This window comes from Haemaphysalis longicornis, unplaced genomic scaffold (genome assembly GCF_048455015.1).
Source record: "Haemaphysalis longicornis isolate Haplotype H1 unplaced genomic scaffold, Haemaphysalis longicornis Haplotype H1 scaffold_1, whole genome shotgun sequence".
In the NCBI taxonomy this organism is placed as follows: Eukaryota; Metazoa; Arthropoda; class Arachnida; order Ixodida; family Ixodidae; genus Haemaphysalis; species Haemaphysalis longicornis.
The window spans coordinates 8,944,333-9,521,048 of NW_027526203.1; the positions used below are offsets into that span (position 1 = coordinate 8,944,333).

General features: G+C 48.5%; 1 protein-coding gene, 1 long non-coding RNA gene and 3 pseudogenes across 4 annotated transcripts; 2 read left to right on the forward strand and 3 right to left on the reverse strand.

Annotated features, from left to right (window-relative positions):
• Nucleotides 1–22,085: 22,085 nt before the first annotated feature.
• Nucleotides 22,086–22,961, reverse strand: LOC144163181 (cyclin-dependent kinase 1 pseudogene; annotated as a pseudogene).
• Nucleotides 22,962–55,401: 32,440 nt separating this feature from the next.
• On the reverse strand, nt 55,402–351,519 carry LOC144175064 (DNA mismatch repair protein Msh6-like). Of its 2 annotated transcripts, XM_077704110.1 has the most exons (30): nt 351,408–351,518; nt 351,200–351,271; nt 349,441–349,615; nt 306,529–306,692; nt 294,500–294,543; nt 278,460–278,618; nt 272,560–272,673; nt 257,120–257,220; nt 251,936–252,023; nt 235,523–235,582; nt 229,728–229,802; nt 226,392–226,527; nt 224,352–224,491; nt 205,916–205,978; nt 196,985–197,056; nt 186,021–186,234; nt 180,012–180,081; nt 173,126–173,243; nt 164,421–164,526; nt 156,501–156,663; nt 138,874–138,979; nt 137,701–137,937; nt 134,063–134,232; nt 124,913–125,029; nt 118,168–118,303; nt 110,088–110,189; nt 102,554–102,628; nt 98,851–98,938; nt 85,960–86,041; nt 55,402–55,516 (listed from the first exon to the last, which is right to left on the reverse strand). In XM_077704110.1, exons 2-30 carry the CDS (start codon nt 351,207–351,209, stop codon nt 55,513–55,515), a joined length of 3,189 nt encoding a protein of 1,062 aa, XP_077560236.1. In that variant the 5' UTR covers nt 351,210–351,271; nt 351,408–351,518; the 3' UTR covers nt 55,402–55,512. The 2 variants fall into 2 exon arrangements, with proteins under 2 accessions (XP_077560236.1, XP_077560245.1); XM_077704119.1 differs by lacking the exon at nt 124,913–125,029 and having other exon boundaries at nt 351,408–351,519.
• On the forward strand, nt 269,044–271,120 carry LOC144175077 (uncharacterized; annotated as a pseudogene).
• On the forward strand, nt 326,163–331,941 carry LOC144173904 (uncharacterized; annotated as a pseudogene).
• Nucleotides 351,520–482,583: 131,064 nt separating the features above from the next.
• LOC144175085 (uncharacterized) lies at nt 482,584–489,158 on the reverse strand. 2 transcript variants are annotated; one of them, XR_013323608.1, is made up of 4 exons: nt 488,933–489,158; nt 486,876–487,256; nt 486,310–486,376; nt 482,584–484,682 (listed from the first exon to the last, which is right to left on the reverse strand). It is a non-coding gene; the product is annotated as an uncharacterized LOC144175085 (long non-coding RNA). The 2 variants fall into 2 exon arrangements; XR_013323607.1 differs by having other exon boundaries at nt 486,310–487,256.
• Nucleotides 489,159–576,716: the final 87,558 nt, after the last annotated feature.

A 576,716-nucleotide genomic window follows, 5' to 3' on the forward strand; every position in this document is an offset into this window, starting at 1 on the left:
CATGAATACACATTTAGCTACACAATACTTGATTACGAAAGAACTTCGAAAGTTGTAGTCCTTACACAGATTTGTTTTGTTTTTTTCGCGCACACCTCGGCGGGAGAAGACAAGAACTTGAAAGTTCCACTCAATGTATACTTATTTCTTGGGCTCACCCTCGAGACAGGAATGTTCTTTAGACATTAAAAAAATTCGTTTCAGTTCAGAGACACAATAATTGGGAACCTATATGTTAAATGAAAGCACGCACACTTATGCTTCAAGCCCTGCCTTTCGGGCGAGTTAACGCAAACTCTGAAAGAAAGCGTTGACCCGCCCATTAACCTGCATACACTTCCGAGAAATCATGTTCACACCAACAAAATGCAGCCATAAAAAACTGTTGCGACACAATGACCGCACTGTAGACACTCATTGCTGGATTATATCTACGTACAAAAACAATGCGCAACCATGTGCACGTCGTAGAACACAGAACAGAAATCGAACGCACCCGTCTTTTCTTCTAATGACGCGTGAATTAAGAGACTGCTTACCGGGAATGGGAGGGAAGGCGGGGGGGAGAAGACACCCAGAAAAAAATCTTTCCTGTGTTGTAAGCCGCAGATATCGGCCAGGATGTTACAAGCTACCATCTAGCTCGTGTCTGGGCAGCGCCTCTTATCTCATCCTGTCCGATACAGCATGACCATTCTAACTTCAGAACTATGGAACACCAAACCCACTCGCGATAAGATGACAAGACGCGGGCGCGCAGTTTAGATTGAACAGCAAAGCCGGCAATGCTACTTGGTTTTATTTATTATTATTTTTTTTAATGAGCGAAACGCATGCAATGGCGGCTGCAGACAACGCATGTATTTCGGTATGGCCTTCCACTGCTTCATGTGAAAATCGACTTGCATTGAACACCGCGGTGTCACGTCAGATTTTTCGGAGCACTGAAGCAACGCTTGGCAGCAGTTTCGCCGCAAATATACGTTTTGGAACAAGACGGCGGAGGAAAAAATGCTTAGGGCGCAGCACCTCTACGCCTCCAATCGCTGTGGTAGTAGATACGCCGTGAAAGGCAAGAAGTGCGTAAAGTTGAGCTTGCCTTCTTTGTGAGCAGGTACGTCGTGACGACATTGAATGGATTGAGGAAAGTCACCGGAGGAAGCGTCCAATGAAGTCGCAAACCGTCCTCGACTTGGGGCCCAAACCTAGACTCATACCTGCTGCACGAAACAACAAAAAACACCTTGATAAGTATACTGAATCGACGTTCCAGCAGTTACTAAGGCAATCAAAAAACGGCAATGCCACCACAAATTCATCTTGCGCACAAGAGTGTGCGTGCCAAAGACGCGTTTACTTCTACTAAAACTTTGCGCACCTGCACAGCTGGGATATATTTGCACATTACTTTCCACTCCAAGACGAGTGACATGTCTTATTAACGTCACGTTACATGCGCGAAATATTTTGAAAACAGAAGAGTGCAATCGGTCGGCTTTTAAGGAATTCACTATAACTTGTACAAATCTAATTTACTTACCTGTCGTCTTTGGAGAAGGCGAGAAACTTGGCCGAACTGTACCGGCATGTGTTGCTGCACCACAGAGCTGCGCAGGAGTGGTAACGCTCCTTCCTACGCTGCCCCATATTTAGAATACATTCGAACGTATTTTATAATGCAGCGAAACTTTCAGCCCGTGGAGGCGTTGAGGCAACTAGCGCAACCCGTCGCACGCCGGCTCGCTCACGTACAGTGGTGATCTCGCTAAGGGTTAACACGGGAGCGCGTGGCCGCCGGTACTATCAGAGCAGCCTAGCGTGCCCAGCGCGAACCATCACGCATGCGCTGTGCGGGCCGAGCGATATTTTGCTTTCAGCGCGCGCATCGCGTCATCGGACCGTCTGCTCGTCGTCTGCTATGTTGCGTCTCTTCTGCTAATGGTACCTTGCTTTGATCCGCGATTACTGGATCCTTGCATGAAAACGCCCAAATACACTGTGTTGCGACGATAACTGGAACACTTTAAAAATTTTTCCTGAGCGATCGGCCGCTCTGTTCGCGCTCAAACTTCACACAAAGGTCGCATTTTGTGGTCTATTTTGTTTGACACCGGGAACAACAACGGTAGTTACCTGTTTATTCTGAAAATAAATAAAAACGATTTTCGCCTATGGGAAAATGGCGGCGATTTGGACGTGCGAGCCCGAAAACCGGGTTTTCTGATCGTCTGCTCATTTCTAGGTGCATTTTCTGATCGTCTGCTGCACCATTTGGCTCCGTACGTGAATCCCAAACATGCGTTTCACTCTGCAGGTCGTTCCGTCGTTCCAACATCAACTTGCGCTGGCTCGCACGTCCAAATCAGCGGCCATTTTCCCATAGGCGAAAATAGTTTTTATTTATTTTCAGAATAAACAGGTAAGTACCGTTGTTGTTCCCGGTGTCAAACAAAATAGACCACAAAATGCGACCTTTGTGTGAAGTTTGAGCGCGAACAGAGCGGCGGATCGCTCAGGAAAAATTTTTAAAGTGTTCCAGTTATCGCCGCAACACCCTGTATAAAAAGGTAAAGGATGAATGTTTTCTCCCGTATATTGAATGAAGGTCGTAGCACCTGCGCCCCCTTTGAGTGACCACCTTTGAAGCCTTGAATTGCGTGCTTCCATGTGCATTTAAAAGACTTTTTGTAAGCACTTACAAAAATAAAGTGCTGCTAAAACCTGCATGATCTTTGATTGAGTCTGTTTGAAACAAGTGGGTGAATTACGCTGCTGTGCCGAAACCATTGTATTGGAGCTAAAGAACAAATTACCGCTCACACGGAAACATTTTTCATGTGGATTCTAGTTTCCACTCATTCATACAGTGGCTGATAGCTCCACCGATACACGCGCTACAAACATAGCAGACGACGCGCAGACGCTCCGATGACGCAGTGCGCGCGCTGAAAGCATAGTCTCGCTCGGTACGCATAGCGCATGCGTGATGTTTCGCGCTAGGCACGGTTACAGTGTACTAGAAGGGGCAGTGCAGCGGCCGCCGCTCCCCGCGCGACTCCCGCGACGTCGCCAGTAGCGGCGGCGCTGCTGTCAACCAATCTTCCAAGCGGGCGGGCGAAGCGTGCGCGTTTCAAGGCGGAGCGCGCGCGCGATGCTATCGCGCGCTCCAAAATTACCGTTTGCAACAGTTTTATTTATATACTCAGGAAACTACGAAAAAAATTATATATCCCTGAGGGAGAGCCACAGCGCCCACTGAACATGCACGGCGCCGAGCGCGCTAAACTGCATCCGCCGTAATAAACGCAGTAAATTGGCAGCAACTAATAGCTCTGCAATTCTAATTCTTTCATCAAATAGAACACTCACAACGCATGCTACCCACAGTTTGTTGCATCTTTTTAAGACCAGTCTGGAGAATCCAAACACGGCGTAAATAAAACTACGGAAGAGTTGGTGGTAAGACAGGAGGTCGTCAATTACGCACATTAGGAAGTGGGGCATCTATTCACAAAATAAAAAAGTCAGCCTTGCATAAACCCACAAAATCATTTTATTCTAGGAGCTTCCTATGGAACAAAGTAACCAACACAAACACTGAAGCAGGCAAATTGAAACAAATGACAAAGTGACTACCCTATTCAAAAAGCATGTTTTATACATGATGTTCGCTATTTTACATCAGCAAAGAATGACGAAAATTCAGCTTCTGCATAGTACTGAAATGTTAACTCACAGTAAAAAAATGCCCACATGCGCATACATATCACGCACAAAAAAAGATAAGAAGCAAGTTCACTGCCATTACTTTACAGCTTCAGTAGCTGCACCTGTACAGGCGCTTCATTCAATACAGCTTCTACATCCCGCATCGTAACCGCTACCGCTTCTCCTTCATGTTTTTCTAGTACAAACGTTCTCGAGTGGGAAACACCGTCTCTTTTTACAGTAAAAAAATTCCCCGCATTTCCCCGAGGGGAAGAATGTGAAAGTGCGAATGCACGAGTTGAATTTGCGCGGTTCGGTAATGTTCGCGAAAGAGAGATCACACACACACACACACACACAACTACAAAGAAAGAAAGATGCATTTATTCACAGACACCTATTTGTGTTGTCGTTGTACTTGATTGCTAGAGCGGATCTCAGCTTTGAAATTTCGTGTCAGTACTCCTTTAAGCGGGTGCATTAGCCCTTCTCACGCCCGATTCCTGGCCAATCCCCCACGTGGGTATGTGCCATGTCAGCAGGAGCAACAACAAGAATGAGCCATGGGGACGCGGCCAGGCAGCGCGCGCCCATCTCCCCCCGTTGCTAGGGAAGACGAGGAGCGCGCGCACCCGCAGCTGTTGCTATGCGGACTACGGCGGCGGACGATTCAGGCTCGCTTAAGAAGTGCATTCGCACTTAAAATTCTGCTATTTCTACGGTCACATCCCCTGTGCCGGCGTCCAGTAAGGAAGACGTAAAACATCCTCACTGGGCATCTCGCACCTCATGAAATGTCCAGTACTTGGGCAATACCGCTCCTCTTGCACCTGTCACAGCGGCTCCGTCCCTTAAGTCGCCGGCTTGTCAACATCAGGCTCGTCTGCAGTGATCAGTCGTGTCTTTTTTTCATCAGAAGGTCTTCTTGAGATTTCCTCTTCCTTTCGTTTCTTTTAGGAGGCAAGCGTTGCTTAAATATTGAGCAAGTTGAGCAACGTTCGGCAGAAACGTTGAAACAGCGCCCGGTGCGAGCGTCGGGGTCCCGCACCCAATGCGCCCCTCCGTGCCGTTAATATGATGAACATAGTCCTTAACAATGAAACCTTTTTCAAAGTGTAACTTTCAAACAGCGCAATACGGCGTTAGTCTCCCGTCGCGTCTACGACGGTAGCGCTCCATCCGCTTTTTCTCTCCGGGTCGGCGGGCGCTTTAAACAACGACATTTTCTGCGCTTGCTTGGTTCGGGAGTACTCTGTGTTGCACCCAGGTGCGAAGCAATGACTTAGGCGTTGCTTCTGCGCCATTTGTGAGCTTTAGTAGTTACCATTCACATGCAAGACTGCGAAACGCCGCTTCACGAGCGCAATGGACGTTCATTGTACGGAAGATTGGGCGACTGCAGCGCCGCCGCTCTGTTCGCCACCAGCGGGGCCAGGCGCATGTATGCGCCGCCGCCTCCGCTCGCTGCACTGCCCCTTCTAGTACACTGTAGCACGGTAGGCTGCTCTGATAGTACTGGATGCCACGCGCTCCCGTGTTCACCCTTAGCGAACTGGCTTGCCGCGCGTGCCGAGAGAAAGAAAAAAAAAAATATTGGCGCCAGTGAGCTGTTGCGCATGCGTGAGGAGGCGCAGAAGCGTTGACGGTGTGGAAAGGAAGAAACGCTGAGGGAAAGGGAAGGGCCACGCCGCAGCGCCGTGCCGCTAGGATCGCCACAATTTCGGAAACCGAAACTAGCCAAAGTCGCCGACTAGTGCTTTGGAGGCGCGGTGAAAGAGGAAATGCGCCAGGCCTTGTTGCGGGCCATTTTTAATGAACGATAACTCGGCTAACACTTAACGCTTTTAAACCATTTTTGCGGCAAGGCGTTCTTTGGACAGTACTCCAACGATTGCGCATGTAAAATCGCAACCTTTGGGGCCCTAACGGGCCCCTTTAAGTAAAATTCTGCCAGAAAGGCACATTCGTTTCTTTGCCACCATTACGAAGGTCCTTCACTTGCGCATGCTGCTACGATGTTTTAAAATTGGGTGTAGTGGATGAACACGACGGTAGGAAACGCGGTAACACAAGTCCCGATAAAGGCCGATCCACACGGCGGACCAAAACGATTATTTGGACCGCGGTCCGCGCATCACGTGACAGGACGTCACCAGTACGCGCGGACCGCCGTTGGAGCGCGCAGGACCGCGGTCTTCGGGTCAACTATTCGCCGAGGGTTTTCGGTCCGCGGTCTCGACGGCGGACCGCGACATCAATCAGCGTGGTCTCGCAGCTCCCGCGCCGCGTGGGCGGAGCCGGGTCCAGTTGCGCCAATAGAGAATGGCGCAGGCAGCGCGGCTGTTTCGAAGCGCTCGAAGGAGCCTGTCAATCACCCCCGCTGGGATAGGCGGCGGGCTATCGCGACGCATACTTCATCCGCGCTTTTACTAGCGAGTCCTACGACTCTTACTAGTGCAATGCTAGCCATCATTATCACTTTGTTTCGCGCATGTGGACCTCAATTTACGGGAAGCGTTCGGTTCCAGCGAGCGGTGACGAGCCGTATGCAGCCCGCATCACCCCGCCGTCGCCGCTCGTAGTGTCGCCTTCGTGCGAACGACGCCGGCGGCTGCGTGAGCGGGCCCACCCGGCTGGCACGCGGGTGGCTGTTACTGTGGGGATGAAACGTTTCGTGCAGTCCTGTGCGTTACAACATGTTGTCGCGGCCAAACGGCGCCTGTGTTCAACCTTCCAGCTTGCGTGTTCAGACGGTCGGCCATTCCCGGTCCGCTCAGCCGGCCCGCCGTGTGGATGCGCTCTGCTCTGGATTCCGCACGCCACAACTTGGTTCCGCAGTCCCAGCTCTTTTCGACACATCCACTTTTTAACCCAGCACGACCTTTTCGGCGCAGGGTAGTCTTCTTCATCAACGTACAAAGCTAACGCCATAGCGGCCAAACGGCGCTTGCGCTCTGTTTCCATTTCGACTGCTCCAAAATGCGCGCGGAACCGCGAAACCAAGCGCAAAATACACATAAAACATGTGCGGCGCGGGCGCGAGCCGTTCGTATGGGTTCGCGAGTTCGTCTGGTTGGAAGCACTGTGGTGGAGAGTGTTGTTGGTTGGACCGCTCTGTCGTCTGCTGTCGACCGCTCTGGCGGTGTGCTGCCACCTAGCGTGCCTAGCGGAAGTTGAAGCCGTAGGGTTTGCCGGCGTTTCCTCCGGCTGCGTTATCGTTGTATGCACGGCAATCCCACATTACGGCGAGGAGCAGCCGAAGTTTTAAGTGTGAATACACTTTATAAGCGACCCCAAACCATCCACCGCCGGCGTCGGCGGCGTCGGCGGCGTCCGCAGTGCTCCTCTATAAAGAAAAACAGCATCCGGCGCCAGGTTTCGATCCGCGGACTTTGCGGCCGCAGCGCGACGCTCTACCGATCAAGCCACGGACGCGACGGTGATATCAGTGTTGACGCGCCTTATATCTTTAACGCATTCAAACTACGTCGTCAGCGGCGTTCGTTGGCGACTCAGCGGCGTTATAGCGGCTTGATAACTGCGTGGTGTACACGTGATACTACAAACCCGATGGAAGAGATGGAAGAGAAGGCGGCGAGGCGGTGGGCTGCGGGGGCCGAGCGCAAGCGCCGCAAGCGGGCCGACAACCGTGTATTCGCACTTTCACATTCTCCCCCTCGGGGAAATGCGGGGGAATTTTTTCTTCTGTATTGGTGTTATAACGCCTTAAGATGACAGCCCCTGGTCATCACATAATACCAGGCGGCTTCTTATCACTGAATCAGGGCTGCCAGAGAAATCTCGGACAGATCCGTGTGCCGTCCGAGCAGCAGAGCGAGCAGTACTTGGAGTCGTCTGGCATGAAGTGCGATCGCCAGCTCAACAAAGGCCGGCAGTTCGCAAAATGCCTTTAGGCGCTGGACACATGTACGATTGGTACATGCGATTCGCATGCGACTGATCGTTACGACTGTCGCCACGACTAGTCGTACGCGTGAATTTGAGACGGCCCGATGCGCGCATGAGATGCGTTGTCGGCGTCGCTCCGCCCACTGTTTTTGCTCCATGGTCAACTACGATGATCGCTGAGCTGAATTTGTAGATTCTGCGCGTTTGTTCGCAAGAAATGGATAAAGCAAGCAATCGTGAAGCGTTTTCTACCCTCGGAAACAGTCCGCGCACACGCCAGCCGCGCCTGCCAGCTCGGCACACTCAGCGGCTCGAACCGACGCAGACCACGGTAGCAACCGCGCTTGTCGCTGCTCTTCTGAATCAATCTGATCGCTAAAAAGTTCCACATGCGAGAAAGTAGGTGTTAGTGTGGTGAAAAATTGTGCTAGGGATTGTTGTCGGGGCTTATTTTAAAAGCGGCGATCAGATATATCTGCCGCGATGCAAGCCGCCTACGCTGACCGGTCGCCGCGGCGCGCGGTGCGCCGAGCGGTCGAGAGATGGCGATACCTGCGCGGAAGCATCGAAACAGGCTACGCAGATGTCTTGGTCACCGATCGCTCAAACGGCAGTTATAACTTAATAGAGTTCCACATGCGAGAAAGGGGATGATAGTGTAGTGAAAAGTTGTGTTGCGGATTGTCATTCGCAGTTGCACAGATAGCAGCCATCAAATATCCGCCAGGATGCTAAGCCTATAGTTCCCATCACCCGAGCCGACGCGAGCGACGCAAACCGCCGTAGCCGATCGCGTGCGGCCGACGGGAAGCGATAGAAGCCGACACCGCTCCCTTTTCGGCACTCCGAGTTACAGCGGAACGCAGCACAAGTTGTGGGCATTGTTCCGCGCACAACGAGCATACACAAAAAATCGAACGATGTAAATAAAACCACGACCCCTTCCCGCTTGTGCGGGAGCTGTGGGGAATGTCGTCTGCTGCCCCTACTGGACTGCTTAGGGACTTGGCCGCTAGGGGATTGCGCATGCGCAGTGGGGTTGTGAAAGAGGCGGATTAGAGTTCACTCTAGCCGTGTGGATGCTCTCGGCGCTGCATCGGACCGCGGCGGGCCGTGACGCGGCATCACGTGACCGGTCGGACCGCGGACTCGGTCCGTCGTGTGGATCGGCCTTTAACCGGCACACCATGCGACAGCGGCTATACCTCACGTGGAGTTAATTGCGTCCAGTAAAAGCAAGCTATTAAAACTGCAGCCAGAAAAAAATATATCTTTCTCCAACTTCGTGCATAATAAAATATTTAGGCGTTTACACGAGTTGAATGTCACCAATCCGCTCCCCCGTGGGCGCTTTCAACGACGAATTCAAGCACAAATACTGCATTCGAAATAAAACGAGATACACATCTTTTAGCTCACAGACACAAGGTACTGTGATATCGTGTAAATATTGGGTAATATTATTTAAATATCAAAGAATTCAACTGATCTACATTGCACAACTTAACGCACTATGGAACCTCCATCGCCAAAATATATCAGTGATCATGCAAGGATTAATCAGTGGAAGAAAATGACTTACAATTCGAGGCCTCCTTTTGAGTGTTGGCACTTGGAACATGAGCTTCTCAAAGCCAGGGGCGCTTCTATACTTGCGGCATATTGCTGTTGTGTTTCAAGCCCCTGAATATGCACTGCTCTGGGCAGCCGCCGTCCAGAAAAAAAGCGGCCGTGGACGCAACGGAGGTGATTTAGTTGTGATCGGGGGGTTTTGTTACTGTCGCGACGCCGTCTGCCTGTGGCAGGGCTGGTGACCGTCGTGCCTTCACGCTTAGGATAAAGTCTGGGACTAGGGTTGCAACCTGCCCGGTTTTGGACCGGCCCGACCGTTTTTTTTAATCAGAGGGTCGGTTGCCGGTCCATACTTTAAACCGACCGTCATTGGCCGGTTTCGGCCCTCGTGCCGTGATTATGTCTGTTTTGGCGTTTTATAAGCTTCAATTCAACAACTAAGACGACAAACCTGTGTCGACAAGCTGCGCAAAGACACGCGAGCAGAGAAAATACGCGGGCGCACGCGCTGCCTGAGATGGAGTGGGACCTAAGGGAGGAACAAAACAACGAAATGCTGCCTCTGCGGGCAGCAATTGCGATTACTTTGCAGTGAAGCACATACAGAACAATAACCAAGCTCTCAATCACTTTCAGTACAAATGTTGTGTTGATTTCTCTCTAAGAAAACGCTACAATATGTCAAAAACATGACGTCTTTTTTTCAACACAAATTAAACATTCGATGTATCACGCCTCTCTCTCCCCCCCCCCTTCCCCCAAAGGGCCGGGTTTTTTTTTTTTTTTTTTTTTTTTTTTTTCAGGGAAAGGTGGCAACCCTATCTGGGACTCGCTCGGCGAGCCGCCGCGCCTTTTACCGCCGAACAAATTTGCCTAATCGCGGGGGTGAAAATGACTGTCGCAATATCGCCTTCGGAAGGGGACATTCAGTGCGCGCAATCTGAGCCCATACAATGTCCCACTCTAACAAAACCCTCTCGGGCTCGACAGAAACGTGAAAAAGGACGAATGAAGGGGTGACGCGAGGAAAGGACATACTTTGCTGTGCGCCTCATTCAGAAATGCCCTCTGCCCGTGCACAACATTCATCCAGCTAAACTGCACGTTTCACCCATTACGTAGCCCCATCGCATTCTTCAGTTACCTTGCAGGAGTCTTGAATGTGTGCCCACGGCCGATTAATCTCCCCCTTTTTAGGAGATGGAGCAGCCGTGGTCAGCCACCACCGCTTGCACGCCGCTTGCTGCTTAAAGCGCTAGACACATGTACGATTGGTACACGCGATTCGCATGCGACTGATCGTTACGACTGTCACCACGACTAGTCGTACGCGTGAATTTGAGACACATGACCCGATGCGTGCATGCGATGCGTCGTCGGCGTCGCTCCGCCCACCGTTTTTGCTCCATGGTCAACTACGACTATCGCTGAGCTGAATTTGTAGATTCCGCGCGTTCAATCGCAAAAAAATGGATAAAGCAGGCAATCGTGAAGCGTTTCCTGCCTTCGGAAACAGTTCGCGCACACGCCGGCCGCGCCTGCCAGCTCGGACACTCAGCGGCTCGAACCGGCGCAGACCACGATAGCAACCGCTTGTCGCTGCTCTTCTGAATCAATCTGATCGTTAAAATGAAGTTCCACGTGCGAGAAAGTAGGTGTTAGTGTGGTGAAAAATTGTGCTAGGGATTGTTATCAGAGCTTATTTTAAAAGCGGCGATCAGATGTCTGCCGCGATGCAAGCCTACGCTGACCGGCCACCGCGGCGCGCGGCGGGCGGTGCGCCGACCGGTCGAGAGATGGCAATACCTGCGCGGAAGCATCGAAACAGGCTACGCAGATGTTCAACTACGACGATCGCTGAGCTGAATTTGTAGATTCCGCGCGTTTGTTCGCAAGAAATTGATAAAGCAGGCAATCGCGAAGCGTTTTCTGCCTTCGGAAACAGTCCGCGCACACGTCGGTCGCGCCTGCCAGCTCGGCACACTCAGCGGCTCGAACCGGCGCAGACCACGGTAGCAACCGCGCTTGTCGCTGCCCTTCTGAATCAATCTGATCGCTAAAAAAAAGTAGCTTATGCGAGAAAAGGGATGATAGTGTGGTGAAAAGTTGTGTTACGGATTGTCATTCGCAGTTACACAGATAGCGGCGATCAAATATCCGCCAGGATGCTAAGCCTAAAGTTTCCAACACCCGAGCCGACCAGAGCAACGCACGCCGGTTTCGGGGGGTTGGGGCTCAGCGGGCTCTCATTGGCTGTGGCCTCACGACGATTGCAAAGATGGCACGACTGCATCTGGCTTGCCAGACGCACGTCGTGAGCCTCCTTCGACCAGCGATCGACGCCAAAACGGGTCCTAACGATCAATCGTAACGAGCAGTCGCATGCGAATCGCGTGAACTAGTCGTACATGTGTCCAGCGCTTAACACACAAAGATCGTCTGTTCCCTTTCGGGCCTGCATCCTACCAGTCTTCACCTCTTTTTTCCGCCGCGAGTTAGTGCAGGCCACTCCTTGCTTCCCCAGCCATACCGTGACGAGTCAATCTTCTCAGTTGAGAACGACTCAGCCGGCCAATTATTCTCTGTGTTACCACGTGTCTCGCACAAAGGGACACAACGCACGCCTTTGGCGTCCCGTGCGCTGAGGTTACCCGAAGGCGCCGTCGCTTTTGGGGCTGCACCCCTCCGCAATCATCCCTCGGTTCGCATTCCTCAGGCGCTTCGTTTTGTGTAAGCATCGACGCGTAGGGCGGACATTGAGTCGTGAATGTTTCTAATAGCAGCCCTTTCGAAGGATATGCAGCTTTGTTCACAGGCGACGTACCAGGCATAACAGCCAGCACGGCGCCAGCCGGAAAAATTTCGGGGGAAGGGCTGAAGCCCGGTGAGCCCCCCCCCCCCCCCCCCCCCACCCTCGTCTACGCTACTGTTGATTACCGAATATGTCGACAACTCAATCCCTGTTGCTTCGTAGTCCGTATTACTAATCCCTAAATTTCTCGAAGGCATGCTAGGCAAGTCATTCGACGCTAAGAAATTCAGAACTGGTGAAGTACTGGTGGAAGTCAGCAACGAGCCAGAGGCTTCCTCACCCAATCCCGCATGGCCAGGGGCGTGGCCAGGGGGGTGGGGGGTGTGCCCCACCGGGCACACCGGGCCCGTGCCACCCCCCACCCTCCTGTGGGGGGGGGGGCGTGGCCAAGGGGGGGGGGGGGGTGCCCCACCGGGCACACCGGGCCCGTGCCACCCCCCACCCTCCTCCCGAAGTTTTTCAGGCCAGGTTAGCGTGCCGTTGAAGACGTCTACAGGCGCGCAACCTACAGTTCAAAGGAGATGCTCGTTAACGCAAAACTGAAAACAAAGACTAAGCCAACGTCTATAATGCTCCAGATGCTGCATTTCCTGCAGCATTTCCTTCCTGCTGCATTTCGCGCCGAGCGAGGAGCTGCGCCCGAAACCCGCCGCGAGGCGGTCGTGCTGTTTCGCTGACGGAAAAGCACGGCCGCGAAACGGTGAAACAGCACGAAAAGCCTCATATGGACATACATGGGATTTGGACTTAAGCCTTATATTTTGTCATTCTGATGGAGGCGCAAAGCGAGAACGACACCAGACGACACGACGCGCGCCGCCGCGGGGTTGCTCTCAGTGACCTCCATGCCCAGAATCAACGGTGCCGTTCAGTAAAAAGACCCAGTGAAGGAGCTTCCCACTTTAATTGTACGTCATTTAACGATTCTGCGGGGTTGGGGGCGTTTCGTCTACCGAAATATTCGTTATCATATCTCAAAAACGCTAGAGGCAGAAAAAAAAAAAAAAAAAAAACTCATGGCGCCGGAGAGATTCGATCCGTTGCTCCGCCGAAAGCAGATCGCGGATGCCGTGAGCCGGTATTTTAACCTCCACTCCTACCCTCCGCGAGAGATGGCGCATATGTGCAAAATACAGCCTCTTAAACTCAATGCATTCAATGCATTCAAAGCTCAATGCACTCAAAGCCTCAATGCATTCGGCTGGCTGTTATTTGTTCTTTGTCGTATTTGAGAGGCCCTCTAGGGAAATTTCCCTAGATCTAGGGGATTTGGGTAGTCCTTAGGGAGGAAGGAAAAATTTTCAATATCTAGGGAATTTTTTTGCATCTACGTGCTCTTATGCCTTCGGTCGTATAATGCTGTCATTTATTAAATTTAGCATTCATTTTTATATACCTATGCATTTCACTTCCTCGCTGAAGCGGAGATATCTATTTCACATAAATGTGCATTCAGCAAAGCTGTCGCTCCTGCAGTTGGCAACATTGATGTACATTTGAAAACATGCCTGATTAATTTTTATAAACTTGCTCGCTCGAATATATCATGCACCACACATCGTCTGTGCTCATTCTATTATTGTTCTTTTTTATATACTTCCGTGCTATTACGAGTGCACTGTTTCGTAGTGCAAAACTTTTGTGTCAAATGTTGTGTAGTGCAAGATTTCCCGTTTTGGTGACAAATGCCCACGTGAAAACACCTTGCGGCCGTGTGTACTTTAATAATATTATTGAGCACTGTGCAGCAATCCTGCGATAGCGTTTCGCCGTCGCTTGCGCGATCGCTCTCATGTGGCTGCCTCAGCGAGCGATTGGGACGAGCGATTGCGGATCCCCGTCGCGTCGTTCGTCGCATCGCTCGCAAAAATTGCTCCATGTGGTTTCCGCTAAACGCATTCTCTAAGAGAAAACGTTTAATAACCGCATACAGCAAAAATCTAGGGAAATCTAGGAAATGTCTTCATCCGAACTAGGGGAAAAGTGGCTTCGCAGGTTGGCAGCACTGCGCCTATTCCTCACTCGCCGATCTTGCAGACGAGCCCCATATTGTATACAAGTAATGTGACCGGATAGCCTTTATTTAATTTAATAAATGCTATCGTGCATGGCCATCTCGGCGACACAAGCCACAACAGTCGGGTCGGGACCGTGTTTTCCGCTCGTCGTTTTTTCCTCTCCCACCTGCTCTCCGGGGGCGTGCCGCATTCCAATGGCAGGTGCAGTGGCCCTCCTCCCGCGTGCTCCCAAGTGTTCTGCCCCCTATTCCTCACTGCACGACGCCACTGCTCCTATTCTCTCAATTAAACATCGGCAAGCGACTGGTGCCAGGCGCACACGTTAATGCATTCAAACTCCTCCGCGCAATTGGGTCGCAGCGGTACGTTGTGCAGCATATATGTGACTGTTTAACAAAATAATTTTACAAATAATCAAACCTATTAAAGCACAAATCATGAACTAATCAATCAACATTTTAAAATACGAGATGTTTTTTATGCCCGATGTTTCATTTGTTTCTGAATCATCCTGCCACAGGCGGTTGCCGAGTTGAACGTCCTACAGGTAAAATAGGTACAAGCGACTCCCCGGCCTGGCGCTTGGCCCTTGTGTGGGACTAAAACGCTTGGGAACTTAACCCGCTTGTGCGGGAAATCGCTCCTGTGGAGTGGGACGGCTGCAAAAATGCAGGAACAAAAAAAAAAAAAAACCTTCAAGAAGCATCCTGCTGCCTTGACAGGGGTGAGACAGCCCAAACAGATTTGGGAGCAGTTTTCGGAGCAGCAAAATTTTGATTTTGGAGCAGACGAGTCTTGATTTGGAGCAGTTAGGGGCATTTAATACATCGTCTTGTGAGCTTAAAAAAATCATTATTTCAGCAATTTGCAGGGTCAAGTGAGCATTTCAATCAGTGTTGAATACACAGAACACTGTGAAACAGCCTTACCTGAAAGTTTTTAAGAGTATCACAAAGTACTAACTGCACTACCTTTTTCCTAACTGGTGATATTGTGTTGCGGCTTGTGGGCTAACGTACGGGATAGCAGAGGACCCCGGCTAGCTTTGCTAGAGAACGCTACGCGCCGTACCCTAGCCCTGCGGAATCCGAAGACTCACGCACGGGTTCGGGTACTCACATGCGGTAGACAGGCTCCGGCAATCCAAAGTGAGGCTTTATTGCCTGGCAGATACAGTGCATACACCAGACAACACGACTATCGCTCGCGGGGAGACAGTGGCTCCTGTCGCTCGCTCAAGCCGCTGGGCTCAGACCTCGATATCCGTCATCACGGCCGCGGGAGCAGGGGAGGCATCCCGAGGCGACCGATCAGGGCAGAATCTCTCGGCAGAGTCCGTGGAGCCAACTGGGTTCACCGTCATCGGGGCATTCGGCGTAGGCACAGCCGAGCCAACCGACTCCGACCAAATCGCCCAGTCCACTCTCCGCCGGAGCGCTCGTTCGTCCCGCAGGTCAGCTCGGCGGGGAGAGGAGATCTTCCCCAGGTCGGGGAGAGGGTGGCGCTAAGGAAGGTGACAAACTGGTCCTCCTTCCCTCGCGCCCTCGCGCACACGTTCGCGGCAAGCCGGTTCGGCGCGTCGCGCGGGGTCATGAAGAGGACACGACCTACGTGACGCGCCGGCTACCCAAAATGGCGGCTCCCAGCTCGCGGAAACATGTGCAGGCGAGGCGTAGGGGAACACGGGCCCCCACAATCCCCCCTCCTCAAGACCGAGCCCGCACCGCTTGGACAACCGCTGCCGAGCAAAAGTACAACACACCCCGAAATTAACAGCACTCGCCCCCGGTCAACAAAGGTCCGCAAAGTTCCTAACAGTTCTCCCATCTCGAAGCAGCACCACACCACAGTCCACGACACACCTTCATTCAGTCCAGCGCGTCTTTGTAGTCACCGGAGGTAAGGCAGCTCAGGAATAGCAGGCCGAGGCAGCAGATGTAAACAGCAGACGAGGGCGGCAGGTGTAAACCGCAGGCCGAGGCAGCAGGCGGGCCGACGTCTCCTCAGACAGGGGGGGGCCTCTTAAGCCAGTCGTTCGTCCGGCAAGGCCACCAGCGTCCGCCGCAGAGACGGCCGCCAAGGTCGTGAGGGCACAAGAAGAGCCAGTCGACACGGGGTCGTGGCCTCGACAGTGTGCAGGCCGGGCCCGCCAGGGACCAGCCCAGAAGAGCAGCTTTTGGAGTGCTCGTGTGCTGCCAGTGAAGCGCCCGTGGCCGGTGCCTTGGAGAGGCGCCAGGTGTGCCTGCTCAGGAGGCCGCATCTCGATCGTCGCTGGACCGCGTCAAGCGGGCTGCGGCCTGGGGACGGGGCCTGGGCTGCCGGGGATGGTAGGCACTAGCGGCTGCTGGAACCGGCCGCGTGTGGTGTGGCTGCGGGCGACATGACCAGACCGGGGGCAAACGCCAGGGGGGATGGGCTGCAGAAACAAGTCGGGAGTAACAGCAAAACAACGCCCAACTTCCCTGCTGCTGCTTTCCGAGTGGGAAAGCGAAACAGTGTACTCGGGCCAGGCTAGGGCCAAAAAAAAAGGAACCCTAACACTAGTGCAGCGGTTGGATAACCCGGAATTTCGTGTGCTCAGGGCAGAAGGCCGCCCCGGTATCACACACTACATTCGAGGTCATCAAGCGAAGTCACGGTGTGGCAGAACTTAAAATGTAAGCCTTTGGCCCCACTCGTGACCGGCCGCCCGCGAGTCGCATAAAGAGCTCAAAAACCGCTCTTCGCCGACTGCGCGGGATAACCACCTTGAAGGGGTCAGAGGCCTCCTTTGATGGGATGTATATCAGCAGAAGTTCCCCTTAGGTTGAGCAGAAACGTAACCTACCAGAAAAAGAACAACCAGAAAACAAACAAAGCAAAACAATCAAACAAATAAACGCGCCTGCAGCAATACGAACTGCTTTGCGCTCGGCGCCGACAGCAATACCAGCTGTTAGCGGACGCCACGGCGGCCGCGCCGCCCCCCTCCTCAGACTTTCGGCTCTTCCTGGCCTGTCAATGATTCGGGTTCACAAATATTTACAACTTGGTGCCGACAGCAATACCAGCTGTTACCGGACACCCGGTGGCCGCGCCACCTCGCTCCATCTCAGAGCACGGCTCTTCCCTGAGCCCAACAAAAACAACAACGAAAAATAATATATCCCTATTATATAGTACAGGCTATTTACAAAACGGATAGTTCTGCTCACCCTTAAGGAACTCTTCGCTGCTGAACGCCGTACCGGAATTGTAGGAGGCAGGGGCTACTGCCGGCATGGGCGGTGAGGGGGGGTTGCCCGGGATTCGGCGCGGGGTGGCAGCCGTCCCTTCGGGGCTCCCTTTGTTACGCTGCGCGATGGGAGGGTGCGTGGGGCGCCGCGAGATGCGGTGAGCGCCCGCGCGAGCTCTCGGAAGCGCAAGGCGCGCTCGTCGAGCTACCGTCGCGGCGGCGGCTGCGCGGGTGGGAGACATGGCTGCCCTGCCCGCTCGCGCGGCCTCCGGAGTGCAAAGCGTCTCCGGCAGCGTTGCGTTTTTGCCGCGCGCGCGCGAGATATTCGGAGCGGAGCGCGCTTCCGATACCTCGGCCAGCTTTGCAAACGGGAGCAGGGCTGCATGAACGCCGTGCCTATACCCGCCGTTGGCAATGTCAATCACAATGCCTGTACGAGCCAGAAAATCACGGCCGAGAATTACAGGCACTGTGAGGCCCGGGAGATGTACGAATCTGTGGCGTCGCACTCGTTTCTCCCATCGGACCACCAACCTCGCCGAGCCGCCTGAGTTGGCTTTCCCGCTCGCTAGGTGGAAAGTGATGTCGCAAGCTCGCAATCGAATAGCTCTCCGATGCAAATGAGCGAGGACATCATCGCCGAACAGCGTCGCAGACGCTCCGCTGTCCAGCAACGCCGCAAACTTTCGACCAGCGATCGTAAGGGCGATGAAAGGCGCTCGTGCGTTGGGGCATTTCACCCTGCACGCCATCGGGATTAGGGGCTCAGGCTCACCACCTAATGTAGCCATAGCCGTCGGCGACGAAGTGCTCACCGACGGCGGCTGGCGTTTCCCGAATTGCGCTGCCTTTCCGGCGCCGGGCAGGGAGCGGTGCACGCGCGGGCATAGTGGCCCGTTGCGCGGCACTTGTAGCAGACGATGCCGCGATGCGACTGCGCAGCCGGAGGCCGCTGTCCGCGCAACGCTGGCTGGTTCCCTTGGCTTGCCACACGGGCGTAGCGGTTGGGTTCCGAGTGCGCTACTGCTCCCTGACCGTCGCGCTGCGCGTTCGGTCCCCTCGAGCTTTCCACACGGGCGTAGCTGTTGGGTTCCTCATGCGCGTTTTGTCCCCGGCCGTAGCCGTGCCGCGGCATGCCTTGCTGGGCGTCAGAACGCGCCCGCATGGCGTACGAGTACGGGTCGAGCGCGCGCTCCGACACATCGCGCGGCTCTATTTCCGTGCTCTCCGCGTACGCTGCTGTTGCCGCGGCGCGCGGCATGGGCGGTGGGGACGCACCCTGCCATGCGCACCTTGGCTCCAGCGTGGCGTGGGCTGGGGGAGGCGGCCGATAGCTGCGAGCAGCTAGAATATCGGCTTGGATGCGTTTTGCTTCGCTGGCCAGTTCATTGAGGTTGGCAAACTGACTGCCTCGAAGGTACGCTGCAAAAGTTGGGTGGGCTTGTCTCGTCACCCTCTCAACCTTTTCCGCCTCAGACGCCATGGGCTTTGCAAGCAAAAACAACTCCTGCATTGCCCTGACGTATTCGAGCAGAGACTCATCTCGGTGTTGAGTTCGCATCTCTAGCTCGTTCAACATGCGGCGCTCGTAATCTGGGGGCAGGAATTCGCTACGAAAGAGCGCTTCAAATTCTCCCATCGTACGAGCGTCGCGCCCCACCAGCCGGTACCACCGTGCAGCCGGGGCGGTCAGCGATATAGGCAGAACACGTCCTATAATCACGCTGTCGTCCATACCCGACGCCTCCTGATAGCGGTGCAGCGCCTCGAGGTACTCCGTAGCACTCATGCGGTCAGAGTAACCGCCGTACTCGGGTATTTTGAGGCTACCGAGCGAGCTGTTAGGCCTGACGCTCGGTTGTGCGCGCACCGCGTTGATCAGGGCTTGTGCGAGATCGACTGCTGCCGAAGGCAGGGGTGGTTCCTCGCGAGACAACGCTGGCGTAAGGCAGGCGACGTGCGCCCTAGCCGTAACCGCTTGCGAGGTCTGCGTGGTGGGGTACGTTCGTGGCGCAAACGCGCCGGCGAACGAGGCGACCGCCGCACCGCTAGAGCCGGGAGGCTCGTACACGGCGGGGTCGGGTGCGCTAGCGCTGCGGCGCAGCTCCTCCTTTGCAAACATATCCGCTGGGTTGCTACGACCAAGGCCCGGAGGGCGTGATCTCGTTGCAGCCCGTGGTGACGGCAGGTGGTCGCAAGAAGCGTTCCGCCCGCCGACACCGTGCGGCACGCCGGCAGGAGTGGGATGATAGCTCCCGTGACTCTCCCGCGCGGCGCTTGGTTGCCTGCTAGGATAGCGCTGCCTGGGCCCCAGAGGGGCCTGGGCGTAGTGGTGGCGGCCGACAGGCGCGGGACTGGGTAATCATCCCTCGCGCTGTCGGAGTGCCTCACGCCGGCAGAAGTGGGATGGCTCCCGTAACTCTCCTGCGCGGCGCGTCGGTTATCGGGAAGATCGGCGCCGCCTCGACAAAGCTCTGGCGTAAGCACGGTGGCGGACAGCAGCGGGTCGACAGTGGCGTCCCGCAAGCCGTTGCCACAAGCAATCTCGTCCGACAACCAGCCCTCAACTTCGGAATCAAGCAACGAGAAGCGGGGGTGCCGCCCTGTCATCGCAAAAAACCTTGGTTGGGCGCCAATGTGGGCTAACGTACGGGATAGCAGAGGACCCCGGCTAGCTTTGCTAGAGAACGCTACGCGCCGTACCCTAGCCCTGCGGAATCCGAAGACTCACGCACGGGTTCGGGTACTCACATGCGGTAGACAGGCTCCGGCAATCCAAAGTGAGGCTTTATTGCCTGGCAGATACAGTGCATACACCAGACAACACGACTATCGCTCGCGGGGAGACAGTGGCTCCTGTCGCTCGCTCAAGCCGCTGGGCTCAGACCTCGATATCCGTCATCACGGCCGCGGGAGCAGGGGAGGCATCCCGAGGCGACCGATCAGGGCAGAATCTCTCGGCAGAGTCCGTGGAGCCAACTGGGTTCACCGTCATCGGGGCATTCGGCGTAGGCACAGCCGAGCCAACCGACTCCGACCAAATCGCCCAGTCCACTCTCCGCCGGAGCGCTCGTTCGTCCCGCAGGTCAGCTCGGCGGGGAGAGGAGATCTTCCCCAGGTCGGGGAGAGGGTGGCGCTAAGGAAGGTGACAAACTGGTCCTCCTTCCCTCGCGCCCTCGCGCACACGTTCGCGGCAAGCCGGTTCGGCGCGTCGCGCGGGGTCATGAAGAGGACACGACCTACGTGACGCGCCGGCTACCCAAAATGGCGGCTCCCAGCTCGCGGAAACATGTGCAGGCGAGGCGTAGGGGAACACGGGCCCCCACAGGCTGCACGCAACCCTGACAACAAAACTGCCATTAACATTAGAGAATTTTAGCATGGTTACTTTTGACCGGGACCGGTCAGTGCCTGCGCGCGTGGAAGGGCGAGGAGGCGCGGACAAGGCGAAGGCAGGCACGCGGAACTAATCCCCCTACTGCTACGAATGCCCAAGTGCCCAGACGACTCCCGGTCAGCACGGTAACTACGTACACGATGGAACAGACTGACTGCTAAAACTTATCAAATTTAAGGGCTCCGCAGTTGTGGGGGTTTTTTGCCGTTTTCATGCTAAAATTATGATTTTTGTAATCCCAGGCTGCGTTGTACGAACGACTGTAGTCACGGCAACAGTTGAGCAACTTCGAGCTAACGGTCGCATAGCCCAACCTGCCTACCCGTTTCAGTCCCCGGGGCGCAGGTTCACCCTATGGTCATTTGAGTAGCGTTACTGTTTAGCCACCTAGATTTTGGCATCCAATTTCACTTTGCATACATCAAGTGTTATAGTCGCGTTCTATGGCAACCGTATAGTCGCGGCGGGAACAGCTCGCGGCGCCGCAGCACAGCCCGCAACTTTCGTGTCGACCGTTCCATCCCCGAGGCTCGCGATCGCGCTTCGAAGCACAGCAACACCTCAGCATTTTATAATACCACAACGAGTCAAAAAATTCACTTCACGAACCCGATTATAGACGCGCGCACCGCGTTTCGCACTCAAGGACAAACCACGCCGAAGGTCGTAGGCCCCACATTTCAATTAACTTTTTTCGAGCCGCGCAACTTCCCGTAATCTGGCACCAATCTCAAACCATATCCCCACGTTAACGTCACTGTTCAGAGCCACAACAGATAGACTGGAACCCCGCTGATAGCACAAAATAAACCAGGGGAAATATCGGCGATGCGCACTGAGCGCGTTGGTAGCAGCCAGATCAGGCGGCGGCCATGTTTGTTGCCACAGCGATGCCTAATCCAGAAGGCCGTTTCAGCGAACCCGGAAGGAAAGCGAATCTAGTTTTAGAAGCTATCGCTTGCTTCGTTTCAGTCTTTCTATTTGTGCCATTTCTGTGTTTGCGATTGACCGACAATAAAAGCGGTGACCGGGATGAGGGAGGCTTTCGTCCCCGCCGAAACTGACATGAGCATCAAAATCCGTGCCGTTAAGGCTCTTCTGGAGCAGTTTGGCGCAATTTTCGCCATTTTCGTAGTTTTGGAGCAGCTTGGCGCAGGAAAGTGAAATCGTATCAAAAAGGCGCAATATGCGCAGCTGTCTCACCCCTGCCTTGATCGAATTCAACAGCGTGCATCGGTGAAGAGGCTGGTTTATTTGTAGAACTGTTGAAGCAAGCGCGTTCAGCCGTCACACACATGGACACACACACAACACGAAAGAGAAGAGGGGAAAAAGAGAAGGAGAAAGACAAACAACAGCGTCAAAACACAGCGCAGTTCGCTGCCCCTGCAAGCTCCATAGGGCCAGTATAAAGGCATCCTTGCCGAGCGCCCCGCACGATGTTCTGGGAGCCAATCACTCGAAGTAAGCGTGACGCAGGGCTTCCTTGGCAGACAGCCGCTGGCTGGGGTCGTAGGCCAACATGTTGTTTAAAAGGTCCAGGGCCTTGTCACCCATCGACGGCACCAGCTTCGAAAGGTTGTTTTCCTTCCATACGGGGAAGCAGGCAGCGTGCTTCTGGTAATCGGGCAGCTCCGCCACTTCAGGCCAGACTTCGGTAGATGGGGTTCCCAGGGTGAAGAAAATGCGGCGAATTTGGTCGATCTCGGAGTCTCCGTCGAACAAGGGCTTGCGGGTTACCATTTCCGCGAAGATGCAGGCAATGCTCCAGATGTCAACGGGAGTGGAGTAGCGACGAGCACCTAGCAGGAGCTCAGGAGCGCGGTACCACAGCGTCACCACCTCGTGCGTGTACACGCGCACCGGTATTCCGATGGCCCGGGCCAGGCCAAAGTCGGCCACCTTGATGTTGCCCTTGTTGTCAACCAGCAGGTTCTGGGGCTTCAGGTCGCGGTGAAGCACCCGACGCATGTGGCAGAACATAATGGCGTCCAGAATCTGGTGCAGGTAACGCTTGACCACCTCCTCGTCGAGTTGCGTGCTCTCAAGGTGCTTTTTCAGGTCCATGGGGAGAAACTCAAACACGAGGTAGATGTGGTCATTACCCTCCTTCACAACATCTATGAGGTTAACAATGTTTTTGTGCGTAAGCTCCTTGAGCAGGGAGATTTCGCGAACTGCCGTCGAGGGCACGCCTTCTTCATCGCAACTTTCAAGCCGTATCTTCTTCAGCGCTACCGTCCGGCCGTTTCGCAAGTCCTTGCCTTCGTACACGACGCCGAACGTTCCTTCGCCTATCTTCTCCACCTTGATGTAGTTTTCCATCGTCTGTGTGATGGCTGCGACGGCTGCGGATGCGGCTGCGACGAGGATCGAATGAGCCTTCGCCAATATGAAATCCCGATTCCGCAAGGCGGCCAATAAAAATCGAGCATGCGCTGGGGTGGCAGGGGCGTGCAGGGCGTGCAGTCGGACGAGCGGCGCGAAGCAGCCTTTACCCTTGCGAAAGGGGGCGCTGACCCTTGTCCACCTGGCGGAGCCCCCGACCTTCATGCCGCGTCGCCGCATTGCCGGGAGTTAAACATTCTGGCGGCATGTTCTTCCACAGGCGGTTACCCAGTTGAGCGTCCACCATGGCCATGGAAGTCCCCATGTGCCGTTGTGTGCCCTAGTGGTATCCCTTGTGTTGAACTACAACGCATGGGAAGTTGACCCGGCTTATACGGGAAATCGCCCCTATCGGCTGCAAAAATGCATCACATTTTTTTAAATTCTATTCAGATAGTTACTTCCGCGTAGAAAGAGCGTTTCGGCACGGACGTAGTGAAGTTCATTTAAGTGTGTCATTTAAGTAATAACTAGTGTGTTATTTGAGCTGATGATTAATGTCGTACGTTTCCTATCAAACATCTTCGCCCTTCTGTGTTTCCTGAGCAGAGTTTTTGATTCTTCTGTTTTGAGATCCCTGTGCGGCACGGGGAAGCATGAGTGCTCCTAGGAGTGGGATGAGCAGACGTTCCTTATATTTACTGGCGAATGTGGTAGTCATGGCCGCCAGATAAATGGTATGTAAGTTTGCGTACATCTTCTTCGGCTGCGTCGTTCCCTTGTGTTAAAGGGGAGTGCACTTTATTAATGTGAATTGGAGAATTTTCTCCAAGATTTTAGGTAATCGCCTGCAGCCAACAGTCCAATGGCCTTTCGAGGGCGTGCTTGATGGCGTTCTGCTTAAAGGCGTTCTTCGCTTTCTCTTGAGGGCGTTCTGCTGGGCGTATATCGAAGCGGCGGGTACCCGCGAAGCGGCTCCAATTCCCGATTTGTCTGTTCCTATGTATTGTAGGCTCATGAAGTCACAACGATTTCCACGGTAATCCGGCCACTACGACATTTGTTGCATTCGTACCTTCCAATAATATCCCGTCGTCGGTGTATACTGTGTCTCAATTGTTGTGGAACTTTCCTCAGTGAATTCGGCCGTCTCTTTTCACCTGTCGGTGTATGTTTGGATTTAGGTTTTCCGGCAGCGGGTGAGCTTTTATGAAGAGTCGCTAGATCATTGATATCTTCAATAAGGCTTCTGGTAATTTTCTCCCAAGATGTGTCTATATTTCAGAGAACAGCTCGTCGAAATTTTGTTTTTTCCATGCGCTCACTTATTTCTTTACTCTAAGAAATCGTCGCTTGTGCGAATCCCCACAACGCCCGAGAACGACCAATCAGCGCGCGATTGGCGAAAGGCGAGGCCCAGCATGTGATTAGTGTAAGAAATGGAATCTGCGGTGGACAACAGCGCAAGGCGTGCATCTGCGCTGCAATTTCTTCGAGAGTAGGTGACTACCTTTTTGCAAGGACCTTTTCTGCGACAGTAAAGATTGGGAGGTTGAGGGCTGCGGAAGAACGACACATGGCATGCAGACCGGGGCCCTGGCTGCCCGAGGCGGGCTGAACGATTTGTCAGCACGGGCATCTAAACGATGATGATGATGACCGTCGAATATCCAATGGGAGATTCAACACCCTCCTGCACCCGCAACGCTCGTTTCTGGCTTGAGGTACAGGCACTAAACCACGAGCCCAACTTGCTGGTCGTTCGAGAGTTCCTCTAGCTGGCGCTGCGTCTTGATTCCGTTCCTGCATAGTCTTCTAGCGTTTCCCTTTGGGACGATGCTCGCTCATAGAGCCCCGAAAGTCGTCCGATAGCTTGAGCTGCAGCTTGGTCTCCTCGTATCGTTGCGAGCTGCTGCGCCGTTCCTGGTGCGTCTCGAACTTTCCTACGCTGAGCTGCGGCTCCGCTGTGTACGCGCGGTTCGTTTACACGTCGTCCGTAACCACGTGGGTCACTTTTCTTCTTGAGCGCCTCGCGGCGGCGCTGCTTTTTTTGACGATCCGGTGCCTGCCCTGCGGGCAGAGCGACAAGATGGCAAGGCAAAATGTAACCTGCTGAATTTTCGTCAGTCTTTAGACACAGTCACCGTAATTTCCCTTTTCATCGTCGTCCCGGTCAGCTGTTACCTCACAGCGATCGTGTCTTGCTCACAGTGGACGAATGTCGCCTGCCAACAACTGCCAGTTCGCAGTCGAGAAACCTCTCTTCGCGGGCTTCGCGATGATCGACTTCCGGTACATTCCGCTGCTAGTCCTGATGGTTGGCGTACGACGGCGTACGACGGACGTTCTCATGCGCGGTGTATCGATTAGGTACAGGCAACAAATTCTTGTTTCGGATGCGCAGGCAGGCCGAGCTGATACAATGATGATGGTGCCTAAAGGTCGCCGAATTCTTCGTCGGCTCAACACGGCTGATCACATCCTTTACGCTCGAGAAAATCGCTGCGATGATGAACAATAAGTCCTAAAAGTTTGATTTTCGGTTCATAAGGTCATTATGGGAGAGCGGTCGTCTTTTGTCTCCAGCGGTGCGTGTACCGTCGTGCAGCTTTCTGTGCAGCCTGGCGTCGCCAAGGAGAATTTAAGCGGGCGACAACCGACCTGTACGTCCAGGTTCCAGAAACGTTTAATATCCTTTAGGTTTGAAGCAGCTGTTCTGAAGGTGGTGTCGGGCAACTCTCAATTTTAAATGAAGAACATTTGTATAACTCACGATGTCACCCGTGCGTCGGCGTCCGCAGCAGCCAGCCTCCCCCTACACTATAAAAAGAAATAACCGTTACCGGCGCCTGGTTTCGATCCCACGACCCTGCGGGCGGAACGCAAGGTACATGGTGCTCTACCCACTGCGCCACAAAGCCGACACAGAATGAAAGGCTACGAACGCGCCTTACATACTTGACTCATTCAAACTACGTCAAGAAGCTGCTGATACAACGCATTCACTACCTGTGGGCGGAACGAGAGGTACATGGTGCTCTTCCCACTGCGCCACAAAACCGACACAGAATCAAGGGCTACGAACGCGCCTTATATCCTTGACTCATTCAAACTACGTCGTCAGCGGCGTGCGTTGGCGACTCAGCGGCGTGCTAGCGGCGTGATAGCTCGTGGTGTACACGTGATAGCACCAACCCCCCAAACACTAAACGTTAACGCAATGCATCCACCCCCTATGCGACGCACTTACTCGAGTCCCCCTCGCGGGGAGACGGGCCCATTTTTTCTGTGTTGGCGCTGCTTGGTGCAGCGAGTTCATTAGTGTTCCTAAATCAGTCCTTTCCCCGCCTCGGGTTTTCCTTTAGGTCGTTTCTGATACCGAGGACTTCATTTCCGTGATGGGGGTCAGCTCAAAGTGTGGTTCCGCTGCTTGTCAATCGAGCCTCAATGTTCCCTCATAAGCACCCACAGTGGTGAGCGAGAGGTTTTCCGCCTTTCCAACTTCAGGGAGATGGAACAACTTTGATTCGTGCTTGGGCGTACGCTGCCGGTTAGATCTGGCCGGGCGCTTCTTCAAAAGCACATAGCGCGAAGCGTTGGGGAAGGAATGGTCGCCGTGCACGAGCCTGCGCTGTTTCATGTGGCCTAGAAACAAACAAACAAATAAACATACTACATTAAATAAAGCCAGAACCTCTTTTGATTTTAAATTAACGGGGGCGTTGTCAAAAACAACAAGAACGGCGGCGATTGCTTTGCCGAAAGCTGCCCTACCATATGTAAACATGCAGTCGCGGAATTCAAAATGCCGGATAGAGTCGTCCTGCTAGCGGGCCTTCCTCTCTTCCTAATTATCAATAAATACATACATACACAGAGTCGACACCATGGAGGAAACAAAAGGTCGGCGGCGCCGGCATGAAGGAAAGATCATATCGGCGCAATCGCAAATTAGTGCAGAGGTTTAAATTTACGTCCCCTGTAAGGTGCGCTCTTCGAAAGCGCGGTTTGGGTGAAACTTCCTGGATGGGCAGATGGCGTAGCAGCAGTGCGTAAGTGTGCGCCGACATCTTTCGCTTTCGCAAAACCGGTCACATTAGGAAAATCCACTCGACTGTTCGAAAAACGGAATAGTAGATATTCGATGCGCGAAGCGAAATATTCGCGGGTGTGTCCTCTCACTCGTTTTCTGGAGCGCTGCGTGCCCTAATTGCACGACTTTCGTGTATAAGGCCTTCGTCCCAGTACATGCGGTCATGCTTTCTGTAGGGCCGACTGGTCCTAACGTGTCCAGCGACTTCCAGCCGCTTCGCAAGTTTCAACGCATCGGCTGCGGCTTTCCATTTATTTGATTTTGCATGGTGCAAATTCTTGAGAATGTCATTCTTTTTCTCGACGCCTTCGCTTGAGAACCAACCCAAACACATAAAGTCTTGATGTTTTTTCGAAGCGTGATGCACAAGAATGTGCAAGTAGGGAGTAACCCGGTCAGCCCCGTAACCCTTGTGCCCAAAGATCCCCAGCTGAAGGAAAGTTTCGAAGAATTTGGACGTTTCTTGTTGAATGCTCTGGCCGTCCACATTGTGCTCAAAGTGATCTAGGATTTTGCTCAAGAGCTCCCACAGCTGAATAGTTTTTCCTTCTGTTTCTGGCTGAATTACCCCTCTAAGTTTTCCTGGCAACATCTTAAGTACGCGCTCACAAGCATCGCCTGGTAAAGAGGTGAAATTTCTTCCTTTTTTTTTCGTCCTTCCACACAGCGAATCGGACTCCGCAGCTGTTTATTGCGCACACAGGGGTGTCTAGGTGAGCACCCTTACTCCCGATATTGAGGACTTTATCCCGGTTGTCTCGGTCCTCGACGTCAGCAACCAACCCGTCGATCAGGCGATTTACTATCCTAATTCTCATGTGCAGAACGTCAGGGATGACAAAGCCCGGGTCTATATCAAACAAAGGAACGGTTTTCATGCCGCATTCCTCAACGGCGCAGTCTTCCCTCATATTTGCGAGAGAACGGAGGAGAGCAGGCTCATTAAAATCATCGACGCTGACTCCAGCACTGCATCTCTGCTTTGGGGTAGCTCGACGAAAAGGGCAGGGATATTTGGATGATGCAGATTGCATGCCTTGAACTAGCAGCAAAAATTTGAGATCTGATCCCAAGCATATGGAAACTGGAACCTCATATTCCTGCACCGAGACGGAACCCTGTTTGGCGACGCCGTTCACTTCATCAATCAAATCCCTCAGAGACTCCCGTATGAGAAAATAATGTTCCGATATTTCTACGACCGCTAAAGGTCGATGTAGTCTGTGGCTCTGAAGGTTCTGCTTGTCGTCGATAACAACAAACGATAATGTGGTCCAGTTTGTTTGTTTGCTTACGACGCAGTCATCTCCTTCTATTTTAACTAAGATGGGTTGGCATGTCAGCTCCCCAATGGCTACATCTTTCTCAGCAGCGAACTGTTCAACGGCTTGCTGAAGTTCTTCTACAAAAGAGACTTGGGCACCAGGATGCTCCCCTGGTGTCTTGAACACAGTAGACTTTGAGTCCAGTTTACCTCTGTAGGAGTTAATAACACGCAGAGAGGGCAGGTCGGGTACGGCGGCCGAAAGCTTTCCCCAAAATGTGTTGCTGACAAAATGGTTGTCTAACAACGCGGTTACGTCACGGACACTTCGTTTGTCCGGTGAAGAAAGCGCGTCATAAGTAACTTTTCCTCTGCCGTGATATTGCCCCTTCACATTCCGCGTAACAGAAATGTTCCCGGTTTCAGGTACCGTTATCTTGTGAAGAAGCCCCTGAATATCACTAACAACAAGTTGGCATAACTGCACACCATAACTCTCTGAAATTTCTTCTAGCGCTTGCACGATTGCGCTGCCTGCGGCGAACAGTTTCCTTTGGTCGTTACTTCTAGAACCTTCTCCAACCATTTTGCCGCTGTTTCGCAGTGTCCGGCACGTTTCCACTTCGGATGACAAATTTTTGTTCTCCTGTTCCAAACGCAAACATTTGGTTTCGAAAGCGCGAATGGATTCCTGCAATTCGCTGACAGATTTCTGAGTTGCACCTTCCATTCTCGCAACTTCCTCCTCCAAAGTGCGAATGATGATGTCCTTGATAGACATGTCTTCGGTAACTTTCAAGGAGCAGCCGTCTTTAGACAGAATTTCGCACTGCGCTCCTTTTTGATGAACTGCTCCTTCACGCGACCTCTAGCCTTCCTGTATTGCGAGTCCGCGGACGTGCACAAACTCCTGAATCTTGACTCTACAAGAGAACGCAGGCTGGTTGGCAAGTTTATGTTTAATGGAAGGTGAGATTCAACCACTTCGCTAAAACTCTTGCCTAGGAGCTTCGTCTCACGCAAAAGATTTAGGACTTCCTCATGCGTCAGCCTAAATGTAATGCCGCTATCACATACGTCAACGTAGAGTGCTGCAGAACTCATCTTTGCAAACCAGTGCAGCAAAAACTCAAACACTAATATGAATTATGAAAGTCCATGCAACTGGCCAAAATATACAGAAAAAACACAGCTCGAACACATTGCACTAGACAGTACCATCAGTGAGCCATTAGTTTCATTAGTTAGGTTTCGCATGTGGTCACTTTAGTTACAAAGAACACATACATTCTCTCAACAGGGTAGCCACCGGGGAACTGCTTGGAAACTTTCTGCCGTGTGACTACGCTCTTCACGCGCACTGGAAACTCGACAGAAACAACACTTCCGACCTTTGTTTCGCGACTGTACCATTTAAAGGGGCCCTAAACAGGGTTCCAAAGGTTGAGATTTTACGTGCGCAATCATTGGAGTACTATCCAAAGAACATCCTGTCGCAAAAATGATTTAAAAGCGTCCAGTATTAGCCGAGCTATCGTTCATTAAAAAGGGCCCGCAACAAGTTCTGGCGCATCCCCTCTTTAACCGCTCCTGCAAAGCACTGTGGAAGCGGAGACGCCACCGACCAGGCGCAAGACCTGATCGGTGACACCTAGAGAAACAGGGTTTCGTCGAGAAGCGCGCAGCCATTGGCTACGCTCGGCGGTACGTCACGCTTGTAGCAGACGACGGCCAAGCTCCGCCTACTACCGCTCAGCGGGGTCGGTCGGTGGCGGGCCCGCATCGAACGTCTCCTCGCGGCGGCCGTGCTCGCGTCGGCGGAAACGAGCGCAAACGAGCGTTTGAAGGCAAGATAGGGGGGCTTCCTAACTGAACATGCTCGCTAACGACAATAATTGAAGATTGCCACCGACGACTATAGCGGCTCGCTTGCGGCTCGCTAGCCGCAAGCGAGTTAGCGTTTCGCGGTGGACTCGTCCCACCGAGGTCGGTGAAAAGGCTTAGCCTCGCCGCCGTCATCCAGACACTGCTTTGCGAGGCCGCGACGACGACGACCCCCCGCGCAATCTTTCACTGCACTATCACCCCCTTTCGCGTATTTGCAAACTGATTTTCAGCAATAGTCCCGTACTGGCGGGGGGTGACAAGTTTTAGCTGCTGCGGTGTATGCGTTATCGTGCGTACACCGCACAGTGGGCTGCTTGCCGACCGAGCAGGCAGATGCTTGCCGCGGTTGCGCGTGTAGCGGCCGTTTGTGCCCGCAGAGATTTTCCGTGTTTTTCAGCGTTATTAATACCTTGTAAACGACTACAAACTCAGCTACGCTCGTGTAACGGATGGCGACGATAAACATTCGTCCATGCCACCCGTGCAGGACGAATACGCCGTGCCGCCGGTGCAGGAGCGCTGCGCGCAACCGCGTTTCTCCCAGAGCCGGGAACGCTGACTGGCTACAGCACTTAACGGGGCCCACCAATAGCGCAGCCGTACTGTTGAGAGCTTCGTGCGTCACACGGGTGCGTCACAACCGCTCTGTTGCACGTCAGAGCGCGCAAGTGTGGCGGCAAGGAAGCGGTAGGTGAGCAAGGAAGAACGAAAGCATCTTTGTTGCGTGTTTGCGCGGCCCCTGCTTTACGCAGAGGTGTAATATTTGGTATACATTGTCGTGAAGGGGTACTCTAGCGATTGCGCGATTGAAATGGCGACCTTCAGAAACCTATTTAGGGCCCCTTTAACTGGCAGATTTAGCCTTGAAAAGTCCAGTTCCTCACACAAAAGCAATCCTTTTTGCAACTCAGATTTGTTGCCTTTGAAAACCCAACGAAAGACGTCTGCATCCACATTCACCTTAACAAGTCTGCTGGATCGACGGCTGTTGCCGAGCTTCGTCTGGATCGCGTAAAGTATTTCTTCCGATGCAGTCTCTATGGGCAGACTAGATGGCTTGCTTGGATTCCCGAGCTCCCGCAGACAGGCCTCATTAAGATTCTTCCTCGGCTCCACGGTGCAGTGCCACTTCGAGTATTCCATTTTATGAGGTATCCCTTGCTCTGCAAGAAAAAAAGAAAAAAAAAAGGAGTATCTGGTGCTTGCGAGCGTACAATCATTGAACAAAATATGGATCCCCAAAAAGTTAGCAAAAGCAACTGACGCTATGGTGTATTTAACAAGCCCCTTGTCAAAGGGTCGCAGCTAAGAGGCGTATACCGATGAGGTTCCACCTGTCATAGCGGGAGGATGTCCTTTCAAAGCCCCAATGCCTATTTCCGCTTTTCTGCAGTCACGGCGAATTAAACGCGCTCATTGGGCGGAATATTTGAGAGTCATCTAGCATTCGCGGTGATGCATGACCCTTTAAAAATAAAATACAATTTTGTTTTGAAGGGGCGAAAGCTGTACGATGAATCGAAAACGAAGTTCCACAAAAAAGAACCCGACAGGATAGGCAGTAGTTATGTTTCTGAGTTACAAAACAAATGCGCCATAAAAAAATTTTCTTTTCAAGCAGTAAGAATGGGATGCGACCTAAAACGTGATGTATTTTTTTAGCTAGCGCCTTAAAGTTTTTTATGAAGTACGCAAACCTCGCTTCACAATTTCCACTGCCACTGCAATTATTTCCTTTCAACTTTCTGTACTGAAAACTAAACAGTTTTACAGCGGGTACACTTCATAAGAATAATTCTAACTTACTCGAAGAATAGAATAAAATATATGGAAGAGGGTACGGAGAAAATTTAAAGAGATTATTTAAAAATTGGCGTCTAATCTCACGGCAGCCATGAGAATTACCCCCAGAAAATTCTCACCGAAGTTTCCACAAAAGCTGGCTGGCCTAAAACTTGCTCAATGATATTACGTATCAACGTAACCTAACGTAACAAAACCTCACCGAACCTAACGTAACCTAACCGAATGCGCCATAACCTACCCAAATCCAGCCAAACTGCAACAAACCAATTTAACCCAGGCGAACGACACAGAACACAACCTATATTAAACGTAATTCAACCCGTTCTACAAGTCCTGCGCATCGATCTCTTGATATAGTAAGAAACAGAGAAAGAAAACCATGAACAAAATCACGATGACCAAAAAATTCCGAAAGCTAAAAAAAAAATGTTGCAATGTCGGACTCGAAGCTGAGCCTTCTCGTTTAAAACCAAGTACTATACCACAGCGCTACAGGGGCATCTGAAAACACGGTTTTTTGGGGAATATTTATCCCATAGAATCTCCTGGTAGCGTTCTGAGGCGACTGCCGTGAGAAATTTCTGACGGTAATTCTCCCGGTAGCCGTGATAACACACACTACCTCAAAATTCGTATGGGAAACAAAATTAGTCAACTTGCTAAGCACTTCACATGTCATGGCATGCAATCACAGTGTGTATGCAGCAAGGAATGAAATCGGGAATCATGCAAAATGTACGAGGCTCATGACACCGTTTTGGTGATGACTCGTTCAACTAAATGAAGCATCTGACCTAATCAGAAACTTTGGAGGCGCCGCAGTTGAAAATATCTCGCTGAGCAGACTTGCAGTGGATGAGATGATGGTTCCAAGCTGTCAGTTAGTGCTGTATTTACACAATCTCACGATCCAGAAGGGGTGAGAGGATGTAAAATAAAGTGAGGGGCATGTAGGGCTCTTTTTTTGGAAAGGGTCAAAATGAAAACCGATTACCATCACGCACTGAAGGGCAGGAAGTGTGCAAGGTGTTTCCATGGGCAAAGCGAAACCATTCCTACACAATTGACTGGTCGTCGAATGCACCGGAAGCTGCCAGTGCCCACTTAACCAAAGCTATTGTGAATCGAACCGCCTCCCCGGCGACGCCACTTGAGTGTCCGGGGGAAGACATACAACTAACTTTTTCGCCACAAAGGAGGGGCAACATTCTTCTTGCCACTGCTCGAAGGGAAAAAGAAGAAAGAACGTTCAGATGTTGAACAGGCATACCACCCTTGAATTCCATCACCGAATTGGCCATTGTCACTCCCAAAGCTTCGACAATCCACGCAAAAAAAAAATTACAAGCTGTGTGAGCATTGTTGTTATATGCTGACTGCGTTTCCAGTAAAAGCGTCCTTTGAAAAAAAGTACCTGAGGATCATTTATACTTCATCTCAGAAGCTAGCTGCAGCACTGTGGAGGCTACATTGTTGTCCCCCGCAGGGCGCCTAACTCACCGCGAAGGAAGCGACAAAAGGCGCCGGGGCCGTGCGGTGCCACTTGCCGGGAGGGGAGAAGGGAGTGTCCTTTCAGGACCCCCTTCACGGCGGATTAGGCGCCTTCAGTGGGCGCACTATTGATAACAATGTAGCCTCCACAGTGCTGCAGCTAGCTAGTGAGATGAACTATAGTTTTTAGGGCGCTAAGAAGAGAAACGTAAACTAAACTTCGAACGAAATGCACACAAAATGTCAGAAAATTAATTCATGCAACAAAGAGAAACGATATTTGTTAAGCACCGCACAGTCGTCGTAAGGGAAGTGGGGCAAGAGGGAAACGTAAACGAAACTTTCAACGAAATGCACACAAAATTGCACAAAATTAATTCATGGCGCCTGCTTGCGGAGGAGCTGGCCTAAAATGCTGGCCATTCGTGTCGCTAATTACGCATTGCTGCTTGGGCTAGCCAAGGCAACCCATTCGGAGTGCCAAGGCACAGTTTCTTTTTTGCAGAGCGCGGCGAAGCGAACGCGATCAGGTAAGCTATGACGGGGTGAGAGACGAGACGCGAGGGAGTAGACAAAACATCTTTTCCAGGGAGAGGCCGAATAATTGAGTATTCCTGTAATTTTGTGTACAGTGCGCTGCCCCATCTGCTTCGCCGAAGAGAAATGCTTTAGTAGTCAGTGCAAATGCTTTCCCCCCTTTTACTATTTTGTACGAATGTAAATTAGGAGTACATATTTTTTTTTGCATACTTCAAACTTCTGTTTTTATGGCCCTCATCTGGAGCCCTCCACTACGGCGCGCCTCGTCACGTGAGCAGCGTCGGCGCGTAAAACCTCATAATCAATCAACACCTGCTTTTGGGCTTATTGCTTTCTCGCCACTTTTATCACACTTCTTGGTCTAGAATTTTCCTCTTCCTTACTTCGCCGAATGGAGTTTGCTGCTTACGACTCGCACGGACACTGTGTTCAAACTGCGCTGTTAAAAAGCAGCTCACGAAAGAAGGGAGCAAGACGAGAGACGACGCTCTAGTTTACTCGCGTCTGGTTCTCATTTTTTCTGCGCTGCTACTTTTCTCGATTTGAAAGGAAACGTAGTTTTTTTGGCCTCGTGATAATTTTTGGTTTCGTGATTTTGTTAATTTCTTGGTTTTAGCTATCTTAGCTCTGAATCATAATCTCGGAAAAAAATCATTCCGGAAAAAATGGTCCCGAAACCTAGGCAGGAAAAGGTAGTCTTGTTTGTCACGGGCGTAGGAACAAATGGTCTCGGAACAAATGGTCCCGGAACAAAATGACCCAGGCACCTCTTCGGGCACAGTTAATCTATAAAACTCCACGTGCGTTCCCTGATTAAATTTGTTGCATCTTGCTAGAGTGCAGTATCACCTGCTCTCACGAAAAGCTGTCAGTAAATCGGCAAGCGCAATGCCCCAGTACAGCTCTATGTTGACTGACAGTCAGCAGTACCGACCCACTCACATTTTTTATATTTTACATAACTTATATAATACCGTCATTGTAAATGGGCTCAACGCACAAGCTCACGTGGGACTTGCTTCTCAAGCGTTGACAAAATTTTGTATCCTTGCGAGTATTGCAAATTAGCCAGCTTAATTTAAACAACAGTTGTGTTGCGCCGCTTCATTAAGAAAACTGCATTCACGAAGAAAATTATGGCAGCTTGTTATTGTATTCGCTTTAAACAGCGCCTGTGGGCTGCTCAGTACACGCAGATTTTGATTTAAACGTCTGCCTCTGGTTTGCCTTGTATTCGGAATAACAAAACAAGGTGAGCAAAGGAAACACGCGAGGACGTACACGTGCGACAAAACTTTTGTATACCGCATTTAACTCAAGTAAATTCAGCCGTAGAAAATATATTATATATGAACAGATGAAAAATACACTGTCCACAAATACAAACATATAAACATATATACATTGAACCCCTTCCTCCCATCATACAGGCGCTCGTGCATAGGTACAGTAGGGGTGGGACCATTTTTTCCTAGTTTGAAGTTGGGACCATTTGTTCCAAGACCATTAGTTCCGGGACCATTAGTTCCGGGACCATTAGTTCTGGGACCATTTTGTCCGGGAAAATTTGTTGCGCACCATTTGTTCCGGACCATTTATTCCGCGACCGTTGGTCACATATGATCATTCGGGTGGTGCACAAAAGCCCTGTCGCATTTGCCCCGTTTTCGAAAGCCCCGTGCTCATAAGTCCCCTATACATTTTCCCCGTCTCTTTTGCCCCGTCCCATTTGCCCCGTGCCGACGTAAAGACGGGAAAAGAAAACTAAAAACACGAAAACGTTGACCGAAGTATCTGGCTCGTCTGGTTGTGAATGCTTTCGTCCTCCGAGTCAATGTGTTGCAAATATCAATTTAAATTATTCATTAATTAACAATTAAACCCGCTGTGGCCCCGCCGAGGTGCCACTCTCAGAGACCACGGCGATGATTTGTTTGTTCGGGTAGGCACTGCACGGTCACCACTTAATTAAGCATCGGGGTGAAGCGAATCGGGAGGGAGGAGAGGTAGTGGTCACCGCTACCGTACTATGAACACGCATCTAAATGAGCGCAGCCAAAGGAAGGAGGCATAGCGTCCCAGTGCTGCTTCAGTAAAGCGGCAGAAGCAATCATTTTTTATTAGAAGATCGTAAAACATTACTTTACTCTAATTTTTAGAAAAAATTAGGCACTGAAAAGAAAATCACGCACCTTAATATCGCCCCGGGAGAATGGTTCGAGGAAACTGGCATCGGGGCTTTTGGCACGCGGGGATTATGACGCGGGGCTACTGCTCGCGGGGCATTTGAGACACGGGGCGAACGTCGCGTGGCTTCTGCGACGGGACTTGTGCACGCGGGGCAATCGTGATACACCCGATCATTCGCCATAGGACATTTGGGTGGACCACGAAACAACCCGAACCCGTTTTGCCCGTCTCTAAATCCCACTCTCAAAATAAACCGGCTATTTCCCCTCGTGTTCAATATCCCTCCTCTCATATGATCATGTTAGCAGTTGCCCCCTCTCGTGTCCCCTCGACGTACTCCCTCTCCACAGCGAAAACGAAGGTTGGCTCGGCTTTTTTGCCGCCAAGACGAACAAAGGGGCAGTGGCTGCCGTAAGGCGCAGCGCGTACATTGCGTGCATGGGGACGTACAATGAGTGCTCCCCTGCAATAACTGGTGGGGCCTGAATAATCAGCCGGTATTTAGGCCGCGTCGTCAACGTGTAAGTTCCATGCTATTATAGATTGATTTAATAGGGTTTCACGCGCCGACGCAACGGAGGCGATGAGGCGCGCCGTAGTGGAGGGCTCCGGATTAATTTTGACCACCTGGGGATCTTTAACATGTGCCGAAATCTCGTAGACACGGGCGTTTTGATTTTCGCCTCCATCAGAAAAGCGGTCACCGCGGCCTCCATGCTATTATAGAAAACCTAACTATCCCTTGTCTTTACCGGGCCTAACACTGACGACCCGGCCGGACCGAAGCCTTTAAATTTCGCCACAAAGGACAGACACTGTATTCTTCTGCTGCAGATTTTTTTTTATTTATTTGCAGCGGGGAGGCACGGCCGTCTTTTCCTTCCAGGCGCATCGAGCTCGCGCAATGCCAGGCGACACTCCCCCTGCTCGTTCCCACTAAAATCTCCAGTTCGAGGCAGGGGAAAGTTCGTCACAGGAACGGTCAAGCAAATTTTGCGGTGTGTTTTTAGACATAGGTGGTTGTTAGGCATCACTCATATCGTTTGCACATGTTCATAATGGTTGCTGAGTAATAAAGTGTAATTATAACTAATTTTCACTCGTCCTCACAAACTACGTGGCTCTCGCAATCCTTTTTCGACAATGTGGAGTCAATAAGTTTTGTACTATCTTTCCCTGCTCGTGCGACACATTTCTTTTGCAAGGAGAAGTGATAAGAAAAAGACATCGTGTAAAACCCAAACATTACTGCGACCACCACCAAAGCCAAGGTATACGGAAAAATGGTGCCGGAAAAGGTGGTCCCGGTAAGATTGGTCACGAAACCAAGGCGGGAAATAGTAGTGCATGTTGTTCGAGTAAAGATGGTTAATCCAACCATTAGCGTTTGTTTCACCAAAATTCTGGTTGTGGTGCTTTGATTGCCTCTCCCACATTTATTCACTAATTTGCCATTACCCTAGATTAATTGACAGATGTTTCCCATTGGTGACCTCTCAATCACAAATGGCATGCATAAACCTCAGCGCATCTCTATGTTTCAAACAAGTAGTGTGTATTAGAGCACTGCACGGGCAAGGGCTTACCCGAAAACCGGGCCGGGCCACCCGAACTCGATTATCGGCGAGCCCAGGCCGGGTCCAGGCTGAATGCCGCGGGCCCGGGCCCGGTGGCGCTTTATTTCATGGGCCCGGCCGTCAATAGTTCCGTCGTGAAATGTAGAAAAGAGCCCTAAAGGAATGTTCTGAGTTTATTTTTGCGCTCTTCTTGATGTTAGTTCTATGCATTGTTTTAAGCACGGTGTTTTGCTAGATCTGATACTTTATCCTGTAATTATAATGGCGTTTTAAGTACAGCACCAAGATTTGATATTTTGGGGTATAACATACCAAAGATACGATTACAAGGAATGCCGTAGCGGAGAACGGAATAATTCATACAACCTGAGCCCTGCACTTATATCTACGTACACGTATGTTTTAGATGTCGCACCCATCGAAATGCGGCTGCCGTGGCCGGGAATCAAAGTAGCATGCTAGGGAAGCACCACCGCTGAGCAACCACTGCATGTAAAATATTTCAATACACGTACATGGTTCCCAGACAGTTTATCGAATGCCGTTTTATCGAAAAACTGCCCGTTTTATCGAACGCCGTTTTGTCGAAGCTCGTGGTGAGTTCGTAAGTGCACACAACACTTTCAAAAGAAAGGGGCGACGTCTTTTGAGACTAACCACGCTGCGATCACTCGGCTATCAGCCAGGGAGTAAGGAAAATATAAAAAAATTAGGAAAAAATTGGGCCCATCTCCCCGCGAGGGGGACTCGAGTAAATGCGTCGCATAGGGGGTGGGTGTATTGCGTTAACGTTTAGTGTTTGGGGAGTTGGTGGTAGTGAATGCGTTGTATCAGCAGCTTCTTGACGTAGTTTGAATGAGTCAAGGATATAAGGCGCGTTCGTAGCCTCCCATTCTGTGTCGGCTTTGTGGCGCAGTGGGTAGAGCACCATGTACATTGCGTTCCGCCCGCAGGGTCGAGGGATCGAAACCAGGCGTCGGATAGTATTTTTTTATATAGTGTAGGGGGAGGGGTGCGGACTACGACTATGGACGTCAACGCGGGTGACATCGTGAGTTACTGAAATGCTCTGCATTTAAAAGGGGCGCGGCGACCACTGCAGATTAGTCTCGGGAAAGTGCGCCTGCTACCGTGACGTTCATATGAAAGGTACAGGTGACGGCGGTCGCGGGATGGGGATATTTTGTGCACAGGTTCTCCGAAGCCTGACTTTGGGTAGGGGAGGGGGGGGGCTATTGTTATTTTTAGTTCGCCGTGGTAGCCGCTAGGAGGACCGGTGCTGGAACGATCCATTTAACCTTATAACGCAGGAGTCGTTGTCGCGACCCAATGCAGGAGTTGCTTGCTTGCAAAGCTCGTGGCGTCCGAGGCGGAAAAGGTTGAGAGGGTGACGAGACAAGCCCACCAACATTTGCAGCGTACCTTCGAGGCAGTCAGTTTGCCAACCTCAAGGAACTGGCCAGCGAAACAAAACACATCCAAGCCGATATTCTAGCTGCTCGCAGCTATCGCCCGCCTCCCCCAGCCCACGCCACGCTGGAGCCAAGGTGCGCATGGCAGGGTGCGTTCCCACCGCCCATGCCGCGCGCCGCGGCAAGAGCAGCTAGCTAGCGTACGCGGAGCACGGAAATAGAGTCGCGCGATGTGTCGGAGCGCGCGCTCGACCCGTACTCGTACGCGCGTTCTGACGCCGAGCAAGTCATGCCGCGGCACGGCTACGGCCGGGGACAAAACGCGCATGAGGAACCCAACAGCTACGCCCGTGTGGAAAGCTCGAGGGGACCGAACGCGCAGCGCGACATTCAGGGAGCAGTAGCGCACTCGGAACCCAACCGCTACGCCCGTGTGGCAAGCCAAGGGAACCCGCCAGCGTTGCGCGGACAGCGGCCTCAGGCTGCATAAGTCGCATCGCGGCATCATCTGCTACAAGTGCCGCGCAACGGGCCACTATGCCCGCGCGTGCACCGCTCCCTGCCTGGCGGCGTTCAGCAGCGAAGAGTTCCTTCAGGGTGAGCAGAACTATCCGCTTTGTAAATAGCCTGTACATTATATGGATATATTGTTTTTTGTTGTTGTCTTTGTTGGCCTCAGGGAAGAGCCGTGCTCTGCATCAGATGGCGCGAGGTGGCGCGGCCACAGAGCGCGGCCACCGGGTGTCCGGTAACAGCTGGTATTCGCTGTCGGCGCCAAGTTGTAAATATTTGTGAACCCGAATCATTGGCAGGCCAGGAAGAACCGAAAGTCTGTGGAGGGGGGCCGCGCGGCCGCCGAGGCGTCCGCAACAGCTGGTATTGCTGTCGGCGCCGAGCGCAAAGCAGTTCGTATTGCTGCAGGCGCGTTTATTTGTTTCGCTTTGTTAATTTTTTTGGTAGTTCCTTTTTTAGTAGGACACGTTTCTGCTCAACCTAAGGGGAACTTCTGCTTCATCCCATCGGAGGCCTCTGACCCCTTCAAGGTGGTTATCCCGCGCGGTCTGCGAAAAGCGGTTTTTGAGCTCTTTATACGCCTCGAGCTTCGCGATCGCTGCGCCGCCTGCCGCCGCTTCTCCGCGGCGTTGACGGGATTTTCGCTGCGGGCTGATAGGGGTTCGTGCAGTGTTTTGGTTCGGTTTTTCGTCTTTTCGCCTTTCCGCGCCCTAAAAAAAACTTGTTATGGTGACGTCGATAAGCAAAGAGTACGTTTAGGTCACTTAAAAAGCAGCTGCGTCTTCGTAGAGTACGCGATCGCCTGCAAGAACTACCGGGGGGACGCGGTTCTGCGCGCTTCGTCGCCGCTCTTCCGGGCGTCGGCGACGGCAGCAGCATATCACCACTGTCACCTCCAAATACGTCAAGCTGTGACAAATGAAATCTACTGTCGCCCCGTTTTTACCTGATACTGGCACAGTGAGAGGTTGGCTTCATTTTGCAGCGTGAACAACGAATGCGGCTTCGTTTCGAATATATACGTCGCAGAAAAATATGTTTCGGGGATGTGATTACCCAATTCCGGACAAAAAATTATGCCCTTTATGAGAATATAAACCATGCGAAAATGTTAAGTATATTCCAAGCCTGTGGGTCGTTAAATATTTTCCCACACACGCCTTATAGCAAGAACCAAGGCAAGTTAATGAAACCACGGAAAAATAAATGCTGTGCAAGTGCGGAAGTACTATTACAGCTTTAACGGAAATGAAAAAAAAAAAAAAAAAAAAACAGTGCAGCTTCTGAGATGCTAAAGACGTTCGTTGAAACTTCAGCCAGGTAGGGTTCACCAGACCAACTATACGCGAAATGCACTGCTATTTCGCGAGAGGTCAGTATGGGGGGGGGGGGGGGGGGGGGGGCGGGGACGCTGTGTACAAATGTGGAGCAGCGGAATCAAGCAATGAACGTTTTAATAATCACACACACAAATCTCGCGTTCACTTTCCTTTTGTTTTTCGACTTCAACGAAGAGTTGATCGTACGGCGGACACATATTTGGACAGTTCAACAAGCGATGAAATGTGTCGTTGGAAGAGTGTGGCATGCGATAAGGCTCTCTGATTTCAATTTCTGCTTTATTCTGCAGGCTCCTTGTGCCATATGACGATATTTCAAAGAAGCATTTAGTCGCAGACGTGGATTACATTCCAAGCCTGTCTCCGCGCTGCTCGCAGAGGATATATGTAGCAGATGAATGTTTGTGGGCTCTCACCTCACGACAAGACGACTCTGTCGTGTGCTGACCCCTGAGTATAATTATGCATTGTCCATCGTACTTTTTGTTGAATATTCCCGAAATTAACCCAGACTGGCTTGTAAATGGTGGTGATCAATTTCTGAGGTATAATATTGTCACGAAGACAAGGACGAAGCAGTTGTCTTGAATGAGAAATACGTTTATTGGAGCGAACTTGTGCTCCCCTAACAACTCAAAAGAATACAGAGGCGGCGAAGCAGCGGTCAACAAAGTGACTTGCACAGGCGAGTGTCGTCGAATCGAATGCCCCGGCGTCCGCACTGCAGGCTTTTTATCTTTCGGCGCGCGTGGTTCTCGAAACGTCGATTCGCATCGAGAACATAGTAGATCCGAGAAGATTATTCTGGGCTGTTCACGTTAGATCGGAATGCTCTCCCTATCACAACAGATAACACATGCGGCACAGAAAGAAAGAATGAAACACGCGCTTCCCTTGGCGCAGAGATAACGCAGACCGGCGCAGCCGGGCGGTAAAAGCAAAACACAAATAAACAAACCCAATGTATGGTTCGCGGCATTACCCCCCCTCTAAGAGTGCATCGACCCGATGCTAACATAAGCGACAGTCCGAACAAATGAAAATAAAAGTTCGTCATCGTCCGTAGAAAGGTTTTAGGCGAACCACGTGGACGACTTCAGGGCGCCTGCGTTGTCGTGATGTGCCGGAGTCACCATCGGGGATCACTTCGTAGGTAAGTTGGCCAACACGTCGTAGAATCTGGTAGGGTCCGAAATACCGTCGCAGGAGCTTCTCACTGAGTCCGCGTCGTCGGATGGGAGTCCAAACCCACACACGATCCCCTGGTTGGTACTCGGCGTCTCGGCGTCGGAGGTTGTAGCGGCCCGCATCCACCAGCTGCTGGTCCGTTATACGAACTCGAGCGAGCTGGCGGGCCTCCTCCGCACGTTGAAGATATCCGTGGACGTCGGCGTTGAGGTCGTCGTCTTCTACGTGCGGAAGCATGGCGTCGAGCATCGTAGTCGGCCTTCTACCGTAGACATGCTCGAACGGCGTCAGCTGCGTCGTCTCCTGGATAGCCGTGTTGTACGCAAACGTGACATGCCGGGAGCACTTCGTCCCAAGTCGTATGTTCAACGTCAACGTACATTGACAGCATATCTGCGATTGTCTTGTTCAGACGTTCTGTTAGTCCGTTCGTTTGGGGGTGGTACACCGTCGTTCTTCGGTGATCCGTGTTGCTGTAGCGTAATACTCCTTGCATCAGCTCCGCAGTAAATGCCGTTCCGCGGTCTGTGATTAAGACTTCCGGGGCTCCATGTCGCAGCACAACTTGGCTTATAAAGAACTTTGCCACTTCTTGTGCAGTCCCCTCGGAAGAGCGGCGGTCTCTGCGTAGCGCGTCATGTAGTCTGTCGCTACGACAATCCACTTGTTCTGTGATCGTGACGTAGGGAACGGGCCTAAAAGGTCCATTCCAATCTGTTGAAATGGTCTCGATGGGACGACGATCGGTTGTAGAAGTCCGGCGGGTCTTGTCGGCGGCGTTTTTCGTCGCTGGCAGTCACGGCAGCTACGGACGTAGTGGGTGACGTCAGAGGTAAGGCCGGGCCAGTAGTACCTCGCCTTGATTTTTCCAATAGTGCGGGCTGTGCCGAGATGTCCGGAAGACGGGTCGTCGTGGCACGCTTCCAAAATTTCGTCACGAAGGTCCGCGGGGATGACGAGAAGGTAATTCGCTCTTGTTCCGGGGCTGAAATTCTTCTTCACGAGGACGGAGTTTCTCAGGCTGAATGCTGGTAAGCTGCGTTTGAAGGTCCTAGGAACGGCAACGTTGCATCCCTCGAGGTACTCGATTATGACGCGTAAGTCGGGGTCGGCACGCTGCTGGGCGGCTAGGTCGCTCTCCGTCACGATCCCGAAGAACGCGCTGTCTTCATCAGAGTCTTGTGGTGGTGGGTCGACGGGGGCGCGGGACAGGCAGTCGGCGTCGGAGTGTTTCCTGCCGGATTTATAAACGACTGTAACGTCGAACTCCTGCAGGCGCAAGCTCCACCGCCCAAGACGGCCAGAGGGGTCCTTCAAATTGGCGAGCCAACACAGCGCATGGTGGTCTGTTACAACCTTGAATGGCCTTCCATACACGTATGGGCGAAATTTTGAAATCGCCCACATAATAGCCAGGCACTCTTTCTCAGAGGCAGAATAGTTTTTCTCCTCGTTCGACAGACCACGGCTGGCATAGGCGATTACCCTTTCGCAGCCGCTTTGCTTTTGGACAAGGACGGCACCCAAGCATATATCACTGGCGTCCGTGTGCATTTCCGTTTCGGCATTTTCGTCGAAATGAGCGAGCACGGGCGGGCTTTGCAGGCGTTTTTGCAGCTCGCAGAATGCTTTTTCTGTGTCGTTTTCCCAGCTGAAACGGGTGCTGTCTTTCGTCAAGCGCGTGAGTGGCTCTGCAATGCGTGCGAAGTTTGCGACGAAGCGCCGGTAGTATGCGCACAGCCCGAGAAATCTTCGCACGCCCTCCTTGTCTTTCGGCCTAGGGAAGTTCGCGATAGCTGAAGTTTTTGCCGGGTCAGGTAGGACTCCCGCGGCGTTGACGACGTGGCCCAAGAACTTGAGTTCCTCGTATGCGAAACGGCACTTTTCAGGCTTCAGCGTCAACCCCGACGTACGAATGGCCTCGAGTACAGACTCCAACCTTGCAAGGTGTTCGTCGAAAGTCCGGGCGAATACCACTACGTCGTCGAGGTATACGAGGCAGGTGTGCCACTTAAGGCCGGCTAGCACAGTGTCCATGACTCTTTGAAACGTCGCTGGTGATGTGCACAGCCCAAACGGCATCACCTTGAACTCGTATAGGCCGTCTGGGGTTATAACTGCAGTCTTCTCTCGGTCTCTCTCGTCCACTTGAATTTGCCAGTAGCCGGTCTTCAGGTCCATAGATGAGAAGTACTTCGCGTGGCAGAGGTGGTCGAGGGCGTCGTCGATTCGGGGGAGGGGGTACAGGTCCTTTTTCGTGATTTTGTTCAGTCGCCGGTAGTCAACACAAAACCTTAATGTGCCGTCTTTTTTCTTTACGAGTACGACGGGCGCAGCCCAGGGGCTTTTCGATGGCTGTATAATGTCGTCGCTGAGCATGTCGTCGACTTGAGTCCGGATGGCTTCCCGTTCGTGTGAACAGACGCGGTACGGTGACTGTCGGGTAGGTCGGGCTCCATCTTCGGTTATTATTCGGTGCTTCGCTAGAGGGGTCTGACGTAGTTTTGCGCTCGACGAAAAACATTCGCTATAGCGACGCAGCAAAGCCAATAATTTGTTCCGTTGTTCTTGCGGTAGCGCCGGATTCACGTCGAAGGGCTGCGGGAGCTTGAAGGTTTCTACGGGGGTGCGTTCAAAGTCGGCGACCGCGATCACGTCACTTGCTTCTTGCGTTTCTTCGAGGAATGCAATTGCCGCGCCCTTGTTTAAATGCTGGTACTCCTCGGTGAAATTAGTAACCAAAATGTGGGATTGGTGTTCCTTGAAGCGCGCAATGCCTCTTGCGACAGACACACCGCGGTCGAGAAGCAACCTTTGGTCACTCTCCACGATAGCGTCAACGTCAGGAGCAGCACCTTCACAGTAGACGGTGATCATCAAACTTGCGCGGGGTGGCAGGGTGACATGATCATCGGCTATCCTTACAGCTGCACGGTGTTCGGGGTTCGGTTCCGGCGTCGTGGAGTGATCGGAGGAAAAAGTTATCGACTTGGTCTGCAGATCAATTATTGCGCCGTTGTCCGTCAAAAAGTCCATTCCGAGAATTACGTCGCGGGAGCAGTTAGGCAAGATGACGAACGCGGCAGGGTACGTCATGCCGTCTATGGTGACGCGTGATGTGCACGTTCCACTTGGCGTCACGAGGTGGCCTCCTGCTGTGCGTATATGCGGACCGTCCCATCTGGTCATAACTTTCTTCAGTTTAGACGCAAATGGTCCGCTCATTACCGAATAGTCAGCTCCCGTGTCTACGAGGGCGACTACGTCAAAGCCGTCGATGGACACCTTGACGTCAGATGCAGTCTTCCTCGAGTTCCGGGTTCGTCGGGGCGTCGTATCTCTGCTTGTACGTGTTGACGGTCGGGCACTGTGCATCGTCGTTGTCGTCGTCTTCTCAACGGACGTCTCGGTCAGGTCGGGTACGCGTCGCGCCGTGTAGCTGTCGTCGTGTTCAGGAGTCTCGTCAGGGCTGGGTCGGGTCGTCGGGATGAGGGCATGTCGTGAATCACTGTCTTCGGTGCGTCCTTGCGTCGTTGGAGGGTTTCCAGTATTTCGCCGTAGAGCAACTTCACCTCCAGAAGTTGCTGCTTTTAGTTTCCCCCGCGTGGGCTGGGGGACCTTCCACGTGCGAAATCAGCATTGCTACGGCGGTTAGGCGACTGGTATGGGTAGGGCGATGGCGATCGGTGTGAGCGGGCTGGTCCTCGGTTGGTGTTGGACAGGTATTCGTCGATCTCAGTAGGGCGCTGGCCGGGTCGGGGGCGAGGGGCGTCGACGGAGAAACCACGCAGTCCGAGTCTCCTGTACGGGCAGCGACGATAGATGTGATCGGCCTCCCCGAAATGGTAGCACAGCGGACGATGATCTGGCGTTCGCCAAACGTCAGTCTTCCTCGGCGTATGGGTTTGGGCTGTGTACGGCGGTACGGTCGACGGCGGCGAGAGTGGGGACGGCGGCGAGAGTGGACGGCGGTACGGTGGAGCTTCTTGTAGACGGGTTGGAGCAGGGCGGGGTCGACGAACAGCCGCAGAATAGGTCATCGCCTGTGGCTCGCGGGGTGCCTCGGATGGCATAGAAGTGCCCAAAGCGTGTTGAACCTCTTCGCGGATGACGTCAGTCAGGGAAGCCACTTGAGGTTGCGGCGTCGTCGGAAAAAGCTTCCGAAGCTCCTCCCTGACCACTGCTCGGATGGTCTCACGCAGTATGTCGGAGCTTGTAGCCCCGGCACCGATCGTCTCGGAAACCATCACGTTGACCGGGCGATCGTACTGCCTCGTTCGAGCTTCCAGCGTCTTCTCCATCGCGGCCGCCTCAGACGCGAATTCGGCCACCGTTTTGGGAGGATTGCGGACAAGGCAAGCAAAAAGCTCCTGCTTTACCCCTCGCATGAGAAACCTTAGTTTCTTTTCTTCTGTCATCTCCGGATCCGCACGTCGAAACAACCTCTTCATCTCCTCAACAAAGATCACTACCCCTTCGTTGGGGTGCTGCGTTCGAGTTTCGAGTAAAAGCGCTGCGCGTTCTTTTCTGACCACGGTAGTGAAGGTCTTAGTGAACTCGCTTTTGAACTGAGCCCAGTTTGTCAAGGAGCTCTCGTGGTTCTCGAACCAAGTGCGAGCCGAATCTTCCAAGTAAAAGAAAACGTGCCGGAATGTTTCTGCGTCGTCCCACCTGTTGAATTTCCGGACGCGCTCCAGTTTTTCCAACCATTCTTCTGGGTCTTCTGCGGGGGCTCCTCGGAATGATGGCGGTTCCCGTGGCTGCTGCAGAACGACAGGAGGATTGGCTTGGTTGAGCATGGTGCTGGTTGCGAAGTCTTTCTTCTTCGTCTTCTCCGGTAGTAGACCGAACTCGGGTGGTAAATCTTGCACGCGGAGGCTGGCTCTTGTTGGACTGGCTTGGCGGCTTCCAGAGGTTGTAGTGGGCATGAAGGGTGCGTACCCCGCACCTCCACCAGATGTCACGAAGACAAGGATGAAGCAGTTGTCTTGAATGAGAAATACGTTTATTGGAGCGAACTTGTGCTCCCCTAACAACTCAAAAGAATACAGAGGCGGCGAAGCAGCGGTCAACAAAGTGACTTGCACAGGCGAGTGTCATCGAATCGAATGCCCCGGCGTCCGCACTGCAGGCTTTTTATCTTTCGGCGCGCGTGGTTCTCGAAACGTCGATTCGCATCGAGAACATAGTAAACCCAAGAAGATTATTCTGGGCTGTTCACGTTAGATCGGAATGCTCTCCCTATCACAACAGATAACACGTGCGGCACAGAAAGAAAGAATGGAACACGCGCTTCCCTTGGCGCAGAGATAACGCAGACCGGCGCAGCCGGGCGGTAAAAGCAAAACACAAATAAACAAACCCAATGTATGGTTCGCGGCAATATTGGCAAACGTAACTGGCGTGCTGTCAGGTATGAGTGCTCCGCTGATTATGTAAGCGCACAAAACTGATTTACATCGTAGTGTATAACCGTAGCATGAGCATCTGAGGAACCGGTGGTCACGGAGACACTGTTTGTAAATTTCAGGGCCGTATAACTACAATCAGCTCCATCATACGCCGGTTCCGCGACGCTAGCCTGTGACACACACCTGGTGCTTATACAGACCGAATATACCACACTAAGACCGCGTAAGAAACATTTATGCTCTCGTAAACACATCCCATTTGCGAACAGAGTGACTGCTCCACAAAAACATGGATTCCAAACGTCCGCAAACGGTAAATCTCGGTCGTGAACGTGCCTCAAAAGCAGTGGCGGCACTGGGGAGCGGGACGCGGACTCCCACCGCTGCTTTCGAAACGGGCCGCTAGGGGGATTTCAGTGGCGCCCCTACAGGCCGCGCTCGAGGCGTATAGGGACCGGGCGGCCGTTGTATGGCACCACCGTCGTTTCAGCGAACAGCGCCGCCCGTGGCGAACCGCTCGTCAGTGGAATTCCGGTGGTGGTCAGCGCAGCGTAGTTGTGCATGGCTTTCTGTCGTTTTTCTGCGGTGCAGCTTGCAAAGCGTACGTAACCCCAAGCGCATTTTTTAGATCGGTAAATCTTGAGCGCGGATGTGACGTTTACGAGGCATGCCATATATGTGTTATTTACGCTCATACTCAGTATTTACAAATAGCAGACGACGCTCAATGCGCAAAGCTGGAAGTCAAGCTGGAAGTGAAAGTTCGTTGCTTCGTGCAATTTTTTCATGCCTGCATGCAGTTTCGCGAATAGAGGAGTATATTGCCGCTAAATGCTCCCACAAAGCCGGTGTGTGTAACTGATCTAGGAATGCTGCGGCGCTGGCCTTTGGCAGTTGATGACGAAACGGCGCCGACGTCGTGCACAAGCGAAAGTCAAAGTTGGGCTGTGTCTTCAAAGATTTACCTCAAAACAGAAATTGCGACGGACGACGCTTCCGTAACTTCATTACCAACGGCTGAAACGTGTTTAATTTCACAGAAATGCTCTTACTACAGTCATCGGGAATCGTTGATAGAATAAATACCGCATGATAGTAGAACGTTATTGCTTGTCGTGGAGAAGCATTGCTTTACAAGAATTGCAATGGTTGCTGGCTAGTTGGTAAATGGTTTTTCAAAAACCAATTCTTGCGTGGCTGAAGGACGCAAGACAGGAGGGTGCCCGAAACCTGTACTGTTTCACAACTGAATGCTGCGGTCTGTTTACAAGCTGCCACCTACGCTTGAAAAATCATGCACACTTCCGTCTAACGACGATGATGGTTTATCGGAAAGCTCTATCGTATGGGGTTCCTTGGTTGCCTTCTGGATTTAAACTTTGACGTTAAGCGTCGAATTTGACCAGCACGCAGTTTGGTCTTTTGATCGCAGTGTCTGACTTTGACCATTTCCCATTCGATTTCGCACGAAGAAAGCTTTGTGTTCAACCATCATAATCATTAGACGGAGGGCTAGATGATTTTGCTGTTTAATTTTGACCTTCCATGCCCCCTCGAATACTTAAGCATTAAAAAACACCTGCTGACGTTAACACTGCCACATTTTTTAACTGAGCCTTTATTCTACGCAGGTGGTAAAACGGGAAGGGGAGGAGGGATGGTTTGTAGCTTGGGCTGTTGAGTTGGTGAATAACTTTGGCTCTTGATAAAATCACCACCACAAACGTGGGATTTCCACTTCGGCTTGCTCCCATGCTGTCACAGTGTCGCTCACCAAAACCGAAGGTACAAAGCTCACGGTTACAGAAAGTGTAAACTACCGCAACATTTCCACGGCTACGCGGTAATCCATCTCGTATGCAGGTGCCTTTCTATTTAAGCACACGTATCGAGGTATCCCAGCGCTAAGGCTGGCGAGGAAACCGTAGTCATTGAAACCAGTGACGATAATTTAAAGTGGTAGAAATGAATTCCAATATTGCTAATAGTTTTATTCCTACTCAGATCGCGCGAAGCCAGGCGCAGAGCGCTGCAAAAAGCGCTCGTGTCAATGTAGCCCTTCCCCAACCTTACAAGCACACAATATTGATTGATTGTGGGGTTTAACGCGCCGACGCAACGCAGGCGATGAGGCGCGCCGTAGTGGAGGGCTACGGATTGATTTGGACCACCTGGGGATCTTTATCGTGCGCTGAAATCTCGTACACACGGGCGTTTTTGCTTTTCGCCTCCAGCAGAAAAGCGGCCACCGCGGCCGGGAATCGAACCCGCGACCTCGTGCTCAGCAGCACACAATAAGTTTGCGGAGCCGTTAGTGCATTTAAGAAGGAAATAATACTAATAATAGTAGTTTTATTCGTACTCCGAACGGGTGGAGCCAAGCGCAGATCGCTGCAAAAAGCGCTCATGCCAATGCAGCCGATACCCAACTTTAGAAGCGTCCGACGAGTTTACGCAGCCGTTATTGCATCTAAGAACCCAACACATCTGTCTAGACTTTGTTTCACCGCACATATACGCTCACAACACCACCAAAACATTCAAAGCACCGAAGCAAACACGACAAAAACAACGGGAGGCTGTGTAGTCCAATGCACCGGCTCATTCCACTGACGAGGGGAGCGCCGAGTGGTGGCGCCACCCGTCCAGCTGCCCGGTCCCTATACGACTCACGGGCGGCCGATCACGCGTGGGGCCTAAGGCTTACATTTTAAGTTCTGCCACACCGTGATTTGGCTTGATAACCTCGAATGTAGTGTGTGGTACCGAGGCGGCCTTCTGCCCTGAGCACACGAAATTCCGGGTTATCCAACCACTGCACCAGTTTTATGGTTCCTTTTTTTGGCCCTAGCATGGCCCGAGCACACTGCTTCGCTTTCCCACTCGGAAAGCAGCAGCAGGGAAGTTGGGCATTGTTTTGCTGTTACTCCCGACTTGTTTCTGCAGCACGTCCCCCCTGGCGTTTGCCCCCGGTCTGGTCATGTCGCCCGCAGCCACTCCACACGCCGCCGGTTCCGGAAGCCGCTGGTGCCTACCATCCCCGGTAGCCCAGGCCCCGTCCTCAGGCCGCAGCCCCCTTGACGCTGTTCAGCGGCGCTCCAGATGCGGCCTCCTGAGCAGGCACACCTGGCGCCTCTCCGAGCCACCTCCCACGGGCGCTTCACTGGCAGCACACGAGCACTCCAAAAGCTGCTCTTCCGGGCTGGTCCCTGGCGGCCCGGCCTGCACAGTCGGGGCCACGACCCCGTGTTGACTGGCTCTTCTTGTGCCCTCACGACCATGGCGGCCGTCTTGCTTCGGACGCTGCTGGCCTCGCCAGACGAACGACTGGCTTAAGAGGCCCCTCCTGTCTGAGGAGACGTCGGCCCGCCTGCTGCTTCGCCCTGCGGTTTACACCTGCCGCGCTCATCCGCTGTTTACATCTGCTGCCTTGACCTACTGTTCCTGGGCTGCCCCACCTCCGGTGACTACAAAGACACGCTGGACTGAAGGTGTGTCGTGGACTGTGCGTGTGGTGTGGTGCTGCTTCGAGATAGGAGAACTGTTACGAACTTTGCGGACCTTTGTTGACCGGGGGCAAGTGTTGTTAATTTTGGGGTGTGTTGTACTTTTGCTCGGCAGCGGTTGTCCAAGCGGTGCAGGCTCGGTCTTGAGGAGGGGGGGATTGTGGGGGCCCTTGTTTCTCTACGCCTCGCCTGCACATGTTTTCGCGGGCTGGGAGCCGCCATTTTGGGCAGCCGGCGCGTCACGTCAGTCACGTGCGTCAGTCGTGACCTCTTCATGACCCCGCGCGACGCGCCGAACCGGCTCGCCGCGAACGTGTGCGCGAGGGAAGGAGGACCAGTTTGACACCTTCCTTTGCGCCACCCTCTCCCCGACCTGGGGAAGACCTCCTCTCCCCTCCGAGATGACCTGCGGGACCACGACCGGCTTTATAAATAGCGACCTGCGCACGCGCCCTTCTCCTACGGGGCTACGCGGTCTGAAAAATGCCGCGATGTTGATGACGCGCCTCGCGAGGTGGCGCTGGGTTTAATCCCCAACCTCGCGTCGGCTGCTACAGCCGCTACAACAGCGGATCGCGCGACATCGTGTAAACCCCGTTCCTTTCCAAACATCAGATGTTTTCTTTTGCTCTACCTTATATGCCATGAAGTAGGACAGTTCAAACCCGGCACCGAAATAACGAAGGAATGTAGAAACGTCAGCGCTCACAACGGCAGCTCGTTGTAGGCCCGAAACAATGGCTATAGTGGCTATAGCTTTGCTGGCAGCCTAGAAAACATTCTCAAAGAACATTACTTGCTGTGGCATGATAATTCCATCTAATGAGATATATTTAGCACATTTTTAGCATGTCTGCGAGGTGCACGCCGACGTGTGTTTGTTTTGTTTGAGGCGCAGTCAGATCACACGTATTGACGCGAAGATGCGCACAAACTTTTAAACATGATCAGGAAGTTTTATTTGCGCTAGGCCATCTCAGCTTTATCGCGTTTTGTGGCAGTGACGGGGGCACCAAAGAATAATCCATGCAGTTTTGTTTTTATTTGGGGTTTTTACGTGCTGTACCTGCGCCTGGGATGCGAGGCACATCGAGGACTACGTATTAGTTCAAGGAGCCTTCAACGTGTACCGGGGTGTGCACGGACGTTTACCTCTAAATGTAATCCATTAGTTCAAGCTTAAATCACGGCCAAAACAGACTTAGAAAACACATATTACGAGTTGGCAAATGTTTTAATGTATTAATCAGGGGTCGGCCGGATTTTGAGGCTAGGGCCGACACGGCCGCATGAAGCCGACACGGCGGATATGGGCCAGTGTTTGACAAGGATGGCCTCATAGGTTTAGTGATATTATTCAGCTTTGTTTTATGCCGCGCACTCTTGTCCTTGAGTGGTTCCACAAATCGGTGACACGGAACTGGTAGAATACGTGGCGCACCTCGTGTGGGTGGGGGGTCGACAGAGGTCTGTCGGCCCAACCCTCTGCCCCCTTTTTCAACGAAACGACAACTGAAGTCGACTGAGCGAAGTTTGTGCTCTCGGAAGCTTCTATTTTTGTATATTCTTAGCTAAATCTCGCGGATATATTAAAAACTGTAAGAAGAAAACTGGGGCACGAGAATTAAGATAAGACTGCGTCGACCAACTTGCGTACAACTTGAAGTAGTGTAAGAAAAAAAAAAAAAAACGAAAAAAAATTTGTGACAGAAAAATTGCCAGTCGGCAATAATTAAGAAATTTCTGAGTTTGTAATTTCTCTGAGGGGTTTAAATTCATTATTCCGTAGCCCCCGCCTCCGGTACGGCACGCCTCACAGGCCACGTTAAACCGAAATGATAATTTTGTAGGGCCACATCACTTTCTGAACTTTTGTGCGCAACTGGAGTCGCGATATTTGAATCAATCGTGGGGAAAAAAGAGAGGGGGCGATAATTTTTCCCGTAGTCGCGACTCAGTATGGTCGAGCTTGCATGCCGTCTGGCCTCAATTCAAATTTAATATTTAACAAGATCAGACTTTTTAATGCGAAGCACTGTACGAGCTGAAATAACCCTCTCTCTCCCGTTAAATAACAAATTTTGTTTTCAATACCGCGTGACGGTTTATAACATTCTCGAGGAAGGCGGCAACGTTCCGTGCGAAGTTAAGAAAACCAACCAGTGAACACGGATTAGAAATTAAATCCGTTTTTACTAGCGCACTAACAGACCTGACTGAAAAGCAAGAAATTCTGCCCTCCACTCTGCAATCTCGCATTCCACTGAGCCCTGTCGCGGGTCTGTTCCGTGTTGAACAGGATTCCAGAAGTGTGAGTTAATTTGACTACCCAGCGCAACTTGCAGCCGTAGAACGAATTTGAGTAAACTTTTGCATTTAGACGTATATTTCGAGCTTGGGCTCTATCTTATTTTTTTCCTCAAAACTGCCCTCGACGTGAAAACCGTATTTTGAAGTTGGTTTGTAGGTGAACAAGTGAACAGCATGTTTTGCATAAACATTGTTGTCAAAATTTCACCCCCCCCCTTCCCCCCCCCCACTCCGAACAAAAATCCTGGGTGCGCCAATGCGTGTAACGATATGCGCCCGCTCGACCTGCAGAACAGTACGCAGCAGTACACAACTGCGCACGTTGCAGTGTGTAACTATTCCACCCAACCTCTTCCAGCCATAGCTAGAAGTTGAAGTGATGCCAAGGAACAAACATGTGCGCGAAAAAGCACTAACACAAGCAAACCCAACAAGCCGCAACGCTGACCACCCGTGCGCGGCAGTGAAGACCGTCGCGAGGAAAGGAGACGAGAGGATTAAAAGCAGCGCCGCAGCTTGCAGTGGCGCTCGCGGGAACTATAAAGAACACAACAAGCAAAAAAGAAACAGGAAAGAATATATATATATATATATATATATATATATATATATATATATATATATATATATATATATAAACAAAAAAACATCCCCCTCGCGAGGGGCACGATCAAATGCACAGCATTTCCGAGGGGGTGCGCCGGCAAGTCGTATGGATTACGTATTGGTTGTTGGTTTTCTTGTTACACGCTGCACGTCATCAAATTTGCGGTGGGCTACAGCGGGGCGTCCCGGCAGCACGAGACGCGACCAGCGCTGCTGGTCTCTCGATCATAGTCTCGATCGCGGGACCTGTGTCGCCATCTTGCGGAGGCGCGTGACAACTTATGGCGGGTCTCTCGATCATAGTCTCGATCGCGGAACCTGTGTCGCCATCTTGCGGAGGCGCGTGACAACTTATGGCGCTTTCGAAACAAACCATAAATGAGTGAAGGATATAAGGCGCTATCGGTGCATCGAAGTCCGTGTTGGTTGCGTGGCTCAATCGGTAGTGCGCCCGGCACTTGCCGTTCCGCCCGCGGCGTCATGGGTTCGAATCCGGGCGCCGGAAACTGTTGTTTCTTTTATAGTGTAGTGGCCTGGCTGCGGACTAGGCCGAACGCCGCGTGACATTGTGAGTTACTAAAATGCTATGCATTTAAAAAAAAATCGCGGACACGGCGCCGGCGGCCGATGCGCAGGTCGCTACGGCTACTTATAAAGCCGGTCGTGTGCGGGACGAACGAGCACTCCGCCGGGAGTCGACTGGGCGATTTGGTCGGAGTCGGTTGGCTCGGCAGTGCCTACGCCGAATGCCCCGATGACGGTGAACACAGTTGGCTCCACGGACTCTGCTGAGAGATTCTGTCCTGATCGGTCGCACGGGACGCCTCCCCTGCTCCCGCGGCCGTGATGACGGATATCGAGGTCTGAGTCCCGTGGCTTGAGCGAGCGACAGGAGCCACTGTCTCCCCGCGAGCGATAGTCGTGTTGTCTGGTATATGCCCTGTATCTGCCAGGCAATAAAGCCTCACTTTGGATTGCCGGAGCCTGTCTACCGAAGTGAGTACCCGAACCCGTGCGTGAGTCTTCGGATTCCGCAGGGTCTAGCGAAGCTAGCCGGGGTCCTCTGCTATCCCGAACGTTAGCCCACATCCCCTGTACATTTGTCCGGAAATGTCCAATTTTGAACATCTGCCGGATGTCTGAAAGTGCGGCTCGGACGTTCGTAGGATGAGCAATTCCTTTGCATCGGACCAGCCACGGATGTGCCGGCTTTCTGCGGATGCCCGACACCGGATGTCCGATGGATGTTCAATGGATATCCGTGGTCCAATGGGCTGTACTCGGCTGAACAAATGAACATACAAAAATTGCTTTGTGGTTTTTGAGTATTTTTTTTTCTGACAATAAAACATATGAACAAACACTAAAATGCAGGATCCTCGCTCAGGTGGTTCCCGCATGTCACCAGGAAGCCTGGAAATCACCTGGAAAAAAAGAAAAACTGGCCATTAGAGTTACACGGGGCATATAGAAGTCATTAAACAATTGCCTGCCAGCATGACTAATGGCATTCCCAACTCCCCTAGAGAGTACAATATAGCAGGAGGAAGACTAAAACTACAACACTGTGATGTGCTTTACTAGGTGCGGCCAATTTGTGCAAATTTAGCCATGCCAACTGCCATGAAGAATTAAAAGCCTCGACAAGAATTTTTCAGCGGGAGCTCGCAGCCTCACATCACAGAGACGGCGGCTTCCTCCTCACATGTGCACCCTTGTAACTTGGGAAAGAACCTCTGCTTAGGAACTGTTTCGTGCATTTTTACTCTCGACTCCCATATAAAAAAAGCTGTGGTGTCATGTAGAATGTTTGTAGGTTGAACTTGCACGTATGAATTCTCAATACGCTGCGAGCAATGCACCAGTGCATTTTTAACAGTCAGACAGCTCATGTTGTCCCACCCACCCCAGTGTACTGTAAGTTGTTATGCTCTTCATCTTGCCATGGATTGCACAGTTTTCAGTTTCACCTCTGGCTACTTCTTGTCCAAATGGAGCCAACTATCACCAGTAAACTGCTTGCCAGAAACGGCAGCCTGATGCAGGAAGACATCGTGGGCATGTTCGAAACACTGGTTTGGCTGTGGTGGGATCTATTTTATGCAATTCCCGGCAGAGATAAACTTCATGGCTTGTCGGTGGGTACAGGGAGCTCTCTCTACAAAGTTTTGCTGGGTTTTGTGGAATAACTTGTAGAGTGCATGTCTAATGCATGGGTTAATCGTGCAAGACTAGCACGTGACTTGTGTACTAGAGATAGCCATGAATTTGAAAGCGCTGTAAACATCTCCAGTGGTTGGGGCTTGCAAAAGAGGTGCATTTGGATGTTTCCAACAGGCTAAGAAAGCCAGTTGATAGAGGCTATATTTGCTGTTGAGGGTTACAATAAATTTTTGGAATGCATTGATCATATCGATTAAAAGGAAAACTGCAAAATCTTGGGTGAGGTGGGAACTAATGGATCTTTACGAGATGTAAGTTCATTTGCAGCCCTTCACTACAGTGCACCTCACAGCCCAGGTGTGGCATCAGCACATTAAACCAGAACTAGAACTTTTTGTGCAAATGTGAGATGAACTTTGTTTTGCTTTCCAGATTTTTTTTAGAAATTACGCGACAGGCAGCGAGGAGGAACTCAAGCGACGGCATCAGGGCCTGTGCAAAACCATTGCCGGCAAAATATCAAAGCTCCAGAAAAAACTTTTTTAAGAATGCCATTTAGAAAGCACTTTTTTTTTTGCAACCCCATGAAGCCACCATAACTGCATTTTGTAGTAGAAGTGGAGTTGTGGCAGTTTTTTTCTTTTTTATCTACAGAATTTTTATAAATAGAAGTTGCATCATTTGACATTCTGGTTTTTTATTTTTCTGGTCTATACACATGAGGCCGTTACCTGCTCATGTGCTTATACATCTATAGGGAGCTGCGACACCTAAAGAGGTCACGCTGCTCACCGTAACAGTGCCGCAGGCCACACCGCCGTCTCATGGGAGGCAAGGTGCGGTACAGCTGCCTACAACACAGTTGTTTGCAAAGGCCAACATTATAACCCTGAATTCTGCCAAGCTGACAGCGCTACATTTTTTTATTGGTTCAAAATGAGCAAAAGGGCATGAAATTTCCAAACAGCAAGCTTGTGTTTGATGCATCTCGGTAATGCAGTGCTGCAAAGAACTGCAATGTCAAAGGTCGCTTCCTACGTCAAGCAAACGTAAACCCCGTAAACAGGAAGTTTTGCGTTATCGCAATCCAAGTTCTCAGAAATTCTTAATTAAACATTAGCATTGCCTACTCATAAATGATAGTGCAACTGCTTCAAGCAAGCCTGTCAAGTCTGTCATTAAAAACCGGGGGAAAAAAAGGGGGAAGCATTAACGTATGTTGGTTCGTTCTTGCGGCCCTCTCATTTACAAACAGAGTCATGCTTGCTTCAGGAAAAAATAACGCCCTTTTGTTTTTATAAAACTGGCTTAAAAATTGATAGTTCAGTTCAACGAGATTCAGTGAGAAAGGCATCTACAATGCGAAGGTGGCTACTCTACTGTATCCCATGTGTGCACAATGCACTCAGATGAAATGAGCGCTTCTTTACTGCCGTTTCTGTATTTGTTCAGGTGTGTGCACAAAAGTTGTGTTTGCTGCTCTACTTACCGAACTGCCCATAGACAAAACAAAATGCATCAACAGATGCCAGTACAGGTGAAAAGGGCTGCGATAGAACATTCTTTTCGTCTTTTACACCAATCACCTTCAACGGCGACTTCCTTGGAGTGAGGTGTCGATACTGCTGATCAACAAGTGGTTCTCAAATAAATAAGTTTGATAGCCGCAGCGAGTGATGAAAAAATACAACAGGCCCAAAAACTCTCCTCGCTGCTGATAAGAGAAGTTAAAATTCGAGCACAAAAAAAGAAAGAAAATGGGCGAGGTATGATCTCGCAACTGTCTATAAAAGACGCACTCATCGACACGAAAGTACCCTCATTTCTAAGTGTTAGCTGCAGGCAGTGACAGAAAGCCCCGATAGCCAGAAAAAATCCCCACGGTGCACGGAAATGTGGGCCACAGTAAATATAAATAACCAGATCCTTCACACGATGCACAAAACAAATCCATCGTGTTTGCTGGTCATACAGAGGTTTGGCCGGGCTGAAAATAGAAGGAACTTTGTTTTCAGAAGTAAATTAAAGTAAGTATTTGCACAGTTTGCAACGTAGCACTTTGTAAGCACATCACAAAGATACCATCTCTTACGGCCATTTGTATGGCCACAGTTTTGTATGACCAAAAAATTAGCTATGCATGAATTTCGGCAGTCCCCTTTCAAGCTTGCTCGTGCTTTCATCTCCAGTTTGGCCAAAAGAAAAGTGGGGAAAAAAAAAAAATCAGGAAGCAACCTGAAACTCGTGCCAAGAAGCCGAAATGCATCAAGTGCCACTAAGGTGTCATCGGTCGTTCTCTTCAGATGCTGTGAACGATCTTATGCAGGGAGCAAAAAACTGCGACCTGGTTAATAAGTACCATCTGTCGAAGTTGACAATCTCTACAATTTTGAAAGACAGAGTGAGGTTACTGAGCTTCAAGATCAAGGCCAACCCGTCGACCAAGAAATGCAACGGCCCCAATGACAATTTATACGGCATTATTGCACATATTATGAGCTATTCTTCCGTTTTTTTCGGCCGTGAGTTCCATTCCGGTAAGCGAGCAGCAAACTTAGCTTCATGGCTGAAGCCAGCGCCGTTATCACCACGCGCCGTTCAGGCAATGTCTGTGGCAGTGTCAATGCAGGCGCCGTATGCGTGGCGCATTTTCACGAGCAGAAAACGCTTACGCATACAGTTGAACCTCGATATAACGAACCTCGATTTAACGAAATTCGCGATATAACGAATTTTTTCAAGTTTTCTAACAAAATTTTGCTAAATGCATGTATTTTTGTCTCGATTTTACGAAGTAATTTTGTGCGGCGCTTTCGATTTAACGAAGTCACGGCAAGAAAGGAAGAACGAAATTCCGGTCGAGGCACGTTTTATTTTGCCTCTCAGGCCCTACATTGAAAAAATTCAGTACTCAAATTGACTCTTGAAGGCTAAAATGAAAGAAAAGCGGTGAAATCTACGGTTAACAACAATTAAAAACGAAGAACGAAGCTGCACAAACCGCTAGCGGTCATAGACGGTTTAATAGTGCATCCACTATTTTGACGTCTCCATCGTTGCCTACGCCAGCGCCCTCTATGCTTAGACTACCGAAGCCTACTTCAAGCTTTTTTTTTTCTACGCGTCATTGCTCACGGTGCTGCTGCGCTAGGTTGTGCTCGCTGATAACCAAATTAATATTTTGTTCGTGCATCGTTCGGTGAGTCTTGTAAGCAGCATGAGCACTCCAAGAGAAAGAAAAGTGTTCCGAACAAGAGCCTGAGGAAGCTCGGTGAAACTGACAGCCACCGAAGTGTGATGGATGCCATCGATGTTCTGCGGAGGCACGCAGGTGCACACGAATGTTTAAGACCTTGTTAGCGCTGTCAGCATACGAGCGTCACGTAAAGCCCGCCCAGGCCTCTCAAGCTTGGACGTTCCCTGTCTTCCCTATAGGCGGCGTAAAAATCGACGCCAAACGTGACCAACCTAAAGCGCTGTTTTCGACCATCAAGCCCACCAGACGGCGCAGGCAAAATGTTACTTTTGGTATAGAATACAAAACATTCATTCCGTGACTCAAAGAGCCCATACAGTTCGCTTACAATGTGTTATTTAAAAATACTATTAACAAGTTCCGCATCAAACATCCGTTGAGCAAAAATGTACGCAACTTTTTACGAGCAGCCGACTGGTGCACCACCTCGTTTCTGAATTCGCAACCACAAAGCCGCCAATTCAAATTGAAACCGCTGCAACGGCCGACCGTTTCAATGTGCGCGGAGCACCGGTTTCGTGACTGTTATTGCTGTTATGTGCTTTTGCGTCCATCAGTTGTTGAGAGGACTGGCAAAACACGGGAATTGAGTGCTTGTGGAATGACAAATGTGGGAAATTCCGCATCGGAAGGCAGCTGTCGAGGCCAGAATATTCGATTCTTCCAACAGAAGGTGAGTGTTATGCACTCCGCTAGAAAGACGGTGCAAAGGAAACCGTTGTCGCCGTCAATACTTCATTTGTGCCCTTCGTTCGAAATCTTAGCGCAAGTGAACGAGTTGTTATGGCAAAAAAAAAAAAAAATGTTGTCACGAAAGCGACGTACAATTGCAGCGATCGAAATGAAATGATGTCCTGGCCTCTGTAAACTTGCGGATGTCAATAAACGATTTGTTCTCACTTGCTGCTCACTGTGGTCTGTGCCAGTCGAGGCCATCTGGTCACCTGGCGTAACATCACCAACATCACTTCACTAGCGCGGCGCAAGTAAACACGCGACCAGCGTGCCAGCCAGGAGCCAGCAGGAGCAGCCACGGCCGGACTCGACGCCCCTTTCGCGCGCGGGAGGAGGAGAGTCGAGTCCGGCCGTGGAGCAGCGAGCCGGCGGCCGCCGTGCGAGGGCAGCCATGTTATTAAGGAGCTCAAGCGGCCTGTGCAAAAAGCATCCGCCATGTTTACAAAGCCGTGTTTACAGCGCCATCAAGCGGGCGTACTGGGTAGTTCACGACGCCGCCACTACGCTTTTTCTGGCACTACAGGCAAAGCTAGACCTTTGCTTCTCTAAAATCCTCCCTGTTCTGTGGCCCGCCCTGGTCAAGAAACGCCAAGCACTGCTTACGGACTTCTTCACTACGGCTTGAACATCGAGTGCTGGTGGCAATAAATTGCTCTCTTTGAACGTGGTCATCTTCGTTTCACCAGCGTTCATTAGACAGCTGCGGTGCGGAGAAATCAGTTTCGTAAGGGCTCAGTGGGCATAAAAGTAATTGCTTAATCGAATTTGGCCGGAAGATTTTTCATGTAAGCTTTCCGCTTTCCGGATCACGTAAGCGCTGCTCCACACAGTGAAGCGGTCCGCGTGTACTCCGCTCAACTCGCAATCATGGTTTTATCTCGAGTGTTGTGGTTGAATCACGCGCCCATACTGCGGAGCCCTTGTACATGAAAAAAGTCTTTCGAAAGTTTCATAGCAGCTTTCCGCTATTGGCCCGCCGCGCCTAAGCCTACCACGTATGGACGAAAAGAGGCGTAACTTCGAACGAGCACCTCGGCGGGGTGACGGGGTGAAGTTCACGGGACATGGACGCGGGTTCAATTGACTAACAGCGGCATTTAGTAGTGACCGAAATGAAAAAAGAAAAAGTGGAAACCTAGTCTGCTATCATATTTAATGAGGCGTTGCGGAAAAAGCACCGGTTTTACGATGACACATGAACTACCGTCGGCTATCCGAATTCCATTGCCCAAGTGTTGAAACTCTTAATTCACACAATTTTCGCGGCCAGTTTTAGTACAAATTTCGCTTTAATTGGAGAGGTAACTACATAGCAGTTGTTGCCTGGCAAAGGCCAAAGTGTTAAAACCCCAATAACTGGTTAAATGAACTGTAAAATCGAAACCTCGATTTTACGAAATTCTCGATTTAACGAAATTTGCGGCCCCAAGTACGACTTCGTTATATCGAGGTTTAACTGTATAACGAACTTTGGATATAACGAACAAATTCAGTGTGACGGTTGAGTTTGTTATAAAGTGGGCTTGACTGTACACCTGTAGATGTCAATAAACTGATAGGCTGTTGATAGGCTATTGATCCCCCCCCAAAAAAACGGGATTTCTCTGCCATGTGAATCCTGCTTTAGGCGGAGTGATACTGTACTTGACAGGGTTCGTACAGGATTCAAATACAAGAATTCAAGGGTATTCAAGGACTTCACGGCCCTGTCAAGGCATTTTCAAGGGTGCAGGGGAGAACGTGTACCAAACTGTTCTACTACTGCTCTGCTCACACACAAAACATTTGCTTCTTTATGTTTTGAAAAATGACTGAGAAAAACCTCTGTTGAACAACTCCACCTTTTGGAAATGGTGAAGTTTAGTGCCACCCAGTGCCACCCGCAATAATAATGAGAGCTTTACAGGATACATGCCATTTTTTTACTTTTTTCGAGCTCTGCAAATGTTCTTACTAAATAGTCTCGGATAGCCAGGAACATAAATTAATACCTCCTGCCTTTGTACTCCCCTAATGTCTGTTGATTAAACAAGCGGGGTCTACTGACTCTGCCCACAATCACACCTGTCAAAATAAAATATTCCAACAAAGCTTAGGAGCTAGATGTACCGTGTTCTCACATTCACATTCCAAATAATTGCTTACCTGTGCACATTTTTATGTCATTCCGGGGTGTCAGCACCGTTCGATTTCGAAACAGTGAGGTATAGCGATGGTGGGGCACAAAAGATGCGCAAAATGAATAGTGGGACGAGGCAATTAATGCAGAAAGCAGCATCTAACATGGGAGGGGGACCTAAGTTAATTTCCCCGAGACTGATGCGAGGTTTTCATTCCGTACGAGACCTTGCATAAAGCAGCCCACCTGTACTCCCAAGGTGGCTTGAAATTGAAAAGGCATGTTTTTGATCGGGAGTGTGCAGGAGTACTGACACCAAATTTTGACGCCTAAAAAATGATATAATTGGCTTCAGTAGTTTGTACAGATGCCTCACAGAAATTTCTGCAGCGATCCGAGGCCGGAATCAAATCTAAAATCGATTTTGATTGTCCCAGCCGCAAGCTTCCACAAATCGGCAGCACTAGTGAAATCGCTTTCGGTGTGATGAAACATCGGCCGGCGTGTCTGGCCGGTTCAGGGTGACGTCATATAGTCGTTTTCGGAACCGGAAACGATATCCTGCGCTGCTGTTGTCGGTGGTATTCGTTTGGGCAGGAGACGTGGGCGTAGCTGTGTCAGCAATGCTTTTAAACTTTGCGTGTTCGACGTCTTTGCTCTTCAGTTCGTGGCCGGCGCATGGTGTTCCTTTGCACTAGTGCCGAAAACTGCGCGGTGCCGGCACCGCACGATGTCGACGCGCACCACAGCGACGTGGCGGTGCGCGTCGCCAAGCTCGCCCAAGTGGTGCTATGGCAAGCTTGCGGAATGCGAAGTACTGCTCGTGGAAGCCTACCCAAGCAAATCGATGACGACGCCAAGATGCTTGATTGATTGATTCTGGGGTTTAACGCGCCGACGCAACGCAGGCAATGAGGTGCGCCGTAGTGGAGGGCTCCGGATTAATTTTGACCACCTGGGGATCTTTATCGTGCGCCGAAATCTCGCACACACGGGCGTTTTTGCTTTTCACCTCCATCAGAAAAGCGGCCGCCGCGGCCGGAAATCGAACCCGCGACCTCGTGCTCAGCAGCGCAACGCCTTAGCCACTGAGCCACCACGGCGGGTGACGACGCCAAGATGCATTATTTTCCACGTGACGACATGCAGTGCTAAACGTGGACTGAGTTCGTGCGCGGCGGTGGCCGCAAGAACTATTTCCCAAGCCAGCGGGCTCGGCGTTGCTCGGGTCAGCTTGGGTGTTGGGAACTTTAGGCTTAGTATCGTGGTGACTATTTGATCGCTGGTATCTGTGCAACTGCAAATGACCATCCCTTACACAACTTTTCACCGCACTATCATCCCCTTTTTCGCATATTGAGCTTTATTTTGGCAATAATTTCCGTTTCAGCGATCGGTGACCAAGACATCTGCTGTGGCCTGTTTTGATTCTAGCGTGCAGGTGGCGCCATCTCTCGGCCGCTCGCCGCACCGCGGTGCCGGCAGTGCTGGGTCAAAGCGCCGAACCTCCGCTGCCGGTCAGCGTAGGCTTACCATCGCGGCAAATATCTGAACGCCGCTTTTAAATTCAGCGCTGATAACAACCCCTAGCACAATTTTTTCAACACACTAACATCTACTTTCTCGCATGTGGAACTTCTTTTTCGCGATCAGATTGATTATAAGAGTGGAGACAAGCAGTTGCTATCACGGTCTGCGCTGGTTCGAGCGGCAGTGAAATTAAAAAACGGACGACGGCGAAGAAATTGCCGGCCTAATCGCCTGGCCAAATAAAGTTGTTCTGTCTGTCGGGTGGCAGCGACTCATCCGAGTCTGACGATTCAGACGACATGTCGACTGCGCGGGCGAGTGCGGACCATGTGAAATCGTAGCAGACGATGCGGCGAACGTCCCTGACGTCACGGGTGAGACCATGACGTAAGACTGGCCCGCTTGCGGGCTGGCCTTCGAACGGCCATTTTCCTGCGCGCCGACCGAATTTGAAACTGGTTGCAATAAACGTGCTATAATTAATTCTATGTTGGCGGCTGATGGCTTTCGGTTCGATTTTCGTAATTACTGGGCCAATAGATATTCTTTACAGCATAAAAACTGAAAGCGAGAAATTTAGTGTCAGTACTCCTTTAAGCCATAAAAAGCAGGTCACATATCCGATTCCGGGCCCCTTCTTTATTGCCAAAAAAATTCAAGGGTTTTCAAGGAGAAGAAAAGAAATTCAAGGCTTTCAAGGCCCTTGAAACTGAATTCTCAATTTCAAGGGTTTTCAAGGTTTTCAAGCACCTGTACGAACCCTGCTTGAGTTATTGCCGTTCTTAAATTAGGTGTACCCCAAGGGAGCATCCTGGGACAGTATCTTTGTATTTTTTACATCAATTAAATTGTACATATACACGAGTCTGCTAAGCACATCATTTATGCGGATGATGCTAGTCTGTTTTTCTCCGGAGCCTCGGTAGCATTCTAATCAATCGTGCAAATTCAACTTTAGCTTGTATTACTAAATGAGCCAAAAACAATACTTTAAAGGTTAATGTTGCCAAAACAAAAGCAATCTTAATTTCACCCATGCCATAAGGTGTTTGACGCACCATCTTGCACCATCTAATTTACTTGACAGCACAAAAATAGACATTCTTCCATCACATAAAACACTTGGTGTTTAATTTTCCCAACACATGACTTGGGAAGACCATGTTAGTTACCTTGCCTCCAAACTGTCACGCATAATTAAACTTATGCATCGTCACTGCACCGTTTTACCTAAATTTGTCAATCTTACCCGCCGTGATGGCTCAATGGCTAAGGCGTTGTGTCGCTGAACATGAGGATGCGAGTTCAATTTCCGGCGGCCGCTTTTCTGATGGAGGCGAAAAGCAAAAACACCCATATGTACGAGATTTCGGCTCACGTTAAAGATCTCCAGGTGGCCAAAATTAATCTGAAGCCCTCTACTACAGAGTGCCCCATCGCGTAAGTTGCGTCGGCACGTTAAACTCTACAACCGATTTTTCTGTCAACCTCCTAATCTACAACTCATTATTCTCTCCCTTAATGAATTATAGTGCCTTTGTTTAGACCACAAACCACACTGGAAAATATCCGAAAATATTTGTTACTGCAAAAAAGAGTGTAACACATAGCATGCTATGTTCCGTATCTTGCTCACACCAGAGAACAATCTATGAACAACAATGTCATAAGGATTGATAATTTATATCGGTATAAGCTTTCCCTTAAACAGAAAGGACAAGCCCATAAAAAAGCTAGCGAATTTAACCGAGACCACCGCCACCTTGAATTATGGAAGGTCTCCAGTGTCGTACAAACTATGGAAAACAGATTCCTAAATACTGTCTCCCTACTATGCTAAATGCTTTGTGTAATGCTAACATTGACCTAATCAACATTTAATTCAGAAATTTGTGCCAAATTTTTGTTGAGATGGAAATGCCCCCATTTTGTTGTATCTATTGTATTGTTTCACATTTTCCATTTCTGGTGTTTACTGTCAACATGCCTACTGCCCTGTTTGCCGAACCTGTCCAAAGGTTATAAGGGCCCGTCAAGCTGCTCCCAGCATTTTTCCTGATTACCTTGTGTAATGTTTATTAGGCAAAAATAAACTGAAACTGTAACTTGTTCCTGAGTATAGCTGTAAATAAAGAGGAGCATGGTGCAGCGGGAGTGTCTTTAAATTTTATTGCTAAAGGAGATGGGGCTATTTCACCTCGTGCATTTTTTTTTATTACCTTACAACAAAGGCAGTGTCTAGCGTTCCATCGATACGGAACAAGAAGGAATATAAAGTTCCGTCCAGACGGAACCGACGTGAAAAGTGCAAGTTCCGTCAAAACTACATGAAAACCAGCTCATCAGACGCCATTAGCTGTCACGGGCTTTGGTGTGGGCATACAGCAAGGCTGTAAAATAAAATAATGTTGATGATAGATGTTGATAGACGCTGTCAGAAAGAATTTTTCAATGTTTTCATGAATGTGCTCTCAACCATTCGGCGAATCGACATCGCTGATTTTTACCGCCTTTGACCGATCTGTGGGTCCCATCCATTGATTGATCCCGCCAATTTGGCTGCAAGAGGGAGAGAGAGAAAGCAGGAAAGGAGAGAGAGAGAGAGAGAGAGAGAGAGAGAGAGAGAGAGAGAGAGAGAGAGAGAGAGAGAGAGAGAGAGAGAGAGAGAGAGAGAGAGAGAAAGGCTGTTGTGGCTGCCGGTTTATGCCGGGCAGAGACATTGGCGGCTCTGGTGACCAGGGAGATTTGGATCTCCTCGTTTGACCTTGCCAGTGCTTCCTCCCACTGCTCATTGGAGGAAATGGGGGGAAAGGATCTTTGATGCATCCCCATATGATGTGGGGAAGGGTCGCGAGGGCTCCGCATGCTTTGCAGTTTGGTGAGGGGTAAAGGGAAGGGTGGATGAGGTTGAGTTTGGCTGGGTTTGGAAAGGTGTTTGTTTGGAGGAGTTGCCATGTGTGCTCATGAGCCGGTGTGAGCTGCACGTCAGCTGAGGGGAGTGTTCTGCGGGAGAGGTGGTAGTGCATGGTTATTTCTTGATAAGAGACCATTCTGTCTGGCAGATCTGCTGCTCGGATAGTGCTCGATTTGCATTTGTGCGTTTGTTCTTCACACACAAAATGAAGCAGCCTAAAATACTGAATTTAGTTCCCGAATCAAATAGAAACACAAAATAGATTTGACTCGAATTTGAAATCAAATAACTGTGCACCCTTCATTTGATGTACGACTTAGAAACAGGCCAGAAAATGTTTCGAAGCATTAGGGAAGACAGGGATGGGGGAGATTTGAACTAGGACACTTTGGTGTGGTACACCACTATGAATGCGAATTCTCAATATAAAGAAAAATGTAAATTTGTGGACATCCTAGCGACATTGCCTAATCATGTCGCTAGGATAACACATCTGCAGTGATATCGCATGAACGTCCACAAGCAGATGTGTATGGACATCACATGGTTCAGAATGACGTGCTCAAGGAGTTTTCTGAGGCACGACGTCAGAGATATCGGTCTCAAATTGTCTTGGGTCGGAGGTTTATTTCGCTTCAGGATGAGTACTATGTGGGTGTGTTTCCAATATTCAAGATTTATTGTAAAATTTGGTTTCCAGTCATCTAGATTTCTTAGGAATTTGTTCGTAACGTGACCTCTAACTGGAGCTGTGTTGTGGGTGAGAAAGGCAAGTGCTTGTTTGACTTCAGCCACCGTTATACACCATTTTCCTTGCTAGAGGTGGGCGCCGCCATTTGCTTTTTCTGGCCGGACGCTAGCGCCGTCTATGAAGCGACCGCCGAAACCTCCGCGCGCTGGGCTGTTAAGCGCCCCGTTCTTTCCGTGCGTCTGCTCGGTACCCGTGCATTGCCGAGTGAACCGTAGTGGTTTGGCGTTAAGTTAGCGGTTGCAGTGCTTGTGTGTGTGTGTTCTGTTTTGTTTTCATCATCTGCGGACGGATTTTAGGTCCTAATTTGCTGCCAGAGCGGAAAATGCCGACCCCGGCTGTTGCGAGCAGTAGCACTGGTGGTGTGGTGTCGGTGGTGCTCCGCAGTTCCGCGATGCAAACGTACCGGTATGGCACCGACTGACATAGAAATCGATATCGGGGAGTAAATACGTGTTTTCAATGCCACCCTGCTTGTTATGTTCACCGATTACAGTCGAACCCCGCTACAACGAACGCCGCTTCAACGAAATTTCCGCTTCAACGAAATATTTCCAATTCCCCGTCAGCTAGCTATAGAAGTCAATGCAACAAAGTCCTCGCCACAACGAACCATTTGTCAGGCTTGCTTTCGCTTCAACAAAATTTTCGATGATTTGGGCTGGGTTTTAACAATATATTTTACAATAAAATAAGCATAGCGCCAGCTATCTGTAACTTTTTATACATTCAGGACGCTTAGTTTCACCGAAAACATGCGTGTTGCGACCACACCGCCACCCAAAACAAAACAAAAAACATGGAGGAAGAAAAAGTAGGAGACGGCGCCGCCGGAGAAACGTGAAGCCTATACATAAAAAGTAAAATCGAAGTCGGCCCAGGCGTCACTGCACCACGTGACCCCACCGCACCGCCTCAGTATGGGCCGCCGCGCTCTTCAATTTCGTCTGCTCGAAACTGCTCTGCGGCCCGTTGTCGCGAAGCCTGCTATATGTTGGTTTTTTTTTCCCACGGCTTTTGTCTTCCGCACGTACGCGGCACTCCTGCCCGCACACGGGCATGAGATCGCCGAGCAGACAAATGCAGGAACTTAAGGACGGGGAACAGCTACCGCCAACGAAACACGAGAGATGCCCCGGAGTCGGAGACCGCCGCCGCCGCCGGCCCACCCGACCTTGGAGGGCCGACTGCGGCGGCTTGAGAAAGGGAAACGGCGGAGGGAGCGGCTTCAACGGACCTGGGCTTGCGAAGGCTAGCTGCCTGACGTCATGCCGTCTCCTAACTTTTTTTTCCTCCATGACAAAAAATAACTCAGGCGCACGCCATTGCTTGATGGTGATAACGATGTGGCTGGCCGTCTTTACACGAGGCGCAGGCCCGCTTCGCCAAGGCGGAGCCCCAGAGCTACAGCCAATCCGTATCCGGTTGAAATTGCATGAATGTGCTCCGCTGCTGGCGCGGTGCCGTCATGTATGCGTTGTGAGCAGCTGTCCTTGCCGTTTTCCTTCAACCATTCTTCATAGCCAAGAGCAAAAGTCATGTTTGCGTGTTTGGTCTTGAAGCCTAGTCATCCTATCTTAGTCGCGAGCGCGCGGTCATGTTAAATGCAAGCGCGCGCGTCATGCCTGCCAAGGTCAGTAGCTGCCGTGCCCTGTCGGAGGATAAGATAACGGCACTGCTCCTGCCACAAGCGAGAGGGGGGGCTTCCGACGCCTAGCAGCTATCTGCAAGTAATCAGCTCGGTGGACACGCCTTGTTGTACAGCGATATGTTTTGCGCCTGCATATCTTCACCCCCCTCTGTAACGCGTTCTTTGGGTGCAGTGAAAAAAACCGATAACCATTGGTATGTTTGTTATCCGAATAAACATGAGTTATGGCGCGTCACTCCTTTTTCTAAACACTGTATTATGCTGCCAATGTTGCGGAAACGTACGGGCTATTTTTCTGGCCTTTCCGTGGTGTATTGGGGCAGATTTCGCCTCAACGAATTTTCGCTTCAACGAAATTTTTCGCACGTCCCGTCAATTCCGTTGTAGCGGGATTCGACTGTAGTAATGTTTACGGAAGCGCGGACGTTGAATGCGGAGTGCACAGCATATGTGGGTCACGGTGATCCGTGCTCGCGATGGACTTTCGACGAGGCGATTGCTACGCTGTTGACATTGCAATGCAATATAATCCTTCTTAACTAGACTTATGACGGTTACTGATGAAACGAAGTTACCTGGGCGGAAAAATAACACGACCGCACAACCAGTCAAATTACAATTCGAAGGTTGAGCAGAAGGGTCGACGTTCGGGCGAGTTAATATTGGTTGATCATGATCGTGATCATGATTTACCTAACTGACCCGCCGCGGTGGCTCAGTGGCTAAGGCGTTGCGCTGCTGAGCACGAGGTCGCGGGTTCGATTCCCGGCTGCGGCGGCCGCTTCTCTGATGGAGGTGAAAAGCAAAAACGCCCGTGTGTACGAGATTTCGGCGCACGTTAAAGATAACCAGGTGGTCAAAATTAATCCGAGATTTCGGCGCACGTTAAAGATCCCCAGGTGGTCAAAATTAATCCAGAGCCCTCCACTACGGCGCGCCTCATCGCCTGCGTTGCGTCGGCGTGTTAAACCCTACAATCAATCAATCAATCATGATTTACCTAACTGTGCGCAGCGCATGCGGCCTGTCGCTCGTAGCCCACCTTTGAGAAACCGCTGCTTGCACCACAAATGCTTTACGCCCCCAGCAGTAACTGTTTTGTGACTATAATACTTCAGATTCCGTGACAACGCAAAAGTATTAGAAGCTTTTCCTTTGACCGCGTTGTGAACAGGTTGAGCTATTTTCCAAATGCAGCGTTCACGCGTATCTTGAGCTGCGTTTCCACATTGGCTGCCTGCTTATCCTGCTATCGGCCAGCAGTGTGCGATGGAAAAAAGTTATCCTTTCATATCGTTTGGCAGTGTAATGCGCTGGCCTGAAAAAAAGTAAACAAAACGCTGTGATTTTAAAGGTTAGATTAGATGAAAAGGGGATTGTTTAATGCCAATCGGCTGTAATGACCAAACAATATATGGTATTTTAATTGACTACAAGGAACCAGAAGTTATTGTAATGTTGTATTGTATCGGCGCTCGTAAAAGATCCCCAGGTGGCCAAATTAACCCGGAGCCCTCCACTACGGCGCGCCTCATCACCCATGAAGCGTCGGGGCGTTAAACACCATAATTAATCAATTAATCAATCAACCAATCAATCAATGCTGTATTGTAAAGGATAAAGTTGCTTCTAACATTTCAGGGGGTTCCGTTCCCTGTCGCAGCTTTGCGTGTGATAAATGGATTTTGCTCCGTCTGCTTGCCGTCCAAGCAGACCAACTCCAGGGTTTGTTGGGTGCACCCAACAAACCCTGGAGTTGGTCGGTGGTACAAAGTCGTTGCGATTTATCAACGGCATCCACCGATATCTCAACTCGGTGTGCGTTAGGAAGCGATGCAGCAAAAACACGCCGCAATCGCACTCCATTCTCTCCAGGCAGTGTCGTGCACATGCGTGCTGTCAGCGACTGTTTCTCGCTTTCTCTGGAACCCACCACCGCGCAGTGCTGACCAAGCGACGTTGGCGCCTTGAACAGCATCGCAGCAATGGGTAAAACAGTTGAAAGTTCCGCAAAAAACTAAGCACACGGTGCGAATTACTCCTGAACTAGGCAGCAGAGCACACCGCGCAGAGCGATGTTAGCAGCCCAGCGCGCACAGGCAACGCTGGTCGGCCGCCGAGAGAACTGGTTTGAGAGTATTTTCTTCCTTTCCTGGCTGCTTATGGAAAATGGTGTATAGGGCGGTCTAGTAATTTGTTCGGTTCCCCTGTGTGTTCAGGGTGTGTAACATTTTGTATGTTGAAACTTATGTATCTCGTAGTATGTGCACCTAGGATTTCGCCGTCAATACCTGCGTGTTGATGCATGATGTGCTGAATGGTTTGCTGGTGCGCTGAATTGCTCCTGGTCAGATCCAACAGGTGGCAAAGCAATGACCATATTTTTGTGGTGCTCAATGTGCCTTGCAGGCCACTGCACAGCTGCTGCCAATTTAGGCGCGTCAACTCTGCGGCATAATTTGCACCGTCCTGAGTGATTTGAGCTATCTTCAGTTTAAGCTTCCTGTTGTGCTTCTGCCACTTCCATCATTTGCTCAGACATCATTTTGCCTCCCACAGATGTAGAAAGTGAGAGTCTGCCACAGGCGCATCATTTGTGAAAGCAACTTCTGTTGTGCAGGTTTTAATGTCCGTGTATATCTGGGCAACCCATTCTTGAATGGATTCTATTTCAGATGTGGTTCCCTTTCTAGCGTACAGAGGGAGTGCCAATCTATAATTTTGGTAGCTCCTATTTTCTTCTTGATATAAGAGACGGTAAAATGGGTAGCGACAATATAATGATCACTTCCCATTGTTTCTTTGGTATTTTTCCACTCGGCGTAATCTGTGTTCTTAATTACAGTTAAATCAGGACATGTGCCCCTAGACATGCTATTTCCTTCCCTTGTGGGATGTGCATATTAGGAAGATCGCAAACAGTTTCCTGAAACGGTGTTTGCTGTCCAACCGAAACTGTCAACACAAGACATTGTCATCCAGCAGGCCTCTCCACACGATGTCAAGGCAATCCTGGCATTAGATCTGAAAGGAGCCTTTGACAATGTAGCCCATCATATTACAGTCTACGCTCGTTACAGCGGATCAAGCAACAACAGACTTCCGGCAACAACAGACCATTTCTATCGATTTGTTTGCTCCCGATGAATTTTAAAAGGAGTCCACTCCGCGAATAACGGACCCGGCTATAGAGTAGACTATCGGCTACAACAGACTAAATTTTACGTGAAAATTGTAGACTAAATGTTTATAGCGGACTTCTGCGGGGCCGGCACCCAATATGCTTTTTCATTGTTTAGTTTCGCAAGAAAACTGTTATGTCTGGCAACATTGTTGGCAGCCAGGTCGTCGGCACAGCCAAGCCAAGCCAGTGCGAGTGGCCTTGTTTTGCTTTTTTTTTTTTTTTGTGCGACCAGCACCACGAGCGGCGGGGTAGCCGATTTCACTATCAGGTAAATTAAAGGCCAACTGCAACGAAAATTTCGACGCCTTAAATACACTATTTCCCGATACTAGTACCCTAAAAGTTGCTACCTGCAAAATTTGGAGGCCCAAATATGCGTCGCTGCATCGTAAACGAAGATCAAAAACGCTCTTTTCAAACCAAAACTGGAAAAAAAGGGCAGCCATTATGGACGGCCCGAAGTGACGTTACATTCGGGAATCAAGCGGGCACAGCCGGCGGATTCTCCCAGGGCTGCCTGTAAGAAGACGGCGTGCATTCGATGTGTTTCGGGTCGTCCATTTCTTCAAATATTTAAAACATGCGTGAAAAGGGGTTGGGAAGTTCGTGCAACCATTATTGCTTCGCTGTGAGCTGCTGAGACGAGCCTATATATAGCCGTCCGGTAAAACGAAAACACAGGTATCGCGAGGCGTCGTGGAAAAGCTGGGAGCTGGGAAATGGGTACACAAAAAGCAGTATTGAGTGCTAGGTGGGCGCCGGCACAGCCAATATGCCTTGTGCCGATCGAACCGTCCTGTGTTTGTGAGAGAAAAGAAAAAAAAAAAAGCTACCGCTGGAGGAAAGCGTCGAAACATGCGGGCTAGCGTCTAAGAATTCGGTTCCAGCGCATCGTATCACAGTTCAAATCCAGAATTTTATTATTTTTGTTTACAGGGGAATTTTTTTTCCCTGTTAGCAGGGTGTCCGCGCCATATCTTTGGATAATTAGATCTTTACAGGAGCCATGAAGAGAAAATGCAAGTTGGTTTTATTCGAAAGATTTCGTGTTTTATAGTGCCCCCAGCGCTTGTCCGGATACAAACGGTGCTTTATTCACTGAGAAATTAAACAATTTAGGTTAAAATTTTGATTTTCCCGCTCAATCGTGCGTTTTCGTGGTCCCAAGTGACATCACGGGAACCGACCGCTCTGCAGCCTAGAGTACCTTCATTCACGCATCTGCCGTACAGGGTAGAGACACGTAACGCTGGCGCCGCCATGTTCGGTTGCTCGCTCGCCGCCGAAGCAAGTCATTGTGTCAAAACCGCGCTAAAATTATCGCCGCAACGCGGTTTACTGAAGAAGTTTGAATCATATTGTCTGTTTCGCGTTGCTAGGTCTCGTGGGAAACGAAAAGAATAACGCGTTGAGCCCATTGGCCCAATTGCGGCGGCACGGGACCGTTCAAAGGTTGTCTCCACCCTGTAGCGGTGTTGGTTTGTTCCCGCGTTTCTTTACGTTCCGTAACCTAGATGGCGCCACCATACCGTGGCAAGCGTTTGGTTTGTTTTTGCCTGCATTTAAACCTGGCTTGTTTTTGTTCTGGGAGAAAATATTCGTTCCCTGAAACAGTGCTCGCTCGACAAATGGGGTCACGTAAGACACCGTTGCTTGCGTCAATCGGCCAGTGTCGTCTGAGACAACCCCAAGCCCCATAGTGCTGTGCAGCTAAACCAAAGCATGCTGTGCGCAGTACGAACAGCAGAACGCATCAGTACTTCTATGTTTACATGTGCTTTCGTAACTTCCACTGTTTGTCCCATCATTCCTATTGCTTTGTAAAGAATGTGCCCTAAATTTAAGCGCAAATCGCTCGTTCGTCTAGTTTGTAAGCTCTACCTAATTTGCGTCTGCTTCTGCCAGCCTCCGCCAATCGCAGAGCTTAGCCCATGTGACATCACAGGTTCTGTTGCGGGAAATGAGCTGGTGGGTCGCATGACCATTCCCGTTTTTCCTAATTATGTAGCTTATTTGAGCGAAGTTTACGTTAAAAGTGGTGTCAGTATGATTCTAACGAGACAATCTTTTGAATGAACCAAACTTGTGTTTTCTCTTCATGGCTCCTTTAAATAACGCAGCGACGAAAGCACTGCAGTGTCTTCGCTGGCGTCGTGAAACAGTGACCTTTCCCCAGGCTCAATGCTGCCAAATGTGCCCCCCCCCCCCCCCCACTCTCGTTTTTGTTTTTTTTTTCCTAATTGGTGAGAGAAATGTTGCCAGCAGTGGCTAGTATTTATTTGCTTTTTGACGAAGTTGTTTGAACCGAATCGATTCCAAGCAGTGCGTGCCGCGTTCTGTACTTGTTCGCTCCCCGACCGGCGCGATAACAGTGACAACAGCACATCGCCTCGCGTCGGCTGTACTCGCGCTCCCGAAGAGTCGACTGGCCGCGATTGTGTATGCAGTGGGCCGCATAGCTATTTGCCGTACTCGTTCAGGCTCCGACCGGCCGCTAAAACAGCGTCATCGACTTGTTTCGTCGCCCTACCGCGAGCTTGCAGTGCGCCACACAGCTTCCGCACCCGTTTGTGCCCCGACCAGCCGCGACGACAACGTATCGCCTCGCGTCGGACGTTCGTGGAGCCGCTCGGCTGCGATCTTGCAGTGCGCCGCACAACCACCGTACTCCTTCGCCCGCCAACGCACCGACAAGCCGCGCAAACAGTGTGTCGCCTCGAGTAGGCCATACAAGCGTCTCGCGTGCTTGAAAAGTCGACCTGGACCCTGCTTCTAATGTTGTGACCATGAAATCGACTGTTGTGCAACTGCCGCACTTGCTTGCCGCCAGTGATTGCCTCACGCAGACCGGCCCCGGCACTCTTCGAATTTGTTCTCTACGTCTCGGCAACCCAGAACTTCTTCAGCTTCTCGCATTACGGAAGCGCGTTAAAGCAATTATTCATGCAAGAGGCACGAAATACACTGTTCACTCGCATGAGGCCGCACGTAAAAGGGCTACTTGGGGCTACTGAGGAAAGGCGACGGCAGCACGGAAGTCCTGACTGGCACGTCACATCTGGAAGTTCGTCGCAGTGGCGACAAGTTGTGGCGACACTCCGCTAGGTGCTGCGTCGGCTGAAGGGACGTGTTTTCGAACAGTTTTAATTAAAAAACTGCGCGTTTGTGGAGTTTAAAATTAGGTCACAAGTGACTTTAGTGGTGCATACCACACGTTGAAGCAGAATTCGGGGCAGGTAAATTTTTGTTGCAGTTGGCCTTTAAGCATAATTGACGCTGTCGAACATGGGGAAAAACAGGCCGACATTGCCAGAAGTACAGGCCTGTCTAAGCAGATGTTCCGCTCTACCGTCAAGAACAAGGCCGACTCCAGTGCGATTGAACAACAGCGCCATCAAATACGCAAAGTGGTGCACCAAGAGTCGAGTCTGCCCTCGTCACAGTTTTTTTTATGTTATAAAGAATTCGTGTTCAGTGAAGTTTGGTCTATATCATTGGTCGCTTGGCTTGCTTATATCGCCAGTGTTATTACTCCCACGCATACATCATTCCCGTTCCATTCGGTGAAAAAGGTAAGAAATGCCTCAAGTAGGGGTTTCTTCCCATACATTGTGTGCAATCTGCCGGTGGCCGTGCACAGTCCAACTGTCCATCAGATTATTTCGCATCAGCTGTTTCCATGACCAGACTAAAATCATAAAAAAATGTGGCAGCTGCCTCGTGGGAATGCCAGGCAGTGATCAGATTTGTTTGACGAAGTGTTTTGGGGAATTCTACCTCGTCACGAAGGGATTTACGATGATGATGATGATTTCTGGTTTACTGGCGCAAGGCCGAAAAAGGCAAAGAGCGCCATGACAATGGTGAAAGAGATGAGAAGGATTTGTAAAGAAGGCACTAGTTTAAAAAACTTTACTCAGGGGGTTGGTGTATAGGGCCACAATTAAAGCACAGTGAGTATACTAAGAGAAATGGTGTATAGGGTCATGTTAAAACAGTGAGTGCAAGCACCTAAGGTGCAAAGCCTCAGGTTCCCCCACCATTTTAAAACACATAATGAACACAGGTAAGGTTATGGGCTATATGATATGTGTTTTAAAAAGTCTACATCTGCAAGGCAACTAAAAACTTTTTTGTAAGAGAACACTGGATGGTCTGATAAAAAAAATGCAGGGTGCAAGGGGAATGTTATACATGTAAGCTTCATTAAAATGATGTTTCCTTTCAATGTTGCACATGTCACACTCAATAAGCACATGAAGGACAGAAAGCTGACCCCCACATCGATGGCACTGTGGCTTGTTTGATCAGTTAACAATACGAGTGTGTGATGTGCATGTGGCCAATTCTAAGCCTGCATAAGGCCACCTCTATGGATGTGGTGTTTTTTGGTAGGAGGCTTTTCTATTTTGGGTTTAATAACATGTAATTTATTATCAATTGCTTTATCCCACTATTGTTGCCAGTGGTTTCGGAGCTTCCTCCTCACAAATGGTTTTAGGTCTTGATATGGAACAATGTTTGTCTATGGTGTCACGAAGGGCAGCTTCTGCAGCACTTTGGTCGGTGGCTTCATTTCCCACAATACCACAGTTGCCAGGAGCCCAGCACACTGTGACAACAAGCTTGAGCCTATAAACCGAGTACAGGGCTTTTAAAACATCATTAAAAGTTGGGTTTCTACTAGACTTCAAAGATGAAAGCTTTGAAATCCACTCAGAGAGTCTGTGTATATGACTGAGCTCGTAATTTTGTGTTGGAGAATGTGCTTCAAAGCTAGCAGGACACCATATGCCTCTGCAGTAAATATACTAGTGTTCCTGTTCATTGTTTTGGACAAAGTGAATATGGGGCCAATTGCAGCACAAGACACCGCTGCAGAAGTCTTTGAGGCATCTGTGTAGAATTCAGCTGCCTTGTATTTGTCCCCGAGTGAGCAATAAGAAAGTTTGGTACATTTTTCTTTTAGTATTTCTCTGAAGGACATGTCCCACTGAATTGGGCAAGTGTCCCACGGAGCAACCAACTCATGAATAGAGGTGCAGTAAACATCAGTAAGAGGAAATTGGAAGTTCTTTACGAGGCGTGACACTGCTAAAGGAAAGGGAGGTGCTATGGATGGCTGTTTTTCAAAAAGTTGAATACTCGTGTTATTCTTCATGATGGTTTTCAAAGGGTGTTCCTTCTTAGAAGTAATCTTTGCAGCATACATCAGAGCTGTGTAAGTGCGCTGGTACTCCAAGGACCACTGATTAGATTCAACGTGAAGGGACGCAGCGATGGTGTAGAGGTAGAACACCCGCCTCGCGTGCAGAAGGACCGTGGTTCGAATCTCGGTGCCGGACAATTCCCACCAAATTAAAAACACCTTGTATTGATGGAATTGCACAAAGGGGCTTGGGGTGCGGCCTGACCCCGGCGACCATTGCCGGCAATGCACTCCCTCACCAGAGCAGGATTGGCCACCTTGGTGTAGTAATGGCCACAACCTCCCATGAATACGCCAATTAACTCTCGGCCCTCAGTACCCAGCGGCTGTGAAGCAACTGACCACGGCGGCGGTCAGACCTGTGACGCAGCAGAGGGTGCTAAGAATCCCTGGATCCGGACAGGCCGCCAATGGAATCTCAACCTGGCAACGTTTAACGTGCGAACCTTATCTAGCGAAGCAAGTCTCGAGGTGTTGCTCGAGGAATTAGAGGGCATTAAATGGGATGTAATAGGGCTTAGCGAGGTTAGGAGGGCAGGCAAAGCCCTTACGGTGCTGAAAAATGGACACGTCCTATGTTACCGTGGTCTAGAGGACAGAAGAGAACTGGGAGTGGGATTTCTAGTCAATAAAAGCATAGCTGGCAACATAGACGAATACTATAGCATTAATGAAAGGGCAGCAGGTCTTGTAATTAGGCTAAATAAGAGGTACAAGCTCAAGGTGGTGCAGGGCTACGCGCCCACATCCAGCCACGACGACCAAGTAGTGGAACGCCTCTATGAAGATGTGGAATCGGCAATGGCTAAAGTAAAAACACAGTATACCGTAGTTATGGGGGACTTCAATGCTAAAGTAGGCAAGAATCAGGCTGGAGACAAGGCAGTTGGGAACTATGGTCTGGGCTGTAGAAATAGCAGGGGGGACCTACTAGTTGAGTTTGCAGAACGGAATAACCTACGCATAATGAATACCTTCTTCTGTAAACAGGAGAGTCGGAACTGGACCTGGAGGAGCCCGAATGGGGAGCACAAAAATGAAATAGACTTCATATTATGCGATAACCCTGGCGTCGTGCAGGATGTGGAAGTGCTCGGAAGGGTAAGGTGTAGTGACCACCGTATGGTAAGATCTCGAATTAGGCTAGATCTGAGGAGGGACCGCAAAAAGCTAGTACGAAAAAAACCGATAAATGAGCTAACAGTAAGACGTAAAGTAGAAGAATCCAGGATCGCGCTGCAGAACCGATATTCCACCCTTAACGAGGAAGCCGAGCTTACAACACAGGAAGCCAGCGACAACCTTACACGCATTCTCACGGAGTGTGCAGTAGAAGTCGGGGGCACTATGACTAGACAGGATACTGGTAAACCTTCTCAGGAGACGAAAGATCTAATCAGGAAACGGCAAACCATGAGAATCTCTACCGCAGCTGACAGAATAGAACTAGCCGAGCTCTCGAAGTAATCAATAAGCGTAAGACAGCTGACATACAGAAGTATAATATGGAGAGGATCGAATACGCTGTAAAGAACGGAGGTAGCCTGAAAGCAGTGAAGAGACGTCTTGGTGTGGGGAAAAATCAGATGTATGCACTTAAGGATAAGCAAGGCAATGTCATCACAAATAGGGATAAAATAGTCACAGTGGCCGAGGAGTTCTATAGGGATCTGCACAGTAGCCGGGACATACAGGATAATGCCGAACGAGACAGTAGTTCAGAGTTAGACATCCCACCAGTAACGACCGAAGAAGTAAGGAATGCTTTGAAAGAAATGAAAGGGGGCAAAGCACCTGGTGAGGATCAGATAACAGCAGACCTCTTGAAGGATGGCGGAGAAATTGTACTTGAAAAACTGGCAAACCTGTATACGCAATGCCTAATGACCGCAATGGTACCGGAATCTTGGAAGAACGCGAACATCATCCTAATCCATAAGAAAGGCGACATGAAGGACTTTAAAAATTACAGGCCGATCAGCTTACTGTCAGTCGTCTACAAGGTATTTACCAAGGTAATCGCTAACCGAATCTCTGCAACCTTAGATTTCAGTCAACCTAAAGAACAAGCAGGGTTCCGTAAAGGTTATTCAACAATGGACCATATTCACACGATCAATCAGGTGATAGAGAAGTGCGCTGAGTATACTGAACCCCCATATATAGCGCTCATAGATTATGAGAAAGCATTTGACTCGGTAGAAACCCTAGCAGTCATTCAGGCATTACGGAACCAGGGGGTAGATGAGCATTATGTAAGAATACTAGAGGACATCTACAATGGGTCTACAGCTACCATCATCCTCCATAGGGAGAGCAGCAAAATACCTATAAGGAAGGGTGTCAGACAAGGAGACACAATCTCTCCAATGTTATTCACAGCATGCTTACAAGAAGTATTCAGAACGTTGGATTGGGAACAGGTGGGAGTAAGGGTTAATGGAGAATACCTCAGTAACCTCAGATTTGCTGATGACGTTGCCTTGCTAAGTAACTCGGGGGACGAATTGCAAAGCATGCTTTCCGCACTGGGCGAACAGAGTAGAACCGTGGGCCTGAAAATTAATATGCAGAAAACTAAAGTAATGATCAATAACCTCGGGACAGCACAGCAGTTTGAGATAGATGGCGAGGCAGTGGAAGTGGTAAGCGAATATATATACTTAGGCCAAGTTGTGACCCCAGATACCAACCATCAGGCAGAGATAAATTAGAAGGATCAGAATGGGGTGGGGTGCATGGCAGACATTCTCAGATAATGAATAGCAGCCTACCATTGTCGCTGAAGAAGAAAGAGTATGACAGCTGCATCTTACCGGTACTCACCTACGGGGCAGAAACCTGGAGGCTCACTAAGAGGGTTCAACTTAAATTGAGAACGACTCAGCGGGCAATGGAGCGGAAAATGATAGGTGTAACATTAAGGGACAAGAAGAGAGCGGAGTGGGTCAGGGAGCAAACTGGTGTTAAAGACATATTAGTAGAAATTAAGAAGAAGAAATGGACGTGGGCAGGGCATGTAATGCGAAGGCAAGATAACCGCTGGTCATTAAGGGTAAGAGTGGATCCCTAGAGAAGGCAAGCGTTGCAGGGGGCGGCAGAAAGTTAGATGGGCAGATGAGATCAAGAAGCTTGCGGGGATAAATTGGTCACAGTTGGCACAGGACCGAGGTAATTGGAGAATAATGGGAGAGGCCTTTGCCCTGCAGTGGGCGTAGATAGGCTGGTGATGATGATGATGATGAAGGGATGGAATGGGGCTTGTTCGATATGCACCTGTTGCCAAGCGAAGCCCCAAGTTGTATACTGGGTCCAACATTTTCAGTGCTGTTGTGGTTGCAGACTGGTATACAATACATCCATAGTCAATCCTTGACCTTACTAGGCTATTTAGAAGTGAAAGCAGACACTTTGTGCCAGTTCCCCATGACTGATGCGATAGTACCTTTCAAATGTTCATCGTTTTCAGGCATTTCGTTTTTAGTAATTTAATATGCGGTATAAATGTGAGTTTGTGGTCAAGTAAAATACCCAGAAACTTGTGTTCATTTTTTACTGGCATGGGCTGACCTTGTAATGTAATACAAGGAGGGGGATGGATACCACGCCGCCTGGAAAATGCCACAACAGCACTTTTATCAGCATTCAACATAAACCCGTTCCTGTCAGCCCATGTAACCACTCTATTGACACTTAATTGGATTTGGCGTTCACATATCGATAAATTACAGGACTTAAAACTAACTTGAATGTCATCAACATAAGTGGAGTATGAGACAGTTCGTGGGAGAACATTTTTTAGTGAACTCATTTTAACAAGAAAAAGTGCGCAGCTCAGCACTCCCCCCTGGGGTACACCATTTTCTTGAACAAAGGTTCTAGACAGCAGGTTACCCACACGAACACGAAATGTGCGATCAGAAAGATAGTCCTTAATAACGTTGAGCATATTACCAGTAAGGCCAAATGACTGCAAATCTAGCAATATACCATATCGCCATGTTCTATCATACGCCTTCTCCATGTCAAAGAACACAGAGAAGCAGTGTTGCTTATGGATGAAGGCATCTTTCCCATATGATTCAAATGCAACCAGGCTATCTGTAGTTGACCTTCCAGACCTGAAGCCTGTTTGATTTTTGTCTAACAGACCATTAAACTCGTGAAAGTACAATAGTCGCCGATTTATCATTTTTTCGAGCAGCTTACATAAACATCTCGTCAAGGCGATGGGACTGTAACTCGCAGCAAGACAGGATTCCTTTCCTTCTTTATGAAGCGGTACAACGATAGCCTCTTTCCATGTTCTTGGAAAGCAACCTGATTGCCATATTTTGTTAACGAGAGAGAGTATTGCATGCAGGGTTTCACTGTGTAGGTGTCTGATCATGTCATAGCTGATTCGGTCAGCTCCAGGGGCTGACTTACCACATGTCGAGAGTGCACTCATCAATTCAAGCATGGTAAATGGAGCATTATATCCCTCATTCGAGCGTAGGTTCACACGAAGGGGCTGACGCTCTGCTGCCTTCTTATGCTGTAAAAATGTTTGTGTATAATGTGAAGGACTGAATACATGTTCAAAGTGTTTCCCAAGAGCATCTGCTTCATCTTTTACAGAGTTACCCACACTACTTACTAGGGGAATAGGATGACTCCTGTATCCTTTTAGCTTCTTTATTCTAGTCTAGACTTTCCTAGAATCTGTATAAGAATTTATAGATGATATAAACCTGTCCAACTTTTGTTTTTTGCAATACGTCACGTACGCTTCCCTTTAGCTTTTGCCTGCTTAAACTTGAGAAGGTTGTCGGCCGTGGGATAGCGGCGTAAAAGTGCCCACGCCTTGTTCTGTTCAGACCGTGCACGCGCGCAGTCCTCATTCCACCATGGTCTGGGTTTTGGGAGAGTTTTAAAAGTAGTCTCTGGAATGCTTTTCTGAGCAGAGTCAAGAATGTGGGCTGTAATCAGTGAACTTGCTGCTTCAACATCTGAATGGCATACTGTTGTAGGGGGTAGCCTGGAAAGTTCTTTGTATGTTTTCCAGTCAGCTGCTTGTAATTAAATGTTCGAAGTGGTTCTGTGCCTTGAGAGTCATTGTTTACAGCCGTTAGTTTTGCAGGAAAATGATCACTGCCATACGGGTTGTTAAATACACTCCATTCAAGCATAGGCAGTAAGATTGCAGAGCCAATTGCAAGGTCTATTGCTGAGTATGTGTGGTGTGTGGAGTTGTAATATGTGGGGCGTTTCTTATTAAGGATCTTATTAAAATGGGGAGAGCACAGTTTAACACACTTCTACACAGTACACAGTTCAACGAATCACACAATCATCAGCGCAAATAATGAGAATGATTGGCCGAATTACCAACAGAAATCATGGGCGAGGCGACGTGACGAGGCTTATTAGATGTGACGAGGCTTATTCAAGCCTTATTAATTATCAGTTGGGTCGTCTACCGTCTCTGCATCTCCAGCTCAAGAATTACGAGAGGGAAAAGCTTGAGACCATCCTCCACAGGGCTTACAAACAATCTCTTGGCCTACCACCCACCACAGCAACTGAAAAGCTCCTCTCCTTAGGCGTCCACAACACGGTGGAGGAGCATATCGAAGCACACTTTATAAGCCAGCGGGAACGTTTCACACTCAGTCCTACCGGCAGACGTACTCTGACGTCTGGGATGTCCCACCATACGCTGGAGGGCACACCGCAAGGATGGAGACTTTACGCCTTGAGCTCAAAGAGAAACTCAACGTGGCACCAATAGTTCGGAACATTCACCCCGAGCACCATACAGGGATCGACGAGAGCCAAATATATTCAGTCAAAATTCGGCAGTCAGCCAGATTCGAGGTTTACAGACGAAAAGCCAAGTATCTTTATTGGCCAGCAATGGCAATTTCCGTCATCGACCCAGACCTGCAGGAGATAGTTTCGGCTTCCGTCAACACAAGCAGCCCAACAGAGGCAGAACAGGCAGCCATAGCCCTTGCCACTGCGTCAGAACAAGAACAAGTACGCGTGATCACCGATTCCCAGGCCGCCTGCCGGAGCTATGCAAGGGGCAGGGTCTCTTCTGTAGAGCACCACATTCTTGACAGCAAGGTGCCAGAACACCTCCCAAATGTTAAAATAGTATGGACTCCCGGACACGACTCTTTTCGTGGCAATCATTAGCGAGCTAACACTGTCGCTTGAGCCCATGCCTCCCGGGCACCACTGGAGGATTTTTACCCGGCCCATAATGCTGCAATACAACTTACTTCTACAGCACCAGCGACGCACCCGACAAGCCTTTCTTCCTTCACACAGATGTTTCACTAGAGAAGAAGCGACATTCTGGTGTCAACTACAAACAAGCACCTTCACTCACCTAGGAAGGCCCTACTCCATGTACACTACACAATTCACCTTCAAACAAATGCCCTTCCTGCACAACTGAGCATACCTCCCTTTACCACATTATGTGGGTCTGCCCCGACATTCCAAAGATTCCCCAAATACCTAACCCAACTCTTGAGCAGTGGAAAGATGCGTTGCTCAGCTCGGACCCGGAAGATCAACGACAGCTGGTACGACGGGCCACGAGTGCAGCCAGAGCTACAGGAGCCTGGAATAAGGGCACCTCAAACGGCACCTTTTCCTAATAAGTGCAAAATGTAAAATGTAAGTTACGTTGGCAGATAGGCAAGGTGGCTGCCCGCAGCAACAACGTGTCCCCACTGCAGGCGAGTGTCATGATGCAGAAATGATTTGTGTGGACAGCGTCACTGAGGCATTTGCTAATTCCCTTGCAGCAGAACAGTGGTGCCACAGGTAGCACAAGCGATGGATCATTAAATGGGATGCTTCACGTCAAAACCACAACAAACGCAGCCATTTTCAATGCCACGGATCGGACTGGATTGGCTAAATGACGTTCCCTGGCGCTGTTACAAAAAATTGTTGCAAAGAGTGAAAGAAATACACTGTGAAACCTGTAGTACAAAAAAAAATTAGTTTTTTTTTTTAATGAGTTTGAGAGGTAAAATTAAGAGTCACGTGATGAATCATCCAAATGAAACTGAGCATGGAAAGTGCCGTGTGAGCACAGACAGCACCGTTCAGTTCCCATGGCCATTACGGCATTAAACTGTTGTTTGCGTTAACGGCCGTTGCACTGCCTCTGTAACAGGGGTGCAATTTAGGTGCATTTTAATTGGGTGCATTTTAGAGGCCTGTCCCAAAGATCAGCCATCACTAGACCTAGTGCTTTCAGCCACATCTGAACAATCTCACACAGCTCCACTCGTTGAAGACCTCTGCCTGGGTGCTGTGTCTCACGGAAAAGAAAATTTCCCTATGCCCTTCCGCAATGGCTCAATCTCAACCCTGTTTGGTGCTGCAGTCATTAAAGGAGCCATGAAGACAAAATACAAGTTGGGTTTATTAGAAAGACTGCTTAGTCCCGATAACAATGATACCAATATCATCGCAATCTTCGAAAAAATAACGGAGATATTAAAGAAAACGTGTGAAGCAGTCGCGACCCCCTAGCCAATTTCCCGCAACTTTTCTATGACGTCACGGAACCTTGTTTGTGCGATTGGCGGCCGCCTAACTGACCTGTCGCGACGACACATGACTGGACGTCTGTAATGGGGCCTCTAGTTCCATTTGACCGCATCACTTGAATGCTAGCGTGCAGTTAACGCACTGAAAATTATGTTTTATTGTTGGCCCGTATGACGTCATTCTTGCTCATAACACGTCACTGTGGCGCAAAATTTGAAAGTTTTTAAATACTTCTTGCTTTTTTTCGTTAAAAAAACAACTTCTGTGGCTGTAATGGAGCTGAGTGAAATACTGAATCGTAGTTCTTTCAAACTAAACGAAGTTGTGTTTTCTCTTCATGGCTCCTTTAATCAAGGAGCCCTGTAGCGTTGAAGAAGCATGCCAGATGGTTAGGGTGCACCCTGTTGACATCCAAGGCCCCATCCGCGCCCATCCTTACAAGCCCCCTTACACCCGCCCCCATCCTTACAAGCAGTGTCACAAGCAAAAGTGCCAGAAACAGCGAGGAAACCGGCTTCAGCGTGCGGCTGCCTACCCACAGGAACCATGTTCACACGCCCTTGACCAGCTTAACACAGTGGCTGTGCAAGTGCAACATCTCCGTTTTCGCCCATGTTTTCCTTAGTATCTGGAGAAGCATCATACTTGTTGGGCCTAAAAAAAACTACAAAACTGCACCCTAAAAAAAAAAAAGCCACTTTCTCACAAGAGAGAAAAGAGATCATCGTAGCTCATACCTAGGACATGAAAGGGGGCTCTGTGGCCCGTGCATCTGCACCAGCCCCTCGTTCTACTCACTCGTCCAGCAGAACCAGGGAGTGCCGAGTGGCAGCATTCTTCCCGACAGCCTCCTTCACCTTGACGGAGGACGAGCCCTCACCTGGAAGAGAAGGGAAAAGGGCTGTCATTCAGTGCACAACAGATCGAGACCTTCCCCTCAAAGACCACCCCAGTGTTGGGTGCACAAAATAAGCTTGCTGGCTGGTTGGGATGAGCTGTGCTTCTTGGATGGCCCCACATCACCATTTCCACAGCAGTTCCACAAGCCTAGTGGACGGGATCCCACAGCAGGGAATTTTTTTTTTGCTCGTCTAGGCACTGGACTTTTTGCTATTTCAGAAACTTAGGCCAGTCCGGTATTTTCTTTTTGAATACCACACCCATTAAAAAAATCTGTTTCTGTCGAAGTAAATCCAGCAGCAAAATACTGACCCTCAGGCCCCTGCTTGATGCCACAGCTGTTTCCATACAAATGAGGTATTCACTCTCATTTAAAGGGACACTGAAGTGATTTGTAAACAATGCGGGATTACGAGTGCAAATTGTAGTCCGGAGTCACTAGGCCCTGTTTCGACCACTCTGAGCACATTTACGCGGATTTATTTAGTAGAAAAATCAATTCGAAAATGCTGTCCTCCTCTCTGAACTCTCGCCCATTTTCTGTGGCGTTTTCGTGTGACATCAGCAGGAGAGGAGCTGGCAATTGGCTGCGCTACTGCACGGCTCGCAGACCTTCCGCGACCGAGTCAGTCGACCCAACATTTAGTCCGCCGGCCGCCAACGGGTCGTCGCAATTGGCTCGATCAGTTGAAACGAAGCCAGGACACGTTTGTGCATGGAAGAATGGGCCTTTCTTGACTTGGTTAGTCTGTTTGCTGTATCTAGCTCCAAGTCAAGGTCGCTTCACACAAGTGCTGCACAAGCGCACATGCGACGCTTCGCTGACTTTACGCTAGTAGGAAAATATAAGGCCTCTTGAAGGGGGAGAAGAGTCAGCAAAGTTAATATAGGTGCTAAGGAAATAAAATCAACAGATATATTTACCGTACAGCGTAAACCTAGGGTGCGGGAAGCACTTTTTTGCGCTGGGCGAACAAGCACAGCGGTCAGCAGCACGACTACACATCTGCGAACGCTTTTCCGTCTACGAAATGCAATTCCTAGACGTGAGCTATTGTGGAAGCTCGGGGGACGCTTACTGTATGAGTGCAATACAACGAATAGTCACCTAAGCTACTTGAAATACTAAAACTATATAAAAGTGTAAACTGGTTCTACATTATATACCTTATATTTCGACCATCTGCTAGCCCCCGTCCGTGGCCTAGTTGTCTAGATGCTAGGTATGACACCGCAAGTGTTTTGCCAGTCGCAAGTTCGAATCCTCCCTGGTACATGCTTTTTTTTTTTATAAGTTCACTTTTTTGTTTTTCGCCGATGTTTTCTATACTGACTTCATCTTTTTTTTTGGGCCGCAACGTTCATTGCTCCATGAACTAGTCCACAGAACTCGCGCACGCTGGCACTGGCGTGCTAGCGAGTTCTCGTTGGCGTGCTGTTGTCATAAGCACCGACTGCTTGCAGGCAGCGGGCACAGGCCAGAATCAACAGACCCTTGTCCTGGTGCGAACACGCTTTTTACGATACAGGCATGAGTGATGAAAGCTCCAAATATGGGGGAAAAGCGCATGTATTTGAACGTCTGCGGGTACGCGGAGGGCGTTCATGCACTGCGTAGGCCTCAGCTAGTGAATGCTACGATTCCAAGCTGCCCTGGGAGGCTTATCTTATGCATTTTACAGCCGACAACATGGCAGAAGCGCGGTACTACGATTACTGGGATATTGAGAATGCCCATGCAACGACGCCATCGGATGTCAAACATGTTGTTTTAGAGAACCGAAACCGAAACTTGTTTGATTGCTGACCTTGCGCATCGTCCAATCACGGTGCCCCCTCCTCCCAACGTCACAGCTTAGTTGGTGCGGCCGCCGCAAACCGCGCATGGTAGTTTTTCTTCTTTCACGCTTTGTAAAATAATTACCGATTTGTCAACCGGATAAACGATGAAAAGTGTGCTAATTTGAGCCAGTCTACGCAGTGCAAGCAAAAACGGGAGCTTGACAAATTCAATTCAGTGTCCCTTTAAACCATGTTGGCTGGCAATACTGAAAGAAGAGATTTTTCACAGCCAACAAGTTTTCAACCAGACTGACAAACAGGTTAAATTTTCAAACAAAACATACACACCACTGCCACAAAAAGTCAGTACCACAGTACCTGCAACACCCACTGTTTTGAGCATAAGAATTTGCAAAGATTTCAGGATCATTGTAAAAAAAAACTTTGCAAAGATTTCAGGGTCATTGTAAAAAAAACTGTTCGCTTATTTTATTCAATGTTCAACTTCCTTTTCTTCAATTTAGTAAGCAGTGGAACCTTGTTGATATGTGCTTAGGGGACTGCGTGAAAACAACAGCCCAGGAAAAAGTAATATCCAATAATTGCTCGAGGCAGAACTAATCATGAGGGAAAAGGGAACTATTTAAAGTTGTTTATTAGGAAATTCAAAATCCACTAACGAAAGCTCGAGATCACTGCCTGGCACTGAGCTTGCATGCTCAAGAGGTCTTGTTTTCTTGCCATAGCCCCCAAAAATACAAGAAGCTTGCAATTTCCACCTTGCACTTAGATCAAATGTTCAGCCAAGCTGCCTCTTTTTGCGCAGTTGCATCCCACCAGCCCTCAGTGACCACCCAGCTTTGCGAGTTGAACTGCTTGTGCCAACCCGCAAATCCAGCTGCATGACCGCTCCTTTGTTCATCCATCTCCTCCTTGCTTTCTACGTCATGAGCTATGCTGATAGCATGGGCAAGGAGGTTTGACACGGCCAGCAATTCTATGGTCACAATGTTATCACTATGCAACATGTACCCATGATAAACAGATGGGTGTGAATATCAAATTTTTGATTGTGAATTAAATACTAGATGTAAAAACTGACTGCAAATCAAACAGTATGTACCTTTAAATACGAATCAAGTGCAACACGCTTTCCCGCAATGCAGCAATGACGTGAGGCTAAAGATTAAAGGAGCCATGAAAACAAAATACAAGTTTGGTTCATTACAAAGGCTGCTTTGTCCTGGTAAAAATAATACCGATTTCATCGCAAACTTAGAAAAAATAACAGAGATATTAAAGAAAACATGTGGAGCTGTGGCGACTCGCTAGCCACTTTCCGGCAACTTTTCTATGACGTCACAGAAGCTTGTTTAGGCGATTGACGGCGGCCGAACTAATCAATCGCCAAGACACATGACTGGACAATTGTAGTGGGGCCGCTAGTTCCGTTTGATCGCATCACTCGAATCCTAACGTGCACCTAACCCACTGAAAATTATGTTTTAGTGCTGGCCCATATGACGTCACTCGCGCCGATAACACGTCACTGTGGCGCAAAATTTGAAAGTTCTTAAGTGTTTCTTGCGTTTTTATCGGTTTAAAAACGTCTTTCGTGGCCGGAATAGGGCTGAGTTAGGTACTGAAGCGTAATTCTTTAAAGTTAACCAAAGTTGTATTTTCTCTTCATGGACCCTTTAAGCAGGTGCTCATGCAGTGAAACCTTAGGTTTGACAAAACTCGTCCGGTCGGGTAAGAGATTCATAGCTAAAAATGGCAGCATCTTCCACTCTGTGGATGATGGCGAGGGTGCGGAGTAGGGGGACTTGAAACGACATCCAAGTTGCGCCTCGAGTGACATCCAATTTGCGCCCCGACTGTCATTTGATTTGAGCCGTGAGTTGCACCTTGATTATTCCCTAAATCTCTTGATGGTGGTGTGCGCATGGATGGACGTGGACGGACATTGGGAGTTAATGTACTCCGCACCGTTACAGGCAAGGCAGTAAGCCGTTTGACTCTCGGGTACTAATTCACGGTCGTGGCCCAGTGGGTGAGATGACCGACACTAACTCTGCCTGGTCTACCAGACACAGGCTCGAATCTTGCTGGTGCCTGTGTGATTTTTTGCGATTGTAAATGCTATGCGCTTGGACGCGGACGGATATTGTGAGGTCCTGAGGTACTCTGCACCTAAAAGTTGTGACTGCTGATCAAAGGTTTATTGAAAGGGTAAAAAAATAAAACGTCTTGGCTCCTATATGGCAGCCTCGCCTCGTTCCCTGAGCAAAAAAGTCTCAAACTAGAAGCTTTTAAGGGGGGACACTGCTCTGAAAACAGCTTCTTTTAATTTTCAATTGAACTCTGTGAAACTTGCCTGTCTTGCTGCTTTCCCCCAACTAATTTTAAACATGCCATCATTTTTTGAGTCACTCAATAAGTTCCCAAGATAATTACAGATAATTAGCCATTTTTGGAGGAACAATAGACAGAACAGTGTTAGTCATAAAGCTGTACTTGTTATATCTTCCAATACTATGAACCCTGGTGAGTGCAACTAGAGAATTGGTTTTTTGATGCACCACTTGGAACTAATTTTACAGCTCATTAAACTTTGGTGGTGCCAGTGGCAAGGGACCATTTTGAATGCCTATTAAAAACACCAAAGTTTCATGAGCAGTAAAGTTAGTTCCACCAGTACTTGACTTCCATCAGTACTTGACCAGTTCTGAGTTTTTTCGTGTCGAATGACTTGCCTAAGATGCCTTCGAGAAATTTAGGGATTAGGAATACGGACTGCGAAAAAACAGGACTTGAGTTGACAGATTCGATAATCAAGAAGCAGGGATAGTTGTCAGGTTTCCGAAGTGTGATTGCTAAAAGGGGTGGAAATAATACTTTGGTGCGGACCCTTTTCAGGGTTCAATTATGTTTACAAGGGGGTTTTTGATTTAGCATTTGGCATAGAAAAAAGCAGGGGACGGGGTTTATTTCTTCACTCGGTTTACCTTTATGCCGAGAGAGATCCCGGAGCTCCCTGCCTGGTAAACAGACAGGAGAGCCCATCGCCCAGAGCTTGACCAAGGCTCTGACGGCCACCGTTCGTAGTTTCTTACTCTCTACCTATAAGCATCTCGCCAGGGTTGGCCACAGCTTATGTTTGAGGGCTCGGGGTTCGTGGTGTCGCCAAAACCATCACCTTGAATACATAAGGTGCCCCGTGTGGGATAAAGTGGCAAATAGGACTCCGATTTGCTTGCCCTCGACACTTTGCGACTCCTCTTTAAAGGAGTACTGACACCAAATTTAGAGGCCTAAATAACGATATAATTGGCTTCAGTAGTTTGTACAGATTACCCACAGAAATTTTTGGAGCGATCCGAGGCTGGAAACGCATCAAAAATCGATTTTAATTGCCCTGGCCGCGAACTATTACAAATCGGCAGCACTAGCGAAATCGCTTAGGGTGTGACGTCAGGCTATCCGCGATTTTGCGGCCGATTCAGCATGACGTCATACAGTTGTTTCCGGAACCGGAAGCGATAGCCTGCGCTGTTGTTGTGGGCGGTCTCGCTTCGATAGGAGGTTTGGCTTGGCTGCGGTACCGCTGTGAGCAAGGCTTGCGAAGTGCGCACTTCACGTTTCTGCGCAGGTATTGCCATCTCTCGACCGGTCGGCGCACCGCCCGCCGCGCGCCGCGGGGGGCCGGTCAGCGTATACGCTTGCATCGCGGCAGATATCTGATCGCCGCTTTTAAAATAAGCCCTGATAACAATCCCAAGCACAATTTTTCACCACACTAACACCTACTTTCTCGCATGTGGAACTTCATTTTAACGATCAGATTGATTCAGAAGAGCAGCGACAAGCGGTTGCTACCGTCTTGCTACCGTGGTCTGCGCCGGATCGAGCCGCTGAGTGTCCGAGCTGGCAGGCACGGCCGGCGTGTGCGCGAACTGTTTCCGAAGGCAGGAAACGCTTCACGATTGCCTGCTTTATCCATTTTTTGCGATTAAACGCGCGGGATCTACAAATTCAGCTCAGCGATAGTCGTAGTTGACCATGGAGCAAAAACGGTGGGCGGAGCGACGCCGACGACGCATCGCATGCACGCATCGGGTCATGTGTCTCAAATTCACGCGTACGACTAGTCGTGGTGACAGTCGTAACGATCAGTCGCATGCGAATCGAGTGTACAAATCGTACATGTGTCCAGCGCTTTAGTGTGAACCGCGTGCAATCCGTAGCAGACGATGCAGCGAACGTCCCTGACGTCACGGAGACCATGACGTCACGGTCCGACGTCACGGAGACCGTGACGTCAGGCAGTCCGCTTGCAGGCTCTCCTTCGAACGGCCATTTTCCCGCGCGGCGACCGAATTTGAAAGTGGTTGCAATAAACGTGCTATAATTAATTATATGTTGGTGGCTGACGCCTTTCGGTTCGATTTTCGTAATTACTGGGACCATAGGTATTCTTTACAGCATAAAAACTGAAAGCGAGAAATTTCGTGTCAGTACTCCTTTAACATGGGAAAAAAAATTGGAGGGAAGCAGGAGAGAAAAATGTCTGCTTCCATCTCTTATTTCTCAGCAAGCGAGACTTTGTAGGTCATCTAAGTAAACTCAAGAAAGGTATAAAACAAGTGATATTTCAGTTGAAATGAAGAGTTATTCAGTGTTTAGTGTTTTTAAAACTTGCCAGCGTCACAAAGAACTAAGTTATACACTATTCTTTGCAATACACAGTGGCTCTGCCTCCAGGCGGCGAAAAGAGGTGCCTGCTGTGTCCGGTGTTACCAGTTACCCCCATTGTAAACATGGCCAACATGCAGCAACTCTTGGCTCCTTACTCATGTCCCCGTACTGGCCACAGTCTTCGTTTTGCCTAATAAACTTGTGCAAATGGTGCTCCACTTTAGCAAACATACATCAGGCAGCTGACACTGGTTTTGCACAAAGTTCATGCATGAAGGGCTTCTTTTTTAACTGTTGCAGCACCATAAAAAAAAAAAAAAAAAAAAAAAAAAGCCAACCCTAAAGAGCAAGCCTTGTGGCGAAGCTTAAAAATCCAGATTCTCTGCAGCAAAACCAGGAGTTAATTCTCTACTCGCAAATTACAAACATGCGGAAAAAAACAAAAAAAAAAAACCCTGGATACTTGCAGCAGTAAAACTGCACAAATCAAACAGCAAACACTGTTCGGCAATGATTTGTTTAAGCTCCAAATACCCACACACAACCTCTAAGCATAAGCGATCCCTCTTATCACTAATGCCAAGGGCCCCCTCGAGGGGGCTTTGGCATTAGCCTTGGCTGAAGCCCTGCTGCTGCTGCTGCTGCTGCTGCTGCAGAGCTTCAGCAGTCCCCGCGACATTGCTCATCCCTCTCCGCATCCTCCGAATTAGAGCACTGCACGGGCCGGAATTTCTAGGCCCGGCCCGACCTGGCCCGGTAGAGACACGGCCCGGGCCCGGCCCGGGCCCGACAAGTTTTTAAAACGGGAGCCCGAGCCCGGCCCGAGCCCGACAAATTTATAAAATGTGAGCCCGAGCCCGGCCCGAGTTCGACAAAAATTTAAAATATCAGCCCGAGTCCGGTAGAATTTAAATGAAATAAGTCCGTGCCCGCCAGACTTCCTAAGTATCAGCCCGAGTCCAAAAGGCTATAAACATGAGCCCGAAAACGTTTGCTGTTTCTAACCTAAAAGCGTAAGCATAAAGCGACGGCATAAAGCAATGAATGGGAAATACTGTGATCACAATAATATAATTAGGATTTGGTTAGTGTTGATTCAACAGACTAAGTTTACGTACATTTACTGCTGGAATATTTGACAGCATTTTGCTTTTACTATCTGCTGCTAAAGGAACTCGGAGATTGCGCCACGGGTTCAATTCGGGTCCATACACGAACGCGCCTGAAATTTGAGCAGATGACGTGTCCGCTTTCATGACTTCATTTCTGTCTTTCCCTTCAGTGATGAAGGCAGCATTATTTTGTCTGCGTTTGTTTTCTTTTCTGCCTTGAATCATGGTTTTAAAACTTTTTATCCGAAACATTGGCTCTGCTTCGAAAATTGGCCCCCGAAACTATGCACGGTTGTGACTACCGCCCATACGAAAACATGTGGGCGACCGGCGTTCCTACTTTCGGCAAAAGAATGGGGATGTGTGGACCTTGAAGGCAGCAGCTGATGGCAACAAATCTTGTCTGCCTTGCCTCGGCATTTTTGGGTGAAAGCTTACTTTCCGAAGTGGAGGAACCGCTTCAGTAGGGTTTGGTTTCGCCCTCCACGGACCCGTAGCATCCCGACGACGCTGCGGCCGCGCATGTGCGCTGTGACTGACCCATTTATTTTGTTCGACGACGACTTCGAGCCAGCCCGCCACCACGGGGCAGGGGGGGGTGGGGGGGGGGGGGGTTCCGGCAACCGTTCGAGACAAAGCGACGACGCGGGCCGCACGACCCTTCGTGGAACTTGTGTGAGGCGGACCCCGGCAACGGAATCTTTACGGCTCCCAGCCTCAGGGGATGTGTTTGTGTTGTTTTGTGAATGACTGCTTCTCCCCGCGTCTCCTCTCTCGTGCCTATTCCACCAACCCCCATCCTGTACACAGCAGTGTATTCGACGTGTGCACTCAAAATAAAGAGCTGTACTCCCATTCTTCAGTCTCCCGCTTCTTGTGGAAGCCCAGGCGCTTGGAATGCAGGGCCACGCGTCGTGACCGAGGAGCTGCTTGTTACCACGGAGGGGGCAACAGTAGACAGTGCGAAGTCTATGTCGCCTTTGTTCTGCTTGTTTTATTTCAAAAAGCAGAAATAAAAGACAGTCATGTTGTATTGTGTATGTCTAGAGTGCCCTCGTCTGGCCTGCTCTCTCCCACTATGCTGCCCATACTGTCTGTTTTATAATTGATGTGAAGGCTTTCTGAGCGGAATCGTCTATTTATCATGTTTTTTAACGGCGCCATAGTGACATTGCACTTCGCTTTTTTTTCTTTTCACTTAACCTCAAATATCAATGGGAAAACTTCTTGCTATCAACAATTTAGAATTAGCGTCACACCACTGCCGTGCCTCAGGCACTGCTCGGGCCGGCAAGGCCCGAAACATTTTTCGTTCAAGCCCGAGCCCGGCCCGGGCCCGAGAAAATGTGTGCTACCCGGCCCGAGCCCGGCCCGCGGGCCGGGCCGGGCTCGGGCTTTCGGGCCGGCCCGGGCCCGTGCAGTGCACTACTCCGAATTGCCATTGCATCCTGTCAGTGCTCGCTCTTTCTCAGAATGTTGAAATACGCACTGGTAGAACCAAACTAGCACAGGTACTGCAGAAACACTGTAGTTTCTGTGGGCTACGACCATAGGTTTCAGACTCTATGACTGGGACAGCAGACGCCGCAAGCAGGAAGCTAATGCACGCACAGGTCGCTTTAGAAGGGAGCAACTTGCACTCCACAATGGGACCAATGTTGTGGGGCACGAGATGGGAGAAAAAATATCAACGAGGTTCGGCTGTGTTTGTTTCCACAACTATAGTAGCATTTGGTATTCACACATCAGAACAGTTATTTTTTGTTGCTGCAGCTGTGCCGATTAAAGGGTCCTGCTGAAGAACAGCTCAGTTGTTAGCATTGCATTTGTTCTCTCTTCCCATGGCTTTCTCAAAATGCAAAACCAACTTGCCCTTTTCTGCCCCTTTGGACTGCACTTCCCCAGAACGGATCCTAGCGCGTACCAGTGCATCCCCCACAGTGGCAGTGCGTGAGTGTGTGCATGTTGGTGTGTGTCGAATTTGCATCACCCAGCCTGGGTGGCAGGCTAGCAGATGCACCAGGGTATGGGCCTTTCTGCCTATCCTTGCGTCCCATCAAGGGCCAACTTTTCCGCAAACAAACATTATTACAGTCATGCCTCGATGTAACAAACTTCAATGTAATGAAACCCCCCATGTAGCGAACCACAGAACTTTTTTAAATGCAGAGCATTTCTTAGCCTCGCCTCTTCCTGCGTCGGACGGCGTCCACAGCTCCGCGTCCGCAGCAGGTGCGCCTCTCCTCCTTCCCTCTTCTCTCTCAACAGCAGCTGGCGCGCGCATGCGTCATAGTCAGCCCGTTCGCTCCATCGCGGTCTCGGCGTAACAGGTGCGTGATAGCAGGGCGGTGGGGCGTGGAAGGGCGCGCGCTGCTTGCGCATGCGCGCTCTCCCCCCCGTACTGCTCTCGCTCTACTGCGCGCGCTGCAAATATAAAGCGGCTAGCGGTCGCTCGTGCTTCAGTCACTGCGTTGCTCCTTCCTTCCTTGGTTGACGCTCGCTCTCACGTTTACCGTTTACTCGTGTCTGCTACTCCAGCATCACGGAAGAAGCGATGGAAGCAACACTGCCTTCAACCAGTACTGAGGCCCCAATGCTCTGCATTTACTCGTGTTCCCCTCACGGGAAGGCGCGGGAATTTTTTTTTTTTTTTAACTTCAAGTGTATGCACACCATGTATCTTCACCCTCTGTGTAACAAAGTCCAGTTTGCTGAAATTTCAATGTAACAAAGTTTCATAGACAACTAGGCATGAAACTTCGGTTATAGAAGTAGATTTTGGTACAGGCAAGCGCTGAAACGGAGTCTCGATAAAACGTGAACGGCAACACGGGACGTTCAATGCCACGGACGCAGCAAGCCACAGTCCGTGAGCGAGCTCCTTGCCTACAAACTGCGTATGGCACTGCCGCCACCACATGCCACCATTTTACCCTCCATTCAAGTTGGCTCGTGCTTGTTGGGTTCCATCGTTCCAGCAAGGGTGCGGCAAAGCATTTGTGGGTCTTTAGGAGCTTTGTGCGTGTTTTTTTCATGCACGCGTCCGCAATTGACGCTGGCGGCGGCTTCTGCCTTCACAAAGCGACACGCACCGTGTGCGGCAGTGGGAGGAACCTGACGACTTGCACCAATGGGGAGGCGCGCACCCCATGGTGGGAGCTTTGACGCGCTTGCGGATGCCGGCTGGCCCCGGGCGAGAATGTTCCTCCCCGTTTGCAAACTCCTGAGCCGCTCTATCTGGCCGACCCGCTGGGCTTCCATGATCTCCTCCAGCGTATTATGTATTCCCAGCTGGAAGAGCTGCTTTGTGCATGCACTGTCGAGCACGCCTATGGCTGCCTTGTACGCTTTCCTCATGGCCGCGTTCAGGTAGTTGCGCTCCTGAAGCAACCAGTTGTGGAAGGACGCCGCGTAGGCGACGTGACTTATCGCGAAGGACTGGATAAGTCTGAGCAGGCTGCGGCGGCCGGCCCTCAGAGCCTCGGCAAGCAGGAAGAGCGCGAAGTCCCGGCGGCAGTCCGAAACGTTGTCCGAGTGTACCCGTTACCCGAGAACATAGATCCGACCCACGACGCGAACAGGAGAGCGACCAGAGCAAAGGCTGTGTTGGAACATCACCTGAACGTTCCGGGCACCAGATTCGTCGATGTCGCGGAGTACGGCGATCGCCGGTGCTTCGTGGCGGCAGTGATAGCTGGGAAGACGGGAGTCACGGTGAATGCCGCGAGCATCGTCACGAGACGCGCAGCGAGCGGAAGAGCTGGCCATCGCCCTGGCCATCGCGGACCCAGGGACGACGACGGTGCTTAGTGACTCAAAGAGTGCGGTGCGCAATTTCGCCAAGAGTTGGCTGTGCTGTGAAGCGGTGCGGGTGCTCGAGCGGGTGAACATCGATGGACGCAAGGTGACAATCAAGTGGTTTCCCGCCCACGCGGGGAACGAGGTATCGGAACTCGCCACCAGCCACAACGAGACGGCGAACGCAGTCGCGCGAGGATTAGCTGGCCGTGCGGCAGCAGTGGAATCGTCTGCAGAGTGGTGGACCGAGACGAAGGACAGGTACGATACCTTTCAGGGTATCACCAAATATTATAGAAATAGTAGGAGGGTGCTGGCACCGCCTCACCCCAAGCTAACCAGGGAGGAAGCATCCACGTTCAGACAGCTGCAGACGAATTCACTGATGACCCCGGTCGTCATGAAGCACATACAGCCAGAACTCTATACGGACGACACGTGCGTGTTGTGTAACAATGCTAGGGCCTCGACTGCCCACGTACTCTGGGACTGTGAAGTGTGACCTAACGAGGCGGCAACCAGGACAGACCTACCGCCGTGGATCCAAGAAGCAGTGCGCAGTTGTGACAAGGACACCCAACTATCAGCCGTCCAGCAGGTCCTCGCAGCCCTCGAAAAGCAGCACCGGAGTGAAAGCTGCAGGGCGACGCCCTCCCTTACGGGGCAGCGGCGTCCAACCCCGTAGCGAGTAGCGAAGGGGTGGTCCGAGTAGGGGTGACGTCGGGATCGACGAGTGGCTACGTCCGGGCGCAGTGCACACACTGTGTCTGTTGCAGGAATTCTACAAAGTCTTTCTTCCTTCCGGCTGGCCCCGCCAGAGACGATTAGGCTTACCACCGCGGAGGATATTTGATGGGCGCTTAAATTCCTAAGCGACATGTATGAAGTTTTACAGTGCAAATTTTGCCCACATTATCAGCTTTTTCCCCGCATGAACGTCATTTGCTCCTCGAGTTGCGCTTCAGCGAGTGGTTATAAGCGGTTGCTGCAGCTACCCACACCTTGCGGGTGGGATCCGCGGCTGCGTCAGCGTGCCTGTGGCTTACGAGGCACGTTTTTGTGTGCAGAAAACGCTCCATGCGGTTCACGCTGATGCTTGCATAGACAATTAAGCTCCGACAGAAACAGAGCGCCAGCTGTGTATGCATGCCCCATTTTCGTTTTTGCAGGAACTGCTTCACGCGGTTAACGTTTCATTTTAACTGCAAATTTCAATATAACGAAGTAAATTATGAATGTTACCGACTTCGTTACATCAAGGTTTGACTATTATTATTACCTACAATGGCTTTGAGCCATTGTAGGTAATAGGTACAATGGCTTTGAGCCATGGAGCAACTTTGTTTGAGCTGAGTGGCTAAGAGTGGGGTTAGCTCTGAACAATGGCGACGATCCTTACCAGAGGCAAGCTTGCTGCTGGGCCCAAGGCGAGTGATGATGCGGTCCACTGGGGTCAGCTCACAGACCTCAGCTGGCACCCGGGCACCCTGTCAACAAGGGTGTCAACATTAGAGTGCAAAAATCCAGTGAACAGACCTTTTCCCAGTAGCAATCTGTGCATGCGTGGACTGCCGGTATGCCATTCTTGGCAGGTGCCTCCGGCAAAGTAAACAAAAGGGCACCCCTCAGCCTGCTTCTTGGTGAGCGGCTATGCTTTCTAGCGCTGCACGTCTTTATTTTTTCTCTGTTGACAGCTCATGGTGAGTTCGTACGTGCACACAAAAAAGGCTTTCTAAGGAAAGGGACAATAAGGTATGAGGCTGACCACGCTGTGAGCACATGGCTGCCAGTCAAGTAGTTACGAAAAAAAAAAAAAAAAAAGTAAAGAAAATGGGGCACTTTGACCACTACAGATTAGTCACGGGAACGTGCGCCTGCTACCATGACACCCAGGCGAAAAAAAACAATTGGAAGCCCAATTGGACCTGCCGAATACACAAATGGTCCAAATGGAACCATTTGCATTTTCAAATGGTTCCATTTAAACCAATTGTGCTTTCGACAGGCCCAAATGGTCCTCCAATTGGTTTTCCTCGCCTGGGCATCCATGTGAAAGGTACGGGTGACGGGTCAGCGGGAGGGACTGCAGGATCAGGACATTTCTTGCACGGGTTCCCCAAAAGCCAAAAATTTTTGGGGGCGTGCCTTACTGCCATTTTTAGTTCACCGTGGCGGCCACTAGGAGGACCGGTACTGGAAAAAGGTTCATTCTGGACAAAATGGCATGAACAAAGTATCTGCAACTAAATATTCCCACACAGTGAATGATGACGCAAGGTTCTCATAGAAATTAAAGTTTACTGGAGCAAACTTGTGCTCCGCAACAACTACCATACGAAAAGCACAAACGTTGAGGAAACAGTCAAACAAAATGATGTGCAGAGTAGAGCGTCGCCAAAGTGAATACTGTGGCCTTTTGTCTGCATGCACACATCTTGAAGCACAGTCGCCTCCATAAACATCCAACCAGATCCTGATCATTGTCATCATTGTCAATCAGACACAGTCTCAATGAGTGACAAATGCGTTAAACTCTTTCCCTATCAAGCAAGATAGCTGGGTGCAGTCTAACACTGGAAAAACAAACAGACATTCTGCATAAGACAACCCTGTGTGGCCAGCCACATGCAAAAAAGTTAAACAAAATGATCTGCCAAGCATATGGGTCATGACAATATAAAATTGTTTTTCTTCACTACCATCTTAGGTCAGATCATCCTTCAAATTTAAAAAAATTCTTTCACAGCCAGCCACAGTAGTTCTCAATGGTGCACTGGACCTAGAAGAGCTAGAACTTGTATTCTGTAGATAAAACATGCTGTTAGACAAATAGGCTCATGATATGAAAAACATAGGAGCCCCATTTATGTGAGAAACAGATAGGACAGGTGCTCACTTTGGCTTTTTATTTTTTATCCCCTGGTTTGTACCAACATGCATTTATATGTCACAAACCAAAAATAGTGACACGAACAAAATAAAAGGCCTCCTTTACTCCTGATTTTGAAATGCTCAGAACTGCTCCAGAGCAGCTCCGTATGTCGGCCACAGAATTTCTACTTCAAGCACCACTTGGACAGCTCATGGACTGCCAAAAGTTTTCTGTAGAGGCAAATAAAAGACACAAGCAAGCAAAAAAACCCCCAGAGGGGTAGTACCAGCATGAACACAATGAACAACAAATAAAATAGAAAATTACATGCCATTTGTACGAAAGAAGAAGACCAGCTTACAAAGACATTCCTCCGTTCATGCACCCCTGCATCCACTGACCAAGTGAAGGCGCTTGCGTCATACCAGCCCGCAAGTGGAGAGCCCCCATGGGCACATAATGGGAAACAGCGCAAAAACAAAACTTGGACAAGAAAGACAACGGGACGAAGCGCTACCAGCAACTGAAACGTTTAATCGTCAAAACACACAAATATATACACATAATCTAAGCCACCGCCAACACAAAAGTACAGTACAATCTACAATCTTGCACAGTCACGGGGAACAACCACCAAAAACACTGCATACAACCAAACCGCACGTGTTCTGACTCCGAAAGATGCACGGTACACTTTATCAGCCCTTATCCAAGAAAGCAAACTCGGCATCTGATAGCAAAACAGAAAGTTGGCTGACAGATGTTTTTTCCTCTTTTTTGATGTAAAATGCTTCCATTATCTCTCTTGTAGCCCCGCTTACGGTGTTTGTCAAGAACGATGGTGTGCAGTAGCTCCGGATAGCACGCGCATTCCTCGTGGTTTTGGTTTCCATCAGTGAGCGTGAGTGGCAACTCCGGACGGCTCGTACACTTCTTGCAATGCATGGCCAAATGGGAATACGGTGCCCCTTTTAATGAGCTGTTATGCTCACGAAGGCGAACGTTCAGGCAGCGCCCAGTCTGACCGATGTACTTCTTTCCACACTTGAAAGGGATACTATACACAACGTCCTTACCGCACTCAACAAATTTAATGCCATGTCTTATCCCACAACCATCCATCCTTTTTTCTTTCTTGTCTGCTAACCTTTGCACCGCAGGGCAAATCTTAGCCACTTTGTTTTGGGCTGAAAAGACGACGCGCACGCCATATCTGGAAGCAACTTTCTTCAGCCGATGTGATACACCGTGTAGGTAAGGAATGACGGCTATCTTGTCAGGAACTGAACCCACTTCATTTTCCTCCCCGTGGGCCACGCTTCCAGCCTTCTTAATCTCCCAGCGATTCCTTTCACAAGCCAAACGAACACAGTCATCCGTTCGTTTAAAAGGGGCACCGTATTAAGGGGCACCGCACATTAAAAGGGGCACCGTATTCCCATTTGGCCATGCATTGCAAGAAGTGCACGGGCCGTCCGGAGTTGCCACTCACGCTCACTGATGAAAACCAAAACCACGAGGAATGCGCGTGCCATCCGGAGCTACCGCACACCATCGTTCTTGACAAACACCGTAAGCGGGCTACAAGAGAGATAATGCAAGCATTTTACACCAAAAAAGAGGAAAAAACATGTGTCAGCCAACCTTCTGTTTTGCTATCAGATGCCGAGTTTGCTTTCTTGGATAAGGGCTGATAAAGTGTACCGTGCATCTTTCGGAGTCAGAACACGTGCGGTTTGGTTGTATGCAGTGTTTTTGGTGGTTGTTCCCCGTGACTGTGCAAGATTGTAGATTGTACTGTACTTTTGTGTTGGCGGTGGCTTAGATTATGTGTATATATTTGTGTGTTTTGACGATTAAACGTTTCAGTTGCTAGTAGCGCTTCGTCCTGTTGTCTTTCTTGTCCAAGTTTTGTTTTTGCGCTGTTTCCCATTATGAACCTATACCAACAAGCCCAACTCGCAGTTCTTCTAAACCCCATGGGCAAGCACTTGTACTACTGTCTCTCGCCCTGACGCTGCTCCGCGTGTGCTCTCAAAGGATGCGATCATCAAGCAGCAGGGGTCAAATGCTTGGCTGGGTAAGCATGGGAGAATTGAGAACTGCCGCTTATTTCTCCACCAAAAGACTGCAATGACTGTTCCCCTCCCATGTGACACTTTCCCGCTGTGCAACACCAACTCAGCATGCACGGGAACCGGCCTTCTCCTCCTGACGCCAAGGGCCTTACCAGGTGGGCGGTGATGACTAGAAGGGCTGCCTGGCGCAAGAGCGTTGACTGGCCACCCAACAGGAGCGGGCCCCCCTGCGTGCAAGGTGTGGGTCTCTGCATTTGCCACCCCGACACTACTTCCGCTTGCTGGCGGCCCATTCAGGCACTGAAAGCACCCCACCAAACTCACTCTGTATGCTCCCCCATGCAAGCGCAGGGGCAGAGATATTCAGAAGCATAAAAAACGGCACTCAGTATGCAAGCCCGCCTATGTGGTTGCATGTTGATGGTGTTTTCCCACACAGCACAGATGTGTGACATAAGCAGTTATGACTACTCGTGACAGTGTTCTCCTATAATGTAAGCTTGATAATTCCAAATGCACTGGTCCTGTTTGAGCCTCATTCTTATGAACATACGCACATGGCAGTTAAACGAGCTGCAGAGCAGTGAAGTGGCACAGGATAAGTTACGCTGTGGGCTAGTGTACAGGACCTCAGGGGGAACCAGGGCACGGACTACGAAGCTGTGCTTGCCCTGTAGTGGTGTCCAAACCCCTGTGCACAGGTTGAAGTGATCACGCGCGGCAGACAGGCTCCACCGCTTCAGTAACAAAGACGTGGCTTGATTGCTGGAGAGATATTCATAAGAGGGGCAGAGATATTCAGATATTCAGAAGAGGGGCAGAGATATTCAGATATTCAGAGAGGGGCAGAGAGGGGCAGAGAATTTACTGACTACATGTGCAAACAATGCATGGGGGTTGCAAAAGTCCCAGTGTGCCCCCTATCAAACACCCATACAGAATGCTCTCTCATCTCTCAAAGAAATACACAAAACTTTTCATTCACAATGAACCATGTCTCCGATAGGCACTAGTATATTTGTGATGCTGTCGAAAGGAAACTTCTAGCAGCCCACAAAGGATCTCAACATTTGCAGCCCAAAGAGACACGCAGAGCTTTTTTATTGCAAGCATAGTGCAATAACTAAAAAAAGGGCTTTAGTTGCAGCACATGTGTGCATACACAGTATTTTTGCACACATATTCTGGGCCAATAAATGACAAATCCTAAACCAAAAAGCAGGTGTGCAAATATGTGAATTCAGGGTGTTTGAACAAAATGATTTGCGTTCCGGTTTTTGTTTCGTTCCATAAATAAACGTTCCGTTCCGATTCAGCTCTGTAAAAAAAAAAAAAAAAAAAAAAAAAAAAAAAAAAAAAACGAGAACACCTAAGCACTCCTAGTTGTACGTTTTGATGGCGCGGTGTACGTTTTGATGGCGCGGAAGCAAATGAAGCTCCAAGTTTCCACACCTTGGTCGCCAGAAATTACATGTCGGCAGTCCTCAACCTGGCCCCCTGGTTTGATTGAGACGCTGTCGTAGATAAAAAGTCCTCTAGCGTTATTTGTTTGAGGGTACCCCATTGGGGTGAAGTGTACGATTGTTAGGTGCACACACTCCAAACTTCCAGAAAACGAGCATGCTGCGCACATACGCTCCATTTTTGAGTGTGCTGCCTTGGGCTGGGGCCCGAACACTATATTTATGTTCTGAATAAATTTGAGGCAATTCAAAATCTGGCTGTGCGCTTTGTTATTAACTCTCTCTCATGGAACAATCTAAAACACCTGGGTTTAATCTTAGAACAGATTGTACAAGAGGAGGTCGCAAAGGATCAACATCAGCACCTTCAGAACCCCCCCCCTTGTATACATCTAGACGAAGGGATAACCACCGTTAGGGATAACAGCAAGAAAATTGGTGAATATTCATGGCGTGCCTCCACATGCCAACACTGTTCTTCCCCTCTTATGAAAAAATTTACACCATCTTCCCGCGAGGGGAACCATGGGTAGATGCGATGCATCGTGGGGTTTCCGTTGCGTTTCCGTTATGTTGTTTCCATTATATTACGTACGGTTGCGCCGACCATCGCGATAGCAGGCCTGTTAGTCTCCATTCAAATCATCGGTGGTCATCGGATGTCATCGGAGTGGCGGAACGACTGAGCGGAGTGGCGCAGTTACCGCGTTTATATGTACCGCGCGTTAACGATGAGGGGAATGAGAGAGAGCAGCGCATGCGCATGTGTTAGATGTTTAACCGAGCGCTGACGCACAGCTGGCACGGCGACGGGAGCGAGCGCTAACACGCAGATGACGCTGCGGTGAGGCGTTAGCGCGCAGCTGGCACAGCGAGGAGAATGGGGGAGGGATGCGGACTACGGACGCCGGAAGACGCCGGAGGGACAAGGCGAATTAAAGAGATGCGTTGCATCTAATATTTTCTGCTGTGCTCCGGCAGCCCTTGCACACTAGTGCAATGTGTCTTGTAGCTATTTCCATTGAGTGCGCCACTGCAATCTGCTGTTTTCACTGCTAACCGTGTAGGCTGCTGTTCACACCAAACATCGTATCTTTTCTTCGTAACATGGCCCTGTTCAATCTGCTAATTGCAGCTAGAACAGGACCATATTACCTATGAGGATGCAAACAGAGAAGCACAAGGGGGGAGTTGGTCCCCTCTCTGTAGGCCCCTACCCCTTGACCTTCAAAAGCCTGTCTATCGCCTCCTCCCTGCTGCACAAACAGGCCCCAGTGAACCCAGTTTAGTAAAAAGTCGCTCCTGCACCAACTCGGCCTCTCTCTCGTTTTCCCTGTTTTTGCAGCCTGTTTTTGCAGCATAGAAACCAAGCAACCAGGCTTTAGCCACACACCACCGATTTGTACCTGGAAAGCCTGTCGGTGCAAGCGGAGTCAGCTGCTGGTGTTTGTGGTATTTGTGGATCAGTCTGTGGAATGGAGGCGCTCAAAGTGCACTACACCTAGAGCTCAACTGGTTCAAACTCACAAAAAATACATTTTTCACATGTTTTTAGTTGAGAATTTCTTTTCATAACCAAGGCATAATTTCATGTATCCAGGTTTACTGAAACACGTGTCCACGGCATTTTCGAATTTTGTACTTAGAAAAAATTTTCAGGTTTATTTTCAGGTTTATAATTCGGTTGTTTGTTTTTGGGTAAAACCTTATTTTACCTGGTTTTTACACCCCGAACATGTTCCAGCAGAATCGGGTTAAACTCGATTTCTCCCTGAACGGGCCTTTTCAAAGTAGCAATTAGCACAATCGTGCACTGACGGTCTGCCGTTCCTAACCAGTAATAGCTGGAAGCAAGCCCCACAAACACAGCTTTCAAACTCATTAGCACTGGCATGACTTTTTTAATTTTATTGGCATGACTTTTTTTAACTTATTTTGTTCTCCAGCAATGAGCTCTTTACACACAGTTGGAAATAGAAAGTTTGATACCCCTTTTTTTTTCTTGAAGATTGAACTGCCCTACGCAGCCTATAGAGGGATATATTTTTTGCGTTCCCAGGGCGCAACGTGAGGGTGTCGGATATTTTCAGGGGGATGGGTTACATAAACAAAAATACAGTATGTGCCTGTTTCAATACAGGGTACTGAAAGCCTCCTCCAGAATGCTAGAGCAGGAGCAGGCACCTTTAAGATCTCTCCCCCTCAATGCCTGTCCCTTTGGAGGAGTATCTTCACCTGGCCTGTCGAGCGAACCCCAAATGCATGCTCACATCTCCCACTGTGGGCTGGGTAAAGGTCTCCCAGGGTAACCCTACTGCAAAATAGACAGTTAAAGGGGCACTGACACAAAAATTTTGCATCTTGTTTTTTTTGTTGCGATAAGTAGCTAGTGACCTACTTATAACCTGTAGAAACCTCATTTGCTTCAGCGTGCGACGGTTGTTTAATTAGAGGCATTTTCAATGCGGCCAGTCGCAGTTTTGGTTTCAGCGAGTGCCGCGAAACGATGGATTTTGTGGATTTTGGGTGAACAAAGCTGACCACGTGACCGTCGGAGGGATATCACAGAGCACAGCCGCCGTAGCACTGTCGAATCCGCATCGACGGCAGTTTCTGCGAATGCCCCCACGTACTGATCTCGTGAGGCGCTTAATTAAAAAGCGACCGTGGATGTGACGCAGGCGCTGTGAGTGCAAATGCTACCGTGGCTAAAGAACGACGCGCGACGCTCGAGACGGTGGGTGGCAAGCATGGTGGCAAGACGCGCGCTGGGAGCAGCCGGCCGGTCTGCCTACAGGTCCGCCTACAGATGTGTTCGGCTTAGCACTGGGGCGGATATTCGAGTGCCGCTCTCGTAAGCGGTGCAGATGACAATTTTTAATGCAACCCGCCATGGCATCATTAACTCCTTTCTCATGTAAGCCACCATGGTCGGGACTTGGGGACAATTTCGTGCAGCGGTAACAAGCTATCAGTCGAGCTACCTGCGCCGGCCTGGGCCACTTCGCGGCTGTGGCCACCGCCTGCACAGCGACCGTGCGGCTAGCTCAGTGGGCTTTTCGTGCCTCCGGCACGTTTTCGCATCCAATGGTAATAAAAAGTAATAGAAACAGAGTGCCTGGAATCGCTGTAGAACTTTGGTCGCGGCCAGCTGCCCGATGAGCTGACGAAATCACGGCGCCTCCGCCGCCAACGATTGGGTCGTTCATTCTCGAGAGCAGAAGCTCCGCCCTCCGGCCCTCCGATTGGAGCGGCGAGCCGGGCGAGCCGGCGAAAAATGCCGGCAGTGCGGAAGCGGCAAACACCAACTCGTGACGTGTTTGGATGTTGTTTATTTAAACAATATCCTCGGGATGTCGATGGCGCGTGGTCCTCTGCTGGCTGCTCGGTTGCGTTTCGCACACTTTAAAATTGATTTTAAATATGCTCTAGGCTGTATTCGCCGCTGATAGTTTGCAGATGATGTATATGTGTTCCCACGAATCTATCTCTGAAGTTATCTTGCCTTCAAAATTTTGTGTCAGTGCCCCTTTAAGGGTGCAGATTCAGTGCTAGCTGCAACAGGGATGTCATGACGCGCATCTGAACAGCAGCCCGTCTCACATCGTGTTTTATAAAAAGAAGTCTAGTGCTTGAGAGAAGGCTACAGTCTCCCGTTTGAGGGCTGGCTCACATTTTGGCAGGCAGGGTTCAGGTGACCAGAATGTGGCCCACCAGTTTTAAGCAAATGGTACGCACTCGGGCCCCTGCACCAGCTTGCTAGTGCCCCCTGGACGTCTCTATTGGCCTCCCTATTATGTAACAGCATGAGCACGTGTGCTGGCCTGTAAATCATGACCTCCCCATCGTGAATGTATCGGTGTACAGTCTAATCCCGCTATAACGAAGTCCGCTTCAACGAAATTTCCGCTTCAACGTAATATTTCCAATTCCCCGTCAGCTAGCCATAGAAGTCAATGCAACAAAGTCCTCGCCACAACGAACGATTTGTTTGGCTTGCTTTCGCTTCAACAAAATTTTCAGTGATTTGGGCTGGGTTTGAACAATTATTTTACAATAAAATAAGCATAGCGCCAGATATCTGTAACTTTTTATACATTCAGGAGGCCTAGTTCCACCGAGAACATGCGCGGTGTGCCCACACTGCCATCCAAAACAAAACCAAACTCATAGGTGGACGCCATTGTTTGGTGGTGATAACGATGCGGTGGGCCATCTTTACATGAGGCGCAAGCCAGGTTCGCTAAGCCAGAGCTATAGCCAATCTGTATCCAGTTGAAATCGCGCGAATGTGCTCTGCTGCTGGCGCAGCGCCGTGATGTATGTGTTGCGAGGAGCTGTCCTTGCAGTTTTCCTTCTGCAATTCTTCAAAGTCAAAAGCATAGATAATGTTTTTGTGTTTAGTCTTGAACCCAGGTCATTCTATCTTAGTCGGGAGCGTGGGGTCGCTTTAAATGCAAGGGCGCGCGGCTTGCCTGCCAAGGTCAGTTGCTTCCCTCCCTAGTCAGATAAGATAACGGCGCTGTTCTGGCCACAAGGGAGAGGGGGGCTTCCAACCGCCTAGCAGCTATCTGCAAGTAATCAACTCAGTGGAAACGCCTTGTTGTACAGCTTTGTGCCTGCATTTCTTCATTTCTTCACCTCTACCCTCCTCCCCAGTATCGCGCTCTTTGCGTGCTGGTAAAAAAACAAATAACCATTGGTATGTTTGTTATCTGAATAAAGAAGACGTTACTGCGCGTCACTCCTTTTACTAAACATTGTATTATGCAACTTAGAGCCCCTTACTTTTTGCGGTGGAACATTTCAAATTCTGCGATTCTAGATAGGGGAATCTGCCAAATTCCGCGACAACATTGAAATGGCATAAGGTATATGTAACAGTTCATTTATTAGACATTTCAGACTCCTAACATGCTAGATTTTATTTACAACTGAAGGAAGCTGTTGTGGCTGAGCATCTGGTGATGCTTTGTGCTTTCTTCACCAAGAGAATGGCGCTTGTGAGGTACGATGTCACCATAGCAACTGAATGACCGACAGGTATTTAAGGGCAATGGAAGAAAGTGTTGGAGTCAGGTGTTCCATCCCAGCCCAGAAAACCAGGACATCAAAATCTTCACCTGGCTTTTCTTGTTTAGAAAGAAATTGTGCCAAGTCCTTGTCACTAGACTTGAGGTCTTGGGCAGACTTCAGGTACACTTGCCATTCAGCAGCTAGGGCTATAAATCCAGGAACGGCCCCAAACTCTGATCTCTTCTCTGAGAGACACCCAACTTGCTGGGGCCCCTCACACTCTTGAAGAACTTCCAAGTGTCAGAGTTCTCCAAGTATACTAGCGCCTTGCTAGCCGCTTTACTCATTGCACCCTTCATTTGTTTGCAATCGGACCGGCCTTGTCGTGTGCAATGTTTTCTTTCTGTGGCTATGGCTAAGCCCCTTGATTCGGGTGAAGGCTGTGCCACCTAGCCACTTTTATTATTTGATACAGTAGGAATATTTATTTATTTATTTATCACATACTGCAGACCAAGTATGGTCCATGCAGGACCATACTTGGTCCGCAGATGCAAATACGCAGATGCAAATTTAAATTTTCAACAGTAAAAACGTTGCAGACAATAGAAACCATTTTGCTATTACATTTCCGCCATATTTCACCGAATATATTGTTTTGACAACGTAGTGCCACACTTTTAACGGTTTTTTGGGAATTCCGCGAAAACACTTTAAATTTTGCGATTTTTTGCAGAATTGTGGAATCGCGGAAAGCCAGGGTCTTTAATTATGCTGCCAATGATGCGGAAATATCCGGGGCTATTTTTCTTGCCCTTCCGTGGTGTGTTGGGGCAGATTTCGCCTCAACAAATTTTCGCTGTAACGAAATTTTTTGCACGTCCCGTCAATTTTGTTGTAGCGGGATTTGACTGCAGTGCTCTACTTACATGAAGATGCAAACGTCTCTTAACGCATTGAATAGCGTAGAGAATGTGCAGGAATAATTTTTTGTTTTTCTCTGGGCACACAAAATGGGGGTGTGGGTAGTTGGCAAAAGGACAGGTTGTAGCAGCAAAAATACAGTACATGCAGGCTACAACCTTGCAGATGGCTGTGTAGACAGTCACAAGCACCCCAAAAAAATGTACAGCTTACTTTTACAGCTACTAAATGCCTTCATGCTGCGACAGTTATGCATCAAAGGAAACCTGCAGGTAGAGCAAACCTGTGCAGTGCGGGCCTTGGCACTCCGCAGGCACAGGTCACTGGACACGTCTGTCTGGTCGAGGAGGCATGGGTGACGACCTGCCTTGATCCGCAGGCATGGCTGCACAAACAGTGAACGTGTGCAGGCAGACAAACGTAATCAAACAAGCAAAATGGGCACCAATTCAAGTTTGTTCACTTCGTAGCAGCCTGCATACACAGTCAAACCAGGTTCTATCGAATGCGCGAAAAAACCCCTATCAGTTCGATATAGCAGATAATTCAATATAAGCATGCTAAGGAATTGGACATCATAAAAGCGCATACCATTTATAAAAACCCTTTATTGATGAAACTGCCTTACTTTCACACGAAATACACCTGTATCTTATGCTTAAACAACCTCGCTACCGAGACAGTACGCACTTCTCCACATTGTGTGAAGAGTCGGAGCAGTGAGGCTGCAACTTTTAAATTTGCAACGAAGTGCCGGACTAGTGCGAGTGCACCAATCACTTTAGAAGTTGTGGGCAAAGGATCGCCGTTGCTTTCCTCCTTGCACCCACTTTCACTTGCGCTCGGTACATGTCAGCAATGTAGCCTTCCAAACTCTCCTGTGGCTGTGACACCATCATCCCCACTCATAAACTCGCCGACCATTGATCCAGCAATGGCGCCCGGAAATGCCAACAGCTTGCTCCACACTTTGGCAACACCGGTGGTGACTTCGTCAAACTCCTCAGGATTTTCTAAGACATCACCAGCGCGCACAAGCCCGCAGCGGTTACTTTAGTGACATCTGCCCAAACCTACATTGAGAAGGTGTTGTTGGGAATCTCGTGCATCGCGGGGACGTCCAACTTCTCACCAAGTTCGACTCAATTCACGATGGCCAGCTTCACGGCGAAAGGCGAATTTTGCCAGTTTGCGCTAGCTAAAGCCACTAAATAAGCCCTTATTTAGTGACACTAGTGCTAGCCACAATAGCTACCCTTCGGAAAAAAGCCCACAAAGCGTGAACGCTGCAACCGCAACACAATGAAACAAATCCCGGGCCATCTCCACTAACGTGAAACCTGGGGAGGGGCGAAGCGTGCAGTGCATAAGTGTATACAAAGATAGTAAGTCTTTCTCTTGTCACACGGTGCACGCCGATTGGGCACTGGAGAAAAGCCGATCAGCGATTGCTGATCGGTGGCACCCTATTTGATTGCTGAGGCGGTGGCACCCTATCTCACATTGAATTGGATTTATGCAATTAAATAAGACACACACTGGCCGTAATTTTGCCCACGGAGATGAAACTATTGGGGGGTACTGGTATACAGCTTTGCTGAAAAAGTCCCGCACCTTTGAAGCACGAAGTGTTCTAGCACGAGGCGTTGGAAAATGAGTGTCCCGGTGTTTTAGTACCATGACTACAGGAGATGACAGCAGGAGATGCCCACAGCCCGAGCCGTTAAGGTGCTTCGCCCCTCAAAAAAAGCATGGCGGGCGGGTCAGGATCATTTTTCGCAAGGGCCGTGTTAACGGCTCGCCCTAAATGGCGTGGTAGTGCAGTCACACTCACCCGCCTGCTGCTCTTGAGTGGCCGGCTAAACCACTCTTACGGGTGTGCCGGCACAATTTCTCCTCCGCTCCGAGGGAAAGCAAACTCCGAGGGAAAGCAAGTCTTATATGGTGAACTTGAGGTGCGATCGATCTAAGGAACCTCCATTACTCACGCCCGAGTGACAGTAAGCACATCTCGGCGCATAACAGAAACGCGCGAGCTGCGCAATAAATCTCGCCAGCAGCTTGTAGCCAGCAAGACTCCCAAAACGGGCCACGTGGTTAAACTATTGCACTTGAATCTCGGCCTTATATTACCCCCATGCGCATTTCTCCTGTTTGGAAATAGGTGCCGCTAGTGTACGCATTCGCGTAAAGTCAACAGGAAAAAAAAAAACGATACCCTTGCTTGCTTTTGAATTTATTGCACGTTAATGTAGCATGAACGGAATGAAAACTAGCGGGAGTGGGGGGGGGGGAAGGGGGGGGGGGGTTCCTTGGCACTTAACGAAACTTAGCAGGGTTCCCTGGGACCAACATGCTTGAGAACCCCTGACCTAGAGTATTAGTTTAAACTAGAAATTTCACTTAAAATTTCACTTCGTACGACCATGGATCGGTGAACCTGCGAGTAGCAGACGCCGTCACGGTCCCGGCACTTTCGCCGGCGCTGTAAACGTGTTTAGCGCTGCAAAGCTTTTTCCCCTAATGCCAAGTTGGTCGCTGAAATAGATCGGACGCGTCAAGGATGAGCTGGTGACCACGTCACAAAATAATCGGGAGCGTCGAGCTCATTTTGCTTCCGTCAACACGGGATCCTGTGAGACCCGCACAGCTTTGTACTACCCGGAAGCCGCTTGCGCAGCGCCCCCTGGGCAGCGCAGGAGGCCTATATCACGCTACAGTACCTGCAGAAATGCCAAAAACGCATTCCATCAAACAGAAATCTCAAGAGTAGCCGGGGACATGAGCACGAATTCCGTGGCTCACAATTCAAAAACTGCACGCTGGCAGAATGCCACCTGCTGGACGCAAAACAAACCTTCTTGCACCATAAAAAGTTGCGGCGTGTGAACAAAGCACAAAATATACCCCGCATCCTTTCCCTGCTCTTTGCTGCATAAAGTTTGCTTTGCTATTCCGTATTAACTTTCCGGCTGGTTCTGGCGGCGTGCGAACAAAGCACTAAATGTACTCTGCACTCCTCTGCTCTTGCTGATCTGCGACAACTTTCCGGCTGGTTCTGGCGGCGTGCGAACAAAGCACTAAATGTACTCTGCACTCCTCTGCTCTTGCTGATCTGCGACTTCGCCATTACACTCCGTGGTTTTGTTGTTCAGCTGTTTTCCGACCTTTTTTTTTTGTGCTCCTGGTGCACACCGTACGATGGGCTAGTGCATGAGCTACACAGCCTTTTTAAACTGAGGGTGGTGGACATTGTGCTAATGCACATGAAAACAACGTGGCTGGGCGGCACTTCAGTGTTGACCCAGTGCGTGTACGCTACGGGTGAAAACGAGAGGTTTTTGTGCTGTGAACAGGGATCACTGTGTGTTTCGTGGGCCCAAAGAAGGGAAGCTTCCTGGTGTGGGAAAAGAAATTTTGGAGTGCCTTGACGGGACGGAAGACGGTGCACTGTGAGCCGACAACAAATGTGAGGCCTCAAGCGGCTTCAGTGAGAAGGACAGCTTTATGGCGAGTAAAGGGCCACTTGCATGTTGGGAATAAAAAAGTGATTTGATTACATAATTACCCACGTGACAGGCTCTGACAGTGCTTCTTTTAGCAACTTTACTGTTTATTGTAAGAAATTTCAATTTCTAAAAACCTGTTGCAATTTCTTCCCGCATAATGAACCCTCCCTCAAAATTCATGCTGAATTTTTGGGAAAAAAAGTGATTAATTTACGCGAGTAAACACAATATCTCATGTCTTGTGACTGCATTTCTTAGACGGAAAAGTGTTCACAGATATGTGGCCGTGCTGCTGCCCACTGTGCTTGTTCTCCCAGCGCGAAAAAGTGCTTCCTGCACCCTTGTTTTATGCTGTACAGTAAAAGTTTTGGCTGAATTTATTTCCTTAGTACCTATATTAACTTCAGTGACTTTTCTACAGCCTTCAATTGGCCTTAGGTTTTTCTACTAGCGCACCAGTCAGCAAAGTGTGGCATGTGCACTTGTGTGGCACTACTTGGACTTAGAGCTGGATACAGTCTATAAACTAACAAACTAAAAGCACATTCCTCCAAGCGGAAATCGTGTCGTGGCTTAGACAAGACAAGACCTGTGAAAAGAAGCATGCGAAGCAATTTGTGGAGTGCAAATTGTTTTCAGCATCCCACGGAATTGAAAAAAAAAAAAAGTTACATAGACCAGACGGGACGTTGCATCAATGCCCGTTTGCACAAACATGCCAATGTACTATATGGGTCTGTAGCAGTCACCTTGCCAAGCATTGCAAAAGCTGTGGCTGCATGCCGCTGTTCTGAGAAATGCAGCATCTTGGTTCAATATCAGGAGCAGAAGGTATGCGAGATTTTCGAGGCGTTTTGCGTTGTACACCATGGTGAAGATTGTGTTAGTGCTAAGAATGTCTCGCTCATCAAGAAAGGATTCGTCATCTGACAACTTGACACGTGTTTCGTCACCATTGCTGTGCGTTTTTAGGAATTAATTGTTGCGGTTTTCCTTTGTACCTCTCCTCCAACACCGCTCCTTTTTTTTTGTGTTTTGGTTTTGACCAGCATGTATAAAGCTGGCGCCCCAATGCAATAAAATCATTGTTGTGGGTCGGCACATGTGTTTGTCTCTTCTCCAATCTGTCTGATTTGTTGTGCTGCCCCTTACCTACAAAGATATGTACCAACCAGCTCAAGTTTCAGCTCTTGTGAGGTTTTAAATTCTTGTTTAGCAGGGGTACAAAATGCCGGCCTAGTAAGCAATGTCACGCGATAGGGGGGGCTAAGAACTTATTTAAACTCTATATTTAGTGTATTCTCGCGTAATTTGCGAACCTTTAGCTAAAATACCATGTTTCTAAAAAAATAAGGAACTCCTATTTTGTACCCCCTCCCCTCCACAGCAACTGCGTGTCTGCCAGCCATGAGGCGCACACCATGCCATCTGGTGCTTGCCTATCAGCCCTGCGCTTCACACGCGCAAAGTAGCTGGGAAGCATGTTTCCAAATGCTTGGCTGCACAGCTCCCCATGTAACGTGTGATGTCGTTTGGGCTCCTGTGGCCTTGAGGTTGAGTTCTCGGTACTGGCACTTTCAGCCTTGGTATGAGCGCCAGCTGGCCGGTGTACGAGCCCCAGCCCCCCCCCCCCCCCCCCCCCCCCCCCCCCCTCCCTTGCTGTAAGAGCCCCCTATTTCCACTGCTAATTTCAAATTTCCGCATCGTTTCGGTAAAGTGCCCCCCCCCTTCACTCCGCACGCAGAGATACCGTATTTACTCGCATAATCCTCGCACTTTTTTTTTCGGAAAAGTCAATGCGAAGTTAGGGGTGCGAGAATTATGCAGGAAAAAAAAATCCTGTGCACAGTGTTGCCAATTTGCCTTCTGCCAATCCCGCTAAATGTAGCGGTAGTTTTTTGTATATGTAAGCTCAGTGTTGCCAACAGCAGCTGTTTCTTTTTATTTGATTATTTCCAACGTAAACAGTCTCCCGTCGATCAGCGATCATGAAATTGCCGCCTTTGCTTTCTGGCGCGCACCCTATCTCGTCGTCGTCATATCTCGTCGCCTCCAGTAACGCACGTTGAAGTCGGTGACGCCGAAGTGCCTGCCTGCGGCGCGGTTGCCGTGTGCGATCGCGCGCTTTCAATTTGAAAGCGGCAGTGTAGCTAGCGTTCTTATCCATGGCGAAGCGGCACCAAGCACAAAACAACGAGATCAAAAAGTTCTCAAAATGGCAGCGAGCTATCCACCACTGACGCGAGTGACTCACTGACTGCTGCTGCTCAACGACAAGACCATGATGGCGACACGACGACACGCCAGCGGGCTACGCGAACGTCTAGTTGCGCGCACGCGAAACCGGCTCAAGGACAGTGGGAGTAGCGTGTTAGGGCGCCTGTTAGCACTGTTAGGGTGTAGCCATGCAGGTTGTTAGGGCGCCTGGATGGCCTTGGATACACAGCGCTCTCCGGCGAACGGAGAGGCGGCGGGGGAGGGCGCGCGTTGAGAGCGCGTGCACCATGCGGGTTTCACGAGCAGGCAACTTTCGCCGCTGCAAAGTTGGGGGTGCGAGGATTATGCGAGGAACCAAAAAATCCAAGTTTTGGTGGCTCACATTAGGGGTGCGAGGATTACGCGAGTGCGAGGATTACACAAGTAAATACTACACTGCACGCAGATCTCAGATCTCAGCGTGCCCCGGCCAGTCTATATTCCAATCCAATCCAATCCAATCCTGATTAGCAGCCCGAGCCCGACAGCCCCATCCTGATTTTTACGCGCCATTTCTTTTGGTGGTGTCAGTTTCTTATGGCAGCAGCATGCGCTCGATTTTGTTGCCAGGGTGTGGGCCGCTGTACTGGACGGTACTCTGGCACGGTCCTTCAGGGACCGTCGCTGCCACATCACAGTAAGTAGGCCTTGCGCATGCGGCTACCCTCGCCGGCGTTGTCTGGCCCTTTTCACCTTCTCTCCTGATGGCGCTGCCAATGGCGTCGATCTCCGTGGAACAGGCATTTATTTGTTCGATGGTCAAGCGGCCACCGCTCGGCATCGTTCGCCGCTTCTACGGCTTTTCCACTCGGTTTTCACTGTATGGAGGTCGATCTTTATGATGAAATGACCGGCCACTTCAGCATAAGACTGTGAATAAGACTGCTCACAGCAGGCTTAATCACAGCCTTATTGCGTTCTTATTTCAGGTCTTATTCGCTGTCTGATAAGTTTACGGAAAGCGTCTTATAGCCAGGGAACATAAGACCCCGAATAAGACTGCCCATAAGATTGGACTGCGAATAAGACTGTCTTATTCAGCTTCGACCAAGTGGGCCCTGGATCACTCGGAGGAAGGCGACCTGCATTGTGGAGTGGCAGATGTTAGTCAGGGCAAAAAGGGACTGGGACGGACTTCTAGCAAAATGCTGTGAAATTTTCGATGGGACTGATTCAGAGGAGTCTTTTGATGGTTTTGAGGAGTGATGACTAATATTCTTTGGCAAAATGTTAGGCGTATGTGCATTTTACTTTTTTTTTCCCGATGGGAGAGGGGGCGGGGGGATCTTCGTCGCTGCCATCTTGAATTTCGGTGTCCTTCCAAGATAGTGCCCCCTCCCCACTTTGCTGGTAATATCAAATCGCTTACTGGGGGGCTGCTCAGAATTTTATGGTATATCACTCAAAAAAGATAAGGCATTTCAGCTAGCTGTAAAACAGACAAGCTATCTACATGCCGCTGAATTTTTTCCCTAGAACAACTCACAAATGGACTCTGCTTCCATCTGATGTTATTGATTGCAACACACTGAATTCCTTCACCAAAGCATTGTCAGATTAACTGTAGTTTTCTTTGTTTTCTTCGCCAAACCGCGCTTGTAGTAGTTTAAACGTACCAACTGACATGTCATTGTAAAACAATAAAGTTTCTCTGCTTTGCTGGTTTTATTTATTTATTTATTTTTAATGTCGTACACTCCAGCTGTGTTTCATTTTTGCGGTGTACCTTGGTTCTGTTACTATTTCAATGCCCCTCATTGTACAAATTTCCCTGTTCCTGCTCTTGCCATTGATGTTATTAAACATGCTGTATTAACCATATAGTATTACTAACCATGCCATCAGTGTAGGAATGGCCTAGGATCACATGGTTTGCTTTATTTGGTTCTGCTGATTGTTTTTCAGATACCCGTTAACTTTGATAATGGCGTTCCCTTATTTTGCCCGCCCATTGCTCTGATTGCTTTGCAGATGTTGATCCTATTTGTGCATGTACGATGTGCATTTTCATGCATTCTTTTCTTTGTTCTGCCTGCTCCTGCCTAAGGCATTTTTTTCAAAAGGCTGGTAGTACCCCTGAAATAAATGTGAGCTTGACATGCAGCAATTGCAAGGCTCCCATCTGTCACACTGACAGCTGCCAACGCAGGGGCTTTTGTTTTCACAAGCATGCCCACACGTGCATGTGCACACGAACGTTCCCACTCGCCAGCATGCCCACTCAGCAGTGTGCCGAAGCGTGTTCCGCTCGTCTAAGGTTTGCCATGCAGGGAACACAGGCTGGAAAGATATCAAAATGGAACACCGTAGCGCAATGCAACCGTAACCTCAGAAATTCGCCGTGCAAGTTAGAACCCATTTGCAAGGCCCCTCCCACAGAGGTCAAACTCAACAGCCACCACACATGTCAAAGCAATGGGCAGTGCCACTGTTCTCCTCATAGTATGGGAAACATTGGAACAGGTTGCCAAGGGCACGACGCTCTTGCATCCCCACAGTGCACGTTGCAGCATTTCTGCAGAGACTTTTCTCCCTTGTCACCTACAGCCACCCCCGAGTGCCTTGGTGATGACGGGAGTGCCAAGAGAAGACCCTCACCTCTGTTGACTTCGGTGGCAGGAAGCATGGGGTGCAGACGGGGTGGTCTCCTTCCAGCTTCCTGTCGTAGGTGGCCACCGACAGGAGGCAGTCAAGCTGGGACAGGCACTGCACTGCCCGCTCCCACAGGGCACGCCTGCAAGGGGACAGACACCACCCCATCATGGGTGCACAATTGGCAAAGATTTCGTCTGTCATGTTCAGGTGCACGATTGAAACCACATATGAAATTGTATGTACAAATCTTGCAAGTAAAACAGATTTAAATTTTCCATATCCACATTGAACTCTTGCTGCGCAATTGAAGCCTCCTTTTGTTAGAGAAGTGTCCAAATATTGCCCACAAGCTTCCAAAAATTCATCTCCGGAATGAGCCACGAGGCTTCCCCAGAGAAAATGGTAGTGGGTCCCAGCTGGTTCATGGTAAATTTCCAGCTGGGACCAGCTAGTTCCAGCTGGGAATATAACCACAAGCCAGCTGGGACCCGCTACCACTTTCTCTTGGGTGAAATAAAGCTGAAATGAGGGAAAAACACCGTATTTGCATGCAAATAATGCGACCTCGAATATAACGCGAGGCCTTTGGTCCTTTTGGTCCTTTCGAAAGTTTAAATATATACATTACGATTACAACGCAGAGTAATGCAAAGTTGTCACAATGCGCAGTGGCCTCACGTGCAAGCTCTCTGGCTTTGTTGCAAAGGCTCAGCGCTTACAGGAAAAAAACTGGCCGTGATGTTCGTGGATGAATTCCACCAGGTCATTCTTGAGTTTACGGTAGCGGCCATTCTTGGGTCCACGGGACGCTTTACAAATCGGTGCAGCTTGAAAGATGCGATCACAACACCTCCTCCAACCTCAAATGGTTGACTCGCTTAGTCCGAGATGCCACGACACACCTCAATTTCCTTGCTTTTCAAACAGCAGGATCGCCCCTTTTTAATTCAACGATAAAGTTTGTAAAAATCCTTTGAAAAAACTACCTGAAAACATCTGTAAGGCTAGGCACATATGCAAAAAAAGAGAAGCTGAGAAAATCGCAGTTGAAATTTTACTACAAGTGACATTTTATCTATTGAGCACGTGAAAAAAAGAAAGGTTTTAGAATATAGCTCACTTTTCGCTCAACTCGAGCATACCAAGCTTGCTGAAATCAGTTGATGGGAAAATTATGAAATCCTGTGTCTAGAGATGGCATTTGGCAGAAAAACTGAACAAAAGCAAAGCCAGAACGTTGCTTCAATTTTTATGCTGTTAGCAGTGCGCCGTCACTATTTGGCGACCAGGGCTGAGGTGCCGATTGTGCACCACGGTTGTAAACGTTTATTTTGCTATGCTACTGCTTCATTTGTTGCAATAAAATCGGCTCCAGGGCGATTTGCATCGCGTGACATGAGTTGCAATGAAGGGGCCGGTAGAGGAATGCACTCCACTGTTCTGTGACGTGCAAGCGCTTGGCTAGGTGGGATAACCACGTTTTCGATTCAATCTACTTGTATATCATGTCACCTGTGCTCACTGTGCACAGTGCCAGCCTTTATCATTTTCAAATCTATATGGTAACCTGCCGACGAGGAAGCGCACGCTGGGAAGTGGGCCGACCGCCGCGGCATCGTTGATAACAGAATGAACACACTTCTCTTGTGCCATCTGCAAGCGGCATTCTCTACTTTAGTATTTCTTTTGTTTCTGTTTGCTGTTGATTGAAATGTATGTGCATATTAGCGCACCCTCAGGCGTAATCATATCACTAACGCTATCGTATCGGCAGCCCACGGGTGCGCTAAGCCTACCCCCGTCTCAGTGCCGTTCTCGCGGTAAGTTGCTGCCAGACATGCAGAAAAGCGTATTCCAAGCGCTTTCTAATACAGTACATTTGTTACAACAGACCATGATAGTGATCATGATTTCAGTCTGCTATAAAAGAAGTATGAACAATCCAAATGCTGTTACTACAGACTTTTACGGAATCATGGATGAAGTCTGTTATAACAAAAGTTTGGACTTTTCAACTGTTAAAAACAAATCACACAAAAAAAGTATGCCGATCGTTTCTCGAGATTCAGTTACAAATTAAACAGGTTGGTATTTTAGGCCAACAAACCTTCAGAATGAATTGGGTCTTTCAGCAGTTTCATCCTCTTGTGACACTATGAAGCACGTCAAAAAATGACGTGCATGACTCTTACATTTGCTGGGCTCCTGTTGTATGGCACCCCATCAAACTTTTGATTCACTCATACTATTATTTCTCTCTTTCACGTCTTCAACCTACACTTGCATTTCCATTGTCTTCACATGAATATAAATGAAATGCAAGTAAAGATCTCATTGCTAAGCTTGGAGATTTAGCCATCTATAATGTATGAGGGCATACATTTTTTTTGTTTTAATGAAGGTAACTTTCATATAATGATCTTATCTGTTGCACTATAGCACTGAAATTTCCAGGACATCACCCCTATGCATACTGCAAGTAGAAGCAAGAAGTTTCACTTCTACTAATTCACAATTATTTTTAATTGTTTCAAATTGCTTTCATTTGATCACAACTGTGAGGTAGCAACACAAAAACTGAAAACATACGTAACAAATGAATGGTTGCCTGTACTTGAAAAGTCTGCTGTAGAGATGCAAAGGTGGACCTTTCAAACTGGTCTGTTATATCTGAATGCATGTTGTAACAGAATCTGCAGTAAAGGAAGTTTAATCAATGGCACAGATAGGAAGACCAACCAAGCATTGCAAATCAGTATGTTGTATCCAAATATCTGTTGTAAGCAGATCTGTTGTAACGAGTTTCCACTGTACTGTTAGTTCATCCTTTCCATTACCGATAGACATCTTTACTTCATTTTTATGCCGTGTGGGGCTTTTGCTGGCCGTCGCACAGACCAGTACATGAGCCGTTGCACTGGGATGAGTGTGCCGAGCAGACGACCCACCGTGCCCAGCCAATCAGATTGCGCCCTGCGGTCACGTGCAGTCAGTAGCCAATTGGACGACGCGTTCTGTCTTTTTTCTACCCCGGTTATGCTCGCAACCAATAGACGAAACGAAGCAATTCTGGCAGGGATTTGAAAACGAAAAGATGCAATTCCGAATGAAACCAAGATGGACACCATGGCGCATGTAGAACCCGAGTGGCGAGCTGTCAAAAAAAATGCTATTTTCGCATCGAATGATGGCCAATTTTAGCAGTCGTCAATGCTATAAAGTGACATTATGGCTCAAATACGTACTCCTTGGTCTGGATATTTGGCTGACAGGAAGAAAAATAGCTCTACTTTTCAAAAATGGCAGTTTTGAAAAATTGATTTTTCGGTCAAATTTTGGGATACCAAGACCTGCGTCTCCCCTTACAGCCGTAAGAATGGTGGGACAAACAGTGGAAGTTACGAAAGCACACGTGAACATACCGTATTTACTCGCGTAATTTGCGCACTTTTTTTCACGAATTTAGGGCCTCAAAAAGGGGGTGCGCAAATTACACGGGTATATTGCGAAAAGTCCAAAATAATGTGTAAATGGTCCTAACACGGACAATACAAATAAGAGAAAATCGAGTATGATAGCAAAAGCGAACGATACTCGTTTATTTAAACACATACACAGTCAAAAGTACACAGAAAAGTAGTTGAAAGTACACAGTCAAAAGTACCTACAAAAGTCCAGTCTGGTTGTGGTCTAGTCGGAATCGCTCGTCGAGAAATCCGACTCCGAGTCGTCGTCACGGCCGCCATCACTGCCCTCCCAAAGTGCATCGTCCTCAGTTCCGTCGAGTTCATTCGACAGCCCCGTCTTTTTGAAGCTGTGCTCCACGATGCTGGGTGAGACCATGTCCCACGCTGCCACGATCCACTCGCAGACCGTCTCCAGTGGCGGTCGCTTTATCCTCCCAGTGGGAGTGAGCCCGTGCTCTCCGCTGGCCATCCACCCGACGTACATCTTGCGCACGTAGTCCTTGAAGGGTTTGTTGACCGACACATCCAAGGCTGCAGGACAGATGTTAGGCCACCCGGAATAACGGCCAGGTGGGTCCGCATGTCGCACAACTTCTCCTTCCCACTCTCCACAAGATGCCCTTTGAAGCTGCCGAGCACCAACAGCGATGGCAGTCGCAGCAAAGCCCCCGGTCTCTTGCCCCAGACAGTGTCGATCCAGTCCTGCATCAGCTCCTCGTTCATCCACCCGTTTTCTTGAGCACGGATGTGAATGCGGACTCCCAGCTTCATTTTGGGCACTGTCTTCCTCTTGAAGATGACGAAGGGCGGGAGTTTGCGGCCATCCGCTGTCACGGCAAGCATCACCGTGCAGCGTTGTTTTTCGCAGCCAGTGGTCTTGATGTGCACAGACGAGACGCCTTTCTCGCTCACTGTGGTGTTGGGCGGCCTGTCGAACGTCAGTGGCATTTCGTAAGCGTTCCCAATCTGGGACATGATGAAGTTCCCCGTTCGGCGTAATCCAATCACGAAGCGGTGAAACAACACAATTTTCTCCTCATAGTCCTGCGGTAACCGCTGGCAAAGGGTCGTTCTCCGTCTCAGAGACAATTGGTGGCGTCTCATGAAGCGCGTCACCCAGCCTCTGCTCGCCTTGAATGCCGCAGCAGGGATCCTTTTCTCGTGCGCAATCTTCCGCGCTTCAAACTGTAGCATCTTGCACGACACGGCAAGACAGGACGACCTCATCTGTCGAACATACTTCAACAGCTCTTCTTCCACGGCAGGAAACTTTCCTTGCTTTGGTCCCCGAAACGCCCTCCTTCCAGGTTTGGTATTTTGGAGGGAACTCTTCTGCTTCTTCCAATACCGCACGTGGCTCTCGTTCACGTTGAAGTGCTTTGCGGCGGCACGGTTCCCTTTTTTCTCAGCAAACTCAATGACACTGAGTTTGAACTTCGCCGTATAGTTATTGTAGCCCATCGCTACTGTAGCAAAAGGTGTCTGACTGACGGCGACGGCAAAACGTGAACACAAAGGGAGGATTCTGTCGCAGCGCGTACGCAGGAAAGAGACAGAGGATTCTCTCGCAGCACGAACGCAGGAAAGAGGCGGCAAGGCGACACCGCGGCGGGGCTGATACGTCCTCTCACACCTCCGATGCAGAAATTAGTGCTTCTGACTCCGCGTCTGCCTTTGTGTGTGTTGTGTGCAAGTTCTCACGGCGCAAAAGAAAGGAAAGGAGGGGGAAGGCACACACTCGAGCAGTTTCGACTCCCAGCGGAAAGGATGAGAGGAAGGGTGTGCATGTGTTGGGAAGGGCAGAGCAGGGGAATGTAGCCGGGTAGGGCGCCTGGATGTTCCTCCTCGCCTGTGCTCCGTCACGGAGGGGCAGAGTGGAGGCGCACCCAGACACGGAGAAGGGAAGAAGTGAGAAAAGAATGAAGGGACTATTGGCGCGCAGCATCGTGTATCACTGCTCTCCCATGCACCATGCCGCCGTCCAACGCGTGCTTGTTTGTGCGCACGTGGTTCTCTTGGGCAAGACAGGGAGCGCAAAATATGCGAGTAAAATTTTTTTTCTCTAAACTTGGAAAAAAACTTAAGGGGCGCAAATTATGCGAGGGCGCAAATTACGCGAGTAAATACGGTAGAAGTACTGATGCGTACTGCTGGTGGTACTGCACGCACTATGCAGGGTTTGGCTGCACAAGACTGCGGGGCTTTGGGGTTGTCTCAAACGACACTGGCCGATAGATGCAAGCACGGCGTCTTACGTGACCATATTTGTCGAGCGAGCACCATGTTTCACGAACAGATTATTTTCTTCCTGAACAAAAACAAGCCAGGTTTAAATGTGGTCAAAAACAAACCAAAGGTAGAAAATGGCTTGCCACGGTATGGTGGCGCCATCTAGGTTAACTAACAGTAAACAACAAAGGGCGCGCCAGCCGCTCCTCCAGTCCGGCAGTGTCCCAATCGGCTGCAGAGCGGTTTGTTCCTGTGATGTTATTGAAGGCCACGAAAACGCACGATTTAGTGGGAAAATCAAAATTTTAACTTCAAATAATTATTTTCTCAGTGAATAAAGCATAGTTTGCATTCAGACAAGTGCTGGGGGCACTATAAAACGTGAAATCTTTCGAATAACACAAACTTGTATTTTGTTTTCATGGCTCCTTTAAATGTGGCGTTGTACTAATTTCGCCTGTTCACTGCAGCTGCTCAGAAGGCAAAAGCAAGAACGATCAAAACAAAGCACAATGAGAAGTGAATGCTGCACGGCGCTCGCGTTAGCTCTCACCAACGTAGCCAATGGCGCTATCGGGAGAAGCCGGCTCCCGAAGTTGATGCCGAGAGCAGCGAGCTCTTGGCAGCAAAAATCCGAGGGTAGAGAAGCAGGTTTGCGGCTCCCATTCCAGGCATAATAGTACGAAGCGCGTGCCAAGAACGAAGGTATTTGAAGAAAGAAAGGCGAGAAAAAAAGCTGTGTCGGGACCATGTGAAAGTTTGCAAATGATCAAGAAAACCACTGCCCGTCCTACCATTTATAGGGACACCAGTGGTAATAATTGGGTGAAGAACCTGACAGAGTCTGCATGCAGTGCCTCCAACATGCTGCTGCCAATCAACTTGAACGCAGTGGCCTCAGTCGGTCAGAGTGCATTAACAGAATACATATCTGCGTGTACTGTACAAAAAAATTACACAAGAATGGAAATTTGGCCCCGCTTTCTGGTGCTCACCACAGATGTCATCGCCATCCCCACAAGAGTCTCCCAAATCCTGCGCTTTCTCCTCACCTGCTATCGAACTTCCTAAACAGATCATGCAGGGAAGCCTTCACCGCTGCCTCCTTGGCCACCTTGGCAAGGGTCATGTTGGCAGTCAGCTGCTTCAGTTCCTTGGTGCTATAGTACCTGCATAGACAATTGGCTCTCACTCTGGTTAAACATCCACTTTTCCCAAGCAGCTCGTAAAGTTGAACCAGGAGAGTTCACACAATCGCCATTGAGAAGTAACACCCACAATGTAGCAACCGTCCAGTGTTGGCCAGCAGTGGAATAATAGGTACGATAGCTTTTCCTAAATTTTGACAAGTTAAATTCATGCCCCGCACTACATGAAGATTCAAATAATTTTAACTAAAATCAGCCACATTTGAATACAGGTTTTCAGGGGTAAAGTTTCAGCATAACAAATCATATAAATAATTGTCAAAAAGTTTCCTGATGAAGAGTTTGAGCTGTCCAGTGGCGGTGTGAGTTTGCAACATTCCACAATGTCGGAGCCTTGGTCAGAACACTCAGCTGCTTTCAAAACAAAAGCTACATTAGCTGCTAAAAGCATTGGCAGTTGCACTGCCTGGTGAAAGCTTGGAGTAAATGAAGGCAGCATACACGGTTGGCGAAGATCAATCCAACTGTTTTTGTGTGCAAAGACAGAATAACTTTCTGGGGTCTGAAGAATGCAACGTTTCTTTGTCCACAACAAAAAACATGCCACCAACCTCATCGCAAATACTGAGTTGATAAAAGGAAAGCTGAGGGAAATAGCAAACCACAAAGGGACTTCACATAGGCCAACTTCACAGGAAGCAAGCAAGCGAGCACTGGATTTTGCCCTTAAATGCACCATGCTGATTTTTTTTTTTTCACAGTGCATGTCTGTTCGCTAGACACCTTCCAAAGGGTTAAAGAGATGCTTAAGTCATTTCAGCACCTCGATTTCCTCGAGAGACAAAATTCCCCTTGAGGAAGACGGCTGAAGCCAACCAGTGTTTGCAACTTGCCTGCTAATAAAACACTGAGGAAATGACAATTTCAAAATAATTCCCCCTTAAATATGAAGTTTTGATTTGATTGTGGGGTTTAACACATCGACGCTACTCAGGCGCACCATAGTGGAGGGTTCCGGATTAATTTTGACCATCTGGGTACTTTTAACGTGCTCCGAAATCTTAAACACACGGGCATTTTTGCTTTTCACCTCCATCATAAAAGCGGCCACCGCAGCCGGGAATCAAACCCACGTCCTCGTGAAATATGAAGTTTTGATGGAAAACTTCATAGCAAAGGAAAACCAACACTGAGGTAAGGTGACAGGAACGCATGCAAATGCCCTCAGGTGAGAAGTGTGCAATGGGGCGGGAACAGAGCCAAATTCAGAAACTGAAACTAAATTATATAAAAAAGCTGTGACAAGAAAACCTTGGCAACTTCTCCATAGAAAACAGGTTGCAACGAAATAAGGGAGATTATGCTTGGCGAACGTGTATGCAGAGCCCATTTCGTATCAAAAATAAGCCAGATCCTGCTGTGGCAAGGACCAAAATGAGCCAAATCCTTTTTCCCAAAGGGAGTGTGCTTTTAGTTTGGCGTCATACAGTGTAGACCACTTTCTTTTGTCTTTTTTTTTTTCCGCATCCAAAACTGTCGCATGGACTTACAAACCGCAAGCATGGCTTTAACCTATACTTATGCTTTGAAGGATCTGAGTTCTTTTTAGCGTCTAGAAGAACTGATGCAACAGAGAGGGGAGAAGCCCGGCTTATGCTGGCGAGACAATGTGATAAGAACGCAAGTCTGATTTTTTTTTTTTTAATGCCGCCTTGCATTTGGGATGCCAAAGGTGGTCGCTTAGGCACAATGTAGAGGTAGTGGTAACCTCTGGCAATGTGGCTCAGCTAGCTATCTCCAGATGTTCGAAAAGGAAAAGGGTGGTTGCTTATCTGCACAACGTTCCAATCGCAACAACTTAAAGGTGGGTGGGGGGGGGGGGGCTCGCTATCTTCAGAGGTTTACCGCTGCTCCCCTCAAAACACTAGTGCACCCTTGAGCTTTGAAAGAAGCTTTCACAGTGATGTCATTGACGACGCCTTCATGCTCTCATTGGCTACGGCAGCACAGCAGTTGCAACGATTGTACCATTGCATCTGTCTCACCAGTCGCACGTCGTGAGGCTCATAACTAGCTCATGATGCGAAGACCGATCCTGTGCGACCGTCATTGCAATCAGTTCTTATGCTTAAACGGTATTGTGCTTTGGGCAACCACCACTATAAGCGCTACGCTTATGCATTGAGTTCTATGGGAGGTTTACTGGTGGCCAGGAAAACTCGCATTATATCTGATCGATCCCACAGTATAGATGGTTACGTTATAAATGGTCTACACTGTATAACCAACATGGCAGCCTCCTTGTGAGTACCTACCAGGTGGGATGAATGAATTATTTAGGATATTACAGGGGTGGAAGCAGGGTCTAGCTTTTTGGAGCAGGCACGGGAGCAGCAAAAGTCTTATTTTGGAGCAGCTTTGGAGCAGCAAAAATCCGATTTTGGAGCAGGTTTGGAGCAATTTAGGGGCTACTTAGGAGCACTTTTGGAGCACACTGACGGCCTTAAATAATGCGGCTGAGCGCACTTTTAAGAGCAACTGATGATGATGAATCCAAAAACTGCATGAAAAATAGAAATGGCCAGAATTATTTAGAAGGAGCGCAATAAATTAAATAGGAGCTGGCACCTTGATATTACCCTTTACTCGGGACTGAAACCTGCTTTTTGCCAATTCCTTTAAATGTAGCGACTTTTTGGCCTTTATTTGTATAATAATCAACGCTATGTTACTAACAGTGGCTGCTTTTTTAAATTTTTTGGCAAAGTAGTTTCGAGCTAAAACAATCGCGTGCAGTGCGCCGCCCCGCTGCCGCCGTCACCGCAACCGTGAAATCAGGCGTCGTGAACGTGCCCTACCCGAGCGGCGCTCGCCGAGCGCACATCATCTCGCATCGATATTCCCCAACACGAAGACGGGCGCCGTACAATATGATGCCGTATTCACAGCAAGCTGCCGCCGCCGCGTCGATTGAGAAGGCAGGCATCATAGGCAGGCAAAGGTAGGCAGCGAACGAAGATGGCGATTTTACGACGCCTCATTCCGTAATAGACGCGAAGGCGAAAGCGGGCACGGCATCCCATCAAGATGCCCGCTCTCGCGGTCGAGTCGGGCCTCGTCGGTGCGCGAACGAGTACGGCGGCTGTGTGGTGCGCTGCACGCAACTGTTTTAAATGAAAGTGATAGCGGCCTCCGCAACACTCTCAGTATCGCAGAAGAGCCCTTCGCGCGGAAGCTCGCGTCGTCGCGGTTCTCGGTTCGTGCAGGTCCCGAAGAGACTTCAATCACCACAGTAACTGCGTACTCGCGCGAAAATAATAATAAAAAAATACTGATGCGAAGGGGTCGTTCGTCTTACTTCGAGCAGCTGCAAATTCCAGAGGCCATGCCTCAAGTTATGTCACTACATAACTGTTCAAAGTACTTTTACTCATGCTGGTGGCAGCCTTCCGGAAAAGCCGCGGCGATAACAACGTTGCGATAAACTCCACGAGGAAAACACGAGTGCACCGAACATAGCCGGTCGTGCACCGAACTGCCGTGGCTATGGATGCGGCGTGGATGCGGCTGCGTCTATTGTGTAGCCAGCGCTCAGTGTTGCCCGGACGACGACAAGACTCGGGCTAAATTTGGCGTTTTATGCTCTCAATGGTCAATAATCGCGCAAATTGCCGTTTCTGCGCAGCTTGGCGCAGCAGGGCAAATTGGCGCACAATGGCGCAATTGGCGCAGCAGTTCCACCCCTGATATTACGAAATCAATATTAAAATTAATAACTAATAAATATTTAAAGGGGTCGTGAAGAGAAAATGCATTTGCATCTGCTTAATTTGATCTGCTTGAACAACCTTTGAAGAGCATAAATATGGAATATTTCCCCAATTTATTGCTTCTGGAATTTAGGAGACATCTTGAAATGCTCGTTTTAAGGCGCACCGCAAACGATCACGCACGCATCGTCAGTCAACAGTGCAACAAGCAGTGACGTCATATTAAGAAGAATCGAGAGTTAAACACCCTTTGTGTATATTATTTTGTAAAGCTGTAAACACAATATTTAAAAAATAATGCATTCTTGATTGGTTTCCATAAGTAGTTTTCTATCCACGTGACCGGAGCGCGACCGCTTCAGTTGTCAAGCAACCACTATAGCTGAACTCGGACCTACGGGCTGCTTGCACTCAGCTTCCCTGCTGAATTTCCGGTTGTTTTGCCGAATTATTTTCGGGATTTTCCCTTTGTTGTATCAAATGGCGCAAAGCCACTCAAGCAAGAAAAAAAAAAAAAAAAGTTGCTTAGCACGTGATTTGAAGTTGCGGCAGCCGAGCCAGCATGCATTGAAGTCGGACACACACACTGCAATCCCTAGACCACAAAAGTAAACAGCGCATGTCGGTGAAGACTGCTCCATAGATGTCGCTGTGTACAGTCTACGCTCGTTACAGCGGATCCGGCAACAACAGACTTTCGGTTACACCAGACCATTTCTGTTGGTTTGCCTGGTCCCCATGCATTTTAAATGGAGTCTACTCCGCTCATAACCCGGCTAGAGCAGACTATCGGCTACAACAGACTAAATTTTACGTGAAAATTGTTTCGACCGAATGTTTATAGCAGACTTCCGCGGGCCGGCACCCGATATGCTTTTTTTTTTGTTTAGTTTGGCAAGAAAACTTACGTCTGGCAACATTTATGGCGGACGGGTCGATGCAGCAAGCCAAGCCAGTGCCAGTGGCTTTTTTTTATGTGACCAGTGGCATGAGCGGTAGGGTAGCTGATTTAACTGTTGGATAAATTAAGCGTAATTAACGCTGTCGAACATGGGGAAAAACAGGTCGACATCGCCAGAAGTACAGGCCTGTCTAGGCAGACGGTCCGCTCTACCGTCAAGAACAAGGCCGCCGCCGATAAACATGACTCAGCTAATTCTGATGGCCACAACTGATGTTTTATAGCTGGTTAATAACTGTGCCTAGTTATATTCTTGCTTTATTTGCTCAGCTTATCATGCGTCTTTACACGCTTGACTGCATGTGCCAAGTCTTTTCCAAGCTTTGGAAAGGGTGTTTACGCGATTCTTTGCCCTTGTGCAAACCCTGTGCAGAGGTACTGCAGGCGTGTAAAAAAAGCCAAGTGTATGTGCTATGTATATGCAATATCGGTCAAAGTAGTCCAAGTACCCACTATAGGGCTACTACCCTCCCTCCTTCCCTCCCTCTCTCCCACCCCCCTCCCCCCGTCGGATACTGCATTCCTTCGGCTACAGCGGACGTTTTTTTTCCGGATTAAGAGGGCCCGTTGTAACGGGCATAGACTGTATTTGCGGCCCAGCATTCCGATTTGTTTTCGCAAATTCTAATCTACCCAGAGCATTAACCACCAACTTACTGCTGAACACTTCTGCAGTAAGCGGTAGAGGAGCCCATACAATTGACGTAACAACGTTAGCCACATTGTTTACTACAGATCGAAATGCGTGATGATGGGACTCTGCGATGCACTGTATCACTGCTTCTCCCTTGTTATTTTTGTGCTTGAAGAATAAAATATGGGTTGGTTTTACTTTCAAACTACTCAAAGTTCATTCGATAAATGTTTTCAGGTAGTAAATTCCCATTGTAAGCTTGTGATCATTTATCTCGTCAGGTCAGGAAGTTCACATTCGTGTAACTCACATTCGAGGCTATGTGAGACAGACGTCGGCAAGCTTGAGCAAGAATACCGGCCATCAGAAGTACAGTTTAGACTAGTGTGAAATAGCTTAAGCAGCTAGTTTACAATATACGCAGGTTACTTTCAACATGGTTACTTCTGCCTACGCCACTCGCCCGCGTTGTTGACTGGGGGTTTGGCCATGTTGATCAGTCGTATCAGAGATCAGACATCTCCTGCTCAGTTACGGGTGAATTTATTCATGGCACCGATGTCGTAGCTGCATCTGACCCTTTGCACGCCCACTCTACACCGACATGTTGTGCAGACAAGGGGGAGCTACAATTGGCTTCTTAAGGGGGGACGCGGCTTTCAACTTCGGAAAAATGACCAAAACATCGTTTTTTTGAAACCCACATATTCGGCTTCTATGTTTCCTATTCTGTGCGTCTGCAAAGTTTTTACGCTGAAAAGCGTCGCAAAGTGGCATAAAAAAATACTTTTGTCAGGCGCGGTGACAAATTATCAGCGCAAAAGGGCGAAAAAACGGCAATTTTCGGAGCGCTCTATCTCCGCAACGGTGCCACCGGGCGCGGCCATTTTGATATGGTTAGATCGGCCGAGCGATCGTCTTTCCGGTTCCGCTCGTCTTTCGTATCTTCGTTCATTCACAAACGCACAAACGGCAGAAAAGAAACGACGCACAAACGAAGCTAGAAATTGATGCTGAAGCGCGATTGGTCCTCCGGTCGGGGCGCAGAACGACGACCCTCCTGATTGGATGTCGCGGGCGCAACGCAAGATGGCGGCCGCCTGAGCTGCGTAGCGAGCGGATTGAGTTCATTTTCGCCGCTTCGCTCGGCCGAGTTTCTGTTCAATCTGTGGTGTTCAACGCGCACGTTATCGCGATGGGAATGCCAGAGATAACGAGCCAGATTACGGGAAGTTGTGTGGCTCGAAAGGCGGAGGTCATCGAACGCTTCGTGGTGCGCGTGACTCTACCGTCGCCAGACCTTGGAGGGTGACGCGGTGTGCGCGCTTGCGATAGCGGTTCGTGAAGTGAACTTTTAGTCGGATTTGCGATGTTTACACGCTTAGTTATTGCTGTGTTTTGACTGTGGGCTCGCTAGCCTTGAGAAAGAAACGGTCGACGCGTCAAACGCTGCGGCGCGCACGGCATAGCCGACGCGCAATGGAGCATCACATGACTGGGCAACCGGTTACGATTGAACGCCAGTAGTTGTAATTAATGCCTGCGACGTTAGATTTAATCTTAAAAGCGACCTGACCAGCCATATCAGGTATAATCAAAGTTCGATATGTCGCGGTAAGCGTGCGCTGCGATGCGGGCGAGCCATATCGCCTTTCTTGCGCTACGTTTCCCGTGCACTTGTAATTTTCATGCAAACAGGTTTGTGTTAGTAATATAGGAATAAAAATATGCTCTCTGCGTTAAAAATGTACGTTACTGTGGCAGCATTTAACAGTGATTTTTTAAGGGAAATTATTGATACCATTGCTTAGGGCATACTGGCTGTGCTGCGAGAAATATTGGATGCCTTGAATGTCAAAAGTAGTAAAAAAAAAATATGCTCTCGCATTGAAGTTGGGAGTTATGCAGAATACTTTACCAAGCTTCAAAGTAGCTCATTTTCATATTTGTGATATGCAAACTTTTGGCAATGAACACCTGCACGTATGAGTACTAAGTTGCTGTGCCAGGCAAACTAAAACATAAAAAAAGCCAAAAATGTTCAAATTTAAGTAAAAAAAATGCTTAACTTGTTGCCATGGTGACAACACTGCAAAAGGAGGTTGTCCAGTGCGATACAGCCAACCAGCTAACCTACTTTGCATTGAAAGCCCATTGAAACCCATCTTCCCCTCCGTTTGGTTTGCAAAGGGGGTATGTACTCTTCACGGAGGAGCTGAAAATGATGTTTTCTGGAAAGAGAAAGGCTGTAAAAGGCACTCCAATTTCAAGGCAAGGCCTTCCAGAAGCCCCATGTTCAAAAGGACATGAAAGGCTGCAACCGTGGCGACTTTTGATAAGTGAAACCTATGTTGCAACTTCGGAAGCCGTTTTCTCAAAACAGTTTTTTTTGCCACCTATGTCGCTTGTACCAGGGATTTCTTCGTGACCACTGGGTCTATTTTGATTCCGTTTCTTGCATTCGATTCCTTGATGAACAGTTCAGGTCGTGACAGTTTTGGTTTTCCAGATTTGTTTTTTGTGACTTTTTTATTCAAATAGTCGTTCACAGTCGACATGCCTGTTGCACATTAACCTCTAAAAAAATGAAAACTAAAAAATATTGTTTTGTAAAAAAAAAAATTCTAAAACTGTCACGACCTCGCCCATTCATTTGGGAATGCAAAGCACTTCGAACAAGTTTTCTATCGTGTTTTATAAGTCGCTCAAGCTCGGTACAAGCGGAACAGAAAGAAAATTTAATAAATAAAAAATTTATCAAAATATTAGTTTGAAATTTTTATGGTGTTATCACGGAAGCATTTCCAGTTGCTGTGCCAATTTTCATCAAAATCCACAAAGAAATAAAAAAGTTGATTTTGAAAGCCACGTCCCCCCTTAACATGACGTCATTGCATGGCTTGAGGAGGAAAGCTTTGGTGAAACTACATTTTTTTTACCTATTTGCCGATATCATGCAATGAAATGGAACGAAACGGCTATGCATAGTTTGATCAAGGTTTCACAGTTATAAATACCGACAAAGCACAATTTTTTCCAAAATGTCTTGACCCCTTAACTACATAATTTCGAATTATTTGTGGCCAGGAACTTCCCCTTGCTGACATGTAAAAAGCATCACAAAATAGCTCTGACAGCATTGCATTTAGGTCCCGTAACAAAGAGAAAAAAAAAAAAAAAAAAAGCCTCAATTGCAAAATGTGAAAAGGGCAGGTAATTGATGGCTGCAGCTTCACATGCCAAACCCAAGCCCACTGTGGGGATGGACAACACACGGTGGCATATTGTTGGGAAAAGCACATGGCAGAGGGCAGGTGCAGTGCGGGAGTGTGTAGTGGGGAAACACGGAAAGTGTGCAGCTTAGTAGACTGATGAGCACTGTGCGAGTGGCTTGGATTTGTGAAGGCCACAGAATTTAGTGTAACACACTGACAAAGTGAATGGTGACTAAAAATACAGTGATGATGTTGCTTCACTAACAAAACAACTGTGCGACAAAGAAAGCTAGCTAGCTGACGTGCTGCAATATTGTTAAAGTAGAAAGCAATCCCCTCTCTCTTCTGCCTCCAAGACGGAAAGTGCCAAGGGGCCCGATAGGAAGGAGTGGTACAGTGGCAAAGGGTGCCGTGTATCAGCCATTGCAGCCTCAGCAGGCCTGCTCATCTTGCAGCCTGTATCTGGCCACCCACCTGGAGCCGTCACATTCCCCTTGCAGCTGGTGGGTGGAGTCGGCCAGATGGGCCACACCCTCTGGCACCACCATCTGGTTGCAGTGCTCGCCCGAGCTGACTAAGGCCACCTTGCAGCCGAAGTGGTGGCTCTGCTCCCTCAGGTAGTCCCTCAGGGCCCCATCAGCATCCTGTTGGGCCCCCCAGGCAGAAAAACAACACACGCTGGCAATTAAACTCGGTGGAGGCTGTGAGGAGCACCAGCTGGGAACCAACCACCACACTGTTGCAAATGTGCTGCGGCAAGAAAGTTCTCCATTAACCGATTCAAGTAAGACCACCTGCCTTTTAATGAAGCAAGTATGACGTCCAGCAACTAGTAGGAGCTGAATTCACTTTGAAAACCGGCATCTTTAAACCTTAGCAGCTGATTAGAAAAACTAGAACCAATCATCTCAAAACAGAAGTTTAAAGAATGCCGACCGAAACAAAAAAAGGCAGTGCCGTTCTTAATCATTTTTTCTTTAGAGTGTCCTGAATTAAAGTTAAGGAGCGGCTCCTGAGAACAAGGGCTGCACATCCAACACACGTGACCGGGTTTTCTTCTAACTTAATGTCAAGGAACTGTAGCTGATGGTCTTGGGGTAACTCGTGTGAACTCTAATCCTAGACCACAACCTGTGAACAACTGAACAATATCCCCAACAGTATTATCCATATCATGGGGTTGAACGATTACAAGAAAATGATCTACATATCTGAACACGTTTGTGACTAGACTACTGACGTTACTTTGGATGCATTTGTCTACTCTTCCTAGGAAAATGTTACTCAGTACAGGTGCAACTTTTGCCCTAATACACGCATCAGGGTGTTGAAGTAACAACCTTCCTTTCCAGTCCACAAACGTAGAGTTCAGGTAAAAAGACAAAATTTCAAGCAAATTACTCACAGACATACCAGCACTATTACAAAAATTGAGCTCATCATTGTCTACTGGGATCAAAAGTTCAACACTTTTCATCAATTCATCATGCGGATTGGAAATAACTGTCACATTTTGAAATAACACGACGGACTGTGATGTACCGTCACCAGCAAAAGTTTGCGGGCTGTGCAGCGCGTCGCCGAGCGGAGCGAACCTGCATTGCTGCGCCATCTGCAGCCAGCGAGCACCGGGTCGAGGCTCAAGGAACTGGCATGCTAAGTGTGCTTCGCGCATGTCTGTCCTTTATTTGTTTCCGTGCCTGTCCTTTATTTGTTTCCGGGCATCTCTGAAAATGTGATTCGGCATAATGCTAACGTCGTCCTCGCGGCCAATTTCAGTATGATATTTTTACACGATACCTACATTAGACTGAGCGCTAGATCATTTACTGGAAAGTTTGCTTTGCCGCAAGATTCAATCTGGAGACGTGAATGTTTTTTATGCACCCCATCGACAAATGCAGTTTCCGACAGGTAGCCTAAATAGCTCCTACAAATTAAATTTATTCGTCGACCATTAGAACACTTGGAAGATAACATAGATTCAATGTTGCCCCCTGTGCAAACGGCGGCCGCGGGCTACATATTTTGTAGCACCAGTGATAGCAGAACGACGGCGATGGTCACACGGCGCCAAAGTGGCTGCCGTGATTATTGAAAGTATATCACGGGCAAGCGAGCGATCAGAGATGCCCGGAAACAAATAAAGGACAGGCCTGCGCAAAGCGCGCTTAGCACGCCAGTTCCTTGAGCCTCAACCCGGCGTTCACTGGCTGCAGATGGTGCAGCAATGCAGTTTTGCGCCACTCGGCCACGCACTGCACATCCCGCAAACTGTACATATGATGTGTGGTCACATGGGTTTGTAGGTTGAAGTATTTAAATGTGTGTATGTTCTAATAAAATATCAGTTGCGAGTGAGTGCTGTGGTCAATTGCAGTCTCCTTTCTTAGTGTTCGTGTGTAAATGCGCTACCATATAGATGTTCCGAATTCAAAATTCTGCTCCAAATGTGTACCAAATTTCAATTTTGTTTTTAAAAGCCCCAAGCCTCATTTGAGTTGGTAGAGTGATTACAGAGATTTTTTTTTTTTCACTATTTCACATGAGGCACTGGAGCTCGAAAGATCCCTTTGTACTAGAGGGAGTCCAAAAGGATGCTCAAGTGAATTTTTAAGGGGTTACTTGTGGCTGCACTGAGCTGTTTAACGAATGAAACTCATTTCTGGACTATTTGGAAGCATTCCAGAGACTTAGTCAACCTGCAATGAGTAACTAGAGTGAAAACACCACCCGCTGTTCGCTGCCAGTCTGCAAACTTTCGTACTGACATCCCACTGGTTTGCAATGCGAGTTCATGCTTTCTCAGCCTTCAAAAATTTTGTATTTACTTATTGCAGTGTTACTGTCAACTTTTGTTTGTTCATGCACAGGTTGTACAGGTGAAACATGCTGGCCATGTGCAAAATCAGAAACCGCACTTTCAAGAGCCTTTGGTTGTTAGAACTGCCCATACATTAGACAAAAAACTCAGAACATGGCCTACACATGGAGACTTTAATCTAGCAAGATAAGCAGCCAGTGTTTGCAGTTCACTTCAGTGACCCCTTAAGGGGTACCAATTTTGGGGGTTAATATTAACATACAGTTCGATTCCTTAACTCAACGGAATACCCTGGCTGAAGTATAAATGATCTGCGACACGTGGAACACATTTTGATGTGACCTTACTCACTGCGCAGACAGAACAGGTCAAGGGGTGACGCACAGCATATGGACATCGGCGCGACATCACCCTGTGGTACCGAAAACTGGGCATCACCTTACACACCTAGCTCGGCGAGCAACCTGCACGGTGCTGGCGGCACTCACGAACTGATGCGTGCGGCCACTGCTACAGGTGTCACCAGTCGCCCGAGTGACACTCTTGGTGAAAAAAATGTTCCCCATGCAAGAAAAAAGCTAATGATATAGTTGAGGATTGCAATAAGTTACCATACGCGCCTCTCTTGGAAGCAATTACTAAATATCCGCCGCGATGGTAGGCCTAACACCTTCAGGCAGTGCAGCTTCAGTGGCAGGGTGGTGAAACCAATTGTTCAGCCAGCCTCAGCAGTGTTATGATGTCCGTGTAAAACAATGAGGTCATGGTGTTTCTGCCAGACGCACCTATGAAATGAGAGAAATGAAAACCGAAATGGATGATTTTCAGGCCATTGTATGTCATTAATTATGATGCACTTAAGTGTTTAAAGTTCTGTTTCAGCATTGTTTGGCCTTCAAGCATCAGTAAAGAGAATAAAAAATAAAACAAAAATTTGGTGGAAAAAGTGTGTGCTTTACTAGCATGACCCAACCACTGACAGTGAAAATTGCAGGGAAAATTGCAGTTCCTGTGCTGCGCAGCCACCCTGTTTGGGCCACAGTGAGTCAACTATGAGACTCCTCAAAATTCCTGTACAGTAATCTGAAAAGCCACCTGCTTCAGTCCCATCACTCATTCAGCCATGAAAAAGATAGTTGGAATGTGCCCCAATGTTTGAGAGCAAGTAAACCAAACACTTGTTTCTTAAGTACTTTCTAAAACAGCCCAGTTCAGAAGTGCCCGCCACTGCAGGAGCGGGCACTTCCATTGAGGGCGCTAGGCAGGGTGAACCTAGGAGCACACTCACCCTGATGCCCTGCATGGCCGCATCGTAATCCGGGTGGACACCATGAGAGAGTGTCGGGATGTGATTTTTGCGGTGGCTGAAGGATCGCCTGATATCGTCCAGGGCCTCCAACAGTTCCGGCAAGCCCTCTTCCCCTCCGAGAGAAACACAGGTCTTCAGGAGGCTCGAGGTGAGTTTATCCCAGACGGCCTTCCACAGAAACACCACCTGCACCGCTCTCTCGAATCCCTCGAGTGCCTGCAAGAAGGGGCCACCTCAGGGCTTGCTCCACTCTGCTCACGGGGCCCCAGTCACCATACAGCTCCTTTGGGTACCACCCTCTGGCACGCCACAGGAAGCAAAACAACAAAGGAGCCAAACCTTTCGGCAACCACAAAACCACTTAGAATGCAAGTGCCTGCATTAAATGGCACACTGAATATGGCAACCATTTACTCCTGGCTGTTAAGTATCACTGTGCAGTATTTTACCACTGCCCCTGCCTTCGCATTTTGCACTTTGATTACGTTATAGAGCGAGTGACAGCAACACACACTTCACAGAAACCATGGGCACACATCGGATAAAGAGAGAGCTGACTCATGGCATTCCGAGTACAAGACGCAGGTACTTCTGGTGAAGCGGCCAATTCCTTAAAGGTATTACTCTCGATCTCCCACACAGGAAAACAGCTATGTGCTCCCAAGAGAAACTGCTTGAACTGGCTGGTCTCTGCTGGTCCTGACTGGATTTCAGGTGGTCCCTGGTCAGCGCAGTCGGTCAGCAGTTGGTCCCAAGTTGGCTTCTGTTGTTCCCAACTAGGGTTCAATTGGGACCAGCTGATCCAGCTTATCCCAGCTGGAACTGACTAAGGCTCAGCTGGAACACTGCACATTACTTATGTGTGTGGCCAGGAGGGGTATGCAAAGATTACATAAAGGAAAAACGGACACAGAACAGGAGCAGAGCTGCACACATCCAGGTGGAAAAAGGCAGCAACTTTCAAAGGTACGTGGTTGATGTTCACTGAAAAAGCGAATTGGACTATGCACTATGTACATCCAGGCAGCCAAAGTTATAACTGGCATGGCTTCACATCGCTGTCTCACAACCGTGCCAACTCGGTGCTCTGAGGGACTCTCGGGCATTGCTCGGCCACTGCTGACGGAATAGTAGAAAAGGGGGGGGGCATGCCTGCAGCAGGGTGGCCATCCTGCGCTGGTTGTAGGCCGCCTCCTCGCACAGCACAGCCCGCTGGTCTGGGTGGCCGGCCTTGCTGGCGAGGCCCTGGCTGTGAATCCTGCGGGGCACAACGACAAGGGACGCAGCGTGAGAGAGAAAAGCGCTGCTGTTCTTTCTCCTGGGCCTTGCACTTGTCATGGTTGGCACAAGGCAGCAAAGTTTGTCGCATTTCGACTGGGCAGACTGCTTCATACATGGTGATAATTCAAATATTTAGTTATTAAAGTAAAAAGTCAAATGGCAAGTCAAATCATTTTTTTTCTCCCTATTTTGTTGTTGTATAGGTGCAGGAGTGTTTCAAGTGTCTCTGAGTGTAAGTGTTGTATCACTGTGTATGTAATGTCTGAGCCTGGAGCTGAATGCTTGCATGTGCTCAGAGCAGCCCTCAGCTCGCGTAGTGAGAACTAAGGAGTTGTAAACTGTTTGATTTGTTGTTGTTACGTAGGGACATCTTTTCACAAGCCATTTTATGTTTCATGAAAGTGTTTATGCAGTGTGCAGAACTGGACACAAGTTGGAAGTGTTGCGCAAGCACGTTAGCCTGGTCCTCAGCCGGGTCCCCTGCTGTGCTAACCAGGGGCAGAATGTGTGTTTATTGTCCATGTTTTTGTATTCATGCCCAGACTGTGTGTGTGTGTCTGAGTTCATGGATGTCAGAAAAGCTCGCAAACTTTTTGTTTTTGCCTCGTGCCGCACACCGCCTTTGTCCTTTTGAAGGAAATGAGGCTATTGGCGGTGAGCGCGACCACGGGCGGCGCTGCGAAAGGCGTCTTCGTGACGTCGGCTTAGGGATTCTCGCATTTGTCGTCTGCTTCACTCGGGCTCGCTCTACCTGCTGTTTCTTTGCGCTCAGTTTACTTTTCATGTTTGTCCGCACCAGATTTTGCGTATTCGCAACTTTTTATCGTAATAAAAGACTTAAAATCGCACACTCTAGCTGAAGGCGTGATTTACAGTATATTTTTCGACACCGCTTCGGAAGAAACATTGCCGGCGTGGCCCCATTCCTGCAAAGCCGGTCCTGTGCGGAGATTCGGAGCTAAGCGTCAGCTTCTGTATTCAGAACTCTTTCGAACAAAGGGAACATCCAGAGTCTAAAAACCGACAACAGCGAAAATGCAAGACAAAAACAAATTCCAGGCCATCGGGGCTCTCGGCTTTGGCAGAAGGCACTACGATTCCTGGTAATCGTATGTATGGTAAAACAGTTTTTGCAACCTTGCCGAACGCTCGAAAGTATCACATCACTTTACGTTGTCATGGAATGAAAGTATGCCGACATGCATCATGAGGCGTCAAAAAATGCAGGTTGAGTTCCAAATAACGTACGGTGTGTATAGGCGCATGCTGGTGCAGGCTTCTAATCAGTATGGATGCTCATTGAGCAAAACGGGTAACGTGTACGGTAAAATACAGTAAAATACAGTAATATGTTTCTTCAGACCTTGAGGGACATTTCGGTACATTTCCGACAGCCATGCCTTCCCAATATTCAGATGTGCGTTATACTAACACTGCACTCAAGAGTACAAGGAGGAGAGGGAGGAGGAGAAAACTTTAGCAGTAAAATCGAGATGGTTAGTGGGCGGGTTCCTCATTCCAGGACAGAGAGTAAGAGTAATTTTCTTCAGTTCGTGGAACATCATCCCGAGTAGGCAAGGATCTGTTTTTTACGCCTGAAGGGGTTGGAAAACAATAAATAGCTGCTTGGAGATATTCATCGGTCATGATTCTTCGTAATTCTGAAAACCGACACGTGCACTATTTCTTGCGTTTCTTAGTGAGTATATCAAGCCTTCAACACCGTAATCATGACATAACTCTTTGGGTTGAGATTCAGTTCGTTAGTTACGATACAAATTCGGGGCGGAAAAGTCGCCTTCGAGTACTCTGGACAACGTCGTCTGCGCCGTTTCGTGGTGGCGTAGCACAAACCTTCTCATTGCATTTGCACGTGAATAAACGTACGCTGCGAATATGCACCTTCTTGTACGCAGCCATACCGATAGCCAATTTCTGAAGAAGGTAGTGTATGCCTTACAGCCTGAAGAAAATATCCGCACGAACTATGTGCGCCACTCAAACATCCCCAAACCTCCTAATAAGACGTGTGTGGCGGTCAGAAAAATTATTGCGTTGGGCATAGAAAAAACATTCACCTGATACAAGTCGACAACGCAACAACGAATGAAATAGAAGACAACCGCTTTGTTTCCTGATTTGCATGCGCGTGTAAGGACGCGCTGCTTGGTGCGTAGCATTCACTGTTGAGTCTTCATAAGAGCATCTCGAAAATACTTTAGGGGGGCCTACGCATTTTACGTACTTATCGAGGAGGTCTGAGCCATGAACCTCGCAAATAAGCTAGAAGGGACGAGTTACACATGATTATCTGACCAATGCTCTGAAGTTGGTCTCTCTCTTCTCGTTCGTTGCAAACTTATTTGTGCGGGATACAGCTTGAAGTTATTAAGACTAGTCAGAAGCTGAAAAAATAACTGAATCACCGGAAGAAAAACTCTTTTTAATACCCTAACAGATCAAAGCGGGTGATTTTTTCGCTTACGCCTTGCTGGCCCTCACAAGCGGACCACTGCGGCGCGAGTGTAGCAGTGGCGCAAGTGTAGCAGACGACAGCGGCGAGAGTCCCTAAGCTGACGTCAGAGCCAGGGGGCGCCACTCAAACATCTCACCGCCAATTAATGTGGGGTACTGACGAAGGATGCCCCAAACCTTGTTCAGGGCTTCTTCTGCCCGCCAACAGACATTGTTCCACTGGGGCCCTTCTTGGGTTGTGAAGGGCATAGGAGACCTTAGGGATGGACTTTTCGGCGACGTGGAGGACGTGTGTCAATATAAGTTGGGTAGTTCAACGTATAGGCGTTTTATGGATGTGTGGTGAAGTTTGGATGTCTCTGCAAATATACTCCAGTTTGCTCTCGGTTGATTGACCCTTTTAGGGGAAGGTGAACTGTTTGTGCCTTTGTTTATGTATGTTAATGCAGTAGGGAAGTGGTCACTGGGTATGTGCCCACGTCCCACTCAAGAGATGGAAAGAGTACTGCAGAGTTAATAGCTAAGTCAAGGTGTGAACAAGCGTTGTGCTGTATATTATGGTATGTAGGATTTCTTTTGTTAAAAAGGCATGCTCCCGATGATGTTATGAACTTTTCGATAAGGCGACCCTAGCATCCGTGAGGGAAGAGAATTATGAGTGAAGTAAAGTGAAGAGGGAAGTGAATTCTGTTCATTGAAGTCGCCTATAAGTACGAAAGGTTCGGGCAGCTGATGCATCAGAACCCCAAAATCAGAGCTCAATACATAGCTGGAAATCAAGGGGGGCGTAAAGTATGCTGTTAATAACCTTTAAATATTATTGCACGAATTGCTACACCCGAAAGGGCAGTGTTAAAATGATGCTCTGACAAGCTAAGGATTTTCGCGTGACTATGACCACACTGCCCGTAGAGTGTGTGCAGTCATTTCTGTCTTTTCTAAATACAGAGTAGATCACTTATAACGCGTGTCACGGGGGCGAAAAAATCCGCACTATGAGCGGCACCCCACCATAAACCATCCATGCGCGAATTCGACCACATCGCAACCTACCTCTCAAGTCATTCTTTGTTTATCATCACTCAAATGCACGGCACTTAAACAGAAGCAAGATATTTCTTTTTCTTTTAGATGCTCAAAACAGTTGCTTATCAGCATGGCGTACAAGTAGTAAAAATGTCCAGCGTCGCCGCTCGCTATCTCCACATGTTCGAAAAGGGGAAAGGCGGTTGCTTATCTGCACAACGTTCTCATAGAAACAACTTACCGCGTGCAGGGTGCAGGTGAGGGCTCGATATTTTCTAAGGTGCATCGAGCAAGGACAGTTGTGGTTACCATGTGAGTGCAAACAGAGCACGCGAACTAATGGGGGCCTAGTTTTTCCTTTTGGGCGACGAAGTTACAGGAGGGCAAGGAGCGTGCGCTGCGTCAGATGACTGATTTCATCTTTTTTCTTCTTTCTCGTGATCCTAAAACGATGCCACAGCTGCGCTGGCCGATCAGCAGACCCGCCACAAAACCGCACTATACACGGTATTGTGCTTCGCCAACCCCGTTTAAGCAATATGCTTATGCATTAACTTCTATGGGAGGCAAGCCTGTGGTCACAAAAACCCGCGTTAGCCCTTCGCGACCCGCATTATGATGTAATCGCCAGAAAAATTTGGAACTGCCTGTGTATGCTTTGATAACCAAAATTTCACTTAAAAACCACAAACAACTTTATCTCATAAGTAGTTAATAAATTAGGTTGCGTCCTAATCGTAAACGCGCTATCATAAACATGACCACTGTTTCCTAACCATTGCTAAAAAAGAAAACGTATACACATTATTGTGATCTGTAGCCCTTATATATTAAGGTAAGGGCTTCAGTTTTGCTTTAATAAAAGCTTCAATTAGACAGATAGAAAGAAAAGGTAACACAAAGGACACATACTTGACGCACCGTAGAATGCCGAGGCATTCATCTTTAAAGCATTGGTTGATGGCAAAGGCGCGGCATCCACAATATGGCACCACCGTTCTGTAGAGCAGGAAGTGCAAATGCTGGTTGAGCGGTTCAAGTGGGGACGACGACGATTTTAACTCACAAAAACGCTCTTAAAGTTGCGTGTACAATTGTACATGACGTGTAGCAAAGGGTTATATCCGGTCCCGCACAATAAGCGGCTGCCTTATAAATGGTCTACACTGTACCATATAACAACTAATAAAGTTTGCATGTTTACTAATAAGATGAGTTTTGTGGACACATGACACCTGGCTGATTAGCACTCACTATTTCGTACACATCATCAAGATTTTTAAAGAGGCCTCTACAGTCCCACGGAATGATGTTTTCTATTCCCATTATTTACATTTAGGGACGACTGGTGTGTGTATGTTTCTACCCTCCACCTTTCAACATCTTGCCACGACTCATCACAGCTTATGTATGACAGCTCGAGGTCCACGGTGTCACCTTAAATATACAATTAGGTGCCCTGTATGAGGTCTGTTGAAACGTGCATATTAGGCTTGTGCGAATAGTAATATTTTAGTTCCAAGCGAATTCGAAGCGAATAGTCCTTGGGGTGGAATACTTTCGAGGCAAATTCGAATAGCTGTCAGGTGTCACTGAGCTTCCGGGCCTGGCGGGACCTTCATAAAAAAGTTCTATACAGTGGAATCTTGATGATACGTTTCTGGGTGATGCGAATTTCGGGATAATACGAATTTCTTATAAGTCCCGGCGAAATTGGATTCTTTGCTAGGGCAAAATTTCGGCTCTTGCAAATGGACCTGCGCGGCCCGGCGGATGATACGACCGAGCCAGCGACGCGCCCGACCGCCGAGCGAGCAAGCGACGGCTATGTTCGGGCTCTCTCTCCCCTCTTTGTCGCTCTTTTTCCAGGAACGGCCGGGCTGTTGTTTTCTGCTCTCAAAAACACGCTGCGCATGTCACAGGCACGCTGACGCTGCCACGAAACCACCTGCAAGCTGCGCGCGGCGCGGCCAGCGGCGGCAACATGGCGGCAAGGTCGGCCACGAAGTGGTGTCGGGAGCTCAAGCGACCGCTTCTAAGCGCTCCCTAAAATGCTGCAAAAGGCACGCACGAGGTTTCTTGTGCGGTGAAGGAGCTTATAATGTAGGCGAAAACGGTACTATAAAACCTCATCCACGCCGCTAGTAAAGCGCCCGTGTAATATCTGCCGGAATGGTAAGCCTAAACATCTCTGGCGGAGCCAGCCGGCTGTCTCGAGCGCTTCGAAACTGCCGCCATGAGACACGCACCTCCCCATTGGCGCAAGTCGTCAAGCTACTCCCACTGCCGCACGCGCGGAATCGTCGACGCAGGCATAAAAAAAATCACACGCGCAACGCCGATGCGCCCGAATAGCGAGGAAAAACGCACCATGCAGGTCCCGCTTAAGAAAGCTATGACCTGAATGTGGCTTAGCTTGTCTTGGCTCCACATGTAGTCGAGATGTAGGCCTGATGTCAATGGCACTGCAGCTTGCATAACAAAACCAAAACTTGAACACAGTTTTGATATTCGTTCACCCCGTATACTTCGAAATATCGGAAATTTTAAATTTGAGTCGAAGCAAATTTGAATACTGTAATATTCATTCGAATATTCGAAGCCCCCGAATATTCGCACAAGCCTAGGGCATACTGGTGACCCAAATGAGAGGTCTCAATGCCCCGTGACTTCTTGCTAAGAAAAGTCTACAAACTTGCTGCCAGTCGCACTGGGGGATTTCAAGGCTTGCAACTAGAGCTGTGTGAATATCTGCAGTGTACTGCGCTTGGAAACGTAGTACTGGCTATCTTGCGGCAGTAAAATTTCATTTATTGGCAAACATTAGGTGCTCAAAAGTACCCGATTTCTAGTACTTGCCTCCCCTGTGTGTTTCTTGAGTCTTTTTCCAGTTGGACGAATAAATGTATGCCTATGCCACTTGTATACCTGCCATTTCACGTCACTTTATGTTAACAGCAATGCTAGCATCAGAATGCATATTCGCCAGAAAAAAAAATAAAGACTTGTTTATGTCTTTAAACTTCATTAGGGGTGTGCAAATATTCGAAATATCGAATACGAATAAAAAGTTTTTTTTTATTCGTATTCGTATTTTATTCGCATTTTATTTATTTTATTTTTTAAGCGTATTTGATTTGAGAAATTTATTTTCGAAAATTCCAGAATATTCGCCAACGATCAAATATTCCAGAAATGCAGCAAATGTTCGCGCAAGTAACGAACTATACGCTTTCTAAAGGTCCAACTACATGGCCCCATAATTACTGACATACTGACATACTCGTGAATCGGCGTAAGCGCGCACTGAAGTACAGTAGAATCTCGATGATACGATTCTGGGTGATACGAATTTCGGGATGATACGAATTTCTGAAAAGTCCCGGCAAAATTGCATTGTTTGCAATGGGAAAAATTTCGGCTGTTACGAACGGACCTGCGCGGCCCGGCGGATGATACGAACGAGCCGGCGAGGCGCCCGAGTGCCCAACAAGCAAGTGACGGCTCTCTCTCCCCATTTGTCACTCTTATTTCTCCAGAAACGGCCGGGCTGTTGTTTTCTGCTCGCGAAAACGCGCCCCGCACGCCCCATGCGCGCCGCGAAACCTCTCGCACGCTGCGCGCGCCGCGGCCGGCGGCGGCGGCTTCGGCCGCGGAGTGGCACGGCCGCTTGAGCGACTGCTTCTAGCCGCTCTTTAAAATGCCGCTCAAAGCAGACACGAAGTTTCTTGTGCAGTAAACGAGCTGATAAAGTTGGCGAAAACGGTACTATAAAACACCATCCGCGCCGCTAGTGAAAGCGCCCATAAAATATCTGCCGCAGTGCTAAGCCTAAACATCTCGGGCGGAGCCAGCGGGCTGTCTCGATCGTTTCGCAAGTCGTCAGCGTCTTTTTCTGACCGACGTAGGAGATACCGCGGGCGCGAAACTGTCAATGCGGCCGTGAAAATACAGCGCGCGCAAAGCCGAGGCGTGCGAATCGCGTGCAAAAACGCACCATGCGGTTCACGCTTGACTGTTACGGCGTGTAGCGAGCTTGGACACCGGGAGTGAGGAGACAAGCGCGAAGCTAGGCGAAGCGTTACGCGCTCCAGAAAGGACTGCTTTGTGACGTGGGGGTTTAAAAAAAGCAGAAAAAAATCACGGATTTGTTCACGCGAAAGTAAGAAAAGAAATAAACGAAAACTTTTTTCAGCGCTCAATTTTTTGGTCTGTGTTGGTTCATACGAATTTCGGATGATACGAATATTTTTCGCGGTCCCGCGAGATTCGTATCATCGAGATTCTACTGTATAATGCTGCCGTGCAATACGCCAACAAGGGCAACTGACCTCACGGCAAGGGCTGTGATTGCGTCGGCTGCTGTATAGACCTTATGCAAAAAGTGGCGCCCTCTTGCGGGATCTGCGTGCGCTTCTGCCATGTTGGGGGATTCCCGGATCTCCGGATACCACTGTGCACATGACAGCCCGGGGTTAGCGACGCGCACGTCGGCATTTATCGTTGTCCAAGATGCCCAAATACTGCCGTGTAACTTGCTGTGCACAAAGATGATACGAGGACGACCACGGAAATAGCGTACACATCTCTTTTTTTATTTCTCGACGGCAACATGACTTGAGCGCTGCGTGAAGTCGCTTGCGGGTGTCAACTTCCCTTCGCGCAGTAATATTATAGCTAGATCGCATGCATAGTCACGAAATGAATAATACGTGCAGGACTAAAAAGGTCCCAAAGTGAGCTATTTTCTAGCCCTGTATTTGCCATGGAGCACTCCTCCCTGCTGGTAGTTAAGGTGCACTGCATCGGTCAGCTCGTACTTTATCGTGCGGGTAGAGTTTTGAGCCTGCCGTTCGCGCTTTGCGCGCCCGCATTTTCTTTTTATTTTGGACGTTCGGTAGGCTTTTATAGAAGTACTATGCATTCTTTCGTTTGCCAAACGTTCCAGGAAATAAGGGATCTGCAAGAGTTGCAAGTTTCACGTAGCGGTTCGAGTAGTGCAAGTAACGTACGTAGTAATTCTGTGTATCGGTCATTTACCGCTCGTAGCCTGCTGATCGACCGTAACCTATTTTCCCAAGATCAAATTTTTTGAGCGGAATTTTTTAAGCGGTAGTGTGTGCCCAGTTTTGTTGTCCACGGCGCGAGCAAAGGACGCTCAGCGGTCGCCGCAAGGCACGCGTTCACGAGCGCTCGGCATTTTCTCGCTCTTTAAGGTTCTCGCAGTTTTTTTTTTTGCTAAATCCTTTGCGTGTGCTGGGGACGCTCGGCGGTCGCCGCGAGGCACACGCTCACCAGCGCTCGGCAATTTATTAATAATTTAATTATTCATTGGCAATTTATTGATAATTTATTGGCAATGTTTAATGTTTACACCCCACACACGTTATGCGTTACACATTACGGCCAGTTACAACAGCTCCGCTGTTAAAAAATGCCAGGTATGTTTCCTCTGTGTCCTAGAGGATCCTGAGCGTACAGCTATATCGCGAGTGCGATATAGCTATATCTCACACCCCCCACCCCCCCCTCCCTCATTTCAACCTCAGGACAGCCCGCAAGTTTCGAAGCGTTTCAGGAATTATATAATACCTCCTGAGAAACCCCGAAGGATGCGAACCAACACGGGTGTACTTTCAATGTTTGCAATCTCAAAGCAAAAAAAAAAAAAAAAAAAAAAAAAAAAAAAAACACCGACAGCTTTTAACAGCTTTCCCGCCGGTGCCTCCCCGACTTCTTTTTCGATGCATAATGCGTATTTACGAAGTTGCCCACAAATGTGGGCAACAGAGAAAGGTCCACAGATCACTCGTCGCTCATTTTGCTGTGCTTAAATCTGAATATAAAAGGACCGCTAAGTCGAGAAAGCCCCTCACAAACTCTGTACCAAGCAATCCTGCGACCGCTGGCCCCCAACATGGCGTCGCGTGCTCGTTTCGTTTTTCTTCCGGTAGATGGCGGCACTTTTGCATAAGGTCTATAGCTTAGGCCTAACACCCCTCAACCCACTTCAATGGAAGCTTGCCTTTCAACCCATTTTGAAAGTGGGTGAAATGCACGGAGAATACACCATGCTCTGCTCTCCCTGCCCCAATGAGCCGACTAGCCGGCCGCTTGCTTGGACAGACAGAAACTGGCTTCACTGTGCACTGAGGGCAGCGGCAGTACCTATAGTTTGTACAGATGAGATCTATTATAGTTCGTATAGACTTTGGCACAAAATACGTACTTTTCAATGCACTTGTTGTACATCAAAGTACCCACTTCCATGTGCACTTACGCTACTACTACTACTATGTATATTTTATTGGCACAAGGGCGTCCGAGGCCAAAGAGCGCCAAGACAATGTTTGTTTTGTCACAGTTGTTGTTAAAATGCCATGCCAATGATTGTGCCAATGATTGTGATGTACTTGATAAAAATAGTGTATATATGTGTGTAAAGGGCCCTAACTTTAAAAAGCGAAGATGAATAAGATGAGAGGTAACAATGATGATGTTTAGGTGTGTGCTGGGAGCACCATAACATAACAGGGATGGCAGTGACGTCCCTGGCACGTAAGAAAATGCTCAAAACCACCCTCACTATTTGCATTGGGTGGCCCTGATGTCACACATGGCATCAGATGAGTGCTAAAAATCCAATGTCAGCGAGATAGGCTAAAAGGCGGTCACTTCTGATTGGGGGTTAATCAGATAAAAACAATGATGGGTGTAAGGGTATCATGTGGGTGTATAGTACGGGAAGTGTTGTTTCCTTGCGTCATGGTATGCCAAGCATTCAATCAATACGTGGAGAACTGTAAGTCTTCACCTGCATTTCTCACAAGATGGTGGTGGGGTTCCGTTTAAAAGATATGAGTGAGTAGCGTGTGTGTGACCTATTCTTAATCTGCATATTGATATTTCTGTGAACCTGTTCCGTTTCTCTGTGTTGTATTTCCCTATTTGTGGTTTTATAATGTGCAGTTTGTTTTCGATTTGTGTCACACTGTACCTGCCAGCGTCTTCGAAGCATACTCCGAACTAACGGCTTCATGTCTAGGTGGGGAACATGTGGGATATCTACAACACTGCGGAGAGCCGCCACAGCGGCATTCTGGTCAGCAATTTCATTGCCCGAAATTCCGCTGTGCCCAGGTACCCAGCACACTACTACAGTCAATTTTAGAGCGTAAGCAGACATTATGGATTTGGTAAGACGGTTTAAAATGAAGTTTCTCGTTGGTTTTCCTGAATGGAGAGCTAGTACTACACTCAGGGAGTCTGTAAAAATAATGGAACTGTGTATTCTGGTTTCTGTAATGTGTTCCACAGTGGTTAAAATGTCGTGTGCCTCAGCTGTAAAAATACTGGTATTTTTGTGCATTGTCTTTGTGATAGCAAAGTTTGGGCCATGCGCAGCGCATGACACAGAATGGGCGGACTTGGAGGCATCTGTGTAAAATGTTGTGTAGGGATATTTGTGTCGTAGGTGTAGGAAGTGCTGCAAGATGAGTTCTCTTGGTGCAGTGCTTTTGTTAATGGCTCTAAAAGATAAATCACAAGAAATTGGGGACATTTCCCAAGGAGCAACCAGGTCTGTGATCGAAGTTTTCTAATTCTCGCTAAAAGAAATCCCAAGCTCCTCAGCTTGCACTTTCACTCTCAACGAAAAAGGCATAGATATAGATGGCCGACTGAGAAACGAGTGCATGGAAGAGGTGTCATTGACAATGAACGAAGGGTAATTTTTTACTGATGTTGTCGTCACGGCATACAATAGGTCTGTGTATAAGCGCTGCTCTTCCAGGCACCACTGGTCACATTCCACATATAGGTTTTGTGCAGGACTCGTTCGGAAGGCTCCTGACGAAAGGCGAAGCCCAAGGTGTAGAGCAGGGCCAAGCATTTTTAAAGCGGTTTTCGAAGCTGACCCGTATACTACGCTCCCATAGTCCAACCGCGACTTCACTAAACTGTTGTAGAGACGCAGCAGGCACATCTTATCTGCGCCGTAGGAGTGGTGGGATAGGAATTTTAGGATATTCATTGCATTTATACATTTTATTTTGAGTAGCTTTATATGTGGAATAAATGACAGCTTTTCATCTAGCACAATCCCTAAAAACTTGTGTTCCTTCTTCACAGGCACAGCCACTCCACTGAGCTGGACGATGGGCTCAGGGTGAATACCACGCCTCTTTGAAAATAAGACACATGTGCTCTTTTGAGGGTTTAGCTTAAAGATATTTTCATTGGCCCATTTTACAAGCCTATTTGTGGCAAGTTGTAACTGCCGGTCGCAGATAGACAGGTTACAGGACCGGAAACTGATATGAACATCATCCACATAAATGGATTAAAAAATGGTACGGGGCAGAGCTTTTCCAAGTGTGTTGATCTTAGCTATAAAAAGTGTGCAACTAAATATTCCACCCTGAGGAACACCGTTTTCTTGCATATACAGTGCGGATACTGCAGCCCCGACCCTCACTTTGAATGTTCGTTCATACAAATAGCTTTCAAGGGTGTTAAGCATATTCCCACAAATACCAAAAGATTTTAGGTCCCGCAGGATGCCGTAGCGCCAGGCAGTGTCATATGCTTTTTCTAGATAAAAAAATATGGACATACAAAACTGTTTGTTAACAAAGGCATTTTTCACATAGGATTCAAAAGCGACTAGTTGGTCTGTTGTTGATCTGCCCGACCAAAAACCTGCCTGGCAGCTGTCAAGAATACCATTGTATTCCAGGAAGTACAGTAGCCTTCTGTTGATCATTTTTTCGAACAGCTTGCACAAGCAGCTGGTCAGGGCAATTGGACAATAACTTGAAACACAGGAGGCATCCTTCCCTGTTTCAGCAGTGGCACAACGATAGCCTGTTTCCATGCCTTTGGAAAGTGCCCAGCATGCCATATTCTGTTAAATAAAAACAGGAGAGTATTGATTGTATCTGTATGAAGGTGTTTGATCATGCCGTACGCAATGTTATCTGCACCTGGCGCCGAAGACTTGCAACCAGCCAACGCAGTCATGAGCTCGTGAAGGGAGAATGGAGAGTTATAGGAGTCGTTTGATTGCTTGTGGTCACAAATGGACTTCCGCTCAGCTGCCTTTTTGTAGTGTATAAATGTGCTTGTGTAATGTGAAGAGCTTGAAACGTGTTCGAAGTGTTGTGCCAACGCATTTGCCTGGCCCTCTAGGGTGCCACCAGTGGTGTCAACAAGGGGTAAGCCATGTGTGCTTTGTCCATTTAGTTTTTTTATCCTGTTCCAAACCTTTCTTGTATCGGTGAAAGAATTTATTGAAGTTAAGAAGGACCTCCAGCTATTGTTTTTGGCCTGACGGCGAATGTGCCTTCCCATGGCTTTGGTGCGCTTGAACGCTACAGGTTGTCCGCAGTGGGGTACCCGCGAAGAATGCCCCACGCCTTGTTCTGTGCCTGGCGTTCTTGTCGACACTCTTCATTCCACCAGGGCCGCCTTAGGTTACTTGTGTCAAGGATATGTGCCGTGATAAAGCTACAAGCTTCATCAATACCCAAGTGTTCTATGGAACTGTGTGTGAGTTGAGATTTCTGCTTAAATTTCTCCCAGTCTGCAGCGGTTTCTTTAAACCGTTTAGTTGAGATGGGAGTGTAAGGGTCGAAATTGTCACTTCCAGGCGGGTTTTTCTCCACCTGCCACTCAACGAGTGGAAAAAGAACAGCAGAACCGATTGCTAAGTGTATGTGTGAGTACGTGTTGTGTGTGATGTTATAATATGTAGGCTGTTTTTTGTTGAACAAACACGCACCAGATGATACTAGGAAATGTTCAATCAAGCGGCCACAAGCGTCAGTTCTCCCAGAACCCCAGAGTTTGTTGTGTGCATTTAGATCTCCAACTAAGATAAATGGTTCAGGAAGTTCATCCACCAACGACTCAAATTCTGAAGTAGACAATTGATGATCCGGGGGAATGTATAAGGAACATACTGTAATCAGCCGACCAAAAATGATCCCGCGGACAGCAACTGCCTCAAGGCTGGTGAGTAGTCTAATAGACTGGGAAGGAACGAATTTTCCCGTCACAATGGCAACCCCGCCAGATGAATGAGCAAAGGCATCTCTATCTTTCCTGAAGACAGTGTATTGTTTATGAAAGTTACTTTGCTTGGGATTCAGGTGTGTCTCTTGGAGGCAAACAACACTGGATTGATGTTTATAAAGGAGTTCATATACATCATCTAAGTTTTTTATGAGACCCCTACAGTTCCATTGAACTATGTTTTCAACAGCAATTATGGATTAAAGATAATAAAGATGTAGTTGTGAAGTTGCCTATTTTGGTTCATGTCAGTGAGTCTTCTTTAGGGCCTGTGATACCAGGAAATGGTTTTTTTCCACGACCAATAGTTTGATTGATTGATTGTGGGGGTTTAACGCGCCGACGCAACGCAGGCGATGAGGCGCGCCGTAGTGGAGGGCTCCGGATTAATTTTGACCACCTGGGGATCTTTAACATGCGCCGAAATCTCGCACACACGGGCGTTTTTGCTTTTCACCTCCATCAGAAAAGCGGCCGCCACGGCCGGGAATCGAACCCGCGACCTCGCCACGGCCAATAGTGCTGCGGCGCTCATTTTGCTGGGCAGGTCGAGATGCCAAGGTGTCCATGTCAGCAACTGACAATTCAGGCGGCACCGAAATGGTGTCCTTCCGACATCCACCTCTTGGATTGGTTCCTGAGGTGGCCGCAGGCTTCTTGGTTGGAACCTGCGGTGCGGGCAGGGAAGGAGTACGTCTGGGGCGCCCTGAGTTTATGCTCTCAGTGCCCTCAGGTGTCGTGTGGGCCAATGGAGCTGGACTGGAAGAGGCCGGACCAGTACCAACAGAGAATGTCACCACGTCCTCCACGGGCTCCGCAGTAGTGGTGGGGTGCTCGACTGTGGATGGCAGCCCAGCAGGAGGAGGAAAGAGGCAGGAGCTGGTGGTTGCTCGGAGGGGGTTAACGACAGCGACACATCAGCTAAGCTGCATTGTGTCGCAGTACTAACCAAACGTCGCCCCAACCCCCGGCGGGCGGCGTCTGCATAGGATGCAGCCGAAAACATCTTGTGCTTTTGGCGTGCTTCAGGGAAACTGATATTTTCGGTTACTTTGATCTCAATGATCTCTTTTTCTTTCTTGAAAGATGGGCAGGATCGTGAGTATGCAGCGTGTGAGCCACTGCAGTTCAAACATTTCATGATTGTGTTTTTGCAGTCATCAGAAGAGTGATCATTTTCGCTGCATTTCACACAGGTGAGCTTGCCACGGCAAGCTAGAGTTCCATGACCGTAGTGCTGACATTTAAAGCATCGCCTTGGGCTTGGAATGTAGACACGTACACGACAGCTAAGGAAAGCTGCTTTCACTGTTTCAGGCAGGGTAGAGCTAGCAAATGTTAGGATGATGTGTCTGGTCTTGATCTCTGCTCCATCTCTTCTCATAATAATTTTACGCACGGCAACAACACCTCGGTCATGCAGTCCCTCAAGGAGGTCACCATCTGTCTCATGGAGGAGTTTTTTGTCAGAAATAACACCTTGGACAGTGTTTAGCGTGCGGTGTGGCGAAACTGTGACAGTCTAGTTGGCAATTTTTTCTTGCTTTAGGAGGTTCTCGCTTTGGTTTTATCGCATAACTTCAACAAGGAGGTCTCCAGAGGGCATCTTTTTGGCATTGTAGTCTTTTCCAACAATGTTTTCAATACACTTGGCAATGAAGAAGACTGACAGGTCGGTGATAGGTTTTTCGTCGGTAGAGTGTACAACTAGGTATTTGCTGAAAGCTGCCAGAGGTGGTTGGGTGCGGAGTGCTTCGGTGAGACCCCTTTTAGGAGGTCGATCAGGGTGTTTTGCGGGAGTTGAGAAGATAGCCATACGACATGGAATCAATTCGGTGGCAAGGCCAGTCGCCCACCACCGAGCCCAACAAGGGAACGTGGTTTTGAAGCACACGTTAACTGTACTTGCCACTATAACCCTATGCTCGGGATCTAGGTTGAAGCCTTCGCACAGGGTTAACCCTCGCCGCCTGGAGAAAAAACGGAGAAATAAGGAAGAGAGAAGATGAGAGGAGAGAATTAGGAAAGACGATAGGAAAGCAAAAGAATGAAGAAGAGGACAGGAAAGGCGACTGGCTGATTCCCCCCAAGTCGGGTCAGACTGGGGGCACCGTCTACGGGAAGCGGGGGCCGAAGTGGTGTGTTGCCTCTGCCAGGGGGCCATGAAGGTCCGAAACAACCCTGGCTTTGGCTCAACCACCAGGATGCCCTTTTCCCCGGACACGGCAAAGCCACGCACAGCCGAGGGCGTGGGTGGGTCCAACCCACATGGGCTCGGGGTCCGCAGTGTCGCCACTACCGTCACCTTGAAACGCAAGGTGCCCCTGCGGGCCACTTACGCTAAGCTACGTCGATGCGCAAGTACGTTGACGAATGCGCATAATTGATTGATTGATTGTAGGGTTTAACATGCCGACGCAACGCAGGCGATGAGGCGCATCGTAGTGGAGGACTCTGGATTAATTTTGACCACCTGGAGATCTTTAACGTGCACCGAAATCTCAAACACATAGGCGTTTTTGCTTTTTGCTTCCGTCAGAAAAGCGGCCGCGGCGGCTGGGAATCGAACTCGCGACCTCATGCTTAGCAGCGCAACGCCTTAGCCACTGAGCCACCGCGGTAGGTGAATGCACATAATTACCCGACTCTAACACGCACATTTTGGGGGGAAAATACACCCCAGAATCTCATGCATTAGAATCGAGTATCAGCCAAAACACTGATATCATTATGGATGCTTATCATAACGGGGCAAACATGATAACACGCTTGCACGAATGAAGTGTCCAAATTGCATGGCCCTGTTCCCCAACAGAATTAAAAAAAATGCAATCGAGGTTTATCTTTTCATGCAAATGAAGGTACCTGGCATGCACGCAGGAACCAACAAAAAAGATGCACTTTCAGTGGGTGCAGCTGTGCTATCTCCAAGGCGCAAAGGTTGTATGCAGCCGTTGTGGGGGGGCTCCACAGGGCATTGTGAATGCTTTGCCCAGACGACAGAGGTAAGAGCAGCTAACGTTGTACCGTGCAGTGTGCCCCTTTATAAAAGTACAAGGACTGTCGCTCCCTAACATTTTTCTTGAGTTTCAGCCACTGGAGTTTGGAAGCACCACGGCCCCGATGCGTGCTTTGTCTTACAATATACTGCGACTTGACGGTGGCAAGGGCTGTCCTAATGTGATAATAAATGAAGATGTAAATAGATTGTCCTGTGAAAAAAACGCGCTTTTCTTTTCATTTGTTGTTACCTTTACGCAAGTAATATCAGGGGAAATAGGAAGTGCATACTTTCTGAACCCGTTGAGAAATTAACTTTAATCCTGCATAATAATTTGTTATTACTCTGCATATCTATCTATTGATGCAACAATTTATTTTATAAGGGTAATAAAAACTATTATTACTTTGTGTTTTGCATATTTTAATTACTACACATATATTCGATTTGATATTCAAAAAGTTTTTTTTGCCTTACTCATATTTTATTCGTATTTGAAAATTTCCATATTTGCACACCCCCCTAAAATTCATCAATAAAACCAAGACTATTGGCTTAAAATAAAAATAAAAACGTACGCCAATGAAATTCAAATGAAAACACCCCATTCTAGATACAAATGCGCTGAACTTTAACCACCTCACTGGATTATTTTTTACTTTTGTCAGATTTTAATGACTGGTGCACAAAAACATTGGCGAGAAAAAGTGCCTCGTCGATCAAAGTTATTTTGCTGGAAAAGAGCTTAAATCATGTATACAGAAGGTCTGTGCCCCTTAGACTGAATATTTCTCTTCAAAAATGCTCCCTTGGAGTCCCATAGAAGAATCTGACGTGCACAGCCCTCTTGGGCACAGCCCTCTTGGGCACGCACACAGCGCTCAACAGCCATAACAAGCTAGCCTGTGGGTTTGACACTGACCTCACCAAGAGGCGCTCCAAGTCAGGCAGGGAGCGCAACACTTCGCGCGACTTGTTGGCCTCCTCGGGAAAAGCGAGCAGGTTGTCCACGGCCAGCCTGGAGTCTTGAATCTGTGTCACTTCGTAAGGGGGAGCACACAGCTGCAGCCGGAACCGACGCTTGCCTGGGAGGATTGTAATGGTGCGCAGTGATTAGCACCACGCTGCTTTTCTTTTCAAAAGGGAAGCTCCCAATTTTCAGCATTCAGCATAAAAAGTCATTTGTAAAAAGGAGCCTAATACACAAATGCCCCCAAAAATTGTGTTAGTGTGGCCTTGCTGCAACATACTTGAAGTTCAAATAGCTTCACAGTCTTCTTCGTCTTTATTAAAAATGTGTTTATCATCTTTATTAAAAATGGGTGATGTTTTATAGAACTGTTTTCGCCCACATTATAAGCTCCTTTACCGCACAAGCAACTTCGTGCGAGCCTTGAGCGGCATTTTAGAGAGCGCTTAGAAGCGGCCGCTGGAGCTCCCAACACCACTCCGCGGCGGCCGCCGCTGCCATGTTGCTGTCGCCGCCGGCCGCGCCGCGCGCAGCGTGCGGGTCATTCTGTGGCAGCGTTAGCGCGCTTTTGACGTGCGCGGCGCGTTTTCGCGAGCAGAAAACAACAGCCCGGCCATTCCTCGAGAAAGAGCGACAAAGAGGGGAGAGAGAGCCGGTGTGTCGCCGTCGCTTGCTCGCTTGGCGGTCGGGCGCCTCGCCGGCTCGGTCGTATCATTTGCCGGGCCGCGCAGGTCCGTTTGCAAGAGCCGAAATTTCTCCCATTGCAAACAATCTAATTTCACCATGACTTATCAGAAATTCGTTTTATCCTGAAATTCGTATCACCCAAAAACGTATCATCAAGATTCCACTGTATAGAACTTTTTTATGAAGGTCCCGCCAGGCCCAGAAGCTCAGTGTCTCAGTGACAGGACACCTCAGCTGACACCTGACAGCTATTCGAATTCGCTTCGAAAGTATTTGACCCCAAGGACTATTCGCTTCGAATTCGCTTTGAACTAAAATATCACTATTCGCACAAGCCTAAAAGCCACTATTCGGTATGGGCACACACCTACTTTTGTAAAATGTAAACCTATTTTTCGTACCCAATTATTCATATTAACAGTGCTACCGACACAGACAAAAAGAAGAGGGCACAAACACGGCGCTGACTAACAACTGAGTTTTATAGCTTAGGCCAGTGGTTTTTATACGCCTCGAGCGTGGCCTGTAGGGGCGCCACTGAAATCCCCCTACCGGCCCGTTTCGAAAGCAGCCGCGGGAGTCCGCGCCCCGCTCCCCAGTGCCGCCGCTGCTTTTGCGGCACGTTCACGACTGAGATTTACCGTTTGCGGGCGTTTGAAATCTATGTTTATGTGGAGCAGTCACTCTGTTCGCAAATGGGGTGTGTTTACGAGAGTGAAAATGTTTCTGACGCGATCTTAGTGTGGTATATTCGGTCTGTATAAGCGCCAGGTGTGTGCCATAGAGTTTCATACTAATGAAACTCTATGGTGTGTGCCACAGGCCAGCGTCGCCGAACCGGCGTATGATGGAGCCGATTGTAGTTACGCTGACCTGAATTTACTAGCCGTGTCTCCGTAACCACCGGTTCCTCAGATGTTCATGCTACGGCTATACACTACGATTTAAATCGGCTTTGTGCGCTTACATAATCAGCGGCGCACTCATACATGACAGCGCGCCAGTTACGTTTGCCAATATACCTCAGATATTGATCACCGCCATTTACAAGCCGGTCTGTGTTAATTTTGGGAATATTCAACAAAAGTACGATGGACAATGCATAATTATACTCGGGGATCAGCACACGACGGAGTCGTCTTGCCGTGAGGTGAGCGCCCGCAAACATTCATCTGCTACATATATCCTCTGCGAGCAGCGCGGAGACGGGCTTAGAATATAATCCGCGTCCGCAACTAAATATGCTTCTTCGAAATATCACCATATCGCACAGGGAGCCTGCAGAATAAAGCAGAAACTGAAATCAGAGGGCCTTATCACATACCACACTCTTCCAACGACACTTTTCACCGCTTAATTGTTGAACAGCCTACCTGTATACTTCCAAAATGCGTCCGCCGTACGATCAGCTCTTCGTTGAAGTAGAAAAACAAAAGGAAAGTGAACGCGAGGTTTGTGTGTGCAATTACTAAACCGTTCATTGCTTGACTGCGCTCCGCATTTGTACACAGCGTCCTCCTCCCCCCCCCCCCTCACCGATGTCTCGCGAAAAAGCAGTGCATTTCTTCGCCTATAGTTGGTCTAGTGAACCCTACCTGGCTTAAGTTTCGACGAACGTCTTTAGCATGTCAAAAGCAGCACTGTCATTTTTTTCCTATTTGTGTTAGAGCTATTATGTTTCTTAATTCCGCACTTGCAGAGCATTTTTTCCCCGTGGTTTCATTAACTTGCCTTGGTTCTTGCTACCTATATGGTGTGTGTGGGCACATATTTAACGACGCACAGTCTTGCAATTTACTGAACATTTTCGCATGGTTTATATTCTTATAACAGGCATTAGTTATTGTCCGGGATTGAGTAATCACATCCCCGAAACACATTTTTCTGCGACGTATATATTCGAAACGAAGCCACGTTCGTTGTCCGCGCTGCAAAATGAAGCCAACCTCTCAATGCGCCAGTATCAGGTCTAAACGAGGCGACAGTAGAATTCATTTGTGCCTGATGTTTTGGAGGTGACATGGGTGATATGCTGCTGCCGTCGCCGACGACCGGAAGAGCGGGGACGAAGCGCGCAGAACCGCGTCCCCGGGTAGCTCTTGCAGGCGATCGCGTACTCTACGAAGACGCAGCTGCTTTTTAAGTAACCTAAACGTACTCTTTGCCTATAGACATCACCATAACAAGTTTTTTTTTAGGGCGCGGAAAGGCGAAAAGAAGCGAAACAGAACCAAAACCCTGCACGAGCCCCGATCAGCCACGCAGCGCGAATCCCGTCAACGCCGTGGAGAAGCGGCGGCAGGCGGCGCAGCGATCGCGAAGCTCGAGGCGTATACACACATGGGCAAAAACAACAAAAAGGAAAAAAGAGAAGGAAACACTAAATTAACACGTGAACATATGAGGGAGCGCGAGCGTGGCATCATACTGACTTTACGTTTACAGTTGAACCTCGATATAACGAACCTCGATTTAACGAAATTCGCGATATAACGAATTTTTTCCAGTTTTCTACCAAAATTTTGCTAAATCCATGTATTTTTATCTCGATTTTACGAAGTAATTTTGTGCGGCGCTTTCGATTTAACGAAGTCACGGCGAGAAAGGAAGAACGAAATTCCGGTCGAGGCACGTTTTATTTTGCCTCTCAGAGCCTACATTGAAAACATTAAGTACTCACATTTACTGATAAAAGGCTAAAATGAAAGAAAAGCGGTGAATTATGCGGTTGACAACAATTAAAAGCGATAAAAGCTGCTGCTCAAAAACCGCTAGCGGTCATAGACGGTTTAATAGTGCCGCCACCATTTTGACGTCTCCATCGTTGCCTACGCCAGCGCCCTCTATGCTTAGGCTGCCGAAGCCTACTTCAAGTGTTTTTTTTTTTTTTTTTCTCTACGCGTCTTTGCTCACGGTGCTGCTGCTCTAGGTTGTGCTCGCTGATAACCACATTAATATTTTGTTCGTCCATCATTAGATGAGTCTTATAAGCAGCATGAGCACTCCAAGGGAAAGAAAAGTGTTCCGAACAAGAGCCTGTAGAAGTGTCAGTGAAACCGACGGTAGACCGACGGCCACCGAAGTGATGGATGCCATCGACGTTCTGCGGAGGCACGCAGGCGCACGCGAATGTTTAAGAGCAAGCCTTGTTAGCGCTGTCAGCATACGAGCGTCACGTTAAGCCCACCCTGGTCAAGAAACGCCAAGCACTGCTTACGGACTTCTTCACTACGGCTTGAACATCGAGTGCTGGTGGCAATAAATTGCTCTCCGAACGTGGTCAAAACGTGCTCATTAGACAGCTGCGATGCGGAGAAATCGGTTTCTTTAGGGCTCAGCGGGCATACAAGTAATTGCTTAATCAAATTTGGCCAGAAGATATTTAATGTAAGCTTTCCACTTTAGCGGGAGCACGTAAGCGCTGCTCCACAAAGTGAAGCGGTCCGTGTGTACTCCGCTCAATTCTCAATCATGGCTTTATTTCGAGTGTCGTGGTTGCATCACGCGCCCATACTGCAGAGCCTTTGTGCATGAAAAAAGTCTTTAGAAAGCTTTATAGCACCCTTCTGCTGTTGGCCCGCCGCACCCCTCAACGCCGCGGCTAAGCCTACTACTGAACGGACGAAAAGAGGCGTAACTTTGAACCAGCACCTCGCCGGGGTGAAGTTCACGGGGCACGGAGGCGGGTTCAATGGACTAACAGCGGCGTTTAGTAGTGAACGAAATGAAAAAAAGAAAAAGTGAAAACCTAGTCTGCTATCATATTTAATGAGGCGTTGCGGAAAAAGCGCCGGTTTTACGACGACACGAACTACGGTCGGCTATCCGAATTCCATTGCCTAAGTGTTGAGGCTCTTAATTCACACAATTTTCGCGGCCAGTTTTAGTACAAATTTCGCTTTAAGTGGAGAGGTAACTACATAGCAGTTGTTTCTGAGCGATGGGCAAGGTTTTGAAACCTCAATAACTGGTTAAATTAACTGTAAAATCGAAACCTCGATTTTACGAAATTCTCGATTTAACGAAATTTTCGCCCGCAAGTACGACTTCGTTATATCGAGGTTTAACTGTATTCACATGTTAATCTACTTACGGGGCAAGAAGTACAAACAACACAAAACACAAGCCCATTTTGTAATCAGTTTGGAAACAAGACAAAGATTACCAGGGTGGGCTTACTGCGCTAGGAATCTACACTCTTTTTCTGTGAGGGCGATAGATGGGGTGGTTATGCATTTATCACCTAACTTGTTAATTTCTGTGGCCTCTAAGATTCATCTTCCGTGGAGGATATTTGATGGGTACTTTTGTTAAGCAGCGCATATGACGTTTTACAGTGAAAATTTTGCTCACGTTATCCACTTTTTTTCTCGCATGCCCCTCTCGTTTGCCCCTCAAGTTGCATTTCAGCGAGCGGTTAGAGGCGGCGGCTGGAGCTACCCCCATCACTCGGGTGGTCTCCGCGGCTGCGTCAGTGCACCTGTGGCCTGCGGGGCACGTTTTTGTTGGGAGAAAACGCTCCATGCGGCTCACGCTGATGCCCGCGTAGACAATTAGGCTCCGATAAAAAATAAACAGTGCGCCAGCCGCATATGCGTGCTACGTTTCCTTTTGCAAGAAATGCTTCAAGGGATGAACACTTCATTAAAACCTCGAAATTTCAATGTACCGAAGTAAATTACGAATTTTACCGACTTCGTTACATCGAGGTTTAACTGTATTGCAAATACCAAATGCCTACAGGTGTAGGCACCCCTGCGGAGCTTGGGACCGTGCTGGCGCTACTCACCATACACCTTGATTAGTCAAGTGCCCCTCTGGGGGCGGTATTCAAGCACTTTCTAGTAAGTCGAGAAATGTTATGCTGATAGAGGAATCATTTTGTGTGCATTATGTGGGCTTCAAAGATCTCTCTAGCGCACTGTCCAGTACAGTAAAGGGCAAGATTACCGCCTATTCTATTTTTCAGTGCGCATGTGCATTCTCGTAGCTGGTCATTGAAACAACGGTCTGTTAGGCCATGACTAACCGCAAGACAGTGGAATGTCCTACACTGCACCCGACTGGCATTCAATGACTCACCCTCCGCATTTATTCTACTGAGATCTCGCAACAGTTCCTTTTCCGTTCACTCCGCTGCACTAACCACTCATGGTAGTTTGTTGGGTGCTCTAAAAACAACGGGGCCTCCAGCTTGGGCTTCAAGCTTTTTCAGTCAGTCAATGCACAGGATGACTGCCCACTTCTATCATTCTGTCACTTCATGCTTTCTCACTCGCTTGTAACTGCACACTTCCTTTAGCAGTGTTTCACACAAACTGAATAGCATGGGTGTGGGGAACCCTGCACTCTTTAGCCTGACCACATAAGTTGTGCCCATTTGATGCAAGCAGGACCTATTGAAAGCATTTATAAGCACTGAGAGGGTTTTGACGGTTTTTGAATAGGCTGCATGACCAGTGTTAAATTCTTATTAGAGCAGGGAGAATATCTACAACACATTTGCTCAGGACGCCCGGTAAACTCTAGGTTCAGGAACTCAAGGCGGTTGTCACACAGCTTCTCGGCCGTTAGCGTGAAGCCCACATGGGCAGATGTGAACTATACCTCAGGATGCGCTGCAGTCGTCCGTGGTGCATATTTCTAAAGTTCAAAATACTCTGAAATTATATTCCAAATTTTCGAGCAGTGCTACTTGACTTCAAGTCAAACGAATACACTGTAGACCATTTATAACATAACCACTTATAGTGCGGGACCGGATATAACGCGGGTTTTTGTGACCACCGGTTTGGCTCCCATAGAACTCAATGCATAAGCATACCGCTTAAGATGCGGTTGGCCGAAGCACAATACCATTTATAGTGCGGTTTTCCAGCAGGTCTGCTGATCGACCAGTGCAGCCGGGGCATCGTTTTGGGGTAGCAAAGGAAAAAAGAAAGGATGAAATCAGCCATCTGACGCAACGCGCACCCCTTGCTCTGAAAATAGGCACCCTTTAATCCGCGCATACGGGATAAACACAACTGTCCTTGGCTGACGGACCTCGCAAGATAGCGACCCCCTCCCCATCCGCGCGCGGCAAGTTTACATTAAGCGTGAACCGCATGGCCTGTTTTCGCATACGATTCACGCATGTCGGCGTTGCGCGTGCGTTTTTCTCATGCTCGTGTCGACAATCCTGCGCTCGCGGTGGCTTCTTTGCGTGGCAGTGGGAGGAGCCTGACGACTTGCACCAATGGGGAGACGCGCACATGGCGGGAGATTCGAAGCCCTCCGAGCAGCCGGCTGGCCACGCCATAGGTGTTTAGGCTTACCACCGCGGTATTTTTTGATGGGCGCTTTCACAAGCAACGTGGATGGAAGTTTATATTCCACTTTTCGCCCAGATTGTCAGCTGTTTTCTAGCATGAGCATCTTCGCTCACGCCTCGTGCAACATTTCAGCGAGCGGTTAGAAGCGGTTGCTGGAGCTGCCTGCACCCCTTCACGGCCAGTGCTGACGCCATGTTTCCGCCTCTTACTGTGCCGCAAACACCATGCCAGTTGTATCCGCGCCGGCGTCACCGCACTTGCGGCATGCACTGCACGTTTTTGCGAGAAGAAATCGCCCCTGCGGTTCATGCTTTAGAATTTTGTGCAGATAAGCCACTGCTCTTTCCCTTTCTGAACAAGCGAGCCACGCGAAGCCAAAGAGTTCCACCACCAGTACGCTGCGCTGATAAGCAGCTGCCTTCGGCATCGTGAACACAACGTGGGTTAAAAAAAAAAATCTCGCTGGCGTTCTTAACACGTACGTTCCGCAGCGTCTCTTCAGACACCAAAACCTCAGCCACGATCCTCCAAAACAGAACAGAAGTTAAAACCGTGCACGCTGTTTGTAAGACCGTGCTTGCAATGTGTAAGACCCTGCAGCAGCGGCTGATGTAAAGAGAGAGAGAAAAAAAAAAAGACACAATATAAAGACCAGGCCTAAATTTGCTTTTGAGCGCCGTGCGTTTGAGTGATGATAAATAAAGGATGACTTGAGAGGTAGGCTGCGATGTGGTTGGATTCGCGCATGTTTTGGTTATAGTGCGGCATCGCTTACAGTGCGGATTTTTGCGGCTACAACGGTCTACACTGTATTGCATTACTTTCTGCTTTGCTGTTCACACATCCCTAGTTTTCCCCCATCCCTGCTCACCAAAACGTGTGCAGCAGAAGTCCATGGCTGCCAGCAAGGTGCCCTCTGTCCCACCCGAAGAATTCTCCAGCACCTCCAGGCTCTGCAGGCACGCCGCATCCAGGACCTGCACACAACAGCAAGACGCAGAGCCAGCTGCCACTTCTGTTTGCAGCCTCACTGAGTGCGTGCCCTGCCTGCCCCGGCAATACCGTATTTACTCAAATCTAACGCACACCTTGTTTCAGAAAAATAAGTGCAAAAATCACATGCGCGTTACAATCGAGTACAACTCAAAACTGCGGCACTGTATCGCCACCGACATTTCAAGATGGCTGCTGGACTACTGAACACGCAGCCAGCGCTTCGTAGTCTGTGCATGTTTGCCTTTTTTGTCTGCGTAGTCTTTTTTTGCATTCCTCTGTTCTTTCCACCATGGAATTTCCCACTGCAAAGATACAGCGGGTTCACCACGGTGCTGCATTCAAGAAAGTAATCACGGTGCTGCATTCAAGAAAGTAAAGCGATGGAAATCGGGCCGTGTCACGTGCGTACAGTGTTCCGGAGACTTGCGTGCGGGACTGGCGCCAACAGAAAGAGAAAATTTTCACAAGTAAGGCGGCACGGAAAGGGTTCAGCAGACCAAAGAGGGGTGATATCCCCAAATAGAAGACCCGCTGGCGGAGTACGTGCAGCAGCAGCGAGCAGCTCAGAGACCCGTAATGACAGAGCTGCATCACGGTGACTGTCTCGCTGGCAATAACTGGCACATTTCATTTCGTACCACCTTCGGAATAAACCTTGCTTGTTCCAAGTGAGAAACAGTTGAATTTTTGAGTTAAATACTGAAAGTCCAGTGCGTGTTACAATCGAAGAGTGTTTTTTTTTCTTCTTCGGACCGCGAAAAATGGGTGTGCGCTACAATCGAGGGCGCAGTAGACTAGAGTAAATACGGTAATCCTCCTCCCACATCTCTCTATAGCTGCCGGCATTTGAAGGGCCCCTGAGATAGGTTTTTTTTGGGGGGGTCGATGGTATGACACTGCAATGGCTATTTATTGAATTAATCTGTGACGTACTAGTCTGACCTTGATTTAAGCAATTTTTTACGAGCGTAAAAAACAGCAGAAAGCTACAAAAACATCTTCCATGTGTGACTACGTATATGCAGTGGCAAGTGTTTGTGTTATACCGGAGTGTAAAGAAATTACAAGCCCGGTTTGACGTTAAACCTGTTTTTGGTCGAAGGATACAGTTAGCGCTGGAGAAACAACTTGCGCAGCACATGCTCCGTATTTGGCACAAGAGTTTCAGCAGTTTAATTTCTCGGGTGGACCAGGGTACATGGGTTCGGGAGCAGTCCTGGGAGCAGGCAAAATTTCCTTTTTTAGCATGCTTGGAGCAGCCAGAAAGGCCTTTTGGAGCAGGTTTGGAGCAGCCAAAAAGGCCGTGTGGCAGGGGCTGGCACCTGTGCAAGCCCCCTGCCAATTAGGTTAATCTATTTATTTTTTTATTTAGACAATACTGCAGGCCAGAATTAGGCCCAAGCAGGAGTGGAAAGATAAATACACAGCATATCAGGCAAATGTAATTGTACAACCTCTATATTATCTAGTATATCAGGCATTCTACCGTGAACTACAACCTACTCCGAATTAGGAAGGCCGTTGTTTTACTATATCTGGAAATTTACAGTATGTGGAGTTATACCTCCGGCCCCAGCGGGTGCGCCCCGTTGTCACCGTTCCAAGGGTGGTACAGTACAACCTCGTTACAAGAGACACTGTTACAAGAGACACTTGGTTATAAGAGACATTTGAATGAGAACAGTTTGGTTGGTTATCCCGTGTTCGCCATTTTTGCAGCATTGTATGCAAGAGATCCTGGTTACAAGTGAAATGTTTCCCGGGTCCCTTGAGTGTCTTGTAACGAGGTTTCACTGTACTAACAGGAAGAGTCGAAGGGGATCAGGTAGCAGGCCTCGCTTCACGTCCGGTAGACAGCAGAGTTAACAAACGCACGTAGGGTGCCTCGATGCCAGCGTTGCCGAACAGGGTGGAGACACAGATAAGATGATTCAAACTTTGCGAGTAAAGCACGTTGCAGTGAGAAATATAGCATTGTCTTGCTACAGTGACTTGCTGTGGCTGCAAGCGAATAACCCAAAATGGCGGCGTCAATGCATATGTGCCTCCACCATGTACAGTGGCTGAGTGTGAATGGAGGCACCCTAAACTCATGGAGCACTCCATAAAACATGCCATTTGCTTGATTTTTCTATCAAACAGTGGTTTTAAGTGCGCGCGAAGCAAAACATAGCTTTGTCTTCGCCCGTCATGGTGTTGCGAGAGTCGATGAATGTACTCCACAGACTACGTAACGAGAAAGTGCTAGGATACAGTTAATGTAGGAACACCCTCCACATAAGCAAAGCTAACCCCAAAGTTTACAGGCAAATGAGCAATTACCTCACAACAAAAGCAAACCGAATTAACAAGTGATGGGAAAATGTCCAAGACCCTGTTTGCTCAATACACATGCAGCTGCACTCGTCAAAAATGGTCGACTAAATTGAAGTTTACTTCCAATAAACTACAACCTTTCATGCGAATATTATTCTGTTTTCTATCTGCGATGTGACACAAAATCATTTCAGTCACTTTTGACCATTCTAAATTGATTGTGGCACAGCTGCTGGCACAGACAAAAAAAAAGTGCAAATGCGACACGAATAAATCCAAAGTGAAAGCGGCGAAGGCACGTAGTGCCTGCGGCCTTGCAGCTAAGCAAAAGCCAACTTCCATAGCCGCTCATATATCCTTGATGAAACTGAAACCATAACCACATTAAAACTGAAAAAACGATGTTTCAGCCGCGTTTTCTGGCACGGGGCGTTATGGGGGTCGTATCTCGGGGCTCAATTCGGGCTCTGCCGTGCAGGACGGTGCTGATAAACGATTTTGGCGCAACAAGGGTCGTTTGGAACAGGATGGTGCAGGTAAACAAGCTTGGCACTCAATGGTGCAAATGGTGCAGCTGTTCCACCCCTGATTTCTGTTTTCTTGGCTCCTGTACCTGAAACAATTCTTTGCACCCTTTTCTGTGATTCACTGTTTCGAGCGTAGCATTAATGTTGTTTCTGTTATGAGGTAAAGAGCAAGTGCAGCCTGTGGTTGTGGCAACAACAACTCCTGCCAAGGAGTTTCATTTCATTGCTTCCCATCAAGTCACGACGTAGGAAAATGTGGTTGAATGTGCTCAGCTTTCCGAGCGACCTGTGTTGCCTAGCGTCCTCCGCACACTTTATCGCTTACCATGCTACTGGAAACACGAGTTTCCGTTTGCCGCTGAAAACAAGAGGACATGGAACTCTGTTTGCAGCTTCCGTATTCCGGGTTACCGGCTGCCGTAAGGCTAGTAGCAACATATGGCAAATTGGTCTCAAAGCAAATGACAGAAAATTTTGTTGCCCAGAGCTGTTTACTTATGCGCGAAATGGCTTGGATTGTGGATGTTTTAGATAAGACTCTCACAATACAACAACATTCTTTCAAGATAACTACTTGCTCCCCCATGATGACATCGTAGAATGCGTCGAAGAGAGCACTGGCCTTTCAAAACAGAGTAGGTGCGACTGTTAGGGGTTTCCTGGAGCTGCTGCTGTTTTACCTAAAGTTGACCTACGCAGAATGGGATGGCGACATCTTCCTTCAAAAGCAAGGTGTCGTGCATCACCCCTATTATTAAGTGACTTACTTTTAGCAGCCAGGAACTGCAATGTCGCCATGTTATTAGAAGGGATCAATGTAATACGTGTGTTTCACCATGTGGATGATTTCCTTGCTCTCTTCGGCAATAATGGTGATGTCGACACAACAATGTCAAAAATGCTACAAGTGGTTTCGGCATGTTTAAAGCCGCTCGTCTTCACACACGAGACTCCTGAATGCAACAGTTTAACTCTTTCGGGACCACCGGAAAAAGTGATGAAAAAGGGAGGTCTCGGTACAAATTTTTTATTACATAAAGCAAAGGCACCATCCTGCCTTAGCATATACCAAAATGCAGCTAACTATATGTTCTCTGACATACAATACCAAGTTTTACTTCAACACTGACGATAGAACCATGAAAAAATCAGAAAGTAAGAACTTCGTAAAAAAACTACAGAAAAAGATAGAAAAAAAGCGTAAATATAAAAATATTAAAAAAGAATAAAATTGTTTTAGGATATACAAAATATAACACAATGCTTTGTTTCTTCATCGCGAAAGTTTGATGCAGCTAGGTGTAACTGGTTTTTTGTTTTGTGTGTGATCTCTTTGGCACTAGGGCCATGGCTACGTCGTCGCCCAGGTACACGCCCGGCTCTCGTCTCGGCGAAAACTTGATCCGTTTCTGCGCTGGTGGCAGGAGATCACCCCCATAGGTAGTTAACACCCTAGCGAATAAATATAAACCAGCCAGAACATATTTTGAGCGCACATACCTACTCCAGAGCCAATTGAAACCGAAACCAACACCCACCTTTGAGCGCGATTTGATGTTCCAGGCTGATCTACACCCATATCCTCACTCAAGCTGAAATCCGATCTCCAAAGCCGCATTCCGACTCTTCACTGCCACTCTCATCGTTAAAATCCACAATAGAAGGCGAAGATATGCGAGACGAGACGAGGCGGATTTATCACGCTCGCGCGAGTATGACGCCATGTTTGTTTACATTCGAAACCACTGCCAGTCAGAATAAAATATCTGATGCGTCGCCGCCTGGCGATAAAAAAAAGAAACTTCACAAAAGAGAAAACTCCAGTTTTCAAACTATCTCCTAGATGTCGCTAGGTGTTCCATCGAGCAAAAATTTGTATTCTGCAGGTTGGCGAAACCATCGATCATATGTGATCGATGGCCTATGGAGTGGTCCCGAAAGAGTTAAGATTCCTAGATCTCAGCCTTAGTTTTTCCCCCCCACATGTCTGCTGGCAATATGAGCCTCGAGCAATGAAGCCCCTGCTGTCCAACTCCTCATGTCACTCAAAACTTGTAAAACGTGGAGTTGCCAACCTGTGCCTGAAAAACACTCTAAGTAAGCCCTGCTTTCACAAGTGTGAGCATAGTGTTAGGGCGCAAGTAGACCACTTGGACAAGGCTGGTTATCCACCGCAACTTGTTTCTTCTGTTTCGAACAAGCGCCTGGGTGATGTGAAGCGTACGTTGAGACTTGAACAGTCTGTTATTAACATGAAGGAGCAAGTCACACGGAAAACCACTGTTGTTCGATGCGCACACCACTTATCTCACAGACTTTAGAAGATTAGCGTGCGCAGCAATGTCAAAGTGGTTTTTCAAGTGCATAAGTGTTTAAAGAGAGTGCAGCGTGTATGTGTGTGTTGCAGATGAGTGGTTCAATCTATGTCAGTGAGCCTACATTAGGGCCAGTTTTACGCAGAGCTGGTTTTTTCCCGCGGCCGACGTTGCCTCACTGCTTGTTTGGCTGAAGAGCTGACTGAGCTGGCGTGAGTGTTATGCCCATCTCTTCACGGTGTTGTGTGGGTGGATGTGGATGCAGGGCTCCGAACTTCGCTCCTTACAGTGCCCACGGGTGAAAGTGCAACAAGAGCGGAAGGCAAGCCGTCTTTACCCACGGTGTTCGTTGCCACCTTAGCTGCAGCGGAATCCACAGGCTGTGGTACCACATTTTGGCCAGCCAAAGCCAACCAAGTAAGTAGCGGGGGCAGGATCGGGTCAGTGTCGCTGCACTTGGTTGCCACCGAAACCTGATGCCCTCCCCTGATGAGCAGCGTCGGTATAACTTCCTCAGGGAAGCATTGAATGTCTTTTCTCAGCTTCTGGGTAAGACAGGCTATGGGTCCCTTTGATGTTAATAATTTATTTGTCACTTTTGAATATTTTGCAAGAGTGGAAATACGCGAGGTGGGATCCTTCGCAGTTACAACAGTGAAATTGCGTGGTGTTACCCTCGTCTGTCTAGTGGTCATGCTTTGAGCATTTTGAACATGTGTTTTGCCTTCGACAGTTGTTGCTACAGTGCCCGTACCTTTGACATTTGAAGCAACGTCGCGGGACTGAGATGTATGCCCTTATCTGACCAGGGTGTCTAGCAAATTGCCTAATTCAATTTCCCTGACTTTTCCATGTTTTCCATGACCATTTTAAACGAAATTCCCTGACCTATATAACAGGCGCCATTCTGTGGAAATGGTCCATGAAGCATATACAAAGCATATACAAAACACATTTGTTGCAAGTGCCCTAATTCTCAAAACGCACTTTGATTAACTTCAGTTTGTTTGTTCAGTTTGAGGTTTGCTTGCTTTCTGTTACGGCTTCAGAGTGTTTATTTCTTCTTGCGGGATAGAAGCTTCAAGTTGCGCTTCAGCGAGCACCTTTTGCTTTTTTTTTTTATTGTCCTGGCTCGACATGCAACGCGAACCGCATGTTGCATTTTTGCACGCGATTCGGGCGCGTAGGCGTTGCGCGTGCGATTTTTTGACGCCTGCGTCGTGGCAGCTTCTGCCTTGCTCAGAAAATGACGCGCATCGCGCGAGGCAGTGGGAGAAGCCTGCCGACTTGCGCCAATGGAGAGCCGCACGCCTCGTGACGGCAGTTTCGAAGCTCTCGAGACAGCCGGACGGCCCCGCCACAGATGTTTAGGCTTACCACCCCGGCAGCTATTGCATGGGCGCTTTCCCTAGCGGCGCGGATGATGTTTTATAGTACCGTTTTCGCCCACATTATAAGCTCCTTTACCTCACAAACAACTTCGTGCGTGCCTTGTGTGGCATTTTAGAGAGCGCTTAGAAGCGATCACTCGAGCTCCCGTCACCACTTCGCTCTCGAAGCCGCTGCCAGCTTCCGCTGCCGGCAGCACTGCACGCAGCGTGCAGGTGGTTCCGCGGCAGCGTCAGAGCGTCTGTGACGTGCGCGGCGCATTTTCGCAAGCAGAAAACGCCCCACGCGGCTCACGTTAAACCATGTCCTGTTCCTTTTTGATTAGGTAATTCTGGCTCCTGATGTCATAAAAAAGTTCTTTCAAGATTAGCTCCCAAAAAGCGCTGACTTTTAAAATTCGCTAAAAAAAAGCACGTTGTGCGTGCGATTTTGGCACCACCTATATCGCCCATCTGCGCAAGTGCAACCAGCAACCTAAGCCAGCTGCGAGCTGCTTGAACCACACAGCGAGTTTCTGCACGCGATTCGTGCGCTGTAGTTTCACGGCCGCGTCGACGATTTCGTGCCTGCGGTGGCTCCTTTCGTGCACAAGCAAGTGCGTTTGTGCCTTGTGTAGCATTTTAAAGAGCGGTTAGAGGCGGTCGTTGGAGCTACCGCACTACTCCGCGGCCGGTGCAACCGCCCTGTTGCCCTAGTAACGTTGCTGTTGCCGGCGCCTGCTGCTCGGCACGCACCGTGCGGGTGGTTTTCGCGGCGGCGTCAGCGCGCCTCAGGCATGCGCGGCGCGTTTTCACTTGCAGAAAAACCAGAAAACGTTTCATGCGGTTCACGCTTTCGTCGCGCGTGAACGTGTTGCGTTCGGTAACTTCTCGGGGGCCCCCAACACTGGTTTCTCCTATTCTGAAACTGTGGGCAGGTCCCGAAGTGGTTTTCCCTGACTGGTACTACTTGATTGAAAAATTCCCTGACAATTTCCTGACTTTTCCCGGTGGTGCAAAATTCCCCGACTTTTCCCTGTTTTCCCGGTCGCTAGACACCCTGCTGACAGTGGAGAAACCCGGCTTTGACAGATTCGGGGAGTGTACTACGATCAAATGTCATGTTTGATTTTGATCACATTTCCATCATGCCTCATTGGGATGCGTCTAATGGCAGTCACTCCTTGCTCATGCAAGCCATCAAAAATATCTGCCTGTTTCATTTATGAGTTCGGTTTCCGAGAGGACGCCTTGGCAGCTATTGAGGTCGAGGTGTTAGTGATTTGTAAGTCACCTATGCTGGTTTGTTTTAGAAGGTTGGCGTGACTGTTTTTTAGTTCTAACCTCAATAAGCATGTCACCAGATGCAAGTTTCTTTGCATCACAGTTTTTTCCGACCCACCTTCAATAAACTTGGCAATAAGGAACAGAGATTTCCAAGTTCTTGTTGACAGTGTGCATGACTAGGAAGCGAGGAAAGTTGTCCGAGTTGATGAAAAAGAGGTTGTGTAGGGGTTTGAAGATTGCTTTGGTGCGGGCCCTTTTGGGACCCCTTCATTTGAAAGAAGGGGTTTAGATAATACCATGCGCCATAGAATAAAGCAGAGAACTGGGGTACTTTTCTCTTTGACGCTACCCTGATGGTCAAAGAAATACCGGAGCTCCTGCCTGGTAGACAGACAGGGAGAGCCCATCGGCCGGAGCTTGACCAGGGCTCTGACGGCCACCGTTTGAGGTTTCTACCCTCCACCTTTCAACATCTTACCACGGTTGGTCACAGCTTATGTAAAGGGGCTCAGAGTCCATGGTGTCACCACTCCCCGTCACCTTGAATACACAAGGTGCCCCGTGCAAGGTTCATGAAAGTTGCGTGCAATAAAAACTTTCTCTAAAAATAATTTTGAAATACCTCCTTGTTACTTTTTGGGCATCCCTTGTATCATGCTCAAGAGATCACCTGCCTTGTAGCAATGTCTACTTCGGGCTGCACTTCTGAAGATCACCTCTGCAAAGGAAGTGAAGCACATCCCAAGGAAAGCAGAAAAAGATCCCAACCAGGCAGCATTCGTTGGCTTCTCGGGAAGTTCCATCCAGCCAAGCATCAGGGGGCACATACAGGTCCATCGAGCGCATGGTCAACACCTCCAGGTCTATCCGGGACTCAGAGAGGTACCTGGGCACAAAAAATGAAGCGCAAAGTAAGGGTCAACACATGCTTGCACATATGAAATTGCACTGTAAGAGAAACCAGATGCAAGTCTCGACTGTCTTCTTGTATGTACGCGTGTTTGTGCATAAACTTGCTTTGAACCCATCCTCACAACAACCCTCACATGCCCATAGCTGCATTATCTCCTACTTCTTTGCTGTCCTCCCCACTTCATGGCCTCTACATTCTTAACAAACCACAAATATTCGTCCACTAAAGGCCCTTTTTTGGGCATCATTTCAGTTTAAACCTTAATGAAGGCACATCTTTCAGCAAGAACAGCACCACACTAATGCCGCTGAACCATGTAAAACAAACTAGGCTACCCACATTTGCAGTCTGGAGCAGCATGTGGCAACTGTTATTACAGTGCAGAGTCATTTTAAGCATGATTGAGCTTCGTGAGACACACGAAGCTTAATCATGTCACCTTTTCTTAAGGGGACGTGCTCCTCCAAACAACTTTTTCTTTAATAATGAAGTTAGGAGGCTGAAATTTTCACAGTTTATAGAGATTGAGCTCCTCTGGTCATATATGTAATCAGATTTTGAATAGCTGCTCCGGATAAAATGTTACGCAGCATGACTTTAAGAAAAATGGCTTTTTTGTGCACACTTTTTTTTATAGTAAAAATTTTTTCTGAAACTTTTAAAATAGCCTAGGTGGTTCCTTATGAACTGCAGAGTGCACAAATCTACCTGAAAAAGCCTCATCATCATTTTCCTCACCACGAAAAAAAAATGACTGGTAGTGTGCCTTTTTTTGTTCTGTATATTTTTGTTTTATGACCGTCAGAAATATCTAAGGACACAAATTGCATAATGAACAAGATTTGTGCACTCTACGTGTTATAATGAACATCTGTGCAAAATTTCATCCTGATACGACAACTTTAAGTGGGAAAATAAGTGTGCACAAACTCAGAAAACGGACAAAAACAACAAGCTGAGAAAAACGCAATTGAAAGTTTATTTCTTTGGCAGATTCAGAAATTCTTGCTCGAACAACATGAAATTTGGTGGAGATACAGTCTGAAATGTCCACATTGAGGTACTAAAACTAGAATGCTCCTGCTGCATAAGTTGCACCCTCACGGTTTTTGCTGGGGTAGTCCTTGGTATGGGACCGTTTCACCAGGCTGCGGCAATGGGGCTAGCCTTAGCAGTCAGCTTTGCACACATCTGCCTGATCCTCCGCTGGTCACTTGCATTGCTTAGTCTGACCAGTTCTTCTGAAGGGAAGATTCCCAGTTCTTGGAGAACTTGCTCAAAGCTAGTGTGGCCTCTGTTGAACCACAACCCTGCGAGGGCAGTGGCAGTCTCCACTACAGTGAACTGCAGGTTGTACGATAGCGTCCTGTGCCAGATGCGCAGTGCTGCTTCCGTCTCCATGGCATGGGATGAGCAGTCAACATTTTTTTCACACACAAGAGGCATGAAAGGCTTGCCACACTTCCTCCTCTTGCTCATCAAGCTTTTGGTGGCGGCTACAAGTACAAGTAGTTTGACAGCACCTCAAAATCCAGGCAGAGACCAGTGTCAAGAGAAATGGCAGTGCCAACACTGTTGTGGCTCGTGTCTTTGCTTCTGCCAAGTACCATCAAAAATCACACTGAGGTCAGTCTGACCAGCTTGCAACGCAGTTACTTGCCTTGCTTCAGCAAGGTTGTCAGAGACTCCTTTTGTGGCCGCAACATGAACTTTCTTGGCAGTGTTGTAGAACGTCTTTTGATGCTGTGGTTTTGGTAGACCAAGAATGGCACAAAACCTGCACAGCTGATCGTGTCCGATACCAACCGCGCGTGCAGCGAGTACCGCTTTCACATTGACGGCGAAACTATCACGGGGAGGCCGCAAACCGGAACTGCAGAGTTTCGGTTTGCGGCCTCTGCGATCGACGGCGGCAGCGCGCTGCGACGAGTAAACAGAAGAAATCACTCCCGCAGCCACTCCCGCAGGGTACTTCTCGTTTTTGCACTTCAGTTCCAGTAGCGATGCGAGGCCCTTCCGCTTGTTCGCAACCTCAACTACGACGAGTTCGCACTTCCCGCACGTCGCGCACACGGGGGCACTCAAGGTCAGTCAGAGCGCCGACTCCACAGATAACTGCACCGCTCCCGTGGCTGGCTGTCTCCTCACCTTGGAAGGCTGCCGACTTCTTCTCGATGCGCTTATAAAGCCGATATCTTCGCTGATAAAATCAGCCCCGCCTGGTAGAGCCGCGCTTGCAACGCTTGATGGACCGGCGCCGTTAGGCCTCACGGTGCCGGTCGTGCCGGCATTGGCCGTGGTCGTCACAATGCTGCGCCGCTTGCGCTTTCCTTTGTACCGGCATGAAGTACGCTGCTTCCGGCGACAAAAGTCACGCTTCTCCTCACCGTTCACGATTAAAAACACACGATAAGGAAATAGAAAAGATAGCGCGAAGTAGCGAACGGAACGAGGCGGGCGATGGCGGCTCACAAGCGGCAAGAGCCAATGGCGGTCCCGCTTTCGCGTCACGTGATTTAAATGCCCAGTGGGAGCTCGCAAAACAAGCGGGAAGAAACATTTTTTTTATTTTTTTTACGCGGAGATACGAAGCTGGCGAGCGGCTCAGTCGAGAGAAGAAGGCTTGATCTACCTCTCTCAAGTGACCAAAATGGCGGCGAGCCACGCTGCCGTGCGGAATAAATTCTCAAACCTGGCCGAAATTTGGCTTGATTGCGCGATTTCTTGGGTCACCGCGAGTCATTCAGACACATTTTTCACTAAGTTCTCGTTCGTATTTCGTTTTCATTTTTTCACCCATGAAAGAAGGATAGTCAAAGATGCTAATGCAAGGGAAAACAAAAAATCGGTATATTTCGAAAAAATCGCGTTTTTTCGACCCGCGTGTCCCCTTAAGTCGGCATACTGACTCACAATTACACCCATGAGTGCTACCCTATTTACTCGTGTAATGAACCCACTCACGTAATGAACCCTCCCCTCACTTTTATTCTTGAGAATTTATTTTTTTGTCATTTTGAATAAAAAATGCAGTGGGAGTATGCTTTTATTTCAGCGTGGTTGCTGATGCGCAGACGATCACAGATCGCAGTAACTTGATATCCCGCTAAAGTTCACGCAGAAATGCTAAAAACGCGTTCCAACAAAAAGAAATCTCAATAGTAGCCGGAGACGTGAGCGCGAATGCCGGGCTCACAATTAAAAAATTGCGCGCGTGTGGAGCGCCACCTGCTGAACGCAGAACAAACCTTCTTGCGCCATAAAAACGTTGCGGCGTGCGAACAAAGCACAAAATGTACTCCACACTGTTTCCCTGCTCTTTGCTGCTCCGGCTGGTTTTGGCGGCGTGCGAACAAAGCACTAAACGCACTCCGCTCCGTGGTTTTGTTGTTCAGCCATGTTGCGACCTTTTTTTGTTCTCCTGGAGCACTCCATACGATGGGCCAGTATATGAGCTACACAGCCGGTTTTAAACTGAAGGTGGTGCAGCATGCTTTGATGCCCATGGAAACAGTGAGGCTGGGGCGGCACTTCAGTGTTGACCCAGTGCGTGTACGCTACAGGTGAAAACGAGGTTTTTAGGGGGTGAACAGCGATCGCCGTTTGTTTCGTGTGCCCAAAGAGGGGAAGTTTCCCGGTGTCAGAAAAGATATTTTGGAGTGCCTTGATGGCACGAAAGACGAAAGTCGGCTGTGGGCCAACAACAAATGTGAAGCCGCAAGCGACTTCAGTGAGGACAGCTCCATATGAATAGCATGTAGGGAATAAAAAAGAAATTTGATTACATAATTACTTACGTGTTTTTACGAAAATGGTAAGGCTCTAACAGTGCTTCTCTTAGCAACTTCATTGTATGAAATTTGAACTTTTAAAAATCTCTCACAATTTTTTCCCACATAATGAACCCTCCCCCGAATTCATGCCGAATTTTCTAGAAAAAAAGTGGGTTCATTACGCGAGTAAATACGATACTGTATACTCCAACTCATGTGGGAGTACAAGGAAGGGTAACCCAGCTGAAAAATATCTGTGAACGAAGCACGTCTAGAGAACTTGCTTCTGGGCTAGTTGGTACATTATTTCTTGTAAAACACTGCGCTAAATTGAAACTACGAAGACGAAGGACGGCGGAACACACGATGCAGACTTACGAAAGCGCTTTCGTAAGTCTGCATCGTGTGTTCCGCCGTCCTTCGTCTTCGTAGTTTCAATTTAGCGCAGTGTTTTACAAGAAAGCACGTCTGCAAGAAGAAAACTGGCTTGGAGGGAGGGCACAGCATGGCAGCAGCCGAGGCACAGGAGCGAGTGGAAAGAGGGTGGTGCCAGAGGTGCATTACAGCCACAAAAGTGGCCGAGAGGGCACGGTGCAGCCGCAACCCGCCGCGGTGGCTCTGTGGCTAAGGCGTTGCACTGCTGAGCACGAGGTCGCGGGTTCGATTCCCGGCCACGGCGGCCGCTTTTCTGATGGAGGCGAAAAGCAAAAACGCCCGTGTGTACGAGATTTCGGCGCACGTTAAAGATCCCCAGGTGGTCAAAATTAATCCGGAGCCCTCCACTACGGCGCGCCTCATCGCCTGCGTTGCGTCGGCGCGTTAAACCCTACAAATCAATCAATCAACGGTGCAGCCTCAGTGGAAATGTGGGGGTTGAGAGTGACAAAGCGTTCATGGATCGAGACACAGCCGGCCTTGATTCGTGATGGTGTGCAACCAAGTGAAATAAACGCAGCTTTGCTTGGCAATCTGCCACCATGTCCCAACAAGTCCACTGACATGAATTTAAAAAATTTTTCACAACTGACACCTGAAACAAAAGTGGAAGCTGATTGGTGTGTGTGTTCCTTTGTTTGCACCTCTGCCCTCCTAGCACAAGCAGTACAGTACTTGCAAGTGCTTATGGATACTACTACAGTGTAGACTGCTTATAACGTATGTTGCGGGAGCCGCAAAAATCTGCACTGTAAGCGATGCCGCACTATAACCAAAACATGCGCGAATCCAACCCCATCGCAACCTACCTCTCAAGTCATCCTTTATTTGTCATCACTCAAACGCACGGCACTTAAAAGCAAAGGCCTGGTCTTTATATCGTATTTTTTTCACATCAGCCGCTGCTGCAAGGTCTTGCACATTGCAAGCGCGGTCTTACAAACATCATGCACGGCTTTAACTTTACTTGTGTTTGTCTTTTGGAGGATTGTGGCTGCGTTTTTAGCGTCTATGAACAGATGCCATGGAACAGGATAGAAACGCCAGCGGAATTTTTTTTTACCCCACCTTGTGTTTACGATGCAAAAGGCGGCTGCTTATTAGCGCAGCGTACTGGTGGTGGAAATCTTCGGGTTCGCGCGGCTCACTTGTTTGGAAAGGGAAAGAGCAGTGGCTTACCTGCACAACGTTCGAAAGCGTGAACCGCACGGAGCGATTCCTTCTCGCGAAAACCTGCAGTGCACACCGCAGGCGCGGCGACGCCGGCCCGGTTACAACTGGTGTGGTGTGCGGCGCGGTAAGAGGCGGCAACATTGCGTCAGCCCTGGCCGTAAAGTGGCGCAGGCAGCTCCAGCGACTGCTAACTGCTTGCTGAAATGCCTCACACAATCGAGGATGCTCATGCAAGAAAAGAGCTGATAATATTGGCGAAAAGAGGAATATAAACTGCCATCCACGTTGCTTGTGAAAGTGCCCACCAAAAAACACCGCGGAGGTAGGCCTAAACATCTCTGGCGTGGCCAGCCGGCTGGTCAGAGCGTTTCGGATCTCCCGCCATTAGGTGCATGTCTCTCCATTGGTGCAAGTCGTCAGGCTCCTCCCACTGCCACATGAAGAAGCCACGGCGAGTGCGAAATCGTCGACACGAACGTGGCAAAAAAAACGCGTGCAACGTTGACGTGCACGAATCGTGTGCGAAAATGGGCCATGCCAACTTGCCGCGCGCAGACGGGGAGCAAGGTCGCTATCTTCCGAGTTGCGTCGAGCAAGGACGTACGCGCGAACTAAAGGGTGCCTATTTTTTTCTTGTGTGTCAAAGTTAGAGGAGAGCAAGGGGTGCGCGCTGCGTCAGATAGCTGATTTCATCCTTTTTTTTTTCTTTTGCTACGCTAAAACGATGCCCCAGCTGTGCCGGTCGATCAGCAGTCCCGCCAGAAAACCGCACTATAAACGGTATTGTGCTTCGGCCAACCACATTCTAAGCGGTATGCTTATGCATTGAGTTCTATGGGAGGTGAACCGGTGGCCACAAAAACCCGCGTTATATCTGGTCCCGCACTATAACCGGTTACGTTATAAAAGGTCTACACTGTATTGCTTGACCATTTACAGCCTCTTTACAACACTGGCAGCAGTCGCCAAGTAAAACCCAGTCTTTCAGCATGTGCAAACACACAGGGCCTGACATGTCCCTTTGCCCCTTACCACCATCGCCACAGCTACCATCTGCATTCATTTACGTGGGCCATCTGTCATTGTGCAGAGGCGGGGGATACTGGAATCCCAGTTCAAAGCCCAATACGCACAACAATGCGTTTATGGCTGCATTCTGCTGACAGCTATGTACTCGGCTGTGAACGCCATTTACACGGGTTATTTCCTCTATTTGTGGCCCAAATTTTGCGCACACAGATCTGTGTTCTTTTGCTGTCACTCCCGCTGGTGCCTCGATGGTGCGCCCTCTTTTTGAGTTGTCTGCTTCATGTGAGGGTGCCCACCAACGCACAGCCCTGTTACAAGTGCAGCCACTCACCACACGCAGGCGCCCAGTGCTTTCAAGGCGAGGCAGTTGTCCTCCCGGGGTTTCAGGTGCGTAGAGTCCTCTGCAAGCAGTGCCCATCACACCTTTAGAACATGCACTGTGAGGACACTAAGTCACAGCTCTCAGAGTTGCCCCCCCTCTCCCCCCTCTCTCTCTGTTACATGTAGCCATAGGCACACAATGGCCTTCCAAACACAGGCCTAGCTAACTGGGACATGATCAGACAAGAAAAGGAAATGCAAGCAACCAGCACCGAGTGACAGCTCGGGTTAGAAGATGTGATGTCTGCTAAGTGAGTTGCACTGTGCTGAAAAAAACATGTAGGTACATCTTTTGATACACCCATACCGACATGCCCACACAGTCACTAGGTATGTACGTACACAGCAGTGACTTTTCCTTTCCCTGCTTTGCCCATGCCCTTTAAAAGGCAGAAGGGTAAGCAGCTGCTACCATTTTACCCTATGCAGATTTCCATGCCCCAGCAGCCATTTACAGTACTTTATTTACACAGCCATTTACATAGTCCCTGAATCAACACCACATATGTGGAGGATTGTGCGCACTCTTGTACAACTGCTCTACTGTAAGGCATAATTACTAACACAGACAGGGACACACACAAAAATTTGACAGACAGTTTGGCTGCACCAGCCATGAAATATCGTGTGAAAGCGGCACGCAATCTTGCATCTAAAACTTCGACACTGCGGGCATGTGCCACTCTGTGGGTGTAAATACCACCATGCTAGAATCACAGCACCAACTATTGAGAATTTGCAGGAGCTTATGCCTAACATTTTATTTTCAGTTCCTACATGTCAACCAGTACGTGCACAGCAAACACATTACTGTAAGTACTTTTTCCAATGCCTTGGTCATAGTGAGCTAAAATGATCCAATGGCGTAAACAGGAGTGCTGTGCAGCGCATCCTACTGCCGCCAGGGCGCCACTGCGCCCTCTCCCAGCAGTGCCGCTGTTGAATTCGCTGTTGCTTGAGGTGCTCGGCCGTTATTACCAGTGTCTTTGTTTGATGTGGTACAGTAACTAAACTTTACGCAAGAACGATGCTCGCCTTTGTTGCCCCCGTACCTTTCTAGGAATGTTGTGATGCTTATATGGCCCATCTGAGCCATCGAGCAACAGCTACAAATAGAGTTGCTCTGCGTTGTCTGCTAGCGGCACAGACGACACAACCGAGTGTTTTCTGTGTTGCCAGCGTGCAGTCAGACAGGCTGTCTGGTTGTTTGTGGTCGAGGCCTTGCATTTTTGTGTTACACGTTTCTGTGATGTTCCCCTACAGCAGCAAGAGGTGTGGCATTATCGGCAAAAATGTTACCACGAGTGCTATCGATCAGGAGAAAAACAGACCGGGTAGCCACAGTATCAAAACAAAGGACAGACATCTATTACCCAGGTGCGTCCAAGGCATCTTTGTTCGCCGCTCCCCTCGACAATGAACATCGCAAGTGGGAACAAAATAAGACTGGGCAAACATTCACCATATCCTCAGCCGTATTTTGAGCCTGAATATATATTGTGGGATTACATCCACGAAAAAAATGGCTCTGAAGTGTGACCTGCATGCGGGAAGCTGCCACCGGTGCAGTACCTACTGCCTGACTGTGCCTCTTCTGTCCACAGCGTGATACGCTAGACCGCAGTAAGCCACAGCAAAGCGTCGAGAAGGATGAGGTGCCTGAGCCACACTCTCTCTCTCTCTGCAGGACTCACCAAATCAAGATGTTCTACAAAATGTGACCCTTGCACAATTTAAGGAGCGGGGTTTCCTTCAAAGCTATAGGGCTCACTAAATTGTGCTAATTTAAGTGTCATTTACGTACCACATCGATACGAAGTGACGAGAAGATTGAAATTCTTCATGAGAAATTCGTGCTGCTCTGCCCACATGAAGAAAAAGTGTATTTGCAAATATTTTTTCGTGGTGTGTTATGCGGAAGCTCCGTTATAAATTCCTTCACTGTTGTGAACAGTGTGCTGCTAGAAGTCGAAGGCAGTCTGGCCTGCAAATGGGCCATGCCAGCTACCGAGTTTGGTGATGTGTGCCGACACCGAAGCTGCGTTCTGAAACAACAACCTTCAGCAATTAGTTCCAGGGGAAAGTTTCCCCTGAAGGCAGTTTGTCTATCGCAAACTTTGCTGCTGGTGAAGCCTTTAGTAATTGCCATGTGTATATCCTGCTCTGTGTCGAGTTTCTTCTGTTTTTCGTTATTCCTTTAAATGTGCAAAATTGCATCCCGTTCTTGAAGTGTGCTTTGAAGTGGCTGTGCACTCTTGATTGCATGCACTGAAACAATGTGTTACTTTGTTCAAACATTGCATAGCAATGCGAAACGTACAAGAAGCGAGGCTCACACAGGCGCCAGGTAGTCACCTTTTGCCTCGCTTACCTTGGCAGCAGTGTGTACTTTCTTGTTATATTTTGAATGTACTATGACTAAACATAATCTGCCAGAAATAAATTGAATAGAATTGATCTGCAATTTTTCATTTCTGGTAATAAACACAAAAACCAAACTTCACATGGTTTTTACTCAAAATTTAATAAATATTGAGCTGACCACTTTTTTAAGAAGGGAGAAAAATATACATTCTGAGAATTGAAGCATCACAGCTTACAGAGCAATAACCAAGAAAAAACGAGTAAGCCATGCTTTGAACAGCTACAACTAACTAGACTCTAGACTGCAGACAAGTGAAAATAAATGTTCGTGTTACAGCCATGAGCAACAATGAAGAGAAGACCTCTTCGTTGAAGAAGAAGAAGAGAAGGTGCCACAGGAAATGTTCTTTGTGGCACCTTAGATTTGAGGTTGACCCTCTGTCTACACCTAACGAGACTCTAGACCAATGAAAAAAAAAACTGAGAGAAAAGAAATTAAGAGGAAACTAGAGATTTAAATTAAACCTGACTAAATGCTACAGAAATTAAAAATAAATGTTCACATTCACAAACAAAAGGAAAAAAGTATCCTATCGCATCACCCACACTATTGACTAAGAAATAAATGCTTATATGTAAGCAAAAAATACCTTGAAAATGCACCTTGTTTATCCACTTAAAGAGCATACCAGTGTTTATCAACTTTTTTTGATAGAGCGGAGACAGAGGGCGCGCTTACCGCAGGGGAATACAGTGCTGTGCTGATTACTTGCAGATCGTTGCTAGCTTAACAGAACCTCCCCTCTACTTGTGCCAGGGCCACGCATTATGTTCGACATCACACGGCACGGTGGCATCTAACCTTTGGAACAACAAGCACACTTGCAATAAGATAAAATGGCAAGGGTCCGATTGAACAGTAAAACTATTGTATTTTTTGGTACTGACAGTAAGCACGAAGACTGCAACGACTGCTGGTGATGATGCAGGTATCAGGAGCAGCATGCTGTGCGGTGAAGCAGCATTTAGGGGCAACGTTTGTGCACGGCTCCCACCCTAAGTTCACTCCCAAGTCTCGTGAAACTGCGTCCACTACTTGGAGACCAGGAAATTATGACGAGTGACTCAGAGCGTTAGTGATTTAGAGAGCCTGCCAGCGCGCACCACGTCGAGAATGACATTTGAACGAGTCCCTCCTGCTCCATTGAACATTGAACATCATCTCACAGTTGCCTCGTATTTTGCAGCCCCGCTAGGAGCAGTTTTGCCGCAATGTTGCCTTTTGAAGCAGGATGGCGCAAAAAAAGCAGATTGGCGCAGCATGGCGCAAATGGCACCACCCATGACTGTACCAGCATCTTACGAGTTATTCTCACATGTGCACCACCTTTTTTCTTTCTATTTTTTTATAGGTGCCACACAAAAATGCCTGCAGAAAAGGAAGTCCCACACCTCGTGACCGGAGTCAAGGTGGCGAGAGGAAAAGTCGCAGCTAAACAATTGAAGCTGGAAAAATAAGAGGCTACACGACTCAGAAACCGTGCGACAGCCCCACAAAAACAACTTGCAGCAACAATGGCCAAGGACATGAACATTGCTGAAGAAGCTCTCACTGCAAAGATAGTGCACCTTCCATCGAAACAGCATGAGGCAGTGCATCATATTTTCAAGTCTTCCTTGTGTAGAAGCACTAAAGGCGCGAGATATTCAAATGAATGGGTGCTAGAGTGCTTGATGATGAAAATGAAGAGTGCTGAACTGCATGAGCATCTGAGAAAAGAGGAAATACCTGCAGTACCTAGAAAAACAACCCTGAGGAAGTATTTCAAGTCCTACAAAGCAGGGTATGAAAATCAACATAAAAGTCTCCCACATAAGTCTTCAACACAAGTATTTGACGTGCTGAGTGAGAAAACAAGCTCAATTGATGAGTTCAAGCTACAGAGGCCTCATTCTAGATGAAATGAAATTCTCCGAGCATCTGCCAGTCAACACAGGTGAACAAGAATGAACAAGAACGTTTTGTAAAACTTGGCTCCTTCACACCAGAACAAGATAAGCACAACATCTGTGACCATGGGATGGCAATACTCCTAGTCCCATTTGTTGGCGAATGGACTCAAATGCTCACAGCATTTGCCACGAAGGGAAACATAAAAGGAATGTTGTTGACAAAGATAATGCTGGAAGCCATAACTCTGGTGGGAAATTCAGGGCTCATTGTCGACTTTATAACATGGCAATACTCCTAGTCCCATTTGTTGGCGAATGGACTCAAATGCTCACAGCATTTGCCACGAAGGGAAACATAAAAGGAATGTTGTTGACAAAGATAATGCTGGAAGCCATAACTCTGGTGGGAAATTCAGGGCTCATTGTCGACTTTATAACATGGGACAAAGCAACCTGGAACAGGAAGATGTGGTCCATTATGGGAATTCGTGCATCTTCAACAAACCCGAAGTGTACTGCACCGCATCTTGTTCATCCAGAGCGCCGATTCTACTTCCTATCAGATAAGGGTAGCATTCTGGGCAGGTTGGTACTCCATGATTAAAGTGAAAAAAAGGGGGAACAAGGGCGAAGTGAGGACAGACACACACGGCACAAGCTTTCAAATACTTTTAGATGGGACGTGAGAGCATCTTGTCGGCGGCCCTGTCCTTCCTGCGTGTGTCCGTCGCCGGCGGCGGCGTTCGCACTCTCCTCCGCTCACCCCCTCTCCTCTCCGATAGCAAACTCTCTCGCGAGGGGCATTGGATTAGATTCGATTGGATTGGATTGGATTGGATTGGATTGGATTAAAGTGGATTGTGTTGGATTGTGTTGCATCATAGCCGCGGCAGACGCACTGGCGCCGGCACGTGCCCAGGTGAGAGTGAACACTCTCTCTTAACATCTGCGGGTGTGCGGACCAGCGTGCTCTCACTCCGCCGGCGGGCAACGCTGCGTGCGGTGCTGCGCATGTGCAGTACTCTCTCTCTCCGCGGTCTCCTTTCCTTCGGGCGCACTGCGCATATAACCGGTGCGCCGCTCTCCGGCGGCCTTTCGGTCGACGGTTGCTCTCCGCTTGCGCTTGAACCCCCCTCAGCGTCGCATCACACCAGGGTTCCCGCGAGGGGAGGTGGGCGTAATTTTTTAATGTGCCAGTGTGAGAACATTATAAACTTCATCAGAATTGACCGTACATGAAAAGCATAAAGAGATTAAACGCCCGGCGTTGCGGCAGACAAGAAAGCCAATTCCTTCTAGGTGAGCGCAAGTGAGGCTGAGCTGAGCTGAATGTACATCTTGCTTACTGCATGCTCTCACGTGCAGCAAAATGCTTTTTCAGATGCATCACCCACTTGGCCTTTATGCAGTGAGACATTTTAGCACGGCTCCTGTGGAAGCGAATAATACATACTGGAATAATTTTTCAGGCCTTTCTACATATTCTAACACTTCTTTCACGTACAGTTAGGTTAGCGGTAGCGATAGCAGTCAAAGTGGTAGTGATACTACGCCATGTGACATCTTCCACCTGCACCCCCTTGGGGACAGTGCAAGGAAGACCCGTTCCCTGGGCCCTGTTTCCCCGAGAGTGCCTCCTCACCAGGGTTCATGAACGTAGCCACTGCCTTGGGGTACTGGGGGCCCTCTCCCTCTTCTGCTTCAAAGTAGAGGCCATCGCGCAGCTGCTGCAGTGCCTTTTGAGCGTCTGGGAACTCCTTCCAGGGCCGCAGCGCTTCTCGAAGCACCGAGCCGAGCGGGCCCTCTAGGATCTGGAGCAGCCCCTCAGGCAGCGGGGGCTCCTGCTCATACAGGACCTGCAGGGGGGAGAGGGGGCTCAGTGTCGCACACTTCTACTATGTCACACTTCCTTTTTCTGCTCCGAAGAGAATGACTCTCCTGTACCTCTTTTTGTTTCACTTCCATCTGTCTTTGTTTCTCTTTCCTTCTGTGACCATTTCCAGTTGATGGGCACACTTGTACGAAGCCCTTGGGCAATTCCCCCCCTCTCCACACAGTGATTTGATTGCACCACAAAAAAGGAAGTTAAACGAGTGAACAGCAGCAGTAGCACTTCAACAAATGTGACAAAAGCCACCCCCATTTTGTCTTACTCCTGCCCTGCATCTCTCATGGCAATACAGTTTGCTAGGAAAGTCAGCCCCTCGCACATAGAGGCCGATTCACATGGCAGAGAAAAACACTCTTTCTGGCCCATAGAGCCTGCTCACACGACCAATTTTAAGCTCTGCCCCTCGGCACGGATTGCCTGCAGACGGTCCAGGCAGAGAAAAGACGCCGCATTATCTCAGATGAATTTTGGCTTCACCAGTGGGCTCACCACCGGATCTGGAGTAATGGCAGCTGCACTTCTGCACAACTTCATCGTCACAGCCAAGTGGCCCGCTACAGTGCGGCAATGGGATCAATGGTCACTTCGCTTCCTTTGGGCTGTTGCCTGCTACTTTCTTCGTACGTGTGGATGCACCACTGAGCTGGACCATCCGGTGACATTTCACAACATCACATATTAATCTGCCTCCAACGGCCTCCTCGTCTGTCGTGTGAATCCCACTTCATGTGCAAGACAATCACTCACCAGACAGCGCCAGCAGAAGCGCCTGCATAAAGCCATGGTGGGCATAGTGCAACAGAGAGGGAAGAGATAAACTCCTCGTATGCGAGTGTCTAGGAATTCAACTAACATTTGGGACTGGGCTAGTTCTTTCACCATAAAACAGTGAAACAGCGCTTAAACAAAAACAGGAACAGAAGACACAGACAGACACCAGTCTGTGTCTTCTTTTACTGTCTTCATTTAAGCGTTGTTTCACGGTTTCATGTTCTAGGACTTCACACAGGACGGCAGTACCTCATAGAAATGTCAGCCGTTCTGTGGACAGCCAGTGGGCATCAAAATGAGAGACAAGATTGACACTGTCCCTTCCGCCTATTGGCCCTGACAGCAGGGTCAAATTGCTCTCGGGCACCAACCTGCACTGCAGGAGGATGAGAACACGGCCAAAAAGGCACTTCCACAGTTCATACAAACCACACTGAAACTGGAGTTTAATAGAGATTTCTAAACGTCCCACACCACAAAATATAAGATACTTTCCTATATTTTTATATTTTTCCGAAAAGCAGAAGACAAAATGTTAAAATGCCTCAACCCTAGCAAAAATTCTAATAGAAACTTGTATTAGTCTTATACAAGCTTGTATCAGTTTCATAAATTTTTGAATCAGATGTATTAGCCTAATATGTATGAAGCTATTAGTGTCTTCAGCTTACAAGTTCAAATAGAACTAATGCACTTCAGAGCTATTAGTTTGTATAGGTACAAATAGAGCTTTAGGTACAAACAGGTACAATTTGTATAAATACAAATAGGCACAAGGCAGCTTTCCTTGGGTAGCCGTTATGCCATCATGGCACGTGTTTACACTCGGGAAGAAGATGGCTAAAAATGAGCGGCTTGAAGTGTTATTCCAAATCAAATGTGTGTGCACTATGTAATCGAGAAGTGTTGAAGATATGTCTTGCGCCTGCATAACCTTGGGAAGTATGATCCGGGCCGCCCGACCCATCTTGGACCCATCACCTCGCCGCTTTGAATATCTTTGTTCCTTCGCTTACGCTGTGCAACGAATACATTACAATGGCTAGAAGGGAGCAGCATGTAACGTTATTCTCCATAAAGTGTGTGTGCGTCATCATCAAGAATTGTTTGAAATGCATATCTCCATTACCAGCATAAATTTGGCAAATATGAACCAGGCCGCCACCCACCCATCTTGAACCAATCACCTCGCCACTTAGGATGTCTTTGTTCCTTCTCTTATGTTGTGTAACAAATGCATGATGACGAAGAGGCTCTACTCGAATCACATGTTGTGGAAGGGTGAATGCTGTTTTGAAGTAGCATCACAATGTGCGCTTGACATGTACCTGTGGCTGGACCATGAAGGTTTGACTTGAACTTTTTTGACCGCTGCTATTTTGTGGATTCACATTCAAATTTACCCATTTGTGATTACTGACCAGGTTACAAACTTACACATTCTTAAATTACCTATTCAGTCAGATCTGTCAGACACAGAAATTTGCACGTACCTTGGTAATAAGTAATAAAATGTGCTGCCACATTTCATCAATTGCTTTGTTTGAACTTTGCACTGGTTTTAATAGAATTAATACACTAATAGACATTGTACCAGCTTGTTGCGACTGATAGACACCAATAGACCTATTCCACTAATTCACACTAATAGACCTTTAAGACTAATGCATCTGGTACTGGCAATAAGCTTATGGGGCTGTAATAAGCCAATGCCAACTAAGCCCTTCCTATGTGACTGCACTGCATAGGCTTTTGGCTGCGTTGCAGCATCTCGGATCAGTGTCAAGACCATTTGCACATAACAGGGTTGGGTTAAAATTAGCCAATCTTGCCAGCACTAACTTCAGCCAAAATCTCAAATGCACTGCAAATTCAGGAAGCAAATTCCTATGAGAAAATACCACAAAACCATTCAAGCTGTGCCTTAAAGTTATTTGCACGGTTCTAATGCACACCTTTTGCTGAAGGTAGCCATCCAATTTGTGTGCATAACAACCGGTCTCGAAACCAAAACTGGCTTCAAGGCAGCCAGCGGCAATTCTACAGACACAGTCTTTCATAAGAAGCTCAGAGATGTCTTGTGGCCTTCTTGATACGGGTCGTTCACAGGCGACAACAAAAGAGACTTCTCAATGAACAGGCCTACTTGGTATTGCCAAGAGCCCTTCTCAGACACGATCACTCTCAAGGAGCAACCATCGTTGTGTGTTTTCGCATTGAAAAACACCTTCAAACTGAGTCCAGTGCTTTTCTTCACCGAGGCAGCCAACTTCGATAAGCCCTGCTCTTCACACAATTTCACCGCTTGCTTCTTAACCCTCTCCGGCTTGACACCTTACAGCAGGCAGACAGTATTCAATTTCAGCAGTGTCAAGTGATAGAGCCCTATGAAAATAAGTGCATGCGTGAGCTACTGGGAGCTTACAAGAGTTATAAAAGTGGCACTGATTCTGTTGCCTTGCCTCCAAAGGAGATAGCGTTTACTGAAGAATGAATGAATGAATTTATGGTCAAGACATACCTGTATCTTTTAGGAGCGAAATGGTCGAACTGGTACTACCATGAAGAAAAATGCTTGTTTCTTGTTTATACTTTTCGAAAATTTTCGCAATCTTTCATGTATCTGTATTCTTTCCCCCTTTCCTTCGTGTAACCTTTAGTTTATATTGCCGAGAGGCAAACAAACACTTTGTTGGTAGTCAGCGCTGTGTGTGTGTAGCCACCTTCTTTGTGTCCTGTCTTGAGCGCTGTTTTTGTATGCACTTTAAGCTCATCGAGTGTTAGTTTAAAAGCACATTGAGGGACAGAGGTGATCACCATTAAATCTGCCAATGAGTAGTAAGTGATACTGTGGTAACTAGTTCAAAAAACCAAAAACTTCGCGAAAGAGTGTGGGATAAAAAGGTGCGCTGCACCCTGAAGCCGAGGTTTCAGCAACGGCGCTGAAACCTCGGCTAGCTTGTATTTTGTCTACGTGGCGCCTTTAATGACGAACAGTAATTGATTTTTATTGTAGGGTTTAATGCGCCGACGCAACGCAGGCAATGAGGCGCGCCGTAGTGGAGGGCTCCGGATTAATTTCGACCACCTGCGGTCATTTAACGTGCGCCAAAATCTCGTACACAGGGGCGTTTTTGCTTTTCGCCTTCATTAGAAAAGTGGCCGCCGCGGCCAGGAATCGAGCCCGCGACCTCGTGCTCAGCAGTGCAACGCCTTAGCCACTGAGCCACCGCGGCGGGTGCACAAAAAATGTAAGATATAGATTTTGTACATATACTATCAGTGCAAAATTCCTGCAAATATGAAATGCCTAACTGTAAAATTTCTTGACTTACAAAAAAAATACTAGCACTAGTGGGTTTCGTGACACTGTGCAAAGCAGTTCCTCGAAACATAGGTTGGCCATACATGCATCACAGAAAACACATTGGTTAAAGCAGTTCCTCGAAGCATAGGTTGGCCATACATGCATCGCAGAAAACATTGGTTTTCTGCTCCCCTCTTTTTTGTTTGTAGCACAATTTACAGTTTTGATACTTTTGCATTTTCTGCAGCTTGTGCTGAACAGAAGTATGAGCTTCTGGGCCAGTTTGGCGCAGTCGCTTTAGGGGGCCCAAATTCAATGACAGAAAGCTTTCCTCAGAGTCAGCGCTGCTAATGTCATTGAAAACACTAGTAGAATCGTCCAAATCGCTAAAAATGCAGTGTTTCCCCGGCGCCATAGCGCGTGATGTCAACATCATCCCCCTATCACCTGAGCACTCATCACACAATACTGGCGATGCTTTAAAAAATTGCGGGGTGCAACAAAAACAAATCAAAGAGAAAGTAAGTGTCTTTTACTCAGTAGATGGCACCAGCTATTGCAGTGCACTCGGAAAGTGCCAAATTCGAGTGGGAAAACATCAAATTTTGAACTTGAAAGTGTCGATAGTATACTATCAATTTGAATAGGCATGAGCAGGAAGGTGTTCAGTGGTTGATGCGGGAAACGAATTTAAGGTTAGTATCGAGTAGCACACCTAAAAATTTAATGCCTCCGCACCCAGGAATTTGATAAAGACCAATTCTCAGACTCTGAGGATTAGGCAGATGTTTATGGCTAGAATAAAAAAAGCATATAATGAGGGTCAATTATAAGGCAGTTATCGTTACACCAATTCATTACACTAGCTAGCGAGTAATTTAACTTTGATATGACTAAGACTAGGGATCCACCCGAAAATGATACGGTAGTGTCACCAGCATATAAGACACTGATTGTAATGCAGAATGTACAAAAAAAAAAAAAAAAAAAAAAGGCGCCCTAGAAGTGAGCCGAGGCACACCTTGGTTTACTGTTCAAGTCTTGGAAAAAAAGCTGCTAGTACAAACTGTATAAGTTCTATTAAGCAAACAGTTCTTTAGAAAAGAACAATTTGCGGCCACAAACACGGCCAGTTTGTGGCTGGACACCATAAGATTCAAGTTTGTTAAATAAAATGCAGTAATTAGTAGTACTAAAGGCTTAAGTAAGTGAAGTTGGCTGTTATAGAATGGTGAATAGAATGGCGAGGCTGTTGTAGGTGAACATTCGGACACAGTGAAGTTTCAGTCCCACTGTTAATTGCAGTGCTGGCAATTTTCATCACATGCGTCAACGTCGACGTCTTTGCAGCGCGTGTGGATGCATAGTCATCCCCAGCAATGTACTCTGGTGGAAATAGCCAAGTGGTTCGCTACTGGTGTCAACTAGGAAGCAAGTGGTTTCTATTGGTCCGAGTTGGTTTCAACTGGGACCGGTTGCCTCCCAAGTGGGACCACTTGCCCTCCCAAGCGGGACCAATTGCCTCCAAGCGGGAACAATAACCTCCCAACTGGGACCAATCGCCTCCCTTCTGGGACCAGTTGCCTTCAACTGGGACCAGCTGCAGCCCAACTGGGACCACTTGGTCTCAACGGCAAACCAGTTGCCCCCAACTGGTCCCAGTTGGGAAGCAAATCTTGATTGTTGTTGGTACTAAGCGTAGCATATTTAGTGACTAGATATTACACTATATATTACAAAGTATGCAAAAACATCTCATAATTAAAGGTGCTTGTGATTGCACCAGCAACCCTAAAAAATCTCAGTGCAATTGCAATTAAATTTAGGCGACAAACGCCTCAGGCTAGAAAGACGCAAATCTTCAGTCTAGTAGTAAAGTCCGGTCATAAGCTCAAGATATCGCGGAAAAAAGATGTACGTTTGAGGCCAAGTTCAAATGTTTATTTTTTAGATCTTATTTCAAGTTATTAGTTGCAGCGACAACCCTGAGCAGAGGGGTGAGTACGGGCAGTATGGGTGAACCAAAATAGATCTAGCAAATATAGGAAGCCCCTCCTATATTTTATTTATTTGTGCTGTACAGTTGTTTATTCTATACAGTCCCTCAGCAGCAACAAAAAACAGAAACGAAACTGAACGTTAGGCACAGCCAGAAGCAGTACGAAAGGGGAGCCGAAGCCAAAGCAAGCCATTTAGGCACGGGCGGCCGGGAGATCAGCGGCTGGGCCCGTTTGGATAATTTCGGATCATTTCCATGCCTAATTTCAGTTCATTTACCTTGTTCGGTGCTTTTAAATGAAAACTACCATTCTCAACTCAAGTGCAGCATCCGAAAAAATTCATTATATTCGGCAGGAAACCAGGATTTGCTCATCTGTACCACCCCATGTGCTCGGTTTTTGTTATGAAGTGACGATTGTTTGTGGGCACTGGAATTTCGGTGTGCCGTGAGACCTCAACATAGCGGCGTCCTGCGATTTGCCATGAGTGTCCGCAAGTGCAGGGTTACGTGACGATGTTGGAAGGTATGTTGGTCTTCCTTCAATCTCTATCACGTATGTTCAAGCCTGTTTTGCCCTGTGGTGCTACCTTTGTAGTGACATGCCCTTGCCCGCGAAGGCAAACAACCAGTAGCGCTATAAATCTTGCCCCTCGCTTTTAAAAGCAGAAACATTAAGGAAAAAAGATTTCTTAATGCTCCCCCCCCCCCCCCCTTCTCTTTATTTTAATGCCAGGTTTTGATCACAGCGGCTGCTCTGTTTATGAGATTACCAGTGAGTCTTTTTCTGCCGCTGCTTCTAGTCGTAGGAAGGGTTAAAGGGTTAATGTATAAGGTGTTGTGAGTTAGGAACGTCGCACATCTGCGGTTTCTACGTAGAATATCGGAATAAATACCAGTTTGCGCGGTGCTTGAGTACTAACGGAATATTGGATTACAACCGTGCATTACGTCACATCCAAATTATTAGACAAGAGAAGCGAGTGTAGACCCACCGCACGTTTATCATCTGTTTGCTTGACAACATGTTCTTAAACAGTTGAGGCTCAGAATTTGGGATTAGCTACAAGCTGTTGACTCGAAAGAATTTCTTGTTAAATTGTTGTAGTTGCTACTTAGTGTTTTCACCGCAATCTATTTTTGCTTTCTTTAACATTACTGTTCAGTTCTAGCGCACTGTTGGCATTTGGGAAGTGCCATGTTTATAGGCTGTGGCTATTTCATTGCATCCGGTTTGTTATGTAACCGGCTGTTTCGTCACCAGGGAAAATTTGTAATAAAAGTGCCAGATCAATTTTTGGTTTTTGTGCTGGTGTCATAGAACACTATGTCCCATGTTCTATCAATGTGTCAGAATGGCTGCAGATTACCCGTGAAAAAAAATTTTCATACTCTAAATTAGCTTGTAAACTTCAAGCTCAATACCAGCATCGACTTGTCCATCTGGGTGAAAGTTTGCCTCTTCCTGACCTTCTTTACGAAACACTCATGATTCGCTTTGTATAAGTGAGCAGCAGCTGTTAATTTAAACTGGCACCACATGACCTGTATTTGCATTAAAATGGTATTAATACAAAATGCAAGTTTGGTTCACTAAAAAGAATTCTTAGTCTACAAAACCCTACAAAAAAAGAACAGTTTTGATCTGCTGGTGCTTCCCATGAATGCTAATCATGTATTATTTTAACTCTTGCAGCAATGCTGAAGCACTGGGGGCAGGTGAAAGGCATAGACATACAGCCCACCCTGTCGATCCTCCTGCAGGTCCTGGCCGAGAAGATCTAGGATGTGATTAATACCCGTGCTACATGAGCGTTTCGAAGGCCTTCGAGTCGAATGTCATTTGACCCAAATGAACTTGAGCTGCTACACGACGTTTTTCAAAGGCATTTGGTTGAAATGGCATTTGAGTTGAAGGAGCACGACAACTGACCTTTGAGAATCTCAAAGGCCTTTGAAACACAAACGGTCGTACCCTCGAGCACAGTTTCTGCATGCAGTAATAGCAAAAACAATCATTTACAAGTAAAACTAGGTGTTTAAAGTGCACGATCTTCATAAATTTTCAATTCTTTTTGTTTTCTGTCACTCGCTCGACGATTACAAGGTAACTTGGTACTCTCAACACCGGCGGTGCATAAAAACAAACAAACACACACACAAAAAAAGAACTGGCTGTCTTGTGCATGTTTTGTGCGCGCATCCAGAGTGTTAACAATCTTATCACTAATAATTGTCTTCTTGCCCATTTCAACTCTGAAATTAAAATTTTGCCAAGAACGAAACAGCAGCACTGGGGCCACCAAAACAAGGCGTGAAAATGCGGAAATTTTCAACTGCCTTTGAGAATTGTTGTGTAGGTCGGTGGAACTCCTTTCAGTTCGAATGGCATTTGAAATTTCGAAGGTCATTCGACTCAAATGTCATTATGCTCGTGTAGCATAGGTATAAGTCACGCTAAGGGGCGTAGCCTCCTTTTAACGTCATCAGAGGCATCCAGCAAGCCCTGATCTGTTCTAGGTGCAATAAATGTGTGCAGAAACAAGAACCGATCGGCCTTTGTGCAGTTCTTAGCCAATGGAACCACTGGTGACTTTAATATTGGTTCCAGTTTGGACCAGCAGCAGCTAGAATAAGTTGCTGCTGGTATGCTAGTGGAACCAATAGCATGTGGTTTCAATTGGGACCAATAGCAACTGGTCCAGACTGGGACCAATAGTGGCTGGTCCCAACTGGGACCAATAGCAGCTGGTCCCAACTGGGACCAATAGCAGCTAGTCCCAACTGGGACCAATAGCAGCTGGTCCCAACTGTAACTAATAGCAACTGGTCCCAAGTGGGATTTGGCTAATAAACCACTTGAGCTGGGACCACTTGAAACCAGTTAGCATTTTTTCACCCGAGATCTCAGACTTCCACCAGCTCAACTGGCGAAGCTTGCACCAAGTCACGCAAGGCTTGAACCATAGGAAAACTGCAGGTGGGATTTCTATATACATGAGAACTGAAGGACGCATCCCCACACATTTTTAGAAGTTTGAAATTGTTCATTTACGTGTACCGTCATTGCTTTGCACTGTGCTAGTAGTAGTCAGCACCATGTGCATCGATATTGTGTTCCTCATGCCAAGCATTACATGTGCAGTAGCACTTGACGACAGCGTTAGAGGTAGTTTTTTTTTTCTTTTTTTGCTAAATCCACTGTGCGAGCCGGGAACTCTGAGCAGTTAGCACGAGGCATGCGCTTACAAACACTGCGCATTTCCTTGGTATTTTTTCCTGCAACACCGAACTTATGGCTTGTGGACAAGCACACAAACTGTGTGATGCATGTGATCTACAGAATCCCATTGATGCGTGCCAAGGTATATATCGGCCAAAAGGGCCGATGTATAAATGATCGGTTACGCAAACACTGCATGTTGACCAACTCTCAAGGAGCTGGTAACTTTGCCCATCATTGTCGCAAGCACAACTGTTCGCCACATTTTGAAAATGTAACTGTTCTGGACAAAAGTAGAACAAAAGGGGAGAGAGAGAGAGAGATACTTGAAGTGTTATATGTCAGACAGCAAGATGAATGAAATTGTGTTAGTGATACAGAGATTAAATTACATTGCCTTGAATGATAGATTACATTCCTACAAGGCTGATTAGGGTGGTTGCAATGAGTCTGGCATGCCTATTTGTACTAAAAACTTTGCGCATGCATAGTGGTCGGTTGATTGTTGGATGTATCATTCTTCAAATATATGTTCAGTTGCATGTTCCGTGAATGTGTTGTCCTTCCTTTGACTTGTGTCTTCGTGTTTTTCGCTGGTTTTTCCAAAACATTATGACACTTGCCTGTTCAAGTGACAACATGGCAAGCAAACAGAAGTTCCAGAGGTGGCAGATGGACCATTTGGGAGCTAGACCAGATATTCCCTGGTTTTAGTCATAATGAATGCTGCACGAGATTTATCAGGTTCACCATGCAAAGGAGATTAATGTTTGCCCACTCAAGTTTTATTAAATTCTGAGCTACAGAAAACGTTTTTTGGTTTGTCACCCTTAGCATGACATAATGAGATTTGGCTGTACAGTCGGCCAAATCTTTAGCTGGCATTTGCGAGCAGCGACTTTTCATGCATCAGCACTGTATGACGGAAGCCAAGTTGCAGACAGGTCGAGATTAAATGCATGCTCAGAGCCCACGCTCAGCTGGGCCCATCGTCTGCTAGGCTGCTAGGCTTAAGATCGTCATAAGACAGAAAAACCACAGCTCAGCCGACTGTACATAGCCACTGGAAAGCAGACTATCACAGGACCACGGAGCAAGAACAAGACAGGAAGGGAAATGGGGCTTCCTAGCATGGCCAGATAAAGTCACGAGCGCTTGTAAAAGGTTAAGTTAGCGGCATCTGAAACTGTGAGGCCGCTATCATTTCACCCACCAGGTGCCACTACCCTCGCCTTCACCGTCGCAGCTACAAAGCTTTGCAGTCCGCCTTGGTTTTCATTATGATGTTATCTGGTCACTCACCCACACCTGCCACAATGGGCCGTTCCCAGGACTGACCATGAAACCGAAAGGGGTGCAGCAAGCAGTCACAGGAACTGGTCAGCCCCAAATATTCGGAACAGGTCAGCACTTACCTGGGCTGGCGGGTAGTGCAACAGTGCACTGCGCAGCCTGGAACAGTCGCGGTCATCTGTGAACTGGCCCAGCTGCAGAGAGGAATTGGGTCAGTGTGCACATGGGAGTAGCCACGCTGGTCTGGATACCCCCCATGGCCCAGGGCCAGAGTAGGTTAGAACTAGTGACATTAGTAGTGGCACGCAAGCCCTCAGCAATCAGGGTCAAATCAAATAAATACTGAGGAAAGATGAGATTCCAATGTTGAATTTGTAATGATTTCATTTGCAAATAATTTGAGACTTAGACTAGCGATTCTCCTATGCATTACCCTGCCATGAAGTTTGCTTTACGCAAGATACCAGACAATTACTACAGCGTAATAAAACAGGGATGAAGAAGAGACACGTACAAACAATATACTGCCACTCTGATGCAGTTCTTGGTTCCAAATTAGTTTTAGGCTGAACTCTTACACTTTGCCATGTGCAAAGCCACACAGTTGGAAAAAACTGTGGCTACCAGAAACAGCATGAAATTGATGGCACATTTACTATCAAAGTGTGCCTGTTATAAGAAAATGTACTTTACTTTTCCGTATCAGGCACACTAAAGAAAAAAAAAAGGTGCAAGTGTACATGCATGTTCAATCTCTTGAGGAATCAGCCTCCTTACATGGTTCTCTTTGCACTGGCAGTTGGCGCTTCCAATATGTGCCCACTAAGAAAAACAAGAAAACTGGCACAGTTAGAAAATGCATTTTTTAAACCGCCACTGCTAAATTGGTTCAAGGAATAGTGCAGCACTTTAGCTGAGCTCTGCACCTCAGTGCAACTCATTTACCCAATTCGTGCCTTGGCCACCAGGTAAATGGAAGGAGAGTTTCTGCGACAGAACTGCATTTGGCTTGCAACATTACAGCTCAGCCCACTTCACTACTGGAATTCAGGTAAAGCAGCTTTGTACTGACACGGCAGTCTAATACCCCTGACACACGGGCACCTAAAAGGCTTTTTCAGAGGAAGACTGCTACTGAAACTGTATTCGCCTCCATTATTCACAACGAAAGAGTACTTCCTTTGCTGCAGCGGTCTTTTTCCGTAGAGGCGATCCCCAGTCACCTTTCCCTTCAAAGAAGGAACGGTGGCGCACCATGAAACGACCCAGCCACACAGGGCCTTAATGACACCGATGAAGACAAGATAATGATGCCGACCCGCCGCGGTGGCTCAGTGGCTAAGGCGTTGCGCTGCTGAGCACAAGGTCGTGGGTTCGATTCCCGGCTGCGGCGGCCGCTTTTCTGATGGAGGCGAAAAGCAAAAACGTCCATGTGTACCAGATTTCGGCGCACGATAAAGATCCCCAGGTGGTCAAAATTAATCCGGAGCCCTCCACTACGGCGCGCCTCATCGCCTGCGTTGCGTCAGTGCGTTAAACGCTAATATCAATCAATAAACCCTACAATCAATCAATCAAGATAACGATGCGAACCAGTCACGGCAGCGTGGCTCTATTTTTTCTAGTTTGTATAGGCGCTATTCGTTGAAAAGTTTAGCGGTCAATTTATACACCTGGCAACACTGGAAACGGCCACAGACATGGCCGATGCGCCAAGGACACGGCGCGGCTTGGGCCACTGCACCCGCACGTTGAAGAAAAAAAAAAAAAACCCACCGGCGGGCGTCATTTGCTCCGTTCAAATCCGATTCTAAACGGTGGCGTCAACAGAGATGTTATTAATCACACTCACATTGAACTCGAGGGAATACTGTGCGTTCGGTGAGGTAGAGTTTGTAATGTGAAACAGTCATGTGTTTCACAGTCGTGCTTAGTATGGACAAGTACCGCCATCCCGCGGAGCCCAACATAACGAGTGACGGCGCACCATGGCCAGGCTAGAGCGGCAGCGCGCGCTGTAATGATACGGCCTTCGCAGCAGCGGCGGCGAGAACAATGCAGCACCGTCTCGAAGTAAAGTTCCGCCACCAACGCGCACGCCGCTGCTCTAGAAGAGGGGTGCCTGATCTGCGGGCCGTGCGCACTACATCGCCTAGCAACAGACGCTTGGCCACAGATATGGCGGCGCACACTTGGTTGCCTGCATGCATTCCGCGCCATTGAATACCGGCTATAGTGTATTAGGCTTTGTAAGGTCCAGGAAGCCAAAATACAGATCACACATGCCCTGGTGTGAAGGTATTTTGGCTTATGACACTTTGGTGACTTCGCCTCAATGTAGCTGCAAGCTGCATATGCAAGTGCAATTAGCACACTTGTAGAAAATGCAATAAGTGCTAGAGAAGTGTTACCAAAGTTTATCTAGGTAAAGGAGAATGAAAATCAACCAGTTTCTGCCATAAAGGGTAGAACAAAGGTACCAGAAGTGCTTAATTGCAATGGGTGAACTCAGAGTCGGAAATACCAGTGCCCATATGGAGATTGATGATGATGACCACAGGTTTAATGGCGCAAGGCCAGCAAAGGCAAAAAACACCATGACAAAGATGAATGAGATGAGAGATTTGTAAAAAGGCACTAGTTTAAAAATTTACTAAGAGAATTGGTGTATAGGGCCATAGAGCAGGGGTTCTCAACCATGTTGGTCCCAGGGAACCCTGCTAAGTTCCGTTAAGTGCCAAAGAACCCCCCCCTCTCCCGCCAGTTTTCATTCCGTTCATGCTACATTAACGTGCAATAAATTCAAAAGCAAGCAAGGGTATCGTTTTTTTTCCCGTCGACTTTACGCGAATGCGTACACTAGCGGCACCTATTTCCAAACAGGAGAAATGCGCATGGGGGTAATATAAGGCCGAGATTCAAGTGCAATAGTTTAACCACGTGGCACGTCTTCGGAGTCTGGATGGCTACAAGCTGCTGGAGAGATTTATTGCGCAGCTCGCGAGTTTCTGTTGTGCGCCGAGATGTGCTTACTGACACTCGGGCATGAGTAATGGAGGTTCCTTAGATCGATGGCACCTCAAGTTCACCATACAAGACTTTGCGACTGCGGAACCAGGGAACATTTATTTATCAGTGGCTCGCGGAACCCTGAGGAGGGGCCTGCGGAACCCCTAGGTTCCGCGGAACCCACTTTGAGAAACCATGCCATAGAGAATAGCTAGTATACTTAGAGAATTGGCGTTCGGGCCATACTAAAACTGTGAGTGCAGGCCCCTACGGTGTAGAGCCTCAAGTTCCGCCATAGTTTTGCAATACGTCATGAACACAGGTGAGGTTATGGATCATATATGTGTTTTAAAAAGTCTACATCTGTACGGTAGCTAAAAACTGTTTTCTAAGAGAACGTGGGATCATCTGCTACAAATAATGAAGGGTACAAGAGAATATTATGTGTAAACTTCATTAAAGTGACACCTATCAATGTTGCACATCCTACATTCAATAAGTCCATGAAGGACAGATAGCTGCCCGCCACATCGATGACACCGTGCTTTGTTTGTGTCAGTCAACAGGTCATCATCATCATCATCATCATCATCATCACCACCACCAGCCTATCTACACCCACTGCAGGGCAAAGACCTCTCCCATTAATCTCCAATTATCCCGGTCCTGTGCTGAGACCAATTTATCCCCGCAAACTTCTTGATCTCATCTGCCCATCTAACTTTCTGCCGCCCCCTGCCTCGTTTGCCTTTTCTAGGGATCCACTCTGTTACCCTCGATGACCACTGGTTATCCTGCCTTCGCATTACATGTCCTGCCCACGTCCATTTCTTCTTCTTAATTTCTACTCATATGTCTTTAACACGCATTTATTCCCTGACCCACTCTGCTCTCTTCTAGTCCCTTAACGTTACACCTATCATCTTCCGTTCCATTGCTCGCTGAGTCGTCCTCAATTTAAGTTCAACTGTCTTAGTGAGCCTCCAAGTTTCTGCCCAGTAGGTGAGTACAGGTAAGATGCAGCTGTCATACACTTTCCTCTTCAGGGACAATGGTAGGCTGCCATTCATTATCTCAGAATGTTTGCCGTATGCACTCCACCCCATTCCTATCCTTCTAATTATCTCTGCCTCATGGTTGGGATCTGGGGTCACAACTTGGCCTAAGTAGATATATTCGCTTACCACTTCCACTGCCTCGCCACCTATCTCAAACCGCTGTGCTGTCCCGAGGTTATTGATCATTACTTTAGTTATCTGCATATTAATTTTCAGGCCCACGGTTCTACTCTGTCAACAGGTATGAATGTGTGATGTGTGTGGGGCCGATTCTAAGTCTGCGTAAGACCACTTCCATGGATTTGGCATGTTTCTCAGCAGGAGGCTTTTTTATTTTAGCTTTAATGACATGTAATTTATTACTTATTTCTTTATCCCACTGTTGTTGCCATTGGTCCCGCAGCTTCCTCCCCACATAAGGTTTCAGCTCTTCATATAGAACCAGCTTAATGTCTATGCACATAAGGTTTCAGCGCTTCATATGGAACCAGCTTAATGTCTATGCTGTCACGAAGGGCAGCGGCTGCTGCACTTTGGTCGGTGGCTTCATTTCTGACAATGCCACAGTGGCCCGGAACCCAGCACACTGTGACCGCAAGCTTGAGACTATAAGCAGAGTACAGAGCTCTTAAAACAGGATTAAAAGTTGGGTTTCTACTATCCTTCAGAGATGACAGGTTTGAAACAACACTCAGAGAGTGTGTATATGACAGAGGTCTTAATTTTGTTTTGGAGAAAGAGAGTTCAAAGCTAGCAGGACACCATATGCCTCTGCAGTAAATATACTAGTGTTCCTGTTCATTGTTTTGGATGAAGTGAATAGGGGGCCATTTGCAGCACAAGACACCGCTGCAGAAGTCTTTGAGGCATCCGTGTAGAATTCAGCTGCCTTGTATTTGTCCCCGAGTGACAGAAAGAGCTGAATAATAACAAAGTTTGGCACATTTTTCTTTTGTGTTTCTCTGAAGGACATATCACATTGAATTGAGAAAATGTCCCACAGAGCCAGCAACTCACGAATAGAGGTGCAGCAAACATCAGCAAAAGGAACTTGGAGTTCCTTTACGAGGCGTGACACTGCCAAAGGAAAGGGTGGTGCTAGGGATGGTCGATCTTCAAAAAGCTTATTATGTTATTTTTCATAATGGCATTCAACAGGTGTTCCTTCATATGAGTAATCTTTGCAGTATACATCAGAGCTGTGTAAGTGCACTGGTACTCTAAGGAAGAGACCTCTCATATAAGACAAACTACTCTCCGGTATGTGTCACTTATAAAGGGGTTCAACTGTACTATCCCATCAGGCATGGGGAATGGATAGAAGTGTCTGCTCACACTTCTAAATAGCTTAGTAAGGTCAGGGATTGACTACGGCTGTATCGCATACCAGTCTGCGACCAAAACAGCACTGAAAATTTTGGACCCAGTATATAACTTGGAGCTTTGCTTGGCCACAGGTGCATATTGAACGAGCCCCATTCCATCCCCTCACGTAGAATCTAATCAGTGGTCCTGGTACTCTAAAGACCTCTGATTGGATTCAATGTGAAGGGATGGAATGGGGATCGTTCAATATTCACCTGTGGCCAAGCGAAGCGAAATGGAACATGTCAATGAAGTGTCAGCTATGAGAACTACCTCGCACAGACCGCCAGCAGCTGTGTGTGAAAAGTGCCGCTCCTTTTGAGAAAAAGTTTTTCCGCATAGGTGAAGGGTTTCAGTTCAAAGGAGATCTAGCACTGCCATGTGCCAGGGGTGTAACATCCTTAAAAGAATACAGTTGAATCCCGCAACAACCAAATTGATGGAACGTCCGAAAAATTTTGTTTGGAAATTCGTTGACTCGAAATCTGCCCCAACGTACCACAGAAGGGTAACAAAAATAGTCTTGTATATTATCCGCATCACTGACTGCGTAATGCAATGTTTAGAAAAAGGAGTGCCATGCAATTCCACATGTTTATTCGCTTAACAAACATACCAATGGTTTTCTGTTTTTTACCTGCATGCAAAGAGCGCGTGATGGGGGGCGGGGGGTGCAGTCGCAAAACATATTGCTGTACAACAAGGCGTATCTACCGAGCTGATTACTTGTAGATGGCTACTGATGATGATTGCTATTGGTTTCCCCTTTGTAGCAGGGTGATGACGTGTCATCTTACCAGAAAGGACTAATACACCTGTTTTTTAAATGCAGAGCATTTCAGTAACTCCCGATGTCACCCGCGTTGGCGTCCGTAGTCCGCACCGTCGTTGTCCCTACTATATAAAAAAAAATTACAATCCGTCGCCAGGTTTCGATCCCTCGACCCTGCGGGCGGGACGCAATGTACGCAACGCTCTACCCACTGCGCCACAAAGCCGACACAGAATGGAAGGCTACGGACACGCCTTATATCCTTGACTCATTCAAATTACTGCTGACGAGCGCTCTCTCGTCAGCAGTTGCCACAAGTGCAACAACATTAACGTAACGCAAACTACTTAACGTCGTGCGCCCCCGGAAATGCTCTGCATTTGATCGTGCCCCTCGCGAGGGGGATGTTGACGCTACCTCTTGCAAAGACCAAGTACAACCCCCGAGAACAAGGTCCCACGAGCGGCGCGCGCGCCATGGACTGGTGGCACCATCTGTCAGATGCGACGCAAACTACCGTATTTACACGATTGTAAGTAGACTCGAATGTAGGTCGACCCCCACAAAATTGAACCTCTCAAAAAAAAAAAAAAATGTGAGCGCCGCCTAGAAAATCGTATCAAAGAGAAGCTCTACCGTCAACCCACACGGCGTCTCTACCCTACCATCAATGATCGATGCTCCCACAAGAGCCGTGCGCTTGCGGTATGCGCGGTATTTGTTAAAGAAAAGCTTTTGTAAAAGCACCCGGAATAACCATGCGCTGTGGGTTGAGCGGGAAGAGCACACCCGCTGTGAGATGACAACCATCGAAGCAACCGGCAGCGGCGACAGCCGCGCGATACCAAAACAAACAACATGGCGGCTGACGGGAGCGGCCGCGCGCGATTTACTAACCTCCCACCATCCCGTCGGCGTTGCGCGGGCAACTTTTTCACGCCGGTGTCGACGATTCCGCGCGCGCGGCAGCTTCTGCTGCTTTGAAGTTCTACCATTCTACCTCGTTATGACGCGTGACGAGCGCGGCAGTGGGAGCAGCCTGACGACTTGCCCCAGCCGGCTGGCGCCGCCGATGTTTAGGCTTACCACGGTGGCGGATGTTTGATTGGCGCTGTCCGTAGCGGCGCGGATAATGCTTTATAGTGTTGTTTTGGACCATATTATCAGCTCCTTTCCTGCACAAACGTCTTCGTTTGTGCCTTAGTGATATCTTAAAGAGCGGTTAAAAGCGGTCGTGGAGCTGTTCGCGGCTGGTGACGCCGCCATATTGCCGCCGCCGATCGCGCAGCATGCGGGTGGAATTCGCGGCAGCGTCAAAGGCCCCATGCGGTTCACACTTTAGACCATAACCATGGGAACGAGGGTGCAAAGCAGTCCCCACCTCGTAGCACCCCCAATTTCTCGTTTCGCTTGCCGCTACTAGCGGTTGACGGTTCGACTTCGATTCTAAGTCGACCTCCCAACATTGGATTGTCAAATTTGAAAAAAAGGGTCGACCTACAATCGTGTAAATACGGTACTATCAAGGCAGTGCGATAAACGAACGCGCGAAATACAAATTTGTTGCTTTCCATATCAAGGTTAGCTGGGCTAAGCCGCAGCCATTTTGACGACATTTGCAACGAAAGGAGCAGATACGCGGCCAATTTTTACCATCTAACAGAGCGACGAAAATTCTCTCACAAGGATTTCGAAAAAAAAAAGTTCGTGCGCAAATAAATGCGGCGTAATAACAGCATCTTGAAGTTGACGCCGGTAGAACGTTTTTTACTCTTGGTTTAATACTAGCGCTGCTTAGGGCAGACACAAAAAACTTATTAGGCACAAAATACTTTTTTTCCTTGTTACAGGTGGTAACTGTCCTAGGCAATATTCCCCTCCCTGCTTTTCATCCACCAGCATTCTAATTTTCTTTTCGTCGCCTCGACAGCCTTGAAGTTAACTGCCTCCGTGCTACCCTTAAATCCTAGCGCTTCTGGAAGCCGAATATTTCCCCATGTAGATTGGGATGGATACCCTCGCATTGTACCCTCGCATTCTAACTCTAACCCTAGGCCATGGGAAGTCCCCCTCTCGCTTGTGGCAGGAGCAGCATCCGTTATTTTATCCTCTGACTGGGCACGGCGGCATCTCACCTTGCAAGGCAAGCTGCACGCGCTGGAATTTATCGTGACTTCACGCTCGCGATTAAGATAGGATGATGCGGGTTCAAGACTAAATACGAAAACAGTATTTTTGCTTTTGACTGTGAAAAATGGTAGAAGAAAAACTGCAATGACAGCTGCTTACAACACACACATGACGGCGCACTGCCAGAAGGGCACATTTGTGCGGCGCAATTTCAAGTGCATACGAATCGGCTGTGGGTCCGGCTTAGCGAACTGTGCCTGCGCCTTGTGTAATGACGGCCAGCCACATCTTTATCACCAGCAAGCATCGGCATCCATCTATGAGTGCTTTTGTTTATGGGTATGGTGTGGGCCCACAGCGCACATTTTCAGTAAAACTAAGCACCCTGAACATATCAAAAGTTACCGATAGCTGGCGTTATGCTTATTTCATCGTAAAGTAAATGTTCAACCCAAGCCCCACTGAGCGAAAATTTTGTTGAAGTGAAAACAAGCCGACAAATGGTTTGTTGTGGTGAGTACTTCGTTGCATTGACTTGTATAACTAGCTGACGAGGAGTTGGAAATATTTCGTTGAAGCGGAGTTCGTTGTAGCGGGGTTCGACTGTACTTCACCAGGCAAGAAATTCTCCTTTGCCATTTGGGGTGCTGAGGCGACCATGCCAATAAAACATGGCCAATACGACACGAAGAATGGCAACTGCCAAGAGTAGCACTTACACGAAACTTCCCGATGGACGTGTCCACGAAACAGACACCAAATGCGATGCCTCCTTCCACCTCCTGCACATGGGACAAAACAAAAGGAACCATCACCTGACAAAGACGTCACATATCTGTCCAACATACGAGGCATTCGTCAGTGTCCCAAATGTTCAACAGAGTAGGGGGGGTAGAGATTGTTATAGTGCAGCCCGAGACGATAATAAGCCAGGGGAATCTAAAAAAAACCCTGCACAGGAGCTGCATTCCTGTCACCTGGCCGTGTCTTGACACTGCCTGTGTACCTGGCTAAGCCAGAACAACAAAGACATCAAGAGACAGAAATTCTCCATATTTTGACAACAAATTCACTCTGAATTCTTCTCAGTTTCAGTATTCTTTTTTGTTCAGGCACACAAGGTATGAGGCACGCCACAGTGGAAGGGTACAAAGATTTAAACCACCCTGGGTTCCTTAAAGTGCCCCAGAATCTCCTTGGCGTCCTTGTTTTTTGCCTCCACCAAAGGAGCAAGTGGCGGCACAACCAGGAGTTGAGCCCCCAACCAGATGCTCAGTAAAGCAAAGCCTCAACCACGGAGCCACTGCAGCAAGATTGCTCCACCCTATTTCAAATACACTTGCTCTGTTTGAAACTGACCCAATGATATTTTTAGTGTGATCCATCTGCCTCAGATGTTGCAGACCATGGGGCAGGGCCATGTGGAGCAAAACTCTGCTAGTAACAGTCCCCAAGCCTGTATACCATATTTACTCACATAATCCTCACACCTTTTTTTTTTCAGAAAAAAACAATGCAAAGTTAGGGGTGCGAGAATTATGCGGGGAAAAAAAATCCGGTGCACAGTGTTGCCAATTTGCCTTCTGCCAATCCCACTTGTAGTGATTGTTTTTTGTATATGTAAGCTCAGTGTTGCCAACAGCAGCTCTTTCTTTTTATTTTATTATTTACAATGTACACAGTCTCCCGTCGATCAGCGATCATGAAAATTGCCGCCTTTGCTTCCTGGCGCGCGCCCTATCTCGTCGTCGTCATGTGCATGCCCTACTCCAGTAACGCACGTTGAAGTCGGTGACGCCGAAGTGCCTGCCTGCGGCACGGTTGCTGTGTTTGATCGCGTACTCTAACACTTTAATTTGAAAGCGGCAGTGTAGCCGGCGTTCTTCCCCATGGCGAAGCGGCACCAAGCACAAAACAAAGAGATCAAAAAGTTCTCAAAATACGGTAATTATAATAAGCACAGCACCATGCTTTCTTCTTCACATGAATGAATAAAGTAGTCCTCAGAGCGAAAAAGCCAGCATTGGCTTCTGTGGCGGCTCCTAAATTCTCACTGGCTGCGAAGCATTCCTTAGTCGTGCTCCATAAATAAAACACACAAGAAAAAGCAGCGCACCATCATTTTCGGAGAAAGAGAGAAAAAAAAAAAGACAGCATGCACTGCTAGGGGACGACTGGGCCTGTGAAGAGCCATGTGGAGAAGGAGAGAGGGTGGAAGGGCTACCGGTCTCCGCGGGAAGCCCTCAGGTTAAACCGGTTTGATTTCAGCATGCACTGCATTGAGCTCTGCACTTTTCCCACTTCTGCTTCACTCGCCCAGTGCTGCAGCAGTCACCGACGAGCCAGGGCGATCTGCCCTATGTCATCCCCTCAAACCCCGGATATAAGGCCTTTTGACTCGAATGTCATTCAAACGTCACTTCACATGCCCGTGTAACCAGTGTGCCAGACACTTAGTAGTGCTCATTTGAACAGTAATGCTTTCCCATTCCTTACTCATAAGAAGTGCTTAGGTGTCTGCGCATTCTTCACTTCCTTCAAATTGCAAGCACACCCTCAGTAAGTGTTGCTTTGCACTCTTTCAGGAATATTTCAGCTTGATTGTGTTGAATATTGTCTACAAATAGCACTTGCGGCTCTCTGCAGGCCACGTTCCCAGTAGGGTGTAAGCAACAAGAAATCTGAACTTCCAAAATTCCCTCTTCAAAATCCAACCTAGCTAAGCCTGCTTGCTTAGTTTCAATAAGAATTTATTGAAAATATGCAAAAGATTTCAGTTCAAATTTGTGGGGACTCTTGTTTCTCAATGCCTCGTCTGCACATGTTTTGGCGAGTTGGGAGCCGTCATTTCGGGCAGCCAGCACGTCATGTGTCATGACCTCTTTGTGACCACATGCATAGCCCCGAACCGGCTCGCCGCGAACGTGTGCACGAGGGCGCGAAGGAAGGAGGACACGCTTGTCGCCTTTCTCTGTGCCGCTCTCTACCCAACCGCCAGGGGAGACCTCCTCTCCCACGGAGCCAACCTGCGGGACACGCGAGCGTTTTGCCTTGCGGGAGTTGACTGGAGGAGTTGGTCGGAATCGGTTAGCTCAGTAGTGCCTACTGCGAATGCCCCAATGACAGAGAACTCAGTTGGCTCCACGTGACTCTGCTGAGAGATTCGGTCCAGACCGGTCACAAGGAAAGCCTCCCCCTCTCGCAGCTGCGATGACAGATATCGAGGTCTGAGTTCCTGCGGCCTGAGCGAGCGAACGGAGCCACGGTCTCCCCACGAGTGATATAGTTGGGTTGTCTGGCATATGCCCTGTATTTACTACGCAATAAAGCCTTACTTTGGATAACCAGAGTCTGTTTACCGCACGCGAGTACCCAAACCCGAACCCGTGCACGAGTCTTCGGATTCCGCTGGGGCTAGTGTACGGCGCGTAGCACTTTCTCTAGCGAAGCTAGCCGGGGTCCTCTGCTATCCCGAATGTTAGCCCACAAATTCCAATTGGGCTCTTATGTACCTTGGCTATAAGAATTGCTTCAGTCAAGGCAATCACTTATTCAAGGCCGCCTAGGCATCATTATGTGCACTGAAAGCGCGAGATGCTTTTGTTTTACGCATCCATAAGAAAAACAGACACGGCAGCTGGGATGGTGTGCAATATATGGGGAATGTAGGCGAATTTGGGAGCAGACTTGTGGCCCTGGAAGCCAGATAGGTGACGTCTATACAAACAAGCAATTTTTTCTTAGATGAATGCGAAACTTCCCGGGTACAAGAAGCACCAAGCACCATCTAAGACATTCATGGGCCGAATAGGAACAGGTTTATTATGAAAACAGACGTGCAACAATTTTTTTTCTTTTCTTTTCTTGGCTGTCAAAATATTCTAGGTATGGAGTACTGCCTAGTCCCGAAGCAAACCCAATTTTGGATACCTGAGAGGCTAGAGAGGCTAAACTAGGTAGGTGCAACCATGCTAGGAAGGCTCCTTGGAATACAAACAGCACTCCCTCACCGGAAAAGGATCTGCCGCCGCCCCCCCCCCCCCCCCCCCCCCCTTTTTTCCCTTCCCCTCCATGATTGACCAACCCAACTGTCGCCCTCAGTCCCCAGCAGCTGCAGAGCACCTGACCACGGCGGCGGTCAGGCCAGCGATAGAGCAGAGGATGCTAAGAATCTCTGGGTCCGGACAGGCCGCCTCTGGAACTTGAACTTGGTAACGTTAAACACACGAACTCTGTTTAGCGAGGGAAGCTTAGCTGTACTATTAGAGGTACTCTTGTACATTAAATGGGATATTACAGGACTAGGTGAGGTTAGAAGAACAGGAGAAGGCTTCATAGAACTGACTAGTAGAAAAGGTGATTAATGGCATGAAAAGAAGAAAAGCTGCAAGCAATGACAGCAGAACTTCGGACCTTTAAAAGGGTGCAGATATAATACTAGAACAGCTTGCTAAACTATTTTCAGAATGCTTAATATCTTTAAAGGTATGTACAGCCTGGAAAAATGCCAACATAGTTTTAAATTATAAGAAGGGAGATACCAATATCTTAAAAATTACAGACACATCAGCCTTCTGTCGGTTGGGTACAAGCTGCTTACCAAGGTAATAGTTAATCCCATAAATAACAGCCTAGATTTCCAACAACCCAGGGAACAAGCTGGGTTTAGAAAAAGATACTCTACAATGGATCACATCCATGTCATCAACCAAGTAATAGAAAAATGCGCAGAGTATAATAAAACGCTTCACAGGACATTAATAGACTATGGAAAAGCATGATTCAATAAACACTGCCGCAGTGATGGACGCCCTTAAGGGCCAAGGAATAGAGGAGACCTACCTAAGACTCCTAGACGACATACATGAGGGATGCACGGGCAAGATAATCCTTCAGAAACGTAGCGAAAAGTTCCCGATTCGAAAGGGAGTGCGACAAGGAGATAGCATCTCGCCAAAATTTTTCACAGCGTGTCTGGAGAGGGTATTCGGAAGCTGGAGTGGGAAAACGCAGGGTTATGGATAACGGGCAATAATTGAGCCAGTTTAAGTTTGCAGACGACATAGTCTTGCTCAGTGAAACTGCAGAACAACTCCAAAAAATGATTGAATTACAGAGAGCCTCGTTGTGGGGCTAAAGATAAATATAAGTAAATCTAAAGTAATGATAAACAAACATTCCGAGTGCGTATTTTTCAGAATAGAGATGTGTAGAAGTACGGATGGCCGAGCGGTAGGAGGTGACTACCGTGAACAGGAGCAGGCCATCAGGCCCGCAAAAGCCATGAGAACATGCCGAGCCATTTGCCCAGAACGAACTGTGTTTATTTTCCCCAAACCGGCCACTTGCCGCGGTGCCAGGCATGCATGGCTGAACACAAAACTATCAGCGCCATGTGGGGGCACTGCATATGAGCTAATATTGCAACACTCCTCCCTTCTTAGGAAGAAGACTATGGGGAGTACCTATTCACTGGTTTTCTTGTCCTCGTGCCATGTCGCAACTTTGGTGTGTTAGGCATAGGCACGGCAGAGTCACTGTTCACGTGCACACCACCGTTGAGCGCAGTCCCGTGTCTGTACATGGCAGAGCTACTCCCAGAGAAGCTATTTCCACGTGGCTGTTTCTGCTGAGGCAAGTCTGGAACAGCTGGTGCACGGAGAGGCGGCGGCGGCGGCGGCTCCTGCTGTGGTGGAGCTGCAGCACTAGCAGTTTCAGGAGAAGTCAAAAGTGTTTCTGTCTGCACAAGGCGTAAGTGGTCACTGTGTTGGTTCCCCAGGGTGCCATCTTCAAAACGGACATGGGCTGATGACGGAGTGATGTCCACAACACTGGCAGGCACCCAAGGTGTACCCCTGCGAAAGATTCGTGCATACACGTCATCGCCTGGCTGCAGTGATGGAGCCTGCCAGGACCCTCTGTTGACATACAACTTCTGCTTGAGTTGTTTGAGAAGTACAAATGCCTTCAGGCTTGGCCTCAGGACATCCAATGGAGTCTTGAACATTCTTCCCGTCAAGAGCCCACACGGTGGCCGACCTGTAACTTCATGTGGTGTGGTCCGGTAGTGGAATAGAAACCTGGAGATCTGCATTTGAAAGTCCCCAGAACTAGACTTCTTGAGTGTTCTTCACAGCTTGTACAACTCGTTCAGCTGGACCATTTGAGGCAGGGTGGTACGGCAGTATGAGCATGTGGCAAATTTCATTTCGAGTCAAGAACTCAAGGTACTGGGCACTGGTGAAGGCAGTACCGTTGTCGGAAACTATGACGTCAGCAGGCCATGCTGAGCGAATGCAATTCTCAAGGCAGAAATGGTAGCTTCTGCAGATGTGGGAGACACAGGAAACACTTCTATCCCCTTTGAGAAAGCATCCACAATAACCAAGAACATGTGACCTAGGAATGGTCCCCCAAAGTCAATGTGAAGCCTTGACCAGGGTCGCTGTGGAAAAGGCCAAGGCGTCTGCTGAACCGGCCGTGCAGCTCGATGTTGAGTCTGGCACGTAGCACAGCTCTTCACACTGTTGGCAATGTCATTGTCAATGCCTGGCCACCAAACGTGGCTCCTAGCAATCATCTTGCTCTTCTCAATGCCCGGTTGGCTGGCATGAAGAACGCCAAGAACTTAGGCCTGCAATGATTTGGGAATCCCGACTCTTGATCCCCAGAGTAGGCAACCCTCATGGAGACTGAGTTCTGAGCTTCTGGTATTAAAGGGGTTCCACTCTGGTCCCATTGGGAGGCTTCCCCCTTTCAGAACAGAAAGAACGACATGACCCAGAACTGGATCCTTTCTTGTGGCTCGGGCCACAACACCAGGTGAAAGGAGTCGCGGATATGCCTCCTCCAGCAAGAAGATTTCAGCAGGTCATGGTAATGCAGTGGCGTCAGTTGACAGAAACAGTCTACTAAAAGCATCGGCGTGGCCGAGCTCTTTGCCACGCTTGTATACAAGTTCGTACTTGTACGCAGAAAGCTTCAGAGCCCACTTGACCACTCGAGGCGAAGCTTGCATGGGAACGGGCTTGTTGGCGCCCAGCAGTCCAAGAAGTGGCTTGTGGTCAGTGTGTGCTTCGAATGAGATGCCCCACAAGTACTGGTGGAACCGATACACACCAAACACTAAAGCCAATGCCTCCTTGTCGAGTTGACTGTAGTTTTGTTCTGCTTTTGACAAGCTCCTCGAGGCAAAAGCAATGGGATGTTCCCGGCCATCAGCATCTTTGTGTGCCAAGACTGCACCTATACCATAAGGCGATGCGTCGCAGCTAAGGCAAACAGCCTGGCAGGGTTGAAATGCACAAGAACTGGAGCTGATGTCACCAAGTGCTTGCAGGCAGTGACTGCATCTGTTATTCTTGTCCCCACTCCCACTTCTTTTTTTCACAAAGAAGCAAGTACAGTGGACAAAGGAGTGTAGAAAGATTGGGTAAGAAGCGCCAGTAGAAGTTGACAAGTCCCAAGAAACTCTGAAGTTCCTTGACCTCTTGAGGCACAGGAGCATGTAGAATGGCTGCTACCTTGTCAACGTTTGGGGAAAGGCCTTTCTTGCCGATGATGTGCCCGAGATACTGAACTTGTGGCATGAAGAAGTGGCATTTTTCAAGTTTCAGCTTGAGGCCAGATTCCTGAAGCTTGCTAAGCACAGCACGGAGGTTGCGAAGGTACTCAGCATCGATTGCGCCAGTTACAAGAATGTCATCGAAATAGACTGCTACATGTGGCAGTCCCCTGAGCAAGTTCTCCATCTCACGCTGAAATATGGCAGAAGCAGATGAGACGCCAAAAGGCAACCGGGTGTACTGAAACAACCTCATGCGTCGAAATGGTGACGTACTCTCTAGAGGCCTCATCAAGGACAACTTGCTGGTATGCATCTCGCAAATCCAATTTTGTGAATTTCTCCCCTCCAGCAAGCACAGTCCACAGGTCCTCGATCCTTGGAATGGGGGACTGCTCCACTGTTGCCACTGGGTTTATGGTGACACCAAAGTCTCCATAGATTCTGATGCGTCCATCCCTTTTGGTCACAGGAACAATAGGTGCAGCCCACTTTGCTGTCTTGACTGGAACAAGAATGGAATCTCTTCTTAATCTTTGGATTTCTTGAGTGACTCCATCTGTCAAGGCATACGGCAGCGGGTGTGGCTTGAAGAACCCAGTCAGAGCATCTGAAGGAACATGTAGAGAAGCTTTAGCACCCTTGAACGTAGGGGTCCCAGGCCTTCTTCAAACACTTCGGCATAGTCTTGGACAAAGTGTTTGATGTTGGAAAGTGCATGGATGTTCACTTCAACGTCGGAGATGCCGATGCCCTGCTCACGCAACCAGCTGCGTCCTAGAAGAGTGTGCGATCCGATCCCGGTCAGAAAAATGGGTGGGTCAGCCTCCTTGCCATGAAACTTCACGCTGACATCAGCTTTGCCGTGAACCCTTTTCAGTTCCCCGGAATAGCTTCGCAGAAGCACTTGTGACGGCTGCACAGGAACCGAGGGCAAAAGCTCGAGAAGATGCGACTTAGCCATGACGGAGACGCTTGCCCCCGTGTCCACTTCCATGCGGAGCGGCTTGCCGCAAATGTCAACAGTGACGGTGAAAGGCGAAGGTGGCATCGTGTAGTCAACTTGCCACATGTCGAAAACTTCAAAAGATGAAGCTGTAGCGGCGTCCTCATCATGGTCAGTATTCACACAATGACGGTTGCTCGACGACGGTGAACTTCGTGCCAAGAACGAACAGGCCTTGGAAGGGCTGTTGCTTTGGGCTTGGCTGTCCTTTCGTCTCGTATTGCATACCTTCGCCAGGTGACCTCGTTTGTGACAGTAATTGCAGATTGTTTTCACATGCTTGCATTTTGATCCAACGTGTCCGTCCCTGCAGCGGTAGCAGGTGACGTCCCGAAAGCGCTGCTCGTGTTAGCTTGGGCTATCTCGCCTGCGTCCTTTTTTGCTGCTTCTATTGCCAGGGGGGTCTGCACGGCGTTGTCGAAGGTGAGGTCCGTCTTTTCTAGCACTCTTGTTTGGACGTCCGCATTGTTTATGCCATACACAATGCGGTCGCGGAGCATGTTTCAAGTTCAGCACCGAAGTTGCAGAGCTCGGAAAGGCTTTTTAGTGCTGCGATGAAATTGCTGACGGATTCCTTTCCGCGCAAACGCGCGAGTTGAAACGAAAACGCTGCACAACGGCAGATAACTTCGCACAGTAGTGGCTTCCAAGAACTAAAAGAATTTCGTCCAGCGTCTTGTCACTGCGTTTGACGGGCTTGACCAAATTTCGGAGCAAAGCATACGTTTTCTGCCCGCAGCAGCTGAAGAATACGGAAGTATGCTTGTTTGAGGCGACATCATTTGCCGAGAAAAATGCTTCGAGCCGGCCCACGTAACAGGGCCAGCCTTCTTCTCCCCCCTCGAATGGCTCGAGGTTTCCGAAACTTGGCATTGTGAACGGATGGCAGAGCGGTGCGGGAACGAAGACTCAAGTGATCATCCTCGTCGCCAGTTGTGAGATGTGTAGAAGTACGGATGGCCGAGCAGTAGGAGCTGACTACCGCCAGAGTCCTTCAATGCTTTTCTGGTCACGAAACTTCTCCGTAACGCTATGGGAGAGCTTCATATGGGGACCAACGCTCTCGCGCGGTGGCGCTACGAGTCTGGTGAAGGCGGCTTGGACGGCGCCGGTCGTATTTGCCGTGCGTTGGAGCGCGAGCTTGCTGGTGTTTGTTGTGTGATATAGATTTCTAAACTCATCACGATGGGCAAACTATTTGAACTACCATGCCTCTGACGTGCTGTGTACCTGGTTGCCGCTCTGGCTATCGGAATACAACGGAAAAGGCTTCGTTGTTCTGCCTCCCAAGCGACCGCGAACAACGCGGCAGGTGGAAACGAGCCATTCCACGACAGGAGACGGACGCTTTCAGCTTCGAGTGGAAGGCCGTTCGTGTGTTCGGGAAATATTTTAACCCCACGGACATTATTCGAGCCGATGAGTTCAAAATAAGTGGACAACCTGTGCAGATCTGCAGCGAGAAGCTCAAGCTCCGCGTTGCCCTGGATATTTGAAAACCTGCCGGCGTATCTTACGAAGCCCAAGCCACGATCGCGCTCACAACGAGAAAATCCGTCTGCTAAACGTCGTCGCGTCTCGTCGCCGCGTTTCGTCGCCGCACAAAGATCGGACTGCAGCTACTGTGATTTTGGTTACCCAACCAGATATTTTGAATTTGGAAAGCGGAACATGGCTATCTTTGCCTGCATATATTTTTTTTTTACTTGCCCGCCGCGCTTGCCCAGGGGCTAAGGCGTTGTTGATAAGCCCAAGGACGCGGGTTCCCAGCCGCTTTTCTGATGGAGGCGAAAAGAGAAAACGCTTGTGTGTTCGAGATCTCGGCGCAAGTTAAAGATACCTGAGTGGTTAAAATTAATCCGGAGCACTACACTACGGCGCGCGCCCCATTGCCTCGGCACGTTAAACATCATAATCAATCAATCAATGTTTTTCAACTTGCCGTTTGGGTGGGAGGGGTGTGACAGGCACTGAGCGGACGAGTTTTTATCTGTTGACATCCTATGCCTATGAAAACAGCCGAGAAAGTAGCTCAAAACTAGCATTTACTCCTACCCTGGCCCCTCCGCGCGCCCATTATTCTGCTTCCATTTCGTTAGCGTTTTTTTCCCTGCTGTCCACGCTAACTTTCCGAATCTCGATTATAGTTTTACATTATTAGCGCGCTATAAAATAGCGCAAACACAGCGCTAACCCAACGAGCTGTACGTTTGCACACCTATTTGCTCAGCGCAGCATGTCGCGCCCAGGGGTAAATACAGATTTAATTCTGGCGCTAGTTCACTCGAATCATGCAGGCGGCTGCAAAGGATAGTCAAAAATTGAAAACGCCAGATGACCGCCTTTTCGAAGCGAGAATGTAGCGGTGCTTGCCGGAATGAACGAACACTGCAACGTATGCGCCTCAGTAACACCCGTGGTCTTGTCTCAGTTTCACAGCTGAGCTACGGGACAACAAATGACTCAAAAACAACAACTGACTGACTCAAAAGCTGACTCAAAAACTTCGCTCGCATTTTTACTGGTGGAAATGAAGAGCAGATGAAAGTAGGCGCGTGCCGGCGGAGAAACAGCCGGCCAGGAAGCGTCGTCGACCGCCGGCGAAGCCTTCACGTTAACAGGGGCGATCCTAGCGGCAGCTTTTGTCCCTGAATGAAACTTCGGCCGGAGTTTCGTGACCAGAAAAGCATTGAAGGACTCTGCTACCGCTAACAAGAGCAGGCCATCAGGCCCGCGAAAGACATGAGAACATGCCGAGCCGTTTGCCCAGAACGAAATGTGTTTATTTTCACACACCGGCCACTCGCCACGGTGCCAGGCTTGCACGGCTGAACACAAAACTATCAGTTCCGCGTGGGGGCGCTGCACCTGCCTCTATCTCTGAAAAGTAAGGTACAGTGTAGACCATTTATAACGTAACCGCTTATAGTGCGGGACCGGATATAACGCAGGTTTTTGCGACCACCGGTTTGCCTCCCATAGAACTCAATGCATAAGCATACCGCTTAAGATGCGGTTGGCCGAAGCACAATACCGTTTATAGTGCGGTTTTTCGGCGGGTCTGCTGACCGACCGGCGCAGCTGAGGCATCGTTTTAGGGTAGCAAAAGAAAAAAGAACGGATGAAATCGGCCATCTGACGCAGCGTGCACCCCCTTGCCCTCCTCTAACGTAGACACCCAAAGAAAAAAAAAATAGCCACCCTTTAGTTCGTGCGTACCTGATAACCACAACTGACCTTGCTTGATGCACCTCGGAAGATAGCGACCGACTCCACATCCGCGCGCGGCAAGTTGATTTTATTAATCGTGAACCGCATGGCCCGTTTTCGCGCACGAATCGTGCACATCGGCGTTGCGCGTGAGTTTTTTTTTTTTTTTTTTTCTTGTGCTCGTATCGAGGATTCCGCGCTCGCGGTGGCTTCTTCGCGTGGCAGTGGGAGGAGCCTGACGACTTGCACCAATGGGGAGACGCGTACCTAATGGCGGGAGATTCGAAGTGCTCCGAGCTGCGGCTAGCTGCGCCACAGATGTTTAGGCTTACCACCGCGGTATTTTTTGATGGGCGCTTTCACAAGCAGCGTGGATGGCAGTTTATATTCCATTTTTCGCCCACATTTTGCATGAGCATCTTCGCTTGCGCCCCGTGCGGCATTTCAGCGAGCGGTTAGAAGCGGTCGCTGGAACTTACTGGAACTACCTGCGCCGCTTCACGGCCAGTGCCGATGCCATGTTGCCGCCTCTTACTGCGCCGCCCACACCACGCCAGTTGTATCCGCGTTGGCGTGCACTGCACGTTTTCGCGATACCAAATCTACCACGCGGTTCACGCTTGAGAACGTTGTTGCAGATAAGCCACCGCTCTTTCCCTTTCCGAATATTCGAGCCGCGCGAAGCCGGAGATTTCCACCACCAGTACGTTGCGCTGATAAGCAGCCGCCTTCGGCATCGTGAACACAAGGTGGGGTAAAAAAAAAATCCCGCTGGCGTTCTTATCACGTCTTGCGGCATCTGTTCATAGACGCTAAAAACGCAGCCATGGTCTTTCAAAACAAACACAACGGAAGTTAAAGCCGCGCTCACCGTTTGTGAGTCGGCGCTTTTGCCCTGCAGCAGCGGCTGATGTTAAAAATAATACGAAATATAGACCGTGCCTTCGTTTTTAAGTGCTGTGCATTTGAGTGATGATAAATATAGGTTGACTTGAGAGATAGGTGGCGATGTGGGTGAATTCGCGCGTTTTGGTTATAGTGCGGTACCGCTTATAGTGCGGATTTTTGCGGCTCCCGCGACATACGTTATAAGCGGTCTACACTGTATTTAATCCATGCATCTTGCCGGTGGTGACATACGGAGCGAAAACTTGACGCATTACTAGACATCTAGAAAGAAAACTTAGATCCGCTTGAGGAGCCCTTGAGCAAATATTGATAGGAGTAATGCTTAGGGACAGGAAACGAGCAACCTGGAGTAGGGAGCAAACTTGAGTAGAAGATATCATGGTTCAAATAAAGAAAAAGAAATGGACTAGGGCCGGCCGTGTAGCCAGACAAACCGACAACAGGAGGACCACGAGGGCAACAGAATGGATACCGGGAGACGGGACAAGAAGAAAGGGAATACCATTAACTGGATGTACAGACGAAATAAGAAAATTTGGAGGCAAAGAATGGACTCAGGTAGTGCAGGACAGACGGGGGTGGAGCACAATGGGGGAGGCCTTCATCCTGCAGTGGATCTAAATAGGCTGTTGTTGTTGTTGATGATGATGATGACCATAAGCCAACTTTGTTTACTACCTACAGAGTCCCTCAATACTTTCCTGGTCATGAAACTCTGCCGTAACACTATGGGAAGAGATTGCTATGTCGCCGCAGCTGACCTGCGGCGGTGCTGGGTGCACGGAGGGGACAGACGACACCTGCGCACTGCGTGGACGAAGCTTGGTTGCCACGGAATCCGGCAACATCGGCAGGTTGTTTTTGCAATTTCAAGGAATTAGTCGACCGCAACTTTTTGATTACCGACCTAAGGCAAGTCTGAGCACTGCCATCGATCCTCGGGCGGCCTCGTATTGCTCCTCCGACGTGCGCCGAAATTATGCTCAGCGCCGACGAAATTCCCGCCTTTGTCAACACGGCGTGTGCATTCCCAGAGCTCCTCAAAAGCATTGAGGGGCTCTGGCATCACAAAAGGAGCTGTCAGTCCCTCGTCACATATATTCGCCATCATGGTGACACTGTAGACCCATAACGACTTTGATCCGCACTGCGTGCCTTGGACGGTACAACTTCTCCAGGCGCCACAGTGTGCCTTTCCCTATTCATTTCTGGCACCACGAATGACGCCGCATCAAGCGCAACCCCACTGACCAGGACACATCCATGCTTTGCACCCTATAATGCGATCATTACCCCTGGCACTAACAAAGAATTTTCGCCGGCGTCGCAAGGTACCCTTGCCACCGCTTGGACCAAAGACTACAAAGGTGCAGCTTGCAGCAATAAGACATTGATAACCTTTTCTGGCTGGGATTATTTTTCTCGGCTAGACGCACAACCCGGCTTTCCCAGACTAACGACGAACGACGGAAACCAGCTAGTCGATGCCAACATGCCTTTAACAGTCCGTTTTCATCTTCTATTGACATTTTCTGCAATGACATGGTTGTTTCCAAATTCACCTTGAAAAATTTGATATTTTGAATGGGCATGTTGTGGAGAAGTCGCACCAGCACTTTCCCCTCTGTTCTTGTGTTTCTGCACCAAAAGGCCCACCTCACCCTTACACATAACCTCCGAGATCCTGTTCACAAAATGTCTTGCCTTCCTTGATTGCTCTCCTTATCTGTATATATCTACACATTTATATTTGCCCATTTTTTATTTCTCTTCCTATTTGTTGCTTTTTGTATGCCTTATATTTATGTACCCAGTGCATCACCTGAGAAGGCCTAGTGTTGTTGGTGAGCACTTCAAGTAAGTAACTAATTAACTAAATAACTAACTAACTAACTAAATCAATAAATAAATAGTGTGGTCAGACCGGCGATAATGTACGCAATGGCCGAGGAGACCCTGAGGTTAACTTTTATTCTACAGACAACAACATTTGGCTGCAATACAAAACTTACAATTAACGAACACACATAATTTACAAGAAAACAGAGAAGCACATAAATGCACTTAGCTAAACATATTTAACTCACAAGGGTCTCCCAACATCTGCCCTCTTTCGATCGACCCCCCAAAACAACAAACTTCAGTTTTATTGCACAAATATCCCGCCTCCAAAGGGAAGGGCCTACTAGTAACACACTCTAGGCCCCTGACTGGCCACAACACTCACCGAATATTTGTGCACAAATGATCACGTGATCCACACTCTCACTCATAAATATCAAGACTATTCGATTACAACACAGATTAAAACCGACCAACTAAAAGCAACTCTGAGCGCCAGTCATCGAACCTCCAGCGGTCTCTCTAAATTATCATTCACATGATGTGCACCAAAATTATACCAAACGCTGTCAGAATTCCCGCATTTGTCAACACTGTGTGCGCTTAACAAAAGGAGCTGTCAGACCCTCATCACCTACCTCCGCCGGTGTAGTGGCACTCTAGACACATACCGAATTGGAAATTGACTGCGTACCTTGGACTCCTGACGTAGTGGCACGCGTTTCTCCATTCATCTCTGGCCCCACGATTGACCTCGCAGAGAGCATAAGCCCGCCAAGCAGGATGCATCTGCACCTCGCATGCACTAATGCAGTAATTACCCCCGCACTGCAGAGAGATAAAGACATATTTTATTTCAAAGTAAATATGAGTGATAGCCCACTGCGCTGTTAACTGCTTTGAACCGGCCCCAGCTTCAACGGTGCGCTTTGCGCGTGGGTGGTGCAAGCACGGAATGCCCCTGTCATGAATGTTGGGCCGAACCGCGTGCAAAGCAATGAGCCGGACTACTGTTCCTGAGCCAACTCGCGCCTTATATTCACAAGGTAATCCAAACGGGCAGGTACGAAAGGGGAAGGACAATATTTACAAGACTCGCGAGGAACTGGTCCACTACAGTCCGCCGGGGCTGGCACGGTGGATGGAGCAGAGACAGGCTGGTGACTTCGGCGACTCGACGTGAGGTGGCAGTCTGTCCGCAGAGCAGTCGGGCGAGACGACAGCAGGACGGCGTCCTCGCGGTGTAGGCCCGAGGTGCGTCACCGGCGCTTCCTTCCAAGTTTCCGTCCGTCGCAGTGTAGGCCCGACGACAGCCCTGGATGCCACCTGGAGAAGCCGAGGTCCGTCCCAAGAGTGAGCAGTGTGCCGGTGACGCGGAGCGCGGGCAGCGAGGCCTCGTTTCGGGCCCAGGAATTTTCTTCCCGCCGCTAGTCATCGGATCGGCACCGCCACAATCTCCGCCTTGGAACACAACACCGGTTTGAAACTTCTCGGCGCACACTTCTTGCACTGCTGACAGACTGCCACCTCGCGTCGACTCACCGAAGTCACCGGCCCGTCGCCGTTCCACCCACCGTGCCAGCCCCAGCTGACTGTAGTGGACCAGTTCCTTGCCAGTCTTGTAAATATTGTCTTCCCCCTTTCGTACCTACCCGTTTGGATTGCCTGTTGAATATAACGTGTGTGTTTGTGTAGACAGTAGTCCGGCTCATTGCTCTGCACACAATCCGGCCCAACATTCATGACAAAAGTGGCGAGCCTGCCAGGATTCGCGTGTTACCACTAGAGAGGAGTCCGGTTGCTGTTAGCCCTACAACCACGCAAATATTCGAACATGTATATAGCGGGCTTGGAAAGAATAATGAAGGCGGGGCAAGACTTGGGACTGACAGGTGCAGCGCTCCGCAACTACTTCAACACGGAGAAGGAGAAGCTGAAAAAGGAGCTATCCTTGAGTAGGGAGGCGAGGCGACTCGGTGTTGATGTTGCACTCTTGAGAGACGCTGGTGAGCACAAAGATGTGATACTGAAACAATGGCAGCAAAGGAAAGAGGAAGAGGAAAGGGAGGTACTCAGAGAGTACCAGGAAAGGGAGGACGCGGATGAACGAAAGATTGCCGCCCTGAACAATGAAATTGCCGCGCTCGAATTGCGCATACGCCTCGCTCGTCCGGCCGACATATGGCGTACCCCCGTACAGGTGCCAGGTGCCGCCTCTATCCACCCTGCTAATTGCTCAGTGCCTATTCAACGAGAGCTTGGTTCGCAAGCACCAGAGACTAATGACGACATTGCGGAAGGTCCTGAGGAAGAAAAGGCACCGGGTTCGATTATTCGAAGCGTACTCAAACAGCGGCGCGGAAGTGAATATTCCCAAAGGACTCGCAGCCGCCAGTGAGACGTTTTCGCGCTCCCAAAAGAGACCGCGGAAACGAAAGAGCCACAAGGAGACTGTGACACATTCGGCCTCGAGAACATCGGACTGCACCCCGAATTGCCGCACATCCCAGCAGCGACAGTTCCATTTGATTTACAACCATCTCGAGACTTGGTGCTTTCGGAAGTTCAGCAGGAGCAAACACCACGTAACGCGTCGAACTAAAAGATTTTCAACAGGCTCACTACTCCGTGAGAGTTTGAGGTTGGACATCTTTTATGCAGGACCAACCCCTGTTTTCTGGATCACCCCGCGAAGTGGTACGCAACGTAAAGGAACTCCACCTTACCATTCGCGCAAACCCCTTAAAAGCAAGCGCCAACGGAGACGAAAGCCACAAACCCGAACGAAACGTGACTTGTTCACCGCATTTCGATCCTGCTTTTTTCATACCGGATTTTCAGGACACAGACACCCTAGTAAGAGGCGCAGAAAAGGCAACCAGAGTGTCTTTCACAGCAGAGGTTCATGCTCCCCGAAGCGGAAGCGGCACCGAGTTTCTAGGCAACCGTAGGCTCTTCCGGCAAACACGCACGCATGTACTTGGAAGTGTGACTCTGGACAACGTGTTCCGACTGTATACAACTTGGACACTTTCTTTTGTTCTTTTAGTGCACTCAAGCAGACTACGCCGTAGACTTTTCTGTTTCTGGTAGCTTGGAGAACTGCTTGAACTGTTTCGTGGCCATGCGAACTGTTTATGGTAACGTGCTTGAACTTTGGTGTGTAAACTGCTTTCTTTTCTACGAACTCGACTGTGCTGTGTGACTTTGCTAATTGGATTAGTGGTTAGGCCCTCTCTTCGACACTGACTGGCGTTCTCCATCCCCAACGTCTAAAGAATAGTTCTTTCTAAGAACTTTCTGAGGAGGGGGGTAGTGTAGTGAAGGGCCAGTTCAGTGTGGTGGCCAATCCGCCGAACCAGGGGTGTATCGCTGGCCGAAGGCAACGGGCCAGCAGAGAAGAAGAAAAGGAAGGAGCTAGGAAGCGGTCGGGCGAGACGACAGCAGGACGGTGCCCTCGCGGTGTAGGCTCGAGGTCCGTCACCGGCGCTTCCTTCCAAGTTTCCGTCTGTCGCGGTGTAGGCCCGACGACAGCCCTGGATGCCGCCGGGAGAAGCCGGGGTCCGGCCCACGAGCGAGCGGTGTGTCGGTGACATGGAGCGCGGGCAGCGAGGCGTCATTTCGAGCGCAAGCTATCTCCTCCCGCCGCTAATCATCGGCACCGCCACGTTCTCCGCTGTGGGACATAACCCCAGGTTGAAACTTCTCAGCGCACACATCTCGTCAGCTCTGCGGACAGACTGCCACCTCGCGTCGAGTCGCCGAAGTCACCAGCCTGTCTCTGCTTTATCCACCGTGCCAGCCCCAGTGGACCGTAGTGGACCAGTTCCTCGCCAGTCTTGTAAATATTGTCCTTCCCCTTTCGTACCTGCCCGTTTGGATTACCTTGTGAATATAAGGCGTGAGTTGGCCCAGGAACAGTAGTCCGGCTCATTGCTCTGCACGCGGTCCGGCCCAACATTCATGACAGCCCTGACAGCAGCAACCCTCGCGGCACCTTTTGTTCCTGTATCAAACTGCGGTCGGAGTTTCGTGACCAGAAAAGCATTGAGGGACTCTGCTACTAATAAGTATGCTATGATGAGCAACTAAAAAGTTGCCTAAATTTTTGTTCAGACCAAGTATAAACACAATTCGTCAGAGTTAACATTTGCCCAGCTCAAAAGATGGAGAGAGAGCACAAACTCGTACACACTGTACTCGATGCTGCATACACTGCCCAATGCTCACGCAAGGACCACCATCTCTGCAGGATGGGGCCTCACAATGCCTAAAGCATCCACTTTCCGCAGGAAATTTGCCAGAGCCAATATTTAGCGCAATGCCAAGAAACTGAGAATTTTCACTTCATGATTTAGAACCCCAGAGGATGTAAATGCACCAAAGAGAAATGCTTGCCCCTCTTCAGGGTCAAGCTAGAGGAAAAGTGCGACATGCACTTGGACTACACGAAGAAACATACTCGCTTCACCACAGATCCCTCTTCTCTGCACTAAAAACGAAAAAGCAAAGGGTGTTGTAAGTGTGTAGTGCTGCCTGCCACAAAGTCCCCCCTCCCTTTTACAGGTGCAGCCCACACATACTCGAAGCTCGGCACCCTGTTCAAAGGGAAAGCAGAGCTCACCTGGTGGGCAATGGCGAGTAGGTGGCTGGCCTCTGGGCCACAGAACTGGGCGTCCTGGGGGCCGAAGGTCCGCGTTGCCTTGGTTGTGATGCGGCAGATATCGCGCCGCACCTCGAAGTCGTCCTTGCTGAGCCGACCCACTGCACGCATTGGCCCCAGTCAGTGCAAGACTACTACACAGGGCAGCAGATGTAAGTAGTGCTGTCTCACGAACTGCAGCTACTCCCATTTCCTCAAATGAGGCAAGAGGCTGGCAAGGCCTAGGTTCGCCCAATGTGGCCCCACATCACCCAAGGACAATACCACAAGGACTGTATGGGGGAACGGGCCACATGACTGTCAACAACGGCCAGAAAACGACCACCAGGCCCTGGGCCCGAAGAAAGAAAAAAGGGTGAACAAACAGAACAGCAGAGAGGTTAACCAGTGTGAAGCCAGTTCCCTACTACAACATACACACACACAAGTGCACACCCCACGTGTCCCATGTAACATGAGTAACAAAGCTTAAAGCTGCCCTTCTTCAGGTTCATCGGCTACGGGGAAGTTGCTGTCACAAAGCATTGCTTTGGTGCAGGCTTCCATATGTGTACCCTTGACAGTGCAGACTTGGGGCACTTCGAGTGCTTCAAGGGTAACTGCACTCAACTGAATCCGGCTACTGAGTGTTATCGCAACCTTGTAGCACTCGTACTGTCGCGGGCTGTTTGAGTTACCGAACGTAAACATTTCCAAGTTCTCTGTTCCGGAACAAGATTAAGCAAGGTGTCGAGACCAGTCGCATGAAACTAAGTTGGCTACCGGTGTCACATCTGCACCAAAACTTGATTCATTGTAGGGTTTAACGCGCCGACGCAACGCAGGCAATGAGGCGTGCTGTGAAGGCCAGCGGTGAAGGCCAGCAGGTTGCCAAACTGTGCAGTAAATAACCACATACAACAGACTTTTGGAATGCCCGATTCCTGCTGCCACTGTGGATTTCCACGGGCTTAGAAGGCTAACTAGCACAGCAGATCGGAAGCTTGAGAGTGTTCACTTTGTTTCGCATGTATGAAAGACCAAGGCTCCCTACCCATGCTTCGCTAGGGTGACTCTTTGTGGAGAGCCACTGATCTGAGTAGCCAGTTCGCTACAGCTGCTAGTCATGACATCTGTGTCATCGCAAACATCTCCAAGTACTGACCCCCTCTATCATGCACATCCCTCCCTGTCTACTAGCAACTGGGAGCTTTAGTCTTACCCCAGTTTGAGCGTCTCCCATTCCAGACAAAGCTTACGTGCATCTCTCCCCGACACCCTTTTCAATTTATGGCTCTTATCAGCGCAACCAGAAACCAACAATACGAGACCCCAAAAGAGTGTAAAGCAAAATTCCAAGGGATGAGCGTAGCAAGGGTGACAAGAATACAAGACGAGCACTGGGTCACAGTCTGGTGTGTAATCACAACCCATCAAGTCGGGTGGACGACCAATCAAGAAACACTCATTGCCAGTAACATTGCAAATGTCAGGCCAGTACACCAACTGCTTGGCTGTCTTTGGCATCAAAAGCACTGCACATAAAGAGGGGGTCGCTTTGACGCCTTGAAACCCCACAGGACTGGCCCCACGTTAATGAAGTAAAGCATAAAGTCTTATTGGTACACTGTTGCATTGCTGTAGTGCCCCATGGTGGGCCAAACAACCACCAAGGCTGCGCCCATTCTGCAAACTTTGTTGACTGATTGGACGGGCGGTTGTGCCAAGATGCAGGCAACCCCTGCTGCAAGCATCAGCAAAAGCCAGATGAGGTCCTAACTGTGTTCAAGCTCTCTACTGAGCCCATCAAGTGTGCACACCGGTTCTGAAGCGGCCTGCCATTGACACCAGGCACCTGGGTGCATATTGCTTAACACTTTAGTGGGGCATGCGCAAAGTGATCATGGGTCACCTTTGCCCCCCTGGTATGATGCGTCCCCTGCTTCATGCGATGACAGGGCACAGCACTGCAGAGAACGGCACATTGCAGACGCCCCACCACACCAAGAGAAGGGGACTCACTTTTGCGGCATCGCTCCCGTGCCATCTCTGGTGTCTCGACTTCTTCGACGCGTGCCACCTTGTAGCCCTTGTTGATGAGCACGTTAGAACACTGGCTGTACTCAATCTCGGGGACGCTGCAGTGTGGCACCTCCCCCTGCACACAGAGCCCAGGAGGTGAGAAGACCCTGCCCTCCCCTTCAGCTACTCTCTGGCCACAGGGGCCAAGTGTGTGAGCAATATCAGTGCACTGTAGTGGAACGAATTCCACTAATAAACCTCGATGCCCCAGCAGTTACCAATAGATTTGTCCTCGTCCCCCCCCAATACGATACAGTGAACGTGCGACTCAAGCAAACACAAAAATCTGTGCACACGCTTTTACACAGTACATACCGGCACTGCATTCCTGCCTTTGCAGTTCTCAATATGACGGTCTCTTGTTATTGTTTCCCCACATGACCACAAAGTGGAAGGAATGGAATGATGAGAGGGACTGCTGTTCCAGCCTCTTCCACAATAGTGGCCACACAGTGGCAGCTGGGACACAGGGACCAGTTGAATGATGATCACAGTTTCCCTTGATCCTTTGCCTCGTAAATGACAGCACTGAGTTGTCATCCAGAGCAATGACGAATGGAACACACACACAGATGAACACCCACAGTCACAATGCAGCGATACAACAAATTTGTTTGTTTATCATTGTTTAATAAATTAATTAATTAATCGATCCGGTCAGCCAGTCGGTTGGTTGGATAAGTGCCCACAAACACGATGATGCCTTCAGCGCGGTGCACAGAAGTAAAGGAAAGGAAAGGGAGGTGTCTACAACACAGAAAGACGAGCATAAAATATGAAAGTGCAGTGGAACCCCACTGGTACGTCCCCCGGACTTATGACCCGCTTCTTGCGATGCATCACCGCATTACCGGCAAATTTCCCACAGAAACAATGCATTAAAAACCCCACTGGCGTGACACAAGGGTGCTTGTGTCTTGTATTTAAAGCTGACATTATCATTTTTTAGGATTAACATCATCGTTAAATATCAGTATCATCGAGAATACTATCATCATCATGCTACCTACGTTGAAGGAGTTTTGTCCATGTTAATTTCAGGCCCTAAAAATGGAAACTAGGAAAACCACTTTTTGATTGACTGATTGATTGATTGTAGGGTTTAACACGCCAACACAATGCAGGCGATGAGGCGTGCCGTAGTGGAGGGCTCCGAATTAATTTCGACCACCTAGGGATATTTACCGTGTGCCGAAATCTCGTACACATGGGCGTTTTTGCTTTTCACCTACATCAGAAAAGCGGCCGCCACGGCCGGGAATCGAACCCACATTCTTAGGCTCTGCAGCACAACACCTTAGCCACTGAGCCACTGTGGCGGGTTTGTAGGGAAGCTGCGACTGCAGAGGATATATTAAAATTATATATATATTAAAGAATATATCAAAGAATAAAGAAAGAATACAGTTAGACCTCGTTATAACGAGACGAGCTATAACGAAATAATGGATATAACGAGCAAATCGTAATTCCCCTTGAAAGTCCCCATAGAAACCAATGTATTTAAAACCTCGTTTTAAATACATTAACGAACAAATATATATAACGAACAAATTTCGTTGAGAAATCAAATTTTGAGCTAATTTTTAAACAGTGCGCAACGCGGATTTGAGACAGTGCGCGACGCGGCAACTGTATTAGCAGTTCAAAACTCCCGCCACGCGCGCGAAGCTGGATGGCGCGCCATGCGGACGCTGCGCCCGCGAAGCCATTCCCACCCTCCTCTCGCTGCGCACGGCATGCAGACAATGGGGCCCTTCGATTTACAGTCTTGGACTCACCGCGGGCTCCCCGAGAAGCAGTCCGACGTTCGATTTTCACATGCATCCCTATGGCTTCGGGTGGCTTCGGGGAATCCTCGGACTACCCGCGGACTATCCGCGGTGAGTCCGAGAAAAGCCCCAATGCGTCGCCTTCCTCTCCCCCCCTGCCCCCTCCTCCCCTGTTCGTATCGCCGACGTCGCTGCGTAGTTGCGTGTGCGTGGGGTTTGGCAATCTTCAGCCTTATCTTTTATCGTACTGCTCGCGTGATTCCAACAACGCGAGTGCGACAGGCGGGAAGCGAAAGCTAAAGGCTATCACGCTTGAACAGAAGACGGCTATGATAAAAGCCGTCGCATTGGGCGCGAAGGAAGGTAAGGTGCACTCCGTGGTAAGGTGGCAAGAGACTGACATGTGGACGAGTACGCTGTCCACCATCGTGAGCAACCGAGAGTCCATCGTCAGCGCTGTTGCACGTGGCGTGAAAGGAAGCGCTAAGGACGGCGTCGGAGGCACTAGATGCGGTGGACGTGCTGCGCCGCTCCTTCGGCGCGCACGAGGGCGGCGAAGATGGTGTGAACATAGCGGCCGCAGCTGAGCGAGCCATCGCTCGCATCAGGAAGGTGCATCAACGTCCAATTACGGACTTCTTCGAGCCAAGTCTGTTTGAAATACGAGTTTTGAAATGCAATAAAGTAGGTTCGTGACTTTTCCTTTTTACCTCCGGAATGTGTTTATTTTGCTGACTACCGCCGTGCGGCAAGATGCTATTTCGCCCGCTTTTTGTTTTAGGTAACTACAATGCAAATATTTGCAGTAAATGTCGGCTACGGCTATAACGAAATATTGGCTATAACGAGCAAATCGCGGCGCCCCTTCAATTTCTTTATAACGAGGTTTAACTGTATATTAAAAACCACTTTTGTACTTCAAGCAGAAACTTTAAATGGTTATAACTTCTCCTACGACACTGACAGAATGATGATGTTAGTCTTATTGCACATCTTGACTTATTGTGCACAGTTGATGGTACCATGCTCACATACATGTCTCCAGCAGTTTTGTTACAAAAGCTGTCACAAAACTAAATCTAAAAATTTTAAAATCTGAATAAAATTGAAAAGAGTTGTTTCACACAAGAGCAAAATTTATATGTACTGTCAGAACGAGAAACTGCATGTCTCCAAATTTTCATCATGTAATAACAAAACTTTTTAATTTAAGAAGAGCCTCTGCCCTTCCAGGCACAAATGAAATTACAGGTCCAATGCATTATTCGTTTTCACTATTTGCCACACAGTTCACCACAATTGGTGTGCCACAATAGGTTTGCCAGCCACGCAGTGAAAATCTCATCATTTAACGATCTCTTAAAGCAAATCTTCTGACTGCTATTTCACACTGAGGAGCAAACTTCCAAAACAGTGCAAGAAAAAGCACACTTGCAGCACCAAGATGTCACCAAACCACCCCTGGGGCTGCCCTATATAATGAGCCCAACAGGGTCAGGCGCACCTCTGTCAGGGTGAGGCCGAGCTGCTCCGCCCCAACGGTAGCGTCCATGTGGTACAGCTTGTACACCCGCCCCACCTGCGGAGAAAAGAGGGCACCACCAAGTGAGATTCAGGCAGGGAGGAAGGAAGACAAAGAGACAAGCCACCTTCGCAAGGCTAGCAGAGGTGCACCAACAGCACATGGCAAAGTTAACCTTCCACGACTTCACTATTATGCTCCGTGGTTTTGACGCTCAGCTGTGTTCCGACCTGTTTTTTTGTGCTCCTGGAGCACTCCATACGATGGGCCAGTATATGAGCTACACAGCCGGTTTTAAGCTGAGGGTGGTGGAGCATGCCCATGGAAACTGTGCAGCTGGGCGGCACTTCAGTGTTGACCCAGTGTGTGTACGCTACGGGTGAAAACGAGGTTTTTGGGCGGCGAACAGAGATTTGCAGTGTGTTTCATGGGCCCAAAGAGGGGAAGTTTCCCAGTGTGGGAAATGAAATTTTGGAGTGCCTTGACAGCAACGAAGACAATGTGCTGTGGGCCGACTATGAATGTGAAGCCGCAAGGGACTTCAGTTAGGGGGACAGCTCCATGGTGAAATGGGGGCCACTAGCATGTTAGGAACAAAAAAAGATTTGATTACATTACTACCTACGTGTTTTTACGAAAATGGTAAGGCTCTGACAGTGCTTCTCTTAGCAAATTTATTGTATGAAGATTACACTTTTAAAAATCTGTTGCAATTTTTTTGCCGCGTAATAGCCCCCCCCCCCCTCCCCTAAATTTTTGCCGAATTATCTGGGAAAAAAGTCGGTTCATTACGCGAAATACAGTGTCTGACCACGAAATGCTAATCAGTTTTGACCTTGAATGCTTAAATCCCAAGCCGGTTGGCACAAATTCGCGGATAACTGTGAAATAAAAAAAATTTGAAAAAAAAAAAATAGAGCTAATGATGTTTGTGTTATTGAATACCTCGAAACAGCACTCGAGGCTTTTTCTGTAGAGGAATTTGAGGGTGTTAATGGTATGCGGATGCAACTGAAAAACAATTATGTACTGAGCAAAATTTTATCCAAACGAAACGAAAACGTACAAGAAAAATGCGGTGTATCAATCGCCGCATTATCGCATTAGTCACCTCAAAAGAAGGGTACAGAGAACAAGAATAAAAAAAAACTAATTTTAAAGGCACTTGCATCTCAGCTAAAGGCAGAAATTAGAAGTGTAAGGCATTCTTTTACTTCTTTTTTTTTTCAAATACGTTATCTCGTTAATGACACACAAGCCACAAAAAATTTTAGCGTTACTTGGCACGGCCTGAAAACCCAACAACCGAAGTAGAAACTGAGGGAAACTGTAAATGATGCATAGAAATGTTTCCAATGGTTTCAATACATATTTTCAGTCAGCATTCACGCGTGCATGCACACCAAGCAGCCGTCCCTCTTGCAGCTGTGCATACTTTTTTAATGCCTGATGTTGTCCTGACTGCAAAAGGGATTCCGAGCTCGCTGTTGCAGAATGACATTAAGGAATCTGTGAGTCCTGATAACATTTCAAATGTTTTCCTTCAGCGCTACGCAGAGGAGTCCCTTTCTTAAAGCAACTTTTAAATCACCCCTGCTAAAAGCTCCTTTACCTGCAGACTGGTTGTGCAAAAGTATTCTAATTCATAAAGGCGGGAGCAAGCTCTCCATAGAAACCTTCAGGCCTACCTCACGAAGTCTAGACATCTGTGTTGGGTTCCTAGATGTAATAACGGCTACGTAAACCTGTCGGACGCTTCTGACGTTGAGTACGGGCTACAATGACATGAGCGCTTTTTTCAGCACTCTACGCTTGGCTCCACCCGATCTGAGTACGAATAAAGCTACTATTATTAGTATTCATTTCTTCTTAAATGCACTAACGGCTATGTAAACTTAGTAGACATTTCTAAGTTTGGGAATGTGCTACACTGACATGGGCACTTTTTGCAGCAATCTGCGCCTGGCTCCGCACGAGCTAAGTAGGAATAAAACTATTGATATTAGTATTCATTTCTACCACTTTAAATTATCTTCACTGGTTTCAACGACTATGGTTAATTAATATCCAGAAGGAAACCAAGGAAATCCACACACAGAAGCTTTGTGATAAACCATCGCCGTCACTAGACAGAGGAGTGCATGATTTTTGAAGCGTAGGTGGCACCTTGTAAAACTCGACCACAGCATTCAGTTGTGAAACTGAGGGCAGGTTTTTGGCACCCTCCAGTCTCTTGTCCTACACCCACGCAGGAACTGTTTTTTTAAAAACCATTTACCAACTAGCCAGCACCCATTGCAAAAATAGTAAAGCAATGCTTTTCCATGACAAGCTATAATGTTCTACAATCATGCAGTATTTATTCTGTAAACGATTCTCAATGACTGTAGTAAGCGTATTTCTGTGAAATTAAACACGTTTCTGACGAAGTTGATGAAGTTACGGAGCGTCGTTCATCATAATTTCTGTTTCTGGCGTAAATCTTAGAAGGCACCCTCCAACTTTGTCTTTCACTGGCGCACGACGCCATTTTGTCATCAAAGCATTCCTGTATCAGCTGCGCACACTGGCTTTGTAAAAGCATTTAGCTGCAATATATTCCTTGATGCACCAAACTGTGTGCAGCAGGGGTGAGACAGCTGAATCAGATTTGGGAGCAGTTTTTGGAGCAGCGAAATCTTGATTTTGGAGCAGAAGAACCTTGAATTGTAGCAGAAGAACGACATATATTATGTCACCTTAGGAGCCTAAAAAAGTTTTGGAAACTCACGTGGGAAAAGTGCACTTTTTAATTGGTTTTGAACATACATAACACTGAAACAGCCTCTCAATAAAGTTTTTTTTTCTGCCAGCGTATCACTAGGTACAAACAGAACCACCTTTTTATAAACCATTTTTAAATTTTTAGGTTCCATGAATAGATAGTGGAGCTCCGTTGAAAATCGTAAGGCATTTTTATTATCATGTGAATGTTGAAATTGTTATTTTTTTTATCCCGGACTCGGCTTTACGCATAAGTGTAGAGCCATGACAAAAGTTGCGCAAAACGTTTGTATGTTTAGCCGCGTCCCTCTTGGCATTAAATTTCACTTCAGATAGACGAACCATTATTACTAGCGTGAAATAATAGCCCGTCCTGCAATCGGACACTGCTTGAACATTTTGCGGCAATGTAGCCTGCGCCGCTGCTTCTGCAGCGTCGATCGTCCCATTCCCGCCGCTCGCAAGCTCGCTGTGAAAGGCAGCAATAACTCGGTGTTTTACAACACCGCAATGAGTCTGAAATATTCCTTCTGGCCTCTCACTCAAAGCCGAAACACGGCGAATTTGCGGGCGCCACGTTGTTTTTGATGCACTCCCGTCTTTCGAGTCCCGCAACGTACCCGCAACAGATCAAAGGACTAAATGTAAACCCAGCCACCCCCATAACTAACCCAAGGCAGACATCGGCGAAGAGCACTCTGCCTGAACCACAAGCAAATGTTTCACCCGGCAGCCACATTTTCGCATCTTCACCACACCAAGATGGCGGCGCCCAGTAATGTCACCGGACATACGGCGCTCCAAAAATTGCCGTTTTTTTCATCAACTTGCTGAAGTAGTTTGACGCCTTTGTACACATACGTATTTTTTCTACAAGACTTTGCAACAGTTTTTGATGAAAAAACTGTAAAAACGCACAGAATATAACATGTGCAACCCGACATTGTGACTTTCGAAAAAAACTACCTCAGGGACAATTTTATGATCAATCAAATTGAATCATTACAAACACCATCACCTTGGGGGTGCTGAAAAGTAATGCCGTCAGTAAGCATTTCCCCCACTGAAACTGACGGGAGCGTTGAAATCCTTGGCTCTCAGACTGTTTTGGAGCAGTTTGGCGCAATTTTTGCCATTTTCAAGATGTTGGAGCAGCCTGGCGCAGGAAAACAAATTTGTATCAAATCTGCGCAATATGCGCAGCTGTCTCACCCCTGGTGCAGGCATGAAAAATCTGCACAAAGGAACGGACTTACACTTCGAGCTTGACTTCCAGCTTGGCGCACTGAGAGCCGTCAGCTATTTGCAATTACTAAGTACAGGAGTAAATCACACACATGTCATGCCTTGTAAAGGTCACCTCCACTTTCAAGATTTACCGATATTAAAAAGTCCTTATGGTTATATAGGCTTTGCAAGCCAAACTGCAGCAGAACTACAGAAAGTCATGCACGACTACGCAGCACTGGCCACCACCGGCATTCCACTGACGTGCGGGTCGCCACAGGCGGCACTGCTGGCTGAAGTGACAGTGGTGCCATACAACGGCCGCCCGGTCCCTATATGTCAATGCGTGCCTTGAGTCTGACATTAAAATGAGACTATCGGCAAATGCCTGCGTGATCTACACTACTACTACACTATACACTATACCAGCCTAAACTTAACACCACGCTAGCTAATATTGCTTGTTGGTGCCTTGAGTGGGGGATGGAAATTAACAGGTTCAACAGTTTCCTTTAGCACTACTCGCCAAAAAAAATCCAATATTTTAATTACAATCTTGGGGACAGGTGTTGCAAGAAAAGACTGCTAAATAACTGGGTGTCACTTTTACACGTAAACTTAAGTGGAATGCACATATAAACAGCACATACACAAGCATATCGCCAGCTAAGGTTCCTGTGTCAAAAACTTGCGTTGGTGTTTCACAATGTAAAACTGGCAGCTTATATATCTCTCATAATACCGATCCTCGAGTACGCCAGGATTGTTTGGAACCTCCACCAACAATACCTTTCCCACAAATTAGAAGGCGCACAACACAAGGCCCTTCACTTTATCTATTTGAAGTATTCACGGCATGTCGGTGTCACTGAGCTGTGCAGGCAGATGTGCATACCGATCCTTGCAGCCCATTGCCATGTCTGTTCTTTGAAGTTTCTTTTTTTGTCACCATTGTTTAAACATAGATAAAGACAACTATATAAAGCCGCCTAATCACCACTCACTTCACACTAACCATAACAAGTGGACCAGACCATTTATGTCATGCTGTGACACTTTTATTCATTCTTCCCGTTAGCAGTGGGAGGATGGAAAAAAACTGCCACATGAATGTGTTACCTTTCGTCTGCAGATGCATTTGTGCGAAATGCACAAAGACTTTTATGAGGAGTAGTTTCCCTTTTTGTCTGTTTGTGAGTGCTTCCAAAAACATTGATGACTGTACAATCTACTTATGCCACGATGATGCTTTCTGGCCCAGCCATGACGATGTGCTATAGCTTTCATCGTTCACTTTTATTTTCACCTCCAAATGGTGATTGTGTTTCTTTCTATATGTACGACATTGCTTGATTTGTATGCGCGTGCTTATATTCACATGCCCACCGTGGATGACCTGAAAAAGGCTTACAGTATCAAATAAATAAAAAAAATAAAAAATATATACAACGCCCACACTTGTAGCATTTACAAGAGACAGATTTTTTTTTTAAAAAAAACAACACACAGCCAAGGCACTATTTTATCTGTGTATGGTCTGGCTGTTCATGCTGCACATTTAAAAAAAAATACAATGGCAGGCAGCCATCAGGTTTAATACAAGGGAGTCACCAGTGTAGTGTGAAAAGTGTGCTAGAATCGGGTGCTCCGTAAAGCCCTAGGCAAACTGCACATGCCACAGGCTGATGACGTTACTTATTCGGAGCTTTAGCGCTCAGCCTTTTGGCACTGCAGTCGTGTTTGCAGGCCGACGTCTCGAGAGAGTGGGATGAAGCAGGGGACCCCACCTTGAAGAAGACGACGGCGTCAAAGTGCTCCGCCTTTATCTCCCACCACTGTCGCATGGCCTGCAGCAGCAGAGGCGCACAAAGCACACATCACTGGCATAGAAGGTGCAGGCAACGGTACTGGGGCTGACATCAACAACCAACACAGCCCCGTCTTTTTTGGCAGGACCCACCTGGGCTGTCAGCAGAAGGGCGATTCCACGAGAGAACGAACATGCGTGTGCACGACCATTTTTTGTTCATTCTTGTTTTTTTATTATATATGTGCGCAATATGGAAACCCCCGAAGATCTAGTTTGTTTTCTCCTGAGGTGCGTAGTTCGGGAGAAAAAAATGTTTGAATGTGCCCGGAGCGCAGCGGTGGTTCCGGCAACTGCAGATTTTTTCAAGTTTGCGTCTCTGTGTACGTCAAGGAGTACAAGGAGTGTGTATAACATGTTTTGGGCCATAAACTAGACCAGAATGATAATCACTGTAACGCAAAAGCAGCGTCCAGCAGCGAACAAAAAATTAACAAAAAAATCGTGAAATCGGCCCAGACGATAGTTTGTTACTGTTTTTGACGCCCCCTATCTCTTTTCTGAAAAACTTGTAATTCAGCCATTTTGTGGACCATACATGTCTGAACGCATCAGCAAAAGATGGTGTTTGTAGAAAATTTATAAGTACTAAAAAAATTGAAAAACTTCGGCTCTTTTTCAGAAATTGCGCAAATTCAAAACTCAATATAAAAAAAACCCCATACTCGATTTTCTTCAAAATTGCGGAAACAAGACTCCTTTACTTGGACAACAAAACTGTGGAAAAACATGTTGCATCATTTTGTTCAGAACAAAGTCCTAAGGGGCCAAACTTGGGGCTCGCGCGACGCGGTAAGTTCCGGCCGCTGTTGCCGGACGTTGCGCGGGTGTACACGGGTGGTAATTCACATTCCACTGCCACATGCCGGCACGGTCAATCTCTTTCCAATATTCCCAAACGAAAACAACTATTCTGGACATTCTTCTTTTTTTTTTTTGCCCGCCTCTGTTTCCCTAACGTGTTCTTTAACGAGCTAACTTTCTGGATGATACCAGCTCGAAAGCGCTCCTTTGCGAACACCACTCTTCTTATAGGGAAAGGAAAGAAGGATTCGAAACAACAGGAAACGTTTTTCCGGTGGTTATACCGGGTAGAAGTGGTAGGAGTGGTGGAAATTTTCTATTATTATGGCGCTTCGCTCACAGCACGAGTAAATTACTGAAGGGATTTCAGATTTTCTTCTCAAGAATATTTATTCAAGTAAAAAGACACAAGTTTCGAAATTGGCTGTCAGACTACCATGATTAATTATTTACAGTCAGGAACACAGCAAAAGGCATACATGTGGGAATACAACTCAAGTAAAATCTTTATAATATCTGCACCACAGCTTCCTCGGGCTCTCATACAGTCAAGCACAGGAAACTGAAAACGGGCAAATGGTAGTGGGCTCACTTTCAGCGGTTCTGGCGACAGTTAAATGCTGTTCGTTTGGGTAACCTTCGTGACAGATCACACGTGCCAGGACTGGATGCCTCGATGCATGGCAGACGCTTCCATTCTTCGCGCTTTTCCATGCGAAACTCATCGATGCCTGCAGCAGATGCGTGAATCAGGGTCACCTTCTTTAGCTTGCTTTGCAATTCGGCGATAATTTCAGCTGCTGACCGAATGACGTTGGTGCCGCCTGCCCTCAGGTTGTGTAACGAAGCGTGGTGTTTTTTCCGTGTCCGGTAGCAGAGAACAGCCACTTCGCAGACGTGTAGTTTGCTCTGAAAAGTCCGTACAGCTGATATTTGTTCTTGAAATGGCTGGCTGCACCGTCACTAACGTAAACAACGTGGCTGTACACAGGGGCACTTTCTTCCAGGCATTCGTGCACCTTGTGGAGCGCATAGCATGCATGTGCGGTATCGTGTTGAATGTGATCGTTAACTACTGCGTAGCTCTGAACTGATTTTCTTGTAGTTACAACGCACGTAAACAGTGAAACCTGTGTTTTGCGCCAGTGGTACGACTGGACTTCATTTTGCAGAATAACTGTCCAATTTTCAGCGAAGTCGAAGTGCAGTGCAATGCTTGACCGCCGTTCGCATCTTTTCGCTTCGTTTATGGCAATGGCCTGGGTCTGCCTAATATAGTCATGGGAAATCCACTTGGTGACCCATTTGCCTAGCTCCTTCACAAATGCAGCTGGCGGTACACTCTTTTTTATCAGAGAACCATTTTCCCATACAGCCTAAGTGATGTCTTCTTCGTCCGAAACGCCCAAAGCGGACATGGTAAGGTGGTCGGCCATTGGGCATTGCCGGCACTCGCCCAAGAAACACTGCGTCGATGGTGAGGTGCAAAGACAAAGCTCCTTTAAGTTGCTCATTCCTCGGTCAACCCCTGTAACGTTTTGCAGGGCCAAAGCAGACAGGTCGGCATTTGCACAATAAACGCAGACGCACACTTCATGCTGGGGTGAGTGCAAGACCCATTTCGGGCGCAAAGAATAAAACTGAAGGTCAATCCATTCCCTCCCTTGTAATTGCCCGTGCGCCATCTGTTTCGGTTGCCTGCGCATCGGAGGAACCTTTGTTTTTTTTTTTTGTTTTGCATCCCGCAAAACACTGGCGCCGCAAAGGAACGCTTTCGAGCTGGTATCGGCCAGAAAGTTAGCTCGTTAAAGAACACATTAGGGAAACAGAGGCGGGCAAAAAAAAAAAAAAAAAGAAGAATGTCCAGAATAGTTTTTTTCGTTTGGGAATATGGGAAAGAGATTGACCGTGCCGGCACGTGGCAGTGGAATGTGAATTACCGCCCGTGTACACCCGCGCAACGTCCGGCAACAGCGGCCGGAACTTACCGCGGCGCGCCAAGACGCGTCGCGCGAGCCCCAAGTTTGGCCCCTTAGGACTTTGTTCTGAACAAAATGATGCAACATGTTTTACCACAGTTTTGTTGTCCAAGTAAAGGAGTCTTGTTTCCGCAATTTTGAAGAAAATCGAGTATGGGGTTTTTTTATATTGAGTTTTGAATTTGCGCAATTTCTGAAAAAGAGCCAAAGTTTTTCAATTTTTTTAGTACTTATAAATTTTCTACAAACACCATCTTTTGCTGATGCGTTCAGACATGTATGGTCCACAAAATGGCTGAATTACAAGTTTTTCAGAAAAGAGATAGGGGGCGTCAAAAACAGTAACAAACTATCGTCTGGGCCGATTTCACGATTTTTTTGTTAATTTTTTGTTCGCTGCTGGACGCTGATTTTGCATTACAGTGATTATCATTCTGGTCTAGTTTATGGCCCAAAACATGTTATACACACTCCTTGTACTCCTTGACGTACACAGAGACGCAAACTTGAAAAAATCTGCAGTTGCCGGAACCACCGCTGCGCTCCGGGCACATTCAAACATTTTTTTCTCCCGAACTACGCACCTCAGGAGAAAACAAACTTGATCTTCGGGGGTTTCCATATTGTGTGCATATATAATAAAAAAACAAGAATGAACAAAAAATGGTCGTGCACACGCATGTTCGTTCTCTCGTGGAATCGCCCAGAAGACACTGGAATGCCCTGCTGGCCCGCCCATCTAAGAACACACACTGCACGCGTGTCTGCAGAATAGTAAACGCATGGCCCTAAAGAGAAAATTTGAGTGCTGGCACAAGTGACCTATTGATTAGTTGATTGCAGGGTTTAATGCGCCGACGCCACACAGGCGATGAGGTGCGCCGCAGTGGAGGGCTCCGGAATAATTTGGACCACCCGGGGATCTTTAAAGTGCACCAAAGTCTCGTACACGTAAGCGTTTTTGCTTTTCGCCTCACTCAAAAAAGCGGCCTCCGTGGCCGGGAATAGATCCCATGTCCTTAGGCTGCGTAGCACAACGTCATAGCCACTGAGTCACTGCGGTGATTGGCATGAGTGACCTAGTGAAAGGGGTCATGAAAAGATAGTGAAGAAAAAATTGTGCTACGTTGGCATTTAGAACTGTGAACTTGTGATATACCAACCATGTGAAGCTGTTAGATTTAGCAATACTGTATCAGAACATAAATAAAAAAATGCAGTTATGGTTTCTCCATGGCTTGCGTGAACTTGTGATATACCAACCATGTGAAGCTGTTAGATTTAGCAATACTGTATCAGAACATAAATAAAAAAATGCAGTTATGGTTTCTCCATGGCTTGCTTTCTCAAGTCTTGAAATGACGTCATGTTAAGAAACCAATCATAGCTTCTCCCTGTTTGCACAACATGCTGCCATAGAGCAAGCTTGAAAAGTTGCACTGGTGCCATAACAAAATTCACCTACAACTGAACTGGCAATGTCTGACTTCTGATTGACATGGCCGAACTTTTGGTGAACAACTTGTGCCCACACTGGCGACTCTACACAGGCAGAAGCAGCCATGCTTGAGAAACTGGGCATTTACTCTTTACACTGTTTTCTTTCAATCTAAAGTGTTGTTCTGCTAGTCAATATTCTTGCTCAAGCTTGCGGATGTCTATATCACATATCCTCTAATGCGATTGTTGCGAACTTTCTGACATGACAAGATAAATGACCAATAGTTAAAATAAGAATTTACTGCATCAGCACGTTTATCGAAGGAACTTTGCTAAGTTGGAAATTAAAATCAACTCCCCAAGCACAAAAATAACAAGCGAGAAGCAGTGATGGTGCACATCATAGAGAAAGAGCATGATAGAATGAGTGTGATAGTGGGACTGGGTCTGCGAATCTTAGAACCATCTTGGCCCAGGTCACCAGAAAGGTCTGGTCCTCCAACCAATCCTGTTCAACACTCTCCTACAGCTAGTTTCCCCTACACCCAGCTCGACTGCTTTCTGGTAAAAATACTGCTGCTAATGTTGTTTAGCGAGTTGTATATGATCACGTATGGCTTAGCACAGAAGCATTCAACAGTAAGTTGATGTTAGAAGCGCTGGGTGTATTAGAAATTAAAAAAAAAACTATATCAAAGAGCTGGACTAAGAACTTAAATGGGCTATTATGCAGCATTTTTTTACCTCGAAAGCTTTCTCCATCTGTAGTGAAGAGTGGACATATAAAACTTCCATCCATGCATGCCCAGCGGCTATGGTTATTTTTTTTCTTTTGCTTCAGCGGCCTTGCCCCATATGATACGAAAAAGGTAGGATTCCAGAGAACTTGGCTAAAGAAAGCAAACCCCAAAACTGTGTGTAAACTGCCAGTTGGTTCAAGTTCTGCTACAATGGTTGCCAGACAGCTTAAGTGGTTGTGTCACTGAACACACTGAGTGAAAATGTTTTATAGCATTTAATAAAATATACATTATTTTTAATAGTACGGTACAGGTTTGCAATATAATAAATGTTAATGTGTCCAACACTCAAATGTAATTAACATGACGTCACTGCTAGTTGTGCTGCCGACTGACAGTACGGCATGGCTACTTGAACTGCTCCTAAAAATGATCATTTCAAATATGTCTTGAAAAAAATAGAAGCCATAAATTGCTTAAATATTTTGGATTTATGTCTTTAAAATGAAGGTTGTACAAATAGATAAACAAAGGCAAATACATTTTCTGTTCATGATCCCTTTAGGACCCACAGGGGTGAGACAGGTGAATCAGATTTGGGAGCAGTTTTTGGAGCAGTGAAATTTCGATTTTGGAGCAGAGGAACCTTGATTTGGAGCAGAAGAATGACATGTATTATGTCACCTTAGGAGCTTAAAAAATCAAATTTTTGGCAACTCACAGGGGAAAAGTTCACTTTTTAATCGGCTTTGAATGCACATAACACTGAAACAGCCTTTCAATAAAGCTTTTTCTACCATAGTATCTATCACAAGGTACGAACTGCACTACTTTTTTACAAACCATTTTAATCTTAAGCTCTATGCATAGATAGCGTAGAGTTCGGTTGACAATATCAAATTGAAAAATTAAGCAATCGTATTACCATGTGAATGCCGAAATTGTTATTTTGGTAATCCCAGACTTGGCTTTACGGCAAATGTTGCACAAAGCGAGGTGACAGTCATCGCACCCCACCAGCCCTCCCATTTCAGTCCCAAAGGTGCACGTTCACTACGATCGTAATTTGAGTAACGATGGTATGTTTAGCCGCCTCTTTCTGGGCATTACATTTCACTTCAGATAAATGAACCATTACTACTAGCGTGAAATAATAGCCCGTCCTGATATCGGACACTGCTTGAACATTTTGCGGCGATGTAGCCTGGGCCGCCCCCTCTGCAGTGTCGACCGTCCCATTTCCCCCATCTTGGAAGCTCGCTGTCAAAAGCAGCAATAACTTAGCATTTTATAACACCGCAATGAGTCCAAAATGAGTCCAAGCACGTACCGCACCTCACGCTCAAGGCCGAAACACGGTGAATTTGGAGGGTGCCATGCTGTTTTTGACGAACTCCCGTCTTCGGAGTCCCGCAACAGATCAAACGACTAAATGTAAACCCAGCCATCGCGGAACTAAAACCAAGGTAGAAATCGGCGAAGAGCACTCTGCCTGAACCACAAGCAACTGCTTCGCCCGACGGCCACGTTTTCACATCTTCACCACACCAAGATTGCGGCGCCCAGTAATGTCGTTCCGGAGATACGGCGTTTCAAAAATTGCCGTTTTTTAATCAAGTTGCACAAGTAGTTTGACGCCTCAGTACACATGAGTATTTTTTCTACAGGACTTTGCAATGTTTTTCCATGGGAAAACTATAAAAACGCACAGAATATAACATTTGCAACCCGACATTGTGACTTTCGATAAAATTCTCTCGGGGGCAATTTTATGCAGGTTTCTAATTGAATGATCAATCAATTAAACTTTTACAAACAGCATCACCTTGGGGGTGCTGGAAAATTATGCCGTCAGTAAGCATTTTTCTCCGCCGAAACTGACAGGAGGGTTATATTCCTTGGCTCTCAGACTGTTTTGGAGCAGTTTGGCGCAATTTTTGCACTTTTCAAGCTTTCGGAGCAGTCTGGCGCAGGGAAACAAATTCGTATCAAACAGGCGCAATACGCGCAGCTGTCTCATCCCTGGACCCAGCTGCAATTCCTCCCACAACATAAACTCGACACTCGCATGCAACGGACCCGATGGTTGCCAATGCTTGTTGTAACCAGAGCTTGCAGTGAGTGTCCATTGCCGCCCCAGTGTGTGCTGCCAGTAGTACGCTGCCCTGGTTCACAATCTGAGCACCCTTATTAAATTGCGGCCACCATACATGCATTTGCCTCCTTAGGGGGGAAAAAGAAAATGGGGACTTGGGAGGACCAGGTGGGTGTTTGTGCAAGACCATGAATCAGCAAGAAACAGAATTTTTTCTAATGCATTTCCTGATCATCTGTAACAGAAAAGCAATGACAGTTGTGAGCAGAGCATAGAGTCTGGCAATGCCTCATATAAGCACTTTTAGATATCTTTTCTAACCCTTTTGGAAACAGCGACGTGTATAAGAGTTACCTCCTTTCCGTGATTCGATTCTCATGATCATAATTTTTCCTTTGCTGAACAGCCGTTCGAAATCATTTAAGCCCACCTAATTTCCCCCTCCAGTATCAAGCGGCGCCCTAAGCTCTGTACCGAGAATGTACCTGAGGATGGTAGGGGGGCAAGTGGGAAGGCACTGTGAATGGATTTGTTCAGGGGGAAAAAAAGGGGGGGAAAGGAATGCACCAGTGTGTGCACCCACAATTTCGGGAAATTTAAAGCTCAATAGGTGGGTGGGGTAAAGTCAGCGCTTGCTGATCGCACAGCTGCAGCTGCTTGTGGTGGCAGGGCACAGCTGCCCCCCAATGAAAAGGCACTCTTGAATGAAAAAGCAGTACAAATGTGACCTCCTGTAACTCCCTCAAAGAAGGAGGAGCTCATTTAGGGTTGCCCACAACTCCATTAGCCCTGAAACTCCACACCTGGTGAAGAGCAGCAAACCTGCGTGTGTGCCCTGCATCCTGCCACAGTCCCCCATGCGAGATGCACACTGGTGGCTTTCTGTCGGCCACTTGCAGTGAGAGCTTAGCGACCCTTCACTGATTGCAGTGCTGTGTTGCGCAAGGTGGAGGGAGGCAAGAGACAGGGCAGCCTGCATGATGAAGCATCCTTTTTCTCTCAGGTGCTGGATGCAGGAGGACACATTCCTGCACAGCACCCTGGAATGGCTAAGAACAGCAGGGGTGGTCGAAGTGCCCACCTTTGACTTGTGGAACAGCAAAGGGCAACACACGCCTCATGGCAAATTTCTCATGGGAGAGCAATGCTCCACTGCAAAATGAAGTGGACGAGCATGCATTGTTTTAATTTAAAGAGAAAGTTCAGTTGTAAGCAACACAAGGCAAGGCCACCTAGAACTAAGTTTTCACCCACGCGCTGTCTTTGCACAATACAAAAAAAATATGGGGTTTAATGAGCTGAAGCTACACCTGGGCAATGAGGCATGCCGTAGCGGAGGGCTTCGGATTAATTTAGACCACCTGGGGGTCTTTAACGTTCATGGAAGTTTCGACACACAGGCATTCTGCTTTTCGCCTGCATCTGAAAAGTGGCCACCGCGGCAGGGAATCGAACCTGTGTCCTTGGCAAGCAGCACAATGCCTTCGACACTCAGCCACAACAATGGGTTGCAGTCACCACAGCGGGTTGCAGTCATGGTCACATGAACCACTGTTTACTAGCAACTCGGTAACTTCGGTGTCTCTCAAACGGCATACACATTTTGTGCCTTCATGATAATAACCCATTTCTGTATACAATCCCCATAATGTGTTGCATCTACAGAGAAAAATAAAATCCCTGCTTATTCTCCACCCCACAATTGACTGCTTATTAGAACCTTTCAGTCTTCTAAACAGCGCAGTACTGTGCAAGTACGTTGCATTACCACAGCGGACAAGCAAACAAGTAGTTACCAAACTTCATTTTTTAAGATGGTAGCCTTTCTTAGTCTTCTTAAATCCGAAAATTTTGGCCTATCTGTATGGCTGTCTGTTCCTCAATTAAGCCACCCGGCCAAAGGTTAACAGACCTCAAGTTTTTATGGACAAAATCTTTTCGAACTACTAAATCTCATGCCACACTTCATAACAGTCAACACTGTTGAGCAAAAAGAATGCATGTGGCATATTTGAGGCAAAACACCAATATATAACTGGTACTAGCAGTGTTTGTTCTATCAAAAAAAAAAAAAAAAAGATGTGTACTTGATCTTCACGATAGAAAACAAAAAATACATTTAAAAAAATATATTTGACCAAAGATACGGAAAGAGCTCGAACTCAAGTGGTGGCATTCCAAGTGCAATATAAATGATAGTGAGCACAGCAATGGGGAAAAATGAAATTGATTTGAGCAAACAACTTACAATAAAATCTCGGTCATGCGAACCTCAAATGGCGGCAGAAATATTCGTATCACCCCAAAATTCGTATCATCAGAAAACGAGAAAAAATGGAATAGTGCCGCGTATGTGACAGGTGGCGGAAACATGGGTAGTCGAGACTCCTGTTTCGTTGTTTCAAACAATGAAATTGTTCCCACTGCAACAATGGGAAAAATTTCGGCTCTCGCGAACGGGCCTGCGCGGCCCGGCGGATGATACAAACGAGCCGGCGAGGCGCCCGACTGACGAACGAGCAAGAGACGGTGACGTACGGGCTCTTTCTCCAGGAACGGCCGAGCTGTTGTTTTCTGTTCGTGAAAACGCGCCGCGGACTCCACAGGCGCGCTGACGCCGCCGCGAAATCACCCGCACGCTGCCGGCCGGCCGCGGCAACCAGGCGGCACCTTTGGTAGCGAAGTGGTGCGGGGCGCTTGAGCCACCGCTTCTAACCTCTACTTAAGATACCGCTCAAAGCACACACGAAGTTTCTTGTGCGGTAAACGAGCTAACAATGTGGGCGAAAATGGTGCTATAAAAAATCATCCGCGCCGCGAGTGAAAGCGCCTATGAAATATCTGCCGAGGTGCTAAGCCTAAACGTCTCCTGTGGAGCCAGCCAGCTGTCTCGAGCGCTTCGAAACTGCCGCCCTGAGGTGCACGCCTTCCCATTGGCGCCAGGCTCCTCCCACTGCCACGCGCGTCATTTTCTGACAGAGGCACAGGCGACCGCGAGCGCGGAATCGCCGAGGCGGGCGTTAAAATCGCGCGCGCAACGCCGACGCGCATGAATCGCGTGCAAAAACGCTCCTGTAGTGAGCTTGGGCACCGCGAGTGAATAGACGAAAGTCCAGAAATTACCACTCGGCGACACGGAGGTTAAGAACAAGCAGAAAAACGTCACGGATTTCTCCATGCGAAAGTAAGAAAAGAATTAAACGAAAACTTTTTTAAGTGCTCAATTTCTTGGTCTGTGTTGGTTCACACGAATTTCGGATGATACGAATATTTTTCGCGGTCCCGCGATATTCTTATCATCGAGATTTTACTGTAGAACGTTTTTACCGGAATGTCTCAGTAACACCTGACAGCTGTTCGAATTCGCTTCGAAAGTACGACCACTAGGACTATTCGCTTCGAACTAAAATATCACTATTCGCACAAGCCTAGAAAGCAAGCCAGACATATGGTTCGTTGTGGCGAGGACTTTGTGGCATTGACATCTATGGCTAGCTGACTGGGAATTGGAAATATTTCGTTGAAGCAGAAATTTCGTTGAAGCGGACTTCGCTGTAGCGGGATTCGACTGTAGTGTCGTTTTCGCCCACATTATCAGCTTCTTATGTCGCGGCCTACCACAACTGGACGGCGGCGGAGACCCAACGCACAGACGCGGCCCTCCGCCAGGCATACCGCGAGAGCCTAGGACTGTACAGATGCACTAGAACGGACCGTCTCCTTGAGCTGGGTGTGCACAACACACTCGCCGAGATTGCTGAAGCCCAACGCATGAACCAGCTAAATCGCCTCTCAAGCACGCCCACTGGTCGCCACATCCTCGACAAAGCAGGACTCCGCCCTCTCTACGATCCCCCACCGCCAGCACAACCCCTACCCCCGGTCTTCATTCACCGCCTGCACATCGCGCCCATTCCAAAGAACATGCACCCGGGCATCCACGACGCTCGCAGGAAAGCCCGGGCTAGAGCCCTCAGTAGACTGTACGCCAACGACGAGGGTGCAAGATACGTAGACGTGGCCGCATACCACGTCAGACCCGGGCAGTACGCGGCAGCGGTCGTGACAGCGACCACGGGCATCACAGTCACTGCGGCCAGCTTCCGAGCAAGCACACCGGCGCAAGCAGAAGAAATCGCCATCGCCCTCGCCGCAACCGACCCCGGCTGCGCAGTCATCCTCAGTGACTCAAAATCGGCCATACGCAACTACAGTACCAACGCTGTCGCGGCAATCGCGGCACGAATTCTCAGCAACGCTCCAGGCTCTACCACCCGCCCCTTGAGACTGCAATGGTTCCCCGCACACGAGGAGCAGGCCCCCAGGGTACACCGCGCCCGCAACAGCAACATCACTGCGGACCGGGCCGCTTGCGAACTCACCAGTCGGGCGGCCCCCCAGAAGAGGTCTCCCCCCACGCCCCTGAATCCCGGACGGAGATCCCATGAAGATGCGCCCTACTCGCTACCTACACCACTCGAAGACTATGGCACCATACTACGGTGGTACTGAGACACCAGAAGACGGTTCCCGGCCCCACACCCCAACCTCACTCGAAGCGAGGGGACCCTCTATCACCAAATACAGACAGACTCTGTGCTCACACCAGTACTGGGCCGCCACATAGCCCCCGCAATCTACGAGACATCCGAGTGTACCGTCTGCCGCGCCACTCGCGGCACGCTGGCCCACATACTACAATGCGCACCCCAAGACCCCGCACCCTCAAGCATCCGACAACTACCAGTAACAGTGCGAAGAGCCATCACCTCGTCAGACTACAACACCCAGAAATTAGTCGTCCAGTGCGTCCGGGAGGCCCTGGAGAGGCAGCGGGTAGGCGGCGCGAGCCCCTTGGGGCCGAGCGCCGGACGCCTGACCTGAAGCTCCTAGGGCTGGCCTGGATGACGCCATCGACGCCACCGGACCGTTACTAGTCAATAAAGTCTTATCTCTCTCTCTCTCTCTCTCTCTTCTACAAGCAACTTCATTTGTTCCTTAAGTGGCATCTTAAAGAGCGGTCAGAAGCGGTCGGTCGAGCTACCTACACCACTTCGCGGCCGGCGATGCTGCCATGTTGCCGCCGCTTAACGCGCCGCGCACAGCATGCTGGTGGTATTTGCGATGGCGCGTTTTCGTGAGCAGAAAACGCACCATGAGGTTCACACTTCAACATAATCGATGCGCAAGTGGCGCAGGCAACATGGCAAGGCGACAACAGGGTAACTAGGCCGCGGGGAATAACCTCAGAACCTCGGCTACAGGAAACTTTGAAAAAGTACTCAAGTTGCAAAAAAAAAAAAAAGTTCTCCATAATATTGCAAACCTTGATTATCTGTCTCCAACGCATACTACTTCTTTTTAACTTTTTTAACATAACATTATCAGAGTTGAATATATATATGATTGCTGTATTCTTCACTCCTTTTATTTCTCGCATTGTGCCTTTAGGTATGTTTTGATGAGTCTTTCTGTATTAACATCTAAAGTAAATGCACTAAGCACACGAAGCAGTGAGCCCTGAATGGACCTCTCCCTGTATGTAAACAACATGACGTCACGAAGCGCACGTGCGCGACGGGTGGCGCCTGCTCGCGGCGGTGAAGTGCGGTGGCGGTTGGCAGAACGCGTCTGCTCCGACGGCCCGGCCTGGCCGCGTGGCGCCCGAGAGGAACGATGTGCCGTTGGTTCGGGCCGTCACTGGCTGCCCACATTGAAGGTGGGGGTTTAGCTATCCTAGCTGTGCCCGTCGCACCTCCCTGTAGCTTTCTGCATCTACAACCTCCGCAACAGTTTCGTTTAGCGTACGGTCAACTGAAGGGCGACGCTTTCGGATAATCTGTGCGCGACAGCCTAAACGAGTCATTCTGAAGGTTGGTGCTGTTGCAATGCATTCCAAGAATGTTTTTTTTTTTTTTTTTTTTTTTTCAGATTCTTTGTGTTCGGACACATACCAAGGAAAGCTAATTCATTGTTGCTTTCGAGGTCCGCTTAAGCTAAGCGCGGTGCCTCAGGCAGCGTAAACACTCCCTGTTCTTGGTCTCTTTGCGTCGCCCGGAGACAGTGGCGTACACACGATTTCATGTCGAGGGGAAAAAGGAAAGGTAAAGCATGAAAGGATTAAAAAGTAAAATAAGCAGCAACGAAACAAAAATATAAAGAGCAACAGCCAAAAATTATTCCAATAAAAATATTGCGATGATGTCGTTCTCTACGTGATTGACCGATTGTTTTGTTACCTTTTCCCCAGTGCAATCGCGAAACGGTTCATCGTCATTGTGTGAGTCACATAGCAGCCACATATGGTTAGTGCGCATAGCTTGCGACAGTGCACGGAAATAATTTTCGGTAGTCATTATTTCATGATAGTTAAAGTTAAGTTCCTTGTACGCCCGCTGAATACGAAAGCGTCGTGAGACCGCAACAAAAGAATAGATTCACTGTGTCTGTTCGCTTAGGGCAAACACATTTTTCGAGTCGCGCGAGCGGCCCATCTCGCGCCGTAGGCACGAGGCTACATGTGAGGACGGTAAGCATCTCTGTTTTGCCGCATCCTCAAGGCAGAATATAACTGGTCAAGGTAAAAATTTATTGCACTTACAAGCAATGAATTTCGTTCGTCTTGAACAGATCCCCCCATAAGACCAAACGTATCGTTGTCGATCTGGCGGCAGGCGGCTATCGTGATCTCTCGTCGAAACATTTATTTCGTGTCACCTAAGCAGGTTAGGCATTCATTGTGTTTTTAATACAGTGCTCTACCTCCTCAAAACATGACAATATTTCGCAGCAAGAAAATTTCCGTGTGCCCCCTACCCCCGGCACTATTTCACTTGACCAAATTTCTGCTGGTGCTGCATGATAGCAGATGGTTGATAAACAGCATCATTTCATGGCACGAATCAGCGCGGACTGCCAATGTAGACGGTATGACTGCGCTTTGGAGAACAGCAGAAGTTCGATTCATTGATTGATTGATTGATTATAGGGTTTTAACGCACCAACGCAACGCAGGCGATAAGGCGTGCCGTAGTGGAGGGCTCCGGATTAATTTTGATCACCTGGGGATCTTTAACGTGCGCCGAAATCTCGGACACCCGGGCAGCAGAAGTTCGAGAATGGGAAATGTTGCTACGAGTAAGAGCAGACCATGTCGCTGCTTTGGCTGCCAGCCTCTTCAGCACAATGCGCGCATCCACAATACACGCCGAATTTACCTCTTTGGGGACTCCGAAAAGACTGTTGCCGCTGATTTTGCTCGCAAGATTTGCGTAGCCGAGAGCACAGCAGCCCATCGGCATCAGAAAAGCCAACACGTAAACGAAAATTCCACTTTTGCGCGCGTCTAATGCAGCCCCACTGCATATGCCCCGCGCGCCGGTCCGAATGTTTTGCCAACCACCCTTCCGGCCACACCCAGCACGTGCGCTTTCCGTGACGTCACGGCCGCTGCGTGACGTACCCCGGGAGAGGTCCATTCTTCTGAAATTTCGCAATAATTACAAACTGCAGTCATTACAACATAACCTCCCATTTCTACTAAATAAATATCAAGGCTCTTCTAAGTTCTCAAAACAGGAACTAAGAACGTTTTTTGTTTGTAAACAATAAATATTTGTTGGTACTGCATTTTTTTTTCTTCAAGTGGCTGCATTTTGTATTCTCCAAACTGATTTTGTATTTCATTGTATTTGTGGATGGTGATCTTCAAAATTGTGACACGACCTATCATATATTGTTTTTTTTTTTTTTCAATGTACCAGTGTAAAACTTATCCTTCGGTGCTCTTTTTAAAATTATATGGTTGTATTATATTTGTATAAAGCTTTTGTTGTACTTCCAATGTATTGTGACGCTGTTTTGTTTTTTTAGTATGGAATCGTGATACCTTGGTTAGGGTTCTCGGGCCCAGTCAAGCTGTTCATACTCAGCTTTTAGCCCTTGAACCCTTCCAGAATTAATTTTTCCGGAAAAAAAAAATTGAAAAAAAAAAAAAAAAGGAAGCGAGGAATGCGGAGAAGGAAAAATGGCGAAGGTATTCACCGTCAGAAATGAGGGAACGCTTGATTGCCGTGGTTTATTCAGAAAGTGTGTACAAAGAAGGAAGCGAGAGGCACCCGAGCTGCAGCCAGCAGAAACGAAAGGTGCAGAGAGAAGAGATTGTAGTGGGAAATAAAAGAAGGGAGGGTGAAAGACCAGGCACTGAGAAGGCGAAATGTTCTGTTCGTTCGGAACAGCACCTCTCGTGCCACTATAGTAAACACCCCACGAGGAGGATTACCGTCAGCGGGGGAGGACTAGTGCTTTTATGCCCGCACGCAAAGAAGGCCGCACGGCTGCACGGCCACACTCCCACCTCCCGTCCACGCCGCAGTCTGCTAGCGGCTCGCGTGTTCGTATCACCCGCACCAGAGTGATAATGCGTACGGATCATCCGAATTTTAAAAATTTGTACCACAACGAAATTCGTATCAACCGAAGTCGTATCACCAAGATTCCATTGTATGCTGTATTTCTTGCGGGAGGCGGGAGGGGTGAACAGCGTGATGGGTGATCGAGAAGCATTTATGTGGCAGAAAACTATCATGACAGCATTTGCTAAATACACAGTGCAATCCCCCCTTTCTATAAAGAAACATGCAGCCAATACACCATCAAGCAGGGCACATCTACTGAGCTGATTACTCGTAAATAACAGCTAAGAACTACCCCTCTGCTTGTGTTTGGGGCAGTCCGTTATTTGATTGGATTCGACAATGTCACTTCTGCACATTAGCAAGCTTGCTCACAATAAAAGACATAACACCGTGCCAAAGACTGAAAGGTAAAATTTTCTTTTTGCTTTTGCTGATATGCCAGCTCCTATGGAGCAGGGGGTGAATACAATGTAGGCTTGATGTGCAGCTGCACTTTGACAGACAGTTAGAACTGTATCTGCACTTTAGCTTTTAGGTCTTTCTACCTACAAAACTCATTCATATACAAAGGTACCATAGCATACCTATAAGTGTGCTTACCACGCACCTCAGATGCTCTTACAAAACCACCACTACTCTGTTGCCAAGTACATCGAACCTGAAAGCCTACATGCAAGCAGAAGATTTCGATTGCCCTGCACGGGGTGGGTGAGAACTCGCACACATGCACGCTCATGTGGGGGGAGTAACAGTAATGGTGCCACATCAAAAACTTGTGCTGACAACATTGCAGCCCTCCTCTGCCGTTTGTCGACCCCGCTATGATCACATGAAATAGAACTGAGACTGTGGACTCACTGGGGCCAACTTAGCTTTGAAGCTTTCCGGGATGTGCAGAGTACGGGGGTTGAACTCCGGGTGGTTTGCCAAGTGACCACGGGCGTCCCTAGAAGGAAAGAACCATAATGTGAACTTTGCTGGCTGTACTGTGTACACGACAACTCCGGGAAGCACTTGACAGCAGCAGACATCGGAATCAAAGCTCTCAAGCATGTCTTGCATACAGGGTGTGGTGAGTACACGGTCAATAACACCAAGTCCACAGTTGAGTTTGCATTATTGCCAGCACTATTCCTTGGCATTATTCTTTGCCCTCGCGCAAACACTGAGCAAACGTGCTGCAGGCATGTAGAAAGAACAAAGTGTCCATAGTATGTATATGCAATACCGGTCAAAGTACCCATTTTTGTGCTCATATACCCCCCCTCCCGAGGGCCTTTTCGGATACAGTTAAACCTCGATGTAACGAACTTCAATGTAACAACACGCTCGATGTAACGAACTACGAAATTTTTTGCAACTTCAAGTGTATGCACACTACAGTTAAACCTCGTTATAACGAAATTGAAGGGGCGCCGCGATTTGCTCGTTATAGCCAATATTTCGTTATAGCCGTAGCCGACATTTACTGCAAATATTATGTATTGTAGTTACCTAAAACCATCCTAAAACAAAAAGCGGGCGAAATAGCATCTTGCCGCACGGCGGTAGTCAGAAAAAATAAACACATTCCGGAGGTAAATAGGAAAAGTCACGAACCTACTTTATTGCAGTTCAAAACTCGTATTTCAAACAGACTTGGCTACGAAGAAGTCCGTAATTGGACGTTGATGCACCTTCCTGATGCGAGCGATGGCTCGCTCAGCAGCGGCCGCTATGTTCACGCCATCTTCGCCGCCCTCGTGCGCGGCGAAGTAGCGGCGCAGCACGTCCGGGCGCCGTCCTTAGCACTTCCTTTCATGCCACGTGCAACAGCGTTGACGATGGACTCTCGGTTGCTCCCGATGGTGGACAGCGTACTCGTCCACACGTCAAAGTCTCTTGCCACCTTACCACGGAGTGCATCTTACCTTCCTTCGCGCCCGATGCGACGGCTTTTATCATAGCCGTCTTCTGTTCAAGCGTGATAGTCTTTCGCTTTCGCTTCCCGCCTGTCGCACTCGCGTTGTTGGAATCACGCGGGCAGTACGACGATAAAGACTGCCAAAACCCACGCACACGCAACTACGCAGCGACGTCGGCGATGCGTCGGCGATACGAACAGGGGAGGAGGGGGGGAGAAGAAGGCGACGCAACCGCGCGCGCCGTGTGCATTGGGGCTCTTCTCGGACTCACCGCGGATAGTCCGCGGGTAGTCCGAGGATTCCCCGAAGCCATAGGGATACATGGGAAAATCGAACGTCGGATTGCTTCTCGGGGAGCCCGCGGTGAGTCCACGAGACTGTAGCGAGAGGAGGGTGGGAATGGCTTCGCGGGCGCAGCGTCCGCACGGCGCGCCATCCAGCTTCGCGCGCGTGGCGGGAGTTTTGAACTGCTAATACAGTTGTCGCGTCGCGCACTGTCTCAAATCCGCGTTGCGCACTGTTTTAAAATTAGCTGAAAATTTGATTTCTCGACGAAATTTGTTCGTTGTATCCCGTAACGGGCAAATTTTACCTCGTTAAAACGAGGTTTTAAATACATTGGCTTCTATGGGGACTTTCAAGTGGAATTACGATTTGCTCGTTATATCCATTATTTCGTTATAGCCCGTCTCGTTATAACGAGGTTTAACTGTATGTATTTTCACCCTCTGTGTAACAAAGTCGCGTTTGCTGGAATTTCAATGTAGCGAAGTTTCATGAAGAACAAGGCACGAAACTTAAGTTGTAGAGGTAGATTTGGGGAGACGCAAGCGCCGAAATGGGGTTCCAATAAAACGCGACGGCGACACAGGCCACCCAATGCCGTGGATGCAGCGAGCCACGGAGTCTGTGAGCGAGCCCCTTGCCTACAAACTGCGTGGTGTGCATACACGGCTGGCGCACTGTTTCTGTCGGAGCTTAATTGTATACGGCTTAATCGGCATCAGCACGAACCGCACGGACCGTTTTTTCCCCGCAAAAACGCACAATGCGCCCCGCACAGGGCCGTACCCAGAAATTTTTTTCGGGGGGTGTTATGAATTTTGGGAAGGGGGTAATTTGGCTGAAAGCAACAGTAAGTATTGTTTACGTGCTGCCTGGAAAAGATTTCGGGAGGGGTTCGAACTCCCAAACCCCCCCTCTGGGTACGGCCCTGGCCCCGCAAGCCACAGGCGCGCTGACGCAGCTGCGGAGACCACCCGCGCGATGCGGCTCCAGCGACCTTTTCGTACTGCTCATTGAAACGCAACTCGAGGGGCAAGCGAGAGGGGCATGCGAGAAAAAAAGCGGATAACGTGGGCGAAATTCTCACTGTAAAACGTCATATGCGCTGCTGACGAAAGCGCCCATCAAATAAATATCCTCCGTGGTGGTAAGCCTAATCGCCTCTGGCATTGCCGCCGCCGCCGCATGCCTCCGCTTTGCACTTCGTTCGAGTTCGTTCATGCTTGTTTGGTTTCACCATTCCAGCAAGCATTTGTGAATCTTTATGAGCCTTGCTAGGGCATTTTTTTTACACCGGCGTCCGCGATTGCGCGCCGGTGGCGGGAAGTGACTCGCGCTGCACGCGGCAGTGGGAAGAGACTGACCAGTTTCGCCATGGTTTCACCAATGGGGAGGCGTGCACCCTATGGCGGGAGCTTTGAAGTGCTCGGGGATGTCGGCTGGCTAGATGATAAGGCTTACTGGTGCAGAGGATATTTGGTGGGCGTGTGACGTTTTACAGTAAAAATTTCGCCCACGTTATCCGCTTTTTTTTTTCTGGCATGCCCCACTCGTTTGCCCCTCGAGTTGCGTTTCAGCGAGCGGTTAGAAGCGGTCGCTGGAACTACCCGCATTGCGCGGGTGGTCTCCGCAGCTGCGTCAGCGCGCCTGTGGCTTTCGGGGCGCGTTTTTGAGGGAAGAAAACGCTCCAAGCGGTTCACGCTGATGCCCGCGTAGACGATTAAGCTCCGATAGAAACAGAAACAGTGCGCCAGCCATGTATGTGTGCCACGTTTTCTTTTTCAAGAAACGCTTCACGGGATGAACACTTCATTATAACCGCGAATTTCAATGTAGCGAAATTTCAATGTAACGAAGTAACTTACAAATTTTACCGACCTCGTTACATCGAGGTTGTACTGCATACTTCGGCAACAGTGGACGTTTTTTTCCGGATTAAGAGGGTCCATTGTATTGGGCGTAGACTGTAGTATCTTAAATTTTAAGCCACTTCATCAGCATCAGGCATAAATTCATGTCTGCAAAATGCTGGTTCTCAGTGCATCATTCTGCCGTTCACAGAATGTGAACGGATTGTTTTCGAAATGGTTTAGTCGAAATTTCAGGACTTAAGCTGGTGTGGCATGCTCTGACATACATTTGGATGCCTGACGTGCGAAAATTCCTGTACTAAAGTCTATATTAAATTCGATACTCGATACACGAAGTCAAATTAAAGTCGATACTAAAGTCGATACTAAATTCCTGTACTAAAGCTGGACACAGAATGCCAGCGAAGGTGAGCGAGGGGCTGGGCATGTGGCAAAAACACCGAGTTTCCTGGCATTCGTGCACGCTAGCAATTGTTTTATAAGGGTGAGAGGAAGTGACATTACGGCTGTGTCGGGAGGAATTCTCTGCCAGGTAACTTTTACGTTAAATTAGTTTATAACCTTATCTGTATTCTTGTGCACCTACATAGAACATAGAACTTGGCTACACGTCAGACAAAGGGATCCGATTATGGGCGCAGTTTTGTACATTAATTAACATCACAAGCATAATGGCACCAAAAAAACGTGCACAGTCTTTTGATCGCTTTGTTCTTTTTGATCACGGATTTAAAAAGAACAAGCTTAGCGACCTGTGCCTTCATCAGTGCAAGCTATATAGAGTTCTAGTAGAAGTAGTTCGTGCTGATGTATGCAAGAGCTGTTGATTTTGGATTCTTTCTTACATTTCAATTTAATGCCGTAGTGTAAGATGTATTATTACTATTGGACAGCTCACACCTCTCAACATGAGGAATACGCCGAAAGCTCGACAGCCCCGCGGGACATTTTTGTTGTGTGCAATAAAACGAATCATATAGCATTTATGCCTTTGTGGTTTTTGAATGTCCGCATGGTTTGGAATGTTGCTACATCTACTGCAGCCTAGCAGAGGCCTCCTGCCTGCATTCTAGAAATTGCAGAATTCTAGCTAGAAATTGTCGCGATTCTAGCTACATAAAGTGAGGTCATTCTAGCCAGCAAAATGATTTCTAAGTGGGAATGAAACGTGAAACAAAAGTTTTCCAGCTGGTAATGATGCTTATTCTAGGAAGAAAATTAGTATTTTCAACTAGAAAGGCAGCCAGAAATTTCAGCATTCCAGCTTGATTTGGGAGTTTTCCAGCTGGAAAAGCAGCTGCTGGTCTAGCTAGAAAATTTCTAGAATGATTTTTCAGATGGAAATTTTTCTAGCTGGATGGAACTTCTGGTTCAAAAATCCAGCTAGAAATAAAAAAATATTTTCACCTGGGCTGTTTTTAAAAGTATCAGCTTCCAATCAATTAAATTAGTTAGGCTGTGCTGTGTATAAAAAAGGTGGCATTTAGCTGCCATATGCTATCACCACTGGTTCGCACTAACAGAGGACTCTTGCAGCAGCAATCTTAGGGGTGGGTTGATTGTTGAAAAAAAGAAAAAAATTCTAATTTTGGAAGGCCAGTGAGTGTGTGTGTGCAGGGAGGGGGGGTGCGGTGCTATTATTATGCGAGTAAACACGATATACTGCGCCACAACAAACACAAAGTTGACACTTGATAAACCCTAAAGTATTGAAGATCAAGATACCCTAAAACCACCCTGCATACCAACATGAGGTAATTCTGGTAGCTCAGGAAGCAGCGACAAAAAACATCCACTGTATTCTCTCATCTTAAGCTTTGAAAATTCACTAAAGCTCTGAACTTAACTAAATAAAGGGTCCCACAACTCCACTCACACTATTTATGCACAAAAAAGAGTTGGGCGAACTCCTTCTGTTGTCTTTATAGAGCTCAGAGTGGGAGACCATGCCTGACTAGCAATAGAAGAAGACGCCGAACTACCTGCGCTTGCCGTCTGCAAGGAAGTCGTCCATTCCGAGCTGCCGCACAGCTGCTCCATCAGCGCAGGAGCCACGTCCTGGTTTGGTTGCATGCTTGCCAGCCTGCACAGGTACAGCATCAACGTCAACACTTCCTGCTGTTTTGAACAGCACGCACAAAATGGAAAAAAAAAGCCCCTTCGAAAGTTGTGTGCCCTACACTAGGCACTCTGCCAACACTCCGCAACTCATGAGCTGTGGCGATAAAATAGTAGAAAAGGCTGTAAAAGAGTCTGTAGAAAGGCTTCAGCTTCCTACTTGGACAGTGTAATCTCCCCAATATGATCGTGGCTCACACGAATTTCAAGACAATATAAATTAAAAAATTATCTGGCCAAAGTCCATGACATCCGATGAGCTAAACTGAAGCAGTTTCACACTCTGGAGCTGCAATGGATGATACGAGCCGGCAAGTGCTTCTACAGCAATTACATGGTCTCTGAAAACAGCAAGGCCTCATGTTACAACTCACGTACAGTGGTAACCCGCTGATACATTCCCCGGTCTTACGAAGACCTGCTTCTTATGATGGATCACCGCAGTCCCAGCAAACTCCATAAAAAACACATTCAAAACTACGGTTATAACACTTGGGTGCAAGTGGTCCGCTTCGTGTTGAGCTTCATTTCATTCCCTATTGTAGACTGACCCTGGTGGGGATAAACCAAGGTTTTTCCCACCTTTAACGCCACTTCGCTGCCTCGTTCCAACTCATCTTTATTCTTTACCCCTGTTTGATGTGCAAAGGTCTGCAGGCGGGCCAGACCACTTGTTGAACAGACACAAGCAAGCAGGCGGGTACTGGTGGGCAGGAGTTAACCTTAGCCAGCCTCCCGCAGCAGCAGAATGCCAACGCGCCAACCGCGAAACGTCGAAGTCCACGTGGCTGGTGGTCCACGAATTTGAAGCTCCCATCAAGTCGACGAACGCGAAAACACATACAGCGACACCCCACGCTGATGACCGGCATGGGGTTGTGCACACTGAATCAAAGTTTCGTCCTTCACGACGCTCTGTCCCCCTCTATCTCTGCTTATCAGTTTTTCAAAGCCCCAGTCCCTTCACTCCTTTTTTTTTTTTTTTCAAGCCTTTTTTTCATTGCCGCCTCATACTACCGTTCTTTTCACCTGGCCTTGGCAGTTTCACACTCTCGCCTTTACCCCTCTCAATTTGCTCAACCACGATGACTAACTATTTAACTAGTGTGCGAGAGGCACAGGGCTAGCAGGCTATAAATATCGCCGGACGGCACAGGGGTCGCGCGGTGAATAGCTGGCAGGCTAGCGCAAATGCCATGGAGCGGAGGGCGGAACAAGTGTTTCATTTTTAAAAACTTTAGATTTTAGTTATGTGTTGGCAAATTATGCAAGAACATGCTAAATATTGTAGTTTAAATAAGTTCTTAGCCCACCTGCCACGCGAGACCGTCTACTAGGCCGGCATTTACACGTCGTACCCCGATCATACCAACACCCCGGTCATACGCTTTTGCACGATCCCTTGAAAGTCATATTATTGGGGTTTTATTGTATTTCAAAATAAATTATGCCTTACTTTAAAGACCTCCATATGATCGTGTGGGCTTCATTTCATTATCTATTGTAGACAATTAGCGATCACAGTTTTACAATAAACGTGATGCCAACACAACTTTCTTCAGTTTGAAAGAACCAGGAACTCACTCAGCTCTGTCCCAGCTATGAAAAAAAATTTTACCCCCCAAAAATGCAAGAACTGCTGGAAAACTATCAAGTTTCACACTACAGTGACAAAATATGGGCAGGGGTGACAGATATGGGCCAGCACTAAAAAAATAGTCATCAGTGTGTTAACTTCACGTTAGAATTCGTGATATCATCAATCAAACAGAACTAGAGGTCCCACTATAACCACACCACCCGTCATGACTCTTGGCATTGGCTTCTATCGGTGGCTGCCTATTGCACAAACAAAATTCTGTGACATCATAAAGAAACTGCCGAAAAGTGGCTGGGGAGTCGCCGCTCATTCATGTTTTTTTTTATATCTCAATTACTTGTTCAAAGTTTGCATTAAAATTGTCATCATTGTTATTGGTAGAAATAAGTTTTTGAACCAAACTAGTATTTTCTCACCATGGCCCCTTAAGGAGTCTGTGAATATAATAGATTGTTGTGTTTTTGTGTTACGTGTTCCACGGTTATTAAAATAGCATATGCCTCTGCCGTAAACATACTCATGTTCCTGTTTAGCATTCTCGTGCTGGAAAAGTGGGGACCATGTGCCGCACATGCCATTGCAGTAGCAGACTTTGAGGCACCCGTATAAGAAGCAGTGTATGGGTACTTGTATTATAAGTGTAGAAAGTGCTGCAGAATGAGTTCCTTAGGTGCACGTCTTTTGTCAATTTCCTTGAAAGACATGTCGCAGATGGCAGGGAGCAGATTCCAGGGTGCAATAAACTCGGTGATGTTTGTTTTATGAGTGTCAGTCAGGGTGACACCAAGGTCCTCTGCCTCTGTTCTCACTCGGAGAGAAAACGGCAGAGGGAGTGACGGAAGACTCGAGAACCTTTCAGATGATGTGTTTTGAAAAATAGCACTGAACGGATGATTCCTCATCGACATCGCTCTCATTGGTGCTCTAAGCACCACTGGTCGGTTTCAACATACAGGCTTTCTATAAGGCTTGTCCGGAGAGCCCCAGACACAGGGCGGAGCCCTAAATGCAACACTAGGTCAAGCATTTTTAGAGCTGTTTTCGAAGCAGAACCATACACCACACTGCCATAGTCTATGCATGATCGCACTAAACCATTGAAAAGACGGAGCAAGCATGTCTTACCTGCACCATAAGATTGGTTGGATAGCGTTTTAATAACGTTCATATAGTTTCAGTGCATTTAATTTTGAGTTGTGTAATGTGGGGGATAAATGTGAGCCTTTCGTCCAGCAGAATACCCAGAAACTTGTGTTCATTTTTGACGGGAATCACTACATTACTAATTCGGACTTCAGGGTCAGGCCAGACTCCACGCTGCCGAGAAAACGAGAAAACAGTACACGTGTGCTCTTTTAAGGATTAATCTTAAAGCATTTTCATCAGCCCACTTTTCAAGTTTATTAGCACCAAGTTGTAACTGCCGCTCGCAGACTGAAGGATTACAAGACGTATAGCTGATTTGAATATCATCAACGTAGACTGAGTAGAAAATTGCAGGTGGCAGTGCCTTTTGGAGCGAGTTCATTTTTACAATGAAAAGTGTACAACTCAGTACTCCACCCTGCGGGACCGTTTTCTTGAATGTGTATCCTAAAAAGTGATGCTCCGACCCTTACGCCAAAAGTTCACTTAGGCAGGTAGCTTTCTATAGTGTAGAGCATATTTCCAGATACACCGTAAGCTTTGAGGTCACGCAGGATGCCATAGCGCCATGCAGTATCGTACGCCTTCTCCAAGTCAAAGAAAATAGACATACAGTGCTGCCTGTGGCAAAAGCATCTTTAAAGTACAATTCCAAGGCCACAAGCTGGTCGGTTGTAGATCTTCCTGAACGAAAACCTGCCTGGCAGCTATCTAGAATACCGTGGTATTCTAAAAAGTACATGAGCCTTCTATTGACCATCTCCTCGAACAGTTTACTTAAACAACTGGTAAGTACTATTGGCCGATAGCTAGAAGGAGAAGAGGCATTTTTCCCTTGTTTTAGCAATGGTACAGGGGTGAGAAAGCCAAAACAGATTTGGGAGCAGTTTTCGGAGCAGCAACATTTCGATTCTGGAGCAGAAAAATCTTGATTTGGAGCAGTTAGGGACATTTAATACATCGTCTTGTGAGCTTAAAAAAATCATTATTTCAGCAATTTGCAGGGTCAAATGCACATTTCAATCAGTTTTGAATACACCGAACACTTAAACAGCCTTACCTAAAAGAGTTTTTAAGAGTATCACAAAGTACTAACTGCACTACCTTTTCCCTAACTGGTGATATTGTGTTGCGCCTGCACGCAACATTGACAACAAAACTGCCGTTAACATTAGAGACTTTTAGCAGTCCGTCTGTTCTGTTGGTTACTTTGTTACCGGGTTGACCGGACTGGTCTGCGCCTGCGCACGCGGAAGGGCGAGGAGGCGCGGGCAACTAATCCCCCTACGCCTACGAATGCCCAAGTGCCCAGACGAGTCCCGGTGAGCACTTTAACTACGTACACGACGGAACAGACGGACTGTTAAAACTCTTATCAAATTTAAGGGCTCCGCAATTGTGGCGTTTTTTTTTTGCTGTTTTAATGCTAAAATTATTATTTTTGTAATCCAAGGCTGTGTTCACGGCAACAGTTGAGCAGCTTCGAGCTAACGGTCGCATAGCCCAACCAGCCTACCCGTTTCAGTCCCCGGGGCGCAGGTTCACCCTATGGTCATTTGAGTAGCGTTAATGTTTAGCCACCTAGATTTTGGCATTAAATTTCACTTTGCATACATCAAGTGTTATAGTCGCGTCCTATGGCAACCGTGTAGTCTTGCAGCTATTGGGCGCTGCCTGAACAGGTCGCGGCGCCGCAGCACAGCCCGCAACTTTCGTGTCGACCGTTCCATCCCCGAGGCTCGCGATCGCGCTTCGAAGCGCAGCAACACCTCAACATTTTACAACAGCACAACAAGCCAAAACATTCACTTCACGAACCCGATTATAGACGCGCGCACCGCGTTTCGCACTCAAGGACAAACCACGCCGAAGTCGTAGGCCCCACATTTCAATGAACTTTTTTTTCGAGCCGCCCAACTTCCCGTAATCTGGCACCAATCTCAAACCATATCCTTGCGTTAACGTCACTGTTCAGAGCCACAATTGATAGAATGAATAGACTGGAACCCAGCTGATAGCGTAAAATAAACCAGGGAAAATATCGGCGATGCGCAGTGAGAGCGTGAAGTAGGCAGTAGCAGGCAGATCAGGCGGCGGCCATGTTTGTAGCCACAGCGATGCCTAATCGGGAAGGCCGTTTCAGCGAACCCGGACAGAAAGCCAATCGTGTTTTAGAAGCTGTTGTTTGCTTCATTTCTTCAGTCTTTCTATTTTTGTCATTTCTGTGTTTGCAACTGACCGACGATAAAAGCGGCGACCGGGGTGCGGGAGGCTTTTGTCCCCGCCGAAACTGACATGAGCATCAAAATCCGTGCCGTTGAGGCTCTTCTGAAGCAGTTTGGCGCAATTTTCGCCACTTTCGTGCTTTTGGAGCAGCTTGGCGCAGGAAAATGGAATTGTATCAGAAAGGCGCAATATGCGCAGCTGTCTCACCCCTGAACGGTACCACAATTGCCTCTTTCCAAGCCAGTGGAAGACGTCCTGCACTCCGTATAATAAATAAAGGAATGTTTCAAGGGTGTCTGCGTGGAGGTGTTGAATCACTGTGTATGTGATTTGGTCTGCACCTGGTGCTGATGTCTTACAAGTAGTCAAGGCAACCTTAAGCTCGTGGATGGAAAATGGCCAGTTGTAAGAGTCTTGTGACGATTTCTTGATGTCCCTAATGGATTTGCACTCGGCAGATGTTTTGTACCTCATAAATCTGCCTGTGTAATGTGAAGAGCTTGATATAAGTTCAAAGTGTTTGGCCAGCGTTTTTGCCTGGTCTTCTAATGTGTTAGCAGCGGTGCTAACAAGGAGTAAGGTTGTTTTGTGCCCTTTGAACTTTCTTATTCGGTTCCACACCTTGCTTGTGTCGGTGTAAGAGTTAATCGAACCCACAAAAGCTCTCCAGCTGTTGGTTTTGGCTTCTCGGTGAATACGCCTTCCAACTGCCTCGGCACGCTTGAAAGCAATAAGATTCTTTGCCGTTGGGTACCTTCGAGGCCTTGTTTTGTGCTTTGCGTGCATTTCGACACTCCTCGTTCCACCAGGGCCTTCTGGGATTTTCGGGAGTACCGGAGGTTTGAGGGATTGAACTCTTGGAAGCCTCTATAATGTGGGTGGTAACAATACTACAAGCTTCATCGATCTGTAAGTGTTTTATGAATGTGTAGAAGAGCTGTGACCTTTGCTTAAAAGCCTTCCAGTCTGCACGGGTTTCTTTAAACCTTTTATGGTAAATGGAACTGTCAGAGAGTGTATCTAGACACTTAAGAGTGACAGGGAAGTGGTCACTTCCATAAGGGTTGGAGTCCACACTCCACTCCAACGAAGGGAAGAGAATGAAAGAACCAATTGCTAAATCAATGTGTGAGCAGGTGTTGTGTGTTGTGCTGTAGTACGTTGGTTTCTTTTGATTAAATATACAGGCTCCAGATGACAGAATCTTTCAATTAAACGGCCCCAGCCATCTTCGCGTTCAGATCCCCAGAGTTTACCGTGGGCATTAAAGTCGCCCACCAGTAGGAATGGGTCCGGTAGCTGATTAATTAAGGATCCAAATTCTTGACTGCAAAGGCGAAAGTCAGGGGGAATATATATTGAAGCTATCGTTATTAACCTGTTGGCAATTATTACATGTACAGCAACCACTTCGAGGGTTGTGGTCAAAGGAACAGAGTGACAGGGAATAGAATGTTTTATAACTATCGCTACACCACCAGATGAGTGAGAACAGTTGTCCCTATTTTTACTAAGCACAGAATACCGCTTCACAAAATTTGTTTGTTTCGATTGTAAGTGTGTTTCCTGAAGACATAAGATGATTAATTGGTGTTTATGAAGAATTTCGTATATGTCATCCAAGTTTTCCATTAAGCCCCTGCAGTTCCATTGTGCAATGCATTGTACTACCATAAGTGTTTGAAGAGCGAGTGCAGCGTGTATCTGTGTGTCACAGACGGGTGGTGTTATCTATGTTACTGAGCTGCGCTGCTGAGCACGAGGTCGTGGGTTCGATTCCCGGCTGCGGCGGCCGCTTTTCTGATGGAGGCGAAAAGCAAAAACGCCCGTGTGTACGAGATTTCGACGCACGTTAAAGATCCCCAGGTGGTCAAAATTAATCCGGAGCCCTCCACTACGGCGCGCCTCATCGCCTGCGTTGCGTCGGCGCGTTAAAACCCTACAATCAATCAAATCAATATGTACTGAGCCTGCATTAGGGCCAGTCATGCCCGGAGCAGGCTTTTTCCCGCGCTGATGTTGCCACACTGCTCGTTTGGCTGAACAGCTGACCGAGCTGGCGTGGGCGTTACATCCATCTCTTCATCCGACGGCAAAGGAGTAAATGCAGGATCTCCCTCCTTTTGCCGTGGACATCAGGGAGCGCCACTCGTGTTTGCCGCGCGGGCCAATGGCGGCTGTAGTGGTGTTGTGCGCGTAGATGTGAATGCAAGGCTCCCTACCTCGCTGCCCACTGTGCCCAAGGGCGGCAGCGCAGCAGGAGCAGAAGGCAAGCCGTCTCCACCTACGGTGTTCGTTGCAACCTCAGCCGGAGTGGAATCCACAGGTTGTGGTACAACATTTTGGGCAGCCGAAGCCAGCCCAGTGGAGGCGGGGGTGGGACCGGGTCAGTGTTGCTGCACTGGGCCGCGACCGAAACCTGACGCCACCCCACGCCCCGGTGAGCAGAGGGAAGCATAGAATGTCTTTTCCGAACTTCTGGGTGAGACAGGTTGTGGGTCACTTTTAGGTTTATGATTTCTTTCCCATTTTTGAATCTTGCAAGAACGGGAGTATGTGGGGTGGGATCCCTCACAGTTAACATAGTGAAATTGTGTTGCATTACACTCATCTGTCTGGTGGTCGTGCTTCGAACATTTTGCACATGTGTTTTGCCCTTGACAGTTGTTGCTACTATGCCTGTACTTTTGACATTTGAAGCAACGTCGCGGGTTTGGGATGTACGCCCTTATCTGACAGAGGAGAAACCCTGCTTTGACAGATTTGGGGAGCTACTACAATCAAAAGTCAAGATGATATGTTTGGTTTTGATCTCATTTCCATCGCGCCTCATTGTGATACGTCTAACATCAGTCACTCCTTGTTCACGCAAGCACTCAAGAATATCTGCCTCAGTTTCATTTACGAGTTAAGTTTCCGGGAGAACGCCTTGGCAGCTGTTGAGGGTTCGGTGAGGTGTTACAGTGATCTGTAAGTCACCTATGCTTGTTTGTTTTAGAAGGTTAGCAGATTGTTCCTTAGTTCTGACCTCAATAAGCATGCCACCAGATGCAAGTTTCTTTGCGTCACAGTTTTTTCCAACTATACCTTCAATAAACATGGCAATCACGAACACAGATTTTGAAGTTATTGGGGTGGCTTTGTCATCAGTCTGCATGACTAGGAAGCGAGGAAAGTTGTCAGGGTTGTTGAGAACAAGGTTGGGTAGGGGTTTAAAGATTGCTTCGGTGCGGGCCCTTTTCGGGACCCGATCATTTGAAAGAAGAGGTTTAGATCAAACCATGCGCCATAGTATAAAGCAGGGGATGGGGGTACTTTCTCCTTTGACTTTACCCTGATGGTCAAAGAGGTCCCGGAGTTCTCTGCCTGGTTGCCGCACGGGCCAATGGCGGCTGTAGTGGTGTTGTGCGCGTAGATGTGGATGCACGATATCGTTATAAGTGGACTCGCTGCCCACTGTGCCCAAGGGTGGCAGCGCAGCAGGAGCAGAAGGCAAGCCTGCTGCGCTGGCGCCCTTGGGCACAGTGGGCAGTGAGGTAGGGAGCTTGACCACGACTCCAACAGCCACCGTTCATGGTTTCTTATCCTCCACCTATAAACACATCACCACGGTTGACTACAGCCTATGTTTGGGAGCTCAGGGTCCGCGGTGTCGCCAATACCGTCACCAACATTACTCAAGGTGCCCTGTGCGGGGAAATCGCATAACAAACCCCTCCTTATACAGTGCAGTCCACTTATAACGATATCGAGAAAACCTAAAAATATGATCGTTATAACCGGCGATCGTTGTATCTGGACTACCGTAAACAAAATCGTCGCTGGACGTACCTTTCGTAGCTCCGGGCTTGAATTCGCTATTTGCACCAATGAATAAATATTGTAGCTAGTGGGCCATCGAAAACAAGACTGCATTCCCAACTCCGAAGAGCGCATCACGGGTTCGGCACGCCGAAGTAGTCCGGAATCTGCAGTTGCGTCCGCGGAAGCTTGAGCTTCACAACCGCAGTGCGCATAGCTTCCAGCAGCCGCGAAAGCTCTGGCAGCATTTCTTTGGTGCGCATGAAGTCAATTAGCGAGTCGATAGACGTCAGTGCACTTTGCGTGGTCATCGACGGGGTCGTAGAGGCGCTGTCAACCTCCTCATCACTGTCGCTGCTGCCGTCGCACAGCGCTGCCGTCTGTCGCGACAACACATCCACGACGATTGCCTCGTTGGGGAGTTCGTTGCAGAACGAAGCAGCACTGTCTGCCGTCAGGAAGTCCTCAACCGACGCGACACACCCGCTATCTGCGTCACCAGTAGCAACATGCTACCAGAGCTCCGTCAGGTCCGCAGTTTCCGTGCTGGTCTCGCTGTCACTAGGAGAAGGAGGCTGGTCCTGGAGCACAAATGCCTTCCTGAAGCAGTTTTGAATGGTGCACACCTCGCACCACGCGCCGTAAACGAAGCGCATGGCCTTCAGAAGGCTAATTTTCAGGTCAGGGGGCCTGTCTGCATTGCCCGACGTACAGCAGTCAATAGTAAACACCAGCCACTCGAGCATGCGCTGCCGGTATAACGCCTTGAAGTTAGCAATCACGCCGGTGTCTAGCAATTGCAAGTTTGCCGTCGTATTCGGCGGCAGGAACATCAATTCGTTTGATGTCAGCTTCGGGCTCGCACTGTGTGCGCTAAAGTTGTCTAATAGCAACACCACCTTTCGCCCCTGACTTTCGATGACACTGTCCATCTCGAGCAGCCACTCCACAAACAAGTCGCGGGTCATCCAAGCCTTCTTGTTGCGCCTATAGCGAACCGGGATGTGTTGATTCCTGAAGCATACTGGCTTCTTCGATCGCCCGATCACAAAGGGCTTGAGGCGATGGCTTCCGTCCATATTTACACAAAGTAATACGGTTACCCTAACCTTGGAGTGCTTACCGCTGAGACACGGATCGCCTTTCAAAGCATGCGTCTTCAATGGTGTCATTTGAAAAAAAAAAAAAAAAAAAAAAAAAAAGAGGCAGTTTTATCATAGTTGTAAACATCTCTGCCTGAGAAGCGCTCCATCAGTGCGAGCAGGTCGGTCTGGAGCCACTGTTGCTTCGCCTGTGAATCGAGAGAAGCTGCTTCTCCCACCAAGTTTTTGTACACAATGCCGTGCCGCTCTTTGAATCTTTGAATCCAGCCGCCTAAGGGTTCAAAATAGGGCCAACCAAGAAGAAAAGCAAAGTTTTTCGCATTTGTGGCAAGGAATGGCCCACTAATTGGCATAATCGGGGGCACGGATCGACAGGAACCACTTGCAGAGCGCCTCTTAAACGTCCGCATACAAAGGCTCCCGAACCCTCTTCCACTTGTCAGCATGGCCACTGGTTCCAGCCTTCAAAATCGCGGTGCTTCCGACTTTGAGGATTGTTGATACCGTTGACTGGGCGAGCTCATATTTTTTTGATGAGGGCGCTCACTTTGAAACCGCGTCGCAAATCCTGCAAAATTTTCAACTTCGTGTCAAGTGACACGGCCTTTCGCTTTGTCGGCGCCATGTTCGTAGAGCTCCGCTCTAGCCGTTGCTCGCGCAATTTGCCGAGGAAGAGAGAGTGACCGGCGGGTGGAAGGCTTTTCGCGGGGTTGCTTTTCGCATTTTTTTTTATCCCTCTGAGTCTCGCCGCAGTCGACGCGCAAGGCGCAAAACGTGACACAGCTGGCGCCATCTATGCAAGCGCACCGCGCCAACTCACGATGCTCTCCTCGGCTTTTTGAACAGGCGGGATGCGCTGCCGACTGGAATGGCAGTAGATATGAACTCTCCTACGCTAACTTTTCGTCTTGTCTCAGCATAGTTCGCTTCAGAGGAACTTATAAATGTAAATGTTACGATTATTTTGCATGGAACATGCCGTCCAGACGGTAAAGTTTTCATCGTTGTATCTGATATGCGGTGGATAACATATCGTTATATCTGGTTTTTTTCTCCCATAGCCCAAATGCATAAAATGAGACTGTTAAGTCGACCCATCGTTATAACCGATAAATCGTTGGGGGAGAGTCGGGAGGTTTGGGACGGTTGGAGGAATGGGACAGCTCGTTTATCTCTCCAGGAGTTAGTTCAAACCCGTTCATCGGCTGCTCACGAGATGGCGCTAGCATACCGATAGCCTGGCTGTAATGGTGGCCGTCTTCAGCGGATGGAGCTTTCTCTGACTACAACTCTCGTTTTTCACGTGTCAAAAGTAAGTATCCGCTTACGCAATTACACCTCTCTCAGTTTTAAACCGCCCTGCCTATGCTGATACCAATTTTCTTCGAAAACACGCGTTAGGGTCGTACTTCATGCAATAACAAGTTTAGCCCTAACAAGAGAATTTTCGCCATTGAATGTATTTTTCGTTGGGTGAACCACCTGGGGAGGAATGGGACATTTGAGTCGCGGGTGGAATGGGACAGTGTCCCATTCCTCCCCACCATTCGGCTGGTGCTGTGTCTAGCGAATAAGCTTCAATGCTGTGCCGCTTTAGTTCCAAAAGCAGTTATTTTTCTATTTGTTATTTAAAGTGTACAAATGCTTGGTGCCGTGATGTTAAATAACAGACAGGCTGTTTCTGCGACAGTTGACGTTAAGACGCGCTAAACCAACGGGGCATCATAAAATGCAATGTTTCTCCACTAAAAAGATGTGATTACTGTACACATTTGCGAGAAGCTTGGAATAAGCACGTGAATAGTAGGCAGCAATAGGAGTGCTGTTACATGCATGCAAGGAAGTTAAGCGTGCTTGGTGTGCGTGAATATTTACATTTGCCAATTTCTGATGCATTTCCATTTTCAGGAAGATGCCGCGGGTTTACAAGAGGAAGCATCCCGACAGAGCTCAAACATCGAACAATTTGATCCTGGATGCTGTGAGATTGGTGTGCGATGAAAAGAAAAGCATAAGAGATGCAGCAGAAGCTTTTGAAATATCAAAATCATCACTTGGCCGAGCAGTGAAGAATTACAGAGAATGCGGTGACACAGGTGGCATCATGTTCAAGTCCAATTTGGTCTGCGGAATAGTCTTCACAACAGAAGATGAAGTACTCTTGAAAGAATATTTGCTAAAAGCAAGCAAAATGCATTATGGGCTTACGAGAATGCAAGTTCGTTCACTGGCGTACGAGTTTGCAACAGCCTTAAACCGGACGTGCCCGGCGTCATGGGAACAGAACAAGGTAGCTGGAAGAGACTGGTTTATGGGCTTTATGACCGCCATCCCGAGCTATCGCTTCGATCGCCACAAGCGACCAGTCTGGGTCGGGCAACAAGCTTCAATAAGAACAACGTCGATGCTTTCCTTTCAAACCTGAAAAGTGTCTACGACCGATACAAGCTAACTCCGGACCGCATCTACAATTGTGATGAAACGGGCTTCACAACTGCACACAACCCACCAAAGGTAGTAGCAGCACGTGTAGAAAAGCAAATCGGTCAGGTTACATCCGCAGAACGCAGTGAACTGGTGACTGTTTTGTGCACTGTTAATGCCATCGGAAACGCCCTGCCACCAGTGTTCATTTTTCCACGCGTGAGGTTTAAAGATTTTTTTCTGAAAGGCGCCCCGGCAGGAAGCCTCGGTTTGGCAAGCAAGTCGGGATGGATGTCCAGCGAACTGTTTTTGTTGGCATTAGAGCACACTGTGAGACATACGAAGTGCTCGAAGGAGGAACCAATTCTCTTAATGCTCGACAATCATGAAAGCCATGTGAGCATCAACACCACCAACAAGGCCAAAGAGAGCGGAGTCATCCTGCTGACCTTTCCCCCACACTGTAGCCACCGCCTGCAGCCACTTGATGTGTCCGTGTACGGACCATTTAAATCTCGATACAACGCTGCTTTCAATGATTGGCTCATAAATAACCCCGGGAAGACCATCTCCATCCACAATGTTGCACAACTAGTTGGATCCACCTACGTATTAACGGTGACACAAAAGAACATACTCTCGGGCTTTCAGAAAACTGGAATTTGGCTTTTCAATAGCGAGACCTTCACTTCGGATGACTACATGATGTCATCAGTCACTGACAGACCCGTAACGTCCGTAAGCGGAGAGGTGTCACGACAGACGGCCATCATCACCGAGAAAACGGACAGCGCAAGCCGACTGGAAAGTGATTTGAACTTTGAGACAAACGGCCATGGAGCTCGCAACGTCTCTACAGATGTCTTCCCACCTACGGTCGCCAACGCAGCCTCGACGTCAACTGCATCTCCCAGCCGGATTGTTCCAAGCGACCTAAGGCCCTACCCTAAGGCTGCACCGCGTAAGACAGGGCAAAAAGGAAGGAAGAAAGGTAGGACAAAAGTCCTTACGGATACACCCGAGAAGCATGCGATTGAACAAGAAGCTGCAGAGAGGCTGGCACGACAGAGTCTGAAAAAAAGAGCGCTTATCACAGACTGTCGCCACTACCCGCCCAAAAAAGAAACGGCGACTTCAGAAGGAGTTCAGTTCTTCAAGTGAAAACGACACTGTTGCCGTTGCATTTGATGATTCAGACAGTGACATGTCGGGTTCCGATAATGAGAGGCGGGACATTTCTGAGGCCGATTGCCCAAACGAAACTTTTCAAGTGACAAAAGGCGATTTTGTCTTGTCAGATTTGGTAAGAAAAAATCTGACGTTTATTACACGGCTAGAGTCGAAAGTAGTGACAATATTGACGTCAGTGTCCAGTTCCTTCGAAAGAAAGAAGAGAGCTCAAAGTTTTACTTTCCTCCGCAGAAAGATATAGGGACTGTGCCAATGACGGATATTGTGATGAAGCTGCCAGCGCCAAAAACTATTGGGGGAACGAAGCGCCTGCAAGCTTGCTTCAAGTTTGATGTGAAACTATCAGCTTTTAATGTCCGCTGAAGACGTTGGGACCGATACTTTACTGGTGTCCCATTTTTCCCATTGGATGTCCCACTCCACCCGAAGGGACGGGTGGAATGGGACAGATTTTACCTGTTAGAAACTATTTTTTTGCAGTTGCGCTAGAAGTGGCAGTAACCCATGTTTCTCAGAATTTGCGCAGCTTGTTTCGACTTGTACTATAATCCATCAACCATCTTTTTGCGTTCAAAATAAACAAAACTAAAAATGCATTTGTGAAAAGTGTCCCATTCCTCCCGAATCTCCCCTACATGTGGTATCGCTATAACAGGACTGCACTGTATCATCATTTGAAACTTTAAAACATATCTCATATAAAATAACCACAGCCCTCAAGCAATTGTCCTTAGCACTAGGTCTCCCCTGTTCTGTTGCAGTGGCGTCGACCTGCCATAGTTGTTACATCTTGTTGGTAGCCTAGCTTGCTGGCAGAGTCATGGGGCCGACAAACTGATGCTGCTACTCGTGGGGGAAGTTGGAGCTCAGTTGCTACTTTCGTGGTAACCATGAAGTCGAGGAGGCAGTGCCTGGCTCTGGAAGCATCGCCGTGGGGCCTGTAGAAACATTGGTCAACAATGCACCGGCACTACACAAATAGAGTTGTCCGTTGCTCCTGGAATTTCCAAAACGTGGGTTGGCGGTGCTCCAGGCTGGACCACTGCACCATTGGCCCGTTCCACCCCAGGCTTGGGCTATGATGTCACTGTTTAGGCAGCTTCATCCCTAGTTTGATCTTCCTCCTGGCATTCCTTCTCGATTCTTTCCCATTCAACCGCTCAGACTTCAGCTCATGGCATAAATCCTTTCCTCATGTTGTCACGGCACCTCCTGATTGGGCACTCTCGCCTCTGCTGAACCTGGTCATCTCTCATTTGAAGTTACTGCCTCTTTACAGCCAGGCACTACATGGTTCGTCCGCTTCTGATGACAAAATTCTATTTCAAGGCCTTCCTGTACTTCATCTTGAAAACAGGGGCGGAAAGACGTTGACCAAGAAAAGAAACACAGGTGTATTCCTTTTCTTGGTCAACGTCTTTCCGCGCCTGTTTTCAAGATGAATCAACACCAATTGCCAACTTTCCATCCTGTTAAACTTCCTCTACTTCTGGGGGCCTTGTTTTGTCGTCCCACTTTGGAAATTGGCCATAACTCAATAGAGAAATCATGCACCAGCTTCGCCATCTTACAGTAGACAAGTGCCCCCAGGCAGAAAACACTTACAGGGTCTCATTGCGTGCACCCCCCTCCCTAAAACAAAAAGCGAGTGATGAGGGTGCAAAAAGAACTAATGCAACCCCAACTTTGTGCACCCCCCCCCCCCCCCCCCCCCCCCCACCGAGATGTCTGCACATCCCTCACCATTCTTGGGAACTCACACAGGGTACAGGACAGCCACCCCAACCCAAGAAAATGCACAAGCAGCCCATACCTGCCGTAAAGCTGCAGTGTTGAACTTGTGGATGGCTCGGCGCTTTGCTGCAGAGCCCAGCTGGCTGCTCTTGGAGCTCGAGGGCTTGCGCTTGGGTGCCTTCTTGAGCAGCACCTGCAGTAGAAGAAAGGGACACCTCAGAGAATAAAAGGACCCAGATGTGGACGATTTTTCATGCAACCGTGTAATAAAAGTGTTCCGCAGCTAACTACAAGGGGGAGATCAACAATGGTGTTACCAGAAAGCACCTGCTACAAGGGCAGCCAGGGAGGGCAAGCACAGGTGTTCAGTGCCCATACTGTCAATAAAGAACAAGTGCCCAGAGAAAGGACCCCCTACATAGGGACCGGGCAGCTGGACGGGTAGAACCACCATTCGGCACTCCTCTCGTTAGTGGAATGAGCCGGTGCATTGGACTACACAGCCTCCCGTTGTTTTTGTCGTGTTTGCTTTGGTGCTTTGAATGTTTTGGTGGTGTTCTGAGCGGACATGTGAGATAAAGCAAAGTCTAGACAGATTTGTTGGGTTCTTTGATGCAATAACGGTTACGTAAACTTGTCGGACGCTTCTAGAGTTCGATATCGGCTACAATGGCATGAGCGCTTTTTGCAGCGATCTAAGCTTGGCTCCACCCGTTCTGAGTACGAATAAAACTACTATTATTAGTATTCATTTCTTCCTAAATGTACTAATGGCTACATAAACTTATTTGACGCTTCTAAGTTTGGGAACGGGCTACACTGACATGAGCGCTTTTTGCAGCGCTCTGCGCATGGCTTCGCACGATCTGAGTAGGAATAAAACTATTAGGAATATTAGTATTTTATTCTAGTTTAAATTATTTTCCCTGGTTTCAATGACTACGATTTCCACACCAGCCGCTGGGATACCTCAATATGTGTGCTTTGAAGAAAAAGGCACTTGCGTACGAGATGGATTACCGCATAGCCGTAGAAATATTGCGGTAGTTTATACTTTCTTTCTGTAACCATGAGCTTTGTGCCTTCGGTTTTGGTGAGCGACACTGTGACAGCATGGGAGCCTGAAAGCCGGAGTGGAACTCCCACGTTTGTGGTGGTCATTTTTATCAAGAGCCAAAGTTATTCACCCACCCGACAGCCCAAGATAGAAACCATCCCTCCTCCCCTTCCTGTTTTACCACCTGCAGTTAAAAAATGTGGCAGTGTTATCGTCAGCCGGTGATTTTTAATGCTTACGTATTCTTTATGGAGTACCTAAAAAATCGTGTAATGCCTTGTGAAGACAACAAAAACGCGCGATCAGTTGCCTCAAATATGGGTGCATCAGCCCGAGTCCTCCAGCCCAGACACATTTCCGAAATGCTGGAAAAAGTTTAGATTTGGAGAGGGGTACATGGGAGTTAAAAATTAAACAGCAAAATCATTTATCCCTCCGTTCTAATGGTTACGATGGTTGAACGCAAAGCTTTCTTCTTGCGAAATCGAATGGGAAATGATCAAAGTCACAGACGCTGCGATCAAAAGACCAAACTGCGTGCTGATCAAATTCAAAGCTCAACTAGTCAAAGTTTAAATCCAGAAGGCAACCAAGAAAACCCGCACGAGAAAGTTTTTCTATTAACAGGGGTGAGACAGCTGAATGAGATTTGGGAGCAGTTTTTGGAGCAGCGAAATCTCGATTTTGGAGCAGAAGAACCTTGAATTGTAGCAGAAGAACGACATATATTATGTCACCTCAGGGGACTAAAAAAAATCAAATTTTTGGCAACTCGTAGGGAAGAAGTGCACTCTTAAATCGGTTTCGAACGTACTATAGAACACTGAAACAGCCTCTCAATAAACTTTTTTTTTTCTGCCAGAGTATCACGAGGTACGAACTACACTACCTTTTTATAAACCACTTTTAAATTCTTAGGTTCTATGAATAGATAGTGGAGCTCCGTTGAAAATATCGAATTGAAAAACTAAGCAATCGTAAGGCATTTGTATAATCATGTGAATGCCGAAATTGTTATTTTTGTTATCTCGTACTCTGCTGTACGCACAAGTGTAGAGCCACGGCAAAAGTTGCGCAAAACGGTCGTACTCTTGGCATTGAATTTCACTTCAGATAAATGAACCATTATTACTAGCGTGAAATAATAGCCCGTCCCGCTATCGGACACTGCTTAAACGTTTTGCGGCAATGTAGCCTGCACCGCTGCTTCTGCAGCATCGATCGTCCCATTTCAGCCACTCGCACGCTCGCTGTGAAAGGCAGCAATAACTCAGCGTTTTATAACACCGCAACGAGTCCGAAATTTCCCTTCAAACACGCACCGGACTCACACTCAAGGCCGAAACACCGCGAATTCGCGGGCGCCATGTTGTTTTGGATGAACTCCCGTCTTTCGAGCCCCGCAACAGATCAAAGGACTAAATGTAAACCCAGCTACCCCATAACTAAACCAAGGTAGACATCGGCGAAGAGCACTCTGCCTGAACCACAAGCAAATGCTTCGCCCGGCGGCCACGTTTTCCCCATCTTTACCACACCAAGATGGCGGCGCCCAGTAATGTTTCCGGAGATACGGCGCTCCAAAAATTGCCGTTTTTGTTCATCAACTTGCACAAATAGTTTGACGCCTTAGTAGACATAATTATTTTTTCTACAGGATTTTGCAATAGTTTTCGATGGAAAAACCGAAAACGCACAGTTTATAACATGTGCAACCCGACATTGTGACTTTCGAAAAAAAAAAAACTATCTCTGGTACAATTGTATGATCAATCAGATTTAAGCTTTACAAACACCATCACATTGGGGGTGCTGGTAAATAATGCCGCCAGTAAGCATTTCCCCCACTGAAACTGACGGGAGCGTTAAAATCCTTGGCTTCAGACTGTTTTGGAGCAGTTTGGCGCAATTTTTACAATTTTCAAGCTTTTGGAGCAGCCTGGCGCAAGAAAACAAATTTGTATCAAATCTGCGCAATATGCGCAGCTGTCTCACCCCTGTATTAACCATTATCGTCGTTAGACGGAAGAGTGCATGATTTTTCAAGCGTAGGTGGCAGCTTGTAAAATTCGACCGCAGCATTCACTTGTGAAACTGAGGGCAGGTTTTCGGCCCCCTCCTGTCTCTCGTCCTTCAGCCACGCAGGAATTGTTTTTTGAAAAACCATTAACCAACTAGCCAGCAACCATAGCCATTCTTGTAAAACAATGCTTTTCCACGACAAGCGAAAATGTGCTACTATTACGCAGTATTTATTCTGTAAACGATTACCGATGACTGTAGTAAGAGCATTTCTGTGAAATTAAACATGTTTCAGCCGTAGTTAATGAAGTTACGGAAGCGTCGTTCATCACAATTTCTGTCTTGAGGTAAATCTTAGAAGGCACCCCGCAACTTTGTCTTTTGCTTGTGCACTACACCGTGCCGTCAACTGCCAGAAGCCAGCGCCGCACCATTCCTGGATCGGCTGTACACACCGGCTTTGTGGGAGCATTTAGCTGCAATATACTCCTCGATACGCGAAACTGCATGCAGGCATGAAAAAATTGCATGAAGGAAAGTACTTTCGCTTCCAGCTTGACTTCCAGCTTGGCGCATTGAGTGTCGCCTGCTATTTGTAAATACTGAGTATGGGCGTAAATCACACGCATGGCTTGCCTCGTGAAGGTCACATCCACGCTCAAGATTTACCGATCTGAAAAAAGTCCTTGTGGTTATGTGCCCTTTGCAAGCCGCACCACAGGAAAACGATAGAAAACCATGCATAACAAGGCTGCGCTGACCGCCACCGGCATTCCACTGAAGTGCAGCTCGCCACGGGCGGCGCTGTTCGCTGAAGCGACGGTGGCGCCATGCAACGGCCGCCCGGTCCCTATACACAGACGTGTGCACACACACACACACACAGCCCAAGGAAACACGTAACCTCTGGTAAGAAAAATTAAGAAACCAGTTTGCATGTCAGCACAGTGGTGCCAAACAGGAGTTATAGGCCCAATCGTATGGCAAAGGCATCACACCGTGAACCCTTTTTCATTTCTCTCTCTTTCTCAAACATAAAAGTACATTCACTGCTTGGGACATGGAAGCAAAGTGTGTCCCCCCCCCTTCACAACCAATGCATTGCTTAAAGAGGTTGTGCCACCAAACTTTAAGTCTGCAAAAAGCCCGCTGTAGGCTTTCTCTGTATGCAAGGACCCTCAACACGAAGTGCTGAGTACAGCAAGCGCTTAAAATATATTTTAATTCGCTTTTAAAAAATACCTAAAAGCTCTTCTGGAGATCAGGACCCATCGCTAGCGCCACTAACCATGACGTCAGTGAATTGCCAGCATAACAAAGTTTGTGACATCATACCACGTTAGCGACTCCAGCGACGCCAACGTTTGGTCGCTTGGTCATACCAGACACACTAGGCCGACACGACAGCGACGACGAGTCGCCAAACCATCGGCCAACTGCCGAATTGCCAGACAGCGTTGTCACACTACGCCGACGGCGAGACAAACATGTCAGCCGATGGAAAGTCGCCGTAGTGTGACTGACTCGCTGACCGAAGACGCCAACAAAACCGGTCGCCCCGACAACATTCGTGCCACAATGAATGCGGCTCTATTTTGTTAGTTTCTGGAGGGTCCATGAAGCCCATACATCTCCATCCATATTTTGGCGTTCGACGCTTCGGCCGTGCTCTTCGGCGACGCCGCTACCCCGGAGCTGCAAACTGCATATGAGTAAGCGATCGGCTCGCCTGTAGAAAATATAAGGTCAGTTTCATGCAGAAGAAGAGTTACGTAGGGTAATTTGGGTAATAAGAGATCAATATCGGCCAAGGTTTTTAACGTAAAACATAAAACCAAAGTACGGCAAGCACTATCCCTACAGTGCAAAATCGCAGTCGCAGCCGGGCACACTTATTTTTGCGAGCGCTTTCGGGAAGGAGCAGAGTTGATGGCGATAAGCTATTGTGGGGGCTTTGCGGAACCTTGCTGCGCAAGCACTATTTAAAAAATTTCAGTTTACCAGCCAGGAATTCTGTAAACTAGCTCGTAAACACCTACGTACAACTCGAAGGATGGGCCTCCATCTAGTACACCGGCTATTTCGCGGCGGGACATCACTTGTGCGGTGGCTCAGTGGTCTCGCGCATCGCGCTCACTTGGTCAACGTTGCGGGTTCAATTCGTGGCGGGAACAGCGTTTTTTTAAGGGGCATGGTTTGCATATCGAATTGCATTTCCATGGTTTGCATATCTATGGTTTTCATTTGTCTGCACCCGAGGATGCAGACGAAGAGTCCGTGTCGGAGCTGTCGCGGCTTGACATGACGAGCCGGCGTGTTTACTTCCGTGGTAAAGAACGTGTGTGCGGGAGCAGACGCCGCAGTAAAGTCGCAGTGTACCGCAGCGCTGCATGGTAGACACACGTGGCAGAGCGTCCTCACAACACTGACGTCAATGCTTGAATTGGCGTCCAGAAACCGAAACCGAATCCTGTTCACATGAATCGTGCGATAATAAATTTTTTACTCAGAATATGTGCATGTGAGAGCATGTATCATGCTTTCTAACGAAATATAGAACGTTTGCAACAAAGAATGCACAAACAACAAATTTGGTGGCAAAACACCTTTAAGGAATTAACATCATCAGCAAGCATGCAGACAACTTAAGAGAACGTGCTGTTGGGCGAGTTGGTACATACTTAAATGGAAGGTTTAGCGCAAAACAGACGAGGACGGTGGCAAACGGGACATTTGCCACCGTTTGCCACCGTCCTCGTCTTTTTTGCGCTAAACCTTCAATTTTTAGACAACTTAAGGATTAGGTTTCCCACTCAAGATGAAGTTTCTCACTCACAAATCCTTGCAGTGCGACTGAAAAGGACCCAAGGTCACAAAAGAAAAAGGAAATAAACACACACCTTCTTCCGGGACTTTAGGTTGGAGACAGAGTTCCCCCCCACCAGTTCACTGCTGCTGCTGCTGCTGCTGTCTTTCGCCTCGGCCGGCCTGTAGTCAACGTCCGACCCCTCACTACTCTCAGTGAGAGGCGGACTGCTGCTGCGGCTTCCGCCAGGCAACTGCATGCAGGGAAGTTTACGGGCTGAGCGAACAAGCAGGTGCAACAGGATTGCTCACTGGGGGAAGGGCTGCCAGTGTGGCTGCATTCAATCCCCCTTTCTGACACTTCAACATGATTTTGCACCACGATTTAGCACCGTGTACCCCACACCGCTGCACTATGGCCAGTCAATCACGTGTGCAAGGTAAAACGTTCAAAAATTCTCAAAGGTTTTACGTGCCAAAGTTGAACCTGGGCTGTGGAGGTGCTGTATTGAAGACTCCGGATTGAGTTACACCACCAGGGAATTCTAAGTGCGCGCTGAAATCTCAGCACACGAGTATTTCTTTTTTCAATCACATGAAGCACACAGTCACTGACACCCCAATTACACCCGCATGCTTGGAATTAGCATAGCAGCACAGCACCTTAAACACTGCAGTGGGTGGGGTAAGAAGTTTGCTACGCTTGTACATGCTTCCAAGTGGTGCCTACTGTTGACATCCTTGTTTCACCTTAACACAACCTTGTGTTGTGTTAGTCCTCAAAAATGGCAAAGTTCCTTACAAGCTTCAATAGCCTGAAAAAGCTACACAATTCATTTAAAAAAACAAATGTAAGGCTTTAAGCAGAAAATATGCTTGCAACTTTTCCCATTTATTAAGCAGACAAATTCAGAGCAAACAGGTTGGATAAGGCACACCATGGCTTAAGTCTCTTTCCCGCCATTCATGTGCATCGCTTTGCACTGAAAAACAAAGCCCCAAGTGCGCACTTACTGAGCAAATTCAAAGAAAACCGGCCACATTTAAAAGGAAAAGTTGCAAGCCCATCACCTGCAATCATACGAAAGAAAGCTTGACTTTTCCCTAAACCATGTCTGTTCACTCCTGTGTGTTTGCCATGTTTTACACAAGTGTTGTCCTATGTGTGGCTTGAGGTCAGTATAGGGTACTGTTGTTATGTCCAAAGTGTTCCTGAGTGCAGCAGCAGCAGCCCTTTCATCCTCCAACTCGTTGCCGGTGATCCCAGCATGGCCTGGAACCCAGCAGACGGTCGCATTCAGATTTGAGGCATATGCTGACATGAAACATCCAAAAATGAGATTGACGACATAATTTTAAATGCAGAGCATTTCAGTAACTCACGATGTCACCCGCGTTGACGTCCGTCGTAGTCCGCACCGTCGTCGTCCGCACCCCTCCCCCTACACTATATAAAAAAAAATACTATCCGGCGCTTGGTTTCGGTCCCTCGACCCTGCGGGCGGAACGCAATGTACATGGTGCTCTACCCACTGCGCCACAAAGCCGACACAGAATGGGAGGCTACGAACGCGCCTTATATCCTTGACTCATTCAAACTACGTCAAGAAGTTGCTGATACAACGCATTCACTACCACCAACTCCCCAAACACTAAACGTTAACGCAATACACCCACCCCCTATGCGACGCATTTACTCGAGTCCCCCTCGCGGGGAGATGGGACCACCAAAAACAACGCGGTGTGGACTGCGCAATAAGGTGCCGGCACGTGCGAGAACCGCTCGCGCTGTTCGTTCCAGGCAGGGGGCGCGCGAGCACTGCGAAGGCGGGAAATTTGAACTGCTTTGTACAAACCTCCGTTCAATTTATCAAGAGAGAAGTGAGACAGGGAGGCGAAGAGCGTGATGGGTAGTAGCAGTAAGCGGATAACGGTGCCACAGGCCGTTATGGCGAATCACTGCTCTGCATTTACGACAGCTTTCACGTTGAGTGGAACGGCTTTAATTTTTACATATTTGGAAGACCTTCGGGATGATAATGTAAGCACGACACCAAGTGAATCAGTGAAAATGATGGACTTAGTGATATAATGTTCGATAATATGATTGAACGCAAGAAATATGCCATATGCTTCTGCCGTAAAAATGCCAGAATTGCCGTTCATGGTATTGCATGCATTGAAGTCGGTCCATGTGCAGCACAACACACCACGGTGGAAGTGTTCGAAGCATCGCTAAAAAATTCAGCAGCCCCAGCACGGCAGTTTCAGTTACACGTGCACCTCGTCTAGCTGGTCCACATCACAAGCAGCAACCCTTTCGCATGCGAAAAATCGATGAGCAATTCATAAACAGCACGATCTACACTACCTTTTTACCACAAATACTTCGATTATTTGCAAATTTTTGGAGAGAACGTAAACTGAGCCCAATTTTTATAAAATTTGTAAGGGTGGAGAACAGTCAGGTCCTACCAGAAAACAGAAGATCCCATCTATCTGTCTGGTGTTAAACAGTTTTGGGTGGTATTTGGGTGAGGAAACTCGCTCCAAGAAAATCGGGCATCAGTGCTTGGAGCCATACGAAAGACATCATCCATGTAATTCCAACCTGAGTGAGCAAGCTATTTGTAGAATCAAAGCTCGCCTGCCCCTCCCGACAAGGTGCAATGCAAAGGCACCAATGGACGGAGCTAAAGTGAATGCACAAAGCCTCAGACAGGAGAGGGCACAATGCGCCTCCCCCGCTCTGGAGAGTTTGGCACTACACAGAGGACATAGAATCGATCCACTGGCACTGCAAGCACACTGGCTGGGACAGTAGGCTAGGACACTGGCAAAGCCCTGGCAGCAGTCAGGCTTCCCCACAGAGCCCCTGGGTCCAAAAGTTAACCTCCACTATTTGAGCAGATGTCCAAGATACTGCACAAATTTGCGAGAATTTCAGGAAGAAACTTAGCAGTTCTATGCCTGGCTTTATGCCCATACTAGGCATAAAGCCAGGCCTGCCCATAGCAGCCAGAGTCAATGGGAGCCAGGGCACCAACTGCTGGGTAAGGACAGCATTTTTATCAGTGGCACTAATTTTAATCCTCAATCTCAACAGCTTCATTTTGCAGACAGTGCGACTAGTGACCACTGGAATTATATGTGACAGCAGTACTAATCACCATCAACTGAAGCGATCAGTACCTGTAGTAACGGTCAACACCTAGAATTTACTGGTCAGTCTAAACACAACTGCTACCTACGCAAACATGAGTGTACACAACTAAACCACACTGGTACCATACCTGCTGCACAACTAGCATTATTTGTCTGTCAGCATTTCTGATGATTTAATAATTCAGATCCTTTATCAACTTTTGCTTAATGTCGAGGAGCTTTCTTCGCATGAAGCCAATCTGTGAACGTGCAAAATTTGACAAGAAGGACTTGAATTTGTGTAAAGCGGCTCCCACTGGGCCATTTCGTGCGTGGAAGTACCATCCTTCTTGCGTAGAAAACACGATTTTTTTAACACGAAAGTGTTTTATGCCCGGATACACAAAGATCTTGGTGACGTGATTTCCGTCACGGAAGTGACGTCGCCAGAAAAAGTGCCATTGAAGCGGCGGCGCCCAGTTTCGAGCCCACGACTCTCTGGCCGCAATGGGAGATACATGGCACTCTTCCCACTGCGCTACGAACAGAGACGTGAAAAACTCTATGAACGCGCCTTATGTCCTTCCCTATGACTCATTCAGATGGTGCGCGCTGTCTCGGAGAGGCAAAGCAAAGTACTGCATCATGAAGCTAATGAGCGCCGACAGTTGGCGCCTCGATGCCAACGCCTCTGTGTACGGGTGACGCGCGTCAATTGAGGCACCCTCCCGTTTTTTGTTTCTTGCGCGTCAGCGTCACTTTGTCAGGCAGGGTCAGGCTCGCGAACCCTTCACACAAGAAAGAGGTTCCTTTATCATTCAACTGCTCCTGTGAAAGCCCCTTTCACTTTCGTGTGTTGCCGATTCCTATGAAAGAAGGATCAACCACAATTTTTTTTTCCAGTGATGGGAGCACTCGTCGACACAAACTTCTTCAGCAGATGCAGCTCCTTCACACAATTTCTTTCACATTTATAGTAGCTCCCTTGAGGTTCCCTACAAGACCAACAAATGACAGCCCACACCAGTGAATGCCTGTGATGAAAATCATAGGTATCGTCGGGATATCTTTTTGGGTGTACCAAATCAACGAAACTTGGTGAAATTGCTTTGGCCATGCTGCTATTCGTCTTGCTCAGCTAGCACGCAACAATATACCATCACGTACGATAAAACGAACACTGAAAGTTGGAAGCAAGAATGTTTCACAGGATTCCAAACTGTATCGTATGAGCTGAGAGCGCGAAAGTGTTTCTTGTGGCTACATTCATCACCGATTCGTTGCCAATGTCGCCTATTGGTGGTGAGATGTTTGAGTGGCGCCCCCTGGCTCTGACGTCGGCTTACAGACTCGTGCCGCTGTCGTCTGCTACACTCTGCTTGTGGGAGGCAGCAGTGCCTGCAGTACAAATCCCCCGCTTTGATGCTTTAGTGCATTGAAAAGCATATTTCTAGTAATTCAGTAATTTTTGCCAGCTTCTGACACATCTGAATAATTTCAAGCTGTATCCCCCACAAGTTTGCAGCACACGAAGAGAGAGACAACTTTCTTTAGAGTATTGGTCAGAAGATCGGGTCTTACTCATCCTTCCTAGCTTATTCGCGAGGTTCAATGCTCAGAGCTCCTCGATAAGGATTCCAAATGCGTATGCTTCCCTACAGTATTTTTGAGATGCTCTTATGGAGACTCAATAGTCTGTAATGCTACGCACCAAGCAGCGGGCCTCTATTCACACATCGCACGCAGCAAATAAAGCAGCTGTCTTCTATTTCTTTCGTTGACTTGTATCAGATGACTTTTTTTTTTTCTGTGCCCAACGCATTATTTTTCTGCACCGTCACGAACGTCTTACTAGTAGGTTTGGGGTTGTTTGGGAGGCTCACAAAGATCGTGTGGATATTTTCTTCAGGCTGTATGGCATACATTCCAGTCTTCACAAATTGGCTTTCCTTATGGCTGCGTGCAAGAAGGTGTATATTTGCAGCGCGAGTTGTTTATTCACATCCAAATACAAAGAGAAGGTTTGTGCTACGCCACTGCGATCGCACCTCAGACATGGTTGTCCTGAGTACTCGAAGGCGGCTTTTGTGCTCCGAATTTCTATCGTAACCATCGTTATCAAACGAACTGACTCTCAATCTGAGCAGTTACGACATGATTACGGTGTTGAAGGTTTGATATAGTCGCTAACGAATGCAATAAATAGTATACGTGCATATATAACAAGAAACGAAACCGATGAGTATTTCCAAACAGCTCTTTGTTGTTTTCCAACTCTTATTTCCAGGCGTAAAGAACAAAATTACTCTTACTCTCTTGTCCTGGACTGAGGACCCGGCCCACTAATCATATCGATTTTATGGTTAAATAAAGTTTTCTCCTTCTCCTCCTCCTCATCCTCTTGAGTGCAGCCTTCCTGTAACGCATATCTGAATATTGGGAAGATATGGCTGTGGTAAATGTAACGAAAAATCCCTCCAGCTATGAACAAACATACTGTTACTGTATTTTTACCGTAGATGTGGCTAGTTTTGCTCAACAAACCTCCATACTGGTTAGAAGCCTGTATAAAACCAGCACGCGCCTATACACACAGTGGGTTATTTGAAACTCAGCCTACATTTTTTGCGGCCCATAGTGCATGTCGGTACACTTTCATGCCATGACAACGTAAAGTGATGTGATACAATACTTTCAAGCGTTTGTCAAGGTTGCAAAAACTGATTTACCACAGGTGCGATTACCGGATAATGCCTTCTGCCAAAGCCGACAGCCACAAAGGCCTGGGATTGTTTTGGACTTGAATTTTCACTGTTGCCGCCTACTAGCAGCTGGCTGTTCCCTTTGTTGGAAATATTGCTTACAACAGAAGCCGACGCCTAGCTCCGACTCTTCACGCTGCGCTCAAGCCCAGCTTCGCAAAGAATGGGGAGACGCCGGCAATGTTTCTTCCGTAGCAGTATTGAAAACTACAGTTGAACCTCGATATAACGAACCTCGATTTAACGAAATTCGCGATATAACAAATTTTTTCAAGTTTACTATCAAAATTTCGCTAAATGCATGTATTTTTATCTCGATTTTACGAAGTAATTTCGTGCGGCGCTTCCGATTTAACGAAGTCACGGCAGGAAAGAAAGAACGAAATTCCGGTCGAGGCACATTTTATTTTGCCTGTCAAAGCCTACATTGAAAACATTCAGTACTCGCATTAACTCCTAAACGGCTAAAATGAAAGAAAAGCGGTGAAATCTGCGGTTGACAACAATTTAAAGCGATGAAAGAAGCTGCTCAAACCGCTAGTAGTCATAAGACAATTGAATAGTGCGGCCACCATTTTGACGTCTCCATCGTTGCCTACGCCAGCGCCCTCTATGCTTAGGCTGCCGAAGCCTACTTCAAACTTTTTTTCTACGCGTCCTTCCTCACGATGCTGCTGCGCTAGGTTGTGCTCGCTGATAACCACATTAGTATTTGGTTCGTGCATCATTAGGTTACTCTTGTAAGCAGCGCGAGAACTCCAAGGGAAAGAAAAGTGTTCCGAACAAGAGCCTGAGGAAGTGTCGGTGAAACCGCCGGTAGACCGACGGCCACCGAAGTGATGGATGCCATCGACGTTCTGCTGAGGCACGCAGTCGCACGCGAATGTGTAAGAGCAAGCCTTGTTAGCGCTGTCAGCATACGAGGTAAAGAAACGCTAAGCACTGCTGACGGACTTCTTCACTACGGCTTAAAGGAGCCATGAAGAGAAAACACAAGTTTGGTTCATTCAAAAGATTGTCTCGTTAGAATCATGCTGACACCACTTTTAACGTAAACTTCGCTCAAATAAGCTACATAATTAGGAAAAACGGGAATGGTCATGCGACCCACCAGCTCATTTCCCGCAACAGAACCTATGTCGTCACATGAGCTAAGCTCTGCGACTGGCGGAGGCTGGCAGAAGCAGACGCAAATTAGGTAGAACTTACAAACTAGACGAACGAGCGATTTGCGCTTAAATTTAGGGCACATTCTTCACAAAGCAATAAGAATGATGGGACAAACAGTGGAAGTTACGAAAGCACATGTAAACATAGAAGTACTGATGCGTTCTGCTGTTCGTACTGAGCACAGCATGCTTGGTTTCGCTGCACGGCACTACGGGGCTTGGGGTTGTCTCAGACGACACTGGCCGATTGACGCAAGCAACGGTGTCTTACGTGACCCCATTTGTCGAGCGAGCACTGTTTCAGGGAACGAATATTTTCTCCCAGAACAAAAACAAGCCAGGTTTAAATGCGGGCAAAATCAAACCAAACGCTTGCCACGGTATGGTGGCGCCATCTAGGTTACGGAACGTAAAGAAACGCGGGAACAAACCAACACCGCTGTACAGGGTGGAGACAACCTTCGAACGGTCCCGTGCCGCCGCAATCGGGCCAATGGGCTCAGCGCGTTATTCTTTTCGTTTCCCACGAGACCTAGCAACGCGAAACAGACAATATCATTCAAACTTCTTCAGTAAACCGCGTTGCGGCGATAATTTTAGCGCGGTTTTGACACAATGACTTGCTTCGGCGGCGAGCGAGCAACCAAAAATGGCGACGCCAGCGTATACGTGTCTCTACCCTGTACGGCGGATGCGTGAATGAAGGTACTCTAGGCTGCAGAGCGGTCGGTTTCAGTGATGTCACTTGGGACCACGAAAACGCACGATTGAGCGGGAAAATCAAAATTTTAACCTAAATTGTTTAATTTCTCAGTGAATAAAGCACCATTTGTATCCGGAAAAGCGCTGGGGGCACTATAAAACACGAAATCTTTCGAATAAAACCAACTTGCATTTTCTCTTCATGGCTCCTTTAAACATCGAGTGCTGGTGGCAATAAATTGCTCTCCGAACGTGGTCAAAATGTGTTCATTAGACAACTGCGATGCAGAGAAATCGGTTTCTTTAGGGCTCAGCGGTCATAAAAGTAATTGCTTAATCAAAGTTGGCCAGAAGATATTTAATGTAAGCTTTCCGCTTTAGCGGGAGCACGTAAACACTGCTCCACAAAGTGAAGCGGTCAGTGTTTACTCCGCTCAACTCTCAATCATGGGTTTATCTAGAGTGTCGTGGTTGCATCACGCGCCTATACTGCAGAGCCTTTGTGCATGAAAAAAGTCTTTCGAAAGCTTCTTCCGCAGTTGGCCTGCCGCACCCCTCAACTCCGCGCCTAAGCCTACCACTGAACGGACGAAAAGAGGCGTAACTTCGAACCAGCACCTCGCCGGGGTGAAGTTCACGGGGCATAGACGCGGGTTCAGTTGACCAACAGCGGCGTTTAGTATTGACTGAAATGAAAAAAAAATAAAAAGTGGAAACCTAGGCTATCACATTTAATGAGGCGTTGCGGAAAAAGCACCGGTTTTACGATGACACATGAACTACCGTCGGCTATCCGAATTACATAGCTTAAGTGTTGAAACTCTCAATTCACACAATTTCCGCGGCGTTCTAGAACAAATTTTGCTTTAAGTGGAGAGGTAACTACATAGCAGTTGTTTCTGGGCGATGGGCAAGACTTTTAAACCTCAATAACTGGTTAAATGAACTGTAAAATCAAAACTTCGATTTTACGAAATTCTCGATTTAACGAAATTTCCGCCCGCAAGTACGACTTTGTTATATCGAGGTTTAACTGTATACGTTAAATCCCGCCTTGAGCTAGTGTAGGTGATTTTAAGTCTACTTTTATGATAAAAAGTTACGCACACGCAAAATGTGGTGCGGACAAGCATCAGACAACCGAGTGCAAAGAAACAGCAGGGAGAGCGAGCCTGAGTGAAGCAGACGACAAATGCAAGAATCCCTAAGCTGACGTCATGGAGGCGCGCTTCGCAGCGCCGCCCGTGGTCGCGCTCACCTCAAAACTGGACTTACACCGTGGCCCACCGCAGAACCACCATCCATGCTGCTGAGATACTGCCTTGACAGAAGCTGACGATCAACGAAAACTTGGGCAAGATTTATGATGCACACTCATGCGTGCGTATGTGATGTGTGCGCCATGAAACACATTGCAAGCCAATGGGAATTGACCCCACTCTAAGTGTTCCTTTGAGTTTTAGTTTTTTTCTCATATCGGAACAGCATGCGCAAAGTGCTTTTGTGCATACAGTCGAATACCACAACGAAATTGATGGGACGTGCGAAAAATTGCGTTGAAGCAGAAATTCGTTGAGGCAAAATCTGCCCCAAGACACCACGGAAAAGCAATAAAATAAGCCCTGTATGTTATCCATAACATTGACCGCATAATGCAATGTTAAGAAAAAGTGACGCAGAAATTACGTTGTGTTTGTTCGGATAACTAACGTACCAGTGGTTATGTTTTTTACCCGCACATAAAGAGTGCCTAACCGAAGGGTGGGGAGAAATGCAGTCGCAAAAACATATTGCTGTAGAACGACACACATCTACTGAGCTGATTACTTGTAGATACCGTATTTTCCGGTGTATAAGTCGTGGTTTTTTTCTAAAATTTTTGTTGGTGCTTCTTATCCACTGGTGCGACTTATGTATGAAATAAATCCGGTTCGCGGCGGCTGCACCTCGCCAGCGCACGTTGAGACACAGCTCTATGGTCTAAATGAATTCGAAGCCCACCGCTACAGCGTTTCTCATAGCCCATTGTCACTTCGGGATGTTAAACCAAAGAATTTGCAGCTTTTTCTAGTCAAAAACAATGATAATGGCCTGCGACAAACGCGCGCTACTTTCTGCCATGCGCAGTAACTACAGTTCACAATAAATTCAAAGTAACATGAAACTGGGTTGCAAAAACAAAATGCAGCTTATAAATTATTACAGAGTTACACTGACGGAAGTAAACGTGCTGCTAATTTTTAAAATGACAGCTTGCTGATAAGTTTCGATTTTCGGGCTGCTTCCGTTCGCGTCCCTTCCGTCCGCCATGACACCTTTATTGCGCTGATTTATGACAGCGCGCAAGAGACGCGCGATGTTTGGAGAGGTGGCCAAATGGGTCTCCAACTCTTGGGACTCCATTTCTACAAAAACAGTTGTAGCCGGGTTGATAAAGGCCAAAATAATCCGGTCCGCGTGTGGTGACGATGTTGGCGAAGAAGACATCAGTGAGTCCAACGCCGCCTGTATAATCATTGCCTAATGCGTGAGCGAAAAATGGCCAAACAGCCACTCTCCTGTTGCTCTCTCCTACCCTTCCCCGCTCCGTAGCCTTCCTGTGTGCTTTCATGTCCGCCGGCCAGCGCGGCTTCTCGGAAACTATGCAAAATAGATTAAAGTTTGTTTAGCGTTCCCCAGGCGGCGCTCCTACGCCTTCTTGTTTTTCACCATGCCTGTCTGTCTTGGTCTGTCCCTGATAAAACCACCTTTGCCTCAGAGCAAAATCACTTGTGCTGCCACAGGCTGATGCCGGCTTTGCGCGCTTATCTACATGAATCACGGGCCCCAGAATTTTCCGAGTGGGGCATGCCCCCCTCTGTCCCCTCCGCATTTCAGTCTTCGTTTGTCCCCGCTGTTTGCACTCCACATCGGTACGCACTTTTAAAATTGAGGACTGTACTGTAGAGGCGTCCGGACAGCGTGGTGGAACCCTCAGCTGCTTATCCTTTTTTTCTATAATCTCCTAAGCTTTACAAGCACGTGATACAAGCACGTGGTGGAAGCGAGCGCCTGAATGAAAAATGTGCACGCAATTTTTTCCTCCCTAAATCCTCGAGAGAAAAAAAAAACAGTAAAATAATGGCTACACCATCCTAAAATATCGTTTTCCTGTTCACTATTTATCTACCCGACAATTAATATGTTCTTACACTATTTCAGTTCCTCCTCCGTCAGTTATCTTTGGAAAAATGCAGCAGGTATAAAGCGAGCGACACGTTGAACGAGATCCCCAGTGCGCCCCAGAACTATCGCCTCGTCGCGGCTAAGATGTGAGCGAAACGGCTCTTGAAGCCCAATGGGCAAGCCGACAGACACACGTCGTAGAAGTGGGTGCAGCGTTCGCGACTCCAGAGCAGTGACGCAAGGCGAAATGTCCGCCTGCGTGCGCCACATAGCGGATGAGTGCCTGAACTAAGCGTCCCGACCCTTCCCATTGAAAAGTGCGCGACGCGTCAGGCAATGTTTATACAGGCGGCGTTGGCGAGTCGGAGGACGACAGCGATGCGCCAGCGGAACACCCACTTGAAGTTGCTGAATTGTTTATCTGTTAGTGAGTCAGAGGAAGAAGACTTCGATGGTTTTGCCTAAATGCCGTCTGTAAGTACATGCCATCTGTGTGCATCAATAAACCATTTTTGAGAAGTTCAGTCTAGACTTTGGACGGTATATGCACATATCTAGCCATCCCTACCGGGGGATGCGTTCATAGGCGGCAGCCGCCACAACCATGTACTTTCGCCGCACTTTCCAACGATATGATTCACTATGAGTTTACCTAATTAACAAGCGCGTCTTGCATACCGGTAATACCGTAACTGCTGGACAGTCTTAATCCCTTCTCTCGCTTGAGGCAGGAGTGGCACCCGTTATCTCATCCTTGGACTGGGCATGGCGGCATCTCACTTGTGAGCTTGGCAGGCAAGCCGCGCGCATGCTTGAATTTATCGCGAGCGCGCGCTCATGATTAAGATAGGATGACGCAGGTTCGTGACTAACAAGCAAGCATGATTTTTGCTTGACTAGGAAGAATAGCAGTAGACAATGGCAATGACAGCTGCTCACAATGCATACATGACGGCACAGCGCCAGCACAGCACGTTCGCGAGATTTCAACTGGATATGGATTGGCTGTAGATCCGGCTTGGTGAAACGGGGCCTGAGCCTCATGTAAAGATAGCCAGCCACCTCGTTATCACCAGCAAGTAATGGCGTCCAGCTACGCATTGTAGGCTAATGGTGCTCTTTCTTGGTGAAACAAAGCACCCTGAATGTTTAAAAAGCTACAGATGGCTGGCATTATGCTTATTTTAACCTGTAGTAAATGTTAAAACCCAATTCCATATAGCAAAAATTTCGCTGAAGCTAAAACAAGACAGATAAATGGTTCGTTGTGGCAAGGACTTTGTTGCATTGACTTTTATGGCTAGCTAACAGGGAATCTGAAATAATTTGTTGAAGCGGAGTTCATTGTAGCGGGGTACGAATGTATTTACTTTGATTCATGGCATGAAACAAAACGCTCTGATTATTTGTTGCGTTCTATGTTTTCTGGTGGATGAGGCACTATAGACAACACTTTGAAGGTTATGGAAACGCATTAGGAGAGGGTAGCTGCTGTGGATGCGTTTGTCAGATATGCGGATGCACCTTTTGTGGGAACCAGCCGGTTGCGTGCTTTCACAGTAAAGCTTACACGTCAAAAAAATCTTTTCATTGACGCACACCATAGAGGCCCCACAAAGTGTGCAGTCCTCTCAAGGTGAATCGGCAACGGGTAAGCGCAACGGCCCGATAAAAAAAAACATAAAAACAACGATGGCATGCCAAACAAGCGCATATACAGCAGATGACATAAGACGACCCACTAGCTAGTTGAGGATCAAACGCAACGCAAGCTGGTGAAGTGGTACAGTCGAACACAGATATATCGAACACGGACACATTGAATTGGTGTCTGTATCGAACATTCTGAAGATCCCCTTGGAAATCCCATGCAGAAGTATAGAGCTGTTGTACGGGTGTATTGAACTGCCAATCCCGGGTACATTCAATATAGCAAACGCTGCACTGCAAGTGCCCCTGCAAGTGCACTTCTTCTGACAAACTGGATGTGATGATGATGATGACTTCTAGCAGGCACTGCTGTGCTCGGTGAGGAGGTGACGTCACGTCACTTTGATTGCCTTCAAACCTTCAACGCCTGCTGCACAGTGGCTGGAATGCTGCTTGCAGGCTAGCATAAGGGGAAGCCACGTGGCAGGGAGAACGCGCGAAGTGATTGGGAACAAAAGGCATACACAAAGGATAGAAAACCGACCGGAAGTGCTCAATTTGTGGCATTTTTTTCTGTATGCTTGAGTAGTTACCACTGGTAGCTCGCGCAGGGGGACTGATGCGGCGTGGTGTGCGTTTATTTTGTCCGCGGCACCTGTTTCTGAGCCACGATCACTAAAAAACTGAATAATTTGGATTTAGCAATGAGAGCAGACATTATCTGATGGGTGTCGGGTGTAGAGATAGACGAAATTTCTCAGCGTTTTTGAGCCCGATATGACCTAAAGGAGAAGCCAGCACGGCCATGACCAATCTGGAGTGTGTCGTGCGGAAAGCAGCTTTATTGCGCTGCTCCAGACGAGAGGTGTTCGGATACCGAGGACAGCAGCGCCGAGTGCCTCGAGAGAGAATTTCGAGAGCTGTCAGCCTTATCACGCATCATTTTGAATGACACAACAGCATACAAGTTTGCAAGTGCTGACGACGATGAGCAGGCTATGGCAGACATCACCCTACTCGTAGCAGACCCCACTAGCAGCCTGACGTTTCCAACCACCTACTGCAGCCGAGCTTGCGTCAGTGTTCAGATCCACCACTGCTGCGGCACAGTGTAGAACGCCAGATTTTCCCATTTGGACGGCGTTTGTAAGCTTGAAGGCAGTGTGGTGAACATTATGACCCAGAAGAAAAAGCAAGTGAATCTCACTGAATTCTTTCATGTTCAATAAATTATATAAAGGTCAGCAGGCTGTGGTTCGAATTTTCCATGCAGTGAGGAACAAATCGGTAAGCTACTGCTTGTCACAAACTCTGAAAGCTCTGTCATGTGCAGAGTTATTAGATAATATTCAGACAAGTATATTTCATTTTTCTAGTTATCAATATATCGAGCCGTTTCGCGATCCCCTTTGAGTCCAATACATCCGCGTTCGACTGTATTGGAAAAAATTTAAAAAGCCAAACAAGCAATAACAAATTTCAAATTTGGTGCACAGAATTGCCGAGCATGGGCAGGTCACTATTTCGAAAAGTGGTGAGGCATCGACACAGGACATTGACACAGGACATTGACACAGACCTTTGGTGTGATTACATCATAGAGTTTCTCAATATCACCTAGAGTGGATAGTGTCACTGCAATCGCACACCGCCATGGGAATTGTGGGTACTGTGGGAATCGGATTGGCAGCAAGTGGCTTGTACAAAGGGCTATGGATTAGGCTTCTCGGCTCTGAAGTGCTTGTTAGTTCAGTTTTCGGTATGCTTTTCCGTTATCGGGATGCCACTTTCTGGCCTTCAATGGCTATCCCAGATATGTCTAAATGATTAGCACTTAACACATGTGCTCGCGTTAGCGGCGTTGCGCTGCTGAGCACGAGGTCGCGGGTTCGATTCCCGGCCGCGGCGGCCGCTTTTCTGATGGAGGCGAAAAGCAAAAACGCCCGTGTGTTCGAGATTTCGGCGCACGTTAAAGATCCCCAGGTGGTCAAAATTAATCCGGAGCCCTCCACTACGGTGCGCCTCATCGCCTGCGTTGCGTCGGCGCGTTAAACCCCACAATCAATCCATCAATCAATGCTCGCGTTAGCGGCGAGTTTCTTAAGATGAAGGGGTGACCACATGCAGCGACGGCAACAAGCGACGTGGCAAACGTAACTCAAAAGGTACAAAAGCAGAGTGTACTGGGTGACAGAGACAAGCGAAAAAAATGAATACACTGCCGCCAATGTCCTCCGTCATCGTCGCTCGTCGCTACAGTTCACTGTATCGTCGCTGCTGCTTGCTTGTGGGCTGCTTCTGGCCGGAAAAAAGTGGGCGAGGGTCCCAGCGGCTTATACCGGTTCATACCACTTGCCGCCTCCACCCGCACCACAGCCACTAAATAAGCTACGCTAGCCCACACTATCGGTTTTCTGCACCCATTCAGTTATGATTTTCGCGTTACTCGTCGCCGTCGCTGCGTTTACTTACCCCTTGAAGCATACACTGCCTTGGGCAGGCGCAATGAGGCAACATACATAGCTACTCGACAAGCCAGTATTTATTTGCCATTTAAAGCATCCATGCAATTTTGTAATGCTTTGCGCGTGTGCTTGAAAACTTACTTGCAGTAATAGGCTTCGCCTATAGGTTTATTTATATCTGCTTGGACGGATAAGAATCTGAATCTGAGCCCTGAAAAGAATCTAAATAATTCTTGTCAGGGCCGCATTCTCTAAAACGACGAGGCGTCGCTTTGAAGCAACGGGGTAGCGCCATGCAAATGCATGTGTTCTGGGGTTGGGGCCGTCACTTTGGGGAAGCTGTGCACTCAGTGTGAGCCGCAGAAAAGCACTGTGGCAAGGGTGCAAAGCGACAAGTGAAACGATGGGGGGCAGTGGGTGTCGCTTCGCGCCCTTGCTTTTCTGCGGCTCACACTGAGTGCACAGCTCCCCCAAAGTGACGGCCCCAATCCCAGAACACATGCATTTGCACGGCGCTACCCCGTCGCTTCGAAGCGACGCCCCGTCATTTTAGAGAATTCGGCCTCAGCTGAATATTACAAAAAAATCAAAAAAAACCTCACCCAATTTTGAGTATGTAATAATTGAAAAATATATCCGGGACGGCCCACTGTATCTGGCGGCATGAGCCAAAGGCACGACTTCTGCTTTTTTTTTTTTTTTTTTCCCCTTTGCAACCCCCAAATTTGTTTTCCAACATAAGTGCTCTAACACAGTGTCTTATACAAAATAAAATTTGTTAACAGCAGCACTTTTGGCAGCATTTTTTTAAACAAAAACTCAATTTGCATAGCCACAAAGTCGTTGCCAGCCATGCCATGCCAAACTTCCGCCCGAACTACACACTATGGCGGCACTCATGGAGGCGTAGAGCGCTTTCGCCGAATCACGTTGACGCTAGCGCCAGATTCCACTCTAGGTGAGCTAGTGAGAAACTCTACGGATTACATGAATCTTGGCTGACAGGTTCTGAGTGCTGAAAAGATCAGTCATGACAGAAAGCAGCCAAGGGCCCAAAAAACGATGCGGGCAGGCATACCTGTGTGAGGTCATCGTCCTCCTCATCCGTGCTGCTTCCGCCAGCTGGAAGGAGGCAATCATGCATTGGCTCACTTATTACGCAACTGGCTGAAGCTTGGCTCCACACGTACAATCGGCTATTTCCCCAATACACGGAGTGCCACACATTAAAGACATCAGCTGCTCAAACTATGGGAAAATTTTACAGAAAGCCGCACCAGAACAAAAAGACCTTGTGACACTCTTGGTTCCTGGCTACCTCCTAACTTGTGACTGCGTCTCCCACCACCATGGTCCCAAAGGGAGCAGCGACTGCTTCATAATAAATCTGTTTGTCACAATGGGGTTTCACTGAACTGAAACTTAGTTACGGAGCTGCCCTGACAGGGCTTCTCACCTCCCTCTGACAGAATCCACCCTTAGCCAGCAATCTCCATCAGACTTAGCGTCCCAAGTGACACACTGACAGGACAAAGGTTTTGCACATTACAGCAGTACCATGGCAGCAAGTCAACAGGAGAAAATCTATGTAATCATACACCAAATCTAATTGAACTTGGTGCACAATACAGTTAACTTGAGAAAGCCAAACTGAGATCAATTGGTGGCTGTCTTGTACAGTCCGAGTTACGAATGTATCCTATTAATAATTATTAGTTCATCCCTTAATTAGAAGTAATAATACTTAAATTTCCTCAAACTTTTGTGCCACTGTATTCACAAAGGTGTATTGCATGCAACAAAGCTGTTCATTAATTCCTTTTGGGCTTTGCAGCCATGCCTACATTTAAAAAGCATATACAGGTTCTCGGCATACACACATTCTTTCCTTATTGGATTAAGCATGAATGAGATACCCTTGTTGTTGATGACTCATAGGGGTGTGTGAATATTAAAATTTTCAAATACAAAATTGAATACAAATAAGGCAAGAAATTGTCTTTGAATATCGAATCGAATATGTATGCAGTATGGAAAAGGTAGAAAACAATAGGAAATAATATCTTTATCATCCCTCTACAAGAAATTGTCAAAATTGCATTTTAATACACTGCAGCAGGTCAATAAGACTTGTTATGCAGTCATTGCAAACTATTGTGCACAATAAAAAATTAACTGCTGTTCAGAACGTATGCAGTTCCTACACAAAGTAACATTTACGCAAGAGAAAAAGAAAAAAAAAGTGCAACAGTTTTCACAGTACAAGCAGTTTACGGATGGAAGAAATTGATTTGTGATCACGCTAAGATGGCTCGCACCACCCACAAGTTGTGCCATACATACGGTATGTCTGCATTTACTAGGCTGCGACATAAGTGCAGCAAAAAGTTTCAACCACATTCACATCACGTAAAGAGCACGACTGGTGGCAGCAAAACCCCAGCGTTATCTCGCCACTGCGCTAGTTCGTTGGAATGTGGCACTTCTGTGCAGTGCAGCCATGTAAATGCACTCTATGGCACACCACACATTAGCGCTGCCCTTCCAAGTCGCCAAAACTCGGAAAAACAAAATTGAACAGTGAGAGGCCAATCCGTTTACCTGCAGAGAGAGGCAAACTGCATGGTTCTACCTTAGCTGCATTTATTTCCTTCAACTGGGCGAAGCCCTGCTATTCACAAGCTTATACTGCATCTTTAACCGGCACAAGAAGCACTCGCAATAGAGTTCTCCTGTATACGCTTCGCCAAAGTTGTGCATCCGATTTCTATGAGCCGCTGCACCGCCAGTTCCACGGTGACAGGAAAGCCGCTTTCAGTGCTGTGCACAAAACTCCTTTTCCAGTAGTGCGCAGATCAGCGGCTGTGACAAGCAGTGGCCGACACAGCTCACACAAGCCCACTTCATCCCACCACTGCAACCAGTGCGGCGGCTGCCACACGCGTGCCAGGTGGCCTTCCCACACAATGAATGGCGGGTGGACGCCCAACTCAGTTCCCCTCAGGGAACTAACTGGCAAGGCCCTAGAGCGCCCTGCACCAGCTGCAAGCGAGCATTGCACCTTGCAGATAACACGCGTGCACCAACCAGAAAGATGCGCACATACATAGGCGGATGCCTAGAGTTGCTGTAGCTTGAATGCAGTAATACCGGTGCCTTCTTTTGGCATGAAAAGATAAACATCGGTGCCGATTTGCTTCAGTTAGGAGGTGCCATGGGCCGTGCTTTCTCCGACGCTTTGCTCATGCGACCTTGTCATAACAATAAGCAAGCCCAGCGCTATGTATGCTGGTACTCAATTTTAATGCGCATGCTATTAGTGGTGCACTTTCTGGCGATAAAAAAAAAGAAGCGCGATAAAATAATTTACACACATGCTTAAGGGAATGCATTTCATGCATATAATTGATTACTTGCCTGACATTTCCAGAATATTCGAACATGGCCGAATACTCGGATATTTTCAAACATGCCTTTTTCAAATCAAATAACTTCGAATAAGGACAATATTCAATTCGGATTCCCAATTTCAAATATTCACACACCCCTAATAATTAATGAGGCTACATAAATAAACAAAGAAGTTTAGTGCACACAATACAACTTCGTGAATACAGTGCTATAAAAACTTGAAGAAACGTAAACTTTATTAGTTGTTTAACTAAGGGATAAACTCATTAGCAGGATAAATTCATTATTTTAAAACTATGAAAGATAGTTAGAAACCAATTTCTGTTTTGATTCTGTCATAGTTAGCTGCACTTGAACACCCAAGTTTGATTAGAATACAAACCTATTTCTGTTTTACTTGAACACCAAGTTTGGTTCGATTCAGCGCATAAATAACGACAATAGTTTTAATTGCCACTTCCCCCTTAACTCTTTCGTTATGGCGGAAAAACGGCCGGTTTTAAGTGCTTCCACAAAACGTTTTTTTTTCTCTTGAGCTACTGGACACACGTAGCCTTGCTATGCATGAAATTGTACCTTATAGATTGCGCTTCCAAAAACAAAGCAGCAGTTTTGTTAAAGGTACAATTACAGTTTATTTGTGAAGTAATCAGAAAAAAGCCCCCAAGAAAAGTATACGAAAAACACAAATCGGCACTTTTACCGAGACTGAAAATTATTTCAGGTATTTTAAGAAATACAAATTGTTTCTACGTTCCTTGGCTATGATTCAATATATAAATCAACAGTGTACACAAAGTTTTAGATTTTTGAGGGCCCGTCAACCTAGCGCAACTGACGGCTGTGCCACGCTGCGAGGGCACTCAAGGGTGAGTGAGTCTCTCTAAAATGTGCATCCAAGTACCGTACTTACCCAATTCTAACGCGCACTTTTTTTCCGGAAAAATAGGTCGAAAAATCGCATGCGCTTTAGAATTGGATACGAAACCGAAATAGCGGAAATTTCGTCCCACCCATCGCCATCGCCATGTCAAGATGGCGCTAAAGCTTTTAGCAATGATTTTTCGAACGCAGGAAGCATAGGCGCCAAGGCTTTTCAATCGACGTTCACACAAATCGTCAAACCGTTCCACTTGCGTGCTTGATAACAGCAATGGCAGCAGCGGCTCTCACGCGTTCAAAACGAGCGGTCGGCTGAAGTGTGCGCCTCTGGAGAAGCTCGCGGGATGGGCATGTGAGGCGTTGGCCACGATCCCATCGACCATGGTTGAACATTAGTTCAGAAGTGTGGCATCGTGAACGTGCTTGACGGCACCGAGGACGAGATGTTGTGGTCAGCGGAGAGCGACGAGGAGTGAGACGAGTGAGATTACTTCGGGAAATAAATCACCCATTTCTGTGGCATTCGCTTTTCTTGCTCACACAGTTCCGTGCGCGTTACAATCGGAGGTGCAAGTTTTTTCGGTTTTTTGTCAGGAAAATCGCGTGCGCGTTAGAAGCGGGTAATTACGGTATACTCTTTTGTGTCCTCGCACAAAATCCTTATCAGTTCGGTGATAAAAAACCAGAAAAAAAAAATCGAGCGCTCTCGACAAGCGTCGCACCTGAACCCTGCAGCGCTAATCTGACACGAGCGCCAGGTTATCTTGAAGGTGATAGCGCGATACGGCGGGGTGCATTTGGCAAAATATTCCGGCCGTACGTTCTCGAGACCCTAAACACAAAATCAAACCCGTAGTCGTCAGATAAGAAGCACATTTTGTTTATAAATACAGTGCGGAGTCGCAACGAAATTACCTGCCAGCGCTTGTTGAAGTGCGAGGCACCTGAACGGGAGCTTCGTCGTCCTAACAGAAATCTGAAAATCCCACATCATTGCTTGACCCCTCACTACTGCTGGAATCAGAAAAATCGACAGCAGGAGCTGCCGAAGATCTTGCTACAGCAATCCGACTGTGCGGAGCGCGGCGCGAACCCGACGCCATTTTTCCTCCTCCTTCCCTCTACAATCGGTTCAAATTTCTCATATTCACCACCACCACACGAGACACATAAACAAACGAAACCAAAATTGAAAGAGAAGTTGCCAATGAACACACCAGATGGCAATAGTTGTCTGTGGAGCGCGGGTTTCAGGTTTTGCGGGAGATTTAAAATCATCGGACACCGGCTTCCGATTGCCTATGGCGCCGTCGTGAGAGAGTTAAAGGGACACTGAAGTGATTTGTAAACACTGCGGGATTACTAGCGCGAATTCTAGTCTGGTCTAGCCTAGGCAATGTTTCGACCACTCTCACAACGTTTACGCAACTTAATTAGGTAGAAAAATCAATTCAAAATGCTGTTCTCCTCTCCACATCCTCCTTGCCGATTTCCTATGACATTTCATTCGACGTCAAAACAAGATGGCTTGGCTTGACTGCGCTACAGCTTGGCTCGCCAACCTTCTGACGAAATCAGTCCGCCCAGCGTTTATTCGGCCCAGATCGTTCTCTCAGTTAAAACCAAGCAACGGCACATTTGTGGCAGGAAGAATGTGCCGTTAGTCTGTTAGTTTGCAGACTGCATCAAACTATAAGTCCAAGTCACTCCACACAAACACACATGCGACACTTTGCTGACTGGTACACTAGCAGAAAAATCTAAGGCTAATTGAAGGCAGCCGAGGAATCAGCAAGTTAATATAGGTACCGTATTTTTGCGCGTATAACTCGCACCAAAAATGCGAAAATTTCAGTGGCAAAGTAGGGGTGAGGATAATATGCGGGGTTTCTCTCTTTAGTGCAGCTTCACGGCAATGTGCGCTGTGCTGTGAAGCTCCTACGCAGTAACACTGACTAAGCCTTCCATGGCAGCGATTTCGCGAAACGTACAAGGACAAGGAAAAAACAAGGACGAGTGCACTCTAACAACTGAATTTTAGTAAATTGTGACTTTTGCCTTGCAGTCAGTGTATTCTACATGCTAAATATATACGCTTTTGCTGTCTACATAGTATGTTGTTTGAGCAGTAGTTTTGGTGCAGCCTTTCCTGTATCAAATGTGCGGGCAATACGCGAGGATTCTTTTTTTCTTTTCCGGCGGGCTGAAAGTGGGGGTGCGGATTATATGCAGGGGCAGGTTATACGCACAAAAATACGGTACTAAGGAATTAAAATTAACTGAAACTTTAATCGTACAGCGTAAAACCAGGGTGCGGGAAGCCCTTTTGCGCTGCGTGAACTAGCACAGTGGTCAGCAACACGACCACACATCTGCAACGTTTTTTCATCTTAGGAATGCAGTTGCAAGACATGAGATATTGTGGGAATTTGGGGGACACTTACTGTACCAGCACTATACAAGAAATAGTCAACTAAGCTGCTTGAAATGCTAAAGCTATATAAAAATGTAAACTGGCTATACATTATGTGCTTCATATTTCCGCCCTTGGCAGCGCTGGCTCATGGCCGAGGGGTCTGGCGCCCTAGCTATATTGTTTTGCAAGTCGCAAATTCAAATCTCCAACAGTGCATGTTTTTTTTTTTTTAGTTTATTTATTTGTTTTTGGGCAATGCTTTCTAAACTGAATTCACCATTTTTGCGCTGTAACCTTCATTGCTTCACAAGAGAGTTCACAGAACGTGTGCAGACTCACACTGACGCACTAGCAAGTTCTCATAGGTGTGCTGTTGCCATAAGCACCGACTGCTTACAAGCAGTGGACACAGTCCCGAATCAGTCGGCCCTTGGCCTGGTGCGAACACGCCTCTTACGATACAGGCACGAGCCAGGCAAGCTCCAAACATGGGGGAAAAGCGCATCGCGTTTGAGCGTCTGCGGTGACATGGAGGGCGTTCATCCCCTGCAATACACCTTGGCTAGGGATTGTTACAATTCCAAGCTGTGCTGGTAGACTTATCTGACATATTTTAAGGCCAACATGGCAGAAGAACGGTATGCCGACCACTGATATCGAGAATGCCCATCCAACGACAACATCGGATGCCAAGCATGTTGTTTCACAGAACCGAAACCGAAACTGGTCTGAATTCTAATCGTCCAGAATTCGAATTCATTAATTATAAATTAGAAATCACAGCCCCTTGTATTGACGCCACTGCTGTTAGTTAGTGCAGCTGCCGTGAACAGCGCATGGTAGTTTTTCTTTCAGGCTTTATTAAATAAATACTGCCTCAAAGGGCTGGTGAAGAGCTTTTCAAAAAAAATTTGTTGGGGGCATTATATTATGGTTTTCTTGACGCTGAATTCGAAAAACATGTTTATTTTATGTGTAAACATTCCCAAACCATCTTTTTTCGTCAAAATAAACGACCCCTGCCCGGGGGCGCGGTCAGAGCCCTGGCCGCTTTTCACGATTGGCCGGCGGCAGATAACGTCACATTCGGAAGCACCGGCGCTGCGGCGACTGCTCATCCTGAAGATCTCATTCTGTTCCCGTTCAGGTACGGGCTTGAAATTCCTCTGGTGAATGAAAGACTCACACAACCTTTCCTTAGAGTAGGAGAGCCTGAGGGAAGTATGAACGCAGCAAAGTGGCTCGCGGTGAGCTTTAGAAATGGGTTCACCCCCAACGGCTCATGGTTAACTTCTGTTTCTCAGATGCACGGAAGTTGTGCAGATATTGGTTCGCCGCTTTTACTACAGTTAAACCTCGATATAACGAAGTCGTACTTGCGGGCGAAAATTTCATTAAGTCGAGAATTTCGTAAAATCGAGGTTTTGATTTTACAGTTAATTTAAACCAGTTATTCAGGTTTCAAAACCTTGCCCAACGCTCAGAAACAACTGATATGTAGTTACGTCTCCACTTAAAGCGGAATTTGTACTAAAACTGGCCGCGAAAATTGCGTGAATTAAGAGCTTCAACACTCAATGGAATTCGGATAGCTGACAGTAGTTCGTGTCGTCGTAAAACCGGTGCTTTTTCCGCAACGCCTCATTAAGTATGATAGCAGACTACCGTATTTATTCGAAAATAGGTCGAGCACGAATATAGGTCGACCCCCTAAAAATTGAAGTCGCCGAAAAAAAAAATAATATATTCGATTATAGGTCGACCCATACTTTTAAGAAAAAACTTGAGGAAACTTTTTAAAACTCCCATTTATTTACAACGCGGTCACCTCACTGGTCGGAGCCACACACTGCGTCGTCGTCGGAACTTGCGCCGCACGCACCGCAGTTCATTAACCACCCCCGCCCCCGACTGGCTTTGAAGGCTGACCGGCCAACCCCGCCTCGCAGCGCTAACTGTTAAGCTTTGGTCTGAATATCTTCGCAGGACACTCGATGTCCTTTCGCACGCTCCTCTTCCACGCGCAGCCGGAGTTCTTGATGTCCTTTCGCACGCTCCTCTTCCACGTGCAGCTGGAGTTTTTTCTCGAGAGCATCATCCCCTGATCAGCTTTTCATTAACGACTAACTCTCGCTGAGCGGCGCAGTTGTTCAAGTTCTCAGCAAACAGGATCATTCGCCGCTTAAAGTCCGACGTGACATCGCGAAATGCGCACGAGAAAAACGTTGCTTGCGGAAATCACAACGAAGCAAACACAAAGAAAGCGCATGAAACGGAGAACGGGAGATAGTAGAGACAGCGAGCGAAGCAGGCAACGCCGTTCCGTTCACGAGATGGCTACGCTAGGTGGCGAAAGTCACCTTTACCCCCACCTCGCGCTAGCCGCTACCGCGGCTCCGAAGACACCAAGCCAAGCCAATCTGGCTCTCTAGCCAGTACGTCAGCTTGCTTGTGTCCGGTTCGGCCGCAGGTAATGCGCGATAGCCGGCAGTGACTGTGGGTGGTTTTCTTATGCTGATTGTTTTGTTATTTTTTCCTTTATTTTCTTGCCTGTCTTTGTTCTAGATTCTCCGCGCTGCCGCCTCAATTGAGGAGCGCCGGGTGCGACGGAGAAACGGATCGCTCGGTGCGCTCGCCATTTTTGATCACGACTATAGGTCGAGGTTCTTCGGTCACGATTATAGGTCGACCCTCAATTTTTAAGCACATTTTCGGAAAAAAAAAGGTCGACCTATATTCGAATAAATACGGTAGGTTTCCACTTTTTCTTTTTTTCATTTCGGTCACTACTAAACGCCGCTGTTGGTCAACTGAACCCGCGTCCATGCCCCGTGAACTTCACCCCGGCAAGGTGCTGGTTCGAAGTTACGCCTCTTTTCGTCCGTTCAGTGGTAGGCTTAGGCGCGGAGTTGAGGGGTGCGGCGGGCCAACCGCGGAAGAAGGTTTCGAAAGACTTTTTTCATGCACAAAGGCTCTGCAGTATAGGCGCGTGATGCAACCATGACACTCTAGATAAACCCATGATTGAGAGTTGAGCGGAGTAAACACTGACCGCTTCACTTTGTGGAGCAGTGTTTACGTGCTCCCGCTAAAGCGGAAAGCTTACATTAAATATCTTCTGGCCAACTTTGATTAAGCAATTACTTTTATGACCGCTGAGCCCTAAAGAAACCGATTTCTCTGCATCGCAGCTGTCTAATGAACACATTTTGACCCCGTTCGGAGAGCAATTTATTGCCACCAGCACTCGATGTTCAAGCCGTAGTGAAGAAGTCCGTAAGCAGTGCATGGCGTTTCTTGACCAGGGTGGGCTTTACGTGACGCTCGTATGCTGACAACGCTAACAAGGCTTGCTCTTAAACATTCGCGTGCGCCTGTGTGCCTCCGCAGAACGTCGATGGCATCCATCACTTGGTAGCCTTCGGTTTCCCCTACACTTCCTCAGGTTCTAGTTCGGAACACTTTTCTTTCCCTTGGAGTGCTCATGCTGCTTATAAGACTCATCTAATGATGGACGAACAAAATATTAATGTGGTTATCAGCGAGCACAACCTAGAGCAGCGCACCGTGAGCAAGGACGCGTAGAACAAAACACTTGAAGTAGGCTTCGGCAGCCTAAGCATAGAGGGCGCTGGCGTAGGCAACGATGGAGACGTCAAAATTGTGGCCGCACTATTGAACCGTCCATGACCGCTAGCGGTTTTTGAGCAGCTTCCATCGCTTTTAATTGTTGTCAACTGCATAATTCACCGCTTTTCTTCCATTTTAGCATTTTAAGAGTTAGTGTGAGTGCTGAATGTTTTCAATGTAGGCTCTGAGAGGCAAAATAAAACATGCCTCGACCGGAATTTCGTTCTGCCTTTCTCCAAGTTTGTTTTATTCAAATTCGGTGCTTTACAGTGAGTAGACTCTGCGCTTGACGCCCGACACCTGTGTTAAGCAGTGTCTGCCCGCATAGTGTGCAGTGTACACAGTGTTTCTATGTTTACGTATTCACAACTTCAATTCTCTACCCGAATATTCTTGCTGCTATAAAAAAAATTGGTCACCAACCCGAACTGAGAAAGTAAATGTCCAGCAAAGCTGTTGTAAACCACTACAAACGGCAGGGCTCGTACGGGCTTCAAAAGCAAAAATTCAAGTGTTTTCAAGGACTTTCAAGGACCTCAAAACACATTTTCAAGGTCCCCATCTATCGTTTTATCTGGGATTATTTATAACTTTTCCAACACGATGCAAAAGCTTTTTATTGCACAATACGTAAGCACCCAGTGTACATTTAGATAGGCACGAACGGGTTCGTAAATGCTCCCCCAGCTTTATTTTTTGTTTCATGGCTGGTATTTAGGGATTTTTCTTTTTCCTTTGTGTTTGCTGAGGCTGTTTGATTTCAAAACTTAGTTAATGTTGCCTGCATCTCCTGCTTTGTCAGCAAGAGTATCAGCTGAAATTAAATCCGGAAGTGCTGCTGCAAGGCAGGATGAACAATGTACACGTCCACCATTTTCACGTAAAAGCAAACGCAGATGGAGCATATGAGGCACAGCAAACATGCAATGAGCGAGCGTCCACAGACTAGATGGAAGATGCAAGATAGAGAATAGAAGCTGGCTTTCACTGGATTGTATCGTGACATGGATTGGATTGACAAGTGCCTGCTCCCAATGTTGTTTTGTAATAATGAAAACCAACCAAACTTGTAATTTCACACAATACACTGAAACTTGATAGTTACAATGTTTCTTTACATTTGTTAACACCTATAATCTACGACAAACACTTTAAATTCTTGTGAAAAGACAGGGCCATTGATTCTCTCCGGAAAAATCAAGGGTTTTTCAAGGACCATTTAAAAATATCAGGACTTCCCAGGCCTTGAAATTGACACTTTTAAATTCAAGAGTTTTCAAGGTTTTCAAGGACCTGTGCGAACCCTGAAACGGTGATAAAGGAGGGTATGAAATGCTTCTCATCGCCTCAGCAGGCTTGTCGCTTGTGCTCGGCTAGTGTCACTAGGTAAGAGTACACAATATCCCCACTCTTTTCTCCTACTGTTCTGTACCGCCACCATGATCATTGGTCAGTTCGCAATGTGTGACATTTGTTTACACTGCAACGGTTCATGGGCAGTTCATTTTGTTTGCACTGCGACTGTTCATTTCGTTGTTTATAAGTTTTAGTTGGTCAACTCTGGTAGGCTTAGCTTGTCCTCCCTGCTCTGCGACTGCGTGCGACACGTCGTTCTGAATGAGAATCAAAGATAACGCATGTAACAGCATTTCAGCAGCAGAAGTGTGTCCAAAGTTGCCGTTTTGCTGCATCTTTGGTAGTGTTAACAAACGACCCGGTCAAAGTTAACGGCTAAGCTGTAGATGTGGCAATCGTGCAACACTTATAAATGCCAAAATGGTTGCCGTTGCTGACTTGCGTGACTCAGTAGCAGGACTGTAATACCACGTCTACTGACACTACACTCTGCTCCTCTGGCAGCAAATGCTGGGCCCTGCCTAGCCTGACACATGCGCTCGGTGTATTGGGCAAGAACTGCTCTGTTTAGTGGCACTAGTCCTACCTAGCCTTCAAAGATAATCTGCAAACATAACCTTTACCAGGTACACATGCTAGCGAGGTCCCCTTGTTCACAGGTACCTTATCCACAAAATGCAGCTTCTATGATTGTTTTGTGGTTTCCTTAAAGAATTCTGAGCCCTATGCTGTATGCCTGATTAGCCGGACGCATGCACTCGGCATCTTAGACCTTGACGCCTTGGCATTTTTGCCCACAGAGATGGTTTTCGCCCACGGCGATGAAACTGTTGGGGGTTAGATATACACAGCTATGCTGTAAAAGAATACGCACTAAACTTAAGTGCAAACAGCTTGTTCTGCAAGCTTAGGTTTAATTTCTTAAATTCCTCTAATTTGCATTGCATTTTGTCGGCTTCATCTAGTCACAACAAGCGGCCCATATACGTCACAAGTTCAGTGTGGAAAAGTAGCAGGCGTGTAACATGCCTATCCTGTTTTCCTAATTATAGTATAGCTTACTTGAGTGAAGTATACGCTGAAAATGGTGTAAGTGTTGTTTTAACGAGGCAGCCTTTCCAATGAGCCCAAACTTGCACTTTGTCCTCCTAACCCCTTTAAAGGCAGTTGGGTTGGTTGGTAAAGTAGTAACAAAGACAGCAGTCTTGAGGAAGTGCCTTGGTCACTGGTCATCACTCCTTACCTTCCGCCCCCCCCCCCCCCCCCCCTTCCCAGTGTCACTCGCATTTCAATGACTCCTGGAAAAGCAGCAGCAGGCACCATACACACACTACTTGGTGCGCCGAGACCTTGATGTGTGCATTTATCTCATCTACGTGCTCACTGAGATGCTTAATGGAAGCCAGACCCACCTGTTGCCTCGTCACATTCTGCAATAGGCGGGAACAGGGAAGGCCGTCTACTGGGATCCACAGACAGTGCCTTCTGTGCTGCTTCGACGCCCTTGACCCAGGTCTGATCTGAAGGCCTGGCAGGAACCTTACGGTGCCACGAGCCTGTGAAGGGCTTTATTTGCCTGCATCACACATACAGGGGTAAGGTCAGCAAAGAATGGCCACACTGGCACACTATATTTAGCAGGTAACACTGTTTCCAATCAGACAAAAGCACCTTCCTTAGGTTGAACCTAAGCACGAACCACTAATTGTGACGTCAACAACAGCACTCTGGCAAGTTGGTAATCGATTCTCTTCAAGTTCACAGCACAAAAATGCACCGACTCTCCACAGAAATGTTTATTGCTACGGCATGTGGCGTATCAATACAGCAGGTATCAACGCAACAAAACAGGATAAAGGAAACATAACACGCTGTAACCACGCAACAAATCTGGCTATGACACCACAGCCATCATATGCTTACAAACCACAAAGTGGTTCATTTGTTTTGCCTCGAGGATGATATGAGAGAAGTTCCCTCATTTCTTTTTTTTTTAATGCAAAAGCTCTAGTTTTGCAGGTGCACGGCAGCACTGGAAGTATGCAGTGACCTCACAATCCCTTGATCTTCTTTACGCAGCTACTCGGCTTGCTCAAGCATGCGAACGCCAGTCACTCGGGACAGCTTGTTGGAGGCCTATCTGTGCATGACAACCATTCAAGACAGCATGTGCCTAGCCTGCCGCAACCAACGTTGTTGAGTGGACTATCTCATGGATTGTCTATATCATTGCTTAAAGCTGAGGATGTCAGCCTGCAGTCGGCGCCCTTATGCAACTAGACTACATATAAGAAGCCTCTGTTCCTCATGCTCTGTGGGCACGGCGGCACTGGCAGTATGCGGTGGGCTCACAATCCCTTGATCTTCTTCACACAAGTGAGATTGCCAAACGAGAAGTGTGTCCGTTGTAGTGACCCTTTCTTGCTTGTGCTGCCGTACCTATAATTGTGTGTCATGATGTGCACCATTAGTTCTGTCCTAAAAAAATTTCATTACTACTCGGTGGAGATACTGAAACAAACCCTGGACCAGAATTCACACAAATCCGCAAGCAGCCAGAACAAATTGCTTGCGATATTAAGAAGATATAAGTAACCTGATGGGCAAACATAGAAAGCAAAATAGATGCCCTAACACGACTGCAACAAAAGGTCGAATCTTATCTGGAACAAGTGGCTCCTACGAGTGCTCAAATCCAGGCTCTAGAGAATAGAATTGATTAATCAGAAAATCACAGCAGGAGACCAAATTTAGATGTATACGGCATACCTGAGGTTAAAAAGGAGACTAACAAAATGCTGGAGTCTGCAGTGAACAATGACATCATTGAAAGTATTCTGGAACTGAAACCGGTTGCACTTGAACGGATTGATCGCTTAGAAGGGCCGCTTCAAACAAGAGACGACCTGTAATTTTTGAACTGCTTAACACGAGAGACAAGAGAAGTATACTAAAGAACAGCCATAAACTGAAAAATACGAATTTTTCCATTGGGGAAGATTTTTCCAAAAAAAGTTGGGAAGGTTTGTAAGAAACTGTGGGAAAGCACCAAACAGAATCACTATAAAAAGGAGAAAGTTGCATTAGCGTTTAAAAAATCGTGCATAAACGACAAAGCCTATATGCTGAACGGCAATAAAAATGAACGAGTACCACTACAAAAGAAACAACACAAAGAACAGGAGCCGCCCAATGACACGGCAACATGCATTGGCGCAAGGCACATCACACTAAGCCAGGGTGCACGCACAATGAACCGCTCTGTACCGTTGAACAAACACTGCATACGAAAAAACAAAAATTCCCAGGGAACAATAGTTTCAAATCATCAATTTAAATGCCGAAAGTATCAATAACAAAACAGAACAGTTTGAACTTTTGTTACTCCAGCATGACCCTCACATTGCAGTAAAACTGAAACCTGGCTGTGCAGTGATGCAAGTGAAAAACACGTTTTCCCTTCTGGTTACAATAATACCAGAAAGATAGGGAACCAATTGGGGGAAGGAGGAGGGAACGGGGGGGAGGGGGGGCATGCCGTTTTGATCAAGAGAAGCCACTTTTATAGAAAATCTCCTCGAGCTTGAGTGCACGTCTGAAATTGTATTGTTGGGGCTCCAGATACATATTATTTATGCAGAAGGATTGACATTTGGGTGAGTTGGTATTGGTGGAACATATTAGAACAACGTGTAAAAACACAGACACTAGGGGAAGAAAATGACAGCGACGTCCTGTCATTTTCTCCACCTAAGGCCTGTGTTTTTACGTTGTTGTTCGAAGATGTTCATTCCTTATGCTCTTTATAAGCCCCTCAGATGCCGGAATACATTCTTTGCCAAATTACACGATCACATGTTGCAGTTCCAAAACAAAAAAAAATAATACTGATTGGTGACTTCAACTTCCCAGCATCAACTGGGAGCGTCTGCAGACAGACTATGAATCCAACAAATAAGTATTGTATTTGATATAATGCTTACTCCCGACTTGATTCAATTAGTTAAAGATCCCACATGTGTCAAGGGTACTTCAAGTTCTATGTGAGATCTTGCACTCATTCACTGCAATTTTACAGAGAGTACTGTAATAGTGGAACAAGGCTCATCAGATACTATCTTGTTTGTACCTCTCTGCCATTGGGAATGTCTGTTAGTACTGATTAATATTTGTCACGTTCTTTTAATGGGGGACATTGCTCTTATAACAATTTCTTTTAATTTTTAAGTAAACTCTGTGAAACTTGTCAGCCTTGCTGCTTTTTTTCCACTGATTTCAAATATGGCATTACTTTTTCAGTAAGTCAATTAGCTACCAAGATAACGATAGATAATTAGCCATTTCTGCAGGAACAATATACGAAACAGTGTTGGTCATAAAACTAATCTTTATATTTTCCAATACTTGAACCCTGGTAAATGTAATAATCAAAGTGTTCTTTTTATGCACCGCTTGGAACTAATTTTACAGCTCATTAAACTTTGGTGTCTGAAATGGGCATTCGAAGTGGTTCCTAGCAACTGGTGCCACCAGTTTAATGTGCTACTTCCAAGTGGTGCATCAAAAAACCGATTCTCTTATTGCATTCACAGGGTTCATAGTAATAAAAACTATAAACCCGCCGCGGTGGCTCAGTGGCTAAGGCGTTGCGCTGCTGAGCACGAGGTCGCAGGTTCGATTCCCGGCCGCGGCGGCCGCTTTTCTGATGGAGGCGAAAAGCAAAAACGCCCGTGTGTACGAGATTTCGGCGCACGTTAAAGATCCCCAGGTGGTCAAAATTAATCCGGAGCCCTCCACTACGGCGCGCCTCATCGCCTGCGTTGCGTCGGCGCGTTAAAACCCTACAATCAATCAATCAATCAAATCAATAAAAACTACAAAGGTTACAGTTTTATGACCAACACTGTTTTGGCTATTGTTTGACCAAAAATGGCTAATTATCTCTAATTATCTTGTGAACTAATTGACCAACTGAAAAAAATGGCGAGTGTCACAAAGTTTACTTGAAAATTAAAAGAAGTTGTTTTAAGACCAGTGTCCCCCCTTAAGGATTATTCACAAGCTAACGATGAATGTATAATTGAGAATTTGGGATCGTGCCTTGATGATTTTGATGGCAACGACATATGCGCCCTTTGGAATCAATTATAAAAAATGTGCCACTACTGCCGACAAAAGTTTGTTCCAAATAAGCGAAGAAGGGTCTATAAACAACACCTTGGGTAACGCACAAGATAATTCACCTTAAAGGGGCCATGCAGACAAAATAAAAGTTTGTTTTATTCGAAAGATTTCTTGTTTTATAGTGCCCGCAGTGCTTGTCCGGAAGCAAATGATGCTTTTTCACTGAGAAAATCAATTTAAGTTAAAATTCTGATTCTCCCACCAAATCATGTTTTGATGACATCTGCAATGACATCAGAAGAACAGGTCTTCAAGCTAAACTTGATGTGCTGGAGGCCTTGTTTACCATTAGTCAACCTAGACAGCACCACCATACTGCGAAGGGCTGTTTTCTGCCATTGCTTTGTTTTTGACCGTATTTGTAGCTGGCTTGATTTTGTTTGGGTAGAAAATAACTGTTTCGTGAAGCATTGTGTTCGTTCGACAAATATGGTCACGCAAGACATTGTCGCTTACGCCAATCGACCAGTGTCGTCTGAGACAACCCCAAAGCGGCGCAGTGCTCTGCAGCTAAAACAAACATAGTGCACGCAGTATCAACATCTGTAGACATCGGTACTTCGAAAGTGTACTTTCGTAGCTTTCACTGTTTATCCCACAATTCTTACTGCTATAAAAAGAATGTGCCCTAAATTTAAGCGCAAATAGCTCGTTCAGCAAGCTTATCAGCCCTGCCTACTTTGCGCTTGCGTTTGCCGGCCTCAGCCAATCGCAGAGCTGGCACAAATGACATCATCGGTTCTGTTGCGGGAAATCAGCTGAGTTGCATGGCCATTCCCTTTTTTCCTAATTATATAGATTATTTGAGAAACGTTTACATTAAAGGGGGTGTCAGTATGATTCTAATGAAGCAATCTCTTGAATGAACCATACTTGTGTTTGTTTGTCAGCATGGCGCCTTTAAGCGAAGAATTACACACTTGAAAAAAAGACGTATGACCGCTGAAAACAGATTTGGGAGCAGTTTTTGGAGCAGCGAAATCTTGATTTTGGAGCAGAAGAGCCTTGATTTGGGGCAGTCAGCTACATTTATTATGTCACCTTAGGAGCCTAAAAAAATCAAATTTGTGACAACTCGGGGGAAAGGGGGGGGGGGGGGGGGGGGAAGAGAGGAGTGCACTTTTTAATCGGTAGTTTTTAGTATCATGTGAATGCTGAAATCATTATTTTTGTAATCCCAGACTCGACTTTACGCACAAGTGTACAGCCAAGGCAAAAGTTCCAAAAAACGCGGGTGACAGTCGTCGCACCCTACCAGCCCTCCCATTTCAATCCCCAGGGTACATGTTCACTACGATCATAATTTTAGTTACGTTGGTATGTTTAGCCACCTCCCTTTTGGCATAATTTCACTTCAAGTAAATGAACCATTATTACTACCGTGCAATATTAGCCCGTCTCGCTATAGAACACTGCTTGAACATATTGCGGCGATGTAGCCTGCACCACCACTTCTGCAGTGTCGATCGTCCCATTCCCGCCGCTCGCAAGCTCTCTGTCAAAGGCAGCAATGACTCAGCGTTTTATAACACCGCAATGGGTCCGAAATTTCTCTTCAAGCACGTACCGCACCTCACAGTCAAGGCCAAAACATGACGAATTCGCGGGCACCAGGTCGTTTTTGATGAACTCCCGTCTTTCGAGTCGCACAGCTTCCCGCAACAGATCAAACGACTAAATGTAAATCCAGCCACCTCCATAACCAAACTCGCGGTAGGAATCAGTGAAGAGCATTCAGCCTGAACCACGAACAACTGCTTCGCCCGGCAGCCATGTTTTCTAATCTTCAGCCATGTTTTCTAATCTTCTTATCGCCTCAGTACACATGAGTATTGTTTCTACAGGTCTTTGCAATGGTTTTTGATGGGAAAACTTTAAAAACGCCCAGAATATAACATTTCCAACCTCACATTGTGACTTTCGAAAAAACTATCTCGGGGACAATTTTATGCGGGTTTTTTTATTTAATGATCAATGAAACCTTTACAAACCGCATTACCTTGGGGGTGCTGGAAAATTATGCCGTCAGTCAGCATTTTTTCCCACTGCAGCTGACGGGAGCATTTAAAATCCTTGGCTCTCAGACTCTTTCGGAGCAGTTTGGTGCAATTTTTGCAATTTTCAAGCTTTTTGAGCAGCCTGGCACAGGAACACAACTTCGTATCAAAACTGCGCAATATGCGCAGCTGTCTCCCCCCTGCCCATTGTCAAAAAGATAAATAACAGTTCGGCACACGAAGTTCATTGTTCAAAGGCTATCATTTTAAAACATTGCTGCCTAATTTTATTAAAAAATGACATAAATTTTAGAATTACATTTCTTAAAAAAAGAAGACGGTGAAGGAAAATTGTAGTGGATGGTTTCGTTGTTTCAGATCCGCAAACAATTGCTCAGCATTTTAACCAGCATTTACAAAGTGTATTCTCTGATTCCTGGGCATGTATGCTGACACATGCTGCCGTGTATCGCCTTTCTGATGTTAGCTTTATTGCTTACTCTGGTAAGTTATCTACGCTTTTGAAACAATGCTAAAAACTCATGTGGCCCTGATGGCATTCCAAACATATTTCATCGCTATGCTGAGTTACTGGCTAAATTTCTTGTGTTATTTAGAACTTCTTTAACATATCGGGAGCTCCCCAAAGACTGGAAGATTGCTCTGGTTGTATCTCACTTTAAAAAGGGTGAATTCCTGTGTTTTCAAAATTACCATCCAATATCACTGACGTCTTGTAGAAAACTGATTGAACACATTATCTCCACTCGCATTCTTGGGTACTTAAACGACCATATTATTCTAACATGTGTTCAACACGGCTTCAGGAAAAGAGTACTCTACCGTCACACAGTTACAGTATTTCAATCGTTTGCACACACACTCGGCAACACCGGTCTTTTTCTTGACTTCAGTAAAGCATTCGATAAAGTACATGACAAATTAATTCTAAAGATGTAAAATATTGGCCTCCCGAAATTCTGGTCCCATGGGTTGCGAATTGCCTGACAAACCACAAATAAATGGTCACAATTGATGGGATAGAGTCCGGCATTTTGATGTCACTTCAGGAGTTCCGCAGGGAAGTGTGCGTGGTCCATTGTTTTTTATCCTGTATATAAATGATATTGTTAACGTAATTAGCCATGGTGTGCAAATTCGGTTGTTTGCACATGATGCAGTCCTGTTTCAAGATGTTTCAAAAAGCCGCTAAGGGGCCGGGACGTGCATATGCGCTTCACATCGGCTGTCTTTTCTGCTTGAGAGGAAGTTCACTATTTACACCTATCTGAGTGGTACCAAAAGACTCGGCAAGGTGCAAGGACTCTCAAAACACCAGCTGTAGAGCTCTTCGACGATTGGATGCCCAAACAATGCTCCCCAAAAACAGTGCCACGTTTTGCGGTGAGCAAGGCCTAACAAGGCATAGCACGCCACCGACCCACCCTAACACCGGCATCACCGGCACGCCAGCTGTGGTTCCTCACAACTGCCACATAAGCCCCATGGAAAGCATCATCGCAGGGAACACATCGAGCCGGCGGAGCTTGCCCGGCCAGGTTGGGCTCCAGTCCGCCGAAAGCAACAAGCTCTCAAGGCAGCGGAACAAGCTCCCTTTCAGGCAAGTGCAAAACACCGCACCAATAATCCCCCACGCAAGAGTATGCATCGCACTGCAAAAAGTAAGCCTCCTGCAGAGCCTCTACCCAAAGATGATTTTAAGATAATCCTTCGACCGCATGGTGGCCTGGCACTCATGGCTGTCTCTCTAGCCACGCTAGCAGACACTGTCAAAAACAAGTAGGTCTTGATCCCTACAATGCCGATCAGGTCTGCATTCAAGCCACATCGGATTTCATCATCGTGAGCATACCCTCGGAAGGTCGCGCACAACAATATGAAAAAATCACTTCTCTTGTGGTGAAAGGTCATCAATATGAAATTTCCATGCATGTGTCAGCCCCAGCGAACACTGCGACGGGAGTGATCTTTAACATTCCCAAGGATGACACGCCAGAACAAGTCCTCAACAGTGTTTGCCAATACAACCCTGACCTCTGAATACTGGACGCCAAGTGGCTCAATTCCTTAATATTGCACAAATCCACTTCAATGGAACCAAAGTTCCCTATTGGATCCGATACCGGGCTGCAACCTACCGATGTGCCTTCCCGCAGGAAATATGAAGCATTCACGCCCTGCAGGCAGCCTAGACATCGCCGGGACGCTTGCCCGATGCACAAGAACCTCCATGATGCCCCACCTGAGGACTGGTAACTGCTCCCAAGGATCACCGGTGTGTGAGGTGAGGTGAGGTGAGTGGGATGGTGAGGGCACCAATCCCACTAAAACTGTGGACTGCCCGAAATGGTGCCAACCACACCGCCACCCGAAGTCACACGCGCAGGCGGCGAACCAGAACACAATACCGACAAAAACAGACTTCCTCCCCTTGCCGGGCAAGGAGCAGAAAGAGCCCACCCGACTCACCCCCCCTCCCCCCTCCCCCCACAAAAGTATTCCTTCCAAGAGCACGCTACAACACAGCAAGCCCAGAAAAGAAGACCCTGGCAGAAACCAGGTGAGCTGCCTAAGCGCGCCATCTAGTAGCTCGCCTCAATTTTCAAATCACCCACCTTTGACATCTACCCCTCACCTTGATGTTCTTAAACTTACAAGCTATTCGTGCTAAAATCACTGTTACGTCAGGAGAAGAACGCAGCATTTAAATGCGAAAATAATATCTCAAGACAGTAGATTAACTCGCGACCTGTGGAACTTCGACCACAAAATGGCCCTCCTACTGAAACTCATCAAGGAACTTCCTCCCACCGCCAAAATGAAAAGCAGTCTAGGACGACTCTGCTCCTACAGCTAATTCCCCCACCTCGGAAGTGCGACTTGCAGTCATCGAAAATGCATGCAGAGATACCCTTGGCTGAACAAAATGAGGGATACATTAATCTTCATCAAAGCCTTTTTTTTTTCGTTACGGCGGAAAAACAGCCAATTTTGAGTGCTTCCACAAAACTATTTTTGCTCTTCAGCTAGCGGACGCATTTAGCATTGCTATGCATGAAATTGTAGCTCTTCCAAACACATAACAGCAGTTTTGTGGAAGGTACAATTATTTATACAGTATTGGTCAAATAATCAGAAAGAAATGCACAAAAAAAAGTACACACACACACTGTGTGTGGGCGATTGTAGTGAGCCTAAAAATTATTTTAGGAATTCGAAGATATACAAATTGTTCCTACGTTCCTTGGCTATAATTCAATATATAAATCAATGCTGTACACCAATTTTTCGATCTTTGCGGACCCTTCAACCTAGCGGAACTGACGACTGTGCCACTCCTCGAAGCCACCCGAGGGTAAATCGGTCTCACTAAAATATGCATCAAAGCATACTTTTTTGTGTTTTCACACAAAATTCTCATCAGTTCAGTGGTAAAAGACAAGAAAAAAATCCAGCGCTCTTGAAAAGCCTCACGCATCGCTCCATTGCGCTAATCTGACACGAGCGCCAGGCTAGCTTGAATGTGATAACGCGATATGGCGAAGTACATTTGGCAAAATATCCCCACCATACGTAGCCCAGACTCTACACATCAAATAAACACCGCAGTTGTCAGATAGGAAGCACGTTTTGATCATAAATACAGCGTGAAGTCAAAAACAAACCTACCTGGCAGCACCTGTCAATGTATGAGTCATTTGAAAGGAGCGTCAAATGCCTCACTAAAATCTAACGAATCCACATCGAAGGTGGGGTCATTACTGCTTATCAGAGTTTGGGTTTGGGCTAGTTGGTAGCGGTAATCCATGACCGTATAGCGCAAAAAAAAATGACAGAGGACGCAGGGAGGCGACGGGCACAAGCACTAACTTCTAACAGAGTTTATTAAAAAAATGCGCGAATTTAAACACTGGGGCGGGACATTATCATAAAGAAACAAAGATAGAAAAGAACAGAACAAAAGCAAGGCATGATAAAGTTTGCACACAAAATTATTCGCACAACGCTATGACATCGCCAAAAGGCAGCACGAGGCATTGACTTGTGCCCATCGCCTGCCTGGGTCCTCTGTTGTTTTTTTGCGCTATACGAAGTCATGCATTACTGCTGCTGGGAAAACAAGAATCAGCAGCAACAGCTGCCGAAGTCCCTGCCACAGCTGTCCGCTTTTGAGGAGCACTGCGTGAAGCGGACGTTTCTGCACGCAAAATGCCAACAAAACATACTAAAATCTAAAAAGCAGTGAATAAATATGCCAGATGGCATTAGTTGCCCACAAGGGCTGCAGAACGAATTTCATCGGGGTCGCAGACTGGACAACAACTTGTTTGTGCTTACGCAGTGTACAGAGATAGCCAGGAAGGAAGGACACCCCTGTTGTGTTGCTTCTTGGACGCAGAGAGGGCAATGACTCTGTACCCCATGCCCTTCTCTTCAAGCGTCTGGCATATCTGGGTCTCCCTGGGGCCCTACTGGACACCATACAACGTCTGTACGAGGGAAATTTGGTGGTGGTGAAGTTTGGTGGCGTGCAGTCAGCACGAATCCAAGTGGCCAAGGGACTCCAGCAGGGGTGTCCACTTTCCCCGCTGCTGTACGTACTGTATGCAGCAGACATTGAGCGGGAGCTGCTCAAATCAGGCCTTGGCTTTGGCTTAAGATTTAGCACCAGGGGAACGGATGACAGCTGCAGACTTCCGGGTCTGGCCTTCGCCGATAACTTGGTCGTAACGGCAGACAGCTCATCAGAGCTCCAAGCACCAATGAACATATGCCATGCCGAGGTCACAAAGCTGGGCCTACTATTCAACACCAAGAAGACGGCAGTTGTCTGCCTTGCTCGTGGGCAAAACACGGACAGTACGCTCACAATGGCCGTAAAACTCCCCACCACTCAAGCATCATACAAGTACCTGGGTGTGTGGCTGGGGACGGACGAGAACCTGTTCAGTGAGCAGGAGGAGAAGCTCCGGAAATCCGCATTGCGAACTCAGGGAATCCTCAGACGCCGGGTGCTGTGGGGCTGCAACCGCTTCACTATGGTACGCGGGTTGTGGAAGCTCGTCCATGTACCAGCCCTGACGTTTGCCAACGCCGGGATCTGCCTGTCATCGGAGACTAGGGAATGGCTCGACCGACGTCAGCGCGAGGTGGGTCGTACGGCAGTCGGCTGTCATGGCACCGTAGCCAACGAAGCTGTGCAAGGCGATGTGGGGTGGTCCATGTTTCAAACGAGGGAAGCCTCCAGCAAGCTTGTCTTTAAGGGCTGCCTGCTGTTTATGAACCATGAAAGCTGGGCGGGCCACATCCTCGAGTACCTGGCGGCGACGTGCCTGCACACGAGGTGGACGCATCGAATGTACAGGTTGGAGCAAAAGTATGGCCTCTCCCAAAAGCCTGTGGAGGTGAACTCGGCAACCCTGTGGACGCGAGAAATCCGGCAGGGAGTTTGTGAGGCAGAAGAGGAAGAGTGGCACCGTGGTTGCTCCGAAAAATCTTCTCTGGCCCTCCATAGAGCCCACAAACGTGCGATCCGTTTGGTCCGGCTGTATGACAACAGCCTTGGCAGCACGCTCCTTTTTGAGGCTCGGGCAGGAACACTTTGCAAGCAGGTGCAGCAAAAGAGGCTGGACATCTCGGTGAAGAATGTGCTGTGTCGCGCATGTGTGCATGAGGAGGAAACGGTGGAGCACGTGGTCCTCCAGTGTGATTGGATTGGACCAGACGGTAAGGGCGTGAGGAGTGAGGGCAACACTTCTCTGCACGTTGCTCTCTGGTTCGAGGAGGGTGGCTCAGTGGACATGCGCGCTGTGGCACGGACAAAGTGCCGCCTTGAAATGTTGATTGATTGATTGTGGGGTTTATCGCGCCGACGCAACGCAGGCGATGAGGCGCGCCGTAGTGGAGTGCTCCGGATTAATTTTGACCACCTGGGAATCTTTAACGTGCGCCGAAATCTCGTACACACGGGCGTTTTTGCTTTTCGCCTCCATCAGAAAAGCGGCCGCCGCGGCCTTGAAATGTGGAAGAGGGCAACCCTTGGCAAACAGTAGTATGGGTTGTGGTGTGGCGTAAGACTAGGACGATGGGTTCCGGTTCTTCGACCACAGGGCCTTCACGGGTCCTGAGCTCTGTACATAGAGTGCATGCGAAGTGTTTACCTATTTTTTTGTTTTTTTAATGGTTAAGGTAGAGATATCTCACCCGCTCTCTGTAAAGGGTTTAACAGCAAGATCATCAGCAGCAGCAGTGCCGTTTTTAGCTTTCAAGGGACATTTGAAATCATCAGAACTTCGTCCGATGGCCCATGGCATCGTAAGGAAAAAGTTAAAGGGGCACTGACACAAAAATTTTGCATCTTGTCTTTTTTTGTTTGCTTCGATAAGTAGCTAGTGACCTATTTATCACGCAAAGGAACCTCATTTGCTTCAGCGCACAATGGTTGTTCGATTAGAAACGTTGCTTAATGTGGCCAGTCACAGTATCAGTTTCAGCGGGGGCCACGAAAGGTGAGATTTTGTATAAACAAATCTGCCCACTTGACCACACAAAACCACACAGAGCTGCGCTAGGACTGTCGATTCCACGTCGGTAGCAGTTTCTGCTAATGCCCCCCCGTACTGATCTCGTCAGCCGATTAATTAAAAAATTCACGCATCTCCATGAAGTGAATCCTGACGAGTGGGCGAAGCACTGAGAATCGTTCTTACCATAAATCACCCGTGGAATTGCCCACTCGCGCGTGCAAATGAGTGACAACGCGTCTGTACAGTATATACAATTCCAATCCAATCCAATCCGAAAGAATTCAATTTATTCCAATCCAATGCTCCTCGCGCATGCGCAACTAGAGTGTAATAGAAGGATATAGTACACTCTAGCACAACACTGTGTACACGGACGCCAAGCCCCGGACAAAGCAAGGTCCTAATATGCTTCACCCCTAAAAAGCGACCATGGACGTAATGCAGATGCTGCGAGTGCAAATTGCTGCCGCGGCTAGAGAACGACGGGTGACGCTCGAGGCAGTGGGTGGGGAGACGAGGCAGGGAGCAGCCGGCAGGTCTGCCTATAGGTCCGCCAACAGACCTACAGATGTGTTAGGCTCACGATCGGCTTTATAAAGCCAGTCGTGGTTACTAGGCTTAACACGGCGACAGTTATTCGATTGCCGCTCTTGCAAGCGGTAAGATGACGATACCATCACATCATTACCTCTTTTCACCTTGAGTCCCATTTCGTACAGGGGTAACCAGCTATCACTCGAGCTACCTGCGCCGACCTGCGCCACTTCACGGCCGTGGCCGCCGCCTGCGCAATGACCCAGTGTGCTTTTCGTGTCCCCGGTGCATTTTCGTGGCCAGTGTAATAAAAAGCAATAAAAATAGAAGGCCTGGAATCGCTGTAGAACTTAGGTCACGGCCTCAGGCGCCTCCGCCGCCAATGAACGGATCATTCGTTGCTCGAGAGCAAAAGTTCCAACCTCTGATTGGAGGAGCAAGTCGGTGAGAAACACCGGCAGTGCGGAAGTGGCCAACACAAACTTGTGACATGTTAGGACGTTGTTTGGATCAACATATTTGGATCATCCAAGGAATGTTGATTGCGCGAGGTCCTCCGCTGGCTGCTCGGTTGCGTTTTGCACAATGTAAAATTGATTTTAAATATGTTCTGGGCTGTATTTGCTGCTGATATTTAGCAGATGATGTATGTCTGTTCACACCAATCTACCTCCGAAGTTATCTCGCCTTCGAAATTTTGTGTCGGTACTCATTTAACGAACCAAACCCCCATGCAAGCTAACATTGAAGCACTACGTGTTGAAATGCATAGCTTCATACAAGGACTGGAAGCCACCAATACTGCCCCAACCCTTGCACAAAATATTCCCATCCCGCCTTTTGATCCCGGCAATGAATAAGCGTCATAAGCCAATTAAAGTTTGGCAGTGGAATTGCAGGGGCTTTATCCGAAAACACCCCTACCTGGAGACGCTTCTTTCTACAGAATCAGAAACACCCTCAGTTATAGCCTGACAAGAACCCAACCTGAAAATAAAACTTACAGGGTAGCAAACATTTCAATCTAGCAATAATCCGTGTACAGCTATGCTAGTACAACACAACATCCCTGCGGAACGTCAGTAATTTGATAGCATCGACATACCTCATGATCTTGTATTATATCCCGCAAAATGCACTGCTTCCCGACTTTTATATACTGAATGAATATAGTCGAGCACATGCCACACCTTCACCCAACTATTCACTCTTGCCTCGCAAACTGCGCCATCGACCCCCACTAGTTGTACTAGGTGATTTCACTGCCCCGCACAGACGTGGGGCTGCAGCCAATCCACACGAAAAGGCGTCCTCTTATGGGAATTGATGCAGGCTCAATGGCTGACTGTTGAGTCAGATCCTTCAATCCCCACGAGGAAAGGTAATACAGGTAATGCCTGCGACAACAATATCTCACCGATTGGGGCACTTCCAGACGTGCTTGCAAGCAGAATACCCCCCTCCCCCCCCCCCCTTGAGGTCAATGCCACTACACTTCAGGAATGGGTTATTTAACTGATAGACACTAAATGGCAACATGCTCATATGCGTATATTCCCGCTGAAACATTGGACATAAAGCAGATAGAAGCGCCAGAAACATAATGACGCCTTGGCATCAACCTAGCAAACGTTGGTAAAACAATCGAAGCCTACACAGCCGAGTCGACCTGCGCACAATGGGGGCAGTTTTGTGACCAGATGAAAGGCAACCTTGGCTGGCGTCGCACTTGGGCCATACTGCACCATATGCTCGATCCCGGTCACTCCCGAATGGCCAAAAACCATCGCCTATTAAAATAATCCAGACATTCCCTGGAACTAACCCAAAACTTTTAGAATGCCTTCGAGCCCTATACAAAGCCCAGGGAAGCATGACATTGCTTCCACCTTATCAAGGAATGGACAATCAGTAGCTAGATCAAGATATAACCAAAGTCGAGGTCACAGTGGCCTGGGTCTGCACCAGGTATGGGTGGCATAACAAACAAAATGCTCCGCAACCTTGATGACAATTCCACCACCATAATGGACCTTTTTCCAGTAGCTATTTGCCGGGCGCCTTGGGCAAAATAAACAAAAGGGCTCCCCTCAGTTTTCTGCTTAGGGAGCGGCTATACTGCCTAGCGCTGCACATTTTCTTTTTTTTTTTTTTTTTTTTTTTTCCTGTTCCGACACCTTGTGGTGGGTTCGTACGTCCACACAATAATGGCTTTCTAAGGAAGGGGTAAAGGACGTTTGAGGCTGATCACGCTGCCAGCACATGGCTGCCAGTGAGGGGGTTATGAAACTAAAAAAAAAAAAAGAGAGAGAAGGGGCGCTTTGAACACTGCAGATTAGTCACGAGAACGCGCGCCTGCTACCGTGACATTCATGTGAGAGGTACGGTTGACGGGTCAGTGCGGGAGGGACCGCAGGGCCAGGATAATTCATGCACGGGTTCCCCGAAAGCCAAATATTTTGGGGGGAGTGCCCTTACTGCCATTTTTAGTCCGCCGTGGCGGCCGCTAGAGGGAACGGTACTGGAAAAAGGTCCATTACTACTGGACCAATGGAATCCTACCTCCTACCTGGAAACATGCCAAAATTTCCCTGCTACCTAAGCCTGGCAAGCCGCTCAGCCTTGAACACCTTCTCCCAATTTCTCCTACGTCATGCATGAGAAAAGTCATGCAGAACGTTGTCCACGCATATTTGATAAAATATCCGGACCAGACCGGCGCATTTCTGCATACTATGATAGGATTACGGCATGGGTTATCTACACAAGGCATACTTCTACAACTACAACACAGGATCATCACACCCCTCTCCAAAGTGGACGCGGCAGCCATGCTTGCACTTGATCTCAAAAAAGCTTTCGACAGAGTATCAGAGTGTATCCCCAACAACCACACTCCAAAATTTAGAATAAATAGCTCCAGGCCAACACACGTACAACTATGTGAAGAACTTAACTGCCCGATAGGCAGTGCTACAAATTGGCGATATTGTAACCAACACCATACCCCTTCCTTCATTAGGTACCCCTCAAGGGGCTGAACTCTCACCGCTGCTTTTTAACCTGGCCTCGCTCAATCTCCCTCAGCAGCTTGCACGGATTTCTCCTCTTACGCATAGTATTTATGCAGATGACATAATCCTTTGGACGTCGGGAGGCAGCAAAGCACAAATTGAAAACGTTCTTCAAATGGGGGCTGACATAGTCATTGCAGAAGCCACTAAGGCAGGCCTTCAGTGCTCCCCAGAAAAGTCCGAACTTGTACTTCAAGCAAAATGAACTGCTCAGTCAACCACCTCAATAAAAATCCATATGAGCCACACCAACACACCGGCGCTACCAAGCACCAAGATCCTAGGGCTAATTAGAGAGAGTAACCGAGCCAATACTCGATCCCTAGCCCAGCTCACCTCCCAGGTGAACCAAACAATTGGCCTCATACACCGCATTACTGTCCGCAACAAGGGCTTAAAAGAAGCCAAGTGAATACAGCTAATTCAAGCTTTTGTGGTTCGCCGCATTACTTACTCTTTGCCATACCTTAACCCCTCTTCATGTGAATTATCGAAAATCAATTGTCTGATTCGGGAAATTTATAAAACTGCTCTCCAGATACCTCAAAGTACTTCCACTGCCAGCCTGGAAAAGCTCGGCATTTACAATACCGCGGAAGAGCTAATCGAAGCTCACCTGCTTAACCAAATCTCTCGCCTGTTGGAAACACCTAGCGGCCGACACAATATGAACAGGCTAGGCATCAAAGCCCCAACAATAACTGACGCACGTGTCTCCATTCCCCCAAAAATTCATGGCTTGCTACGTGTGTGCCCACTCCCGTGCAATATGCACCCAGTGCACAATCAGAAGCGAAGAGAACAGCGTGCACAGACATTGGCTAAAAAGTATCCCATGAGGCAGGGGTGAGACAGCTGAGTCAGATTTGGGAGCAGTTTCTGGAGCAGCAAAATCTTGATTTTGGAGCAGAAGAACCTTGATTTGGAGCAGATGATCGACATTTATAATCTCACCTTAGAGCCTTAAAATCAAAGTTTCGGCAACTCGGGGGCAAAGTGCACTTTTCAATACATTTTGAACATACATATTAACACTGAAACAGCCTTTGAATAAGGTTTTTTCTTCCACAGTATCACACGGCGCGAACTGCACTACCTTTATACAACGCATTTTTTCAATTATTAGCCTCTATGCATAGACAGCGTGGAGTTCTATTGCAAATATCGAATTGCAAAACTAAGCAATCGTAAGGCACTTTTATTATCATGTGAATACCGACATTATTATTTTTTCAATCCCAGGCTCGGCTTTACGTACAAGTGTAGAGCCACAGCAAAAGTTGCGCAAAACGAGGTGACAGTCGTCGCACCCCACCAGCCCTCCCATTTAAATCCCCAAGGTGCACGTTCTCTACAATCGTAATTTTAGTAACGTTGGTATGTTTAGCCACATAACTCCCTTTTGGCACTAAATTTCAGATAGAAGAACCATTATTACTAGGGTGCAATAATAGCCCGCCCCGCTATCGGACACTGCTCAAACATTTTGCAGTGATGTAGCCTGCACCACCGCTTCTGCAGTGTCGATCGTCCCATTCCCGCCGCTCGCAAGCTCGCTGTCAAAGGCAGCAATAACTCGGCGTTCTATAACACCGCAATGAGTCCGAAATTTCTCTCCAAGCGCACGCCCGTGCCTCACATTCAAGGCCAAAACACGGCGAATTCGCGGGCACCACGTTCTTTTTCATGAACTCCCGTCTTTCGAGTCGCGCAACTCCCCGCAACAGATCAAACAACTAAATGAAAACCCAGCCACTCCCATAAGCAAAACCACAGTATAAGTCAGCGAAGAGCACTCTGCCTGAACCATGAGCAACTGCTTTGCCCGGTGGCCATGTTTTGCAATCTTCACCACACCAAGATGGCGGCGCCCAGTAATGTCGTTCCGGAGATACGGCGCTAAAAAAATTGCCGTTTTTTCATCAACTTGCACAAGTAGCTTGACGCCTCAGTACACATCAGTACTTTTTTCAACAGGACCTTGCAATGGTTTTCGATGGGAAAACTTTAAAAACTCGCATCATATAACATTTGCAACCCGACATTGCGACTTTCGAAAACATTATCTCGGGGCCAATTTTGTGCAGGTTTTTTATTGAATGATCAATCAATTAAACCTTTACAAACAGCCTCACCTTGGAGGTGCTGGAAAAGTATGCCATCAGGAAGCATTTGCCCCACTGAAACTCTCGGGAGCGTTAAAATCCTTGGCTCTCAGACCATTTTGGAGCAGTTTGGTGCAATTTTCTAAATTTTCAAGCTTTCGGAGCAGCCTGGCGCAGGAAAATGAATATGTATCAAAACTGCGCAATATGCACAGCTGTCTCACCCCTGCATGAGGCCAAATACGGTACATTTAAACGATGCTAGTTACAGACATAATGTAACATATGCAGTGACGGCCATATGTGACCCCATGGCACCCCCCATAAGTATGCGCCATGCAATATCGGCGGAAGAGGCGGCCATTTCACTGGCTATATCACATCGAAAACAACCATCAAAAACATTGCCAAGGAGACTATTTCTCCCTTCACGCTCAAAATGCTCCTTCAAAATCCTCCAACCTCCCAGGTGGAGCTGATCTGGACTCCTGCTACACAGGGCTGGGAAGCAAAGCAGCAGTCAACACAGCAGCTCGAGAGCCTACCATCCAAGCAGGACCTCGTCTTGTCTCCCTCCATGGAGCCTAGTTGGCTCGCGACAGCCTACCGAGCTTCCACGATATCACTGCGCATTACCGCCTCACCAACTGTCGTTGGTGCCTGCTCACCCGGAACTGACTAACGCCGAGAAGCGACTGTGGCGCCTCATGTAGACTAATACAATACCATGTCGTGCCAGGTTGAATTTAATTTACCCTACAATGTACCCCTCACCCAATTTCTCTGCATGTGGTTGGTGCACAAGACACCATCACTCATCTTATGTAGAACTGCCCCAAAGACCCATATCCCATAATACCCACTGGCGAGCACTGGGAGGAAGCGCTGGGCAGCTCAAACCTGCAGGTTTAGAAGAATCTAATGGAACGAGCGACTGAGGTCACAGGAAGCTGCAGCTGTCGGTCACCGACCTCAATAAGCCAGACGCTTCAAAAATAGTCTCTCTCTCTCTCTCTCTCTCAAGACATTTCATGTTGTGCTGATCAGTCTGAACTTAAAGGGAGATAGTCAAAAAATCGTGTTTTCCAAGCAATCTCTCAGTTTTGAGATTTTGCCTGTAAAATTATCTTTCTAGATTTAACTACAACATCGCAAAAGATAAGGCAAAATTCAAAGAAGAAGTTAGTAAAAAAATCTATTTTATTCAGTCGCGGTGGCTCGAGAAAGTGCTACCTTCGTCATACTTCATCAACTTTCGATTGTCTCTATCTTGAGATTACGGCGTCTCTTGCCATTGCCATTTGTTCGGAGAGGTAGAGGAATCTTTCCTCTAGCCTATAGCACCTCCCACAGTTTGACATTCTGGCTGAAAATAATTTTAAGAATGCCCGTTTTTTGAGCATTTCTACTGAACATTTAAATCACGTGGTGCTCTAGCTGTAGAGTTTCATACCAAAACTCTATAGCTCAAGCAAGTCTGCCATTGGCCTAGATGGATACGTAGCTGCGGCGAAGCAGCAAAGCCTGCATCCGTCCTTGACTGCGTATGATGTCTCAATCCCAACTCTCCAGCCCTTATTCTGCGTTTTTTCAATTAGTTTGCAATGAACAAACTGAAAAATCGTGATTTTCATGCTCAAAAGGATCAGACGAAGAACCCGTACCGAGGGATGGCGTTGCACACCTCAACAGAAAGTGGCAGCGGAAGGCAGTCGCCCGATGCCTCCAGATAGCCCCACTTAGCGCAATGACCCCTCGGACGAAATTGACGTCATGGTGAACTTCGTGAGCGCTTCGGAGGTGAAGATTGGACTCTTCGAGAAAGACAGAGCAGCAAGCGGCCAGAACTCTAAGAGTGCTGTGATAAGCGGCATCAGTGCACTTATAGTGCTGGTAAGTGGAGCTGCTTGCGCAGCGTGTCGCACCTGTACGTTCACAGTACGCGAACCGGTTGAAAAGTAAAAGGACCTGTCATTTCTTGATCTGCATTGTGCGAATAGCGAGTGTGACGCATCGATACTTTCTGCTGAGCACACCTCGAGCCATGTTGTGCCTGGCAATCTTGTGGATAGTGCTAAGGGATTCTGGGAATATCAGAGTGGGAGCTCCTGCGACAGCTTTGCTGTGTATGTCAAGGCGGTGGTGGCTGCACGCACGATTGGTGCTGGGCACGAACAGCTGTCACGTTTTTGTGCCATTCTTGGCTTGCCGATGCCATTGCATCACAAGAACTTTATGACGATCGGCAAGAAAGTTCATGCCACAGCCATGAAAGCCGTTTCAGAGCAGCATGCAGAAAGCCAGAGTTGTCACGAAAGAGACGGTTGGCAGCAGTGATGTTGCTGTGATGTTTCATGGCACGTAGCAAAAGCGGAGCCACAAGAGCCATAACGGCGTTGGCAAAGCTGTCTGTAGACGCTTGTGCCGCGATTTTGAAGTGCTCTCAAACTTCTGTCTTGCGTGCAGCTGGCACAAGGACCGCAGGACAAAGAAGTGTGACAGGCATACCATGGCCCTGTTTGTGAGAAGAACATTGAAACTCCTCTCATGCTATGGAAAAGGAGGCAGCAGTGTGCAAATGGATGCGGACACCCTCAAATGAGACACCACTGCACTTCACCATATTGCTAAGTGATGGGGACACCACAGCTTTCAGTGCGTCTATGACGCGAAAGTGTACACTAAAATGGCCATCGTGAAAGAAGACTGCACCAACCACGTGGCCAAGCACCTAGGCACTTCAATTCGCAAACTAAAGACATTAGTGGATTTCCACGAGGCGAAAAGTTGAAGGATGGGCAGATACAGAAGGTGCAATACAATACTAATACACTCAAACCTCAATATAATGAAGTTGAAGGGGAAGCCATAATTATTTCATTACATCCATTATTTCGTTATATCAATTATAGCAGTTTACGGCAATGTATGCTCAGTTGGGTGCCCAACTATAATCGTGCTAAGAAGGAAACCACCGCGCGGCCCACAGTAACCCTATGCGATCACGCATGCGACGGAAATTTAATAGAAGACAAATATTTTGCTTGCTGAACGCGCACACTGCCTATTTTGTTGTCCGCTAGACATAGCTGTAAAAAAGTCTGTGATGCTCCTTCGTTTTGGACATGGCAAACGAAATACTACCTCTTCAGCAGTGGCCACCACGTTGATGCTATTTTTGATGTAGCCATGGGTGCCCAAGAAACGACATAGATGGTCAACCACACCAAGTGCCTGCGCCATCATTGGCACGTCGAACGTGTGTGCATGGGAGACCACGGCGTCACCATTTGTTTGTGAAGTGACATCTGTGACAACTCATTGGTCGTCTCCTCCGTAGCGACCGCTTCGGCATTGGGGCTCAGGGAACCCACCATGCGCCGCTTCTCACTGCCGTCACGTAGCACACCAGCCCGCACGCCAGCGAGGAGGCAGGCTGCATAGGGCAGTGAGGTTGATGATTAAAACAGCCGTGCCAAATGAGCGGCGTACTCCGCGGAATACTTCCCACACCGTGGTTGGGGGGTGGGGGAGACTAATTCAGTTTGTTATATCCATTGACACGTCAACTTCACTTCATTACAGCAAGGTTTCAATTGCACAGGTCTCCGTGGAGACTTCAAGGTGAATTTCATTTACTTCGTTATGTCCATTATTTCGTTATACCCCGTTACGTTATAACGAGGTTTGAGTGCACTGCATAGATGTCACCAGCAACAGGGTAAATGTTAAGGGAATCTATCGTGCCATCTGGACATCACTTTTTCACTCATGTTCGATGAGCGCTGCTACGAGCCAAAGTTCTACCACAATGCAGTTGAATCTTGGTGCAAGCACCGGCGGGCTGAAGCACTGGTAAAGCCAGCACCAGACCACACTCCACTTCTGACAAAGGCGCAGGGGCAGGTTTCGCTGCCTATATACAAGCGCCTCACATTAAACTGCTCACCCACTGTTACCAAGGAAAGACTCGAAACGCAGCAGAGTCCCTCAACAGCAAGATCTGGTTGCTATGCCCGAAGACGAAGTTTGCGTCCAAGACTGTAGTGGATGCTACAACTGCCATCGCCGTTTTGTGGTATAACTGCGGTCAGTTGATTAGTTGCTTCAGGAGCTTGGTATACTGCCACCAGAAGGGCTTGCTGTCCTGGGAAGCTCGCGTGAAGAGAGAAGAATAAAGAAAATGCCCATCCGCTAAACCATTGAAGCTCGAACACATCGCCAAAACCAGGTTAAGAAAGCGCATCTCACAGACTCCATTTAGGAAGGTGCTGGAGGTAACAAATGGGCCCGGACAGTTCTAAAGAACAGTGCTGTGTTTGGGACATACTTCTCTATTTTGGCAAGAAATTTCATGTGCTTTCGTCATGTTTTCGAGAAATAAAGACATTTGAAACTTTAAACAGCATTTTTCTCCATTTGTACTTTTCAGCCCTTTTTATGTTTTGTGCAACACATTTCAAGCACTTCCCATGGTCCCATTTGGATGAAATTTTACAGTTTCCTCACAGTGTGTGGGATGCCGATATCTATTTGAATTTTTAAAAACTCTTCTACATTTTTTGCAAAAATTTAAAATGTTGACTCATACCAACCAAAATGTATAAATATGATGTTCCCAATTTTGTTTTAAATATAGAAATTATGTGAATAACTTTAAAGTAGTTTTCAACATACTACCTTATCTACGCAGAAAAACGAGATATTTCAGGCTGTTCTAAACAAGGATTTGCTATAAAAAAATATGTGTACAAACACTCTTGAGGGCCGTCTTCAGCAAAAACTAATAAAGCTACATAAAAACTAAGAACATATTTGGAATCAGCATAAAAAACTCCATCCAAGACCTAAGTTTCATAACCTTAGGTAGAATATTAAGGAGAAAAGTGTTTCCAAGGAGCATCTTCCCTTAATACCACTCGTACTAATATACTTGAATGGTGCGAGAACTGGGGAATGGTGTTAAACGCAGAGAAAACACTATCTTCACATAATACGAAAGTGCCATACAAATAATACACACCAGGAACATCGCCATTGAAACAAGTCAGCAGTCCTAAATATCTTGGTGTCACAATAACCAGCACTCTCTCGTGAAATTTACACATTGACAATATTTGCTCGTCGGCATTTCCTAAAACACCAACTGAGAAATTCCCCTGCTAGTGTGAAGCTCCTCAGCTACTTTACTCTTATTAGGCCTAAGCTCGAATATGCATGTATAGTTTGGGAGCCCCCCACTAATAACAACATCCACAAACTAGGAAGAGTTCAGAGAAAAGCTGTTTGGATTATTTACTCTAAATACTCACACGCCGATCCCCCCCCCTCCCCGCCCAAATAATGCTGGCTAACAATATCCCAAGCCTTGAAACCAGAAGAAAGTGCTTCTGCCTTGATTTTCTTTCTTCGCCCCGCAAAGGTGTACTGTCGATTGACCCACCTCCATTCTTGTCACCGTTCTCTACAAAACCTACAAGACACCACAAACAGAACGCTTTGGCCGCATACTTCACTGCTACTGACCCTTTCAAATGCTTTTTTCCGTGTACGATACTAGAGTGGAATAAATTACCCGCTGTATAAGTGCCTTGTTTGTTTGTATTGTTTGTATATTTTTTTGCATTTTATCTTTTTGTGCCCCCTGCTTGGACCTAATCATGGTCTGCTATATGTATTAAATCAATAAATAAAATAAATATTAAAATCTTTTAATGCAACAGCCCCTACCTTTGCCAGTCGCATGGAAAATTCGTGAAGCCCGTTTCCTGAAGCCTCATTTACGCAGCCTTTTTTTTTTGTGAAGCCTTCTGCCCTTTTTCCAATTTATAACTTGCTTATGCAAAGGTTGACAAGTGGCAGAGTGAGGGGGCAATGTGGGCATGCAGTGGCCCCGCATTAGGCCCAAAGTCCTGCTTGGAGGTCTCGCATAGCCAATTGAGGCAGTAGAGAATTTTCTTGTATAGATGGTTTCCACTGAAAAGTTTAGCTGTCCATTTCTTCGCTTGGAAACCCTGGATACGGCCACGGACATGGTGCATCTTGTGCCATAATAGCGCCTGCACACCGCAGAAAAGAAGCACCGGCGTGCATCGTCTGCTTTATTTCAACCAGATTCTCAACGATGGTGTCAACTGAGATGTTATTAATTGCACACACATTGGATTAGAGGCATTATTTTGCATTCAGGGGGGTCAAGTTTGGAACGTCCAACACACATGTGCTTAGCCATCCCGCCATCCTGACAAATACCGCCATCCCGCGGAGCCCGACGTAACCAGCAACGGCGCACTCCCATGGTTGCCTGCATGCGTGCGTTCCTTGGTGGGGAATACAAACTATATATAGCTCCTTGTCTCCACTTGTATCCAGCACACGTAGAAGAAAACCTTACTGCCTAGAATTGTGACCGTTACTGTGGCGATACTTCCGAGATAATGACATGCTAAATATCCAACACTCGGGAGGCTGAGGTCTTCGAGGACTTCATTGCAAAGTGTCGTGGGATATTGTGGGGAAATTCCGTAAGTACTCACAGGGTAACTAGCAGCATGATGAGGACTAGGGGTCGACACGTAAGGCGCAGCCACAAGGCACCTATCAGCATCCCACAACACCACACGTTGAGTAGGCAACACTATCTTTTTGCCCAACCATCAGTAACCAGGGTCCAGGAGCATAAACTGAGGCATTTACAGAGAGAGGGGGGAGTGGGGCTCCGTGGTTGTGTGAAGCAACAGGCTGAAATGTCTCCCAGGATATAGACATCCGCATTCGTGTCACATGCTCATATGTTTTCGCTAACTTCAATCTAAGCTGGAGGCAGCTCAAATGGAGTGGTTCTCGGCACAGAGCATGGGCTGGGTGGTTGAGCTAGGTTGGCAGAGGAGCAGACTCGCAGCACCAGACAGCTCATGCAAGACCGCTGTTCATTGAGAATTGTGCTGAGTGTGAGGGCTTATAGGAATTGAGGGGTCATTTGTAGGGGATTTGAACTTGCAATAATGAAGGAATTTAATACAACCAGAAGACGTGGTGGAGATCAGCTTAGGTGGCATTGAAACACTGAGGGCATTTAGGTGTAGATGTAGGGGTATACAATTACCTAAAAGTTCCAGGAACGTAGCTGATTTTATATAGCAATGGATTTGTCGATGAAGACTTCAGCAGATTGGGAGAATTCCGAAAAGAGATGCAAGGATGCTAGGGGGGATAAATTACTGAGAAGAGTTTTCTTGTCCATTTTACATCTGATGATTTGAATCACTGGTTATGAACAATAAACAGGATGCAGGGGACGGGGAAGCAGCGTAGATTCATAACCTAAAACTCTCCTGTGCAACTCTCGTGTGAGCTGCCCAATTCCCCCGTAAGGACTCCTGATGCATGGGTGACCAATCAATTCGAATGCCAGTATTGTTGCGATTCAAGATAGCTACCGGATCAAGGAGCTTGTGAGCAAGCAGGTTGGTGGAAATTGGGTTTTTGACTACTTGGAGCGCTCTGTAACATTCAGTAACAATGTGAATTTATTCTGGGTGGGATGGTCGATGCAAAGTCAAACGTGAGGAGTCAATGACATGAATGATGGCATAGGGTTTGGATTCGAAAGGAGCACCATGTGGTGTGTGGCGGGTTTTATACCCATGGATATCGTTAATGAGCTAAGCAGCAGTGGGAGACAGAAGTGGCCAGCTACAGCCACAAAGGGCTCATGGAACTAAGAGTTCCTGAAATGAAGAATCCAACTCCGACCTCTATCTTTTTTTTTGCACAATAAAGTTTACTTCTTCTCTTTAAAGGCCAACTATACTCAAATTTTCGACGATGTAAAAATAATGTAACCTAATAGTACACATAAAAAGAGTGCAAAATGCAAAACACTATGTTTCAAACATGAACGCACGCAACGCAAACGGCTCATGACACTGGCGTTTTCGGAACAGAAACTTAATAGAAAAGGCGGCCATTACCACCGGCCAGACGTGACGTACGTGATAGAACGCAAGCGGCTGCACTAGAACCAGCAGCTACTCAGAGCCGCCTTCAAATGCGCGTGGTACCGTTGTGTTTCACACTGTTATTTCCACAGAACTCCCACTAACGTTTGCCCAGGATAATGGAGTTAGGCACAATTCCAACATCACGTTCCCATCAATCGAAATGAAGTAGACCGTGCGACAGTTATTTTTTCATCAGAATAACTGCCGTTATAGCAATCCTTGGCATTGAGAGTAAAAAAACAGGCCCTGATTTATGTGTGTTGTGTTGTGTTTTATACCCATAAGCAACTTAGGCTATCATGCGCCAAACAGAAGGTTTTGTGCATTTTGTGGATAACTGATTGTTACAGCTTGTTACAGCGTTACAGCTTGTTTAGAAGCCCTGCTTCTTTTATAAAACTAAAAACGGCAAAAATTTTAACAAGAGCGTTTTCTCCTAAAAGTAGACTGGGGTGAAATGGAATGTGTTCGTCGTAGAACAGCCTAAAATGCTTTTTCTCAGGACCTCAAATTTCATACATGAGAGTAACATGTGGTTTACTGTTAGCTCTTGGTCGCATTCCTCACATCTCGGTTTATCTTCTTTCATAAGGAAGTTATGCGTCAGATGTGTATGTCCAATGCGGAGACGGCATAAAATAACTTCTGTGAGGCATTCTTCATGTTTGCTTGATTCCCACACTGCTATAATGGGTTTAACTACGTGAAGTTTGTTGTTGGTTTCGTTATCCCATGAGAACTACCATGTTTCTCTCAGTTTACTCCATATAAATTTCATACAGTCGCTATGAGGAATATGTACTTGTTTTACTGTTTTGCTACCAGCCTGTGCAGCACATGCATCGGCTCTCTCATTACCATTGATCCCAACATGGCTAGGAACCCAGCACAACCTCATTTCCTGTCCCTGTGTTTTTGCTGTCACTAAATTGTGTATTATGTCTCCTATTATGGGTTGAGCTGCATTTTTGTAATGTAGGGCTGTGATCGCGCTGAGCGAGTCTGTGTAGATAACACTTTTCGGAATGCTTTCCTTCCTTATACTTTCTACAGCCACAGCAATTGCATAACACTTTGCTGTGAAAACCGAGGTGCACTGAGGTAGTCTGATCACCTTCTCCCATTTACCTTGTATTATTGCACTCCCAGCATAACATGATGTTTTGGAACCATCTGTGTAAAATGAGGTGTAGCCTTTGTATTTTTCTTTCAGTGCCAAAAACTCCTGTAATATGTGTTCACGCGGTGTTTTCTTTTTTTTGAAATTGTGTCAGTGTAAAATGGCACCCAGCAGGGAATGTATACCCAGGTGGTAGTTGTTTTGTTCTTTGGGCAGTCCCAGGTAATGTGTCCAGCATACTAAGTTCTTGGCATTTCTCTTCAAACCGAAGGAGCAATGGTCTAATAGCTTGGGGTCTGTTATTAAACAGTGTCCTAGATGGGCATTTCGTAACTATGGGATAGCACAGACGCTTCGGTAGTGAACGGATCTTTAGGATGTATGAGCATGTCAGCATGGTTCTTCTGTATGCAAGTGGTGGTTCATTGGTTTCAACATAAAGACTGCTAATGAGTGATGTCCTATATGCACCAGATGAGAGCCGTAAACCTAAATTATGTACCGGATCCAGTCGTTTTAAGTAGGACTGCCTTGCTGAGCCACACACAATGCAACCATAGTGTAAGCAAGACCGCACAACGGAGCGATAAACTTGTAGAAGGCATGACCTGTCAGAACCCCAGTGTTTGTGTGACAGAACCTTAAGTATATTTAGAGCTCGGGATGCTTTCTTTTTCAAGATATTGATGTGAGGCAGGCAAGTGAGTTTTTTGTCAAATGTTATCCCGAGAAATTTGTGTTCATTTTGTATAGGCAAATTTATTTCTTTTAGGTGTAGGGTGGGGTCGGTCTGCAGGCCTCGTTTGAGTGAGAAAAGAATAGCGACTGTTTTGTGTGGTGAAAACTGGAAACCATTTCTGTCTGCCCATGTTGTCAGTTTATTTTTAGTCAACCGTACTTGCCTCTCGCATGTCGTTACATTGGAGGATGTGCAAGCTATTTGGAGATCATTAACATAGAGAGAATACATAATCGACCTTAGAATTATTTTGGATATGGAGTTCATTTTTACGACAAACAGCGTTGTGCTAATAATACAGCCCTGAGGGACCCTGTTCTCCTGTACAAAATTCCTCGCCAGGGTTGAGCCCAGGAGCACTTGAAATGAACGATTTGTCATGAAGTCATTCAGGCAATTCAGCATTCTTCCACGGATGCCTAATTCTACTAAATCCCGCATTATTCCAAACCTCCATGTAGTGTCATAAGCCTTCTCGAGATCAAACAAGACAGCAAGATAGTGTTGTCTGTGTATAAATGCTTCTCGTACGGCATTTTCGAGGTGGACAAGATGGTCAGTCTTTGAGCACGCTTTTTTGAAGCCGCACTGGTGAATGTCTAGAAGTTCATTTGATTGTAGGACGAAACTTACCCTGGTATTCACAACACGTTCAAAAGTTTTGGCCAGACAGCTAGTAAGGGCTATAGGCCTCCTGCGCTGGAGCTTTGGCGACATGCAGCGCCCCTAGCGGCCGACGCCTCTGGGTAGTACAAAAGCAGACGACCCTCGCCGCCCTCCATGTGTTTTCAATTACAAGCCAGAGTGAAAGTTGGTTGTGGCGCTTTGTGGCGTGTTTAAATGGCTGCATACTGTATGAAATAAAGCACTATGTCGGCTGACTGCAAGAAATCTGTGCCGCCCTCTGAATCCTGCGTGCGTGCTCTGAAACCTGCCAAAGTAGCGCCCACCAGTGGTGGCGTATTGGACAACACTTTAGAAGTGAGAATGTATGCTGCTTTCACACAACATTCCATGACAGGCCCAGCAAAACCACCCGCCAGTTTTTTCTCCACTATTTTATTATAAGCTTCAATAACCTGCCTTGCCTGTTCTAGCTTATTTCATTCAGCATTCATGTACAATTGAAGATATGTTAGCAGCCACAGTCTCTGCAATGTATGCAGAGATGGGCACTGATATACTTGTCCACATTACAGCTGTTTTTCTTCAAGCTAGCATTTATGTATCTGCCTCTTTACTCTGACATACTCTCAGCCCCACGGTGAAAAAGTATTATACACAATGTTTGCGGAACAAGGAACAAATCATCTTTTATGTTTCTTTCTACAGGCAGGAGAAAGAGGAGTTTCATTAATCACTTGTTCACAAATACTTAATTAGAAGCTGAAAAAACGACATTCGTATTGAAACGTTTAGCAGGTTTTTTTAAGATTACGGGAGCATTTATTTATGTAGGATACAACTTCAATTTTTTCTAACTTTGTGTTTGCCAGGTCATTTCTGCAACAAGACATTTCCTTGAGACATCCATTGAATTGTCGTGGTTACTAGCTGACCTGGTCACTGAAGCCACAATGCACCATGTGAACACAAGATTTCACAAAAGTGTCTAAGGACATAGATTCGCAATTTATTTTTCAAAGTTTTGAATGGGTATGCAAAAAGAGACTACTTTTTTAATATCCTGCATTTACATACTGTGCTATGGATTGAGTTACCAGGTCAATGTGTTAATTAAAGCAAGATACCTGGGACGTCTTTTAACATCAGCTGCCTAAGGGCTACTAAAGAAAACGACTTGATTTCTAGACAAAAAAAATGACCCGGCAGCCACAAAGTGAAAAAGACTGCAGTAATACCCCACATACTTAAATGCTCCCGTGATCATGCCAATACTGTTTTTTTTGCTCCTGATAGCTCTTAAAAGGCAGATGAACAATAAAACCCTATTTTTCTCCTGTGTGTAGAAAGGCACATCAACGAGTGTTCATTACGCAAGTCATAAACGTTGTGCATAACACCCCTTTATCATGTGGCAAGAATACATCAGATTATCAGGCAGATGCACAAATGGCAGGTTTAAAAAAACGTGGCTACAAAGTGGAAAAGTGCATCAGCGGGCACCTCAGCATGCACTGCATAGACTGTCGGAACAAAGTTATTTTTTATTTCACATCAATACCAAATAAATATATAATAGGCGAAATGTGGGTGATTATCAAAGCTCAAAAATAGCCATGAAAAAAGACAAATGGGTAAGCGTTCCATCTGTTATGCTTTAGGCAAAAGAAAATACTCACGTTGATGGTTTGTAAGCCTATGTTGAAAGTGCTCTTATGACCAGATTCCTTGCTTTGTTATCGCTTGTTTTTTTTCCCATTTTGTTGTATTTCCATAAGCTGTATTTATATGCCACATGCCACAGCAATAAACGCTTGACAGTCAGTGCCTGTGTATCTATACTGTTTTTTGCATTGTGACCTACAAGGATACTTTCCAGGTATGCATTCTTTTCTTCTTTTGACTGAGATTTTGGATTATTTATTTATTTATTTATTTATTTATTCAAGATAGCCTCATGGCCCCAGGGGCATTATTGGGGGGAGTGGTACATGAGCTGTACAACGCAAACAAAGGTAACAAACGTAAAAGAATTTGGCAATGCAGAAAAAGGCATAAAAAGCAAAAGAAAGGAATACAGCAAAAACCTGAAAGCATGTTCATACTTTCACCAAAACAGATGCACAAAATAAATATGACATGACAATGCAATTTCAAATGCTAAAGTGAACAGATGACCCATGAAAAAAAGCTGCAAGATATACTGTAGTGAAATATATGGCACACTGTACATGAGCTTTCACAGAAACATGGGCAGAATGAAAGGAATGAAATACGTAACTCAGATCATAGAATAAAGATTATTCAAATAAAATTGATTTGATTGATTGTAGGGTTTAATGCCTGACACAACGCAGGCGATGAGGCGCCATAGTGGAGGGCTACGGATTAATTTTGACCACCCGGGGATCTTTAACGTGCGCCAAAATCTCGCACACGCGATTACTCAAATGTCTTTCGAATTCATCAAAACGTTTATAAGGGCCAATAATACTGGTAGGTGGTTACACTCTGATGCTGCGTTGGGAATAAATGAACTGGAATATGCAGATGTGCGACAATGCGGAATGCCAACCCTGTGTGAATGGATCAAGGCATCGTGAAATGTAAGTTGGAGCGCTTAGTGCTGCATTTTTTAGCTCTGCGTTCGGGTGATAAATTTTAGAGAGTAGGCAAAGACATTCTACCTTTCGGCACCAAGAAAGGTAGGGTAGCGATAATGCATGTTTCATGGCAGTGACAGTAAGCAGACAGTTACAATCACGGTTTTGGACAGCTTCAAGTGCTTCAGTCAGTAATTTAGTGTGCTGGTCCCAAATTGGTGCCACATACTCAAGTTTAGACCTTACTAAGGACGTGTAAGGAAGAAGCTTCACAGATGGTGTCGCAGATAAGAAATTTTGTTTCAAAAAGCCTAACATGCAGTTAGCATTCAATATATGTACATGCATCAGAGTGGTGCATTAGAACAGAAAATACGTAGGACCGACACTGCCACCTTTAGTGAATGAGATAGAACCTGTGATGTTTACATTGACAAGAAGCCGATGGACCACCACACCCACCATCCACACGCCCAATGCCTGTACACAGGTGTTTTCAAGTAGCGTTCCCTCATAAAGAGGTATTCACAAGCCAGAGAAATTTGCAATGTGGCTTCTATGAAGGTATGTCACAAGACCCCGTCACGATTTCTCACCCCCATTCGATCGGAGCATGGAGTTATTGCTCACAAGTTATAAATAATGAGATCCTTGGCGGCGAAGGTGGCGTGATTTTGTAGACGTAGACGTGTATGGCAACCAGCAGGAACTAAACCACTATATTTAATTTCTGTTACTATGCAGGACGTGAAAATTCGCCATTCACATGACAGGCGCACTGATGGAGCCACGGATACCACCTGAAAGGTGCAGGCAGCGGCCACAACATAGCATCGGTACGGCCATGAAGTGGAGCAGATAGCTTGGGCGACAGCTGGTTACTACTCACCAAAATGGGTCTCGGGGAACAATCAAGTTAGACTATGAGAAAAGAGCTAATACTATAAGTGCAAATTGCAATATAAATCATCACACTTATGAAAGTGGGAATCAAATATCAGCCACAATGTTAATCCTAAACATCTCCAACAGGCATGGCAGGCTGCTCTGCATGCACGTTACACCGTCCACTGCCTCGGGCGTCGTTCTCTACCCCAAGCACCTGCATCACGTCCACGACAGCTTTTTGGGCAATGGACGAAAGCAGCACACAGGGGCTTTAGCAGAAACAGCCACCAACGTGGGATCACCGTTGCTATGGCACCTCCACTCTTCTGTACAGATTGGGGAACAAATGGCCTGTGAACACTGATCCTCATCCAACAGTCGTATCCTTCATGTGAGCAAAAATGTGCTGGCTGAGCGGAGGTCCACCTGGAGTGACATGACAATCTCACTCAGATTTCCCCAATGAAAGGCTCACTTGTGTGAATACTACCTATAGAGGAAACACAGAAAAGAGCTTCTTCCCCTTTTATGCCAGCAATATGCTTCTCCTCATCCCTAATAGTTGTTTTTTCAGATACGCAAAGAAGGTATGTCCTTGAAAGTTTATCAGCCCACCAAAGCTTACACTAAGAACTAGTTGTTTTAACTGGCATCATGCACTCCGTAGCATCATGGCATCATGCTATCCGCAGCCCTCTCAGCTTTTTTTTTTTTCGACAACTAACGATGCTTTGTTTGCTCATAAATACCTAATTAGAGCTGGCATTTCCCTCTGCTTCACTTCCCTTTTTTCGTGACATTTCAGAGTACATAACAAAGCGGCTAGAGCGAGCCCCCAATATAACTCTATCACCGACCGCTTTCCAAAAGCCTACCCTCATTGGCTTTCAATTTTGTTGTAGCCAATAAGGAATGGCGTATTTGATGCCATCTTGATGGTGGCCGCATACAGCAAAATCAGCCACGGAGCCCCACTTTTACTCGGCGGGGAAAGATAATGTCGGCCAAGAGTTCCAAGGAATGCCCAAGACGTGGTGCCCCCTGGGAGCAGGTGTTAAAAATACACTTGCAGTTGATCAAACAACGTCACGGCTGTCTCGTTTCTGGTAGTTTGCACAAGTAATATCTGCTTTGACGCTTGCTGTTTCATGTATAGATGCGCTAGGCAGGGGTGGAATTCGGCTTGAGCCTTTCAGAGCAGCAAGAATAATGCTGTTTTGTAGCAGCTTTGCAGCAATGAAAAGGAAGTTTTGAAACACCTTTGGCACATCATAAGACGAGTTTCCGAGCAGTGAAGTCTGTCTGGGATCAGATTTCTAGAGTCAAATTCCCTTTATTTGCAACATTTCATTTCTTGTAAACAAAAAAATAACATTGTTCTTACTCAACATTCCATTAATATTGAGCTGACCACTTTCACAATGAGTTTGAAAATATATGTTCCCACAATTAAAACACACCAGCTGACAGAGCAATAACTAAGTGAAAGCTAGGGATAAGCGATGCTTTACAGGGACCCTGCAACAGTTACCATTGACTGCTAGGAATGTATTTTGGGGTAAAGTCTATTGTCTCAGCAATCTCCTCCCACAAGAATTATGAAAATCCATTCACTATCATCGAAACTACGCGCGATGGCAAATCGCGCATAATTGTTCTCTCTCAACTTGACCGCGGACAACGCGATGAAAGCTGCGCGCTCTCTCCCAGAGAGGGGGGCGGCTCGCGACCGGGGAGTTTTCTCCTTTTCTCCGCAACGTGGAGGCGCCTATTTCTGGTCTGGTGCCACAAAAAAGCAGGCATGGGTGCCTGCTCGCAAGCGCGCGCTCGGGCTGGTAGGGCGTTTTTGAAGCAATAAACGTTTGTAGTCGAGTGGTCCCGTTGAAAGGGAAATATTGAGCTCATCACTCAAACTCCGCGCGCACTCAAAACACAAAGGAAACGGCAAAACTGTGCCTACAGGTTCAGGCATAGAAGAGGCTTGTACACAGCGATGACGACGGCAGAAATGGGAAAATCTAGCCGCGAAGTTGACCAGTGACAGCCGATCGGGCAGCCATGGCCTATGTCATCATCATATTTGGATTTTAATGGCGCAAGGCCAGCTAAGGGCAAAGACCTATGTCATCATCATATTTGGATTTTAATGGCGCAAGGCCAGCTAAGGGCAAAGAGCGCCAAACAAAAGTGATTTCATGACAGCGACATGAAAGTAAAAGTAGAGAATTTCAGTAAAAATAAACAAAGTAAAATACAAGCTAATGAAGATGACTGGTGTAAAGGGCCAGGTTGTCATGATGCATAAGAGATGAGATGTAAAAAATTGACATCGGTGAGGAACTTAAAAACATGCTTGGTGGAAAACATGGGCTCGTCTCCTAAAAAGTACGATGGGTGAAACAGGACGTGTTGTCTGTATAGTTGTGGGAAGCGTTTGCGTCGTGTTGTGTCATGTGCCTTGCATTGGATGAGTACGTGGATTACGGATAGGCCCTCTCCACACCCACTGCACATGGGTCTTGGAGATCCAGTGAGCAGGTGCGAGTGTGTTGCATGTGTGTGGCCTATCCATAATCTTGCCAAGGTCACTTCGGTGTGTCTGTTGTGCAAGTCAGTTGTGTATCGTCCCAGTGTGGCTTCATTACATGTAGTTTGTTGTCTGTCTGTTCACTCCAGTGTGTTTGCCATGTTTTATGTAGGTATTGTCTGATGAGTGGCTTGAGGTCAGTGTAGGTACTGTTGCTATGTTTAGAGTGTTTCTGCGTGCAGCAGCAGCGGCCATTTCATCAGCCAACTGATTGCCAGCGATCGCAGCGTGGCCTGGAACCCAGCAGATGGTCACATTCAGACCTGACGCATGCGCTGACATCAAAGATTTAAAAACGAGATTGACAATGTAATGTTTGCAAGACCTTTGTGATGATAATGTGCGCATGACGCTAAGTGAATCTGTGAAAATGATGGACTTAGCATTGTTATGTTCGGTAACGTGACTTAGAACAAGAAATATACCATATGCTTCCGCCGTAAAGATGCTGGAATTCACATTCATTGTTTTGCAAGCATTGCAGTTGGGTCCGTGTGCAGCACAACACACCGCAGTAGACGTTTTGGATGCATCACTAAAAAATTCTGCCGCCCCATACTTCGCCTGGAGATACATGAAATGCTGCAAAATGGCAGTTGTGGGCACAGTGTTTTTCTTAAATTGCATAAACGACAAATCACACAATACAGGACGAAGATGCCATGGGGCTATAGAATCAATGGGAGATGTTTGGAAAGTGTCTAAAAACGAGACAAAGTTCAGAAGCCTCCTCCCTCGCCCTGAGTGAGAAAGGCGCAGAAATAGATGGACGATTTAAAAACAGTTGGGATGTAGATGTATTGTTCATTATAGATTTAATGGGATGGTGAGACATTGATGAAACTTTAAAAGCATATAGTAAATCGACATACTCGCGCTGGTACCCTAGGCACCATTTGTCACACTCGACATACAAACTTTGCACAGGGCTAGTCCGGAAAGCACCAGACGCAAGTCGAAGGCCCAAGTGCTGCACTGGGTAGAGCATTTTCAAAGCAGTTTCCCTTCCTGAACCATACACAACACTCCCATAGTCTAACCGCGAGCCTACCAGGTTGGTAAACACTTGCAGCAGAAGTTGTTTGTCAGCACCGTACGAGCGATGCGACAAGACCTTGAGAATATTCACTGTTTTAAGACACTTTTGTTTTAGTTGTTTGATATGAGGGATAAAGGAAAGTTTTTCATCAAGGACTACTCCTAGGAACTTGTGTTCTTTTTTGACCGGAATCGAGACACCACTCAGTTTGATGTCTGGATCTGGCCTGATCCCACGCCTTTTCGAGAACACAACACAAGTGCTCTTAACTGGGTTTAGCTTAAAACCATTCTGATCAGCCCAGCCAGCTAACTTATTAACACCAAGCTGCACTTGGCGTTCACAAATTGACATATTACACGACCTAAAAAATATTTGGACATCATCTACATACATTGTACAGGAAATGGTTCGTGGCAACGCCTTTCGAAGTGAGTTCATCTTGACTATGAACAACGTGAAGCTCAAAACGCCACCTTGAGGCACACCATTTTCCTGCACAAAAACATTTGAAAGGGCAGTACCAACTCTTACACGAAAGGTTCGTTCTGCCAGGTAGCTATAAAGTGTTTTAAACATACTGCCCGAAACACCGAATGATTTCAGGTCGCTAAGCATCCCGTATCGCCAAGCGGTGTCGTAGGCTTTCTCAAGATCAAAAAAGACCGTAGCACAAAACTGTTTGTGGACAAAGGCATCCTTTATATACGACTCAAGGGCAACGAGTTGGTCGTTTGTGGATCGCCCCACCCTGAAGCCGGCCTGGCAGCTCTCGAGAAGACCATTGTACTCTAAGTACATGAGTCTCCTGTTAATCATCTTCTCGAGAAGCTTGCACAGGCAGCTTGTGAGGGCGATGGGTCGATAACTGGCGGGAGAAGAAGGGTCCTTACCCTCCTTCAGGAACGCCACTACAATAGCCTCCCTCCAAGATTTTGGAATGTGCCCCGAAAGCCATATGTTGTTGTATAGGTGTAGGAGTGTTTCAAGAGTATCTGGGTGTAGGTGTTGTATCATGGTGTATGTAATTTGATCTGCACCTGGAGCTGAAGGTTTACATGTGCTCAGGGCAGCCCTCAGCTCATAGAGTGTAAATTAAGAATTGTAACCAGATTTTGACCTGTTATTATCATGTAAGGACTTCCTTTCACAAGCGGTTTTATGTCTCAGGAAAGTGTTTGTGTAGTCTGCAGAGCTGGAAACGTGTTGGAAGTGTTGTGCAAGTGTGTTAGCCTGGTCTTCGAGTGTGTCCCCTGTTGTACTGAGCAGGGGGAGGCTATGTGTATGTTGTCCATTAAGTTTACGTATTCTTGTCCATACCTTGTGAGTGTCTGTGTAAGAGTTAATGGATGTAAAAAAAGCGCGCCAACTCTCCCTTTTCGCCTCGCGACGCACACGCTTTCCAAAGGCCTTTGCCCGTTTAAACGATCAGGTTATCCGACGTGGGGTACCGGCGAAGGACACCCCTGCCTTGTTCTGGGCCTTTTGCGCCTGCCTACAGTCCTCGTTCCACCAGGGCCTCCTTGGGTTGCAGGACGCACTGGAGGCCTGAGGAATGGACTTTTGGCAAGCGTCGAGGATGTGCGCCGTGATGAGTTGGGCTGCTTCCTCCACGTGTAGGTGTTTTATGGTTGTGTGGTGTAGTTTAGATGTTTCTGTGAATATACTCCAGTTTGCTTTTGATTCTTTAATTCTGTTATGGGAAGATGGACTGCATGGGCCTTTACCTATGTATGTTAGGGAAGTGGGGAAGTGGTCACTACCATATGGGTCAGTGCCCACGCCCCACTCAAGACATGGAAAGAGAATTTCAGAACCAATAGCCAAGTCGAGATGCGAGTATGTATTATGTCCTAAGTTATGGTATGTAGGCTGTTTTTTGTTGAAAAGGCATGCTCCTGAAGATGTAAGAAATTTCTCTATCAGGCGACCTCGGGCATCCGTTCTGGAGGAGCCCCAAAAAGAGTTGTGTGCATTCAGGTCGCCTGTTAGGATGTACGGTTCGGGCAGCTATTTCGCAGCTGAAACAGCGCCCCGGGTTCGGGATGTACGGCCGGACAGAATGAATGAAACCTGCTTTGATGGATTCGGGGAGTGTGGAATGGTCAAATGTCAAGATTATATGCTTTGTCATGATTTGCTTATCATCTCGCCGCACGGTGATGCGCCTCACTGCCGTCACGCCCTTGCCTTTCAGACCTTAGAGCAGATCGGCTTCCGTCTCATTTATCAGATCTGGCTCAGAAGTCACACCCTGAGAGCTATTGAGGCTATGGTGGGGTGTGACTCTGATGTCCAGATCTGCCATGCGATTCTGGGTCAGGAGGCTTGTGGCTTGCTGGTGAGTGTTCACTTCGACCACGACTTCGCCGGTTCTCAGTTTCTTGGCTTGGAAAGACTTGCTCAGGATGCCTTCAAGGAATTTGGTAATAAGGAACACTGACTGGGAGGAGATAGGATTTGACTTGTCAAGAGAGTCAACAATCAAGAAGCGCAGATAGTTATCTGGCTTTTGGGGTGCAACTGTTGGCAAGGGTGGGAATGAAGCTTCGGTGCGTTTCTAAAACGAAAGCAGTGTTATTTCGACCCAGAAACAAAACAATTGACTTGGAGCTTCGTTTAACAATTGGGGCATGTAATGAGGAGCTGGTTAAAACAGTAAAAAATCTTGTGGTTGTCTTTCACAAACACATGTTCTGGAATGCTCATGTTGACGCCATCTATTCAAAACTCTCTCGTAGTGTTGGTGTGTTGTGCCGCTTACGTTTCTTGGTACCCCAAAATATAAAATTACTACTATATAATTCTCTTTTCTGCTCAACATTACGGTATTGTTTTCTTGTACGGGGCACCACAACCGTTACAAATCTGGATAAGATCCATAGACTTCAAAAAAAGGCCGCTAGGGCAATTGAAAATGTAGCATATGATGAGCACACAGGCCCCATTTTCCAGAAACTAAACATTTCGCATTCTTTAAATGTGCACTATTAGATTACATTATTTTTACGTAGTCGAAGATTTGAGTGTAGTTGGCCTTTAAATCTTTCGTTACCACAGGAAATTAGCAGATTTTTAGGGATCTAAGAAAACATTTTTTTGGCTAAACATATTGGATGGGCACATATTGCAGTGACATCATATGCAGGTGATTGAATGCCTTTTTAACAACACCACTTTAATAATGTTTTCTAAATAATTATTGCGAAAAAAATATTCAAATTCGAAATTTTTGTCCAGGCATCAAAGAAAATTAAAAAAAAGGAAGTTGCCTATAACACACCACCAGTAGTACAAAAAAATTAAACACATTTTGTAGGTAAACATTTCAAGCACCTGTTCTAAAAAAATTGAGTTGTGCAGAACTATTTTTTTAGATATAAAAGAAAATGTTAGCCTGCGTGGTGCCCATGCCTTGTACTGACGCCCAATATCAATTTCAAAATGCGCAATTTTGGATTGTTCTATGGAAGAAATCTGGTGGTTTGACCTTAGAGGCACAAATTAACCACCACGTATTGTAAAAATACCTTGTCAATTATTACGGCCACCATGAATTCGGGGTAAGGAAGCGATGTGAATAAATCCGTTTGGAGTTGAAAACCAAACTCAGTGGTGAATGCTTGTTGACGTTCCGATCATCAATTATCTTTCATAACTTTCATTTGTGGTTTATTATCATCTTCTGACTCACTATGGCAGCCCTGCTTGCAGGAATAAGGTGCAATGCACTAGAATCGTGCCCAGCAAGCTTCAACCAAGCAGCTGTCACACGATGAAGTGATTTCAGTGCTACAGACCTCGTACTAATGCCCAGGGCCGTACCCAGAGGGGGGGTTTGGGGGTTCGAACCCCTCCCGAAATCTTTTCCAGGCAGCGTGTAAGCAATACTTCCTGTTGCTTTCGGCAAAACTACCCCCTTCCCGAAACCCATAACCCCTTCAGAAAAAAATTTCTGGCTACGGCCCTGCCAACGCCACCTAACACTTCTGAAAAGAAACAATATCAAGCCTGTTGGAGACTGTCAGAATAGACAGTTCTACTAAGAAGCAACACAAGACCTCCGGAAATACCCTCGTACCGAAACGAAACTGGCCGGTGAACAGCTGACGGTGTTCAAGGCCGAATGGAACACTCTCCTTTCCTTGTCTGAACTAATATCCAATGACTTGGTGCTGTCTTTTGACTTTCAGCTGAAACTGTTATCACAGAAATCAGGCGTAGGTGAAGTGAAATCATGAGCGGCGTGCTTCTTCCGAGAAACGGTAGCAGGCGACGAAGGTGCCATGGCAAATCAGCTTGCAGTTGGGTAACTGCATAGAAGCGCCACATATGAATTTTGCCATTCAAAAGCAAAACCGAAACTGCTGGAAAATGACTGAAAATGCCAGGTCCGCTGTTAGACATGTGAGGATCCTTCAGAAATAAGCTTTGGCAGAATAAAGCTACCCTTTCTCCAAACCAAAGGTCACAAGTGAATCGCTGGTGTCATTTTCAGGTAATTATCCCCTCCCAACGCTGTCTGATTAGAGCTGACAACACAATTTGGCATTCCACTTGTTAGGAGCCTTTCGATCAAAAAAATTTGGTGGTAATGCAGCATAACCACAAGCTGCATACTTTGTTGTCAAATGCAGCAGCCACGCTCCCTTCTGCAAAAACGTGCACCTCAGCTTACAAAAAATGCTGTCAGAAATCTCAATGTCATCGGAGAGGGAAAATTTAAACTGATTATCAAAGTGCAGTGCCTAGACTAACCACTGGGGTGCACTAGGTGTACAAAAAATTACTACAACATGTTGAAATCGGCAATATATAGCATCGATCACCGGTGATCGATTTGAATAGGCGTGGTTACGAAAGAGTTAACACTTTCATGACCACGTTCCGTCAATAGTATGTTATCGATAAATGCAAATTCAAATTTTGCACTCTCCAAGCGCTTCCGGACTGCTAACGCCATCCAAAGAATAAAAGAGGAAGTATTTCATCAGTTTAGCTTTCAAGTTCATTTTCTCCGCCGCGGGGTGGCTTAACTCCTTTGCTGTCGGACACAACTGGTTCCAAATGCGGCGTCAATGCCGCCTGCCGATGATCCATAAGAACGGCGAATTTTGACAGATTCCAATGAATCTGATCTGTAATTTCTGGATGACGGTAGCAGCACAGACAGGTAAGATGACTTCGATTCGCAGGACTTCAGTACAGATGGCAAAAGTGTGTCAAACCACCCTGGAATGTCAGCTGGTATCCACCAGTAAGTTTTGCTTTCTCCTCAGGCCATTTTATCTCTGCCCTGCATTGATGTAAACATATCCGGCCTGTTCTAAAAGTCACAGCTCTTATCTGCAGGGTGCCAACTTTGTTCGGGCGGGACCATTTGCCACCGGCTGCACAGTGAAGCCAACCTCTGTTTCACCGCATCAAAAAATTGCTTTGCACGGTGGCATGATAGGAACTAGTGCTAATATTTGTGTATGTATGTAAATGACTTTTGTACTTACAGAGCTCATATTTTTGCAGTATTATTATATAAGGGCCTTTTATTCAGTGAATATTTAATTTTTTTTGTTTACCCTGTGCAAAGTAGTATTGAGTTTTCATTTTTTTCTTTGTTACTTTTTTGTTTTGATAATTTCTGGATAATATTCGTAATAAATCTGTTGTTTGAAATTAATACTGTTGAAAAGCCCTATCCTTTCTCTATCATTTCACACCTTACCCTTTAGCATCAATCATTTTCTGTGGCAGGAAAAAAATATTTCGTGGACTACCCAAAAACAACCAATTTTTCCACGGTCAGGAAAGTGTTAAACTCTCGTGCAGCCCATGTTTCGTCCTCTACGTCACGAAGCCTCTTCTCAAATTTCATCTTGATCTGTGCCTCCCTTGCCTCGAAGGGTGACCAGCCCATATCCCCCCGCACCACATATTATTGCTATGGGCCCCTAGAGCAAGTCTGTCTACTGCCCTCTGATTTAACCCCAGGCCTACTTGGGCCTCTGGTGTCATGCCCAGAATCGAATTTCCGAAAGCCAATGCTGGTACCATAACCCCTTTCCAGACTACCCCCTCACCACCACATATTTGTAGATTATAGCCACGTTCAGTCTTCCTTTCGCCTTAAAGTGAGCCTCATGTGCATGCATGTAATCTGCGCCGTCGTTAAGCCACACTCCTGAACATTTATACCTTTTTACATGTGGTATTTCTACTTCCCGAACTGATACCGATTTCTGCTCTGTGCCATCATTATGGACCATGATCCCCGATTTTGCTCTGCTAAAGGATAGTCCTAGGTGCGTCGCTTCTTCACCGCATATATCCATCAGGCTCTGCATACCTACCCGGTTGTCCGCCATCAGAAGTGTGTCATCTGCATACATTAATCCTGAAAGCCGTTGATCCACCGCCTATCCGTTTTTCATGTATGATAAGTCAAGTCAGAGCCTACTGCAATCTACCTTCCTTTCAAACCCCACCATGTAGATCATGAACAGCATTGGAGAGAGGACATCCTTGTTTCAAACCATTATAGGTGTATACTGGCCTATTGTATGTTACCCCCTCCCACACTATTTGTGCCTGGTTCTCTCGGTACTGTAGGCTGGGCAGTAGGGTAGGCTCGCATAGCCCCCACGTGGAGAGCAGTGGAACTGCAGCCAAAACGAGTCTGATTGGTTGGCTTTGTTCTCCCCGCCGGTGCGAAGGCCGTATAAACAACGCACACACCTTTGCTCTAGCTGGCCACTAACTGGGATTCACACCTACACTAAATATTCTGGCATCAGATAAGAATGTGGTAATAAGATTATGTAAAAACTTACATTATCATCCCCAGAACAATTTTGGAGGCGTAGGAATGCTTTGCTAACTATAACAAGTCTGAAGCATTTATTAGGCAGAAGAGGCTTAGCACAAGTGGGGGCGGCCATTTTGCTCGTCCATCTGAGAAAAGTCGTTTTTCAATCTCCTGAGCCTCGTTTAATACGAACAACGTAATAAACTACCTCAACTACGGTTGCTTTTATTGACTGTGCCAAGCATCAAGCACCGAGCACACTGCATTTGCCGTAAGAAGATGTGAGGGTACAATTGGCCAGCACAGGGAGCCCGGTGGGGACGGTAAAACCTGTGCCGGTAAAAACTACTCGTGCATGCTCAGTGTGCTCTCAAAACTGGTATGCTAGAACAGCCCAATTAGGTGAAGCATGTATAGCAACCTGCTCAGATACCCACAGGACACTGAAAGGCCACAGAGGAGCATGCTTCACAACACCTGATTTTAACCCAGGCTCGGGAGGTCCGCTCGTCAAAAAAGCGAACGTGAGCCCGCTCCTTCACGATTGGCGTGGCTGAATTCGGCGGCATATAGATGACGCCCGGCCAGTAGGGGAAGCCGTCCAACTTGGCCCACACCACGTCATGCAGCTTGGGTGGGACAGCGGCGTCCTCTACGTGAAAAAACCACAAAACGGCCCATAGTGGGGCTTTCAGGTCACTCATCAAAAGCACAGGGCTGCCACTTACCATGACCAGCGACAGCCTAACTATTCCATGAATAAATTGCTGTTAGCGCTGCGCTGCGGCTTGCGCTCTAATTGGGCTCTGGCTGACATAGTCATGGACAATTCAATTACGAACCGCGGAGCGCACAGCCGAAGATACCGGTGCCGTCACCCGTCAGCGGCCGTGGAAAACGTGCAGACATGCGCAGTTGAGATGTTGGATGCGAGGGTGCGTGTCCCACTGCGATATGTCACCCTCTCCTCGCTCGCATGCTTGCATTGTCGCCATGCAGCAAGAGTGCTGCAAGCACTGCAAGTACTACCGCCGCTGCAGCGGAAGGTGTTGGTCGCGGTGAGAGCAATGCAGCACGTAATTGCTTGCAGCTGCAGCCAGTGCTTGCGTGGGAAATGTGTGCACGCTCTCGTAAGGCATACTGATGAGCTCATCATGCTTTTTTGAAGAAAACCAGAGCACAGAAATGGAGACAAAAACAAATGCATGCCGCCTAACTTTTGATGGCACTGCACTGTTTTGCATTCGTGGTGCAGTGGCTTGGGAATTGAACGATGAGCAGGCCGCCAACAATGCGCCTTTGTTTGACGGAGTCATGGCTGAGTCACTTCGCAGATTCGGTGCTTGTAGCAAATAGATATACCACCAGAATTCGTCTCCAAGATATGCATTAACTGCAAGCATTGCGTGGGCTGGGAAAGTTACTGGCAGAATTCTAATATTCACAAAAATTAAGTAGATAGGCAGGTTCAACCATTCTATTGGCCAGTTGCCCTTGCACAACAATTTTGGCGGCCCAATTTTTCTTTTTTCTTTTTTTTGCAGTGCTTGTAGAAATCTGCGGAGCGGGCAGTACTGAGCATGGTTCGGGTATGACCCAGGTGTCCATCGTTATTTGGTCAAGTTACTGCATTCCACATGCAAAGCTATGTCGGCAATGTGACGCCCGCACACGCGGGGAGCAGGCGCACCTGTGAGCCGAGCCCGCAGTGGCCGCAGATACTACCTGGCCGCATCACGAACCATTGTTTTCAGCGTTCTTGCGGCATGGTGACAAGGCAAGCATGCATGCGAGGACAGGGCAACATATCGCAGTGGGGCACCAACCTCGCTCCGTACATCTCAACTGCGCATGTCCGTGCGTTTTCCACGGCCGCTGCCAGGTGATGGCACCGGTATCTTCGGCCGTGCGCTCCGCGGTTCGTATTTGAATTGTCCATGACTGCACATACGATACAGCGTAAGAAGGGATAGTTTGGCGAGTTCGCGAAGATTCACATATGGATAGGAGCTCCAAAAAAACCCAGAACGAAAGAAGACATACAAGCGCTTATTAATTAAAAAGACAAAACTGTATCCCCTGTCTTCCATGCGGTATCTAGGGCAATTAGAACAATCATCTGCGTAACAGAAGTTCGTAATTCTGTTGTCGCTTGCGTACGTCTTCGCAGTGTACAGACTATGTAGGATTTCGTGAGTTCCGCGTATAAATTGAAGTGGTATGAAGTAAACCGTACCTTTCGACATTGCGGTTTCTTGACGAAGGGTGTCTGTTCTCTCCAAGATGCACTTCCAGCCAAACTTGGAAACTGCCACAAAATTTTTGAAAACAGATTTCGTCCACAACCGCACACGGCCACAACTTCGGCACCGAACAGGGAACTTTTCGGCGCTTCAAGAAACTACCTTGAAACTTCTCCACAGAACTACTATAGAACTACTCACCGTGGAACCACAGAACAGGGAGGATTTGTGGAACTACTCTAGGGAAACCGCCAACGTGATTAGCAAGTTGTCAAAATCTCTGCCTCATTGTTGCCTGCAAAACATAGTTCTGCTACAAACAACTAAGAAAACCATAGAGTTAATACTAAAGAAAACCAACTCTACTTAGCCAGAAGCTGACTTTAATTCATAATAAATCAATAAATACAAATACTTTTAGCACTTTGTGTACTGGGGCGGTATTCTCTTGTTTTGTTCCATTTGTGTCCCTTTGAAAGCTTTCAGCTTTCAAAAGTGTCCTGCTTGGCTAGCGAGTCCTGATTGGCTAAAAACGAACAAACGAATGTGACGTATCGCAGGCGCGGCGGAGGCAGTTCGCGGCTTTTCGGGGCCGACGGTAATGTGCAAAAGAAGGATGTTAATCATGAATTTCCACGTTATCGCATTGTTGTTGGCTCGCCGGTGGAACAGGCGGTTGAGAAGTAATGTAGACACATTCGAAATGCCTACAGAAGTATTTCCGCCTCTCGAAGAGGACTGTGCTGTGTCTGCTTGGATCTCTGGCATGAACTTGGGCCGGCTGCAGCGCGAGCTCAGTGTCGAGGGCCGTAATATGTGCCCTTCGTTTCTTCGCTACTGGTGGCTTTCATTCAGCGGTCGCCAGTGAAGAAACGGTATCGCTGTCGCAGCTCCCTCCGTGAGCCGGTTTATCCACGCCGTCACCACCATGCAGTGAAATAACGCAGTGTCTAGAGTGCCGTCCGCGGCTCTTTACCTGGGCCTTGCGGTGCCGTGCCGTCCGGCCGGTCCGGCTCCTGTACGGAGCTCTCAGCACACGGCCAGCGCGAAATAAAAGAAGTTCCTTATGACGCATCAGCCAGCTCAACCACAGAACAGGGAGGCTCAACATCGGACGCTAGCGAGTGCTTAGCCGTTGTGTTAATCTATCCCTGCGAGCAAGCGAGCCGAAACCAAGGTGCAATGTTGGCACGCCGCGCCACGTCGCAAAGCTTCGCTTTTCGTCGCTTTGCGACGGCGGCGCAAGGCACATTCCCACTGGCGATGCGCCTCGTCGCGCGACGAAAAGCGACGAGCCGGCCGTCGCTTTTCGGCGTTTTGCGACGGCGGAGCCGATCGCTCTCGGTCCGAATTTCCTCGTCGCGCGACGGCCCCGCAAAACCGGCATTGCTCCAGGTTAGTAGCATGTGTTTTAGTTTGATTTCTACCTGCTTTTGTCGCGTAACATCATTTTCTTTGACTGCGAATGGTTGACGCACCAACGAGGTCGTACAAGTCGGGAAGCAGCTGCGCTGAACGCAGTCGCATCATCGCTCATCGCAAGTGCGAACACCCCCTCAAGGCCTCATCGCGCGACGCGCGCCGTCGCGCGACGAGACAAATCGCCAGTGGGAACGCTCGTCCCTCGTCGCGCGACCACATCGCAAAACCGGATAAAGTGTGGTTTCTTCGTACGGCAAGTCGGACCCGACATGTGGTCCGACACGCGAGTCTGTATTACATAGGCGACAGCGGCACGAGTGTTCGGCGTGTTCGGCGCGAGTGTTTGTTGAGTAGCCTCAGCTACAGGCGCTGGGTAAGTCCAGTGGCCTCGAGGAATGCCAGGAGGTGGCTGAACACTTGACGTCGGGAGCTGGCACGACCCGTCGCGAACAGCAGGTCCTGCAGGTTGTGTCTGGGCCGTCCGAGACGCTGGAGTGCAGCCTGCAGCACTTCTCTGTGTGCTGCGTGCTCGGGGCATGACAGGAGCAGGTGCTCCAGCGTCTCGGGTTCGGGGCAGTCGGCACAGGCGGGGGAGGCCAGGCGGGGCCTGGCCAGAAACTACTCGGGGGTCCGGGTGTCTGGTCAGGGCCATTCGGGCCAGGATTTTGCGTCAAACGCCGTCACGTCCTGGGAGGCGGGGGTACCTGGCTGGTGGGAACCCTTGGCCAGAGCGGTACTGACTGCAGTGACGGGGCCCGTCGCTTTAAAATCTGCACTATAGGGACCGGGCAGCTGGACGGGTGGCGCCACCACTCGGCGCTCCCCTCGTCAGTGGAATGGGCCGGTGCATTGGACTACAAAGCCTCCCGTTGTTTTTGTCGTGTTTGCTTCGGTGCTTTGAATGTTTTGGTGGTGTTGTGAGCGTATATGTGCGGTGAAACAAAGTCTAGACAGATGTGTTGGGTTCTTAGATGCAGTAATGACTACGTAAACTTGTCGGACGCTTCTAAAGTTGGGTATCGGCTGCATTGGCATGAGCGCTTTTTGCAGCGATCTGCGCTTGGCTCCACCCGTTCGGAGTACGAATAAAACTACTATTAGTAGTATTATTTTCTTCTTAAATGAAGTAACGGCTACGCAAACTTATTGGATGCTTGTAAGGTTGGGAATGGGATACATTGACACGAGCGCTTTTTGCAGCGCTCTGCGCCTGGCTCCGCGCGCTCTGAGTAGGAATAAAAATATTAGCAATATTATTATTCATTTCTAGCACTTTAAATTATCTTCACTGGTTTCAATGACTACGGTTTCCACGCCAGCCTTAGCGCTGGGACACCTCGATACGTGTGCTTTGAATAGAAAGGCACCTGCATACGAGATGGCTTACCGTGTAGCCGTAGAAATGTTGCGGTAGTTTACACTTTCTGTAACCGTGAGCTTTGTACCTTCGGTTTTGGTGAGCGACACTGTGACAGCATGGGAGCCTGAAAGCCGAAGTGGAAATCCCACGTTTGTGGTGGTGATTTTATCAAGAGCCAAAGTTATTCAACTCAACAGCCCAAGCTACAAACCATCCACTATCCCTCCTCCCCTTCCCGTTTTACCACCGGCGTAGAATAAAGGCTGGCACCGATAGTTAAAAAATGTGGCAGCGTTAACGTCAGTCGGTGTTTTTTAATGCTTAAGTATTCTTTACAGAGTACCTAAAAAAATCGTGTAATGCCTGGTGAAGACACCAAAAACGCGCGATTAGTTGCCTCAAATATGGGTGCATCAGCCCTAGTCTGCCAGCACAGACACATTTCCGACACGCTGGACAAAGTTTAGATTTGGAGAGGGGGGCATGGAAGTTCAAAATTAAACAGCAAAATCAACTAGCCCTCCCTCTAATGATTATAATGGTTGAACGCAAAGCTTTCTTCCTGCGAAATCGAATGGGAAATGGTCAAAGACGCTGCGACCAAAGGACCAAACTGCGTGCTGGTCAAATTCGACGCACAACTAGTCAAAGTTTAAATCCAGAAGGCAACCAAGGAAACCCATACGATAGAGCTTTGCGACAAACCCTCATCGTCGTTAGACGAAGGTGTGCATGATTTTTCAAGCGTAGGTGTAAACCGACCGAGCATTCAGTTGTGAAGTGAGTACAGGTTTAGGACACCCTCCTGTCTTGCGTCCTTCAGTCACGCAGGAATTGGTTTTTGAAAAACCATTTACCAACTAGCCAGCAACCATTGCAATTCTTGTAAAGCAATGCTTCTCCACGACGAGCAATAACGTTCTACTATCATGCGGTATTTATTCTATCAATGATTCCCAATGACTGTAGTAAGAGCATTTCTGTGAAATTAAACACGTTTCAACCGTAGGTAATGAAGTTACGGGAGCGTCGTCCATCACAATTTCTGTTTTGAGGTAAATCTTAGAAGACACCCCCCAACTTTGTCTTTCGCTTGTGCACGACGTCGACGCCGTTTCGTCATCAACTGCCCAAGGCCAGCGCCGCAGCATTCATAGATCGGTTGCACACACCGGCTTTGTGGGAGCATTTAGCTGCAGTATATTCCTCGATACGCGAAACTGCATGCAGGCATCGAAAAATTGCATGAAGCAACGAACTTTCACTTCCAGCTTCACTTCCAGCTTGGCGCATTGAGCGTCGTCTGCTATTTGTAAATACTGAGTATGGGCGTAAATCACACACGTAAACGTCACATCCACGCTCAAGATTTACCGATCTGAAAAATGCACGTGGGGTTACGTACGCTTTGAAAGTCGCACCGCAGAAAAACTACAGAAAGCCATGCACAGTTACGCTGCGCTGACCGCCACCGGCATTCCACTGAAGAGCGGTTCGCCACGGGCGGCGCTGTTCGCTGAAGCGACGGGGGTGCCATACAACGGCCGCTCGGCCCCTATACGCCTCGAGCGCGGCCTGTAGGGGCGCCACTGAAATCCCTCTAGCGGCCCGTTTCGAAAGCAGGCGCGGGAGTCCCCGGCCCGCTCCCCCCTGTCGCCGTTGCTTTTGGGGCTCGTTCAAGACAGCGATTTACCGTTTTTCCGCGTTTCAAATACCCAATAACGTGGAGTAGGCACTCTGTTTGCAAGCGTGGTGTGTTCACGTAAGGATAAACGTTTATGGCGCGATCTTAGTGAGATCTATATGAGCGCCCGGCGTGTGTCACAGGCCGGCGTCCCGGAGCCAGCATTTGCATGCAGCTGATTGCAATTCCGCTGCCCTGAAATTTAGTGGCAGCGTCTCCGTAAGCAGTGTTTCCTCCAGTGGTCATGTTGCGTCCATACACACTATGATGTAAATCGACTTTGTGCACTTACAAAATCCAGCGGAGCACTCATACCTGACAGCACGCAAGTTACGCCTGCCAATATCACATATCAGATATTGATCAGTAGCATGAACAAGCCCATTCGGCCTAAATTTCACAAACATTGTACCAAAGAAGTACGATGGATAATGCAAAATTACACTCCGGAGTCAGCACACGACGAGAAATTTAATGCTAGGTCGTCTTGTACCGAGGTGAGCGCTCGCAAAGATTCATCTTTTACATTTATCCTCCACGAGAAGCGCGAAGATGGGCTTATAGAGTAAGCCGCGTCCGTGACCAAACTCTTCATCGAAACGTCGTCATATGACACAGGGAGACTGCAGAATCTAGCATAAACCAAATCAGAGACCCTTATCAGATACGACACTCTTCCAACGAGCCCGTGTGTACGAGATTTCGGCGCACGTCAAGGATCTCTAGGTGGTCAAAATTAATCCGGAGACCTCCACTACGGCATGTGTCATCGTCTCCGTTGCGTCGGCGCGTTAAACCCTGCAATCACTCAGTCAACTCTTCCAACGACACCTCGTATCGCTTGTGAACTACCTATCCTGTATTTTTCAAAAAATGCGTCCGCCGAGTGATCAGCCGTTCGTTGAAGGCGAAAAACTGACGAAAAGTGAACACGCAGCTTGTGGGTGTGATTACTAAAACGTTCATTCGGTGATTTTGCTCCGCATTTGTAAACGACAGTTGAGCGTCCTCCTCCTTCCCCCCCCCCCCCCCATATCTAGCGAAATATCAGTGCATTTCGCACATACTTGGTCTGGTGAATACTACCTTGCTCAAACAAACGTCTTTAGCATTTCAGAAGCTGAATTCGGTTTTTTTTTTCATTCCCGTACGACTATTCTACTTCTTCCTGACTTGCAGACCATAAATTTTCCCGTGGTTTCATTAACATATACCTTGGTTCTTACTATAAGGCATGAGTGGGCACATATCTGACAATGCACAGCCTTTGAGTGTACTTAACATTTTCGCGTGGCTTATATTCCCATAAAAGGCACAAGTTCTTGTCAGCTATTGGGTTATCACATCCACGAAACATATTTTTCTACGACGCACATATTCGAAGCAAAGCCGCATTTGTTATCTGCGCTGCAAATCGAACCAACATTTTACAGTGGCAATATCAGGTCTAAACGAGGCGACAATAAATAGAATTCACTTGTGCTGACGTGTTCGAAGGTGACAGCGGTGATATGCTGCTACCGTCGCCGACGCCCGCAAGAGCCGCCAAGAAGCGCGCAGAACCGCCTCCCCGGGTAGCTCTTGTTGGCGTTAGAGCGCTCTACCAAGACACAGCTGTTTGTTTTAAGTGCCCTAAACGTGCAGTTAGCTTACAGACGTCACCATAACAAGTTGTTTAGTACGCGGAAAGGCAAAGGGAAGCGAAGGAGAACCAAAACATCGCATGACCACCTATCAGCCACGCAGCGCTAATCCCGCAAACGCCGCGGAGAAGCGGCGGCAGGCGGCGCAGCGATCGCGAATCTCGAGGCGAATAGTGACGGGCCCCGTCACTTTAAAAGAATCACTACAGTGACGGGGCCCCCTCATCTGTTCATGCACTACACGTGTTTTGCCAGTCAGTCGTTCGCACGAGCAGCCTAGCGCACTAGCTGCTGGAAAGGCTGTGTCTAGCGTTCCGTCCAGACGGAACGGCAGCTATCACTAAAGTTCTGTCCAGAGGAAACGGAGCAGTCTCTCTTGATTTTTACCCAACCGGCCAAACCGCTCCCGCTCACTGACTAGCCAGAATGACTCATAATTATTAATCATTATTAATAATTACAGATGGTCGGACTAACTCTAGCTCTATCCGAAAGGATCTCCAACCGCCACCCGACGCCCGCTTCACAATATTTCAGCGAGAGCAGTTGGTCTTGATTTTTACCTAACCGGCCAAACCGCTTCCGCTCACTGACTAACCAGAGTCACTGTTAATTATTAATCACTGGTAATAATTACAGGAGATCGGGCGTAACTGGCTGGCAATGGCTACGTCGGCCTTTGGCTCCAGTGAGCGGGAGCGGTTCGGCCGCTTGAGTAAAAAACCAAGACCGACTGCTCTCACCGCGTGAATTGTTTTGCTGTTACAAAACGCTACCCCCCCCCCCCCCCCCCCCCACACACACACACACAAAAGAAGCGAAATGCAAGAACGCGCGTATGCTGCGCGGTATCACTGTACGGTAGAGAACCTCAGGTGGTTATCCGGGGCCATTATTTACAGCTTCTTCGCAGCAAGAGTTGTTTTGAGGCGTTGAACCCTATAACCCTAGCCATACCAGTCCCTAAATGCGTTCAACAATACATGCATTTAACTGGGATCGTGGAACTGAAGTGAGAAAAGCGCTCAGTTGCGGTACGCAGAAACTACACATCGCGGCGCAGTGAGAGAAGTGCGCTTTCCCGCAAAGGAGTAGCGGCGTGCTTCACAGCAAAGCAAACACGCTGCGCTCCTGCGCTAGCAGACGACACGAAGCCCCGCCTCCAAGCACCCATGCGCCAGCGCCGCTTAGCTTCGATGCGCGGCCGCGGCTTCTGCGCTGGCGCTTCGGGGAGCGCTGCCACGCTGTGGCGTGTTCGCACCTACAGTGGACGGCCCTGTACATGAAACTTGGAAGCGCAGGGGAAACAAGCAGGACAATCAAACAAAGGGAAAGAATCGCGGAGACAACGATCTGGGAAAAATATCAAACCATTTTCGCGATAGAAAGATGGTTAAAAGATTTCTTCATTGCAACATATCCTCCGTCGCATATATGCCCCCGCGCGAGGTACACGAGTAAATGCAGAGCATTGGGGTCGTTTACGTGGCGTAGGGTTGGTGGTGGTGGTGGTGGTAGTTGTTGGTGGTGGTAGTTGGGTTTGAGAGTGAGAGAGAGAGAGAGGAGAGAGACGTAAGTAGGTAACGTCAACTTGTTATTTATTGCCATCACTTGCACCCCCCCCCCCCCCCAATCGGTGGGATCTTTATTGTTTCTCTTCTTCTTTTATCTCTCGAGAGGGGGGAGGGGCTGGGTATGGAGGGGTGTTCAGTCGGTTGTCGACGTGGGGAATGCCTCTGGATTTACTCTGGTCCCTCTCTGCGGGGCCTCTGGGGAGGAGTGGTCGTTGAGATGGCGAGTGTCGATTTAGCGCACGACGAGCACGACCGCTTTGGGGTCGCTAAAGTGGACGGTGAGGGGGTCCGGGAGTAGGGGCTGGACGCACAAGGACGACGATGACGACGCAAAGACGAGGTCTATGTAACGTTTAGTGTTTGGGGGGTTGGTGCTGTCACGTGTACACCACGCAGCTATCACGCCGCTAGCACGCCGCTGAGTCGCCAACGCACGCCGCTGACGACGTAGTTTGTATGAGTCAAGGATATAAGGCGCGTTCGTAGCCTTTGATTCTGTGTCGTTTTGTGGCGCAGTGGGTAGAGCACCATGTACCTTGCGTTCCGCCCGCAGGGTCGTGGGATCGAAACCAGGCGCCGGTAACCGTTATTTCTTTTTCTTTTTATAGTGTAGGGGGAGGCTGGCTGCTGCGGACGCCGACGCACGGGTGACATCGTGAGTTATACAAATGCTCTGCATTTAAAAAATTAGAAGCCGTTCCACTCAATGTGAAAGCTGTCGGAAATGCAGAGCAGTGGTTCGCCATAGTGGCCTGTACCGCCGTTATCCGCTTACTGCTACCACCCCATGCAATTCAAATTTCCCGCCTTCGCTGTGCTCGCGCGACCCCTGCCTGAAACTGCGCCAGCGGGAGTTCTGTTCTCTTTGTTCTTTTCTCCCCGCACGTGCCGGCGTTGCACTGCCATCGTAATTGGGCCCATTTCCCCGCGAGGGGGACTCGAGTAAATGCGTCGCATAGGGGGTGGGTGTATTGCGTTAACGTTTAGTGTTTGGGGAGTTGGTGGTAGTGAATGCGTTGTATCAGCAGCTTCTTGACGTAGTTTGAATGAGTCAAGGATATAAGGCGCGTTCGTAGCCTCCCATTCTGTGTCGGCTTTGTGGCGCAGTGGGTAGAGCACCATGTACATTGCGTTCCGCCCGCAGGGTCGAGGGATCGAAACCAGGCGTCGGATAGTATTTTTTTATATAGTGTAGGGGGAGGGGTGCGGACTACGACTATGGACGTCAACGCGGGTGACATCGTGAGTTACTGAAATGCTCTGCATTTGAAAAAAAAAAACACGGTGCGAGAATCGAACCACGGACTACAACGTCCGTAGTCAGCAGCAGAACCAAAACCCCAGAACGAGAAACGGCGGCTAATCGGCTGGTTTTTATTTTGTTATATTGAGAGGGCCCCGTCACTGTAGTGATTCTTTTAAAGTGACGGGGCCCCGTCACTGTAGTCAGTACCTATGCTGTCGTCTGCTAGAACACATTTCCTGTGCTTATGCGACCGCACGTTTTTGTTGTGGCCGCCGTGTGCCCCCTTCTCGCGGTTTTGTAGCAAATTACAGAAAAAAAGTTGTCTACAGACCAAATAATCCGGGCAAGCTATCAACGGCTCGCTTGTTCCCGACGACACCGCCGCGGCTGGGTAGTTGCTACCATCGCCACCGACAGCCCGTACGCAGAGCGCTAACGCCAGGGACGATACAATTGGTGCCGAGAAAAGCAACGTATAGGCTCCGGACAGCGCCCAGAGGGCGACACGGAGCCCACGACACCCAGCGCCCCCTTCGGCAGTATGCGCAACACTGGCTCGGTCCCCGCAAGCCGGTACGCTGCCGGCTCGGGGGCGCTCTTCTTTTTGCAGCGCGGATTAAGCATATTAGTCGCCCCTTTTGAGCTTAAAACGAAGTAAGAGATTGTAAAGTAATCCTGCCACATAGTGCATGTGAATGGAGAAGGATTTATTCGGTTGAACTCGCGTATGAGAAGGCATATAAAGGCCGCATAGGCGTGATGCCCAGAAGAGAAACGCTTGTACAACCTGACTGCGGGGCGAACTTTTCTCAAGATCAGCATGTTTTGCTTCAAAAGAAACCGTAATTTAGATTGTTCACTCCACAAAAGAGGAGGCTCAGACGTTGCGCGATGTTTCCGCGCGGGGTATTCCATCCATGTGAGTGCACTTGCATGCGACTCTGGACCACACAGGAGTTGCATATAGTTCTTTGCCCCGAATGTGATGCTCCATACATGTAACAGTGTGAAATTCACGTTTGTTGGGGTATAGCGAACGTGCGGACGTTAATAAGTGCCCGCTTCGCCGATAAATTTTTGGGCTTCCAGTTGTAGCCCAGTACGTTAGTTGCATATATGTAAACACGCCGCCAAAAAAGAAACTCATCACGAGAAGGCTATCACAAGAAATTCCTTTGGACAGGGATGGAATGGGGGAGGGGTAAGCAGCACATCCAATAGGCGTATCGGAATAAATTACGGAATATTCATATTCGGGTATTTTTTTTTTCTCCCCACGCCAACGGGCTCGGCAGGAGACCTCCCTTAGGAAGGAGTAGTAGCGCTTTTATTACCGTCAACACTTTTGCAACAAAAGTCACGGGAGAAAAAATTTAGTTCCCTGAGTATACCCCTCACTGGTCCGGAGTGACCGCAATCACAACGGATGGGATAAATAAAGTTTGTCCTCCTCCTGCTCCTCCCCGAACGCGAATTTTTTTTTCCTATGTACATATTGTTCCAACTTTGGTTGCGGCACGTCTTAGCTCTATTTTTCTTTGCTTTTCAGTGGCTTAGACAACAATTTCATTGTTTCTTTTGCAAGAAGAGGCGGTAATTTTATGCATCCCAATGCTCGCGAAACATTTGGGAACATTAACGTGTCCGCGCCCCATATGTGGTTATATGTATTTACTCAGTGGGCGGTATAAGCACGTGGAATATTAGATGAAGCAAAGTAGAATCGCTGGGTGATAAACTACTCTGCTATACCTGTGTTCAGGGGCCCTCTTTGTTACCAACTTTAATGCGCACTTGTGTGTATTTACCGCCTGCTAGCCACCCTACTAGCAAGCTGCTCGTACACCAAGGCAGCATGTAATCCGCTCGCTTAATGTGGGCCTTTCAAGATTCAGTAACCATGCTCGGTAACTGCGAAAAAAAAAAACAGAGAACAAGAATCCGCGGGAGAATGCAAAGCCTTGAACACATGCTTCCCAGTTGTGCTAGCCTACGGCTCGGCAGCGAGGCGACAGCATTTTATCAGTGCCCCGTTTTATTTGGAGGCTTCCCCCGACTGTATAACATTTTGCATGACTTTGTTGCACTATGTAGTACATATACGCGCAAATAACGTTATAACAAACGTTTTTTGCTAAGTTGCGTTCACTGGCGCTGAAGGCGGTCGGCGCGGCGGGACTGGCGGGACCGACCCAGAATTGCGCGTGTCTGTCGCGGCTGGCGCTGCGCTCGCGCGGCAAACTTCGCTGTCCGGAGCCTATATAGGTATCTATAAACGTTGGAGAAAAGTACACTGTTAATTCATTATGAAATACTTGCGACGTGACATGTACGCGACTGTGTGTGCAAGAAAATAGACCTTGCAACAGCGGCAGAAACGTGGCGCTCAGTTGCGATCTCACCACGCGTACTGCACACATTGCGTGGTAAAAAATGAATGACTACGTGAGACCGGTGGGCGGATTGCTTCGCCGCACAGGCTTAAAAGTGCTGGTACAATCTGCACTTTAGCTTAGGCAGTGCCTATTTCCCCTCCAATGCTTTTTTTTATATTCATGCCCTGATTTGATTAACGATCACTAGTACTCTGTACTGCTGATATGTTTACTTTTCGTGACAACTTGTCCGCAATGTACGAATGGTAATAACGCGATTTTTTAACTAACGCCTTCGAGCGGGTTTAGACTTGGCTATGTTAATTAAGACCTCTGCAACACGGGATTTTGTATGTTTACAATGAGCCTGCGCTTTTCTAGTCTAGCATCAAGTACGAGAACTCACGATTGCTCACAGAAGGCGTGGTTGCGTACGAGGCGATACACGTCGTGGGGTAATGGGGAGTTTAAGAATAGGGTAACCAAGCGTTGGAGACCCCCAAGAAGTTCGTGGAACCCCAAGCAACACGCTTGCGCGCGGCGAGTTTTAGAAGAGGGTCTTCTCCAACAGCTAACTCGCCGCCGGTTTCGGATGCGCGGAGTCCGATGTTGGGAACTTTAGGCTTAGCGTCGCAGCAGATATTTCATCGCCGCTGTCGTTACAGTCGCGAATGACAGTCCCTAACACAACTTTTCACCACACTGTCACCCCTTTTCTCGTATGTGGAAGTTTGTATCCGTGGTTACTGCCATATAGGCCTTCGATGATCAAGATACCTGCCATGGCCTCGGCCGATTTTTGCGCGCAGTTATTGCCACCCTTCAGCCGCTCGCCGCAGCGTGCGCGAACGGGCCGGCGGCGTGGGGCCCGACATCCGCGGCCGGTCGCCGTAGCCACCGTTCGGCCGCTCGTTGCACCGTGCGCGAACGGGCCAGCGGCGCGGGGCCCGACATCCGCGGCCGGTCGCCGTAGACACACTTCGGTCGCTCGCCGCCCCGTGCGCGAACGGGCTAGCGGCGCGGGGTCCGACATCCGCGGCCGGTCGCCGTAGATCGCGGCAGATATTTGAGCGTCGCCTTGAAAATCGTAGCTGATGACACTACGCAGCACAATTTTGCACCACACGAACATCACTTTCGCGAATGCGGACCTCCTTTTCCGCGATCAGTGGTCGTGACAGCAACAAGGTGTTGCTGTCGCGACCTACGTCGTTTCGAGCCGCCGGCGGGCTGCAGGCACGGCGGACGTGTGTGCGGAGCGTTTCTGCGAGGAGTAAACGCTTCATAATTTCCTCCTTCACCTATTTCTTGACAACGACAACCGAAATCTACAAATTTAGCTCGGTGATCGTGGTAGCCGAGCTAAATGTTGATCGGGGAAACGAGCCGCAGCTTTCGCTTACACCAGGTTCGGTCGCATACGTCCGCATACACCATCACGCTCAAGTTGTTTGCGGGCAGCCTGCCACGGTTATGGAGTCCCCATGAGGTCAAACTACGCTTCACGCACTAATAATGAACTTCAAACGCCGACAATTAGCACGGAAATGCACCTATAAAGCGGGTCCTGAACGAAATGTCACGCGCGGCAAGCCCGGGGATCCTACAAGTGACGTCAAAACGATCGCAGCGCCAGCCTCTCCAGTGGTGGCCCTCGCGGCCAATTTAGTAACTGGCAAAAACAGGAATAGTTCTACCGACCGGCGCCGCGGTGTTTTCTTTTTGTTTAATGGCGATGCCGGCTTTGATTTTTGTGTTCTACAACGAGATTACCTTTTCTGGACGACTGTACGAAGGCTCCCATCCAGGTCAATAGTTTTAATTAGTAAATAACATTCAGAGAAAACCCCAACTAGGAGCGCATTTTACGCTTAGCTGCATACTTACAGTACAGTTTTGTACAGTTAATTATGCTAATTCTGACACTAGAGATTTTGTTTGCAAATTAGCACAGGCTTCGAACCTGTGCCCGTACACGTCTGCATATGGTGGCCATATACTAGAACGCATGAAGGATTCATACAACAGAATGGAATTTTTTTTAATCACTCACAGATGCAGGTCAGACCCACCACCTGCACTTACTGGTGGTACCTGCCGTCTGACCAAATTAATTTCAAAAATTAATTCACTAACTGCCTCCCACCCTCCACGCACCTTTATTGTAGCCTGGGTTGCTGCTTGTTGGAGCGAATAGAGCTGACACTCTTCTCGTACTTTTAATGGTCCCCATGGTAGCGCCCTTAGTCTGTTCTTTAAATTTTCTGTAATTAATTGGTTCCACTGTAAATTAGCCCATCTAGATTCGGCTATATACACGCAATCTCACCATTTCTGATAATATCCCCTCCTGGAGTCATGAATGGGCTACGGGATTAAAACGGGATGATCCAGCCTCCATTCATATCGTCGACAAAAAGAATCCACTCACATTTTTTTACCCTTTTTTAGGAAAACTGCTGCCCGAAGCTCAGAAATGTACTGATTTAGCTATTGCATAAACTAGCAACTCGAGTTGAAGTCGCATATAAACACCAATGTTTCCTCATCTTGTCGTGGTCTGTTTTATAAAGTATAAACTCACTGATGCTCCAGCAAAAGTTAGACGACTTTTGTACCCTAATTTAATTTGATTGAAACTTCAGTATGCCTGCATGGTCTCAGACCCCTATAGAGGAAATAATATTGAATTGCTGGAAAAAGGTCCAAGGAAGGCTGTTGACTTTATTTATTCTAAATATAATTGCACAAATTCTGTTTGTGAGATCACGTAAGCTGATGAGATTCAAATATTAGTCACATAGAAAGTTTTTACGTCTTACATTTCTTTACTGTTCAGGTTTATAGCTATAGTCGCACAATATGGTCGCACGTGTTCTGTTTCCGAGCTCATGCAAACTGGTGTGATTCAAGCACTAGGGAAAAAAGGGTCTTAATGCCTTAAATTTTTGCTGTTGTTCTCCTACGAACTTGGCCTAGATAGAAGACCACAGCATACTCCAAAATATTATTCGTCATTACCATTTCCATTATTTCACCTGTTGTACACACCTGAGCATATGTCTTGATTCATTTGAATGTTTAGTTTATTTTAACCTTCTCACTGCTGCCACATGTAGTATACTGAACTGCTGGTATCTCTGATCTTGTTAACACCTTTATGCCCCCTCCTCCTTGGGCCTCTGGTTTGCAGTATGCACTTCAATAAAAATTAAAAAAATTAGTGACAAGGGCCGCTCGAGGTGCTCAAGAAAAATTGGCCTCACACTAATTGCAGAAGGCTCTTGGTAGAACACGTGTATACCCTGTACCACCCGGGGATCCACCAGACACAGCACGGCGATCTGCCCCTCCTGGCAACCCTGGGCGGGGGAGACGAGCGCGCGCGGTAGCCGCTAATAAAGAGTATCCCACTTCTGACACCAAGGGTGTGGTCGCTCTATTTCAGCGCGCAAGCCGCGCATGAAACATGGTGTCAGAAGTGCATAGCCTGTCGGACTAAGCGTACAGGATGGACCTTCGGCCTCCCCCCGAGCGGCTTGTATTGTCGGAAGGAGCAGCGGAGAACTGCAAGAAGTTCCGCCAGCGTATTGAACTCTACTTCAGAGCTACCGCGCCGGACAAAGAACGAACGTCAGTATTAGGTACATATTGTGGGTTGAGGAACACGAACGTTTATTTACCAGGCCACACTCCTGACCGGCAAACACCAACTGAAGACATACGCAAGGTACATACGTATCAAAACAACTCTGAAAACACTTCATAGCCGCCAGGTGGAGCGGCCAGACGTCACATGTTCGTAGCTGTCTTTCCTGTTGCCGCCAAACCTAGCGGCCACAGTTACACTACACAACACCCGTCCCTTCCCAGTTTGGACTCAGCAGTCAGCCAGGGCCAGTACGTAGTCTCTTAGATGGAGCGGGGTTCCCGGAACACGCTGCGAGCGACGAAGGCACGGTGGTGGCACTACAGGCTCATTATTCGCCTCCATTGGGACAGCCAGTGGAACGGTTCCGCCCTCTTGTGGGGGCTCGCTGCTAACCACATGAGTCGGCTGCTCCTCAGGTGCGTCTGGCTCCACAGGGACAGAACTCGGGCCTTCAGGGGCCACAGGGACAGAACTCGAGCCTTCAGGGGTAGACGTTGAAATGGGTCGTCTTTCAGGCTGCGTTCCTTCCAGTTCTGCACCCGCTGTTTGGGTAGGCATGACTGTCCGGCGACGGAGTTGGTCCACATGCCTGCGCAGTACTCTGCCATCAGGGCCCGTGACCTCATAAGATATTGGTCCGGTTGCACGGGAGATCACTGCTGGAATCCACGGAGGCCCCTGAGCACATTTACGTGCGAAGAGAGGGTCTTCGGGCTGAAACGTGCGTGGTTGGGACGGGGAATCTGCCAACCGTGTGTACTTCTCTGGGGCTCGATCAGGGTGCAGGCGGTCCAACATTGTTGACAACTTGCGGCCCATCAGGAGCTCGGCCGGGGATCGCCCCGTAGTCGAGTGGGGGGTTACGTGCTGCTGCAGTGTGAAATCTGCCAGGCGCCGTGCCCAGTTCCCCTGGATGATGCGAGACAGGGCTTCCTTGGTAGTGCGTACCATCCTTTCTGCCTGGCCGTTCGTAGATGGGTGGAATGGTGCCGAAGTTACCTGGCGGATCAGATTGCTGTCCAGTAACTCTCGAAACTCTGTGGACTTAAACTGAGCTCCGTTGTCCGAGACAATGGTGTCTGGGAGGCCATGCGTGGCAAACAGCTTCCTTAAAGGGCCCCTGAGATGGGGGTTTTTGGGGGGTCGATGGTATCGGAGCTCAACGGCTATTTCTTGAACTAATCGTGACGTGTTTGTGCGCTCTTGATTTAATCAATTTTTTACGAGCGTAAAAACATCAGAAAGCTACAAAAAACATCTTTTGTGTGTGGGTGCGTTTACACAGTCACGCATATTTGTTTTATACCGGAGTGTAAAGCACTTACACACCGGGCCAAACCGGCTTGACGCTCCTCCGTTCTCGGCGGAAGGATACAGTGAGCGCAGGAGCAACGACGCTTGCAGCCAGCGTGATCGCTCAGCGCTCCGTGTCTCAGTTTTCTTTGCATTTGCTTTCTTGGACGCTGTACCCGAAAGGATTCTTTGCACCATCTGTGTTTCGAGCGTAGCCTCGACGTTGTTTCAGAGGTGGTAACGAACGGCGCACCGAGGGAGCGCCGCGCCGACGACGAAGGAGGAGCTCCGCACGCAGCGCTTGGACGACGCCGGGCAGTGCTCGTGATCACGAGGCGCACGCTCAAGTGCGCTCACGCGGGCTGAATCAGTTCAAGCCCAAACGCTGTCGCAGCTGATTCTCTGCGGTGGTCGCGACAAGGGCAAGAGAATGCTCATCCCGTAACGACAACTGCCAAAGAGTTTCATTTCATTGCTTCCCATCAAGTCATGATCGCAGGAAAGTGTGGTTTGCTGCACCGGCCTTCTGAATGAATCTGTTGCCTAGTGTCCTTAGCGCGCTTTACCGTTTACCGAGTTAAATGAAGCAAGAGTAGCCGTTTGCCGCTGAAAACGAAAAGATTGCACTCTGCGGTTTCTGCATTCCGGCTTACCGGCTCTGCCGAGTAGCGACATCTGGCGAATTTGTCACAAAGCAAATGACACAAACGTTTGTTTCCCAGAACTGTTCGCTTACGCTTGAAATGGCTTGAATCTTAGACGTCTTAGATTGAACTCTCACAATACAATAATTTCTTTTTAAAAGAGCCGTATACTTCTACTGTAGAGCTTAAAAAATCGAAAACATGACGTTGACGCCGCCATCTAGTGGGAAGAATTAGGACCAAGTATTGCGTTAACTAGAATTCACGCCACCGCTAAATATTTCGATATAAAGTGACTAAGATATATTGTAATGATTCCGCAGTTACCTATATTACCTTGCCCAAGACGATTTTGAAAGCATAAAAGAGCTATGCTAGTTCATAAAGGCATCTGAACCATTGGAAGCGTGGGAAGCTGGAGTAGGGGCGGAAATTTTGCTCGCTCATTCTAAAAAAAATTGTCATTTATCGTGCTCCTGATCATCATTTAGCAAGAATGTAGTAAACAACATCAACTAAGATTGCTTGCATGAAGCGCAGAGCACAGCGCATTTGCTGTGCCGTAAAGTTCCGGAAGAACACCCACCCAAATTTAAGTACAGTGATATCAAGTGAAAAATACGAGATGGGCGAAATTTCGGGTCAAGCGCGGAAAGGACGAATAAGTGACCGCATCTACACATGAAGAGATGATTCGGGTTTGTTTTGTTCACTCATCGGCGCTAAAGCCATGGATTTTACGGGGTGGGCGCGCGTCTTTCAGTAAATTGAATATTTCACCCGTAAAAGGGGGTGGGCGATGTTTCGGGGGAGGGCGTTCACTCGGAACTTTCCGGTAATCTAATCAAAACGCGAGCGTACATTTCGCCGGCGCAGGGGGCTCGCTACTACAGTCGGTAGAAATTCTAGCCTCTGTACGTATATCGCTATGTAGCGACGGTAAAAATAAATTACCGTTCACGGAAACTGTCGCGCATGCAAGGTCGACTTCCGCAATCACCAGTATCTCCTGCTCAAAGTCCGTAAAGACTGAAAACGTAGCTTAAAAAAAAAAAGGCGTCGTCGTTTTATGTGCGACCCACTTGCTGAAGTAACCATGGTAACGACGACGCTCTAAACCAAACCGCCGCCGTCAAAAATCGCGGACATTCCGGCGGCCAACCATGAAATGAGTGCTTCGCCTCGGACGAGGTCGGACTATGTCGTCATCGCAAGCCGCCGAGCGAACAAATAGTTCCGTCTCGTCGGGGTAATAACTTTTGTTAGCGTGAGCGATAATGCTTACTATTTTTGGACTTGTTTCTACAAGAACTATAGAGTAGATTTCTGACACAAACAAAAACACTTTGAAATCCATCTCAGGCCCCCTTTAAGGCACTGATTACTGTCTGCGATGTCATAGAGGATGTTGGGATGACCTCCAGCCACTTTGAATACGAATCCACGACAATTAGGAAGGTCTGCCCTTGAAAGGGACCGGCAAAATCCACATGGAGGCGGGACCATGGGTTCCGAGACACCTCCCAAGGGTGGACGGGTGCTCGAGGCATCTCTGGCCGCGTCTCCTGACAGGAGGAGCAGCATCGGACCCATTCTTCGATGGCAGCATCCATGCCTGGCCACCACACATAGCTGCGGGCAAGTGCCTTCATTCGGAAAATACCAGGGTGTCCGGAATGCAGTGCTTCCAGCACCCGGAACCGCAGCTTTTGTGGAATCACCACACGGTCACTCCAGAGTAGGCAACCCTTGTGGGCAGTCAGTTCGTGCTGCCTTGATGTGAAGGTAGAAAACTCTGGGCCCATGCTGCCCCTTGGCCACCCCTTCCAGACCCAGTTAAGAACACGTGAAAGGGTGCGATCTTTGGCAGAGTGGGTGGCAATGTCCGCTGCATGGAGGGGTGGTTCTGGCAGCACGTCCAGGAGCATGACGACCTCTGCGGGAGAGGGGTCATCGTGGTGCTGGTGCTGTAAGGGCAATCTGCTGAGGCCGTCTGCATGGCCCAAGTGCCTCCCAGCCCGGTGGAGCAGTGTGTGTTGGTATCCATTGAGGAAGATAGACCAGCGCAGCATCCGCGGAGACAGCATCTGTGGTGTCTGGCGGTCAGACGTGAACAACCCGAGCAGTGGCTTGTGGTCAGTCTGGATCTGAAAAGGCCGGCCAAACAGGTAGTCGTGAAACTTTTTGACGCCTGCAACCACGGCAAGAGCCTCCTTATCGATCTGTGCATAGTTCCGCTCTGCACTCGACAGGGTCCTTGAATAAAAGGCGACCGGTGCTTCTGTGCCGCCGGGCAATCGGTGGCTCAACACCGCTCCTATTCCGTATGGGGACGCATCACAGGCAAGGATGAGAGGTTGCTTCTCATCTTAATGCGTCAAGACTTGATTGGATGCCAAGAGTTCTTTCACGCCCTCAAAAGATCTTTGTTGTGTTTGGCCCCACACAAAGGTTGCCTTCTTGTCCAAAATTCGGTGTAGTGGTTCCGCAACAGTGGCCTTGTGTGGCAAGAACGCATGATAGAAGTTCACCAGTCCCAGGAATGCCTGGAGTTCGGTCTTGTTTGACGGGCGAGGTGCACCAAGAATGGCCTGTGTTTTTTCTGGTGTCGGATGGATGCCCTCGGCGTCTATTCGAAACCCAAGAACTCGACTTGGGCGACACCCAGCTGGCACTTCTCTCTCTTTACCTTGAGCCCAGCATCCTGGAAACGGCGAAGGACCTCGCGAAGGCGAGAGAGCAATTCTTGACCTGACGCCCCTGCAATCAGCACATCATCAAAATATGGAATTACACCTGGTATTCCACGTAGGAGGGTTTCCATTAGATTTTGGAAGATACCAGGTGCGACACTGACACCAAATTGCAATCGGCGTACCCTGAACGCCCCACGATGCGTTACGATGGTTTGTGCTGCTGCAGATTCATCGGTGACAGGCAGCTGCTGGTAAGCCTGGGCCAAGTCGAGCTTTGCAAAAATGGTTCCGCCTGAGAGAGAAGCCAACAAGTGGCTGACCACCGGCACTGGATATGCATGCTGCTGGAGGGCCTTGTTAATGGTACACTTGTAGTCTGCACAGATACGGATGTCTCCATTTCCCTTCAATGGTGTGACAATAGGGGTTTCCCACTCCGCGCAGTCCACTGGCTCCAGAACACCCTGCTGTAGCAGCTTGTCAAGCTCGGCATCGATTTTTTGGCGCAGTGCAAAGGGCACCCTTCTTGCCTTTAGGCGGACTGGCACCACCTCCGGGTTCAAGGCCAACTTCACAGGTGGTCCCTTGTAGCACCCCAGGCCCCCGTCAAAGACAACAGCAAACTCCTCAAACAGCTTGTCAAATGCCGTGGCCAGCTCGTCCATGCGATGCACTCCTGTGACCTTAATTCCTAATGCTGGAAACCAGTCTAGCCCAAGGAGGCTTTGACGCTGCCCTTTGACAATGACAAGTTTCAGTGGGCCAGCAAACCCCCTGAATTTTACTACAACTGTGGCCATCCCTTGCACTGCTATGCAGTTTCCCTGATAGTCCTTCATAACGATGTCGAGTTGCTTCAACTTCGGGATGCACCCATTCAGGAAGATTTGCCTGGCCGTAGCCTCGGAGATGAGCGAAAACGTGGATCCCGAGTCCACTTCCATCTCGCATTCCACACCTTCGATTTCGACAACAACGTGAATCTTCTTTGTCACGGGCTGCGGCACATCGTCGATGGCGGTCTCCGTGAGGTTGTCGCAGTACGAGGTGCTTGCACGCGGAGTGGTCCGCGAGTTGTACGTTCTGCCGTTTGTCTCGAAATTTTCACGGCGGTCACGCTTCCTTTGAGACCGGCAGACGTTGGCTATGTGCCCTGTTTTTCCGCAACCTCGGCATTGGGCATCACGGAAACGACACAACCGGCGCTCGTGAGGGCCCCCACAACCGGCACAAGCTCCGCCCCCAGTCCTGCGTTCCTGTGTTGACTGGTATCTGCACGTAACTGACGAACACATTCCTCGAGGCCGTCCTGGTCCTCTCCACAGTCGCCGACCGTTCCCTGGTGCACTGGCTCGATACGCGGCGCGGTTGCGTTTAGTCGCGACTGGCTGGCCTCACGGTCGATGGCCTCAGCGGCGGTAGCTTCCTCGACGGCGCAGGCGAGCGACACTTCTTTTTTCGCCAAAATGCGCCGCTTAGCTTTATCGTTCCTCAGGCCAAAAACGAAACGGTCGCGGAGCGCCTTATCAAGGTCAACGAAGTTGCAGTGCTGTGCAGTCGTTCGCAGAGCCGCGAGGTATGCAGCGACGGACTCACCGGTTGCTTGCTCTCGGCGATGGAACTCGTATCGCCGCGCCAACTCCGGTGGTTTCGGAGAAAGATGATTTAGAAGGGCAGCGATCATGTCCTCGTACGGAGTATCTTTCAGCTGGTCCGGCGCGACGAGTGCCTTGGCCAACTGGAACGTCGCGGCCCCGCAACGGCTGAGAAACGTCGATTTTTTCTTTCCAGCGTCCGTAATGCCGTGCGCCTCCAGGAAGAATTCGAACCGCTGAGCATAGTCTTCCCACTCGTCCGGCTGTGACAAGTTGAATTGCTCGATGGAGCCATTGCTGAAGGCCTCCCGTTGTCCGGGGTTCCGCCCGTCCTCCGTTGCCGCGCTGGACATCATGCCGACCTATCCCATTCTCGTCGCCAGTCAGCACAGAAGGCTGCCATTTTTCTTCACGTCGCCGGGCAAGAAGCAATTGACGTTTTTAACACATTCCCATTAACGGCAGAGCAACGAGAGGACTACGATGCTATCGTCAAGGCTTTCCAAGAGTACTGCACGCCACGGTGCAACGAGGCCTTGGAGCGGTACGTACTGCGCTCTAGGCAACAACAAGATGGCGAACCATTCGAACAGTTTTTGCGCGACATACAATTGAAAGCACAGTCGTGTAATTTCGGCGAACTAAGGGACTCTATGGTCAGAGATCAAATAGTGTATGGAATTGCCGACAAAAAGTTACGCGCACGACTACTGCGCGAGAAGGACTTAACTTTGGAAACGGCAGTCGAGTTCTGCAAAGCAGCGGAAGTGGCGGCCGCACAGAACCGCTCCCTAGAAAGCGAAGCTAAGGTGCAGAGGGTTGAAAAAACGACAAGCGCTGCTGGACAATCTCACGCGGGAGGTCACCGTCGACGCTGCGGCTACTGTGGCAGGAGTCATGAACCGAGACAGTGCCCAGCTTGGGGGAAAACATGCACGCTCTGCAATAAGAGGAACCACTTTGCGTCTTGCTGCAGGAGCAAGAGGGGCGTACATGAGGTAGGCGCCGCTACAAAGGCAGAGGCATCGGACCAGACCTCAGACGCTTCGGATGAGGATTTCCAAATCCTAGCCGTGCAAATCGGCACCGTTTCAAGAGGGCAGGACTGGACCGTGAGCTGCGATCTAGCCGGGCACGCAACAGAGATGAAAGTCGACACAGAGGCACAGGCGAATGTCCTGCCGTACTCGTATTTTCGCAGGATGCGCATCCAAAGCCGCTTGCAGCCGTCGAGTACAGTACTCACGAGCTACGAAGGAAGTAAGATACTCCATCTCGGCACCATTACCTTGCCACTGCGAATAGGAGAAAAGCAACACGACGTACAGTTTTTTGTAGTGAAGAAAGGCAAGCAAGCCTTGCTCGGGTTGGAGTCGTCCGAGCGCTTCGGGTTGATTGCACGAGTACACGACGTGGGCTCGTCGGCGGCCTCAACATGGCGACACTGACTTTGTGGCAGAGTTCCCAGAACTGTTCGAGGGACTAGGTTGCATACGGAAACCGTACAGTCTTGCAATGAAGGACGACGCCCCGCCCACCGTTATGCCACCGAGAAAAGTGCCGCATGCACTTCGGCGCCCACTACGGGAGGAGCTGGCCCGAATGGACACCGAAGGAATCATATTGTCACGAAGACAAGGACGATGCAGTTGTCTTGAATGAGAAACACGTTTATTGGAGCGAACTTGTGCTCCCCTAACAACTCAAAAGAATACAGAGGCGGTGAAGCAGCGGTCAACTAAGTGATTTGCACAGGCGAGTGTCGTCGAATAGAATGCTCCGGCGTCCGCACTGCAGGCTTTTTACCTTTCGGCGCGCGTGGTTCTCGAAACGTCGATTCACATCGAGAACATAGTAGATCCAAGAAGATTATTCTGGGCTGTTCACGTTAGATCGGAATGCTCTCCCTCCCAGATAACGCAAAACAAACCTGGGTAAATCCTCAGGATGTCCGGCTCTGGACATTTCAGCATCCTCAGGTTGTCCATATTTTATCCTCAGCCAGTCCAATCGGGGTCCGTTTGTCCGTCCAGCGTATATCCTCAGAACGTCGTCAAAATGATGCCGCTGGACAATTTTCGTACACTTCCAGGACACAAACTAATGTTCTTTTTTCTCTGTCTTTTTTTCACAAGCTAATGCAACAGGCCTCACTACAGAAATCGGGCACGTCCTAAATGATTACAGTAGAGCCTGGAGAAGCCGTGCCTGATATTCCAAGACAAGAGGATATTCCAAGACAAAGAAATGGCAGCTGTTGAACAGGAAGAGTGCGGATGTTGCCAAGAAGACACTTCTTCTGTCCGCATCAATCGTGCTCTCGACACCCAGTGACCTCAGTTCCAGTGCAACAAGGCATTGCCGCTGAAAAATGACAGTAATATTACTACTTTTGTGCAGGTTACTTTAAGAAGCCCTTAAGTGATATGTTTCCAGCCGTTATTCACTCGCAAAGACCTGTGCAATTAACAACTTTTCATCCAAAATGGGTCAAATCCTGCATGTCACATCAATGTGTGCCAGATCCGAACTTTACATGTACTTATTCACATTTCAATTTCAGTGCTCAAATAAAATCCTTTACTTTAGAAGGGTTTGTAACTGGGCTAGTTGGTTCATTGCATGAAGTTGAACAGCGCAGGGACGGGACTAAGAGCAGAGGCGCCCGTGTTTGTCGCCTCTGCCCTTAGTCCCGTCCCTGCGCTGTTCAACTTCATCCTTTTTTGCTTCTACACCATAGCAAAAAATTATTTCAGCAGTTGCCACCGTTATTTTGGGAGCAAAAAAACGTTTTTCTCGATTCCACCCAAAGTGGACTTGGCTAATTTTGAAAAAAAAAAAAGAAAACTTCTGATAAACTTATGAACTGTTTTTCTTTTATTGGCGAAATTCTGATACAAATTCTAATACACGTACAGGCGGGGACTTAATTTTGCAGACCATGCGAGCGCGTGGCAAAAGCCACCGATGCGCGCTCTGGAGGCCCGGCGCCTGTTGTCGAGACCGGCGCGGCGCGCATGCGCGTCCTGTTTTACTCGCAGGCATGCCGATTTCCTCGCTCCCTGCAGCGGTGCTGAGTTGGTCACCGAAGCACCGCAGAGTGACGCCTTTGTAGCATTCCTTTCATCCCGATGGCACATTTGGGGCCTAATATGACGATTGCGCCGCCTTTGGCGCAAGTGCTCCTCTCGTCCTGATAAACACTTGCGTGGAATGTTTCATTTGTGTGTTTTGTGCTTTACCGTTTATAGACGATGAGACTAGCGGCTTGCGAACGGCGTAGCCAAATCAAGCGCGTTCGAAGCACAGTCTCACGGTACCGCGTAACCAACAATGAAATGCCAGTAATATGAATAGCGAACCTTTATTCACCTTGTTTATCTTTTTATTTGGCTACTGAACATATATTTCAGCTCGCTCTCCGCTGCCCATAAAGTAGGCGATTTGCAAGTTTTATACAAGAAATTATTTTGATTTTTTTGCTGCCTACTTCCTTGCTTAAAAACGATCGAAATGCGTACTCACATAAATTGTCTGTTCGCTCTGCCCGTCGCATTCCTAAAAATGGCACCTCGGGTTCCCATTGAACACCGTAAAATTATTGGCTACTTTTGAGAACCCGTTTTTCAAAGGGACATTTGCCAGTTTACTAATAGGCCACTAGATGCTGTTAGCCGAAAAAGTCTTGCCTACGGGGATGAATTGCTCCAAGGCCGGAGCAATTTTTCAAAATCGGCTTGCATTGATTGATTATGAGGTTTTAACGCACCGACGCTACACAGGCAATTAAGTGCGCCGCAGTTGAAAGCTCCGGATCAATTTTGATTACCTGGGGATGTTTAGCATACGCCGAAATCCCGAACACGCTTGAGCATTTTCGCTTTTCGCCGCCATCAGAAATGGGCCACCTTGCATATGCCCAACGGAGCGGAAGGACAAGGTCAACAACAAAACAGGAGGACAAGCTGATTGTTTCTCATTCGTTGAGCACCCGTTCATTAGTGACAAAAACATTCGGAAGGCCCGAAGTCGCGATTAATATTGCGGCGAAAAGTATCGAATAATGTTATGGCGTTCTTCCATGGGAACCCGAGGTGCCGTTTTGAATAATGCCGACGCGCATAACGAACAGACAATTTATATGGGCATGTCTTTCAATCATTTTTAAGTAAGGAAGTAGACATTAAAAATAAAACAGGATTTCTCTAATGAAACGTGCAAATCGCCTACTTTATCGGCAGCGGAGAGCGAGGTGAAAGATAAGTCCAATGGGCAAATAGTTTCCAAAATAAACAACATTAATAAGGGTTCGTTATTCATATCGCTGGCATTCTGTCGTACGTAGCGCGGCCCCGTGTGATTGTGCTTCGTACACGCGTCATTCGGGGACGCCGTTCGCAAGCCGCGAGCCTCATCGTCCATAAAAGATAAAGATCAGAACAAACAAATAAAAAATTCCACGCAAGTGTTTATCAGGGCGCGAGGAGCACTTGCGCCAAAGCCCGCGCAATCGTCACATTAGGCCCCAATGTGCCATCGGGATGAAAGGAATGCTACAAAGGCGTCGCTCTACGGTGCTTCGGTGACCATCTCAGCAACGCTGCAGGAAGCAAGAAAATCGGCGTGCCTGCGAGTAAAACAGGACGCGCATGCGCGCCGCGCCGGTCTCGACAACAGGCGCCGGGCCTCCAGAGCGCGCATCGGTGGTTTTTGCCACGCGCTCGCATGGTCTGCAAAATTAAGTCCCCGCCTGTACTTATTGTATACGTGCTGATTTTGTGCAGTGTGGTAAATTTGTTTTATGTTTATCCTGGAATAAAATTAAAATGTCTTGATTATAGCATGACTATGCGTTATTTCTTCTCTTAGAACAGAAGTCCACAAACTGAGCAAGCATTATATAACCTTGATATATACTTAAGGCACGCACGCAACCTGCGTATGTGCACGCAATTAAACCCAGCCGTGGTGTTGGTAGAAACTGGTATCGGGGTAAGGAGTGGACACGTTTTTTATATAAAAGGGGGGCCGGGGAGAGTGGTAAAGTGTCATTTTGTGCTCTGTATCCCGAGGCAGAAAAAAAAATTGTCGGGGAGAGGGGGGGGGTACGTTTGCCACCCACTGCAATGAAAATAAACAACTGATTGCTTTTATACAGCAGTGAAAGGCATGAATACAGAATAAAGGTTCAGAGAAGATGCAAGATGTTTTTATAAACACCGAGGCGAATAATACGACAGTATGCTAAAGTTCGTTTCTCTAGTCACGAGTATAAGCTGGCGTTGACTTGAAACACACACGCCAAGGGCTCACCAACTTGCGTCAGATGGCAATGACTTGAGCCCTCAGCGATCAGAGGCCTGCTAAGGCTATTTTGAAGTCAAATTTTCCCGCTAATGCCACCAAAATGACGTCACTTTCTGACCGGTTCTTGCGTCACATCCTGTTTATTTTTTGTTCCGCCGGAAGTGTTCCCTCCTCACACAGATGGCGCTAAGCCACATGAGCAGCTTAAGAGCCGCCATTTTCTGAACGTATGGGCTTCTATGCAAGCTTCGCTACCAGTTATATTTACCTTGGCGGCAGTGGTAACGGCGCCTTTCGTGAGTTTTTACACCCATTCGCTCCTGACGATTTTCCGCAATCATCTGACAACGGCGCTACTGCCGCTGTCAGCCGACTGCGCAACTTCTGAAAGAGACACTGGTGATTTCGAGTGGAAAAACCGTTGTGATAATTGTTGTGAAAAAGGGGTCGGCGGTGGCCAGGAGGAGACATATACTGCTTCGAGTCATATAAGCTGGGTGGTGAGACATATACTGCTTCGCAGTAAAACACGCGTGTGTGTTCAGTCTAGCGCAAGTGCGGTTATCGGATGGCCAAGTGTTGCGATGTACGGGGGTTTCTCATGCGTGACAACATTGCCCAGCAATTCGCTATATCTTATCGAGTCTCGGGCGGCAAAAGGGCTCGGCATGGAAAGTGTACTTGCCTGCTGGCATTTTACTCTTTGGTTCCCACAAGCTTCATGGAAACCCGTGGCTGATGCCAGTGCTGGGTGGTGGCAGTGGCGAGAGCGATCGAGTTTGCCATGGTTGGCGCGGCACCGGCGGACACGTGGTCGCCATCCAGGCAACCGAGGGGAATCCGGCAGCAGCTCCAGGAAGAACAGCACGTGGAAGCGGCGGAGCTGCGAAGAAGAGAGAGAGAGAGAGAGAGAGAGAGAGAGAGAGAGAGAGAGAGAGAGAGAGAGAGAGAGAAACAACTTTATAGACAGTCGGGCATGGGATGGGGGGGGGGGGGGTGAGACGAGCGTGCTAGACAGCATGGGGCGGCAGCCTACTCATGCCAACCCGTGAGGGTGACGTTTTCGGCTGCTGTCTCGCCAGGATGACCAGCACGTCCTGGACCACGTCTCTTTGGTCTCCAGGGTCTTGGCTTGTGATCTTGCTGCGCATGGCAGGAGGCATTGCTTCGTCTATTCGGTCTGGGGGGGGGGGTGCAGTTCCAGAGCAAGTGTCTCTGGGTGGCTCTTGCTTGTTGACATTGTTGACAGATGTCTGTTGTATATACGGCGGGACATATGTGTCGTGCCAGTACGGGTGTCCATATAGCCTGTGCTTGTATTTGTCGTAGTGTAGTAGCTTCGTTACGGGTGAGGTCTCGATGGGGGGGTGGGGGAAGAGGCATCTATTTGTTCTGTACCACTGCAGAATGTCTCCGTAGGAGGTGATGGAGTATTCATCGTCATTGTACCGAGGTGTCGGGTGACTCGAGGGGGGGGGGACCCGCGGCTGGTTCGCGCGTGTGCCTCCATGTCTGCCTCTTCATTCCGGTTCGGTCCTGCGTCTAACTGCCCAGCGTGTGCGGGGAACCACTTGATGGTAATGTTGGGGCCTGAGGGTATTGTGGAGCATATTCTGGCAGTTGTATTATTGACGTTGTTTGTAGCGAAGTTGAGTAGGGCCGTTTTGGAGTCGCTGAGGACCGTGCGGCATTTCGGAAGCGTAAGTGCCAGTGCAATGGCCAGCTCTTCGGCTTGTGTGGGTGTCTTGCACTGTATGCTTCCAGATGTTTGGAGTATCCCAGTGTCGGATGCGAGGACGGCTGCTACATACGTATCTGGCTGTTGGGGGTATTGTGCTATGTCCACGTAGTAGGCGTGTGGGTCTTTGACGTGCCACTTCGTAAGGGCCGTGGCTCTCGCCGACCGTCTCTCTTGATGAGCCTGTGGGTGCATGTGCTTAGGTAAAGGGGGAATCCGTAGGCGTTGGGTGAGAGTCCGGGGTAGCGGAGTTGCTTTATTTGGAGCCGTTGTAGGTGTATTGAGTCCGATCCTTTGTAGTATTGCTCGCCCTGTCCTGGTCTGGGACAGTCTGTGATACTGAGCTGTGCTTTGGGCTTCTCCGATTTCGTCTGTCGTATTATGTACTCCTAGTGCGAGCATGCGGTCCGTATTGGTGTGGGCGTATAGTCCCAGTGCTGTCTTGTACGTTCGTCTGATCATTGCATCTATCTTTAGCTTTTCGGCCACCTTCCAGTTGTGAAAGGATGCCACGTAAGCGATGTGACTAAGTGCAAAGGATTGGGTGAGTCTAAGTAGACTATCTTCTCTCATGCCTTGGTATCTCGTGGCCACTTTCCGGAGGAGTCGAGTGGCCATCGTGAGCTTGGCGTGGAGTTTCTGCACTGTGACGTTGTTGTGGTGCGAGTCTTGTATGTGCAACCCGAGCACTATGATCGTTGGGACTTGTGTTATCGGCATTCCGTCCTGGGTGACCACGTTGATGGGGGTGTGTTGTTTGGTTGGCCTTTTCGTTCCTGGTGGTGGGATCACTAGAAGTTCGGATTTTGTTGGCGAACATTTGAGTCCAGTGGGGCGTAGATGTTCTTCGACTGCAGTAACGGCTTCTTGGAGGGCCGCTTCTATCTGGCTGTCACTACCCCCTGTTGACCACAACGTGACGTCATCTGCATAGATCGTGTACCGGATGTTACTAACTTGTTCAAGTCTTCTAGCGACACCGATCATGACTATATTAAACCGCAGAGGGGAGATTACGGAGCCTTGTGGGGTGCCCGTGCTTCCCAGCTGCTTAGGTGGGAGTTGCAGTTCCCCTGCCACGAGCCTTGTGATTCGGTTGGTCAGGAAGTCCTTGATATACGTGAAAGTTCGCGGTCCCATATGGAGGTTGGACACTTGCTGAAGTATTGCCGAGTGGTGTACGTTGTCAAAGGCTCCTTGACCATCTAGTCCAAGTACTGCTCTGTTGTCCAGGGTGGGGAATTTTTGATCAATGATTTCGTGCTTGAGGAGCAACATGGCGTCTTGGGTGCATAATTTGGCTCGAAATCCCAGCATCGTGTCTGGGTAGATGTCGGATTCTTCCAGGAACCGTTGCCAGTGATTGAGGAGTACGTGTTCGAGCACCTTTCCCACACAGGATGTTAGAGATATAGGTCTCAGGTTGTCAATGTGGGGTGGCTTGCCCGGTTTGGGGATGAGTACCGTTTTCGCAGTCTTCCATTGTTGCGGGAGCTTGCCCGTGCGCCAGCACTTGTTGAAGTATTTGGTTAGGGCTTCTATCGCTGTGTCGTTCAAACTTCGGAGCACCTTGTTGGTAACTGATCTGGACCGGCCACCGATTTACAGTAATGGTTTGAAGCACTGCACGCACTTTCCATTCGGGAATTGCAAGGAAAAGCAGGTCGTTTTCAAGGACTCCGCCAGGTGAGCGGCCTGCTCAGTCAGCTCACCACGTTGAAGACGTTGCCACATGCCAGAGGGGTTGCTAACCGAAGCAAGGGTCGCTTGCAACGACGACTAAATGGCAGACACGAGCTTCCACGTACCCGGGACGTCGCGGACACGACGACGATGACGATGATGATGACTGATTCTGCTGGTAACGACGCTCTTTGTGGACCCCTTGGGAACGATTTGGGAAAAAGTTTCGTTGTATATAGCTGTGTGCATATGCCTGGAAACTAATGATAATGAACGTTCAGTATCTAAGCGAAGGGATTAAAATAGAATATGGCGCACACCATTACAAAATAAAACTACTGCAGGTAAAGCGGCGCTTCACCGGACAACCCCAAAAAATAGCACCCTGATCCCACACGCGGTTACTCCACCAAGCAGGCGGTAAGCTCGGCGTTACAAAGTGGAAGTGAAAACGCAAAAAGGGGAGGCAACGCAAAACAGGTGAAAGCTCCTCTTGCTCGGGCCCTGTCCCATCCCTCGTTGCTGCCGTACACGGCAGCATGATGGTGATTGTGGCAGGATCCCTCTAGGGATTGGCCAACCGAAGATTGGCCGAAGAGGTCCAAACGTTCAACGCGTTCGTTGCTACCCAACAAGGAGGAGAGGAAGAAGAATAGGTTGTCGTTCATCGCCTGCGAGCTCAAGACACGTACCGGGGGTATGCGACACAAGACGCTCTGCAGAAGGCGACGGCCAAGGTGGCTAAATTGTCACACACCGAATTCGCCAATACCCATGGAGATTCTCATCGTCCCAAACAAGCCCTACATAATCAACACAAACATCGACGTCATCGACGGGCTTGTCAACGGAGCGGTGGGAAGTCTCAAGCTTTGCGAGCGAGGAGTGCTGGTCTTGACGCGGCGGCGCCCGGTTTCGATCCCACGACTCTCTGGCCGCGACGGGAGGTACGTGGCGCAATTCCCACTGCGCTACAAACCGAGCATGGCTACGAATGCGCCTTGTGTCCTTCACTCATTCAGATGGTGCGCGCCGTCAAGAAGACCTATAACAATGTTTCGCGGTTTTACCGATAAGCATTTTAGCTTCGCCCCTCTAATCATTATTCACTTCGTGGAGATGGTGGGATTTTTCAGATGCGAAGCATCTCTTGCTCGAGGGGATGTCCCACGTCCGTGCCCCGTCCGCAGCGCCTGAGGATGATTGTGGCCAGATGCCCCTAGGGATTGGCCAACCAAAGAATCCATCACGAGATAGCTTCGCGTTCAACCACCGTCGTCATCTGCCCGTAGGGGAACCGCTGAAGAAGAAGTTTAGATGCGAAGCATCTCTTGCTCGGGGGGATGTCCCGCGTCCGTGCCCCATCCGGAGCGCCTCTGATGATGAATGTGGCAGGTGCCCCTAGGGATTGACCAACCAAACATTGGTTGATTGATTGTACGGTTTAACGCGCCGACGCAACGCAGGCGATGAGGCGCACCGTAGTGGAGGGCTCCGGATTAATTTTGACCACCTGGGGATCTTTATCGTGCGCCGAAATCTCGTACACACGGGCGTTTTTGCTTTTCGCCTCCATCAGAAAAGCGGCCGCCGCGGCCGGGAATCGAACCCGCGACCTCGTGCTGACCAACCAAACAATCCATCACGAGATAGCTTCGCGTTCAACCACCGTCGTCATCTTCCCGTAGGGGAACCGCTGAAGCAGAAGGAGCAGAGGTCAAAGCTGCGAAGAGCAGGGCGAGTACGTTGTGTTCAGCCGGTGCACCAACGTCAACAACCTTTACATCACCAACGCTGACGGAGATTACCGATACTACCACAGAGACGACAAAATCGACAAGAACATGATGGACGAGTTGCGGCGCCTCGAGAACCACCGCCTACTCACCGTAACACAACAGCACTTGCGTGCCTTTGCCAACGGTGTGGACCCGGACGCGGAATTTCCTTCTGGCGATACTAAACACCAGATCACTCAACATGATGGCAACACAATGGAACCACACGGAACCCCCATGATGCTTCGCATCTTCATCAGGGTTCCCCACGGGAAGATGGTGTAATTTTTTGTTTTTCATGTTATTTTCTCGCGCTCGGAGCGGGGATTTCACGGAGGTCTCGCCGCTTGTGGAGAGACAGCATCCGCGTGCTTCGGCAGTATCTGACGTCAGGAAGTCTCGCTTCCTGCTTCCGCTTCAAAAGCGACGGCGCGACAGGGGCTAAAAAAATTGGTCGAGCCCGATCGCTCTTGTCGCGCGACGAAAGCGATGCCAGGCGACAGAAGCGACAGAAATTTCTTTGATTTCGTGGCTTTCTCTCACTTTCGTCGAATGTGTGAACGGGCCTTAAGTGCAGAGTAGTTGTTTATACACTTACCGTCGAAGAGCGCGCAGTCCGTGTAGTTTCTGTCCTGGTTTTTGCACTACTTTTTGGATATTTACCATTTAAAAGCACCACTACGGTTTCGCGGTCATGGCACATCATATCCGTGTGTGTTTTCCTAATGTACGGCTTGCTGGTTAACTCAAAATAGAACCCCAGATGTGCCATTCAACTTTACTTTCGATTTTTTTTCGTAGCACCTGAACATTAGATATTCTCCAGTGTCAACAACGGTGACATGTCTTTGATTACGGATTACCACAGTTTCATAACTGAAAGAAATTTCTGGCTTTCTTATTTTCGCATTATTCAGGTCGCTTTTGGAACATTGCTAGCACGGGTACTTACATTATTGTCGGATGCCTTATTTATCACTCCCCTACACCCGCAGTACTTTCTCCCGCTCGTACCGTCATAAACATAAATGACAGCAAGCCAACAAAAGAATTTCAAAGTTTGCTCACAAATTTTATGTCTCATGTACAAATCTGAACAGCTGGCTTAACCGCCCGCCGAATAAACATAAATTTTTTCTGGAGAGAAGAGCTACCTCCTTCATTTACCGAGCGCCTTCCGAACAGATGAAAAGCCGAGCCCAAACTCTAACCGCCCGGGCCTGAAGGTGAAGCACGTCACTCTTGCTCTCGCAGCATTTTGATCTTGTCCCAAATCTTCACAGCGGGGCCGAGTTTGATGTTCATGGTTGTAAGGATGTCATCCCTCGAAAGAAGAAAGAGGGCTGCACCGTCGATCTCATGCAAGCTGAATTCTCTGCACAGGCTTCGCAGCCTGGGATATTCCGAACGCAGTCCACGACCTCCTGTACTGTCCACGTCCCTGGAGTTTTGTTTTCAGCTGCTTCCGCCAGCTTTAATGGTCTTTATTTCATCTCCACGGGCGTAGTGCGAGCTGGCAACGAGGGCGGACTTTCGTGTTGCGGAAGCTCGTCTCGTGCTGAGCTGCTAGCCCCCATGACCACGTCGTCGGCTACTATATCAGTGTCAGGATTGTCGTCCATGTCCAGCAAAAGAGCTTGGGAAAAAGGTCCCTCTAGGGGCGATTGCTAGTCGGCGGGAAATGGTGCAGATTACTCTTGGACGATGTACTCTCCAACGAAATGGGTCAGCACACAAGGAGGGGGGGGGGGTATTCAGCAGACACACCTGGCTGTCATGGCCTGGAGCACTTACTACTGACATTTGAGGCCCGACCGCAGCAGCGTCGGGGCTCACGGAGCTCGGTCCCCACTCGTCACCTAAAACATCGCGAGAGGAGGAGGCCGGAGGGGGAGGAGGCTCCTGTGTTGACTCAGGCTCTGTGCAGGCAGCAGTCACTGGCGGAGTGGCGAATCCAGGGAACACCACCCTCGTCGTTGCCTTGCGACGCGGAGTTGTGCTCACAGGACTCCCACCGGTTGGCGTTGTGGGTGCGTCTACGAAATGAAGAGGAGCAGCCTCGCTCACTCTTGGGACATGCACCATAGCTGAATGCGTGCGTCTGCTTTCGCCGTTTCCCGACATGCGCGTCGCAAACACCGAGGTAGACGTTCCAGACCCTGCCGTGGAGTCTTCATGTTCCAAGCAGATATTGACGGCGTCCGGGGCAGACTGGGCCACGTGGCAGGGACCGGAAGCGGAACGGCTGGACGCTGCCGATGCACAACCGACCGCTTCTTAGATGGCCATGTTACGAAAAGGGAAAGCCGACCTTCAGCGTTTATTGGCGCCGTGAAGAGAGCGACGCAAGGCCATGCATGGTAGTCCAAGCGCCGCGTCCCGAACTCCTCCGTGTGCTCCTCGCAGTAGTGCGTGCAAACTTGCCACTTCCTTCTCGGCGCCTCTGTCATCATTATCATGTTGGCGGTAAATTGCTAATCTGCAACATCCTCCGCGCCCACCAAATAATCACTGGCATAGATACAACAGCACACTCACAACAGCTGCACTAGTCTAGCAAATTATCCACCGCACGCCAGCTGAACTTGTCGGGTCTTAGTGCGACCGTCTTTTGCAAACACTGTCGTCTATTGTCCACCTTCTAGAAAAGCTACCGGAATTTGCCGACTCCGTCCCTCTGCAGCGCTGTGGTCGCAACAGTTTGCAGCATGGAAAGTGAACACCATTCACAACGTCCGAAGACTTCACGCTTTGTCGGGCTGTGGCCTCCCCGTCACTCTCGCGTATTTCAGCGAGAGCCTTGTCAACTCCACAGTGAAGTCGCTTATAAACATAGTCAATGGAGTGGTTACAACGGTCATCTCCGGGTTTCAGTAGCCGGCGTTTCTTTCCTTGTGAAGAGCAGTTGAGATTCGTTCCTTTTTCAAGGTGGCCCTTCAGGACTTTTTCTGCGTGGTCATCGGCCTTCCCTTGGCTCACAGACTTATCGTAGGGTCTTAGGCCTTCGTTTGAATAAAGTCGTCGATGTAACATATAAGGTCCGGAAAAGGCAATCTTGCGGTCGTCGGCCATAGAGAATGGTGTGGAGTCATATCGCACTTCTACGTCATAGATCATGGAGCACTTTCACCAACCCAATTGAATCTTTGAACTTGCGCAATGCACCTTCATCGGGATGCGAGTTCAGAGAGTTCTTGAGACCAGCAGTGCTAACCTCCCGAAACCACCGAACAGAGCAATAGAGGTCTGCATTCTTATGCGTGTCCGTGCGGAGAACACAGACCAGGCTACCGCCTTTGCTTCCATTGCCCTCTTTCAAAGATAACGGTCCTTGTATGGTCAATCCTAAGCTTGTATTGACAGCGACCAAAGCAGGATTCGTCTCTTCGCACTGTACTTGGCTCGTTTTTGGCGCGAACTTCCAGATCTGGTCGGATCCAACGAGAAGGCTAACTCCTTGTCTGAACTCCATGCCTGGGAAAGCAATGATGTCAGCCAGTGGCTTCCCCTCGGCGACCAGGCGTTGCAGAAGCGTGTTGCCCTTCGGTGTTTCAGCGACGTCTTCGCAACTGAAAGGCACGACGATGGCTTCAACCTCTGCAGGCATGCTGTCATGTTGACTGCGAAGGGTGGCTCTGACGACTTTAAACCTCTTCCTTGGACCTCCAGGTCGGCCGAAAGCACTGATGGCCAGATCGACTTCGCCAATTGCAGCTAACTTGAGCTCAGAGGCGACGTCTTGTCGGATGAACGTCCGCTGGCTGCCATTGTCAAACATTCCATGGACGTAGCAGCAATGCGACGAAGTCATAATCCCCGCCCGGAACGTCTGTAGTAGGACGTCCCTGGAGAGTCGCGGGATGGCTGATTTGCGCGTGTTGACGTGCATCGCTGCATGTTGCGTTTCTGCAGCCGATTCCGATGGTATCCGAGGTTGGTTAGTGGTGCACATCGTGCTAGCATGCCACGCTTACATGTCCGACAGCGCACCTTTTTTCGGCAACTCCGTACCAGATGTCCCTTACATCTGAAGCACCGGCTGTCACTTGCTAGGCGGGTTCGCTTGTCGGCCAAAGGGATGTCACTCGGACATTCTTCTGTTCTGTGATCGTTGGCGGAGCAGAAGAAGCATGGCGAAGTCTGTGCCCTGTTGTGCAGGACGGCAGCGGTCGGAATAGACTGCTGCTTCTTGAGCACTCGGTCAGCCTCCTCAATTCGTTGAAGCTTGCTTATCTGGAAGCTTCTTTCCCTGCACTCGACTTCCACTCGCAGGAAAGACAGTAGATGTTCTACGTCCTCGGCAGAAGAACTCTGACTGCTCGTGGGAGCGGCGCTGACTCTAAGGCTGTGCTTTTCTGCTCTGCTGAAGGCTCTGCTGAAGAGCAAGATATGTGATTTCCTTCGCCGACAAACCTACCGATGGCATGCTTATGCAAGCGTGGACCTAATGAAGTAATCGACAATAATGTCGCCAGGTATCACCTTTAAAAGCACTTCATTCAGCATAGCAGCATAAGAAGAAATTCCAACGCCCAAGCTTTCCAGTCCTCGCTTCCTCAAAGCGGGCACGTTGCTGGCTGAATCGACAGACTGGAGCTTCAAAATGCTTCACACACACACACACACACACACACACACACACACACACACACACACACACACACACACACACACACACACACACACACACACACACACACACACACACACACACACACACACACACACACACACACACACACACGCACACGCACACACGCACACGCACACACACACACACACACGCACACGCACACGCACACGCACACACACACACCACACACACACACACACACACACACACCACACCACACACACACACACACACACACACGCACACACACACACGCACGCACGCACGCACATATATATATTGTAACGAGGAAGACTTGCCACCATCGACGTAACGCTACCAGCGCAGCTACACAGCGGTGAAGTTGGAAGAACAGCTAGCGGAGCGTATTACCTATATATATATATATTGTAACGAGGAAGACTTGCCACCATCGACGTAACGCTACCAGCGCAGCTACACAGCGGTGAAGTTGGACGAACAGCTAGCGGAGCGTATTACCTCATGCGACATGCATCATCATGGCAAGACTCAAGATCATGATCACCAGCCTGTTGTCTCGAGAGCTGAGCGCGCACGGCAGAACCCCTTCGGACTCAGCTGAGCCTCTCTGCGTTCAACGCCTTGCTGCCGTCCTGCCAATAAACCTCGCCATAATTTTGGAGGAGTGTGCGGATTCCATCCTTGTCCCGCTCCTCAGCTGCACCCCGTCTACCCGCAAGCCTGGAACTCCGGAGTCGCACCTTGCCTTCTACCGCTGAGTCAGCCATGCCTAGCGACGCCCGAAACACGACATCGCCTTCACCATCGGCTGTCATCTTCTCCAGGGTGATGCGCGAGCGTGACCCGGCGATTTTCACTGGCGCAGACGACCAGGACGTTTAAGATTGGCTTTCGGCTTACGAGAGGGTAAGCGCGCACAATAAGTGGGACGATGCTATGAAGCTAAATAACGTGAGTTTCTCTTTGAGGGCACTGGCCGAAAAATGGTATCACAACCACCCAGAGGATCGCGCAACCTGGACCGCATTCAAAACGAACTTTTCGGCGGTATTTGACCGGACAGCGGTTCGCAAGCTTCGCGCGGAGCAGTGTTTGAGAGAGCGAGCTCTAGAGGCTGGCGAGAACTTTACCAGCTGCATCGAGGATGTGGTCGACCTTTGCAGGCGCGTGGATCCTTCCATGCCTGAGCAAGACACCATCAAACATATACTGAAGGGAATAGATGAGGATGCGTTCCAGATGCTGCTGGCGAAAAACCCTCAAAGCGTCACGTCAGAGACGTGATCAGCTTGTTACAAAGCTATGACGAGCTGCGGAGGCAACGTCGCCTCACTCGTCGCCGCCCTGTGGAGCGTGAGGAGCCGGTCTGTGGCCTGGCAGTCGACGACAACCCCTCGCTACTGACCCGCATCAAGGAGCTTGTTCGAGAAGAGTTGGCGCGGCAGATCTCTCTCCTGCCTTGTACGTCCCTGCCATCGTCATCAGTACCAGATCCTTGCTTGTCGTCGCCGTTCCATGGAATAATTAGGGAAGAAGTCGCCGAAGTCTTTTCTGACCACGCCGGCTGCTCCCCAGCCGTTGCCTGTAGCGGGACCACTATACGCTGAAGTTGCGACACGGCCGGCTCCTCCTACCGCTTACGTGCCTTTACGCCGCCCGCAGCCGCCGCCCTATCTTCCTCCGGCTTCCTCGGCACCGCTCCACAGCAACCCATGGCGCACGCCCGACAACCGGCCCATCTGCTTCGCCTGTCGTATTCCCGGTCACGTTGCGCGTTTCTGCCGCCGCCGAGTTTCCCCCTTCACTGACGCCTACCGAGCTCCTGCCTACCCTGTCTACACGCAGAATCTATCGAACGACCACGCACCAATGGAGCCGTCGCGTTACTCTCTTCGATCGGATGCACCGACAGTTAACCGCCGTTCACCGTCCCCGCGTCGTCGTTCAGTGTCCTCCATGCGACGTCGCCCCGCCACTCCCCAGGAAAAATAGTCGCCGCGGTTCCCGAGGCAAGAACTGCGACGACCACGACACACGCAAGCCCTCATGTTTATCCTACGAATGTGATTGACGTTTTTGTTGAAGGAGTCGCCACCCTTGCGCTTGTTGACACTGGTGCCGCAGTTTCAGTCATGGACGCAAAACTATGCCGCAAGATTCGAAAAGTGACGACCCCTGTTTCCGGTTTTCGCCTTCGCACAGCTAACGCCGAACAAGTTGAACCTCTCGCAGCATGCACAGCCCGGGTCGTTGTACAGGACGCCCTTTACATCATTGAATTCCTGGGGCTTACTTCATGCTCTCATGATATCATTTTAGGATGGGACTTTCTGTCACGCCATCAAGCCATTATAGATTGCGCCCGCGCTGAGGTTGCGTTGCTGCCCGTGTGTGATGCCCAGTTCAACGATTTGCCTTTACCCTCGCACAAGCTCGCTGTTGCGGAAGATACCGACATTCCTCCAAACTCCGCAGTGTTAGTACCTGTGTCCTGTGCTTCCCTCCTCAATTCGATCGTAATCTTCAACCCATCACAACTGTTTTCCCGACGCAAGAACATCCCTCTCCGTTTCTCCGTCCTCTCCCTTGAAAATGGCATTTCTGCTATGTACATCACTAACCCATCCACGCCGGCGTTCACTGTGCTTCGCGGGTAGTGCATTGGTTGTGTCGAGCCCCTCGACACCAACCTCCAAGCCGAAGTCCCCGACGGCCCATCATCGCTACCAGTTAGTGCCCTCACACCTTCCGCATCGGCGCCCAGTTCCCACTTTCTATTTTCTTCTGTCGACTCTGAACTTTCACCTCCGCAGCGTGATCGCCTCCTCCGTCTACTTAACCGGTTCCGCAACTCCTTCGGCTGTGAGCAAACTTCTTTGGGCCGCTCTTCCACCGTCAGCCACAACATTGAAACGGGGTCCCACTCGCCGTTACGGCAACGACCATACCGCGTGTCGGGCGCTGAACGTCGGGTTATAGAAGAACAAGTCGACCACATGCTTCATCGAGGTGTTATACGCCCTTCAAACAGCCCATGGGAGTCACCCGTTGTCCTCGTTAAGAAGAAAGATGGCTCCATCCGATTCTGTGTCGATTACCGTCGTTTGAACAAGATCACTCGCAAAGACGTATACCCTCTGCCCCGCATCGATGACGCTCTCGACTCCTTGCAAGGTGCTGAGTTTTTCTCTTCTTTGGATTTGAGATCTGGGTATTGGCAGGTCCCTATGGGTGACGCTGATCGTCCCAAGACCGCCTTCGTCACCCCTGACGGGTTGTACGAATTTAACGTGATGCCATTTGTACTATGCAACGCTCCCGCTACCTTTGAGCGAATGATGGACGCTATACTGCGAGTACTCAAATGGAAAATATGTCTATGCTACTTAGACGACATCGTTGTGTTTTCCCCCGACTTTGACACGCACATCGAGCGCCTCGAAAAAGTATTGAAATGCCTGACCGATGCCGGCCTTCAACTCAATCTTAAGAAGTGCCATTTTGCTGCCCGGATGTTCACTATTTTGGGTCATGTAGTCTCAAAGGATGGCGTTCTCCCTGATCCAGCTAAACTTCAAGCTGTTGCTGCGTTTCCCAAACCGACCAGCATGAAAGAACTACGAAGTTTTATTGGACTATGTTCCTATTTTCGTCGATTTGTCCGTAACTTTGCCGCCGTGATATCACCATTAACCAAGCTTCTTAGCTGAGACAAAGACATTTCTGCTTGGCCACCGACATGCGATGAGGCGTTTTCCACGTTACGCTGCCTCTTGACCTCTCCACCCATTCTCCGGCACTTCGACCCACGTGCGCCGACGGAAATTCATACTGATGCCAGTGGTGTCGGCTTGGGCGCTGTGCTTGCGCAGCGAAAAGCAGGATTTGACGAGTATGTCGTCGCTTACGCAAGCCGTACTCTTACTCAGCCGGAATCCAACTACTCCGTCACGGAGAAAGAGTGCCTAGCCGTCGTATGGGCCGTCGACAAATGTCGCCCCTGCCTATACGGTCACCAATTCCATGTCGTGACGGACCATCGTGCTCTTTGTTGGCTGTCTTCGTTGAAAGACCCATCCGGACGACTTGGGCGTTGGGCTCTTCGGCTCCAGGAATCCGATATCCGTGTGATATACCGCTCTGGCCGCAAGCGCGCCGATACCGATGCGCTATCTCGCTCACCTGTCACCTTCGCTTCTGCATCTCTCGACGCTGCAGACAGTGTTGGCGAACCCCTTCCTTTTGCTGACATGCCAGCCGAACAGCGCAAAGACCCGTGGATTTCTTCAATTTTGGCTGTCCTTTCACACCCGGCGACGACATCAGCACCCCGAGCCCTCCGCCGTCAAGCGCGCCACTTCGCCATTCGTGATGAGCTTCTCTACCGCCGTAGCTACCTCTCCGAAGGCCGAAAATGGCTGCTTGTCATTCCTTGCCACTTGCGCTTTACAATCTGCAACTCCTTTCACGCAGATGCGCAGTGTGCCCACTCCGGAGTGCTCAAGACATACCAGCGCCTCTGGCTGCGCTACTACTGGCGCGGAATGTACACGTTTGTCCGCAAGTTCGTTCGCTCTTGTGCCGACTGCCAGCGCCGAAAGTTACGACCGGACCCACAGGCAGGTGCTTTGCAGCCGTTGCCATGCCCAGCCCGACCTTTGATCGTGTTGGTATTGACTTGTACGGGCCTTTACCGTTAACGGCTACTGGCAACCGCTGGATTATAGTCACTGTCGACCACCTCACCCGATACGCTGAAACAACCGCATTACCAGCCGGCACTGCGCGCGACGTCGCAAAGTTCCTTTTACATCGTTTCGTGCTCCGACACGGTGCGCCTCGTGAACTGCTCAGTGACAAGGGCCGTGTATTCCTCTCCGAGGTCATTGAAGCCCTACTCGCAGCATGCCGCGTTACTCACAGGACCGCTACAGCCTACCACCCACAGACCAATGGCCTGACGGAGCGTTTCAACCGTACCATGGGCGATATGATAGCAATGTATGTCTCATCGGACCACACGAATTGGGACCAGGTCCTCCCATTTACAACGTACGCCTACAACACCGCTCAGCAGGCCACTACAGGCTTTTCCCCATTCTTTCTTCTTTACGGACGCGAACCGTCGTGTCTCCTGGATACCATCCTTCCTTATCGACCAGACGCCTCAGAATACGCGCTGATTTCTGAGACTACTTCGCACGCCGAGGAGTGCCGACAGCTTGCCCGCGCATTCACTACGGAAGAGCAGTCACAACAAAAACACCGTCGTGATGACTCCAAGCCATCAGCTGAATTTTCTCCCGGCTCTCTTGTCTTGCTCTATATACCGTCTACTACTGCCGGCCTATCCAGCAAGCTTCTTTCGAAGTACCACGGCCCATACCGTGTAGTGGAGCGTACCTCTCCCGTCAACTATATGTCGTGGAGCCACTGACGCCTTCGACGGATCTTCGCCGCCGCGGACGCGAAATTGTCCACGTTCAGCGCCTCAAGACATACTACGATCCTCTGATTTTGTCGTGTCCCAAAGTCGCCAGGTTGGCTCTTTTCGCCGCGGGGGGTGATTGTAACGAGGAAGACTTGCCACCATCGACGTAACGCTACCAGCGCAGCTACACAGCGGTGAAGTTGGAAGAACAGCCAGCGGAGCGTATTACCTCATGCGACATGCATCATCATCATGGCAAGACTCAAGATCATCATCACCAGTCTGTTGTCTCGAAAGCTGAGCGCGCACGGCAGAACCCCTTCGGACTCAGTTGAGCCTCTCGGCGTTCAACGCCTTGCTGCCGTCATATATATATATATATATATATATATATATATATATATATATATATATATATATATATATATATATATATATATATATATATATATATATATATATATATATATATATATACAGTCGAACACCGATATATCGAACTCCAAGGGGATCGCGAAATAGTTCGATATATGAAAAATTCGATATAAGAAATATGGGCTCGGAGACCTCACCTATGGCGGACGATCACTTACCGATCGTCGCATTCAAGAATGACAACTAATTCCGCACTCACGACGCAACGGGACACTATTTCCGTGAGAAAAAAATCGCTGATCTTGGCCTGCTTCTTCGTCCTGGAAATGAAATTAAAGACGCTGGTCTCGATCTTCTCCAGGCTGCACAACTAGAAAATTCCAGCAGTACGCTGCGCCTTGGAACACCATGCACAACACGCACGCAAAAGAACAGCGCCCACGTACCACAAGAACTTTGAAGGTAACAATTCCAAGGCTCTCTGAACGGACTCCAACAAAGCGCTCGCGATGGTCATCTCCGAGAGAAACAGTGATCTCCGAAAGGTGCAGGACAACTCGCCAAACAGCAGCAACAGCACCAAAATGCACAAGGAGAAGGCCGCCAGCGCCTTCGTTCCCTGTTCGCTTTCCCCAGACGACATCGGGGGAAGACATACCTAGAGAGAGAGAAAAAAACTCTTTTTCGGCAAGCCGTGGAACGTACGCAGCCGAAAAAAAAAAGAGGATGTGCGCAGTCGGGGCATCCCTACCTCGCACTCTCACATTTTCCGAGCGTTCGGCCTTGTGTGCCTAGAGAGATTTAGCATACCGGGCTCCATCCGCTAACTCTAGGGTGGCCGGTAGCGGGGCCCGACTGGGCAAGCGCAAATTCGTTCCGGTAGGGGGGATTAGTTCCGCGAGGCAGTCTTCGCCGTGCCCGCGCATTCCTTCACATCCTCCTCAACCTCAATCGGTGGTGCAGCGACCGCCGAAGTGCACCTTCCAGCTCGCGCGGCGTGCGATATACCCAATGTCGGGAAAAATACGGTTCGATATAAACGTACGAATTCCTATACTTTTACACAGAATTTTCAAGGGGATAAATTATGAGTTCGATATAGACAATAATTCGATATACCCGTGTTCGATATATCCGTGTTCGACTGTATATATATATATATATATATATATATATATATACATATATATATATATATATATATATATATATATATATATATATATATATATATATATATATATATATATATACAAGATGTGCGCACTCATCAGCCCGAAATTACATTACACACCGCAGATAAATATCTCCCGTGTGATTCCTGTTATTCCTCATATGCGCAGATAACAACAGACAGCAACCGACGACTGTGTGTCACATGGTTCTCAAAAAGCAAAGAACACAATAAAACAAAAACAGGAAAAATTAATAAAAATGAACAATCTCCTCCCCCCCTCCCCTTCCCCCGAAATACCACCACAGGAAGCAGGTCGTAGCCGATTTGGAATTACTGAAGAGCTAAAATATGTGATTTCCTTCGCCGACAAACCTATATGGCATGCTTATGCAAGCGTGGACCTAATGCGCCAGTTCAGCCGCCTCAATGAGGCGGCATTGAGGCGGCTGTAAAGGCGCGCCTGGCGGACGCTTGCATAAGCATACCAACGGTAGGTTTTAAAATAATAGAGGTTGTTTTCAAGCTAAGAAAAAAGAAAGTAAAGCATATTTCTGCCGGAACGGTTTTCCCTACTATTGTCCAGGCCAAGATATTAGTTAACAACAATGTTAATATTTTGGGGGAAACTCATTAGAGACTCCCATTTTGTTATGTTACCATTATTTCAAATAATAGGTTGTTTGAAAAGCTTGGAAATATTTTTGAGCGTGCCTATGAAGTGTCGCCTTCGTTGTGAACTGGTGCACCGACCACCAGCTTCGTTGCTCAACGAGTTGTTGCAGAGCGAGTTGGTTCATACTTCTAGAAAAAAAGAAAGCGTGGTGGGAAACAGTCGTGATCAAAGACAAGATATGGACGGCTACAGGCGCCCGTATCTGTCGTATCTGGTCTTCGTCAAAATATATGTGGTTATTTGTTTTCGTCAGCTACAACTTTCGCGGCGGCATATTACCCGTTCAGTCATACGTTCCTTCGACTCCGGCATGACCACCGTTCGGTACACGATCACGCCCTGCCTGCTCTTTCACCAAGAACGCAGTTTCCGCTGCTCACGGCTACCCCAGAACAGGGAGCATTTTGGCTATCTCATAGTTCGTAGACGTGTAAATGCATAGTAAAGAAAGCAATCTAAAAAACCGCTGAAGAATTCAATCGTCATGCCAAGCCCAAGCCAGAAGCGGAGGTCTTCCAATAACCCCCCGTGACGATATGAATTCCCATGTGGAGTTTCCTCTCTAGTATACTTACGAAGAAACTCTATGCCTTGCGCCAAGCCCTTAATGCTATCGGCTTTGCCGTTTGAAACGAAGCAAAGACAGGGAAGTATATAGGGGTAGGACGCGCACGCGCACACCGGTATCTCGACACCAGAAGTGGAACGTCAAATGTCGCGGCGATGCGTCTTGCCACGAGCTCGCGCTACCCGGCTTATTTTGCCGCCGGGTGTACGTCATAATGAATCGGACGTGAAACGGTCGTTTTCAAAACGGGCAAATTCCAGAACACCGCCTGCGGGAAACCACCCAAGCAAAGAGGTGGTGTCATGTAATAACGCCGGCGTCGCGAAGTGAAAACCGGGAAAACAACCAACAATATTAAGACACTCAAAAAAGTTCCACGCAAAAACGAAACTGGTCGTACTTGAGAAAATTGAAACAAGCGTAATTACAGACTGCGAGAAGTTCAATGAACCACTACAAAATTCATAATTTGTGCATATATACGGGAAAAATTATCCAGAATAAATGATCAGAGTATACTTTTCGTCCACACATCCGGGTTCCTACTATCATCGTCATCACTCGCATTGAGCCACGCGCAATTCTATGGTGCGTCCTTCCCGACATCTCGACATTCAGCACAGCTCTCAACGCCTCAACCACAGTGAATTGTAGCCAAAACTTCCTGCCATGGAGATGAGGCCCCCCCGAGGTCGTTCAGTGCCACAAGACGAGGATGCGACGGCCGAACTGAACCACGGAACGCCACAGCAAGTTGTGATGCTACAGGGCGGAAGCGAGGTGTCGAGCCACCGTCACCGAACCGCCATCGAACAGTATGACGCTTCAGCCTGTCTGGTCCCGCCGATCCACGCAGTGGGAACTTGTTCAACTGGAAACCCCGAGGCAGCGGCACAAGCCTTCCATGGACGTCAACTGGCCATCGAAGAAGCCGTCGGTTGTGCGTCTGCAGCACACAGCCGTTCCGCTTCCGGTCCCTCCCACGTGGCCCAGTCTGCGCCGGACGCCGTCAATCTCTGCTTGGAGAAGGAAGACTCCACGGCAGGGGATGCAACGCCTACCTCGGTGTTTGCTGCGTCAACTCAGGAGCCTCCTCTCCCACAGACGTCCTCCTCTCGTGATGCTTTAGGCGGCAACAAGTGGGGACCGAGCTCCGTGAGCAGCAACGCTGTTGTGGTCGGGCCTCAAATGTCAGTAGCAAGTTCCCCATACCATGGCAGCCAGGTTTGTCACCTGAATAACCCCCCTTCAGGTGTGCTGACCCATATCGTCGGAGAGTACATCATCCAAGAGTCATCTGAACCCTTTCCCGTCGACTACAAATCACCCCTCGTGGGTCTTGTTTCCCAAATACTTTTTCTCGACAAGGACGACAATCCTGACACTGATATAGTAGCCGACAGCGTGGCCATGGGGGCTAGCAGCTCAGCACATGACGAGCTTCCGCAGTACGAAAGCCCGCCTTCGTCACCCGCCCGCACTACGCCCATGGAGACGGAAACAAGAACATCGGAGCTGGAGGAAACATCTGGAAACAAAAATCCAAGGACCTGGACAATACAAGAGGTTTCGGACTGCATTCGGAACATTCCAGGCTGCGAAAAATATGCAGACGTTTTCAGCTTGCACTTGATCGACGGGGCAGCCCTCTTTCTGCTCTCGAGGGAGGACATCCTTACAATAATGAAAATCCAGCTGGGCCCTGCTCTCAAGATTTGGGACAAGATCAAAATGCTGCGTGAGCAAGAGTGACGTGTTCACTCCAAGCCCGGACGGTTAGAGTTTGGGCTCGGCTTTTCATCTATTCGAAAGGGAATCTGTAAATGAAGAAGGTAGCTCTTCTCTCCAGAAGGAATCTATGTTTATTCGGCGGGCTGTAAGGCTAGCTGTTGAGATTTGTACATGAGACATAAAATTTGTGGTTGAACTTTTAACTTCGTTTGTTTGCTTGCTCTCGTTTATGTTTATGACGCTACGAACTGGGGAATATAGTGGGGGTTTGGGGAAGGGATAAATAAGGCGTCCGACAATAATTAGAAAGCTCGTGATAACAATGTCCTTAAAGGCGACCTGAGTAATGCGAAAATAAGAAAGCCAAAAATTTCTGATAGTGGAAATATATTCCAACATCTCCATCCGCCATCTCCATTTAGTGAATGATGATGAGAGGGGCGAAGCAAAAATGCTTATCGGTAAAACCGTGAAACATTCGCCCGCACATCATATAAAGACTCGACACGTCAAGCTTTCCACCGCTCCGTTGACAAGCCCGTCGACGACGTCGATGTTTGTGGTGGTTATGTAGGGCTTGTTTGGGACGATGAGAATCTCCATGGGTAAGTTGGCGAATTCGGTGTGTGACATTTTAGCCACCTTGGCCGTCGCCTTCTGCAGAGCGTCTTGTGTCGCATACCCCCGGTACGTGTCTTGAGCTCGCAGGCGACGAACGACAACCTCTTCTTCTTCCTCTCCTCCTTGTTGGGTAGCACCGAACGCGTTGAAGGTTTTGTCCTCTTCGGTCAATCTTTGGTTGGCCAATCCCTAGGGGGATCCTGCCACAATCATCATTTATGTGCCGTGTCGTATCCAGCAGCAACGAGGGACGGGACAGGGCCCGAGCAAGAGGAGCTTCGCCCCTAAAACGCAGCCGAATAAGAGAGAAAAATAAAAAGAAACTGCGGTAGGGTAAGAAATTCCCGTTCCCCTTTCCATGCATTATAAATGAGTATGCTTCATTAGCAGGGCTGGCCCCACTTTCTGGGTAGCACTGAAAGTGTATTTGGGCAAGCCTAATTTTTAAAATAATATACAGCCCCCCCTGCACAAATGACCACTGATAGCGGCATAGGTTATTCTTCAGAGGGCTTTCGTAGTAATGCCGACCGCAATCCTAAGGCGACACTATGAAGGCAGATTATTCAGCACATACGGCTGAGTGCAAAAAACCCAACCACCCCGTATTTTCCCCCGGTCGCTCTTACGCTCTTATATAGCCCCCCCCCCTCCCGAGCACAGGTTCCTGTTAGGAGACAGAGCAAACGCAAACCGGTAACCGCCTATGATGACACCTAGTGTAGGAAAGAGGTATTTGTGAAACCACCCGACACTGCCTCCTAAAGAAAACAAAACACAAAAAATAACAACGAATTAACATTTCCCCACAACTGACAAAATCAAAGCGGTAGTCGTACATACACCAGCGCCCTATGCACAATATCACTGTGAGGTTGCGTTCAGGTGAGGTCGTGGATACTGTCTGGGGATTGGTCGAAAAAATTTCTGGTGGACATCCCAGTGTGTGCTGTAGGGGACGCTGCGGAGGAGGCAGAACAAGTAGGGCACAGGGAGCAGATAAGAGGTTCTCGTTCCTTACACTCGCCAGGGAGGAGCTGCGGTGACATGGATGTTAGGCGGTTGTCCAGATGTCGAGTGCTGTACGCCATGGTGGCTCGAGGTATCTGCTTTGACGTGCCGTGGTAATGATGAGCACGCTTTCGCACCCATTTTCAGTTCGGACTGGTTCGGAGCGTACGTGGTTCGGTTGGTTACCACGTCTGGTGGGGAGCCTTTCGGAACTGTCTCTGGTCGTTGTTTCGTTATTCTTGTTCCTTTCGCTTCGGCACATACCAATATAGGGGGTTGGCCAGGATCTGGTCGTTGTTTTCTTTGCCGAGTGACGCCCTATTTTTTCCAGCGTCATTGCATTCTACACATTGCCTTCTCCACAGTCGAATCTCTTTGATACTATTGCGCATAATATTTTTTTCTGTGTATTAAGGTTTTTGTTTCCGCAACCTCGTAGGAGCAATGTATTTTCATGCGCATGCTACGATAGTGTTTCTACCTGAACTGCATATGGTGACTGCAAATGGGTATTTCTGAAACTCGCTGGCTTGGGCGCACCACGTCAGCAAGCGAGCTGAGAGAGTAGTAGAATAAGAGCTGCCCTATCAATGATATACGCGAGAATAAATTGCTAACGATTACCACATCTAAACTATGGTTATCACAAGCGAATGCAAAGACTACGCATAGTATTTCGGGAAGGGTTGCCTTTGCCTGCGATTTCGCAGCCTTCCCGCTGGCTATATGCTCGACATGGGGTTCGTCCTTTCGCTTGCCATGAAAGAAACGCACAGCCATACCAGTCGTCGCGCCGTGCATAGCTGGAATGAAGAATGAAGCGCCGGCAAAAAGGCCTGCAAAGCAGCGCATTGGTGCGCGTGCATCCTGTGTTCTTTAGTATTTCTTGCTGCAAACTCAGTCAGCCCGGTGTTTTCATACATCAGTCGTTCAACCCTCGCCTAGTCACGTGGTTAACTTGCGCGGAACGGCACGCACAGACGGCCCAGTCACCGCTAGGCGGTAAGTCGAGGGCAACTGCAGCCGTTTCACTTGCCCAAGTCACGTGGTACCGCAGCGGAGAAGATCCGAGCAAGAGAAGCGACAAGAAAGGCGCCGTGTGCACGTCGGAACCCGAAAGTCATTGCGACGCGATGAATGACCTTTAAAGATTTAACGCAGTGGAGCTTTCGCTCTGAAACTGGCGTCATGCTGTCCCACCCGACCCCCTCGCTTCGGTTGACTGCGGTTCGTTTACTGTCGAGCGACGCTGCTCCGCATAATGCAGGTGTACGTGGAACCATTATTCGACGCTACAGGAAGCTTTGATGGAGGGTTTGTCACAAAGGAAACCTATTTCTTTGGTTTCTGGAGCTTTCCTTCGGGTAATAACGATTGTTGTATGATCCGTTTCCTTTCACGGTTTCCGCAAAGGTCGTATCAACGGCATTCTACTGTGTTATTTCGTAGCATAGGTGCCTAAGTTTGAAACTATGTGTGTGTTTTTAAGGCAGATAAAGAAAAAACAATTCAGGCCAATCCACCCTGTGAAGGTGGTAGGAAAGCAAAGCTGTAAACAGCACTCACAACGATTACCCATTAGGCGTCGCTTAAATTCCCTCACGTCGCTCTACAAATAGTTAAACCAGCGAGAAGTCAAATGCACTTAACCACACCCGTTGTTACTTCAAAGAGATATTCTTGGTAAGCATTAAATCAATGCATGATGTTTGAACGGTGGTTGGTTGAGTTGTATTGGTGTCGCACATGAGTGAAAACTTTTTTTACAAAATAAAGGAAGCGCAAACCCGGTGTTAGACGATCTCACTTCTCCGTTTCTGCCGCCCGCCGCGGACGGAGGCGACGAGATCGGCGGCATAGAAGAAAGGAGGAGCAGGATGAGGAGAAAGAAATACTTCTATTCAGATTTCTGAACGGCCCAGAGTGCGGCCCAGGGGAGTGGTTCCTTCTCCACAGTGCGCACCGCCTGTCCACGAGCTGAAGCTGGGTAGGCGGAGGGGGGCTGGGCAGCAGGATCTCCCATTGCTTTCATTGGGTAGTAGACGGAAAGAGAGGAGGGTGCTCAGGGCTAAAGTCGCACACCCCGCGTATGTAGCGGAGTGTTCCTACTTGTGAGCAAAATTTACATTCAGCGTAGTAGCGATTTGGATGCATTAAGAGAAGACATGTCGGGTGTGGGAAGGAGCCGGATTATATGAGCCGTAGGGTAGTTTGTTGTTCTCTGGAAAGGTCAGGGTAAGGCGAAGGTAGGGTCTGTCTTTGAAGCACAGGCTTGTTGTGTGGGCGTGTTCGGTGCCCTCCATTGAAGCGTGAGCGGGTGTCCAGATGCCCTGAATGGAACCGTTTGGAGAGTGTTTTTCTAGCCCACGCTATGCAGGTCGAGATACCCAACCCGACTGGTAATTTTGGTAGGCTTTGGCAAGCGGTGACTACCTTCCGAACTCCTGGTTGAGTTAGAGCCAAGGCGATGGCTGCCTCTTCTGCTGCCGTCATGTCTTGGGTCTTGAGTGAGGCACACGCAAGGAGGTTAGTTCTGGAGGTAGCCACAATGATGGCGTACTGCTGCTCTCGATGTTGGGTGGGACGCGTCTGTGTAGACGACTTCATGATCGCCACCGGGGATGGGATCGAGCGCTTGAGCCCGTCCTTGTCGGCGACCCCCGTCGTGTGAGGGATTCATATTTTTAAGCAAAGGGAAAATCTTTAGTTCTTGTCGCCAAGAGTCCGGGTGTACATCAAGCGGAGTTAGATTCTGTGCTGACCATGAAGAAGTATTCGAATGTGTTCCTTGATGTGTCGTTTAATATGAGGGCGGACGACAAGGAGCTGTGATTTCTTGCTTGTACACTGGAGGCCACAGGCTTTAGGACAATGGCATACTAGAAGGGGAATAACATACGTTGGTGTGAGCTTCCTTTAATTTTTGTAATTTCTAGCACAGCCACAAGGCGCGCGCAGGGCCCCTTGACGTGCCGTGGGCGGAGCGCACAGCGGTGCGAGAGGTCGCGTGACGCTATCACGTGGCATTCAGCGAGAATGCAGGGGGTAAACGCGTATATGCGCTCGGTGAGTACACCACCTGCCTTTCCCGTCTTAGCTTGGGCTCGTAGCTAAATCGGTCAGACATCGGGCTCTCGCTTTGCTACTCTATTAGTTCCAGGTTCGATTCCTTGCGGCGCTAGGAAATTCTTTTATTTGTTCGCGGGAGTTTTCTGTTGACACCAACGGTCGCGAAAGAACCCTTGGGGGCTAAAGGTAAAAAGCTTTGCTTTAGAAACATTTCAATGAGCGTAAGGATGGTAATTAATCTGTTTTGTGCTGCAGGCAATGTTTTCCGCCGTTTATTCATCGGTAACACTTGTTGAGAACGCACGTGTGTGTTCCCCGTTTCAGTTTCGAGATCTGGAAGGAGCTAAAAAGACAAGAACAAAGAGAGAGAGAACGGGCTCAGACAATGCGTTATATAAAATCGGAAGAACGCAGTCACCAGAAAGGTGTTGATTTACTGAAAGAGGAAGTGCCGACGTGTAATTCGTTTTTTTTTTCAGCGATTAGCGTTATTCGGCACCCCACTTGTAGGGGATTCAGCTTGTTTTAATAATCTGCTTGAGTGCGTCCTATTGGCGGTGAGATGTTTGAGTGGCGCCCCCTGGCTCTGACGTCAGCTTAGGGACTCGCGCCCCTGTCGTCTGCTACACTTGCGCCGCTGCTACACTCGCTCCACTGTGGTCCGCTTGTGAGGGGCAGCAACGCCTAAGCGAAAAATCACCCGCTTTGATTTTTTAGGGCATTAAAAAGCATATTTCCGGTAATTCAGCTATTTTTCCAGCTTCTGACAACTCTTAATAAGATCAAGCTGTATACCGCACAAGTCTGCAACGAACGAGGAGAGAGAGACCAACTTTCTTCAGAGCATCGGTCGATAATCGCGTGTAACTCGTCCTTTTTAGCTTATTTTCGAGGTTTAGTGCTCAGAGCTCCTCGATAAGTATGCAAAATACGTAGGCTCCCCGAAAGTATTTTCGAGATGCTCTTATGAAGACCCAACAATGTAATGCTACGCACCAAGCAGCGCGTCCTTACACGCGCACCGAAAGCAGGAAACAAAGCGGTTGTCTTCTATTTCTTTCGTTGTTGTTGACTTGTATCAGGTGAATGTTTTTTTGTGTGTCCGACGCATTAATTTTTCTGCACCGCCACACACGTCTTAATAGGAGGCCTGGGGATGTTTGAGAGGCGCACATAGTTCGTGTGGATATTTTCTTCAGGCTGTAAGGCATACATTCCCTTCTTCACAAATTGGCTTTCGTTATGGCCACGTATAAGAATGGGCATGTCCGCAGCGTGCGTTGTTTATTCACATGCAAATGCAATGAGAAGGTTTGTGCTACGCCACCGCGAAACGGCGCAGACGACGTTGTCCAGAGTACTCGAAGGCGACTTTTCCGCCCCGAATTGCTATCGTAACTAACGAACTGAATCTCAACCCAAACAGTTATGAGATGACTACAGTGTTGAAGGCTTGATATGCTCGCTAAAAACGCAAGAAATAGTGCACGTGCCGGTTTTCAGTATTATGAAAAATCATTACCAATGAATATCTCCAGCAGCTATTTATGGTTTTCCAACCCCTTCAGGCGTAAAGAACAAATCCTGGCCTACTCGGGATGATCTTCCACGAACTGAAGAAAATTACTCTTTCTCTCTATCCTGGACTGAGGAACCCGCCCACTAACCAGCTCGGTTTTACTACTAAAGTTTTCTCCTCCTCCACCTCCTCCTCGTACTCTTGAGTGCAGTGTTACTATAACGCATATCTGAATATTGTAATGGCATGGCTGTCGAAAATGTACCGAAATGTCCCTCAAGGTCTGAAGAAACATATTGTTACTGTATTTTACCGTACACGTTACCCGTTTTGTTCAATAAGCCTCCATACTTGTTAGAAGCCTGCACCAGCACGCGCCTATACAAACCGTAGGTTATTTCGAACTCAACCTACATTTTTAGCGCCCCACAGTGCATTTCGGCACACTTTCATGCTATGACAACGTAAAGTGATCTGATACAATACATTCGAACGTTTGGCAAGGTGGCAAAAACTGTTTTACCTTACATACGATTACCAGGAATCGTAGTGCCTTCTGCCAAAGCCTAGAGCCTCGAAGGCCTTGAATTTGTTTTGGTCCTGCATTTTCGCTGTTGTCGGTTTTTAGACTCTTGATGTTCCCTTTGTTCGAAAGATTTCTGAATACAGAAGCTAACGCCGGGCTCCAACTCTCCCCACAGGACCGGCTTCGCAGGAATGGGCCCACGCCGGCAATGTTTCTTCCGAAGCGGTGTCGAAAACTATCTGTAAATCACGCCTTGAGCTAGTGCATGCGATTTTAGGTCTTTTATTATGATAAGAAGTTGCGCATACGCAAAATCAGGTGCGGTCGAACATCAAAAGTCAACGGAGCAGCAGAAGAAACAGCAGGGAGAGCGAGCCCGAGTGAAGCAGACGACAAATGCGAAAATCCCTAACCCGACGTCACGAAGACGCCCTTCGCAGCGCTGCCCGTGGTAGCGCTCACCGCCAATAACATGTGCTGCTGAGCTAGCTCGTTCATGGTCGTCGCAAAGCATTTTAGCGCTTTAAGAAGCGAGACACATGGCAGAAAACAAACGGGACGGGCGCTAGTTGTAGTGCCCGTCCCGCCCGTTTTCTGTCGTGTGTCTTGCTTCTTGAAGCGCTAAAATCCTTTGTGACAACCTGTCAGGACGTGCTGAAGTCAGGCAGAAGGAACGTTTTTTTGAACGCAGCTTCCAAGTTCGTGGGCCAGTAACCCTAGCGGCGAAAACCCGTTTGAGGCTTCTCGCGCCTATAGGGACCGGGCGGCCGTTGTATGGCACCACCGTCGCTTTAGCGAACAGCGCCGCCCGTGGCGAACCGCTCGTCAGTGGAATGCCGGTGGCGGTCAGCGCAGCGTAACTGTGCATGGCTTCCTGTCGTTTTTATGCGGTGCGGCTTGCAAAGCGTACGTAACCCCACGTGCATTTTTCAGATCGGTAAACCTTGAGCGTGGATGTGACGTTTACGAGGCATGCCATGTGTGTGATTTACGCCCATGCTCAGTATTTACAAAGAGCAGACGACGCTCAGTGCGCCAAGCTGGAAGTCAAACTGGAAGTGAAAGTTCGTTGCTTCATGCAATTTTTTGATGCCTGCATGCAGTTTCGCGTATCCAGGAGTATACTGCAGCTAAATGCACCCACAAAGCCGGTGTGTGCAACCGATCTAGGAATGCTGCGGCGCTGGCCTTGGGCAGTTTAAAACGAAACGGCGTCGACGTTGTGAACAAGCGAAAGACAAAGTTGGGGGGGTCTTCTGAGATTTACCTCAAAACAGAAATTGCGATGGACGACGCTTCCGTAACTTCATTACCTACGGCTGAAACGTGTTTAATTTCACAGAAATGCTCTTACTACAGTCATCGGGAATCGTTGATAGAATAAATACGTTATTGCTTGTCGTGGAGAAGCATTGCTTTACAAGAATGGCAATGGTTGCTGGCTATAGTTGGTAAATGGTTTTTAAAAAACCAATTCCTGCGTGGCTGAAGGACGCAAGACAGGAGGGTGTCCGAAACCTGTACTCAGCTTCACAACTGAATGCTGCGATCGGTTTTCGAGCTGCCACCTACGCTTGCAAAATCATGCACACCTTCGTCTAACGGCGATGAAAGTTTATCGCAAAGCTGTATCGTATTGGTTTCCTTGGTTGTCTTCTGGATAAGCTTTGACTAGTTGAGCGTCGAAATTGACCAGCACGCAGTTTGGTCTTTTGATCGCAGCCTCTTTGACTTTGAACATTTCCCATTCGATTTCGCAGGAAGAAAGCTTCGCGTTCATTTATCATAATCAATAGACGGAGGGCTAGATGATTTCGCAGTTTAATTTTGAACTTCCATGCCCCCCTCTCCAAATCTAAACTTTGTCCAGCGTGTCGGAAATGTGTCTGTGCTGTAGGACTCGGGCTGATGCACCCATATTTGAGGTAACTAATCGCGCGTTTTTGGTGTCTTAACCAGGCATTACACGATTTTTTAGGTACTCTGTAAAGAATACTTAAGCATTAAAAAACACCGGCTGGCGTTAGCGCTGCCACATTTTTTTAACTATCGGTGCCAGCCTTTATTCTACGCAGGTGGTAAAACGGGAAGGGGAGGAGGGATGGTGGATGGTTTGTAGCTTGGGCTGTTGAGTTGCTGAATAACTTTGGCTCTTGATAAAATGACCACCACAAATGTGGGATTTCAACTTCGGCTTTCAGGCTCCCATGCTGTCAGTATGTCCTTCACCAAAACCGAAGGCACAAAGCTCACGGTTACAGGAAGTGTTTCTACGGCTACACGGTAATCCATCTCGTATGCAGGTGCCTTTCTATTTAAAGCACACGTATCGAGGTATCCCCGCGCTAAGGTTGGCGTGGAAACCGTAGTCATTGAAACCAGTGAAGATAATTTAAAGTGGTAGAAATGAATAATAATATTGCTAATAGTTTTATTCCTACTCAGATCGCGCGGAGCCAGGCGCAGAGCGCTGCAAAAAGCGCTCGTGTCAATATAGCCCATTCCCAACCTTACAAGCATCCAATAAGTTTGCGTAGCCGTTAGTGCATTTAAGAAGAAAATAATACTATTCACAGTTTTATTCGTACTCAGAACGGGTGTAGCCTAACACAGATCGCTGCAAAAAGCGCTCATGCCATTGCAGCCGATACCCAACTCTAGAAGCGTCCGACAAGTTTACGTAGTCATTACTGCATCTAAGAACCCAACACATCTGTCTAGACTTTGTTTCACCGCACATGTACGCTCACAACACCACCAAAACATTCAAAGCACCGAAGCAAACACGACAAAAACAACGGGAGGCTGTGTAGTCCAATGCACCGGCTCATTCCACTGACGAGGGGAGCACCGAGTGGTGGCGCCACCCGTCCAGCTGCCCGGTCCCTATACTATGGATGCTCAGGAGCGATTCTATGAAGAGAGAAAGATTCCTTTTTATTTTCTATTGATTTTTTTTTTTTTGCTGCAACACGTGACCCGCAATGTTTTGTTAAACCGTTTGAGCTGGTTCGAAAGGCTGTTTTCCGCTCCGGTACAGAACTCAAGTGCCACTTTTGAATCCCCCACGCGACGCAAATGGTTGCAGGGTTATGTGAACTTCTGGGATTTTCCGAGTTTAGTTTCAGTTTTTGCATTTTTTGTTGTTGTTTTCCGTTAGGTAACCGCGTGAAGATGATAAATGGGATATATTATTGTAATTTCGTTAGTTATTACAATAATATATCCCATTTATCATCTTAGTTAGTTCATTTTCATTTTTTTTTCCGCACAAGTAAGTGGCTAGGGGCTTTGCGATTACACTGCTTTATGTCGTTTCTATTTCATTTTTCATTTTTTCTGCGTCAGACGATGGTTTCCATAGTTGGCGATCAACAGAGAGCAAAGTCAAGTAGATGATATCATAGTTCAAATAAAGAAATAGAAATTGACTTGGGCAGGCCATGTAGTGAGACGAAATGACAACCAAAGCAACAGAGTGGACACCGAGAGACGGATACAGAAGGGGAAGACCAATAACCCGACGGAGGGACTAAATAAGGAAATTCGGTGGCAAACAATGTGCTCGAGGAGCGCAGGACAGGAGCGGTTGGAGGTCAAGGGGTGATACCCTCGTCCTGCAGTCCATCTAAGTATGATGATGATAATAATAATAATAATAATAATAATAATAATAATAATAATAATAATAATAATAATAATAATAATAATAATAATAATCAATCAATCAACCTTTATTTTTGGTGCCCAGGAACAACCCTAGGGTCTTGGTACTGGTACACCATATACAAGCATTCATAAAAACAAACTAAAATCAAGACAACACAACACAGAAAACCATATATATGAAAGAAACAATAAGATAAAAATAGTTACAGAGATCCCAGAAAGCAAAACAGCAAAACAGCAATAATAATAATAATAATAATAATAATAATAATAATAATAATAATAATAATAATAATAATAATAATAATAATAATGATGATGACGATGATGATTATGATGAGGATGACTCTGATGATGATGATGATGATGATGATGACGACGACGACGACGACGATGATGATGATGATGATGATGATGATGATGATGATGATGCGCCAAAAGTCAGGTCTGGCTTGGGCAACTTATCGTCGTCTAATATGATAACAATATTTGTTTCCTTTTTTAATACTTTCTTACAATGATCTACAAATATGCTGTTAAGTGTGCATACAACACGATTAAGTCTTAACTTTGCCAAATACGCCATTTTGTACAAGTACAAGGCACTGAACTCCACGCGTTAATGTCACCTCACTCTTCGACGCCGATTTAAACAAGGTAGTGCGAGAACACAGTCGCCCGAGATCGCAACGGGAAAATGAATGCCGCGGTTGGTGCCGTTTGCCTGCGCTCAACGTCAGTTCTGTCCGAGAGTCACAGTTGAATAAAAAGACGCGTGTGTACTGAATCCAGTAAAAATGTGGTTTGAGGATGGTGAGGTACTACAAAGTACAAATGTTTTCCTTGCGCGACAATACTGTCCAGAAATTTGCTATACCATACTTGCACAGTTCCATACTTCAGTTCCATACATTTGCACAGTTCCATACCATACTTGCATTATAACGCGCAGGTAAATTTACGTAGGGAAATTCGGAAAAATATTCCTGATTCTACCTAGAAGACGTAGAAGATATGACACCACGCTCCTCGCGGAAGACGTTTATTGGACGCCCGCCACACTAGCAGCGAAAATAACTAGTTATTCATAAATTTTATTATCCATCTCCTGCTGGCATTCAAATAAGAGCAGTGTATATTGAAGGTGTCTGCGACTTCAAGTGCTTTGACCTTCATAATTTTGCACGTGAGGGACCATGTTTTATTTCGATTGTAATGTGCGAATTTCACCCGTGAACTTTCCAGTCCTCGAAAACGTCAGTTCAAGAGCTGGTAAAGCCTTGCATGAAAATGGGGCTCTGCTTTGGTGACCTAAGTCGCGCTGTCATGTCTTCGGATCGTCCACTGTACATGATGCTGTTCGGTTCCCCTCGCTGTCAGCAAGTAAATTTACCTGGAGCTTGGTGTGGATACTTCACAGTGGTACCTTTTCCTGACCATAACGGCAAAAGCGAGGTGCTGATTGCAGCAGCCGAAATATGCGCAACAGCTGACTATACCATTAAAGGGGCACTGACACAGAAATTTCGCATCTTGTTTTTTTTTTTGTTGCGATAAGTAGCTAGTGACCTACTTATAACCTGTAGAAACGTCATTTGCTTCAGCGTGCGACAGCTGTTTAATTAGAGGCATTTTCAATGCGGCGAGTCGCAGTGTCGGTTTCAGCGGGTGCCGCGAAACGATGGATTTTGTGTGAACAAAGCTGACCACGTGACCGTCGAAGGAATATCACGGAGCAGAGCTGCCGTAGCACTGTCGAATCCGCATCGCCGGCAGTTTCTGCGAATACCCCCACGTGCTGATCTCGCGATCCGCTTAATTATAATGCGACCGTGGACGTGACGCAGGCGCTGCGAGTACAAATGCTACCGCGGCTACAGAACGACGCGCGACGTTCCAGACAGTGGGTGCAAGACGCGCGCTGGGAGCAGCCGGCCGGTCTGCCTACAGGTCCGCCTACAGATGCGTTCGGCTTAGTACTGCGGCGGATATTCGATTGCCGCTCTCGTAAGCGGTGCAGGTGACAATTTTTAATGCAACCCGCCATCGCATCCTTAAGTCCTTTCTCATATAAGCTGCCATGGTTAAGACTTGGGGACAATTTCCTGCAGCGGTAACAAGCTATCACTCGAGCTACCTGCGCCGGCCTGGGCCACTTCGCGGCCGTGGCCGCCGCCTGCACAGCGGCCGTGCGGCTCGCTCAGTGGGCTTTTCGTGTCTCCAGCGCGTTTTCGCATCCAACGTAAATAAAAAGTAATAGGAACAGAGTACCGGGAATCGCTGCAGAACTTTGGTCGCGGCCAGCTGCAGCCTACGAGCTGACGAAATCACGGCGCCTCCACCGCCAACGATCGGGTTGATCGGGTCGTTCGTTCTCGAGAGCGAAGCTCCGCCCTCTGGCCCTCCGATTGGAGCGGCGAGCCGGGCGAGCCGGCCAAAACGCCGGCAGTGCGGAAGCGGTAAACACACGCTCGTGACGTGTTTGGATGTTGTTTATTTACACAATATCCATGCGATGTCGATTGCGCGTGGTCCTCTGCTGACTGCTCGGTTGCGTTTCGCACACTTTAAAATTGATTTTAAATATGTTCTAGGTATTCGCCGCTGATATTTTGCAGATGATGCATATGTGTTCACACCAATCTATCTCCGAAGTTATCTCGCCTTAAAAATTTTGTGTCAGTACCCCTTTAAGAAATCGGTGCACCGAATAGTTTACAGAATGTTTTGGATTGCATTGAGCGAATTTTTGGGAGGTGTTCATGCCGATGGCAGTGCTGCTGGCCGCTTTGAAGCTGGTTTGGGTTTCAAGTCCGACTGTAAGGCGCACACAAATCTGAAGGCTTCTTTTAGCAAAAAAGGTGCGCGATAAATCGTGAAAAAATATATTTTTTCGTGCCTCGCATGTCTAAAGAGTTCCGCGCGGAAAATTTACTTGCGTCCTAGTGCCGTCGCCTTTGGTTGGCTTCAGCTTCGCGGCATCCCACGGCTCATGCCAATGCCGGCTGGCGGCAATAGAGTTTTAGCATAGCGGCTAGCGGCAGCTCACGCTGCGGCGGCGGGATAGCGGGACCCTACTGCGCGTGCGCGCACGGGGAGGGTGAGGAGGTTGAAGGAGGATGAGGAGGAATGCGCGGGCATGGCGAAGGCTGGCTCGCAGAACTAATCCCTCCTACCGGAACGAATTTGCGCCTGCCCAGTAGGGCACCGCTACCCGCCGCCGTGGCGTTAGCGGACGGAGCCCGCCATGCTAAAACTCTCCAACGACGAGAGTTCGCCGCTGGTGTCGATGGTTGGCGGGGCACCGGCGGACATGCTGGTCACCATCCAGGGGAACCGAGGAGAATCGGGGAGCAGCTCCAAGAAGAGCAGCACGCGGAGGCGGCGGAGCTGCGAAGAAGAGGTAATTGCAAGGAAGAGAAGGCCGTTTTTAGGGAGTCCTGCTTAGACCCCCAGGTGATCGGCCCGCTAAGTCAGCTCACTACGTTGAAGACAGCGCTACGCCGGAGGTGCTGCTGAATCGAAGCAGGGTTCTGATCACGTTAGGGTTCTGCATTAGGTAAGCCTTTATGATTTCACCTCTTTTTCCTGTTCCTTCATAATATTCTTATTTTTTATTATATTGCTTTTTCTGCGACGGACGACAGTTGCCAGGTTTGGATGACAACAGCGAGTTTAAACGACTTCTAGTTTTGTTTGATAACAAAACTACTTCTTTTTTCTTAAATGGTCTACCTCAAATCAGTTATAGCGAATAAATGGGTTAACTTATCCAATTACGTGATTTTGTACACATACAATTTTTCACACTTCGCATTCGGATACCGGGCAAGAATACTTGCTCACTGGTAAATGTCCCCTCCACCTTCGATGCTCATAGCACAACATGCAACGTGACTACACCATCGCCCGGTCGCGCGACTGGAAAATGAAAGCCCCTTGTGCCGCGTCTGCTCATGGTCAAAGCCTATGTTTTCTGATGAATCACAATTACAATAAAAGGTGTATGAGTTCTAATCCAGCATAACAGGAGCTAGAGTATAGTCAAATGTCCCTAACTACGGGCTTTTGACGCGCGAAACGCAACTGCCTAGCGATACGCCATATACTTTCATGTCTGAAGCATCCATCGAGTTTGGCATGGAAAGCATACTTGCCCGTTAGCGCCGCCCACTCTGCTTCCTTTAAGCTCAGCTGAATCCCGTGGCTCTTGTCAGTGCCGGGGGGCGGCAGTGAGAAGAGCGTGAGCTTTCCTACGGTGCCCCCGCATGGCGTGGCACGGGCGTCTCCGCTGGCCGCCTTGCAAAGGAGCGGAGAAGACTCAGGAAGCAGGCCCGGAAGAAAAGCCAGCACCGGCTGATCTGAGGAGGCGAGAAAATTAAGCGAAGAGAACTAAATCTTCAAGAAATGCTGCTTGAAGCGCCAGTCACACAGCTCACCACTTGAAGACGTCGCAAAGCCTGGGCGCGGCTCGATCGAACCAGTGTGATCGTCGAAAAAGATGACGAGGCAACAAGCACAAGATGTCACGAGCCGGGTCCCCTGTCGGAAACGACGACGACGACGATAATGATGACGATGATGATGACGATGGCGACGTGCCTTTATAGCACTCCCTTCCAGAACCCGTTTTGTTTCCTGAGCTTCAGGTTGGTTTCAGAAAATTAAAACAAAGTTTAAAGAACTGAACTTGGGCGTAAGAACTTTACAACCTTGAATGCAGGGGAAGTTGAATTTCAGACAAAGAGAATAGGAGGATATGTTAGACTGATCACGCAGGCGAATGCCTTATCAAGCAGGTGATTAAAATAAGTCGTCAATACAAACCGGATGGGAAAACACAAAAGAACAAAACCCAAAATAAGGAAAGCCCAGCTAAATACAGAAAAAATGAGAAAAATTGCAATTGATTGAACAATTCTTGCTTCTCTTGCCACAAATTCGAAAAAGTACGTGCTTCCCATAAGTGTGGGGGGGGGGGGGCACTTTTACTGAACAGAAACTAACTGCGGAAAATGATTTTATAGTTGATATTGTACAGCTTCCGACCAAGTGAGCGCTATATGGCACGCACAGGGTATTCTTTAAGCTGCCCTTTCTACCGCTCTGTTTAAGAGGGGAAATCACGTTTTCCCAGATGTCATTCACTGCTTCAGGTAAGCTGGTGTGTGGTCAATTGTTTCGACGCAGCAATTGATTTATTAGACTGTGCGGCCTACATGGAACCGAGATCCCACTTCCTTGAAAGCATGGAACGTCTAGAACAGGGACCAATTACTCTCAGAAATATTTTAGGACCATGGATTCATCCGTCAAAGCAGCGCCAAGCTCTACGGAGTTTATTCTCTTATTTGGATGAAATTGGCCAAATTTCAAAATTGTAAATTATGTGGCCCAAGCTCAGAACAAAAGTCCGCTACCGCGCCAAGTACACGACAGTTTTTTTTTCCTGCCCATCTCTTCCTTGGGCCTTTTCTTCCCCCATCCTTAACCCACGGCAGAGAAGCATGTAGGCGTCTGTAAATGCCGGCAAACCTCTCTGCTTTTCCAATAAAGAGCCTTCTCTCTTTGTGTGTGGTTTGAAAGTCCACCGAAAAAGTTGCGGCGATTGTAACTGACTCGCAGGAAGCGTGCAGGAGCTTCAGGCCAGGTTGAGTGGCACGAGAAGCGCACCTCATTTTCTCAACTAAAGTCCTTGATAGAAGAGTAAGGATTGTGGGGACGTCTGTACATGCTTCCATGGAGGGCAACGAATTTGCCTACCAAAAGGCCCGAGGCCTTGCCGACTCGGAAAACGTGGGTAAACCTACACCACTTGGAATTGACAAAAAAATAACCCAACATTGCAAGGTTAATCGACGGACTTTCCCGCTACGTTGCCCAACCATCGTGAAGTCCCAAGGAACGACACTCCGACATATGAAAACAAACACCTTCCCGGATCCAATAAGGCTACACCAGATATCCCCCCTCAATATCCAGCAGTATGCAATACTGCCAACAGTCAGGTACATTCAGACATAATTTCATAGAGTGAGGGAAAATGAAGCACCTACCACCCCTTCTCTGCACCCCCAACCCTCAACAGCAGTGGAAGACACTGCTATCCAGCCCCTGACTCTCGGACCAGCTCCTGCTCACCGGGAGAGCAGCCAATGCAAGGACGGCTCATGGATCCCTGTGAAGATGGAACCGCTCCTGCGGGAACAACATCAGTGCTCGAAGTAAACGTTTTTCCTTCGCCCTCCACCGAGAATACAAGTGCGCTACAAAAATGTTTCATTTCGGGAGAATGAATGACGAATCAGAGCTTTAAAACCGCATGAAGTTAACTCTTGAGAAAAATTTGCGGAGTTGTTTTTCGTTTTTTGTGGTTTGTTGTTTTAGCGCTGTGTGCTATATCACGGTGACCACGACGCTGAGCACGGCCAATATTCAATTTCGGAACCTTCATTCTTTAAGGCGATAGCCTATTTTGAGCTACTAAAAGGGGAAATTTTTCGTCTGTCTCAGTCTATCTCCCTTCTCTGACCCTCCCTGCAGCGGCCAAGCCAAAAGTTAAAGGAATTTTCGAAGTAGGCGTTTATACCGACAGAAATGTTCCATATATCTATATCTGGTAGCATACTTCATACCTGTCAACATTATTCAGAAAAAAAAACTCCCACCTCCCCTCGCGGGAACACCTGTGTAGATGCGACGCATAGGGGGTTCACGTTGCAGCGTTGGACAGCGGAGGAACGGCGCTGGAACGATGGAGCGGAGCGGCGCAGGCACGGCGTTTTATAGCGCGCATAACGGTGAGGGGACGCGTCGGCGCCAGTGCGTCTGCCGCGGCTATGACGCAACACAATCCAACACAATCCACTTTAATCCAATTCAATCCAAATCAAATCCAATCCAACCCAATCCAATCCAATCTAATCCAGGCCAAGCCAAGCCAAGCCAATCGAATCCAATGCAATGCCCCTCGCGAGAGAGTGTTCGCTATCGGAGAGGAAAGGGGGTGAGCGGCGGAGAGCGCAGCTCACGCGGCGAGGAGAATGGGGGAGGGGCGGACACCGACAACAACGCCGGCGCCGGATGCAGGGACAAGGCGAGTGAATGAGATGCAGTCGCATCTAAAAAAGAAACCTTTAAGCATCGGCGAAAAATAAATAGCTACCTAATTCAAGCAGGTTTTTTTTAATTAAAAATGGATGGTATTTTTTGCGTTACCAAACAAGAAAACGCGTTAAAAACAATATTTTAACCACAAATTACCAAAAGGGCTCTGGCGCAAAGCCAGACAGTAAGAAAAGGTTTCAAGAAATTGCGGCCTAATAATGCGAACGCAAAAAAATTGCATGTAATTCAGGAAACGACTGTTGCGCTTATTATGCATGGACCAAGACTGGAGAAGAACAGCGCTGTAAGTGGGCAAAGGAGAGAGGAGAGGCGACTACATGTCTGTGGCGGCAAAATACGGTCCTCTGTAGACGATATTTGCAGCGAAGAGAACAGATACTTGACCATTTTTTATTAGTAAAGCTCTGGAGATCAGTACGACGCGGTGCCCCTTTTCATCCCGGCGAGACGGCATGTGGCAGTCGTTCCCTGTGCACCAATGGGTTTAACACAGAAGATACTGTAGATGAACAAGTGCTACACAGACGGGGATGATGCATCGCCGCCACCGGGGAGAGCTTCTGGCACATCTGCTCCTCGCCGCTTTCCTCCATGCTATCCTCGGAGCAGACCAGGTACTCCGCCGGCTTCTCCTTTGGCGACAACGGGTGGGGGCGCGACGTGTTGGGTGGCGGGAACTGTAGCCTACCGTCCGCCTTGAAGCCGGCTGCCTTTATGCCCTGCTGCTGGATCCTCCGTATAGCCGCTTGTAGTCCAGCGTGTCCTCGGGCTTCATTGAGGCCAAGGCCAGCGGGAACTCCGTGGTGCCTCGTGGCGCTTCTTCGGGGGGGATGTGCTCGGTCATCAGCAGGTTGGTCTTGCTCATGAAGCCACACTTCAGCTGCCTCAAGTACTCTGGGTCCCTGAGGGCCTCCTCCCACGACAGGCGACTGCCTGAACACTAGAAGAGGAACGAGCACAGGATCTTAATGTCAACTTCAGGAACAATGGATATTCCTCCCGCACAGCGACTGGTCTTACATCTCGATCCGTGTGAAGCAATGAAACTAGGTTTTATTGCAATAAAGCTCGGTCATGCGTCCTTCCGAACAAACATCGGAATGATCAGCACGTAAAGCAGGTTAGCAGATAGCACAGGTAAGAAAGAAGACAGTCCCACCAGGTACTCTAGGGAGAAGGGTACTAATAATGGTAGCTAAACACTTGCCTGACGCTGATGATTGCAAAAAAGAATTTTCTTTCATTATCAAACCACAGCTAGATGCCTTGCAGTAATCCTCCCTACCGAAATTCTTCCCACTGCAATTCTGTAGTTTCTCATTAATAACGCTCACCGAGTTAAGGCGGAAAGTTGGGCTAGCTGGTGTTGACTGAAAACCATTTTACCAGCGAAAAAAGACAGGGTCCTAGAATGGCACATCGATTGTCCTGTTTGCTTCTATATAGGTCCCGGTATTTTTTGCTGGTGAAATGGTTCTAATGCTTACTGAGATCCGCCGTCTTCAACTCGAGGGTGCTTGTGGGAGCTGTACATCAGTTTACTTCAGTATCTCACGACACCTGGCCGCATTTTTAGGCATTAAAAAAGCGTGTTTTAGGCACCAGAAATAGGTAGCCAATGCAACGTTTTAGGCCTCCAACGTCTTAAATATAGGCAACATATTTTTTTACATAAATGTAAATAATTTCAAACGAAGAGGTGCGCGACCTGTATCTACATCGGCTAAAGCAAGAACGTATTCTTTATAACAGCACAAAGACTCCAGCAATTAAACATAGCTGTTCAACTGTCCCATAAAACTTCTGGATAAATGACGATCCCTTGGACGAATTCAACAAGCTCACTGCTCCCATTTGTGTTCAATAGCCACTGTCGGTAGCTCGCGTGTCGCATATAGCGAAACAGACACGAAAAAAATACTCTGAGAGCTGCGAATACTAATTTAAAAAGCGCTACTTAATTTAATTACGGCAGGAGGAAAAAAAGATACAATTAATAAACTTGAGAGACAACGATTCGCCAAGAAATTAACATGCCCTTACATGAAGGCTATTAAAGGAGTACTGACACGACATTTCGAAGCTCAGATAACTATGTAAAAAGGTTCCATTGTATATGGAGATACCCCCTGGGAAGTTTAAACCGTAACCGTTGAGTAGAACATGTTTTAAACCAATTGTAATCCTTGCGCGCACGAGAAAGCTCATCCGCGCCATCGAGCGAGCTCATGACGGCATCTGCGCTTCGACCCAAACAGCCGACGCCAGGGCTACCGTAACGTGACTGCGGTGCGACGAGAACAGTGACGTAAAATGCACTTTCCTGTCATGGCGGCTGCCTCAGTACTCGCTTCACCGAAACCGAAACTGACTCAAATGAACAGAGCTGTAAGTAATTATTTATGTTGCGTTCGGCAATCTAATGTGCCATTCTATGGTTTGTGGGTTCTTTGACACCTATAGCAGCGAAAAAAACGTAACACGAAAAGTTCGTGTACTTAAAGGTACAACCCAAGAATTTTTCTTATAAACGTTAATATTATCCGAATGGTTCATGCAAGACGTGCCAGCATGGCCAAATAAACTTCCACATATTAGGGACCATTTTCAAAAGGCGTTTAGCAGCCGAAGTGTTTTTTATAGAAACGCATGTCTTAAAGCCCATCGGCACTGTGAATTTCAAGGCGTAAGAAAATACAGCTACGTAGTAATTTTTGGCTGTTGGCTTTTCAGTACCGGTCGATTGATTGTGAGGTTTAACGCGCCGGTGCTACACAGGCGATGAGGAGCGCCGTACTGAAGGGGCTCCGGATTAATTTTGACCACCTGGGGATCTTTAAAGTGCGCCGAAATCTCAAACACACGGGCGTTTTCGCTTTTCACCTCAATCAGAAAAGCGGCTGCCGCGGCCAGGAATCGAACCAGCATCCTTGGGATCAGCAGCACAACGCCTTGGCCACTGAGCCACCACGGCGTGTTTTCAATATTGGAATGATCCGTTAAAGGTGTATTCCATGCTCAACCATTGCGTTGGAAACATAGTTGGATTTGATTATGCTTCCAGAGACGAGGATGCGTCAGCGCAGGTTTGAAGAAATCTGTTTGGAGAGCACGCGGAACTTGGCCTAAAAATCACTGTGAAAATTGTGAAAACAATTTTAACTACCACCGACTCCAGAATTTTGTGATTCAAAATTGCGCATGTTGTCACCGCGTCCAATTCACTGGTGGCTGCGGTTGTTTTCTGGTAGTTGGTTGAACTAGAGGATTAGGTTGAACCCAATAGAGTTCCGCACAACGATCTCAAACTGCACTCGAAAGCGAAAGTTGAGGCTAAATAGTGTTGATCTGGGCGCCGATTATGAAATAGGCATTTACCGGCCGCGGCGGCCGCTTTTCTGATGGAGGCGAAAAGCAAAAACGCCCGTGTGTACGAGATTTCGGCGCACGTTAAAGATCCCCAGGTGGTCGAAATTAATCCGGAGCCCTCCACTACGGCGCGCCTCATCCCCTGCGTTGCATCGGCGCGTTAAACCCCACAATCAATCAATCAAATAGGCATTTAGTGTAACTTTTAGGTATTCAGGCACGAACCCCAAAATAGGCCTTATAGGCACCACAAAAACCATCACAAAAGCCCTTCATAACCTTTAGTTCATGCTCTTATATCAAAGTAGTGCGATAGGAGCGCAAGGAAAGCCATTTGCATAAAATCCGGTCTCTACTTATCACACACTTATGCAGTCATGAATAAGTGTTTCCTGCATTCGGGAGTAGTGGTCAGCGCCTCCCTGAAAACTTCGCGGTAAACTTTTTATGCCACTCGACAGTGAATCCAGCGAATAAGCTATGTCAGCTGCAGTAAACCGGTCATGAACCCCTTATCTGTTACCCGTCGTTTGCTATCACAAATGAACGCAGGGCTGCTAGAATACGATAGGCGATACGATAGGCGAAACGTTAGGCGGTGTTGGAGGCAGCACTACAGTAGCGGAATGATGTTTTTCGGCGGTAACTTCTTTAGGTGGCCGACCGTCGCGATGACCAGTTCCCATAGTTTTTACAAAGTTGCTATTCTGGCGTGGCAAAGTTTCTAAAGGCACAATTATTGTCCTAATGGTCCCTTTTTTACCGTTGCAAGAAGTATGGGTAGGCGAGTTTAAAAAACATCAGGAATCAAGATCTACAACCTCGTAATGCGGGCTCGTGAGACCTATACTTAACTGAAAAAGTAACATATGAACATTGTCAGTACTTCCAAGTGATGCCTCAACAGACGTAACCTTCACGAGCTCATAGATAATACTCTCTCTGCACTCGAAGGAAGCAAGAGTTCAAAACCTTTGCGGATATTGAATTAAATTCAGATCTCAGCTCCATGCATCAAAACAGAAGCCCTTTCTCCTTTCGCCCCCACTGCACACCTGTCACCCGTGGCCGCAAACTCGACCCGTATACGTGGATTTCATAGTGGGCGCTGCCAGACCTACAACTGTAACTAGGAAGAACAGAGAATTATTCTACACCGCCAGATGTTGTAAGGAAGGTGTCCGAGTTTCATCACGTCTGAGCCAGTACAGTCAGCTCTGGCTCCTGTCCTGCGCTGCCCGATTCGATTCCTTGCCTCCGAATTTTATTATTTCGTCCCTCCGTTTACTTAATGGCCTTTTCCTTTGTACAGACCCGTCTCTCGGTAGCCACTGTGTTATCCTGGTGGTCCTTCGGCTGTCACTTGATCTCACTACATATTGAGCCAAAGTACTTCCTTTTTCTTTATTTCAACTATGATATCTTCTACCTGAGCATGCTCCCTAATCCAGGAGGCCGTTTCTTGTCCCTTAGCGTTACCCCTATTATCCGTCATTCCATGGCTCGTTGAGCCGAGCTAAGGTTTCTTTCCAGTCGTTTCCGCTCTCTGCCTCTCACCGGCAGCGCATACATTCGCTGCATACTACTCTTTCCATTGACAAAGGTAGCTTACATTTAATTAATTGGGAGCGCTATCACAGTGTTCCCCAGCCATTCCTTTTCGGCGCCGGATTTTTTTCTCGTGATGTAGATGAGCACTGGCATATTGACCAAGGTAGTTACACTTCCCATTGTGGCTGAATGTGTAGCACAGCCAGCCGTGGTTAGCGTGATGCAGGAATTGCGCCTCTGTTTTGTGATCGCAAAGTCACTGGTTCAATCCACTGTGCGTCAATTTTTCTTAATTTTTTATTAGCGTTGTTCTATGTGATTTTTTCCCCTTATTCATGGTGTTAATTTATTCAGAAATTCGGTCCTAGGTGATGTAGATACGCTCGGTTCTGTGGGGGATTCCTTCTTTATTATTTATACGAGACCTGAGTATGGGTTTGGTTGTTTTAGGATTGGTTAGGTTAGATGTTGGCTTAAAATAGATACGAATAAAGCATGCACGAAAAACAACGCAGCTGCGCGGGAGATAGTAAAGTAAAAACTTAGTAAAGTCAAAAGTCAGTTTACATATTATTCCACTCAGAAGCCAAACGAGTAGAAAAGCTATCTCCTGTTATTTATAATTCGTCGGTGATTGCACGCACTAACAACATAAAGTTTTTAGGTATTGTTATTGATAATCATTTGAAGTTCACTGCTCATATACGCTTAATCATAAAAAAGGCTCGTCTTATGGATTGCATGTACTTGCGTGATGTCGATATTGCTTTACTTCAGACATACTTGTCAACTTATACTATGCATTCGTACACTGCCACATAAATTACGGTATCGTAGTCTGGGGCTGCACATATAAAACAAATCTGTTGCCTTTTCTCCGGTTACAAAAAACGAGCACTTCGAGTTGTTTTACGGTGTACGAATAATGAAATAGTGAATATGTTTGAATTTTTGTTCTACTTAATGTTTATAATTTAGTAACGTATAACATAGCGCAACTCAAGTTCCAAATTATTCAACACAAATTAATATAAACACAGTTTGCTTGCAACCTTCTCATCGAACCACTGATGCGATCCCACAACGTCTTCTGTTGCCTAAAAATCGTACCCATTATTGAGGAACTAGACCCGCGCCATGGCACTGCTGAGAACACCTCTTTAATCTTCTCTTCTTCTTACTATATAACGATGATGATCTGTACATTGGCAAGGGGTCTTCGTCCTTTTCCGCAACATCCTCCCGCCCACGATAGTGATGCATCTACTAAAAAAAATGACTTGAGGGAGTAAACATGCCAGAAACATAAAATTCTAGTCAGTTCAGTAGCTTGGTTCGAATCCGTCAAGCTGTTCGGTCACCGTTCGTCAGCAGCTTAATTTTCCATCGGTGCTTAGACGTCCGATGCTGCTTTCTAATGACGGTATTCGGTAGTATCTGCGATGAAGGTACAGCGGCCCTCTGTTGTGTTGCAGGGAAGAAAATTCGGGCTGTCTCGCGTCTAGCTGGTCTCTCACATCGTCTTGTTCGGGATCGAACTTGTCTCGACAGAACTTCCCGTGTCTGAACACGCCTTGTAAATGTGGAGGAACCAGATGCACTCCGCCTGACGGAATCAGTTCGTAGTTTACGCGAATGTCCACAAACTCTGCATCTAGTCATTTGCTTGGCAGTCCTTTTCTGTTTCCTAGGCTTGTCCCGAAGTCTTCTCCTCTTGCGCCGGTCCATGTCGATGTTCGTAGCATCGCTGTTCGTGATCGGACGCGTCGAAACAACGGGCTTTTGGTGATCCTGCACGTACTCTGCAGGTTCTGCTAAGAGTTCTTCACTCTAAGCGCAGTCTATCCGTGACCACGGCGTAGCATGCCTGGAAGCGCTCAAGTCGCCTGCTGTAAGGGGGATGGTTTCCGTTCTTGTCGTATTCGTTATGAGTAATAGGTCTGCGCACTCAGATACCTTATCACGGGCAGCTGTAGAGCTAATCAACGAGCTCCATGATGGTTCGACGGGTGCCACTTGAGTAGTTGCCGAAGGTCTCCGTGGAAGACTGTTCTTCGCGACATGCTGCGTGGTTATCTCTTTCGGGATCAAACTCATCTTGGATATCTTGTCACTAAGCAGCCACTTCGCACGGAAAATCATATACAAGTATTTGTCAGATTCTTCATAATCCTTTTAGTCTTCGATATCTATGAGCTCCCGTACCTGTCTGTGAAGATTATTTATGTCATTGTCGCGAAATTCATGTCCCTCCTTGACGGGTTTTCTTGCCGCTCGCCATTTTCGGGCCGAGAGGAGCCGTACCGCGTAGCGGAGGAATGTTCTCGCCGCCATTGTCGCACCCGGGTCGGCTGGCCATGTGTTTCGGGTAGAGAGTTGGGCGAGAGTGCCGCGGCCTACTGAAGGCTGCGCCCCGGGAATTCTCGGAAGATGCGCGGCCCGGTGGACGGTGTGCGTGGTGCAGCGCGGGGTTTCCGGGGAGAATGGGCTGAGAACTGGTGGTGGCCGGACGTACGGCCAGGACGGGGCGTCGGCCTTGAGGGCTGTGCTGGGGAGGCCGAGCGACGACGGCGGTGAACTTCGGGCCCCCGAAGATTCCTCAAGGAGGCGACAGTGCGCGGCCGGAGTTCGCCCAAATTGCGTCGCTGATCAGCGGCGCCCCACCACAGACGACCGACAGCCTCCGTCACCCCGGCGAGACCATCAGCCGGACCGCAGCTAAGATGTTCTCCCCTTCTCCACCTTTCCTCGGACTCTTCCTATTCATCTTCTGTGTTGTATTTCCCTGAGCGGACTGCACGGGCTTATCCGCCTCCTTCAGTGCACCACGCGGTATGTGTTTCTAGCGGGCCTATTGTTAGTAGTTGGGGGAAGCCTCCAACCCCGCCTATTGTATACTCTACTGTCCCCTTCATTTACTGTCGTCTTCTCCTCGGGCTCGTAACGGCGTGTACCTTTTCTTTCATTGTAATTAATGTACTTCGTGTCGGTGTCTTGGCAGCTCTGACCCCAACGGGGTGTCAACTGCAGTGTGTATTAACTCGTCAAACCTCCTGTCTGTCTGTTTCGAATTTCCTGTGAATGTGAAGTAAATGCCCGTTGTTTTGAAACTGTTTTCCCGTGCCCCGTCTCGTGCCTCACGCCAGCGGCCAATCAGGCGTGGACCTATCGCCGGTTAGCAGGTCCGAACCACATTCTCGAATTCGCACGTAAGGGGGAGTTGTTTGTCGCTCCTCCCGTCCGAGCCATCGGCCACTAAATTATTACCTCGCGCAATTCTGTGACAGTCATCCAGCCCTTCGGTAAGAGATTCGAGGAGGATTTTAAGCGTACTTATTCTCGGTGTTGGGGATTCCACAAGGTTGTCTGTTATTCTGACGAGTTTGGTTATCTTCGCACAGAGAGTGTCCCTCAGCTCTTTCAGTTCACGCACGGCCTCCCTGTGCTCAGTACTCAGTAGGCTGAAGGTCCACAGGGAGGGTCTTCTGTGTACGGTGCTGCTGCTGGACACTACGGGTTCCCAGTGGTCGATGCGGTGCGTGGAGCAGCCAGCCATGGGGTGCGCCGTTCGAGGGCAAGGCCCACGGGATCAGGACATCAAACGGGTTTCCCGGGCCTCGTGTGCCTCGAAGTCGCTGTGCGCCGTCATCTCGTGTCCACCAGGCCGTTCCTCCCGGGTTTCTCGGCACCAAAAATATTGAGGAACTAGACCCGCGCCATGGCTCTGCTGAGAACACCTCTTTATTCTTCTCTTCTTCTTACTGTCTAATGATGATGATCTGTACATTGGCAAGGGGTCCTCTTCCTTTTCCGCAACACCAATTATAGAAAAAAACCCACTATAATTCACAGGAGCAACTTGCTGGAATAGTTTGAACTCAGAACCTCACTTCTTTTATATTGTTTAAAAAACGTGTCAAGCAACATATTGCCGCGAACCATACATTGGGTTTGTTTATTTGTGTTTTGCTTTTACCGCCCGGCTGCGCCGGTCTGTGTTATCTCTGCGCCAAGGGAAGCGCGTGTTCCATTCTTTCTTTCTGTGCCGCATGTGTTATCTGTTGTGATAGGGAGAGCATTCCGATCTAACGTGAACAGCCCAGAATAATCTCCTTGGATCTACTATGTTCTCGATGCGAATCGACGTTTCGAGAACCACGCGCGCCAAAAGATAAAAAGCCTGCAGTGCGGACGCCGGGGCATTCGATTCTGCGACGCTCGCTGACGCAAGTCACTTTGTTGACCGCTGCCTCGCCGCCTCTGTATTCTTTTGAGTTGTTAGGGGAGCACAAGTTCGCTCCAATAAACTTGTTTCTCCTGCAAGACAACTGCGTCGTCCTTGGCTTCGTGACAATATTATGTCTAAAAACTGCATGTGATATCGTGATTTTAAATGCAGAGCATTTCAGTAACTCACGATGTCACCCGCGTTGGCGTCCGTAGTCCGCATCGCTCCCCCTACACTATATAAAAAAATTATACTTACCGGCGCCAGGTTTCGATCCCACGACTCTGCGGGCGGAACGCAAGGTACACGTCGCTCTAACCACTGCGCCACAAAGCCGACACAGAATAGAAGGTTACGAACACGCCTTATATCCTTGACTCATTCAACCGTCGGCCACAGGTGCGCCCTCTCCCCCGCGTCCTCCTCGCCTTCTCTGCGCTCGCAACACCCTCTCTCGCCGCGTTCGGTTCGGGCGCACAACAGGTGGGGACGTGCGCAACACCCTCTCTCGCCGCGTTGGTTCGCGCGGAGCAACAGCCGGTTCGCGCGCAAGAACAGGTGGGGGCGCTCGCATCGCGCTCTATCGCCGCGGTCGGTTCGCGCTTAAACCACATATGTCGTTCGCGCGTGCTCCAGTCGCTAACATCTGTGGCGTGATCGTGACGTCAACATCACGCGTTCGTGTGGTGGCGCGATTTTGGCGCTATAACACTCTCTCGCGAGGGGCATTGGATTGGATTCGATTGGATTGGCTTGGATTGGTTTGGATTGGATTGGATTAAAGTGGATTGTGTTGGATTGTGTTGCGTCATAGCCGCGCCACGTTGCGTCCTAGCCGCGGCAGGGGGTTCACGGCACGTTTCACCAGCGACTTCATCGACATTGTTCTTCATTTTCTGTTTTGTATATCTCTATTTCTATATATCTGTATCTGTATTTCTGTGTATCTGTTTTGGTTTAAATAAATAACCCTCAACCTCAACCTCAACCTCAACCGGTAAAAAATGCCGGCCGGATGGTCACATGGTCGCAACCAGCCAGTGATGGTGCAGTGCGGGCAACTTTTCGCGCAGCCTACTTTGCATGCTGGCGGCACGAACGATAGTTCAAAAACCATACAATTCCCTTCCTTCCCGTGGGGACACGAGGTTCAAGCATCAGTGCCCTCTGAACTATATCGTGTATTTTGCAGGAAACTCTATGCGAGAGAAAGAGGGAGAGACACTCCGCGAATTTCATCTTTGTAGGAATGAAGAGCGATCACTCTTCCTAAAATGGAGCGTGGATGCTATATCCATCCCCCCCCCCCCCTTACGGATATAGTTAAACAAGTTATAAATGTTTCCCGTGCGCAACACAATCGCCCAGCAATTGGCCGTATATTTTCTTCCCTGAAGCGTGTAAGTAGTTTGCATGGGATGTATTTGCCTGTCAGAACCGTCGCCTCGGTTCCCTCCATATTCGGCGGCCTCCCGTGCCTCACGTCGATACCGGTTGGTGGAAATGGCGGAGGCATGCCGGTGGGGTCCACGGTTGGCTGGGCAGAGGCAAGGGAACCGTCGGGGAAGAGTCGGTGCAATATCGTGAAGGGCACGCAGCGGCTGACCTACGGTAAGGAGACAAACAAAAATGAACGTCATCCCAGCGTATTCATGAGAATCACCGTGTGAATGCCCCCTCCCCGTCACTCCCGCAGCTTATCATGCCGCTAGCTTTGCTGTTCCGGAGGCGCTTACCGACCGAACCAATAATAGTAGCATGTCGGCGTTAACATGCCGGCAGACCTCTCTGCTTTCCTCTAATAAAGAGCTTTCTCTCTCTCTCTCTCTCTCTCTCTCTCTCTCTCTCTCTCTCTCTCTCTCTCTCTCTCTCTCTCTCTCTCGGAACGCTAATGCGGTGACAGGCACGAGACACCACGCGCCGGTGACCATTCAAAAACAACGACGACGCCGATGATGTTGATGATGAAGAGGATCATGATGGCGGTGGTGATTCTTCCGAAAAAAACTTTAGACCTGCACGGGCTCTCCCCAAAAATGTCCTGTTTCCCCGAGTAGGATCGGCATTCCAGAAGCTGAACATAACCAACGTTCACTAATTTGAATTCGACATAAAACTGTCAATAAAGCGGAAACCTCAAACAAATTGCCTCTTATGCAGGTGAGTGGCATAATGATACAGTAATGGTACGATGATCACCAAAGGGATTTCCCAACCAAGCAGGTTCTGGATGTTGCCTACACATAAAGGAAAAGAAATACAAAAAAGCCGCCCAATAGCAGGATGTCTAGCTCATGACGAACCTCTGGGAATCGATGACGTAGACATGTGAAGATGGCGGCGTCCAAAAACACGAAGGGAAGGGTGAGAAAAATGGCGACGCAGTGAAACATCCCCCTCGCGAGGGGCACGATCAAATGTAGAGCATTTACGGGGGCGCACGACGTTAAGTAGTTTGCGTTACGTTAATGTTGTTGCACTTGTGGCAACTGATGACGAGAGAGCGCGGCGATGAGTGCGTTCCAGCCTCGCCGACACCCGCCTTTATCACGCCACGATCACGCCACAGAGGTTGTTGATCCCGCGACGCGCGCGCCCCCACCTGTTGGGCGCGAACCGACCGCGGAGAAAGCGCGCGATGCGAGCGGAGAGTAGGCGAGGAGGAGCGGGGGAGAGGGCGCACCTGGGAGCGATGCGGACTACTACGGACGCCTAGAACGGGTGACATCGTGAGTTAAAGAAATGCTCTGCATTTAAAAGCGACAAACTTTGCAACAAAAGTGTGAGCTTTCCGCTGCGCGAAAAAAGAGTAATACTTGGCACAGATGATGTTGACGACCCAATCTAACGATTGCGCTAGTCAATTTAGTGTGCTCAAAACGCCTTTCAGGGCCCCTTTAATCTCTTCCCCATTCTCTCTTTCATCCCATTCTCGATCCTTTCTTCATTTTGTATCCTCTGACGCAGTTTCTCTGCTATTCCCACTCCAAATCCCCTCGCATTCAAATCTTCCCACTCCTCTCTCTCTTTTCCACTCGCCCGATTTTTATTATGTTTCCTTTTTCCCCCTCCTCGTACCTCCACTATCTTTCCTCCCATCCTATTCACACTCGCCTCTCCTTTCGCTATTCCTAATATCCTTGCCTTGAGCATTCCCTCCAGAATCCACTACTTTTACCTCTCCACGATCTCTCCCCCTCGGTTATCTTGATTTCTCCGTCTTCTCTTCTTGCTCCGCCTCATTCTAACGCTTTAATCCAACCCATTCCTCTTTGGTGTCTTCCCCTAACCCTTCCTTTACCTCAGTATTAACCTTACGTACCTCGTCTCAGTGTCCCGCACCACTGCCTGCCTTTCAATTGTCTTTTCCCTCTCCTTCCTACTTCCCTTGCCTCTATGCCACTCTCCGTCCCGCCTTCATGTTCCAGCTGCACCCCTCTTCCCTCCTCCTCACCCTCCCCGATTCCCCTTTACTTTTAGCTCGCTTTTCCTTCTGCTCATCTCCTTCCCAGTCTCTACTCAGCTCCTCTCTCTCCGCTGGGTCACATGCTCCACGTGACCCACGGACTACCCGGGTCAAGTAGGGTGATTACTAGTGGTTCACCGGTGGTGCACTAGAAATTTTTAGGTCCCGGCTTACCCACGCGTGGGGACACTGGTCGCCCACGAGTGCGCACTGATCGGCCACCACTGGCAACTAATCAGAAATCTACAATTTCCTACTGAGTAAGTGGAGATATTCCGCTTCAAGATAGGTACAAGCGAGGCACTACTGCTGTTTTCCAGGGTGTTAATTCAGCGGGTCAATACACTACGCACGGCCCCTCAATCCACCCACAATATTGCTAACCAGCTTTATTTAATTATATTACGGAAATAATACTAAAATTTACCCAAGAGAACAGTTTACAATAACAAAAATTCAGGCCAATCCACCATGTGAATGTGGTTGGAAAGCAAAGCTGCAAACGGCACCCACAACGATTTCCCGTGAGGCGCCACTTAAATTCCCCCACGTCGCTCTACAAATTGTGAAAACAGAGAGAAGTGATATGCACTTAACCACACCCGTTGTTACTTCAAATAGATATTCTTGGTAAGTATTAAATCAATGCATGATGCAGGCCCGTACCCGGGATTTTTTTACGGGGGGGGGGGGGGCAACCCAAGGTAACTTTTCTATGCAAATTAGGGGAGAGGGTGAGGATACCCGCCGTTACTAGTACAAACGCGATGAACGCCCAGCATTTACCTAAAAGGGAAGGTGAAGCGGTTTTAGAATTAAAAGAAAAGTTGACTAGCAGCAAGTACACATTGAATAGTTCCCGTATACAAAATATTTTCGCAGTACATGCAATAGAAGCGGCGCAATGCGCGAACAAAAGTGACCCGATGCCCCGCGCCTATCTCACCGCGCGATGCCAGAAGACCGAAAAGCGCAGGCGAAAACCGGCTGAAAAACGTCATACCTGGACTTCCGGCCGGATCGGCCGCCTCTGCCATGCTCTTTTCGCCGTGTTTCCTTGTGAATGATACTTGTTGTTGTGGTTGATAGCACTTATTTGTACAACTTTCGTGTTCAAAAAGGATGCACGAACGCCAAACGAGGCATACTTTACCATGACGTATTCCTAAGCAGGATAATGCCACGCCGGGATATTTGATAACATACGGAAGCGACAACCGAGATGTCTGTGCTTGATGACAGAGAATATACTACACTACGTTAGATACTTTGTAAAACGCTCCAGTGCGTTTCTCTTATTTTTCTCTTCTCTTTTTTATGCGACGGACGTGAATGTTCAAATTAGATGCTAGATTTAGGAAAGATGGTGAATACTCCTGTACTTTGGCCCGGGATGTTTCTGTTTCGTTCAGTTCCTGAACCAAAGTCACATTTGTTCAGGAAATACCTGTTTCGTTAAACGCGTTGGTTTTCTTTCCCTATGGGAAAAGAACAGTGTTCAAAAACCCAAGGCGATAATGCTGCGGAGGCACCAGTATGCTACAATGTTTTCAGAATAAATGCAACTCAAGCAGTAAGACGCCACTCATCGAAGTGCAGCTAGCGATCGCGAAGGCGCCTTAGCGGCGCTTCCCAAATGGCGCGCGCGCGCGCGCGCGCATGTGGATCTGTGTATGGGGGTGGGTAACGGGGCTGGGGTGGGCGACAACGAACAAAGGAAATTCGGAAGCAGAGTCCGCTTGTTGGTTTATGCGTGTACCGGCAACATATGTCTCGCATATACGTTTACAGCGCATGAACGCTGTTTTTTCGCGCAGTGCACATGTACGTGCTTTTCGCTGGTAGATTGTTTATAAAACGCCGCTTAATCTTCGGCATAAATGGTTTCGTATATAGTAACAAACAGTTCAGGCAGTGCCTAATATTAACATAAGGAATAGAAACCCCCTATGCTGGTTGTCTTATTCATAAATATTTTTACGGAATCCTCTAGCCGACGCCACAGTCACTGCTTTGGGATTGTCAGCCGTGTAAAGCAAATTTAAGCTCCAAGATAATTGAACCAACAGCACGGGAAGTTATAAAATAAACTTGCAGTCATGTGCGAACAATAAACTGCTAGCTAAATTGCCGAAAAGGCAACCGTGCGATCGAAGGGTGTCCTCCTTTGACGTCTTGACGGGCGCAACCAATCAGGGGCGTCAAAAGACGAAAAGCGCGTGTCTTTCAAACGGGACCGCGCGTTTTGCAAAATAAATGCTGGTTGGACTCATGTGCGATAACATTCAACATGATATTCGGATTCAGCGCGCAAGAAACTATATAAACGTGCCTCTAACTCAATTTTTTGGAAAGCGCTTCAGCTTCCGTTTAATAAACCTGCATAAAGAAATGAAATTAGGTGTACCCGCCCTTGTTATGTGTGCGAAAAGCGAAAACACTCGTACGTTCGAGATTTCTTCGCACGTTAAAGATCCTTACGCGAAGTTTGCAAAATGAAAAAAAAGAACGGCAGTAATTAAAATACTTCCATGAATAAATACGCGTACTGCACAGTAACTATACATTCCCTCTGCTAATGTTAAGGCATATTTCTGGAGCATCCCACACGTTATACGCAATCGAAGTCGGCAGAAACGGAAGTGCATGTAGGCATTCGAGAGTTCAGATCTGCGTGGCAAACCTCTTGCGCTTCCCTATTTTTCTCCGAACAAAACCTGTGGCTGTACTAGTTATGAAGGAAGGGAATAAAATTCTAGGTAAATCTAAGATGTCATACGCCTAATTCCGTGCATTATTACCTATATAAACAACCTCAGAGTTCGACGTTTAACGGTCTGCCATTCAAAGCACCACTGATTCAGGCCTCGGAAATTGCAGTATCGAGACGCACTGGACTGCAGTAAATGTAGATAAAAAAAAAACGGTGGCAAGCGCCAGCGCGTCAGCGCTTACCTATTGAAGTTTTGTAAAGAACTTTGTTATTTCCAGGGACGCGCCTTTTCGCTTCCTCGGCGTCGCCGCGTGGCTTGTTTGCAAGGCGGGAATGAGCTTCTCCTGTGTCCTCTCGTTCGGCCGGTTGGTGAAGTAAACTCGTTGCTCTCTGCCGACACCTTGACTATACTCCGGCATCGCGAGACTGAACTATGTTTAATGCGCCTCGTATCCTCATCATATGTACCCGGGGTTTTATAACCCATCTAATACAAAGACAGTTCGCAGTCCAATTTTGAAGCCGAAATTTCTCTCGGCCAAAGTCTGGTTGGTGTCCGTCGAGATGTCCGGCCCGGGTTCATTTTCACCGATCATCCGCTGCACACACTTCTCTCTCATGTTGACCATTGGCCACCTTGACTCCGTGCTCTTCCCCGCTCAAGCCCGGTGTTCTCGAGGTCTGTTCATAGGAATGCAGCTCGGGGTCCGTAAACCCCCCAGCTAAATTTGGTTCGTTGTTGAGGTGGGTGGTGTCGTCGTGGAGGATGGTGAAGGACCCGATGACGAGACGAGGCAAGTAGATGATGAAGAAAAAGTCTATTTACACTTATGTACAGGAGACCACGAAGCATGAACACAAGATAACACAAGACAATGAAAACTGGGTTACATTGATTGATTGTAGGGTTTAACGCGCCGACGCAACGCAGGCGATGAGGCGCGCCGTAGTGGAGGGCTCCGGATTAATTTTGACCACCTGGGGATCTTTAACGTGCGCCGAAATCTCGTACACACGGGCGTTTTTGCTTTTCGCCTCCATCAGAAAAGCGGCCGCCGCGGCCGGGAATCGAACCCGCGTCCTCGTGCTCAGCAGCGCAACGCCTTAGCCACTGAGCCACCGCGGCGGGTAAAACTGGGTTACAATTAAAAGGTGCCGCAGCGCACAAAAAGTGTATCGCGGCATGATCCCTCTTGGGGGCCCGGGGGCCAAAAAGGGTGCCGAGCCGCCGCGTGGTTGGCGAGAAACTCGTGGGGCTCTGGCGCCCAGAAACTGCCACAAGAGCAAGTCTTGATGCGACCGCTTTTGGCCGCAGCCCCAGACAAAGTCAGCAAAATTGCGCATGCAGTCGCAAGCGAAGCCACTCCCGCACAGCAACACACGTACCGATTAGGATTTTGACCCAGGCTCCCCCTCTCCGCCGCCCCCCGAAGGTCGGGAGGAAACGAGTCTTCCCCAAAAGCCGCGTAGAAGGTCTCCCGCAAGGCTATAGTCCATCCCATAGGGCTGCCACTCCGCCGATGGCTTGGGGGACACGGCAGAGCGACGAGAAGGGAGGAGGGTCATCGCCGCGACGGGGTCCACCGGCGCTGGCATCACTACACCGCCGTTGTGCATAGCAACCATTGACCACAATGGCTGTCAATCAACAGTGCCGTTGTCACTTCCTTTAGTTGTCCAAAGCAATGCCGCCGGTGTCTCTTGCCGCCGTACAACTGCGATGCGCGCCTTCACTTTGTCACCCTGCCGTCGTCGGGCTTTGTAACGTTCTTGCGCTTCCTTTTTGAGTGACCCTTCTTGTCCAGACGGACGCGTCGACTGCGGAACAGGGCTTTTGTACTCCCGGCTCGGTAGCTTTCCCTAAGCGGGCGTAATGTTAGAGGCGCCGGGCGGTGGGTCAAGTATCCCCCGCGCCACTCCGCTCGTCGCCACCCGGTTCCAAGCCGTAGTGTCTCATTGGCTTGTTCGGCGGACGCTGCCCACGTGCGCGAGCCGCACGTTGGAAGGCATTCCGTAGAGGAACCCTACAGCGGGTTTCTCTGCCACAAGCAGACTTCTTACCTTTCTTACCGACAAAAGCAAAAGCAGCATTTCCACGAAAACTTGTGAAAAACGCGCTGTGAGTTCGGCTCAGGGAAGGAAACGGTTGAGCCACAAACGCCAGGCATGGGCGACAGTACCCGCCGACACAACGGCGCGCAAGGACAGAGGGATTTGTTGAATGTTTAAAGACAAACATTTTCTTCCCCACCAAAGCATATGCGACCCGAGCCGCTGAAACCGCCACCCTGGCGAAACAAGCGATAAGTTACTACTGCTGTCCGAGAGGACCCAAGCACCGACTGCAGTCGGACAGGAAAAAGGGGGTGCAGCGAATTGCAAGTGGCATGGCAGGCCGGCAGCAGAGCACGAATCCAGTGTACAGCGATACTGGCTTCCGTGTAAATGGAGCAAACAAACGTCGCCTGAATTTTTTAAAATCCCACGTTGACCACCAAATGAGCCGCCTTTTTTTTTAAATGAACCTAATCCACAAACCAAAACTAAGTCAGATAAAACTGCACTGCGCAGATCTTACTTCGTATTGAAAATGAGCCAGACCCTGCTGTGCCACGGATCAAAATGAGCGAAATTCATTTGCCCAATGGGATTTCGCTTTTGATGTGACGTTTCGGGCTATTTTGTGCGTTCTTGTATCAATTTTTTTTTGCTTTTGAGAGCTGGCTTATCATAAGTTTAGAGAGCAATGAGGAGATCGGAAATTAATCTGCCGCCACACGTCTACTATAACGTGAACGGAAGTGAACGAAATGAAAGTGAGAGGTGTGATACTATCAATTTATCTCGTCTCCCTCATCCTTACAGAGTAAATCTGGTTATTATATTGTTATTACTCCCATATTTCCCATTTACGTACCTAACAAATTAGCTGCCGCATACAATCCATGGCAAGCCATTGAAGATGATATGAGCAGGCTTCTTGTGAAGCGTTTTGGAAATTTATGGCAAGGCACGGAAGAGCTTCAAGAGTGTTTTCAGGCTAGCCCAAAAAAAGTACCCTGCGGAACCATTCGAAAAGAGCTGCTAATGTATAAAGATGCTAATGTATAAAGCTGCTAATGTAATAAAGAGCCGGCTCTTCATGTATAGTATTACTGTTCTTGAAGCTCTGTTGCATGTTCTTTTTTGCTTCAAACTCTATTGTACCATTCTTGAAAGTTGATTTCAATAAAGTTTTCATAAGAATGCCGCACCAACTTGTCTGTTTCAACTGAGTACGAGCCAAATCTGAACCTATCCTGATATTTCTCATTCTCCGCATAATTCTCAATTACTTGACGCTATAGATTTCCCCTAGCTGACATGTGAAACATGTCATCTAATAATTGTGACAGCATTGCACCTAGGTCCTGTTCCCAACTTTCATTTTTTTCCCTTTAAGTTGTCCTTCGGTGGATTTGGCTCATTTCGAAAAAAAAAAAACGCCTCAAATAGCTATCAAGCCCAGGATTTATATGGGGCAACTTTAGAATGTGTGCGAGGGGAGAAGAGAGGTGGCGCAGGGAAGGGGGGGTATGGCCCAAAAAAGTTCGGAGGGGGCCCGGGCCCCCCGGGCCCCCCCTCTGGGTACGTCCCTGGCATGATGTATGAACGGTGGTTGGTTGAGTTGTATTGGTGTTCCCAGGCGGCACAGAAAGTGTACCCCAAGACCGACCCGTCTATGGCCGCTTTCTGGCATGTCCGGCCAGCATCCAGGTTCTGTCAGCCACTGATCATGCGCTGAACGGCCAACATTCGGCAACCAGCGCTTCGGTATTTCTCCGGCCGCCCGTGTTCGGACGCACAACGGCAGCTACCCGGCTGCCAGATATTCGGTTCACTTTCGGCTGCCGATGTTGACAAAGAGAACGGCCGAAGTACGGCTTTAGGGCATCCGTTTTTCCTTCGTGGAGCGGTGTTCAGTTGAAGTACGGCTGCGACCGGCCACAGAATATCCGTATTCTTTTGGCAGTTGGTGTTCGAACGGAGACCGGCCGGAGCGCCGCTGCCTCGCATTCGTTCTTTCAACGGTGAACCGCGCGTCCGGCGGCAGAATATTCGTTTTCTTCGAGCAACCGGTGTTATACAGGAGACCGGCCGACGCACGGCCCCAGAATGTAAATTTTTCATTCGGTTAGCGGTCCTCGGCCGAATTACGGCAAGCGAATGGCCGCAGAATTTTTAGCAACCGGTGTTCAAGAGGAGACCAGCTTACGTATGGTATCAGGTTATATATCATTCTTTCGGTAAGCGGCGTACAGCCGAACAGCGGCACTGGTCTGGGCGCCGAGAATTCATGCGCAGACGTGTTTGGAAGGAGACCCGCCGGTGTAGGAGCAGTTTTTCCCTGGGTGAATAAATAGCCGTTAGCTAAGGAGCCGAATGACGCAGACGCGATTTTTATCCGCTCGGTGTTTCTACGTTTTAAATGAACGACCTTCGTTTGTCAAACAGCAATGAGTGTTGTAGGTGAACGAACAAGGTGCAAGGACTCACTGGACATCACCAGGGAACCTTTTAGGCCATCGGAATGCCATTTATTACTACGAGAAGACTGCCACACCGACGGGTGAGCTAACCCTCGCCAGTGGTAGCCGCTACCACGCCTCGCCCGCCGTCTTCGTCGACGCATCAGCTCGAGGCTATTCGCCCCCTCAAGAAATGGAGACCATTGGAGACGTCGACCAGGCGAAGATGTTACCCCCGAGGTGATGGTGGTTTACCAAAATAAGTGGCCCTAAAGGGCGTTGAGCAAGTGGCCGCCACGCAGCAGCTGAACCGGCGCCATGTCAAGGACTCCCCACCTAAGAAAGGCAAGGGCGCGCAAAAGCGCAAGTTTGCGGCTATTCTTACAATATTACTACGAAAAACAATGTGTACTATTGTGTTTGTTATAAACGTAGAAGAGGCTAAGCTCATGCACTGGTAGGCTCAACTTCATGCCCTGCTTCATAGGATTTTGACTGCCTATTTAGAAACACGTGTTATTGCACTGTTCTTTTTTTGGGTGAAGCTAAGCGTAACCCGCCGCCACGCCGTCGGTCCCCCCTTCACTGCTCCGGCCCGCGAGGCTGGGAGCGCCGCTAAACGCAGCGTCTTCCTCGACGTTCGGTGGGGATCCCGTTATTCAAGATGGTCCTCCGACCTCCTCGCTGCAAGTAGCAACCACTTCTGCTGATGCCGGACAACAACCAGAACCTGTTGAAATGGAACACGACAAAGGGCCCGGCTTACCGAGCCAGCCAGCTCCCTACACTTTTTGGCACCGCAACAAGAGCACCGGAACAACACTCGCCACCAAGACTGACCGGGTAAGTCGACCCCGCTCACAGTTAGTGCTAAGGCCACTATCCAAAATCGACATTCGCGAAATACCTAAGAGTGCTTTCGCTAACCTTATAGGCGCTACGGCCCCACGAGCTTTTCATTCTGAGATATCCTCTCACAAGTACGACGCCGCGGGCAATTGCCTTTACATCACAGTTTACGATGGCGAACATGCCTCCCGCATCCTGACTACTACCCAACTCATGATTAAACAAAATGGCAAATGCACCTCTATCCCAGTTGTGGTCAAAACGTCCCCGCACCGTCCAAATACCACAAGAGGAGTAATTACAATTGAGCCTGAAGACTCCAATGAAGATATTTTCGAATGGCTTCGCTGCGAGCATGCAGAAATTCTCTCGGTACATCGCATCGGCAAAACCAACCGTGCGGTAGTCACGTTCGACTCCCCAACTTTGCCAAAAGCGGTGAAGTATTTACATGGCCATCGTTAAAGTGAGCCCCTATATCCCCAAGAGAATGGTATGTTAAAACTGCCACCGCATCGGTCATATGTCCAAGTACTGTCCCAGCCAGACGGTGTGCAGGACCTGCGGTAGACCACATGATGTAGGTGAGGACTGCGGTCCGACAGTATATTGAGCAGCATGTGATGAATTAGGCCACATTGCTGTCAGTCCAACTTGCCCGAGCAGGCTCCCCTCCAATAGCACTCCCGCTAAGGATTCTGCCAAGGGCATTTCTTGGGCGGACAGATGACGTGAGAAGGAAACTCAGCGCCAACCAAACAAGAGCCAATGTTCTTGTGACACTCAACAGGTCCCCCCTTACACCGCCGTCTTGGCCCAGCTGGCTGCCTTGCGAGAAGAAATCCAGCAGCTCAAGACGGAAAACCAGGAACTCAAAAAAGCCCTAGCCGCAAAGAATCAGAATTTGACTAAAACGAACCCCAATAAACCCGCTTCGCGGAACAATACGCGCCCTAGCCGGAGCCCCGGCATCAAACGTACTCCCACATCACAAAGTAGGATCGACCCGGAGCTCACGCAGGCTCTCCACGCTATCCGAACCAACATTCAGCGTGAGCGTACAACACGGCAAGATGACATCGGTAAAATTCGAAGTCTTCTCGAAAGTAATGTGCAACAAACAACGGCCTTACTGCAATGTTTTTCAGAAGGGCTAACCCCAAAAGAGGCTCCAGAGGAACCCCTGCGTAAAGTTCTTATTCAGCAATAATGGCTACTCCTACTATTCTACAGTGGAATTGCCGAAGCTACCAGCAGAATCATCTCACATTGTTACAGCGCATTAGGCAAATCCAACCGCTATTTATATTGCTCCAAGAAACTCGCACAACTCCTAACGTTCGCGGCTATACGACCTACACCAGCCCCTGCATTACCTGCAAACCGCATCGTAACTCAAATGGATCCACCCTCACACCCGGCTATGCGGCCGTAATGGTCTGTGCAGACCTCGCTAGCCGACAAGTCATTGTGCCGGGCCTCATGTCTACTCAGCATGAAGTCGTAATCGCTCATGCTCGACTACCTAGTGGAAAAACCATAGTGGTTGCCTCGGCCTACTACAGGCCCATTACAGGATCCCTCCGTGATGTCAGTTTGAATTGGATAAACCAACTTACGTCTCAATTTCCCTGCACAAATATGGTTATTGGAGGCGACTTCAATGCAAAGAGCCACACCTGGGGCTATACCAATACAAACAAGAGAGGAGCGGCTCTTGAGGAAACTGCTGAACTATGCAATCTACACCTTGTTAACGACCTTGCCTGCGCAACAAGGGTGGGGCTTCATCCATCTCAACGGGACACCATCCCTGACCTGACATGGACCACTGCAGGCCTCATCCGTAATTGGTCCACGTACAGCACAACGTGGCGTAGTGACCACTATCCTATATCCATTACATTACGTGGCAAGCGACTCCGCATGACGAAAACTATCACTCGAATAGACTGGTGTGCCTTTCGGCAAGCTCTCAATGCACATGAGGACCACGATCTTTCGGCATTCATCACTGGCGTCCAGCAGGCCTCGCACACGGCTTCCGAACAAGTCACCTGTTATGAAAACACCCCTGCCTTTGACGGGAATTTATGGAATTTGTGGAAGCGAGTCGAGCAGCTCACCCACCGCTATCGTTACAATGACCATCGCCATCGGGACCTGATGCGCATCAGGCATCAATACAAACTGATAAATTCGTATCAGAAGGAATTAATGAATGATCATTGGAACGACTTGTGCTCCTCACTTAGCAAGGAACGTGGCCTCTCCAAGCTGTGGCGAATTTACAGACGCCTCGCCGGGAAATCGAAAAAACCCCAACCACTCTTCTCCACCCTTGCACTGACGGACGTTCCAGCCACAGTAGAGCACCAACTTATTACTACCTTCTTCCCCACGGCATCACTCACCCAGCCCCCCCCACTACCGGTCATCCAGGTCCCCCATTCACACGAGGACCTAGACTCTCCGTTCACCCTGGCAGAACTCCGGGCGGCTATAATACAGGGAAAACTACGTTCTGCACCTGGCCATGACGGTATCACCTGGCAACAAATTAGGAACATGGACGATTTTACCTTGACTCGACTACTAGCCCACGTGAACAAGCTATGGGAGGTGACAGTCGGTACACACGACTGTCGGTGGCTTCTACGTCATGTTATCAACCGCTCGGCAAAGAGTTGTGGCCTACCAGACTACGTTTTAGCCGTCGATATCCGCAAGGCCTTCGACAGAGTCAGTCAAACCGCAATTCTAGAGGAATTGGCCCAAGCGTATCCCAGCCAAAAAACTCAAGACTGGGTGCGCCACTTTCTCCAGAGTAGACCCGTAAAACTTAACGGTTCCCATCTGGACTGGTCCCTGATTACCTGAAACTCACCCTTATCCATCCCATTCCCAAACCAAACAAAGACCCAAATGTTATCACAAACTTGCGGCCAATTTCACTTACTCCTACTATGTGTAAAATAATAGAACGTCTCATCCATGCCCGGCTACAAAACTACCTCGAATACGCTCAACCCTGGTTTCACCCCTCCCAAATTGGCTTTCGCCCTCATCTCGGTACACACGACTGTCGGTGGCTTCTACGTCATGTTATCAACCGCTCGGCAAGGAGTTGTGGCCTACCAGACTACGTTTTAGCCGTCGACATCCGCAAGGCCTTCGACAGAGTCAGTCAAACCGCAAGTCTAGAGGAATTAGCCCAAGCGTATCCCAGCCAAAAAACTCAAGACTGGGTGCGCCACTTTCTCCAGAGTAGACCCGTAAAACTTAACGGTTCCCATCTGGACTGGTCGCCTCGTACTTACTTTCTGGACAGAGGAGTTCCTCAAGGGTTTATACTCGGACCAGTCCTCTTTAATCTGGCGATGACCCGTATGGCTCGTCAACTCGAGCGAGACACATCCACCCGTTTCGCCATCTACGCGGATGATATTACGATATGGACAGAAGGTAATGACTTCGAAAACACGGACAGTATGATTACTGAACTTCAGGCGGCTGTCGCAAGCCTTGAGAACCATCTGCCTCAACTCGGGCTTGAGATGGCGCGTGAAAAAACTGAACTCCTCCTTGTTCACGGAACCAAGTCCTCGCCTAATATGGAACCAACCGCCCTCCACATCACAAATAACACTATCCGTGCCACTTGCTGCCACTTAAGGCTGCTTGGCATCCCGCTGGGCAGTCACAACATTCCAAATATCTGGCTAACCAAATTAAAAAAAGCAATGAAAACCGATGCTTCACCTTATTAAGCGCCTCTCTAACAAGTACGGCGGTGCACAACAAAGTTCATGCGTTGCTTTGGCTCGTGCTGTGGCCCTCGGTGCCCTCGCATATGTTGCCCCTGTATATGACTTCAGCAAGACTAATCTCAAATTCCTCCACACCCTTCACAGAGCCACACTCCGAACCATAACCGGCTTACCTCGGCATACACGAATTACGGCACTGGAACAAGCTGCTCCACTTCCCCCCATCGATCTGATAATGAAGGAAACTCGAATGCAAGCGGACTTCAAGCGGACTATTACTCTGCAAGGACTGGCGCTCTCAGATTGGGACAACCAATGGCCCATCCAGGTGCACAACCTTCTAAGCCCAATGGCTCCATGGACTCTCCCGGATGTCGCCCCTAAAGCGGGATTCACACGACGGAGAAACCCTCCCTTTTTGGCCCGCGGGACCCGCTCACGTGACCGGTTTTAGGCTCCGCCCCTCGGTGGGGATAGCCCGCGGTGGCTCCGCGAAAGAAAATGCCTCCGCATGTTTTCGCTCGACGGCGGTGGCCGTCGGCGGAGAATGGAACCTGTTCCTCGGCGCTGTCGTCTGCTAGTCACTCCGCGTAGCTCCGCACGTGTGGATGCTCCGCACGTGTGGATGCGCCGCCAGGCCGGATAATCCGGTCACGTGCTGTTGACGTCACATATCCGTCCGCCTCCGTGAGAGGGTTTCTCCGTCGTGTGAATCCCGCTTAAAGGGGGGTTCCCACTAGGCCGACACGACGGCGACGACGACGCGACGGCGACGCCGACGAGTCGCCAAACCATCGGCCAACTGCCGAGTTGACCGACCGCGCTGTCATACTACGCCGACGGCGACACAAACACGTCGGCCGATGGAAAGTCGCCGTAGTGTGACTGACTCGCCGACCGAAGACGCCAACATAACCTTTCGCCCGACCGATCGCCGGACGCGTCGTCGGGAATCGAACGAGAAGCGAAAACTGCTCCCCGACAACATTCGTGCCGCAATGAATGCGGCTCTATTTTGATAGTTTCTGGAGTGTAATAAACTCAGTAACGATCCACCGGCAACATTGCTAATCGGTAGAGTGCCAGGCAAACACAGAAAAAAAGACAGGCGGATGGACAGACTGATCAAAATTTCAGTCTTTTACTAGCCAACATAATATGTTGTCTTTAAGAAAGTGAACTCGTAAGGTTTCGTTTGGATTGGCATCATTGCCGTTGAGTCAATGCAGTGTTTTAAATGAATGAAACGAATTTTGCCTTCATGGGTTCCTTAAAGCCCTACAAAAAGTTTACCCCTCCTGCCTTAGGTATTTTATGCAATTTGTAAGGTATTGAGAGATTCATTCATTAAAATGCCAATGAAGACGACATACAACTTTGTTTTATTAAATATATTTGGTGTTTTATAACACCATCAGTACTTTTACTGAAGCAAACGATGCTTTATTCACTTAGAAATTGATTAATTTATGCCAAAATGTCAGTTCTCACGCTGCATCAGTGTTTTGGGACATCCACAACGATGTATTAGAGGCAGGTACCTAAAAGAAATGTTAGTATGTTGACTGAGGCTGTCAATATCCCCTAAAAAGTGCCATTCGTTACCTTTGTTACCGTCCGCCTTCCTGGATGAACCAGAGATGCCGCTCAGAGACCGCCCCTCGCGCATGGCTTGCATCTAACCGGCCGCGTATTTCCAAACGCTTAGCTGCACAGAGCACCACATGACATGTGTGTTCGCGTGATGTAGAACGGTAACTAAACGCGGTCATTGGGTACGCCACAAACCTAATGCGACCTAAAACATACCAAATCAACATTATTCACAAAAACAACGCGTAGATTGGAGATTACAAAAAAATTAAATTTCGAAAAAAAATTAGGCAATGAAAAAAAAAACAGATAGAGGCGTTGGGGATCAAACACAAGCCGTCAGCGCCAGTACTCAGTGTATATCAAGGCCACAGATACCTAACGCTGGGCTCGTTTTAGCAGGTGTAGAAACGATAGCGTGATATCACTTGGGTGCTCTGTGACACCAAGCGTTTGCAAAAACGTAAGTGGGCTGGTTCAGGGCGTATTTAGTTATGGTTGATATTAACCACTATGAGAAACATTTGGCATGACTTGACAATCAGGGTCACGTAAGGTAGCAGTGTCGCTTATGCCAGACACACTGTGTGGTGTCGGACAATCCCTACGCAACCGACCACTCTGTTGAGCAGCGTCAGCCGGGGTAGTGCCGTATGCAGAGACTTTGTGTTTACGTGTTCGTGGGTAACTTCCCCTCGTTCCCCACCTTTCTTACTGGTACGAAAAAAATATCCACTAAATTTGAAGCGCACATATAGCTCATTCTACAAGCTGATAATTCTTGTTTATTTCGTGTTTGATTTTGTAGATCACAGCCAAACGCAACAAGCTCCCCATAATGCGTCGCAAATTAAGTGCGGGAAAGTTCTTGGTGAGCCTCATGCTGTTTCTTTGTTTTCCCCATTCTACAGCGTATTACAGCGAATTTTACTCCAAAAGTAGGGTCAGAGTTAGCAATTTTTTGTATGGACAAAAGTCGTATTTTGTTTTCATGACCCTTTAAAATTATTCACATGAAAAGTTATGCAATCGTTAGGGCTATTAAGGCAGTGCGTTACTGCATATCGATTCGCGCTTGGTTTTGCAGGGCTTGACAATGGAGGAAAAAATCTAGGAGAGGCCCCGGTGGCCACTGGCGCATTGGGAGAAGTGCGGGGGAAGTCGCATATCGGAAATCGCATATCGGAAGTCAATGGCTACCGCGTCCTAAAAACAGCGCCGAAAGCCGGCCCCCCGAGAACCTACGTCCCTGCGTGCACTAGTCGGTAGCTAATGGTCGAAAGCGGTTGCGAAGCACGTGGTCATGGAGCGAGCGTAGACCGGGAAGGCGGCGTATTTGCGCAAAATAAAACCAAAAAAGGTCGGCCTCCGAAAATGTTCTTTCCGGCTTCAGTATAAGCAGAGTCCTTGTATAAGTGACGTCAAGCCCTCTTCTACGCTTTTCTTTCCTTCGTGTTTTACACCGAAGCTGTATATGGCTAGGATCACAGGTTTCTCTTTCAGAGGCTACGATTTACTCGGCACCGCTTCTCCGATCCTCATTAATCTGTCATGCTTTACTGAAGTCTAGAAAAATTGCATCTATTTGACCGGTGTTGTCTGAGGTGTGTGCAAACGAATGAAATACCGTAACTAACAGTGCGACGGTAGAGTACTCTTTCCTGAACCCGTGTTAGAAACCTCTAATATCCTCTAGTATTCTTGCGTAATACTCGCCTACACTTTGATTCCGCAATGCCTGAATGACTGCCGAGGTTCAACCGACTCAAATGCTTTCTCGTAATCTATGAAGGCTATATGTAACGGTTAATTATACTCCGGGCATTTCTCTCACCTGATTGATCCTGGGAATATTGTTCATTGTTGAATAGCATTTACGAAATCCTGCCTGCTCATTAGGTTCACTTAGACTGAAATCCTTGGTGGCAGAAATTCTATTAGCGATTACCCTGATTTTTCAAGTCCTTCATGTCACCTTCCTTATGGATTAGGACGATGTTCGCATTCTTTCAAGATTCTGGTACACTCGCCGTCATTAGGCATTGCGTATACAGGTTTGCCAGTTTTCTAGTACAATTTGCCCGCCATCCTTTAAGATGTCTGCTGTTATCCGATCCTCACCAGCTGCTTTACCCCCTTGCATTTCCCTCAAATCCTTCTTTACTTCTGTCGTTACTGGAGGGATGACTACCTCCTCTGTACTACTTCCTCGTTCGGTATTACCTGGATGTCGCGGCTACTGTACAGATATCTATAGAACTCCTCGGCAACTATGACTATTTTATCTCTTTTTTTGATTACGCTCCCTCGCTGGTCTTTAAGAGCATACATCTGATTTTTCTTTATGCCTAGACGCCTTTTCACTGCTTTCAGGCTGCCCCCGTTCTTTACAGCTTGCTCAATCCTCTCCATATTGTACTTCCGTATGTCAGCTGTCTTACACTGATTAACTGCGAGAGCTCCGCTAATTCTGTTCTGTCAGCTGGAGTGGAGACTGCCATGCTTTGCCGTTTCCTAATTCAATCTTTAGTTTCCTGGGAAAGTTTACCAGTATCCTGTGTAGCGATCGTACCTCCGACTTCTACTGCACACTCCGTGATAATGCATGCAAGATTGCGCTCGCCTCCTGTGTCGTAAACTCAGCTTCCTCGGTTATAGCTCAATATCGGTTCTGCAGCGCGATCCCGAATTCAACTTTCCGTCATACTATTAGCTCATTGATCGGCTTCCAGCCCACCTCTATAAGTAAAAGTTTGTAATATAATCGGTATAGTGCAGAGCGTACGCAAATACAAAACATTGTAATAGGAGAAAAAAATACAAGACTCAGACAACATGCAGCCAGGAATTATTTCATTCGCAATACTTTCCATCCGGTTCCTCCGGGGATTCCAGGCGTGCGGGGAGTGTCGCAGATACTTCAGCGCCACTGACGCGAACCTGGACACACAGCCGGTAACTTCGGGAATGCTATCGCTTCAATTGCCGCAGCACTTTCGCAATACGGTTCCATTTAGAACGCTGCTCGAGCAGCGAGGCAGGGTTCTCAGCCCCCCTTGGCATCTCTCACCTGGCGAGACAAAACAGCTCTCCAGCGATGCTGTTCGACGTGTTGCTGGAAGCGCTACCGAAAGAAATCACCCTGGCGTGCCATCATCATGAATGTCTGCCCATTGACACGCCATGCGCGGAACCTTCTGCTCCGGTGGTGGAAACCAGGTCTCGTCGGAAACTAGAGCAGCTCTAGCGGTATAAGTGGATACAGCTCGAAACAAGCGAGAAGTGGGCTCCATCGACGTCATCCTTGAAAAGCAGCAGGTACCACAGGAAGCTCGTACGCTCATCATCGGTCCCGCGAGCATCAAAATAACCGAAACACTAGCGCAAAAAACGATCCTTTTGCAAGTCTATTCGCTGCTTTGGAAGACACGAATTTGTTAACGATCAGCAAACTGTATTTTCGAGTGAGTAAGGGCCAGAATGCAGCTAGCATCGTCCCTGGTGCTATAAAGTTAACGAGGGAAAATGTGCGCGGTCAACTACACGAGGCACTGACTCAAGGAGCTCAACCGGCCATTTATTTTAAGTCAAAGGAGGTCATCCAACTAGAACAGTACATGGGATGAGTAGGTGGTGATGCATACACGCCAAAAACTGTATGCTGCCTTACATGTGCTACCTCTTCTTTTCCAATGATTCTTTTCGTCAAGGTGTATTTTGTTATACGTGCTTTTTTCCCCATGTACTTTGTCGTAGGGCACAGCAGAAGGCGCCTTCCCTCTGAGCCGCTATATTTTGGCCAAGAGGACACACATATAAGCGTCTATCGCAAGCGATAAGTTGAGAAACTGCATTTACAAATGTAAATATCGAAAACGAGATCTTCTTTATCATGCTACTAGCATTGTATCAACTGCTCCATGCCTGTAGCCGAGATCTGTGTTCGTACATATTTTAATGTGAAGATAAGGCCGCCCTCGGCTTTCCTCTCGTGCCCTCAGATTTCGATCTCAGCTGCACCATATTTATTCATGAAAATATGATTGTTTAGGTTAAAATCAGCTGCTGCTCCAAGCTCTAAGCTTGTCAAGACTGTGAATTTAGAGACTTTTCGTTCGTGAATTATCAGTTACTACGGGACGTCTTACGTCTTAAGCATCTTCCACGGAGGCAGTCAACACACGCTTATTAGGGAAGACCCCGTGGCGAGATTCAGAATCAAGATCATCAGAGAGGCACGTCTCGCTGGGAAGACATCTGTGTCTGATGCTCCTCCTCGCGTCAGGATTTCAATATCGTAGAGGCTCGCCTGCGTAACCAGTTCAATGACAACAAGCACAGCATTGAAACGATAGCCATGCCAGTGATTTGCCCCGACCTCCTGACCACTGACATGGATTGTGCCTTTGCACGAAAATGTCATGACACTGGTGGGAAACCAAACTGCGCCACCAAGATGACGCGTGAGAGAGTGAGACTGTTGACAAATATAAATGAGGCGCTGTTGGCTCCGCCCTGAGGGTCGCAACGACTTCAGCTACTCGAGAACCCAGCTCTTTTTGGAGCAGGGCACCCGCGGGCCCAACAACTCCATCCACTTGTCATGAAATTGAAAGGAGACGATATGTCCCAAGCACATGCTCATACATGCTCAGCACATGCCTAGCACATGCTCACATGCTCAACACTGCGGCTCAGCGCCGCAGTAGGGCCAGACGGTGGATGGGCCCAGATAGGCGTTGATATTGTTACCAGGAGACGATGAAAACGGCATTGAGAAAAGAGGCCTGGACGCCTGCCGGTACCACCTACAAGGTGGTTCCGGCAGGCTGTTGGCTGTGGGTCGTAGCTCTGTGCTGTACAGCGGGCTGTGGGGCGTAGATCTGTGGAAACAGTCTCCGACGACGAAGAAGCTCTGTGGAGGAGCGCAGCTTGCGGGGGCTCTGTCATGGCCGCAATGTACATACTGTAAGTGTAAATCGTATCTTTTTCATAATGGATCTCTGCATCATCAACCATGAATCGTCTCGTCTCTGCCCTGCTGCCACATCTTGGTGGAATACAGAAGCGCTCAAAAAAACAAGGACGAAGGAAGAAGTAGACAGCACGGCGCTTACTTCTTCCTTCGTCCTTGTTTTTTTGAGCGCTTCTGTATTCCACCAAGATGAACACATACCAACTAGCCCAACTTTCCGTTCTTCTGCTGCACCACATAACAAAATGCCGTCTCTACGGAGCGGATATTTTGTTTACAGTACACGCTAGAGGCGTTTTTCGTCCAGAGTGAGGGATGAGTGTGCGGGGAGAATCTTGCAGCGGGAGAGGGGATAATGCTGTCTGACCATTCCGATTGTGAGAACACTGTCGCATGTCGATCTGGCTCTATATACGCTCTACACTGTAGATGCGCCATGTTCATCGAACGTCTGGTTGACGATTTCTCGGGCTGCTGTGTCGGCCGTCCCAATTCCTCGGATTCCCATGTGAGCAGGTTACCACTGGTGTTCACTGTGCCAGATGGCAAAGTTAGAATCCTAAGTGCAGAGGGAAAATGAGCCCTTTGGCAAAGTTTTGTGTGGCAGTTTTGGAATCCGAAAATATGCTTTCTGGGGTTGGCTTTCGTGTTAATGCCAATGCGATTGCCCCCGTCTTAAGCGACATGCTGGTGTCGGGTAGGAAAGGGGAGAGTGAGGAGATGATCAGGAGAATATAACTGCTATAGCGAAAGCCGATATTCTGCGGCATAGATGCACAGGTTTTCTTGCGAGAAAGCCATCATCCGCCACATAGGACCTCAGCAGCTGTGAAAGATTTTGTGTGGCGACATCATGCGTAGAATGAAGGGGCAATGAGGGATCGCCATTAAGACCAGTGTCGATGGACGCTAGAAAGTCCTGCCACGAAAACCAACTTCATACACGGTGCATCGAAACTTGTGTTCTGTGATTACAAGAAGAAGCAACTAAAGGATCAGAGAACAGCATATGTTTCGTTGGGTGCCATTGGTATTGCGCCAAAAAAAGCAACTAATCTTGCACACAAACACGTTGTGGATTTTTCCAAGATAAATTGCCAAGCTTGCAGCACGGTACCAAGTAGTAACCGTTCCATGTAAAGAAACGGATATGGAGCTGCTGCAACAGAACTACGGCGTCGCACTCAATCGTTTATTAAGTCTAGTTTGACGCACCTCAAAGCCCGAAAGGTCGCTCCCAAGATGCGCCTATTCGTCAGTACACGGCTTCCGGCCATACTCTTACTTCAAAAGGAGACTATAGACGGCCAAGCCTTCTACAAGCCCAAAAAGTAGTTATTCGTGCCGACCAACAAACATATAAGGTGCAGGTGGTCCTCGATGCGTCCCCTCACGCCAAAGGAAAGAGAAATTTGGACAGTTGCCTTGAAAGCGGCACACATCTAATTCCAGATCTACTGCAAGTTCTCCTTCGCTTCAGATGGTTCTTAGTGCCCACTACAGCAGATATTCAAAGACATTGCGCACTTATAAAGATAACGCGAAGTAACGACAATAAATGTCGGTGGCATTCTAACAATCGCCAACCTTTCGACTTTTCGAATAACTTACCCTAGATGCCTAGCCACGCATGATTTAACGCATAATAGTACTGGCGTTGAACATACAGGAAATTATGAAGCCATTACATGGAACGATTTACAGATATCGCACGTTACTAATATAAGCGAATCGGATGAACAAAGTTCGCAGCAACACCGCCTCTCAGGTTTCCCAGTAGTCGATACGCCCTAACCGCTGAAATCACTAAAATGCCTGACGCCATGTTGCGCCCTTGACGGAATTGCCTGTCGTATCCGCCGCAACGAATCGACGATATCAGTCCACGTTTATGTGACATGCAGGATTTACTACACACATACTATCTGGGAGCCTTTGAGTTCTGTCCGGGGCGGGGAGCGGAGAAATTACGTGCCTGAAGGCCAAATTGAGACAGGAAAAAAATAGAGGATGCTGCGTTGTTCTTGGCACGACGTAGCACGGACAGAGGGTTCAACGAGGAGCAGCGACATCTGTAAAATATACCGAAGAACACGTTCACCCTTTAACTCTATCCTCAAGTCGAATTCACCATGTAACGCTAAATTTTCACATTCGAAGCACAGCGAACCCTACTCTGTTTGTGGGAGCTTTGTATAGGGGCAATGATGCCGACCGTGGCCATCTCCCCTATCGAGGAGGAGACTGCTGATACGATCGAAATCAGCAGTCTGTGATGAAAATCACGGAAAATACAATTTATTTTTCTTTGTTATTTTGTAGCCCCTAAATATTGCGAAATGTTTATGCAACTAACCTAACTGAGATTTGCGTTTGTAAACTATTTAACAACGTGAAAACGCCAGAGTAAGTCTAAGGCCACCACTCCCCGTAACTATACTTCCAGTTTCCAAGCAGGTTTGACGCCTGGGAAGTCACAACCAACCGCGAATTCCTAGGCTGAGAAGCTCATGGGAATCACTGTTGATTACGTCTCCGACCCACTTCTCTGAAGTCAGGCTACAATGTATAGGTTTGTAATATAGTCTGTACAGGCCAGAGGGTATGTAAATACAAAGCATTGCAATGGCATCCGAAACATGTTATTCTATTGGGGGGCAACTGGAGGTTACCCTCCATAAAATCACGCGTTTCGGAGGCCACCTTAATTTAACGTTTTGCGGCACGCCGCCCAGAATTCGCTTTTTCCATTTTCCGGTGCATCCCGAAGTTCCTGTATCCCGCTCGGAGATTGACCGGGGTCAGTCACCGTCTGCATTCGGAGGGACAGACATCGTACAGACAACAAATATAGAGTCGGTTACTCAGGACTGCTTTACTTGCAATGAACTGTCATGAAACCATCGCGGTCTTGAATTCTTTTCTGTGTCGTTATTTATAAGCAAATAAAAGTGAATTAATCTTTCTCCACGCGAATGCACCGCCTAATCGTCCCGTAACGACTAGGTGTAGCTTATTTAAATGTTTTCCTCTTAAAAAGCTGGAAAATTTAAATCTCCTCCGTCTAACGACGATGATGATTGAGACGCATAGCTTTCATGCGTGTGAAAATCAAATGGCGAAGTTTCGAAGTCAAAGCTGCTGCAATCAAGCTGAAAGCGTCAACGACCTAAGTGCACACCGCCTGAGAGTCAAAGTCAAAACTCAAACAACAGCAAACAATTCCACTGTTCAAATTCGCTTTAAAATTTAAACTGCCTTGACCATGTCGGAATGGCGCAATCGGATAGACGTCTTCAAAGAGCGAGGGACTCAGGTTCGTTTCCAACCCCAGGAAGTTTTTATTTCTTCTGTCATCATCATTATAATCACCATGTGCCCTACCATTGGGTAAAGTGTTCTTTCCTGCTGTGCGTATTAGGTAATGATACCGCCACCAGTAAGACCAACAAACGTTCGCCTTCATAACTTGTTTGGGAGAATCAAAGTTTCCAGAAATTGTGAAAATATACTTGGGGATTGTCGGGGAGCTTGGGGCCGCCATATACGTCACCCATCGGAGGGACGTAAATCACAGTGATTACTCGCGGAGTTTAGTTGTTGTGGTCTTGGTGTGCGGACATGTTTTCTCGTTCGTCCGGCCGTGGCCGTAATGCTTTGCGATTTTGGCAGTCACATGTCGTGGCCCTGGCTGTCTGATTCTACGATGGGAGCCATGCTGCGTAGGACCCTCAAGCATTAGCTCCCCCTCGCCAGCATCTTCAACCAGCAAGCTCCCATGGTTCGGGACCGCAGTGGACAGCACTTCGTATCGCAGCCTCACCTCCGCACATCACCGCTCCTGCTGAGTGCTATCTCCCGGACGCAGCGCGACACCACACTGTGCCCTGTGATCTATGTCGCGGAAAAGGACGAATACGGCGGGACAAGGAGGAAATCATCGCCATGAGCTAATAAAGGAGGAACAGGTACTAAAGCGAATCCTTAGCAGCGCCATGGCCTTTGGTAGTGTTTCTCAACATTCTGGTGCCTACAAACCCGGGAGAAGTGGCCCAGGGGACTCCTGATGACGGCGAAGCGTGACTTTTACGCACGTGATCCTTGGGAAACTCCTTGATTTCCCAAGGAAACCCCACAACCCCCAAGGGATTGTGGGGTTTCTAGACCAGCTCAGAGAGATGGACGCAGTAAAGCCGTTGACAGATTTCACAAACCATACATTGATTCTACACACCCTGAAAAAACTCTTACGCGAAGAACTCAAGAAAGCAACTGCACACTAGCGATAAACAGACAAACCCCTAACTAAAAAAATCCCAAAATATAATTCAAACCAAAACCCAAAAGTCTCTACAGTAAACTTCATATAACTACAGTCCAATCCGAGGACCCCTGTTCTTACGTTACTAATTAACCAACATGACTCTAGTACTCTGTCTATAATAACTAGTCCCTAGCTGTGTCCTAATCACTCTGTCCCTACGTCGGTCGTCCTCGCTGACGTGTCGCACCCTTGAGTGGCACCTACTCGGTGGTAGCTGTCGACGTCTTGATGCCGGCGTTCGATGCGCGCGGTCGTTCCTTGACGGCGTGTTTCCTCAGTGGCTACCCCCTGGTAGCCGCTGCCCCTGGAGGTCCCAGGTAGGTGTCGGCACGAACGTAGCCCTTCAGTGCCGTCGAAGCGAAACTCGACGGGGCGTGGACGCTGAACAGCTGGTGCCCGATCGCTGCTGCTGAGGCCACCAAGACACAGGTTGGTGGAGCGCCTAGGACTCAGCAGCCAATGCGAGATAGGCCCGCTCCTGCGCAGGATCTAATTGCATGGTCGATGTCCTCGCCGCGTCGCCCTGACTCGTTCCTCACGTGCTCCTTCCGCCTCCTGGTTCCGTGCCTCCTCCCTTCTCCTTGTGCGCCCCGATTTTGACCCTTCTGGGCTTGATCGCCACACACTCTGATTGGCTCCTTGCCTTTTCGTGTCCATATTTGGTCATCACGCCACTTGTCTCCTGCGCGGCGTTCTCTGATTGGCTGACCAGTGCGCTACCATATTTGGCCAAGATTCCTCGGTGTTTAGGTGCGGCGTTCGTTCATTGATGCGTTCCTGAAGCGCACTTCAAATTTCCGTTTCTTTGTTCCTTTTTATTTCTCTCTCTCTGGGGGTTTTCATTCCTCCACTCCGCGGGGGTGCCCTTGACAATGACATCTTGAACGACGGCCGCCTGGCTGCTCAACGCATCGCACCGAACACCTGGAACCCGGATATGTCCAGCATCAGCACCATGACCAGAACACTCTCCCCATTGACATTAAGCCTACCGAGGACAATGAGGTCGTGGGCCAACTGAAAGAGCTGAGGGACACACTCCGGGTAGAGATACCCTAGCTCACCAAAACGATATCAAGCATTGTGGACCCATTATTTTCGACAATAGGCACGCTTGAAACCCTCCATGAATGTCTCACCCAAAAACTGGACGACAAAAATAAGCTTGCCCGACTGGTACGAGGTCTCCTGAACTTCGAATACTTCGGAAAGGGTTACAAAGAGTCAGACGAATGCATATACATGATTATTTCTCGAAGTAGCTGCTTAGTGATAAGATATCAAAGATGACTTTGATCCGAACAGACATTATCACGCAGCAAGTCACCAACAACAATCTTCCCCAGAAACATTTCAAAACCGCTCCTCAATTCACACGCGTCCAAGCATCGTGGTACCCGTTGGTTTCCTTCCCAGCTGCCCGTAATAAGGTATCCGTGAGCGCTGACGCATTAAACATAGAGAAGACAATGACAGAAACAACCCCACTGTTAGCACGCTACTTCAGCATTGCCACAAGTGCCACGCCGTGGCCACGGATAGATTGTGTACAGCCACAAAATGGACAGAGTGAAGAACCCTGAACACAACGTCCTGAGCACGCGCCCGATCATCAGAAGCCAGTTGTTCGAATGCCTCTTATCATGAGCAGTGGTGCCATGAAAATCGGCATGAACCAGCGCGAAAGACACAAACTTCGGCTCAAGCTCAGTAAAAAGAGTGAGACAACCAGAATAAACACCGGTATCAGAAATACTGGACATTCCCGTAAACTAAGAACTTATTCCGTGTAGTGAAAGGGAGATAGGTCGAGTTCACATACGAAATGTTCAGTCGCCGCACAATTCCGACCACGGCATGACAGACTACATGGGTAGACGCATGACAGTCCGATATTTCTACCCTGCATTGCGACAGTGTTGTACCTTCGTCGCCGATCCTGAAGAAGATCATTATTAGGAAGACACATGGGTACTCGAAACACCGTTGGAGAAGAAAACGGGTGACAATCTGTGGCTGACCGGCATAACGAAATTAAACCTGAATGCATAAAGGTCGTTGTTTTATTTCTTTGTACGATTTTCTCCCCAAGCATTCTCTGTGTTTTCATCATTGTCGCGGGTGGGAGTATGTCGCGGAAAAGGAACACGATGGTGTGCCGAGGGGGGAATCATCGCCATGAGCTAGTACACAAGGAAGAGGTAATAATGAGCGTCCTGAGAAGAGCCATGGCCTAGGGTCCTGTTCCTCACTGTCCAGGCTTTATCTTCTTCCCCATCACGCTTTATATTCGGCTTTATCTTATCACACAAACGGCGGTCCCGGCGGAACCCTTTTCGCTCGAGCCGAAGATAAAGCGTGTTGGGCGTGTGACGTGTACAGCTCCAAGTGACATGAGCGCGTGGCCGTGGCTTTGCGGCGCTCAGCTGCCGTGCGGAACCGATTACGCTCATCTGGTGAACTGAGGTTCTGAGCGCTGTAGCTCTGCACGAAATTATAATTTCGCAAATCTAAATATGGTTATCGGTTTGCTTGATGATCTTCTACAATTTCCTCATCACACTCAAACCCCTAGCTAAAATAATTAAAAAGGTTATTAACAAAGTAGAGTTATTCATTTGGATAAATAGCACTTGGAACTCATTTTATTGCGTCCGCCACGGCCTCTGACTACTTCACGCAATACAAACAACTTCAAACACGAAAGCCTATATTTTTAAAATGCCTTAAAGTTTTCCCTGCAACACCCCGTACTGCAACACCCCGTACCCTCGTGAATGCTCGCAGTCTCGCCAATAAGGTAGACCAGTTAGAAGCAATACTTTTGGGTCTAGCGCCTGATATTGTTGCTGTCACTGAAACGTGGCTACATTCTAGTATCTCTGATAATGACGCTGTCCCACCGGGCTATGCGATTGTACGAAAAGACCGAGGATCACGTGGTGGGGGTGTTTCGCTCCTTTTCAAAGAAGGAATACGCTTTTCTGTCATGCCCGATGTCGCCGATGTTGAAGCTTTGTGGTGTAATGTGTATCTCAAAGACAAAACCGCAAAAGTTGGTGCAGTTTATAGGCCACCCAATGCTGACAATACGTATCTTCAGTCATTTTATGGCTACACCCACTCCAATGTTCATGGGGGGACAATCGTAATCGCCGGTGACTTTAACCTTCCCGAAATCGATTGGTGTTCTCTTAGCACAGAAACTAAAACGCAAAGTGTTGTAATAGATATAATGCTTACACTGAATCTTGACCAGCTTGTTCGTGCACCAACACGCGTGCAAGGAGCATCGTCTTCAATGCTGGATCTAATCTTTGTAAGTAACGATGTTCCAAAAAAAGAAACAAAAATAGACATACTCGATGGGTTATCTGACCACAAAATGTTTGTATGCACACTGCCTTTGATTAAACAATCCAGGCCACACGGTCCAGTAAAACTACTACTAGCATTTAATAGAGCTAATGATGCGGCTATAATGACATACCTTGCGCATGAGTACTATGACTTTTCTGATATGTGCCCCTCTGAAAGCCATAGCATTGACGAGGTTTGGTTGAAATTCAAGTCTCATGTTGCGTATTGTATAAAAAACTTTGTTCCTACTGTGCGCAAAACAACAAAAAAGTACAACCCTTGGATTACGCCAGAAATAATCCATATTGAACGTAAACTTAAACGGCTTAGAAAAACTAATAAACACCTGAATGCTCCAGGCTGCCGTTCCCAAATAAACGCTCTGACTAAATCCCTCAAAAATAAAGTTCGTTCCGCTAACCAACATTTCTGCAAACATACGCCACAGACGTTTATGACAGAATCACCACATAAATTTTGGCAATATATTAATTCAATGAGCACTTCACCAGTTTTATCAGATGGTCTAGAGGACAAAGTCAGGGCAGCGGATTTCAATGCTTATTTTTACTCAGGGTTCACTACTGATAACAGTGTCATCAGGCCATGCATTGTCGGGTACAATGAAGATGTAACGCTACCAAACGCGCCTGTCATATCAGAAGCGGGAGTACTTTCACTCCTTCTGAGCATAAACGAAAGGAAAAGCTGCGGTCCAGATGCTATTCCAAATGGTTTCCTTAAACGGTACGCCGAACCTGTTAGTAAATACTTGTGTCTTGTATATTCCAAATCAATCAAGGATTCTTGCCTTCCATCTGACTGGAAAATAGCCAAAATAACTGCAATACACAAATCAGGCGATAAATCGATCCCTGCTAAATATCGCCCTATTTTGATTACCTCTACCTGCAGCAAAATTCTCGAACACATTGTGCTAAAGTTTCTAACACATTTTGTTGAATCAAACCACATTCTCCCCCCAAATCAGCATGGTTTTAGATCCGGATTATCCACAGTTACTCAGCTTGTTGAAACAATGCATGATTTAGCCCTAGGAATGAATGAGCGTTCGCAAACTGATGTAATTTTCATTGATTTCTCTAAGTCATTTGACCGTGTCTCTCACGTTAAATTACTTTTCAAGCTTAATAATTTACTGGGGGATGGGCCGGTTCTCCGTTGGATACGTAATTTTTTAACGGATCACCACCAATTTGTACAGTGCGGCAACCATCGTTCCGATTTGGCTCCAGTTGTCAGGAGTACCCCAAGGATCTGTGTTAGTACCTTTGTTGTTTTTAATTTTCATCAACGACTTAGCTTACCAAGTCAACGTTCCAATAAGGCTCTTTGCAGACGACTGCATTCTCTATAACCAAGTAAAGCACCCTGAAGACCAGTTGAAACTAAATAACTCGTTAAAAAAGATAGCTCAGTGGTGCGACGACTGGCAAATGAAGATCAACATCGACAAAACAGTGTGCATGTCCATTACTAAGAAAACTTCCAAATTAAATTTCTCGTACAGTTTTAACAATATGGAAATTCGAAGTGTAAACCACTATAAATACCTAGGCGTGACGATATCTTCCGATCTTGGCTGGACGGACCATGTCCGCTACGTCACAAAGAAAGCATTAAACAAATTATTTTTTATCAAAAGGGCACTTCATTTTTCCACCCACGAAACCAAACTTCTCGCATACGTCACGTTCATACGGCCTCTCTTGGAATATGTAACTGTTGTCTGGTTCACTCACACCACGTCTAACATTACAACTCTGGAGAGGGTTCAACGCAAAGCAGTGCGCTTTATCTACAACAGATATGGACGCACTGACTCGCCAACTGAACTATTACGTCGGGCACGGCTACCCACCCTTTCGAGCCGCGCACATCTTCTTCGACTAAGTTCCTATATCAAATAATCCACAAATCATTGAAAATAAACCCTGATTCCTTCTTGACCTTTCGCGACGTTAGACCAACAAGGCAACGCCATTCTTGGGAATTCGAAGAGTATTCATTTAATAACAATACTTTCAGCTATTCTTTTTTTCCACGCACCATTCGGGAATGGAATGCATTAGGCCCTGTTATTACTCAACAATCAACCATTGAAAAATTTTCGGAACTTGCTGAAAAAAGTGTACTAGGTTGTGTATCTTGATGGATGGTGTTCTTGCTTACCGTATACAATTAATGTGCGTCATTACTATGTGAATTGCCTGAATACCTTGAAATCTACGTAATGTGATGCTTGTATGCATCTTGGTGTGTGCATTGTTGGAGTATGCATGCTTGTTTTCTTCTTACTGTATTATTTTGATTGTGTCTACTATGAATGTGCACTGAAGTACTACAATAATCCTCGTGATTTACTTGCGCAAGTTGCGCATCTTTTCTGTATCTTTGAATCTATATGCTCACTCCTGTAATAATCCCTGTTGGGGATTGACAGTATTGTGTGAATAAATAAATAAAAAAAACATTAGCAGTGGCTTAACTCGGCGATGCCAGGATACATGTACCGTGAGCTAAGGGTCAGCTGGTTATTCGTTGGTTTCCTGGTTGTCTAGGATTAGCTGATTATCATTCTTACTGCTGCTAAAACGATTTCCAATCTAATCCAATTCAATCCAATCCAATCCAATCCAGTCCAGTCTAGTACAGTCACCGCTCCTCACGCATGAGCAGCGCGGCACTGTTAGACTTGGTTACTGCGCAACGTAGGCGCACAGCTGGGCACGCACCGGTGCCAGTTCGTCTGCCGCGGCTATGACGTCACTCCTCTGCGATGCACAGTCCGGCGAATGTGCAGACGCAATACTCTGCACACCCGTCATCCAATTGGATTGTACCCAATCCAATACAATCTAATTTAATCCAATGCAATGCAATGCAATGCAATCCAATCCAATCCAATCCAATGCTCCTTGCGCTTGCGCATCATGGCCCTTCAATGTCCACGCGAAACTGCTCAACCTCGGTCAGTGTAGTACGCTACACTGGCGATCGCCATCAGACGCTATGCTTACATCTAAAGGGTGCTTTGCAGCAGGTACGCCGATGCTGCGGCGAAGCTTACGAAAAATAGTGGTCACCGTCAGGGAAACTACAACACCATCACATGGCAATAAAATCATATTAAAGCAAAGCTTTACCGATCTCGTCGAGCGGTTTCGCCGTCGTGGTGGACTTCATCTTCATTTGACTGCATCTGCGCATCACTTGACTCGCCGGACCGAGCTCCGCAGAGGGCCGCGTTCGCCGCTGTCGCTGCCGTTGCTGGCACGCCGCATTCGCTCTCCGCAGTAGGTTCGCGCCTGACCACGTGACTCTGCGCGTGCATCCGAGCGTCGTCATGAGTGATAGCAAGGCTGGGCCGGCTTCTCCGATCACTGCGTGCTAGGTGGAGGCTTTGAGCCACCGGCGGTAAGCGGCATCTCACCACCCCCCGGACATGCCCGCTCGGACGGGCCTCGCGTCCCCTACTGGGTTAGGTACCGAGCGGCCACCTACCGTTGCAAGCCTCGAAGACGAAAAACTGAAGCGTGTTCCAGCTGCTGGCGACCTGGACATCGCAAGGACGTCTGTCCGCAGCAATCACTTTCCCCCCGCTGTGCCTCTTGCGGAATGACAAATGCTCCGGATGGGCACCCATGTTCCCCGAAATGCATAGTCTGTGAGAGACCCCACCTCACAGGCACGGCGGAGTGCCCTCGAAGGTTCCTACCACGTCCAAGACCAACCACGTACGCCGAAATGGCAGTCAAGGCACAAGACCTTTCGAGGCAACTTCCGAACGCAAGCGACTTTCCACCTCTTCAGGCCATTCAACAAGACGGGCTGCACACACGACAGCAGAGACAATGGCAAAGCCAGGAGGTCAAGAACTCCCCAGTTCAAGGCACTCGCTCAACGAGCGGTTCAAAGAGAAGCTATCAGCTGCAGGTGAGCAATCCCAGTGCGTCTTCCCACTCGGTCAATCACCCACATGGTAACCCTCCCATCAACTCATCAACATTGTCGTTACCACCTGCAGGGATACCCCACACATCCTCCACTCCTCCTCACCCATCTCCATCCTTTGATGTCGCTAGGGAACTGAAGGCAGTTCACTTAGAGTTGGCAGCACTTAAAGCGGAAAACGCAGCGCTAAAGAAAGAAACCCTTGCATTGCGTTCCGCAACAAATGCAGATACAGGGCAAGCATCACCCCCTCCCAAACGGAGAGCGACCAGTACGCCTTAAAATGAGGGCTCCCTCCCAATGGAAACTGTGCAGGTTAATCGCTTTGAGCGTCTAGAGCGTACGCTTGCAGACCAAAAGGCGGAGTACACGCACATTACCGGGACTCTACTCAGCATGCAGGCGGCCATGCAGGCCTCTATTGAGGACATGCGCTCACAGATGAATAATTTCTTGGCTCAGATAAACCCCGCCACTGCCCAAAGCCTTAACATTACAAATGGGAACCTCCCGTAAAAAGCTCGTAGTATGGCAGTGGAACTGTCGCGGTTTTCACAGTAAGAGGGCAGAGCTCCAACTCCTAATAGAACAGACGGAGGTTCCACCCGATGTCATCGGGCTGCAAGAACCCGGAAAGCGATTGAAATGCACTGGTTATCAGACATTTAAGACGCAAGATAACCATAAAACTGCTATTCTAGTCCAGCGAAACATACCAGCACAACACAAAAAGCTTCGTGACATTAACATCCCCCACGATTTTACTACACTATACCCAAAAAACCCCGCCCATCGTAGAATACACATTGTTAATACCTATAGTAGCCCCAAGGAACACAATCACAACTTCAAATCACTTATCATGGCAGCCAAGCAAGCAGCTTCAGGGGAACCACTCATCATAGTTGGAGATTTTAATGCGTCCCACACACCATGGGGGTATCACAAAGACACAAAAAAAGGAAGGATGCTATGGGAGTTGGTCCAGACACAACACCTCACACTGGAAGCCCCACCGGACCTACCCACTCGGGTGGGAACGAGTACACAGCGGGACACAATCCCGGACCTCACTTTCACCCACAGAGTCGGGGAAACGGTATGGGACAGGTGAGAACATGCACTTGGTAGTGATCATCATATAGTGCAGCTCACTACAACACTACAACACCCATCACCACCCAAGCGCACACAAACAACCATTACAAATTGGCACGTATTCCGAGAGATAAGACAGGAGGCAACCAGTAAGCAGTCGGACCGGCCTAACCTTTCTTACTGGACCAGGCAGCTTCTCACCGATGTCCAGCAGCGCCAAGAAGTCATAGACCCGGAAATCCCATCACTAACTGTAGACTCAAAGCTACATCACATGTGGGAAGTGCTCAAGGGCCTTAAAAAACGGTGGCGGACACAAAAACACAATAGAAGCCTCAGAAAGCGCATCGCTAATCTCTCATAAGAGACAACATTATACGCTCAAAAACTAGCCAGGGCAGGATGGGAAGAGCTATGTGACCGCCTGCGAGGAGCGCTTGGAATGAAACGCACATGGTCTCTCCTTAGGCACTTGCTTGACGAATCACTCCAAAGCCGAACAGGCAAACAGAATCACTCTCTTGATCCATGAAGCGGCAGAGACGCCGAACGCTGTGCTGGAAAAGCTGAAAACTATGTACATCCCAGACGGTGAGCAGGTCCAGCATCCCGATTATGCCGGCTCCCCCAAACTTACTCTGGATAAGGACATTACCGAGGCGGAAGTGCGGGAAACCTTGCATGAACTTCGTACAACTTCAGCCCCGGGTGAATACAGGGTTACCAATAAAATTTTACGAAATTTAGATGATGCCTCCATAGCCTACTTAGTTGGGGTATTCCATTACCATTGGAAGGAGGGCACGCTCCCTAAAGAGGTTCGCCATGCTAACGTTACATTTATACCAAAGCCGGGCAAGCCACTATCTCTGGAAAATTTAAGACCCATCTCGCTAACCTCATGTATTGGCAAATTACTAGAACGTGTAATTCTAGCTAGGTTAGATCGTTTCATCGAAAACACGCAATCTCTGTCCCCCAATACACTTGAGGCTGCATCATGATATTCTAGAAAACCCACCCATAGCGGATGCCACAGCTGTTTTAGCCCTGGATTTAACCAAAGCCTTCTATAGAGTTACCCACGATGCTATCCTGAGAGGTCTGGAACGCATAGAACCAGGAGCTCGAGTATATAACTACGTGCGTGCATTCCTAACACAAAGGACGGCCACATTCCGATTGGGAAATCTCACACTGCCCGATATACAGCTTCCATCGTGCGGTACTCCTCAGGGATCCGTGATTTCCCCGTTGCTCTTTAACCTAGCAGTGGGTCATATACCAATCACCTTAGATCAGATACCGGAATTGCATTACACCCTTTACGCGGACGACATCACGCTCTGGGTAAAGGGAGGTAGTGATGCTCAACTTGAGGCCACCCTACAGTCTGGAGGAACAGCCGTAGAAGAAGCCGCGGCCTTGGCTGGCCTTCACTGTTCACCAGCCAAATCCGAACTATTAGTCTTTCCACCCAAGAAATCTAGAGCCCCACGAGACCCCTCAATCACGATACAGCTGGGGGTACACCCGTACCACGGGTAATGCAAATAAACATACTTGGACTGCCTCTAAAACAGGACCGACGAAACACAGCGTACGTCAGGAAATTATTGGCTCATGTAGCGCAAATAATCGGGCTTCTTAGACGAATTGTAGCACGACGACATGGCCTCAAAGAAAAAGATAGGCTAAAACTAATACAAGCATTCCTAATAAGTAGGATTACATATGCGTTCCCGTATCTTAGCCTCACGGAAACGGAAATTCGAAAAGTGGATTGCCTAATTCGGAAGGCTTATCGAGCCGCTCTACAAATACCGCCAGGAGCTTCCACTGCCAGACTGGAGAACACAGGCGTGTACAATACGGCTACAGAGCTAATCGAATGACATCGCACGGGGCAGCTTGGCCGCCTGACGAGCAGTGCAGCCGGTAGAGCCTCCCTAGACAGCCTGCACATTGGCTACCTACAAGAGCCCGAGATAAAATCCCTCATCGAAACAGTAACTAGAGAAAACATCATTATTCGGCCCCTTCCTCGAAACATACACCCCCAATATCATTCCCAAAGAAGGGCGCAACGAGCCCGTGCATTAACAGCAAAATATCCCATTGATCCAGGCACACTGTATGTTGATGCAGTGGAGTATCGTCATGTGGACGCTTTTGCCCTGGCAGTCATCAACTCACCCGATTCTCCCCCACTCACGACCCTCACCATCCGAACCCGTCACCTTCAAGTGGCGGAAGAGGCGGCGATAGCACTTGCACTCACACATAGGCCAACACCCAGATACATATTCTCAGATTCGAAAACGGCCGTTCTAAACTATGCCAGAGGCCAGATCTCGCCTCAGGCCCACCAAGTTCTTAATCAAAAACCACCTAATGATCCTGTAGAATTGATCTGGTTCCCTGCCCACACGGGTATTGGAGGAAATGAAGTGGCACACACCGCAGCCCGAGCTCTCGTCTCCCGGGCCCGTGATGCCAGATGCCTCTCATGGAGCCAGATCAACCCGTGATACTTTACTCACGTACAGAGAAATCATGGAACATTACCGCCTCTCCCGCCGAAATACCCTCCCGCCCACCCATCCCTATCAGTGGAAGAGGAACGCCTTTGGCAACAGCTTCAAACTGTTGTTGTTTGTTGTTGTTTGTAGGGTTTTAACGCGCCGACGCAACGCAGGCGATGAGGCGCGCCGTAGTGGAGGGCTCCGGATTAATTTTGACCACCTGGGGATCTTTAACGTGCGCCGAAATCTCGTACACACGGGCGTTTTTGCTTTTCGCCTCCATCAGAAAAGCGGCCGCCGCGGCCGGGAATCGAACCCGCGACCTCGTGCTCCGCAGCGCAACGCCTTAGCCACTGAGCCACCGCGGCGGGTAACAGCTTCAAACTGAATCCCTTCCCTGTTTAGCCGTACTTCATCACATTCACCCCTCACTGTACCCCACAACACTCTGCCAGCACTGCGGAGAACGGGCCACATTACATCACCATATGTGGGCCTGCAAGTGTGACCCGTATACCCTCTCATCACCTCCCTCGACCAGTGGGAAGCAGCGCTGGGCTCAAGCCTGGATCTCCAGAAGTCACTCACGGGTCGGGCAGCCACAGTCGCCGAAGCTCTGCGGTCTTCGGCCACCAAGCTGCGCTAACCCTTGGTTAAATAAAGTGTTATCTCTCTCTGTCTCTCGCTCTCTCTCGATGGAAACTAGTTTCTAGTTTGCATCGAGCGGCCGTGGCTCGGGCCTGTGCGAAGAGTTGTGCTTCACCTTTAATCCGTGAGCTGCACTGCTCCGCGGGTGGGGCATTCGCACATGGTGTGCTTTGTGGGGCAGGTATCTGAGGAGGGGGGCCATGTGTAAGAGGCATGGTATGGAGGGGGCGGGGGTTGAAAGAAGCTTGGATTTGGAGTCTCTTCTACACGCGGTCATCACGAGCGCGTTTACAAAGCGATTATGGAAGGGATACAGAAGGCGGCTGGACGGGTATTATTGGCAGAGAATTTCAGTGTATAAAGGCGGAGCGGCCGCGATACGCGAGAGGGCATACTGCCGAGTAGTCCACATTCCTCGGTATTTTACACCGGTATTCACCTAATTTATTAGACTGACCACAGTGATTGAAGGTTCTCGCATATACGGGTTCCAATTGGGTTCCGCCAGGAAAGCCACGAGAGGCGGGACCTTCTAAGCCTCTGCTTATTTTTATGCGGGGCTGATTACCCGACTCATCATCCCCTCGGCAACAATTCACACAAACTAGAAAGGCAGTGCCTGTTCTGTGGACGAGAGAACAGGATAATGTGCAGCTTTATTCTGTGTACCAGACCACAGGGTCACATCCTGTGGACCGTATAAGAGTACAGTTGGCTCTTACTCATCTAAAGCTATCTAAAAGTTACCAGACCACACTTATTCACATAAATAATTCGTAGAAATAACTCATGAGAACAAATTACAGCAAAATATTTACTATGGCAAAAAAGTATTTTTTGAACGCCGGGACTCGAACGGAGGCCGTCAGCGGCGAAACCCACGACTCTACACCGGCGCAACGGAAGCCGATGAGTGTTGCGCCTTAAAGCAGAACATGAACCTGTGGTCTAATCAGCAGTAGAAAGCTGAACATTATTTCTCGTCCTTGCTTTATACTCCAGCATTCGCAACTGTCTTCGTAATGAGCATAGTCACTTTGCTAGTCGGAACCCTCGTCCCACTCCTCGCCACGCCACAATTCCCGCTGAATTCGTCGCCAAACCTGTCGCTATTCTAAGTCTTCTTTTGCAGGACGACGACGACGAAGAGCCTGCCAGTATGGTTGCGTATCGGCTCCTGCTTCAACGGCTTCTAAACCCTGTTCGCTACCATCCACCTTCTTCTGAGTGATTCCCCGTTGATAACGAAGCGCCCCGCTTCATTTTGATACCAAGTGTCCCCAGTTTCTTCGAACCACGGGGCTTTTTGCAGCCCCACCACCGCCACTGCCTCATTAGGCCTCGGCGCACTCGAAGCCCTAGTACAAAACGCACTCCTACCTCCAAATCCAAAGTAGACCCCCAACTTACTCAAGTACTGCAAACTATACGTATTGACATACATCAAGAACGACTCTCTCGACTGGAAGATTGCAAGAACACGCATTCCAATATCGACACGCAGGTGAATCAAGTACGAAAACTTCTACAACAAGTCATTACTCGCCTTCCATCTATTGACCCGACCAAACAGCCCCCAAGAAAGATCCCACCCCCACGTCCGCAGATTGTTTCATGGCTGCCTCAGTAACGGCACTACAGTGGAACTGCCGCAGCTTTCACCACCAGCGCACTATTTTACTGATGAAGGTTAAACTGTCCCAACCTTCCTTTATTCTCCTCCAAGAAACACACGGAACTCCGAGTATCCCCGGTTATGTTGCACATACGAACCCATCTATCACGCAAGTAACGCGCGGTAGGTCGAAAGTAAAATCAACTCTTACTCCAGGATATGCCGCCGTTCTTGTACAGTCCCAATTCGCGACCTCTCCCGTCATCCTCCCTGAATTATCATCTTGTAATCACGAAGTCGTTGCAGTTTTAACACGCCTCCCTTCTGGCCGCAAAATTATTCTCGTCTCAGCCTACTACAAACCTATCGACAGTTCCTCACGTTCCTCCGAGTTTGCCTGGATCCCGGCTCTCGTCACCCGTCACCCAAATATTCCAATACTCATTTGTGGTGACTTCAATACCCCTCACCCCCAATTGGGTTACAGCCGCACATCTGCTAGAGGAAGTTCTCTCGCCGACACCATGGATCTCCACAATTCCATTCTTATCAATGAACCTTTCCAAAAAACAAAAATTGGCCTTCATAAAGCTCAGGAAGACACCACACCGGACCTCACTTGGGCACCACCCAATCTCGTCAAAAGTTGGTCCCCCTATTCTACAACCTTGAGTAGTGACCACTTGCCCCCCCCCCCCCCCCTTATAACGTTTCGTGGCAAGAAGACGCGCACCAAGCAAACACTATCACGACTATACTGGGGCACCTTCCGCGAATATACCAACCAAAACGACCCCCCTGCCTCCTTCGATGATTTTGCGAATCTTATTCGAACTTGCACCGAAGCAGCCACCGAAGAAATCGAGTGCTCTTCCGACGCACCAGCTCTCGATGCCCACCTCACAAACCTCTGGAAAAAAGTGCACTATCTCACACAACTGTACCGCTCTACCGGCAAACGTCATACAATCCTTGTCCGCATCCGCCGCCAGTATAAACTCATCACGTCATATCAACGTTGCCTTTCAAATAAGCACTGGAATGATCTCTGTGCCACACTCCGTCAGGGAAAAGGCCTTCGGGCTCTCTGGAAATTTCACCAAGGTCTTGGACCTAAGAAAAAACAGCGACTTCCACTAATTGCTACCCTCACGCTCACAAAAGACCCAGTCAGCGTTGAACATGATATCATTATGGCTTTCTTCCCCACGCCCAACTCCATCCCCCTCCTCCACTTCCACACATACCCATTTCATCGCCACAGGACGATCTCGACCTTCGCTTCACCTTCAATGAACTTTACCATTCACCAAGGTAAACCCAAATCTGCCCCTAGACATGACGGTGTGACCTGGAAACACCTTCGCAACTTTCCAAAACCTGCCCTTGTTGCCTTACTTGGCCTCGTTAACCGCTGCTGGGAAAATGGGGAAGTTACTGAGCATCTTGGTAGAAGAATGCGTGATTACTATGTCCCTTTCTACTTTAACAGATTGCCGCACAGTATTTTTTCTATAAAAACGAAAGGCTCATTGAAAAAGGTATTACGTCGTGTAAACATATAATTTGTATTTTGAGGGTCTAGTCTTGCCGAAATTGTGTTTATGGGTTTCAAGCGCCTTCATCCTTGAAAGCAATGCTATATACTTTTCTGTCCAGTTACTATTGACCTTTTACAATTCCATTTTTTTTAATCAGCACTTCAAGTTCTGTCAAACCATATCAGGTGGTGTGTGCTAAACGCGGTTTGTGAGATGTATGACGTTCGAGCTGTTGTAGACTAATTTCTGATAAGCTGTGACCCGTTTAGGAAACAAGCTGATGTTTTAAATCTCGAGTATTGTATTCTGTCGGGTGTAATCTATGTGTCGTAAGTCATCTTGTTCTCACTTTTTTTCTTTGTATGTATACTTAAGCGTTCTGCTATACTATGCTTTGTGCTTGTGTCAGTGTTTATTTAATGTTGGCGATTTCTGTTGCCTGCCAGGCGCTGCCGCTCAAGCCCAACGCGGCTTTGGCAGGCCTGCCGCCTTGTATTTTTTCAGTATTTTGCGCAATAAAGCATTAGTATTATTATTATTATTATCTTAAGCTCACTCTCTTCTTCCCTATTCCCAAACTCAAGAAGCCTGGTACCGGCCCAACTGACCTCACCAACCTCCGACCCGTCTCTCTTACTCCTGTTTTCTGCAAACTCATAGAAAGGCTAATCAATAACCGTATCACCCATTACCTCGAATATGTCAAACCATACTTTCACCCTGCGCAGACTGGCTTCCGCCCTAACCTGACCACTCACGATAGCCTTTGGCTATTACGTCGAGTGATCAATCGCTCCTATCACAACCACTCTCCTCCCGACTTGATCCTAGCAGTTGACCTACGCAAGGCTTTTGAGCGCGTTAACCAATCCGCCATACTAGAGGAACTGGCGCACGCCTACCCAAGCATCCGTGCACAAATCTGGATCCGCAATTTTCTGAACGCTCGGCGAATACGACTTCCAAGATCTCACCCACGCTGTACTGCTCGCACTTACTACCGTGACCACGGGGTACCTCAGGGATCCATACTTTCCCCGATACTATTTAATCTCGCCATGGTGAGGGTCGCTCGAAATCTCGAACGTGACTCTGCTGCACAATTCACAATATATGCCGACGATGTACCCATATGGACTGAATCAGCCGACTTTTCATGCTCCCAAGACATGCAAACCGAACTCCAAGCCGCCCCGCAAATAGCCCTGAATGCTCCTTGGCCTCTCTTGGTCTGGAATTAGCCCCCGAAAAAACCGAATTCTTACCTGTATTTGGCCACAAACCCCCTCCACACTATAACCTTCCAAGTCTTCTTCTCGCAACCACTCCTATAACAGCTAGTTTTCCACCCATACGACTTCTCGGAATCCACATCGGACACAAAACAGCCCGTCAATATGGTTACAGCAACTGAAAGCTAAATGGAAAAGAATTCAACATGCCATACATCACCTCTCCAACAAATTTGGTGGAGCAAGCCAGAAGGCAACCCAAATTTTAGCCCATGCTGTCGCAATTAATACCATAACTTACGCAGCCCAAACCTAAGACCTCAACAAAACGGCCATGCGAACGCTTCAACACCTGCACCAAGCCACCCTTCGCACCATCAGCGGACTACCAAAACATACTCGTCTAAATTGCAAGCTGCAGTTGCCCTTCCCCCACTGGAAAATATAATTAAAGAGCAAGTGAATCAATCCCTTCATAAGCGCACGTTAACTCATCAAGGTGTCTCTATCATTGCCTGGGACAATCTCAATCCGCAGAACCCCCCGACATCTCATCGCCTTTCGCTCCGTGGAGCCACGGCCTCTACGGCCACCCATGATGATGATGATGATGATTAGTGGCTTTCCCTTTGAATCGGGGCGTCGGTTGTCAGCAACCGACTTGCCGGTTTTATTACGTTTACTTGCCCTACTCCCAGCTAACCTATAGATTTGCTTCCTCCCTCCCATCTCTCCCTCTTTTCTGTTTTAAAGTCATCGCCCCCACCCCCCTTTTTTCTCCCCTCGCTGTTTTAAATTCTCGTCCGCATGATTACGCCGCCTTCGTACCCATCCCTTCCCTACTTTTCCTCCACCACCACTCCAGTCGCCTCTTCGTCACCTCTATGGCCTTGAAGTTGAGGTTCCCCCTCGCCCCAAATCCCAAAGCCTCCGCCAGCGTCGTTTCCCCCTCACCCCGCGGTGGCCGTACACTCTAAGCTGGGTAACCCTTAATAGAGGTATACATTTTCGAATTTTTGTAACCTATAATTTATAAGGTTCAAATGTAACCTATATCTTCGTAACCTTTATATACGTATACACGTAAGGGTTACTCAGTTATGGGTTACTTTGCAGCTTTCAGCATGTATACCTTTATATAAGTTACATGTACCGCCGTCCAAGGCCACACACCTGGAAGCTGTCCTGTTGCGCGCCCTGCGCGCTTTCACCGGCGCCGCTGTGGCGGCACCGCGAAGGCGCCTTTCCCGCGTGGTAAACAAACATCGCGTTAGTGGAAGACGATATGTGCGACCATGCTGTCCATTGCGTCGTCTAAAATTTTGCGTCGGGTGTCTTTTTTTCGTTCCTTGAATAAACTTTTATACTTTTATAATTCCTAAAATTGCGGCACCAGAAAGCTTGAAAATGTTCTCTTAATATATATGCATTGCATTACCTGTTCGATAATCGTTACCCAAGTTGTCACCCAGAAATCTTAGTGAGCGTTGGCAACGCTTAAGTCTTATAAACAGGCCTAACTAAATTTGATATTTGTATCAGCTTTGTGCCGTTTAAGAAACCAGTATTAAACATGCATGATAGGTCTTTTAGAAAATTGCGGGTATGAATTTGAGCTTTAGTTAAACAACATTAGGTTTTAGTGAAAGCAAGCTTTAGTGGAAACATGCACTTAATAGCATACTTCAAAAGGACGCCAAAGTTGTGATAACATAGCTTTAAGCCAAGAATTCTTGTCTGACAACTTGGGCCATGATTATCAAAAGAGAATTGCAGTACATGCACACATGTTCGCGCATTTAACAGGAGCACATTTCCAGAAGTTTGGCATCAGTAATTTTGAACATTCACATTTATTATTATGAAACACCTGTGGGCTATTTATTAAAAAAGCGAAGCTGCGAATCACCCCAATGTTATTATCGTTCCTTAATGAGTATTAGGCGAGTGCGGATTCATGGGCGAATTGGTGTTTCCTATAATGCTTTAGACTTCCAGGTAAAATTCGGTTTATTCATATATCCTTATTAAACCTATTTAATAAATGTTGCGTGAACAGCTTCACAAACATGGCCAAGTATACAGATTCTTCACCTCAATAATTGCACGGATGTACGCAAAGTATTTCGAATTGTTTGGATACTGCCATTGAACAATTTCAGACGAATTCGAGTTTGAGCTACATTTATAAGATGGTTCTCAGAGGTGCACTTTCCCAGTACAGCGTTATTGTGATGGTTCACCAAAGAAAAAAACGCAGAATGTCGGAAAGTAGCTAGAAACAACATTTATTACAAATTCACTGTTTCATGCAAAGCAGTGTTTATGGCTATGTTCCCTACATTCTCCGTTCCACTCAGAGTCTAATATTACACTCGGAATTCACTCGTCTTTACGAATCCATCTTTACACTTCCCTCTTGGGTTCCTCTTTACAGTTCCACCTGAGTTGTCATTCCCACGCTAAGTTACCCTTTTTTATGCGGCGCTAACAAGTTTCTAGGCCGATTGCATTCTGTCTTTTGGACACACTTTAAATGGGATCTATAATTTCCTGCATGAAAAAAGGCGCTTGGAAAAATTCAGAGATAAGCTCCGCAATTTACTTGGTACAGAAGCAGGTACAAAATCAGGGCACGCTGAAGATTTCCCGAAGTCATCTGAATAACTTGTTCACTGCTGCCGCAGATGGAGGTATATATGTGAGGGGCCGTCGCTTGGATTTCCCCACCTTGAAGAGCCATCTACAGAAAATTTCAGAAAAAGAACAAAATCCAGTGCAATCAGAAGCCCCTCACACCAAACTACAAGCATGTGAAGTACGCAAAATATATTGCACGGAGACCAGATGATGAAATGAAAAGCCACACCAGAGAAGGAGTGATTTACGGCCTTTCGAACAATTTCACATAATTTCAGTAATCGTTACAGAGAGTAATTTGGCCGCATTGTTCAGGACAACGCGAAGCCACTATAGTCATACCGGCCAACCTTCCCGAATTTTAATCGTGCCGTGTTCCAGTTTATCTCACGAAATGTTTCTACTTTGGGCTACGAGATAAACTCACATACATTTGCAAAAGAGAAAACAAAAACATTTCCGCGCCTACATGTGGAATCACTAGTGCACGCAACAGAGCGAACGTCGCACTAAACTCAGGAAACGCACTAAACGTCGCACTAAACTCAGGCCTTCGGGCCTTGAAGGTACAATAAATGAAATGAAATGAAATGAAACGTGCTTTCACGATGCTGACGCCGTCTGCTTCACATTTTTGGCTGTACTTATACATCTCCCTTACCTTTCCCCCTCCCCTCCCCCCCCCCTTCCTTGTACTGGCAGTTTCATTTTGAACAAGGATCCCACGTGGAAGCCGAAAGGTTTTTCATTTCAGTAAAGTATTCTTATCGGTGGTTTCTTCCTCGGATATCAGTAAAAAGGAATCGCCAACTTACATTTTTTCTTCGTCCAGATGTGTTGTGGGAGAGGGTACATCTAGAACTTGCACCGATCTTCAAGTGGCATTCCCAGGAGGTTTGTGCCTGTAATGACTGGAAGGGTTCTTTGAGTTAAAATGTAATAGGCTTTACAGCTGGGCAGTTGGTATACATGCATAATGAAAGAACACCTCAAATTTGACCAGACGAAGAAACAAACACAGTACAAGCACCCACTAACAACTGGAGCTTACTTAAAGAGCTGTTTTCGAAAAGAGCTCTTCTTGTTGGCTCTGCAAAACCACTCAGATCTTATAGAATAGCTAGAGTTGCTGAAAAACTACAAAACTCCATGCGGAGGAAATCATTATGTGAATTCATAAAGTTCATGTAGTAACGAACTTATAGAAAGAGTCACTAAACATGAGGCAAAATAAGGTACGAAATATAACATCATAACCCCTGAATAAAAGCCTCGAATTTTTACAAGTGAATCATACTTTTGTCTGTGCAGGCCTGGGTGCCATCTTTATAAAGAATATTTGAATGAATGTGTTTTAGTTATTGCATTTTCATACCGTGATTTCCACTGAAATCAGTCTGCATTTCAACTTGTCTCATACGCAGGGGAGTCCTGGTTGTTAGCTCAAGGAACACTGCCTGCAAGAAAAACAGTAGTGTTGATAAGTCATAGCATAGTTAGCCATATGCAACCACACTTTCCGAACAGCCTGGAACCGATGAGGGTGCAGCACCCATTTTTACACCTGCACCTGTCTCTGTGTAACTCGTCACAATTTCTGTATCATCAAAAAAACAACAACAATCAAGCAGCCTGCATGCTGGCTCATACATACCATCATTCTGTAAAGTCGCTTTACTGCACTACCCTAGGATCACGGGAAACAACCATTTGCCCTGCAATACCACGCGAATAAATAAACGACTGGTTTGTGCGAATGAGAATAATAAACCCACTTAACATGGCGAAAATGGCCCGCTGTCTCAAAATGACAAACACTAAATTTACCCACTCAAGGAAAAGAATTACAAAAATGAAGAGTGTTGTACATATGAATACTTTTTATTGTGCGGTAGGACAAACTTTCACAAAAAGAGGCTTGTGCTGGACAAAAGGGAGTTTAGAAATTTCGGGCAGCATTTAGTGGACTACGTTTCCGCAGCACACACCTTGTGTTTATCCGGATATATTACTACAAGACCAATAAACTCGACACCAATCCGAACATATGCAGCGAGAAAAATGAACATTTCCCGACTGCTGAAACAAAATGGTAATACCTAGAGAATATTGCGATAATATAAGACTTTAATGGGAAAAAATTCAATTATTCAAACAGAGTTACCTGACAATTACACGGGCCAATAACTCGTCAAGTGCGCCCGATGCAGCCAACAGCGTAAATAAAACGCTCAACACATGACGAAGGCGCGCAAACAGTGCAGAAAGCAGCTCACGAGCGCCGTTACCTGTTATAATGTACGGGCTTTCCCGATCGTCCGCTCTAGTCTGACGCAACGAACGCAAGCCCGTGATTGCATTCAGTTGCCGTCGAGGACAACAGAAAACGTCCAGCTAAGCAACCAGTCAGGTAACGAAAATCCCTCTCGAATGCTGCAATTTTAAATTGAAAATCCCCGAGCGAAAAGATGCATAAAATGAAAACACGGAAACCGTTACGGGAATATACTCACCGAGTTCGCTTTCACTGGCGCCGGGGCATTGATCCAACATGCGAACTTGATACTGGTCGTAGAAGAACGGGCCGTGTAGCTTTGCCAGTCACAAATGGGCTCGCAGCAGGCTCCCCGACTCACGCCGGCAAATAAGTCTTGTAACAGCAATCCTCGCTTCATCGTAGGGGTATCACAGCGCTAAAAAGGCTCGAGTGGCGCGAAAACGCGGCCACCGGGCCTGCGGGCGCCGCCATTTCTCTATATCCCGTCATGCAACAGAGAAATCAACGGCCGTCTGGAGAGAAGGCGCTACGAGCATCTCTTATAGGTTACAGGGCGGTTTATAGGTTACAACGTAAAGGTTACATGTCACATTTTGTTGATGTAACCTATAAATCATTAATGTAACCTATAAACCGCTTTTAACTTCACGCTTGTAACCCTTAGAATGGACTGGGATAAAGAAAACATTAAAATGGATCCGTTGTAACCTTTATTTTATAGGTTATTTCCGTTTAGAAGTTACATTATGGGTTACCAGGATTAGAGTGTATCTCTGTGCAGCTCCTGACAATATGGTCTATAGTTTCCCGATCACTGCCGCAGCATGCACACGTTTCATCCTGCTGCCTGTAGCTACCCGTGCCCGGGTTCTCAGGCACCCTGCCCGTGCCTCGAAGAGCAACGCACTGCCTCTCGTATTGCCATAGAATCCCTCCTTCTTAATTTCCCGTTTCTCTGCCCTATAAGTCTCCAGGGTTTTTTTCGCTTCCATTCTCTCTGCCCACTTCGTCGTCTCTGCTGCCTTTACCTGCTTTTTAACTGTTGTGTAAACCCCGCTGTCCCCTACCGGCTTTCCGTACCGCTTAGTCAGCTGTCTGGTCCTCCGTCTCCACCGCGTGTCCACGCTCCTCAAATACAGGTACTTAAACACCCTCGCGGCCCATTTTTCGTCCTCCATATCACGAAGTCGCTCCTCAAACTTTATCTTGCTCTGCGCCTCCCTCGCCTCGAAAGACGACCAACCCATATCCCCTTGTACCGCTTCATTTGTAGTTTTACTGTGGGCCCCTAGGGCCAATCTGCCTACCGCCCTCTGATTTACTTCCAGGCCCGCTTGGGTCTCTGACTTCATGCACAGAACCGAATTAGCGAAAGTTAATCCTGGTACCATGACCCCTTTCCAGACTCCCCTTACCACCTCGTATTTGCTGTATCCCCACAGGGCTCTATGCTTCATTATAGCCGCGTTCCGTCTTCCTTTCGTCTTAAGGTGAGCCTCATGCGCCTGCGTGTAATCTTCGCTGTTGTTCAGCCATACTCCTAAATATTTATACTCTTTCACCAATGGTATTTCTACTTGCTGCACTGATACTGTTTTGTGCTCCTCGCCGTCATTAAAGACCATGATCCCCGATTTTTCTCTGCCAAAGGATAGCCCTAGGTGCGTCGCTTCTTCACCGCATATATCCATCAAGCCCTGCATACTTATCCGATTGTCCGCCATCAACAGTATGTCGTCGGCATACATTAGTCCCGGAACCCGTTGTTCCACCACCTGCCCGTTTTTCATGTAGGATAAGTCGAACCCCATCGTGCTGACTTCTAGCTTCCTTTCTAACCCCGTCATGTAGATCATGAACAGCAGCGGAGAGAGAGGACATCCTTGTTTCAGACCCTTGTAGGTGTATACAGGCCTATTGTATGTTACCCCCTCCCACACTATTTGCACTTGGTTCTCCCGGTATAGCTCCCTGAGTAAGCTAATGAATTCTGCCCCAACTTCCTCGTCCTCCAGGATACTCCAAAGCCGCTCTCTGTCTACATTATCATACGCCGCTTTAATGTCCAGAAAGGCTAACCACAAAGGTCGGTTTTGCATCTTCGCCACCTCTATGCATTGGCTTACCACGAATAAGTTGTTGTCTAGTCTTCTGTCCTTTCGAAACCCATTTTGGAGCTCCCCTAATATCCTATTTTCTTCCACCCACTGCTCTAGTTCGAACTTCACTGCCTGCATTGCTAACCTGTACAGCACTGACGTGACGGTTACTGGCCTATACGAGCTTGGGTTTGTCCTGACTCCTTTGCCCTTGTACACTAAGTTCATCCTGCTCATTTGCCACGCGGCCGGTATTGCCTTTTCTTCTATCCTTGTTCTGATGGCTTGCAGTAGCTTTCCCTTGCTCTTCGGTCCTAACTGGTTAATCAACTCCATCGGTATCCCATCCGTGCCTGCTGCGGTGTTCTTGGGGACCTTTTCCTCTGCTCTTTTCCATTTCAGCTTGTCCCCATCTATCTCCAGACCTTTCGGCCTACCCGCCGCGACGTCTCTGTGTCGCTGCGGGGCCTCTTCATCCACCTTACCGAACTTCTCCGTGATGATTTTGTGCAGGTATGCTAATGCTTCCTCTCCCTTGAGCATCTGCCCCTGCTCGTTTTCTATAGTACCACCTTCTGTGGAACTCGTACGTTTCCCTAATGCCTGTACATGGTTCCAAAACCTTTTCGGCGCGTCTCTACCCCTTCCTCGTATTTGCGCTACCCATCGCTCGCTGTCCCCCTTTATTTTCGCCTGCACTAATTGCTGCACTTCCTGTTTCATTTGCTTATACTGCTCCCATTTTAGGTCCGCCTCCTCCTGATGTCTCCCCATCCTCTTGGCCTGCCTGTGCTCTCTAGACGCCTGTTTACGCCTCTCTATCGCCGCCTTTATTTCTTTGTTCCACCAGCTTTTGGGTGTTTTTTTCCCTCTCCATCGATTGGCCCCCTCTGCCTTTACTATTTTTTCCTGCATAGTCTTGATGAGCCTGTCATATTCCCACTCTTCTCCAGGATTTCTTTCTATGTCAGCCTCTATGCTAATGGCTATATCCGCAATTTGTTTGCTGTTTAACTTTGTGCGCTGCCCCGGTCGACCCGTTTTTTCGCCCCCCAGTTTCCCAAAACTCAAGTTTATGCGCTTGTGGTCACTGCCCAGACTGTGGCCCCCTTCCTCATCTATGGTCATGCCATCCAACCATTCATAAAGTCCCTCTGAAATAAGGCAGTAGTCAATACTCGACTGTCTCCTACCACACTCCCACGTTATTTGACCCTCGCATTTTTGTTCCCTATTTACTACGATCAGCTTCTGGTACTCACACATATCTAGCATTAGATTTCCGTTGAAGTCGATGTACCCGTCTAGATCTTCAATGTGGGCGTTCATGTCCCCTACCAATAGTACCTCCCCGGAACGTTTCAAATCTTCGATGTCCTTTTTTAGACACGCCACCAGTTTTTCGTTTTGTTCTTTGCTATCCTTACCCGTCCACAGGTAAGACACCCCTAAAGCCATCTCCCTACCCTCCACTATCCCTTTCATCCACACATGTTCTTTACAGTCTTCTTTCACTCTCTTCCAATTAGTCCCCTGCCGTACCAGCATACCTACTCCTCCGCCTTTTCTCAATCCCGCCGTCCTGTTACAACCTTCCCATACATACTCTCCGATTACCGGAGGTTCCTCCAAGTCCCGTAGGTGCGTCTCGGTCACAGCGTATACCTGGATCTCTTCCTCTTCTAGCTGCTTAGTAATCTCCATCCACTTCTCTCTTTTCCTGCCACCCTGCATGTTTATATACGCGATATTAAGTTTCCCCCCTCTCTTCTTTACACGCCGTCGTTGTCCCTTTCGTTTGCCTGCACCGATCTGCCCCGACCCCGCTATCTCCCTTTGCTCCTTGCATTTGTCTACGCCATCTTTGCAAAGGCCTGTGGGCCCCCTAAAAAAGCCACAGTTCGCGCCGCGTGTCATCTTCCGATGGCTGCTCCCACCTGCCCGTTGAAATGCACTCCGTCACGCTGGAACGCCCTTTTCCGGCCCATCCATCTGACATCCCTGTTGATGTCTACGACCGCGAAACTCAGCTCCTTGCCCAGCTCACGTATGTCTCGGTTTACCGCTACAACTTCCCTTTCCACATGTATACCTCTCCCAATTATCTCTGGTACTGTGCTCACGACGACCTGCACATGTGGGCACAGCTCCCGAAGTTCCTTCACCCCCTTTTCTAGCTGCTTGCGCACTCCCACGCCCCTTCCCTGCAGAACGTCATTGGTTCCTCCTGCGACAATCACTAAGTTCTGCCCCTGCATATTTTCCCACATTTTATCCTTTGCCTTTTCTAACACTACCCTGACCGTCTGCCCCGGGAACACGCCAACCTGCACTCTCTCGTCCTCCCTCACCCGGCCTCTAATCTCCATTTCTGAGTACCGCATGTTGGAGTCCCCCGCCACGATCACCATGCGCCTTTCTTCCTTTTCCTGGCTGCCCACCAGCGCGGCCACCTGCTCCCGCACCGGCTGAGTCAGCGCCAGTCCGGGATCGTCTTCCGGCGTGGCGTCTTTGTCCTCCTCCTCCTTTCCCTTCCCGGGGTCAAGCACTGCCGACACATCTGCCTTGTGACCTGCTTCATCGTTTGTTGGGATGTCACCCTTCGTCGCCATTTTGACCTCCATTTGCGCCAACCTCACTTCGAGTGCCTTCCTCTGCTCTTTTTCATCCTTCAACTCCTCCTGTAGCTCGCCTACCTGAACTCTGAGCTGCTCCTTTTCTTCCTCGAGCCGGTCGAGGCGCGACGCTAGCACACACACTCTGCACATGAATTCCTGCCCTTCCGCGTCCTCGACCGACTCGAATCTCGTCTCCTCGAGCGGGTATTCGTGCTCGCACCCCGTGCACATCACACCCGGCTTCTTCCTCTGAGGCATGGTACTGCCCGTCCAAGGCGTGCCCAACTCTGGCTTACTTCGCTGCCGCGTTCTCGCGCGCTCCCTTCCAATCTAAAAGTAAGCCGCAACGTGCGATTGTTTCCTACACACTAAGAAAAAAAGGAGTGCCACAGATTTGACTCTTCATCGACCCCTTTCGCAGAGTCCCGCTACTCTTATTGAAAGGGGGTCACACGGACCCCGTCACAGTAGTCACAGTAGAATATGGGTGACTACCTCCTTAGAGTCAGCACTGACCTATCTAAAGAAAAAAGAGAGTCACGGGACTGCTGCCTGATGATCATTGCGACCCTGTAACAAGAGTTGTGAGGACGCCCCTTTTTAAAGCGTCCCGTGATGCTTATGGCGACAGAGTCGTGGAAGTGTATGGGTGACCTTCCCAGAGATGGTCAGTAATACTGCTGGTGGAATCATTGCAGTATACGTGCAAGTGCAATTTTAACCCACATGCATGCAGCTTCTTGAGCAGTTTCATACAAGTATAGCAAAGCAAACCAAAAGTATTTGAAAATTATTTTATTAAAGACGAAAGTGATACACATTTGAATGAAAAGCCAGCTTAGGGTATCACAGCTGTTTTAAATCACAAAATAACCAGCAAATAGCCTAAAAATACAGATACACTAAGCATGTTTTACTGCTTGCTATGGCTTGTCACAACGCAGGTTTGCTAGACTAACAGGCATGATATTAAATCACAAAAACTAGTTTTGTGTTAACCAGCTTTGCATACCTGCTGGTGCAAGGTTAAACTGGTATGGAAATAAATTGCAATTTTTAAAGGCTTCTTTCCTTGTTGCTGTTTTTCTAAGGCAGACTTCTTACACAAGTCCATGAAGTCAATCCAGAAATTTTCACAGGCCGTGCACAAGTGTTGCAAGGTGTCCTCGGGTCCTGGTGTCTCGGACCAGGCCTTGTCTCGGACCTGCCAGAAATATCAATGAAAAGAAATTGAACGATAAGACAAAAGCAAAATGAAATTGTAGCCAGCACAGTAAAATCATCAACAACAGGCTAACTGCCCAGTGCCTGACAAAAAAGAGGGTGAGGAGCACACCTCTTGCCATTACATTTCCTTGCTTCGCCATTTGGCTTTTGTTATGAAATGTTTTGTATGAGGGAACATATGTATAATGTATGAAGTTACATATGGACACCCCAGAAATGCAAAAGCTTCAAAAATTATTGCATCCATAAAGAGGATCTGAAAGCTCCAGGGAGGGAGACTAAGAATTTATGAGTGCAAAAGGCTGCTACTCGCCCCTTTTGATGGTATGAAAATATCTATGTAAAGCTTAAAAGCAGCACGAGTAACAAAGCAGTAAGTGAACTGAGACACCTGCTGCACAAAGGGCATGCTCCACACTGCAAAACACTGGAGGGGTACAAAGTCTAACTCAAACTGTTCAGTAAAAAGCATGAGGCAAGTTGGTACATAATTCTTAAAAAGTCGAGTCCATAGCACATGACAAGGAAGATGATAGGACAAGCACTTGCTTGCAACTAAGTTTATTGAGTGCATCGTCTAAAATAACACCCTTTAATAGTGGGCCGCACAATGGTAACAAAGGAATCATAGCGAAGTGTCTAAATATTCAAGCTCATTGCAATACAGGTTCACTGTGCTCCTGTTTTTTATGTAATAAACATCTGAAAGCTCCCAAATCAGTGTTTTAGCTTCTTTGCAGAAGTCAAACTTGGCCCTAGAAAGGCTTGTACTTGCATGATTCACAATGAGTGGGTACATGCAAAAAGCCAAGGGACAAATTGGATACATCGACTTTCCAGATGGGAACGACACATCATAGATCCCCCCCATTCCCTGGGCAAAAACCGCTGGGTGTGCTGCTTGTTGCGCTTTTCTTTTGCTTTTAGGCTTGATAGCAATTTGCCTGAACCTTCTATCTATGCTTCACTGATTAACTTTAACGCTTTTTTTAAGTTATTCAATACGCTGACTATATTTTCTATCTGCATGCAATGTCTGCACCCCGTTTAGTTTTTTCCTTCAACAGTTTTTAGCTTAAATGAAAGCATGAAGCACTAAATAATGCTTACAGTTGTAGTTATCGAGATCACACTTATTACTGATGGAAAAGAAACCTAAGTTGTCAGTACAAAGGGCACCACTGCCTTGTTACGTGCCTCGGTTTCTTCATGTTTTTAGTGGCCACAAGAAAAAATTTTAAACCACTTGTCTATTTGAATTATTGTCAACGCGTTTAGTTTCCGTACCCTGATTTTTTAACTTCTCATTTAATTAAATTTGGCACAAAACTTGTTCCAAAGTTTCTAATTCCCTGGATGGGCTTTTCTGCACGAGTTGTGAGCAATGCAGTAAAGCTGACACTACAGCCTTGATGGGACATGCCACAATAATTAGTTTCCCTATCCCAATTTATTGACTTTGGATGTCCAACTTTTTGTTCTCCAACTTCTCATGCACTAGAGGGGCTTCTCTGCACAAATTCAGAGTGATGCAGTAAAGCTGACACCAGCGTTGATTTCAACTCTTTTGTTACTGCAGAAAATTGACCAGTTTAGGGCTCTAAGAAAACAATGCTTTTTGCTAAATGTGTTGGTTAGGCACATAGTGCAGTGGCAAAAATGCGGATGATTCAACGCCCTTGCTAGCACCAGTTGTGTAATGTTTGCATAAATAATAGGCTTGTGCGAATATTCGGGCGCTTCGAATATTCGAACGAATATTACAGTATTCGAATTCGCTTCGACTCGAATTTAAAATTTCCGATATTTCGAAGTATTCGGGATAAACGAATATCAAAACTTCGTTCAAGTTTCGGTTTCGTTAGGCAAGCCGCAGTGCCATCGACATCAGTCCTACATCTTGACTACATGTGGAGCCAAGACAAGCTAAGCCACATTCAAAGCGTTGTCGCTTCGTCGCAGCCCTGTTCTGTGTCGCAGCCTTCGCGCATGTTCGGCAGGGTAGTCGAGACTCCTGTTTCCTGTTTCAAACAATGAAATTGTTCCCACTGCAACAATGGGAAAAATTTCGGCTCTCGCGAACGGGCCTGCGCGGCCCAGCGGATGATACAAACGAGCCGGCGAGGCGCCCGACTGACCAACGAGCGAGAGACGGTGACGTACGGGCTCTTTCTGGAAGAACGGCCGGGCTGTTGTTTTCTGTTCGCGAAAACGCGCCGCGGACTCCACAGGCGCACTGACGCCGCCGCAAAACCACCCGCACGCTGCCGGCCGCGGCAACCAGGCGGCACCTTCGGTAGCGAAGTGGTGCGGGGCGCTCAAAGCACACACGAAGTTTCTTGTGCGGTAAACGAGCTAACATTGCGGGCGAAAATGGTGCTATAGTAAATCACCCGCGCCGCGAGTGAAAGCGCCTATGAAATATCTGCCGGGGTGCTAAGCCTAAACATCTCCTGTGGAGCCAGCCAGCTGTCTCGAGCGCTTCGAAACTGCCGCCCTGAGGTGCACGCCTTCCCATTGGCGCCAGGCTCCTCCCACTGCCACGCGCGTCATTTTCTGACAGAGGCACAGGCGACTGCGAGCGCGGAATCGCCGAGGCGGGCGTTAAAATCGCGCGCGCAACGCCGACGCGCATGAATCGCGTGCAAAAACGCTCCTGTAGGGAGCTTGGGCACCGCGAGTGAATAGACGAAAGTCCAGAAATTACCGCTCGGCGACACGGAGGTTAAGAACAAGCAGAAAAACGTCACGGATTTCTCCATGCGAAAGTAAGAAAAGAATTAAACGAAAACTTTTTTAAGTGCTCAATTTCTTGGTCTGTGTTGGTTCATACGAATTTCGGATGATACGAATATTTTTCGCGGTCCCGCGATATTCGTATCATCGAGATTTTACTGTAGAACTTTTTTACCGGAATTTCTCAGTGACACCTGACAGCTATTCGAATTCGCTTCGAAAGTATTCGACCACTAGGACTATTCGCTTCGAATTCGCTTCGAACTAAAATATCACTATTCGCACAAGCCTAATAAATAATGATCGCAAAAAAACCCAAATCAAACTTTTGTCACCGTAAAGAAAAATGAAAAAAAAAAGAAGTTGTGTATAACAAACCACCAATAGTGAAAAAAATTTAGAATACGCATTTTGAAGGTTTACATTAAAAAATCCTGTCCAAGAAAAAATTCACTAGTGCAAATTAATTTGTCCCCGTGGTGCCCACGTGGTGCTTGCACGCATGGTGCCCGCGTCTCGTGGTGAAGCCGAACATTCATTCCAAAATACACAATTTTGGATGGTTCTCTGAAATGGTTTGATATTATTAGGGGCCCAACTTAGTCCCCATGTGATGTAAAAACATCTTATTAAGGACTACAGCAAGCACCAGATTCACGACAAGCAAGATATGCCAAAAAATCCGCTTGGAATTTAAAACCAATCTGAGTGGTGCATTTTTGTTGACATTCTGATCATCAATTATCTACCAGAACATCCACTTGCGGTTTATTGTCATCTTCTGACTCGCTATGGTAGCCCTGGTTGCAGGAATAACTTGCGATGCACTAGAATTGTGCCCAGCAAGCTTTCGCACGGCGAAAAGAGTGCTGCCTAACATTTTCAAAAAGGCACCATATCAAACCTTTTGGAGACTGCCAGAATAGACAGTTGCAGTAAGAAGCAACACTAGACCTCCAAAAATAGCCTCATACTAACAAAACTGGCCAGTGAACAGCTGGCAGTGTTCAAGGCTGATTGGAAATCTCTACTTGTCTGAACTGATATCCGATGACTTGGTGTTATTTTTTGAGTTTCAGCTGGAGCTGTTATCGCAAAAGTAGGGCATGAGTGAAGCGATATCACAAAAGGCGTTCTTTTTTCGAGGAATAGTAGAGGGCGACGGGGGTGCTATGGCAAATCGGCTTGAAGTTGGGTAACTGTGTAGTAACACGAAATATTACCGTATTTATTCGAATCTAGGCCGGCCCCGATTCTAAGCCGACCCCCGAAAGTCCGAAGGCGCGAAAAAAAAAAAAAAAACTTACCTCGAATGTAGGCCGAACAAAAAGGCAGGGTCAGCGTTCACAAAAAGAAAACACGTTTATTGAACATGAAGATGCGGTGCTGGAACTCAATCAGTTTCTCTTCAAAATCACCGGGCAACTTCTGGGCGATCGTTGGAGGACGCAAAATCCTCTCCCGTTGCGTCCTCCAACGACGGACATTTTTTTCATCCACGCCGAAGTCCCGCCCGGCTTGAACGTTCGACGATAACTCCGCAGCTAAAACAACTTTTCTTTTAAAAGCGGCACTATAATGGCACCGCTTCTTTTTGCGCTATCAAAACCAAACGCCACACCGCACGCAGGCCACTGTCCCACAGAACAGGGTCCGCAAAATTCAAAATGGCGGCCTATGGCCCTTAAGTGGCTACTGGCTCGTCTAGTAATGGCTACAATACTTTCTTTTCTGGGTGGCGCTAGCTGCGCGCCACTTTACTTGGAAATTGGCGCGTATTTCAAAATCCTCGAATCTAAGCCGACCCTGGAGTTTGATATATCAGTATTTCAAAAAAACTATCGGCTTAGATTCGAATAAATACGGTAGGTTTGCAACACACAAACAGAATGAAAACTGCTGGAAAGTGGCTGAAAATGCCAGGTTTACTTGATACACATGCGGGGAACCTTCAGAAATAAGCTTTCACAAAATAAAGCGACCCTTTCTTTGAACCGAAGCTCAGTAGTGGAAAGCTGGTGTCATTTCCAGGTAATTATCATCTGTCACTGCCATCGGATTGCAAAACTGGCAAAATGATTTGGTATTTGGCTTGCTGGAAGACTTTTGATCAAGAAAATTCCATGGTAATGCAGCATGACCACGAGTCGCATGCTTTTTTATCAAGCGCAGCAGCAACGCTCCCTTCTCAGAAAACATACACACCTCACCTTGCAAAAAACTGCCATATAAAATCGGCAATATAAAGCACCGATCACCGATGATCAATGCTGTATATTCCTGATATCCATGTTGTCATTTCTCTTGCAACTAACGCATCCCACTGGTTAGTCTAGGCACTGCAGTTTTAGAATCAGTTCTAATTTTCCTGCTCTGGCTACACTGAAATTTCTGACGGTGTTTTTGAGGGTTGCGCAGCATGTGTTGTTTCGATAGGTGCCATGGCTGCTGCGCTATACAAAAAAGGATGTCACTTGTGGTTACGCTGCATTAACATTAGATTTTTTGATCAAATGGCTCACAGAAGTCAAGTATCAAATGATGTCGTCAGCTCTGCAATCCGTCTGCGTTTAAAGGTGAGAACTAGCAGAAAATGACACCAGGTATGCACTAGTGAGCTTTGGTTTACAGGACGGGTAGCTTTTTTTCAGTCAAAGTATTCGTGGATGTCTCCGCATGTCTGACAAGTGCACTTAGCATTTTCAGCCCTTTTCCTGTCATTTGTTTCATTTCTGCATTGCGCAATTTATATTTGGCACTACTAGACAGAGAACTTCAACCCGATTTGCCTTAACGCCTTCGTTGCCCACTACTTTTCCTAAAAAAAAGCATGCCGTTTGTGATTTCACTTCACCCATGCCTTACTTGTGCAATAAGAGTTCCAGTTGAAAGTCAATTGATAACCTCAAGTCATCAGACATCAGTTAAGGCAAAGAGAGAGAGCTTAAAATTGGCTTCAGTTTTGATTCTGTACGAGGATATTTTCGGAGGTCTAGAGTTGCTCCTCAGTAGAACTACATATTCTGACAGAGTCCGCCACAAGTTTGGTATTGTTTGTTTTCTAAAATGTTAGGTAGGGTGCAATGCAGGAGGCTCATAGAGCTGAACGCCTTTTTCATTTGTCACGCAACAGTTACTCGGGGATAGCTAGCTGGGCACTGTTCCAGTGCATCGCACCTCATTCCTGAAAGCAGGGTTAGAAAAGTGAGCCAGAAGATTATAACAACCAGCAAGTGAAAGCTTCAACAGGTGCATGATAGTAAACTGACAGTGACCGAGTTTTGTTTTCAGCCCCCAGCAGTTTTTGTCCTATCCCGAATTTTTACCTGACCATTAATGCGATGTCAACCATTGACAAGATGTTTCTACATCATGTGGGGACAAATTAGTGCCTCTAATAATGCCAAACCACCCGATTTTTTTCAGTAAACTATCCGAAATTGCATATTTTGAAACAGAGGTAGGGCTTCACTGCAGAACGAGGGCACCACACATGGTAACATGTTTTTCATATCTGACAAATTGTACTGGGCAACTAAACTTTTTTCCAAGATGTGTTTTTTATGTTTGCCAAAAATTATACTCCAAACTTTTTAAACTATTTGCGAACTGATATACGCAACTTATCCATATTTGCAACGTTTGGCCAAAAACTGATTTTGTTAATTTGCGAATCTGCTCTTGTTGGAAAGGGCATCGAATAATCTGCATTTTGAGCTGATGCAGAATGTGCCTAATCAATATGTTTACACAAAAATGTTTTGTTAGACCCCAAAAATTGGTAGACTTTCTGCGATAAAAAGAAAGTTACCGCCCTGTCTGCGTGCCATATTCCGAAGTCTATTCTTAGCAGATATCAGCGTCAACGCCAGAAGTAGTGTACTTAGCGAGCATCACAATGCATACGGCAGCTTCTGGATTTTCAGGCCGTCTCAAGCGTTTTGATGTTCGGGACAGGTTTTAGTAGTAGGAAGCATCGCTTCGTTCACAGAAAAAGAATTACCTTCAAACTCTAGCTTTAATCAGCTGTCATGAGACAAATTCAACCAAGCTATTTTTCTTGGAAAACTGTTACTAAAGACAACTGTTTTTCTAGTGGCTCATTTTATTCATGACTACGTTGGCTGAAGTTGTTGAAATTGCAACTGTGTGAGAGCTTTTTACGAGTTGAATATGGGAGCGTTAACCTAATTGCTTGTAGTATTAGCATGACTAGGCCGATCTGGAAGACCATTTCTTGAGAAACGAGCGTTATCACTGCCAAAATAGCTTAAAAATACAAAACCCACCCACATATCAAGATATTCATTGATGCCAGGGTCCGTAGGGGAAATTTAGGAGGTGTGTCACGGTGTCACAGTGGTGGCGTGGTTATCAAACCAGGTAGTTGTTTTGAAGGTTGGTAGCTAGTAGCTCAAAATATGCCTTTTTTGTCTGCTTCTTCGAGGTTTTTTTTTTTTCGAAGATTATTCGGAGCGAGATTATAGAGAAATCGATAGATGATTTTTGAAGACTGGGAACGATTCCAAGAAATTTAAGCAATTTCGCTGACACAACCGTTTTTCTAAAAATTCTAAAACCACACAAAGAAGCAACACTCAGTTTTTCCAAAGCTCCTGCGAAGTGATTTCATTAAAAGTAATTACTGCTGTACTTACCAGTGCTTCTCTGAAGGCTTCGACACCACTTTCATTCAGCAAAACAGGCCGCAGGACAGTGTCCACCCCTCTTGCATCTAATGATAAAAAAAATACATATCACTGTGACATGGAAATTAATAAGATGTGGGGGACCAACAAAAGAGTATAGAGGAGGCCATAAGGAAAAATATCCACAGGGCTCCAGCTTAACAAATGCAATGTGGTAATTGCTACGTTCCTCATATTTTCACGGTGCATTAACAATTGCTTTATTATCAGGGTCTCTACTTCCACACTACTTTCATTTAGCAGTATTAGAAGTGGAACTGGATTACAAGTTTGTGAAAAACGCGGAATTGCTGTAAACACACAGATGACAACGTCAGCACTGTTTCTGCAGCAAGCAAGCAATAACACATGCAGTAAAGGGTCCATAAAGACTGAATACAGCTTTGTTTAGTTTGAAAGAACTAGCTTTTCAGTACTCACTCGGCTCCCTTCCAAGCCGGAAATACATTAGTCAGAAATACGCAAGCAACACAGAATATTTTCAAATTTCTCACTGAGGCTTTGGCATGAGAGACGCAATATGGGCTAGCACTAAAAAATGTCGACAGACAAGAGTCTTCTGCCGGCCCTGCTACATTACAGTGGCGTTTCTCCACCACGTCCTCTTAGGTGTTTTCCTAGCATTTTCTGGGCATGTGTTCGCTTCTAAACTTCACTTCACATCAGACTACTGCCCTGGTCAATGAAGGGAGGAAAACTGCTTCTTCCTGTGTTGTGGTCCACAAAAATGATTAAACATATCAGATGTGCAATATACATAGCAAAAGTTGCCGCAAGTGAAGACAGAAGCCGCACCGCACATAGTGAACTCCGTCTGGAACAACTTGTATCTAGCCTGATAATTTTACTTAGATTTTGTTTCGACAGTAGGCCATATTTGGCCCCTCGCACCAATTTGAGCCCTCCGGGAAGGGGAAGGCATTGTTGCACTGTTCCCTTCAAGTTTCCGTTCTTCTATTGCTCCCTTTGTCAATTTCTGCTCTTAAGGCTGACCAGCCCTCCTTTTCTTCTGTCCCCCATTTTACCCTCTCCCAGTCTCCTTTGCCTTTGTGCTATCGAGAATAACTGGTTTGCATGTTTTCATTTATGTTGGTTACATTGCTCACAAAACCGGAGGGTGGAAAAAAAACTTTTCCGAACTAGTGTTTGCCGTGCTCAGCATTATTTTAGTGTAACATTGCCTTGAGGAAGCTTTGTCCACTGATCAAATCTGTCTGAATATTCAAATCCTCGTTAGGGTTTCTACAGCTGTTGTATGAAGGTTTCGACGTATTGATAGTATTTCAGGATTCCTTCACCTGCTTTTCTCAACGGAATTGGCGGTGGCCAATTTTTGGGCCAGAACGTTTCGCGTGGAATGACCCATTAGTATTATGAAGCTTTGGTTTTTTTATGTGAAGCCTTTGGTGCGTAAACGAAAAGCACAAAACTGACACAACCTCTCTGGGAATAAAAAAGAAGTGACACCAAGGTTCAATTTTTAGCAATTTTCACAGCATTTTAACATCCAAAGATGCCTTCGTGCAATAACAGTAGGCAACCGTTATTTGGAATTAATTTGAAATCAACAATATTTATGCGATCTCTAGGAGAGCAAATGGTGGTTATGAGCTGAACTGAAAGAACTAAGATAGAGACAAGTGTAATACAAACCTCCAAAAAGGCAAAGACCCCGTGAGCATGGACATCCACAGGACTTGAGGATTAAGAGCAGCCATACCTGATAGAGCCAAAGGTCAAGGCAAAAAGTAAGGGCAGGAGCAGTTGCAACAAATGACAATTTTACACAGACGTCAACCGCACAAGCAATTCGAAGTCTCAAGGGCCAGTCCAAAGCAGGCACAAGCAAATTTTATATCCCCTGAAACCTACTACAAACCCGCATAACCTCACACAGCCATGTCGATGAAAATCTGCAGCCCCGCAAGATTTTACCTGCTGTTATGACATGTTTCAAATGCTGGGTCTTTCCATGCCAAACAGCCAAGTGTATGGTGCTTGACACTCTAACCTTTCGGGAAAAATTAATTGTTGATGCGAAGGTTCTCTTGGCCTTGCAGGAGTGTGACACGTTCACACGGAACTCGGGAGAAAGGGAACAGAATGAGTTACAATGGCGAACGGTGAAAGGGAAACTTAGCACCAAACAAGGACACAAGGGTCAATGTGCAGCCCCCGAAATCCAGTACAAGCGAAGAGAAAAACGGAAATGCTCTCACCAACACGAGAAGCACCATTCAGCGATGTGTGCCGCGGGTCATCGTTGGTCCAGGTTGCAGCAGAGCATTGGCCCCCGAATGCATGTACTGCTCGGACAAAGCAGCACAGGCAGCACCCCGGCCCTGCGTGGCAGGTGTGGTGATCCATCCTGGGCCGTGGCCACCAACCGCGGCCAGGTGTAGAACCGAGCCCGGTTGTCTGCAAGCCAACTCGCTCGTCTGGAACCTCTGGTACACAGAATCCGCAGGCCCATCTCCAGTCCTGGTTAGCTCACCAGCTTCAGAGTCCTCTGGTTCCACGATCGGCCTCCACCCAAACCTTGTTCCTTGCTTGAGCACCTCCTCCTTAATTAATGTAGACAAGCTGATGTGTTTATGGCTCTGTAATACAGTACATACGAAATATAACGAGAGGGAAGATGAAGACTTGGTTGCTGGCTAGTTGATTTATGGCGCACAAAGACTGCGCAAAAGATGAGGGTGACAGGAAGAGCGCTGAAGCATGTCTACTTGTGCAACACTGGTCTGCACGCTGGAGTAATGCCCAAGTGACAACATGTCTGGCAGACAATAATGATGCAAACAGGCAACTCACTAATACAGAAAGTACACTCTGAGTGTGTGATCAGGACATGTAATATTTTGCACAGCTTTATGTCGGGCTAGTTGGTGTAAGCTTTTGAAGGTAAGTTGCTCTTGTTACGATCACAGAGACGGGCACAAGAAAAACGCACGCTTTCACGAGAAGATGGCGCCGTCTACTCGTGAAATTGTACGTAGTTTTCTTGTGTCCGTCTATGTGATCATAAAAAGCACAACCTACCTTCAAAAGAATATTTAGCATGCTCCAGGCTTCTTTTGATGCCATTATTAAAGGATTCATTTTGCATTGGGGCCTATTTTCTTTACCTGCAAATATCGCGCGAACGTGACAATACAAGCCAATATGCCATTCATAATGGCTTTTCCCCATAAAAAGGACACTAAACGGTCCCAACAAGTTTGCCTATACGGGCAGACCAGTGTTAACAATGACGCTGCACCAAAGGGTTCAAAACGATTTACACCCCCCATGTACTGTTTTTTTTTGTAGTTCGGTTTGTTATTTCACGAAACGTCAAAGAAGAAAACTACAGAATAAAAAGGGAACACTTGACACACTTTTGAATAGCCTGCCATTGCAAACTAGCGCCGTGTATTACAGAATTGTACCGCTCCGCCCAACAGTCAAATGGTTTTCTGCGACCGATGGTGCAAAAAGCAGCCGTTAGACAGCGAACACAACAGTAGCGCTAGAGACAAGCTTGACGAGGGCTAATGGACGAGGGCAAAAGGAGGGTGTGCTGAAGAATACGGACGGCATGAACAAGTTAGAACAGGCGCCTCGTAGGCGCTGTAAAATACCCCTCCTCCCCACACACACATACCCCGAGACTTAATTCCCTGCGGGGCCACATGTCCGCCTTTCACCTCCAATTTCCACGTATATGAATTCTGTGCCCCTGTGAACTCTACGTGAACTCAAAGACGGGCTTCGTCATTAGCTCGTGAAGCTTGGCAACGTCAGGCGTTGTGGAACTGCCGTACTCGCTCGCTGGCGCGCGGCCCGAACTCTCTCTCCGTATCCTGCATTTGCATACTATTTTCTCCCCCTTGCACATTGCAAATTCTCATCTGTTTAACTACATTTCCTGCGTCCTCACCTCTTGCCAACTTTTTTTTTTTCCCGACAACGCCGCCAACACACGGTCAACGCGTACGCTGTAGGGGCGCGTTGGCGAGCGAGTGCGGCCACAGAACAGGGAGTACGGCAGTTCAACGACGCATATCGCGGCCCGCAGACCGCGAGCATCCGCGAGGAAGGACGGTCGCGGCGGCGGCAGCCGGTCTCGCGAGCGCGATAGCTTCGAAGCGCACTTCACGGAATTAACAGTCTCAAATAGGGAGGAGGGGGCGAAGGAGAGATTTCACAGCATATGCAACTTTTTCGGCATGTGTCCGGAAAGCTAACCGAGACAACTATTTCACTTGGTATTATTAGCAGGGACAGTACTCACGTGAAAAAACACGATGACACAGCCTTTGTTCCGGCTTCGCATTCAACCGTAGCACGCCGTCGACTTGCCGAACTGAAGAACTCTAGTAGACGATTTCAGGCGGTGCGCAATGAATTCCGCACAGCAAATTTCATACCGGTGTCACGCCGTTTCCATCCCGCAGCGGTTTTGATACGCGAATTCGACAAAAATGCGTCAACTCGCCCCGCTGCCTTCGCTATGGTGTCCCTTCGCGCCACTCACTGGCTTACTCCACTTGGCTCGCAGTGGATTCTATTGATTCGCGTTGTCTAAAATATTTGCATTTGTATTCTTGTTATTGAGTTTTAAAGCAAACGCTAGACAAAAGAAATCTGGTTCTGGCAGAAACTTTTTATATATGTACGTTTTACGTAATGTACACAAGTTTTTATAAAACGAACGCAAATCAGTCACGTGACTACTTGGCGGCTTTTTTAAACGCACTGAAAGAGGCGACGCTCGCACACAGGTTCAAATATATAATAATTGTGGGAAACATGCATTAATCATTTAAATAAAAAGATTGTCGCAATATGAAGTAGTTTTTATTGAATAAAAGCAACTACAAGTAAGGATTTGAATGGCTAACACTTGAATTCTGCTTTTTGGTCGGTCAGCTTGGTGTAAGTTTACGCGACATCTGAACACAGAGCTCTGTACTCGCGCAAGTACGATGCCTTACATCGATATGTACTTAATGTACAAAATTACTAGTGGCACATGAAGCATTGAACATACTGCTTAATTGGTAAAACGCGAATGAGAATAACATCTGCAGTAAAGTAGGCTTTGTTGCACGACAACGAAGCTTTGCAAGAAAGCAGGCACGCAACATCGTGCATAAAGAGGCTGAATTGTAGAGCGGCAGAATTGTGGCGCAAAAGCTAGTTACACACACACACACGCCACGCGTGCTGATATTCTCCCGCCTATTTTGTAGGGTTCCTGAGAAGGCCATTTAGTTGTGTAGCAATATATATTACGAAGCATAGTTTTATTCGTGTTCTTATTCGCAGAGCGTTATCCTGTGCGCAGTTGGCAATGTTCTTAACGTAAAAAATAGACAACCCATTTAAATCATATACAGAAGCAATGTCAATCATACTTTCTGCTTATTTCATCAACATTGAACAGCATTGCAGTAAAGACTTTAATTCGTATATATTAAGTATATTGTGTTATTGTTACATGTGGTTTCTATGCAATGTTAAAATATTTGCTAGTCTTTGCGCACTTTAGCATTTTCATTCGCCCATAGTTACCGACAATTGTAAGAACAAAATAATTTGGCTACCACAGGTATGGTATGTATTGTAGATGATTGCTTTCTGATACGACATATTCAAAAAAATTGTTAAAGTGAAGCTCTCTATGCCCACTCATGGCGCCTTTACGCCTGTACGCACTGCAGGAAAGCCAGCTTTATCAAATGGGAGGGCTTATGGTGGTGATGATGATGATAAACTCAGCGCAGGAAAGCCAACTTTAAACAATGGGAGGGCAAAATGTGGTGTAGTTGTTAAAACGCGAAGTAGGAAAGGCAACTGTACAAATTTGGAGGGCACATATTGAAAAAGAATAATAAGAAGACGAAGAGGAGCAGGATGAAAAAGGCGAAGCTTTCTCCGATACAAATGAAAAGTCCACACTCCTATCCGCCAAAGTCCAAATCAATGACAACACTGAGCTAACCGAAGCAGCATATTCAGATGACCCAATTACACACTAAAAATCATAAACACCACATTAGCTTAGCTCAGCACTTTGCATTGTGGACTTTGCGTTTGTATCGTAGAAAGCTTGGCGTTTCAACCTTGTGTGTTCTATAAACAGCGTTAGATTTTTTATGCTTTACAGTCTATAGAAAATCAAATTTTGTACCGTTTTCGCAGAAGCGGACAAAGTCACGGTACACACACCTGTGTGCCCTTACTTTTCATGTTTTTGTATCTGCGCCACTAAATCTTGCAATACGGTAGCAACAAACCTAAGTATCACTGTGGAAATTCAATCAGTCAATAAATATATGCTAAAAATGCTGTTGACCCGTGACTCCCATTGCAAAGTGCAAGGGTCCCGTGACCCCTCCCTGTTTTAAAGAGGGTCGTGGAGCGTAAAAGAGAGTCTTAGTAGAGTCTAAGGGAGTCATTGCAGCGACGACTCCCTTTGGACTCTCTTTTTTTTTAGAGTGTACAGCATCAATTCTTCTTTCACGAATTACCAACGCTTACAAACCGCCACGTGCAACAACCGCGCGACACCTCTGATTCGGTGACTTCCCTACGCTAACAACTACCGCCCCTTTCAACTAACCTACATCTCTCTCTAAAACATGGTCACTCTAAAAAAGGAATAATAAATTTGAAACACTTATCCGTTTTCGTCGTCGATGCCTCCGCCGCGCTCTGTACGTCCGCACACCTCGACAGCTCGAACTTTGCCCCCATCCCGTACCGCGCAACGCCCTCCCCGTCCGCTTTGCCCGCATCAACGCTCTCCGAAACAATAAACTCCCCCACGAAATCGACCTTTACACCGACGCAAGCATTTCTCCTCCGCTATTAAATAAAATGATTGCGCTAAAATGCACACCGACGTGAGCACCGAGGCGAGCATTTCTCCTCCGCTAGTTGGCACCGCATGGGCTTCGCCTGACCTCCCTTCTATCCAAGACAAACGATCCCTTAATATTCTACGTGCTACCATCCTTGAAGCGGAACTCCATGCTAGTGTTCAAGCCATAGATTACCTCATGTTTGACTTTCACTCCTCCGTGCCTTCCCAGATACGCATCCTGACGGACTCTTTCAAAGTCCTATAGACTCTAAAATGTCCCACGTCGACCAATACCATCGCCAACAAAATCATTAATCAGATCTACATCCTGAAATCTAGCGGCATTCATGTTCGCATCGATTGGTCACCTGGACACGAGGAATCATCACCGGGGAACCAGGCAGCCCACTCGGCTGCGCGGGAGTGTATAACCTCTAGTCCTCCGCTGCTACCCGACTTGGCTCCTCCACCTACTGAGACATTACCACCAGCGATACAGCTTCTACGTTACAAAAAGGAAAAAAAAGACCGCCTCAAGGCCCTGACTGCAACCGGTTTTTTATACACCCTGCCCTCCCTCCCAAGATCAGTCGAAATTTTCATAAACAAATATTTTGCTAATGCTATAGCCTTACCCCTGAGATCTTCCGTAAAAGGTGCACCCCGTCTCTACCGCCTCGATGTCCCTTCTGCGCCTCCCCCACTCCCGCCAATCTCCAGCACCTAATTTGGCACTGCCAGAAGTTCGCGCGCAACTGAACGTTCAAGCCTCCTCCAAATACAACCTCTTTTACATCGACCCTCCTACATTGGAACCCTCCATGCTGGCTTTAATTGCATACTTTTCCCTAAAAAGCGGTCTAGCGCGAGCAGCCTAGTCGTGAGCCTGCTCTCCTCACCCCACGCAGTGTCTCCAGCATTCTCAAGGAGCCCACCTGTTTTGGGTAGAACTGTACGCATTTAAGAGGTCCCAAGTTACAACCCGCACCCTATACTTCCCCTTCCCCCACTTGACGTAGAGTCTTTCTGCCACAATAAAGGCTACCTCCTCTTCCTCCTTTTGCCAACAAACCGGTCACAGTAGACATTCATATCTTCTTCCCAATTCAAACAATATTTGCACGCTCCTTAAAACTTGCAATTTGTCTTTATGCTTTTTTTACGCAAGGCATTTCTTTTACGCGTTTCCGAAGTCCTGTGCATTAGGGTACGATACATTTTCAGAAATAAAATTTTTTACCTTTAATCGTGCGCAGCCATAGTAAAGCATCAGGTCGTACAAACGAGTAAGTTTATTCACCAAAAATGCACACTTAAACCAGAGAACATTAACTATGAGATGGTGTTAAACCTAACCCAGTATCAGTATCATTGATTTGATTGATTGTAGGGTTTAACGCGCCGGCGCAACGCAGGCGATGAGGCGCAACGTAGTGGAGGGCTCCGGATTAACTTTGACCACCTGGGTATCTTCAACGTGCGCTGAAATCTCGTACACACGGGCGTTTTTGCTTTTCGCCTCCATCAGAAAAGCGACCGCCGCGGCCGGGAATCGAACCCGCGACCTCGTGCTCAGCAGCGCAACGCCTTAGCCACTGAGCCACCGCGGCGGGTCCAGTATCAGTATCAGCATAGCTTGCAATGTGTTTTAGTGGTGGCCTTTTTGTATTATACCCGCGCTACACGTGCGTTTCGAAGGCCTTCGAGTCGAATATTTGACTCAATGACACCTTTGAGCTGCTACACGACGTTTTTCAAAGGCATTTGGTTAAAATGGCATTTTAAGTCAAAGGAGCATGACAACCGACCCTTGAGAGTCTCAAAGGCCTTTGAAACACGAGCGGTCGTACCCTCGGGCTCAGTTTCTGCAAGACTAATAACAAAAACAATTATTTACGAGTAAAAAAAAATGTGTGTTTGAAGTGCAAGATTTCCATAATTTTTCACTCGTGTACTTGTTTTCGTTCTCTGTCACTCACTCTACGATTACGAGGTAATTTGGTAATCTCCACACCGGCGGTGCGAAAAAAGACAAAAAGAAACTGGCTGCCTTGTGCATGTTTTGTGCGCGCTTGTAGATAGTTATCAATTTGATCTCTAATAATTCCTTTTTTGCCCATTTCAAATGTAAAGTTATATTTCCGCCAAGAACGAAGCATGGCAGCAGGGGCGACACCTAAACATGGCGGGCGAACGCAGAAACTTTCAACTGCCTTTGAGAATGGTCGTGTAGATCGACAGAACACCTTCCAGTTCGAATGACATTTGAAATTTCGAAGGTCATTCGACTGAAATGTCCTTCCAAACACTCGTGTAGCACAGGTATTATAGTAGTTCGGTGGCTGTTTCGGTAGACCTCTGGTGCGAGTTCGTTGTATTTTATGAAAAAATATGTATACATCATAAGTGCTGAGTCGTGATAAAAACGCATATTGTTTTCGAGACGAAAGGACGGAAAAACGGCGAAAAGTAAACTCGTAAAGCCCAGAACCTTACCTAAAATTTCTTGCACAGCCCCTTAACTTTATCAGCGCTAGATAGCAGAAGGCACTTGTCTTTTTAGGCTATGGGTAACAGAGTTAGAAATGATTTCTTTTCTAAGGGTCTTTGCTCGGAAATAGTAGGACCGGCTACCATATCGCGTGAACGCCCCTGTAGCAGCATTGGTCATGAGACGCTGCCACGAGGGTAGGAGACCGGGGACCTTGAACTCACTGGTGATAATTATAACAAACTGGCTAACTTGGGGTAATCGGTGAAGGTTGGACGTCATCACAGGGCCGAAAAGGGCAACGAGGGCGAGATCAACGGGACGATCAACACGAGCATTCCCACACAATAACGTTCTTTTATTCTATAACAAAATATAAATGGTGAAGGACAGCTAAAATTAAATGTTACTATACACCATCTAGATCACGCACGCACAAAGGACTCTAGTGCTGCCCAACCCAGCATGATGCGCCCAGGGCGGTCGCCATGGCTCCCGATTAGCAGAATGAGGCGCCTGCCTTCTACTCCTCCAGCGTGAACGAGGAGCACCTGACACTCCTCAGTCCGTGGCGTTGCACGGCAGGGCCTGGATCTCCACGAACTCGACGCAGCGGTGCCCCTTGTGGAATACGGGCAAGCGCAAGCAAGCACGCTTCCACTCCCATTCGATAGAGACGTGAAGACCGCAGCTTGGACGCCCCCAGAGTGCTGGACGGCCGGCGTTGATCTCCCGCAGTTGCATCCCGACTACCGAGAGTGACTCGTTCCACGCCGTCAGCTCCGTGGGCGGGCACCATTTGGGCAGGGCGACATGCAGTCCACCTTCCGCTGGCTGCTGACGCTCCCGGGGTAGCGCACGTCTTGCCACGGGACCCTGGATAGAACGCCGGGCCACCAGGTACCGGGCACTCTCGCGCATGTGTCCGTTGCAGGATACCATGCTGTCGACCTGGACACACAATTATGCGTTTGTTGTGAAGCCCGAGGGCTGTGAAGGCGTGGTTAGATACGGCGGTTGGAGGACAGCTCCTCAACACTGTCAGCTAATCCATCCACATTTTCTTGTATTGAAAACGGTTGTTAAACTTACATTTGGACGTCTTGCAAAAGGTGGAGGAGACCTAACATTTTTTTAAAGACAGCCGGATTTCGTGTGCGCTACGCAGTAAATTCCAGCTGCGCCGCTACGCGCTTTTCTGGGGGAACGCTATGCAACGTAACAAAATCTTCTCAAAATCCTCGAAGTGTATAGCGTAGGCACGCCTGACATCAGTCATGCCAGGCTGATGGGCTCCGGTGTATTTAGAACCTTCTTCCATGGTGGCTATAAAGCTGCCGAGTACGACGTAGGGGATTATAGTGCTGTTTTTAAAGACACCAAACAAGTCTACAGGTGGCATAGTTGGTCCGCAGCACCCTCGCACTTCAGTGCCGCAATTATTTCAGCGCTACGTACCAAAGAGTTTTGGCATTCCAACCGAACGAGTGAAGTTTCCGCCAATTACCTAACGTCCAAGCTCACAGCCAGCTACTTATCACAGCACTCGAGGTGATCTCCCAATGGCTGTTCCAATGTAGCATTAAAGGCAGATATACAGTTTTCTTTTACGTAGAAACTGCCCGGGTGGTGATTAAAAGCTTGGTAAAACCAGGGAAAATATGGCGTAGACATGACAAGCGCCAATCCAGCGTTTGTGTAGTCTGTATTTTACTCCGTGTCTACGTCTTATTTTTATCTCCTTTAAACAAGCTTCAGCACAAACCAACTGGCCCAGCAAGCTAAACTTCTACTGACCATTACAGTGGACTCGCAGTCATTCGGACGTTCATTCCGGGGTTACCTCAACATGTCATGCCGTAGAACGAAGGTGGCAACTAAAACATTAAAAACACCTTTCTATCTTTATCCTTACAGCAAAAAGTGCAAGAGGACAAGGACACATCACCGGATTTATGTCCCCTGCGCTTGGGGCTATCCCAGGTCATGTCAATAACACGGGCCAAGTGCCACTATACTTGAGGTTTTTTTCCTATTTCGGACGACTACATCTGGCATATGGGAAGTTACAAACACCCAGCATAAATTCCTCGTGAAGTAACAATGCCAAGTACTGGGCTGGTTGGCCAGTGTGCAGCCTTCTTCTGCGCCGCCTGTTTATTTTATTGCTTCAGATGAGCCAACCTCTCCGAGGTGTACGCCATAGCTCCCACAGAAGCACAATATTAACCACAGCCATGAGTACCTTCGCATGTTAACCTTTAAAGTGGTTGTGCGCCAATCTGTATGAAAGTGCGGGAGTTTAGAAAATGATCGTTCCCGCGGTTACAGATTCACGCGACCGCGTAAAGGTTCGTAAAACGTAACTCGCCCCACCAGTTCTACCACTGCTGTCGGGCGTGCCACAGGATGGTCGTCTATGAATGCGGCAATCAGACTTGCCCGCGCGGTGCGGTTTGAGTGCACTTTCTTGAAAAACCTGTGTCTCCACTGCCCCCCCCCCCCCTCCCGGTATGGCAGTTGCCTCCGCGTCTTCGAGTGAAGAGCATCTTAATGTGTCCTTTTTACAGCCTTGGTTGCCATGGTGAAGATGTCAGCTGTTCATCATGTCCGCACCAGCACCATATATATATAATCAAGGCGATTGCCTTTAGTTGGTTCTCGACGGCGAGTACATGTGCACTTGAGTGAATGAAGCAAGATACAGTTGCCTTGTATACAAGCATTACAACACTGGCTGACTATTATAGCGATAGTATATGCACATTTCACCCTGGAGGTGGAAGAAGTTGGTGGCAAGCCAATTCTGAATAATCGTGCCGAAATGGCGCAGCCACGCGCCAAATTTTATCGCACTTCGTGTTGATGAAAAGTCAGTGCCAGTACTCTCGCAGCTCCCCCCTCCTCAAGTCGTGTTGCCCTCGCATACTTAGGACTGCGATCACCAAAGAGCGCAAGCTCTCACTCTTGGACCGATTAGCCTTGCCAACATGTTAAACGACAGCTTCGCTCTATGCCGAACACAGCATCGCCATCTGTTGATGCCGTAACAAATGCAGCCTAGTTGAGGCATATAGCGGCATATAGTTTATGCATGTAGGCGGTGGGCAATGTTTGGTGCTCACTTATTCGAAACCCTCCGAGAGCGGTACAGTACGACCCAAAACAGTTTCGGGAGACGGCGTTGAAGCTTTAACGATTCAGTGCTAACTTCAAACACACCAGGGACAATTTCGATTGTGGTTCCAAGTAGTGGATCAACTGGACAAAATTCCAAACAAGCCCCGGTGCAAAATTAAGGCAGAAATGCGGACCTCATCATGCTCGTTATCGTGGGCGTACGCATGGAGAGGGGGCGGTAGAGTTTGCTCATATCCCTTTACTCTGACAGACCAGTAGCCAGCTTTCAGGCGATAATTGCGGCCGAGGACCCTTGACGTTGCATTCGAAGGACTGTATGCCTCCAACCTTAACCGCCCAAAGCCGGGGAGGAAGGCAGGCCGTTGTGAGAGGCACGTCGTCGTAGCTTTATTTTCATTCTTGCCCCCAGTGCGAGGTTTGTTCTAGTTGCTGCAAAGGCATTTTTCAGCACCACATTACGAGAATACAATCAAGATACAAACTGCTACATTTTACGGTATTGAGCATCCCCAAATGGGGGAATATCGTTTAATCGGAAGCTTGTTCAAGGAAAAACCAGCCATTTTATGTTTCCGAATGGCGTACGTAAGCCACGCGTGTCACGCAGAGCAAAACAAGCTGCGTAACAATGTTGTGACATACAAAGAAACATTAAAATTCCTCTTTATTATTTTTTAATTTGAAGCAAATAATTAACAATATGACTTGATAAAATCATTTGTTTTGTAATTATTATAGTAAATATTTAAATTAGGGGGCAGCGGGGCGTCACGGCAGAACTTTGATTCCTCGAATGGAGAGCACTGCGCACGCCGATGATAGGATAAACCCCCAATGGTTAACCTCAATCATTTATTTTCCTTCCCCCCCAATAATTAACAACATTACTGCGGTTCACTTCGTGCGGATGAAAACATTCACTCACGAAAATGAAATACGAATCTGGCAATACTCCCTAATACCTATCACGATAACCCTATTGGATAACGGACTGCCCTCCAGCCCTTCCCCCATCCCCCATAACACAGTGTGTTATATCGGTAAATGTAACACTAATTTTTTTCTGAACGAACCGCTGCTCCGTTTGCGCTCAAACTTCTCAAGAAGGTCGAATTTAGTGGTCTATTTTGTTTGACACCGGGGACAACGGCGCTGCTTACATGATTATTCTGAAAGTGAGCAAATACGAGTTTTGATTATGGAAACATGGCGGCCAATTTGGACGTTAAAGCTGATCTTGGAATGACGGCGCCACCTTGGGAATGCAGAGCGAAACGCACGACGGCTATTCACGTTAGGAAGGAGCCAAATGAGGTAGCAGACGATCGGAAAATCTCTTGTCGATGGTTCTTGATGGCCACAAATAGTTACATAAGAGTTCACACCGATAATAATAAAATGCTTCCGCGGTTCATCGGTGTGAATACCAGTCATCTGCTTTCAGGTCGTCTCTAATCTGCTGTGCCTCTGCAGTGAATAGATCTCATGACGCCATGGCAGAAGCGAAGACACCCCCGCACAGAATAATAAAAGTAAAACTACAACAAAGCAACAAACGTGAACAAAGAATCGTGAGCCCTTATTTCAGAAAGCGGGGTAACCAGGCACGGCAGACGGCAGACCGACTAAAACCAGATGACTGCTATTGACAACGATGAACCGCGGGAGCACTTTATTATGATTCGTAAGCTCTTAAGCAACTATTCGTGGCCAGCAAAAACCATTGAAAAAAGAGGTTTCCTGATCGTGTGCTACCTCATTTGGCTCATTCCTACCGTGAATCGCCATCGCGCGTTTGGCTCTGCATACACCAGATGGCGCCTTCGTTATAAGATCCACTTGCACGTCCAAATTGGCCGCCATTACCCAACAGGCGAAGATAGTTTAGGTACGTACCGCTGTTGTCTCCTGTGTCAAACAAAATAGACCATTAAATTCGACCTTCTTGTAAAGTTTGACCGCGAACGGTGCAGCGGGTCGCTCAGAAAAATAATTTGAAGTGTTCCATTTATCGATGTAACACCCTGTATAAGCTCGTAAATCAATGCCGATAAAGGCAAAGATGCTACTATGTAATATGAACCAGTAATATTGAAGTAATGCTAACCCAAGAACAAACACCGAAAACTCGACGAACTCACGGGCCAGGTTGGTGAACCTGGCCCGGGACATTCTCGGCGCTTAACGTTGCGTTTGAATGAAGCTTTTGCTCCTCGTACTCTGAAGACCGACCTTAAGCACATAAATTATAATGATAATTATAATTACATAATTATAATTACTATAATAACAAGATGAAAAAATAAGGGAGCAAACGCCGGTATAGACCCACAACCGAGGTATCAAGAAGCTAAGACGGAAACTCTGCACCACAACCACAGACGCCCTGCCGTGCGCCATCCTAGTGTTAAAAATTCCAGTCGTTGGACCGCACTTTAGGCGTGGCTGAAACCGGCGGACGGCACTATATGCAGTGCGCAATTTTATAACAGTGGGTTATCAATCATCGCGGCTAAACGTGTGCACATAGCCGTGAACAAAGTAGAAATTCTTCCCGTTTTCACCATGAAGACACCGCCGCTAGAAGGAACTGGCCATGTCAACTGAAGCTTCCGGTTACCGACGCAGAGGACGCGTTTGTGCCGGTGCTGATTATGGCGGAACCCTTGACGAGATGTCATAACACATCCACTAAAACAAAAGCCAACCAAACGGAAAATCTGTGTACCAAATTTGCTCACCCTTAATCCAAAATAATAATAAAAAAACTCGCGATTGCTATACTCATTAATGCGAAATCTGTGTACAGCGCGAACTGCAGTCTTCTCGGTCACGGAGCATATCGGCTGCGTCTCAGGAACTGATCGCGTGACCAGCGAACCCACAGGGAAGCGCGCTACTCTGGTGTTATCTCGCAGCGCGTTACCGCCGCCGGCAAGAATATTGTTACAATTGAGCTTAACCTCCTCCGAAAATGGCACGGGGTTCGGATGAGGGGCGAACGTAATAGCGGCTCGGGAAAGTGCGAGAGGGAGCGCGTTCCTTGGCGGCGACGCGTGGCGACAGTGTGAGGGGGAGGCAAGGAGAGAGATGACGCCACTGCCGCGCGTGCCATCGCTGCTTCGTTCACTCACTCGATTACGCGGTCTAGAGGGACGCCGTCACCGCCGCCAAAGGGCCGCGCCATAAAATAAACTACACCATCTCCCCACGTGGGAACGCTGAGTAGATGCAAAGCCGAGCAAACTCCAGATGCTTCGCATCTCCTCAGGATTCCCACGTGGGAAGGGGGTGTAATTTTTTTGCTTTCCGTCTCCACCAGAAAAGCGGCCGCCGCGGTCGGGAATCGAACGCGCGACCTTGAGCTCAGCAGCGCAACGCCTCAGCCACTGAGCCACCGCGGCGGGTAACTGCCAGAATCGTTGGCGTCCATTGTCAGCTCATCGGACGGCGCAGACCGAAGCAGCAATTGAAGGGAGCAGCGGCGCGGACCTGGTTTATCTTAAGTGGCGAGGAGGAGGGCAGAGGAGGAGCAGCGCGCGCAGCTGTTGGGGAGAGGAGAGAGCGCCGTTATCAGAGCTGGCGTGGAGAGGGGGAGAGGAGGAGCAGCACACTCAAGCGGTGTGGAGAGGAGGAGGGAAGAGAGTGACGTTATCACAGCTGGCGTGGAGAGGAGGAGAGGTGCGGACGGACGCCGGAAGGACAACGGACATAGCCCCGAGCAAGAGATGCTTTGCATCTAAAAGACGCTATGGATACACCGTTAATAAGGTAAAACCAAAACCACTTCCGTTGTCGTGAGTTCGATTCTCACCTTCGATGCCGTTTTGCGGATTAATGCGATGAGGTAAAAGGCACCTCTGTCGAGGTTTCGGGGCATGGTGCAGATACCACATTGACGTAAACTATAGTGCGTAGCCCTCTTGGTATAGCGTACCCCGTATCCGCCGGTGCAGCTTTTAATTTGAAAGTACTCCTGTGATTCCGACGAGTAAAATTTAACGAAAAAGTGGACTGCACCCACCACTACGATACGAATGTAAAAAATTAGAGCCGTTCCACTCAATATGAAGGCTGTCGGAAGTGCAGAGCACTGATCCGCCTTATCCGTTCACTCTTACCACCGATCACTCTCTTCGCCGCGCTGTTTCATTCATCTCCTGATGAATTCAACAGCGTTTGTCCAGCGCTTTTTAACTTTCCCTCCTTCGTCGTGCTCGCGCGCCCCCTACCTGAAACTGCGGCAGCGGGAGTTCTGTTCTTTTTTTAATTGCTTTTCCTACCGCACGTGCCAGCGTTGCACGTGCGGTAGGAAAAGCTCCCGCGTTGTTTCGCTTAATATCGTAAAAACTAACCCAACCAGCGTTCCTCCCTAAATGAACGCGGGCGCTGGGGTTTAATTACGTATATTTTGCCTCAAATGTACCTGCAGTTTTCTTTGCGCTAAACAACGGGGAGATGTATTGCAAGCGCCAGAGGTTCACGAGTATAAACCGCTTCGCTTTCGAAGCCTCTGCGGACGCCGCGGCGACGCCGTGCGGCTTTACTTAGGTCCAGCGAGCGAGCAATGACAAAGAGGCGAGCCCCTAAAGTGCTCTCCCCTTAAAAGGCCTAGAGACGCGAACGAAGTCTCAAAATGCGGGAATGTTCACGAAAGTAAGGCTAGCTTACGTAAGCGACGCCGTGTCGGTGATGCGCTGGGTGTCGGCGCAGAGACGACCGTTGGGGCCGCGTGGTCGCCGAGCCCAGCGAGGAAGCGCGTCGACGTGCCTGCTGCGCCTGGAGTCCGCGGGTGGGTTCCAGCAGGAACGTAGTTTGTCCATGCCTCATGGAGACGAACGCCGGCTGCCGGCTCAGAAGCGCGGCTATCGGGGCCACGGCAGAGTCGGATGGCGGAGCCGCTGGCCGCCTTAGGGAAGCTCCAAACTTCGCTCGAGCCTCGGGTCCCCTGGAGCTTCGATGGGGTGCACTTGGAAACGCCACTCGAAGCAGTTGATTCTCGACTGCCTCCTCGGTGTCCGGCGCGTTCGCTCATCCACTCTGCCATCCCGTGGCAAGCCACTATTGGCTCCCCGATCAAGCAACGAAGCCAGTTAGAGGAAGCGGAGTTTCAAACGCGTCGTGTCCTCATTGGCTCGCCGATATCCGTCACGAAAGCGAGTAATTGCGTGAGCTGATGGTTCGGGCCCTCGCCTGAACCCCGTGAGCCTATGATGGTGATGATGATGATGATCCTTTGTGAACGGCACATACCCAATTGGGAGGTCGGACAAACATCAGTGGTAGGAATAAAGACCGTATGTAACTAGAGGGTCCGGTATAAAACAAATTTAAAGTGGTTGGAAACCATTTGCAATGTAAAATTGGCGATCTTTGAGCTTTTGCGTGTACTTTTTTTCTCCTTTACAGTTCCAACTCATACAAATAGACCGAGATTGGGCAAGGCTTGAGAACCCAACGTTACTAGTGCCTGTTTTGAGAACTGACCGCTTAAGTATGCATTGTTAGCAATGGTGAGGGGAGGGGGGGGGCTCAAGGCCGAAAAAAGAATAGCTAAAACGGTGCGACCAACGCATGGCTTTCTGAACTAAGGATCCACTGCTACCTTTGCAGCTCAATAATAGCTTCACCTCTCTCTCTCTCTCTCTCTCTCTCTCTCTCTCTCTCTCTCTCTCTACATACAATCTGTGGAGGCGAGGAGAGACGTACAGGACAATACATGTTAACAAAGGAGTCTTCCGATGGCCGAGATGAAACCGCCAAGTGCAGAGTAAATTTCGTTCTTCGCATTGTCTAAGCAGCTTCAGCGCCGAATGAAAGAGATGCGGTAGTTAAAGATATGCGTTAAGAGATGCGGTAGTCGCATTAATCCGCATATGAGCGGTGGCGTTCGGGATGCCGCTCCGGAGAATCCCAGGTGACGGCTGGCAGTCTCCCGTTTCACTCTTTGTAGAGCCACGTGTATGAATTCAAGTGACGCCGCATGGGTCATCGTTGTGGGTGTCGTTCACCGCTTTGCAGTCCAACCACTTTCACAGCGTGGACTGAAGCCAATTTTTTTAGCCTGCCTACGAAAAGTCCGGCAAAGCTTTCGTCATGCAATTCATAAAGGCGTTAAGTTGAGACCGCGAAAGGAGGAAACGCTTGCATGGAAGAAGACGCTTTTGCGAGGGCCCGATGCACAAGCTGCCGGAAAATTCCTGTTCCCATCATGCTTCGACATTTGCTCCGGCGACAGCGGGTGTGTGTCAAAGGCATTTTCGGAGCACCTGCTCTTCGAGGCAGCATCGTCCTTAGCGGCGGAGCTCGGCGAGCGCTCCCGATCTGCCATTGGGATCCAGCATGAGCGTCGACATGTTGAGCCGTGGTCGAGAAGCGGCGTCTGACCTCCTTCGCTGGAGAGGGTCCGGGATGCCGAGCGCCCCAAGGTAGCATCGGAAGCCGCGGAACAGCGAGCCGTTCAGCTTGGAAAATGCCGCAAGCGGACCACAACCGTCGACAAATGCAAGCTTTGGACGAATAGTATAATTATGGCCAAATCAAATGTTAACAAAGTGAAACCAAGACTTAACCAGGGTAAGCCAAGCTTTCGCTTTGCATATCTACGCTAAACTGAGCTAAGCCGCAGCCATTTTTTGAACCATTTGTGAATTCGGCCACATTTGATGCTCTGCATACCCTTTTTATAATCAGTGGTTTTCGTTTTTGTGCTTCCCGTGCCCGTTTCGGCTCATTCGGCGGTGGTGTGTGTTAGCGTAAGGGACGTCATGATAGACTGGGACTAGGGAAGCGTTTTTCCCACAGTTGGTAGCAGAGCCGTGTAGGTAACGTTTTCGTTGCTTTCTGTGTTGTTGTTTTTTTCGAAAGAAAGCTACAGTTGCTACTTTTGCAGACAGGGGTTTGTGTTTTGATGTTGGGGTAGCACCTTACGTCGTATTTGCCCTCCTCCACTTCGTCAATACTAATTGAGTGTCCGTCCGAGGGGGACACTATCGTCTACGGTATAGCCCTTCCCGCTTATGCTTTTCAGGTGCGCGAGATCTTATAAGCCGTGTGGCTGGACACCTTAGGACTTATTTTGAATTGGGGGAGAGGGGGAGGGGCTCAAGACGATTGCTGCTGCTGATGATGATGATTGTGATGGTGGTGATTTTAACTAAAAGTCACCTTTTGCTCAATTTCCATTTTAGACTTTATGCGCGCCAACCTTGTCTTTTTTGCACATTGTGGTTTTAGTAAACAGAGTGCGCTTCCTCGTTTTCTTTCGGCGTCTGCATAGTTTTTGAGCGGTCAGCTCTCGCTCATCCAACTGAGGTGTCTAACAATCAAAATCTATTTTACTAGCATTTTAGACACATCATATAATAATTAAGGCAGGTATCTTGTATCGGGGTAGCACTCGTAACCTCGGCGTGGTACTACAAATGCACAGCAAGCACCCTCACATCTGACGAAATTGACGCGTGAACAAAATTACGGCCAGGAAATCATTTACTCCTGCTTTTAAGATTTGGCAAAATGACTCAGTCGTATAGAGCTTTGCCTCCTAGGACCACTCACGCCCTTCTTGTATTCGTGACGTGTCTAAACGGGCCAAGATCATGGGGGGGGGGGGGGGGGGAGCAGTGAGCCCCTTTTTCTTGGCAACAGGGGGTACTGGAGCCCCCCGCCCCCCTTTCCCCTCGAGAACCCCCTCCGTGCGGAGCCCCTGTGCGTGGCCCTCCCCAAAGCGCCTTCCTTTGGCTGTTTTGCCGCACGTCAGAGCTGTATTGCGGGGAAGCTCGTGATCGCTCAAACTTCAAAATACAAAATTTTCTAATATTGCTTTTCGTTTTGAATTCGATCCTTGTAGGCTATCCTGCTAACTGCTTCTGTATTCGTAAGTATGGAAAGCTTGCCCACCCCTAGGCTATCGCAACCGGGGGGCAACGAGATAGCAGAAGGGGCCAATAGGTACGCGCGACTGGCGCAAATATTTTTCCTTTGTGTGTGTCCACTGAAGCCCAGTGGGACAAAATTGCAGGGCGGTCATAGGCACATATTTTTGTCGTCCCTCTCTCTGGGCCCAGCCAGCGCGTAGAATAAGTAGTCCACTCCCGACAACAGCCGGTGCACAGGTGGTCCTGAGCGGGACTGCGCTTCGGTCCGTTGACGCGAGAGGGCCAGTCCTGACGATTGCACTCGCACAATGTTCCCTGGCCGGAACACGTTGTCGCCGCGTGACCATATCAAGTGGGATCAATTAATGGCCAATCGAACCGGCCGGCTTTCGTCGGATTCCTCCAGTTCCACCTGAGCAGTGTCGAGGGAAACACGCGCTTGAACTTAGCGATTATTTTTCCACCATGCAGTGCCACTGGTGAGAAGCGCAACAGGGCCGCCCGGAATGGAGCAAGGGAACACTGAGGGCAGGCAGAGGGCGTTGGCTTCTACAGGGGGCTGCTTACGTGCGCTCAAAAGTGCCACAAAGGTTAACGAAGTCAGGAACTTCCGTCAGGAACTATCCTTCGTAAAAAGAAAAAGGAAAAATTGGACAGAAGGGGCCGTACACGCAGCTACAACTGCAGAACGTCGTCTCTGCTTGGAACCAGAATGAAACGGCGTCGTGGGCCTCAGTTCACGCGCACACAAGAAATTGGTTGATTTGATTAATTACGGGATTTAACGCGCCGAAACTGCACAGGTTATGAGGCGCGCCGTAGTGGAGGCTCCGGATTAATTCGGACCACCTGGGGATCTTCAACGTGCGCCGAAACCTGGAACACACGGCCGTTTTCGCTTTTCGTCTCCATCAGAAAAGCGGCCGTCGCGGCGGGGAACCGAAGGCGCGTCCTTGTGCTTAACCAGCGCGGCGGGAACACACAAGAAATTCGCCTTGGGTGTTAAAGTGAAAGGGGGCAGATTGAACCACTCGGTATATTTCCCTGTAAGAACCATTATCTGTTATCGGAGATAAAAATTAATCCTCACATCGGCTCGATAATTGCGGATGACTTGAACATACATTGTACCCACAGGGCGGGTGTCATTTCAACTCACCGCTCCAGTTATTTCTAGAGATTAACGCAGCCTTTGCCGCTCCCTTTATTGTTCTACGATTCCACTTGAGTCCTCGTAACCCATGTGGAGGGGATCAGCATGTCGTGCTATGTTATTTGATTCCTTGGTATTGCCTGCTGGGCGTGGGCAGGCACAGAACATTTGTGCAAGGTCTGCCCTGGCTTCTTCACACCATTTACAAAGTGAGTCTTACATCACGGTGTAGTAGCGTCTGTATAATTGTCATTTATTTATTTATTTTCAATACTTCCAGTCTCGGCCGAGACCATAGCAGGTGGGCATTCATACAATTTCAGCAGGAACAACAGCGATGGGCCTAACATTGGCCAACAAGCAAAAAAACACCCGCATTTCCCCGAAGAGGAGCATGGGGAAGTGCGAATGCACGGGTGATGCTATGAGGGGGAGTTATGTTGAACTGTGTTGGCATTCGCCCGTTAGTTGCATTTAACACCCCCGCGTGATCAAGTGGGGATTCACACACCCCGTTAGTCGTTCTCTGGAAATCTTGGTGAATTAAAGTGTATGTTCGAGGAGATCACACACACACGCAAGTAAAGTGAAACGACAGTATTCTTTATTCAGCACTTGTTGGTGTTGTCGTTGTAGCTGACGGTCATTATGACCGCCTTGTGGTCACTGAAATGTACGGTCAAGAGTTGTTGCAAGACCGCGCGTATCAGACAGTTCCTCGCAAAGGCCAGGTCGATGTAGCTGCCGTTGATGGTGGTGGGAGCCTCTAGCGGTAGGCACGTCATGGAGTGGTTGGCGAGCATGTATTCCATCAACCACTCGCCGCCCTTTCGCACGTCCACGTTAAAGTCCCCAACAACCGCGACCGGGTCCGAGGGCTTTACGCGCCTGGCCACACTCTCCATCGCCGCGTCCACGTATTCGACGACGTCGTCGCGCGAGATGTTTGGCGCGAGGTAGAGGGTGACGACCACGATTCCGTCGCCCGAGTAGGCGTCGGTGTAGACGGCACTGTACGGCGACTCGTCCTTGACCGGCGAGGTGGACACGGCGTGCGACACGAGGTTCGCGTAGACGTGACCGACGAGGTATACACGCCGCAGTACTCGCCCCGACTTCCGCTCCTGGCGAAGCAGCAGTCGTCGATGGGGAAGTGGGAATGCACGGGTGATGCGAAAGAATTCTTCTTGGCCAATCGCCCTAAGTGGGTATGTGCTAAAGAAATTAGGAACTCTTCTTGGCCAATCGCCCTAAGTGGGTATGTGGTGCGGACGGACGGACGGTGGTGGACGCGTGATTCAGGGTCGCTTAAGAAGTGCATTCGCACTTAAAACAACAATGAACTGTACAATAAAAGGGTACCACACACTTTCACTTTACGTGCAGAACCGCTGAGTTGTGCAGCATCGTCAACGTTGAGGTTTCCCTCAGGGAGCTCTTGCGGGGTGTTACATAAGGGGAAGGTCAAAACAACGGTATAGACACAACAATGGTGTAGAGACAAGAATACAGACAACAATACGGACGTACAGACATGTAAACAATGTAAAGACATAGACATACAAAGTCTTTGCGTAGTGTAGACCACCGAAGTTTAGTTTAGGGGTATGTACCCAGACCCGCGAAAGTGTATGCGCCCCAAACCCTCTCAAGGAGTGTGTGCCAGTCAATAAGGTACGAAGGACGCCAACATTGAAATGAACATCCATACCGGAAGAGGAAGAGGAAAGAGGCAAGCGGGGGAGAAGGAGGAAGATGGGAAGACCAGGCTACGGTCCTGGAACCGCTCCCAGCGTCAACGGTGCCTGATGACGCCTCAGGCCTTCTGACAGGAATTTCAGGCTACCATACTAGAGGGAGATCCCCGCTACCTCGGAACGTGAATCCGGAGCGAAACCAAGAACGCCGGGCCGCCCGGGCCAGGGTCCTCACGGAAACATACGCCGACGACACCGTCGCCCTGTTCGTGGACGCGGCCAGATACCCGGACAGACCCAACACCTACGCTGCGGTGGTGGTGAAAGCCACTAACGGCGAAGTGCACAGTGCGTGCAGCATCCGCGCGCCGTCCGCGCGGCACGCGGAAGAAGTCGCGATCTTGCTCGCGCTAACGGACCCGCAATGCACAACGATACTGAGCGACTCCCGCTCGGCCATCATGAACTTCACCCGCAACAGAGTGTGTACCAGTGCAGTGCGCGTGGTGCAGTGTAGTGCAGTGAGAGACTCGGTGCCGGCCACCCACCTGAGGTGGTTCCCGGCGCACACGGACACGCGGGAAGCAGGCAGCAGCAACAACGGCAGCGGCCACCCCAACCGCAACGAGACGGCGGACGCCGCCGCGCGCGCACTCACCAACCGCGTGGCGGCTCGCCCGGTGGCCCCCTCCACCACCACCGGGATCCCCCCCGGCTCAGCGGCACCGAGGGACGGAGAACCGCAAGGCGATGACGGCTGCCAGGACATCGAACAGCAGGAGCCCCTCGTCGAGTATGCCGAGGTCCTGCGCTGGTATCGGCTCAAACGTCGGACTATGCCGCAACCGCACCCGGGACTGACGAGGGCGCAGGCAGTGCTCTTCCGGCAGTTGCAGACCAGATCGGTAATCACGCCGGCGCTCGCGCGCCACGTGTGCCCAGACATTTATGAAAGTGACGTGTGCAGTGTGTGCGCGAGTGCCAGAGCAACTCTGACCCACATCCTATGGGACTGTTCTCGCTACCCAACGGAAGCGGCCGCGCCACAGGGGCGGCTGCCGGATCCCATCGCACGAGCGGTTGCATCGTTGGACCTGACGGAGCAGCTGCAAGCCGTCCAGCAGCTCGAGGCGGCTCTCGCCAGGCAGAAGCCCGGGGAGGCGCCGACGGAGGCCCCGAAGGCCCCCCCCGAAGGCCCGAAGGCCCCGAAGGCCTTCATCCCCGAAGGCCCCTCCCCCACATCCCCGAAGGCCCCTCGCGCGCCGAACTGGCGGACGCCTGCGGGGCAATGCTTCGAGGACGCCCTAGGCAGCGTCGAGAGACGGGCTGGCTCCGCGGAGCCTTTGCTCGTCCCTCCTGCAGGCGAACATTCAATAAAGTCTTTTCTCTCTCTCTCTCTCTCTCTCATCCCGCGGCATGCACCATCGGCCACTCCGGGCACGACAACCAGCTGGGCTACAGGCGGCGACGCTCGGGCTACGCTGCGACGCCAGTTCCACATCGAAACTAGGGCTACGCTCCCTTGGCTGTTGGCGAGGGCAGTTGGGCCCACTTCCTGCAAGCTTCTACGAGACACGACAGTTTCTGTGATTGCTGCACCAAACAGGAAGACATCTCCTGTAGCGTGAGACGACACCATCCTTCACGACTTTTATACAAACTCGAACCGGGAGAACACTTTTGAGTGTTTACCGTTACTTAACGTGTGCTCATAAATATCATCCTCGTTAATGAAACTTTTCTGTGCATCCTGTCCGCTTGGTATACTGACGTGACAATAATACCGGTTACCTGCTGGTCTGAAGGAGTCGCCATGCCACCGCCTGCTCCCTTTCTATTTTGTCTGCCGGCGGTTATTTGAGCCGGGAGCTTTTGTTGTGACCTAATATTTTGCTATACGTTGCCTTGCGCCCGCTCGGAGAGAACTTCGAGGACAGAGTCCCCCCGCCGTCACCATGCCCAGTTATCCCCGACTCCGTCAGCGACGACGCCGCCTTCGGGGACTCACAGCTGCGAGCTCTAATCCTCGAGCTGTTTAGTGAGCGTGTTCGTTGCCCGCAAGGCCCGAGTGTGCCGGCGCCCATAGTACTGCTATGGTGCTCTTTTTGAGTCTAGTAATTGTACTCTGTGATAGAGAGACGAGCACCTGCATAGCTTCAAGCGACACTTGGCCTTTATTGAAAATCCAAACCGCCACCTTGAAATAACTCAAAATCACGACATTGCTTGCGCGAGCTACACGATCTTTCTCATCTATTGACCGTGCAGGATCAAGGGCGGTGGCAGGTGCTCGTCGGAGACTGCCGTTCTGAGTGCCTGAGCGACTGCCACCTCGTCTGCGTTGCTGACTGCAAAAGTCCGAGCTTCCGTTATATAATCCTAGCAGGGAAACAAAGAGCAAGATAGAAGCAGCTAAGCCTACTCCGCCGATTTACCTCCGGGCCGAGGGACTAAAGATTCCCGTGGACCGCAGCTTCAGGTTGCTGGGGCTCAGGATCCAATTGCGAACGGGAACATGAAGGCCACCGAGGCGCTGGAGGGATGCGTACATCGAAGGACCCGACGATTTCCTGCAGAGCCATTCGGCATCGGGGAATGAAGGAGGCGAGCATCCTGAGGCTTGTCGTGTGAGGCCGTCGTGAGTTGCGCGGTGAATACGTGGTGCCTTTCATCAATATGTGAAAAAAACGAGAAAGAGAAAGCGGGCAAGCTGATCGGGAGGGCCTACAGACAGGCATTGGGCATATCACGACGTCGACCGAAACTTTTGCGACCACGGGGCTGCACAAATCGGTCGACGAATTGATGGATGCGCAGCGCACAGCTCAGCGGAGAGGCTCTCTAGGAGCCGCACGGGCAGACACACCTTAACGTCTCTCGGCATCGCTACGAGTTGCACTTTGGAAAGAAAACACTCTCCCGAGTGCAACTAGATGGATCCTCAGATTTCCCTTTTTCCGGCAAAACGGGCAGATTCCGCCTGACATACTCCTCTGCCATCAATGCCACAGGGAACACCCTACCGTTAGCCGTCTACTCTGGTCTTACCCGAACCGGCAGCTATCTGAGACAAGCACAAGCCTTCGCAAGTTCGAAGCCTCAACGAATGGACCTACCGAAGGAACCAAGTGGAAGACACCCTGCTCACGCTTTCAGGTCCTCCGCCACGGAGGGGCACCTCGTGGGAAGCACCCGAAAGGGAAAATGTAAACCACATTTCCTTCCTTCCACCACCATTTCCCCCCTCGGCCATATCGCCATCCTTATGAACTAAATTTATTCATTCCTTCATCTTCGAAAGGGAAACTTGTTCAGCCGCTCCTGCGTGGACACTGAATTCACAGGAAACTCGTGAAAGGAAATTCCTTTTGTTGTGCGGCTGATTGGCTCGGACGGTGGAACGCAACAACGAATGCACCGCGTTACATAACGTGCACCCTAAAGTATGGCACAAAATATACTAAGTTAACGTGCACTCAACCACACAGCATTTGAGCGAGTGCAGGCCCCCCCCCCCCCCCCCTCCATGGTGGATTGGCGAAAACCAAGCGCAGCGACCGAAGAGAAAAAGTGTAATAACTGCGGTAGCCGACCGAGTAAGTTGCACAGCAAATAGATACCAGAAGAAAAATGACACAAAAGTGTAAATGTTACGATCAAATGCAGGGCTAGCCAGCGCAGGGGCACAGAGGCAGCCTAAATAGACAAATAAGCAAAAAGAAATGACACATGGGGATCGCTGGACGTTGCATATTAAACTGGTCATGAAAAAAATACACGGCGAAGAATAGACGGCAAAGAAACAGCACCAGCTATTGCGGGCGTTGTTTGGCAGCGGCAACGGTCAGTTAAAATGGACGCCATCCCGCCCTGCGAAAGTGGATGCCCAGCGAAGCTGTTGCAAAGCACTACGCTGTGGATGTGGGAGGGTATGAAATGTTTCTCATTGTCTCGGCGGGCTTGTCGCTTGCACTATGCATTTCTGGCAGCAAATACTGGGTCCTGTCGCATGCGCTCGGCGTCTTGGGCTAGAACAAGTGGGACTGGCCTAGCCTCAGCCATACGCTAGCCCTCGAATGACGTCAACACCCCATTTCAAGAGCGGCTGGAAACATCATCTTTACCAGAACACATGGGGAGGGGGGGGGGGGGTGCATTGTTCGCCGCCGCTTTATCATCCGTCATACGGTTTCGATGATAGCATTGTGCTTTTTCTTTACACGAATACTCAGCTCTATGCATCATGCCGGATTAGCCTGAAGCATGCGCTCGGCGTTTTGAACTACAGGTTTTCCCGCTCAATTTAATCCAATCGCCATACAATTTAATCCGAGCGCCAGCCAATTTAATCCATGTGCCATTTAATTTAATCCAAACGCCATCGAATTTAATCCAGGTGCCAGCGAATTTAATCCAAGTGCCAACCAATTTAATCCAGCTGTTGGAAGGTTGTTCAAGGGTGTTTTGTGCGGAATTAGGCGCAATTTTGCGGGCTTTGATGCGCGTGGTGGGATGAAAACGTGGTGTTCTTAATGGGCATTTACTAACATCCGCAGATCAGGAGAGCGGTATTGTTTGATCCGTAGGTGGCGTGTGGTGATCGTCTGCGAGATCGTCAGAAGTGTCGTCTTGTTACACTGGCGTATTGTTACACCAGCAGATTTTCCAGCTTATTTTTACGTGAGCAGACGAGCTTCTGTCGCCAGCAGGCGATATTTCTGACGATCTCGCAGACGATATTATAATTGATTGATTGATTGTAGTGTTTAACGCGCCGACGCAATGCAGGCGATGAGGCGCGCCGTAGTGGAGGGCTCCGGATTAATTTTGACCACCTGGGGATCTTTAACGTACGCCGAAATCTCGTACACACGGGCGTTTATGCTTTTCGCCTCCATCATAAAAGCGGCCGCCGCGGCCGGGAACCGATATTATAATTCGCAAATATTGCTTAACACTGCATAAAAGCATTGAGTTATTGAAAAACAAAATGCAAAGGACATTAATGTAATGTGTTTTTATCAAAGGAAGTTGTGAAGGCATTGTTACGCGGAGATGAGACGGTACTTCTAACGTGTGTTATCGACGGCACTGTTGCAGACGACGAGCAAACAGCAAGGGTCTGCGCGTGTTGGTAAATATATATTGAGCTGTTTGCATAAGACATTTTGCCCATAATGGATCAAGAAACGCCACGTTTTCATGACACCACTCGCAACGAAGTCCGCAAAGCTGTGCCCAATTTCGCCCAAAACTCTCCTGAACAATCTTGTGGTACCTGGATTATTTTGTTGGCGCAGGAATTGAAGTGGTTGGGGCTTGAATTAAATATTCTATGAACATTTGGATTAACCTGAGCCGGAAAACCTGTAGTTGCAGTGAGACTTGAGAGTGGTAAATAATAACTTACACATATCGCATCACTTTTAACCCCCCCCCCCCCCCCAGCCGATTCTGCCGTTACGCGGTTATGGCCTAACGGATATGAAATAGGCCCCTTTGATTTACTCGTTTTCATGACACACGATCCGCACATCTTATAAAATTGCATGCGGACATAACGGCTATATGACTCGACCATGTGCAATTCTTTATTTAGTGGGTCTTTCACATTACAGCACACAAGGAACAAGTGAACAGTCTTACAACACCTCGCGATATCTCGAGGTGTAATATGTAGTGATCGTACTGAATGTGGTTACATATTCTCCGTGTTAATGGCAGCGCGAACAAACGAAATATTGTGTCTGTCAAACGCTGCACATTCAACGCGACTGATGTTCTCAACGGCCTCTTTCGCGGCGTTGGCAAGCATGGAGCGCCGGTCTTTTTTTTTTTTTTTGTCACACCTGCTGGTGTGTTCAGGAGCACCTGTCAATGTTCCTCTAGGTAGGCCTTGATATTCAACTTGAACTTCAAAAACACGTCTTCAGTTGGATTGAAGAAAGGGCTGTAGGGCGGCAGTCTTTGGATCGTGTGTTGGCTCACGGCCACAGCCGCCACTTCCGCCCGTCGATGGGCTGGAGCATTGTCTAAAATAAAGACCGCCTCGCCGTCGGGGTCCTATTCATGTGCTTGCTGCGACGCTTCTTCAAGGAATTCGTTGAAGCCTGCCCAGTGTACTGAGTCGGCGATACTCCAATGGACGATGCCTTTGGCCGAAATACAGTGCATGATGTTTACATTTGCCCCTCTGGTGCCCGTCACAAGTTTTACGGCCGGAGCACCTCTTTTCGCTCTTGCAAAACTCCGCGCACACCACACATCAAAATTGGTCTCATCAATGTAGTAGCGTGACACCGTCGTGCCATCGTTTTGCAGCCGTTCTGCGTACTCCCGGCGCTTTGCCTTGACTTCCGGGCGGTTTCTCTCTACCGCTCTGAGCATGACCAACTTCAGGGAATAGCCGTGGCCATCTAACAACCGGTCGATGCTGGAGAAACTAATGTCAAGATCTGTCATGGTTTTACGAGGGCAGACCGAATCTGAGAAAGCTTAAAAGATGGGTTATTGTCAACAATCTCGGTCAGCGTGTGTACGATGGTCACGTCGAACTTCTTTGACGAACCGCCACGTTTTCTTGCGGTGCTGCGGTCCGTTACTGCAATGGATCTAGCCGTCTTGAAGTTTATGCCAAGCGTCTCAGCGAGAATTTTTATGTCGCAACCACGCCGATAAACCTCAACTATCCGGGCTCTGTCGAAATTTGAAACGGAGTTGTACTTCTTCTTTCCTTCACCCGACGCTTTCTTCAGTCTTCCTCGGGACATTTTCTAACACCCGCTGGCCAGGACAGCGGTCTTTTTACTTCGTCGGTGCCGTGTGGTGATCATCTGCGAGTTTCTTAGACGTATTGTCTGTTCCGGTATTTTTACGCCCCGCGGCTTGCAGCGTAGTGTAACTCGCGTCAGAATTATGGTCTGCGCCTTGCGTAGCAATGCTTTAGGACATTTCGTTGGTAAAAGCTCCTAATGTTTTATGCAGCGTTAAGCAATATTTTCGAAATATAATATCGTTTGCGAGATCGTCAGAAATATCGCCTGCTGGCGACAGAAGCGTCGTCTGCTCGCGTAAAAATGCGCTGGCAAATCTGCTGGGGTAACAATACGCGAGCAGACGACACTTCTGACGATCTCGCAGACAATCACCCCACGCCACCGACGGATCAAACAAGACCACTCTCCTGATCTGCGGATGTTGGTAAATGTCCATTAAGCTACGCTCATTTGATATTTCGCACGTAAGACATCAAGGAACACCACGTATGCATCACACCACGCGCATCAAGGCTCGCAAAGCTCGCCTAATGCCGCACAAAACACCCCTGAACAACCTTCCAACAGCTGGATTAAATTGGTTGGCACTTGGATTAAATTGGTTGGCACTTGGATTAAATTCGCAGGCACCTGGATTAACTTAGATGGCATTTGGATTAAATTAGATGACACTTGGATTAAATTCACTGGCACTTGGATTAAATTGTATGGCGATTGGATTAAATTGAGCGGGAAAACCTGTAGAGCTGCTGGGTTTTGAGTGAGTTCTTGTTTACGACACGAAATTTTTCGACCAAAGAGAGGCAAGCGGCTTCGCTGTAATAAATGAACAGCAGAGACTGCGTGCTTACATGGACGTCTTTATATCCGGCCTTTGCCAGCAACACAGTCGCGCCGCTTGGAATGACACCCGCCCTGTGGGGACAATGTATGTTCAAGTCATCCGCAATTATCGAGCCGATGTGAGGATTAATTTTTATCTCCGATAACAGATAATGGTTCTTACAGGGAAATATACCGAGTGGTTCAATCTGCCCCCTTTCACTTTAACACCCAAGGCGAATTTCTTGTGTGTTCCCGCCGCGCTGGTTAAGCACAAGGACGCGCCTTCGGTTCCCCGCCGCGACGGCCGCTTTTCTGATGGAGACGAAAAGCGAAAACGGCCGTGTGTTCCAGGTTTCGGCGCACGTTGAAGATCCCCAGGTGGTCCGAATTAATCCGGAGCCTCCACTACGGCGCGCCTCATAACCTGTGCAGTTTCGGCGCGTTAAATCCCGTAATTAATCAAATCAACCAATTTCTTGTGTGCGCGTGAACTGAGGCCCACGACGCCGTTTCATTCTGGTTCCAAGCAGAGACGACGTTCTGCAGTTGTAGCTGCGTGTACGGCCCCTTCTGTCCAATTTTTCCTTTTTCTTTTTACGAAGGATAGTTCCTGACGGAAGTTCCTGACTTCGTTAACCTTTGTGGCACTTTTGAGCGCACGTAAGCAGCCCCCTGTAGAAGCCAACGCCCTCTGCCTGCCCTCAGTGTTCCCTTGCTCCATTCCGGGCGGCCCTGTTGCGCTTCTCACCAGTGGCACTGCATGGTGGAAAAATAATCGCTAAGTTCAAGCGCGTGTTTCCCTCGACACTGCTCAGGTGGAACTGGAGGAATCCGACGAAAGCCGGCCGGTTCGATTGGCCATTAATTGATCCCACTTGATATGGTCACGCGGCGACAACGTGTTCCGGCCAGGGAACATTGTGCGAGTGCAATCGTCAGGACTGGCCCTCTCGCGTCAACGGACCGAAGCGCAGTCCCGCTCAGGACCACCTGTGCACCGGCTGTTGTCGGGAGTGGACTACTTATTCTACGCGCTGGCTGGGCCCAGAGAGAGGGACGACAAAAATATGTGCCTATTGCCGCGAACCATGCATTGGGTTTGTTTATTTGTGTTTTGCTTTTACCGCCCGGCTGCGCCGGTCTGTGTTATCTCCGTGCCAAGGGAAGCGCGTGTTCCATTCTTTCTTTCTGTGCCGCATGTGTTATCTGTTCTGATAGGGAGAGCATTCCGATCTAACGTGAACATCCCGGAATAATCTTCTTGCATCTACAATGTTCTCGATGCGAATCGACGGTTCCAGAACCACGCGCGCCGAAAGATAAAAAGCCTGCAGAGCAGACGCCGGGGCATTCGATTCTGCGACGCCCGCTGACGCAAGTCACTTTGTTGACCGCTGCTTCGCCGCCTCTGTATTCTTTTGAGTTGTTAGGGGAGCACAAGTTCGCTCCAATAAACTTGTTTCTCCTGCAAGACAACTGCGTCGTCCTTGGCTTCGTGACATCTGGTGGAGGTGCGGGGTACGCACCCTTCATGCCCACTGCAACCTCGGGAAGCCGCCAAGCCAGTCCAACAAGAGCCAGCCTCCGCCTGCAAGATTTACCACCCGAGTTCGGTTTGAAGCCCATGAAATAAATTCCTGTTCCCTTGTGTAATGAAAGCAAAATAAATGAAAATGGGAACAAAAACCTGCACCAGCAAAGCTATCACAGGTTAAAGCCAATTAGAGAAATAAATGAACTGGGAGGTATGCTCCAATGTGAATTTCAAGTAGAGCCAATTTGGTAGAAAAGCAAAGAAAAGCGGGGCTCTTGCAACTCGCGACAGAAGACAACACAACCCAGTCCCATCAGAAAGTGATTTCAAAATGCAGGGGTGGCGCCTCCTGAACTAATTCAGCTCCCACATAAATGTACCCTTTCCCCAATGAATCTCCCCACCACTGACCCCCTGATCCATCATCGCTAACCACAGCCTCGGGAGGTACCCGGCAAACAGCGGCATTTATTGAAAGCCAATGTAAAAGGGGTGCACTAGCCCATCCGTGGGGGGGTGAAAACCTTGCCTCCTTCTCCTGGCTGGACTAAAAACACCCCCCCATCGTGATGGGACTGGTCTCGTCCTCTCCTGACCAAACATTAAGGGGACCGCGAAAGGGATAAACTAGCCCATCCCTGGAGGGTGAAAAACCATGCCTCCTTCTCCTGGCTGGACTAAAAAACACCCTCCATGGTGATGGGACTGGTCGCAACCAATCCGACCAAAATTTAAGGGGACGGTGATGACGAGCCGCAGGCAGACCGGGTCCACGCAGGAACCGAGAGCAGAAGCCCGAGCAGCCAACTCAAACTCCCGGGTCCCGCGCTGGAGCCCGGAACAGAACACCAGGGCGTCTCGGGACCTGCACAGCGAGAGCAAAAGCGCAGAATACCAACAGACATACAAAAAGGGCAACTCTCTCAGGCCGCACACGGCGGTCCAATCACGTCAGTCTGTTAAGGGCATGTAGAGATTAATGAATTCAACCATCTCCTTAATTATATCTAGTGCGCGCTGGTTACGCAATAGCGCGGGATAAAGTAGGGGCGTAAGGTCAGTGTGAAGCAAATCTTGCAATCGTTGGCGAAATTGGGCAGTTTCGCTACAATCAGACATATAATGTTCAATGTTCCAGCACTCGGACCCACAGAAACAAAGAGGATGAGGAACGAGAGATAGGTAATACAGATAGAAAGGAAAGCGGCCGTGCCCCGTGATAAAGAAAATCACCCTTAGATGGGGCGGGAAATTAGGTGGGAGGGACCTAACTACCGGTATCCAGCGAAACAATTCCGTATCCGTATGAACCGTGGTCCACTGTACCGACCACGCACGCCATACCTCTGCATCGAGCATCGACCTTACCACCCGAACCGATAAAGCTGACTCCCTGGGCTCACCCACAGTGCGTGCCCTAACCGCAAGATGATCCGCGATCTCGTTTCCAGGTATGCGTGCGTGGCCCCGCACGTGGAAAAGGAAAAGACGCATGCGCGTGGAAAGAACTGAAAAAAGGGCGCGGATGTCCTCTATGCCCTCGTTACGCGTGCGCAAAGAGGCTAGCGCTGTCAACAGCGACAAGCAATCTGTGTAGACCCGTACAGGCCGTTCCGTCGTGCAACCGGTTAGAAACACGAGGGCCTCCCTGAGGGCGATCAATTCCGCCGCGAAAGCACTACCCGCCGACGAAACTTTAAAACGCCTGGCTTCCACTAAACGACCCGTGTGCGTGTACACTACAAAGGCGGCACCCGCCAAGGAATTAGAGAATGCACCATCCGTGTAAACATGCAACCCCGGTAACCTAGCATAAGCGAGTGCCTGTGGCGTCTCCAATCGACGGAATGGACAGACGACGCGAGATGCGGGGTGCCGCCGCCAAGGATCAAAAGTACGCTGTACGCGGTCCGGGGACAGCGAGAGGCGGCCGTAAGTTACTTCGCGGCGCAGGGAAACTAGCAAAAATTGCGCCCTCTGGGCCGCCAAAACCTCCAAAGGCGGAATGCCCGTCAACGCATTCAAGGCCTCAGTACGCACCGTCCTCACGGCCCCCGTCAAAACAAGAAGAGGGATCCGCTGAAGTGACTTAATTCGGTTTACCAAGAAATTCGATGGAGATTCCGGCCACCATGCTGGAGATGCATAAGTGATGGCCGGTTGGATCAATTGGAGGTATAATCGACGGAAGGCAGAAGGAGGAAGTCGATAGTGCATGTGAATAAACTGAACCAGCTTGGGAACGAGAATGTCGACCTTAGTCTTAAGATAAGTAGTGTGAGCCATACATGTGAACCACGGGTCCAGGACTACTCCAAGGACTTTCATTTCTTTTACCATGGAGAGATTAACTCTGTCCAGACGTATGGTAGGCAATCGACGGGCCAAGCTAACCCGCCCGTTAGGAAACAGCATAAAAGAGCACTTGGACGGTTTGATGCCCGAGTTCGGTTTGATGCCAGAAGGGCCCAAGAGAAGGAACGCTGCAACCAACACCATGGTACAAGAAACAACGTCGCCAATCATGCTGCAGCAGCCCCGGGAACCGCCATCGTTCCGGGGAGCCCCCGCTGAAGATCCAGAGGAATGGTTGGAGAAGCTGGAGCGCGTGCGGATCTTCAACAGGTGGGACGATGAAGAAACCTTCCGGCATGTTTTCTTTTACTTGGAGGATGCAGCCCGAACTTGGTTTGAAAACCACGAGAGCGCCTTGACCGACTCGACGCAATTCAAAAGCGAGTTCCTTAAGACCTTCACGACCGTAATGAGATAAGAACGAGCTGCGATTTTACTGGAAACTCGAACGCAACACCCGAACGAAGGAGTCGTAATCTTCGTCGAGGAAATGAAGCGACTTTTTCGCCGTGCGGACCCAGGAATGACGGAAGAAAAGAAACTACGGTTTCTGATGCGAGGTGTGAAGCAAGAGCTCTTCGCGTGCCTTGTTCGCAACCCCCCCAAGACCGTGTCCGAATTCGCGTCTGAGGCCGCCGCGATGGAGAAAACGCTCGAAATCCGAACGAGGCAGTACGACCGCCCAATCAATGCGCTGGTTTCGGAGACGCTTGGTGCCAGCGCTATCAACTCCGACTCACTACGCGACACTATCCGCGAAATAGTGAGGGAGGAGCTGCGGAAACTGCTCCCGATGCCGCCGCAACCACAAGTCGCTTCTCTTACCGACGTCACATTAGAGAAGAAGTGCAGCAAGCGCTGGGAACTTACAACTTACTGCTGTACATCGCCCTCGCCCACCTGCACCCTTTCGTCACGAGGCTCCGTACCATCGTCCCCTCTCGCCGGCCCGACCACCTGCGCCGCAACCCCCTGCCCCAAGGAAGACCGACGTGTGGCGAACGTCCGACAATCGTCCGCTGTGCTACCACTGCGGAGAGGCCGACCACGTCTACCGTCGCTGCCCCTACAGGAGGCTCGGTTTGCGAGGGTTCTCCGTCGACGCACCCCGCCCCCGAACTGGCCAGCGCCCATCGGAGATCGAAGAGTACCTGTCCAACACCAGCCGTCGACCAGCCCGTTTCAACCGTTCGCCGTCACCCTACCCATACCAGTCGCCGAACCGCCGTAGCAATGCTGAGTTCTCACGTGGAAGGTCCCCCAGCCCACGCGGGGGAAACTAAAAGCAGCAACTTCTGGAGGTAAAGTTGCACGATCGCGGAAAAATGAAAACCCTCCAACGACGCAACGACTCGCGGAAGACAGTGACTCACAACATGCCCTCATCCCGACGACCCGACCCAGACCTGACGAAACTCCCCTACACGACGACAGCTATACGCCGCGACGCGTACCCGACCGGACCGAGACGTCCGCTGAGAAGACGATGACAACGACGACGCACAGTGCCCGACCGTCGTCAGCACGCACAAGCCGAGATGCGACGCCCCGACGCACCCGGAACTCGAGGAAGTCGCCCTCGTAGACACGGGAGCCGACTACTCCGTATTGAGCGGACCATTTGCGTCTAAGCTGAAGAAGGTTATGACCAGATGGGACGGTCCGCACATACGCACAGCAGGAGGCCACCTCGTGACGCAAAGTGGAACGTGCACATCGCGCGTCACCATAGACGGCACGACGTACCCTGCGGTGTTCGTCGTTTTGCCCAACTGCTCCCGCGGCGTAATTCTCGGAATGGACTTTTTGACGGACAACGGCGCAATAATCGATCTGCAGACGAAGTCGATAACTTTTTCCTCCGACCACTCCATGACGCCGGAATCGAACCCCGAACACCGTGCAGCTGTAAGGATCGCCGATGATCACGTCACCCTGCCACCCCGCGCAAGCTTGATGATCACCGTCTACTGTGAAGGTGCTGCTCCCGACGTCGACGCTATTGTGGAGAGTGACCAAAGGTTGCTTCTTGACCGCGGTGTGTCTGTCGCAAGAGGCATTGCGCGGTTTAAGCAGCGCAAATCCCACGTTTTGGTCACCAATTTCACCGAGGAATACCAGCATTTAAACAAGGGCGCTGCAATTGCGTTCGTCGAAGAAACGCAACAAGCAAGTGACGTGATAGCAGTCGCCGACTTTGAACGCGCACCCGACGATACCTCCAAGCTTCCGCACCCCTTCGCCGTGAATTCGGCGCTACCGCAAGAAGAAAGGAACAAGTTATTGGCTTTGCTGCGTCGCTACAGTGAGTGTTTTTCGTCGAACTCAAAGTTACGTCAAACACCTCTGGCGAAGCACCGGATAATAACCGAGGATGGAGCCCGACCTACCCGACAGTCACCGTACCGCGTCTCTTCCCACGAGCGCGAAGCCATCCGGACTCAAGTCGACGACATGCTCAACGACGACATTATACAGCCATCGAAAAGTCCGTGGGCTGCGCCGGTCGTACTCGTGAAGAAAAAAGACGGCACACTAAGGTTCTGCGTTGACTATCGGCGATTGAACAAGATCACCAAAAAGGACGTGTACCCCCTGCCACGAATCGACGACGCCCTCGACCACCTCTGCCATGCGAGGTACTTCTCGTCGATGGACCTGAAGACCGGCTACTGGCAAATTGAAGTGGACGAGAGAGATCGAGAGAAGACTACATTCATAACCCCGGACGGCCTATACGAGTTCAAGGTAATGCCGTTTGGGCTATGCACGGCACCAGCAACGTTCCAAAGAGTCATGGACACTGTGCTAGCTGGCCTGAAGTGGCACACCTGCCTCGTATACCTCGACGACGTTGTGGTATTCTCCCGGACTTTCGACGAACACCTCGCAAGGTTGCAGTCTGTACTCGACGCCATCCGTACGTCGGGGTTAACGCTGAAGTCTGAAAAGTGCCGCTTCGCGTACGAGGAACTGAAGTTTTGGGCCATGTCGTCAACGCCGCGGGAGTCCTGCCTGACCCGGCGAAAACTTCAGCCATAGCGAACTTCCCAAGGCCGAAAGATAAGAAGGGCGTGCGCAGAGTTCTTGGACTGTGCGCATACTACCGGCGCTTCGTCGCAAACTTCGCACGCATTGCAGAGCCGCTCACGCGCTTGACAAAAGATAGCACCGCTTTCAGCTGGGAAGACGACCAAGACAAGGCATTCTGCGAGCTGCAAAAACACCTGCAAAGCCCGCCCGTGCTCGCTCATTTCGACGAAAACGCCGAAACGGAAATACACACGGACGCCAGGGATATAGGCTTGGGTGCCGTCCTTGTCCAAAAACAAGGCGGGTGCGAAAACGTAATCGCCTATGCCAGCCGTGGTCTGTCGAAGGAGGAGAAAAACTACTCTGCCTCCGAAAAAGAGTGCCTGGCTATTATATGGGCCATTTCAAATTTCGCCCATACGTGTATGGCAGACCGTTCAAGGTTGTAACAGACCACCATGCGCTGTGTTGGCTCGCCAATTCGAAGGACCCCTCTGGCCGTCTTGGGCGGTGGAGTTTGCGCCTGCAAGAGTTCGACGTTACAATCGTCTACAAATCCGGCAGGAAACACTCCGACGCCGACTGCCTCTCCCGCGCCCCTGTCGACCCACCACCACAAGACTCCGATGAAGACAGTGCGTTCTTCGGGGTTGTTACGGAGAGCGACCTAGCCGCCCAGCAGCATGCCGACCCCGACTTGCGAGTAATGATCGACTACCTCGAAGGACGAAACGGCGCCGTGCCTAGAGCGTTCAAGCGTAACTTACCAGCATTCAGCCTCAAAAACTCCGTCCTCGTGAAGAAGAATTTCAGCCCCGGAACAAGAACGAATTATCTACTTGTCATCCCCGCAGACCTTCGTGACGAAATTTTGGAAGCGTCCCACTACGACCCGTCTTCCGGACATCTCGGCACAGCTCGCACTATTGCAAAAATTAAGGCGAAGTACTTCTGGCCCCGCCTTACATCCGACGTCACCCACTACGTTCGAAGTTGCCGGGACTGCCAGCGACGCAAAACGCCGCCGACAAGACCCGCCGGACTTCTACAACCGATCACCGTCCCGTCGAGGCCCTTTCAACAGATTTGAATGGACCTTCTAGGCCCGTTCCCTACGTCACGATCGGAGAACAAGTGGATTGTCGTAGCGACAGACTACATGACGCGCTACGCAGAGACCGCCGCTCTTCCGTGGGGAACTGCACAAGAAGTCGCCAAGTTCTTTATAAACCAAGTTGTGCTGCGACATGGAGCCCCTGAAGTCCTAATCACGGACCGCGGAACGGCCTTTACCGCGGAGCTGATGCAAGGAATCTTACGCTACAGCAACACGGATCACCGAAGAACGACGGCGTACCACCCCCAAACGAACGGACTAACAGAACGTCTGAACAAGACAATTGCGGATATGCTGTCCATGTACGTCGACGTTGAACATAAGACTTGGGACGAAGTCCTCCCGTATGTCACGTTTGCGTACAATACAGCGACGCAGGAAACTACGCAGATGACACCGTTCGAGCTTGTCTACGGAAGACGACCGACTACGATGCTCGACGCCATGCTTCCGCATGTAGAAGACGACGACCTCAACGCCGACGTCCAAGGATACCTTCAACGTGCCGAGGAGGCCCGCCAGCTCGCTCGAGTTCGTATAAGGGACCAGCAGCTGGTGGATGCCGGCCGCTACAACCTCCGACGCCGAGACGCCGAGTACCAACCAGGGGATCGTGTGTGGGTTTGGACTCCCATCCGACGACGCGGACTGAGCGAGAAACTTCTGCGACGGTATTTCGGACCCTACCAGATTCTGCGACGTGTTGGCCAACTTACCTACGAAGTGATCCCCGATGGTGACTCCGGCACATCACGACGACGTACGCGGCCCGAAGTCGTCCACGTGGTTCGCTTAAAACCTTTCTACGAACGATGACAAACTTTTATTTTCATTTTCGGACTGTCGCTTATGTTAGCATCGGGTCGATGCACTCTTAGAGGGGGGGGGGGGGGGGGTAATGCCGCGAACCATGCATTGGGTTTGTTTATTTGTGTTTTGCTTTTACCGCCCGGCTGCGCCGGTCTGTGTTATCTCCGTGCCAAGGGAAGCGCGTGTTCCATTCTTTCTTTCTGTGCCGCATGTGTTATCTGTTCTGATAGGGAGAGCATTCCGATCTAACGTGAACATCCCGGAATAATCTTCTTGCATCTCCAATGTTCTCGATGCGAATCGATGGTTCCAGAACCACGCGCGCCGAAAGATAAAAAGCCTGCAGAGCAGACGCCGGGGCATTCGATTCTGCGACGCCCGCTGACGCAAGTCACTTTGTTGACCGCTGCTTCGCCGCCTCTGTATTCTTTTGAGTTGTTAGGGGAGCACAAGTTGGCTCCAATAAACTTGTTTCTCCTGCAAGACAACTGCGTCGTCCTTGGCTTCGTGACACTATGACCGCCCTGCAATTTTGTCCCACTGGGCTTCATGGACACACACAAAGGAAAAATATTTGCGCCAGTCGCGCGTACCTATTGGCCCCTTCTGCTATCTCGTTGCCCCCCGGTTGCGATAGCCTAGGGGTGGGCAAGCTTTCCATACTTACGAATACAGAAGCAGTTAGCAGGATAGCCTACAAGGATCGAATTCAAAACGAAAAGCAATATTAGAAATTTTGTATTTTGAAGTTTGAGCGATCACGAGCTTCCCCGCAATACAGCTCTGACGTGCGGCAAAACAGCCAAAGGAAGGCGCTTTGGGGAGGGCCACGCACAGGGGCTCCGCACGGAGGGGGTTCTCGAGGGGAAAGGGGGGCGGGGGGCTCCAGTACCCCCTGTTGCCAAGAAAAAGGGGCTCACTGCTCCCCCCCCCCCCCCCCCCCCATGATCTTGGCCCGTTTAGACACGTCACGAATACAAGAAGGGCGTGAGTGGTCCTAGGAGGCAAAGCTCTATACGACTGAGTCATTTTGCCAAATCTTAAAAGCAGGAGTAAATGATTTCCTGGCCGTAATTTTGTTCACGCGTCAATTTCGTCAGATGTGAGGGTGCTTGCTGTGCATTTGTAGTACCACGCCGAGGTTACGAGTGCTACCCCGATACAAGATACCTGCCTTAATTATTATATGATGTGTCTAAAATGCTAGTAAAATAGATTTTGATTGTTAGACACCTCAGTTGGATGAGCGAGAGCTGACCGCTCAAAAACTATGCAGACGCCGAAAGAAAACGAGGAAGCGCACTCTGTTTACTAAAACCACAATGTGCAAAAAAGACAAGGTTGGCGCGCATAAAGTCTAAAATGGAAATTGAGCAAAAGGTGACTTTTAGTTAAAATCACCACCATCACAATCATCATCATCAGCAGCAGCAATCGTCTTGAGCCCCTCCCCCTCTCCCCCAATTCAAAATAAGTCCTAAGGTGTCCAGCCACACGGCTTATAAGATCTCGCGCACCTGAAAAGCATAAGCGGGAAGGGCTATACCGTAGACGATAGTGTCCCCCTCGGACGGACACTCAATTAGTATTGACGAAGTGGAGGAGGGCAAATACGACGTAAGGTGCTACCCCAACATCAAAACACAAACCCCTGTCTGCAAAAGTAGCAACTGTAGCTTTCTTTCGAAAAAAACAACAACACAGAAAGCAACGAAAACGTTACCTACACGGCTCTGCTACCAACTGTGGGAAAAACGCTTCCCTAGTCCCAGTCTATCATGACGTCCCTTACGCTAACACACACCACCGCCGAATGAGCCGAAACGGGCACGGGAAGCACAAAAACGAAAACCACTGATTATAAAAAGGGTATGCAGAGCATCAAATGTGGCCGAATTCACAAATGGTTCAAAAAATGGCTGCGGCTTAGCTCAGTTTAGCGTAGATATGCAAAGCGAAAGCTTGGCTTACCCTGGTTAAGTCTTGGTTTCACTTTGTTAACATTTGATTTGGCCATAATTATACTATTCGTCCAAAGCTTGCATTTGTCGACGGTTGTGGTCCGCTTGCGGCATTTTCCAAGCTGAACGGCTCGCTGTTCCGCGGCTTCCGATGCTACCTTGGGGCGCTCGGCATCCCGGACCCTCTCCAGCGAAGGAGGTCAGACGCCGCTTCTCGACCACGGCTCAACATGTCGACGCTCATGCTGGATCCCAATGGCAGATCGGGAGCGCTCGCCGAGCTCCGCCGCTAAGGACGATGCTGCCTCGAAGAGCAGGTGCTCCGAAAATGCCTTTGACACACACCCGCTGTCGCCGGAGCAAATGTCGAAGCATGATGGGAACAGGAATTTTCCGGCAGCTTGTGCATCGGGCCCTCGCAAAAGCGTCTTCTTCCATGCAAGCGTTTCCTCCTTTCGCGGTCTCAACTTAACGCCTTTATGAATTGCATGACGAAAGCTTTGCCGGACTTTTCGTAGGCAGGCTAAAAAAATTGGCTTCAGTCCACGCTGTGAAAGTGGTTGGACTGCAAAGCGGTGAACGACACCCACAACGATGACCCATGCGGCGTCACTTGAATTCATACACGTGGCTCTACAAAGAGTGAAACGGGAGACTGCCAGCCGTCACCTGGGATTCTCCGGAGCGGCATCCCGAACGCCACCGCTCATATGCGGATTAATGCGACTACCGCATCTCTTAACGCATATCTTTAACTACCGCATCTCTTTCATTCGGCGCTGAAGCTGCTTAGACAATGCGAAGAACGAAATTTACTCTGCACTTGGCGGTTTCATCTCGGCCATCGGAAGACTCCTTTGTTAACATGTATTGTCCTGTACGTCTCTCCTCGCCTCCACAGATTGTATGTAGAGAGAGAGAGAGAGAGAGAGAGAGAGAGAGAGAGAGAGAGAGGTGAAGCTATTATTGAGCTGCAAAGGTAGCAGTGGATCCTTAGTTCAGAAAGCCATGCGTTGGTCGCACCGTTTTAGCTATTCTTTTTTCGGCCTTGAGCCCCCCCCCTCCCCTCACCATTGCTAACAATGCATACTTAAGCGGTCAGTTCTCAAAACAGGCACTAGTAACGTTGGGTTCTCAAGCCTTGCCCAATCTCGGTCTATTTGTATGAGTTGGAACTGTAAAGGAGAAAAAAAGTACACGCAAAAGCTCAAAGATCGCCAATTTTACATTGCAAATGGTTTCCAACCACTTTAAATTTGTTTTATACCGGACCCTCTAGTTACATACGGTCTTTATTCCTACCACTGATGTTTGTCCGACCTCCCAATTGGGTATGTGCCGTTCACAAAGGATCATCATCATCATCACCATCATAGGCTCACGGGGTTCAGGCGAGGGCCCGAACCATCAGCTCACGCAATTACTCGCTTTCGTGACGGATATCGGCGAGCCAATGAGGACACGACGCGTTTGAAACTCCGCTTCCTCTAACTGGCTTCGTTGCTTGATCGGGGAGCCAATAGTGGCTTGCCACGGGATGGCAGAGTGGATGAGCGAACGCGCCGGACACCGAGGAGGCAGTCGAGAATCAACTGCTTCGAGTGGCGTTTCCAAGTGCACCCCATCGAAGCTCCAGGGGACCCGAGGCTCGAGCGAAGTTTGGAGCTTCCCTAAGGCGGCCAGCGGCTCCGCCATCCGACTCTGCCGTGGCCCCGATAGCCGCGCTTCTGAGCCGGCAGCCGGCGTTCGTCTCCATGAGGCATGGACAAACTACGTTCCTGCTGGAACCCACCCGCGGACTCCAGGCGCAGCAGGCACGTCGACGCGCTTCCTCGCTGGGCTCGGCGACCACGCGGCCCCAACGGTCGTCTCTGCGCCGACACCCAGCGCATCACCGACACGGCGTCGCTTACGTAAGCTAGCCTTACTTTCGTGAACATTCCCGCATTTTGAGACTTCGTTCGCGTCTCTAGGCCTTTTAAGGGGAGAGCACTTTAGGGGCTCGCCTCTTTGTCATTGCTCGCTCGCTGGACCTAAGTAAAGCCGCACGGCGTCGCCGCGGCGTCCGCAGAGGCTTCGAAAGCGAAGCGGTTTATACTCGTGAACCTCTGGCGCTTGCAATACATCTCCCCGTTGTTTAGCGCAAAGAAAACTGCAGGTACATTTGAGGCAAAATATACGTAATTAAACCCCAGCGCCCGCGTTCATTTAGGGAGGAACGCTGGTTGGGTTAGTTTTTACGATATTAAGCGAAACAACGCGGGAGCTTTTCCTACCGCACGTGCAACGCTGGCACGTGCGGTAGGAAAAGCAATTAAAAAAAGAACAGAACTCCCGCTGCCGCAGTTTCAGGTAGGGGGCGCGCGAGCACGACGAAGGAGGGAAAGTTAAAAAGCGCTGGACAAACGCTGTTGAATTCATCAGGAGATGAATGAAACAGCGCGGCGAAGAGAGTGATCGGTGGTAAGAGTGAACGGATAAGGCGGATCAGTGCTCTGCACTTCCGACAGCCTTCATATTGAGTGGAACGGCTCTAATTTTTTACATTCGTATCGTAGTGGTGGGTGCAGTCCACTTTTTCGTTAAATTTTACTCGTCGGAATCACAGGAGTACTTTCAAATTAAAAGCTGCACCGGCGGATACGGGGTACGCTATACCAAGAGGGCTACGCACTATAGTTTACGTCAATGTGGTATCTGCACCATGCCCCGAAACCTCGACAGAGGTGCCTTTTACCTCATCGCATTAATCCGCAAAACGGCATCGAAGGTGAGAATCGAACTCACGACAACGGAAGTGGTTTTGGTTTTACCTTATTAACGGTGTATCCATAGCGTCTTTTAGATGCAAAGCATCTCTTGCTCGGGGCTATGTCCGTTGTCCTTCCGGCGTCCGTCCGCACCTCTCCTCCTCTCCACGCCAGCTGTGATAACGTCACTCTCTTCCCTCCTCCTCTCCACACCGCTTGAGTGTGCTGCTCCTCCTCTCCCCCTCTCCACGCCAGCTCTGATAACGGCGCTCTCTCCTCTCCCCAACAGCTGCGCGCGCTGCTCCTCCTCTGCCCTCCTCCTCGCCACTTAAGATAAACCAGGTCCGCGCCGCTGCTCCCTTCAATTGCTGCTTCGGTCTGCGCCGTCCGATGAGCTGACAATGGACGCCAACGATTCTGGCAGTTACCCGCCGCGGTGGCTCAGTGGCTGAGGCGTTGCGCTGCTGAGCTCAAGGTCGCGCGTTCGATTCCCGACCGCGGCGGCCGCTTTTCTGGTGGAGACGGAAAGCAAAAAAATTACACCCCCTTCCCACGTGGGAATCCTGAGGAGATGCGAAGCATCTGGAGTTTGCTCGGCTTTGCATCTACTCAGCGTTCCCACGTGGGGAGATGGTGTAGTTTATTTTATGGCGCGGCCCTTTGGCGGCGGTGACGGCGTCCCTCTAGACCGCGTAATCGAGTGAGTGAACGAAGCAGCGATGGCACGCGCGGCAGTGGCGTCATCTCTCTCCTTGCCTCCCCCTCACACTGTCGCCACGCGTCGCCGCCAAGGAACGCGCTCCCTCTCGCACTTTCCCGAGCCGCTATTACGTTCGCCCCTCATCCGAACCCCGTGCCATTTTCGGAGGAGGTTAAGCTCAATTGTAACAATATTCTTGCCGGCGGCGGTAACGCGCTGCGAGATAACACCAGAGTAGCGCGCTTCCCTGTGGGTTCGCTGGTCACGCGATCAGTTCCTGAGACGCAGCCGATATGCTCCGTGACCGAGAAGACTGCAGTTCGCGCTGTACACAGATTTCGCATTAATGAGTATAGCAATCGCGAGTTTTTTTATTATTATTTTGGATTAAGGGTGAGCAAATTTGGTACACAGATTTTCCGTTTGGTTGGCTTTTGTTTTAGTGGATGTGTTATGACATCTCGTCAAGGGTTCCGCCATAATCAGCACCGGCACAAACGCGTCCTCTGCGTCGGTAACCGGAAGCTTCAGTTGACATGGCCAGTTCCTTCTAGCGGCGGTGTCTTCATGGTGAAAACGGGAAGAATTTCTACTTTGTTCACGGCTATGTGCACACGTTTAGCCGCGATGATTGATAACCCACTGTTATAAAATTGCGCACTGCATATAGTGCCGTCCGTCGGTTTCAGCCACGCCTAAAGTGCGGTCCAACGACTGGAATTTTTAACACTAGGATGGCGCACGGCAGGGCGTCTGTGGTTGTGGTGCAGAGTTTCCGTCTTAGCTTCTTGATACCTCGGTTGTGGGTCTATACCGGCGTTTGCTCCCTTATTTTTTCATCTTGTTATTATAGTAATTATAATTATGTAATTATAATTATCATTATAATTTATGTGCTTAAGGTCGGTCTTCAGAGTACGAGGAGCAAAAGCTTCATTCAAACGCAACGTTAAGCGCCGAGAATGTCCCGGGCCAGGTTCACCAACCTGGCCCGTGAGTTCGTCGAGTTTTCGGTGTTTGTTCTTGGGTTAGCATTACTTCAATATTACTGGTTCATATTACATAGTAGCATCTTTGCCTTTATCGGCATTGATTTACGAGCTTATACAGGGTGTTACATCGATAAATGGAACACTTCAAATTATTTTTCTGAGCGACCCGCTGCACCGTTCGCGGTCAAACTTTACAAGAAGGTCGAATTTAATGGTCTATTTTGTTTGACACAGGAGACAACAGCGGTACGTACCTAAACTATCTTCGCCTGTTGGGTAATGGCGGCCAATTTGGACGTGCAAGTGGATCTTATAACGAAGGCGCCATCTGGTGTATGCAGAGCCAAACGCGCGATGGCGATTCACGGTAGGAATGAGCCAAATGAGGTAGCACACGATCAGGAAACCTCTTTTTTCAATGGTTTTTGCTGGCCACGAATAGTTGCTTAAGAGCTTACGAATCATAATAAAGTGCTCCCGCGGTTCATCGTTGTCAATAGCAGTCATCTGGTTTTAGTCGGTCTGCCGTCTGCCGTGCCTGGTTACCCCGCTTTCTGAAATAAGGGCTCACGATTCTTTGTTCACGTTTGTTGCTTTGTTGTAGTTTTACTTTTATTATTCTGTGCGGGGGTGTCTTCGCTTCTGCCATGGCGTCATGAGATCTATTCACTGCAGAGGCACAGCAGATTAGAGACGACCTGAAAGCAGATGACTGGTATTCACACCGATGAACCGCGGAAGCATTTTATTATTATCGGTGTGAACTCTTATGTAACTATTTGTGGCCATCAAGAACCATCGACAAGAGATTTTCCGATCGTCTGCTACCTCATTTGGCTCCTTCCTAACGTGAATAGCCGTCGTGCGTTTCGCTCTGCATTCCCAAGGTGGCGCCGTCATTCCAAGATCAGCTTTAACGTCCAAATTGGCCGCCATGTTTCCATAATCAAAACTCGTATTTGCTCACTTTCAGAATAATCATGTAAGCAGCGCCGTTGTCCCCGGTGTCAAACAAAATAGACCACTAAATTCGACCTTCTTGAGAAGTTTGAGCGCAAACGGAGCAGCGGTTCGTTCAGAAAAAAATTAGTGTTACATTTACCGATATAACACACTGTGTTATGGGGGATGGGGGAAGGGCTGGAGGGCAGTCCGTTATCCAATAGGGTTATCGTGATAGGTATTAGGGAGTATTGCCAGATTCGTATTTCATTTTCGTGAGTGAATGTTTTCATCCGCACGAAGTGAACCGCAGTAATGTTGTTAATTATTGGGGGGGAAGGAAAATAAATGATTGAGGTTAACCATTGGGGGTTTATCCTATCATCGGCGTGCGCAGTGCTCTCCATTCGAGGAATCAAAGTTCTGCCGTGACGCCCCGCTGCCCCCTAATTTAAATATTTACTATAATAATTACAAAACAAATGATTTTATCAAGTCATATTGTTAATTATTTGCTTCAAATTAAAAAATAATAAAGAGGAATTTTAATGTTTCTTTGTATGTCACAACATTGTTACGCAGCTTGTTTTGCTCTGCGTGACACGCGTGGCTTACGTACGCCATTCGGAAACATAAAATGGCTGGTTTTTCCTTGAACAAGCTTCCGATTAAACGATATTCCCCCATTTGGGGATGCTCAATACCGTAAAATGTAGCAGTTTGTATCTTGATTGTATTCTCGTAATGTGGTGCTGAAAAATGCCTTTGCAGCAACTAGAACAAACCTCGCACTGGGGGCAAGAATGAAAATAAAGCTACGACGACGTGCCTCTCACAACGGCCTGCCTTCCTCCCCGGCTTTGGGCGGTTAAGGTTGGAGGCATACAGTCCTTCGAATGCAACGTCAAGGGTCCTCGGCCGCAATTATCGCCTGAAAGCTGGCTACTGGTCTGTCAGAGTAAAGGGATATGAGCAAACTCTACCGCCCCCTCTCCATGCGTACGCCCACGATAACGAGCATGATGAGGTCCGCATTTCTGCCTTAATTTTGCACCGGGGCTTGTTTGGAATTTTGTCCAGTTGATCCACTACTTGGAACCACAATCGAAATTGTCCCTGGTGTGTTTGAAGTTAGCACTGAATCGTTAAAGCTTCAACGCCGTCTCCCGAAACTGTTTTGGGTCGTACTGTACCGCTCTCGGAGGGTTTCGAATAAGTGAGCACCAAACATTGCCCACCGCCTACATGCATAAACTATATGCCGCTATATGCCTCAACTAGGCTGCATTTGTTACGGCATCAACAGATGGCGATGCTGTGTTCGGCATAGAGCGAAGCTGTCGTTTAACATGTTGGCAAGGCTAATCGGTCCAAGAGTGAGAGCTTGCGCTCTTTGGTGATCGCAGTCCTAAGTATGCGAGGGCAACACGACTTGAGGAGGGGGGAGCTGCGAGAGTACTGGCACTGACTTTTCATCAACACGAAGTGCGATAAAATTTGGCGCGTGGCTGCGCCATTTCGGCACGATTATTCAGAATTGGCTTGCCACCAACTTCTTCCACCTCCAGGGTGAAATGTGCATATACTATCGCTATAATAGTCAGCCAGTGTTGTAATGCTTGTATACAAGGCAACTGTATCTTGCTTCATTCACTCAAGTGCACATGTACTCGCCGTCGAGAACCAACTAAAGGCAATCGCCTTGATTATATATATATGGTGCTGGTGCGGACATGATGAACAGCTGACATCTTCACCATGGCAACCAAGGCTGTAAAAAGGACACATTAAGATGCTCTTCACTCGAAGACGCGGAGGCAACTGCCATACCGGGAGGGGGGGGGGGGGGCAGTGGAGACACAGGTTTTTCAAGAAAGTGCACTCAAACCGCACCGCGCGGGCAAGTCTGATTGCCGCATTCATAGACGACCATCCTGTGGCACGCCCGACAGCAGTGGTAGAACTGGTGGGGCGAGTTACGTTTTACGAACCTTTACGCGGTCGCGTGAATCTGTAACCGCGGGAACGATCATTTTCTAAACTCCCGCACTTTCATACAGATTGGCGCACAACCACTTTAAAGGTTAACATGCGAAGGTACTCATGGCTGTGGTTAATATTGTGCTTCTGTGGGAGCTATGGCGTACACCTCGGAGAGGTTGGCTCATCTGAAGCAATAAAATAAACAGGCGGCGCAGAAGAAGGCTGCACACTGGCCAACCAGCCCAGTACTTGGCATTGTTACTTCACGAGGAATTTATGCTGGGTGTTTGTAACTTCCCATATGCCAGATGTAGTCGTCCGAAATAGGAAAAAAACCTCAAGTATAGTGGCACTTGGCCCGTGTTATTGACATGACCTGGGATAGCCCCAAGCGCAGGGGACATAAATCCGGTGATGTGTCCTTGTCCTCTTGCACTTTTTGCTGTAAGGATAAAGATAGAAAGGTGTTTTTAATGTTTTAGTTGCCACCTTCGTTCTACGGCATGACATGTTGAGGTAACCCCGGAATGAACGTCCGAATGACTGCGAGTCCACTGTAATGGTCAGTAGAAGTTTAGCTTGCTGGGCCAGTTGGTTTGTGCTGAAGCTTGTTTAAAGGAGATAAAAATAAGACGTAGACACGGAGTAAAATACAGACTACACAAACGCTGGATTGGCGCTTGTCATGTCTACGCCATATTTTCCCTGGTTTTACCAAGCTTTTAATCACCACCCGGGCAGTTTCTACGTAAAAGAAAACTGTATATCTGCCTTTAATGCTACATTGGAACAGCCATTGGGAGATCACCTCGAGTGCTGTGATAAGTAGCTGGCTGTGAGCTTGGACGTTAGGTAATTGGCGGAAACTTCACTCGTTCGGTTGGAATGCCAAAACTCTTTGGTACGTAGCGCTGAAATAATTGCGGCACTGAAGTGCGAGGGTGCTGCGGACCAACTATGCCACCTGTAGACTTGTTTGGTGTCTTTAAAAACAGCACTATAATCCCCTACGTCGTACTCGGCAGCTTTATAGCCACCATGGAAGAAGGTTCTAAATACACCGGAGCCCATCAGCCTGGCATGACTGATGTCAGGCGTGCCTACGCTATACACTTCGAGGATTTTGAGAAGATTTTGTTACGTTGCATAGCGTTCCCCCAGAAAAGCGCGTAGCGGCGCAGCTGGAATTTACTGCGTAGCGCACACGAAATCCGGCTGTCTTTAAAAAAATGTTAGGTCTCCTCCACCTTTTGCAAGACGTCCAAATGTAAGTTTAACAACCGTTTTCAATACAAGAAAATGTGGATGGATTAGCTGACAGTGTTGAGGAGCTGTCCTCCAACCGCCGTATCTAACCACGCCTTCACAGCCCTCGGGCTTCACAACAAACGCATAATTGTGTGTCCAGGTCGACAGCATGGTATCCTGCAACGGACACATGCGCGAGAGTGCCCGGTACCTGGTGGCCCGGCGTTCTATCCAGGGTCCCGTGGCAAGACGTGCGCTACCCCGGGAGCGTCAGCAGCCAGCGGAAGGTGGACTGCATGTCGCCCTGCCCAAATGGTGCCCGCCCACGGAGCTGACGGCGTGGAACGAGTCACTCTCGGTAGTCGGGATGCAACTGCGGGAGATCAACGCCGGCCGTCCAGCACTCTGGGGGCGTCCAAGCTGCGGTCTTCACGTCTCTATCGAATGGGAGTGGAAGCGTGCTTGCTTGCGCTTGCCCGTATTCCACAAGGGGCACCGCTGCGTCGAGTTCGTGGAGATCCAGGCCCTGCCGTGCAACGCCACGGACTGAGGAGTGTCAGGTGCTCCTCGTTCACGCTGGAGGAGTAGAAGGCAGGCGCCTCATTCTGCTAATCGGGAGCCATGGCGACCGCCCTGGGCGCATCATGCTGGGTTGGGCAGCACTAGAGTCCTTTGTGCGTGCGTGATCTAGATGGTGTATAGTAACATTTAATTTTAGCTGTCCTTCACCATTTATATTTTGTTATAGAATAAAAGAACGTTATTGTGTGGGAATGCTCGTGTTGATCGTCCCGTTGATCTCGCCCTCGTTGCCCTTTTCGGCCCTGTGATGACGTCCAACCTTCACCGATTACCCCAAGTTAGCCAGTTTGTTATAATTATCACCAGTGAGTTCAAGGTCCCCGGTCTCCTACCCTCGTGGCAGCGTCTCATGACCAATGCTGCTACAGGGGCGTTCACGCGATATGGTAGCCGGTCCTACTATTTCCGAGCAAAGACCCTTAGAAAAGAAATCATTTCTAACTCTGTTACCCATAGCCTAAAAAGACAAGTGCCTTCTGCTATCTAGCGCTGATAAAGTTAAGGGGCTGTGCAAGAAATTTTAGGTAAGGTTCTGGGCTTTACGAGTTTATTTTTCGCCGTTTGTTTCCGTCCTTTCGTCTCGAAAACAATATGCGTTTTTATCAACCGGTGTTGTACTGCGACTCAGCACTTATGATGTATATGTATTTTTTCATAAAATATAACTAACCCGCAAAAGAGGTCTTCCGAAACAGCCACCAAGCTACAATAATACAAAAAGGCCACCGATAAAACACATTGCAAGCTATGCTGATACTGATACTGGGTTAGGTTTAACACCATCTCATAGTTAAGGTTCTCTGGTTTCAGGGTATATTTTTGGGTGAATAAAATTACTCGTTTGTACGACGTGATGCTGTACTATGACTGTGCACGAGTAAAGGTATAAATTTTTATTTCTGAAAATATATTGTACCCTAAAGCACAGGACTTCTGAAACGTGCACAAAAGAAATGCCTTGGGTAAAAAAAGCATAAAGAAACATTGGAAGTTTTCAGGAGCATGCAAATATTGTTCGAATTGGGAAGGAGTTATGAATGTCTACTATGACCAGTTTGTCTGTAAAAGAAGACTTAGAAAAGCGACAGGTTGGTCGACGAATTCAGCGGGAATTGTGGTGAGGAGTTGGACGAGGGTTCCCACTAGCAAAGTGACTGTGCATTACGATGACAGTTGCGAATGCGTGAGTATGAAGCAAGGACGAGAAATAATGTTCAGCTATTCGACCTAATCATGATCGAAGTCGCCAACAAGCTCGCAGACGTGGAGAACGTCGGTCAAACTATATATGCTGACGATATCACGCTGTGGGTCGAGGGCGGCTGTGATGCCCGGGTGGAAGAGGGCCTGCAACGAGTGGTGAGAGTGGTTGAGAACAGCCTGGAGGGAACAGGCCTGAAATGCTAACCGAGCAAGTCCGAGCTGTTGTTGTACAGACCTAAGGAAGGCACGCGAGCCGTGAAGAGAAGGGAACGAGAAGAAATCGCGGTCTACACCAAAGACGGCTCGGCGATCCCCAGGGTGTCAGACATCCGCGTTCTGGGCATGCTCCTCAACGAACGCGGAAACAACGGAAGTACGGTGGTGCGGGTCGTCGGCAAGGCGGCCAATGCCATCAGACTAATCAAGGGAGTGTCAAACAAAAAAATTCCCCCGCACCTCCCCGAAGGGAATCGTGCAGAAATGCGAATGCATTGGGTGCACCGATGAGTCTGTTGCGAGTAATGGCGTAATTAATGACGAGAGTGTGAACGTAATCATTTATTCATCAGCACCTGTTTGTGTTATCGTTGTACCTGACGGCCACAATCACTGCCTTGTGATCGCTGAAGTGCACGGTCAAAGGGTCTTTGAGAAGCATACGCGCGTCACAGTTTCGCGTAAAGACCAGATGAATGCAACTCCCGTGAATGGTAGTGGGGCACGTGTCGAAGCCGGCAGAGAGACAATGCATAGAGTGCCTGGTCTGCATGTACTCGACCAGCCACTCGCCACTCTTCTTGCGCACGTCAACGTTAAGTCGCCAACCAAGACCAGCACCTGTTTGTGTTATTGTTGTACCTGACGGCCACAATCACTACCTTGTGATCGCTAAAGTGCACGGTCAAAGGGTCTTTGAGAAGCATACGCGCGTCACAGTTTCGCGTAAAGACCAGATCAATGCAACTCCCGTGAATGGTAGTGGGGCACGTGTCGAAGCCGGCAGAGAGACAATGCATAGAGTGCCTGGTCTGCATGTACTCGACCAGCCACTCGCCATTCTTCTTGCGCACGTAAACGTTGAAGTCGCCAACCAAGACTATGGGGTCAGAGGGTTTGGAGCGCACGCGCACACTTTCCATAGCCGCGTCCAGCTGCGCGGCAACGGCGTCTCGAGCGAGGTTGGGCGCGAGGTACACGGTCACCACAAAGACTCCGTCTCCGGTGTAGGCAAGGGTGTACAAGTCCTTGTACGGAGACGTGTCTCGAACGGGAGACGTGGCAACGGCGTGCGATATCAAGTTCCCATACACGTTAGACACGAGACTAACACCGCAGTACTCGCCGTCCTTGCCGCTTCGAGCAAACGAGTACAGCTCGCTTCAAGCGCATGCGTTCGGCATTGAGCGCGGAGAGATAACACCTGCGGGCGCACGCCGACGGAGCACGACAACCCCCGACTAAGAAATGCATTCGCATTTACGACGACGACGATGACGAAGGCAGAACTACGAGGCACGCGCTCACGTGCGCTCGCGCTGGAGGAAGGCAGGCGCACGCCGCTCGGTGGACGCAAGACAACCCCCGACTAATAAATGCATTCGCATTTAAAAGAGGGGGCTACGCGAGGAGAACCTCACAACACTCGTGCACTCCTTCGTAATGAGCCCCATCACGAACGTGGCCGCCTTCCACAGGCGGATGAATGACGAGAATAAGTTGGAGGCGACCATCCGACAGGCATACAAGGTGGCCATCGTGGTACCCGGGTCTACAAGCACCGGTAGTCTTCTCAGCCTAGACTTCCACAACACCCTAGAAGAAGTCATTGAAGCTCACAGAACGGCGCAGCTGGAGATACTGGGAACAACTCAGACGGGAAGGAGATACTGGAAAGGCTGGGGCTTCGATAGCGCGAGCAACCGGGAGTCAGGATGCCGATCCCGGACGAGGTCAGGGGCATGATCCGGGTGGACGCGATCCCGCGGAACATGCACCCCGAGTACAACGAGGGAAGACGAATAGGGAGGGCCAAGGCAGTGGCGGAACTACACGCCGAAGGCTGGGGAGCCCGCTACGTAGACGCAGCCGAGTACGAGAACGGAAGCGGTTTCGCCGTAACCATGGTCAACGCCGAAGGCAACGTCAGGGCGGCGGCCAGTACGAAAAGCGACAAACCAGAAGAAGCTCAGGAAGTGGCCGTAGCACTGGCCCTTAAATACCTAGGGTGCACCACCATGCTCAGCGACTAAAGGCAAGCGGTCAGGAACTTCGCACTTGGAAGGGTCGCCCGCGCTGCGAAGAAAATCCTGAGAGAAGGGCCAACAATCTTGGAAAAGAAGAAAATCAAGTGGTTCCCGGCACACGCAGTTGTGGTGTCGGACGTCAGTGCGAACCACACCGAAACCGCATGCACCCGGGCGCGCGAACTAACAGGCCGCCCCGGGCCAAGCGGGGAGCGCCCGTGGCGCAGCCCGAGAGACAGAATGACGAGCTACAAATCAATCACCCAGGAATATCGACTCGCCAGACGTACGCTCCCGCCGCCCTGCAAAGGGCTGAGCAGAGAGCAAGCAGTTGTGTACAGGCAGCTCCAGACAAGAACGGTCAGGAGCCTGTCCCTACATCAGAAGATGTACCCGGAGACGCCGCCAGGCAGCCACCGCGACCCTCGAGCACATCGTCTTGGACTGTCTCAACTTACCGGTGGTGGTGGTGGTGGTGATTTATTAACAAAGGAGGGAAGAGAAAAGGCCTGGGGATATTGTTGAACTCAACGGGGAGTTCACCCTCATACGACCCAGTCCAGGGAAGGGGATTGGGGCTTCAAAGGATAGGAAGAGAGAAGGGGGAAGAGGAGAGCGTTAGGAGAGTGGGAGATAGCCTATATCGCGTTCGTTTAGTCCATGACTCGATGGCTACAAACGCAGTGCTAGTCCTGTTGTAACCAGGAAGTTGACTAGGTGCTGGAAGACCTCCCGTCGGATGGCGTCCGGTCCCGTGGGGAACAGGAAGTCTTCTAGCTTGTGGCTTGGGGCACCGAGTCGCTGGAGTTCGGCCCGGAGTTGTGTCCTTGCGGTGTCGTGCTGCGGGCAAGAGCACAGCAAGTGCTCTAGCGTCTCGGGCTCTGGGCAGTCGGCGCAGGTGGGGGATGCTCGGCGGCCTTGGTGGTGCAAGCGCGCTCCCACGTTGCAGCAATTGAGCCGCAGGCGAAGAAGGAGCGACCGGGCGTCTCTGCTAATGCGTCCGGGCAAGACCCGTGGGGCCTGCCCAGTGACTACTCGGGCATCTGGATGCTTGGCCTCCACCACTCGTGCCAGGATAGTCCTTGCAGCGTCAAATGACACCACATCCCGGGAGGCTGGAACCCCTGCCTGGCGAGCAGCACCTTTGGCCAAGGCGTCTGCAACCTCGTTGCCCGTGATGTTCACGTGCGATGGCAGCCAGTGAAGTCGCAGTGGACACCCCTGCGCTTCCACCGCATGAAGCTTGGCCGCCAGCGACCGCTCAACGTAGCCGCTAGAGCTGGCTGGCTGGTCGGCGGCACGCAGACGGAGGAGGGCAGACCGTGAGTCAGTCAGGATGATGGCCCCCCGGGCCTGGGTGCCCTGCTTGAGAAGAAGATCTGCAGCCAAGTGAAGTCCAGCCAGCTCTGCGTGGGTGGATGAGGCAGGGAAGGGCAGGCTGCACACCTGGCTGGTGCCGAGTTCTAGGGCCGTGCAGGCGGCTCCGGCTCTGCCCATCGACTGTTGTACAGATCCATCCGTGTACACTTGCAGATGTCCGGCAGCGTCGCCCTGCAGCAGTGCAGCCACCTCTTGGTGGACAGCCTGGGGTGGAGTCGACCTCTTACTACGGACCCCCGGCAATGTGGTGACAATGCGTAGAGCCTGCCCCGTGCCTGGGGGTGGTGGCTCCAGGCGTGGCCGCTGCGGCAACGCGATGTGGCTCTCGTACGTACTGAGCAGCATGCCCATCCGAGAGTTGGGCCGGCTGCGGTAGCGCTCAAGGAGTGCCACGCCGTCAGGTGTGCCCTGCAGGCGGTGGATGTGGTGGAGACCCACCTGCAGGGCCCGCATCTGGATGGGCCAGAAGCCTGCCTCCGTGTATGTCGCCGCCACCGGAGATGTGCTCGGAAGGCCCAAGCAGAGGCGGATAGCCCGGCGCTGATCCACCTCCAGCTCCTCCCACCGGCGCGGCTTGAGTTGCACTAAAGGCAGAGCATAGAGGACGGCGGACGATGCCATACCGTGGAACACCTTCAGGGCCACGGTGTGTGTGCAGCCCTGTCCATGCGCCAGCATCCTCCGCACGCCCTGGTGGACCCTCGTTGTGCGTTTCCGAAGCGCCTTCACCGCAGGTAGCCAGGACAACTGGCAGTCGACCAGGAGCCCCAGATACTTGGCGCTAGTGCACCACGGAAGAGTCTGACCGTTCAAGGTGAGCGGTGGTGTCGTCTTGCGTGCTCTGTAGCCCCTCGAGTGGAAGATCATGGCCTGCGTTTTCGTCTCGGACAGCTGCAGGCCACGGCTTGTGAGGAAGGCGGCGACTGCCCACAGCACCCCCTGGAGACACGCCTTCACCTTGGAGAGTAGCCTCGTTGGTCCGTGCGCCCAGATGGCGATGTTGTCAGCATAGACTGCCATCCCCACTGGAAATGCAAGCCCAGCTGGGATGCAGTCCGGGAGTGGAGCCAGGACGAGGTTGAAAAGGAATGGGCTGAGCACACTCCCCTGGGGAACCCCCGAGTTGACATCTCTTGGGCTGCTCGTTGCTCGGCCCACCCTGACTCGTAGGGTCCGGTTAGTCAGGAACGCCCTCACGTATCTTCGGAGGTGCCCCGAAACGCCCATGCTGTCCAGGGCGTCCAGGATGGCCGTGTGAGGGACGGAGTCGAAGGCCGACTTCATGTCCAGCAGGAGCAAGAAGGCCACCTCCTTGTCGTGGCGGGCCTGCTCCAGCATAGACACCACATCTCCCAGGGAGTCAGCCGTGCAGCGGTGGCGCCTGAAGCCGCTTTGCTGCTCCTTAAAGACGCCCCGACGATCAGCAATCCACTGGAGGCGGGCCAGGATCGTGTTCTCCATCAGCTTTCCCGCCGCGGACGTCAGGGAGACCGGCCGGTACGATGCAGGCTCGGTGGGCGGCCTACCAACCTTCAGCATCGGCCTGACTAGGGCCACCCGCCAAGTAGGTGGAAGGCTGCCCTCCCTCCACACCTGGTTGAAGAGCTGTAGCAGCGGCTGCAGCTGGGTGATGTCCAGGTTCCGAAGCATTTGGTATGTCACCCCGTCAATACCAGGGGCGCTTCGCCGCTTGGGGCATCGATCCAGGGCGGCCCGCAGCTCCCAGAGTGTGATGTCACCACTGCAAATGGCCACCACTTGCGGGTCCTGGGGAGCCACCGGAAACACGTGCACCTGGACTTCAGCGGCGGGTAAAGCCGGGGTGAACTGGTCGGCTAGCCGCTCTGCCAAGGCCTCCTCAGTGATGCGCAAGGAAATGGCGGAGGCCAGCAGGGGGTGCCGGTTGGTGACGGAAGGCTGGAGAAGGGCCCGGAAGACTCTCCAAGCTTTGGCCGGATCTCTACGTGAGTCCATGGAGGAGCAGAGCGACTCCCAGCTCTGCCTCCGCCGCTGCTTGGCTCTCCTCCTGCACTGTGCATCCACCCGTCGGTACGCCGTCCAGTCTTCCGGACGCCTGCTCCGGATGGCCCGCCGTTGCAGCTGGTTGCGCCTGGCCCGGAGTCTCAGGAGCTCCAGGTCCGGTAGTGCCGTGTAGAGGGGCACCTCCCCCCGCAATGTCGCCTTGTTGGCGCTCTGCACGACAGCTGCCAGGAAATCGGGCTCTGGGTCCTCCAGACGCTCTGCCATCTCCTTGCGGTAGGCGGTCCAGTTGGTAACGGCGTAGACCCTGGTGTCTGCCCGCCTGCGATCGCCCCTGGGGGTGAATCCACCACAGGAAGACTCCCACCCACCTTTGAGGAGGCGAAGCGATCCGAAGACCAAGACCTCCGAATCCAGGCCGTCCAACGGGTCCTCGTAGCGCTGACCAAGCAGGAGCCCGAGCGACCCGATGACGGAAAGCAAGGCTCCGGCCTGGCGGCGACGGCGAGGGCGACTCCGGCCATGTCTGAAGTCTTAGTGTAAGGCTTAACCGCCGGCCCAATAAAAGTTTGTTTCCTATCCAATCCAATCAGCTTTATACAGCTGATCAGACCACAGGTTTGTGTTCTGCTTTAAAGGAGCCATGAAGAGAAAACACAAGTTTGGTTCATTCAAAAGTTTGCCTTGTTAGAATCCCACTGACACCACTTTTAACGTATACATCATTCAGATGAGCTACATAATTAGGAAAAAAATGGAATGGCCATGCGACCCACCGGCTCATTTCCCGCAACAGAACCTATGATGTCATACGAGCCAGCTCTGCGATTGGCGGAGGGCGGCACAAGCAGACGCAAATTAGATAGAGCTTATAAGCTAGCCGAATGAGCGATTTGCGCCTAAATTTAGGGCACATTCTTTATAAAGCAATAAGAATGGTGGGACCAACAGTGGAAGTTACGAAAGTACATGTAAACATAGTAGTACTGATGCGTAGTGCTGTTCGTACTGCGCGCACTATGCCTTGTTTAGCTGCACAGCACTGCAGGGCTTTGTGGTTGGCTCAGACGACACTGGCCGATTGACGTAAGCAATGGTGTCTTACGTGACCATATTTGTCGAGCGAGCACTGTTTCAGGAAACGATTATTTTCCCCCAGAACAAAAACAAGCTAGGTTTAATTACGGTAAAAAACAAACCAAAGGCGGAAAACGGCTTGTCACGGTATGGTGGCGCCATACCGTGAACGGGGTTCCTCGAGAAAACCACCACCCTGCAGGGTGGAGATACCCTTGGGTCCCGTGCGGCCCCAATAGACCTTTCCGGAAAGTTTCGCGCGCCCCCATACGGCAGCCGCAAAGCAGCCTGGGAACTGTGAGCGCCGCAGCAGCCGCCGCCGCTGCCGCACGGGCCGCTCTTCATGTAGCTCTGCCGTGCCAAACCATGCCGTGCGGGACAGCGTCTGTGGAGGCAGCATTTTTTGACGGGGCAGCTTCGGCGTTTAAAATTGTGTGATGCATGCAGAACATCTGCTATTCTGGACAGCTGTTTTATTAACTGGCTTCTTTTTTAAATTTCAACATTCTTACCATAGCCCGCATTTCTTCAACAAACTGCTGCATTTTGGGGAGTTGCAGTGTGTATTCCATGGATTCATGCTACACTAAGTCTGTATTTGTTTCAAGTACTGTTGCCTAAGAGGTGGCAAGTCTTATCGTGCTCTTTTTCTGTTTTCGGCTGTGTGTAAATATGAAAATAGAAATGTTTATTTCAGTCGAAAAAAAGACGAGGCAGCCGGTATGGTATCATTGCAATAAAAGACACGTACACTTTTGTTCCGTTAGCAAAACTAACGAATACCGACTAAAAGGTAAAACTTTTCAGAGGGCGCCAATACAATACACACATAGTTGACATTTTGCTACTTATCGATTAAAAAGTGGTTTATATAGGGAGTTGTTCAGGTAGCAACACATTTTCCATATCTGGTTTGGCTTGTCAGCCATCGCATTTGGTAAATCATACCACATGTAGTATTTAGTATTCCCAAGTTCTTCACTTCTCGAATAACTGGCTCAACGTGTCTCCTCAGGTTGGCGATCTGCCATGTGCGTGCACATGTTTGCTCCCCTACTGTCAGTTGACGCCGACCATTTTACATGGGGGTTCACGCCAGGTTCACGGAGCTCATCTTCGATCAAGAATCCTGGGTCAGCTATGGTGAGCTGCCTCCTTTGTTTTCACACAGGAAGCACACCACACCTTAAAAGTGGGAAATAATTCCATAATGAGCGACCGAAAAGAAATAGTCGAAATGCTGAACTCACAACAGCAGGAAATGAGCTGCAGGCAGTCGCTGTCGTTGGAGAAACCCCATCGTTGTCTGCTGGAGTTAAAGCATTGCTTTATCGCCTTGTTACGCCCTTTGTGCTAAAATTCATTACAAAACGGGCGTTGATTACTCTGAGCTGACAGGAGTATCTCGACAGTGCTGCATATCACTAGTTCGTTTTGGATGCCTGGAAGCGGTACGGGCGCTTAGTAGGGCGGCGTTTCGTTCACTTCGCGGCAGCTAGGAAACAAAAAAAAAACATAAAAAGCATAATTTACGTTATAATGCTGGGCTTAGCTGTCTTTACCGGAGGACACCTCTCGGTGAAGACCCGGCGTGAAAAATTGGTCGCATACGGTCCATGTAACATTTGCGTCTGCTCGCGTTGAAATGGGCGCCACATATCCTGTGATGCTCAGACAGCTCCCACAAAGCGAATCGGCCATCACGACCCTGGCGATTTATCCCGCGAACACATTATTCATATTTAATTTTGTTGTCCTTCGGAAACTTGTGCAATGAAACATGCCGGTCTCGTCCCAACCGAGCACACAGCACGTTTGTCCGCCGTCCGCCTCCAGCAGTTTCCTTGCCGCCATATCATCAGTATAGCGTAAACTACAATCGCCAAGGCAGGTCGTAAACGAGTGTAGCTTTATACACGCGGAAATGCATCACGAATAACGTGTGCACACGATATGGGCTTCTTCGTTTTCACAGTCGGTCTCCCGCGGGCAGCCGGAAGCAAGAGCTGGTTATTTGTATTTTTCTCGGGGAGCTCAAGTGTCACACTTGTTTTCTATTTCCTCGTGTTGAGGAATTTCTCTTTTCTCGAGGGCAGCCAGAAGCGCGAAGACGCTTCTCAACTGGCAGCAGCTGGTTCCACTCTGCAAGCTAGCAGACGACGTTGCTAGCAGACGACAAAAGGTTCTCATGCGGTGCAGGCAGTTTCAGAAGGATGCGGAGTTTATTTCTTATTTTGGGTTCTATGGTTTAAAGATGCTTTCATTGATGCGGAACATAACTTTGGAAGCACAGCATTTCACTCTACTTAAACTTTGTCCTTTGACGGGCTCGCTCCGCGCATGAGGCGCGCGGCGCGACCACCCCGTCGCCGCTCGCACCGCGCGCGCACGCAGTTCCCATGGCGCCTTGCGCGGGCCCGCCTGGGGAAGGAGCGGCGCTGCAGTTTCTGGAAAGGTCTATTGGGTCAACGTGCTCAACGCGTTGTTCTTTTCGTTTCTCACGATACCTAGCAACGCGAAACAGATAAGATGATTCAAACTTCGCCAGTAAACCGCGTTGCGGCGATAATTTTGATGCGGTTTTCACACAATGACTTGCTTCGGCGGCGAGCAGGCGACCCAGAGAGAGAGAGAGAGAGAGAGAGAGAAAGTAAAGACGGAAAGGCCGGGAGGTTAACCCGGTGTAGATCCAAGTTTGCTACCCTCCACTGGGGAAATGGGGTTCAGGGGATAAAATAGGGGCGGGAGAAAAGTAAGAGGTATGAGTGGGAATGGGCGCACTGAAGTCCCGTTTCGGGCACTACAGTCTTTCCTGCAAATTCGTTTCGGTGAGGAAATGTCGAAGGGCTTTCCCCGCCTTCTGTGAACTCGATGGTGGAGACCGATGACCTAGGATAGTCTCTACTGTAAGTGGTGGACTGCCAAATCGTCTGAGCGCGGTGGAAAGCACGCTCCTCTCCGAAGAGTATTCGTGGCAGCGATGCAGCACATGCTCTATCGTCTCTTCTGCCCCACAGGCATCACATTGGGCGCTGGTGGCCCTCCCGATGAGGAAGGAGTAGGCTTTCGTGAAGGCCACTCCCAACCACAGTCTACAAAGTAAAGTCGACTGGGGTCAAAACAACCCATACCGAAGACGGCGCTGAAGAAGGGGGTCTTGAACATAGAGACGCTCATTCGAAAAGCCCGGTGTGTTCCTTTGCTTCATGGTGATTCTGCGAGCAAAGGAGCAAAGCGACCTCGCGGCATCGGTCCTTGAAAGCGGAATCAGGATGGTGCGTTCGCTGTCGTGACCTGTTCGAGCAGCTTCATTCGCCAAGACGTTGCCGATGATTCCGCAGTGGCCTGAAAGCCACTGGAATATTATGTCATGGAAGTTTGTGACGGCTTGATAGCATTTTTCTCTAATCTCTGTCACCAATTGGTGGAGGGGGCCGTAGCGCAGGGCTGCGCGTAAGCTTTGTAAAGCAGCCTTAGAGTCCGAGAAAATAGCCCAGTTTTGAGGAGTAGCTCTGATAACGTGATGAAGAGCCTCACGAATGGCTGCTAGTTCTGTGGCTGTCGAGGTCGTAATATGGGCCACACCGAATCGAGTTGTGGCACCATCTGCTGGAACAACCATCGCACCTGCCGAACTGGATGACGTTACTGACCCATCCGTGTATACATGCTTCCGGTCATTGTACCGCTCATGCAGCAACAGCATTGTAAGCTGTTGAAGGGCCTAGGATGGCAAGGCGGCCTTTTTGCTGATTCCCGGAACGCTGAGACGGATCTCAGGCTGTGCCAGACACCACAACGGGGAGGGCGATGTAACCGCAAGAACGTACCTCGACGGGATTTCAGCTCTGTGCATTGTGAGAATGGCTGAAAACGTAGATCGTGGTCGGTTATGAGGGAGCTGCGCCAGATGGTGAGATGGCAGCCGCGTGAGAAGCCTGATGTACAGGCGTAGTGCCTCAGTAGCCACATACGTTGCTATTGGGCATTCCTGAGCGATGCAAATGGTGCCCACTGTTGATGCACAGCGCGGCAAACCAAGACACGTACGCAGAGCCTGTGCTTGGATGTCCTGTATTACCCGAAGGTTTGTGGAGCAGGTATTGGAAATTTCGAGCAAGCTGTAACGCAAGACTCCTAAAAATAGGGCGGAGTACAGCTGCATCATTCCCCTTACCAATGTTCCCAAGTCTTTCCAGCAAGAAATGTGAATATGTGGGCAATGGCTGTGAGTTTCTTCTTAAAAAGAGTCACATGTGTGCTCCCTGAAATGTCTCTGTCGATGATAATGCTGACGAATTTATGATGCCTGGAGTAGGGAACCAACCTCCTATTGATCTTGATGCAATATCGGGACATGGGCGGGTAAATGCGGCGCCAGAGTATACGCGTATCTACCCTGTACGGCGGACGCGTGAATCAAAGTATTCTAAGCTGCAAGAGCGGTCGGTTCCTGTGATGTCATTGCAGACCACGAAACAAACGATTTAGCGGGAAAATCGAAATTTGAACTTAAATTGATAAATTTCTCGGTGAATAAAGCATCGTTTGTATCCGAACAAGCGTTGGGGGCACTATAAAACGCGAAATCTTTCGAATGAAACAGACTTGCATTTTCTCGCCATGGCTCTTAAGGAGCCACACTCGTCGGCTTCCGTGGCGCAGGTGTAGAGTGGTGGGTTTCGACGCTGACGGCCTGCGTTCGAGTCATTGCATTAAAAAAAATACTTTTTTTGCCATAGTAAATATTTTGCCGTAACTTGTTCTCATAAGTTAATTCTACGAATTATTTATATAAATTAGTATGGTTTGGTAACTTTTAGGTTGCTTTAGATGAGTAAGAGCTAAATGTACTCTGGTACGGTGCACAGGATTGTGACCTTCTGGTCTGGTCCACAGAATAACCCTGCACATTATCCTGTTCTTGGGTCCACAGAACAGGCCCTCCCTTTCTAGTTCATGTGAATTGTTGCCGAGCGGATGATGAGTCAGCTAATCAGCCCCACATTAAAATAACCAGAAGCGTAGAAGGTCCCGCCTCTCGTGGCTTTCCTGACGGAACCTAATTGGAACCCATATATGCGCTTAAAGTTCATGCTTGGGCGAGTTGGCGTTCCATAATCTTGAATTCACAGCGCAAACAAGAAACGAAGACGATAGGGAGGGCACGACACACAGGCGTAGCGCCTGTGTGTCGTGCCCTCCCTATCGTCCTCGTTTCTTGTTTGCGCTGTGAATTCAAGACCATATATGCGAGAACCTTGAATCACTGTGGTCAGTCTAATAAATTCGGTAAATACCGGTGTAAATACCTAGGGATGTGGTCTACTCAGCAGTATTCCCTCTTGCGTAAACCGGACGCTCCTCCCTTATACACTGAAATTTTCCGCAAATAATAGAGAGTTATAGCAGATCGGAAAAATGGTTCCGGTATGGTAACGTCTACGGTGTGGACACCACCGCGCATGCACAGAACCCTACCGTAAACCGGAGCGACTTGGCCGGACGGTACCGAGACGTACCGTGTCTGTCGTTTTAAAGCGGACGGCCTCTTTGGAGGAGTTTGGTAGAGGTACGCTTGGCCGACGCCTTGTCGAACAGATTGTAAATATGAAATCGTTTAAGAAAAACAAGGTTGCAACAAGTGAAATCCGCGTGATTCTGACAGCCCAAGCCGCATGCGAAACACGGTCCCGACCCAACTGCCGTGGGTTGTGTCGTTGAGCGACGCATGTACGATATCTTCTTTTAGGTTAAATAAAGGCGATTCGGCTACATAACTAGCACTATCTGCAACATGGGGCCCGTCTACAAATCGGCGAGTGAGGGACAGGCGGTATCAGTGCGAGGGACTCTGAAATACAACGAAAAACTACAAGCAGCCAGCAGTATCTACTGAGAGCCCAGCTTGACCTGCTGGCGCCATCTGTTGAGATGGCGGAGAGGTAAAATGCCCACTTCATGTTTACGCAGTCTCTAGTGGGAATCTCCGTAGGGGCGTTGGATATATTTTTTAATACTGCCTTTACCGCTTTTGAGAAACGAAAACTAAAATTTCAGCACAGGAAACGCCACAGATTCACGAAGAATTGCCAAACGACGTACAACCCAAGTCGCTCCCAGCCACGCTCCCGGTCACCATAGCACGTCCGGTAGGTACGGTCTGTTATAACTGTTAAAACGAGCCTTCCCAGTACGGTCCAGTAACGGGTACCGTGTACCGTACCGGAACCGTTTTAAAGCAAAGCTTTTTACCTATACCCCCCAAGGGTTCTTTCGCGACCGTCGGTGTCAACAGAAAACTCCCGCTACCAAATGAAACAATTTACTGGCACCGCCAGGAATCGAACCTGGAACTAATAGGGTAACAAAGCCAGAGCCCGTTGCCTTACTGACTTAGCTACGAGCCCACGCCGGCACGGGGAACACAAGTGGTGCACTCACCAATCACATCTACGGGTTTAACCCCTCCATTCTCACTGAATGCCACGTAGCGATTAAAGGAAGCTCACACCAAGCCACAGCATCTCACTTCTAGTACGGAAATGTGCTAAAGCCTGTGGCTTCCAGTGTTCGCGTAAAAATCTCAGGTCCTTGTCATCCGGCCTCACGCCAAATGACACCTCAAGGAACACGTTCAAACACTCTTTGATGGCCAGGCCATCACTCCAAGCCCCAGCATCAAGATCCTGGGCGTACATCTTCAGGCCAACACCAGCGCCTCAAACACCGCATCAAAAAAATCGGAGACATGATCAGGCGCGTTGCCACCAAGAAGCGCGGCCTCAAGGAATCCTATACCTTTTAAATGTAGAGCATTTCAGTAACTCACGATGTCACCCGCGTTTACGTCCGTAGTTCGCATCGCTCCCCCTACACTATATAAAAAAATAATACTCACCGGCGCCAGGTTTCGATCCCACGACTCTGCGGGCGGAACGCAAGGTACATGGTGCCGTACCCACTGCGCCACAAAGCCGACACAGAATGGAACGTTACGAACGCGCCTTATATCCTTGACTCATTCAACCGTCGGCCACAGGTGCGCCCTCTCCCCCGCGTCCTCCTCGCCTTCTCTCCGCTCGCAACACCCTCTCTCGCCACGTTCGGTTCGGGCGCACAACAGGTGGGGACGTGCGCAACACCCTCTCTCGCCGCGTTGGGTTCGCGCTGAGCAAGTCGGTTCGCGTGCAAGAACAGGTGGGGGCGCTCGCATCGCGCTCTCTCGCCGCGGTCGGTTCGCGCTTAAACCACATATGTCGTTCGCGCGCGCTCCGTTCGCGCGCGCTCCGGTCGCTAACATCTGTGGCGTGATCGTGACGTCAACATCACGCGTTCGTGTGGTGGCGCGATTTCGGCGCTATGACACTCTCTCGCGAGGGGCATTGGATTGGAGTCGATTGGATTGGCTTGGATTGGCTTGGCTTGGCTTGGCTTGACCTTGCTTGGCTTGGATTGGATTGGATTGGTTTGGATTTGGATTGGATTGGATTAAAGTGAATTGTGTTGCGTCATAGCCGCTCCACGTTGCGTCATAGCCGCGGCAGGGGGTTCACGGCACGTTTCACGTTTCACCATCGACTTCATCGACAATATCTACGCTGGAAGACAACAATTACAACAACAACAACCAATACGTAATCCATACGACTTGCAGGCACGCCCACCGCGGAAATGCTCTGCATTTGATCGTGCCCCTCGCGAGGGGGATGTTTTTATCCCCTGCTTTTGTGTGGGCACGTAATTCTAAACATTTTTCTTTTTTTACTTTATCGCAACAAATTGAACGTAAATACGCGCGCATATATTCAGCCTTTCTTGAGTCGCACATCCAGAAATCGGCATGCACATAACCTCCTTCCTTATCAAAGTCGCACGATCGAACCTTTTTATTAGTTCAAGCTTTTGCCCTCTCGAGAATCGATTACGTCAACCCCCTGTTTTCCTCTCGTCAAGAAGGACATAAACATGCATTATATAATGATTAGAAATGCGGTTGAGCAAGCCATTGGCCTTCCCATGAGTGCGTACACAGAGAGGCTGCTTAGCACGGGGATCTACAACACGGCGGAAGAGCTGATAGAGGGCCATCTTTCTATACAGAAGCTACGAAAAAGCATAACTGCGGCGGGTCGCCGCATCCTTCACCAGATTGGATGGGTAGCACATAATGTCACTCCGCTTGATGTACTCCTGGACTTTTGGCGAGAAGAAATAAAGATGCTCCCTTTGCTTAGAAATATGAACCCGTCACACGACGAGGGTCGCCGACAAGCACGGGCTCAAGCGCTCAACACCACCCTGGGTGGGGATCATGCAGTTATCTACACAACCGCCTGCCAAAATCGAGGGTGGCAGTACGCCATCATCGTGGTTACCTCCAGAACCAACCTCCTTGCTTGTGCCTCACTCAAGACCGAAGATATGACGCAGAGTGGCGCCCCTACAGGCCGCGCTCGAGGCGTATACGCCTCGAGCGCGGCCTGTAGGGGCGCCACTGAAATCCTCCTAGCGGCCCGTTTTGAAAGCAGCCGCGGGAGACTCCGGCCAGCTCCCGACTGTCAGCGCTGCTTTCGGGGCGCGTTCACGATTAAGATTTACCGTTTGTAGCCGTTGGAAATACATATTTATGTGGACCAGTCACTCTGTTCGCAAATGTGACCCAATTGCGGTAGTGTAAATGTGTCTGACGCGATTTTAGTCTGGTACATTCGGTCTGTACAAGCGCCAGGGGTGCGTCACAGGTCGGCGTCGCGAAGCCGGGATATGCATATGGAGATATTGTGATTCCACTGCGCTGAAATTTACTAACAGTGTCTCCGTAAGCATAGTTTTCCCTGATTTCATGCTACGGCTATACACTACGATGTAAATAAGTTTTGTGCGCTTATATGACCTAGCTGAGCACACGCCAGTTATGCTTGCCAATATCTTACCTCAGATATTGATCAATACCCTGGACATAAATTTAAAGAAACATTCTACGAAAGAAGTATGATGGATAATACAAAATCATACCCGGGATCAGCGCACGACAAAAAAGTAATGCTGGGGCGTCTTGTAGTGAGCTGAGCGCCCGCAAACATTCGTATATGCTACATATATGCTCCGCGAGATGTGTGGAGAATGGCTTCTAGAGTAATGCCCGTCCGCGACTAAACGTTTCTTCGAAGCAAAGTCATATGACGCAGGGAGCCTGCAGAATCTAGCACAAACGGAAATCAGAATGCCTTATCAGATATCCCACTCTTCTAACGGCCCCTTTTACCAGTTGTGAATTTGTATACTTTTAAAAATGCGTCCGCCGAGTGATCAACTGTTCATTAAAGTCACAGAACTAGATTAAGCTGAACGCGTAGCTTGTGTGTGTGATTACTGAAACGTTCTTTCCTTGATTTCGCTCCGCATTCGTACACAAGGTACTTAACTTAACGGTACAACGGTACAACGATACTTCAGCGTCCCCCTTCTCCCCTCCTCATGTGTTGCGAAATAGCAGTGCATTTCGCACACTAGTTGGCCTTGTGAGTCCTACCCGGCTTGAGTTTAGACCAATGTCTTTAGCATTTCAGAAGCTGCACTGAGTCTCCGTACGAGCTATTCTGTTTCTTCCGGACTTGCAGACCATTTATTTTTCCGTGGTTCAATTCCCTTTTCTTGGTTCTAGGCTGGTAAGGCATGAGTGCACATCTTTCCCGACGCAGAGCCTCGGAATATGTTTAACATTATCGCATGGCTTGTATTCTTATAAAAGGCACAAGTTAATATCAGGTATTGGGTAATCACACCACCGAAATATATTGTTCTACGACGTATATATTCAAAACGAGGCCGCATTCGCTGTGCGCTCTGCAAAACGAAACACACCTCTGACTATGCCATTATCAGGTTTAAACGAGGTGACAATAAAATTCACTTGTGCAGGACGTATTCGGAGGTGACAGCGGTAGTATGCTGCGGCCGTCGCCGACGCCCGTAACAGCGACTAAGAAGGACGCAGAACCGCGTTCCCGGATAGCTATTGTTGGTGTTTGAGCACCCTAGAACGATACAGGGGCTTTTGAAGGGACCTAAACGTACTATTTACTTACAGGCGTCACCATAACAAGTTTTGTAGGGCGCGGAAAGGCAAAAAGAAGCGAAAGAGAACCAAAACACTGCATGAGCTCCTATCAGCCGCGCTGCGCTAATCCCGTCAACGCCGGGCAGAAGCAGCGGCAGGCGGCGCGGCGATCACAAAGCTCGAGGCGTATAGTCGTCGGTGGCAAAAAGAGAATCCCCCGGATATAATTTCGCTGCAGGAACCCGGAAAGCGTGTCAGATGTCTAGGTTATCAGTCCTTGCAAACACAACACGACACTGCAGTTCTAGTACAACGAAACATATCAGCACAATACACACGCTTTGATAGCTGCTGCATCCCCCATGACTTTGTAACGGTCTACCCGAAGCGTAGGACAGAACAGGTGATTCATTTACTAAACATTTACAGCAGCCCCAAGGAACACACACGTAATTTTCGGTCATTAATCCTGGCCGCTAAACAAGCCGCTTCAGGCTCACCCCTCATCATTACTGGAGACTTTAACGCTCCACACACTGCATGGGGTTATCCTAGAGACAGCAAAAAGGGCAGGCTGCTCTGGGATCTGATTCAATCTCAGAAGCTGACACTCGAAACTCCACCGGATCTACCAACTAGGGAGGGAAGGAGTGTACAACGGGACACCACCCCGGACCTCACCCTTACCTATAGAGTGGGCCATGCAGAATGGAGTAGGATAGACTACACCCTCGGCAGTGATCATCACATAATACAGCTACACACGACACTCAAACACCCCACACAACCAAAGCGTATGCAGACTGTCATCACAGACTGGCACGCTTTCCGGGAGGCACGACAAGCTGGGGACCTGCCTTCCTCCCCAACGCTTGACCTAGCTCAATAGACGGAACAGCTCCTGGGCGACGTGCGGAATCACCAAAAAGAATTAGATCCCGAAATACGAACGCCACACGTCGACTCTAAATTGCAGCATATGTGGGAAGCCCTCAAAGGCCTTAAGAGGCGATGGCGCACTCAAAAGCATAACAGGCGCCTAAGAAAGCGAATAGCCATCCTAGCTAAGGAAATCGAATGTTATGCGAACAAACTAATGCGATCAGGATGGGAAGAGCTGTGCGATCGGTTACAAGGCGCTATGAGCATGAAGAGGACTTGGTGCCTCCTAAGACACCTACTCGACCCATCACGTTCTAAAAAGGAGCAGGCGAACCAAATTACCCGACTTACCAGACAGCTTGCGACCGATCCGCAACAGTCACTTCGAGACCTCATCAATAGATATGTACCAGATGGGGAACAACAACAGCACCCGGACTGCTCCGGGCCACCTAACCCCTCCTTGGACGAGGATATCACAGAGGCGGAGGTAAGGGGAGCGCTGCAGGACGTGCGAACGTCTTCCGCCCCAGGGAAAGACCGAGTCACGAATAAGATGCTTAGAAACCTCGACGATTGTTCGATATCTTATCTCACCGAGTTCTTTAACAACCATTGGAAAGAGGACACTCTTCCTCGAGAGTTCCGTCATGCGAATGTTACTTTAATCCCTAAGCCGGGCCAACAGCTTTCGACAGATAATCTCAGGCCGATATCGCTAACGTCATGTATTGGAAAAATAATGGAACGAATAATTATGGCACGAATAAACAGGCTTATAGAAGAAAAAGAATTGCTGTCGCCCAACATGTATGGCTTCAGGGCAGGGCTTGCGACAAACGATGTCCACCTGAGGCTATACTGGGATTTGCTGAAGGACTCTCCCTCACGTGACTCCGCAGCCATTCTACCCTTGTACCTGACAAAAGCATTTGATAAGGTATCTCACTCAGCCATCCTGGCAGGCTTAGAACGCATAGGGCCAGGCGTACGGACGTACAACTATGTTCGCGCCTTCCTATCTCACAGAAGAGCCACGCTCACACTGGGTGACTTGCAATCTCCTGAAATACAATTACCGTCATGCGGCACACCGCAGGGGTCGGTCATATCAGCCTTACTGTTTAATCTAGCAGTGTCACACATAGCCTGTGCTCTGGATCGAGTGCCCGGTCTTCCCCTCAACGACAGCGAAATGAAGAAAGTAGATGGTCTCATCCGCAAAGCCTACCGAGCCGCCTTGCAGTTACCACCGAACGCATCCACTGCCAGATTAGAGGCAACAGGGACATACAATACGGCAGCAGAACTAATCGAAGGCCACCGCACTGGCCAAGTCAACCGCCAAGGGCACTGCTCCGCGGGCAGACACCTCTTGCAGAAACTCGGGATCGGACCAGCTCAAAGCCCCGAGTCTATGAGCTGCATCAAATCATCAATCAGAAATCATATCATCGTTCGACCGATCCCCAAAAACATGCACCCAAAATTTCCTATTGACAGGCGGATTCATCTAGCCACGACACTGGATAAAAAATTTCCCCCTTCCCGAGCGACCCTATATGTCGATGCCGCAGAATATCGGCATAAAGATGCATTCGCCATTGCTGTAATTCGCTCCACGTCATCTCCTCCTCTTGCAACCCTCACAATTCACACCCGTTACCCGCATGTCGTGGAAGAGGCGGCAATCGCACTAGCCATAACCCAAAGGCCCACCCCTGAAATTGTATTTTCGGATTCGCAAAGGGCCGTCCAAAACTTTGCCAAAGGGCTCAAATTCTGCCCCGGCACACAAAATTCTCAGTCTAAATTCGCCCTCCGACGCGGTCGAACTCCAATGGTTCCCGGCTCACACGGGCATTGGAGGGATAGAGACGGCGTACACGGCAGCCCGAGCACTTGTCTCCCGGGCGTACGATGTGGACTCTTCCCTCCACGGAGCCAGATCGACCAGGGACAGTCTCCTCACATTCCGAGAGGTCACACAGCATTACCGCCTCTCCCGCCGCAAGCTTCCACCCGCTCACTCATCCCTCACTCTGGAGGAGGAACGCCTCTGGCGTCAACTCCAAACTGAATCTGTACCGTGCAGAGCCATCCTCCATCATGTCCACCCCTCCCTCTACCCATCCTCGCTCTGCCCCCGCTGCGGTGAAAAAGCCACGGTCCAACACCAAATGTGGGCTTGTGATGAGGACCCATTCCCTCCAATTAATTCTCCTGACCAGTGGATGGAGGCGTTGGGCCGCTCGGACCCCCAGCTCCAGAAGGAGCTCGTGACTCGAGCGGCTGAAGTCGTCGCGACCCTCCGGGTGGTTCCCACCGCGCCGTAACCCTTTATGTGAACAAAGTTATTTCTCTCTCTCTCTCTCTCTCTCTCTCTGCAATTATTCGTTCGCGTGCATGTTGTCTTTCGAAGCCCCCTATCTGGCCTTCAAACGCTCGTTTCCGCTATTATAAAACTGACCTGCCGACGCGATCACGGCCCCACCAACCGACCCCGCTGAGCGGAAGCGGATGTAGTACGCGGAGCTTGGCCGGCGTCTCCTCAAAAAAAAAAAAAAAAAAAAAAAAAAAAGAAGCGTGACGTACCGCCGAGAGCGGAGCCGATGCCTGCGCGCATCTCGAACCAACCCTGTTTCTCTAGGTGGTCTGGCACCTGGTCGGTGACGTCACCGCTTCCACAGTGCTTTGGAAGCGCGGTGAAAGAGGAAATGCGCCAGGGGAAAGAGGAAATGCGCCAGGCCTTGTTGCGGGCCCTTTTTAATAAACGATAACTCGGCTAATACTGAACGCTTTTCAACCATTTTTGCAGCAGGACGTTCTTTGAATAGTACTCCAACGATTGCGCACGTAAAATCGCAATCTTTGGAACCTCGTCCTGCCCAAGCTGTCACCAAACTGCTTTGGACGAGCAGAGCTCGTCTTAGCGGAATAGGTACTGCCCTATACTTTTCAGGACGAGAAGTGCTCGTCTGCGGCTTAGTTTGCGTGCCATCCACTAGATGGCAGCATTTACTCGACGAATTAGTTTTCTCCTGCGGCAAGGCGCGCTTTTTTTATGAAAAGATTGCGTGCGGTTGCGCCGACCCATGCATAGCTGGCCCGTCAACTAGAAAAAGAAGCTTTTCATTTTTGTCATCTTCTTCAAGTGATGCTGATTCAGATACAGATGTTCATCATGCCTCTGGAAGTGAAGACAGCGATGACGGTGAATTGAGCAGCTCCTCCGGTGATGACAAAGACAGCGGGGAAGCGAACATCGCGAGTGCTCGCGAGTGGATCCTGCTTTATGTGGACAATCCTCCTGTGAAGCCTCACCGCTTTCCATTCTTGGCCATTCCAGGCAAACTTTCATATTGTCATCGCCGGGTGACATTATGGAATATATTCAACAGTTTCTGGACGATGAACTTATATCATTTGTGGTAGACGAAACCAATCGCAAAGCGGCTGAAAAGTTGAAATGCTTTCCTCCCAGTGATCACTCCCGCCTCAAAAAATGGGTACCAGTGACAAAGGAAGAGAAGTGGGTATTCCTTGCACCCCTGCTATTGCAAAGGTGCTTAGCCTACACAAGTGAAGAAAGATGTGGCATCTGCAACTTTTCTATTTATAAAGTTCTTAATTTCGTTAGCAGCAGGTAGCTGGTTTCCTATGTATTCTTCAGAAATAAACTTTATTGTGTTGATTTGACTAACTGTGGGGTACAAATATTTTTTCAACATCGACCAGCTACTTTTTAGTACAATCAGATTCGAAATCAGCAATAAAAAAATAGGCACTTTTGGTCAGGAAATTCTAAAAAAAATAAAGCACTTAAGGGGTTAAACACGCTCGTGACGACCGCATGGGGAACAGACTCCAAATCCGAGCTTCTTTCAACCCCCGCCCCCTACATACCACGCCTCTTACACATGGCCCCTCTCCTCAGATACCTGCCCAACAAAATACACCATGTGCGAATGCCCACCCCCCGAGCAGTGCAGCTCACGGCTTCAAGGTGAAGCACACCTCTTCTCACGGGCCCGAGCAATGGCGACAGCTCGCGGTTTTCTGAAGGAAGATCTTCTTTTTGTTTTTTGTTTTGTTTGTTGTGTTCTCAGCTCCAAACACGTTTTCAACAATGCGTCAAATACCAGGTTCAGCACGTGCAATGGGGCAGTTTGGAGGATACCATCGGTTCATCGCTTCCGTCCAACATGCGCTTTTTTCATCAACTTCGTTGATTCATTAGAACAAGCCGTTCATAGGCACATCACATCAAGCAGCGGCAAGCATTCCACAGTGTTCAATATCAAGCCAGTACTTTTGGAGTATGCGCTGAAAGATGTTCCACAACAGTATGGCATATTTGCATTTAGTACATGCTCTATTGTGTCCGCGACATCACAGAGCCAACATTTTTCATTGAAGGATCAAAACTCTTTCTACTTCGCACTATATTGCGTAGGGGCAAGAAATGTTTCGCACATGGGGAAGGGGCATTCCACAAACTCTCTTAAAAACCTCATGGCAGGTTAGACTTTCTCAAGAGATGTACAGAGGGATGCCCGAAAGGTTGTTTGGTACTAAATGGTTCAAAGCGTTTTTCCTGGCACTGGGGATAAACAGTTAGTGAAAAAATTAGCTAGCAAAAAAAAAAAAAGTTGCAGGTGACATCTACGTTTGGGTCTTTAGTTGTACGGCGCGATAGCTTTACTTCGACGTAGAGGCAGCGTTTTGGATTGGGAGGTTCCCGTTTGAACCCATTCCCATTTCGCCCTTCCCGCTTCTTACGTCCCGTTTCAACCCGGCGCAAAACGACCTTCCCGTTTCGCCCTTTCTCACTTGGCCCGTTCCCGTTTGAACCCATTGCCATTTCAACCTTCCCGTTTGTTCCTTCCCATTTCAACCCGGGGCGAAAGAACATTCCCGTTTCGTATTTTCCTATTTAGTCCGTTCCCGGAATAACGTACCCAGTTTATGAAACGTTATAAAAACATTTTCATACTGTTTTTCATTTGTTACAATTCAAGTCATACCAATTAACAAATATTTTAATCTTTTAAATTAACAAAGCCTAACAAACAAATTAACAATTAACAAACAAATCTTTTAAATTAGCAGACAAATCTTTTAAATTACACACCAATTAACAAATTAACAACAAATTAACAAACACGTTGCTTATGAAAACGAAAACAGCAAAATAACTAAACCCACTTAACTAAATGTATTTAGGTCGCGAGGGTCGCCCTGCGTCTGCCCTCGTTTGCACTTGTTCGGTCGACTGACTCTCGTCTCTAGCTTCTTTAGATCCACCCCCAAAACACCAGGCCCTTAAGTTTTATTGCATTAAAGCGACGCCATCATGGCCGTGTCCCGAAAGAATGTGAGGAGGAACTACTAACACACACGATCAACCAAAGGTTTATACATAAACATATATTTTATCCACACTCTAGAGCTAAATTTAACTCAAGCTTCAAGATATTCCTCAAAGGACGAGTAAATAATTAATCAAAACAAATATTTGAAACCCCCCTCCAGAAAAGACGACAAATGTTAAAAGTGAACTAAAAAAATTAAAAAATATCTGATACTCCGTTACCAAAAATGATAAAATAAAAAAGCCCAGAAAAGCGCCGCGGAAGCACAAATAAAAAAATCGCAAAAAAACCCTCACTTTGAAAGAAATCGTATTTGGCGGACTAACACATTTAATCGTTATAATAGCGCAAGTGTACAACAATGTTGAAAAGAAACAGATGAAAACTATAAAAGATAAAAAGATGTATAAAAATAAAGTAACCCTATGTATCTGGATACATATGTCACATCTGACTATTAAAAATCGCAGTCATGAGAAGCGGCGAAAATTATAAACTTAGCTTTGCGTTTTATGGATTCTGTTTATTCCCGTCACTCTAGTATACTCAATTTGCATAATAGAGTAAACCTTCAGAAACTTAAGCGGCGCAGGGTCGTCTCTAGCGTAAATTTTTTTACTACAGAAACTTAAAATTTTCGCGGGAATACTCCCTCCAAGGGCCTTTCAGACGTTTAGCGAGAAGACATCATAGTAAGAATATTAGGCAGCCAATCAGCTGAATTACTATTTGAAAGTTTTCTTTGTTTCCTCGTGCAATTTCTTACTGGAATAAGTTAACTGAACGAACAGGAACTCGGTATCGTTAGAAGAATTTTCCCCACGTATTGGAAATGTGTGTTCTGGTTGAATCGTGGTGTTTTAAAATTGGAATACATTACGAATGCATATCGTTGTTCGGACCCCTTTGCGTTCGGACCTCTTTGCGTCTATTACAAATTTATGTCTTTTACTTATTTGTGTTGGGCGTTTTTAAACTACTCCAACCAATACTGTTGTGTTTTATATTCACTTCTGCATGAGCCCGACCAGGCCGTAAAGTATCGGTAAATAAATAAAAATGTCTGCCCATACTCACGTAGGAAAGGCATTAGTAGCCAATTCTCAGATTTTTGCACATGTTTTTGCCTTTTTTAAAGTCTCTCCTATGGACATCTTTGATCTATAGATCTCTCGAACCCGAAGGCAAAGCTACGCTCCAAACAATAAACATAAGAGCGGCTGATAAATAAATTTCAGCCGTACGTACGAACACCAACTGCAGAAAAATCTAATGCGTGCATTACTCAAGATATTGGGTATCTTGCTAGTACACTTTCGCCGCTACAAATTTTGTGTCAAAAGGGCAGTATCGGCCTAAGGCATTCAGAAACTTTTATCGGCCGGAAATATCGGTCGATTCCGGAAAATTTCCTGCATACAAGTTTTCAGTGCATGACCCGTTGCTTGTAAGCACATTTTGGAGAACAATTTCGAAGACGGTAACGCATATTTTCAGAAATACAATATGGTTGGAACGATGCGGGTTCAAATGAGAAGGGCGCTTTGGGAGCGGGTTGTAACGGGAAGGGCGTTTTGGGAACGGGCTGAAACAGGAGGCGCCCAAGCGGGAAGGTCGTTTCGGGAACGGGTGCACACGGGACGGGTCAAGCGGGAAGGGCGTTTCGGGAATGGGTTCAAATGGGAAGGGGACAAACGGGAATGGGTTCTTTCGGGCTACACCCTTTGGATTGGAGTCGTGCATTAGCCATTTATGCTTTCCAAGAACTGCAGTTCCGCCACGATAGACTAGCCGCAATGATTATTGCTGCACGAAACAGGCAGAAGACATTGCCTCTTGTGGGGCTTGACCCGAAGGGTTGTGGCTGCGCTGTCTTGGTCAGTTTGAGAAAGAAGGTGAGAGTGTCAGTGTCTTGCCGTATTTATTCTCTAGCGTTGTATCCTAACCGAACGTTTTGGTTTATTTACACCATATACGCAGAGTGATAGAGAAAGAGATATAGAAAGAAATACTGGGAGAACGAGATGGAGTCAGAGGTTTTTGAGTAAGACTTAGTGGAAGTTGTTGGCCCCTAGCATATCCGTGAATACCAGCACGTGACGTAAAGAGAGTGGGCGTTTGCCGGTATTTAGCACTGTTTAAGGTTAATGTACTGCGCGCCAAGTTCCCAGTTATTCGCCGCTTGCATCCTTGTGCGGCACGAGGAGGGATGGTGTTCCGAGGCGTTGGATGAGGAGGAGTCCCCAGTATTTTTCGGGGAGAGAAGTGTGGTAGTCGGGCTCAACCTAAAGCACAGTATTTGAATTTGCGTGGATCTTACTTGTGTTAGTTCGAAACAAGTATTCATATGAGGTAAGACTGTAGGAAGCAACTAAACTGAAAGAAAAAAAGTGAACAACTGGCTTGATCCGAAAGGCATCCGACTCGCATTATGCACCCGTTCCTATTAGCAAGCTGCTACCTTCGGTGTCTCCCTATAGTCAGAGAGCCAGTATAGTCGTTCCTTCCTTTTAGCCCATGCATATGTCAGCATGGTGGAAGGTAGGGAGAATGAAATCTCTGCAAACGCCACCTGCCATGCTTGACAGGTGAAGGTTGACGGCGACGCCTGACAGTTTTCGACTTGTAGGCCTGTTAATGCTCCCGCTTAAAGACAAAAACTCCGTTCAAACTATGGGTACATGAAAAGCGTAGCAAACAAAGCAATTTTTTAATGTGAAAGCATTACTTGCCTCATTGAGCGAAAATACGTGCGTGCGCTCGCTCCCGCGCGTGCGTATGTGGACGCGTGCGTGTTCATAAGAGCGTGTGCGTGTTTGTGTGTGTGTGTGCCTGCGTGTGTGTGTGATGCCTGTGGTTACGTCTGTTGCGAAAGAATGGAGTCCGAAGTCACCGCAACGACAGGATAACTGTATTTCAATGACATTGACTTGCTTGTCACTACGATCATGGCGTCCGAAAGTTCCTCGTCCTTCTCATCTTCTTTTTTCCCTAACGTCCTTGAGCCATGTCCTCGTCTTCCTCTGGGTTACTTTGCTATGTGCGACACAATAACCTCAACATCCTCCACTCTCCACAAAAAATGTAGTTCAAGCTCCGGGCGTTGTCCGTGCAGCCTTTGACTCAAATGCCTTTCCCGGTACACTTAACACACTGGACATCGAGTGCGTCTCGTGGAGCAAAATGGTTCGGTGTCACACGAACTACTTTCCACCCAGAAGTGCAACTTTTATAAACTTCCTTATCATTCAGTGATGTACGCCCTCTTCTGTTGTTCTCGCTACCTTTCATCTTCCGCCCCTCGTTGTGACGAGCGCAGTTTAGTTTCCCCATTGTTTTCTGCAAGTTGAGAATAAAAGCTTTCAGGCGATGAACCATAATGTGACCTACGACGTGAGACGACCGAATGTCGCTTCTTTGTAGCTTGTTTCATTTCGCGTTGTGCCATGGACGGTAAATTGCTCATTCGGAACACTTGACTGCTCCAATTTTGGCTCGCCTTTTGTGGAAAGCATTTGCCGCGGGAGCTCTTAGACTGAACTTGTGAACATGGTGTACCTTGGCTACGGAAAAGTGTCGTACGTTCCTTGCGTTTTGACTGGAGCCCTGTCGTACTTGCCGGTCGCTCCTGGTACTGATCACTATAATTACATCTGCTTCGGTCATAAGCTTGATGCCATTTTCGCAGAGTTAGTTCTTTGCTGTCGTCGCCTTTACAGTGTCTGGAAGGCACGCTCCTTTCGTTTTCGTCATCTAGTGGCCTTGCTTCAAACATTTCGACATTTCTAGGACCCCAGAATCTACTAACCACTTCGCCCACCGCCTCACAGTTGGGGCTCACTTTCAACACGCCGACGTTTGATGCACCACCCGATGAACTGAGTACGGAAAGGGGACCCTGGAACATCCACCCGAAGACAGAGTTGAGTGCAACTAATCGATTGTTTCTGGGATGACGATGCACCTCTCCTGTCATAACCTTCCAGAGGGGATCAGCTCCCAGCAGCAGGCTAATTCCAGGCACCGGCGCCATGCCTGACAGAAGAAGCTTGTCCGCAATAGGCTGACCGGTAGCTTCGAGAGACAAAACAAAGTCACTCTCCATTGGAACTTGCACGATGTCCTTGCAAATGAAATGAACTTCAATGGCTTCCACAGAGAACAGTTCGTCATTGTACTGACTGCGGACGACCAGTTCCACTAGACGGCATTCCTTTGTTGCTGACGTATCCTGACCGAAGATGTTCAGTTGAAAGCAGGTCTTCCCAAGATCCAGTAAACCAAGGTTACGGGAGACATCATCTCGGATGAAAGAGCGCTGACTTCCCCATCTACGATGCCACGGACGTACGCACACTACCGACCCCCATAAATCCAGAGACGACAAGTTTGCAGCAGTATTTCCGTGCCTAGAATGGGTTGATTGCTGGAGTGAAGGCTACTGGCATTCAACTTCCTCACGTTATTTGCTCTGTCAGTTTCTCTGCGCTGCCAGGTAGGATCGCAAACCGATGACACATGTCGCCCGTTGCAGTTTGCGCACGTGACATTGCGGCGACACCCGCCGCGGTGGCTCAGTGGCTAAGGCATTGCGCTGCTGATCACGAGGTCGCGGGTTCGATTCCCGGCCGCGCCGGCTGCTTTTCTGATGGAGGCGAAAAGCAAAAACGCCCGTGTGTACGAGATTTCGTTGCACGATAAAGATCCCCAGGTGGTCAAAATTAATCCGGAGCCCTCCACTACGGCGCGCCTGATCGCCTGCGTTGCGTCGGTGCGTTAAACCCCACAACCAACCGACATTGCGGCCACACTCTTTAGAAAAATGTCATTTCAAAGTGCACCGAAAGCACCGTCTGTCAGCAGCCAACTTCCTTATCCGATCCTTATGACTGATGTTGCCATCGCATAAATGCGTGTAGTGTTGGTCTGAGTCGCAGAACAGACAATTGGACCCGCCCGAGGCGCTAGAAGTTAGCACCGTTGCCGTTGGCGGCATGCCCAAACCTCCCTTTTCATTTTGCGCTTTAGGCCGAGCTTGCTCCATTTTGCTTTCACCCACACTCCGTTCTCGGCATTCTACTTCGATCATAAGGTGGGTGAAAAGCGCGTCAAGCTCACCGTCAAAGGACGCTGGTGTCGCAGGCGCAGCTGCTCTGCCGACGGAGGACTCACCCTCTCGAAAGCTTGATCTCTGCGAGCTATGTGCTATGTGTCGGTGATAAGCAACGACAATGTCTGATGGCAAGGCTCTCAGTAGCACATCAGTCATCATCGTGGAGTACGTGGCCGAGGAAACCTTCAGAGCCACGAGTCCACGAACAGGACACTGCACGTGGTCCAGCAGTCGTCGCAGCCCGCCGACATCATTCGAGGACACCACTGAAGGAAGCTCTTGAAGCTGCGCTAAATGCTCCTGCACAATGCGGCGGGTGTCACCGAAGCGCCGTGAAAGAATTTCCACGGCGTGTGGGTAACAATCTTCCGTGGGTTGCAGCCCGGCAATGGATGAAGCAGCCGACCCACCCAGCAGCGACCGAAGGTAATTGAACTTCTCTCCATTGTTCAGGCTGGGGTTTTCGTGGACAGCTCCCTTGAACTGTGTCCTAAAGCTCAGCCACTGACACAACTCGCCATTGAAGGTTTGCAGCTGCAGCGTCGGGAGCTTCACGGAGCCTACCAGCCGATGACGCTCGTCACAGTGAGACTCCGCCGCCGTAGCTGGGGCTGTCGTCCCAGGCAGGCGTGAACAACTCCGAGGTAATTTCTCCTTGGCCTTCAGCTGGCCCAGCATGCCTTTGGCGGCGTCCTCATATTCAAGAATTGATTGATACTCAGCCGCGAACTCTTCGTCGGGTATAGTTTCTTTAAACTGGGCATTCAGCTGAATCTGGGTAGGCAGATGGAGGCTGGACAGCAGCATCTTCCATTGCTCTTGTTGGGTAGTTGACGGAAAAGGAGGAGGGTGCTCAGGGGTAAAGTCGCACACCCTGATTATGTGGCAGAGTGTTCCTACTTCTGAGCAACATTTACATTCAGCGTCGTAGCGATTCGGAAGGATTAAGTTAGGACACGTCGTGTGTGCAAAGGAGCTGGATTGTATCAGCCGTAGGGTAATTTGTTGTTCTATGGAAAGGTCAGGGTAAGGTGAAGGTAGGGTCTATATCAGAAGGCGATAATTCCGGGTTATGTCCCTGAACGAGACAAGCGGGTGACTCTCCTCCTGCAGCTTCATAGCACAGGGGTTAAAAGTGCAGGATTGGTTGACGAATTTGTTGCCCTCCATGGAAGCGTGAGGGGGTGTCCAGATGAGCTGAATGGAACCATTTGGGGAGCGGTTTTTTAGCACACGCTGTGCAGGTCGGGACAGCAACCCGACTGGTAATTCTGGTATGCTTGTTGGGAATCGGTGACTACCTTACGAACCCTTGATTGAGTGAGAGCCAAGGTGATGGCTGCCTCTTCTGCTGCCGTCATGTCTTCGGACTTGAGCAAGGAGGTTGGTTCTGGAGGTACCCACGGTGATGGCGTCCTGCTGACCTCGATGTTAGGAGGCGTCTGCGTACATAACTGCATGATCCCCACCCAGGGTCGTGTTGAGCGCATGAGACCGTACTTTTCGGCGACCCTCGGCGTGTATGGGGTTCATATTTCTAAGCAAAGGGAGCATCTTTAGTTCTTGTCGCCGAAACGTCTAGGAGTACATCAATCGGAGTGACATTCTGTGCTGCCTAGCCAATCTGGTGAAGGGTGTGGCGACCCGCCACAGTTCTGCTAGTTCTGAGCCTCTGGATTGAAAATGGCCCTGTATCAGCTCGTCCACCGTGTTGTAGAGCCCCGTGCTAAGCACTCTCTGTGTGGATGCACTCATGGGACGACCAATGGCTTGCTCAATCGCCTTTCTAATCATTATATAAAGCAGCTTTATGTCCTTGCCGAGAAGAAGACAGGGGGTTGACGTAAGTGATCATCGGCAGTTCAAAAGCTTGAACTAATCGAAAGGTATCTGATTCTTTGAGGCCTCGCTTCTTGGTGGCAGCTGGCTTGATGGTGTGTATGATTTTATTGATGATGTGTTTGAGGCGCTGCAAGGATACGTCACTCTTGGTGTTGGCTTGAAGATGTAGAACCAGGAACTTGATGCTGGGGCTTGGAGTGATGGCCTGGCCATCAAGGAGTATTTGAATGTGTTCCTTGAGGTGTTGTTTGGTGTGAGGGTGGACGACAAGGAGCTGAGATTTTTTTCGTGAACACTATAAGCCACAGGCTTTAGCACATTGGCGTACTAGAAGTGAGATCCCATGGGTTGGTGTGAGCTCCCGTTAATCGCTATCGCGTGGCATTCAGCGAGAATGCATGGGTTAAACCTGTATATGTGCTCGGTGAGTGCACCACTTGTCTTGCCCGTCTCCGCGTGGGCTCGTAGCTAAATGGATTCTGCTTCCGGCTGCGCTTGCGTACGGACGCAGAATGTCGAGCTCCGCTCAAGGAGCGGCTTCGGCGGGTCTCTTGGCCCGCGGTAACAGGATCACTGCTCAGGAGGATTCCGAAGACTATCAAGTTGTTCCGCCCCAGTTTCCAACATGCCAGTCGGTGTTTAACACGATTTCATTTCATGCCGACATGCGAGCACGCCCGTACCGGGTCGAGGATTTTCGAGATACCCTGACTCGTCTGGCACTGCTCCCCGATGTTTTGGCATTGGAGGCGTATCGGATGAATCACGTCTGGGCCGCGGCTTTCAAATGAGCGGACGGCGTCGAGAAAATCCTGACCATGAACGATGTCAAGGTAAAGGACCGGCGCTGCATCGTCATCGATCCTACGAACCAGGAAGTGCGGCTAAAGCTGCACTGGCTGCTCTACAACGTGCCGGATGACACCGTTTGCGCTGCGCTGGCACCCTACGGGCGTGTTGGCGACGTGCGCAAGGAGCGGTGGCGCGTTGAAGGCATCCAGGACAAAGGCTCAACGCTGCGTTCGGTGACCCTCAAACTGAAGGCTGGGGTGACCATTGACGACCTGCCGCACGAACTTGGTGTGGCGGGTGACAAGGATCTCGTCGTCGTCGCAGGAAGGGCGCCGCAGTGTTTACGCTGCAACCTCAAGGGGCACGTCAGGCGTGACTGTAAGGTGCCGAGGTGTTCCTCGTGTCGTCGCTTGGGGCATGACGCGAGCACATGCGTCAAGTCGTACGCTAGCGTCACCGGTCCAGCGAGGGAAGATGTCCTCCGCTAACACCTCATGGATGAGGCAGACGCGGAGGAGACGGCAGCAGGAGTCATCGATGCGGTGGTGAAGGAGCCGACGGCGGCGGGACGGGTTGAGGCCGAGGCTGGCCGGCGAGCTTCTGAAAAGGAGAATCCGGACCAGCCGAAGACGCTTCCCCTACTTTCGGCATCGATCGAGGTCAGCGGTACCCGAACGGCGAGCCAAGGGAAGACTGTAGCGTCGGCTCCCGCAGTGGAGGTCGCAGACATGGACCTCAGTGGGGCCGCCACAAAGCGGCAGCGCGAAAGCAACGACACCGGGCAGGGTGATGAACTTCCCAGAGGCGACGAGCCGCCTACCAAGGCGGTTACAGTGAGACGTCCGGGCTCTAAAGCGAAGACCAGCGTTCCCCCAAACCGAACGAAGCCACCTGCAAGGCCACTTAGCACGTCGCTTGAAAAGGTAGTCGGCATATTTTGGCTCTCTGTTTGGGGTTTTGCTGTTTCTTCGAAGTACCAATGAACTAAATGTAACTGGGCAGTTGTGCCGTGGGAGTATTTTTGTCGTGCCCCTGAAGTGTCTGGAGTCGATAATGTTGTACAGGGGGGGGGGGGGGGTGGGAGGGGAGGGGAGGGAGGGGTTAGCGTTTATTGCAGTGTCTTTGAAGCCCTTAGAGGTTATAGTGTGGTTTGGGGGGTATTTGGGGGTGTGTGTGGAATGTTCAGATTGTGCAAGATGTATTTTTTTGGTGGGTTGAATGTAATTGTTGTGTGAGAAGTCTTGTTCGACATATAACATGGTTTATCAAGGCATGCCTATGCGCATAGCCACGCTTAATGTGAGGGGGCTTGGTGATAGAAGGCGTCAAAACCTGTTGTACCGTCTTGTGACAGATGAGGATCCAGATATAGTTGCTTTGCAAGAGACGAAGATTGAGAGGGAGGATCAGACGGACCATATGGTGCGGACATTGATGTCGCGCTACGAAGTCTGTGTCTCGCACGCGGTGGGTTTATCTGGGGGTTGTGCGCTCCTAATACGGCGAAGTGTAGGGACAACACCAAAGACCGTCACCGCGTCGGAGTCCGGACGGTTTGTTGTATGTGACTTGCAGTTTAGTTCAAAAGAATGACGCGTTATTTGTGTATACGCCCCCACCAAAGTCGCTGACAGGAAACTTTTTTAGGAAATGCGTAAGTGGTGTAATACAGAAAGGATGGTTAGTTTAATGGGTGACTTTAACTGCGTGTGTTCCGCACGCGACAATAGTAGCTCGTCCACTTTTAGGGATGGAAGTACGGAGGTACTAAGCGATATAGTCACCGACTTTGCACTGGAAGATGTAGGTGATAGCATGAGTAAGGCTGGTTCAGTTTGCTATAAACACTTCCAAGGCAATAGCAGAGTCCTTAAGGACTCTGGTAGAGCTTACAAACTAGACGAACGAGCGATTTGCGCTTAAATTTAGGGCACATTCTTTACAAAGCAATAAGAATGATGGGACAAACAGTGGAAGTTACGAAAGCACATGTAACCATAGAAGTACTGATGCGTTCTGCTGTTCGTACTGCGCACAGCATGCTTGGTTTATCTGCACAGCACTACGGGGCTTGGGGTTGTCTCAGACGACACTGGCCGATTGACGCAAGCAACGGTGTCTTACGTGACCACATTTGTCGAGCGAGCACTGTTTCAGGGAACGAATATTTTCTCCCAGAACAAAAACAAGCCAGGTTTAAATACGGGCAAAAACAAACCAAACGCGTGCCACGGTATGGTGGCGCCATCTAGGTTCGGGTAACGTAAAGAAACGCGTGAACAAACCAACACCGCTGTACACGGTGGAGACAACATTTGAACGGTCCCGTGCCGCCGCAATTGGGCCAACATGCTCAATGCGTTGTTCTTTTCGTTTCCCACGAGACCTAGCAACGCGAAACAGACAATATGATTCAAACTTCTTCAGTAAACCGCGTTGCGGCGATAATTTTAGCGCGGTTTCGACATAATGACTTGCTTCGGCGGCGAGCGAGCGACCCAAAATGGCGGCGCCAGCGTATACGTGTCTCTACCCTGTACGGCGGATGCGTGAATGATATTCTAGGCTGCAGAGCGGTCGGTCCCTGTGATGTCATTTGGGACCACGAAAACGCACGATTGAGCGGGAAAATCAAAATTTTAACCTAAATTGTTTAATTTCTCGGCGAATAAAGCACCGTTTGTATCCGGACAAGCGCTGGGGGCACTATAAAACACGAAATCTTTCGAATAAAACCAACTTGCATTTTCTCTTCATGGCTCCTTTAACGTGCGCCGAAATCTCGCACACACGGGCGTTTTTGCTTTTCACCTCCATCAGAAAAGCGGCCGCCGCGGCCGGGAATCGAACCCGCGACCTCGTGCTCAGCAGCGCAACGCCTTAGCCACTGAGTCACCGCGGCGGGTAAAGCCGCGAAGTAGGTCACAGGGAAGTCAGCCGGTTGTTGATATTCGGAAAATATATGTATATATATAACAGAAAATAAGGGTTGGCAGTCAAGAAAACCTCGGAAAGCGAAGGGGAGGTTGTGGTGGGTCATAGAAAGAGATGAAGAATTTTTTAGTTCGAAAAGACAGTGGTGAAAAAATGCCCGCCGGGTGGGATCCGAACCCACGACCGAGTGGCGCTGGCTACCACCCCCAAGTGCAGGAAACCAAAAAAATACCTTAACATAAATACCCGAGAAAGTGCTGGGGAAACAGCGCCGCCGGTAGCGTAGTGGTTATCGTACCAGACCGGTATTCTGGAGGTCGTGGGTTCGGATCCCACACGGCGGGCATTTTTTCACCACTTTCTTTTCGACTAAAAAAATTCTTCATCTCTTTCTATGACCCACCATAACCTCCTCTTTCCTTTCCGAGGTTTTCTTGAGTGTCAACCCCTATTTTCTGTCGTATTTCACGGAGCCCCTCATTCCCATTTTCTGATTCGCTATATATATATATATATATATATATATATATATATATACTATAAACGAGAAGACTAACGGGTAGCGAACGAAAGTATCGTCAGGATAAAAAAAATGCAAGTAAACTGGCTTATAAAGCATCAGGAGCTAATCACGGTAAACGTGGTGACACGTGTTGTGTTGGGCAGGACTACAGCAGTTGATGAACATTTGATTCCATATCAAGGCTAACAGTATTTCTAAGTGACAGGTCACTTACACTGGCAGAAACAGTGACAGCTGTAAAAAAGGTAGATGAAGAGTAACGGGAAAAGGGTAGGGGAAAAGAACAGTTAATGAAAAACAAACGTTCTACTGAACAGCGGAGTCAGCATAAAATTAGCAATGCAGAGCGGGAAAAAAGGGTAAAACAGTAACATCTGGACAGTCAGCCGGTTGTAAGGAATACGGTATAGATAGAATCACTTGTGAGACTAATGCCGAAGCCAAGATGAAAACAAATGCTAAAAAATGCTCATCGGGGGCACGCGCGCCACTACATACACGTGGGCCAAAGCAAAGACAAAGACATATAAGCGCGGTCGAGGCTTCCAAGTGCGATCGAACGAATCCGGCGAAACTCTCGTCCCCGCTCAGTAATGGCACAGAAGGTGACAACTTCAACTAATGCCACAAATTGTGTCAAATACCTTGACCCAAATAAGTGTGCGGTAACATTTACATAGTTACGTATACCTACGACTGCGCGAAGTTACCAGACGCCGGCGGCAAGTACATCGTTAGCGCCATCTGGCGTACACGAGTGCAACCGGTGCAACTTCTCGATCGCGATTGAAATGGGCCGTGTAGCCGCCAGTAGCAGCGGCCGTGCGTCGAGCGCGTTCGAAAATTTGATCGCGATTCACTTCAATCACGATTGAAAGTGCCTGTGTGACGATGCCCTGCGCTACCTGACGATACTTGATTCGTGCACGCACTGACGCCGCTGACACTGTGTCACTCGCGTTATCATGTCGTCCAAGTCAGCTAGCTCGTTAGCCACGGCGCGAAGCGCTGAAAAAATCTAATCCGCACGTTTTACGCCAGACTCAAAACACAAGGCTTGAAATGCAAGTAACGATCGGAACAAATACACAACGAATGCAGGAGCGCAAAGCCGATGGCACGCGTACTGCAAGACAATATGAAGCTAGCAACATATTTAACGGCAACAAAAGGAGCACGGAAAAAGCGAGGCAAAGCAGCTTGCCAAAAAACATGCGTTTGGCTTACCAAGGCCTGCAGCAGCAAGTTCACAAAGAATACTCAATTTAAATAATTATAAACAATCCTCCCATCAAAAAAATTCCCCCGCATTTCCCCGAGGGGGAGAATGTGAAAGTGCGAATGCACGGTTGTCGGCCCGCTTGCGGCGCTTGCGCTCGGCCCCCGCAGCCCACCGCCTCGCCGCCTTCTCTTCCATCTCTTCCATCGGGTTTGTAGTATCACGTGTACACCACGCAGTTATCAAGCCGCTATAACGCCGCTGAGTCGCCAACGCACGCCGCTGAGGACGTAGTTTGAATGCGTTAAAGATATAAGGCGCGTTACTCACACTGATATCAGCGTGGCTTCCGTGGCTTAGTCGGTAGCGCGTCGCGCTGCGGCCGCAAAGTCCTCGGATCGAAACCTGGCGCCGGATGCTGTTTCTTTTTTAAATGTAGAGGAGCACTGCGGACGCCGCCGACGCCGCCGCCGCCGCCGGCGGTGGATGGTTTGGGGTCGCTTATAAAGAGCATTCGCTCTTAAAAAAAAAACGCCGCGAGGCAACCGCTGTGCAAGGCGATGAGGACGTAATGACGTGTCAGGCTTGCGGTTGTAGCGACGGCCGGAATCCCACGTGGCACACACATGCCGTCAATCAACGTTCTCGTTTGTGCAAAAAAAAAAAATGTTTAGTGACGTCGCAGGAAGTCACAGACTAGTTTAGCTTGACGCCACTTCTGCGGGGCCGGAACCACCGCAAGGGGGCTCTGTCTCGTGCCCCGCGCGGGGCACGAGCCTTACACAAAAAGAAAACGGGTCGGTGCCGCCATCTACTGAGTAGAGTTAGAGTCAAGGTGAAATAGAATTTTTCCCCGCGTTTAATATATTTACGCAAGAAATGAGTAAAACATGTTGTAGTCATTATTCAGTAACACACACTACCTTGCCCAGCACAATTCCGGAGGCCTAAAGCGCACTGCGAGCTGAGGAACTTATCTGAACTATTTGGGCGTTTTGGGAGCGGGTTGAAACGGGAAGGGTGTAATGGGAACGGGTTGAAACAGAAAGCGGTCAAGCGGGAAGGGCGTTTTGGGAATGAGTTCAAGCGGGACGGGTTCAAACGGGAATGGGTTGTTTCGAGCTACACCCAAACAGGCAGAACAGCCTGTGTGCCCGCCAACCGTGACAATCTTCAGTTCACCGAGGACCACTGTCACCCAATGCAGCTCCGATGAGCAAACTGTGCCGCTCAAAACAACACATTTTTCGTCGAATGGCCGATACCTGCTAAAGTACCCCAGTCTCTCAAGGCAAAGTCATCCAGTGGAAATTCAAAACACGGGACGGAATGTAGGTGACTCCACCTCAAAACATATTCATGTAGCTCAAAAAAGTTCCGTATAACACCGAGGCAATTGCAGTTCTGGCGCCGCTCGTAGTAACTGGAAATCGAACAAAGAAAACCGTGCAAACCACGTTAGTGCTTGGCCCCTGTATGTCGGCAGTCATTTTATAGCAACAACCGCCCGGTGTTTAGACACAAAAAACCGAATGCACCAAATTTAGCGGATTTTGCTAAAAACGTTTCAAGACGTGATTTAAATTACCGGGAGCATAACAAGTAGCAAAATGAATGTTAAGCCCAAGGTTCCCAACAAAAAGGAACCACCAGTTTTGGCTGTAAACTTGGAATCAACTAACGATCAGTACTGGGCCGAGTAAGCCCGGTGAACGATGACATGAACCAAGGAAAAATGCAAGAAAAACACGTATCAAGCAGAGAAAAGGCTTTACAAAAAGGAAAGCGAAGGCACAATGAGCGAAGAACCGTCAGATCCTCCGTCAAACACTGCCGATGTTTCTAAAGAAGTGCTTCTTTCCGAGACAGACAAAGCAGAAAAAGTGGGACAAGTGGAGGGGTACAAAGAAGAAAGATCACTTCCCTTCACAAACAAAAACGCAACAGAGGACTCCGCACCGGAACACGGCTTCCCAGAACAACAGTCGACATGAGTACAAATGTTGAAGACTGTGATGACGAGTTCCCCCAGCCTCCAACAAGCCCACACAAGTTATCCAGTCAAGGATGATTCTCTTCTGTCCAAGGTGGCAAAGAGCGATCGCAGATTCTTTAAGTCCTTGATGTCGATTTCAAAAAAGTGCCAAGAACAAGAAGTCTGCAAAGACTTGAACTTTCTAGTAACAGAGTACACCAGAGCAACGACGATTGCACTTGAAGCAAACCAAGAACTGAAAGTTGCACAGGGGGAGGCCAAGGGTCTCAGGGAGGCGTATGACATTATCCCACTAGCTCCCATATGGCCCAAGAAATAATTCCCAAAGTCTGAGGCAGACGAACCTGCAACAAGGCAGGAAAGAAACGTGCACTTGAAATGCAGTCATACCTTCCTCCCGTGAAGGTAATTGAGGAAATCAAGAAGACCATTGACCCCACTAATATAGTCCTTAAGGATGTTAATATCGGGCCGTCAATAGCAGGGGTAGTCATCTCTTCAACTGGTAAAACAGGAAGACACATGACCGCTTGAAAAAACAGTTCACGACAAAAGCTCCGAAGGCAAATATCCCAGAAATCAAATAGTGGGCATAAAAGAGGACATCGATACCGACACCATCCAACAACGTCTCATCAAGCAGAACCATCTCGAATGCTCGGAGGAGGATCTGAAGGTCAAGGCATCGTGGGAACGAAAACATGGCAAGACAGTCATCGTGAAAATCAAGAAAAAGGCATATAATTCCCTGATGGGTAAAACCCATCTAAACATATCGTGGACACGGTGTCATTTTTTCAATAACACATTGCTCCCACGCTGCAGCAATTGTTCTGTCTACGGCCACCTGGAGAAATACTGCAGTTCATCAGACTCAAAGTGTTCTAGGTGCTCTGGGTCATACAAGACCTTCAATCTGTGCATATATGTACGTGCTATTGCTTCATTGACTATCGCGTCGTACTTTGAACGAAAAAACGGACAGAGCGAAAGATGCACAAAACACGAAATATGTCGGGAAAGTGGGATTCGGGGCTCTGGTCGGGAAAGTACCGACTGCAGTATTAGACGCTCATATTTGGGGACGCTGCTTTGGCGTGCATGATTGCTGCGGAAAATTTTCTTACGCACTAAGCTCTCTTCCGTGCTGTGAAACAAGGGAGACACCCAACTTATACATGAAGATGAGATGGTTTAACACTGCAGCTAGAAAAAAAAAATTATCAGGTGGAATAGTAGCATTAAAGTGTTACAAATACAAACAAACGTTTTGTGACTCAATGTAATAAATAAAACTCAATGTTCTATTTATTACAAAACCCAGAGTCTCTCAAAAACCCGTCTGCGCCACCGGCCGTTTTGAAGGCGGCACCTTAGTGGGTGCAACTATTCCTCGTACCGAACAACACTTGCACGTGGAAGAGAAGGCGTAGCGTAGCGCACACTGCCCGCTACGCTAAAATACTTCATTCGCGGAGTTCAGTCAGACCAACGTTACTAGATAGGTTCAGTTGTAAAACTCTCCCCATGCGCTGTGCATCGCCGGCCACGCGCCGGCGTCTCCGTTTCTCGGCGTGCCGCGAGAGGGCGGGACCGCCGCATTTTGCTCTACCCGGCCGCTGCTCGTCGCGTGCAACGGCGCCTCCCCCAACGCTTCTTCGACCTTCTCATGACGTTAGCGCGCGATAATATTAAAGACTACCCGCTACCCGCCAAGTTGTCCGCGTCCAGACTACATCTAGGCCAGAGTACTTTCCAGTAGCTGCTCAGGATCGCTAATGTGGGGCGTAAAAGCCGTTCGTTACGGCTCATTGATTTGCTTTCTTCAACAGGTCAGCCGAAGCGCATCGTAGTTTGCGCGCGCTTGCGTCGGCAGCTCGCTGGCAGTCAACCACGAGCGTGAACGGTCTGCAGCGAGCTGGTAGCATAGAATAAGCCTCCGTTAAAGCTTAGTTTGATTGACTCTTCCGAATTTTATAAAAAATCATGAAACCGCTCATTTAATTTGTTTCCAGCCAAAGAAGCAAGGTCAGCATTTAAGCTACGTCACTTAGTGGCTCTAGTAATCCAGGCCACTCGAAGACGAAACTTCCTAATTTTCTCGAAGTCCTTTTTAGAATAGTATCTTTTCCATGTTTTGCCCTGACAATAGTTAGCTTTACCAAACGTCACTAAGAAGCGACATTGCTGCAAAAGGCGAAATATCTCTAACTGAAAGAATTATTTAGTCAATTAACTGACGAAGTTAAACCAGCTTACATGTCAATAAGCATAAAGTTCTTTTCAGCAATTCATTGGTTTTCACAGTACACACTTTACGGCAGACACAAAGTAGAAAAATATATCCAACGTTTTTTTTTTTTATTTACAATCAACTCCACATCTTTTTTGCTTAAGGTGAACATGCATCTACAATACACCAAAGCACGTTAAGAGAAACAAAGTAAGTAATGAATAGAAACATGCAAGCATTTTTATTTAGAAATCAACTCCACATCTTTTTTGCTTACGGTGAATATGGCTACAAAATACCAAAGCATGTCAACAGAAAAAAGTAATCAATATATATACATGTATGCAAGGTTTTTTTTTTTTTTTACAACAAACTCCAACTT

What these genes read in the sequence shown, in the direction of transcription:
- LOC144175064 (XM_077704110.1), bottom strand. An exon ending in ACGGGAGCGATGCCGCAAAA is followed by an intron (nt 224,492 to 226,391) that starts GTGAGTCCCCTT and finishes CAATGCGTGCAG; the next exon opens with TGGGTCGGCTCAGCAAGGAC. An exon ending in TTGGAGCGCCTCTTGGTGAG is followed by an intron (nt 138,980 to 156,500) that starts GTCAGTGTCAAA and finishes TGTGCCCCGCAG; the next exon opens with GATTCACAGCCAGGGCCTCG.